At 46.5% G+C, this 576,716-nt stretch overlaps 2 protein-coding genes and 1 long non-coding RNA gene across 6 annotated transcripts; 1 reads left to right on the forward strand and 2 right to left on the reverse strand.

The window, feature by feature from the left end:
- Nucleotides 1-14,236: 14,236 nt before the first annotated feature.
- Nucleotides 14,237-80,579, reverse strand: bbs5 (Bardet-Biedl syndrome 5). Of its 2 annotated transcripts, XM_070874696.1 has the most exons (12): nt 80,413-80,578; nt 78,481-78,563; nt 69,114-69,179; nt 38,845-38,894; nt 37,291-37,418; nt 26,833-26,968; nt 26,594-26,689; nt 25,682-25,744; nt 25,357-25,491; nt 16,052-16,135; nt 14,570-14,593; nt 14,237-14,453 (listed from the first exon to the last, which is right to left on the reverse strand). In XM_070874696.1, the coding sequence occupies exons 1-12, from the start codon at nt 80,472-80,474 to the stop codon at nt 14,352-14,354; spliced, it is 1,029 nt and encodes a 342-aa protein (XP_070730797.1). In that variant the 5' UTR covers nt 80,475-80,578; the 3' UTR covers nt 14,237-14,351. The 2 variants fall into 2 exon arrangements, with proteins under 2 accessions (XP_070730797.1, XP_070730798.1); XM_070874697.1 differs by lacking the exon at nt 69,114-69,179 and having other exon boundaries at nt 80,413-80,579.
- Nucleotides 80,580-80,640: 61 nt separating this feature from the next.
- LOC139259840 (uncharacterized) lies at nt 80,641-130,303 on the forward strand. 3 transcript variants are annotated; one of them, XR_011592665.1, is made up of 6 exons: nt 80,641-80,859; nt 95,099-95,195; nt 107,156-107,302; nt 109,911-110,092; nt 128,404-128,504; nt 129,922-130,303. It is a non-coding gene; the product is annotated as an uncharacterized lncRNA (long non-coding RNA). The 3 variants fall into 3 exon arrangements; XR_011592666.1 differs by lacking the exon at nt 109,911-110,092; XR_011592667.1 differs by lacking the exons at nt 107,156-107,302; nt 109,911-110,092.
- col28a2a (collagen, type XXVIII, alpha 2a) lies at nt 94,567-299,569 on the reverse strand. Its single transcript, XM_070875706.1, has 35 exons — nt 299,407-299,569; nt 298,386-298,954; nt 286,748-286,768; nt 285,772-285,831; nt 278,756-278,809; nt 278,588-278,632; nt 272,428-272,454; nt 270,581-270,625; nt 270,311-270,355; nt 266,225-266,278; nt 232,322-232,390; nt 205,611-205,679; nt 196,610-196,678; nt 188,383-188,451; nt 185,184-185,252; nt 182,932-183,000; nt 174,040-174,108; nt 172,462-172,533; nt 151,611-151,679; nt 151,246-151,317; nt 145,600-145,668; nt 140,952-141,020; nt 135,928-135,996; nt 135,371-135,439; nt 130,575-130,643; nt 129,917-129,985; nt 129,696-129,764; nt 128,663-128,743; nt 116,445-116,480; nt 106,394-106,430; nt 105,360-105,917; nt 101,065-101,330; nt 100,600-100,792; nt 97,526-97,702; nt 94,567-95,363 (listed from the first exon to the last, which is right to left on the reverse strand). The coding sequence occupies exons 1-35, from the start codon at nt 299,558-299,560 to the stop codon at nt 95,356-95,358; spliced, it is 3,609 nt and encodes a 1,202-aa protein (XP_070731807.1). The 5' UTR covers nt 299,561-299,569; the 3' UTR covers nt 94,567-95,355.
- Nucleotides 299,570-576,716: the final 277,147 nt, after the last annotated feature.

Below are 576,716 nucleotides of genomic sequence, written 5' to 3' on the forward strand. Positions count from 1 at the left end.
CTCTCCTATTTTTAGTACCTCTCAATGCTTCCAGTTCCCCCTTTCAGTACTTCCAAAATGCACCTCAGTGCTTCCAGTGCCTACCATTCCCTCACTGTGTTATAAAGGCATACTATAGATATATTCTCTGTGTAGTCACTGTATAGTTGCATAAGATGGAGACTTGTTTACCGGAGGTACCATCAACAAGGTTCACACTGTATACACTATGCTGGCTCCACCAGAGGGCGCAACTGGTGGAGGCCCAGGGGTCACCTGTACACCACATGTACCCAGGTATAAAAGGGAGTCCACCATGTGGCATCCTCACTCTGGAGTTATATTAAATGGACTAAGGTCACTACAGTACAAGTGCAATACTTTGCCTCGTGGAGTCATTATCAGAGCATCTAAAGACACAACAATTGGTGATGAGATTACGGACTTTCGTGCAAAAATGGCTAACTTTGGTACGTTGCAGCAGTTCGCTGATGGTGATGATTGGGACACCTTTGTGGAGAGGCTCGACCATTTCTTCACAGCAAACGACCTGGCAGGTGACATTCCAGCCACACTGACTGATAAGCGCAGAGCTATCCTGCTCACCAGTTGTGGGCCCAACGTATATGGCCTCCTCAGGGACTTGCTGGCACCAGCAAAGACAACAAGGAGCTTGTAACGCTGATCCAAGAACAACTCAAGCCAGACACCAGTTTTACACCCACCGACGGCCCGAAGGCCAGGAAATCGCAAAATATGCTGCAGACCTCAGTAGGCTGGTGACACCGTGTGATTTTTGGCGAACACCTCACCGAAGTGCTGCGGGATATCTCTGTCATCGGAATCGTCCACGAGGGCCTTCTTCACAGGCTACTATCTGCAGATACCACAGTCACACTGCAGAAGGCCATCACCATGAACCAGGCATTCATGACCTCGACCTGCGGCTCTAGGCGGATGACTCATCCTCAGGACTCAAACCTGGCAAGTACTGTACACAGACTGGCGCCTTTTAGAGGCTGGACTATAGAATGTGAATCTCCTCAGCGGAGAGAGAACAGGCCCCCAAGTTCCTTAACTCTGAGTCCGCAGAGGGGGGTGCTAATCGGTTAGCATCATGCTGGCGTTGTGGAGGAAACCACCGGGCTCACCAGTGCCGTTTTAAGGACTATGTGTGCAAAGGGTGCAGTACAAAGGGCCAACCCCCAGCGAATGTGTAAACGAAATAGGACTCACCGTGTTGATGAAGAGTCTGCAGAGGGCCATGAATCTAGCGCGGATTATGAAGAGGTGGTCAGAAAGGCAGCTCAGCTCCACGATGAGGTGTGTGGATTGTTTACCTGCACCACAGAATGTTTGCCGTTGAGAATGGAAGTCGAGATAAACAGCGCTCCAGTCTTCATGGAGTTGGACACGGGGGTGAGCCAGTCAGTCATGAATCAAGAAGCCTTTGAGCCTATGGGACAATCAAACTGAACGATCCAAGTTGGACCTGGTTCAAGCAAAGCTGCTCACCTACACCAATGAACTCATCCCAGTCGTTGGTAGTGCGAATGTTAAGGTACTCCATGATGGTGCGGTGCACAAGTTACCACTGTGGATTGTTGCAGGTGATGGACCAACGCTACACGGAAGAAGGTGGATGGAGAAGATCCATTGGAGCTGGGAAGATTTCATTCCTCCAGCGATCGACGTCCCCCATGCTCAGAGGCAAAGCAAGCCCCCACCTGAGGTTGGATCCGACTCCAGAGAGCAGACCAGTACAGCACTCGAGGCACAGAAACCCTCAACACGACTGCGCGGAGATGATCCAGCTGAGACGACCCAAACGCACCTTCCAGGCACCTGTGGCAGGACTCCGGAGAAAGAAAATCAGATCCAAAGGCGACTTCCCAGTTTCGGTGGCAGAACCCGGGGAGAAGAGGATCACAGCAGCCGACATCGTGGATGGAAGAAAGATGGCGCCCAAACCACGAGGGTGATGCGCTGAAGGAAAAGATGGCGGCGGCCAGACCATGAGGTGCAGCGCTGATGGAGCAACATGTAGTACCAAGCGAAGAAGAGGATTGGGGTAAAGATAGCAAGGCTCTCTTAAAGGAGGCCAGCAACCCACCACACTTAAAGGGACAGTCCCACATTCTCTCACAATGTAATAACAACCGTGAGCTAAATGTAAAGCTTGTAATTGATGATCAGAGTTTTATACATGTAATAAGCAAAGAAAAGTCAGGCGATTGCGATCAGAGCTACAGTTTATCTACAATAAGCAATGAAACATTGTGCGATGCAGGATTTCAACTATATTCTGATTACGTAATGGGCAAACACCCATCAGAAGCTGTAGCCTGTGCCCCTGGGACCAGGGTGATGCACCACAGAGTGTTGCCACAAGCAGCTAAAATAGACAAGCTGCAGAGCAAGCGATCTCAGGGGGGCAACGGCACTGGTATCTATACCCTGTCCCTGATCGGCTCCACCTCTCAGGCACTCCATGGTACCAACCATCACGAGTCTGAAAGAGCAAATTGCGCTAAGGCGCAGCCCCCAGACCCCATCGCTGCCAAGGCTACGCCCGGGAGCGAGGGATCACCCGCGGCGGTTCTCCCAATTGGATTCGGGACCAGCCAGGATCCCAAACCAAATATCGCCCAGGCAAGCGAGTTAGAAATTCCCTGTGCACTGCTAGACGACTGCTCCTCTGGGAGCAGCAGCGGCCCGGGGCGCAAGGAGAGGACAGGGAGGTCACAGGCATCTGTGAACCTGCCCGACGCTAGGAGCAACGGTAAAGGCCCCGAGAGCAGGCAACTCGAGCCAACCGGGTTCCCACTGCCAGCACCGGGCAACGTGCCGCCACCAGGCTGCTTGGACAACATCCAGCAGCTCTGGAACTAGCTTGTCCTCACGCACCGGTGCTGACCCCAGCACTGATCCCAAAGATGTACCATCAATGTATCTCACCAGTCAAATGTACTTGCCTCACAACTTTACCACAAATGCAATAATGTAAATGCAAATTTCCTTTTCTGAACTTGAATGTATATGAATGATCTACATGTGGGGGGGAAAATGGATGCATGTAGCTATGGACACACACATGGATCACACCCAGAATCCACTGAAGTCCCACTGCATCATCGAACCATCCCAACTGGTAACCACTACCCAACGTTGTGGCAATAAGGACTTGGGGATTAATAGGGAGAGTGCCAAGCCAAAGCACAGCCAAGGTGCAAGGGCTATTGGCACTTAAGTCTGGGGAGAGCCAAGCCAGAGCACACAGTGCAAAGGTATTGGCACAAAAGATTTGGGGGAGAGTGATGTTATATATGCATACTGTAGATATACTCTCTGTGTAGTCACTGTATAGTTGCATAAGATGAAGACTTGCTTACCGGAGGTACCATCAACAGGGTTCACACTGTATACACTATGCTGGCACCACCAGAGGACACAACTGGTGGAGGCCCAGGGATCACCTGTACACCACAGGTATAAAAGGGAGTCCACCATGTCCACCAAGGGAGTTATATTAAATGGACTAAGGTCATTACAGTTCAAGTGCAATACTTTGCCTCGTGGAGTCATTATCAGAGCATCTAAAGACATAACACACTGCATAGTTCCAGTTACTTCAATATCTCAGCACACTACTCTATGTCCAAGCTGTGCCTCACTGATCCCACCATCCAGCCTTCCAGCACCCTGAACTCCCTCTCTGACTACTGAGTACTCCATGTCTAGACTTTTCTCTTGAATATTCACATGCACCAAGCCCTTTTCTCCCATTTCCTCTGGGACTCACATCCTACCCCATAAGTATTCCTTCACCCAACTCTCCTTATGAGTGCTGCCAGAGCCCTACCACCTCCAAATCCTACCAAACCAAGATTTCAATCCTTTAGAATGTTGTTCAGAGTCCAGCACATTCATACTCCAGATTATCTGATCTTTATCACATTGTTGTTTGTGGGAGCTTGCTTGTGCTCAAATTGGCTGCCGCGTTTTCTACATTACAAGTGGCTACACTCCAAAAGTACTTCATTGACTGTAAAGCGCTTCAAGACATCCGGTGGTCGTGAAATGGCGCTATATAAATCCAAGTCTTTCTTCTTTCTTATGAATACTCACAGGTCCTGCACCATACTCTTTACTCTGAGAATGTGGAACTCGTGCTTGAGGCGAATAACATAGATGCATTTAAGAGAAAGTTAGTTAAGTACATAAGGGAGAAAGGACATGTTGATCGAGTGAGATTAAGTAAGTTGAGTGGGAGGAGGCTCATAGGGAACATAAACATTGCCGAATGGCCTGTTTCTGTGCTGTAAATTCAATGCAAGTTTGACAATAATTAGTTAACTAATTTTACTGCACGTGTATTGGTTGATCAGAGGGGTTCATTCCTCAAATTTAGTTAGTTTTTATGGACACACTTTTTTCTATTTTTGTAACTACCTTTTCCTGGCAATTGAGTGTAATATCCAAGTATAGGTAAGCATGTGTCTTCGCACTGTGGAGAGTAAATGTTAGTTTGCAGTAGCGTCAACATATGTATTAAATATTTCAATCTTGTATTTTAAAATTCTCATCCTTGTTTCCAAATCCCTCCATGGCCTCGCCTCTCCCTATCTCTGTAACCTCCTCCAGCTCTACAACCCTGAGACCTCTGCACACCTCCAATTCTGGCATTTTGCGTTTCCCCAATTTTCTTCGCTCCACCATTGGTAGCCGAGTTTTCAGCTGGCTAGACCATAAGCTCTGGAATTTCACCCCTCCCCCCCCTCCTCTCCCCGCCGATCTATCCAGGTTTAAGACACTCCTTAAAAACCTACATCTTTGATCAAGTTTCTGGTCACCTGCCCTAATATCTCTATGTGGCTCGGTGTCAAATTTTGTTTGATAATCGCTTCTGTGAAGTGCCTTGGGATTTTTTACGATGTTAAGTGCGCTTATATAAATGCAAGTTGTTGTTATATCCCAATTTCTGCTATTGAAACTTTTACACACGATAGTTGAACACCTAAAGTCACCTTAGTTCTGAAGATCTTGTGGCAGGATCATCATCAACAGAAAGAAAGTCCTGATGTCTCAGCAGAGATTTAAGGGAGAAAGAGAAAAAATAGATCCCAAGTGCTAGACTTTCCACTGACATCGATATCGCCCAAAATGGGCAATTTTTCCGGCATTAGTGGTTTTATTATTTTTCGGGATCGCTGGAATAGCGCCCATTTTAAAAACTGCTGGTTTCGCTTTTTTAATTTGGGTGTTAGCCGTAGCAATGTGAAATGGACGATAACGATTTATTCTGTCGTGCAAGGCCAGCGTCCATAGCAACAGCCGTTCTGCACATGCGTGTTTTTTTTTTTAGGTGATTAACTTCCCACGATTCATGAGGTCAGGGGTCATCTGCGCATGTGCAGAAGACTTGAGAGAGAGAGAGAGAGAGAGAAGAGAAGCAGAGAAAGAAGTGTGTGAGAAGCTGAATTTAAAAAAAATATCAAATGGATTACGTGAAGTCGGGAGTGGAGTAGTGGAGGTGGGTGAAGGGAGTGATGTGGCAGAGATGGGTGGGAGAGGCAAATGCTGCCCTGGTCCATGAAGTGGAAATTCGTTGGTCCCAATTAACCCGCGATGGTCGTGGGAAACCCCCCCCCCACCATGTGTATATCAGAGGATATGAGCAGAGATCGCCGAAGTAGTTTCATTGGCAGCCCATGATGTCCGTGAGCCAAACCAGTGCCGCAAGCGCTGGAACGACCTGGTTGGTTCTGGAAGCGTATTAAATTATTACATTTATAATTGTACTGATGCAATGACTCATTAATTAAAATGTAGATCTGCTGGATTGTAATTAAGCTGGTAATCTTGGTGGCATGTGTTAGTTCCGAACCACAATCTTATTAAACTTATTCTCAGACCGTAGATATAACCATGCATTCAATTGCATACAAAGCATATTAGCGATGAATAGCATGGGCGATGACTAATTGTAGATTATCTGTATGTTCTGTGTGTTTTGTAATAGTAATAGACATTCTGAAATGGGAGGGAGAACAGCCAGTTGTCGTGGTGCACATTGGTATCAACGACATAGGTAAAAAAAGGGATGAGGTCCTTCGAAATTAATTTAAGGAGCTAGGAGCTAAATTAAAAAGTAGAACCTCAAAAGTAGTAATCTCAGGATTGCTACCAGTGCCACGTGCTAGTCAGAGTAGGAATCGCAGGATAGCGCAGATGAATACGTGGCTTGAGCAGTGGTGCAGCAGGGAGGGATTCAAATTCCTGGGGCATTGGGACTGGTTCTGGGGGAGGTGGGACCAGTACAAACCGGACGGTCTGCACCTGGGCAGGACCGGAACCAATGTCCTAGGGGGAGTGTTTGCTAGTGCTGTTGGGGAGGATTTAAACTAATATGGCAGGGGGATGGGAACCAATGCAGGGAGACAGAGGGAAACAAAAAGGAGGCAAAAGCAAAAGACAGAAAGGAGATGAGGAAAAGTGGAGGGCAGAGAAACCCAAGGCAAAGAACAAAAAGGGCCACTGTACAGCAAAATTCTAAAAGGACAAAGGGTGTTAAAAAAACAAGCCTGAAGGCTTTGTGTCTTAATGCAAGGAGTATCCGCAATAAGGTGGATGAATTAATTGTGCAAATAGATGTTAACAAATATGATGTGATTGGGATTACGGAGACGTGGCTCCAGGATGATCAGGGCTGGGAACTCAACATTCAGGGGTATTCAACATTCAGGAAGGATAGAATAAAAGGAAAAGGAGGTGGGGTAGCATTGCTGGTTAAAGAGGAGATTAATGCAATAGTTAGGAAAGACATTAGCTTGGATGATGTGGAATGTATATGGGTAGAGCTGCAGAACACCAAAGGGCAAAAAACGTTAGTAGGAGTTGTGTACAGACCTCCAAACAGTAATAGGGATGTTGGGGAGGGCATCAAACAGGAAATTAGGGGTGCATGCAATAAAGGTGTAGCAGTTATAATGGATGACTTTAATATGCACATAGATTGGGCTAGCCAAACTGGAAGCAATATGGTGGAGGAGGATTTCCTGGAGTGTATAAGGGATGGTTTTCTAGACCAATATGTTGAGGAACCAACTAGGGGGGGAGGCCATCTTAGACTGGGTGTTGTGTAATGAGAGAGGATTAATTAGCAATCTCATTGTGCGAGGCCCCTTGGGGAAGAGTGACCATAATATGGTGGAATTCTGCATTAGGATGGGGAATGAAACAGTAAATTCAGTGACCATGGTCCAGAACTTAAAGAAGGGTAACTTTGAAGGTATGAGGCGTGAATTGGCTAGGATAGATTGGCGAATGATACTTAGGGGGTTGACTGTGGATGGGCAATGGCAGACATTTAGAGACCGCATGGATGAATTACAACAATTGTACATTCCTGTCTGGCGTAAAAATAAAAAAGGGAAGGTGGCTCAACCGTGGCTATCTAGGGAAATCAGGGATAGTATTAAAGCCAAGGAAGTAGCATACAAATTGGCCAGAAATAGCAGCGAACCTGGGGACTGTGGGAAATTTAGAACTCAGCAGAGGAGGACAAAGGGTTTGATTAGGGCAGGGAAAATGGAGTACGAGAAGAAGCTTGCAGGGAACATTAAGGCGGATTGCAAAAGTTTCTATAGGTATGTAAAGAGAAAAAGGTTAGTAAAGACAAACGTAGGTTCCCTGCAGTCAGAATCAGGGGAAGTCATAACGGGGAACAAAGAAATGGCAGACCAATTGAACAAGTACTTTGGTTCGGTATTCACTAAGGAGGATACAAACAACCTTCCGGATATAAAAGGGGTCAGAGGGTCTAGTAAGGAGGGGGAACTGAGGGAAATCTTTATTAGTCGGGAAATTGTGTTGGGGAAATTGATGGGATTGAAGGCCGATAAATCCCCAGGGCCTGATGGACAGCATCACAGAGTACTTAAGGAGGTGGCCTTGGAAATAGCGGATGCATTGACAGTCATTTTCCAACATTCCATTGACTCTGGATCAGTTCCTATGGAGTGGAGGGTAGCCAATGTAACCCCACTTTTTAAAAAAGGAGGGAGAGAGAAAACAGGGAATTATAGACCGGTCAGCCTGACCTCAGTAGTGGGTAAAATGATGGAATCAATTATTAAGGATGTCATAGCAGTGCATCTGGAAAATGGTGACATGATAGGTCCAAGTCAGCATGGATTTGTGAAAGGGAGATCATGCTTGACAAATCTTCTGGAATTTTTTGAGGATGTTTCCAGTAAAGTGGACAAAGGAGAACCAGTTGATGTGGTATATTTGGACTTTCAGAAGGCTTTCGACAAGGTCCCACACAAGAGATTAATGTGCAAAGTTAAAGCACATGGGATTGGGGGTAGTGTGCTGACGTGGATTGAGAACTGGTTGTCAGACAGGAAGCAAAGAGTAGGAGTAAACGGGTACTTTTCAGAATGGCAGGCAGTGACTAGTGGGGTGCCGCAAGGTTCTGTGCTGGGGCCCCAGCTGTTTACATTGTACATTAATGATTTAGACGAGGGGATTAAATGTAGTATCTCCAAATTTGCGGATGACACTAAGTTGGGTGGCAGTGTGAGCTGCGAGGAGGATGCTATGAGGCTGCAGAGTGACTTGGATAGGTTAGGTGAGTGGGCAAATGCATGGCAGATGAAGTATAATGTGGATAAATGTGAGGTTATCCACTTTGGTGGTAAAAACAGAGAGACAGACTATTATCTGAATGGTGACAGATTAGGAAAAGGGAAGGTGCAACGAGACGCGGGTGTCATGGTACATCAGTCATTGAAGGTTAGCATGCAGGTACAGCAGGCGGTTAAGGAAGCAAATGGCATGTTGGCCTTCATAGCGAGGGGATTTGAATACAGGGGCAGGGAGGTGTTGCTACAGTTGTACAGGGCCTTGGTGAGGCCACACCTGGAGTATTGTGTACAGTTTTGGTCTCCTAACTTGAGGAAGGACATTCTTGCTATTGAGGGAGTGCAGCGAAGATTCACCAGACTGATTCCCGGGATGGCGGGACTGACCTATCAAGAAAGACTGGATCAACTGGGCTTGTATTCACTGGAGTTCAGAGGAATGAGAGGGTACCTCATGGAAACGTTTAAAATTCTGACGGGTTTAGACAGGTTAGATGCAGGAAGAATGTTCTCAATGTTGGGGAAGTCCAGAACCAGGGGTCACAGTCTGAGGATAAGAGGTATATGCCATTTAGGACCGAGATGAGGAGAAACTTCTTCACCCAGAGAGTGGTGAACCTGTGGAATTTTCTACCACAGAAAGTAGTTGAGGCCAATTCACTAAATATATTCAAAAAGGAGTTAGATGAAGTCCTTACTACTCGGGGGATCAAGGGTTATGGCGAGAAAGCAGGAAGGGGGTACTGAAGTTTCATGTTCAGCCATGAACTCATTGAATGGCGGTGCAGGCTAGAAGGGCTGAATGGCCTGCTCCTGCACCTATTTTCTATGTTTCTATGTAATAGTATCTAGTAATATCTGTAATAGTACCTAGGCAATTAGCTTATGCTGTGCTCTTGTCACCTTTGCAGAGAAAGATTTCCAAAAACCGAACCGAGCAGAGGTGGACTGGAGGAGGACCGGCAGAACTGTGCCAGCTTACAGATTTGGAGAAGCTGGCCTTGGCACTAATGGGGGTGCATAATCGTTCGGCCACCCGTGATGGTGCTGAACCCGTTCTTGCACCACGTGAGTAATGTATAAACCATTGGTGATTTAAAGGAATTTAATGCCATTTCAGTATAATACATGATTGATGTAATGTTATGTACTTAATGATGAGATCATGAAAGATCATTGTAATGCCATGCAGATTCTGTACTATCATGATGTTAATTATATGTGACGTCCGCCAGTGATATTTATAGCAGTAGTGTTGGTCCTCGTACATATGCCTGCGTAGCGTAAGCATTCTCATGTCATCCTGGCCTCCCCTTCTACTAACCTCATTTATGTTTTCTAGGTCCCCAGGAGCAATCAGGAGACATTGAGGCAACAGATTCTCCACTCCTTGTGCAGGTCTTGTTGTCCATCGAGGACACCAAAAGGAGGTGGATGATGAGCCTCAAACAGTCTGTTCGAATGTTCCTGCGGCCACGTCTTCCTCCACTGGGGAAGCAGCGGGGCCAAGCCCCTTGCAGCAGGGCACCCAGAGTGGTTCAATGCCTGCGCTGACCCCGCGGAGGTTGGTTCAGCGAGGTCGCATTGCTCATATACAGGCAGATGTCAACCTGGACATGGTTGAACTGTCAAGGACAAGTGTCGACATTGGTCGAGAGCTCCTCCAGGCAATGGGTGGATTGACCGGTCACACTGCCGCTCTGACTGCACGTACCTCGGAGGAGATGCCGCAATGTGGAGAATGGCTGATTCCATCGATGCCATATGGCAGGCGATGGTCTCAGGATATGGCACTGCACCCCAAGGTGCAGTACTGCCCATGTCGATAAATGCGAGTAAGGAGGAAGCAGTTACTTCTGACTCTGAAGACGTTGCTTTGGAAATGTCTTCTCCAGCTTCAACAGTGACTCTGCCACCGTCACTCCCCACACAGCAGCAGCGCTCGAGGTGCCCTGTTACAAGGTGGCTTGATGTTAATCCGGGTAGAATGGGGTTGTAAGTGAGAAAGGAGGGGGGGGGGGGTTCAGATCAAGGGGGGTGGGGCGATGGTAGAGGCAAAGGGAAGTGTGGCCAGAGGGGGTGACATTATTCTTCTTTTTGTATTTATATTGTTCACTGTTGGGATTGTTGTTGTTATAAATTTGTTGACTGTTGGGTGGGTGGGTGTTATATTTATAATTGTTATTGAAAAATTGTTGTTGTGATATATTACTTATTAAAATAAATTTCACGGTGGGGGGAGATGGGTGTTTATATTCATGTATATATTTTTTTCACTTTCGTTTGTTAAAAACTTTTTTTTTTACACATTTTGTAATCATTAAATATTTTTATTTAACTTAACATTGTTGTGCAGTGTCTTCCAATAATAAAAAGGGTAAGCAAACAATGGCGAGGCCAGTCAAGGATGAAACATAATGTAACACAACTGTAACTATCACCAACATAACTTCACGCAAAGTGTTCATTTATGAGCTGCTGACGCAACTACCACGGGGCTTTTCCTGCGGTCTAGGGTGGGGTGGGGGCAAGGCTTCAACGCTAGCCTGATTGTCCTCCCCGAGGTCCTCGTCCTCCTCTTCCGTCTCCCCTCTCTCCTGAGGTGGACCGGCAGTCCTATCTGGCAATTCTTGTCCCCTCCTGATAGCTAAGTTTGCTATCAGGAGGGGACAAGACACCAGATTGTGCAGCACACCACAATGAACTTGGCGACCTACTCAGGGTGGTATTGTAAGTCGCCTTCTGAGTGGTCCAGGCATTGGAAGCACTGCTTAAGCACTCCAATTGTCTTTTCGACGATATTGCGTGTGGCTATATGGCTTTCGTTGTAGTGCTTCTCGGCTTCCGTCTGGGGCTTATGCAGGGGGTTCATGAGCCAGCTGGCAAGGCCATATCCTTTATCCCCCAGCATCTAACTGTTACCTTGTGGCTGACTCTTAAATAGGTCAGAGACAGTGCTCTCACGCAAGATGTGCGCATTATGGGTGCTCCCTGGAAATTTAGCATTTACTGTCATGATTATTTGCACATTCAGGGAGTGGAATCCCTTTCGGTTCCGAAACACCTCTACATCCTGAAAAGGTGCTCGCAGGGCGCTGTGCTTAGTCTATTGCTCCCTGCACACTGGGGAAGTTTGCTATTTTTGAGAAACCCAAAGCCCTCTCACTCTGTGCCTCCCTAGTCATAGGGAAGTTTATAAAGTCCATCCTGCAAGCATAAAGGGCTTCAGTCACCTGTCGAATGCAGCAATGTGTGGTGTGCTGAGAGATACCGCAAATGTTGCCAGCTGAGGCCTGAAAGGAACCCGATGCATTGAAGGAAAGTGCCGCAGTAACCTTGACCTCAACGATCAGTGAGGTTCTGATGGCGCTGGTATACTGCAGATCTCCCTTAATTAGCTGGCATATCTCACTGATGACCACCTTTTGGAAGCACAGCACCCTAAGGCACGTGTTATCGGACAAGTCCAGGTATGAGCGTTGGGTGTAAGGTCTCCTTCTCCTCAGCAGTCTACCACCTCTTTGATTGGGCACATAATGCTCTTCAATAAAACTTCTCCCATCTCTATTCTGCAGCATGTGAGCAGTCATCAATATGGCTGAGAAATTACAGGCTTCATTACTATAAATGCTCTATTGTCTCTTCAAAATTATTTAATTGTCCTCTACAAACGCAATAGAAACTCAAAATTCACAATGTGATTAGATGATTGTCAAGAGATTTTAAAACTACCTTAAAAGCATTCATGAATTACTTCAATGCTCCCATGAACTTGAAGCAGCCTTTTATTAAAAGTCTTCCAAATTACAAAATGGCATCCATACCGCTGGGTTAAGTAAGGTCAGGTGAGTACAGCTTTTCTTGAGCGTCTTTTTGGGCGAGTGACCATTTGGGCGGTATATGGGCGAGATGCCGAAATTAGCGCTAGGCGATAATCTGGGTGGTAGTTGGGCGATAGTTTCCATTATAAACAGTCTTCTGGGTGATGCACGAGTGATGACGTCAGATTTTATTGAAAAAAAATACTGTTCAGCTAATTCCCGGCGATAATTGTATGCCGAAAGTTACGCCGGCGATTAATGGGCGATAATTGGGCATTAGTTTCCATTTATAATCAAATATGGGCGGTAAACTCAATCTCAACGGTTAAATGGGCGGATATATGACGAAAGTCTAGCCCCAAGCCAAAAAGCACATTTGGTTGTGATTTTTTTTTTCTACAATTCCCAAACTAACCATTTTTATTGCCTCAGAAAACTTCTACTTGACAATATTCATTACTAAAAAGGTGTATAGAACTAAGTAAAACGATCTTTCAGCATTCAACCAATTAACAAAAAAATTAAACAATGAAAATGGCCCTGTAACTGGTAGTTTACCTCCCATGTGACATCACATCTCATGAGGCCACAAGAGAACTATACTACAATCAACACCATACCAGGCCTGGAATTCTTCATTAAAAATGGGAAAACATCTGCTCTGTAATTAAGAGTTCACTAATTCCTTGGAATCAAGTGGCTTTGATATGCAGTTTCTTAGAATGCGATTTAGTTAGTAGATTAATAATTATGGAAAAAAATTCCCCTTTTCCACATCACTGAAACAGTGCACAGAGAGCATTACGCATCAGGTACTATTCTGCCTTTGCAAAAGAGAATCCACCTAAAAAATTTAATTTGCATAAACATTTGCGGAAAACACATATGCTTTTTATACAATAAGGAATATACTGACAATTTTTGCCAATCGTGACAAATAGATCCAATATTGTATTAGGCTTACAACCTTCAAAGACAAAAATTCCTAATGACAAGCTTCCTTTCCTTTATTAAAATTTTCTTCTGTTGGTTTTGGCTTATTTTTCTATCTTTGTTTTTCAAAGGATAGTTTTGATTTTCACCTAACACACAAACAACCCGCTCTAGTCACTAGCATTAATTGTGCTGTTGCCTAATTATAGCACTTGGTGGCAATGTGCAGAATTTCAATACTCTACTGTTTTGTACAGCATTTAGATACATCCAAAGAGATAATAAAAGGACTGAAAGGCAAGCATGTGACCCTTAGCTGATGTTACAGGTCAGCAACCTGGTATATGAGAGTCGACTGTGATTATAGCCATATCTCAGTGTCTTTCTAAAATTAAATTTTTAATTTTCTAATGTTCATAAAGCAGACCTTAAGTTTAAATGATCAGATAGATTTTTTTTTTAAACATTTTGAATTGTTCTCTCCAACCAATGCCTAGATCAGATAGGGTTTTCCTTCTATTGTTATTCTAAGAAGAAGATTCCCTTCCCACTTGAAAATTAAGTACTGGACGGAACTTTGTATTTTCAATCAACTTTTTCGACAGGTAAAACAATACTGGAGATAGAAAGTTTTAAAATTGATGACAGCAACACTCAAAGCATAGACAGGGTCGCTATCCCCTGGCACTAACCCATTTTCAGTATTACTCAGTGCAGCTAAAATCTTAATGAGAATTTAAACTTTAAAAGGACAACAGGTGCTAATAACCTTAGAGTAAGGAGAAGATGAGAAAAATTCATAACAAAACATTAATCTTCATTTTTTAAATAATTACGAAACAGAACGATAGTAAGCCATTTTTAATGGTTAAACTTTATTTTTGAGTAGCAATGATTACTGGAATTTTCATCATGTAGTCTCTGTACAAGAACTTCTTAAAACAAATCAATACAAAAGTGAACTTGAAGTTCAACCCATCACTTCCCAAAGTCCTTGAAGAGTGAATCCATCTTTCAATTTCTCGATTGCAATCCCCAGTTCCTCTGAATAAACTGGCTCACGGTCTTGTTGCTTATCAAAAGTAAATATACAAGAAGATTACATTTAGTTCCACAATATGTAGCAGTAGCTATATTCAAGATACAATCACAATGAGCAATTAGCTGATCAAAGGAAGTTAGAAATACCTTATTAGCATCTGCAAAGTAAGCCTAGAATAGAAGACAAAATAAATTAAATATACACCAGAAAATTTTACAGTAAGAGAGAGAAAGAACTTGCATTTATATAGCACCTTTGGGACATCCTAAAGTCATAAATTGAAGTGTTGTAATGTAGGGAAATCATAGGTTAACTTCCCACTCTCTGCTAGTGGCAGAACTAAAATGGATTATGTCTCAAGAATAATAATGTGCTTTTCTTTAAAATGTCACTTTCCTAAGGACATAAGTACTGTTTCACACATTCTATTACATTATAGTGTCACCAAGTCTCAAAGAGTATGAAGTTTCAAATAAATCCTTCTAAACTCTCCATTTGATTACCCTGCTTTAGTTTATGTGGTACAATTGAAAATTCCAGTACTCAAAAGTGATGAGGCCCAATCTCATAATCCTTACTTCTCATCCTCTACTAAGTTTCAGTATATGACATAACTTCCCACCTGTACTCTTAAGATTTTTAAGATCAGGTTCAATACCAAACCTGAAGGCCAATTACTTGTAGCATTAGACCCATTAGGCTGAAGTCAAGCAAGAGATACAAAAGGTGACTAAGCAGAAGTAAGCATGATAATCTTGATAAAAGACATGAACACTTTGATTTATTTCCTTCCCCAAAATGAAAGACTTCCTGTATTTAAAAAAGTCAATACACCTGACAGCAGAAAAAAACTAAAATAATGGTGTCAAGTAACTGACTTTTAAATAAGAATAAAGTTAAAGCTCTTCTACATCACTCTATATTATATCAAAAATTCTATCTTTGCAATTTCCATCATCAGAGCATACAGATTTGCCGACATACATGTTCCAACATGAGGCATAAATTGCGATGTTGTACCTCTAACATCGTACCTCTTGATTACTGATAGCCTCCTCACCTGTGTTGTCAAGGCACTCAGAATGACACAAGATATTTTTTCATTAAGAAAGGCAAGGGAAAGAAACATGATCAAACATTGTAGAATGCAAGATAAGCTAGACTTGCATAAGGTTTCTTGATTTGCGCATATGCATGAGTAACTGAACCATCTGTACAAATTTTGACCATAAACCAATGAAGGATTGTATACAAATCTGTTGCTCACCTAGAATATTCATTATTTTAGATGTATAATGAAGGAAGCACTTGTAACCGTTAATAAATGCTTCAAGTTCAAGTGATGTGGTACGCGGAGACAGTAACACCACCCAGGCACCTGATTAGCCTATTTACAAAGGTGATCTTAATACACAGATTTCACTATTTTATAATGGGATTGCAGAATGAAATATACACATAATTACTGTAACACGAGCCTTTTTTATTAGTAGTTCCTAGTATAACTGGCAGTCAATATTTTCCTTTCAATGAATAAACAAATCTATTTTCCAAAAATACACAATTTACATTGAATATCAAGTTGTACATTCACGTATTGGTTGCATTTGTTTATAATTGACACTCACCACAAAAGCATCAGTCTGTTCCTCTGGTTCAATTTCAACATCATCTTGAACTTGTTCAACTGTCAGGTCCTCAAGTGGCTGAGGCTGTAACACAACCATTGACACAGTACATACAGATCCACTATTATCCCTGCATTGCTTAAGCCTTGAGATAACCAAGAATAAATTAGTTCCTTTTCAATTAGTTTTGTTCTATTTACTCACTAATAAATAGAATGAGATCCAACCCATTGTTAACAAAAATAGCTGTCACCAGTTACCCTGGCAAATACAGCTTATTTTTTGTAAATTAATGTGACCTTACCAGGCAGTAGCTGAAGTAGCTTAAGGTACAATCAATACATAAAGGGGCCAACAATAGATCTTTGGCTCATTGGATTCTGACTCCCTGCATTATGGAGTACTTAGACCTTCTAAGAGACCATTGCAGAACACATCATAATGCAATGCAGAAGCCCCTGCACTTACAGTCTGCACCTGATGTGTGCTAGACTCATTTATGCCCCAATTTTTATGTAAATTAGAAGATATTCCCATTACATGTTTGGCGTGCCTCCACAGCGTTCCAGAAACTCCAGCACCTTTGTGGAACAGGCACTGCATGGACGCCTCTCCCGTTCAGCTGTCTCTGAAAGGTGTATTACTGTTTTTCAGATTTCTGTGTAGCTGTTTGCCATTTATTGCCTCTGTGTTATATTGTTGATGTGGGAAAAAGGGAAAGTGAAACTTATTGGAACCTTACTGACAGCTTCTTAAAACTCTACCACATCTGTTCTGCGTGCCCATTTCTCCAGTGATTGGTTATTGTGTGCTGTTTCAAAAGGAACTATGGGTATCCTTCTAGGTATCACTCTCTATTGAGATTGTAAAAGATGTGACTCACAAGAGGAATGCCACATAGGTGCACTTGCATCTAAGATCATTAATGAGTGCATACCACATATATAGGCCTAAATATCTGTACCTGGACTTGTTCAACGAAACCTGTATGCAGAAACTGTGCTAGCTGTGGTTGAGTGGGTAGCACTCTTGCCTCTGAGTTAGAAGGTTGTGGGTTCAAGTCCCACTCCAGGAACTTGAGCACAAAAAAATCTAGACTGACACTCCAGTGCGGTGCTGAGGGAACATTGCACTGTCGGAGGTGCCGTCTTTCGGATATGTTAAACCGAGGCCCCGTCTGCTCTCTCAAGTGGATGTAAATGATCCCATGGTACTATTTCGAAGAAGAGCAGGGGAGTGATCCCCGGTGTCCTGGCCAATATTTATCCCTCAATCAACATAATTTAAAAAAAACCCAGATTATCTGGTCATAATCATTGCTATTTGTGGGAGTTTACTTGTGCGCAAATTAGCTGCAGTGTTTCCTAATTAAAACAGTTCTAGCGATTCTATTCTATCAATATACAGCTGGGTCTATACCATAGATACTGAATTAGTAACATTAATGCCCATCAGTGGCAAGTGCCATTCATTTGACAACAATCCACAGATCCACAATTATTTAAAGGGCCAAGAAGACTGGATTGATGCTGGGGGACCAAAGTTATCCACTGCAGCCTCACTGCTTACCCCATTGAGAAACAGCAGGGAAGAACTAAAGTATTTGCATTTATGTATGACTTTTCACATCCTCAGGTTATCCCGAAGTGCTTTGCATTCAGTTAATTACATGTGAAATGTAACCAGTGTTATGTAGCCAAACATGGCAGCCAATTTGTGTACAGCAAGTTCCCACAAACAGCAATGAGATGAATGGCGTCGTTGGTTGAGGGATAAATGTTAGAACATAAGAAATAGGAGCAGGAGTAGGCCATCTGACTCCTCGAGCCTGCTCCGCCATTCAATAAGATCATGGCTGATCTGATCTTGGCCTCGACTCCACTTCCCTCCCCTCTCCCCATAACCCTCGACTCTCTCATCGCTCAAAAATCCTTAAATATATTCAATGACCCAGCCTTCACAGCTCTCTAAAGGAGAGAATTCCAAGGATTCACAAACCCTGAGAGAAGAAATTCCTCCTCATTTCCATTTTAAATGGGCGACCCCGATTATGTTCCTAACACAGATGAGGCTGCACACAGGGAGGTTAAAGTAACAGTGACCTCAGTTTTTAAGAAGACACTCCAGAGTGAGGAACAGGCCTAAGGGGCCAGCTTATATACAGTGCTGGGATCCCTTGGGAATTCAGGGGATGAGCTCCCTGGTGGTGGAACATGGGAGTGCATACTTTACAGATACACAACATCACTCCCCCCCCCCCCCCGCCGCCAAAGTCAAAGTGAAAACTATTTACAAGGTGAGGCGGTCAGGAGCCTTTCTTTCCCTGGTGGACCGCCTCGGTACAAATGTCTGTTCTGGTGTGTTGGCTGTGCCCTCGCTGGGCTGGCGTGTTGTTGGCCCTGCAGAGCTGCTAGGTGAGCCTGGCCTTGCTGGGCTATTGGGCAGATTGGGTTCGATTTCCTGGTCCGGCATGGTGTCGTTGATCCTTTGGGTGTGTGTTGTGGGCTCGAAAAGGTGGTGTCTGCTGTGGGTTGTTCAGGGCAGTCTGAACCGCAGCCTCGTTTGGTCCAGGTGCTCTCTACAAATTTGTCCATTGTCTAGTTTGACTACAAACACCCTATTCCCTTCTTTAGCTATCAATGTGCCCGCGATCCACTTGGGACCAGGTCCATAGTTTAGCACATACACAGGGTCATTCAGATCAATTTCCCGTGACACAGTGGCGCGACCATCGTTTACATTTTGTTGCTGCCGCCTGCTCTCTACCTGATCGTGCAGGTTGGGGTGAACCATTGAGGGTCTGGTTTTAAGTGTCTTTTTCATGAGTAGCTCAGCCGGGGGCAGCCCTGTGAGCGAGTGGGGTCTCGTGTGGTAGCTGAGCAGTACTCGTGACAGGCGGGTTTGGAATGAGCTTCTGTGACTCGTTTAAGGCCCTGTTGGATGATTTGTACTGCCTGCTCTGCCTGCCCATTAGAGGCTGGTTTAAACGGGGCCGAGGTGACATGTTTGATCCCATTGCGGGTCATGAATTCTTTAAATTCGGCACTGGTGAAACATGGCCCGTTGTCACTGACCAGTATGTCAGGCAGGCCGTGGATGGCAAACATGGCCCTCAGGCTTTCAATGGTGGCGGTGGCGGTGCTTCCCGACATTATTTCACATTCAATCCATTTTGAAAAAGCATTCACCACCATCAGGAACATTTTACCGAGAAACGGGCCCGCATAGTCGACATGGATCCTCGACCATGGTCTGGAGGGCCAGGACCACAAACTTAGTGGTGCCTCTCTGGGCGCGTTGCTCAACTGAGCACATACGCTGCATTGCCGTACACAGGACTCAAAGTCAGAGTCGATACCGGGCCACCACACGTGGGATCTGGCTATCGGTTTCATCATTACTATACCCGGGTGTGTGCTGTGGAGATCCGAGATGAACTTCTCCCTGCCCTTTTTTGGTAGCACTACGCGGTTACCCCACAACAGGCAGTCTGCCTGAATGGACAGCGCGTCCTTTCGGCGTTGGAACGGCTTGATTGGCTCTTGCATTTCAACAGGGATGCTGGCCCAGCTCCCATGCAGTACACAGTTTATTTACTAGGGACGGCAGAGGATCTTGGCTAGTCCAAGTCCGAATCTGGCGGGTTGTGACAGGTGATTTATCATTTCCAAACGCTTCCATGACTATCAACAAGTCTGCGGGCTGCGCCACTATCAACAAGTTTGCAGGCTGCGCCATTTCCACCCCCTGTGGGGGTCAATGGTAGCCGACTGAGAGCATCCGCACAGTTCTCGGTGCCTGGCCTGTGGCAGATGGTATAGTTATACGCTGATAGCGTGAGTGCCCACCTTTGTATGCGGGCTGAGGCATTAGTATTTATCCCCTTGTTTTCAGCGAACAGGGATGTGAGGGGCTTGTGATTGGTTTCCAGCTCAAATTTGAGGCCAAACAGGTACTGATGCATTTTCTTTACCCTGAACACACACGCTAATGCCTTTTTCTCAATCATGCTGTAGGCCCTCTCGGCCTTAGACAAGCTCCTGGAAGCATAGGCGACAGGTTGCAACTTCCCCGCAACGTTAGCTTGTTGCCATACACACCCGACTCCGTACGACGACGCGTCACATGCTAGCACAAGTCTTTTACACGGGTTATACAATACAAGCAGCTTGTTGGAGCATAAAATGTTTATGGCTTTCTCAAAAGCAATTACTTGTTTTTTTTCCCCATACCCAGTTCTCACCTTTGCGCAATAACACATGTAGGGGCTCTAAGAGGGTGCTTAACCCCGGTAGGAAGTTACCAAAATAGTTGAAGAGTCCCAGGAACGACCGCAGCTCCGTGACGTTCTGTGGCCTGGACACGTTCCTGATAGCCTCTGTCTTGGCGTCTGTGGGCCGAATGCCATCCGCCGCGATCTTTCTCCCCAAAAGCTCCACTTCTGTTGCCATGAAGACGCATTTCGACCTCTTCAGCCGCAGCCCTACGCGATCCAGTCGCTGGAGGACCTCCTCCAGGTTTTGTAGGTGCTCGACGGTGTCCCAACCCATGACCAGGTCGTCCTGAAAGACCACCGTGTGTGGTACCGACTTGAGTAGGCTCTCCACGTTTCTCTGGAAGATCGCTGCAGCTGACCAAATTCCAATCGGGCATCTGTTGTAGATGAACAGTCCCTTGTGCGTGTTGATGCAGGTGAGGCCCTTTGAAGACTCCTCCAGCTCCTGCGTCATGTCGGCCGAAGTCAGGTCGAGCTTGGTGAACGTCTTGCCTCCTGCCAGTGTCGCAAATAGGTCGTCTGCCTTAGGTAGCGGGTATTGGTCCTGTAGCGAGAAACGATTAATAGTTACTTTATAATCACCGCAAATCCTGACCGTGCCATCACTTTTGAGTACTGGAACAATCGGGCTGGCCCACTCGCTGAATTCCACTGAGGAGATGATGTCCTCGCGTTGCAGCCTGTCCAGCTCGATTTCCACTCTCTCCCTCATCATGTGAGGTACCGCTCTCGCCTTGTGGTGAATGGGTCGTGCCTCTAGGACCAAGTGGATCCGCACCTTCGCCCCGGAAAAGTTTCCAATGCATGGCTCAAAAAAGGAAGGAAATTTGTTAAGAACCTGGGTACATGAGGCCTTATCGACATGTGATAGCGCTCGAATGTTATGCCAGTTCCAGCGGATTTTGCCCAGCCAGCTCCTTCCAAGCAGTGTGGGGTCATCGCCCGGGACAATCCAGAGTGGCAGTTCGTGCACTGTGCCCTCGTAGGTGACCTTGACCATGGCACTGCCCAGGACAGTGATAAGCTCTTTGTTGTACGTTCTCAGTTTCGTGTGAATGGGGCTCAGGGCTGGTCTGAATGCCTTGTTGCACCACAATCTCTCAAACATCTTTTTACTCATGATGGATTGGCTAGCGCCAGTGTCCAGTTCCATGGCTACGAGTAAGCCATTCAATTTTACATTCAGCATTATAGGTGGACATTTCGTCTCAAATGTGTGCACCCCGTGTACTTCAGCATCTGCCTCCTCTCTCTGAGGCTCGAAATTGCTTTGATCCACCATGGACCGATCTTCCTCTGCCACGTTGTAGTTAGCAGGTTTCGCAGAGCTTGCAGCTCATTTGCAAGCTCTTTGGAGGTGCCCCATTGTTCCACAGCTCTTGCAAACATACCCTTTAAAGCGGCATGAATAGGCTGAATGGAAGCTTTCACAACGCCAACAAGGTGTGAATTGCCTTGCATTCATTCTTTGTTGGGGACTCTGAGTCATCTGGGTCACCTAAGGCCTGCTGGCAGTTGCAGACTCGTGGGTTCTGCCCTGTACATTTCTGCTCGCAAACACAGTTCCAGTTGATTTATGAACATTGCTAGCACTTGTGTGCTGAGCAATTTTTTTGGTGTTATCACTGGTGGACATAAACGCCTGTGCTATCGCAATGGCCTTACTGAGGGTTGGTGTCTCTACAGTCAAAAGTTTTCGTAGGATGGTCTCATGCCAATGCCCAGTACAAAAAAGTCTCTGAGCATTTGCTCCAAGTAGCCATTGAACTCACATTGTCCTGCAAGTCGCCTTAGCTCGGCAACGTAGCTTGCCACTTCCTGACCTTCAGATCGCTGGCACGTGTAGAACCGATACCTCGCCATCAGCGCGCTCTTCCTTGGGTTAAGATGCTCCCGAACCAGTGTACACAGCTCCTCATACGACTTATCTGTGGGTATCACCGGAGCCAGAAGATTCTTCATGAGGTTGTAGGTCAGTGCCCCGCAGACTGTGAGGAGGACCACTCTCCTTTTTGCAGCGCTTCCTTCTCCAACCAGCTCGTTAGCTACAAAGTACTGGTCTAGCCGTTCGACATAGGCTTCCTAGTCCTCACCCTCCGAGAACTTCTCCAGGATGCCCACAGTTTGCTGCATCTTTGCGTTGGATTCGTATTCTCGTTGCCAGTTATTGTGTTCCTAACACAGATGAGGCTGCACACAAGGAGGTTAAAGTAACAGTGACCTCAGTCTTTAAGAAGACACTCCAGAGTGAGGAACAGGCCTTCGGGGCTGGCTTATATACAGTGCTCCCAAGGGATGCTAGGATCCCTTGGGACTTCAGGGGATGCGCTCCCTGGTGGTGGAATATGGGAGTGCATGCTTTGCAGATACACAATATCCCCTTATTCTGAGATTATGCCCCCTAGTTCTACATTCTCCCATGAGGGGAAACATCCTCTCTGCATCTACCCTATCAAGCCCCCTCAGAATCTTATACGTTTCAATAAGATCACCTCTCATTCTTCTCAACTCCAATGAGTATAGGTCCAACCTGCTCAACCTTTCTTCATATGACAACCCCTTCATCTCAGGAATCAACCTCGTGAACCTTCTCTGAAGTGCCTCCAATGCATGCATATCCCTCCTTAAATAAGGAGACCAAAACTGTACGCAGTACTCCAGGTTGTGGTCTCACCAACACCCTGCACAGTTGTAGCAGGACTTCCTTACTTTTATACTCCATCCCCTTTGCAATAAAGGCCAGCACTTTATTTGCTTTCCTAATTATTTGCTGTACCTGCGTGCTGACTTTTTGAGTTTCATGTACAAGGACCCCCAGATCCCTCTGTAGTGGAGTATTTTTTAATCTCTCCCCATTTAAATAATTTGCTTTTTTATTTTTCCTACCAAAGTGGATAATCTCACACTTTCCCACATTATATTCCATCTGCCAAATTTTTGTCCACTCACTTAGCCTATCTATAATCCCTTTACAAATTCTTTGCATCCTCTTCATAACTTTTGCTTTCCCACCTACCTTTGTATCATCAGCAAATTTGGCTACATTATACTTAATCCCTTCATCCAAGTCATAGTTGAGGCCCCAGTACTGATCTCTGTGGCACCCCACGAGATACAGTTTGCTAATCTGAAAATGATCCATTTATCCCGACTCTGTTTTCTGTTTGTTAGTCAATCCTCTATCCATGCTAATATATTACCCTCAATCCCGTGAGCTTTTATCTTGTGCAGTAACCTTTTATGTTAGCCAGGAAAACTCCTCTTCTTTCTTCAATGTATCATTCAAAAGATGGCATCTCTGAAAATGCAGTACTCCATCAGTATTGGTGTGCCAGTCTAGATGCTGTGCTCAAGTTCCAGAATGGAGTTGAACCCATGACCTCCTGATTCAGAGGGGAGTGTGCCAACACTGAGCCAAGGCTGACACTACACTGATATAACGATGCACACATTGTTACCATAGTCTTGACCAAGCACAACAGTGGCATCCTGAAACAAAGATCAAATGTCTAGACCAATAAGGGCAAGTGCACGTGTACAACCCAACCAACAAAGGTAACTACAATTTGCTCTGTTTCCCATAACTTTGCCCTGCAGATGGGCTTTACAATGGAGCAGGTTGCAGAAAACACACACGCAGTCTCAACCAAACCCAGATGATGATACTGAGCAAGAGCCAAAAGACATGCCTGCCCAAACAAGTGTCCAATCAGTTTTATTGAAGACATGCTTACTAAGCACAACCATTATTTCCACATATACTGAATATCTTGGTCAAATAAAACCTTCGCTCCATTGCCCTGGCTCTAACATTGGGAGCTATGAATTCAGCAGCATTCTCATTAATTACCTTAATCTGCCTCAAAGGAAAAAAATTCTCAGAACATGGTAAAGAATTGGGTAAACTCACCAATTGTCAGTGGGGAGCACTGCGCAAAGAAAGTGTGAGTTGGAGGTCGGGGTAAAACACCATTGGGGGGGTGGGGGGGGGAGGAATTTTAACTCCAAAAAACAGGTGGGTTGGAGTTGGGTGGGAGGTTAAAGAGTTAAGAAACAAACTGAATCCTGACCACAAACCCATCTACTTCCAGTTTTAACAGAGGCGGGACAGGGAGCCAACCCGCTCCCAGGAAGCAGGTCGCCCATTTAAATATTATAATGAGGCTACCTCATGGTGATCCACCATTTCAAAATTTAACTGTGGGCGGTCGAGTTTTCCTGGCCTCAGGGAATGCACCAGCTAAAGGGAGGCGAGGATTGCTGGATCCAGGAGGTAAGTGCCTTTCCACTTACCTGCTGGATCCAGCGTCCCTGCCTTCCCTCACCCCCGCCACTCTTCTGCCCCACCCCCCACCCAATCCCCCCCCCCCGCCCCCCCGTCCCGAGGCCTCCGATCCTCCCTCTGGCCTTCAATGCATAGCCCACAGCCCAGACCCCGCCTCCAGCCTACGACCTCCCCACTCTGGTCCCTGACCACCACCCCTTCCCGATCCTCCTCTGACCCTGATCCTCCTTCGGACCCTGACCACACCCCAAGTCTCTCTGCGCCCTAGTGCCACCAGGCCTACTTGCCCAACAGCCAGCCAGCCTCTTAACCTGGGGGGCTGTGGGCAGGAAACATAGCTTTGAAATGGTAATCAGGCCCTGCGATTAAATTCGGCAGGGCTTGTGAGAAATCCGTTCTTCTGGGTTTCTCGACCACTTACTAGCACCCATGCTCCTTCCCTGCCTCCAGATTAAAATTGTGGCCTATAGTGGTTATTCTCTAGTCACATTCCCTTTAACCAAGAATGGATGGCGGAGTTTTGTACCAGTTGTAATTTGTAAATGGTAATAAAGAGTAGCACAGGACCACTTAATCAGTTCAAAAGTGTATTTTATATAACTAGCTGTGCTGCCATATCTTTGCACATATTCCAACAGTTCACAGCGGTTAGAATTCTTCCCTAAAAAATAATCACAACTTATTAAATCTAACTTAAAGCACATTACACTGGATTGTAATACTTAAAATATAACAAATGAGCACCTTTTCCTCCATTTCAAACTGAACTCCAAAGATAGGGCAGGCAGAGTAAACTTTATGCAAAGAATTTATCTCCTTTACCGCCTCTTGAAGTTTCTCCACAGGATCAATTTTAAAACCAAGCACATACCCGCCACTCTAAAAATAACGACAAAGACATTACATTCATTATTCTGGTTGTCTACATAAGCATATTTAAACAAAATATTCTTGTAGTTTGTTGTCAAACCATAATATATAGATTTCGATTTATGCAGTAAGAATAATATTACTAGTATACATCATGTTAAAATATATTTGTCAAAATAAATATTTTTAAAAGGCTTACCTGTTGTGAACTTTCTATTACAAGTGCTAGCCCAAACTTCGAGTCCCTGATTTTTATTGATCGCTGGAATGAAACACATAAACTTTGTGTCATGCATATATCAAAAGGTTACCAAAAACTATATTAAAAACTGCAGATTTTAACCATATACTCCCAAAAAATGGAGATTTAAACATTATTTAAAATATGGAATTTTCTGCATCTAATGCAGAATATTTCTTTACAAATTTGTAGCATTGTCACAATTATGAATCCTCTTGCATCAATGTTACCTAGAGTTAAGGGCATAGAATACACTGATAACTGCAGAAGGTACCAAATTGGACCAAAAACTATGCTCTTCCTCCCATTTGCAACTGATGCAGTATATACTGTTTTTATGGTTCAAACTCATTGGTTAAGATATCACTTCATTATTATTAAATTATAGCCTTTTAATCACTTCCAGGAGCGAGCCTTTGCCACAGTGGTTAGCATTTGCCTCTGAGTCAGTATGTGTAGGGTTCAAGCCCTGCTCCAGACAACTCCAGCTCTAATATTCTGACTTGACATCCAGCGGGATATGACGGGGCGGGGGGGGCGGCACTCATCGATGGGTTATGGAACCACTCAAAAAACATTAATAGAAGCTGTAAATTTGGACCAGTCTTCTTTGAAGCCACTGGATCAAGGGAAAACACAACGTGCAGCAAAAAAATCCGCTACATAGCGCTAACTACCCAATCGGCTGGTATAATCTAATTATGGAAACTACCAGTGTGAAAGCTGGTAGCAGCAATACGTTCTCTAATCGGATATACAAAATCACTTTCAGGTGCTCATTGGACTATATTTTTAATACATATTTATTTATAAGACATTTTGAGAATGCCTAGAATGCACACATTACTAGAAAGGAGAACAAAAACTTACAATTTGTAGATAGGGAATGCTAACATTAAAACTATCATTCATGTTTGCATGCCATACTATCCGCACATTTGTGATGAAAAAGGTTCCCAAGTTGCCCTGTAGGGGAAGAAAAACAAAAAGGAATATTATTCATGGAGCAACAAAGTAACAGAGAAGCAAACGCAAAATCTGCAGATGTAAGCTAACTATACCCAATATAGGCACACTTTACAGAACAAAAGGAATAGGGTATAACATACCTGATCACTTGATAGATTCCAGACACCATTAATTTTATCATAAACCTGTTCCTGTGGCAGAAGTCTTAACTGCTTGTTTTGAATGAGAGCTCCTCTTAATTTAAGATCCCTGTAGATTTTCGATGTCTCATATGCCCTATAAAGAAATTGATGTGGCTGAGAATTCTTAAAAAGTTGAGCTATAGTAATGGCAGTTTTCACTTAGATAGAGTCATTTGAGAGAACCAAGTGATGAGATAGTATTATTCAACATCACTTCACTCACACATGCCAGTATTATAGCAGTGGTACGGCAAAGTCATCAACAGCCAATAAATACTCTTCTAGGAGTCTTGTCAGATCACTGTCAAAACTTAGGCTTTAGTCTGCTTAAAATGTGTGCATATTTCCTTTTTACAACTACTTTGATGGTCACAAAATTTATAACTTTATCGGAAAATTTCTCGTGTCTGTTGTCTATTGCAAAAATAAAGCTTTATCAAAGCTACAATCTCTACCACGTTTCTCTCCTCTGCTTCTGAACCCATAGGGTTAGAACCTCCACTTTTGAGTTTATCGCCCAAAAATGGGCGTTATTTCCGGCGCGGGCAGTAAAAAAGGGTTTTCAGATCGCCGGCTTCTCGCCCATTCTCAAAACACATAGTTTACATTTTGAAAATGGGTGCTACCATGAGCGATATCAAATGGGCGGTAGCGTTAAATTATTTTGACCTTCTGCCATAAAGTGTGGCCGTCCTTAGCAATGGCATGGCAACGCTCGATTCCCGCGACTCAGGAGGCCAAGGGTCACCGTGACATGCGCAGAAGAGGAGACAGTGAGAGGGCGCTCAGAGGGACTGAATGAGTGGCTGGGTGTGGTGTGGCTGCTTTGGGAGGAAGGAGGGAGGCTTTAAAGCGTCACAGCAAGTAGGCAAACAAAAAGTAGCTGTTAACAGCCACATATTTGACCAAATTTGCCCTATAACGGAGGGAGAGGAGGAGACATCACAGCACGCTGTGGAGACTAATGCTGGAGAGAGCAGTGAGGTGGGAGAGGAGCACATTGGAGACCGCAAAAGAGTCAGGGGGCTCTCGGACGAGGCAAATGCCTCCCTCCTGTAGGAGGTCGAGTCACGCTGGGGTGATTTGACACAGGGACGGTGTGGGAAGCCCACCCCAAAGGTCTACCAGAGGATATGGATCGAGATAGCAGAGGTGGTCTCGTCGGCAACCAACTAGGTGCGTGAGGGCAACCAATGCTGCAAACGATGGAACGGCCTTGTGGGATCCGCAAGAGTAAGTATTACATTGATTTACATGTACTTATGTATTTATATAATTTGATTTATAACAGTCATGAGTGACTATCAGCAGATGTGAGGTTTTACACTTTGACTGGGAATGTTTTATTCAAAGCCTGCAGTGATGGTGTACATCTTTAGGTAAAGAATGATAATAATCATAATAATCATGATTATATCTGTTGGTTATGTGCTGTATCAGTGTCTGTGACAGTACCTAGCAATGATATCATGCAATGATCTCATGCCATGTCATCCTGTCACCTTTTACAGAAGAAGCTATCGACGATGAGGTCCATGCAGAGGCGAACGGGTGGGGAGCCACCAGTGCCCAAGGAGATCACTGACATGGAGGAGCGAGTGCTAGCACTCTTGGGGAAGCACACCTGGACAGCCACGGACGCATCTGCAGACCCTGAGGTGATGCCATGTGAGTAAAGCTTGCACCATTGCGTGATGTAAAGTCAATAGATGCCACACCAGCTCATATCCAACCAATCATTTTTGATAAATGATTTCTAAAAGTGTCATAGAAATAATGCTGGCCTAATGAAAATCATTGCAATCCACAATGTGTTGATGGTCATGAAATGTGATGTCTGCGATGATTTTGAGAGTGGTGGTGTTTTTGTCGTTCATATGCTGTGTTTCGTGCTTGACTTACCTTGTCACCCTAGCACCCCCTGTTCCTCTAACAACCTCATTTGTGTCTTGCAGCTCAGCCAGCAGCACGGTCCCAGGCAAGGCCACAGAGGCCAGAGGGTGGGGGTGCGGGGCAGGAGTTGGCGGATGATTCTACTACATCTGGTGCTGAGGAGCTCCGACTGTTGCCCGTCAATCCGTTGGGTCTGTTCTCGACAGATAAGAGTGCGGACTTCGAAGAACCTGCTTCGCCACGCTCCAGAACCCATTCCACCCCAAGGCCATCTATTGGTTCTCTGGTCATTTCCACCTTCACTCTGGAAGTGCCGGCCCCAAGCACCTCTCCATAGGGCACCCAATTTGTCCCCAGGACGGCGACGACCCCGCGGAGGCCTCGTGGACGGGCAGGTCTGTTCCACAGGTGCGACATGGCAGCGGAGAAATGGTTCAGTTGTCCAGGAGGACTGTAGACATTGGTGACCAGCTCATTGAAGTTTGGGGGGCATATCCTGACACCTGGCCACCATGTCCGAGTACATTCCGCGCATGGCGGAGTCCCTGGATGTGATAGCCAGGAACACTCCTGCCACAGCCCTCCCTCCCAGTGGTCCCAGAGCGCGGTACTCCACCCCTAGGTTCTGCACCACCACTGCGAACAACAGATGCGAGCAAGGACCAAGATCCTGCTTCTGCATCAGAGAATGTTGTCCCCTCGGCACTCCTCACTCCCGTACCCGTCCAACCAACGCATCTGCCTTCATCCCCCTCAATGAGGCACCGCCTGAGGAGCTCGTCGGCCAGGCGCCATGGAGCGAGGAGGAGAAGGGGTAGAGGTGGGGAGAAGAAAGAGAGGAGGGAAGGAAATTGAGGTGCATGTGTATAGGTGATGGCTGTGTTATATCTTCATCTGGGTGTATGCAATTTGTTGCAATGTATAAAGGCTGGGGACCACGCTCCTGCTTTGCCTTTGTATTCTGTGTTATTGGACATGTTGACCATGTGGTTTATGTCAACGGTGGAAAAAGTGGGATGTGGGCGGGGGTTGGGTGTTATTGGCGTTGTTACTTATGATTTCAGACCAATGTTGGTATTAAACTTTTGTTATTGAACATAACCTTGTTGTGCAGTGTCTCAGATAGCTGGACCGTTACACACTGGTGATTCCTTACCATGAAAGGGTTAAATACAACTTAACATCAATCAACATAAACTTTAACTGGCACCAAGGTGATGGGCACCATTGATGTCTGAGCTGCACACACACAGCAGTGTGTCAGCGTTGTCACTCACATCAGTGCTCTTTCAGGCAAATCTTTCCGATATCAGCTCCTCACATAAGAGTGAGAGTTAATAAATGCCAGCCACACTGCTGGCGTCCGTCCCAGTTAGTTCCACTTTTTGTGGGCGGTTTCTTGAGCGGGCGATATTCTGGGCGATATGTGCGGGAAGTGGTGAAATTGATGGTGGGCGATCTCCATGGCCGCTAGTTTGGGTAAATATGCTCTTTACGCAAAAAACAGTCGGCAGGTATTATTATTGAATCTCGGTGTTAAGTCCATGAGGAAAGTAACGCTGGACAATAATATGGGTGTTGAAATCGTCCATTCTGCTGATCCCGCCCCTAAAAAGTGGGCGAGCAGTAATAATTTTTCTCGGCATTAAGCCCATTGGGAAAATAACGCTCGTCGATAAGTCTCCTAAAAAAACCTGTCAGTTTCCATTTTGTGCCAAAATGAGCGACATCTGGGCATTATACGTCATTTCAGCAGTTAAATGGGCGTTAAGTGGGCGTTAAGCAGGCTAAAAAAGTGGAGGTTCTAACCCATAGACTCCTTTCTAGGATACGTTCTGAATGTATGTAAACTTTACTAAGGTGTAAGACTTGCCACCAGGGGGCGCACCTGTTGGAGACCCAAGGGTCACCTGCACACCCAGGGCAAGCAGGTATAAAAGGCAGTCTACCATGTTGCCTCCTCACTCTGGAGTTACATTAAAGAGAAAAAGGTCACAACAGTTTGAGCTTACAGTATACAGTCTTGTGGAGTTATTCTGAACATCACAATTGGCGACGAGTAACAGATCACAAACTTTCCCGCGGCTATGGCTGCCATTGGTACTCTTGAGAGATTTGTTGAGGGTGATGATTGGGAAGCCTTCATTGAGCGTCTTGACTAGTACTTTGTGGCCAACGAGCTGGATACGGAAGATACCGTGGTCAAGTGCAGGGCGATCCTCCTTACTGTTTGTGGGTCCACGATATATGGCCTCGTAAAAATCTGCTAGCACCGATGAAACCAACGGACAAGACATATGCAGAGTTGTGCACGCTGGTTCAGGAACACCTCAAGCCGAAGGAGAGCATCTTAATGATCAGGTATCGCTTTTATACGCACCATCGCTCCTAGGGCCAGGAGTGGCGAGCTATGTCGCCAACCTAAGATGCCTTGCGGGACCGTGCGTATTTGCTGGATTTTTGGGGGAAATGTTGCGGGATTTTTTCGTGCTTGGAATCGGCCACGAGGTCATTCTTCGCAAATTACTGTCTGCCGAATCCCTAGATCTGAGCAAGGTCATCACGATAGTCCAGGCTTTCATGTCCATAAACGATAACACTAAACAGATATCTTTGCAGCATCGAAGCTCACCGGCAAGTACTGTGCATAAAATAATGCTTTCAGCAGGCAGAATTGTACATGGCAGGGCCTACACACCTGCAGAGGCCAGACCTAGGATGACTCAGAGTCCGCTGTGGGGCGTGAATGCAAATCCATTAACACCATGTTGGCACTGTGGGGGTAATCATCCGGCCCATCAATGTCGATTCAAGCACTACATGTGCAAGGGCTGTGGAACAGTGGGGTACCGCCAGCAAATGTGCAAATATACTGCGACTCACCATGTGGCAGAGTCGGCAGAAGATGACCGATCTGGTGTGGATCATGCTGAACGGGAAAAGAGAGGCAACTCAACCCGAGGCTGAAGAGGAAGTGTATGGGGTACACACCTTCACCACCATAAGCCCTCCGATAATGTTGAAAGTCAAATTAAACGGCATTCCAGTTTCCATGGAATTGGACATGGGGGCGAGTCAGTCAACTATGAGCCAGAAGGCTTTTGAGAAACTGTGGGGCAACAAGGCACAAAGGCCAAAACTAAGCCCGATTCACACAAAGCTGCGCACTTACACCAAAGAACTCATACTAGTCATTGGCAGTGCGACAGTGAAGGTATCATACAATGGAGCTGTGCATGATTTATTACCACAGATTGTACCAGGCGATGGCTCAACGCTGTTTAGCAGAAGCTGGCTAAGAAAGATCCGATGGAACTGGGACGACATCAAAGCACTGTCTTCGGTGGATGACGCCGCATGCGCCCAAGTGCTCAACAAATTCCCGTCGTTATTTGAGCCAGGCATCGGCAACTTTACAGGCGCCAAAATGCAGATCCATCTAGTCCCTGATGCATGGCCCGTTCATCACAAGGCCCGAGCAGTCCCATATATGATGCGAGAGAAAGTCGAGATCGAGCTGGACAGACTTCAACGAGAGGGAATCGTATCGCCAGTCGAGTTCAACAAGTGGGCCAGTCCAGTTGTTCTGATGTTGAAAAGCGATGGGACGATCAGAATCTGCAGGGACTACAAGGTAACGATCAACCGAGTCTCGCTACAAGACCCACTACCCAAAGCGGATGACCTTTTCGCAACATGAGCAGGGGGGAAGTCGTTCATCAAGCTGGATCTAACCTCTGCTTACATGACACAGGAGCTGGCTGAACCTTTGAAAAGATTGTCGTGCATCAATACGCACAAAGGACTATTCATATACCACAGATGCCCTTTTGGGATTCGCCTGGCTGCGGCCATCTTCCAGAGGAACATGAAGAGTCTTCTGAAATTGGTTCCGCGCACCGTGGTGTTTCAAGACGACATCCTGAACACTGGTCGCAACACCACCGAACACTTGCACAACCTGGAAGAGGTTCTAAAGTGACTGGACAGAGTGGGACTCAGGCTGAAACACTCCAAGTGTGTTTTCCTGGCGCCAGAGGTCGAATTTTTGGGGAGAAAGATTGCGGCAGATGGCATCAGACCCACGGACTCCAAGACGGAGGCCACCAAGAATGCACTCAGACCACAGAACGTGACGGAACTGCGTTCGTTCCTGGGACTCCTCAACTATTTTGGTAACTTTCTACCGGGGTTGAGCACTTTGCTGGAACCTTTGCATTTATTGGTACGCAAGGGTGACGACTGAGTTTGGGGTAAATCTCAAGAGACAGCCTTTAATGAGGCCAGAAACCTGCTATGTTCTAACAAGTTACTTGCATTGTATGACCCGTGTAAACGTTTAGTACTAGCTTGTGATTCATCTTCATACGGGTCGGTTGTATGTTACAGCAAGCCAATGTGTCAGGCAAACTGCAACCGGTTGCATATGCGTCCAGAAGTTTATCTAAAGCTGAAAGAGCCTACAGTATGGATGAGAAAGAAGCATTAGCATGCATATACGGGGTTAAGAAAATGCACCAATATTTATTTGGACTCCGGTTCGAGCTCGAAACTGACCACAAACCGCTCATTTCGCTGTTCTCAGAAAGCAAAGGTATTAACACCAATGCTTCGTCCCGCATCCAAAGATGGGCACTCACGTTATCTGCGTATGACTATGTAATCCGCCACAGACCAGGCACTGAGAACTGTGCTGATGCCCTCAGTCGGTTACCATTGCCCACCACCGGGGTGGAAATGGTGCAACCTGCAGACTTGCTTCTTGTAATGGATGTTTTTGAGAGCGAGGGATCACCCGTCACGGCTCGCCAGATCAGGATCTGGACTAGCCAGAACCCTGTGCTGTCACTAGTAAAAAGCTGCATCCTTAATGGGAGCTGGTTGGCTGTTCCCAGGGAAATGCAAGATGAAATTAAGCCGTTTTACCGACGCAAGGATGAAATGTCCATCCATTCGGATTGTCTCCTATAGGGGAATCGCGTGGTTTTGCCAAAAAAAGGCAGGGAAACGTTTATACGCGACCTACACAGTACCAACCTAGGCATAGTCATGATGAAGGTTATCGCCGGGTCGCACGTTTGGTGGCCCGGCATTGACTCGGAATTGCAGTCATGCGTACACCAATGTAACACTTGCTCACAGTTGAGCAATGCATCAAGGGAGGCCCCATTGAGTCTCTGGTCATGGCCCTCCAAACAAGGGACCACGTAGATTTCGCTGGCCCCTTTCTAGGAAAAATGTTCCTTATAGCAGTGGACACTTACTCTAAATGGATTGAATGTATAATAATGTCATCATGTACGTCCAGTGCCACCATTGAAAGCCTCCGGGCCATGTTCGCCACCCATGGTTTGCCCAACGTCCTTGTTTGTGACAATGGACCATGTTTCACCAGCTCGGAATTCAACAAGTTCATGACCCGCAATGGCATCAAGCATGTCAGGTCTGTCCCGTTTAAGCCCGCATCCAATGGTCAAGCGGAACGGGCAATCCAAACTATCAAGCAGAGCTTGAAACGCATGACGGATGGTTCCCTGCAGACCCGGTTATCTCGGCTTCTGCTCAGCTACCGGACGCGATCCCACTTGCTTACTGGTGTTCCCTCTGTAGAATTGTTAATGAAGAGAGCACTCAAAACCAGGCTCTCCTTAGTCCACTTGGATCTCAGTTGATCATGTAGAAACCCGGCGTCACCTGCATAACGTGTACCACGATCGCGTGGCTGTATCGCTTGACATTGAGGTTAATGACCCTGTATTTGTTCTTAATTATGGTCATGGTCCCAAATGGGTTGCTGGCACTGTTTTAGCCAAGGAGGGGAATAGAGTGTTTGTTGTCAAACTTTTGAATGGGCAAACGTGCAGAAAGCATTTGGATCAGACCAAACTGCGATTCACCGACAACCAAGAAGAGTTTGAAGAGGACATTACCATCATTGATCTACCAACACACAACCAACCTCGCTGTCAACCACGAGGATGAACCCACCATGCCCAACAGTCCGATCAGACCAGCCGCGCTGCAGTGCAGCAATGATCCGAGCAACTCACCCATGCCAGGACTTCAACTCTGGTGATCAACCCGGGAATGTAGAGCCCCGGATCGCCTCAACTTGTAAATAACTTGTATGTAAGACTTTGGGGGGCGGGGGACTGATGTTATGTATGCAAACTTTACTACTGTGTAAGACTTGCCACCAAGGGGTGCACCTGTTGGAGACCCAAGGGTCACCTGTACACCTTGGGTAAGCAGGTATAAAAGGCAGTCTACCATGCAGCCTCCTCACTCTGGAGTTACATTAAAGAGACCAAGGTCACAACAGTTTATGAGCTTACAGTGTACAGTCTGTGGAGTTATTCTGAACATAATACATTCCATAGTTATGTTTTTTATACCTTGTGTAAGTGCACATGCTTTACGTGTGAGTCTAGACAATGAGTGCCAACAGGCTATTTGACTGCTGGACATCACACCCAAGTCTGAATCTGTCCTTACTCAATCTCTATACATATGCACTTCCAAGAATGATTAGCAGTGGAAATCCTGGCCAATTTTTCCTTCTTTGACACAGGGACGCTAAGGGCAATTGTAGTACAGAATGGGGATCAAATAAATGGATCTTACTAGCTGAGTTCACTACTTTAGCCAGATGAGCCATTGGTTGAGCTATCAAATCTTGGCTTACTTCTGCAAAATAGATTACCTTCATTCAGAAGAGTTGGGAAAGGGGAAGAAAGAATGAATTGAATCATATATTTCAAAAATGTGATATAATTAAAAAAAAATCTTCCAACCACAACACATGGGGGATGAAATTGGTCAATGCCAGTAGTGCAAAACAGGCTGATAATGAATCGGCAGCATGATTTACACCGTGCCCAACATTCTTTTCCACAGTAGTCCATTTTCATGACCAGCATTGACCATTTTTATCTCCACTGTGTCTAATGTATACTTTCAGTCACACCAGAGCATTTATAAACACTAAATTTTACATGCACCTTTGAAAATTGAACTCAGTAAAATGTGCAAAACAAGTAAAAATTACAAGGCAACAACCGCTTAAACTTATCCGAAGGCACATTACAACGGGGGCAGAATTTGGATTATGAGCAGGAATTTTGAGAAGAGTTGGATAGATGATTGAAAGCGAGGGTGAAGAAGTGAGTATTGATGAGTTATTTAAAGGTAGGGAGAGATGATACAAGCAGGGGTTTATTTTTAAGTAAGAATACCAGAGAGCAGAACCCGAATGGATAAACGCTCCGTCACCAATAATAGACGGAGGATGGAGCACACAATAGGCCAGACTAAGAATAATGGAGGGTGTGGGCTGGGGGGTGCAGGGCTGGATGAGTTGCAGAAGTGAGACCATGGAGAGATGGGGAGAAGGAGCCAGAGGATATTAAGGAGGACAGAATAATATGTGAGCAGGACTTAGTAGATGCTAGGGTTCTGGATGAGTTGCAGTTTACGTAGTGGAGCATGGGAAACCAATGAGGAGGGATTTGGATAATTCGAATTAGAAGGCAAGGTGGTGGGTGTAAGGAGGTAAGTGATATAGTTCAGATGGAAATAGGTAGTTATGGTAATGACCATTACAAAACAAGCTTTGCATTGAATTTGACTGTTGTATCTCCTAATAGTAAAAGCCAAAAGTATTCCTAAAACTGTCTGGAACAATTCTGGTTTTGTACTCTTTATGCAAGTTGGATTCATCATCATCATCGGAATCGAGGAAGGCTTGCTTCCACTCCTGAAGTGAACAGGTTGCAATGCAAGTGTTGTAATATTTAAATGTGAACATTACGGTTTTAAATTCAGTTTACGATTTTAAAGAAAGGAATTACATCTTTAAAAAAAAATTTCCAACACATATCTTTTCTGAAGCAATAGCCCTTAAAGCATTAATATTGGTATTAGTTTTTATATGAATGGCATTAAGGGTAAAGAAAGCTCAGTAATTTCAAGGCTGGGAGCCATCAGAACTCAAGCTTAGCACACTATTAGCTGGGTCCTTCTGCATGTAGTATTTTCCATGGGTCCAATGGCTTCAAACTAGGCTGGTCCAAATTTACAGCCTCTATTAAATTGAGTGGAACTGCACCAGGTACAGATAGTTATTCCATACTAGTGGTACTTTAAGTGGCCCTTGAGGAGAAATGTGAAATAGTAGGTCTCTGTTGGCCAGGAAATCCAGTGCTATTTTAACAAAAAGTGTAAATATTTTTGCAAGGCTACTATTTAGACAGACATTGGGCGAGTACATTAACTAGAGTACTCCTCTTGAACTGTTGTTCTGCTGGATTAAGTATTCTTAATTTATATATTTCAAATAGTGGTGTAGAAACACTGTAAAAATATCTATATTCATCGATAAATAACAGAATGGAACATGAAGCTTCCTCATATAATGAGTGTCTTAAACAGTGAAGATTCAAATGAAAACTGGATTCAGAAATGATCTACTGACAGGGCCTATTCCAATCCATCAAAAATTCACATATTGCACTGCAATACTACCTATGCACAGCAATGACGGTGGTGAATAGCCGAGGGCTTCCTGGAACCACGCTGGTAAAGATGAACTCGAATCGTGTGTTGTTGCATTTTGTCAGGATGTAAAGAGCTTCAGTTTGACCCCGAAGTTTCTGTAAAGTCAAATTTTAAAAATCAGTGCACTTAAAAGTATATTTGAGGCTTGCTCTGATGGCTCAGTGGGCAATTGCACTGCATGATGTGGTACCCTAGAATGTCCAAAATCCAAACCATGGTCTATGTTAGTTGATCACAGGAGGAAGGGGGAGATGTATCATAGCCAAGCCTCACCTGAGATTTATACAGTATCACTTTCCATCAAACGTCACTGAACAGTGGTCAGAACGAACCTTTTCTGCTTTTTCACTTCCCGAGCCAAAAGGTTATTAAGGCCAATTTCAGGGTGTCCACTACCATTCTGGTTGAGAACACCTAATTCAGCACAGGCCAGAGACTGGACTTAGGAGCTTCTAGGTTTTGATGACTTAGTACCATACCAGGCAAAGTAAAAATGTTTTCTAAATTTGAAATGATGAGATAGGCAATCACAATTTCTTGCTCAAAATGAAAATGGGTACAACTTTTGTTCAAAAATCCTGGTGCATTCTAAGTAATGCATTCAGTTTACCAAATCAAGTAAGGTAGATCAACATGTTATCTCTAACCTTATACATGCTTAACGAGAGCCACCAACTGTATTACTTTGAGATATTTCACATCATAGGTGCCGAAGATTCAAAACGCGGATAAATGATTTCATGCAGCCCCAAAGTGAGGTCCAACCAAATTATATTCCAATTAATTCCCATGAACTGAAACACCAATGATCCCTTAATGAATTAAAGGCAAAAGGATCTCCAAAATTGCGTTGTTTTCCATTGCCCACATAGCCACCTTCAGAGACAACAAAGGGTCTATCCTTCCCCCCCACCCTTCCTCATCTACATGCCATCATCTGCAGGCATTGGGTCAGTTTCCACATGTATGCCGATGGCACTCAGCTCTACCTCTCCATCAGCTCTGTCAAAGAGGAGTCAAAAATTCCTCTAACTCAACATTGGGAAGATTGAAGCCATTCTTGATACCTCCCACAAACTCCCATCAATTCTAGCCATTGTCTCAGGCTCAATCAGACTATTCATAATCTTCAACCCTGAGCTTAGTTTCAGACCTTGCGTTCTATCCAACAAACAGACCACTCATTTCTCCCTCTGCAACATTTCCCCCTCTATCCCTACCAGCCCTTTTCTGCTGAAACCTTCGTACATGTCTTTGTTATCATCAGACTTGTCTATTCCAATGCTTTTCTTGCTGACCTCCCTTCCTCCATAAATACCGACTTGTATAAACCTCTGATACACACATGGAAACACATATAATATTGTGACATTACAAAACATTTTAAAGGGAGATCATGGCCTGGTGTCCCCCTCCAGTGGTATATGGAGGGTGCACATTTTAGAAGAACATATATTTCCCCATTCACAGACCTATATTTTACTTGGTTTAAAGAACCAGTTTTTTTTTTAAAAACCTTACCGAATTAGCAGTTCTCGTTGTAATATTTATAATGCAGTTGTAGCCAACAGCTAAAAGAGAAAAGAACAAAATTAATCATTTAGACATTTTACATAAGAATCTATGAAACTGGCTCAGTATGAAGAATAACAGATGGCTAACTCCTAGGTATCGAAATTCGGTTGCTAACTCCTGCTGATAACGCCGGTGTTAGGTGTTAGCTGGGTGTTAGGCGGTTCGGACTGGCACTGAGTGCTGTTGACATCCGCCGCAAAATTTGGTGTGCATTTTTTTTAAGCCGGCTAATGCCATGGAAATCATGAAGTCAGTATGGGTACAACGCCTCCTTGGTACCCTTCTCGCCACATTCACTTTTGCCGCCTCACTTAACGGCTGCCGTCGGTGACACCTGAAAAAGTTGGACTGCACAAGGCAGTGAAATGAATCCAGGGCATTATTTAAAGGGAGTTGCAGCCGGTGCTCAGAGTTCTCAGTCAGTGCTGCATTTGATGCTCACACATAGAGTAGGATATTGGCGTCGTAATGTTGTTGACTCGTCCGATTCAGTACTAGTATCCCGGAGACATTGTTGGGTTCGATATCGGAAAAATTTGAAAGTTGCATTTCGCTGTGACCTCTGAAAATTTATGGGGGCAGTGATCGCACACCCCGTCGTCCTGCGGCGATGACTTGAAAGGCGCCGGCTGCAGAGACAGCTTCGGGAAAATGTAGGTGATCCCCAGAGGAGACACCCCAAACAGCGGGGCAGGAGGCCGTATAGTCGCAGGGTTTACCGTGCGCATTACTTTTATCTTGAGATGTCCAAGGAGCACTGCTTAAGAACATAAGATATAGGAGCAGGAGTAGGCCACCTGGTCTCTCGAGTCTGCTCCGTCATTTAATAAGATCATGGCTGATCTGATCATGGACTCGGCTCCACTTCCCTGCCTGCTCCCCATAACCCTTTATTCCCTCAAAAATATGTCTATCTCCGCCTTAAACATATTCAATGACCCAGGCTCCACATCTCTCTGGGCCAGAGAATTCTATAGATTTTACAACCCTCAGAGAAGACATTCCTCCTCATCTCATCTCGGCCCCTTATTCTGAGACTATGCCCCCTAGTTTTAGTTTTCCCTATGTGGAAATATCCTCTCTGCATCCACCTTGTCGAGCCCCCCCCCCCCCGTCATGTATCCTACATGGCTACTGTTAGTATTATCACAAGGCGTGCCTCCAGAGGGCACAACAGTGGGAGACCTGTACAGGTGTGCCTGGCCTAGTATAAAAGGCAGGCCACCAGGTGTGATGCTCACTCTGGAGTTAATAAATAATAGCGTTCCAGTCTTCATGGAAATGGACATGGGGGCAAGCCAGTCAGTAATGAATCAAGAAGACTTTGAGAGGCTATGGGACAATCAAGATGAACGACCCAAGTTGGTCCCGGTTCAGGCAAAGCTGCGCACCTACACCGATGAAATGATCCCAGTCGTTGGTAGTGCGAATGTAAAGGTACTCCATGATGGCGTGGTGCACAAGTTACCTCTGTGGATTGTTGTAGGTGATGGATCAACGCTGCTCGGCAGAAGGTGGATGGAGACGATCCATTGGAAGTGGGAAGACTTCAACCCTCCAGCGATCGATGTCCTCCGTGTTTGGAGGCACAGCAAGCCCTCACTGGAGGGTGGACCCGGCACCTATCTACATAAATTAACCCCCTCATCTCTGGAATCAATCTAGTGAACCTTCTCTGAACAGCCTCCAGTGCAAGTATATCCTGTATGCAGTACTCTAGGTGTGGCCTCACCAATACCCTGTACAGTTGTAGCAGGACTTCTCTGCTTTTATACTCTATCCCCCTTGCAATAAAGGCCAACATTCCATTTGCCTTCCTGATTACTTGCTGTACCTGCATACTAACTTTTTGTGTTTCATGCACAAGGGCTCCCAGGTCCCTCTGTACTGCAGCACTTTGCAATTTTTCTCCATTTAAATTATAATTTGCTTTTCTATTTTTTCTGCCAAAGTGGATAACCTCACATTTTCCCCACATTTTCCCCACATTATACTCCATCTGCCAAATTTTTGCCCACTATAAAAGGATAGCCCGTTTATATCCCTTTGCAGATTTTTTGTGTCCTCACAATTTGCTTTCTCACCCATCTTTGTATCATCAGCAAACTTGCCTACATTACACTTGGTCCCTTCATCCAAGTCATTAATATAGATTGTAAAGGCTGAGGTTCCGCAAGGAGGTGGTCACGGAGCTTTGTAACCTTCTGCAGAAGTACCTGGCAGCTGACATCAGCATCAGGACCTCGCAATCAGTGGCAGTGAAAGTGACAGTAGCACTCAACTTCTATGCTACCGGCTCCTTCCAGTCTCCCGTCGGCGATATATGCAATATCTCGCAGTTTGCAGTACATTGCTGCATTTGCTAGGTGACCGTTGCTCTCTGCAGCAAACAAATGAATTACATCAAGTTCAGCATGTCCAGGGAAGACCAGGATGAGCGCACCCATGGCTTTGCCAGGATGGCGGACTTCCCCCAGGTTCAGGGAGCTATTGATTGTATGCATGTGGCATTGAGGGCCCCACCCCACAATGAAGAGGTCTTTCGGAATCGCAATGGATTCCACTCCCTCAATTTACAGGCAGATGATCCTCACTGTCAATGCCCACTATCCTGGCAGCTTCCACGATGCCTTCATCCTGCGGGAGACCAGTGTGCCACAACTGTTCCAGCCACTGCAAGAAGGCTGTGGCTGGCTCCTAGGCAACAAAGGATTATGGTGTGGCCACTTGGCTGATGACACCCCTCCGCAATCCCATCACCCCTGCCGAGCAGCGCTACAACAGCAGCCATACCACAACCCAGGTCATTATCGAGCAAATTATCGGGGTTCTGAAGCAGTGTTTCCTCTGCCTTGACTGCTCTGGAGCGGCATTCCAGTACTCACCTGATAGAATCCCCATATTCACCATTGTCTGTTACATGCTGCACATCCTGGCCATTATGAAGGGTCAGCCATTACCAGCAGGGATGGATGATCCACCTCAGGAGGACGTCGACGATGAGGAGGAAGACGAGGAGCCAAGGAGGAGACAGCATGATACTATTGCAGCTGGAAGGGCTGCTCGGCAGAGACTCATCGCTTCCAGTGAATGACTCTTGACGTGCCGAATAGAAACATAGAGAAACATAGAGAATAGGTGCAGGAGTAGGCCATTCGGCCCTTCTAGCCTGCACCGCCATTCAATGAGTTCATGGCTGAACATGCAACTTCAGTACCCCATTCCTGCTTTCTCACCATACCCCTTGATTCCCCTAGTAGTAAGGACTTCATCTAACTCCTTTTTGAATATATTTAGTGAATTGGCCTCAACAACTTTCTGTGGTAGAGAATTCCACAGGTTCACCACTCTCTGGGTGAAGAAATTCCTCCTCATCTCGGTCCTAAATGGCTTCCCCCTTATCCTTAGACTGTGTCCCCTGGTTCTGGACTTCCCCAACATTGGGAACATTCTTCCTGCATCTAACCTGTCTAACCCCGTCAGAATTTTAAACGTTTCTATGAGGTCCCCTCTCATTCTTCTGAACTCCAGTGAATACAAGCCCAGTTGATCCAGTCTTTCTTGATAGGTCAGTCCCGCCATCCCGGGAATCAGTCTGGTGAACCTTCGCTGCACTCCCTCAATAGCAAGAATGTCCTTCCTCAGGTTAGGAGACCAAAACTGTACACAATTACTCCAGGTGTGGCCTCACCAAGGCCCTGTACAATTGTAGCAACACCTCCCTGCCCTTGTACTCAAATCCCCTCGCTATGAAGGCCAACATACCATTTGCTTTCTTAACCGCCTGCTGTACCTGCATGCCAACCTTCAATGACTGATGTACCATGACACCCAGGTCTCTTTGCACCTGCCCTTTTCCTAATCTGTCACCATTCAGATAATAGTCTGTCTCTCTGTTTTTACCACCAAAGTGGATAACCTCACATTTATCCACATTATACTTCATCTGCCATGCATTTGCCCACTCACCTAACCTATCCAAGTCGCTCTGCAGCCTCATAGAATCCTCCTTGCAGCTCACACTGCCACCCAACTTAGTGTCATCCGCAAATTTGGAGATACTACATTTAATCCCCTCGTCTAAATCATTAATGTACAGTGTAAACAGCTGGGGCCCCAGCACAGAACCTTGCGGTACCCCACTAGTCACTGCCTGCCATTCTGAAAAGTCCCCATTTACTCCTACTCTTTGCTTCCTGTCTGACAACCAGTTCTCAATCCATGTCAGCACACTACCCCCAATCCCATGTGCTTTAACTTTGCACATTAATCTCTTGTGTGGGACCTTGTCGAAAGCCTTCTGAAAGTCCAAATATACCACATCAACTGGTTCTCCCTTGTCCACTCTACTGGAAACATCCTCAAAAAATTCCAGAAGATTTGTCAAGCATGATTTCCCTTTCACAAATCCATGCTGACTTGGACCTATCATATTACCTCTTTCCAAATGCACTGCGATGACATCCTTAATAATTGATTCCATCATTTTACCCACTACCGATGTCAGGCTGACCGGTCTGTAATTCCCTGTTTTCTCTCTCCCTCCTTTTTTAAAAAGTGGGGTTACATTGGCTACCCTCCACTCCATAGGAACTGATCCAGAGTCAATGGAATGTTGGAAAATGACTGTCAATGCATCCACTATTTCCAAGGCCACCTCCTTAAGTACTCTGGGATGCAGTCCATCAGGCCCTGGGGATTTATCGGCCTTCAATCCCATCAATTTCCCCAACACAATTTCCCGACTAATAAGGATTTCCCTCAGTTCCTCCTCCTTACTAGACCCTCCGACCCCTTTTATATCCGGAAGGTTGTTTGTGTCCTCCTCAGTGAATACCGAACCAAAGTACTTGTTCAATTGGTCCGCCATTTCTTTGTTCCCCGTTATGACTTCCCCTGATTCTGACTGCAGGGAACCTACGTTTGTCTTTACTAACCTTTTTCTCTTTACATATCTATAAAAACTTTTGCAATCTGTCTTAATGTTCCCTGCAAGCTTCTTCTCGTACTCCATTTTCCCTGCCCTAATCAAACCCTTTGTCCTCCTCTGCTGAGTTCTAAATTTCTCCCAGTCCCCGGGTTCTCTGCTATTTCTGGCCAATTTGTATGCCACTTCCTTGGCTTTAATGCTATCCCTGATTTCCCTTGATAGCCACGGTTGAGCCACCTTCCCTTTTTTATTTTTACGCCAGACAGGAATGTACAATTGTTGTAGTTCATCCATGCGGTCTCTAAATGTCTGCCATTGCCCATCCACAGTGAACCCCTTCAGTATCATTCGCCAATCTGTCCTAGCCAATTCACGCCTCATACCTTCAAAGTTACCCTTCTTTAAGTTCTGGACCATGGTCTCTGAATTAACTGTTTCATTCTCCATCCTAATGCAGAATTCCACCATATTATGGTCACTCTTCCCCAAGGGGCCTCGCACAACGAGATTGCTAATTAATCCTCTCTCATTACACAACACCCAGTCTAAGATGGCCTCCCCCCTAGTTGGTTCCTCGACATATTGGTCTAAAAAACCATCCCTTATGCACTCCAGGAAATCCTCCTCTACCGTATTGCTTCCAGTTTGGTTAACCCAATCGATGTGCATATTAAAGTCACCCATTATAACTGCTGCACCTTTATTGCACGCACCCCTAATTTCATGTTTGATGCCCTCCCCAACATCACTACTACTGTTTGGAGGTCTGTACACAACTCCCACTAACGTTTTTTGTCCTTTGGTATTCTGCAGCTCTACCCATATAGATTCCACATCATCCAAGCTAATGTCCTTCCGAACTATTGCCTTAATTTGCTCCTTAACCAGCAATGCTACCCCACCTCCTTTTCCTTTTATTCTATCTTTCCTGAATGTTGAATACCCCTGGATGTTGAGTTCCCAGCCCTGATCATCCTGGAGCCACGTCTCCGTAATCCCAATCACATCATATTTGTTAACATCTATTTGCACAGTTAATTCATCCACTTTATTGCGGATACTCCTTGCATTAAGACACAAAGCCTTCAGGCTTGTTCTTTTAACACCCTTTGTCCTTTTAGAATTTTGCTGTACAGTGGCCCTTTTTGTTCTTTGCCTTGGGTTTCTCTGCCCTCCACTTTTCCTCATCTCCTTTCTGTCTTTTGCTTTTGCCTCCTTTTTGTTTCCCTCTGTCTCCCTGCATTGGTTCCCATCCCCCTGCCATATCAGTTTAAATCCTCCCCAACAGCACTAGCAAACACTCCCCCTAGGACATTGGTTCCGGTCCTGCCCAGGTGCAGACCGTCCGGTTTGTACTGGTCGCACCTCCCCCAGAACCGGTTCCAATGCCCCAGGAATTTGAATCCCTCCCTGTTGCACCACTGCTCAAGCCACGTATTCATCTGCGCTATCCTGCGATTCCTACTCTGACTATCACGTGGCACTGGTAGCAATCCCGAGATTACTACTTTTGAGGTCCTACTTTTTAATTTAGCTCCTAGCTCCTTAAATTCGTTTCGTAGGACCTCATCCCTCTTTTTACCTATGTCGTTGGTACCAATGTGCACCACGACAACTGGCTGTTCTCCCTCCCTTTTTAGAATGTCCTGCACCCGCTCCGAGACATCCTTGACCCTTGCACCAGGGAGGCAACATACAATCCTGGAGTCTCGGTTGCGGCCGCAGAAACGCCTATCTATTCCCCTCACCATTGAATCCCCAATCACTATTGCTCTCCCACTCTTTTTCCTGCCCTCCTGTGCAGCAGAGCCAGCCACGGTGCCATGAACTTGGCTGCTGCTGCCCTCCCCTGATGAGTCATCCCCCTCAACAGTACCCAAAGCAGTGTATCTGTTTTGCAGGGGGATGACCACAGGGGACTCCTGCACTACCTTCCTTGCACTGCTCTTCCTGTTGGTCTTCCATTCCCTATCTGGCTGTGGACCCTTTCCCTATGGTACGACCAACTCGCTACACGTGATACTCACGTCATTCTCAGCATCGTGGATGCTCCAGAGTGAATCCACCCTCAGCTCCAACTCCGCAACGCGGTCTGTCAGGAGCTGGAGGCGGATACACTTCCCGCACACGTAATCGTCAGGGACACCGGAAGTGTCCCTGAGTTCCCACATGGTACAGGAGGAGCATAACACCCGACCGAGCTCTCCTGCCATGACTTAACCCTTATATACACTTAAATTGGCAACAACAATGTTAAAAGTTACTCACTGATATAGAAGAGAAAAAAGAAAAACTACTCACCAATCACCAGCCAATCACTTACCCTCTTGGCTGTGACGTCACCTTTTGATTTCTTTCTACTTCTTTTTTGCCTTCTCCCTGTAGCTGCACAAGTACGCCTTTTATAGGCCTCTCCACGCACCTCCTCGACGCTGCTCCCGACTGCCGCCGACACTGGGCCCCGGACTCCCTGCTGTGCCTTTTATAGGCCTCTTCACGCACCTCCTCGACGCTGCTCCCGACTGCCGCCGACGCTGGGCCCCGGACTCCCTGCTGTGCCTTTTATAGGCCTCTCCACGCACCTCCTCGACGCTGCTCCCGACTGCCGCCGACGCTGGGCCCCGGACTCCCTGCTGTGCCTTTTATAGGCCTCTCCACGCACCTCCTCGACGCTGCTCCCGACTGCCGCCGACGCTGGGCCCCGGACTCCCTGCTGTGCCTTTTATAGGCCGCTCCACGCAACTCCTCGACGCTGCTCCCGACTGCCGCCGACGCTGGGCCCCGGACTCCCTGCTGTGCCTTTTATAGGCCTCTCCACGCACCTCCTCGACACTGCTCCCGACTGCCGCTGACGCTGGGCCCCGGACTCCCTGCTGTGCCTTTTATAGGCCGCTCGACGCTGCTCCCGACTGCCGCCGACGCTGGGCCCCGGACTCCCTGCTGTGCCTTTTATAGGCCGCTCCACGCACCTCCTCGACGCTGCTCCCGACTGCCGCCAGCCTATACACCTGGGCATCAACTAAACACATCGCACAAGATAACAACTTCATCCCCAACACATCAACATACCCACAAAACTCCTTCAAACATTCTGAAAGACATCCAAGTGCAACTATTGACATCTGTTCATTTTCTAACAAGGTAGCCATCTCTGGCGACTACCAAACAATTGTTTCATCGTTCATCCAAGTGCAACAATTTACATCAGCTCAGATTGCAACAAGCTACCCATCTCTGTTGACTATCAAGCAAGTGTTTGGTGAGTCATACAAGTGCAACCAGTTTTAAAAGCTCATATCTTATCAAGGTCAGCATATGTGGCCACCTTCCCACAGGTTTTTACTTTGTCTTGAAGAGTGCTTTATCACCCCTTCCCTTTTCCCCCTCTCCCATGCCTACTGCTCCTCCTCAATAGGGTCTCAGGACCTTCAGCAAGGCTGGTAGTTGGTTGCTGACTTGGAGCCGCAGCCACACATGATGGCTTAGCAGGATGTCCCCGACCAGCTCGAGCCCTGGAAGACCCGGCTGTGGACTGCATAACCGCAGCATTAGCAGCAGCACTTTGTTGTGAATGGGTTCCAGAGAGCGGCAGCTGTGAAGGCGGAATGATGTCGTGCTGAGAAACGACATCACGTTTCAACAGGCTGCTACTTCCCCGGGGCAGAGCATCATCATTTGCAGCAATCTGGGTGAGGTCGGATTGCTGCCCTGGTTTGGCAAGGTTAGGTCCCCGTTGATCTGATGGGGCCCCAGACAGGATGGCAGCGGCCAGTGCGTCCGAAGAATCTATTTGCCTCTGCATCAAGAGTGACTGCGACTGCAGTGCATCAGAAAGCTGATTCAGAACACCATGCACTGATGACATTTCAGTATGCAGTTCGACAATAGCATCGGCCTGGTGCTCAATGGCCACTGTAACATCAGCCGTAGCCCGTGCCACCATGTCTGGGATCCCATGGTCACTGTTTGCATCCAGCATCCGTTGGTATTTACCAAGGATGAGCTCGACGGGCTGCTGAGAGGCATGAGCAACAGTTGAGGCGGACTCATCCATCCTCATAGCTAGTGCATTGAGACTATGGGGCACCCTTGCTATTGCACCCAGAAGATCGCTGTGCAACTGCAGGGATCGTCTTGCGACAGCCTCTAGGTCAGGCTCATCGTCAGAGTGCTGCTGAGCATCACTCAGGCGCGCACTCACCCTCTGGGGAGCTGGTCCCCGGCCCCCCCCCCCCCCCGCCCCGCCCCCACTCCACGCGGCATTGCTGGAGGCCACTGCGTCCCGGAGCATCAGTCACCTCCGCCTCTCCGACTACTCCTTCATCAACAGCACTGCTGGCCCCGCTCTCAGACCGCGCACCCTCCTACGTGAGATTGAATGAGGTGTCGTCCTCCTGCTCCTCCTCCTCCTCTTCGTTCTCGCCACCATCTGCATCCGTGGAAGACAGCCGAGAAGGCCACGGTGGATCTGGCTGATCACCTGAAAGCACAAACACAGAAGAGTGGTTACCTGCAGGGGAGGGGTCCAGGAGCAGGAAAGACATTCGTGAATGCCAATCTCATTGAAAGAACTGCACGATGATGGTGTGAGGGCCAAGTGTCCTGCAGTTCGCTGCAAAGGAACTCAACATACCCTCACTGTCCCAAGGGGGCTCACCGCACCCACCGCCATCGCACCAACTTGAACGCCCATCAGGGCAACTATATGTTCCTCCAACGGAGTGAGCACTTGGAGATCTGGCTCTTCTCCACCAGTCTGCATTTGCTCATGCCGGTTGTGTGCGAGCTTCAACTGTAACATTAAAGAGAAAGTTGGAGTTAGAGGCTTTCTATCAGTGTGTCCAAAGTGTCTTACATTCTTTAGTACATGTTAGAGAGTCTTCACAGCTCGATGTTTAGTACATTTTACTCTCTGACAGTCTTCAAAGCTCGATGTAACTACCATTCACGGTGTGGACTTGCTGTGGCAATGCTTGAATTAGGGGGCCAGGACCTAACAGTAATGGGGAGGTTACCATCTTTGACACGCATATAAAAACTGAGGAGTTAACAACATGAGGGGGGCGGTCAGCAGAACCGAGTAGCAAGGTTAACAGCGCATGCAGGCCCTTGCAGTGGGTGATGCTGCAAATGGGAACCTTGACTGTGGCCTCACCCACTTAGAGCATGGATTCCGAGACACTAAATTGAGCAGAGAGTGCATATTGAGGTCAGAGCATAGCATGTTGACGTTTGAAATTAAAGATACTCACCCTCACTATCCGCTTCAGGTTGCTCTACTTTTTTCTGCATTGTATTGCTGTCCTTGCTCTGCTATTTCCCTCCATAGCATTCGGTAAGTTTGGGGTTGTGGTCTCCTCCCAGCCTCTGTCCTGAGCACCTTGCTGACGCTTCTCCAGTGCATCAAGGAGTGCATCCATGCCTCAATGGAATCCAGGTGGCACCACTATGTCTGTGTCGTAGCTCCAAATGCTGCCTAACTCCCAGATGTTGAGCCCACGCTTAACGGCCTACTTAGTGCTGTGTAGCACCCCCAGGTAAGTGTGCAACGCTATGATTTAACACTGTTATCCACTCTTTAGGCGACAAAACATAATTTCGCGTTTTGGGGTCTGCGCCTAACACTTGGCGTTAAAAAATTCTCTCTGCCGGTGACACCGCCTCAAAAATGGCAGTACCGAATTTCGACTCCCTAGGGCTTTAAGACATTTTCTAAACCATGAAACCATCCACAACATGTAACAAACCGTAGTAAAACTTAAAAAAATAATTTTACCAACAGCCTGCAATTCTCTCCAGCACAAGCTTTCAGTTCCATTCCTCCCGGAACAACTCTAGATTCCCCATCTCTCAAACCTCTTAAAGTCCCATACATCAGAGGCTTAAATATACTATTTGTCTTTGATTTTCCTGAAGTTTATAGAAGATTCCAGGTAGACATAAAATAATACATTTTCATGTTACTGCCTAAATTGCTTAATAATCCCTCAAAAAAACAGAGTTGAAGAGTGAATGATCCACCAAAGAACATTGTTCACAACTCCAGAACAATGTCAGCCTAGCTTAATTATAACTGAGCGGACATCTTGACTTATTTTGACTTAGCTTTAAGTTTGTACAAAACACAATAAATAGCTATATGCAATACTAGTCCTTTATATATCTACCTTTATAAAGTGACGAGTATTTCATAGTAGCCAATGTTTTGTTCAGTAGACAATCGTCAAAGTTGGCTTGTGAGCATGAAATATTAATATATGTAGATTGACAGACAGTGGAATAACTGATCTAAAGCTCTCAGATTATTTTTAACCATCCAGATGGGATTACAGGTACATAAGTACAGGAGTACGCCTTTTAGCTGCTCAAGCCTGTTCCGCCATTCAATTTAATCATAACTGATCGGTACCTCATTTGCTTGCCTTTTCTCCATATCCCTTGATACTCTTACCTAATAAAAAAAATATCATTCTCAGTTTTGAAAATTTCAATTGACAAGCATCCACAGTTTTTTGAGGGAGAGACTTCCAGATTTTCACTAGACCTATGTGTGAAAAATTGCTTCTTGATTCAATCCTAAATGGCCTAGCTCTAATTTTAAGATTGTGTCCCTTGTTCTGGATTCCCCCACCAGAGGAATAGTTTCCCCATATCATTTTAAACAGCTAGATGAAATCACCCTTCAAGCTACTGAATTCCAAGAAATATAAATCAAGTTTATACAATCTGTACACAGTGGAAGACACAAAAACCATGCCAAAAATTGCTGGTCACGGGAATGTGGGAAGGGAGGACCTTGAGACAATCACTATCACTAGGGGGGTAGTGCTGGACAGGCTAATGGGACTCAAGGTAGACAAGTCCCCTGGTCCTGATGAAATGCATCCCAGGGTATTAAAAGAGATGGCGGAAGTTACAGCAGATGCATTCGTTATAATCTACCAAAATTCTCTGGACTCTGGGGAGGTACCAGCGGATTGGAAAGCAGCTAATGTAACGCCTCTGTTTAAAAGAGGGGGCAGACAAAAGGCAGGTAACTATAGGCCGGTTAGTTTAACATCTGTAGTGGGGAAAATGCTTGAAATTATCATTAAGGAAGAAATAGCGCGACATCTAGATAGGAATAGTGCAATCAAGCAGACGCAACATGGATTCATGAAGGAGAAATCATGTTTAACTAATTTACTGGAATTCTTTGAGGATATAATGAGCATGGTGGATAGAGGTGTACCAATGGATGTGGTGTATTTAGATTTCCAAAAGGCATTCGATAAGGTGCCACACAAAAGGTTACTGCAGAAGATAAAAGTACGCGGAGTCAGAGGAAATGTATTAGCATGGATGGAGAATTGGCTGGCTAACAGAAAGCAGAGAGTCAGGATAAATGGGTCCTTCTCGAGTTGGAAATCGGTGGTTAGTGGTGTGCCACAGGGATCGGTGCTGGGACCACAACTGTTTACAATATACATAGATGACCTGGAAGAGAGGACAGAGTATAGTGTAACAAAATTTGCAGATGACACAAAGATTAGTGGGAAAGTGGGTTGTGTAGAGGACACAGAGAGGCTGCAAAGAGATTTAGATAGGTTAAGCGAATGGGCTAAGGTTTGGCAGATGGAATACAATATCGGAAAATGTGAGGTCATCCACCTTGGAGAAAAAAACAGTAAAAGGGAATATTATTTGAATGGGGTGAAATTACAACATGCTGCGGTGCAGAGGGATCTGGGGGTCCTTGTGCATGAATCCCAAAAAGTTAGTTTGCAGGTGCAGCAGGTAATCAGGAAGGCAAATGGAATGTTGGCCTTCATTGCGAGAGGGATGGAGTACAAAAGCAGGGAGGTCCTGCTGCAACTGTACAGGGTATTGGTGCACCTGGAGTACTGCGTGCAGTTTTGGTCACCTTACTTAAGGAACGATATACTAGCTTTGGAGGGGTATAGAGACGATTCACTAGGCTGATTCTGGAGATGAGGGGGTTACCTTATGATGATAGATTGGGTAGACTGGGTCTTTACTCGTTGGAGTTCAGAAGGATGAGGGGTGATCTTATAGAAACATTTAAAATAATGAAAGGGATAGACAAGATTGAGGCAGACCAGTTTCCACTGGTCGGGGAGACTAGAACTAGGGGACACAGCCTCAAAATACGGGGGAGCCAATTTAAAGCCGAGTTGAGAAGGAATTTCTTCTCCCAGAGGGTTGTGAATCTGTGGAATTCTCTGCCCAGGGAAGCAGTTGAGGCTAGCTCATTGAATGTATTCAAATCACAGACAGATAGATTTTTAACCAATAAGGGAATTAAGGTTATGGGGAGCGGGCGGGTAAGTGGAGCTGAGTCCATGGCCAGATCAGCCATGATCTTGTTGAGTGGCGGAGCAGGCTCGAGGGGCTAGATGGCCTACTCCTGTTCCTAATTCTTATGTTCTTGTTCTTATGTTTGTCTTCATAATTATTGTTAGGTGTCAAAAACTATTAGATGACCAGGAAACGTCAGTTCATATTTTAACTTCTTTAGTATTAAAAATGGTTAAAATTGTAATGGTGTGGAGAAAGAGGGCAAAGATTTAAGGTGATTGACAAAAGAACGAGAGATGACAGGAGGAAAAACATTTTTACGCAACGTGTGGTTAGGATTTAGAATGCACTAGGGTGGTGGATACAGTCAATAGTAGCCTTCAAAAGGGAATTGGATAAATACTTGAAGGAGTAAGAATTGCAGGGGTATGGGAAAAGAGTGGGGGAGTGGGACAAATTGGATTGCTCTTCGAAAGAGCCGGCGCAGACTCGATGGGCCGAATGGCCTCCTTCTGTGCTGTACTATTCTATGATTATACATCAAAGGAAGTATGGCATAATTTAGCGATCAGAAACTGTTGCTCAGAAAACATTGAAAAGAATTACAAAGATTTTGAACTTTGTTTATTTTTGAGACAGTTTTAATGATTATTCTCATTCTATTGATGTGCCTCACACTCCATCCTCCTCCAAAGCCTCTCAGCCATCGTCCAGTTAGGTGGGGATGCACTCGCCATTCTTATCTATCTAATTGTAGCCAGACAATCTCCTATAATGACTTCTCTTCCCACTTCCGCATCGTTACCTCTGGTGTCCTCCAAGGATCTGTCCTTGGCCCCCTCTTATTTCTCATCTATATGTTGCTGCTTGGCGATATCATCTGAAAACACGGAGTCAGTTTTCACATGTAAGCTGACGACACCCAGCTCTACCTCTCCACCACTTCTCCCGATCCCTGCTTGGTATTTAAATTGTCAGACTGCTTGTCCGACATCCAGTACTGGATGAGCAGAAATTTTCCCCAATTAAATATTGGAAAGACCAAAGCCATTATCTTTGGTCCCCGCCACAAACTGTGCTCCCTAACCACTGACTCCATCCCTCTCCCTGGCATCAATCTGAGGGTGAACAAGACTGTTCGCACCTAGGTGTCGTATTTGACCCTGAAATGTGTTTCCAGCCACATATCCGCGGCATAACTAAATCCGCCTTTTTCCACCTCCAAAACATTGCCCGCCTCCGCCCCTGCCTCAGCTCCTCTGCTGCTGGAACCCTCATCCATGCCTTTGTTACCTCTAGACTTGACTACTCCAACTTACTCCTGGCTGACCTCCCACATTCTACACTACGTAAACTTGAGGTCATCCAAAACTCTGCAGTCCGTGTCCTAACTCGCACCAAGTTCCACTCACCCATCATCCCTGTCCTTTCTGATCTACATTGGCTTCCGGTCAAACAATGCCCGATTTCAAAATTCTCATCCTTGGTTACAAATCACTCCATTGCCTTGCCCCTTCCTATCTCTGTAATCTTTTTCAGCCTCACAACCCCACAAGATGTCTGCGATCCTCAAATTCTGCCCTCTTGAACATCCATCATAGGCAGTCCCTCGGAATCGAGGAAGACTTGCTTCCACTCTTAAAATGAGTCTTTAGGTGGCTGAACAGTCCAGTACGAGAACCACAGTCCCTGTCACAGGTGGAACAGATAATCGTTGAGGGAAAGGGTGGGTGGGACAGGTTTGCCGCATGCTCTTTCCACTGCCTGCGCTTGATTTCTGCATGCTCTCGGCGATGCTCAACCATCGGTGGCTGTGCCTTCAGCTGTTTGGGCCCTAAGCTCGAGAACTCCATCCCTAAACCTCTCCGCCTCTCTCCCTCTCTACCTAAAGCCAGGAATTTTAAAGGGGCAAAGGCCACATTATATTTGACATTTAATCTACCGTAGTCCTGTCAGTGTACTACGGCATTGGAGTGCCGCAAACACTGACAATGACTGCACAGAGGCAGAGGGCTGCACCCAGGCTCTCCGATGACTCCCTCCATATGCTTTTGGAGTAAGTCAGAGCATGCAGGGAGGTCCTCTTCCCTTCAGGTGGACGGAAGAGACCTCCCCAGGAGACCAAAACAGCCTGGTTAAAGATTGCAGAAGAGGTCACAAGCAGGGATGTGGTCAGGAGGACCTGCATGCAATGGTGCAAACGTTTCAATGATCTAATTAGATCAGGAAACGTTAGTACAAAGCCACACTCAACTTCATCCTGCTGTGCCTCTCATCACATCCCCATTACTCTGCCTTCCCTACCCTATTCCTGCACATCCTTACTCACACCAACATACCTTGCACCTCCACCAATCCCTCTCTATCTACATTATCACATCCTCATCTCACGAGCCACCTCTCACACTCACCCTCACCCCAGTGCAATCATATCAACTAACAACACAGAAGGGTAGCCACTTGTGTATTTTATCCAATGTTTATGTTGATGTAAAGTTTCTGTGAATGTGGTGTCAAACATAAAAATCTTTATTTTCAACTCTTCGCGTTGTTGGACAGATTTGTGTGCACTTTTGGAAGTGGCTTAGTGAGTTCCAGTGAATGTTGAGACATAATGGTACTCCCCTGCAATGATGATGAGTGTGAAAGGAATGGTTTGGTCATTGTAGAAATGCTTTATGGGGTGGTGCCAATCTGGCGCATCATGTGGCATCATGGATGTACAGCAAAAAATTAATTAAATCTGGCCATGATGAGACAATTTCTCAGGAGCTGATGCCCTCTGTCCCGGCATCAGGTGATTGCGGAGAAGGTTGATGTTGTTGTTGGTGCTGCTGATTTGCCTGGTGCTTTTGGTGTTGGGGCTCATTGTGGTCTGACTCTGAGGACCAAGGTGAGACAGTATAAATGGCACACATGTTGATGGAATAAATGGCAGGTGAAGTAGAGATGTGTGAATCCCGTGGTCATACAGGGAAATTTAAAATGTAGTGGGAAAATGGCTAAGTGCCAATAAACTACCTGATAATGATTTCAATTAGGTCGCCTGCCTCTGCCGGTCGGGTCGCTGCTGCACTGGCAAACGCGCCCGTGGAAAAGTCACGTGGGACCAGGAAAACTAAATGATGTAAAGCGAATAAACCAGGAAAGAGAAATAAGAAACATGTGAATAAAGCATCAGAGCTGAAGGACAGGTTGGGGTGTGTGCTCCAAATACGCATTCTTTACACAAACGCACACAGTATAAGGAATAAATTGAATGAACTGCAGGCACAAATCCAAATTGGAGGATATGGCATGGTAGCCATTACTGAGACATGGCTACAGGACAGTCAGGAATGTGAACTAAATATACTAGGTTATAAGGTTTACAGGATAAATAGGGAAAATGGCAGAGGGGAAGGAGTAGCCTTCGTGATTAGAGATGAAATCACTTCAATGATAAGAAAAGATTTAAAGAGAGGATTTAAAGAGAAGTAAGCAGCCAGTAGAGACATTATGGGTTGAATTAAGAAATAGGAAAGGATTTAAAATTGTAGTGGGAGTTGTGCATAGGCATCCTGGTAGCAGCTCTGAAGTGCCAGATTGTATAAATGCAGAGATTAGATAAGCGTGTAGTAAAGGCAGTGGTTTTAATGGGGGATTTTAACTTTCATATTGGGAAAAGCAGACAGGCACCTGTCAGAAAGGTAGTGAATTTCTTGAGTGTGTCCGGGATAGTTTTCTACAACAATATGTCCAAGAAGCAACAAGGGGGCAAACCATATTAGATTTAGTAATGAGTAATGAGCAACATTTAATTAACAGCCTAACCATGCGTGAACATTTATCATAACATGGTCAAGTTCAGCGTAGCGTTTGAAAGGGAGAAACGCGAAACAGCTACTAAGATTCTAGATTTAGGTAAGGCTGACTTCAATAGAATGAGGCAGAGACAGTCCAAAGTAAACTAGGCAAATCTGTTAATGGGTAAAATGACAGAAGATCAGTGGGAGATGTTTAAAAAATAATTTAATGTGATATAGAACCAGTTTATATCCCTGAGGGGCAAGAGTTCTACTTGCCAAAAAACAACACAGCCATGGACAACTAAAGAGGTATAAGACAAAATAAAACAAGGAAAGGGCATATAAACATGCAAAAAATAGAACAGATCCTGGCAAATGGGAAAGATACAAAGAACAGCAAAGGGTCACAAAACAGATATTCAGAGTTACAAAAATGGATTATGAAAAGAAACTTGCAAGGGACATCAAAATCAATACGAATAAGTTTATAGTTACATTAGGAAAAAGGGCATGGTCAGGAACGGCGCAGTCCCGACCTGGACGCCCGTTTCTCGCGCAACAAAGTGCGCCTAAAAAAAACTTACAGATTCTCCGGCTCCCTGCAGGTCGTTTGCAGCTCGGCGCGGCGCAGCACGAGCTGTAGGGGGCGGAGCCAGGTCCCTGCGCGAAAACAGTGCCGGTTCCTCTGCACATGCGCGCTACAGTGGGCACGCATGTGCAGTAGATCCAGGCGCCCAAAACTGTGTGGGAGGGGCCTGAAGCACGCAGCCCCTAGCCCTGGCCGAATGGCCTCACTGGGGCTGCGTGAATAAGGCTCCTCCCACGCCCAGCTTCTGCTTCCTCCCGACCCGACTCGACTCCCGCTTCCCGCGCCCCGCCTCCGGACCGGACCCGACACCGACCCCACTCCCGCTTCCACCGCCCCCCCTGCCCCTAGACCGGACCCGACCCCGACACCGACCCGACTCCCGCTCCCCCCCCCCCGCCGCCCCCGGACCCGACTCGACCCCCCGGACTGGACCCGACCTGACTCCCGCTCCCCCCCCCCCGGACTGGATCCGACACCGACCCGACTCCCACTTTCCCCCACCGCCCCCCCCCGGACTGGACCCGACCTGACCTCCCTCCCCCCGACCTGACCTCCCTCCCCCCGACCCGAACCGAACCGACCTCCCTCCCACCACCCCCCCGACCCGCGCTCCCCCCGACCCGACCCAACGCCACCAACTGTAAATCTAGTGCTGGGGACGGGCCCTGCCCGAAGTCTCGAGCCCGGCCAGGCCCAGCTGGGCCCGGCCTGTTCAGCCTCCCTCCCCCTTCTCCTTTCCCCCTCCCCCTTCTCCTTTCCCCCCTTTTCCTTCCCCCTTTTCCTCCCCCCTTCCCCCTTCTCCTCCTCCCCCCCTCCCCCCTCCCCTTCTCCTCCCCCCTTCCCCTTCTCTCCCCTTCCCCCTTCTCCCCATCCCTCCCCCTTCCCTCCCTCTGCTCCCCCACTCTCTCCTTCTACCCCCCTCCTCCCCCTCCCCTCGCTGTCAGAAACACAGACACTGACAGAGAGAGAATGAGAGACACACACAGACAGACAGAGAGATAGAGACACTGACAGAGACACAAGGGGGGGGGGGGGGCATCCCAGCACGCTGTTGGAGGGCTCCCGGTGCTGCAGTCGGTAAGTAGAAAATGTTTTATTTGTTGATTTAAAAAAAACATTATTTCTTATTAATTTTTTTGATTGATTTATTGGTTGATTTATTGATGTATTTATCATTTATTATTGATGATGGCTCTTTATTTGTAAAACTGAAGTGTTTAATGTTTGTAAACTTCCCTTTAAACCCCTCCCTACATCTGATTTGTAACCTACGCCTGATTTTCTAAAGTGTAGACAAGGTTTTTTCGAGCGTACAAAAATCTTCACTTACTCCATTCTAAGTTAGTTTGGAGTAAGTTTTCACTGACGAAACTTTGAAAACAGGCGTAAGTGGCCGGACACGCCCCCTTCTGAAAAAAAAATTCTGTTCCAAAGTGAAACTGTTCTAACTGACTAGAACTGGAGCAAACTAAATGGCGAGAATTCCGATTTCTAAGATACTCCGTTCTACACCAGTTGCTCCTAAAAATCAGGAGCAAATCATGGCGAAACTTGGGGCCTGAAAGTGGTGATATTGTCAATGACAATGGAGAAATGGCGGACATGTTGAATAATTACTTTGCATCAATATTTACAGTAGAAGAAGATGATAGCATGCTGGAGATCCCCCAAAAAACTAATATTGAATGGGGGACAGGGACTCAATAAAATTAACATAGGTAAAATAACAGTAATAAAGAAAATAATGACACTAAAGAGTGACAAATATTCAGGGCCAGATGGTTTCCATCCCAGGGTTTTAAAGAAAGTAGATGAGCACATTGCAGATGCCCTAACTATAGTCTTCCGAAGTTCTCTTGATTCAGGAACCGTCCCTTTAGATTGGAAAATTGTGCATATCACTCTGCTTTTTAAGAATGGCGAGAGAGGGAAACCAGGGAATTATAGACCAGTTAGCCTAACATGAGTTGTCGCGAAATTGCTAGAGTCTATCATGAAGGATAGGATGACTGAACACCTCAAAAATGTTCAGTTGATCACAGAGAGCCAGCATGAATTTGTGAAAGGTAAGTTATACCTGACAAACCTGATTGAATTTTTTTCAAGAGGTGACTAAAGTAGTGGACGGGGGAATGTCTATGGATGTTATTTATATGGACTTCCAGAAGGCATTTGATAAAGTCCCACATAAGAGACTGTTATCGAAGGCAGAAGCCCACAGAATTGAGGGCAAATTATTGACCTGGTTAGGAAATTGGCTGAGCAGTAGGAGACAAAGAGTAGGGATAATGGGTAGGTACTCAAATTGGCAGGATGTGACTAGTGGTGTCCCATAGGGATCTGTGTTGGGCCCTCAACTATTCACAATATTTATTAATGACTTAGATGATGGCATAGAAAGTCATATATCCAAATTTGCCGATGGTACAAAGATAGGCGGCACTATAGGCAGTGTAGATGAAAGCATAAAATTACAAAGGGATATTGATAGATTAAGTGAATGGGAAAAATTGTGGCAAATGGATTTCAATTTAAGCAAATGTGAGGTCATCCACTTTGGACCTAAAAAAGGACAGAACAGGGTACTTTCTAAATTGTAAAAAGCTAAAAACAGTGGAGGTCCAAATAGATTTGGGGGTTCAGGTACATCGATCATTGAAATGTCATGAACAGGTACAGAAAATAATCAAAAAGGCTAATGGAATGTTGGCATTTATATCTAGAGGACTAGAGTACAAGGGTTTAGAAGTTATGCTGCAGCTATAGAAAACCCTGGTTAGAACACACCTGGAATAATGTGAGCAATTCTGGGCACCACACCTTAGGAAGGATATATTGCCCTTGGAGGGAGTGCAGTGTAGTGTAGGTTTACCAGATTGATACCCGGACTTCAAGGGTTAAGTTATGAGGAGAGATTACACAAATTAGGGTTGTATTCCCGAGAAGTTAGAAGGTTACGTTTTCAGAATATTAAGGGGAACAGATAGGGTAGATCGAGGGAAACTATTTCCGCTGGTTGGGGATTCTAGGACTAGGGGGTATAGTCTAAAACTTAGAACAAGACCTTTCAGGAGTGAAATTAGGAAACATTTCTACATACAAGAGTGTAGAAGTTTGGAACTCCCTTCCGCAGCAGCAATTGATGCTAGATCAATTGTTAATTTTAAATCGGAGATTGATGGCTTTTTGTTAACCAAAGGTATTAAGGGATATGAGCCAAAGGCATGTATATGAAGTTAGATCATAGATCAGGCATGATCTCATTGAATGGTGGAATAGGCTCGAGGAGCTGAATGGCCTACTCCAGTTCCTATGTTCCTATGATGACGGTGAGATCCCGACCCGCTCCCAATTTTTTCAAATTTCTCATCCGACAGGCCTCCATACGCGTCCGCTACTACCACGGAAAAGTTTGGCCTTATTTTCCAAGGAGTATGTGGCCTTATTCTTTCTACCAAAATGTACCACCTCGCACTTATCTATATTGAAGTTCACCTGCAAGTTTATTAATGTCTTCCTGTATTTTCCCACAGTCCTCTTCTGTATTAACTACACTCCCCAATTTGGACAAATTTTGAAATTGTACTTCCAATTCCAGAGTCCAAATTATTTATGTAAATGATGAAAAAAAAAACAGTAGTTCCAGGACCAATCCCTGTGGAACATCACTTTCCACCTTTTGCCAGTCGGAGTAACTACCTTTAACCCCAACTCTCTGTTTTCTGTTTTGTAACCAGCTTGCTATCCATTCCCCAGACTCCATATGTTCTGATCTTAGTCGTGAGTCTACTATGCAGTACCTTATCAAAGGCCGTTTGAAAATCCAAACATATTATGTCTACTAGACTACCCTGAACTACTCTTTCTGTTACTTCTTCAAAGAATTCAATAAGGTTTTGAAATCTGTACTGACTACTCTTTATTCAATTTTCAGTTTCTCAACATTTTTCTATTACACCTTTGAGTAAGGATTCCATTATCTTTTCTACCACTGACATTAAGCTAATTGATCTATTGTTCCCTGGACCTGTGTTATCTCCCTTTTTAAATATAGGAATCACATTAGCCAACTGCTTGTCCTCTGGCACTATTCCCCTTTCTAATGAATTTTTATATATATGTAATAGTGCCTTAGCCATCTCTTCCCTAACTTCTTTTAATATGCCCGGATGCAATCCATCCAAATCAGGATTTTTTCCTCTCTAAGTTTCTGTCTTAATGTCGTAATACCTTTTTTGATCTCTTCTTCGAATGTCACATCCACCATGTTAGTCACTCTGGTAAATACAGAGGCAAAGTAACTTTTGCGAAGGTTCACCAGACTGATTCCCGGGATGGCAGGACCGACATATGAGGAGAGGCTGGATCAACTGGGCCTTTATACACTGGAGTTTAGAAGGATGAGAGGGGATCTCATAGAAACATATAAAATTCTGACGGGACTGGACAGAGGATGCAGGAAGAATGTTCCCGATGTTGGGGAAGTCCAGAACCAGGGGACATAGTCTAAGGATAAGGGGTAAGCCATTTAGGACTGAGATGAGGAGAAATTTCTTCACTCAGAGAGTTGTTAACCTGTGGAATTCCCTACCGCAGAGAATTGTTGATGCCAGTTCATTGGATATATTCAAGAGGGAGGTAGATATGGCCATTACGGCTAAAGGGATCAAGGGGTATGGAGAGAGAGCAGGAACGGGGTACTGAGGTGAATGATCAGCCATGATCTTATTGAATGGGGGTGCAGGCTCGAAGGGCCGAATGGCCTACTCCTGCACCTATTTTCTATGTTTCTATGTTTTAATATTTCTGCTATTTTGCCGTCATTACTTGTGAGTTTATTGTGTGTGGCCCTATCCCTTTTGTCATGTATTCAACCAGCATTGTAACCCATGTATAATCTGACCTAACTTGTACACTGTGAAAACAATGAGCACTAGGTGGTGAACTTGTGGGAGACACTCCTAACCTGGACCTTCAGGTATAAAAGGGGAAGCTCCACCCACTTCCATCACTTGAGTGCTAAGGAATAAAGGACAGGTCACAGACTGACCTTCTCTCAAGCATGGGCCTCGTGTGCATTTATAGTGTATGGTAAGGACGTATCAATGGCGACAAGAAACTGGGATTTATACCTCGCGAGCATGGCCACTAACAGAACAGACGAGAGGTACTGTGTTAAGGAATGGTTTTGACAGAGATTCAACATTGTTAAAGCAGCACACAGTTCTCCAGGCAGACAGGGCAATCGGGCATGCCCCAACATGTAGTCGAACCCAGAGGGGGAGTTCGACAGAGACAATGGCAAGCTGAACGGCAATTCACGCTATTGAAAGGGACAATGCGGCCAGTAATGGGGCCATCAACACCTGTTAATGGTGCACTCAAGGACAGTCACAGGGGCAGTCAGGGACGATCGATTGGCAAGGGACCTTTTGTTTCCAACAACAGCTCATGTTGGAGGTGTGGAGACACACACTCAGCCGGAGTTTGCAGAGATGAGCAAAATACCTGCAGAAATTGCAGAAATGAACGCTGAGGGAAATCGCTGGAAGCTGAAGTTCAGCGAGTTCATGTGGAGCACGTATACAGTTCATACACCAGGACGCCACCGATAATGATGAAAGTGCTCCTCAATGGCATCCCAGTATCAATGGAGCTAGACACGGGGGCCAGCCAGTCCCTGATGGGTATCAAACAGTTCGACAAGTTGTGGGCGTCCAAGGCCAGGAGGCCAAAATTATCGCTGATTGACGCACAGCTACGGACATACACAAAGGAGATCATTCCGGTGCTAGGCAGCGCCACGGTAGTCGTGATCCACAAAGATTCGGAGAACAGGTTGCCACTCTGGATTGTCCCAGGGGACGGTCCCGCACTACTGGGGAGGAGTTGGCTTGCTGTCATGAACTGGAAATGGGGCGATGTCAATGCAATTTCCTCCGTGCAGCGAGTATCATGCTCACAGATCCTGGACAAATTTGACTCATTATTTCAACCCGGCATTGGCACTTTCATGGGGGCCAAGGTAGTGATTCACATAAACCCGGACGCCAGGCCAGTACACCACAAGGCCAGAGTGGGAAAAGATAGAAGGCGAATTGGACCGCCTGCTGAGGGAAGGCATCATCTCGCCAGTCGAATTCAGTGACTGGGCGAGCCCGATCATTTGGCACAGACCGGGCACCGAAAACTGCGCCAATGCACTCAGCAGGCTCCCACTAGCCACCACTGAGGGGGCTGCCGAGCTGGTCATGGCTGTTGAAGCTTTCGGAAGCGAAGGCTCACCCGTGACAGCCCGTCAGATTAAAGTCTGGACAAATAGAGACCCCCTATTGTCTCTAGTCAAGAAATGTGTCATGAATGGGGACTGGGCAGCCACGTACAGGGCATGCCCTGAGGAATTTAAACCATTTCACAGGTGCAGGGATGAACTCTCGATTCAGGCCGATTGCCTACTGTGGGGAAACCACATAGTCATGCCCCAGATGGGCAGAGAGGTGTTCATCAGAGAACTCCACAATGAGCACCCGGGCATTGTCATGATGAAGGCAATTGCCAGGTCACACGTTTGGTGGCCAGGGATAGACGCAGATCTGGAACTTTGTGTTCGCAGGTGCAGCACATGTGCCCAGCTGGGCAATGCGCCCAGGGAAGCCCCCCTTAGCCCCTGGCCATGGCCCGCCAAGCCTTGGTCACGCATCCATGTGGACTACGCAGGTCCTTTCATGGGAAAAATATTTTTGGTTGTAGTAGATGCCTACTCCAAATGGATCGAGTGTGACATTTTTAATTCAAGCACATCCTCTGCCATGGTAGAAAGTCTACGGGCAATGTTCGCCGCCCACGGTCTACCGAACATCTTGGTCAGCGACAATGGCCCGTGCTTCACAAGCGCTAATTCCAGGACTTCATGGCAGGCAATGGAATTAACCATGTCAGAACGGCACCGTTTAAGCCGGCCTCAAACGGCCAGGCAGAACGAGCAGTGCAGATAATCAAACAGGGGATGCTCAGAACCCAAGGGGGTTCCCTACAAAGTCGCTTATCACGCTTCCTATTGGCCTACAGATCGTTCACAGGGGTTCCACCCACAGAGCTGCTAATGAAAAGGACGCTCAAAATCCGGTTATCCCTTATACACCCCACCATGAAAGAAATTGTCGAGAGCAGGCGCCAGTCACAATATGACTACCATGACAGGAATGCGAGGGCGCGATGTATTGATGTAAATGACCCTGTATTTGTCCTCAACTACGCTGCAGGGCCCAAAAGGCTCGCAGGCACTGTGATTGCCAAAGAGGGAAATAGGATTCTGGGAGTTAAACTTACCAATTGACAAATCTGCTGCAAACATGTGGATCAAACAAAAAGGAGGTCCAGCAACCCCATAGAAGAAGCAGAGGAAGAACACGATATAGAGTTCACTCCACCACAGGTGACCGAACACCGGAATCAAAGGGAGGAGAGTCCAGTAACCGTGGGCAGTCCGGATAGGCCTGAGGCACCGTAAACAGCACACACTCAGGCCAGCGCCCAACAACCGGAGCCCCAACTCAGGCGCTCTACAAGAGAGCGTAAACTACCAGAGAGAGTTAACTTGTGATCCCAATAAGACTTTGGGTGTGAGGTGATGTCATGTATTCAACTGTCATTGTGACCCATGTATAAACTGACCTAAGTTGTACACCGTGAGAACACTGACCACTTGGTGGTGAACTTGTGGGAGACACTCCTAACCTGGACCTTCAGGTACAAAAGGGGAAGCTCCACCCACTTCCATCACTTGATTGCTAAGGAATAAAGGACAGGTCACAGACTGATCTTCTCTCAAGCATGGGCCTCGTGTACATTTATACTGTATGGTAAGGATGTATCACCTTTCTTGATTTTTTTCTGTTATTTATGTGTTTGTAGAATACTTTACAATGTATTTTTATATTTCTTGATAATTTAATTTTGTAGTTTCTCTTTGCCTTCCTAATTGTTTTTTTTTTACTTCTTTCCAAACCTTTTCATATTCCCTTTTGTCATCCTCTCCTTTGTTGTCTATGTACTCAGTGTATGCCTTTTTCTTTAGTTTCAACGTTGCCCTTATTTGTTTATTTTTCCATGGTGTGTCATTAGGGGTGCAGCGTCGAGTATCTGGAGTTACAGAATCCAGACTGTTCCGGAATTCGGACCGATCGGTGGCAGGGTCGTCCGGAATCCGTAAAATGTTCCGGAATCCAGATCCAACAACCCTGCCGACCTCGGGGCTCTGCCGCTGCCTGACCTCGGGTCTCGCCTCGCCGCCGTTCACCTCACCACCGCTGCCCTTACCTCGGGGCCGCCTTGCCGGTGGTTCACCCGACGACCTCCTTGGCGGGGTCCGCCCGAACACCTCCTCGGCAGGGCCCTGCCTCAACACCTCCTCAGCAGGGGCCCTGCTCGACGCTAACAGCTCCTCGGCGGGGGCCCGTCCGACAACACATCCTCGGCAGGGCCGGCCCGCCCGATAACATCCTCTGCGGGGACCCGCCCGACGACAACCTCCTTGGCCGGGCTCGCCCGACAACCTCCTTGGCGGGGGCCCTCCTGATGACGACTTCCTCGGCGGGGCTTGCCCGACGACAACCTCCTCGGCGGATGCCCTCCTGATGACGACTTCCTCGGCGGGACCCGCCCGACGACAACCTCTTCGGCGGGGCCTGCCCGACGACAACCTCCTCGGCGGGGCCAGCCCGACGACAACCTCCTCGGCGGGGCTTGCCCGACGACAACCTCCTCGGCGGGACCAGCCCGACGACAACCTCCTCGGCGGGACCAGCCCGACGACAACCTCCTCGGCGGGGCTTGCCCGACGACAACCTCCTCGGCGGGACCAGCCCGACGACAACCTCCTCGGCGGGGCCAGCCCGACGACAACCTCCTCGGCGGGGCTTGCCCGACGACAACCTTCTCGCCGGGACCCGCCCGACGACAACCTCCTCGGCGGGGCTTGCCCGACGAGCCGACGACAACCTCCTCGGCGGGACCCGCCCGACGACAACCTCCTCGGCGGGGCTTGCCCGACGACAACCTCCTCGGCGGGACCTGCCCGACGACAACCTCCTCGGCGGGACCCGCCCGACGACAACCTCCTCGGCGGGGCTTGCCCGACGACAACCTCCTCAGCGGGACCCGCCCGACGACAACCTCCTCGGCGGGACCCGCCCGACGACAACCTCCTCGGCGGGACCAGCCCGACGACAACCTCCTCGGCGGGACCAGCCCGACGACAACCTCCTCGGCGGGGCTTGCCCGACGACAACCTCCTCGGCGGGACCAGCCCGACGACAACCTCCTCGGCGGGGCTTGCCCGACGACAACCTCCTCGGCGGGACCCGCCCGACGACAACCTTCTCGCCGGGACCCGCCCAACGACAACCTCCTCGGCGGGGCTTGCCCGACGAGCCGACGACAACCTCCTCGGCGGGACCCGCCCGACGACAACCTCCTCGGCGGGACCCGCCCGACGACAACCTCCTCGGCGGGGCTTGACGACGACAACCTCCTCGGCGGGGCTTGCCCGACGACAACCTCCTCGGCGGGACCCGCCCGACGACAACCTCCTCGGCGGGACCCGCCCGACGACAACCTCCTCGGCGGGGCTTGCCCAACGACAACCTCCTCGGCGGGGCTTGCCCGACGACAACCTCCTCGGTGGGACCCGCCCGACGACAACCTCCTCGGCGGGACCCGCCCGACGACAACCTCCTCGGCGGGGCTTGCCCAACGACAACCTCCTCGGCGGGGCTTGCCCGACGACAACCTCCTCGGTGGGACCCGCCCGACGACAACCTCCTCGGCGGGACCCGCCCGACGACAACCTCCTCGGCGGGGCTTGCCCAACGACAACCTCCTCGGCGGGGCTTGCCCGACGACAATCTCCTCGGTGGGACCCGCCCGACGACAACTTCTTCGGCGGGGCTTGCCCGACGACAACCTCCTCGGCGGGGCTTGCCCGACGACAACCTCCTCAGCGGGGCCAACCCAACGACAACCTCCTCGGCGGGGCTTGCCCGACGACAACCTCCTCGGCGGGGCTTGCCCGACGACAATCTCCTCGGTGGGACCCGCCCGACGACAACTTCCTCGGCGGGGCTTGCCCGACGACAACCTCCTCGGCGGGGCTTGCCCGACGACAACCTCCTCAGCGGGGCCAACCCAACGACAACCTCCTCGGCGGGGCTTGCCCGACGACAACCTCCTCAGCGGGGCTTGCCTGACGACAATCTCCTCGGTGGGACCCGCCCGACGACAACCTCCTCGGCGGGGCTTGACGACGACAACCTCCTCGGCGGGGCTTGCCCGACGACAACCTCCTCAGCGGGGCCAACCCAACGACAACCTCCTCGGCGGGGCTTGCCCAACGACAACCTCCTCGGCGGGGCTTGCCCAACGACAACCTCCTCGGCGGGGCTTGCCCGACGACAACCTCCTCGGCGGGGCTTGCCCGACGACAACCTCCTCGGCGGGGCCAACCCAATGACAACCTCCTCGGTGGGGCTTGCCTGACGACAACCTCCTCGGCGGGACCCGCCCGACGACAACCTCCTCGGCGGGGCTTGCCCGACGACAACCTCCTCGGCGGGGCTTGCCCGACGACAACCTCCTCGGCGGGGCTTGCCCGACGACAACCTCCTCGGCGGGGCTTGCCCGACGACAACCTCCTCGGCGGGGCTTGCCCGACGACAACCTCCTCGGCGGGGCTTGCCCGACGACAACCTCCTCGGCGGGGCTTGCCCGACGACAACCTCCTCGGCGGGACCCGCCCGACGACAACCTCCTCGGCGGGGCTTGCCTGACGACAACCTCCTCAGCGGGACCCGCCCGACGACGACTTCCTTGGCGGGGCCGGTCCGACGAAATCCTCCTCGGCAGGGCCGGATGGCCCTAAAAGCTCCTTGGCGGGAATCCCACCCCCTCGCCCCTTTTCGCCATTCCGAAATCCGGAAATTCCCGAACCTGGGCTCGAGTGCTTCCGGATTCGTGACATCAGAAAGCAAATTGAAAGTCCGGAAAAACCCGGAATCCGGAATGGCCTCGGTCCCGAGGGTTCCGGATTTTAGGCGCTGCACCTGTACTGGATAGTTTGTTCTTGCTTTTTAATGGGATATATTTATTTTGGACTCTATTGATCACTGTTTTAAATGTTTCCCATTGCTGTTCTATTTTTGTTTTTCAGTAAATTTTTCCTGTTTATTTTTCCTAGTTCCATTTTCATCCCATTAAAATTCGCTTTTTCCAATTTATTACTTTGGTCCTTGTCTTACTTATGTCCTTCTCAATCTTTATCTTAAACCTTATTATGTTGTGATCGCTATGGGTGTGGATTTAAGTTCATAGGAGATTTATCTTCTTATGGAAATTGTTTTTAGGCAATCAGAGCTCCAAAACAACATGATATCTGTTAAAAGGGGGCATTAAAAAGTTGACCTGATTTTAAAATTATATCATTTTTCCTTTTGTTCCACTTTTTGCTTGCTGTTCTGAAATTTTCATCTATGAATCTTTGTTACATTATTGAATCTCAAAAGTCACCTCACAGTGTCCTTCCTAAATTTAATCGTTAGTACTTCTGGTTCTTTCCTATGCTTAATTCTTTTATTCAGTGCAATTTCTTCTGCATTATAAAGTTTGTTCTATTCTTTCATATATTTTTATCTGAACTCAATTTTTTGAAATGTTTTTGAAATAATTTGCAATAATGCATTTAATCTGTGTTCTTCATTTTTGTGGATCCTAACACAGTAATTCTGTATTATCTATTATGGCATCTTTGGTAAGCATAGATAGATTTAAAAAAATATAAAACTACTGTGTTTTTGAGACAAATATGAGAAATGTAAACATTGGGAACTTTATTTAGGATACGTTAGCTACTGATACAACTGCCGACAAATCAACATTTAAGCAAGCAGCAATGTAAGAAGGATTTCAATAAGGAACACTTTCATAAAATAAAATATATGTCATATAGCTGATATCAATTCCTAATTTTAAGTACACTGTCAAATAATTTAGTCCTAACTGCAAGGCTTGCTTGTGGAATAGAGGACAATTTCAGAGTTCCATCTTGTGGGAGAATTGCATATAGGACTATAGCAAAACACTTTGAGGTTCCGTAATGATGTACACACAAGGGGGAACAGTAGGAGTGGGAGAATTGCTTATAGGACTATAGCAAAACACTTTGAGGTTCCTTAATGATGTACACACAAGGGGGAACAGTAGGATTGAATAGAACAATCAGGCTTGGTGTAAACCGATTACAAAAAACATTTAACGTACAAGCAGATCTTTATAATTAATAGGAGATTTAAAAAATAATGAAGAATGGAAGACATTTGTATTTTTAAATAAAAGATTTAAACTGAAAATCATGGTTGCTTGTACTTTAAATCATTACAGGTTATGCAACCATTTCTAATACCTAAATGCTTAATCAGTATTTAATTTTTCAAATTAATCTGAGATTCACAGAGAAAGATTAGTTATCTTTTACCCTTTGGGACAGCAATGTTCTCAGGTTAATTAGACAGCAAACAACTTTATTAATAGCCAAACTTATTAACACAGCTTTACTTACATAAGTTAACCCGTGGCAGAGCCAATGAATGCCAGACAATTCGCAAATTGGTCACAAGCAGTCTACCTGGAAAAAATTTAGCAACTATAAAAACAAACTTGGTTAAACAAACTTCAAAACTGTAATTAAACGGTAAGGCTAATTTTTGCATCATAGTTTAGGAATCAGGACAATTCTATCCCTTATGATATTAATAGTTAATCTGTCAAACATTGATTAGTTATTTCCTTTAACTACTGAATGTGATATTCTTAATTTCTGTATGCTTATCATTCTGATTAAATGGCTGGAAGCCCTAACATTGATTATGTAAAGTCTACAATAGTCATTTTAGAGTATGTATTAAATAACAGGATGATTTGCTGAAAGTTTTGTGGCTGATGTCACTATTAATTGCCTAGATAACTGACTGCTCTTTTTTCCCCCTGAGGAATGAAATAATCAACAGAATTACAGAAGGTAGAACTCCTCTACTAAAAGCGGTTTGGTTATATAACACCTTTCACATCCATAGGACATCCCAGCATGCTTCATAACCAATAAATTACTTTTAAAACGTAGTTTTGTAAGCAAACACAGCAGCCAATTTGCACACCACAATGAGATGAATGACCAGTTAATCTGTTTTGTTAGCTTTGGTTGATGGATTAATGTTGGCCAGCACACCAGCAGAAAATTGTTCTCTTCTCGAGAAAAGTGCCATGGAATTTTTTATGTCCATTTTGCGCCTTGGTTTACCATCTCATCTAAAAGACGGGGGAGCCAATTTAAAACTGAGTTGAGAAGGAATTTCTTCTCCCAGAGGGTTGTGGATCTGTGGAATTCTCTGCCCAAGGAAGCAGTTGAGGCTAGCTCATTGAATGTATTCAAATCTCAGATAGATGGATTTTTAACCAATAAGGGAATTAAGGGTTATGGGGAGTGGGCGGGTAAGTGGAGCTGAGTCCAAGGCCAGATCAGCCATGATCTTGTTGAATGGCGGGGCAGGCTCGAGGGGCTAGATGGCCTACTCCTGTTCCTAAGTGATTCAGTTCTGAAAATTACAAACTAAGAGCTAATGACCACCTGGTTTTGATGCTGTCTCTTTTAGCATCAATACAACCAGTCCCAGCACTGGCTCGCTGAATCTAGGAAATGATGATCAATGATGGGGCCTGTGACCCTGAAAAACCTAGGGGATGTGGTGTGCTGGGGAGTACATCGCAGGTCTGATGTGTGTCATGTATGTAACCTTCATGTAACTGTAACCTTCATAACAACACTGCATATTGTATACACCTAAGAAATGTACACCTTGACCACAGGGCGTGAACTTGTGGGAGATGCTCCTCACCTGGTCATCCAGGTATATAAAGGGAGGTCCCACGCAGGGTCATCACTTTTTGATCCTGTGAATAAAGGTTCAGGTCACAGAGTGACCTTGTCTGCAGAATGTGCCTCGTGTGAATTTATAGTAGTATGTAAGGACATTACATTTGGCGACGAGAAACGGGAATCAACGACTCATGAGAATGGCCACCGGTAGCACAGAGGAACGGTACTGTGTTGGTGAGGACTGGGACGATTTCGTTGAGAGGCTCCAGCAGAGCTTTGTCACGAAGGACTTGCTGGGAGATGCAGTGGCTGACAAGCGAAGGGCGCATCTACTGACCAGCTGTGGACCTAAGACATACGCGCTGATGAAAGACCTGCTCGCACCCGAGAAGCCGGCGAACAAAACCTTTGAAGAGCTCAGCAAACTGATCGGTGAGCACCTCAAACCGGCGAGCAGTATATACATGGCCCGACACGATTCTATATACACAGACGTCAGGAAGGACAGAGCATACCGGACTTCGTTACGGACCTTCGGCGCTTGGCCAGCCTCTAAGTTCACAGACTCCTGCAGGGGGGAGATGTTAAGGGATTTCTTTATTGAGGGCATTGGTCATGCCTGGATTTTCAGAAAGCTAATTGAGACCAAGGACTTGACCTTGGAAGCGGCGGCATTGATGGCTCAGACCTTCATGGCGGGGGAGGAGGAAACCAAGATAATGTACGCACGCAACTCTGCTTCCAACGTGGCGATGGATCAGGGAGTTAACATTGTAAAAGCGACTCAGAACCCCGCAGGCAGGCAAGGACAATTCGACACCACCCAGGCAGCAACAGACTCGAGAGTGGGTCATCAACAGAGACAATGGCAGGTTGAACGGACATTTACGCCATCACGGTGGACAATGCGTCCCGGGATGGGGCCATTGACACCCATTAACAGAGTGCTCAAGAGTAATCAAAGAGACAATCAGAGAGGAATGCCTGGCAACAGCCCTTTTGTTCACAACGATCTCAGCTCATGCTGGAGGTGCGGGGGCAGACATGCTGCAAAACCTGTAGGTTTCAACAATTTATCTTCAACAAGAAATTGTAACTTCAGTGGACATTTAGCCAGAATGTGCAGGAAGCACGCAGCGAGGCTAATTTATGAGGCTGATGAACCAGAAGAGGGGTCTGCAAGGCAGGTTGACGCTTGGGACAAAGCAATGGACGCTGAAGTTCAGCGGGTTCATGTGGCAAACATCCACAGCTCATATACCAAAACGCCACCTATGATGATGAAAGTCCTATTAAATGGCATCCTGGGGTATGCATGGAGCTGGACACAGGGGCCAGCCAGTCACTGATGAGTGTCCAACAATTCAAGAAACTATGGCCACTCAGAGCTAGCAGACCCAAACTAGAACGCATTGACATGCAATTAGGGACGTACACCAAAGAGATCATCCCAGTGCTAGGCAGTGCAATGTTGGTGATCACACATAATGGATCAGAGAATCGGCTGCCACTCTGGATTGTCACGGGAAATGGTCCCGCGCTTTTGGGGAGGAGCTGGCTAGCCGAGATGAACTGGAAATGGGGGGATGTGCACGCCATTTCATCTGTGGCGTGAAGTTCATGCTCACAGGTCCTACAGAAATTTGAGTCACTATTTCAACCTGGTGTCAGGACTTTCAAAGGTACCAAAGTAGTGATACGCATCACCCCGGATGCCAGACCAGTGCACCACAAAGCCAGAGCTGTGCTGTATGTGATGCGGGAGAAAATTGAGAGTGAGTTGGACAGGTTGCTAAGAGAGGGCATAATTTCGCCCGTTGAATTCAGCGACTGGGCAAGCCCCATCGTCCCTGTCCTAAAAACCAATGGCTCAGTCAGGATCTGTGGCGACTACAAGGCCACTATCAACCGAGTGTCACTACAAGACCAATACCCGCTTCCGAGAGCGGAGGATCTTTTGCCATGCTGGCAGGCGGCAAGCTGTTCACCAAGTTGGACCTCACTTCAGCCGACATGACCCAGGAACTGGCCGAAGAATCTAAGCTATTGACCACCATCACCACGCGCTAGGGGCTGTTTGTCTACAACAGGTGTCCGTTTGGCATTCGATCAGCGGCCGCTATCTTTCAAAGGAACATGGAAAGCCTGCTCAAATCCATCCCTGGAACAATCGTATTTCAGGACAACATCCTTATCATGGGTCGAGACACCAAGGAACACCTCCACAACCTGGAGGAGGTGCGACGCTGACTGGACCGGGTAGGCCTGCGACTAAAGAAGTCCAAGTGTGTGTTTTTGGCCCCAGAGGTCGAGTTTTTGGGCAGGAGGGTTGCTGCAGACGGGATCCGGCCCACCGAATCCAAAACGGAGACGATTCGTCATGCGCCCAGGCCCGGCAACACATCGGAGTTGCGTTCATTTCTGGGACTCTTGAACTATTTCGGGAACTTTCTGCCGAACTTAAGCACATTGTTGGAGCCGCTACACGTGTTCCTGCGCAAGGGTTGTGATTGGTTTTGGGGGGGGGACTGTCAGGAACGGACTTTCAATCGGGCGTGGAACCTGCTTTGTTCTAATAAGCTGTTGACTCTGTACAACCACTGTAAGAAATTGGTTTTGACACGTGATGCATCATCCTATGGGGTTGGTTGCGTGTTGCAGCAGAGTAATGCTGAGGGCCAACTCCAACCTGTGGCTTATGCCTCCAGGTCGCTCTCCCAAGCAAAACGGGGAAATGGGATGGTTGAAAAGGAAGCACTCGCATGCGTCTATGGGGTGAAAAAGATGCACCAGTACCTTTTTGGCAGAAAGTTCGAGTTAGAAACGGACCACAAGCCGTTAACATCCCTGTTGTCTGACGGCAAAGCTGTCAATGCCAATGCGTCAGCTCGCATACAGCGATGGACTCTCACGTTGACTGCGTATGACTACACCATACGGCACTGGCCAGGCACCGAAAATTGCACTGACATGCTCAGCAGGCTTCCACTGGCCGCCACTGAGGGGGCAGCGGAGCAAAGCGCTGAGATGGTCATGGCCATTGAAGTCTTTGACAGCGCAGGCTCCCCATCACAGCCCGCCAGATCAAAATCTGGACCAACAGAGATCCCCTCCTATCCTTGATTTAGAAATGTGTCCTGACTGGGGATTGGACGCCCGCACACGGAGTATGCCCTGAGGAGGTCAGACCGTTTCTCAGACGGATGGATGAGCTCTCCATCCAAGCTGACTGCCTACTATGGGGCAGCCGGGTAGTCATGCCCCAGAAGGGAAGGGAAGCATTCATCAGGGAATTCGACAGCGAGCACCCAGGCATCGTGCTAATGAAGGCCATTGCCCGGTCACATGTATGGTGGCCGGAAATTAACTCAGACTTGGAACACTGTGTTCGCAGATGCATGACGTGTGCCCAGCTGGGCAATGCCCCCAGGGAGGCCCCACTCAGCCCGTGGCCCTGGCCCACCAGGCCATGGTCACGTATTCACGTAGACTACGCGGGCCGGTTCATGGGAAAAATGTTCCTCATTGTTGTTGATGCGTGCTCGAAATGGATCGAGTGCATCATATTGAATTTGTGCACGACATCCACCACTGTGGAGAGTCTGCGTGCGGTCTTTGCAACTCACGGCTTGCCGGACATCCTGGTTAGCGACAACGGCCCGTGTTTCACTAGCTATGAATTCCGGGAGTTCATGTTGGATAATGGCATCAAACATGTCAGGACGGCACCGTTGAAGCCGACTTCCAATGGCCAGGCGGAACGTGCGGTCCAAATTATAAAACAGGGCATGCTCTGGATTCAAGGACCCTCTCTTCAATGTCACCTATCGCGCCTCCTGCTGGCCTATAGGTCCCGACCGCATTCGCTCACTGGAGTCCCGCCCGCGGAACTACTCATGAAACGTACACTTAAAACTCGGCTGACCCTCATTCATCCTGTCCTGTCAGACATTGTTGAGGGCAAGCTCCAGTCCCAAAATGAGTGCCACGACCGTAACTCAAAGGGGAGATGTATAGAAATCGATGACCCTGTATTTGTTCTTAATCACGCTTTGGGGCCCAAGTGGCTCGAGGATACTGTAATTGGCAAAGAGGGGAATAGGGTCATAATGGTCAGACTTAACAATGGACAGATATGCCGCAAACATCTGGACCAAGTAAAAAAAAGGTTCAGCATGGACACTGAGGAACCTGAGGAAGATCATGAGATGTTGCCCACACCACCGCCAGTGAACGAGCAACAAGAACATTCAGCAGCATGCACAGTCCCTGCGGCCAGCCCGGACGAGCTGGAATTACCACAGAGGACAGAGACACATGCCAAGGCTCAACAACCAGAGCCCCAACTGCGGCGCTCCACGAGAGAGCGTCAACCGCCTGAAAGACTTAATCTTTGACCCCATAAGACATTGGGGGGGGAAGTGATGTCATGTATGTCACCTTCATGTAACTGTAACCTTCATAACAACACTGCATACTGTATACACATAAAAAATTCACACCTTGACCACAGGGGGTGAACTTGCGGGAGACACTCCTCACCTGGTCATAGAAACATAGAAAATAGGTGCAGGAGTAGGCCATTCGGCCCTTCTAGCCTGCACCGCCATTCAATGAGTTCATGGCTGAACATGCAACTTCAGTACCCCATTCCTGCTTTCTCACCATACCCCTTGATCCCCCTAGTAGTAAGGACTTCATCTAACTCCTTTTTGAATATATTCAGTGAACTGGCCTCAACAACTTTCTGTGGTAGAGAATTCCACAGGTTCACCACTCTCTGGGTGAAGAAACTCCTCCTCATCTCGGTCCTAAATGGTTTACCCCTTATCCTTAGACTGTGTCCCCTGGTTCTGGACTTCCCCAACATTGGGAACATTCTTCCTGCATCTAACCTGTCTAACCCCATCAGAATTTTAAACGTTTCTATGAGGTCCCCTCTCATTCTTCTGAACTCCAGTGAATACAAGCCCAGTTGATCCAGTCTTTCTTGATATGTCAGTCCCGCCATCCCGGGAATCAGTCTGGTGAACCTTCGCTGCACTCCCTCAATAGCAAGAATGTCCTTCCTCAGGTTAGGAGACCAAAACTGTACACAATACTCCAGGTGTGGCCTCACCAAGGCCCTGTACAACTGTAGCAACACCTCCCTGCCCCTGTACTCAAATCCCCTCGCTATGAAGGCCAACATGCCATTTGCTTTCTTAACCGCCTGCTGTAACTGCATGCCAACCTTCAATGACTGATGTACCATGACACCCAGGTCTCTTTGCACCTCCCCTTTTCCTAATCTGTCACCATTCAGATAATAGTCTGTTTCTCTGTTTTTACCACCAAAGTGGATAACCTCACATTTATCCACATTATACTTCATCTGCCATGCATTTGCCCACTCACCTAACCTATCCAAGTCACTCTGCAGCCTCATAGCATCCTCCTCGCTGCTCACACTGCCACCCAACTTAGTGTCATCCGCAAATTTGGAGATACTACATTTAATCCCCTCGTCTAAATCATTAATGTACAGTGTAAACAGCTGGGGCCCCAGCACAGAACCTTGCGGTACCCCACTAGTCACTGCCTGCCATTCTGAAAAGTCCCCATTTACTCCTACTCTTTGCTTCCTGTCTGACAACCAGTTCTCAATCCATGTCAGCACACTACCCCCAATCCCATGTGCTTTAACTTTGCACATTAATCTCTTGTGTGGGACCTTGTCGAAAGCCTTCTGAAAGTCCAAATATACCACATCAACTGGTTCTCCCTTGTCCACTCTACTGGAAACATCCTCAAAAAATTCCAGAAGATTTGTCAAGCATGATTTCCCTTTCACAAATCCATGCTGACTTGGACCTATCATATCACCTCTTTCCAAATGCACTGCTATGACATCCTTAATAATTGATTCCATCATTTTACCCACTACCGATGTCAGGCTGACCGGTCTATAATTCCCTGTTTTCTCTCTCCCTCCTTTTTTAAAAAGTGGGGTTACATTGGCTACCCTCCACTCCATAGGAACTGATCCAGAGTCAATGGAATGTTGGAAAATGACTGTCAATGCATCCACTATTTCCAAGGCCACTTCCTTAAGTACTCTGGGATGCAGTCCATCAGGCCCTGGGTATTTATCGGCCTTCAATCCCATCAGTTTCCCCAATACAATTTCCCGACTAATAAGGAAATCCCCTCAGTTCCTCCTCCTTACTAGACCCTCCGACCCCTTTTATATCCGGAAGGTTGTTTGTGTCCTCCTCAGTGAATACCGAACCAAAGTACTTGTTCAATTGGTCCGCCATTTCTTTGTTCCCCGTTATGACTTCCCCTGATTCTGACTGCAGGGGACCTACGTTTGTCTTTACTAACCTTTTTCTCTTTACATATCTATAGAAACTTTTGCAATCCGTCTTAATGTTCCCTGCAAGCTTCTTCTCGTACTCCATTTTCCCTGCCCTAATCAAACCCTTTGTCCTCCTCTGCTGAGTTCTAAATTTCTCCCAGTCCCCGGGTTTGCTGCTATTTCTGGCCAATTTGTATGCCACTTCCTTGGCTTTAATACTATCCCTGATTTCCCTTGATAGCCACGGTTGAGCCACCTTCCCTTTTTTATTTTTACGCCAGACAGGAATGTACAATTGTTGTAGTTCATCCATGCGGTCTCTAAATGTCTGCCATTGCCCATCCACAGTGAACCCCTTCAGTATCATTCGCCAATCTATCCTAGCCAATTCACGCCTCATACCTTCCAAGTTACCCTTCTTTAAGTTCTGGACCATGGTCTCTGAATTAACTGTTTCATTCTCCATCCTAATGCAGAATTCCAGCATATTATGGTCACTCTTCCCCAAGGGGCCTCGCACAACGAGATTGCTAATTAATCCTCTCTCATTACACAACACCCAGTCTAAGATGGCCTCCCCCCTAGTTGGTTCCTCGACATATTGGTCTAAAAAACCATCCCTTATGCACTCCAGGAAATCCTCCTCCACCGTATTGCTTCCAGTTTGGTTAACCCAATCGATGTGCATATTAAAGTCACCCATTATAACTGCTGCACCTTTATTGCACGCACCCCTAATTTCATGTTTGATGCTCTCCCCAACATCACTACTACTGTTTATGGTATCCAGGTATATAAAGGGAGGTCCCACGCAGGGTCATCACTTCTTGGTCCTGTGAATAAAGGTTCAGGTCATGGAGTGACCTTGTCTGCAGAATGTGCCTCGTGTGAATTTATAGTAGTGTGTAAGGACATTATAATGTGGATGAGGAAATCTATGTTGTTTGGAGATGAAAACAATTCCACAGTACAGGAGGCTACAAAAGGTCTGTCCCTATGACTGTGACCAACTAAATGACATCTCCTTTCAGATAATCTTTATATTAATAAGATTTGTCATTTTAACAGAAGCAGAATGATCCCAATGTGAAGATGATAAAGATGCCTTTGAAATAAATTGATCCCTTGAGAAGCAACATATTTCATGCTTGCTTTAACTTACCAAGGCAAAGTTTAATTCAGTGGGTAGATAACTATCTCAGCAACATAGCTTAGACTCCGTAGAAGAGCATCACATTTTTCATTTCCCACACCAGTCACCTTTAAGCCAAATGTTGTAATAATGCTTGGAAGATTTTGCATTGTAGTTTTGCATTCACCAGGAATCGAAACTGGCTTTCACTTCATACAGGACTTGCATGCAGGGAGAATTAAGGCTAAAATATCTTTTATGAAAAGTTAATTCTCATAACCATGCAAATAAAGAAATATTTTCCATTTTATATTTTATGACTTGTGTTCACAATTACAGGATCATAACTCCTTAACTCCAAATAGATAAGGAAATGGGATTAGATTGGATTAGATAGCTCCATTAATAGCTGGCATGGGCATAGGTCCGATGGGCTAAAAGACCCCCTCCTCCTGTGCTATACTTCCTATGATTTTAAGTCAATATGTACTACTGACCAAACTTTACAAAAACAAGGCACAAGGTTTGCAACAAACGACTTTAATTTCTATAATATAATTGAATATTCAATAACTCTCTACCTTTATCTCCGTTATTTCCTTTAGTATCTTCAATGGAGTCCAAACAGTCAATTAGGACCTCTCCAGGTCTCACCTTCATTTGTCTAAAAACAAAACAAAATGCAGATTACTAGCCGCAATCTCTAATTTAGTGCATACAACACCAAATGAGTGAACACGGGCACGTTTTCATTCCTGGAAGATATTCCTCAAACACGTACCACACATAATAAAGGCATAAACATTTTGGTTCTCATTAGAAGTCGTGGACCTGAAACGTTAATTCTGTTTCTCTCTCCACATAGGCTGCCTGACCTGAGTATTTTCTAGCATTTACTGTTTTTATTTTAACCATGTTGGTTGTTTTTGTTAGATTTAACTTGATCTCCCTGATTTTCTTGTGACAGCCACACAGCGTGACTTTTCTATGGGACAGACAGCAGCACCTCTGAGGCTCCAGTCAGCGAAGTTACGTATCATTTTATAAATATTGAGAACTGTCTCAGAGCAACCTGTGTTTATCAGCGAATTGTGGGGAGTGCAACCCAACTGGCAGCCAGCCTCTCGCTTAGACTCTCCTCAGTGTCAGCTGTGGCTCAGTGGGTAGCACAGTCCCACTCCAGGAACTTTACATAAAAAATCTAGGCTGACACTCCAGTACAGTGCAGTGCTGAGACATCATCATCATCATCATCATAGGCAGTCCCTCGGAATCGAGGAAGACTTGCTTCCACTCCCGAAGTGAGTTCTTTGGTGGCTGAACAGTCCAATATGAGAGCCACAGACTCTGTCACAGTTGGGACAGACATTCGCCGAGGGAAGGGTTGGGTGGGACTGGTTTGCCGCGCGCTCCTTCCACTGCCTACGCTTGACCTCTTCACACTCTCGGCATTGAGATTCAAAGAGCTCAACGACCTCCCGGATGCACTTTCTCCACCTAGGGCGGTCTTCGGCCAGGGACTCCCAGGTGTCAGTGGTGATGTCGCACTTTACCAGGGAGGCTTTGAGGGTGTCCTTGTAACGTTTCCGCTGCCCACCTTTGGCTCATTTGATGTGAAGGAGCTCCGCATAAAGCATTTGCTTAGGGAGTCTCATGTCTGGCATGTGAACCATGTGGCCTGCTCAGCGAAGTTGATCGAGTGTGGTCAGTGCTTCAATGCTGGGGATGTTAGTCTGGACTAGGACACTGATGTTGGTGCGCCTGTCCTCCCAGGGGATTTGCAGGATCTTGCGGAGACATCGTTGGTGATATATCTCCAGCGACTTGAGGTGTCTTCTGTACATCATCCATGTCTCTGATCCATACAGGAGGGCGGGTATTACTACAGCCCTGTAGACCATGAGCTTGGTGGTATATTTGAGGGCCTGGTCTTCGAACACTCTTTTCGTCAGGCGGCCGAAGGCTGCACTGGCACACTGGAGGCAGTGTTGAATCTCCGCATCAATGTCTGCTTTTGTTGACAAAGGCTCCCGAGGTATGGGAAATGGTCCACGTTGTCGAGGGCCGGGTCGTGAATCTTGATGACTGGGGGGCAATGCTGTACGGCACTGTCAGAGATGCCATCTTTCGGATGAGACGTTAAACCGAGGCCCTTCTGCTCTCTCAGATGCACGTAAAAGATCCCATGGCACTATTTTGAAGACGAGCAGGGGAGTTATCCCTAGTGTCATGGCCAATATTTATCCCTCAATCAACATAACAAAAACAGATTATCTAGTCATTATCACATTGCTGTTTGTGGGAGTTTGCTGTGTGCAAATTGGCTGCCGTGTTTCCCACATTACAGCAGTGACTGCACTCCAATCGTACTTCATTGACTGTAAAGGGCTTTGAGACGTCCTATGATCGTGAAAGGCGCTATATAAATTGAAGTCTTTCTGTTGCTCTGCAACAGCGCATCACCAAACACAAAATGTTGTGGGTTACCAGCAGAGAACACTGCAGATACTCACTGAGCCGAAATGTCAAACCTAACATCTCTGTCCTCCCAAAGCGCGTCCAGAACGGGTACCATCGCTTCACCTCTCGGCTCTCGGACCTGCCCGGCCTGGTCCGGCCTCTGACTCGCAAGCCTGCCAGTGTCACCCCGGCAACCGAGTGACGACAGCGACTGCAACAGCCTCACTTCTGGCAGCTGGAGCGGGTGACAGCGCCGCCCTTGGCCAGGGACGGAGGTGCAGCACAGCTTCTGTCTGTTCACTTTCAGGCGATCACTCACAGAAAGCTGCAGCACAGGATAGGAACTCAAGCCTGCTGGAGTTTTTCTCAGCACAATCAGCCTACTCTAATCCAATTCTCTTGCTCAATCTGCATAATCCTTTAATATGTCTTTAATTTCCCCCATGTCTCTTGTTAATAACACGTAATCATCGCCTGCGTTCCATTTAAGCACTTTACAGGTATTTCTGTTGCTTATAGTGTTCCCCCTTCCCTTTGTTCTGCTGCTTTTTAAATTATGCTCATCTGTAAAACCTTCTTTGTTTCTTTAATGTTTGTGCATTATTTAATTGAAATGATCTGTTCCACCCATGATTCCTCATGTTTTTTAAAGGGGCTATTTGTACAGCACTTTTTTTGACCGACAGGCGACAAGCTCCGTCCCTCCCGGCCGAATCATTCCATCCACGTGGTGCCAGAACAGGACTTGAGGCTCCAGTCTTCCCACCCAGCCTGGGCCCGATAACGGGAGAGAGAAATAGGGCCCCACGGGTTCTCCGCCCAACCGGGCCTCCCACTGAGCCGCGAGTCACGAGCGGCGGCGGGGGAAGGAAAAGAGAGAAAGATGGGGATGGGGAGGGGGAGAGAGAAAGATGGGGATGGGGAGGGGGAGAGAGAAAGATGGGATTGGGGGCGAGGGGCGGGAAGGGAGAGAAAGGGATGGGGGAGGAGGGAGAGAAAGATGGGATGGGGGGGGGCGGCGGGCAGAGAGAGATGCCATGGGGGTGGGGCAGAAAGATTGTGTGGGTGGGGGAGAGCGACGGGATGGGGGATCGGAGGGGAGAGAGGGAACTCAGGAAAGACAGATCACGTTCTTCCAACCCCCTACAAGGGATATCAATGGAGTGGATGATATCCAGAAGTCCCAAAACTGTCACTATTCACTTCATACCCAATAAACCTGTTAACAATATGTACACAATGCCCCATCTGTGGAGGTGTGTGTGTGTAAGGGAGAAGGGGGGGGGAAAAGGATGCACTAGATTCACCAGACTGATTCCCGGGATGGCAGGACTGACATATGAGGAGAGACTGGATCAACTGGGCCTTTATACATTGGAGTTTAGAAGGATGAGAGGGGATCTCATAGAAACATACAAGATTCTGACGGGATGGGACAGGTTAGATGCGGGTAGATTGTTCCCGATTTTGGGGAAGTCCAGAACCAGGGGTCACAGTCTTAGGATAAGGGTTAGACCATTTAGGACTGAGATGAGAAACTTGTTCACTCTAGAGTTGTTAACCTGTGGAATTCCCTGCCGCAGATCATGCCATGCTGTTGATACCAGTTCATTAGATATATTCAAGAGGGAGTTAGATATGGCCCTTATGGCTAAGGGGATCAAGGGGTATGGAGAAAAAGCAGGAAAGGGGTACTGAGGGAATGATCAGCCATGATCTTATTGAATGGTGGTGCAGGCTCGAAAGGCTGAATGGCCTACTCCTGCACCTATTTTCTATGGTTCTATAAGGCATTTCAGCTGGGGGAGGGATGCAAGGACTAGGGTAAGGCACTTGTGCTGGGGCAGGCATGTACTTGGACTGGGGTAAGGCACTTTGGCTGGGGGAGGGGTGTACTTGGACTGGGGTAAGGCACTTCGGCTGGGGTAGGCATGCACTTGTGCTGGGGTACGGAACTTCGGCTGGGGTAGGCATGTACTTAGACTGGGGTAAGGCATTTCGGCTGGGGGCGACATGCACTTGGACTGGGATAAGGCACTTTGGCTGGCCCTTGCTATCTTCTGGGGAGCTCTGTCCTCTGTCGTTTCAGGAAGGCAAAGTTAGTGAGACCTTGGGATGGACTGTTCCAGTGACACATTCCTGTGAAACTTCATGATGTGGCTTATCCTCCAAGGGGACCAATCAGAAAAAAGGTTGGAGCATGTTGGCAGTACAAATAAATGCATCTTTTTTTAAATAGATAATTATCCCTCAATCAACACAAAAACAGATTGCCTAGTCATTATCACATTGCTGTTTGTGGGAACTTGAAGGTGAAGACTCTTGAAGGGGTAATGGTCCATGGACTTTAGTATTTCCCCCAAGTAGCCATTCTTCATGTCTGAGCCTCATCATCATAGGCAGTCCCTCGAAATCAAGGAAGACTTGCTTCCACTCTAAAAGTGAGTTCTCAGGTGACTGTACAGTCCAATACGAGAATTACAGTGTCTTGTCACAGGTGGGGCAGTCGTTGAAGGAAAGGGTGGGTGGGGAATCTGGTTTGTCGCATGCTCCTTCCGCTGCCTGCGCTTGTTTTCTGCATGGTCTCGAAGACAAGACTCGAGGTGCTCAGCGTCCTCCCGGATGCTCTTCCTCCACGTAGGGCGGTCTTTGACCAGGGATTCCCAGGTGTCGGTGGGGTGTTGCACTTTATCAAGGAGGTTTTGAGAGTGTTCTTGAAACGTTTACTCTGCCCACCTGGGGATCACCTGCCGTGCAGGAGTTCCGAGTAGAGTGCTTGCTTTGGGAGCCTAGGCAGTGAATGTTGGTAGGCTATTTGACTATGGCACCTAAGTTTTAATAGAGAACTTTCACTGCAGTTATGAATGCTTAGATGTTGTTCTCTTGCTTTATCTCACTTTACAATGAGAGAAAACAATGCAAGTGCCTGGAATTACAAGCACAGTGCATACACATTCGAGATTGTGAACTTCAGGTTGTGATCATCAGCATAAGACTCTCACTGAATGTTGGAAAGTTGGTAGGCCTGTTAGTACAATGTAATAGTTGAACACCAATTGCTTGAAACTGATCTTCCAATTCAATCTCATCTGAGAATGACATCTGCAGACAAACCCTGAATCTAACCCACAAGTAGCTACTAATTTAATTGTTTGCTCAAAACTGGAATGTATTAGAAAAAATATTTCTATTTGCTGTACTTATTTGGTTATTCATATTCATTTTTCCTTTTAAATTTCCCAGTAGTTTTACATTGTTTCTGTAGGAATAATTAAAGTGAAAATCCAATAGGCAAAGTTGAATCATAATTTAAATCATTTCAATCTAATATGCAGTGTCATTTTGGTTCAAGGAGTCATCCTACATGAATGGATTCACTTAAAGAAATTCCCAGGCAGTGATTAAGTAAGCAGTGATGCAAAGATTTACTATTAACTTTTATTACACTTGGAAGATCTCAAGGATGGGCACAAAACTTAATGGACTACTAACAACTACTTTATTTAGCTACATCTATAACACCACAATTAAAACTATTCAGCACCAATAAATCATTCTAAAAGTAATTGATATTTAGTATAGTAAACAGAATCTAACAAAATATAACAGCATTAGTGGTGTTTCATAGAATCATAGAAATTTACAGCACAGCAGGAGGCCATTTCAGCCCATCGTGCCCGTGCCGGCCGACCAAGAGCTATCCAGCCCAATCCCACCTTCCAGCTTTTGGTCTGTAGCCCTGTAGGTTACAGCACTTCAAGTACACATCCAAGTATTTTTTAAATGTGAGGCTTTCTGCCTCCACTACCCTTTCAGGCAGAGAGTTCCAGACCCCCACCACCTTCTGAGTGAAGAAATTTCCCCTCATATCTCCTCTAAACCATCTACCAATTATTTTAAATCTATGCCCCCTGATTGTTGACCCCTCTGTCAAGGGAAACAGGTCCTTCCTATCCACTCTGCAGGCCCCTCATAATTTTATACATTTCAATCAGGTCTCCCCTCAGTTTCCTCTGTTCCAAAGAAAACAGATCCAGCATTTCCAATCTTTCCTCATAGCCAAAACTCTCCAGTCCAGGCAACATTCTTGTAAATCTCCTCTGCACCCTTCCCAGTGCAATCACATCTTTCCTGTAATGTTGGGACCAGAACTGCACACAGTACTCCAGCTGCAGCCTAACCTGTGTTTTATACAGTTCAAGCATAACGTCCTTGCTCTTGTATCCCATGCCTCGACTAATAAAGACAAGTATTCCATATGCTGCCTTAACCACCTTATCTCCCTGGCCTGCTATCTTCAGGGATCTGTGGACCTGTACTCCAAGATCCCTTTGTTCCTCTACACTTTTCAGTGTCATACCATTTAATGTGTGTTCCCTTGCCTTGTTAGACCTCCCCAAATGCATTACCTCACACTTAGCTGGATTGAATTCCATTTGCCACTGTCCTGCCCACCTGACCAGTACATTGATATCTTCCTGCAGTCTGCAGCTTTCTTCTTCATTATCAACTACCAGCCTACTTTAGTGTCATCTGCAAACTTCTTAATCGTACCCCCAATATTCAAGTCCAAGTCATTGATATATACCACTAAAATCAAGGGACCCAGCACTGAGCCCTGTGCAACCCCACTGGATACAGCCTTCCAGTCACAAAAACACCCATCAACCATTACTCTTTGCTTCCTGCCTCTCAGCCAATTTTAGATCCAACTTGTCACTTTGACCTGGATCCCATGTGGGACCTTACCAAAAGCTTTGCTAAAATCCATATACATTACATCATACACATAGACCCTCCTGGTTACCTCCTCAAAAAATTCAATTAAGTTAGTCAGACATGACCTTCCCTTAACAAATCTATGCTGACTGTCCTTAATTAATCCATGTCTTTCCAAATGAAGATTTATTCTGTACCTCAGGATTTTTTCCAATAATTTTCCTACCACTGAGGTTAGGCTGACTGGCCTGTAATTACTCGGTCTATCCCTTTCTCCTTTTTTAAACAAAGGTACAACATGAGCAGCCCTCTGGCACCACACCTGTAGCCAGAGAGGACGGGAAAATTATGGTCAGAGCCTCTGCTATTTCCTCTTTTGCTTCTCTTAACAGCCTGGGATAGATTTCATCTGGGCCTGGGGATTTATCCACTTTCAAAGCTGCTAAGCCCCTTAATACATTCTCTCTCACTATGTTTATCTCATCTAATATTGTACACTCCTTCTTCATTGCAAAGTCTGCATCGCTCCTCTGATTTGTGAAAACAGATGCAAAGTATTCATTAAGAATCATACCCACGTTTTCTGCCTCCACACACAGATTTCCTTTATGGTCTCTAATATGCCTCACTCTTTCTCTAGTTATCCTCTTGCTCTTAATGTATTTATAAAACATCTTTGGGTTATCCCTGATTTTATTTGCCAACATTCCTTCATGCGCTCTCTTTAATTTAATACTAATATTAAATTTAGTTTTCAAGGTTGCAGCATGTGCTTGGCAGAATTCAAACTGCACTAGTATGCTTTCATTTTCAGTCTCTAACCTAGAGGTTTTAATTATATTGTGTTCTTTCGTGTAATAGCAGGCTAGTTAGACCAGTAAACAGTTCCTTTAGTTTCAATTATATCTTTTCATCATCTTCCGGCTTGACAATTTTCTTCTTGTCTTCTAAGCCTTCAATCCTTCCAAGGTATTCTTCCAATAGTCTTCTCTAAATCGCTTGTGATTTCTTCAAAAAAGCCTTCTTCAGTGTTTTCAGATATTTTAGGCTGCCATAATTTTAACATCACTTCACGGAATTTGAACAATTATTGAAATAAATTAATTGTTGTCAATCATATTAAAAAGATGATTAAGATAGAAAGGGTACATCTATGAAAGTGTACATAATTAATGAGTTTAATTGTATAATTCTACAGATTAATTTATTTTGTTTCAAGGATATTACTACACTGTTTTATCAGTAACAAGACGATAGAGAACAAATCCCTTTTGTTTGTCTCATTGACCTAGACAAGAAATTGTATGTATCACATTAACTTGTATCTATACAAGCTTTAATGTTGCAGCCAGAAGACCAGATACATTCCTTTGCCCTACGCAGATAATTCCTGAAAACTCCAGTCAGAAGTTCATCTTATCTACAAATTCACCCCTACAATGTTAAGTGACCAATCACAAGACTCCTGAAACAAAACTCTTTTGTTTGAGTTGTTTTGCTTGTTCATCATTCTTGTTTGCATTACAGTTTTAATTTTTAATTACATGGATTTGAAATAATCAATCTGTACTTTTAGCTACTACAAGATTCCGAGTCTTGCGAAATTTTTCAGTTTGATTTTGACAAAAAGATATGTTAATTCATGTGATTTTTAAAATAAAGACCTCAAAAATCTACGGGACCATTTACCCCATTATGTTGTGCCCCGGAGAAGGGTCTTTTGCCCACTGATCCTCTCCTATGTTAACTCGGCCATAAATTGCTTATTTAAATATTCAATAGCGCAACTTCTGTATGACATGGAAGTAATGCACAGGGGGGGTATCAAAATTTGGAGTGCAGCCTTTAAAATGCCATGAATGGCTGAAGATTGCAGCAGCTGGCTGGGGATCAGCAGATACGTAGTAAAGTGTTTGGTACAATGAGTTGACTGTCAGGCAGCTGATATGGGTGACTCTTGTGTCATTTTCTGGCACTTTTAAAGCAATTCTTCAAATGTATGATCTGGCAAAGGCATCCAATGCAAGCTAACAATGCAGAGTACTCAAGTCCCAGAGGACAGCATTTCTAACTTTATGGGTAAATTTAATGTTCAGAATTATTTAATTTATAATTATTAGGTAATTAAAAATGTAATTTTAGCTATATAGAGTGGAATTTGTGGGGAAGCAAGATGGTTGCTCAAAACAATTATCGAAACAAACTTTTCAGGCATTTGATTGGTTCGATATTTGACAGTTGTTGGTTCTGAATGGGGAAAAAAAATAGTCATTTGATTTTTTGTGTGGGTTACTGGTTCCTGATAGTGGTAGCTTTCTTTATCTGTCTAGTGATAATCAGTTGAGCAAATCAGCATGGTCTACTGAATAGATAGTAGTTATTTCAATGAATCATTAAAGTGTGAAGCATGATTAATGACACAATTATCCCTGCCAGATATAAATTCTAGCAGGGAGGCTGGACCCTGCAAGCGGCAGCATTTCTTTTTTAGTACCATTGTCTCCACCGACCTCAGGGGTCACCCGGAGAAGGCTGGCAGCAGTGCCAGGGGTAGTAGTGATAAGCCCCTAATTATTTGGATGGAGATGGGGGTCTAATAATGGCCTGCTCTCCCTCCATATAGGGTCCAACCATGAACCTTTCTAGGCCTTCGTCTTGGTTGAGGCCTTAAAAAAACCCTTCTTCCCTCTTCCATTCCCTTTAAATCCCCTCTGCCTCTTCAGGTGCTGCAGCAATGGTCTCGCTGCAACACCGCCACAATATTCTGCACTTGGAGGTGGCTCCCCCTTGGCGGTGGGGATCACAATGGGAGCCCATCCTGCATACCCAATGAGCCCTGACCCAATAGAATGGTTTGGGGTTACAGTGGGCAGAAATCCCACCCCACTGCTCACCTACCAACATCAGGAAAATCCAGGACCAGTAGATCCTGTTACTTAAGAAAAGAATTTAGATATTAATTTAGATTAGAATTAAGATGAAAGAATTTAGATATTTACTTAAAGAGATTTGATTGATTCAACTTTCTCCTTTCTTTTATTCATTGGTTCTCATTCAGGATTGGTTGCTTTCATAAGTACCTAGTAGTTTTTCTTTTGGCAGCTTTCCAGCTGCTTTTCTTGCTTTTTGTTTGTACATTCCCTAACTATTCATTTCTGATTTGCTCTTGTTTTATTGTCAGCCAATCAACAAAGTATGACGGAAAATGTGTGAAGGACAAAATAAGTGACAGAAGTAAATATTACTTACAGGATATATCGGCGTGGTCCCGGCCTGCAAGACCATCAGCAGGTTGGGGCCATTGGAGGGAGCAGCGTGCGGCGGCATATCACTGCAGGGAGCAACGCATGCTGCTGCAAGAGGGCGACGACTGCAAAGCCAAGTTGCTGATTGCAGTGCGGGCGGGCACAGCAGGGGGAGGGGCGAAGGAGCGGCAAGAGTTTGTAGAGGGAAGTGACCGGAGCCCAGGAGAGGCGAGGGCCCAGGGGCATCACGGGCCAGCCCACACTGCGATATGTGTGCGCACTCGGTCTGTGCAACAGAGCTGGTCTCCAGTTAGCCTTGGGTAATCCTTGCCACTGGACCAAGACCTAGCTCTGTCAAGCCCGTGTGGTGGCTGGTGTGCAACGGCCACCCCACGTTAAAAAAATCCATGCACAGGCATCTTCCACCCTTCAAGATGTAGTTCAGGATCTGGAATATTGGGTCCTTCACTGAAACACCTGTGAATTCATCCCTCTTTGGCTTGGAAGCAAGTCATCCTCACTTCGAGGGACTGCCTATGATGATGATGACTTACAGGAAATGTGTGCTATATGCAAGACTTCTAATCTATTAGTAGATATTACTGGTTTATCTCATGTGGCATTGCTCATGGGTATTCTGACACAGGCCCAAAGAGTAGAGCAATGAAGCAGAGCAATTGGGCAAATTACGAACTGGAACCGAGATGGATTTCCCTCCAAACCCCTGAATTGAGGCAGGGATGACCCAGGGTCGGTTTCAGTTTGTTGGCAACTGGATGGGAAAGCGCAGGACCCGAGGAGATATTTCTTGGGCAGTGGCTTGGAGCGCATAAATTCCTCGGGCTGACACTGGAAGTGAAGGCATTTTTGGGGCTGAGGCTGGGAACAGATGTGTTCCCGGATTTGAGATCAGGAATAGAGACATTCCTAGCTTGAGATCAGGACAGAGACAGGTGAGAGAAGCAAGGTCACTTTGTGTAACATAAAGCATAAGAAATAGGAGCAGGAGTAGGCCATACGGCCCCTCGAGCCTGCTCTCCGCCATTTAATACGATCATGGCTGATCCGATCATGGATTCAGGTCCACTTCCCTGCCAGCTCCCCATAACCCCTTATTGGTTAAGAAACTGTCTATCTCTGTCTTAAATTTATTCAATGACCCAGCTTCCACAGCTCTGGGAGCAGATTTGTTCCTGGATTTGAGATCAGGACTGGAGACATTCCTAGCTTGGGGTCAGGACAGAGGCAGGTGAGAGAAGCAAGGTCATTTTGTGTAACATAAAGCATGCTTGCACTATTATTATTTATTTGTGGTAGATCTCCTGTGGTGCAGCTCATTGTGAATTGGGTACTTGGCTGGGTTGTTGGGTTATCTGAGAGAGACTGGAGTTGGGGAGAACTTGGGAATTGGAGTGTTGGAGTGCTCAGCAGAGCCTAGAAACAATTGGGCGGTTCAGATGGAAGGAAACTTGGAAGGGCTAAGCATAGTAGCACTGAACATTTGGCATATTGGGTGGGATGAAAAGAGATGTTGAAGGGAAGAAAGCTTGTCGATGGGGGTTGCAGCTGATCGGAGTGGTTAGGCTTTGGGAGTACTTGGAAGGGTTGGCGGTCTATAGTATGCCAGGATTTGGGAGAAGTCATACTACCTTAATGCCCAGTTACCCTCTTAGTTTCTGCCATTTGCCTTCCCTCCTGAAACTTGCAGCTGAATCCCTGTCCCATCAGCATCGCAGTGGAAGGTTTCTTCCTAATACCTGTTTGCAGTCACATCTATTGCCTAATGTTTCTGGCTTTAGCCACATTTTACTTTTGAAATTGCTGGGTTGCTGCCTCCTGCTGGATAATCTTTGAATATTTAGCTGTTGTTTACTTTTCAAATGCCAGGCTGCTGCCATCAGCTTCTGCTGCCTGATCTTCACCGGTGACATCTAGGCAGTGGGCCTGGCCTTTTGAAAATAAACTGCGGTTTACAGCCACAAAGATTATTCAGTCGGAGGCGAAAGGCGAGGGTCTGGCCTTTGGAAAGTAAAGTGTGCCTTCTGTTGCCTGGGCCCTAAACTCTGGAATTCCCTGCCTAAACCTCTCTGCCTCTGTATCTCTCTTTCCTCCTACAAAACGCTCCTTAAAACTTACCTCTGTGACCAAGCTTTTAGTCACCTGCCCTAATTTCTCCTTAATCGGCTTGATGTCAATTTTTTAAATCTCGTATTACTCCTGTTAAGTGCCTCGCAAAGTTTCACTACATTAAAGATGCTATACAAATGCAAGTTGTTATTGTTGTAAAGTGGTGCAGAATAGACAGCAGAGAAAGGAGGTCAAACTAAGATTAGGCAGCAAGAATGAGGGGCAATAGGTCTAGTGGTGGGAGGCAGCAGAGGTCTTGAGTTAGGGATTGGGTCAAGAGTAAAGTGGAGTTGGGAAGCATGTGGAAGGAAAGTGAAGGGAGCTTAACTTGGCAGTAGGAGAAAACAGGACCGGGTGGCAGGGAACATGACTGCCAGGTAGCAGAGACTGTGGGCAGAACAAGGAGCAGGTGGGATGAAGGCTGCATTTTGGATTTAAGTAATTTTATTTTTTTAGGTAAAATGTTAAATTTAAGTGCAACTGTGTTTACAGTTGATGTCCAGGTTATATGAGAGTTGGGAGGCATGTTTGAGAGGTACAGCAGCACCACCTTGTGGTGGGAGGTCTGAAAGTTAAGTCTAATGGTAAGTGTTTAATTTAGAAAATGGCGATAACCAGGTTTACTCAGCATGGTTGGGGTTGAGTGTGTGATGAATGCAGAGTTTTCTTACATTACACTTTTAAGAATAAAGTGATAAATTCACTGAGAAATCCAATCAGGAATTCAGGAGAAACTTCTTTACCCAGAGAGAGTTGAGAATGTGGAACTCGCGACCACAAGGAATAGTTGAGAAGAATGCATATAAAGGGAGGCTAGATAAACACATGGGGAAGGAAGGAATAGAAGGATATGCTGATAGGGTGAGATGATGATTCAGCATCCACAGCCCTTTGGGGTAGAGAATGATCTCGGAACTGCAGCTTTCTGCCCCAAAGTTGAGATGACTTAGCGTTGGTGTGCTCTCCACGGCAGCATTCAGACTGGTTCAGCACAGCACGGTAAAGGTGCTGGTATGCACAGAGTCAAAAAAACGGGGTAAGAAGGTCTGTTTCCACAGCATTTGGAGCCCCTGAAAATAGACTGATCTTACTGTGCGTTGTCACTTGGGATTATCAACATCTTGGGTAGGCAGCTCAACGCTGATCAATTCTAATAGGTTTGTGTTAAAAGGTGTGAAATATTTTGTCTGCTCAAGACCATGAGCTTAAAAAAAATGCGAGAATTTGTGCACTAAGGTGATCTAACGCCCCGTCCAAAGTTCTGAAATTCTGTGCACTTAAACACGTTGAACCAGGGCACTTTTAACCAGAATATTTAGCATAGAGATATTCGCAGAAGGATTGGGTTTCTGAGAAAGGGTGTATTTCATTGGTACATGCCCTTCTTTATGCCAGTTTTCTCCACAGCTTCCGTGCTGGGCTACAGTACCACAGGCATCTCCTGCCCTCCAGTACTTTGCCCACATGCAGTGGAGAGCTTGTATCAATGGGACTGGGTGATGTCATCAAAACCCTGGTTGCCGTTTTGGAGCGTGGGCAGGAACATCGGCAGGGCTCAGGTACAGAGGAGAAGGTCGGGGCGGATGAGCAGCAAGTGTTTGTGGAGAGATGCGGTGAATGTTCATGGCGGAGGAGCGGTGAGAGATTGTGGTGGAGGTGCGACAGATGAGGGTACGGGGATCAGAAGAGCCGAGGGCCCAGGGGCAGCACGGGCCAGCCCACACTGCGATATGTGTGCGCACTAGGTCCGTGCAGCAGAGCTGGTCTCCAGTCATCTTGGTTAATCCTTGCCACTGGACCAAGACCTAGCTCTGTCAAGCCCGTGTGGTGGCTGGTGTGCAACGGTCACCACACGTTAAAAAAATTCACGCACAGGCATCTTCCACCCCCTCAATTGGAGTTCAGGACTGGAACATCGGGTCCTTCATTGAAACATCTGTGAACTCATGTGGAAGCAAGTCATCCTCGTTCGAGGGACTGCCTATGATGAGATATGACTCAGCATGATAGAGACATGGGAAAGGTATGACAGAGGGGTGACAAATATGACACAGGAATTAAAATGACAACAGGAAGCTTGTGCAGTCCCAAGACTTCTAATGTGTTACTAGCCCTTGTATAATTAGTTATGTTGCTTTTCCTCTTAATGTTACCTCAGATACAATCCAAAGATTTACTGGGCATTGTTTTGAAACAAAAATAACCTGATATAGTTCAAGATTCACTCGTTTTATTGTTTTTAGTGTTGTTAGTCCTTTGAGTCAGCTATATCATGCCTTCCTATCAGTTAGTCAACAAATTTCATCTTTCCCAGCATGACCAATACCACTGTCTGATGAAGCATTACCTCCGGAACCCTGCAAAACTTCTCAGTTGCATAAACTACCCCATCGAACGTTTCCCCCACTCATCAATAGCCTCCTGCAGATACATTTCCACCCTGTGCACCTCCATGATAGAAAACCTGAGGGGAGCCTGGAGAGAGACCAAGGCCAACCGTTAAAGGGTTGGGGAGGGGGAGGGGGTCTGGTGAGAGGTATGGTGACAGACCTCAACATCACTAACTGAAGCAAATTATATGAAGGAAACTCAAGATATATTGCATGTACTGAACCCCACACAAGTTACATAAATTTCATCCCTCCATTCCAGATAGTGATTATGGTCACCTTCCTACACATATATTCTAGTCATGTCCGTGTATTCATCTTTTCTGGATAGCAGTGTGGAGGACAATAAGGACCATGATCAGTCCTGCAATTCCAAAGGATGCAGCTCCGTGTTTGCTGCACCAACTCACTGGAGAGCAGGACTCTTTTCCCCCCCCAGCAACGTACAGGCTAGCACAACTCTCGCAATTTGCTGCAAGAACAAGGTGGTGCATTTCCTCTCTGTGACAAAGTACAGTCCTCCCTGCAATAAACATGTGGCTGAAGCACATTGGGGGATATATCCTAATCAGAATGAGTGAAGTTTGACTTCCACCTGGAACTAGAGAAATACTAAACAGCCTGGAGTCCATTCTTGGATGTTCACTCAGCAACAACAACTTGTATTTATATAGCGCCTTTAATGTAGTAAAATATCCCAAGGCGCTTCACAGGAGTGCTTTCAAACAAAATTTGACATGAGCCACATAAGGAGATATATGGGAAGATGTAGGTTTTAAGGAGCATCTTAAAGAAGGAAAGAGAGGTAGAGAGGTTTAGGGAGGTAATTCCAGGACTTAGGGCCTTGGCAGCTGAAGGCACAGCCGCCAATGGTGGAGCGATTAAAATTGGGGATGCTCAAGAGGCCAGAATTGGAGGAGCGCAGATATTTTGGAGGGTTGTTAGGCTGGAGGAGATTACAGACATAGGGAGGGGTGAGGCCATGGATGGATTCTAAAACAAGGATGAGAATTTTTAAATTGAGGATTTGCTTAACTGGGAGCTAATGTAGGTCAGCGAGCACAGGGGTGATGGGTGAATGGGGCTCGGTGCAAATTAGAACTTGGGCAACTAAGTTTTGGATGACCTCAAGTTTACAGAGGGTAGAAAATGGGAGGACAGCCAGGAGTGCATTGGAATAGTCAAGTCTAGACGTAACAAGGCATGGGTGAGGGTTTCAGTAGCAGATGAGCTGAGACGGGGTGGAGTCGGGTGATGTTATGAAGGTGAAAATAGGCAGTCTTAGTTAGGCGTGGATATGTGGTTTGAAGCTAATCTCAGAGTCAAATATGTGACCAAGGTTGCAATGCAGAAGTTGCCTCGCACACACAACATAGCAACTCAGGCACTTAGCATGAAGACAATGACATGACCACTAGTGTTTAGGGTTTCCACCTACCTGTTCCCAAGTGTCACTAATCTGCAGAAACCAAGAACAAACAAACTCAACCCCTTGACGCATCTTGCTCCCAGCGCCAGCAAAGTCATGGCATCAAAGCTGGATGTATCAACACAGTCCTCCAATGAGCACTATGCAATCAAAATGGATAGTGACTTTATAAAATATATATGGACGGTATATTTTTGAGATTTCAATAATAATGAAAAGTGTAACGGTGAATGTGTAACACAGCAAAACATATAAACATTTGTAATTTATTTATCAAATCAGATATCACAGTGTCAGCGGAGAAAATTCCAATGCTCCCAATATATACTGCAACATGTGAATGGTGTCATCTCCCATTTATTATGAGGTCTTTGATGCTTTAAGACATCAATGAGTTAAAGCAATCAGTTGTGTTGACCTGCTTTCATAGTTAGCTGCCAATTATTGTACTTACACCCAGCTAAACAAAGCTCTATTACATAAACTAGACAGATTTCAAAACATTTCATCAACTGTCCAAACTACTTTGGCACACAATGAAAAAAAAGCAGTCCAGTGATTTTAGTCTTTATCAGGCAACAGCACAAAAAGACATGTAATTACCATTTTAAACTTCATGTCTACACCATTTTATAAACTTTGGAAGAGAAACAAATCATAATTTGTAAAGCTAGAATTCTTGCACAAAATTCCATCTTCCCAGCTGTAGCTACTTAAATGTTCCTTCTTTGCAACTAGCCAAGTTAATGTTCTCAGTATAGTACAGAATGCAAACTTAAACACAAACAAAAATATCTGTCCTAATCTTTTCTAAATTCTTATTTTGTAGTTATTGCAAAGACAGTCTATCAGACGTACAGCAAAATATTTCTATTTTTAATTTTCATCCCGAGAATTGCATTTATATCGACAAATTAACAAAAATGGTAAGTATCTGTATTAACATTTTTATACAAATTGAATCTTTATGACTAGCTACTAAAATATAAAAATATTGTTCATAGTGTAGCAAATGCACAAAAATCTTTTTCTGTCTTCTTCCTGTATCTCATGATTTGCTGAAATACAGTTTTCCTGCGATCCACATCAGGATTCTGTTTTTAAAAGGGGATACAATTATTAAATTGTAAAACTATTTGATGTATAGTATAACTATGAAATCAAAACACTGGTAGTCCTATATGGCACCAAAACAGGATAGTCTTTTCAGTACATGAGGTTACCCTTTAAAAAATCTTCTGCATAATTTTTCAAAACAACATATACATGAGAAAACATGAAATGAAAAAATTCCATTTGGCCCATCAAGTCTGTTCCTTTAATTAAAAACAGAAAATGCTGGAAATGCTCAGCAGATCAGGCAGCATCTGTGGAGAGAGAAACAGAGTTAACGTTTCAGGTTGATGACCCTTTGTCAGAGCTGGCGTTGACCCTTTGTTAGATTTCCAGCATCCGCAGTAATTTGTTCCTTTCATGGATTATGTACGACCTGTTTTATCATGGACTCTTCCAACACAGTTTTATTTCAAATCGCTGAGAGGTGTTAGCACGAGGGATTGGAATGCTTGTCCCTGAAAGCTTTCAGTGCACCGTCAACCGCTCAGAAGTCAGTTCAAGTACTGGAAACCTTACTCTAGTCTGCCCAACAATGTGACTTAAATTCAAACTTAGAACAGCATCTGATACTGCACTAATATAGTCTCTATTTCCCACAACTGCTATCCTGGTAGCTTCTCTGAATGAGATGGATAAATTTAGGGTTGTTTTAACACCAACTTAGAGTCAATTTTTATCTTGTGGACTCACAAACACTAGAATTTGGGTTTAGATTTGTCAATCTTATTTTATATAGTAGCCTTACAAGAAGCAGAGAGATGAGATGGATTCAAATCCAAGTCTCCAAGAAGGAGGATAAAGTGCTAACCCATTGTGCCACACAGTCCTCCATTTAATCTACTGAGGAAAAGAATCTGCAAAATTACTCGCTGCCTTCCCATGAAAAGTGAATCAAGTTACACTAAATCCCTAACATGTAAGGGTCAAGATCAGTTATGCCAGAAGTTTGTATCACAAATGCTTTTTTTTTAGAACATTAATGCATGCTTTGTCGTGTTCTCCCCTTTCCAGTTCATAGTAGTTAGAGTGCAAGAAAATATTTAGTGACTGTTTTCATCTTTCACTCTCTTCTGCGTGAGCTTCACTTTTTGCCATCTTGTCACACAGTGCTAACTATCTCCTTGCTTGCATTTCTTTTTCTCCCCATTCACTTCCGCCTTGTTTCTTTTAAGTTCTCTGTATTACCAGTCCACCTAATCCTATTTGGTTTTCTGCTCTCTCACACACACAACTATCCAGCCTGAAAAGTGGCCTGCACATACACTGAAAATGTAATATGCCACTGAGCACAGATGTACAAACACCAAATCATTGTCACGTCTAAGAAAAATAACTTTTGTGCCAATACAGGTTGTTACATAGAGAATGAAAATTAACAGGCAGCATAATCAGAATACATTAGGGAATGCTGAATTACAGCAAATATACCACTTCTGGCCAACATAATTCATAGGCTAACATTACTAGATAGTTTCCAAATGCATTCAGTCTTATTGTATATCTTCTACTTATATCAAATATATTTATACACCGTACTAGCACAGTACTTCAATGGCACAAATTCTGAGAAATAGAATCTCATCAAACTAGTACTGATTTCTATTTGTTTATTGTTAAAATGGCACTATAATTCAAGTGCAAAACATCTGGTAGATTTTGTAAGTCAGAACTATTTTCATTATCTGTGCATGTCTTGCATTCTGAAACTTTATTCCTGATGTTACTTACATTAATATAGGAAAACTTCCAGTTTATCCTTCAACATCTACCAAACATGTTCCGATTCACCGTTTGTATTTTGACAGATATCTGAACTTGCTACAGTTATTTCCCATTCTTGTGTTACCCCATATATAAAATGAAAACAAAAAGTGCTTTGAAAGTAGTCTTTGAATTTGGGAACTCAAGTTTGGTTGTGGAATGTGCTGTGAATTTATGTCCAGATCCGGATTGGCATATAGTTGCAACAATCACCTATTATCTTCCACTTTAAAAGTAAATCGTGAAGGTTATATAAAAATGTTGTGACTTGATGTTGCATTTCATTGTTGTGATGGTTGCACCATTATACCCTGATGTTAGAAGTAGTGATTTTTAAAATGAACATGTAAATGTGTAATTTAAAGATCCAAGATCATACCTGCACTGGAAACTACACAGGTCTTCCTGCATTTGTCTTCAGTGTCAAAACGATTAGCATTTCCACTGCAGCCGCCATACCAAAACTGTGCACAAGCATTGGCTTGTTTGTCATAATACCATTTAATTATATAATTCCGACATGTCCCTTGGTCTAAACGGAGGTGACAGAGAGGATCTAGAAAAAAATGTAATTAGGATAGTTGCATCATAGGTTGAAATATAGGTCAACTATAAGAATTCATCTACTGAAATAATTGATATATTTGAAAAGTAATTATTTAGCAATGAAAATTTATTGTAGATTTTATATTTGAAATCATCGGGGCTGAAATTGCCCTCCGCCCCAAATGGGGCGCACTTACCGTTTTATAAGTGTTTTCTCCGCCCCAATGCATGGGGAAAAGAATCTGGCAATATTCAGCTCTTTATTTCTTTTTTTGTGGCGGGCCGGATGTCAGGTCGGGTGCGGGGTTTGAAGTGCCGTTCTATCGGGTCGGCCGCCGCTCCAAGTCATCAGTGTTGCACTGATGATGTCAGTGCGACGCGGACGTGCCACAACGTCACTCCCCTTCAGTTAAAGGGGAGGGAAGCTGTGTGCTCTGCAGCCACTTTAGTGGCACCCACTGGGCCACCAGGGTGGGTTCCAGCTGGGCCAGCGGCCTGGTACCCAAGAGGGGGTGCCAAGCTGCCTATTGGCGGCCCGGTCGAACCTATGGCCGCCATTGTCGGGCCAACCTCGGAGTTGGCCGAAAAAATAAATAAAATGGCGGCCGCAGAAGTGCGCCCTCCCCTTTTTAAGGGCGGATGCGCCACCCAGCCACAAGAAACTTCCCGCTGGGGAAAGCTGTCGGGGGCACTGACCGGTGGCCGATCCACTCCCGTGGGGCAATTACCCACGCGGGGCGGAAAGCGGATCGCTGCCGGTCGGTAAGGGATTGGTGTGTGCCCGACGGGGCGGGAAGACAGCTGGGGCGGTCCCGTATACTGCTCCAAAAAGAGAGAGCAATTTATAAAATGGTAGCCACTCTGCGCCGACTGAGCGGTGAGTCCTTAACGACCCATGCCCGCCTCTTTGAGGCAGTAACGCCTCTTATAGAAAGGGGAAATTTCGGCCCCATAATGTTTTATAAAATTCAAATAAGTTAAACTGAAAATACTTTTGTGGTTACTATAATTCTACAACTTTTAAAATTAGAGTTAATTTTGTACTAGAGAATTACTGATAAAATGTTTTCATTTGAGGCCAATTCACTAAATATATTCAAAAGGGAGTTAGATGAAGTCCTTACTACTAGGGGGATCAAGGGGTATGGCGAGAAAGCAGGAAGGGGGTACTGAAGTTGCATGTTCAGCCATGAACTCATTGAATGGCGGTGCAGGCTAGAAGGGCCGAATGGCCTACTCCTGCACCTATTTTCTATGTTTCTATGTTTTCTATGTTTCTATAACATGGAGTAGAATAAGATTCCAAATCAGAAAGCTGTACAATGAAGCAGAATTCCAAAATATATTCGAATTCATTCTTTTTCTCTTTCATTCTATAAAGGTTTACTCCAGAACTTTTTTTCCCCAGAAGTAATTAGTGGACTTTTTTTGGTTGTGGACAGGGAAGTATTCAGGGCGCTGTGGAACTTTTCCACCTACTGTCAAAGAAAACCTTGCCTTTATATAGGCCTTGTCACATCGCTCAGAAATGTATCAAGTGCAGTGACTTTTGTTATGTGGGAAAACTTAGCAGACTTTTTTTTGTAGTAACATCCCCAAACGGGATTGACTATTTGTACTGCCCTTTTCCTGTGCTTCAGCGCCTGTGTCCTCTCGAGACTCTGCCCCCGATGCATCCCACCCAAAACTGGAACCGGAGGTGGGGCCCGAACACGTTTTTTCTGAAGCCTCCCGCCAAGTTGCAAGCCACCGAACCTCCAACCAGGCCCCAAGCTTCCCGCTGAGCCTCGAGCATCCGACCAGGCCCTGAGCCTCCCGCTGAGCAGCCGAGCTCCTGACTGGGCCCCGAGCCTCCCGCTGAGCCGTGGTGGTGGCAGGGGGAGAGTGGCAGCGGCAGGGGTGGGGGGGGGGAAGAGAAAGAGACACGGTAGGGGGGAACTCAGGGAAGACACATCACATTTTTCCAACCCCCTTTACACCTACATCTGATTTCTTGGAAAGCTCGGTGCGCATGTTACAAGGGGCATCATTGGAGTGGATGAAATCCAGAAGTCACGACACTCACTATTCACTTCATACCCAATAAACCTGTTAACAATCCGCACACAAAGCCTCATCTATGGTGGGGTTGGGGGGGGGGGGGGAGTGGAAGTAAGGTCATGCAGTTTGCTGGGGTAAGGGACTTTGGCTGGTGGAGACAGCACTTGCGTTGGGATAAGGGACTTCAGTTGGAACTTGGTGGCTTTTGGGGAGATCTATCCTCTGTGGCTTCTGAAGTCAAAATGGATTGAATTACAAATTGGAAAGTCAGTCAAAACTTGGGCTGGGCGGTTTCAGATTCACATTCCAAAGGAACTTCAGGGTGTGGCTTATCCTCCAAGGGGACCAATCAACAATAGGTCATGATATTGTAGAGCCAATCAGAGACAAGGTGGCCATTTTGGCAGTACAAATAGACGCATCCTCCCCAAACAGCAATGAGATTAATCTGCTTTTTTGGTGGTATTAGCTGAGAGAAAAATGTTATCTAGGAGCATGTGTTTTCTGGTGTAGAGTAAAGCTGCTTCTCTCGTTGGACTAACAATGCCCAATCTGAAAGACATTTTCATACTGTACTACTGCTATAGTTATACCAGTCTTCCTTGTGCCATCTGACATCTCGAAGTGAAGCTGTCAATTTAGTGCTGTATGATTGCAATTTTGTACTGTGGACATATACCCAATAAGGAGACCTTTGAGACCATCCCAAATCAATTAAACTAATATCCTTCAATTATGCTAGTGGTCTGTGCTGAAATTCAATCCTGTCTCAGAGGTAGAAGGACTGTGTTCTAATCTACTGTGGCACTCAATCTCTCCAGTTATCTGACTTTAGTCATCAATTATGATAGAAAATTAAGATCTTACCTGAAACTAGAATTTTTACTGTTGGGAAGACTGACAATGTTGATTCTTTCATTGGTTTAACAGACTGTGAACCTGGAACATGTTTACTGGTTGACAGAAAGCTACTGCCCTTTGAATGAGTTGAAGGAGTTACAAGTTTCAGGTCCTCTTCTTCCGTGTAATCATAATCATTTACTTCTGGATTTTGGTTCACCTGCATAACAAGAGACATCAACAATTGATTATATATTTGAAGAAAACATTTCAATTACAATCAAATTTATTGTTGCTAATAATTCTATTTATTTTAATCTTTTTAAAATCTTTTATCCTAAATCTTAGTTGCTTTACTTAAGTGTTTAGCTATGACTTAATACTTTAAAAAAATCTACAACAGTTCCACTTTCTGAACAGTGGAATGATGGTGAATACTGTCGACCAATATAAAATAAAAATTAATGAAGAATTGACAAGACCAACTGATACCTGTTCATTGATCTTGGGAGGTTTTTCTACTTTGATGGATCCAGATGGAAATGGCTTCACTTGTGCAGTTACTTTCATCTCTCCAGATATAATTGTTTGCCTAGGTTTTGCAGCACTCAATTCAATTTGGTTTCTGGTATGTGTAGAACTTGGTTCTACTGAATATAACGGGCTTCTGCTTATTATTACACCATTTCTAATTCGATTGTAAATCAAAGCACCATTTTCATCTTCACAGAACTGTCTGACCAATTTCAACTCCAGAGCTAAAAATGAGAGAAAGGAAAAACATTTTTTTTTTTGTAATTCATAAGAACATAAGAATTATGTGAAGGAGTAAGCCATTCAATAAGATCATGGCTGATCTTCTACCTCAATTCCACTTTACTGCACTGTCCCCAATAATTCCTATTGTATTCACTCCCCTTTTTCATAGAAACATAGGCCCCAAGTTTCCACATGATTTGCTCCTGATTTTTAGGAGCAACTGGTGGAGAATGGAGTATCTTAGAAATCGGAATTCTCCACATTTAAGTTTTCTGCAGTTCTAGTCAGGTCGAACAGTTTCACTTTTGAACAGAATTTTTTTTTCAAAAGGGGGCGTGTCCGGCCACTGACGCCTGATTTGAAAGTTTCCACAGTGAAAACGTACTCCAAACTAACTTAGAATGGAGCAAGTGAAGATTTTTGTAGGCTTGAAAAAACCTTGTCTACACATTAAAAAATCAGGCGCAGGTTACAAATTAGGCGTCGGGAACGAGGTGGAGGGGGGGGGAAGGGAAGTCATTAAATTCTAAAATAAATCCTTAGTTATACTTATACAAATATTATACAAATAAATCCAACCTGAATAAAAATTTATAAGCAAAGAAAAGATTAAATAAACCATGTTCCTACCCGTGTGAAAGTGCTTCAGGCAGGCCTTTCAGGCAGCGGTTTGCCGTCGGGACCGACCGACGGCAGGGGGAGGGAGAAAGCTGCAAGAAGCCTCAGTGCTTCAGGCAGCCGTTTGCCGTCGGGACCGACCGACGGCAGGAGGAGGGAGGGAGAAAGCTGCAAGAAGCCTCAGTGCTGATCATGGAAGGGCAATGTGGTTTTTTAAAAAAATGTTAAAAATTGAACGGCTACAAAGAATTTGAATAGTCTCAAACAAGTGCATGTGTCCCATTTATAACAGTCTATCTTTAATTACAGAATGCACTCCCTCACCCTCACACACAGAAATATCAAGAAAATTAAAATGCAAGCCTTTGCAAGGGTTCAATAAACAAATTTTTACTTTTTCTGCAGCACTTTTTAAAATGGCCGAGTGCCAATGCTTACTTCAGACTGCGCGTGCGCGAACGCTCCAACGCGCACGCGCAGGGTTGCCGGCACGAAAAAAACTCATTTAAATTGTACCCGCCCCCTCTTACTTACAAAATCGGCGCGAGTGGTAGGCTCCGCCCCCTGTGCACTGCGCCAAGCAGACATCGAGCTGCAAAGCGCTCGAGAATAGCACGTTTTTTTTCAGGCGCCGTTTTCGGCGCGAAATACGGGCGCCCAGCTCGGAGGGGCGCCTGTTTTGCCGCGTGTAGAAACTTGGGGCCATAGAAAATAGGTGCAGGAGTAGGCTATTCGGCCCTTCGAGCCTGCACCACCATTCAATAAGATCATGGCTGATCATTCACCTCAGTACCCCTTTCCTTCTTTCTCTCCATACCCCTTGATTCCTTTATCCATAAGGGCCATATCTAACTTCCTCTTGAACATCAACAACACTCTGCGGTAGAGAATTCCACAGGTTAACAACTCTCTGAGTGAAAAAGTTTCTCCTCATCTCGGTCCTAAATGGCTTACCCCTTATTCTTAGACTGTGACCCCTGGTTCTGGACTCCCCCAACATCGGGAACATTCTTCCTGCATCTAACCTGTCCAGTCCCGTCAGAATTTTATATGTTTCTATGAGATTCCCTCTCATTCTTCTAAACTCCAGTGAATATAGGCCCAGTCGATCCAGTCTCTCCTCATATGTCAGTCCTGCCATCCCAGGAATCAGTTTGGCGAACCTTCACTGCACTCCCTCAATAGCAAGAATGTCCTTCCTCAGATTAGGAGACCAAAACTGAACACAATATTCCAGGTGAGGCCTCACCAAGACCCTGTACAGCTGCAGTAAGACCTCCCTGCTCCTATACTTAAATCCCCGAGCTATGAAGGCCAACATGCCATTTGCCTTCACTGCCTGCTGCACCTGCATGCCAACCTTCAATGACTGATGTACCATGACACCCAGGTCTCGTTGTACTTCCCCTTTTCCTAATCTGCCGCCGTTCAGATAATATTTTGCCTTCATGTTTTTGCCACCAAAGTGGGTAACCTCACATTTATCCACATTATACTGCATCTGCCATGCATTTGCCCACTCACCTAACCTGTCCAAGTCACCCTGCAGCCTCTTAGCATCTCCTCACAGCTCACACCACCGCCCAGTTGAGTGTCATCTGCAAACTTGGAGATATTACTCTCAATTCCTTTATCTAAATCATTTATGTATATTATAAATAGCTGGGGTCCCAGTACTGAGCCCTGCGGCACCCCATTAGTCACTGCCTGCCATTCTGTAAAGGACCTGTTTATCCCGACTCTGCTTCCTGTCTGCCAACCAGTTCTCTATCACATCAATACATTATCCCCAATACCATTTGCTTTAATTTTGCACACCAATCTCTTGTGTGGGAGCTTGTCAAAAGCCTATTGAAAGTCCAAATACACCACATCCACTGGTTCTCCCTTGTCCACTCTACTAGTTACATCCTCAAAAAATTCTAGAAGATTTATCAAGCATGATTTCCCTTTCATAAATCCATGCTGACTTGGACCAAGCCTGTCACTGCTTTCCAAATGCGCTGCTACTGATGTCAGGCTAACCGCTCTATAATTACCCATTTTCTCACTCCTTTTTTAAAGAGTGATGTTACATTAGCTACCCTCTAGTCCATAGGAACTGATCCAGAGTTGACAGACTGTTGGAAAATGATCACCATGCATCCACTATTTCTAGCGCCACTTCCTTAAGCACTCTAGGATGCAGACTATCAGGCCCTGGGGATTTATCGACCTTCAATCCCATCAATTTCCCTAACACAATTTTCTGACTAATAAGGATTTCCTTCAGTTCCTCCTTCTCGCTAGACCCTCGTTCTCCTAGTATTTCCGGAAGGATATTTGTGTCTTCCTTCGAGAAGACAGAACCAAAGTATTTGTTCAATTGGTCTGCCATTTCTTTGTTCCCCATTATAAATTCACCTGATTCTGACTGCAAGGGACCTATGTTTGTCTTCACTAATCTTTTTCTCTTCACATATTTATAGAAGCTTTTGCAGTCAGCTTTTATGTTCCCAGTAAGCTTCCTCTCATACTCTATTTTCCCCCTCCTAATTAAACCCTTTGTCCTCCTCTGCTGAATTTTAAATTTCTCCCAGTCCTCAGGTTTGCTGCTTTTTCTGGCCAATTTATATGCCTCTTCCTTGGAATTAACACTATCCCTAATTTCATGAAAACCACCTAACCCTGTAACAGTACCTATCAGCAAGCACAGCCCACATCCATAATTGCAGCAATAGCCACATTACTCCATGACTGGGCAATTGAAGAACACACAAATAGGATAACTGACCATTCAGTTTTCTGTTCCCTGAGGAAAAAGCCCAATTTGGCGAGTTTTCCCACCCAGTGACTTGACCAAGACTTAAAGCTAACTCATCTAGCAAATACCTAAAACTAACAATTTTAATAACATTAAAAACTTGAAGTAATTACAAATGGAGAAATATATTAACAACAGTTAGTATAGTATATTTTAATAAATTAACTTCCCCTACATCTTAATTTATCCTCCTTGCTTTGCTCAAGTTATCCCCCTCCAATCATATTATCCATATTGGCTGGAAGTCAAGATCATCCAATTTTTTGACCTCTCTACAAATGCCACTTGATGGTTGATCAATTAGGAGATGTGTTTGAGTGATGTAAGAGGGACCTTCTCTAAGTTTTGCAAATGTACATAACTGACCTGGCAAAGATGAGAGAAACGGGCTCATAATAGCTCTAATGCAACTGAAGCTAAGGTCCATGCTTGATCTCCAGTTTGGGAGTCCATTACTACAGCCTAATTACTGTTAATTTCTTAGCTAGGCAATAATTTGCTCTATTTAGCTTGTTTCCATCTAAGTGTGCACAAAGTAAAGTTTTTTCTTAGTACCTTTATAGTTGGAAAAAGCATCAAGTAGTGATAGAACAGACATGGCACAAACCTGCAAGAGTATTGAAATCATCAATGAGGTACATGTGTTCGATATCAGGATCTGAAGCAATTAGGTTCAGTTCACGTAAAAATTCAGCTTGGGTTGGGTCTGTGGTATTTACAATGCCGATTGCAAACATCTCAATATTTGCAGCATGAGCCTCGCGTACAGCAACATCAAGTTTAACAGTCTCCCTTCTGTCTGCCTGTCCATCTGTTAATACTATGGCAACTTTCTTCACACCAGGCCGAGCTCCATAGAATCCCTCCTGTGTTGCTTTGCGGATAGCAGTTCCTGTGTACGTGCCTTCTCCCATATATAGCATTTTCCTAATTGCCTGTTTGACATCTTGCTGTGTCAAATATCGGCTTAGACCAAACTCTAATCGTACTTCCAAGCTGTAGAGTACAAGACCAATTCGGGTGGCATTTCTACCAACTAATACTTTGTCAACAAGCGCAGTGACAAAATCTTTTATGATTTCAAAGTTATCTGGTCCCACACTTTCTGAGCTATCAATCACAAAGACAAGTTCCATTGGTCTTTCTTTACATTTAATTCCACAACCTGTTAAGAAAAAAAATGAAATAATGCATTGACTAAACATGACTGGATACTATTTAAAAACTGTTAACATATCAAAGTTATATTTAAAATATTAAAAGAGTAAACCAGAATTGTTGATAATTAGGATGGTGCTTTTAGAAATAACCGACTAATGTACACATTCAACAACTTCCATAAAAACTCCATCATTGCTGAAAGTTAGGCAACAATTTAGATACCCTGTAGTAGATATTGACCATACATTGAATACATTATCATAACTGCAGTTCAAAAATCTTTTTAGGCACACAAGAAGAATTTTAAAAATTGAATCTACTTTTGGATTTGAAGTAAAATCTGGAACAAAATCTTAAGTTTCTATTTAGTCACCTGGAAAGGCTCATCTTTGTTGCATGGTTTTACCAACTATAAATACTTACGATAGTATTATGAAAACATAAAATAATTAGTAGGCCAGAAGATGACAGGTAACTTACCACAGATTTCCTTTATCATTCTGATGATGTCCTCCCTCTAATTATATTTTTGCAAAAGAAATATGAAAATAATGAATATATTTACAGTATTTTCTTTTGTTAAAAATCAGGCATGCGTGTAAATATATGCCATGAATCGAACCTTTTTGAAGTGATGATTTTTTTTTAAACACAATTTCTGTTCTGACACCTGTTAATATTGTTGGAAAACTGTACATGGGAAGTTCCAAGATGTATAAATATTCACAGTTAATCCTTGAACCATTAAAAAAAATGCAATTGATGAATTTAGTGATAATGAAAATGAAGAATGATGATTCTGGGAAACGGAATATTTATTTTCTTTCTACGCACTTATAACATTAAATACTTATAGGTGGGGTGTAGCATGCACTTGGTGCCCTCCAGCAATATATTTCATTGTTGAGCTATACAATGGGGGTAGAGTGGATTGTATTTTAATCTGCATCAGTGCTATACCTCATTTGGGAGTATTTAACGCTGACAACAGATGTGGAAAGCAAGAAAACTTTTTATTATGTAGTACCAACACCCCTTCACTTGATGAGCATGTCATCCAAAAAAAAAGCTGAATACATAAAGTCATTATCATTTTTCATTATATTTTGATTATTGTTCCACAAAAAGGATTTGGAAAAAAATACTTTTAAATGTTGTGTTTCAAAGCAAAGTGTATTCACACAAGTTTAAAAAAAGGCACTCAGATGATAGGTGATTAATATGCTAATTAATTGTTTTCAGCAAAGACTGTGAACAGCAATTCATTATGTTGGGATAATTGCGGGACTGTGAGTACTGTGGAAATTTACCCAAGAGATGGTTCTCAAACCCCACGGTGCCAGCGGCAAGTACTTCAACCATTATCTGATGGGACAGAGCGACGGGCAGGTAAATATTGTGTGACAAGGCTTCCGCCGTGGGTGCCCGGCGGCTCTGTGGTGTGAACGCACGGCCTGGTGTGGTACAGATCGGCGAGGCCCCTGGGTCTGGTTCCCTGTTTGGGCTGAGCTAGCAGAGACCCCACAGTCCAGAGAAAGTAGGCGTCAGCCGCGATGGTCCCACCTCTGTTGGCGAGGGCCCAGGGGCAGCACGGGCCAGCCCACACTGCGATATGTGTGCGCACTAAGTCCGTGCAGCAGAGCTGGTCTCTAGTCGTCTTGGTTAACCCTTGCCACTGGACCAAGACCTGGCTCTGTCAAGCCCGTGTGGTGGCTGGTGTGCAACAGTCACCACATGTTAAAAAAATCCACGCACAGGCATCTTCCATTCTTCAAGACGTAGTTCGGGACCTGGAATATTAGGTCCTTCATTGAAACACCTGTGAACTGATCCTTTTTTGGCGTGGAAGCAAGTCATCCTCGTTTCGAGGGACTGTCTATGAAGTCTCTGGTCCCGGGCACCACTCAGGGTGTTTGACAGGTTCTGACAGGCATGTCCAGAGAGAGATAAAAGGACAGGTAACTCAGCTGCAGCAAAGGTCACAACGTCAGTCAAGTTCAGCAAAGGCTGCAAGAAGGTTAGAATGCAGAGGGGCTTGTTAAAAATACTTTTGTTGAAGTCAAATATGATCTGCGGTTGTGGGGAAATATAGTATAATCATTATTTTATATTATTATGTGAACACAAGTTATACTGGATGAACTAAGTTCATCTGAACATAACTATTGTGCTGTATATTCACTCACTGAAATAAAGCAGCTTAATATAATGTGGTATATAGACTTCACTGAAGGGGACATGATTAAGAAGTTTGCAGACGATACAAAAGTTGGCCATGTGGTTGATCATGAGGAAGAAAGCTGTAGACTGCAGGACAATATCGATGGACTGGTCAGGTCGTGGCAAATGGAATGCAATCAGAGAAGTGTGAGGTAATGCATTTGGGGAGGGCTAACAAGGCAAGGGAATAAAAAATAACTGGTATGATACTGAGAAGTGTAGAGGAACAGAGGGACCTTGGAGTGCATGTCCACAGATCTCTGAAGGTATCAGGACAGGTAGATAAGGTGGTTAAGAAGGCATATGGAATGCTTTTCTTTATTAATCGAAGCAAAGAATGTAATAGCAGGGAGGTTATGCTTGAACTGTATAAAACATTAGTTAGGCCACAGCTAGAGTACTGCACACAGTTCTGGTCACCACAATACAGAAAAGATATGGGCCGGAATTTTCCCGCTGCCGTGCTTGGAAAAGTGGAAATAAATCAGAGCATGTCAGGAAAGCGCCGTCATCCTGCCTCCTCACACCTTTAACTCGGGCATGTTTGCCAGCGCGGCATGGACTCGAACGGTAGAGGCAGGCGACCTAATTTAGATCATTATTACCTTGTTGTCAGACCCTTAACCGTGATTTTAATCAGACCTTTTGAATTTCACTGCATGACCACAGGAATCACGCAACTCGGTAATCACATTTGTCAACCTGAGGCAGCAGTTTAGTGGCCACTGAGCAAGGTCATTACTGCAGAGCATGAAAAACACAATAAATACTGCCAACTGCTTACTTTCCTAAGGGAAGTGCTACTGTTGAGTGCATTTTCAGCACAGATTTAGATGTCTACAGTTTGCAAGTCTTTTCTGCAGATTAGGAAAGCACTCTTACCTCATTGCTACTACCTATCATACCATTGATTCTCTGAACTCCACTTGACCTGCCATCTATTACATCAGCATGGATGCCATTTATACTGTCTCACCTTGGTCCTCAGAATCGGACCACAATGAGCCCCAACACCAGCAGCACCAGGGACACCAGCAGCAGCAAAAACAGCACCACCATCCTTCTCCTTAATGACCTGATGTTCTACAGGACAGAGGATGCACCATACCGGAGGCAATACCCCCAACACAGGGTATACAGGCAGAGGAGGAGCTTCCTCAACATGACAAAGCAGCAGTGCCAAAGGAGGCTCAGGCTATCGTGCCAGGTCATTGCAGACATTAGCAGCTTGCTGGAGCAAGACCTGCTGCCCAGAGGACCTGATGGTCATGCCTTACCAGTGGCTGCCAAAGTCACCATCACCCTCAACCTCTTAGCCTCAGGTTCCTTCCTCATTAGACCCTTAGTTCCCTACCATTTTTGGTAACGTGTGGTGCCCAGAATTGAACACAATACTCCAGCCGAGGCCTAACTAATGTTTGATAAAAGTTTCGCACAAGGTCCTTGCCTTTGTACTCTACGCCTCTATTCATAAAGCCAAGGATCCCATACACTTTTTTAATTGCCTTCTCAACTTGTCCTGCCACCTTCAAAGATTTGTGTACATGCACTCCAGGTCTCTCTGTTCCTGCAGCCCCTTTAAAATTTATATTGCCTCTCCTCATTATTCCTATCAAAATGTAACACTTCACTTATCTGCATTAAATTTCATCTGCCCATTTCATCAGTCTGTCTATGTCCTCCTGAAGGCTGTTACTATCTCCTCATTGTTTACTACATTTCTGAGTTTTGTGTCATCTACAACCTTTGAAATTATGTCCTGTGTACCCATGTCCAGGTCATTAATATATATCAAAAATAGCAATGGTCTTAATACCGACCTCTGGGGAACACCATTGCATACTTTCCTCCAATCAAAGCACATGGTTCAAATCAGTTCTGGAACGTAATGTGGAGCTCGATATTACTTCACTTTTGGAGAAGATCCCAGAGGAAAACAGACAGAATGAACTTGTGCAGGTAAATATAAACTCCATCAGATTACAGAATGCAGCACCTAAACCACTACCAGCCTGAAATTAAGCTTTATTGGGTTAATATAAATATTGGTGTCAAAATTACTGGATACGGTGAAAGTGCCTGATCGCAGAGACAGGCTTCCTCAATACTTCAAGGCCGTCCTGCCCACCTGCGGCCTAACTTGAACAACACACGCAAGGCACCACATGCACAGATACCTGGTTCCCTTCTTTTGGCTGGCTTCCTTTTATCCATGGATGAAGAGAGTGACATGCCAGCAGAGTACTCCCACTTCCCTTCACTGTCTTCAGCACGCCCAAGTCCTGTGGCTGGCCTCGCCATCAGTACATGGGCCTTGGGCCACCATTCTCCCTTTCCATACTCTTAGACCACTGGGCTCACTCCCTATAGTAATTTTGTTGTTTCCCCGTCTACCCCAAGTGCCTGCAGCCTGTCTGTCCCTGGCCTTCTCTTCTTTCACACATTAGGAAGGATATACAGGTTGAACCTCCCTTATCCAGAACTCCCTTATCCAGAGCCACCCTTTGTCCAGAACCATTCCCGGTCATCGGGTAGCACATGCACAGAACTCCGACATGAACAAATTGAAGCCCTTTCTCGCTGCTGACTCCCGCAATCGCTGGCCTGACCCCGCAATCCACCGCCCCTCCACATGATCTCTCTGCTGCACTCCCAGCCCCAAGCTAGCCAGCTCCGATATCCCCTTGCTCAGTACCTGTACCATCCAATTTAACGTGACTACCCCTTAACCGGAAAAATCACTTATCCAGAACAGGCCAGGTCCCGAGGGTTCCAGATAAGGGAGGTTCAACCTGTATTGGCCTTGGAGGGAGTGCAGCATAAATTTACCAGATGATACCCAGACTCGAAAGGTTAAATTACGCAAATTAGGGTTGTATTCTCTGGAATTTAGAAGGTTAAGGAGTGACTTGATCGAAGTTTTCAGGATATTAAGGGGAACTGATATGGTAGATAGAGATAAACTATTTCCACTGGTTGGGGATTCTAAGACTAGGGGACGTAGTCTAAAATTGGAGCCAAACCTTTCAGGAGTGAAGTTAGGAAACACTTCTACACACAAAGGGTGGCAGAAGTTTGGAACCCTCTTCTGCAAATGGCAACCGATGCTAGATCAATTGAAAAGCAGAACCACAAAGGTAACAATCTCTTCATTATTACCTGAGCCACGAGCAAATTGGCATAGGGTCAATAGAATCATGGAGATGAATGCATGGCTCAGAGTTTGGTGTGGCAGAAATGGGTTTCGATTCGTGGGGCACTGGCACCAATACTCGGGAAAGAGAGAGCTGTTCCGTGGGGACGGTCTACACCTGAACTATGCTGGGACCAGAGTTCTAGTGAACTGAATAACTAGGGAGATAGACAGGGCTTTAAATTAAATGGTGGGGGGGTTCCAGTGGAGAGAAATCTAGAATACTAAAGAGAAAAGAAAAGGAAGCAATGCAGGAAAGTGATTATGGTAAGGATAACCAGATTAGGTCAGGAAGGGACAGAGCATACAAACAAAAGAGTGCAGATAAGGAAAAAATAGCAATAGGATAAATAGGGCTATAGTACAAAATAATGTTAAGATGTCTAATAATGTTAAAAAGACAAATCTAAAAGCATTGTATCTGAATGCACAAAGCATTAACAGTGCAAATAGATGTAAACGGATACGATATGTTTGCAATTATGGAGACATGGTTGCAGGGTGATCAGGGTTGGGAACTGAATATCCAAGGATATTCGATATTTAGGAAGGACAGGCAAAAAGGAACAGGTGGTGTGGCGTTGTTAGTAAAACATGAAATCAGAGCAATAGTGAGAATGGATACTGGCTCAGAAAATCAAGATGTAGAATCAGTCTGGATGGAGTTAAGGAGCACGAAGGGGCAGAACATTTTGGTGGGAGTTGTGGTAATGTATGGGATGGCATCAAACAGGAAATTAGAGATGCATGTAACAAGGGTACTACAGTAATTGTAGGTGACTTTAATCTACATTTAGACTGGCCAAACCAAATTAGTAATAATGACTTCCTGGAGTGTTTACGAGATGGTTTTTTAGACCAGTACATTGAGGAACCTACTAGGGAACAAGCTATCATAGATTGGGTATTGTGCAATGAGAAGAGGTTAATTAATAATCTTGTTGTGCGGGGTCCTTTAGGGAAGAGTGACCATAACATGATTGAATTCTTTATTAAGATGGAAAGTGAAGTAGTCCAATCCGAAACTAGGGTCCTAAATCTAAACAAAGGAAACTACGAAGGTATGAGAAATGAATTGGCTATGATAGATTGGGAAGATTCATTAAAAGGTATGGAGGTGGATAGGCAATGGCTAACATTTAAGGAACGAATGCATGAATTGTAACATACACTCCTTTCTAGCGCAAAAACACAAAAGGAAAAGTGGCCCAACCATGGCTAACAAAAGAAATTAAAGATAGTATTAGATCCAAAGAGGAGTCATACAAAGTAGCCAGAAAAATTAGCAAACCTGAGGATTGAGAGCAGTTTAGAATTCAGCAAAAAAAGACCAAGTGATTGATTATGAGGGGAAAATAGAGAGTAAACTTGCAAGGAACATAAAAACTGACTGTAAAAAGAAAAAGATTAGTGAAGACAAATGTAGGTCCTTTATAGTCAGAAACGGGAGAATTTATAATGGGGAACAAGGAAATGGCCGAACAATTAAATAAATACTTCGGTTCTGTCTCCACGGAAGAGGACACAAATAATGTCCCAGAAATGCAAGAGAACCAAGGGTCTAGTGAGCAAGAGGAATGAAAGGAAATGATTATTAGTAAGAAAATAGTGTTGGAGAAACTAATGGGACTGAAAGCCGATAAATTCCCAGGGCCTGATAATCTGCATCCCAGAGTACTAAAAGAGGTAGCCATGGAAATAGTGGATGCATTGGTTGTCATCTTCCAAAATTCTATAGATTATGGAACAGTTCCTGCAGATTGGACGGTGGCAAATGTAACCCCACTATTTATAAAAGGAGGGAGAGAGAAAACAGGGAACTACAGATCGGTTAGCCTAACATCAGTAGTGGGGAAAATGCTGGAGTCTATTTTAAAGGATGTGATAACGGGACACTTAGAAAATATCAATGGGATTAGACAAAGTCAACATGGATTTATGAAAGGAAAATCGTGTTTGACAAATCTACTGGAGTTTTTTGAGGATGTAACTGATAGAATAGATAAGGGAGAACCAGTGGATGTCGTGTATTTGGATTTTCAGAAGGCCTTTGATAAAGTCCCACATAAGAGGTTAGTGTGCAAAATTAAAGCACATAGGATTGGGGGTAATATACTGGCATGGATTGAAAATTGGTTAATTGACAGGAAACAGAGAGTAGGAATAAATGGTTCTTTTTCAGGGTGGCAGGCAGTGACTAGTGGGGTACCGCAGGGATCAGTGCTTAGGCCCCAGCTATACACAATGGGCCCAAGTTTCGAGCCGCGCCTAGAACGGCGCAGTCTCGACCTGGACGCCCGTTTTTCGCGCCACAAAGTGCGCCTAAAAAAAACTTCCAGATTCTCCAGCTCCCTGCAAGCCCTCTGGAGCTGGGCGCAGCGCAGCAGGAGATGTAGGGGGCGGAGCTAGGTCCCTGCGCTGAAAACAGTGCCGGGACCTCTGCACATGCGCGCTACAGTGGGCGCGCATGTGCAGTAGCTCCAGGCGCCCAAAACTGTGGGAGGGGCCAAAGCACGCAGCCCCTAGCCCTGGCCGAATGGCCTCACTGGGGATGCGTGAATAAGGCTCCTCCCACGGCCAGCTCCTGCTTCCTCCCGACCTGACTCGACACCCGCTTCCCGCCTCCGGACCGGACCCGACTCCTGCTCACTGCCCCCCCCCCCCCATCGGACGGGACCCAACCCTGACCCGACTCCCGCTTCCCCCCCCCCCCCCCCCCCGGACCCGACCCGACCCCCCGGACTGGACCCGACCCGACTCACGCTCCCCCCACCACCCCCCCCCCCGCCTCCGGACCGGACCCGACACCGACCTGACTCCTGCTTCCCCCCGCCCCCCCCCGACTTGACCTCTCTCTCCCTCCCTCCCCCTGAACCGAACCGACCTCCCTCCCACCACCCCCCCGACCCGCGCTCCCCCCGACCCGACCCAACGCCACCTACATGTAAATCTGGTGCTGGGGACGGGCCCTGCCCGGAGTCGTGGACCCGGCCCGTTCAGCCTCCCTCCCCTTTCTCCTTCTCCTCCCCCCCCCATCTCCTTTCCCCCCCATCTCCTTCCCCCCATCTCCTTCCCCCCATCTCCTTCCCCCCCTCTCCTTTCCCCCCTCTCCTTTCCCCCCTTCTCCTTCTCCCCCTTCCCCCTCCCTCTGCTCCCCCCCCCTCGCTGTCAGAAACACAGACACTGACAGACAGAGAATGAGAGACACACACATAGACAGACAGAGAGATAGAGACACTGACAGAGACACAGTGGGGGGCATCCCAGCACACTGTTGGAGGGCTCCCGGTGCTGCAGTCGGTAAGTAGAAAATGTTTTATTTATTGATTGAAAATTTTTTTTTTTATTTCTTATTAATTTTTTTTGATTGATTTATTGGTTGATTTATTGATGTTTTTATTATTTATTATTGATGATGGCTCTTTATTTGTAAAACTGAAGTGTTTAATGTTTGTAAACTTCCCTTTAAACCCCCCCTCCCCCATTCCCTACGCCTGATTTGTAGCCTGATTTGTAACCTACGCCTGTAGACAAGGTTTTTTCGAGCGTACAAAAATCTTCACTTACTCCATTCTAAGTTAGTTTGGAGTAAGTTTTCACTGACGAAACTTTGAAAACAGGCGTAAGTAGCTGGACACGCCCCCTTTTGAAAAAAAATTCTGTTCCAAAGTGAAACTGTTCTAACTGACTAGAACTGGAGCAAACTAAATGGCGAGAATTCCGATTTCTAAGATACTCCGTTCTACACCAGTTGCTCCTAAAAATCAGGAGCAAATCATGTTGAAACTTGGGGCCAATATATCTAAATGATTTGGATTAGGGAACCAAATGTAATATTTTCAAGTTTGCTGATGACACAAAACTAGGTGGGACTGTGAGTTGTGAGGAGGATGCAAAGACGCTGCAAGGCAATTTAGATCGGTTGAGCGAGTGAGCAAACACATGGCAGATGCAGTGGATAAATGTGAAGTTATCCACTTTGGTAGGAAAAACATAAAGTCAAAGTATTATTTAAATGGTGATAACTTGGGAAATGTCAATGTACAAAAGGACCTGGATGTCCTTGTACACCAGTCATTGAAAGCAAACATACAGGTGCAGCAAGCAGTTAGGAAGGCAAATGGTATGTTGGCCTTCATTGCAAGAGGATTTGAGTACAGGAGCAAAGATGTCTTACTACAGTTATACAGGGCCTTGGTGAGATCACACCTGGAGTATTGTGTGCAGTTTTGATCTCCTTACCTAAGAAAGGATATATAGAGGGAGTGCAGCGAAGGTTCACCAGACTGATTTCTGGAATGGCAGGACTGTCACATGAGGAGAGATTGGGTCGACTAGGCCTGTATTCACTAGAATGAGAGGGGATCTCATTGAAACGTATAAAATTCTGACAGAGTTTGACAGACTGGATGTGGGGAGGATGTTTCCCCTGGCTGGGAAGTCTAGAACAAGGGGTCACGGTCTCAGGATATGGGGTAGGAAATTTAGGAATGAGATGAGGAGAAATTTCTTCACTCAGAGGGTAGTGAACCTGTGGAATTCTCTACCATAGAAGGCTGTGAAGGCCAAGTCACTGAATATATTTAAGAAGGAGATAAATAGATTTCTAGACACAAAAGACACAAATGGGGAGAAAGCGGGAATATGGTGTTGAGATAGAGGATCAGCCATGATCATATTGAATGGCGGTGCAGGCTCGAAGGGCCAAATGGCCTACTACTGCTTCTATTTTCTATGTTTCAATGTTTCAAAATGGAATTGGATAAATACTTGAACAAGAAAAATTTTGCAGGACTCTGGGGATAGAGTGGGGGGGGGGGGGGTGGGAGGAGTGCGATTAATTGGATAGCCCTTTAAAAATGCCGTCACAGGCACTATGGGCTGAATGGCTTTCTTCTGTGCTGTATGATTCTAGTCTATTCTATGAGGGTCTGAAAAACAACCGTTCACTAATACTCTCTGCTTTCTGTCCCTTAGACAATTTCATACCCACGCTGTCACTGCCCCATTAATCCCATGGCTTTTAATTTTACTAATAAGTCTATTATGTGGTACTTTGTCAAACGCCTTTTGATAAATAAATAATTATAAAATTGTGTGAAAATAACAGTTACTTACTGTTAAGCCAGGATCTCCCTTTCCTCCAGGTCTACCCTAAGCAATTGTAAGTCATTGCAAAATTAATTAGAATGAACACAAGTAATGAAACAACAAGAATATAGTTCCATGAACTAATTTACCACATTACTTATAATAATTATACTAAAATACTGCAAAGATATCGGGGGCAATTTTAACCTGGAGCGGGACCAGTGCGTGAGACAGGTTGACATGTACGGTGCACCTAGAATAAGAAATTGGAGCGAGGCCTGGCTGATTGGCCTCAGTACTATGTAGCAGTGCAGCCTCACGCAGGAATGACAAGGTGGCCGGGAGCAGGATTTCACATGACAGGAGATCACCACTGGGGCCTGAAGGGAATAGTCTCTGGTATGAGGGAAGTGGTGAGGGACCAGAGGCGATCGTGATTGAGGGAGGGAAGCCTGGGGAAGGGAGGTCCAAGGTTTCCTTCTGGGGCCCGGAGGAGCACTCCTACTTCTCCCAACCCACAAGGAAACCTAAAAAAATTAAAACTACTTGCTTTTGTAAGCCTCATCTGGCCCCGCTCCTGTTTGCTGCCAGTTTTCACCAGCGGCTTTGGCATTGGTGTCACTGCTGCGATCGGCAGTTAAAATCACATCAGGGTCCAAATTACATCACCGGGCCCTGACACTGAAATATTGATAAGGCCTGTATCTGTCTGTGGTGGGTGGCCCACCACTGCCAGAAACCTGGCAATTAAAATGGTGCCAGGCATCAGGTCAGTAAGTACACTCGCAAGATTTAAACCCCTCACATGCTGTGTTTCTGCTCAGCAGGACAGGTTAAAATTGTTCTCCTTCAGTGGACCTACAAAGAAAGACTTGAATTGATATATCTCGCACAACTCTTCACAATGAATAACAGCGGTTGTTGTTATATGGGCAAAACACAGCAAGAATATTACACACAATAATATCTCACAAAAAGTAATGAAATAAATGACCAGTTAATCTTATTTGGTTGCGTGAGAAATGTTTACCAGGACACCAGAAGAATTCTTCTTTGATTAGTGCCATGAGATCTTTAATGTCCACTTCAACTGGCAGAAAAAGACTCAACTTTAACATCTCATCTGGCAACAACAATCCCTCAGTACTGCACTGGGGTGCCAGCTTAAATTACATGCTCATAGCGGTTGGGCTTCACAGTTCCTCATGTCATTGCCATGTATGTATGCCGGATCCTTCGGATTTGGTTTATGCCAGTCTGGCTGTGGTGCCCACTGAACTCTTTGGCATAGGTTCCTTTTCTGATAAATTTTCATCTTCACTGCACGGGCAGTAATCTGGTGACCCATTATCGCCCACCAAGAGAATTAAAATCGGATGAGTTGTATAACCGGCGGATGATCTGCTTCGTCAGATTACCACTCATAAGAACATAAGAACATAAGAAATAAGAACAGGAGTCGGCCTTACATAGAAACATAGAAACATAGAAAATAGGTGCAGGAGTAGGCCATTCGGCCCTTCTAGCCTGCACCGCCATTCAATGAGTTCATGGCTGAACATTCAACTTCAGTACCCCATTCCTGCTTTCTCGCCATACCCCTTGATCCCCCTAGCAGTAAGGACCTCATCTAACTCCTTTTTGAATATATTTAGTGAATTGGCCTCAACAACTTTCTGTGGTAGAGAATTCCACAGGTTCACCACTCTCTGGGTGAAGAAGTTCCTCCGCATCTCGGTCCTAAATGGCTTACCCCTTATCCTTAGACTGTGACCCCTGGTTCTGGACTTCCCCAACATTGGGAACATTCTTCCTGCATCTAACCTGTCTAACCCCGTCAGAATTTTATATGTTTCTATGAGGTCCCCTCTCATTCTTCTGAACTCCAGTGAATACAAGCCCAGTTGATCCAGTCTTTCTTGATAGGTCAGTCCCGCCATCCCGGGAATCAGTCTGGTGAACCTTCGCTGCACTCCCTCAATAGCAAGAATGTCCTTCCTCAGGTTAGGAGACCAAAACTGTACACAATACTCCAGGTGTGGCCTCACCAATGCCCTGTACAACTGTAGCAACACCTCCCTGCCCCTGTACTCAAATCCCCTTGCTATGAAGGCCAACATGCCATTTGCTTTCTTAACCGCCTGCTGTACCTGCATGCCAACCTTCAATGACTGATGTACCATGACACCCAGATCTCTTTGCACCTCCCCTTTTCCTAATCTGTCACCATTCAGATAATAGTCTGTCTCTCTGTTTTTACCACCAAAGTGGATAACCTCACATTTATCCACATTATACTTCATCTGCCATGCATTTGCCCACTCACCTAACCTATCCAAGTCGCTCTGCAGCCTCACAGCATCCTCCTCGCAGCTCACACTGCCACCCAACTTAGTGTCATCCGCAAATTTGGAGATACTACATTTAATCCCCTCATCTAAATCATTAATGTACAGTGTAAACAGCTGGGGCCCCAGCACAGAACCTTGCGGTACCCCACTAGTCACTGCCTGCCATTCTGAAAAGTACCCATTTACTCCTACTCTTTGCTTCCTGTCTGACAACCAGTTCTCAATACATGTCAGTACACTACCCCCAATCCCATGTGCTCTAACTTTGCACATCAATCTCTTGTGTGGGACCTTGTCGAACGCCTTCTGAAAGTCCAAATATACGACATCAACTGGTTCTCCCTTATCCACTCTACTGGAAACATCCTCAAAAAATTCCAGAAGATTTGTCAAGCATGATTTCCCTTTCACAAATCCATGCTGACTTGGACCTATCATGTCACCTCTTTCCAAATGCACTGCTATGACATCCTTAATAATTGATTCCATCATTTTACCCACTACCGATGTCAGGCTGACCGGTCTATAATTCCCTGTTTTCTCTCTCCCTCCTTTTTTAAAAAGTGGGGTTACATTGGCTACCCTCCACTCCATAGGAACTGATCCAGAGTCAATGGAATGTTGGAAAATGACTGTCAACGCATCCACTATTTCCAAGGCCACCTCCTTAAGTACTCTGGGATGCAGTCCATCAGGCCCTGGGGATTTATCGGCCTTCAATCCCATCAATTTCCCCAACACAATTTCCCGGCTAATAAGGATTTCCCTCAGTTCCTAACCCTTACTAGACCCCCCGACCCCTTTTATAACCGGAAGGTTGTTCGTGTCCTCCTTCGTGAATACCGAACCAAAGTACTTGTTCAATTGGTCCGCCATTTCTTTGTTCCCCGTTATGACTTCCCCTGATTCTGACTGCAGGGGACCTACATTTGTCTTTACTAACCTTTTTCTCTTTACATATCTATAGAAACTTTTGCAATCCGTCTTAATGTTCCCTGCAAGCTTCTTCTCATACTCCATTTTCCCTGCCCTAATCAAACCCTTTGTCCTCCTCTGCTGAGTTCTAAATTTCTCCCAGTCCCCAGGTTCGCTGCTATTTCTGGCCAATTTGTATGCCACTTCCTTGGCTTTAATACTATCCCTGATTTCCCTTGATAGCCACGGTTGAGCCACCTTCCCTTTTTTATTTCTATGCCAGACAGGAATGTACAATTGTTGTAGTTCATCCATGCGGTCTCTAAATGTCTGCCATTGCCCATCCACAGTCAACCCCTTAAGTATCATTCGCCAATCCATCTCAGCCAATTCACGCCTCATACCTTCAAAGTTAGCCTTCTTTAAGTTCTGGACCATGGTCTCTGAATTAACTGTTTCATTCTCCATCCTAATGCAGAATTCCACCATATTATGGTCACTCTTCCCCAAGGGGTCTCGCACAACGAGATTGCTAATTAATCCTTTCTCATTACATAACACCCAGTCTAAGATGGCCTCCCCCCTAGTTGGTTCCTCGACATATTGGTCTAAAAAACCATCCCTTATGCACTCCAGAAAATCCTCCTCCACCGTATTGCTTCCAGTTTGGTTAGCCCAATCTATGTGCATATTAAAGTCACCCATTATAACTGCTGCACCTTTATTGCACGCACCCCTAATTTCCTGTTTGATGCCCTCCCCAACATCACTACTACTGTTTGGAGGTCTGTACACAACTCCCACTAACGTTTTTTGCCCTTTGGTGTTCTGCAGCTCTACCCATATAGATTCCACATCATCCAAGCTAATGTCCTTCCTAACTATTGCATTAATCTCCTCCTTAACCAGCAATGCTACCCCACCTCCTTTTCCTTTTATTCTATCCTTCCTGAATGTTGAATACCCCTGGATGTTGAGTTCCCAGCCCTGCTCATCCTGGAGCCACGTCTCCGTAATCCCAATCACATCATATTTGTTAACATCTATTTGCACAGTTAATTCATCCACCTTATTGCGGATACTCCTTGCATTAAGACACAAAGCCTTTAGGCTTGTTTTTTTAACACCCTCTGTCCTTTTAGAATTTTGCTGTACAATGGCCCTTTTTGTTCTTTGCCTTGGGTTTCTCTGCCCTCCACTTTTCCTCATCTCCTTTCTGTCTTTTGTTTTTGCCTCCTTTTTGTTTCCCTCTATCTCCCTGCATTGGTTCCCATCCCCCTGCCATATTAGTTTAACTCCTCCCCAACAGCACTAGCAAACACTCCCCCGAGGACATTGGTTCCGATTCTGCCCAGGTGCAGACCGTCCGGATTGTACTGGTCCCACCTCCCCCAGAACCGGTTCCAATGCCCCAGGAATTTGAATCCCTCCCTGCTGCACCATTGCTCAAGCCACATTACGGCCCCTCGAGCCTGCTCCGCCGTTCAATAAGATCATGGCTGATCTGATCATGGACTCAGCTCCACTTCCCTGCCTGCTCCCCATAACTCCTTATCCCCTTATCATTTAAGAAACACTATTTCTGTCTTAAATTTATTTAATGTCCCAACTTCCACAGCTCTCGGAGGCAGCGAATTCCATAGATTCACAACCCTCAGAGAATAAATTTCTCCTCATCTCAGTTCTAAATGGGCGGCCCCTTATTCTAAGATCATGCTCTCTAGTTCTAGTCTCCCCTATCAGTGGAAACATGCTCTCTGCATCCACCTTGTCAAGATCCCTCATAATCTTATACTTTTCGATAAGATCACCTCACATTCTTTGAATTCCAATGAGTAGAGGCCCAACCTACTTAACCTTTCCTCATAAGTCAAACCTCTCATCCCCGGAATCAACCTAGTGAACCTTCTCTGAACTGCCTCCAAAGCAAGCATGTCCTTTCGTAAATATGGAAACCAAAACAACACGCAGTATTCCAGGTGTGGCCTCACCAATACCCTGTACAGCTGTAACAAGACTTCCCTGCTTTTATACTCCATCCCCTTTTCAATAAAGGCCAAGATTCCATTGGCCTTCCTGATCACTTGCTGTACCTCAGTACTATCCTTCTGTGAGACAGAGGGAAACAAAAAGGAGGCAAAAGCAAAAGACAGAAAGGAGATGAGGAAAAGTGGAGGGCAGAGAAACCCAAGGCAAAGAACAAAAAGGGCCACTGTACAGCAAAATTCTAAAAGGACAAAGGGTGTTAAAAAACAAGCCTGAAAGCTTTGTGTCTTAATGCAAGGAGTATCCGCAATAAGGTGGATGAATTAATTGTGCAAATAGATGTTAACAAATATGATGTGATTGGGATTACGGAGACGTGGCTCCAGGATGATCAGGGCTGGGAACTCAACATTCAGGGGTATTCAACATTCAGGAAGGATAGAATAAAAGGAAAAGGAGGTGGGGTAGCATTGCTGGTTAAAGAGGAGATTAATGCAATAGTTAGGAAAGACATTAGCTTGGATGATGTGGAATCTATATGCAGAACACCAAAGGGCAAAAAACGTTAGTAGGAGTTGTGTACAGACCTCCAAACAGTAATAGGGATGTTGGGGAGGGCATCAAACAGGAAATTAGGGGTGCATGCAATAAAGGTGTAGCAGTTATAATGGGTGACTTTAATATGCACATAGATTGGGCTAGCCAAACTGGAAGCAATACGGTGGAGGAGGATTTCCTGGAGTGCATAAGGGATGGTTTTCTAGACCAATATGTTGAGGAACCAACTAGGGGGGAGGCCATCTTAGACTGGGTGTTGTGTAATGAGAGAGGATTAATTAGCAATCTCATTGTGCGAGGCCCCTTGGGGAAGAGTGACCATAATATGGTGGAATTCTGCATTAGGATGGAGAATGAAACAGTAAATTCAGTGACCATGGTCCAGAACTTAAAGAAGGGTAACTTTGAAGGTATGAGGCGTGAATTGGCTAGGATAGATTGGCGAATGATACTTAGGGGGTTGACTGTGGATGGGCAATGGCAGACATTTAGAGACCGCATGGATGAATTACAACAATTGTATATTCCTGTCTGGCGTAAAAATAAAAAAGGGAAGGTGGCTCAACCGTGGCTATCTAGGGAAATCAGGGATACTATTAAAGCCAAGGACGTGGCATACAAATTGGCCAGAAATAGCAGCGAACCTGGGGACTGGGAGAAATTTAGAACTCAGCAGAGGAGGACAAAGGGTTTGATTAGGGCAGGGAAAATGGAGTACGAGAAGAAGCTTGCAGGGAACATTAAGGTGGATTGCAAAAGTTTCTATAGGTATGTAAAGAGAAAAAGGTTAGTAAAGACAAACGTAGGTCCCCTGCAGTCAGAATCAGGCGAAGTCATAACGGGGAACAAAGAAATGGCAGACCAATTGAACAAGTACTTTGGTTCGGTATTCACTAAGGAGGATACAAACAACCTTCCGGATATAAAAGGGGTCAGAGGGTCTAGTAAGGAGGGGGAACTGAGGGAAATCTTTATTAGTCGGGAAATTGTGTTGGGGAAATTGATGGGATTGAAGGCCGATAAATCCCCAGGGCCTGATGGACTGCATCCCAGAGTACTTAAGGAGGTGGCCTTGGAAATAGCGGATGCATTGACAGTCATTTTCCAACATTCCATTGACTCTGGATCAGTTCCTATGGAGTGGAGGGTAGCCAATGTAACCCCACTTTTTAAAAAAGGAGGGAGAGAGAGAAAACAGGGAATTATAGACCGGTCAGCCTGACCTCAGTAGTGGGTAAAATGATGGAATCAATTATTAAGGATGTCATAGCAGTGCATCTGGAAAATGGTGACATGATAGGTCCAAGTCAGCATGGATTTGTGAAAGGGAAATCATGCTTGACAAATCTTCTGGAATTTTTTGAGGATGTTTCCAGTAAAGTGGACAAAGGAGAACCAGTTGATGTGATATATTTGGACTTTCAGAAGGCTTTCGACAAGGTCCCACACAAGAGATTAATGTGCAAAGTTAAAGCACATGGGATTGGGGGTAGTGTGCTGACGTGGATTGACAACTGGTTGTCAGACAGGAAGCAAAGAGTAGGAGTGAACGGGTACTTTTCAGAATGGCAGGCAGTGACTAGTGGGGTGCCGCAAAGTTCTGTGCTGGGGCCCCAGCTGTTTACATTGTACATTAATGATTTAGACGAGGGGATTAAATGCAGTATCTCCAAATTTGCGGATGACACTAAGTTGGGTGGCAGTGTGAGCTGCGAGGAGCATGCTATTAGGCTGCAGAGTGACTTGGATAGGTTAGGTGAGTGGACAAATGCATGGCAGATGAAGTATAATGTGGATAAATGTGAGGTTATCCACTTTGGTGGTAAAAACAGAGAGACAGACTATTATCTGAATGGTGACAGATTAGGAAAAGGGAAGGTGCAACGAGACCTGGGTGTCATGGTACATCAGTCATTGAAGGTTAGCATGCAGGTACAGCAGGCGGTTAAGAAAGCAAATGGCATGTTGGCCTTCATAGCGAGGGGATTTGAATACAGGGGCAGGGAGGTGTTGCTACAGTTGTACAAGGCCTTGGTGAGGCCACACCTGGAGTATTGTGTACAGTTTTGGTCTCCTAACTTGAGGAAGGACATTCTTGCTATTGAGGGAGTGCAGCGAAGATTCACCAGACTGATTCCCGGGATGGCGGGACTGACCTATCAAGAAAGACTGGATCAACTGGGCTTGTATTCACTGGAGTTCAGAAGAATGAGAGGGTACCTTATGGAAACGTTTAAAATTCTGACGGGTTTAGACAGGTTAGATGCAGGAAGAATGTTCCCAATGTTGGGGAAGTCCAGAACCAGGGGTCACAGTCTGAGGATAAGGGGTAAGCCATTTAGGACCGAGATGAGGAGAAACTTCTTCACCCAGAGAGTGGTGAACCTGTGGAATTCTCTACCACAGAAAGTAGTTGACGCCAATTCACTAAATATATTCAAAAGGGAGTTAGATGAAGTCCTTACTACTCGGGGGATCAAGGGTTATGGCGAGAAAGCAGGAAGGGGGTACTGAAGTTTCATGTTCAGCCATGAACTCATTGAATGGCGGTGCAGGCTAGAAGGGCTGAATGGCCTGCTCCTGCACCTATTTTCTATGTTTCTATGTTTCTATGTTTCATGCACATGTACCCCCAGGTCCCGCTGTACTGCAGCACTTTGCAATCTTTCTCCATTTAAATAATAACTTGCTCTTTGATTTTTTTCTGCCAAAGTGGATGACCTCACACTTTCCGACATTATACTCAATCTGCAAAATTTTTGCCAATACCCTGTTTGTTACATCCTCAAAGAACTCCAGCAAATTTGTCAAACCCTTTCATAAATCCATGCTGACTCTGCCTGATCGAATTTTGCTTTTCCAAATGTCCTGCTACTGCTTCTTTAATAATGGACTTCAACATTTTCACAACCACAGATGTTAGACTAACTGGTCTAAAGTTTCCTCACACTTTCCAACATTATACTCCATCTGCCAAATTTTTGCCCACTCACTTAGCCTGTCTATGTCCTTTGCAGATTTTTTGTGGCCTCCTCACTCATTGCCCACCAGTGACTTTTTCCCCTTATTATTCCTTATCTCCACCCAAACTGTTTCAACATCCCGATCCTTTGAGCATACACCGTTTCTCACTATGGCAGTGATTCCATCCTTTATCAATAGAGCTACCCACCTCCTTTTCCTTTTCTGTCTGTCCTTCCGGATTGTCAAATACCCCTGAATATTTAATTCCCAGTCCTGGTCACCTTGCAACCACGACTCTGTAATGGCTATCAGATCATACTATTTGTCTTAATTTGTGCCGTCAATTCATCTATTTTGTTACAAATGCTACGTGCATTTAGACAAAATGCCTTAAAATTTGTTTTATTACCCTTTTTTCCTGCTTGTTTCCTCTCTCCTTCAAACTCACTTTCTTTATTTTTGCTTTCTAATTCCAGCTTTTCTCCCCTCCCTGCTGAATCTACTCTCAGGTTCCCACCCCCCTGCCAAGTTAGTTTAAACCCTCCCCAACAGCACTAGCAAACCCCCCCCCGCGAGAATATTGGTCCCGGCTCTGTTGAGGTGCAATCCGTCCGGCTTGTACAGTTCCCACCTCCGCCAGAAGCGGTCCCAATGCCTCAGGAAACTAAAGCCCTCCCGCCTCCACCATCTCTCCAGCCACGTATTCATCTACTCTATCCTCCTATTTCTGTACTCACTAGCTCGTGGCACTTGGAGTAATCCGGAGACTACTACCTTTGAGGTCTTGCTTTTTAATCTCTCTCCTAGCTCCCTAAACTCTGCCTGCAGGACCTCATCCCTCTTCCTACCTATGTCATTGGTACCGATGTGGACCACCCGTTCTGGCTGTTCATCCTCTCCCCACAGAGCGGCTGCTCAGTGACATCCTTGACCCTGTCACCAGGGAGGCAACATACCATCCTGGAGTCACATCTGCGGCCGCAGAAAGGCCTGTCTGCTCCCCTGACTAAGGAATCCCCTACCACTATAGCTATTCCATTCTTTATCCTCCCCCCCCCGTGCAGCTGAGCCACCCGTGGTACCGTAGATTTGGCTCTGGCTGCACTCCCCAGTGCCACCAGAACAGAGTACCGGTTGGAGAGCAAGATGGACTCGGGGGTCTCCTGCACTACCTGCCTAGTCCTCCTCTTCTGTCCGGGGTTCACCCAAACCCTATCTGGCTGCACACTCTTAAGCTGTGGGGTGACTGCCTCTAGAAACGTGCTATCCACGTTGCTCTCAGTCTCGCGGATGCACCACAGTGACCCCAGCTGCCGCTCAAGCTCCGAAACAGAGCTCGAGTTGGTGCAGCCGGAGACACCTCCTGCACACGTGGTCGTCCAGGATTTCCCACATGCCACAGGATGTGCAATCCACGTGACTGAGCTGCACGGCCATCCCTCTAGTTACCCTCGCAACTATGAAGTAGAACTAAACTCTAAACCTCAGCAAAACACACCCCACAACTGCTCAGTAAACAGCTGATTTAATGAACTGGTTCTCCTTAGATAATAAGGATCACATATATTTACTTCCAGTTCTTATGGTGGTGAAGATGAAAATGTAGCCCATTGTATCTTGGGTTCATCCAAATGAACCCCCATCATTAATCTGGCTTTCACGTGCGCTTACCATGGGACTTTGCGGCTTGCATCTAGATACCTTCCTGCTTTCTGACCGCCCATGAAAATTGGTATTGGAAAACCCACATTACGTGTGCATGCTTTCCTCAGTGGTCTTGATCTAGTGATATTCAGCAAATGCTTCACTTGCAGTCTGCTTTTCAGTGATTAATGTCGACATTGATTCATTACTTTTCAGGATATTTAAAAACAAACTTGAGTAAATAAAAATTGTCTCCCAAAGATTTATTCCAAAAATACATTAATACATTTTTTAGAAATATTGAAATCTCTCATAAAGAAACATGATACTAATAAATTACAAGTAGTACTGCAACAAAGGAAAATTCAAAGCCTGTTTCCATTCAAGAACTCTATTGCACATGGCGCCTCCCTTGAGCCCATTCCAATTGAAGGAAAAATGCCCAATTGTGCCACAAATGCCAGGAAACCCTGCCCCAAAAATGCCCTTCAGAATTTTCCTCTGCCCCTTCTGACTGAGACTACGCAAGTTAGTCACTGTCAGCACTGAGAGATTGAGCAGGAAATAATCACCAACTAATGTCCAGTCATTATGAGGCAGTTCATTTCTAGAGAATCTAATTCCATTGATAACCCTATGCATGGCCCTCTGCTAACCATCATTGAAACTAGCAATACAATTTTCATTCTCTTAGGGTCACGCCAATCTTTATCATTAGATAAAGAGAAAACTAGAGCCACAGTGATGTCGTAAAAGCCCTGAACTATGCTCCTATTAAATGTGCCTCACAAGGAAGTTAGGAAGCAGTTGCAGCTGCTACTCCGGAAGCCACGACTGCCCTTAGAGCCTCTTCCTGATGCAATGTGTAAATGAATGAAATACATCTCATGGACTGCCATACCATGGTCTGGCATTCCTCCTGTGGTTGCAGATGGAGGTAGTGGACTCTTCCAACTTACCCACCATTTCAGCCAAATGTGTGAAAACCATCTCTACTGCCAGCACATGCGATCAATGCTCCCTGGTCAGTTGTCTCTTGAAAACTGGGCCCCTAAGTTCCTCAAGCAAGGGCAGTTATTTCTCCACCCTCTCGGAAGGCATGGTTGGCTCTTCTGCATTTCCATTGGGTGGAAGAAAATCCACCCTAACCTTTGTGCTCATCCAATTTTCAATCCCTCTGTGCTTGTGCAGCCAGTGTAGCCCATCAGAAAACCTATCTCGTTGCTCCAATTCCCACTCCACTGTGTTCTCAATCTTACCCCCTGTAGGAGGTGGCAAGCTGATGTTAGGAAATAGCCCCCAGCCCCAAGGGGAGAGTGGAATGCAAAAGAAAGTGCTGTGCGAAACATCACACTGGTGCTGGCTAAAGAGTAGTGTTGGTAGAACTCTAGGAACAGGTTGTTATCCCAATCTCAAGATTAATGCATGGCTCAGAAAATAAACAAATCCAGAAAATGGGGAGCAAAGAAATAGAAAGAAAGCTCAAAAATTAAAGGGAAATGTATCCTCCTCTTCCTGCCTTTTATTACTTTTTCATACTACTTTTGGCTTCTCATTGTTTTTTTCAGTTCAACACACAGTGCTATATCCTGCACGGCAATGCATCATAACATGGTAGAAGAAGATTTAAGCATCTTTGCAGAAACCCTGAAAGAAGTCCCTTACAAAGGTAGACATGCGTAAATGAATGAAATACAGCTTTCAATATAAATACCAAGTGCTGCATTATTGGTGTAACAAACTGTTACGACTTTTCATTTTCAGAGAAATGTCAGTATGAAACAACAAAAAATGATTCATTCAATGCAGGAACAATTATACACTTACAGTTGCCCCAGAAGAACCAGGATCACCCATATCTCCTTTACCTCCCTTCTGGCCTCTTTCACCCAACAGACCACGGTCACCCTATAATATAAAATAAAACATAATGTTGATTTCAAGATCGTCTGCTTTGATTCGACAATAGGAGGTGGGTGGGGTGGCTTGACCCATCCACCTCCACAGAGGTGGGTGGGGGGCACACACCCACCTCCATGGCACGAACCTGGTATTGCAGTACTTCCAGGAACGGTGCAGTGGCTCTAGGCCTTTTGGCTAAGAGCATTGGCGCAGAGTGATCCTTGATGTGTGCAAGGTGACCTCTGGCGTTTGTAATCTGACAAGATGATCTGACAAAGAATTGGAAAGATTGGCAACGAATAAATAAAAAAAAATAAAAAAATTCTGAGCAATTTGCCACGTCCACACTGAGGCTTATGCACCTGGACCAGCACTTTCGGCTAGCAAATCTCTCAAAGGACCATAACACCACCTGGACAATCTATACGAGTAACACCATGGAAGCAAGGTGGGAAGTCACACCAGAGGGGAGTCACACCAGGATTGACCACTTCAATGCCTTTCCTCAACTTTTCTCCTGCTGTTCTTGAACCACCACCTGGTGTTGGTTAATATCAACCTGCTCTACGGCAGAGTGAGGTCCCTAATCTGGCACTGAAACACCTTGCTCCTCGAGGATGAGCATGTTTGGCTTTTATTTGATTGCTTCTGAAGCAACTGGCAGAGGAAGAAGCAGAGCTTCCCCTGTGGCTTTCCGGGAAAATTCTCCAGCTGTCTGGTACGTCCCGAGTTCTAGGTGGTGTCTCATTCTGACTGGAATATGTTTCACAGATGTTTCACTCACAGGAGAGGCTGTACTCCACCACCATGGGGGGTGTGCATCATCTCGCAGCTAACAGTGACTCCACCCTGCATTGGGATGGTGGAAGGGCAGGGCTTTGTTTACCAGTAGCTAGGTGGCAATTCTGACCCACTGAACAATAGGAATTTAACATAAAGCCTGAAATTGTCCACATACCTTCGGTCCCATAAGCCCTTCTCCTGGTGGTCCACGTGGTCCTGGCATTCCTTGGCCACCTTGGCCACCCTGTTAGGTAATAATGTTAGTTTTATTTCTGTACTCAACAATGATATATCATTTTACTTTTAAAGATAAATTACAATGTATTATAGCCCATTATAAAATCATATATTTAGTACAAGACATTTAATTTTGTTTACATTGTTTATTCTACGTACCTTAGATCCCTGAATGCCTTCACCTGGAGGACCTTGAGGACCAGGCGGTCCTTGTTTCCCTGCTATTCCCTAAATTGTAAAGCAAGACTCAAATAAATCTGTTTCACATAAGAATAACTAATAGTTGCTGTACAATCGATTTACACATGTTCAACTGCAATTGTATTTGTATTTGTATGATTTGTTTATTTACTTGGATGTTTCCTTCCTGTTGGTGCCTTTCTTCTCAAATGTATTTTGTTGATAGACCCCCCTCTGGCTTAGCTGAGATCAGAGATCGATGCTGGGACCATCTCTAATCTGTACGGCTCCACTGTTCACTGGATAACCTCACTGAGCCATTGGAGAAGCACATGTCCACAAGTTGGACTGAACTGTCCTTGGTGTCAGCCAGATGAGGCTGTTTTGGGAGTGGGAGGGGTGGGAATGAGAGGAAGAGTTAAACAAAACCACAAAAATAAAATAAAAGCATAAAACTTTACATTGTCTTCTTGTCCGGCATTAAGTGTAACTCCTATTAATTAATCGAGTAGCTTTGCTGACCACTGTTAAGAAGTTCATAGCCATGTCTGCTCTAATTTCCTTGCTAGAGAGTCTGTCAATGCAAGCGACTTTAATGAGGAAATAAAGGCTAGAATGCAAACACAACTTACGGTACCTTCTGACCTTGCAGTCCTTCTCCTGGAGGTCCGGCTATACCACTTGGTCCTCTTGCTCCTGGATCTCCCTAATACACAATATTTATCAGTGAGAATTCTTAACTTCAAATTCTATTTTTCACCAAAAAATACAACAGAATGAAAGTGGAATGCTCATAGTAATTATGAATAAATGTAAACTATTTTGTAATTATGATATAAATGTAGTTAACTTTTGCATTGGAAGTTTAAGGAACTCACACAGCCAGAAACTGGATTTCCTACTAACGTGATCATCCCTTATGATCCTGCCAATCTGTTTAGTCTAGTACTGGCTTCCAATGGTGGTGATACCAGCAGTGCAGAGAAAACCAGCAATAGTCTGGTCTGGGCAGGGGAGGCTGCAACTTTCTTTGTGGGGCCCCGGAGAAGCACTTCGGCTCCTCCTGGCCTGACAAAGGGAACGTTTTCTGTGATGTATGTAGCACTCAAATCACTGACTCCACACAGTATGGTGTTATAGTAACTGCTGTGACCTTCGTCCTTTATTGTGTAACTCCAGAATGCCCCTCAGGTATGGTGGGCAGCCTTTTATACTCTGTCTTGCAGGTACTTTCGGGTCTCCCACCACAGTGCCCCTTGTGGCGCACCATTGTAACGATACATTTAATGTGCCTGGACAATACATAATATCTCAATATCTCACTCCACACCACCCACCCCACCCCCGCATCCGCCCAGAGTTCCAAAAGCACATTGCCGGTAACCTCGGCCTTGTTCGTCCTGATTGATTTGTGAGTGTGAGTCCATGACCATCCACTTCCCTCTTCTCCCCCCCCCCCCCCCCATGTAGAGATTATGCTTGTGATCCGGTGCAAGCACGTGGTATTGGCAGTCCTTACGTGGGTGATACAAGTACACAAACATAATCTCCAATAGAAAGTAGATACACATAGACAGTACATTTGTATGGTACATATAGATGCTTTGAAGAGTTATATCAAAAGGTTGCAGGTACACTGAACAGTTATTTAATCCCAGCTCCACTGGGTGAGGTATGGTGGCGGCATACTGCCCCTTTTTGCCCGAGGTAATGGGCTGCGCTGAGACAGGGTATCGCATATTGCGTTGCCTCTGTTCTCAGAAAATAGTCGCCTTTGTGGCTTGTCTGCAGCATTTGAACCATTGCATAAATCACATAAAATCAGAAATCGCATTAATCCATTAGTCATGTTAGTCACAGATCCATTAACCCTTTTAACTGTGCATTGTGATATTAACTCTTTTCACCAATCATATCAATCATTTTAATCACAGTAATCATTTTAGCATCAAAATATTAACTCTTGTCATAAATCACGTCATCATACAAATCACAGTAATCATTTTGACTCGCTCTTGCCCTTACAAAAGTCTCTTTGTGGGGACCGCCAACGGTGTAAGGCCCCTTTAAGACTCCCAGGTACATTTCCCTTTTAAGACGCTATTTTGTTTTTCCCACAAGATTTCTACTGGGCGCCGCCATTTTAGGTGCTCTGCTGGTGCCTGCCTGCCTCTCTCTGCAGAACTCTGCTGCCATGGGGCTCGCTGCCATCTTGAACTCACTGTGTTGCTGCCTGCTCTCTCTCTCTCTCTCTCTCTCTTTCTCTCTCTTGAGAGAGAGAGAGAGAGCCACCACACTCTGACCGCACCCGGGAGCCACAACGCACCGGCTCCCGCACCGCCGCATCCTCCGGAGCACCCCACGCAGCTGACCTTTTTGCCCGGGAGTCGCCACACACACACACGTCCTCCGGAGCTGACCTCCTCACTGCTGCAGCCGATCCTGGACGAGCCCCGCTCCTCGGAGCACTGGCCCTCACGACGTCGCCGAGCGAGTCCCACTCCCGAAACTGCCGATTCACCGCTCTTCCCGCTGCAAGCCCCGTGAACGGCCGCCTCTGCCTGCGGGCCGACGGTGCCTGCTGGAGCAGCCCATCGAAACCCTTCTCTCTTCTCCAGCTCGGTCGGCACTGCTGCTGGTTCCAGCGCCTCTTTCTCACTCTCAGACTTTGCAGGGGAGAGTCGACGGCCACCGCTGCTCTGCCCAACCCCACACACGCTTCCTTCGCTGCCATCCGATCTGAAGGTGGAGGCCTGCTCTGCCTGTGAACACGGGGGACAGCGGTCTGTGGAGGAATAACGTCTTCCCAGCTCCCACGGACCTTCCCCATCCATCTCCTGCCGAGTAGCGTCGGCCCATCGCCGGCAATGATCCATAAAGGTAAACCGTGCGTCTCGCCACCGTGAGATACCTACACATCAGCTCTGCCAAGAACAGGTATCAGTTCATAGAAACATAGAAACATAGAAAATAGGTGCAGGAGTAGGCCATTCGGCCCTTCTAGCCTGCACCGCCATTCAATGAGTTCATGGCTGAACATTCAACTTCAGTACCCCATTCCTGCTTTCTCGCCATACCCCTTGATCCCCCTAGCAGTAAGGACCTCATCTAACTCCTTTTTGAATATATTTAGTGAATTGGCCTCAACAACTTTCTGTGGTAGAGAATTCCACAGGTTCACCACTCTCTGGGTGAAGAAGTTCCTCCGCATCTCGGTCCTAAATGGCTTACCCCTTATCCTTAGACTGTGACCCCTGGTTCTGGACTTCCCCAACATTGGGAACATTCTTCCTGCATCTAACCTGTCTAACCCCGTCAGAATTTTAAACGTTTCTATGAGGTCCCCTCTCATTCTTCTGAACTCCAGTGAATACAAGCCCAGTTGATCCAGTCTTTCTTGATAGGTCAGTCCCTTGGTGTAGGTGCGCAGCTTCGCCGTGACCGGGACCAGCTTGGGTCGTGCAGCTGGGTTGATCCACAGTTTATCAAAAGTTTCCTGACTCATCAGTGACTGACTCGACCCCGTGTCCACTTCCTTACCCACTGGGACTCCGTTAATCTTGACTTCCATAATCACTGGGGCCGAATCGTCGGTACACGTATACAGTCCCAACGCATCAAATTCTTCTACCTGGGGCTGGGATGCCCGTCGAGCCAAACCGCAATGCTCCTCGCTGGACAGCAGATCATCTACCATCTCCTCAGCCACACAGTGAGTCGTGTTTTTTTTGCACATACGCTGAAGGTGGCCTCTCGTGTGGCAGGTATTGCACGTATACTCCGCAAACCTGCACCGGTGAGCCCAATGGCTTCCTCCACAGCACCAGCATGGTGCTACTTGATTAGCCCCCCTCGGCAGACTCTGAGTTCCAGGACCCTGAGTCCGTGATCCCTGCCCTGGGCAGAGCCACGTTCTGCAGTTGTGTCCGTGACGGGCGCTATCCCCTGTGAATAGTACCTGCTGGGTTCGAGACCGTGTGGATCATCTGCTTGGTGCTGCAAGTCGAGGTCATAAATGCCCGGCTGATGTTGATGGCTTTCTGCAGGCTGACTGTAGGTTCAGTAGATAGAGGAGACCCTCATGGCCAATCCCCATAACAAAGACGTCTCGCAACGCCTCGTTAAGGTATGTGCCAAAATCGCAAGGCGCCGCAAGTGTCCTGATGTCCGCAGCATATTTGGTGACCTCCTGGCCCTCAGGTCTGCAGTGGTGGTAGAATTTGTGCCTGGCCGTGAGGATGCTCTCCTTCGGTTTCAGTTGGTTACGAATGAGTTCAATCAGCTGCTCATATGACTTGTCCTTGGCGCTCGCAGGTGCCAGCAAATCCCTGACGAGACGGTAAACCTCATCGCTACAACTGGACAGCAATATCGCCTTACGCTTCTCTATCAGTGCGTTTGTGTTCTCTGTCAGGTCGTTTGCTATAAAGTAGTACTCGAGCCATTCCCTAAAGGCAGCCCAGTCATTACCCTCTGTAAAATCCTTTAGCGTGCACAAAGTAGCCATGGTTGTGTGAAGAGCTTGTCCGTGTCCTCGTTGCCAATTTGTGATGTATATAACACTCAAATCACTGACTCCACACAGTTTGGTGTTGTAGTAACAACTGTGACCTTAGTCCTTTATTGTGTAACTCCAGAGTGCCCCTCAGGTGTGGTGGGCAGTCTTTTATACTCTGTCTTGCAGGTACTTCCAGGTCTCCCACCACAGTGCCCCTTGTGGCGCACCATTGTAACTATACATTTAATGTGCCTGGACAATACATAAACTTTTCCATGGCCTCCCAACAGCTGCTTTCAACTGTGGCTTCCACGTTTGAGCGCGGGTTAAAATACAATCCGGGTCCCACTGATGTAATGGGACCCGGATTTGCGTAAATGTACGAGGTTCCCATCTGCTTCTGGCGGCTGCCTCAGCCAGCTAACTACAGTGACCAATTAAAGTGGTGGCCAGCAGAATTATAGCAGGAACGGAACGGTAAGGCATTTTAAAGGCTCCCCTTTGGCCTGTTTCTGCCAGGTGGATTAAAATCAACCAATAATGTTTCTCCATCGTCATTTTAGTCCCAGTCAAAATTTACAATGTGTGATCGTACTCAGAAAATAAAAAGAAATCAATGTTATTTCCACTCTCCTTGACATTATCCCATGCTTGGCCACAGGAGGGCAAGGTCCACACCATATAATTAAAAAATCACTTAAATTTAGCTCCCAATGTTTTCATTTTAATATTTAAGCGTTTTTTGTTGAAGCCACTTACTTTGGTTAGTCATATTTTGAACGGTCAAGCCGCTTTAATGGCAAAACAAATAATTAGAACTTTTAATTAGGAGGATCACTGTTATTACATGTAGCTAGTTAGATTTGTATAATTTGTCAAAAAAATACTAAAATAAATTATTTCCAATAGTAATAAATAAACAAGTAGCTACATACCTTAGGTCCTGGGAATCCAATTCCTACAGACCCCTGTTCACCTGTAGGGCCTGGCAGGCCCGGTAAGCCCTTTTAATGAGAACATAAAATATATTTTGGTTTTCTCCACCAATAGCCATTACATTTACATTAAGAATTTATAACGCCGCCAGACGCCCACAAGTGATTTTTTGATCTATTAAGAGAAGATAAATAAGAAACTTTTCAACTGGCCTAGCTTACAGAAGTCGGCTTTTTAAAGCAGTATGTAGAATGGAATTTGTTTTTCTGTTTTAGAAGTAATTATAATATAAATGTTTAAATATGGTTAACGTTTGCATTGCAAGTTTAAGAAATTCCGTTACATTTATTCAGTAATTCTGTAAGTCACAAGTCAGTAATCATTTATTTGTACGCAATTATTATAAACAGTTTTTAGGTTACGGCTAGAGTACATTATTCATCCATTCTGACATAAAACTGATATAATTTTAAAAGAAATTGTTATGAAAAATGGCAAAGATGTGCCTGAACCAAAACTTAATTTCGCAACCTTGTTTCAATGCACAGTTACTTACAGGTGTTCCTGGATAACCGTCTCCTTTTTGTCCGAATGGCCCTATTGGCCCTGGGAAGCCACGATCACCCTACGATTGAATGTCATAAATATAGAAAAATTATTTCACATACTAGACGGCAACAGATTGCACAATTTTTTGTTGCAAAATAAACCAAGCTTTGTTATTCCAAGCTAATGGTCTTTTATAATCGAAGCGTAAAAATAAAATTTAAAAGTAGAATGAGAAAATCCCATACACCTGTCCCTTCTATAGGCCATGTTCAATTTGCCCCAATATGGATTCTATTTATCCCATTCAGTCTCCTAAGGATGGGGACTAATCATAGGTAAAAACTCTACAAAAGCAGGTGCAAATCTGTGAATGGGCAGCACCCGAAAAAATATTAGTGGGAATATTGGTCGGAAGCTCATCTCGGTGTCAAATAGGACACCGAGGTTGCGAACGGTCTGGTTCAGCCTCAGACAGTTGCCAGAAAAAGGGATGGAGTCGGTGGCTAGGGAATGGAATATGTGGCGGGGACCGAAGACCATGGCATCGGTCTTCCCAATATTTAGCCGGAGGAAATTTTTGCTCACGTACAAGCAGCCTGACAAATCAGAGACAGTGGGTGGTGGTGAGGTAGAGCTGGATGTCATCAATGTACATGTGGAACCAAAGAGACAAAAGGGGAACTGTGCCAGCTACTACATAAAGACTTGCAGCCAGAAACATCTACTTGGACAGCTCACCCTGTGGCAATGAAAGTGACAACTACATTCAATTTTTACACCACAGGCTCATTTCAAGCAGCATGAGGGATCTGTGCAATATCACCAAGGCTACCATCTGAGCATTCGTCAAGTAATTTACTCTTTTATCTCCTGCCTTCACCTAAATCACAAATCTTTCAATCCAGTACCTATCCTGGAACACCACATCACATTACGTAGACCTATGTGACCCGATGTGACCATGCAAGTCTGCAAAACAGATGTGCACCCTTTCCTGTATGAATATAATCTCCATGAGTAACTGAGCATGAAATAAGTACACATTCTCTTTTATTGCAAGTAACTCAGAAGTGATCATAAGGCTTCCCGAGTGTCTAAACATGCTCTTCTGTCTCCTATTCTAGTCCTTCTCCTAGGTGAAACGTGAGGGGCCATATTGCGAGAGGTTATTGGCTGCTCCTGTATTACAAAGGCTCATGCGTCCTCTCAGCTTCAGCTCCTGGCAGGGAGCAGGTGGTGGCTGTGTCTTCGGCGCTTGTGCCTGGTGTTGCCTTCGACTTGCCACTTGCCTGGTGTCACTTTTGAACTGTGCCCTGGGTCGGTGTCCCCACTGATCAGCAGGCTGGCTGTTCTAATGGTAGTTATCAGATCATGAAAGCCAAGAGACAGCTGCCTGGATCCAGGCCTCCAATGTTTGAAAGGAATTCATAGGGTACTGCCTGTCTCTCCCCTACTGTCATCAGAGCAGTTGTCTGTGCTTCTGTGGGGCTGCTTCTTAGGTGGGCTCTGCTGCTGATTCCAATGAAGGAGCCATGCGTTCCATTGATGTCAGCAATGAAGCAAAAGCTCCCATGATGTTGCTGCAAATGAGAACAGTAGGTTCTAGACACACAGCAGTCAGCTGCTGTACATCCTTGGAGATTAACCTCAGTGCCTGCACCCAACTGTAATGTTCCTTGAACCTCCTTCTCTTCATAGAAACATAGAAAATAGGTGCAGGAGTAGGCCATTCGGCCCTTCTAGCCTGCACCGCCATTCAATGAGTTCATGGCTGAACATGCAACTTCAGTACCCCATTCCTGCTTTCTCACCATACCCCTTGATTCCCCTAGTAGTAAGGACTTCATCTAACTCCTTTTTCAATATATTTAGTGAATTGGCCTCAACAACTTTCTGTGGTAGAGAATTCCACAGGTTCACCACTCTCTGGGTGAAGAAATTCCTCCTCATCTCGGTCCTAAATGGCTTCCCCCTTATCCTTAGACTGTGTCCCCTGGTTCTGGACTTCCCCAACATTGGGAACATTCTTCCTGCATCTAACCTGTCTAACCCCGTCAGAATTTTAAACGTTTCTATGAGGTCCCCTCCCATTCTTCTGAACTCCAGTGAATACAAGCCCAGTTGATCCAGTCTTTCTTGATAGGTCAGTCCCGCCATCCCGGGAATCAGTCTGGTGAACCTTCGCTGCACTCCCTCAATAGCAAGAATGTCCTTCCTCAGGTTAGGAGACCAAAACTGTACACAATACTCCAGGTGTGGCCTCACCAAGGCCCTGTACAATTGTAGCAACACCTCCCTGCCCCTGTACTCAAATCCCCTTGCTATGAAGGCCAACATGCCATTTGCTTTCCTAACCGCCTGCTGTACCTGCATGCCAACCTTCAATGACTGATGTACCATGACACCCAGGTCTCTTTGCACCTCCCCTTTTCCTAATCTGTCACCATTCAGATAATAGTCTGTCTCTCTGTTTTTACCACCAAAGTGGATAACCTCACATTTATCCACATTATACTTCATCTGCCATGCATTTGCCCACTCACCTAACCTATCCAAGTCGCTCTGCAGCCTCATAGCATCCTCCTCGCAGCTCACACTGCCACCCAACTTAGTGTCATCCGCAAATTTGGAGATACTACATTTAATCCCCTCGTCTAAATCATTAATGTACAGTGTAAACAGCTGGGGCCCCAGCACAGAACCTTGCGGTACCTCACTACTCACTGCCTGCCATTCTGAAAAGTCCCCATTTACTCCTACTCTTTGCTTCCTGTCTGACAACCAGTTCTCAATCCATGTCAGCACACTACCCCCAATCCCATGTGCTTTAACTTTGCACATTAATCTCTTGTGTGGGACCTTGTCGAAAGCCTTCTGAAAGTCCAAATATACCACATCAACTGGTTCTCCCTTGTCCACTCTACTGGAAACATCCTCAAAAAATTCCAGAAGATTTGTCAAGCATGATTTCCCTTTCACAAATCCATGCTGACTTGGACCTATCATATTACCTCTTTCCAAATGCACTGCTATGACATCCTTAATAATTGATTCCATCATTTTACCCACTACCGATGTCAGGCTGACCGGTCTATAATTCCCTGTTTTCTCTCTCCCTCCTTTTTTAAAAAGTGGGGTTACATTGGCTACCCTCCACTCCATAGGAACTGATCCAGAGTCAATGGAATGTTGGAAAATGACTGTCAATGCATCCACTATTTCCAAGGTCACCTCCTTAAGTACTCTGGGATGCAGTCCATCAGGCCCTGGGGATTTATCGGCCTTCAATCCCATCAATTTCCCCAACACAATTTCCCGACTAATAAGGATTTCCCTCAGTTCCTCCTCCTTACTAGACCCTCCGACCCCTTTTATATCCGGAAGGTTGTTTGTGTCCTCCTCAGTGAATACCGAACCAAAGTACTTGTTCAATTGGTCTGCCATTTCTTTGTTCCCCATTATGACTTCCCCTGATTCTGACTGCAGGGGACCTACGTTTGTCTTTACTAACCTTTTTCTCTTTACATATCTATAGAAACTTTTGCAATCCGTCTTAATGTTCCCTGCAAGCTTCTTCTCGTACTCCATTTTCCCTGCCCTAATCAAACCCTTTGTCCTCCTCTGCTGAGTTCTAAATTTCTCCCAGTCCCCGGGTTCGCTGCTATTTCTGGCCAATTTGTATGCCACTTCCTTGGCTTTAATACTATCCCTGATTTCCCTTGATAGCCTCGGTTGAGCCACCTTCCCTTTTTTATTTTTACGCCAGACAGGAATGCGAGTATCCATGAGATCTGGCTCCCATGACTCTGAAGTCATAGGAAATCTTCTCGTCAGCCTCCTCATCCACTTGGGGATGGTGACACATATACGGTCAGATTCAGAAAGTTGTTGAGGCCAATTCACTAAATATATTCAAAAAGGAGTTAGATGAGGTCCTTACTGCTAGGGGGATCAAGGGGTATGGCGAGAAAGCAGGAATGGGATACTGAAGTTGAATGTTCAGCCATGAACTCATTGAATGGCGGTGCAGGCTAGAAGGGCCGAATGGCCTACTCCTGCACCTATTTTCTATGTTTCTATGTTTTAACCACAGTGAAGTGTGAAGGGCTACTTGTGCAGCTATTAATTTTAGAGGTGAACAGTGTGCTGATGCCTACAGTGCCAAAGGAATAATAGGGGCAGCATTCCTGGTTAGGTCATTGGACTTATTCTTGCACTGGCCTGCAGTTCTGGGCAGTGAGAGTGATATCACGCAGTGCCACTTCCACCTCCCTTCACATGGCTCACAAGACATTTTCGGAGGTTTCCTCCAGTGGGCTCCAGCCAGTCTTTCTCTCCTTTGCTGCATTTTAGCCAGGAGAGTATGTAGGTCGGCCTCATTAAAATTTTCTGTGGTTCTTTTCTGCCTCCTTCTAAAGCCCTGCTTCTTACTTTGGGTGCCTCTGCGAAGACATTATCTAAAAATAGCACAAAATCCCACATGAACCACCCAGTACAGCCGGCCGACAGCCAAGTCACAGAGTGAGACACTTTCCTACTTACTTGCTGTTGTCCGGCCTACTGTTGCAATCTTCAGCTATTCTAGGATTTTAAAAGGATTTTTAAAGGCTTCCACCTGCAATTTTCATTCTCCAGCGCCGTACTCCCAGATATGCACATGAGCTGGTCCTTGATTTGCGACAGGATCAGCATTGGAGAGGATCATTGGGTGGAAGTACGACCTCTGGGATGCAACACCAAATGACGTAAATGGCCCTGTGGATTTTCGGTGCCTATATTTATCCTATGATGTACAATAATTCTAATTGGATAATTAAAGGTCTACAATGTTAATCAGTGATCAGTTGGTTCCTAATTCCAGTGCAGATCAACATTTGTGCACAAAACTTACAGCCTGAAGGGTAATCAAAACTCTGATACTTTATTGAATTGTATCACATTTTATCCTTTTTGTTGCCCCCCTATAGAAACCAGAAAACCATGAGATTTCTTCTCATTTGCAATACTCAAAACAATTTTAGCAGCTCTTACCTTGGGACCAGGAATTCCTATTCCAGTTTCACCTGTAGAGCCAATGGGACCAGGAGGACCTGGATCACCCTATATAAAACATTGATTAATAAATCATTATTAAATCTGATATAAAAGATTTAAGTTTAAGACCAGAAAAGGAACGGTATACATATCAGGAAAGGATGAACAGGCTGGGTCTCTTTTCTTTTGAAAAAAGGCTGAGGGGTGACCTAATAGAGGTCTTTAAAATTATGAAAGGTTTTGATAGAGTGGATACAGAGAATGTTTACACTTGTGCGGAAGAGCATAACTAGAGGCTGTGATGTTATGTATTGATGTGTGTATCGTCCTGGTACCTTAAATGTAATGTAAGCACAATGCTACACCACAGGGGGCGCTGTGATGGGAAACCTGGAAGTACCTGCAACAGGCACTATAAAAGGCTGACCACCACACCTGAGAGGCACTCTGGAGCTGAACAATAAAGGACGAAGGTCACAGCAGTTAGATTTACACCAGACCGTGTGGAGTCAGTGATTTATGTGCTACATACATCACATTGGCGACTAGGAAGCGGACAACTCCACGCAACCATGGCTACTCTGGGCTCACTAAAGGATTTTACTGTGGGCAATGATTGGGAGGCCTTCACGAAAAGGCTTGAGTACTACTTCACAGCAAACGACCTGACAGAGGACACGGACGCACTGAGAGATAAGCGTAAGGCGATATTGCTCTCCAGTTGTGGAGATGAGGTTTACTGTCTCGTCAGGGATTTGCTGGCACCCGGGAGCACCAGGGACAAGTCATACGAGGAGCTGACTGAACTCATTCGTGACCAGTTGAAACTGAAGGAGAGCATCCTCACGGCCAGATACAAATTTTACCATCACTGCAGACCTGAGGGCCAGGATGTCACCAAATATGCTGCGGACCTCAGGAGACTCGCGGCGCCGTGTGATTTTGGCGCACACCTTGACGAGGCTTTGCGGGACGTTTTCGTAATGGGGATTGGCCACGAGGGACTCCTTCACAAGCTGTTAGCCACGGAACCCACAGTCACTCTGACAAAGGCCATCACCATCAGCCGGGCACATATGACCTCGACTTGCAGCACCAAGCAAATAATCCACACAGTCTTGAACCCGGCAGGCACTGTCCACAGGATAGCGCCCACCACGGACAAAACTGCAGAACGTGGCTCTGCCCGGGGCAGAGAGCACGGACCTCGGGGTCCTGGAACTCAGAGTCCGCTGAGGGGGGCCAGTCAAGCAGCACTATGCTGGCGCTGTGGAGGAAGCCATGGGGCTCACCGGTGCAGGTTTGCAGAGTACATGTGCAATACCTGCCACGTTAAAGGCCACCTACAGCATATGTGTAAAAGAAATCGGACTCACCATGTGGCTGAGGAGATGGGGGATGATCCATCATCCAGCGAGGGGCAGGCAGAAGATGATGAGGTGTTGGGAGTGTACACATGTACCGACGATTCGCCCCCAGTGATAAGGGAAGTAAAAATCAACGGAGTCCCAGTGAGTATGGAAGTGGACACGGGCTCGGGTCCGTCGTTGATGAGTCAGAGAACTTTTGATAAACTGTGGATTAACCCAGCTGCACGACCCAAGCTGGTCCCAGTCACGGCGAAGCTGCGTACCTACACCAGGGAACTAATAATACCTGTTCTTGGCAGAGCGATGGTGCAGGTATCCCACCGGGACGAGACGCACGCGTTACCTTTGTGGGTCGTTGCAGGAGATGGGCCGACACTCCTCGGCCGGAGGTGAATGGGGATGGTCTGTGGGAGCTGGGAAGACTTCATCACTCCACAGGCTGCTGCTCCCCGGGGTGCTGCCGTGCCCCGGGTCCCCAGAGAGCAGCACCGACCGAGCTGGAGCTGCAGCCTCAATCCACCCACAGGCAAGCCCCAGGCCCGGACCTCACACAGAGATCCTGCAGCCTCAGCCCCCACAGGCAAGCAGCCCTGCAGAGAGGGGCCTAGTTGGGGGGGGGGGGGGTGAGCCGGTGGGGTGCGAGGGATCCAGGATGGCCAGCGGATCGGAGGGGCCCACGCAGAGGGAGAGTCGGGCAGCGGCAGCAGCTGGAGGTCAGGGGCCACGGCGGCCGCATGGGAGGCCGCTACACAGGCCGCAGAGGAGGCAGTAAGTGCGGCCGCTGGAGAGGCCATGACGGCCGCAGGGGAGGCGGCTACGGTGGCCGCTGGAGAAGCGACGATGACGGCCGCAGGAGAGGCGGCAAGTCAGGTAGCAGCGGAGAGGAGCGGAGGCTGCGCCGGCAGAGGGCATCCGGAGCTGCGGAGAGCAAGATGGCGGCGGCATCGTGTCCAGAGAGCAGAGCATCAAAGATGGCAGCGCCCAAGGAGAAGCCTCGTGGAATCCTCCTGCATCAAAGATGGCGCCTTAAAAAGGAAATGCACCCGGGAGTCTTAAAAGGGCCTTACTATGAGGTGGGCCCCACAAAGGACTTCTGTACGACAGAGCGAGTCTGAAATTAGCTATGTTAATGTGAGGTGGCAAATTTATAACAAGAATTCATTTTTTTATGCTGAATGGCCACTGTATTTGTGTAAAATAATGGATATGAAGTACAATTAATGATAAGGGCTAACAAGGAAATCAGGGATCCGTTACCAGTCAATGTACCAGTTAATGTACCAGATAACATGTACCATACCAACGCACTGTCTATGCCTACCTGCCTTCCGTTGGACAAGTGTGATGTTATGTATTGATGTGTTTATCGTCGTCCTGCGTCCTGGTGGGGGGGAAGTGTGATGTTATGTATTGATGTGTGTATTGTCCTGGTACCTTAAATGTAATGTAAGCACAATGCTACACCACAGAGCGCGCTGTGGTGGGAAACCTGGAAGTACCTGCAACAGGCGCTATAAAAGGCTGACCACCACACCTGAGAGGCACTCTGGAGCTGAACAATAAAGGACGAAGGTCACAGCAGTTAGATTAACACCAGCCCGTGTGGAGTCAGTGATTTGTGTGCTACATACACCACCGAGGCCATCAATATAAGATAGTCACCAAGAAATCCAATAGGGAATTCAGAAGCAATTTCTTTACCCAAAGAATGGTGAGAATGTGGAACTCGCTACCACAGGAAGTGGTTGAAGCAAATAATATAGATGCATTTAAGAGGAGGCTGGACAAGCATGAGGGAGAAGGGAAGAAGGGAGTAGAGGATTACGCTGCTAGATTTAGATGAGGAAAGAAGGGAGGAGGCGCGAGTGGAGCAAAACGCCGGCAGAGACTGGTTGGGCTGAATGGTCTGTTTCTGTGCCGTATATCCTATGTAATCCTATGTAGTTCTGTTCCCTGGGTGCAAAGGTGAAAAAAAAGGGGAGACCATTCCAGGGCTTTTCTGGCAGGACCAACAGATCCATTTAACTGAGGCAGGAGGTATCCAAGAAAGTCAGCCCTTTAATGTGTGTTGGATAGAAGAAACATTCATTTTAATGATACAAAAATACCTAAATGCCCACTTTCAGTTTGTGGGTCTATTGTGTTGTACCTTTATTATATCAATTCTATATACTTGTATATTCTATAGAAATTCCTGTAGTTAACATTAATTAGTTAGTAGTTAATGATCATTTCACAATGGAAAAAAAATCTCATTCTTATTTTCATTTTATTTTATGCTCACATTATTTTGAATGTTGTTTACAATAGTTTTCAAATATTTTGGTTGGTTGTTTGGAACTCAATTTAGAACATTAACTAAAATGGGCTTTTTAATTAATGCGCTCAATAAATGTAAATAATAAAATTGAATGGAAAAGTCACTTAATTATTTAACTTACAGTTCAGAATAACTGTAATGATGGGACGTTGTTGAAAGGTCAATAATTTTGATCAATCTTGCTGGTGTCAGAAATTACATTAATTAAGTTAAAACTATTTTATCTGTTGTGACATCTAGTCCAGCATTATACCGTATAGGGGAGGACAACATGCAAAACCAAATCCACGTAAAGCTTACTTATACATCTGGATTTTGATCGAAAACTGCCACCACCGGTTTATTGCCCAAAAAATGGCTATGATTATTCAATTAAGAACAACGGAAAATTAATCAAAAAATGGATAAAAATCCGCCCGGCGGGAAAAATCGCCATTGCACGTGGATTCTCGGTGGAAATCGCGATCCTCGTCACATTTAGTCCGAGGCTACGAGTTGGGCCGAGGGAGGGGGGAAAACATAAATTTTTTTTTTCAAAAAAACAAAAAATAAAAAGCCGCAAAAAATTCACAGGGACCTTTTTCCAGTGAATTGCTGCAAAAGAATTTTAAAAAACCCTTTAACTTACCTTTTTTTGCAGGGTGTCATACCTACCGCCAATCAAAGGGCTACTCTGGCTGGTTCCTCCTCGGCGTTTTGTTTTTCAGTGTTGCACGCCGGCGATCCGCTCCCCAGCGGTATTTCAAAACCGCCGGCGGAACACTTTGATGAAATTCCCACCAGATTGTTTTCCACCGAAAAAGAAGAAATACCGCCGAGAAACACGGCGGGTGGCTGATGAAATTCCAGCCCATAGTGTTAAACAGAGCTGACTTTTTGTATTGTTCACCAACTTGTTTTCAAAAAAGAGGGCATTTAAAAGGCTACTGAAATAATGTTAAACATTTGTGCATACCTTAAGTCCCATAATGCCACGTCCCGGAAAGCCTGGCATTCCTAGGCGCCCCGCAGCACCTGGTTCACCCTGCAATGTGAATCAAAACAGAACAGATTATCAATAATCTGATGCAAAAATATGTGTAATCCTTAATGTGTAATCTCTTTAAATTTTGTTTCATTTCCTTTGATAAAGAGCTTTAGGTTAAAATATGGTTCAACACAGAGGCAGTTGTAGAGTGTTGCTAATGGCTGCAAGGATACCAGTAGTTATCCTCCACCACTGGAATGGCATTGCCAAAACAGTTATGTTCACCTCTGCCCTACTAATAGTAGGAAGAGTTGATCTGATAATTTTTCCTGGAAACATCTTTCAGTGTCAACGTCAAATTGCTGATGTTAGCTTTCTTCTGCTGACCTTTCACCAAAGACGTCAAGGCCTGTAAAGGCCAGTGGGAGTTCGAGGTCGGAGAGCTAGTCGGAGGAGGAGCGAGTTCCGGGGACGTCGAGGCCTATAAAGGCCAGCGGGAGTTCGTGGTCGGAGAGCTAGTCGGAGGAGGAGCGAGTTCCAGGGACGTCGAGGCCTATAAAGGCCAGTGGGAGTTCGTGGTCGGAGAGCTGGTCGGAATAGGAGCGAGTTCCGGGGACGTCGAGGCCTATAAAGGCCAGTGGGAGTTCGTGGTCGGAGAGCTAGTTGGAGGAGGAGCGAGTTCCGGGGACGTCAAGGCCTATAAAGGCCAGCGGGATTGCGTGGTCGGAGAGCTAGTCGGAAGAGGAGCGAGTTCCGGGGACATCAAGGCCTACCGGTGCAGCTACAGGGAGAAGGGAAATAGAAGTAGAAAGAAATCAAAAAGTGACATCACAGCCAAGGGGGTAAGTGATTGGTTAGCTTTTCTTTTGCTTTCTTTATCAGTAAGTAACCTTTAACACTGTTGTTGCCCAATTAAGTTAATCCAAGGGTTAAGTCATGGCAGGAGAGCTCGGACACGTGTCATGCTCCTCCTGCACTATGTGGGAACTCAGGGACGCTTCCAGTGTCCCTGACGACTATGTGTGCGGGAAGTGCATCCGCCTGCAGATTCTGACAGATCGCATTGCGGCATTGGAGCTGCAGGATGAACGAACTCTGGAGCATCCACAATGCTGAGAATGACGAGAATAGCACGTTTAGTGAATTGGTCACACCGCAGGTAAAGGGTACACAACCAGATAGGGATTGGGTGACCAACAGGAAGAGCAGTGCAAGGAAGGTAGTGCAGGGGTCCCCTGCGGTCATCCCCCTGCAAAACAGATACGCCGTTTTGGGTACTGTTGGGGGGGATGACTCATCAGGGCAAGGCAGCAGCAGCCAAGTTCATGGCACCGTGGATGGCTCTGCTGCACAGGAGGGCAGGAAAAATAGTGGGAGAGCGATAGTGATAGGGGATTCAATTGTAAGAGGAATAGATAGGCGTTTCTGCGGCCGCAACCGAGACTCCAGGATGGTATGTTGCCTCCCTGGTGCAAGGGTCAAGGATGTCTCGGAGCGAGTGCAGGACATTCTGAAAAGGGAGGGTGAACAGCCAGTTGTCGTGGTGCATATAGGTACCAACGAGATAGGTAAAAAACGGAATGAGGTCCTACGAGACGAATTTAGGCAGCTAGGAGCTAAATTTAAAAAGTAGGACTTCAAAGGTGGTAATCTCAGGATTGCTACCAGTGCCACGTGCTAGTCAGAGTAGGAATCGCAGGATACCTCAGATGAATATGTGGCTTGAGGAGTGGTGCAGAAGGGAGGGATTCAAATTCCTGGGGCAATGGAACCAGTTCTGGGGAAGGTAGGACCAATACAAACCGGACGGTCTGCACCTGGGCAGGACCGGAACCAATGTCCTCGGGGGAGTGTTTACTAGTGCTGTTGAGGTGTAGTTAAACTAATATGGCAGGGGGATGGGAACCTATGCAGGGAGACAGAGGGAAATAAAAGGGAGACAGAGGCAAAAGATAGAAAGGAGAATAGTAAAAGTGGAGGGCAGAGAAACCCAAGGCAAAAAGCAAAAAGGGCCACATTACAGCAAAATTCTAAAGGGGCAAAGTGTGTTAAAAAGACAAGCCTGAAGGCGCTGTGCCTCAATGCGAGGAGTATTCGGAATAAGGTGGACGAATTAACTGCGCAGATAGCAGTTAATAGATATGATGTAATTGGCATCACAGAGACATGGCTCCAGGGTAACCAAGACTGGGAATTCAACATCCAGGGGTATTCAACATTTAGGAAGGATGGACAGAAAGGAAAAGGAGGCGGGGTGGATTTGCTGGTTAAAGAGGAAATTAATGCAATAGTAAGGAAGGACATTGGCTTGGATGATGTGGAATCGGTGTGGGTGGAGCTGCTGAATACCAAAGGGCAGAAAACGCTGGTGGGAGTTGTGTACAGGCCACCAAACAGTAGTAGTGAGGTTGGGGACAGCATCAAACAAGAAATAAGGGATGTGTGCAATAAAGGTACAGCAGTTATCATGGGCGACTTTAATTTACATATAGATTGGGCTAACCAAACTGGTAGCAATGCGGTGGAGGAGGATTTCCTGGAGTGTATTCGGGATGGTTTTCTTGACCAATATGCCGAGGAACCAACTAGAGAGCTGGCCTTCCTAGACTGGGTGATGTGAAATGAGAAGGGACTAATCAGCAATCTTGTTGTGCGAGGCTCCTTGGGGCAGAGTGATCATAATATGGTAGAATTCATTATTAAGATGGAGAGTGACACAGTTAATTCAGAAACTAGGGTCCTGAACTTAAGGAAAGCTAACTTCGACGGTATGAGGCGTGAATTGACTAGAGTAGACTGGCAAATGATACTTAAAGGGTTGATGGTGGATAGGCAATGGCAAACATTTATAGATCACATGGATGAATTACAACAATTGTACATCCCTGTCTGGAGTAAAAATAAAACATGGAAGGTAGCTCAACCGTGGCTAACAAGGGAAATTAAGGGTAGTATTAGATCCAAGGAAGAGGCATATAAATTGGCCAAAAAAAGCAGCAAACCAGAGGACTGGGAGAAATTTAGAATTCAGCAGAGGAGGACAAAGGGTTTAATTAGGGGACAAAGGGTTTAATTAGGAGGGGGAAAATAGAGTACGAGAGGAAGCTTGCCGAGAACATAAAAACTGACTGCAAAAGCTTCTATAGATAGGTGAAGAGAAAAAGATTAGTGAAGCCAAACGTAGGTTGCAGTCAGATTCAGGTGAATTTATAATGGAGAACAAAGAAATGGCTGACCAGTTGAGCAAATACTTTGGTTCTGTCTTCACGAAGGAAGACATAAATAACCTTCTGGAAGTACAAGAGGACCGAGGGTCTAGTGAGGAGGAGGAACTGAAGGATATAGTTATTAGGCGGGAAATTGTGTTAGGGAAATTGATGGGATTGAAGGGCGATAAATCCCGGGGGCCTGATAGTCTACATCCCAGAGTACTTAAGAAAGTGGCCCCAGAAATAGTGGATGCATTGGTAATCATTTTCCAACAGTCTATCGACTCTGGATCAGTTCCTATGGACTGGAGGGTAGCTAATGTAACACCACTTTTTAAAAAAGGAGAGAAAACAGGTTAGAGCAGTTAGCCTGACATCAGTTGTGGGGAAAATGTTGGAATCAATTATTAAAGATGAAATAACTGCGCATTTGGAAAGCAGTGACAGGATCGGTCCAAGTCAGCATGGATATATGAAAGGGAAATCATGCTTGACAAATCTTCTGGAATTTTTTTGAGGATGTAACTAGTAGAGTGGACAAGGGAGAACTAGTGGGTGTGATGTATTTGGACTTTCAAAAGGCCTTTGACAAGGTCCCACATAAGAGATTGGTGTGCAAAATCAAAACACATGGTATTGGGGGTAATGTGCTGGCGTGGATAGAGAATTGGTTGGCAGACAGGAAGCAGAGAGTCGGGATAAAGGGGTCCTTTTCAGAATGGGAGGCAATGACTAGTGTAGTGCCGCAGGGCTCAGTGCTGGGACCCCAGCTCTTTATAATATACATTAATGATTTGGATGAAGGAATTGAGTGTAATATCTCCAAGTTTGCAGATGACACTAAACTGGGTGGCGGTGTGAGCTGTGAGGAGGACGCTAAGAGGCTGCAGGGTGATTTGGACAGGTTAGGTGAGTGGGCAAATGCATGGCAGATGCAGTATAATGTGGATAAATGTGAGGTTATCCACTTTGGTGGCAAAAACACGAAGGCAAAATATTATCTGAATGGCGGCAGATTTGGAAAAAGGGAGGTGCAATGAGACCTGGGTGTCATGGTTCATCAGTTATTGAAAGTTAGCATGCAGGTACAGCAGGCGGTGAAGAAGGCAAATGGCATGTTGGCCTTCATAGCTAGGGGATTTGAGTATAGGAGCAGGGAGGTCTTACTGCAGTTGTACAGGGCCTTGGTGAGGCCTCACCTGGAATATTGTGTTCAGTTTTGGACTCCTAATGAGGAAGGACGTTCTTGCTATTGAGGGAGTGCAGCGAAGGTTCACCAGACTGATTCCAGGGATGGCTGGACTGACATTTGAGGAGAGACTGGATCAACTGGGCCTTTATTCACTGGAGTTTAGAAGGATGAGAGGGGATCTCATAGAAACGTATGAGATTCTGATGGGACTGGACAGGTTAAATGCGGGAAGAATGTTCCTGATGTTGAGGAAGTCCAGAACCAGGGGACACAGTCTTAGGATAAGGGGTAGGCCATTTAGGACTGAGATGAGGAGACACTTCTTCACTCAGAGAGTTGTTAACCTGTGGAATTCCCTGCTGCAGAGAGTTGTTGATGCCAGTTCATTGGATATATTCAAGAGCGAGTTAGATATGGCCTTTACTGCTAAAGAGATCAAGGGGTATGGAGAGAAAGCAGGAAAGGGATTGATCAGCCATGACCTTATTGAATGGTGGTGCAGGCTCGAAGGGCCGAATGGCTTACTCCTGCACCTATTTTCTATGTTTTTATGTTTCTATGGTGAGGTACAGACGTTCGGTGTCAGAATGCAGGAGGGGGCATAGGACTAGAGGAGTTAGATTTAGGCAAGATCTTTCACCTCCTCAACCACCTGTGTGCGGTCAGACTGTTTGTCCAATCTGCTGGCCTCACTGACCTGCATTGGCCCCCGACCCCAACACATTGAATCTAAAATCCTCATCTTTGCCTTCAAACCTCTCACTGATCTTGCCTAACTCTAACTGTTCTAGCCCTATGCCCCCTCCTGCATTCTGACACCGGATGTCTGTACCTCACCCATCTTTGCCCCGCTATTGATGGCAAAGCCCCCAGCTGCCTTGGCTCTACTTTCGGGAACTTCCTCCCTAAATGCTTTCAGCTGTCCATCTCTCCCTTTCTCAAATTTTCATTTCGATCAAACTGTCAGCCACCCATCCTAAGCTCTCCTTTTATCAGTAGGTATCTTTTCTCATTTACTTCCAGTTTGTGAAGCACTTGGGGACAGTTGTTATGTTAAAAGCAGTATATAAATGGAACTTAATGTTGTAGATTTATTCCGGCATGGAAATTTCTGCATTTTGAAAGGAGTGAAGAAACATTATATACAAAAACGTCAAAAGTTACCAGATGGCAGAGCTAGATGAAATTCAAAAATGTCGACATGTATTCCAACCAATTCAGAAGTTAACTTGCCTTCGGTCCCATTGGTCCTGTTATTCCAGGTGGACCAACCAGACCTCGCAGCCCCCTCTGACCTATGTCACCCTACAGGAAACAAAAAGACAAAACATTGTAGAGAAAGAGCCACAGCATTTTTCTTTTGTATTACTAAACTATGGATAAATGTCCACCTTCACCACCTTGGTGGTAACCTAGCGGAACTTATCACTCGCCTTTTGTAGAACCTGAAACGATTTTCCTTTCACAATGGAATGTAAATCCGACAGATTCTACAACTCACTTGGCCAGATTACCGCCTACGCGGTGAAGACGGAAACTTATCCCCAAATTTCTGTACAAATGGCATGTCCTGTTAGCTTCAGATATAGAGAGTTTACCTTCTCTCCTTGAATTCCTATGCCTGGAGCACCTTCAGCCCCTCGAGGACCTGACAATCCTGGTTCACCCTATGACGAGAATAAAAAAAATCTGAATGGTGAAAGATAATAATCTCAAGATTATTTATCTCAGAGATAGCACTGCTGATTGTTCAAATACCATTGGGATGTTACCCACCTGTTATCAGAAAATGGAAGGAACAATTAGAATCATCTGACAATCATATCATAACTGAAACACTACTGCACATCTATAAAACTGGAGACACTAGACTGTAAGAATATTTTAGTGTAGAATAATTAAATTAATATTTTCAGCTGTATATACTCTATCTCATTGAATAGAGGGAAAAGCCACACCTCCTCCCCTCACCACCTGATGTTGCCAACATGAGGCCGAGGTGATTTTAATTGCTGGGCCCCATTTGATGGGGTTCCCACAAAAATGCAGTGAGAAACAGGCAGCCCACCCATTTTCTCTGCACAATTTCCAATGGACTGCTCAAGGCCTATTTAAAGTGGAAAGGCACTTTAAAGTGAGGTTGCATTTTCTGATTTCACATTTCGTTCGAACAGCATGGAGACAATTATGTTGGCAGTAATGAAACGGAGGGCTGCTCCTAGATTTTCTGATGCCTCCCTGGAGGTCCAGGCAAGGAGAGAAGTACAGTACCCACAGGAAGATCCCGAAGACTCATTATCCAGAAGGTTGGACAGAGGTGGCCATCATCACCTAGACCGGGGTTCAATATAGAGAGTGTATTGAACCCAGGGGTGGTGAGGGTGGCCAGCAGGGGCCCGCAGTTGTTTTGTGGACCCAGGAGGAACACTCCTAATCCCTTCGACTCCACAAATACCACATTCCTGGAGGTTTTGGGGCCTTTTTATGAGTGGCCTCTAGTGGTCCCCAAGGACTGCTGATTAGGTTATTGGGAAACACCAGTTGGAGCTTGAATATCACAAGCTCCAACCAAGGCAAATAAATATTTCAAACTGGGAACATTCCTGCATTCTCTGGTGGGACCTGGTGTGCAGGTTCTTGGCAGCTGGATCCAAGCATTTATGCCGAGATCGACAGCACACGGTTGTTCAGGCCCAAGTATTTAATCTGATTCTCTAACTAACTTGATGAACTTGGAAAGGCCAAACGGGATGTGTAACAGCTACGTCGAAGATGACTGGAGAGGTAAATTTTTAGCAAAGAATGACGCCTAAGATGGTTTGGTCTTGAGTGTAATTATCATAAGTAGTCCATAATCTAAAAGGAAACTGTAACTAGAGACATGATCAGATCAGATGACCAACTTTAACACAGAAAAAAACAGGCATATTACACTTCTTGAAGACTGAGGCCTAGAAATTTAATGCGCTGTGCCTGTTTTACAGGTGTAAAAAGAGTGCCAAACAATACAATATGGTGGGCGACATGCATGTGCACATTCAGAGCCAGAAAGGCGCTGCTCACCATATTGATATAAGTATCAAAACAGGTATCCAGCGCCCGTGCCTGAAACAGGCTAGTCCCTTTACATGTGCAAATAAGGTGCCTAATACTTGTTTGATGCCTTTAGGCTGTTGATCCTGGCATGTATCGGGTTACAACCGCCAAGAATCTCCATACCTGGCCCCATCAGAGAATGTGGGATCAGGGAAAGGTTTCCAGTTTTAAATATTTAAGTCAGGCACACCTACCACGATGGTGCACCTTGGGTGTCTATCATAGCAGGGGGGCTGCGTTCAGGAAAACCAGACCTGCATGCGGCATAACCAGTGGTCATTAAAGGGACTACTGCAGGCCGCTGCTAAAAAAGTAATTTAAAAAAGTACTTACAGGAGTGCTCTTTCCAGCTCCACATTAAAACCACGGGCTGCTGCCCAATACTGCTCGGACCGCCCCCATCCCCCGATCGCTGCCTCACCTCCCTCTCAATCCCTGCCTTACCATCCCCCCCCCCCCCCCGATCGCTGCCTCACCTCCCTCCCGATCCCCACCTTACCACCCCCCCCCCGATCGCTGCCTCACCTCCCTCCCAATCCCTGCCTTGCCCCCCGATCGCTTCATCCCCTCCCCTCCGTAACCCCAAATCGCTGCCTCCCGTGACCCCCAATTGCTGCCTCCTCTCCTCCCGATCGCTGCCTCCCCTCCCCCCGATCGCTGCCTCCCCTCCCCCCGATCGCTGCCTCCCTTCCCCCCGATCGCTGCCTCCCCTCCCCCCGATCGCTGCCTCCCCACCCTCCGATCGCTGCCGTCCCTCCCCCAATTGCTGCCTCCCCTCCCCCAGATTGTTGCTTCGCCTCCCCCCCGATCCCTGCCTTGTCCTCCTGATCACTGGCACGCCTCTCTCTGATCACTGCCTCCCCTCCCCCCAACCTTCCGGTCACTGCCTCCCCCTGTGGTCCACGTGGGTAACAACAACATAGATAGGACAAAGAAAGAGGTTCTGCTGTGGGAGTATGAGCAGCTAGGGGCCAAATTAAAAAGTAGAATCACAAAGGTAATAATCTCTGGATTACTACCGGAGCCACGAGCAAATTTGCATAGGGTAAATAAGATCAGAGAGTTAAACACGTGGCTCAAAGACTGGTGTGGGAGAAATGGGTTTTGGTTCGTGGGACACTGGCACCAGTACTGGGATAAGAGGGAGCTGTTCCGTTTGGGGGACGGGCTCCAGTTAGACTGTGCTGGGACTAGGGTCCCGGTGAATCAAATAACCAGGGCAACAGAGAGGGCTTTAAACTAATTAGTGGGGGGGGGGGGGGGGGGGGAGTATTCAGGTGAGCTAAAATTTAAAAAGTCAAAGAATAAGGAGAAGGCAATAGAGCAGGGTAGCACTGGGGGAAATGAAAACCAAAGTGTGCCAGGAAGGGACAGAGTGTATAAACATAAAGGTGAATTAGAAAGTGGGGTCAAAGCAGAAAAAAATGGTAAAAAAACAAATTTAAAAGCTCTTTATCTGAATGCACGTAGCATTCGTAACAAAATAAATGAGTTGACGGCACAAATAGGTACAAATGGGTATGATCTGATAGCCATTAGTGATGTGGTTGCAAGGTGACCAGGATTGGGAACTAAATATTCAGGGGTATTTGACAATTTGGAAGGACAGACAGAAAGGAAAAGGAGGTGGGGTAGCTCTGTTAATAAAGGATGAGATTAGTGCGTTAGTGAGAAACGATATTGGCTCAGAAGGTTAAGATGTTGAATCAGTTTGGGTGGAGATAAGGAATAATAAAGGGAAAAAGTCGCTGGTGGGCGTAGTCTATAGGCCCCCTAACAGTAGCTACACTGTTGAACAGAGTATGAATCAAGAAATAATGGAGGCTTGTAAAAAAGGAACGGCAATAATCATGGGTGATTTTAACCTTCATATAGATTAGACAAAATAAATTGGCCAGGGTATCCTTGAGGAAGAATTCATAGAGTGTATCTGGGATAGTTTCCTTGAAAAGTACATTGCAGAACCAACCAGGGAGAAGGCTACCTTAGATCTGGTACTGTGTAACGAGACAGGATTAATAAATGATTTCCTTGGAAAGGATCCTCTAGGAATGAGTGACCATAATGTGGTTGAATTTCAAATTCAGTTGGAGGGTGAGAAAGTTGAATTTCAAACCAGTGTCCTAATTTTAAATAAAGGAGACATGCAAAGGTATAAGGGCAGAGTTGGCTACAGTGGACTGGGAAAATAGATTAAAGTGTGGGATGGTTGATGAGCAGTGGCAGACATTTGAGGTCATATTTCATAACTCGCAACAAAAATATATCCCAATGAGAAGGAAAGACTGTGAGAGAAGGGATAACTAAGGAAATAAGAGATGGTATCAAATTGAAAATAAGGGTATACAATGTGGGCAAGATCAGTGGGAGGCCAGAGGATTGGGAAACTTTAAAAAGCCAGCAAAGAACGACTAAAAAAATGTTAAAGAGAGTGAAGAAAGATTATGAAAGTAAACTAGCACAAAATATAAAAACAGATAATAAGAGTTTCTACAGGTACATAAAAAGGAAAAGAGTGGCTCAAGTAAATGTTGGTTCCCTAGAGGATGAGATTGGGGAATTAATAATGGAGAACAAGGAAATGGCAGAGACGTTGAACGAATATTTTGTATAGCTTTTCATGGTAGAAGACACTAAAAACATCCCAATAGTGGATAAGCAAGGGGCTATAGGGAGGGAGGAACTGAATATAATCACTATCACTAATGAAGTAGTACTCAGTAAAATAATGGGATTAAAGGCAGACAAGTCCCCTGGACCTGATGGCTTACATCCTGGGGTCTTAAAAGAAGTGGCCGCAGAGATAGTGGATGCATTGGTTGCTGTTATGTATTTAACCCCTTGAAACCTGCATTACACCTGACCACCAAAGGGCCTTCCTGTTGGAATTCCAAGGGATCCCAGCATTCCTTGGGAGAACAGTATATAAGCAGGTTACCCACGAGGAACCTTAATAAAGGAGTTAAGGTCACACTTGCTCATTATACACAGTACTTAGTCTGACCAATTATTATGAGTGTAACAATTGGCGACGAGGTAACGAACAACCACACGAAAATGCAAAGAACAGTCGGCATCCTGGAGAGGTTCTCAGAAGGGGACAATTAGGAGGCCTTCGTGGAGAGACTCGACCAATACTTGGTGGCCAACGAGCTGAAAGGGGATGAGAACACGACCAAACAAAGGGCGATCCTCCTAATTGTCTGTGGGGCAACGACCTATGGCCTCATGAAGAATCTCCTGACCCCGGAAAAACCAACAGAGAAATCCTACGAAGAACTGTGTACACTGGTCCGGGAGCACCTAAATCCTAAGGAAAGCGTTTTGATGGCGAGATATCGGTTCTACACGAGTCAATGATCGGAAGGCCAGGAAGTGGCGAGCTACGTCGCTGAACTAAGGCGCCTTGCAGGACATTGTGAGTTGAGGGATTCCTAGAACAAATGCTCAGAGACTTTTTTGTACTGGGCATCGGACATGAGACAATCCTTCACAAACTGTTGACTGTAGAAACTCCGAATCTGAGTAAAGCCATAACGATAGCCCAGGCATTTATGTCCACCAGCGACAACACCAAGCAGATTTCGCAGAACAAAGAAGTTTCGGCCAGTACTGTGCATAAAGTAATGTCGGTTTTGAGCAGAAATGTACACGGCAGAACGTACATGCCGGCTTCAGTAGCCCGACCTCAACTGACCCAGAGTCCGCCATCATCTGTTAATGCGAGGCAGTTAACACCCTGTTGGCACTGCGGAGGTGATCATCGGCCCCATCAATGCCGTTTTAAGCACTATGCGTGCAATGATTGCAGAACAATGGGACACCTCCAACAAATGTGCAGGCGAGCTGCAAACCATTCAGGCGAGCTGCAAACCCTGCAAACCACCACGTTGCAGAGGAAGATCGATCCACAGTGGATCAGACAAATTGGAAACGCGTACGGAGGAGGCAGAGGTGTACGGGGTACACATGTTCATGACGAAATGCCCACCAATAATGTTGAAAGTTGAACTGAACAGTATTCCAGTGTTTATGGAGCTGGACACAAGGCCAAGTCAGTCCATAATGAGTAAAACGGCCTTCGACAGACTGTGGGGAACGAAGGCACACAGGCCCAAGCTCAGCCCCATTCACACCAAACTAAGGACTTACACAAATGAACTAATCCCTGTAATTGGCAGTGCTGAAGTCAAAGTCTCCTATGATGGAGCAGTACACAAACTCCCACTGTGGATTGTGCCAGGGGATGGCCCCACGTTGTTTGGCAGAAGCTGGAACTGGGACGACATCTGAGCGCTTTCGTCTGTCGACGACACCGCATGTATCCAGGTTCTGAGCAAGTTCCCTTTGTTATTCGAACCAGGCATTGGAAGCTTCTCGGGGGCGAAAGTGCAGATCCATTTGGTTCCCGGTATGCGACCCACAAGGCTCGGGCGGTACCATACATGATGCGTGAAAAAGTGGAAATTGAGCTGGACAGGCTGCAACGCGAAGTCATCATCGCGCCAGTGGAATTCAACGATTGGGCCAGTCCGATTGTTCCTGTACTCAAGGAAGATGGTACGGTTAGAATTTGCGGGAACTATAAAGTAACGATTAACCGTTTTTTGCTGCAGGACCAGTACCCGCTACCCAAGGCAGACGAACTATTCGCGAACCTGGCTGGAGGGAAGACATTCACCAAGCTGGACCTGACCTCGGCCTACATGATGCAGGAGCTGGAGGAGTCTTCGAAAGGCCTTACCTGCATCAACACGCACAAAGGTCTGTTTATCTACAACCGGTGCCTGTTCGGGATTCGATCGGCTGCAGCCATCTTCCAGCGGAACATGGAGACTCTGCTAAAGTCAGTTCCTTGCACAGTGGTCTTCCAGGACGACATATTGGTTACAGGTCGGGACACCGTGGAGCACTTGAAGAACCTGGAGGAGGTTCTTAGTTGGTTGGATCGCGTGGGGCTCAGGCTGAAACGCTCGAAGTGTGTTTTCCTGGCACAGGACGTCGACTTCTTAGTAAGGAGAATCACAGCAGACGGCATCAGACCTACCAACGCCAAGACGGAGGCCATCAAGAACGCGCCGTGACCACAGAACGTTTCGGAGTTGCAGTCGTTCCTGGGACTCCTTAACTATTTTGGTAATTTCCTACCTGGGTTAAGCACCCTGCTAGAACCCCTACATGCGTTACTGCGCAAGGGAGACGACTGGGTATGGGGGAATTCACAAGAGGCTGCCTTTAAGAAAGCTAGAAACTTACTGTGTTCTAAAAAACTGCTTGTCCTGTATAACCTATGTAAATGATTGGTGTTAGCTTGCGATGCATCGTCATACAGGGTCGGGTGTGTGTGTTACAACAGGCTAATGAAACGGGAATTTTGCATCCAGTTGCGTATACATCCAGGAGTTTGTCCAAGGCCGAAAGGGCCTACAGCATGATTGAAAAAGAGGCTCTGGCGTGTGTTTATGGGGTAAAAAAAAAATGAAAAAGATTAGTGAAGACAAACGTAGGTTCCTTGCAGTCAGATTCAGGTGAATTTATAATGGGGAACAAAGAAATGGCAGACCAGTTGAGCAAATATTTTGGTTCTGTCTTCACGAAGGAAGACACAAATAACCTTCTGGAAGTACAAGGGGACCGAGGGTCTAGTGAGAAGGAGGAACTGAAGGATATCCTTATTTGGCGGGAAATTGTGTTAGGGAAATTGATAGGATTGAAGGCCGATAAACCCCAGGGCCTGATAGTCTGCATCCCAGAGTACTTAAGAAAGTGGCCCTAGAAATAGTGGATGCATTGGTGATCATTTTCCAACAGTCTATCGACTCTGGATCAGTTCCTATAGACTGGAGGGTAGCTAATGTAACACCACTGTTTAAAAAAGGAGGGAGAGAGAAAACGGGTAATTATAGAGCGGTTAGCCTGACATCAGTTGTGGGGAAAATGTTGGAATCAATTATTAAAGATGAAATAACTGCGCATTGGGAAAGCAGTGACAGGATCGGTCCAAGTCAGCATGGATTTATGAAAGGGAAATCATGCTTGACAAATCTTCTGGAATTTGTTTGAGGATGTAACTAGTAGAGTGGACAAGAGAGAACCAGTGGATGTGGTGTATTTGGACTTTCAAAAGGCTTTTGACAAGGTCCCACACAAGAGATTGGTGTGTAAAATTAAAGCACGTGGTACTGGGGGTAATGTACTGACGTGGATAGAGAACTGATTGGCAGACAGGAAGCAGAGAGTCGGGATAAACTGATCCTTTTCAGAATGGCAGGCAGTGACTAGTGGGGTGCCGCAGGGCTCAGTGCTGGGACCCCAGCTATTTACAATATACATTTGGATGAAGGAATTGAGTGTAATATCTCCAAGTTTGCAGAGGACACTAAACTGGGTGGCGGTGTGAGCTGTGAGGAGGATGCTAAGAGGCTGCAGGGTAACTTGAACAGGTTAGGTGAGTGGGCAAATGCATGGCAGATGCAGTATTATGTGGATAAATGCGAGGTTATCCACTTTGGGGGCAAAAACACGAAGGCAGATTATCTGAATGGCGGCAGATTAGGAAAAGGGGAGTTGCAACGAGACCTGGGTTTCATGGCACATCAGTCATTGAAAGTTGGCATGCAGGTACAGCAGGCGGTGAAGAAGGCAAATGGTATGTTGGCCTTCATAGCTAGGGGTTTTGAGTATAGAAGCAGGGAGGTCTTGCTGCAGTTGTACAGAGCCTTGGTGAGGCCTCACCTGGAATATTGTTTTCAGTTTTGGTCTCCTAATCTGAGGAAGGACGTTCTTGCTATTGAGGGAGTGCAGCGAAGGTTCACCAGACTAATTCCATGGATGGCTGGACTTTCATATGAGGAGAGACTGGATCGACTGGGCCTGTATTCACTGGAGTTTAGAAGGATGAGAGGGGATCTCATAGAAACATTTCAGATTCTGACGGGACTGGACAGGTTAGATGTGGGAAGAATGTTCCCGATGTTGGGGAAGTCCAGAACCAGGGGCCATTTAGGACTGAGATGAGGAGAAACTTCTTCACTCAGAGAGTTGTTAACCTGTGGAATTCCCTGCCGCAGAGAGTTGTTGATGCCAGTTCATTGGATATATTCAAGAGGGAGTTAGATATGGCTCTTACAGCTAAAGGGATCAAGGCGTATGGAGAGAATGCAGGAAAGGGGTACTGAGGTGAATGATCAGCCATGATATTGAATGGTGGTGCAGGCTCGAAGGGCCAAATGGCCTACTCCTGCACCTTCTTTCTGTATTTCTATGTTTCTATTTAACCTCTTGTAACCTGCATCACACCTGACCACCAGAGGGCCTACTATTTGGAGTCCCAAGGGATCCCTGCATCCCTTGCGAGCACAGTATATAAGCAGGCTACCCTCGAGGTACCTGCACTCTGAAACCTTAATAAAAGAGTTAAGGTCACACTTGCTCATTACACACAGTACTCAGGCTGATCATTTATTATGAGTGTAACAGTTGTAATTTACCAAATTCCCTGGATTCTGGGGAGGTCCCAGCGAATTGGAAAACTGCAAATGTAACGCCCCTATTTAAAAAAGGAGGCAGACCAAACGCAGGAAAATATAGACCAGTTAGCCTAACATCTGTTGTTGGGAAAATGCTGTAGTCCATTATTAAGGAAGCAGTAGCAGGTCATTTGGAAAAGCATAATTCAATCAAGCAGAGTCAGCATGGTTTTATGAAAGGGAAATCATGTTTGACAAATTTGCTGGAGATCTTTGAGGATGAGTGGATAAGGAGGAAACAATGGATGTATTTGGATTTCCAGAAGGCATTCGATAAGGTGCCACATAAAAGATTACTGCACAAGATAAAAGTTCATGGGACTGGGGATAATGTATTAGCCTGGATAGAGGATTAGCTAACTAACAGAAAAGAGAGTCGGGATAAATGTGTCATTTTCCAGTTGACAAACAGTAACTAGTGGGGTATCGCAGGGATCGGTGCTGGGGCCTCAACTATTTACAATCTATATTAAATGACTTGGATGAAGAGACCGAGTGTAAGTTTGCTGATGATATAAAGGTGGGTGGGAAAACAAATTGTGAGGACACAAAAACTCTGCAAAGGGATATAGACAGGCTAAGTGAGTGGGCAAAAATTTGGCAGATGGAGTATAATGTGGGAAAATGTGAGGTTATCCACTTTGGCAGAAAAAATAGAAAAGCAAATTATAATTTAAATGGAAAAAAATTGGAAAGTGCTGCAGTACAGAGGGACCTGGGGGTACTTGTGCATGAAACATAAAACGTGAGTATGCAAGCACAGCAAATGATCAGGAAGGCAAATAGAATGTTATGAGGGGGCTTGCCAAGGTGAATGCAGAGAGGATGTTTCCACTGATAGGGGAGTCTAGAACTAGGGGGCATAATCTTAGAATAAGGGACTGCCCATTTAAAACTGAGATGAGGAGGACTTTCTTCTTTCAGAGGGTTGTAAATCTCTGGAATTCGCTGCCTCAGAGAGCTGTGGAAGCCCGGAAATTGAATAAATTTGAGACAGAGATGCACAGCTTCTTAACCGATAAGGGATTAAGGGGTTATGGGGAACGTGCAGGGAAGTGGACCTGAGTCCATAATCGGATAAGCCATGATCGTATTAAATGGCGGAGCAGGCTCGAGGGGCCTTATGGCCTACTCCTGCTCCTATTTCTTATGTTCTTATGTTGGCCTTTATTGCAAGGGGGATAGAGTATAAAAGCAGAGAAGTCCTGCTACAACTGTACAGGGTATTGGTAAGGCCACACCTGGAGTACTGTGTACAGTTTTGGTCTCTGTATTTAAAGGAAGGATATACTTACATTGGAGGTTGTTCAGAGAAGGTTCACTAGGTTTCAGAGACAAAGGGGTTGACTTATGAAGATCATCATCATTGGCAGTCCCTCGAATCGAGGATGACTTGCTTCCACGTCAAAAAGTTCACAGATGTTTCAATGAAGGACCTAAAATTCCAGGTCTGAACTAAATCTTGAAGGGTAGAAGATGCCTGTGCTTGGATTTTTTTTTAAAGTGTGGTGACCGTTGCACACCAGCCACCACATGGGCTTGACAGAGCTAGGCCTTAGCCTAGTAGCAAGGATTAATCAAGACGACTGGAGACCAGCTCTGCTGCACGGACCTAGTGCGCACACATAGCGCAGTGTGGGCTGGCCCGTGCTGCCCCTGGGCCCTCGCCTCTTCTAGGCCCCGAACTCACGCCTCTCCTGGGCCCCGATCACGTCCCTCTACAATCTCTCGCCACTCCTTCGCCCCGATCTCGCCGCCCCTGCAGTACCTGCCCACGCTCCAATCACCGACCTGGACCTTGATGACGTCCCTTTTCACTGCCGTTGCTCTCCTGCTCCAGCATGTGCTGCTCCCTGGAGTGGCAGGCCGCCACGCTTTTCCTTCTGTTCCCCAGCCTGCTTCAATGGTGCACCACAGGAATTCCAGCGGCAGAGTCTTTCCACTGGCATCACTTCCTTGATGTCATGGGCCATGTTTGGGGCAAACAGAAGCTCCACTTGCCTCGAGGTCCAACATAAATTTGTCCTTGCTCCTCCACTGGTGAACAATGCAGCATTTGTGGGTCCATCCTGATTCCCTGCCACCATTGATCTACCCCATTCTCTCATTATGCCTCAGATCCTGAGGGGCCCTTTAATCTCTCTCGGCAAGAACATGGCTTTTAATTGAAAGAATCACCTCCATCTTGGGTGTGGCATTTTAAAAGTTTGTTTTGAATTAAGAAACGCAGTAAGTAAAAAATGGACAAAATATTTCATATTTGTCGCAGGGTTTTTGAATTATACGAAAAGCTTGAGGAAAATTCATGTCCTCCCTTTCCAAGATTACCTCATGAGGAGGCCTTACTTGAGAATCAGGGCTCCCAGTGGAAATTCCAAATTTATATTGTTGTAATTACCTTAACATAGTTAGTAAATATTAGCCAGATATTAGTGGGAATTCAGTTCTATCCTCATTTTTCCAAAGCAATTGCAAAGACTTAGCTGCTAAGTTGCTCTTTAGCATATAGACAGAATGTGTAAAAGGTCTGCAGCTGTAGCTGTACACAAAGGAAAATGTTATTTTGGTGAAACAAAAAAATCATTTATTCAGTTGAAATATGTGGAGAGTAATTCTCTTTACTGATACAATTGAGGGGATTGGACAGAAAGTCATGTATGCTTAGCTTTCCTCTGGCATGTACTCCTTTATTCATTACTTCTGAGATGGAAAAGAGACTTATGAAGATAGGTTGAGCCTATACACATTGGAGTTCAGAAGAATGAGAGGTGATCTTATCAAAACATATAAGATAATGAGGGAGCTCGACAAGGTGGATGCAGAGAGAATATTTCCACGCATAGGGGAAACTAAACTAAACTAAAACTAGGGGACATAGTCTCAGAATAAGGGGCCGCCCATTTAAAACTGAGATGAGGAGGAATTTCTTCTCTCAGAGGGTTGTAAATCTATGGAATTCTCTGCCCCAGAGAGTTATGGAGGCTGGGTCATTGAATAAGGCGGCGATAGACAGATTTTTGAGCGATAAGGGAATAAGGGGTTATGGGGAGCGGGCAGGGAATTGGAGCTGAGTCCATGATCACATCAGCCATGATCTTATTAAAAGGCGGAGCAGGCTCGAGGGGTCAGGTGACCTACACCTGCTCCTATTTGTTATGTTCTTATGTTCCCCCGATCACTGCCGCCCCTCCCCCCGATCACTGCCTCACCGCCCCCCCGATCACTGCCGCCCCTCCCCCCGATCACTGCCTCACCGCCCCCCCGATCACTGCCGCCCCTCCCCCCGATCACTGCCTCACCGCCCCCCCGATCACTGCCGCCCCTCCCCCGATCACTGCCTCACCGCCCCCCCGATCACTGCCGCCCCTCCCCCCGATCACTGCCTCACCGCCCCCCCGATCACTGCCGCCCCTCCCCCCGATCACTGCCTCACCGCCCCCCGATCACTGCCTCACCACCCCCCCGATCACTGCCGCCCCTCCCCCCGATCACTGCCGCCCCTCCCCCCGATCACTGCCTCACCGCCCCCCCGATCACTGCCTCCCCCCCGATCACTGCCTCACCGCCCCCCAATCACTGCCTCCCCCCCGATCACTGCCTCACCGCCCCCCGATCACTGCCTCCCCCCCCGATCACTGCCTCACCGCCCCCCAATCACTGCCTCCCCCCCGATCACTGCCTCACCGCTCCCCCGATCACTGCCTCACCGCCCCCCCGATTACTACCTCCCCCCCCGATCACTGCCTCACCGCCCCCCGATCACTGCCTCACCGCCCCCCCGTCACTGCCTCCCCCCCCGATCACTGCCTCACCGCCCCCCGATCACTGCCTCCCCTCCCCCGATCACTGCCTCCCCCCCCCCGATCACTGCCTCACCGCCCCCCGATCACTGCCTCCCCTCCCCCGATCACTGCCTCCCCCCCCCCGATCACTGCCTCACCGCCCCCCGATCACTGCCTCCCCCCCGATCACTGCCTCACCGCACCCCGATCACTGCCTCCCCCCCGATCACTGCCTCCCCTCCCCCCCCGATCACTGCCTCCCCTCCCCCGATCACTGCCTCCCCCACCCCCGATCACTGCCTCCCCTCCCCCGATCACTGCCTCACCTCCCCCGATCACTGCCTCCCCCCTGATCACGCTTCCCTCCCCCCCCCAATCACTGCCTCCCCCCCGATCACTGCCTCACCGCCCCCCCGATCACTGCCTCACCGCCCCCCCGATCACTGCCTCACCGCCCCCCCGATCACTGCCTCACCGCCCCCCCAATCACTGCCTCACCGCCCCCTGATCACTGCCTCACCGCCCCCCCAATCACTGCCTCACCGCCCCCCGATCACTGCCTCACCGCCCCCCCGATCACTGCCTCACCGCCCCCCCGATCACTGCCTCACCGCCCCCCCGATCACTGCCTCACCGCCCCCCCCCGATTATTGCCTCCCCCCCCCGATCACTGCCTCACCGCCCCCCGATCACTGCCTCCCCCCCCGATCACTGCCTCATCGCCCCCCGATCACTGCCTCCCCCCCTGATCACTGCCTCACCGCCCCCCCGATCACTGCCTCACCGCCCCCCCCGATTACTGCCTCCTCCCCCCCCCGCGATCACTGCCTCCCCCCCCGATCACTGCCTCACCGCCCCCCCGATCACTGTCTCACCGCCCCCCCGATCACTGCCTCCCCCCCGATCACTGCCTCACCGCCCCCCGATCACTGCCTCCCCCCCGATCACTGCCTCACCGCCCCCCCGATCACTGCCTCACCGCCCCCCCGATCACTGCCTCCCCCCCCCCGATCACTGCCTCCCCCCCCGATCACTGCCTCACCGCCCCCCCGATCACTGCCTCCCCCCCCCGATCACTGCCTCACCGCCCCCCCGATCACTGCCTCCCCCCCCCCCGATCACTGCCTCACCGCCCCCCCGATCACTGCCTCCCCCCCCCGCGATCACTGCCTCACCGCCCCCCCGATCACTGCCTCACCGCCCCCCCGATCACTGCCTCCCCCCCCGATCACTGCCTCACCGCCCCCCCGATCACTGCCTCACCGCCCCCCCGATCACTGCCTCACCGCCCCCCCGATCACTGCCTCACCGCCCCCCCGATCACTGCCTCCCCCCCCCCGCGATCACTGCCTCACCGCCCCCCCGATCACTGCCTCACCGCCCCCCCGATCACTGCCTCCCCCCCCCGCGATCACTGCCTCACCGCCCCCCCGATCACTGCCTCCCCCCCCCCGCGATCACTGCCTCACCGCCCCCCCGATCACTGCCTCACCGCCCCCCCGATCACTGCCTCCCCCCCCCGCGATCACTGCCTCACCGCCCCCCCGATCACTGCCTCACCGCCCCCCGATCACTGCCTCCCTTCCCGATCACTGCCTCTCCCCCCCCGATCACTGCCTCTCCCCCCCCGATCACTGCCTCTCCCCCCCCGATCACTGCCTCTCCCCCCCCGATCACTGCCTCTCCCCCCCCGATCACTGCCTCTCCCCCCCACCGCGATCACTGCCTCCCCCCCCCCGTGATCACTGCCTCCCCCCCCCGCGATCACTGCCTCACCTCCCCCCCGCGATCACTGCCTCACCTCCCCCCCCCGATCACTGCCTCCCCCCCCGATCACTGCCTCCCCGCCCCCCCCCCCCGATCACTGCCTCACCTCCCCCCCGATCACTGCCTCCCCGCCCCCCCCCCCGATCACTGCCTCTCCCACCCACCGCGATCACTGCCTCCCCCCCCGTGATCACTGCCTCCCCCCCCCGCGATCACTGCCTCACCTCCCCCCCCGATCACTGCCTCCCCCCCCCCCGATCACTGCCTCCCCGCCCCCCCCCCGATCACTGCCTCACCTCCCCCCCCCGATCACTGCCTCATCCCCCCGCCGATCACTGCCTCCCCCCCCGCGATCACTGCCTCACCTCCCCCCCCCGATCACTGCCTCCCCGCCCCCCCCCCGATCACTGCCTCACCTCCCCCCCCCGATCACTGCCTCATCCCCCCGCCGATCACTGCCTCCCCCCCCGCGATCACTGCCTCACCTCCCCCCCCCGATCACTGCCTCCCCGCCCCCCCCCCGATCACTGCCTCACCTCCCCCCCGATCACTGCCTCCCCTCCCCCGATCACTGCCTCCCCCCCCGCGATCACTGCCTCACCTCCCCCCCCCGATCACTGCCTCCCCGCCCCCCCCCCGATCACTGCCTCACCGCCCCCCGATCACTGCCTCCCTCCCCCCCGATCACTGCCTCCCCCCCCCGATCACTGCCTCCCCTCCCCCGATCACTGCCTCCCCCCCCCCGATCACTGCCTCCCCGCCCCCCCGATCACTGCCTCCCTCCCCCCCGATCACTGCCTCACCTCCCCCCCGATCACTGCCTCACCTCCCCCCCGATCACTGCCTCCCCCCCCTGATCACTGCCTCCCCGCCCCCCGATCACTGCCTCCCCCCCCGATCACTGCCTCACCTCCCCCCCGATCACTGCCTCCCCCCCCTGATCACTGCCTCCCCGCCCCCCGATCACTGCCTCCCCCCCCTGATCACTGCCTCCCCGCCCCCCGATCACTGCCTCCCCCCCCGATCACTGCCTCCCCACCCCCGATCACTGCCTCCCCCCCCGATCACTGCCTCCCCACCCCCGATCACTGCCTCACCTCCCCCCCGATCACTGCCTCCCCCCCCCGATCACTGCCTCCCCTCCCCCGATCACTGCCTCCCCCCCCGATCACTGCCTCCCCGCCCCCCCGATCACTGCCTCCCCCCCCGATCACTGCCTCACCTCCCCCCCGATCACTGCCTCACCTCCCCCCCGATCACTGCCTCCCCCCCCTGATCACTGCCTCCCCGCCCCCCGATCACTGCCTCCCCCCCCGATCACTGCCTCCCCACCCCCGATCACTGCCTCCCCCCCCGATCACTGCCTCCCCACCCCCGATCACTGCCTCACCTCCCCCCCGATCACTGCCTCCCCCCCCGATCACTGCCTCACCTCCCCCCGATCACTGCCTCACCTCCCCCCCGATCACTGCCTCCCCCCCCGATCACTGCCTCACCTCCCCCCGATCACTGCCTCACCTCCCCCCCGATCACTGCCTCCCCCCCCCCCGATCACTGCCTCCCCGCCCCGCGATCACTGCCTCACCTCCCCCCGATCACTGCCTCACCTCCCCCGATCACTGCCTCACCTCCCCCGATCACTGCCTCCCCCCCCGATCACTGCCTCACCTCCCCCGATCACTGCCTCACCTCCCCCGATCACTGCCTCCCTCTCCCCGCCCCCACGCGATCACTGCCTCCCCCCCCGATCACTGCCTCCCCCCCCTTCCCCGCGATCACTGCCTCACCTCCCCCGATCACTGCCTCCCCCCCGATCACTGCCTCCCCCCCGATCACTGCCTCCCCCCCCGATCACTGCCTCACCTCCCCCGATCACTGCCTCCCCCCCCGATCACTGCTTCCCTCCCCCCACCCGATCACTGCCTCCCCGCCCCCCCGATCACTGCCTCCCTCCTCGCCGCAATCACTGCCTCCCCCACACCCCCGATCACTGCCTCACTGCCCCCCCGATCACTGCCTCCCCCCCCGATCACTGCCTCCCTCCCCCCCGATCACTCCCCCCGATCACTCCCTCCCCCCCGATCACTGCCTCCCCCCCCGATCACTGCCTCCCTCCCCCCCGATCACTGCCTCCCCTCCCCCCGATCACTGCCTCCCTCCCCCCCGATCACTGCCTCCCCTCCCCCCGATCACTGCCTCCCTCCCCCCCGATCACTGCCTCCCCTCCCCCCGATCACTGCCTCCCCTCCCCCCCGATCACTGCCTCCCCCCCCCGATCACTGCCTCCCACCCCCCCGATCACTGCCTCCCCTCCCCCCCGATCACTGCCTCACCGCCCCCCGATCACTGCCTCCCTCCCCCCCGATCACTGCCTCCCCCCCCCAATCACTGCCTCACCGCCCTCCCGATCACTGCCTCACCGCCCCCCCGATCACTGCCTCCCCCCCCCAATCACTGCCTCCCTCCCCCAATCACTGCCTCACAGGGCATTTGGCCCGCATGTGCAAAAAAACGGCAGCTCGGCTGGTATACGAATCGGATGGGTCGGAAAGCGGATCAGAAGATGGTGGGGACAGTACCAGGGACACCGGTGTACAGCGGGTCAACACGATCAATGGCCGCTGCTCCTACAACAGGACGCCTCCTATAATAATGAGGGTCCTACTCAACGGGATATCTGTCAACATGGAGCTGGATACGGAAGCGAGTCAATCTCTCATGGGCGCTCAACAATTTGAACAACTGTGGCCGCATAAAAGAGATAGACCAAAAGTCACAAGGGTCAACACCACACTAAGGACCTATGCCAAAGAAATCGTACCAGTCCTCGGCAGCGCCATGCTCTCTGTCACACACAAAGGGACAGTGAACCAACTTCCCCTGTGGATTGTCCCCGGAGACCCCCTAGCACTGCTGGGGAGAAGCTGGCTGGCAGGCAAAACTAAACTGGAAATGGGATGATGTCCGTGCCATGTCATTAGAGGAACGGACCTCCTGCTCAACAGTTATAAAGCAATTTGAACATCTCTTTCAGCCAGGTGTGGGCACTTTCAAAGGGGCCAAAGTCAAAATTACATCACACAGGAAGCTAGACCGGTCCATCACAAGGCCAGAGCTGTACCCTATGTGATGAGGGAAAAGATTGAACACGAACTCGACAGGCTTCTGCGGGAAGGCATTATATCACCTGTGGAATTTAGCGACTGGGCAAGTCCCATCGTCCCAGTCATGAAGCCTGATGGATCCGTACGAATCTGTGGGGACTACAAATCCACCATAAACAGAGTCTCCCTATAGGACCAGTACCCGCTGCCCAGAGCGGAGGACTTATTTGCCACATTGGCTGGAGGTAAACTTTTCTCAAAATTAGACCTCACATCTGCGTATATGACGCAAGAATTGACTGAGGAATCCAAGCTACTCACCACCATCAACACACATCGAGGCCTTTTCATGTACAATCGATGCCCATTCGGCATCAGGTCGGCAGCTGCCATATTCCAGCACAACATGGAGAGTCTGCTCAAGTCCATCCCGGGGACGGTTATATTTCAAGACGACATACTTATCATGGGCAGGGACACCGACTCCCATCCCCGTAATTTGGAGGAAGTACTAAAGCGGTTGGATCGGGTAGGCCTACGAGTCAAGAAATCCAAGTGCCTGTTTCTCGCACCCGAGGTTGAATTTTTGGGCAGAAGGATTGCCGCTGATGGAATCCGCCCAACAGAGTCCAAAACAGAAGCAATTCGCCTGGCACCCAGGCCCTGGAATGTCTCAGAACTGCGCACCTTTCTCGGGCTACTCAATTACTTTGGGAACTTTATGCAGAACTTAAGCACACTGCTGGAGCCTCTCCACGTGCTACTCAGGAAAGGGTGCGATTGGTTTTGGGGGGACGCCCAGGAATGCGCCTTCAATAAGGCACGCAACCTTCTGTGTTTCAACAGTGTTCTGACTTTCTTTGACCCAGGTAAAAAGCTAGTTCTCACATGCGATGCGTCAGCGTATGGGGTCGGGTGCGTTTTGCAACATGTCAATAGTGCGGGCAAATTACAACCCATAGCTTATGCCTCCAGGTCACTTTCGCGGGCGATGCGCGGGTACGGAATGGTAGAGAAGAAGGCGCTCGCGTGCGTGTACGGTGTCAAAAAGATGCACCAATACCTTTTCGGGGCCAAGTTCGCGTTAGAAACCGACCACAAGCCCCTCACGTCCCTCCCATCCAAGAGCAAGGCAATAAACGCCAACGCCTCGGCGCGAATTCAATGGTGGGCACTCATGCTGGCGTCCTACGACTACACAATAAGGCACAGACCAGGCACAGACAATTGTGCCGACGCGCTCAGCAAGCTACCCCTGGCGACCATGGAAGGGTCTGACGAACAGGACTGTGAGATAGTCATGGCAATCAATGCCTTTGAGTCCAGAGGTTCGCCCATGACGGCTCGCCAAATCAGAGCCTGGATGGCCAGCGACCCCACGTTATCCTTAGTAAAAAGATGTGTCCTAACCGGTGACTGGGCAGAGGCTCGCGATGCATGCCCTGAGGAATGAAAACCCTTTCACAGGCGCATGCATGAGCTATCACGACAAGCAGACTGCCTGATGTGGGGCAGCCGAGTAGTCATGCTTCTGCGAGGCAGAGAGGCATTTGTCCGGGAGCTCCACCGCGAGCACCCGGGGATCGTTCTCATGAAGGCCATGGCCAGATCCCATGTCTGGTGGCCTGATATTGACGTGGACTTGGAGCTCTGCGTCCGAAGGTGCACCATTTGTGCCCAACTCAGCAATGCCCCCAGGGAGGCTCCACTGAGCCCCTGGCCTACCAAACCATGGTCGCGGGTGCACGTAGACTATGCAGGCCCATTCATGGGCAAAATGTTCCTCGTAGTTGTAGATGCATTTTCAAAGTGGATCGAATGCACCATTTTAAACTCGAGCACAACCTCCACCACTGTGGAGAGCCTCGCAACCATGTTTGCAACGCACGGAATCCCTGACACATTGGTCAGTGATAATGTTCCGTGCTTCACCAGCGCAGAATTCCAAGACTTTATAATTGACCACGGCATAAATCACGTCAAGACGGCACCGTTCAAGCCGGCCTCCAACGGCCAGGCGGAGAGAGCAGTGCAAATCATTAACCAAGGCATGCTTAAAATCCAAGGTCCCATGCTGCAGGGTCGCCTGTTGCGACTGCTGCTGGCATACAGATCTCGTCCGCACTCACTGACTGGGAACCCCCCCCGCGCAACTGTTGATGAAAAGGACTTTAAAAACAATGCTCTCATTAATCCTCCCAGACATGTACAAAATCGTTGAGGCAAAGCGCCGTAAGCTGACTGAGTACCATGACAGAAATTCGAGGGGGAGATGGAATGAGATAGGGGACAAAGTGTTTGTACTAAACTATGGCAGGGATCCCAAATGGCTTGCAGGGACAGTAACAGGCAGGAAGGAAACAGGCTACTGGTAGTACAAATGGACAATGGCAAAACCTGTCGGAGGCATGTAGACCAAGTCAAAAGCAGATTTACCAACAACACTGCGGAACCAGAGGCAGACTACAATGTAGAACTCGCACCACACCTGGTGGACAGACAGAGGGAACAACCTGAGGAAAGGACAATCCCAACAGACAGCCCAGGCGAGTCAACAACAATCACACCAATCGAAACAGACAGCCCAGGCGAGATACCAGCAACCACACCCAAAGAAAAACAGACACCAAGGCAAACAACTGAACCACAACTCAGACGCACCATGCGAGAGCGTAGACCACCTGAGAGACTGAACCTATAAAGACAATAAGACCTTGGGAGAGGGTGATGTCATGTATCTTACATAATTATATATAACTGTATCCTAACATGCTATACATGACTGTAATAAGATATGACCTGTAACCATCAGCATACCTTACCACCAGGGGTGCACTTGTAAGAGACAGGTATATAAGGGCAGGTCTCAGGCAAGTGCAGCATTCCAGAGCTGTGAAATAAAGGTGCAGGTCCAGAGTGACCTTGACTTCACTACATGCCTCGTGTGAATCTGTACTGAGGGGACAGGACTTTACAACTGACTCCCCTCCCTCCGATCACTGACTCCCCTCCCCCCGATCGCTGCCTCCCTTCCCCTCGATCGCTGCCTCCCCTCCCCCCGATCGCTGCCTCCCCTCCCCCCGATCGCTGCCTCCCCTCCCCCCGATCGCTGTCTCGACTCCCCCCGATCGCTGCCTCCCTTAAGCAAAATGAGTGTAGCCTCAGAATTACCTTTTGTCCTGGAGCGCCATCTTCTCCTGGAAGACCGGGAAGACCTGCCAATCCCGAGGAGCCGGGTTCACCCTAACCAACACAAAAGTCAACACCTTCATGGAAAACAACACGCGAAGATATTGGGGTCGATAATTCTATCTGACTATTACTTCAGTGGTGCCAGCATCATGCAGGCACTACATGCTCCAAGGTAAAAATCAGTGGATAAAACGAGGTCAGCCAACTGGCATAATTTGCTGGCATTCTGGAGATGTCTCTTATGATGCACTGGCAGCGCTAGGGCCACACTGTTGGGTGTCAGCAACCAGAGAATGGTTTCTGAGTGCGTGGTGTGCACGAGGTGCTTTCCCAGTGGGGAGCGAGTGGCACTGGGTGCATGCGGCAAGGAGAGTATGGAACATCGGAATTGCTAGACAAAAAAAGACCAAAGTCCATCTAAGTCGTCTTCTATTGTCCCGATAGTCGGATGATACAACAATATGGGAGGAGGGGGAGCGTTGGGCAAGGGAAGCATTGACGACAGGGTGCCATGGTTGCGGGGGCACAAAAGGCGGGGGCTGCCCAAATATTGTTTTGCTTTTTATGGTGGCCTTCCTTTGAGGAAATAAGTTCAAATATGTAGTCACCTACATCTAAAAGGTTCCTATACTCTCTACCCACTTATTTAAAATAAATAAAATTACAACGGCAGACCAAAGAAAATGGGAAGAAGTAAAATGAACAAAAAACACAAGGAGAAAAAAAGCAAAAAGTAATAAAAATGTGAGCTCGGAAAATAATAAACTCTAAAGTTTGCAATGTCTCCAAAGGTGAGAAATTCAACTTCCTTTCGCCTGAATTTGGACATAAAATAAACAATAGCAGCACAAATTTCAGGTGGCAATCTCTCACATCTATTATATAATACACCTGTCAGAAATTTACAGGTGGTCTTTTTTAAGGTGGTAAATTAATGAAAATATGCATTTGTTGAAATATCCAAAGGTCGATCGGTGTTCAGCAGTTTAATGCTGGTCCTTGTAAATATATAATTCTAAAAGTATTCTTTTGTATTAATTTCAAAATCATCATTTATGTAAGATGTAACTAAAAAGTATTTTAAATGTGAAAGCATGCCGCAGAAATATTTGTCACTCTCATTTATGATCCACAGAAATATCAGAGGAAATCATGAGGTGCAGTTCCTGCAAATGACCAGCAGATGGAACAATGTGTAAAAGCAAAGGCTAATCCACAGTTCAACTGTGCACTGCTCATGAGAGCAAGAATCTCATGGCTGAAATTCGTTATGCTAATTTTAACAAAAACAAAGAAAGCAAAAAGCAGCATGTCACAAACTTTTAATCACATTTACCTTTTTGCTAAAAGTAGCAAAGACAGGAATTTCAGCCCCTAGAGTGCATAACTGTCAATAGTTTTACATTATAATGTATCACATGATTGAAAGAGAGAGTTAATGGACAAGTCATTCCAACCATATTTCACACAGGTATTGTCTAACCTCCATTAATAAAACATTCGATACCCATTGATGACTACACTGTCAGTATTACGATTTGCTCTTCAGGCACCTACTTTTGGTCCTGGCTCTCCAATTCCTCTTTCTCCTGGAGCTCCGACTTCTCCTGGCAAACCTTGATCACCCTGCAGAAATAAGTTTTGGGAATTATGTTCAAATCTAATTAAAAAAAACATGCCTTGTTCAAATAACCTGAGCACAAAGTGACGCAACAAATAAACAAACCAAATTAAATTCCAAATTCTTAAGACTTACTTAACTTGATTTTCAGAAACAGGGGCCCAGATTTCCTGATGTGCGCTTGCATTGGTCACAAACCGCTAGTGATTGGGCACTAGTGATTGGGGAGGAGGGTAGTGGTGGAAACTGGCAAGCTGCCACAGATTTAACAGCCTACAGCAACTGAAAGGCGAAGTGTCATCAATTTGAGCATTGGGAAGGGGCCGGGAAGTCAATGCTACCAGGAGCTGCAGGGGAGAGAGCTTCTAATTTCTAAGTATGGTGGGGCGGGATATCAGTCTGCCACTTTCACCCGTCCATGACCCTGTCCCAAATCCCGGGGATGGGATCATTTAAATAATCGAGTTAGCACCTTTGCCTGTAGCAGCAGAACAGAGGCACCAACTCCGTGGAAGCAGTGGATCGCAGAGCAGCACCACACCACTCCAAGAGGTGGAAGCCTCTAGCTTAGATCATCATCATAGGCAGTTCCTCGAAACGAGGATAACTTGCTTTCATGCCAAAAAGGGATGAGTTCACAGATGTTTCAATGAAGGACCTAATATTCCAGATCCCAAACTACATCTTGAAGGGTGGAAGATGCCTGTGCGTGGATTTTTTTAACGTGTGGTGGCCATTGCACACCAGCCACCACACGGTCTTGACAGAGCTAGGTCTTAGTCCAGTGACAAGGATTACCCAAGATGACTGGAGACCTGCTCTGCTGCACGGGCCTAGTGCGCACACATATCGCAGTGTGGGCTGGCCCGTGCTGCCCCTGGGCCCTCGCCTCTCCTGGGGCCTGAGAGAGACTAGCTTAGATCGGGATCAAGACAATGGCTAACAATTTTTAGTACTTCTTTTTGGTCCCATAAATAAAAGAAGGGCGATTGATCTTTCTGGCACTGACTGCTATTTGCAGCTTCAGCTCTAGAACAGGACCTAGAGCTGCTCTCAGCAACCAAAGGTTCCACTGGGCTCATCGGGCCACTCTGGGTGAATTTGTGGTGAAGCCCAGGAATACCCCTGGAAATGCCCCAATCTGCAGGTGTGATGTATTGGGGACAAGGCAGAAGAAGCTCTCGCCCCCTTGGAACGTAAATTATTTCCCATTTATCGACAGGGCATCACAAGGAACAATTACATTCACACGAACTGACCTAACAGCAGATGAGACAGAGCATGTTCATGAATCAAACTTATATTAAGTGGAATAATTGCAGTGTCAATTAGAAGAATAGGCTCCAGGGCTGTAAGTAACCAGAAACTTGACAAGCTCAAGAAACTTTAACATTACTCAGAAGTCACTGTACATCAATTCAGCTCACAGCGATCTGCTTTTCTGTTGTAACGTTAAGAGCAGGGACAGTGCACATATTCTTTCAGAGAATCCTGCACTTTGAAAGTGGTTACAGCTGCTGCACACATCACTGCAAAGTACACACTCCATATTAATAAGCAGCAGTAAAATCTCACTGACAATAGTTGTCTTGTTCGGCCCCGAAATTCCTCGGGGCCTGGTCCACCAGCACAAGAATCCTCAGATTCTAGCCCCGAGCAGGAGACACAGTCCTCAATCCCTGGGACAGGGTCATTTACATGACTAGGGCGGTGCATCATGTCTGCAAGAGCGCTTCAGCAGTGGCCCCCCCCAATCCGTCCGCCAGTAGGTGGAGTGGCCTAAAGCCATTCTGCTGGGGAGAACCTGAGGTCCAGCCCGGGGTCAAAGGAAAAAAAGGTAAGAATGTCTTCAGTTCCAAAGGCAGCTAAGCACCATTTAAAAAAAGATAACTGATACTTTTGGGATTGATCACCTTTCTCTCAGGAGTACTGGAGCCTATAGTGGGGCCTCAGTGGTATTCACGCTAGCTGTCAGCTGGCTTGGGTTCGGCTGAGGCCGATGGAGGGTGTAGAACCGGAATTTCTCCAGGAAGCCCAGGAACTTTCCCACACATGTCCCCTTGATATAGGGGGTGCGAGTAGATCTGCCCATGACCTCCCCCCCACCCCACCCACTGAACTTGAAAGTTTCAGCCTCAATGGGTCAGAATCCCGGTTGGAACCAAGTTCTATCTCAAATACCTGGCTTTGGGCTTTTCACTCTCTCCATGAATTTTCGGGCCAGAGTGTATAATGCAATAAATATGTGCTGATGTGAAATATTAACATCCATTGGCTGCAAGTAAACTATTAATGGGCTCAATTTTCCTCTTTGCCGATTTTTTTGTGCCCAGGCGGATGAACAGCCGATTTATTTGTGCCGATTGCGTCGAAAGAAAAATACAACTTTCGCCAAAGTAAAATTTAATTTTGCCGCTGCGGTACCCGAAGTTAAGTCTTGGGGGGTGGAGCTTCAAGTGTGTGCCGAAAAGTCTGAGCATGCGCCGGAAAAAAAAAAAATCACTTTTTCACGTGACAGGTGTGCCCGTGCATCCACAGTGAACTTCCTGGTCTGGATCAAGAGCTTGTGAGAACACATTCGGATCGGAGCTGGATCTGGACAAAATTTTAGCGGCAAAAGATGGATCCAAGGGAAGTGGAAGGAGAAGAAGAAGGACAAGGAGAAGGGGAAGGAGAAGGGGAAGGGCCAAGAGATAGCAGAAGAAATTGAGCCCTTGATAGACATGATTGAGAGGAGATGGGATGTACTGGAGAACAAAGAAAGAATGGGACAAAAGAAACTGAAACCCTCTACTAGCAAAACTTTGGGAACAAGTTGCAGAAGAGTTCAAGGCAGTGGCCATGATCCCGAGAAGCGGCACGCAGGCCAAAAAATGGCAGGAGCTTGGTCAAGCAGTCACTGTAAGTAATATTTTTATTTATGCACTGCAATTACATTTGTAAATGTGACTAATATGTGTGAGTGTGTGTGGCCACCACAGCAGAAGGGCCCTCTTAAAAAGTTCTATTTTCATCTTTGCTGAGGAAGGTGCTACAGATCAACTGAGAAAGGTCAAAAACTGGAGGAGGTGCGCCAAGTTGGCTGCAACTAATAGCTGTGGAACAGAGGATCACTGATATGATTAAATCTCACAAGAGAAGATCAACCACCAATGTGAACGCTGGGCCCAGGTAACCGACAGAGGGTAAACCCTGCAAATTGTACATTCTGGGTTGGCATCGTGGTCTTTGAAAAGAGCCTGCGCTGTGTGACCTGCGTACTCATGTCACCCTGCCCCCTCCCCTGCTGCTAACCAAACATCTGCTCTATTATGTTTTGCAGATGTTGCGCAACAGGAAGAGACAGAAGCTGAAGCAGAAGTAGAAGCAGTGTATGATCAGGAAGCCGTTAGTCGAGATATTCTTCATCAACATCAGGACAAGGATGAGCTGGAGAATGAAGGGCAGCAGGAAGACCCCAATACTGAGATGTTTACATTGGAATTGGAGCTGGTGAACCTCTTGAGGGCGCCAAGTCCTTTGCTGAGCGATACAACCGACGCAACATTTCATGGTGTACAGTCTGAGGCTGCGGGTCCCAATGGGTTGCAGCAAGCCACACCTGGGAGACGGCTGAGTGGGTGGGAAGTAGAGCTCAACCTGAAATGCAGGATGTAGAGGACATAGGACAGCTCATGGGAATGAGCGGGGAGTGCATTGAGCTAACGAGATCGCTCCTGGACACCATGGGTGGGATGAGGGTAGAATTAGCGGGACTGTCAGTAGAAGTAGCAACACTGTCTGGAGGAATGGGAGCACTGTCGGGGCAGATGAGGGAGGAGATGTCGGACATTAGGGAGGAAATGTCGGAGGCAGCTGATGCAGTGTCAGGACAGATGAGGGAGGGGATGTCGGAGGTAGCTGCTGCAATAAGTGGACACACCCAGGCTGTCATTGCCCAACAGCAATTGGCAGCATCAACTGCTGACACTCACTTTCCAATCCCCAGACCAAAGTCAGGCAGTGTGCCGTGGGTTGATCCACAGGCTGAAGAAGACTCCGACGATGAATCCGGGCCTTCCACAATGCCGTCTGCTAGGTCTGTCCCTGTCTAACCCCACCAACAACAAATGTGCCTTGGCGCAGAAAACAGAAAATTCCTTGGGGTCACGGTGAGGAAGCACAAGTCTGAGACAACGGGCATGGGTAGGGGTAGAGGCAACAACGGGGCAAGCGGGGCGCACAGCGCTAAGGTCTTTGAATAAGGGGGAGGAGAGATGGCTGTAGCTAGTTTGTTGCTGCTACTTGTTATTTTCTTCATTGAAAAGTTTAAAGTTTGATACAAATGTTTTAAATTAAAAGTTAAGTACTTGTACAAATGTTTAATAAACTTAATTATTTTTAAAATTTAAGCAGAATCCTGCACATTATTTTTTGAACTAAAGTAACATAAACCAACAATGTATATATTATGTACATTATTTTTTCACACTAACAGGTGCAAAGAGTCAACACTGTCGGGCCGTTTCGCCTTCATAGAAACATAGAAAATAGGTGCAGGAGTAGGCCATTCGGCCCTTCGAGCCTGCACCATCATTCAAATGATCATGGCTGATCATTCACCTCAGTACCCCTTTCCCACTTTCTCTCCATACCCCTTGATCCCTTTAGCCTTAAGGGCCATATCTAACTCCCTCTTGAATATATCCAATGAACTGGCATCAACAACTCTCTGCGGTAGGGAATTCCACAGGTTAACAACTCTCTGAGTGAAGAAGTTCCTCCTCATCTCAGTCCTAAATGGCCTACACCTTATCCTAAGACTGTGTTCCCTGGTTCTGGACTTCCCCAACATCGGGAACATTCTTCCCGCATCTAACTTGTCCCTTCCCGTCAGAATCTTATACGTTTCTATGAGATCCCCTCTCATCCTTCTAAACTCCAGTGTATAAAGGCCCAGTTGATCCAGTCTCTCCTCATATATCAGTCCAGCCATCCCTGGAATCAGTCTGATGAACCTTCGCTGCACTCCCTCAATAGCAAGAACGTCCTTCCTCAGATTAGGAGACCAAAACTGAACACAATATTCAGGTGAGGCCTCACCAAGGTCCTGTACAACTGCCATTCAATGAGTTCATGGCTGAACATGCAACTTCAGTACCCCATTCCTGCTTTCTCGCCATACCCCTCGATTCCCCCTAGTAGTAAGGACTACATCTAACTCCTTTTTGAATATATTTAGTGAATTGGCCTCAACAACTTTCTGTGGTAGAGAATTCCACAGGTTCACCACTCTCTGGGTGAAGAAGTTTCTCCTCATCTCGGTCCTAAATGGCTTACCCCATATCCTTAGACTGTGACCCCTGGTTCTGGACTTCCCCAAACATTGGGAACATTCTCCCTGCATCTAACCTGTCTAAACCCGTCAGAATTTTAAAAGTTTCTATGAGATCCCCTCTCATTCTCTGAACTCCAGTGAATACAAGCCAGTTGATCCAGTCTTTCTTGATATGTTACCCCCAATACCATGTGCTTTGACTTTGCACACCAATCTCTTATGTGGGACCTTGACAAAGGCCTTTTGAAAGTCCAAATACACTACATCCACTGGTTCTCCCTTGTCCACTCTACTAGTTACATCCTCAAAAAATTCCAGAAGATTTGTCAAGCATGATTTCCCTTTCACAAATCCATGCTGACTTGGACCGATCCTGTCATTGCTTTCCAAATGCGCTGCTATTTCGTCCTTAATAATTGATTCCAACATTTTCCACACTACTGATGTCAGGCTAACTGGTCTATAATTACCCATTTTCTCTCTCCCTCTTTTTAAAAAAAAGTGGTGTTACATTTGCTACCCTCCAGTCCATAGGAACTGATCCAGAGTCGATAGACTGTTGGAAAATGATCACCAATGCATCCACTATTTCTAGGGCCACCTCCTTAAGTACTCTGGGATGCAGACTATCAGGCCCTGGGGATTTATCAGCCTTCAATCCCATCAATTTCCCCAACACAATTTCCCGCCTAATAAGGATATCCTTCAGTTCCTCCTTCCCCCTCGGTCCCCTAGTACATTCGGAAGGTTATTTGTGTCTTCCTTCGTGAAGAAAGAACCAAAGTATTTGTTCAACTGGTCTGCCATTTCTTTTTTCCCCATTATTAATTCACTGAGTCCGACTGCAAGGGACCTACGTTTGTCTTCACTAATCAGACAGCAAAGTGATCACGGATTAGCTGCTGACAAGTTTTTAGCTATGGCTATAGGTGCACAAGGCTGCCTCCTCCGCCGTTGTCCTGCAGGTTGAGGTGGTGGCATGGGTTCGTCCTCCTCCTCCTGCTGCTGCTGCTCCTCCTCCTGCTGCTGCTGCTCCTCCTTCTCCTCGTTGCCAGCCTCCTCCTCCTCCACCCCCCCCTCTCCTCAGGAGGATCTTCAATGTCCAGTACCTGCCCCTCATGATGGCAGAGTTGTGCAGCATGCAGCATGTGACAGTGAACTGACCGACGTGGTGAGGGGCGTGGTACAGGTAGCCTCCAGAGTGGTCCAGGCATCGGAAACGCTGCTTCAGTATGCCAATTGTCCGCTCTATGATGCTCCGTGTCATTATGTGCGACATGTTGTACTGATGCTCTGGCTAAGTGCGGGGATTGCGTCGGGGGGTCATAAGCCAGGTGGCGAGCCCGTACCCTTTGTCCCCGAGCAACCAGCTGTGCCCTTCTGGCAGCTCCTGAAACATCGCAGATATCATGCTCTCATGTAGGTTGAAAGCATCATGGATGCTACCTTGATATTTGGCATCTACTGCCATGATCCGATGCATATTGTCGCATACAAGCTGGATATTTAGGGAGTGAAACCCTTTCCTGTTGTGATAAACCTCGGAGTCGTCCAAAGATGTTCTCAAGGCGATGTGGGTACAGTCAATCGCATCCTGTACCTTGGGGAAGCCAGCAATTCTGGAGAACCCCACAGCCCTGTCTCGCATTGCCTGCGTGGTCATATGGAAATTGATAAACTGGTCCCTTTTGGTATACAGTGCAGCAGTCACCTGTCGAATGCAGCAATGTGTGGCGTGCTGCGACGTGCAGCATATGTCCCCAGTTGCTGCTTGAAATGAGCCAGAAGCATAGAAGGCAAGTGCTGCAGTGACCTTCACTTCCACAGGTAAGGCAGTCCTCCTGCCACTTCTTGGATGTATGTCTGCCCTGACTAGCTGGGAGATCTCTATGGTGACCTCCTTTCTAAATCGCAGCTTGCAAATGCAGTCTGCCTCACTGAGATGTAGGTATGAGCACCTGTCCCTGTAGATTCGATCAGGGTATGGCCTCCTCCCCATCAATACCCGAGCAATCTGGTTTCTGCGATGGTGGAGTCGTATTATCCAGCACCTCTGCAAGGCTTGCATGCAAATTAACCTTATTACATGGAGGCATAGTAATAGTTGCACCCATAATTATTATTCTTAATTTTGTTCATCTTGTTATTGTGAGACAATACTTACTGAAGCACTCACACCTTTGCTGGGTGACGCCCTCGTAGAAAAGAGGGCGTCTGGTCTGCGCATGCGCAACACTAAGCTCTGACACTGTGGAGACTTGACGCACACTGATCTATGGCACTATTTATAGCTTTTGCAGAAATGTGTAAGTTTGCTGCTGTGCCATCTCCAATGCACAGTTCGGAGTGCATGTTGGCAGGATCGCTCCCTCGGCCGGACAGAAACACAGGAGATCGGCGCTCAGCTTGGAAAGAAGCCCGAGTGCGGTGGGGGTGGGACGGTTGTAATCCAAGCGCCGAGCTCCTGTACTTGTGTCCGGCCGAGGGAGCGATCCTGCTGCCGGCCAGCTGGCACTCCTACGACCCGTGCCTGGAGCCCCGTGAGCAGAGATTCTGTGGAGGGGTGGAGTCGCAATTTGCCTTCTCACATAACATTCTCAAAAACATTCTGTGGGAAAAATTAACTTTCCGAGTAATTTTCCAAGTTCCCTCTGCAAAAATCATTGTGAATTTGTGTTTTAAATTGTCTCCTTCCCTCGCTCCAAAAACTCAGAAATATACTCAGTGTCGCTTTCCTTAAGTTAACGTAGGGTTTTGCTGATCGGTACTTAAGGTCAATGTGCACCGTCCTGAAAAAAATCGGTGTTGGTGAAAATCAGTTAAATGGCCAAAAAGGGCCAAAAACGGTGCGGAAATCAGTTTTCAAAAAATCTGCACCAAAAAATCTAGAGTACAAAAAATCCGGTGCTGACAGTCGCCGCCGGCATAGAAACTTTAAGAAAAGTTGCAAAATCAAGATTGTTGCAAAAAAAAAAATCAGTGGACGGCAAAAAAACGGTGCCCGATGGTGGCGAAAATTCAGCCCAATATCTTTTAAAGTAACTGACTGAGTATTTAGTTAGAAAGAAGATTAGAGATGATAAAATAATCTGCACGTTGGAGATGATAGAACATTGTATGAGATGTTGAATGGCAATGTTATAGCGAGGAAGGCAACTAGTCAAGAATGAATAATATGTGAGGTAAGATGAAGTGGAATTTCTGGACATTTGCTTCAGTTTTAGAGGCAGCAGTGAGAAACTAAGCAGAATCCTTACTCGGGAAATTAAATGGATTGGGCAGAATCCATGATTCAGTGAATTTGCTAGTGGACTTGATTGGACTACTGATTTTAATAGACTTTCTTCACATGTTGTTTTGTTTTCTTGGGCCTCAGTGGCTTTTGTGAGATTAAATATATTGAATATCTATTGAATTGATCTCCAAATGCTGTCCAAAAATGAAGTTACAGTTGAATTCAGAGAACTTGTGAAAATAATGAATTGCTTTAACACCTTTAGGATTTTCTTACCTTTGAGCCAGCCAAGCCTTCACCTGGAGGTCCTCTCGGGCCCAGCGGTCCTCTTGGACCCAGTATTCCCTGTTGGTTTATGCAAATAAGATGCAGTAATTCAATGCAGTTCCACATTAAAGTAGGTTTGAGATTTGAGAGGGAGAAGTGAGAGTCAGAAATCAAGGTTTTAAATTTATGTAAGACAAAATGAGAAATAAATGTGCCACTTTAAACTGTGCTGAGCTGATAAACAGTGGGAAGTAATCAAAAGATGTTTTCAGTACAATTCAAAACCAGTACATACCACCAAAAGGCAAAAGCTCCACTTGTGCAGTTAAACAATCATGGTCAACGAATGAGGTAAGAGACAGCATCAAGCTAAAGGAAAAGTCTTGCACAATTGCAAAGCAAAGTGGAAATCCAACAGACTGGGAGAGTTATAAAAAGCAATAAAGGGATACAAAACAAGTAATAAAAAGTGCAAAAGGGATAAAACTTGCATGGGATAGCAAAGCTAATAGTAAAAGCTTTCGTAAATTAAGAGTAATTTTGACTTTGTGCGACAGTATAAAGTACGATACCGAACCGGCAGCCCGTTTTACATCACTCCAGATTTTTATTTCCATTGAAGTCACCTGGAGCACTTCGTTCAGTTTTGGACACCGAACATCAAAAAATATATATTGGCCCTGGAGGGGGTACAGCGGAGAGTCACCTAGGATGATACCAGAGCTTAAAGGTTTAAATTATGAGGACAGGTTGCATAAACTCAGTTTGTATTTCCTTGAGTTTAGAAGGTTGAGTGGTGATCTAGTCGAGGTGATTAAAATGATAAAATGATCCGATAGGGTAGATGCAATGGCCCCAATTTTAACTCCCACTGCCTGGTGGAAACTAGGTGGGAGGGCAGTTAAAATGAGGACAGTCACTTAGCCCTTCTGATCCCGCTGCCTTCCTGCCGTGTCCTGATGTTAACCTGTTTTTTTGAGCACGGGAGCGGGACACCCGCAGGAAGGCAGCGGATCAGGTCCCAATGATGTCATCAGGACCCGCTCTGCGATATTTGTCGGAGGCCTGAGCAGGGGAGCAGTAGCAGCTTCTCTGTCAGGCCAGACCTGCCGGGAGGTGGATTGTGGGCCAGAAGTGGCCCAGGGAAGTAAGTTTTAAAATTACATTTTAGGTTTCCTTGTAGGCCAGGAGGAGCCTCAGTGCTTCTCCGGGTCTCAAGAGGAAGCCTTGGGTCTCCCCCCTCCTCCCGATCGCCTTTCACTGTCGTTTTCTTCCCCCGCCTCCATCAACCGACTGCAACCGACTGCCAGGTCCATTCCCACGGGACCCCAGCTGTGGCCTCCTGCTGCCGAATTCCTCCTCCTGCCTGTTCGACAGGTAGTGGTTCTGCCCCTGTTTGGGTAAGACACTGGGAAAATTTATGGAAATGAGGACCGAACTCCCCAGGTTGCCGCCTGCTTCAGGGCTCGCACTCACCGTATTCTCCCCCCTTAAAAATCGGGGCCGGAGAAACTATTTCTTCTGGTCGGAAAATCCAGAATAAGGCATAATCTTAAAATTAGAGCCACACCATTCAGGAGTGAAATCAAGAAATACTTTTTCACACAAAAGGTAGTGAACATCTGGAATTCTCTCTTCTAAAAGGCTGTGGATGCTAGGTCAATAGAAATTTCCAAGACTGAGATTGACAGATTTTAGGTAAGACTATCAAGGGATATGGGTTAAACAGAGTTGAGGTACAGATCAGCAATGATCAAATTGAATGGTGGAACAGACTGGAAGGGCTGAATGGCCTACTCTTGTTAAATCATGACAAAGATATGAACAGTTTTCAAACAAACACCAACCTGGAATATTCTCAGGGCCCAGGGCATAGTGGAGGGAGAGGATAAAGTGGGTGCAAGAGGCTTGGTCGGAGGAGAAAAATTGGGCAGGACCTGGAAACAACAGCAAGGTAATTTTAACCTAAATTTAAGCCCAGCAGGAAACTAGTGAGATCGAATTAGCTGCCCGTTTTACTCACCAAAAGAGCATCTCTGCACCTGTCGGTAGGGGACAGAGAGCTTCCCCATGTGGCTGTCCAGCACCACATCTTTCTGCCTCTCAGCAGACGCCTATGTTGTGCTCATACTGGTGCGGGCACTAAAATATTTACCCAGAATGACAATTTTGCTTGGATTGGACGTCACGTGTATTTGGAGCTTTATGTGGTGTGGGAAATTCTTGAATGTTTGCATTAAAAATACAAGTCACATATTCACCTTTTCACCTTGGATTCCAATACCAGATGGACCAATAGGGCCGGGTAATCCAGGAAAACCGAATTCACCCTGAACAAAAGACAATAAAACTGAGAAAGCACAGTAACATAATACAATAAAAATAAAATAATAAGAACATAAGAACATAAGAATTAGGAACAGGAGTAGGCCTCGAGCCTGCTCCGCCATTCAACAAGATCATGGCTGATCTGGCCGTGGATATAATCTTAAACAACTGAAATTATTTTTGCATACCAAACAAATTTCACATGCTAGTTCTGTCTTCTGCTCTTCATATTTATTCTTGAATAATCTTAAACTGTCCTAAAGTCTCAATGTCCCATTATGCAGTCAGAAATGTCATGCAAAGCATTTGCTGTTGTTTTAATCTAACTGGTATGAACAAAATTACCTGATAATTTTCATATTCACAGAGCAGCCATTTTCTCAGATTTATATCGAAAAATATTTAGATAGCTTTATTCAAATCTTGTTTGTAATCCATGGGTAAGAGTCAATTAGCTGTTTATTAAAATGGGGACTGATCAAAATGTATGAAGAGCCAAGGCTATCAGTTTTATTTGAGGTTGTTGAAGCTTGAGCTCTTTCACAAGCCCACATGGACTGCCTACCATCACTCTCGAAAAGGGGAAAATACCACACCATCAGACCAATGTATAGATGCTAAGACTACTGGATTTACTCACAGGCTAAATAATACAGAAGCCAAAGACACAGCAAGATACCTAGCGGCACAATACTTAAAAACAATGGACTCAAATTTCCCCAACCCCTTTTTCTGGCGCCCTCACCCGAGGTGTGCCGCTTTTGTCTGCCTCCATCCTTCCTCCCGATTCTGGCCGCTCCCCAGCCCTTCCTCGGTTGTGGCGTAGCGTGGCCCAGTGGATTGGGGGTGGAGCCAGATCCCGCATGGAAAACAGTGCTGGGACCTCTGCACATGTGCACTAGAGTCTGCAGGCCGAATCTGTGAGTGCGCGCTGCAGGCTGTGTGGGAGGGGCCCGAAGCACGCCATCCCTAGCCCTGGCTGAATGGCTCCCTCATCGGCGGCCCGTTGTGTTCCCAAAGGTAGGACTTCTATTTTTTATTTGTTATTTATTGATTGATTAATTGCTTATTGCTTTAGGTGCAGGATTCCTTCTATTTTTTTATTTGTTATTTATTGATTGATTGATTGCTTATTACTTTGATCTTGGTGCTTTAGGTGCAGGGTTCCTTCTATTTTTTATTTGTTAATTAATTGCTTATTACTTTTTGTGCTTTGTTTAGTTCTTGGTGCTTTAAATGTATTGATACTTCTTTAATGTTGTTGTGAAGGTGTTTAGTGCTTTGTAAGGTCCCCTTCCCCCCCTATCTCCGGCTGCCTGCGCTGATTTCTTAAGTCACCACAAGGTTTTTCTGAATGTACAAGAGTGCCCACTTACGCTGGCCTAAGTTAGTTTAGAGTAACTTTTAGCTGGCTAAACTTGCTTAAATGGCCAAAACAGGCGTAAGTGGCTGGTAACGACCCCTTTTGAAAAAAAGGCTAAACTAAAAAAAAACTAACTCATTTACACTGGCGCAAATTAAATGGCCAGAATTGCAACCAAAAAGATACTTCAGAAAAATCAAGTTGCTCCAAAAAAAACGGAGCAACTCCTGGGGAAATTTGGGTCCATAAAAACTAGAATCAATCCACAAGTGGTTAATATATCCTTTAAAGAGTGGTGTTTGCTACCGAGTCTGTTAAGTAACAGAATGTTTGAATGAATGATTTATTTCTCAGTGGATATTCAAGAAGTGATGTTATATGTGTTGTTGTTGTTGTACATGGACGTTGAGTTGCTTTGCCGGAACAAAACTTTAGCAGTTTGGGCTGTGATTAGCGTGCTAGGACTTCTTGTATTTTACAAGCCTTTCTTTAAATAAATGGAGGAGCAGAGAGGTTTACAGTCATTGCACCTTGTAATGTGAGGTGTTAGTATCTGGAAACTACTGTTTATTTCCCACATTTCTCCAACAGAGTTTTCTCCCTATAATAGATTTCCTTAATGGCTCAGTGTGCAGAGAACAGAGTAGTCTGTGTCAGTGTCCGTATATCTGTATATATTAATATTTAAAATAAGCTCTTTCTGCCAACAAAGCAAGCTTTAACTTAACTGAACAAAAATATTTGCTGCTTTTACATAGAGACCGCATCTGTGGTCCTCTATGTTGAATTTTGGCAAGGAAGGGCAGCTTCTATCTCAACACTTATGTGCACTGCCACCTGAATGGTCCCGAACCTGTATGTATTCCAGATTCAGGTCATCCTTCAGCATAGCATGGATGTGGCTCACCCCTTGGAATGGCCATATGCTCAAAATCGGAGGAAAAAATTGCTGCATTCATGTATCACTAAGGGCCACAGAGGAGAGGATTTAAAATTTGAATGGCGCTCTTGACTCAGACAATTGATTGGGAATCAATGTAGGCAATTTTAAAACTTCAAACTTAAAAAAAAAACATGTTTCTCTTAGTGGCATTGTCAGCTACACTAAGCTGTGATAAGACACAAACAATTTCCCTCCTATCTACCTGAGGTGGGCACCTAAAGCAGTGCCGTAAATGGCCCTAGTGCCCACCCTTAATATGTAAATGACCCTGACCCAGGTAACCAGGGCAGACATGAAGGGTGGCCAGAACTCTTGCCCTGCCACACTTCCATAGTGTTGAGGATCTAAAGAAAGATTCAGACCCATGTCTCTCTGTTGTTTAATTGGGGCATTGTTAGTGTTCCTGGGTCCCTGTGACTATTGCTGAAATTCCTCCACCCATGGCCAATTTGGCTTATAACGTAGAGTTATACCAGTAACCATTTCAGAAATTGTGGCAGCCATTTAGTGATTGCAGATTTTCACTGCAACCAGGAGAACCCACTGTTCCTTATGTATGCACATTTTAAATAATTCTTCTTCTGTTGTACAAGGCTATTCACATTGTTTTAATTTCTTCCTAAAAAAGCTTGAACATTTCATATCCTACAAAGAATCATTTCATACTGAGCCACTCCCATTATACTAACTTGGAAGAAATATACTACAAAGTATAACTAGTCTCAACTAGCCTTTTTGTTCTTAAAAGGTTTGCATCAGTTCACTTAATCTGCTGCTGCAGGCATGATTAGCGTTGTATTATAAATCTGACATACCTACGCCTTACCTTATCACCCTTCACACCAACGCCTGGAGCTCCACGAGGTCCCTTTGGTCCTTCATAACCACGATCACCCTGTAGCATAATATAAAACATTTTAGTGATCATGCTGTTTTCCATTGTTATTCCCAATTTTTTCATAAAAAAAGAATACTTAATAAAGCTTTTTATGAGAATTAAGATATCACCAATTGATGCTTAAAGGAGCAGTAACTACAAGACAGTCACCCAGATAGCAGCAATGTGTAACAATCAGAGAAATTGGATTAGAAGTGGTATTATGTCTTGTGTGGCCCTAGAAACATACAGACTGTGCAGCTGTGCAGTACCTGAGGCTTGTAAGATTCCATGTAGTGCAAACTGAGTACTGTTTCAGTTTTATTCAAGAGTGAAGACAGAAGACTGTCATGTTGACAGAAATTCTCGCACAAAGACCTGGGGCAGCGACTGTAAATTCAGCACTGAACAGATTGTATACAAAGGACTGTTACTTCCATATCTCTGGGCACTTTTATATCGATAGCACGCTGTGAGCAGCAAGCACGTTTCACCTGCAGCTAATGAAACACTATCAGCATAAAGGAGGTGAACACCATGCCTCCAACGAGATCCCCACCTGCAACCTGTGGGCCCTACGAGCCTTTCCTTCTGGCCATCCAATAGTGGCTGATGCCACAAAGCTGCAGTAAAAAGTGAATGGTGCTCAGAAATCACAGATCTCCAATGTGGCGCTGGTCCTTCAGAGACTCGCATTAATAAGTAAACATGTAGAGAGCCTGCTACATGTTGCTTTAGTCAACATATTTCTGACATTAACGCAATTACATTTGGAAACTGATTGTGATGTTAGCAAGAATCTATTTCTGTATTATTACTATAAATATGATGCATAAAAATGTTTCTCCTTAGTTCCCTCCCAAAGTTTTTCTGAGAGATGTAACTTCCTTGGCTGGTAACTTGCTTCTAGGGACCCGAAATTGATGAAAGCCTCCGCCCGCCCAAGTGCCGCCCAAAGGACCGTCGATGGCCGCTGAGATACCTGACGGTTCTTCGGGCGGGATTTTCATCATCAAGGTCCCTCGAAGGTCGGCGGGCGGCAAATGAGGGACTTACGCCGCCAATCTGGGTAGCAGCCGGCGGGAGCTCTCATTCTCGGTGGCAGAGGCACTTGCCGCCCAAGTGTCACCGAGGATGGAGTCGAGCACCTAAAAATAAAAATGATTAGCAAAAAATAAAAAAAGCTATTGGAAGACCTTCAGGGGATCCCATCAAGGTAAGTCGCAGTGGAAAAAAACAAATAAAAAATGTTCACTAACCTTTTTTTCCACAATCTTCCTACTTGCCATCGGGGACAGACCAGCCTCCAGCCAGCGGTCCACCCCCTTTCTGCCACCGACTCCCGCCCACATGAATATCGTATCTCAGCGGGCGGGAATCCACTTATGCTAATCGGCCGTCTGCTGACATCGGTGGGTGCTTCCCAGCAGCTCTCCCTTCCCGCCCACACCAGGCCATGTCGAAATTGGCACTGGGCAGATGTTGCAGAGGAATGTCGGCGGCAGTGGGCGGCAGTAAGTTAACCAATTTCAGGCCTCTGCTCCTGCCACTTCAGATCACAGATCATAGAATGATACATAAAATGATGCAGCACAGAAAGAGGCCATTCGACCCATCATGCCGGAGGCCAGATCTGCCGCTATGAGATGCAAAAAGTTGACGGGTGGTGACTGACCTTCTGATCATCTCTCCCTCCCCACGTGGTGCTGTCTAGTCTTCGCACAGTAACACAACTGTGAATAGATACCCTACAGGTTGATGTACCAGTTAGTTATTCTGTGCATTCAAAGCTTGAGCAGGTCGTGCCATGATCAGGACTGGGTGGGGGCTGGGAGTGGCAGTGAATGCCCTGTACCATATCACACCACAAATGCCAGCACATGTTCAGGCAGTGCTCTAAAAATGTGCTCAGAACGCATAAAAAATAACTTTGTTGGCAATAACTTCCACTTCAGACTGCAGAATGAAATAGATTTTTAGTACCACAGTGACCGAAACTGCAATATCATTGCACCAACGCTCTTCTCGATCTTCCTTGCTGCAATGCTCTATCTCACCCTCAATAAGCTCCCAGCTGGAGTGGAGCTTATCTACAGAAGCTGTTCAACCTCCGTTGCCTTCAGTCCAGATGCAAGGTCGTCCCATCCTCTGTCATTGAATTACAGTACGCAGATGACGCTTGCGTTTGTGCACACATGGAGGTCGAATTCCAAACCATCGTCAATGCCTTCACTGAAGTATATGAGGCCTTACACTAAACATCCGTAAGGCAAAGGTTCTCTACCAATCTGCCCCCGCCACACAGTACTGCCCCCTGATTATCAAGATCCATGACGAGGCCTTTGACGACGTGGACCATTTTCGGGAGTCTACTGTCAACAAGGGCAGACGACGATGACGAAGTCCACCACCACCTTCAGTGTGCCATTGCAGCCTTCGGTCACCTGAGGAAGAGAGTGTTTGAAGACCAGGACCTCAAACTCGGCACTAAGCTCATGAGCAGTAGTGGTACCTGCCCTCCTATATGCTTCAGAGACATGGACTATGTACAGCAGGCACCTCAAAGCACTGGAGAAGTACCACAAATGCTGCCTCTGCAAGATCCTGCAAATTCATTGGCAGGATAGGTGCACCAACGTCATGTTCTCGCTCAGGCCAACATCCCCAGCATCGAAGCATTGACCATGCTTGATCAGCTCCAATGGATGGGCCACATCATCTGCATGTCTGATACTAGACTCCCAAAACCAACACTTTACTCAGAGCTCTGACCTGGCAAGCGAGCCCCAGGTGGACAGAGGACACCCTCAAAGCCTCCTTGAAAAAGTGTAACATCCCCACCGACACCTGGGAATCCTTGGCCGAAGACCACTTAAAATGGAGGAGAAGCATCCGGGAAGCCGTCGAACACTGAGTCACTTCGCCGGGAGCACACGGAAGCCAAGCGCAAACAGCGGAAGGAGCGCAAGACAACCCAAGCACCCCACCCACCCGTTCCTCCAACCACCATCTGTGACAGAGACTGTAAATCCTGCATTCTGAGAACTCATTAGTATGGGAGCAAGTCATCCTCGACTCCGAGGGACTGCCTAAGAAGAAGAATCAAGACCAGCTCAGCCTTTTGGGGGGCAGATCTGGGATGGAGCGGAACGTCTATCCATCCTTGGCTGCGTTCCTGACTCTGTCCCGAATCTCGGAGTCAGGAATATTTGCATATTGCAGGTAGTTGCTTGTGCCACTTATGGCACCAACATGACGCCCACCTCTGTTGTTAAAGAAGGAATTTGGCTGCAGAACCCGGCCCCAATATAAATCCATCCAGATTACTGGCTCAAGATTTTTTTTAAATCCTGCTGCTGCTGTAGCTTAAGGCCGGTTTCCTGAAAGCAAGTGATTGTGCTGCATTTGATTTCCTTTGGGATTCCGGCCATTTCAAGTTCCAATCCACCTTCAGGTCCTTATCAACATTGGGTATCAGGGATGCACTGGTGTCCCTTGTGCCCACCATTACTGGGGCACAAATGGAAAGAAATATGTTTCTTGGTACATTTCCCTCATTTGTCATAAACGGGCAAGTGCCCCCACTTAGGACACAGGGGCAATAAAAGAAGGGACCAGGGCAAGGCACAGAGGCAGAGAAGAAGGTGCCTCAATTTCACTCTGTTCCTGCAAACCCTTCTTGTTAAAACTGAATCCAGCAGAGACAGACCGTTGTATGCCTGTGGCAGGAAACCTGTCAGATAGGGCACTAGTGCCATCTGGAAGGAGGTTGTACTGGAACTGAGTGTCAACTCCCTCACCCTCAGGACTGCAGACCAGTGCCACAAAAAGTTCAATGACCTGACCAGAGGAGGTAAGGTGACACAATGGCCACTCTCCCCTTTCTTCCATAGACATCAGCACACTCCTCATCTTCTAACAGCAACAGCTGTAGAACTGACCCTTTACAATATACCCTGAATAAGGGGGATACCGACAGGGAACCTTACAGTATAGCTGCCATCTCCTCTAACAGCAATTACTTGCCTGCACAAACCTAAAACCTGTTCCTCCACTTTAACAGGGCGAGAGCACCATGTTGCTTATTTCAGTTCTCATATGCCCCTTGCCACATGCTCTTCAATACCAGCCATCACCTAATGTTCTCAATCTTGTTGCACACAATGCCTGTCAGAGGCAAACCAAGATGGGGGAACATATCGAACCTGGAACTTCTCGTGCCCCATGAGGAGCAGGCCATGGAGCTCATGGTGAGGCTCTCGGCTCTTCCCATGGGAGACGGCGAGGTTCCAGCATAGATCCAGCACCAGGTTAGTGACTGGACTCCCTCAGTGCTATCATGGCATCCGTGGAAGAACCACACAGCTTCCACCCACCTCCTCTGAATCTTTAATCCCAAGAGTGTAATGCTCAACTATTCATAGCTTGCACTGTCCTTTTCAGCAGATTCGCTACAGTAACCAGTGGTAGAGGTGGGGGTCACAGGAGGAGGAAGAGGGTGAAGATGATGAGAAGGAGGGGGAACAGAGACACAATTATTTCCTTATGATGATGAGGAAGGTAATGTTGACGAGGAGGTTGAAGTCAGACTCAATGCCATCTATAAGTCCTTGTGCAGACCCCCTAACCCATATGCCTCTGTCTCAATCTCCTTGAACTCACCCCCTGAATTACTTGCTTCTTCACTCCCATGTACCAGCTCAGATACTTTCACCCAGGGGTGGCAGCGGTGGTGGTGGTGGGGGGGGGGGGAATAAGACAGTATAACTGAAGCTATGTTTGTGGGTCCCGAAAGGGCACTTCTGCTCTTTCAGACGGCACAAAAATACTGTGGGCTACTACCGCTCTGGGCTTGCCCCACCGAGCTTCACCTCCGCCCTGCTTCCCAGGACCTATCTGCAGCATGCCAGTTGGCCGACATTCCTGCGGGCCGAAGCCAATAAGCTGCCTTGGGATGCCCGTTTGACACCCACTGTAGGCCAGCATGATTCACATGAGGCCCTGGCCTCAAAAGCGCGGGGACTCATTGCCATGGATACAAGTGTGGCCGGCGGGCTCCCTCAGTTGGCTGCCCAAAAGTCAAAATCAACCCCAGTGTGTTTCCTGCTCATCAGGCAACCTGTGCAGGGGGCAGACAGGAATTATTGGGGGGAAATTGCAGTCGGATGCTTCCTTCATACGAATGCCTCCGATCTGAAAAAAATCTATGGGCTCAATTTTCCCCAAAGCATTTTTTTTGGCGTACTTGAAGAGTTACGCCCGATTTTTTGGGGCCCAAGTAGGCCAAAAAAAAATGTTCGAAGTTTCCCCATTGGATTTCTTCATTTTGGCATGGTGTAACCTGACCTTTAGTTTTAGGGGTGGAGTCTTGATCTGCGCCAAAAAGATCAGGCTGCCATAGTAACTAGGGACACAATGTGAGCTGAGGCTGCAAAGTGAAGCATACAGCCAGCTCCCAGCACATTAAAAGAATTGAAAAACACATAGCAGCAACTTACCTCCAACCCCGCCCGAAGAGCTTGCTGGTCTCGGTCCGGTGGTCTCTCTCTCCCAAGGCGGGGTTGGAGGTAAGTTGCTGCTATGTGTTTTTCAATTCTTTCACTGTGTCCAGGCATCTGCTGCACTGCTTTCCTTAACTCTAGGGAAGGTTTTTCTTGAGAGGTCACATACGCTGACCTAATCAGAACTGGAGTAACTCTCAGCTGGCCAAACTTCCCTAAATGGCCCGAAGTGGTGCAGGTGGCTGGTTATGTCCCCTTTTGCTGAAAAAAAAAACTGACTGAAAAAAATCGTAACTGAGTTACACTGGTGCAAACTGATTGGGGAAACTGTGGTTTTTCAACTTAGGCCAAAAAGAGCAGCCTGCTCAAAAAAAACAGCGCAAATCACTGGGGAAAATTTAGCCCTATGGAAGTACCTGGTGATCCTGGAGGAATGTAGAGATTCCGGTCGGAGGCCTAGATTTGCTGCGCAGCGCATGATAAGATGCCTTTCAGTTACGTACAGCTGGAGTCACGTGGACCTGGACTACCAATCACTGTGCAGTATTCTCATTGTACGAGTTCCCATTACCATGAATGAGAAAACCCCCTAAAACACCGAAACACAGCATAATAAATAAATAAAACACCTCACATATTTAAAATTAATTAAAATTAAATGTAATTAAATGTTTTAGAAAAAAAACTATATTTGGAGCAATTTTTTAAATTGTGTTTTAATAGTGTTAAAAATAAACTTACCTTCATGGACAGGGTTTTTAATATAAAATGAATGTTTAAATTTAATTTTTATATGTTTTAAAACTCTTAAGCTGGTAAAAGTAAGCTAAGCGCCTGCTTTTACCAGGCGGAAAAGTTTGAAGGACATTCGCTGGGCATGAGTTGGGCAAATAGCCCAATCTCTCCCGCGCGGATGTCCTTCTCCCGGGGATGAGGAGGATCTGTCAAGAGAAATCTTCACAGATCGGAAAAGCCGGTTTTTGGCGCATGTGCATTGCGTGCCAAAAACAGTTTTTTGTGAGGCCTTACCGGGTCCGTGCGCACTTCGTACAGACCCCGCGAGGCCAGGATTTTCGGCCCAATAAAATGAGTCAACTTTGCAAAAGGATGCAAGGTGAGTAGTTCTGTTACTTGAATGCCATCTGCAATCCCTTTGCCACTGCAATGTGATGGCGTAACCAGCCTCAATAATACTCTATGGAGGTGAACAAAGGAAAAGGTAAAGGCAAAGAACAAAACAATACAGAAGAAATTCTCAGAATATCAAGTTTGAAAAAAACAGGTCAACATGGATCATGTGAATGTACTTTACAACATTTGCTGAATTATTTGAAGATATATAAGTAGTCATTTTATATCTAACTATCTAATACTAGAATTAATAAAGTAATTAAATAGTGAACCTTTCTTTTGAACAGTTCCTGAAAATATAAAGGGGCTGAAATTGCCCTCCGCCTCAAACGGGGTGCAGTTATCATTTTAAAATGTTTTTCTCTGCCCCAATCCATGGAGAGAAGAGTGATTTTCAGCTCTTTCATTTTTTTTTGTGTCAGTGTGGTGCGCCGGGCTGCTGCAGGGCGGAAGTGCCATTGGGTCGGGTCAGCCGCCGCTTCGGGTCATCAGCGGCGTGCTGAAACGTCACAATGTCCCTCCCCTTCAGTTAAAGGGGAGGGTCGCTGCGAACTCTGCAGCCACTTTAATGGCACCCATTGGGCCACCAGGGAGGGTTTCTGCCGGGCCAATGGCCCGATATCCAAGAGGGGGTGCCGGGATGCCTGTTGGTGGCCCGGCCAAAACCGTAGCTACCATTGTCGGGCCGACTTCGGAGTCGGACAACAATTAAAATAAAATGGTGGCCGCGCCGCCCAGCCACAAGAAGCTTCCCGTCGGGGAAAGCTGTCGGGGGCACCGACCAGAGGCCGATCTGCTCCTGTGGGGCTATTTCCCGTGGAACAATATCACACGTGGAGCAGAAAGGGGGTCGCCGCTGGTCGGTAAGGGGTCAGCGTGTGCCCGATGGGGCGGGAAGACGGCCAGGGCAGTCCCATACACTGCTCCAAAAATAAAGGAGGGCAATTTAGAAAATGTCGGCTCCTCCACGCCGACCGAGTGGTGATTGAGGAGGTAAAGGTGCGGAAAGCAATGGCGCTTAAAAAAAGGGGCAATTTCGGCCCTACATTTTTTGAATCAGTGTCTGAAATACTTTCCATTAATGACTTTATATTATATTTACTAGTTTTCGTGCTCTTGCTGATCATAATACATTCCTATACTTGTATACACCGTATCTATCTTAGATGTTACTAGAAATAGATTATGATTATGATTGTATTGTGTATAGTGGGTTTGACTGAGTACAGTGTGCTGGATTCTTAACAACCCTTTAACTACATATAGCCAGTATCAAGTCACAAAGTGCTGAAGCACCTTTTCTTAGCTTTAGATGCTTTTGATTTTTCTTTTTTACAATATTGTACAATGTACATTTACTACATTGCTCAATAACCCTTGCATTGGCAACATATCCTTAACAAAAGAATATCTTGCTTGGTGTACCCTGCTGGTGGGGAATTCCTTTTCTACATGTTGAAACAGAACGTTCAGGTGACTTCAGGTGAATCTTTTGCAAGGAAAGACAGATCCCGTCTGTAAGATGCATTTAGAATTATTCATACCTTCAATCCTGGCCAACCTTCTCCAGGTAAACCTCTATCTCCCTGAAGACCTTGAGACCCAGGAGGACCCTGTACAAAATGAACAGAAAATTAATTTATGAACTATGTCATAATAAAGCATTAACAACTGTTACTTGCTTCTGAACAATGGCCATGGGCCATATGTTCAATGTACCGGAATAAGACTTACAAAACAGTAAAATTACCTAGTACTTGGTGAACTGTGACACATTAAATATGCTTAACAGAAACCAGCAGTCACCCACTTACTGCCCATCATCTCCCTCCAAAAAGTTTAGTCCTGAAAATCGGAGAGCCTTCTGTAGACCATGAGTCAAGCTGGCGTGTGGTGGAAGGCCTGAATATTAGGAAGGGATCTGAATATGCCGGGTGCTGGTCTCTGACGTGAGTATCTGCCAAGCCTTGTTTGTGGCAGAACATTTACCCACCTCAACACCAAAGGGGCCACAGCTAGGGGATGCTGTGGGGAGAGGATTTCCAACCCAGATGTCTCCTTGGATCTGGATCCATCAGGTGATTGGTAGGCTAGATGAAAGCAGGCATATTGGCCTCCTGTCAGGCGTGGAAGCTATCTGGGGATCCAGGTCTGGGCCGTGGCCTGACCCCCAATAAAGCAACGTGACCTCTGGGCCTTCATTCCGGCCTGCGATCCTGAGACTGGGAGAGCGGCTGGAAAGCACCGCTTCTCTCATCTCCCCTGATTTGGCAGTTGCCCACCAATAGTATCCAAATGGGAGAACTCCCCCTCCCACCCCGATCCTGGATATTCGAGTGAAGTAAGCTGTGGAGGTACCCATGGGTCAGATCACGGTACTTCCGCCAGGATCAAAGGCTTGCAGATGTTCAGGACCTTTCGCCCAGAAATTCATCTCAGGCTGCGGTGCAAAACGGGCAGTATCGGATCAGACGCCCGTTATACGCAATGCCTAATACTAATATCAGGTGCTACCTATAACCGGTGGCCAATTCGGCACCGCACGGTTTGTGCCACCGCCCGAGACAAATTTCTAGGCCTTTGTCTTTAGTGAGTGCAGAAAACACCTTAACTGAGGCGGTGATAAACTTGGCAACTTTCAAAATACACTGCCATGATTATTAAATGTGTAGTTCGATACCCATTGCACATAAACGAAACACTCAGTATGACACGGAAGGGGAAATATTGCAAGGTTTCATTCCCAACGTGTTGTCTTGTTAGCTGCGAGCATGAAGTGAGAAAGAAGGGTGGAGTATCGTAGCCCTATTCCCAACCTGCGCTTGTGTGTAGTGAGGCTCTGCACTGCCAATGGCCCCTCACAGCTACTGCCCATAGGCATGAGGGCACACAGGGCAATATTGAGGGAAAATATCTCATTGTTAAAGTAAACTTTTATGTACAGGGTAGATTTTGACTACTTGGGGCCAGCGTAGCAGGCGGGCTAGCCGCCTGATCCCTCCAGTGGGAGGCCTGATCTGTTTCGAGGGCACAGCCTCAATAACATAACACCAAGAAGCTGCACGCCCCAAACAGACGTCCTGCTGCAGCTCGCTGGCTCCGGGTCAGCACAAAAGCTGACAGGAAGGTAGATTTGGGGGGGGGAAGGAGGGAGGGAGTCTGGGGTCGCAGCGACCTCCATAATTATTTTTGTGGAGCCTGGAGGAGTAATTTTTAGATGTAGCTTTTTGGAGTCTCTTCCTCTTCACCACGAGTTTTACTAAGTGCCGTGTTCATGGAGCACGCTCAGCATTGTAGACCATTAAAACTGCACCAGTGCATCATTGGGCCCTGATTTGCATTTATTGATGAAGTTCCTGACTGATTCAGGCAGGCTCCTGGGGCGCCCAATGGAAGGCCGCAGGAGAAATGGCGGTGGTGGCAAGTCGACCACTGTGATTTTTAATACTGCTACCACTCGATTTGCACCAGGCTGAGGGAGTTAACATTCCCCCTTACATATTTTACAGTCTGTCACTTGGCTAACTTCAGGTTGATGACATAGATTATGTTTTATATATAAACACTGTAATTATTGTATCACTTGAACATCATTGGGATAGAAACTAAATCTGAATGTGCACTACAATTATTCGGTTGCCACCTAAACAAGCCACTACTCGTCCTTTTAAATAGTGTCTCGTCCAAAGTAAATTCCTTTATAAATCCACTCCTGAGTGCAGGGACACCAGACTGCCTCAGCATAAAGAAATCATGGCAGCTCCTTGGATGCTTAGCATTAAAATGAAAAAGCTGTGCATGCGGTCACAACCAATTATATATTCAAAGATTGAAATCCCTTACGGTTAATGAAATGGTGAGGGTTGACAGTGGGGGCATATATTGCCACATGTGTGCAGCCAATTGCCCCAATAACCCTTGAGAAATGTGCTATTCTATTACAGCCTCATCTGCATGGCTTCATTGATGTACGAGATGAACTGAGCTGCCCCACATTTGTCACCTGCCTTATGCAGCCATACACTGCAAATTGACTAACGTGGCAGAAGTTCTCCACTGATTTCCGAGAACGACCAAGTATCATGTACTGTGAGCACTGTCAGTGTTCTTGATGTGTTCTGCAGCTTGTCCTATAGGAGAAGGCAATACTCTTCTGGGGCTTTATGAGGGGAACTAAAACCTTCAGAGACATAACTCAAATAAAAGGTTTGAAAAGGTGCATGGTAAGTCTGTAGGCTCTGTTCATAGGAGATCTCCGTGAAGGTCTGGCGCTTCTCCGGTGCTGCATGATTCACCTGGCTTCCATTACAGCCTCTTGCTCATCATCATCTTCTTCCTCAAACATGTACCCATAGGGAATCCCATTTTGAAACCTTGGAAGACATTTCCCCAAAATTGGTCAGTGTACAATACTCCAAAAACCAAACTTGAAGCTCCTGAAGTGCATCTCTGAAATTTTTTCCAAAATAACCAAGGCTAAAAGAGGTTTGAAGTGACTGTAGCCTTTGAGAGACGACAGGCTGGATTCGCTTCCCATTGGAAGGTTAGCAACATGGTGTGTCTTCTGCTCGACTTCAGGGGTCTAATGCTAATAAGTTTCCTGGCAGGCCTCATTAGTTATGCCTGCCAAATGGCCACTGCTGGGCAGGAGGGTAATTGAGTGATGGTACTGTAATGTTTAAAATGCTGCAGCTGATTAAATGGCACACAAGCACAATGGCAGGGTGGGTGGTTGGGGGGGGGGGGGCGGGGAAGGCATGTGGAGAGGGTTAGCAGCCGGATGGGCTCCAAGATTTACTGATTCTTCAGTGGTTGATTGAAGTCGATTAAAATAAAAATTGAGAGAGATGTAAAACAGGCTGTTGACTCGCTATCACCAGTTATACATTATTGCACAAAATGAAAATCTACTCACTAAAATCTCCAGGGCCTTACCTTCGTAAAAAGTCAAAGATCATAAATGAGACAAATCTCCTCTAGTCTGCATTTTCTGCTGCCTGTTATATGCAGTCTTCTCTTGCAAGCACATAAAAAAGGGACATGACTGAAGAATTTAAAAGATTCTCAGCTCAACAGTCGTGTCTTCTGTCGGCAGTGTGCTTGATGTTCATTTCTCACCACATTTAATTGTCCACAGAACAAATACTACTTCTTCTTAGACGGTCCCTCAAATCGAGGATTACTTGCTTCCATGCCAAAAAGGGATGCGTTCAATGAGTTCACAAGTATTTCAATGAAGGACCTAATATTCCAGATCCTGAACGACATGTTGAAGGGTGGAAGGTGCCTCTGCCTGGATTTTTTTAACGTGTGGTGGCTGTTGCACACCAGCCACCACACAGGCTTGACAGAGCTTGGTCTTGGTCCAGTGGCAAGGATTAACCAAGACGACGAGAGACCAGCTCTGCTGCACGGACCGAGTGCGCACACATATCTGCTGGAGTTCTTTGAGGATGTAATGAGCAGGGTGGATAAGGGGGAACCAGTGGATGTGGTGTATTTGGATTTCCAGAAGGCTTTCGATAAGGTGCCACATAAGAGGTTACTGCACAAAGCTCACAGGGTTGGGTGTAATACATTAACATGAATAGAGGATTGGCTAACTGATAGAAAACAGAGAGTCGGGATAAATGGATAATTTTCCGGTGGCAAACAGTGACTAGTGGGGTGCCGCAGGGATTGGTACTGGATCCTCAACTATTTACAATCTATATTAATGACTTGGATGAAGGGATCGAGTGTATTGTAGCCAAGTTTTCTGATGATACAAAGATGGGTGGGAAAGCAAATTGTGAGGAGGACACAAATAATCTGCAAAGGGATATAGACAGGCTAAGTGAGTGGGCAAAAATTTGGCTGGTGGAGTATAATGTGGGAAAATGTGAGGTTATCCACTTTGGCAGGAATAATAGAAAAGCAAATTATAATTTAAATGGAGAAAAATTGCAAAGTGCTGCAATACAGAGAGACGTGGGGGTCCTTGTGCATGAAACACAAAAATTAGTATGCAGGTATAGCAAGTAATCAGGAAGACAAATGGAATGTTGGCCTTTATTGCAAGGGAGATAGAGTATAAAAGCAGAGAAGTCCTGCTACAACTGTACAGAACATAAGAACATAAGAATTAGGAACAGGAGTAGGCCATCTAGCCACCTCGAACCTGCTCCGCCACTCAACAAGATCATGGCTGATCTGGCCGTGGACTCAGCTCCACTTACCCGCCCGCTCCCCATGACCCTTAATTCCCTTATTGGTTAAAAATCTTATCTATCTGTGATTTGAATACATTCAATGAGCTAGCCTCAACTGCTTCCCTGGGCAGAGAATTCCACAGATTCACAACCCTCTGGGAGAAGAAATTCCTTCTCAACTCAGTTTTAAATTGGCTCCCCCGTATTTAGAGGTGTGCCCCCTAGTTCTAGTCTCCCCGACCAGTGGAAACAACCTCTCTGCCTCTATCTTGTCTATCCCTTTCATTATTTTAAATGTTTCTATAAGATCACCCCTCATCCTTCTGAACTCCAACGAGTAAAGACCCAGTCTACTCAATCTATTATCATAAGGTAACCCCCTCATCTCCGGAATCAGCCTAGTGAATCGTCTCTGTACCCCCTCCAAAGCTAGTATATCCTTCCTTAAGTAAACTACACGCAGTACTCCAGGTGTGGCCTCACCAATACCCTGTACAGTTGCAGCAGGGCCTCCCTGCTTTTGTATTCCATCCCTCTCGCAATGAAGGCCAACATTCCATTCGCGTTCCTGATTACCTGCTGCACCTGCAAACTAACTTTTTGGGATTCATGCACAAGGACCCCCAGGTCCCTCTGCACCGCAGCATGTTGTAATTTCTCCCCATTCAAATAATATTCCCTTTTACTGTTTTTTTTTCCAAGGTGGATGACCTCACATTTTCCGACATTGTATTCCATCTGCCAAACCTTAGCCCATTCGCTTAACCTATCTAAATCTCTTTGCAGCCTCTCTGTGTCCTCTACACAACCCGCTTTCCCACTAATCTTTGTGTCATCTGCAAATTTTGTTACACTACACTCTGTCCCCTCTTCCAGGTCATCTATGTATATTGTGAACAGTTGTGGTCCCAGCACCGATCCCTGTGGCACACCACTAACCACCGATTTCCAACCCGAAAAGGACCCATTTATCCCGACTCTCTGCTTTCTGTTAGCCAGCCAATTCTCTATCCATGCTAATACATTTCCTCTGACTCCGCGTACCTTTATTTTCTGCAGTAACCTTTTGTGTGGCACCTTATCCAATGCCTTTAGGAAATCTAAATACACCACATCCATCAGTACACCTCTATCCACCATGCTCGTTATATCCTCAAAGAATTCCAATAAATTAGTTAAACATGATTCACCCTTCATGAATCCATGTTGCGTCTGCTTGATTGCATTATTCCTTTCTAGATGTCCCGCTATTTCTTCCTTAATGATAGCTTCATGCATTTTCCCCACTACAGATGTTAAACTAACTGGCTTATAGTTACCTGCCTTTTGTCTGCCCCCTTTTTTAAACAGAGGCGTTACATTAGCTGCTTTACAATCTGATGGTACCTCCCCAGAGTCCAGAGAATTTTGGTAGATTATAACGAATGCATCTGCTATAACTTCTGCCATCTCTTTTAATACCCTGGGATGCATTTCTTCAGGACCAGGGGACTTGTTTACCTTGAGATCCATTAGCCTGTCCAGCACTACCCCCCTAGTGATAGTGATTGTCTCAAGGTCCTCCCTTCCCACATTCCCGTGACTAGCAATTTTTGGCATGGTTTTTGTGTCTTCCACTGTGAAGACTGAAGCAAAATAATTGTTTAAGGTCTCAGCCATTTCCACATTTCCCATTATTAAATCCCCCTTCCCATCTTCTAAGGGACCAACATTTACTTTAGTCATTCTTTTCTGTTTTATATATCGGTAAAAGCTTTTACTATCTGTTTTTATGTTTTGCGCAAGTTTACTTTCGTAATCTATCTTTCCTTTCTTTATTGCTTTCTTAGTCATTCTTTGCTGTCGTTCAAAATTTTCCCAATCTTCTAGTTTCCCACTAACCTTGGCCACCTTATATGCATTGGTTTTTAATTTGATGCTCTCCTTTATTTCCTTGGTTATCCACGGCTGGTTATCCCTTCTCTTGCCGCCCTTCTTTTTCACTGGAATATATTTTTGTTGCGCACTATGAAAGAGCTCCTTAAAAGTCCTCCACTGTTCCTCAATTGTGTCACCGTTTAGTCTGTGTTCCCAGTCTACTTTAGCCAACTCTGCCCTCATCCCACTGTAGTCCCCTTTGTTTAAGCATAGTACGCTCGTTTGAGACACTACTTCCTCACCCTCAATCTGTATTACAAATTCAACCATACTGTGATCACTCATTCCGAGAGAATCTTTTACTAGATCATTTATTATTCCTGTCTCATTACACAGGACCAGATCTAAGATAGCTTGCTCCCTTGTCGGTTCTGTAACATACTGTTCTAAGAAACAATCCCGTATGCATTCTATGAATTCCTCCTCAAGGCTACCCCGTGCAATTTGATTTGACCAATCGATATGTAGGTTAAAATCCCCCATGATTACTGCCGTTCCTTTTTCACATGCCTCCGTTATTCCCTTGATTCCGGGTATTGGTGAGGCCACACCTGGAGTACTGAGTACAGTTTTGGTCTCCGTATTTAAGGAAGGATATACTTGCATTGGAGGCTGTTCAGAGAAGGTTCACTAGGTTGATTCCGGAGATGAGGGGTTTGACTTAGGAGGATAGGTTGAGTAGGCTGGGTGTATACATATTGGAGTTCAGAAGAATGAGAGGTGATCTTATTGAAACTGATAAGATAATGAGGGGACTCGACAAGGTGGATGCAGAGAGAATATTTCCACTCATAGGGGAAACTAAAACTAGGGGACATAGTCTTAGAATAAGGGGTCGCCTATTTAAAACTGAGATGAGGATAAATTTCTTCTCTCAGAGGGTTGTAAATGTGTGGAATTCCCTGCCCCAGAGAGCTGTGGAGGCTGGGTCATTGAATATATTTAAGGCGGCGATAGACAGATTTTTGAGTGATAAGGGAGTAAAAGGTTATGGGGAGCGGGAAGGGAAGTGGAGCTGTGTCCATGATCAGATCAGCCATGATCTTATTAAATGGTGGAGCAGGCTCGAGGGGCCACATGGCCTACTCCTGATCCTATTTCTTATGTTCTGAAATTCTTATATCGCAGTGTGGGCTAGCCACACAGACATAGCAGCAATATAGATTTTCCTGCAGATAAATGGACATGCCTGTGCATTTGGAAAATACATGACCAGCTGCTAGTGCTATGCATTCTACTTCTGTGGTGCGCCATCAAACTTGCAGTGATGTGCTGTTAACATATTTTAGAATGCAACATTGTAAAATGAAGCAAAATGTAAGCATACTTCCTGAGACCAGCAAATTTCTTCTGCACCAGCTCCCAGGTTCAGTGCACAGGTGAGCATTCACTGAACCGCCTCCTTCCAGGTAGTTCTTGACTGGGGTATGCCCATCAGCTCCCAAAAAGAACGTGCTCACCTAATGGTCCCATCTTACCCCCCCCTCCCCCCACCCCCCGCCAACTGGTTCCCTCTCCCATGATATATCAAATTCAAAATCCTCATGCTCACTTACAAATCCCAAGCCTCACTGATCCTTAGTTCTGCAGCCTCCACCAGCCCGTGTCCTTTGATGCTTCAACTCTGGTCACTTGTGCATTTCCCCCCTCCCACGTTCCACCATTGGTGGCAGAACTTTTATCATCTCAGCTCTCCCCCTTGCTAATTCTCTCCTCGTCTTTAGTAGCCTTCTCAAAACCTAACGTTTCAACCTTCTCCTAAACTCGCCCACTAATGGTCAGCATCTGTTTTGCCTCTGTGAAGGCCTTCGGATGTTTTCTATGTTAAAGGTGCTATATAAATGTAAGTTGTTATGTCTGCCCATCTTCTGATTTCTCACTTTGGGTAAAACAAGCTGAATTTTACTAACATTCAGAAGATCTATACAGCTGATACTAAGAGAATAAGTGACATTGTTGGATAATATTTTCTGTAAATTACAAAGACATGTTATCAAAATTGAGGTAAAACACAAAAACAACAGAGGAGTTTAACGTTTTACATGTAAAAGTATGTCTAGAAGAATTACTTAACATAGAAGCCTGGATATTAATAAATAATAGGGTAGATTTTGGTCTGTACTGGTTAGGTATAAAGTATCAGCTCGAGGAGTCAGAGAGCACAGATCAGATGGGAAGGATGGCAGGCTCGCAATGGATCCTGCCCTGTTTTTCTTCCAGTTTAATGACTGGAAAGAGGAATCAGTTGGGCTCCTTTATGGGCATGCATTATTTTGTGCCCAGATGGTACAGATAAAAATCAACCTCATTACTTGTTAATATCGAATCTCTTTGAAGTCTGCACCAGTTTGGAATGTTTTCATTTTGTCTATTCAACCGCCTATGTTAAATTTTGGACATAGATTTCAAACACGATTTGTAACATAATGAAACTTACTGGCAATCCAGGTTCACCAACCCCAGAAGGGCCAACAGGCCCTGGCCTTCCTAGGAAGCCAATGTCACCCTAAACAAAGAGAGATGAATTAAGTGCAAAATGCAATTTAATTCTATTTAAATGTTGATAAAAATCTTGTTTGCTGCTCTTAAAAATAGAATTGCCTCTTGTTGAGGTGAATGAATAGAGAATTGAGATATAGTTAATTGCATTTTACAATGTAAAAGAAACTTTGGAGTTATAAATTAATGTTATAAATATTTTATCAATATGCTTAGCTAAAGAGCAGATTCTAGCACTGATTCCCGATATGAGATTATTCCAGAAAAGTAAAAAAAAATCCAATTCTTACGATGTGACTATGACTCAGTTTGTATCTCTGTCTTCAGGTAAGGCTCAGAACAAAAAATGTCGAGTTGCAATATTTACAGTGATTGCTCATACACAAGTCATGTAGAAACATAGAAATTTACAGCACAGAAGGAGGCCATTTCGGCCCATCGTGTCCGCGCCGGCCGACAAAGAGCCGCACGACCCTTGGTCAGCAGCCTTAAAGATTACATATAAACCTATGAACAATGACGGAAAGGTAAAGAGCACCCAGCCCAACCAGTCCGCCTCACACACCTGCGACACCCCTTATACTGAAACATCCCCAACCGGAGCCATGTGATCTCCTAGGAGAGGCAAAAACCAGATAAAAACCCAGGCCAATTTAGGGAGAAAAAATCTGGGAAAATTCCTCTTCGACCCATCCAGGCCATCGAAACTAGTTCAGGAGATCACCTTGGCCGTATTCTATTCCCTGCAGTACTTACCATTATATCTGCGCCGTCCAACAAAAGGTCATCCAGTCTAATCCCAATTATTAGCTCTAGGTTACTGCACTTTAAGTGCCCATCCAACCATCTCTTAAAAGTGGTGGGGCTTTCTGCATCCACCACTCTTCCAGGCAGCAAGTTCCAGATCCCCACAACCCTTTGCGTAAAGAAGGCCCCCTCCTAAATCCCCTCTAAACCTTCCACCAACCACCTTAAAACTATGCCCCCTCGCAATAGATCCCTTCACCAATGGAAATAGACCCTTACTATCCACTATGTCCAGACCCCTCAATATTTTGTACACCTCAATGAGGTCTCCTCTCAACCTCCTCTGTTCCAATGAGAACAAACCCAGCCTATCCAATCTGTCCTCATAACTAAGATTCTCCATTCCAGGCAGCATCCTAGTAAATCTCCTCTGCACCCTCTCTGGTGCAATCACGTTCTTCCTATAATACGGCGACCAGAACTGCACGTAGTACTCCAGCTGTGGCCTAACCAAAGTATTATACAATTTAAGCATAACCTCCCTGCTCTTATATTCTATGCCCCAGCCAATAAAGGCAAGCATTCCGTATGCCTTCTTAATCATCTTATCCACCTGGCCTGCTACTTTCAGGGATCTGTGGACAAGCACTCCAAGGTCCCTTTGTTCAGCTACACTATTAAATGGCCTACCGCTTAATGTGTATACCCTTTCCTTATTAGCCCTCCCAAAGTGCATTATCTCACACTTCTCTAAATTAAATTCCATTTGCCACTGCTTTGCCCACCTGACCAGTAGATTGATATCCTCCTGCAGCCCATGACTTTCATCTTCATTATCAACCACACAGCCAATTTAGTGTCATCTGCAAACTTTTTAGTCATACTTCCTATATTCAAATCTAAATCATTGATATATACCACAAAAAGCAAGGGACCCAGTACTGAGCCCTGTGGAACCTCACTGGAAACATCCTTCCAGTCACAGAAACATCCATCAATCATTACCTTTTGTTTCCTACCTCCAAGCCAATTTTGGATCTAATTTGCCACTTTGCCCTGTATCCCAAGGGCTTTAACCTTCATGATCAGTCTACCATGTGGGACCTTATCAAAAGCCTTGCTAAAGTCCATATACACTACATTGTACGCACTACCCTCATCGGCCCTCTTGGTTACCTCCTTCAAAAATTCAATTAGGTTACTCAAACATGATCTTCCCTTAACAAATCCATGCTGACTGTCCCTAATTAATCCTTGCCTTTCCAAATGCAGATTTATCCTGTCTTTCTGGATTTTTTCCAATAATTTTCCCACTAACTGAGGTTAGGCTGACAGGCCTATAATTACTCGGCCTATCCCCTTTTCCGTTCTTAAACAAGGGTACTACATTAGCAGTCCTCCAATCCTCCGGCCCCATGCCTTTGTGAAAACAGATGAAAAGTATTCGTTAATAACCCTACCAACATTTTCCACCTCCATGGTCCCTCATGGTCTCTAATAGGCCCTATCCTTTCTTTAGTTACCCTCTTACTCTTAATATATTTATAGAACATCTTAGGGTTTTCCTTAATTTTACTGGCCAAGAATTTTTCATGCTCTCTCTTAGCATTCCAAATAACCTTTTTAATTTTGCCTCTTAACTTTCTATATTCCTCTAAAGATTCTAAAGTATTTAGCCGTTGGTATATGACATACATGTCCCTTTTTTTCTTAATCCTCCCCTGTAAGTCCCTAGACATCCAGGGGGCTCTAGAATGATTTTTCCCAGCTTTTTTCTTTAAGGGCACGTTTGGCCTGAGCCTTCCGGATCTCCTCCTTGAATGCCTCCCACTGTTCCGACACTGATTTACCCACAAGTAGCTGTTTCCAGTCCACTATGGCCAAATCACTGCTGAATCATATGTGAAAAAAAGATTAAATTGTGTTCTTTAAGGTGAATATCATCCACGTGATAGAGTGCCTTGCAACAATGGTGTTAAGTCCTTTTGGTAGCCAAGTTCATTATAGGTTTAAAGTGTTTTTGTGTTTAAGCTATAGTCTGTCTCTTGTATTTCCAGCATCAATGTTGTCAATCTATACCACAATAAAGAAAAATTGAGAAGCTGTCATTAAGCTGTCAGCAAGGGCAGACATCGACGACGAGGTTCAACACTGCCTCCAGTGCGCCAGTACAGCCTTTGGCCGCCTGAGGAAGAGCGTGTTCGAAGATCAGACCCTCAAATCTGGCACCAAGCTTATGGTCTACAGGACTGTAGTGATACCCGCCCTCCTGTATGGCTCAGAGTCTTGGAACATATACAGTAGACACCTCAAATCGCTGGAGAAAAACCAAGAAATGTTGTCTCCACAAGATCCTGCAAATCCCCTGGGAGGACGGATGCACCAACATTCGTGTCCTCGTTCAGGCCAACATCTCCAGCATTGATCACATTCGACCAGCTCCGCCGGGCAGGCCACATTGTTCGCATGCCTGACACAAGACTCCCAAAGCAGGCGCTCCACTCGGAACTCCTACACGGCAAGCGAGCCCCAGGTGGGCAGAGGAAACGTTTCAAGGACACCCTCAAAGCCTCCTTGATAAAATGCAACATCCCCACCAACACCTGGGAGTCCCTGACCAAAGACCGCCCTAAGTGGAGGAAGAGCATCTGGGAGGGCACTGAGCACCTCGAGTCTCGACGCCGAGAGCATGCAGAAAACAAGCATAGGCAGCAGAAAGAGCGTGCGGTAAACCAGACTACCCACCCACCCTTTCCTCCAACGACTGTCTGTCCCACCTGTGACAGAGACTGTAATTCCCATGTTGGACTGTTCAGTCGCCTAAGAACTCACTTTTAGAGTGGAAGCAAGTCTTCCTAGATTTCTAGGGACTGCCTATGATGATGAGTAAAACACAAGTCATATCTGAAAAAAAGATTGGATTGTATTCCTTTAAGGTGAATATCATCTACATGATAGAGTGCCTTGCAGCAATGGTGCCAAGTCCTTTTGGTAGCCAAGTTCATTATAGGTTTGAAGTGTTTTTGACTTAAGCTATAGTCTGTCTCTTGTATTTACAGCATCAATGTTGTCAATCTATACCACGCTAAAGGAAAACTGAGAAGCTGTCATTAATCAATAGTCAACCAGCAACTCCAGGGAATTCTTTGCTCCCTGGGTAAGGCAATGTTTCAAAGGTTTCAGTTTACACACCAATATATTGAAAAGTCCCTTAGCATTGTACTACCAGTACTACTCAAATGTTAAGAGTAGCTTTATTACTGTAATAGAACACAGAATTGTCTTCTATTACAGTAATACTAAAACTGTGAATAGATGCTAAAGGGGATGCTTCACAAATCTGTGCCCCTGGTGAAGAGCTCAAGTGCTAAGAGTGCATATCAGGAATTCAGGTGTGAAGGTCAGCAGGCCTTGCAGCATTTTGCACCATTAATTTTAATTAATGGAAAATCCTTTGGGGCCTACTGACCTCCGAACCCAAACTCCTAATATGTGCTCCCGGGGAACAAAACTCTACATTGGAAGCACAAATTTGTAAAATCTACCTGTAAGCATTCCTAAGATTAAAACATTAGATTACCTCCAAAGATTGTGGGGAGAAATTGGCCAGCCTTGCGCATGTTTTTTCGGCGATATTTCGTCGTTTTTGCCGGTAAAAGGTACTCACCAAAATTGGCCAAAGTTAACGAATGGCGGTTTTGAAATATCGCTGAAAAGCGGATCGACCACATCCAACGGCAAAAATAAACGCACCGCTTAAAATTGGCTGTCCGGCGAACCCATACTCAGGGTGAAAAAAAAATGCCTGAGACAAGCCTGTGTTGAAGCCCCACAAACAATGGTATGAAGACCTACAAAAAAGGTAAGTTGAAGTTTTCATTTTTTTATTCTTTTTCAGTGATTCATTAGTAAAGTGTATACTGAATGTTTGCTGATTTTTTAATTTTTTCAAATTTTTTTTGTGTTTTCTCCTCCCCCGGGCCTGTATTTTTGGCGGTGATAGGCCTCGGGCTAAAGTTGGCGAGGACCACGGTTCCCACCGCAAATCCTCACGCAACACCGATTTTTACAGTCGGGCGTATTTTTTGGCCGATTTTACCCCCTTAGAAATTGGCAATGTTTTTAGTGGTATTTTGTCTAAAATAACAGGAAAAAACCGATTACGCCAAAAAACAAATTTCTAGCCCACTGCCTTGCTTATTCTTTGAATGCAGATCAGTCTCCACATATCCATATCGGCAAACTGGAGAAAACACTAGCACTTTGTACTTTTCAGAGTTTGTTATCACATATAGGGCATTATAGCTTTGTACTTTCCCCCAACTCCTGTTTTGTATACTGGCCTGACTGCTGGCCAATTGCTCACAATGAGTCGACTGCTCTCTGGCCTTCATAAAGGGCAGGATTTGCAGCTAGGCCCTGAGCACTGAGTTTGGTCTCTGTTGCTTAAGAGGAGATGGCTGATGCGAGACCTTTGAGGAGGTCTAGCCACTTTAGCAATGTGGAGCTCGAAATCCTGGTGGAAGCGATGGAGGGAATGAGATCCATTCTTTACCCTGATACAGGCCGACCCCCTAGGAGCGTATTTACCAATACCCGGGGAGAAATTGCTGAGGAGATATCGGGGGCCTCCATTCATCAGCACACCACCACCCAATGCTGGAAAAGGCTCAAATGCGCCTCATTCGGGTGATAAAAGTGAGTACATGTTCCCCCAACTCCTCACCTTCCATCTGCGAGACTCTCCTTCACGTTCTCTTCTTTCTCACCAACACTCCTGCGGCGACTGGGCGACTTGACGTGACCTGGACCTCCTGGCTGGACCTCACCAACACTATAGAGTCACTGAAGCACCATTTGATTTCTGAGGCCTGATATATATGTCTGCACACTCACAATGGAGGCTCCCCTTTCATGTCAGATTGACAGCTGCATGCAATGGACCCATACTTGCAATAATTGTCGAGGCCTAATGACACAGCTACTCAGCAACCCTTCTTTGCCTTGGTGGAGGCGAATCCGAAAGACAACAGTTGACTGATCTGGAGGCGAGGGTGCAGTGGCTAATGGGCCTGCACGTTGGCTTCCCTGTGGCCGCCGGTCGCGCTGATCCCACTGGGGGCAGCATGGGTAAGTGAAGGCCTTCGTCCAATGCCATCTCTCACTGAAAGTGCAATCACCTACCTGGCAATTGACTATGCTTGTGTGCAAGTTGCTTACTGCAAGGTGCAATGCACCACCTTACCCTGATGGCACCCCTTTTCCCATTTATGATCGCAGATGAGATCCCGAGTGTGAGCCACAGTGAGATGGACACTCTTGAAGCGACTGGCAGCCAAAGTCAGGAGCACACCCTTCAGGCCACGGCAGTTATAGATGGCATGTCCATGAGGCCGAGGAAGAGGGCACCATGTCACTGCACTTGCACGCGCCAACTCAGATACTGGGAGCACGCGATCGGGTCAGGTAGATTTAGGAGAGGGGTCTGCACTGGGTGATGCACCCGCGGCCTAGTGGACTGCAGCATGGTCAAGGACCAACGGAACCTCGGGTGACATCTCTCTGGGAGGCGATTTCGCATGCGTGTTTTGCTGCAAAGGACTCAGACGAGCCCATCGATGTTGGGGCTTATGAAGGCCATGCAATCTCAGCTCTTGATGGCAATGAAAGAGAGGCTGCCGTAAGTAGTCAGGAGCGTGGAGGAGTCCACCACCCGGATTGTGGACAGGTCTGAGCGCTCCACGGAGCCCATCATTGCCAGTGGGCAAACGATGGTGGACTTCCAGAGTGACCGTGCGGAGCCAGCTGTGATGATGCGTGCCGTGGGCGAGGTGGCAGCTGCCATTGCAGCACAGGCGCAAGTGAGCCAACATCTCAGTGCTTCTTTGAATAGGGTGGCCGCTGCCCTGGAAGGTCAGAATGCTTCATGCACTCTGGGCAACAGGCCACGGAGCGTCTTAGTGCTGTCATCTCTGGTGACATCGAGACTGTGTCTGCTCTCATGCAGTCTCAGCTGGATGCCACGCGAGCTCTGACTGGTGCCATCATGCTGGGTCCACCAGGGTCCACCGGGAGCCTTCCGGTACCACCCCACCCCACCACCATGTGCTGCAGCAGCTTGGCGGGGATGGTTCTGTGCTGCCCCAGGATCCTGATGTGGTCTCTTAGAATCACAGCAATCCTGAGCCGAGTCCTGCCACTCCGCCATTGCTACCAAGCATGGAATCGCCCAAGCCAAATCTGACTGAAGGTGCAGAGGAGGGGGCTGCCTAGTCTGCAGCCGGCCCTTCCAGGGCCAGAGCTGGTCGGGGGTGTCTGTAACATAGAAACATAGGGCTCAAGTTTCCACATGATTTGCGCCTGATTTTTAGGAGCAACTGGTGGAGAACGGACTATCTTAGAAATCGCAATTCTCCACATTTTTTTTTCTGCAGTTCTAGTCAGGTAGAACAGTTCTACTTTGGAACAGAATTTTTTCTTCAAAAGGGGGCGTGTCCGGCCACTGACGCCTGATTTCAAAGTTTCCACAGTGAAAACGTACTCCAAACTAACTTAGAATGGAGCAAGTGAAGATTTTTGTAGAACTGAAAAAACCTGTTCTACACATTAAAAAATCAGGCGCAGGTTACAAATTAGGCGTCCAGGTGAGGGGGGGGTTGGGGGGGGGAAGGGAAGTCATTAAATTCTGTAATAAATCCTTATTTATACTTATACAAATATTATACAAATAAATCCAACCTGAATAAACATTTATAAGCAAAGAAAAGATTAAATAAACCATCTTCCTACCTGTGTGAAAGTGCTTCAGGCAGGCCTTTCGGAACTGAAGGCTGAACGGGCCGGCCCGAGACCTCGGGCAGGGCCCGTCCCCAGCACCAGATTTACAGGTAGGTGGCGTTGGATTGGGTTGGGTTGGGGAGGTTCGGTTCGGTTCGGGGGGGAGAGAGAGAGAGGGAAAGAGATGGGGGGGGGGAGAGGGGAGGGAGAGAGAGGGGGGGAGAGAGAGAGAGAGGGGGGAGGAAGAGAGAGAGAGAGAGAGAGGGAGGGAGGGGGGGAGGTCAGGTCGGATCCAGACCGGGAGCGGGAGTCGGGTCAGGTCCAGTGGGGGGGGGGGGGGGGGGCGGGGTCGGGTCGGGGGGCGGGAGCGCGGGTCGGCTTGGGTCCAATCGGGGGGGCGGGGAGCGGGAACAGGAGCGCGGGTGGGGTCGGGTCCAATCGGGGAGCGGGAACAGGAGCGCGGGTCGGGTCGGGTCCAGTCGGGGAGGCGGGGAGCGGGAACAGGAGCGTGGGTAGGGTCGGGTTGGGTCCAGTCGGGGGGGCGGGGAGTGGGAACAGGAGCGCGGGTCGAGTCGGGGAGTGGGAACAGGAGCGCGGGTCGGGTCGGGTCAGTCGGGGGGGGAGGGGGGGGGGGAGAGCGGGTGTCGGGTCTCGTCTGGTCCGGAGGCGGGGGGGGGGGGGGGGGGCGGGGAGCGAGTGTCGGGTCTGGTCGGGGGGGGGGGAGCAGGAGCTGGCCGTGGGAGGAGCCTTATTCACGCAGCCCCAGTGAGGCAATTCAGCCAGGGCTAGGGGCTGCGTGCTTCGGGCCCCTCCCACAAAGTTCGGCGCCTGGAGCTACTGCACTTGTGTGGCCACTGTAGCGCGCATGTGCAGAGGTCCCGGCACTGTTTTCAGCGCAGGGACCTGGCTCCGCCCCCCCCACAGCTCGTGCTGGCTGCACCGAGGGCCAGAGGACCTGCAAGTAGGTGGAGAATACCGAGGATCTTTTTAGGCGCACTTTGTGGCGCAAAAAACGGGCGTCCAGGTCGGGACTGCGCCGTTCTAGGCGCGTGTGGAAACTTGGGCCCCTAGAAAGTAGGTGCAGGAGTAGGCCATTCAGCCCTTCGAGCCTGCACCGCCATTCAGCCCTTCGAGCCTGCACCGCCATTCAGCCCTTCGAGTCTGCAGCGCCATTCAGCCCTTCGAGCCTGCACCGCCATTCAGCCCTTCGAGCCTGCACCAACATTCAATATGACCATGGCTGATCATGCAATATCTAACGAACTGGCCTCAACAACTTTCTGTGGTAGAGAATTCCACAGGTTCACAATTCTCTGAGTGAAGAAGTTGTTCCTCATCTCGGTCCTAAATGGTTTATCCCTTATCCTTAGACTGTGACCCCTGGTTCTGGACTTCCCAACATCGGGAACATTCTTCCTGCATCTAAACTGTCCAATCCCATCAGAATTGTATATGTTTCTATGAGATCCCTTCTCATTCTTCTAAATTCCAGTGAATATAAACCTAGTCGATCCAGTCTTTGTTCATATGTCAGTCCTGCCATCCCTGGAATCAGTCTGGTGAACCTTCGCTGCACTACCTCAATAGCAAGAATGTCCTTCCTCAGATTAGGAGACCAAAACTGCACACAATACTCAAGGTGTGGTCTCAGCAAGGCCCTGTACAACTGCAGTAAGACCTCCCTGCTCCTATACTCAAATCCCCTGGCTATGAAGGCCAGCATGCCATTTGCTTTCATTACTGCCTGCTGTACCTGCATGTCTACTTTCAATGACTGGTGTACCATGACACCCAGGTCTCGTTGCACCTCCCCTTTTAATAATCTGTCACCATTCAGATAATAATCTGCCTTCCTGTTTTTGCCCCAACATGGACAACCTCACATTTATCCACATTATACTGCATCTTCCATGCATTTGCCCATTCACCTAACCTGTCCAAGTCCCCCTGCAGCCTCCTAGCATCCTCCTTGCAGCTCGCACTGCCACCCAGCTTAGTGTCATCTGCAAACTTGGAGATATTACATTAAATTCCTTCGTCCAAATCATTCATGTATATTGTAAATAGCTGGGGTCCCAGCACTGAACCCTGCAGCACACCACGAATCACTGACTGCCATTCTGAAAAGGACCCGTTTATTCCCACTCTTTGCTTCCTGTCTGCCAACCAGTTCTCTATCTACGTAAATACAGTACCCCCAATACCATATGCCTTAATTTTGCACACTAATCTCTTGTGTGGGACCGTGTCAAAAGCCTTTTGAAAGTCCAAATACACCACATCCACTGGTTCTCCCCTATCCACTCTACTCGTCACATCTTCATAAATCCATGCTGACTTAGACCAATCCTGTCACTGCTTTCTAAATGTGCTGCTATTACATCTTTAATAATTGATTCCAGCATTTTCCCCACCACCGATGTCAGGCTAACCGGTCTATAATTCCCTGTTTTCTCTCTCCCTCCTTTTTTAAAAAGTGGGGTTACATTAGCTACCCTCCAATCCATAGGAACTGAACCAGAGTCCATGGAATGTTGGAAAATGACCACCAATGCATCTACTATTTCTAGGGCCATTTCCTTAAGTATTCTAGGATGCAGACTATCAGGTCCTGGGGATTTATCGGCAATCAGTCCCTTCAATTTCCCTAACACCGTTTCCTGACTAATAAAGATTTCCCTCAGTTCTCCCTTCTCGCTAGACCCTCGGTCCCCCAGTATTTTCAGGAGGTTATTCGTGTCTTCCTTAGTGAAGACAGAACCAAAGTATTTGTTCAATTGGTCTGCCATTTCCTTGTTCCCCATTATGAATTCACCTGATTCTGACTGCAAGGGACTTACATTAGTCTTCACTAATCTTTTTCTCTTCACATCTCTATAGAAGATTTTGCAGTCAGTTTTTATGTTCCCTACAAGCTTATTCTCATACTCTATTTTCCCCCTCCTAATTAAACCCTTAGTCCTCCTCTGCTGAATTCTAAATTTCTCCCAGTCCTCGGCTTTGCTGCTTTTTCTGGCCAATTTATATGCCTCTTCCTTGGATTTAACACTTTCCCTAATTTCCCTTGTTAGCCACTGTTGAGCCACCTTTCCTTTTTTATTCATACGCCACACAGGGATGTACAATTGTTGTAGTTCATCCCTGTGATATTTAAATGTTTGCCATTGCCGATCCACCGTCAACCCTTTAAGTATCATTCTCCAGTCTATCCTAGCCAATTCACGTCTCATACCGTCCAAGTTTCCTTTCTTTAAGTTCAGGACCCTCGTCTCTGAATTAACTGCGTCACTCTTCAGCTTAATGAAGATGTCTACCATATTATGGTCACTCTTCCCCAAGAGGCCCACGCATAATCAGATTGCTAATTAATCCTCTCTCGTTACACAAGACTCAGTCTAGGATGGCCTGCTCGCTAGTTGGTTCCTCGACATATTGGTCTAGAAAACCATCCGTCATACACTACAGGAAATCCTCCTCCACAGTATTGCTACCAGTTTGGTTAGCCCAATCAATATGCAGATTAAAGTCACCCATGATAACTGCTGTACCTTTATTGCATGCGTCCCTAATTTCCTATTTGATGCCATCCCCAACCTCCCTACTACTGTTTGGTGGTCTGTACAAAACTTCCACTAACATTTTCTGCCTTCTACCCATATAGATTCCACATCATCCACGCTAATATCCTTCCTTACTATTGCGTTAATCTCCTCTTTAACCAGTAATGCAACCCCACCTCCTTTTCCTTCCTATCTGTCCTTCCTGAATATTGAATACCCCTGGATGTTGAGTTCCCAGCCTTGGTTACCTTGGAGCCATGTTTCCGTAATCCCAATTACATCATATCCGTTATCAGCTATCTGTGCAGTCAATTCATCCACCTTATTACGGTTGCTCCTCGCATTGAGACTCAGAGCCTTCAGGCTTGTTTTTTTAACTTTGTCCTTTTAGAATTATATTGTAATGTGGCCCTTTTTGATTTTTGCCCTTGATTTCTCTATCCATCACTTTTTCTTTTCTCCTTCCTATCTTCTGCTTCTGCCCCCTTTTTACTTCCCTCTGCCTCCCTGCATAGATTCCCATCCCCCTGCCATTTTAGTGTAAACCCTCCCCAACAGCACTAGCAAACACCCTGCCTAGGACATCAGTTCCGGTCCTGCCCAGGTGCAGACCGTCCGGTTTGTCCTGGTCCTACTCCCCCAGAACCGGTTCCAATGCCCTAGGAATTTGAATCCCTCCCCCTTGCACCATTCCTCAAGCCACGTATTCATCTGAGCTATCCTGCAATTCCTACTCTGACTAGCACGTGGTACTGGTAGTAATCCTGAGATTACTAACTTGGAAGTCCTACTTTTTAATTTAACTTCTCGCTACTTAAATTCAGCTTGTAGGACCTCGGCCCGTTTTTTACCTATATCGTTCGTACCTATATGTACCACAACAGCTGGCTGTTCACCCTCCCCCTCCAGAATGCGCTGCAGCCACTCCGAGACATCCTTGACCCTTGCACCAGGGAGGCAACATGCCATCCTGGAGTCTCGGTTGCGGCCGCAGAAACGCCTATCTATTCCCCTTACAATAGAATCCCCGATCACTATAGCTCTCCCACTCTTTTTCCTTCCCTCTTGTGCAGCTTCCTCTCCTGACACAGAGCAGCCTTCCCAGAGCCATGATGCAGCCACAGGGAAGACACTGCGCATAGTGTAAAAATAGGTATGCCTAAGAGGGGTTAAAAGGTGATGCACAAGAGTACTAATTGATAAGCCATGCAGGAGAGCTCAAGTGCGCATCAGCTTATTGGAAACGCGCAGCAATGAAATGGATTTGTGTTTCCCTTACAGGGTCAACATGGCGATGCCACCTTCTGCGTGGCTGGCCACCTGCATCCTGGTCCTCCTCTTATGCCTTGTCCTGCAGCTCCTCATGCGCTTCGGGCTCCTGCGCCTCTTGTTCCTGGTCCTCCTCAGGTAGCATTGCTGCCTCGGTCCTCCAATGGTTGTGCCCTCATGATTGCCAGGTCGTGAAGCATGCTGCACATGACCATGAATATAGAGACTCGCTCAGGCGAGTACTGTAGCACACCTCCTGAGCAGCCCAGGCAATGGAACTTCTGTTTTAGGATTGTGATGGTGTGTTCGATGATGGACCTGGTGGCCGAATGACTGTCATTGTACGCATGCTCCGTGGCGCGGCCTTGGACAACGTGGACCACTTTCCATACCACGGGAGCCTACTATCAGCAAGGGCAGGCATCGACGACGAGATCCAACACCGCCTCCAGTGCGCCAGCGCAGCCTTTGGTCGCCTGAGGAAGAGAGAGTGTTCGAAGATCACCAATCTGACACCAAGCTTATGGTCTACCTGTATGGCTCAGAGACGTTGACCATATACATAGACACCTCAAATCGCTGGAGAAATACCACCAATGATGTCTCCACAAGATCCTGCAAATCTCCTGGCTGGATAGACACACCAACATCAGTGTTCTTGGTCAGGCCAACATCCCAAGCATCGAAGCACTGACCACACTCAGCCAGCTCCGTTGGGCGGGCCACATAGTCCGCATGCCCGACACAAGACTCCCAGCAAGCGCTCTACTCAGAACTCTTACATGGCAAGCGAGCCCAAGGTGGGCAGAGGAAATATTTCAAGGACACCCTCAAAGCCTCCTTGATAAAGTGCAACATCCCCATCAACACCTGGGACTCCCTGGCCAAAGACCGCCGTGAGTGGAGGAAGAGCATCCGGGAGGGTGCTGAGCATCTCGAGTCTCGTCGCCGAGAGCATGCAGAAAACAAGCGCAGGCAGTGGAGAGTGTGTGGCAAACCAGTCCCACCCACCCTTTCCTCCAACGACTATCTGTCCCACTTGTGAAAGGGACTGTAATTCCCATATTGGACTGTTCAGTCACCTAAGAACTCACTTTTAGAGTGGAAGCAAGTCTTCCTCGATCTCGAGGGACTGCCTATGATGATGATGATGCTGTACATCAGTCCTGGAGTTGTGAAGAGGAGTCATCAGCCAAGTGCAGAGTAGGTAGCCCTTGTCTCCAAGGTGCCAGCCGCAATTTTGATTTAGACCCAGTAAAGATGCCTGGCACACCGGTCTGCCACAGGATGAAAGAATCGTGCTGCTGCCAGGATACCGGGCATCAACTGCCATGATTTTGCAGCTGTGGTCGCACACCAGCTGCACATTGAGGAAGTGGAATCCCTTGCGGTTTCTGAAAATCTCGGGAGTGTGTTGGAGTGCCCGCAGTGCGACATGGGTGCAGTCTATGGCACCCCGAACCCTGGAGAAGCCCATAATATGCAGGAACCCAGTCTGCCACTCCAACTGCTTCTCCCTGCTCATAGGAAAGGAGATGTAGTCACTTCTCCTTTTATAGAAAGCAACTGTGACCTCACGTATGGATGTGTGTGTGGCAAACTGCGAGATGTTGGAGATGTGCCATGTATATATATTCTGTTTGTAGTCACCAGATGGTGTCATTGTTGGACGCACATGGTGCTGCTCAGGTATAAAAATCCAGCCATTTTGAGAGTCAGGCACTTTGGGCCTAAATAAAGCAGAGTCAAGGTTGTACCTTGCTTAGTTAAACAGTACTCAATTTGAACCTTTATTGCATACATAACATTTGGCGATGAGGGTACAAGAACCTTTGTTTGCAAAATTGAGCATAGTTGGATTATTAGAGTGATTCGTGGAGGGAGAAGATTGGGCAGACTTTGAGAGCCGTTTGAACCAGTACTTCACGGCCAACAAAATGAAGGGGGTCGAAGATGTAGATCGGTGCCGGGCCGTGTTCCTCACTGTGTGCGGTGCAAAGATCTACGGTCTGATAAAGAATCTACTCATGCCGAGTGATCCAACAGAGAAAACGTATGAGGAGTTGTGTACATTGGTACGGGAGCACCTCAAGCCAGATGACGGCATCACCATCTTGAGATACAGGTTTTATACACACGTTCAATCAGAGGGCCAGAGCGCGGCGGAATTTGTTGCCAACCTGAGACGTCGAGCGGGACCGTGCAAGTTCGGGACGGTGTTGGCAGACATGCTGCGGGACTTCTTTATTATCGGTATAAACCACGAGGAGATCCTGTGCAAACTTGTGGCAGTGGAGGAGTTGGACTTAAAAAGGGCCATCCAGATCGCTCAATCATGTATGACGACGGACAGGAGTCTAAAGCAAATGGCGGTGAAGAACTGAACCTCAGCAAGTACTGTAAATGCGATTAATTCAGCGTTCGGCAGAGCGGCACATGGCAGGGCCTATCCGGCTGCGTCCGCGAAACCTGTGGCTGCCCAAAGTCTGCCAGCGGGAATGTATCCGACTTCTCTGTGTTGGCGTTGTGGGGGAAATCATCGGCACCAGCAGTGCTGATTTAAGTAATACAGTTGCAAAGGCTGTCTGAGAGTGGGGCATCTCCAGCGCAAGTGTCCGCAGATAAGCAAGCGAGCTACGACACACCACATGAAGGATGAGAGTCAGACTAACGCGGATCCAGATACGTAATCCGAGATGCCAGAGGAGGAAGTGTATGGACTGTACTCTTTCATAACCAAGAGTAAACCAATTTTGATTAACGTAAAGTTAAACGGGATACTGATATCGATGGAACTGGACACAGGGCGAGTCAATCGATCATGAATGAGAGAGCATTTAATAAGTTGTGGGATACTAAGACTGTGAGGCTCAGGCTGAGCCCTGTTAACGCCAAGCTGCGCACGTACACCAAAGAACTGATAAAGGTGATTGGCAGTGCACAAATTAAAGTGTCATATAACGGTGCGGTTCACGAGTTACCATTGTGGATTGTTCCAGGCAATGGCCCAATGCTGCTCGGCAGGAGCTGGTTGGAGAAAATCAGATGCGACTGGAACGACATAAAGGCATTGTCAACGGAGGAAGATACATGTGTCCAAGTATTGAGCAAGTTCCCCTCGCTGTTCGAACCGGGGATCGGCAACTTCACGGGAGCCAAGGTGAAGATCCACGTGAACTCAGATGCAAGACCCGTCCAACATAAAGCTCGGGCAGTGCCGTATATGATGAGGGAGAAGGTCGAAATTGAACTGGACAGATACCAGCGTGAAGGGATCATACCACCAGTCGAATTTAATGAATGGGCCAGCCCCATTGTTCCTGTGCTGAAACGTGATGGCACAGTCAGAATCTGCAGAGACTTTAAGGCTATGATCAACAGGGTTTTGAAACAAGATCAGTACCCGTTACCGAAGGCTGATGACTTGTTTGCAATGCTAGCCGGAGGGAAGTCATTCACAAAATTGGACTTGATGTTTGTCATGTATCTTACATTATCTCGCCAAATCAGAGCCTGGACGGCCAGCGACCCCACGTTATCCTTAGTAAAAAGATGTGTCCTAACTGGTGACTGGGCAGAGGCTCGCGATGTCTGCCCCGAGGAATTAAAACCCTTTCACAGGCGCATGCATGAGCTATCACTACAAGCAGACTGCCTGATGTGGGGCAGCCGAGTAGTCATGCCTCTGCGAGGCAGAGAGGCATTTGTCCGGGAGCTCCACTGCGAGCACCCGGGGATCATTCTCATGAAGGCCATAGCCAGATCCCACGTCTGGTGACCTGGTATTGACGCGGACTTGGAGCTCTGCGTCCGAAGGTGCACCATTTGTGCCCAACTCAGCAATGCCCTCAGGGAGGCTCCACTGAGCCCCTGGCCCTGGCCTACGAAACCGTGGTCGCGGGTGCACGTAGACTATGCGGGCCCATTCATGGGCAAAATGTTCCTCGTAGTTGTAGATGCATTTTCAAAGTGGATTGAATGCACCATTTTAAACTCGAGCACAACCTCCACCACTGTGGAGAGCCTCGCAACCATGTTTGCTACGCACGGAATCCCTGACATATTGGTCAGTGACAATGGTCCGTGCTTCACCAGCGCAGAATTCCAAGACTTTATAATTGACCACGTCATAAATCACGTCAAGACGGCACCGTTCAAGCCGGCCTCCAACGGCCAGGCGGAGGGAGCAGTGCAAATCATTAAACAAGGCATGCTTAAAATCCAAAGTCCCACGCTGCAGGGTCGCCTGTCGTGACTGCTGCTGGCATACAGATCTCGTCCGCACTCACTGACTGGGATCCCCCCCCGTGCAACTGTTGATGAAAAGGACTTTAAAAACAAGGCTCTCATTAATCCTCCCAGACATGCACGAAATCGTTGAGGCAAAGCGCTGTAAGCTGACTGAGTACCATGACAGAAATTCGAGGGGAGATGGAATGAGATAGGGGACAAAGTGTTTGTACAAAACTATGGCAGGGATCCCAAATGGCTTGCAGGGACAGTAACGGGCAAGGAAGGAAGCAGGTTACTGGTAGTACAAATGGACAATGGCAAAACCTGCCGGAGGCATGTAGACCAAGTCAAAAGCAGATTTACCAACAACACTGCGGAACAAGAGGCAGACTACAATGTGGAACTCGCACCACACTGGTGGACAGACAGAGGGAACAACCCGAGGAAAGGGCAATCCCAACAGACAGCCCAGGTGAGTCAACAACAATCACACCAATCGAAACAGACAGCCCAGGCGAGATACCAGCAACCACACCCAAAGAAAAACAGACACCAAGGCAAACAACTGAACCACAACTCAGACGCTCCACGCGAGAGCGTAGACCACCTGAGAGACTGAACATATAAAGACAATAAGACCTTGGGGGAGGGTGATGTCATGTATCTTACATTATTATATATAACTGTATCCTAACATGCTATACATGACTGTAATATGATATGACCTGTAACCACCAGCATACCTTACCACCAGGGGTGCACTTGCAAGAGACAGGTATATAAGGACAGGTCTCAGGCAAGTGCAGCATTCCAGAGCTGTGAAATAAAGATGCAGGTCCAGAGTGACCTTGACTTCACTACATGCCTCGTGTGAATCTGTACTGAGGGGACAGGACTTTACAAAATGTTGGCCTATATGACGCAGGAGTTGGTCGAGACCTCGAAGAGACTTACGTGCCTTAGGACTGTTTATTTACCACAGGTGCCCGTTTGGAATTCGCTCGGTTGCAGCAATATTCCAGAGGAATATGGAAAGTCTACTGAAGTCCGTTCCCAGAATCGTTTTGTTCCAAGATGACATCTTGATCACCGGTAGTGACTCCAAGGAACATCTGAACAACCTGGAAGAGATTCTACTGTGTTGGATAGAGTGGGACTCAGACTGAAACGCTCGAAGTGCATCTTCATGGCACCGGAGGTCGAATTCCTAGGGAGGAAAATCGCCGCTGATGGCATCAGGCCTACTGACGTGAAAACCAAGGCCATCAAGAATGCACCCAAACCGCAGAATGTGACGGAGCTGCGTTCGTTCCTGGTCTACTCAACTACTTTGGTAACTTCCTACCTAAATTGAGCACCTTACTAGAACCACTGCACATGCTATTGAGAAAAGACGACAACTGGGTGTGGGGTGTATCGCAAGACAGAGTTTTTGAGAAAGCCACCAATCTGCTTTGCTCGAACAAGCTGCTGGTACATTATGACCCATGTAAACGTTTAGTTTTGGCCTGTGACGCATCGTCATATGGAATTGGTTGCCTACTCCAACAAGCCAATAAGTTGGGGAAACTTCAACCTGTCATATATGCATCCAAAAGTTTGTCTAAAGTGGAAAGAGCCTACAGCATGGGAGAGAAAGATGCATCAATACCTGTTCGGTCTGAGGTTCGAATTAGAGACTGATCACAAGCCGCTCATTTTCCGAGAGCAAAGGTATCAATACCAACACTTCATCCCGCATCCAAAGATGGGCGCTGACATTATCTGCCTATGATTATGTCATTTACCACAGGCATGGCACAGAGAATTGTGCCGATGCTTTGAGCCGGTTGCCGTTGCCGACACCGGAGGTGGAAACGCCACAACCGGCGGATCTAATGTTAATCATGGATGCTTTTGAGAGTGAAGGAACCCCTGTCACGGCTCAACAAGTTAAGACCTGGACCAGCCAGGACCCGATTTTATCGGTGGTAACGGGGTTGCATCCTCAAAGGGGATTGGTCTGCCATACCTAAGCAAATGTGCAAGGAGACCAAACCGTACATTCGTCGCAAGGACGAACTGTCTATTCAAGCAGATTGCACATTGTGGGGCAATCGCGTTGTAATGCCCAAGAAAGGAAGAGAGAAGTTCGTGTGTGAATTACACAGCACACATCCGGCAATGGTGATGAAGGCCATCGCCAGGTCCCATGTATAGTGGCCAGGAATTGATTCTGAGCTGGAAGCATTCATGCATCAGTGCAACATGGACCTGTTTAATAAAAATGGACTTGCAATTCCTGACATGGCCACTGCCACCCCCAACAAGTCAGTCATCCAACCATCAGCCATAACAGGCCCCGCACACACACCTGGAATCGAACTGAGATGGTCAACCCGGGACCATCTCAACCTGTGAAAGACTGTGATAAGATCTCAGAGCGGGGGGGGGGGGGGGGGTATTGTCATGTATGTACATTCTGTTTGTAGACACCAGATGGTGTCATTGGCGGTATAAAAGGCCAGACATTTTGAGAGTCAGGCACTTTAGGCCTAAATAAAGCAGAGCAAAGGTTGCATCTTGCTTCGTTAAACAGTACTCAGTTTGAACCTTTATTGCATACATAACAAGATGTCTGCTGTTGCAGCTTGGAAGGATCCAGTGGCATTAAATTTGAGGGTGATAGTCACCTTGGATGCCACGCTCAGGGCTGTCCACACCCGTGTTTGTGGATGCAAGTCTGGCTGCAGGAGATTGCAGAGCTCTGTGACAATGTCCTTGCGGAATCGCAGTCTATGGAGACACTGGTCATCAGTTAGGTCCCTGTATGAGAACTGCTGCCTGCCGGTAGGCCTGTCGTGTATGTATGCTTGGGTTTACTTGCCACCAGGTGACGCCACTGTTGGAGGTCATTGGGCTGTACGCACGTGTGTGCGGCCCAGATATAAAAGGCGAGCCATCTTGTAATGTACTCACTTTGGGCCCTAATAAAGTAGTGCCAGGTTTGTACCTGTTTGGAGTTTACAGAGTTCAGTCTATTGAGTTATTGCATACACAACATTTGGCGATGAGGTAACAAGAACCTTTGCATGCAAAAATGAGCACATTTGGAATTCTGGAGCGATTCGTGGAGGGAGAGGATTGGGCAGACTTTGTAGCCCGCTTGAACCAGTACTTCGTGGCCAACAAAATGGAGAAAGAGGCAGACGCAGTTCGACGCCGGGCTGTCCGCTTCACGGTTTGCGGTCCGGAAGTCTATGGATTCAAAGAATCTCCTCTCGCCCTTAAGTCCAACGGACAAGGAATAGGAAACATTGTGTGCTCTGGTACGTGACCATCTCAAACCAGATGAAGGCATCATCATCTCAAGATATCAATTCTATACGCACGTTCATATCTGGTGCAATGAGCCTGCGTACCTCACCCTCCTCCTGACGGCACTTTCTTGCTGAGGCCCTTCCTGTCATGTATGTAACAACACTGCAGTACTGTATATACGTAAGAAATGCACACCTTGACCACAGAGGGTGAACTTGTGGGAGACACTCCTCAACTGGTCATCCAAGTATATAAAGGGAGGTCCCATGCAGGGTCATCACTTCTTGGTCCTGTGAATAAAGGTTCAGGACATGGAGTGACCTTGTCCATAGAATGTGCCTCGTGTGGCTTTGTGGTATTGTGTAAGGACTTTACATTGGCGACGAGAAATGGGAATCAACGACCCACGAGAATGGCCACGGGCAGCACAGATGAACGGTACTGTGTTGGCGAGGACTGGGACGATTTCATTGAGAGGCTCCAGCAGAGCTTTGTCACAAAGGACTGGCTGGGAGATGCAGCGGCCGACAAGCGAAGGGTCTATCTGCTGACCAGCTGTGGACCTAAGACTTAGGCGCTCATGAAAGACCTGCTCGCACCCAAGAAGCCGGCGGACAAAACTTTTGAAGAGCTCAGCAAACTAATCGGTGAGCAACTCAAACCGACGAGCAACGTACACATGGCTCGACACAGATTCTATACCCACCGACGTCGGGAAGGACAGAGCATACCGGATTTCGTTGTGGACCTCCGGCGCTTGGCCGGCCTCTAAGTTCACAGACACCTGCAGGGAGGAGATGCTCAGGGATTTCTTTATTGAGGGCATCGATCATGCTGGGATTTTCAGAAAGCTAATTGAGACCAAGGACTTGACCTTGGAAGTGGCGGCGTTGATGGCTCAGACTTTTATGGCGGGGGAGGAGGAAACCAAGATAATATACGCGCGCAATTCTGCCTTCAACGTGGCGATGGATCAGGGAGTCAATATCATAAATGCGACTCAGAGCCCCGCAGGCAGGCAAGGGCAGTTCGACACACCCCAGGCAGCAATAGGCCCAAGAGTAAGTCTCCAACAGAGACAATGGCAGGCTGAACGGACATTTACGCCACCCCAGCGGACAATGCAGTCCAGGATGGGGCCATTGACACCCACTAACAGGGTGCTCAAGAACAGTCAAAGGGACAATCAGCGAGGAATGCCTTGTAACAGCTCTTTTGTTCACAACAGTGGGAATCTCAGTTCATGCTGGAGGTGTGGGGGCAGACAAGTTGCCAGGACTTGCAGGTTTCAACAGTTCGTCTGCAGAAATTGTAACCTCAGTGGCCATTTAGCCAGAATGTGCAGAAAGCCTGTAATCAGGCTAATATACGAGATGGATGAACCAGGTGAGGGGTCTGCGAGGCAGGATGACGCGTGGGGCAAATCAATGGACGCTGAAGTTCAGCGGGTTCATGTGGCAAACATTCACTGCTCATATACCAAAACGCCACCTATGAAGATGAAAGTCCTATTAAACGGCATCCCTGTACGCATGGAGCTGGACACGGGAGCCAGCCAGTCACTCATGAGTGTTGAACAATTCGAAAAGCTGTCGCCACTCAAAGCCAGCAGACCCAAACTAAAACGCATTGAGACACAATTACGGACGTACACCAAAGAAATTATTTGAGTGCTAGGCAGTGCAATGTTGGTGGTCACACACAATGGATCGGTGAACCGGGTGCCGCTCTGGATTGTCCTGGGCAATAGTCCCGCACTATTGGGGAGGAGCTGGTTAGCTGAGGTGAACTGGAAATGGGGGGATGTGCACACCATGTCATTTGTGGAGTGAAGTTCATGCTCACAGGTTCTACAGCAATTTGAGTCACTATTTCAACCTGGCATTGGGATGTTCAAAGGTACCAAAGTAGGAATATGCATCACCCCGGACGCCAGACCAGTGCACCACAAAGCCAGAGCTGTGCCATATGTGATGCGGGAGAAAATTGAGAGCGAGTTGGACCGGTTGCTGAGAGAGGGCATCATCTCACCCGTTGAATTCAGCGACTGGGCGAGCCGCATCGTTCCCGTCCTAAAAGCGGATGGCTCGGTCAGGATCTGTGGCGACTACAAGGCCACTATCAACCGGGTGTCCCTACAAGACCAATACCCACTCCCGAGAGCGGAGGACCTTTTTGCCACGCTGGCAGGCGGCAAGCTGTTCACCAAGTTGGACCTCACTTCAGCCTACATGAACCAAGAACTGGCCAACGAATCTAAACTACTGACCACTATCACCACGCACAAGGGACTGTTTGTTACAACAGGGGTCCGTTTGGTATTCAATCAGCGGCTGCGATTTTTCAAAGAAGCATGGAACGCCTGCTCAAATCCATTCCTGGAACAATCGTATTTCAGGACGACATCCTCATCACCGGTCGTGACACCGAGGAACACCTCCACAACCTGGAGGAGGTGCTACACCGACTGGACCGGGTAGGCCTGCGCCTCAAGAAGTCGAAGTGTGTGTTTTTCGCTCCCCAGGTCGAGTTTCTGGGCAGGAGGGTTGCTGCAGACGGGATTCGGCCCACCGAATCCAAAATAGAGGCGATTCGACGAGCGCCCAGGCCCTGCAACACATCAGAGCTGCGTTCATTTCTGGGGCTCTTGAACTATTTCAGGAACTTTCTGCCGAACTTAAGCACATTGTTGGAGCCACTACATGTGCTCCTGCATAAGGATTGCGATTGGTTTTGGGGTGACTGTTAGGAACGGGCTTTCAATCGGGTGCAGAACCTGCTTTGTTCAAATAAGTTGTTGACCCTGTACAACCCCTGTAAGAAATTGGTTCTGACATGTGATGCATCGTCCTATGGGGTTGGGTGTGTGTTGCAGCAGTACAATGCTGAGGGGCAACTCCAACCTGTGGCTTATGCCTCCAGGTCGCTCTCTCAAGCTTAACGGGGATATGGGATGGTTGTGAAAGAAGCACTCGCATGTCTATGGGGTGAAAAAGATGCATCAGTACCTTTTTGGCAGGATTTTCAAATTAGAAACGGACCACAAGCCGTTAACATCCCTGCTGTCAGACAGCAAGGCTGTCAATGCCAAAGCGTCAGCTCGCATACAGCAATGGGCTCTCACGTTCGCTGCGTATGACTACACAATCCGGCACTGGCCTGGCACTGAAAATTGTGCTGACGCGCTCAGTAGGCTTCCACTGGCCACCGCTGAGGGGGCAGCGGAGCAAAGCGCTGAGATGGTCATGGTTATCGATGCCTTTGACAGCACAGGCTCCCCCATCACAGCCCGCCAGATCAAAATCTGGACCAATAGAGATCCCCTCCTATCCTTGATTAAGAAATATGTCCTGACTGTGGATTGGGCGCCTGCACACGGAGCATGCCCTGAGGTCAGACCGTTTCACAGACGGATGGATGAGCTCTCCATCCAAGCCGACTGCCTACTATGGGGCAGCTGGGTAGTCATGCCCCAGAGGGGCAGGGAAGCATTCATCAGGGAACTCCACAGCGAGCATCCAGGCATCGTCCTGATGAAGTCCATTGCCCGGTCACGTGTGGTGGCCGGGAATTGATTCAGACCTGGAACACTGTGTTTGCAGGTGCACGATATGTGCCCAGCTAGGTAATGCCCCCTGGGAGGCCCCGCTCAGCCTGTGGCTCTGGCCCACCAGGCCATGGTCACGTATTCACGTAGACTACGTGGGCCCGTTCATGGGAAAAATATATCTCATTGTGGTTGATGCGTACTTGAATTGGATCGAGTGCATCATTTTGAATTCGTGCATGACATCCACCACTGTGGAGAATCTGCGCGCGGTCTTTGCGACCCACGGCTTGCCAGACGTCCTTGTTAGCGATAATGGCCCATATTTCACAAGCTACGAATTCCGGGAGTTCATGTCGGGTACTGGCATTAACCATGTCAGGACAGCACCATTCAAACCGGCCTCCAATGGCCAGGCGGAACGTGTGGTCCAAATAATAAAACAAGGCATGCTCCGGATTCAAGGACCCTCTCTTCAATGCCGCCTATCGCGCCTCCTGTTGGCCTATAGGTCCCGACCGCACTCGCTCACAGGGGTCCAGCCCGCGGAGCTACTCATGAAACGAACACTCAAAACTCGTCTGTCCCTCATTCATCCAGTCCTGTCCGACATTGTTGAGGGCAAGCGCCAGTCCCAAAACGAATACCATGACCGAAATTCAAGGGGGAGATGTATCGAGATTGATGAACCCGTATTTGTTCTCAATCACGCTTTGGGGCCCAAATGGCTTGAGGGTACTGTAATTAACAAAGAGGGGAATATGGTCATAGTGGTTAAACTTAACAATGGGCAGATATGCCGCAAGCATCTGGACCAAGTAAAAAAAAGGTTCAGCATGGACACTGAGGAACCTGAGGAAGATCATGAGATGGTATTCACACCACCGCCAGTGAACGAGCAACAAGAACATTCAGCAGCATGTACAGTCCCTGCGGCCAGATGGGACAGACCGGAATCAACACAGGTGACAGACACGCATACTAAGGCTCAACAACCAGAGCCCCAACTGCGGCGCTCCACGAGAGAGCACAGACCACCCGAGAGACTTAACCTATGATCCCAATAAGATGTTGAGGGGGAGGTGATGTCATGTATGTAACCTTTATGTAACAACAATGCAATACTGTATATACGTAAGAAATGCACACCTTGACCACAGGGGGTGAACTTGTGGGAGACACTCCTCACCTGGTCATCCAGGTATATCAAGGGAGGTCCCACGCAGGGTCATCACTTCTTGGTCCTGTGAATAAAGGTTCAGGTCATGGAGTGACCTTGTCCATAGAATGTGCCTCGTGTGGATTTGTGGTATTGTGTAAGGACTTTACACTTCCTGTTGTAGCTCTCTGGGCCGAACTCTCTCACCATCTCCCTGGCCCTCTGCATGCTGCTCAGCCATGATTACTGCGGCCCGTGCCCACTGCCTCCCCAGCCGTTGGACCCGGCACCGCCTTCTCCTGAGGGCCTCCCTGGCATGCACAATGTGCAGGAAGCGTTGGCCTGCCAGCACTGCCCCCACTTCGATCTCCTCCCCAAGCCCAGCTTCCTCATTCACGGCTCCCTGTTGTGGAGTTGGAAGAGCCTGGAACACTATCAATGAAGCGCACTATCAGCAAGGCTACTCGCAATGCTTTAAAAAGTCTGAGAAAAAGTCGCCGACAAAAATGCTGCTAAACCCAACACACCTTTAAACACCACTGGCGGCCTTCAGCAAGCACTGTGTGCCGACACAAAAACCTAGCACAGGCACCGTCAAGTGGTCACAAGACATTTTCAGCTGAATATTGCTTCCGGGGCGGGCCCTTGGCGGTGTGCGATTTGACGATGCACTTAAGGAGGCTTCGGCAACAGCTGGGTGGAAGTGGTGGGGAGCGGGATGGATATGCTCACCGCCAGAAAAACACATCAGGGCAATTGTGCGAAACGGCCATTCCACAGAAACTCGGCAGCTATTCCCCGCCGCTCCATGGCCACCGCTTTCCGACGGCCAGAGGTCTTAACAAAAGGGACAATTTCGGCCCCTAGGAGTATACTTCTGTTCCCTTTAAAGAAGCTGATACCAAGGAGATTGATTGGCTACAATAAGGCCCTGATATTTACTGGAACTGAAGTCAATGGAAAGGAAAATCAGGCATGGTGTTCAACAGGCAGCCGATCCACAACACCAAGTTTACTGCCCGGTGGTGAAAGTTAGGGGCCAAAATTACCCACTGCCAGGAATGTGGCGCAACTACCCTGTTTCAGCAGTTTTTACCGGCACGGTTGACGCTGAGGCCTCTTGTGCGAAATTCCGCTCTTTGGCTTTTTTCCCCAGAGGCTCAGAATTCGGTCATAATGGGGGCGGAAGTAGGGCAGTGAGTGGAGGTTCACACACTAGAGGGGTGGAAGTTGGGGGCGGGCGGACTGTTCTCCGCTGCCACTCGTCAGTGTGACGCTGATGACGTCATCGCGCTGGCACATCACCACGACTCTCCCCTTCACTTAAAGGGGAGAGCCGTTGCCATTATTTAAGTTCGGTCCACTGGGCCACCAGGGAGGGTTTCGGCTGGGTCAGTGACCTGGCATCCAAGAGGGGGTGCCAAGCTGCCTGTTGGCCCGGCAGAACCCAGGGGTATAATTGTCGGCTCGACATGGCAGTCAGCCGACAAAAGAAAGATGACGACCGCAGCAGTAGGTCCTCCCCTTTAATGGCAGGCGTACCACCATTTTGAGCATACTCCAAGCACAGTGCACCGGCAGAAAAAGCTGTCGGTGGCACCGAACGGCAGGAGTAAGATTTTCTCGGCGGAATTTTGCGATGATGCACTTAGGACGGATCAGCAGCAGTGGTGCGGTAGTGGGGGGAGCGGGTCACCGCTGGGACACCGCAGGAGCAGAATTTTCAAAATGGTGGCCAGTCCATGAAAAATCGGCGATCATTCAACTCCGCAGCGTGGCCGCTGATTTCCAGCGGTAACAGGTCTTAAGGGAAGGGGCAATTTCAGCACCTTAAAATCTACACCAATGTGTAAAACTTAGGGAAATTTTTAAAAGTCTGGTTGCCTTGTAACATCTAAAGTGTGGTTCATAAACATATCTCCAGACTTCCAAAACCAAGTAAGAGTAATAATATTGATTTTTCTCTCTTCTTGGTAAATCTTAATTCCATTGTATGAATAACTCATATTTTCATTTTAGGGACCGGTAATTGTGTCATTAAAAACATATTTCTTTACCTTTGGACCTGGAAAGCCGATTCCAGATTCACCAGTTAGTCCAGGTGGTCCAGAAAGTCCACGTTCACCCTAATAAAGCAGAATACTTTGATTATTTTCTTAAGTAAAGAAGTCTTGATTAGAACAGATGAATTCTAAAAAGAGAAAGAAAAGCTGATGTTAAATTGTGAGTTGAACACCAAATTGTCTAATACGGACTTATGATTAACATTTGTTTGCTTTGCACAATCTTTCTAGTGTGTCAGAAAATGTGGAAAGACAATTTACAATTATGATTGTTTTGACCTGGAGTAAAATACAAAAAAAAATAGTCTGAATTATACCCAGACATCTTTAGAAGGAAAATCTATGGGTTATATGTCCTAACTCTACCAGCGAGGACCAGAACTCTGCAAGGGTAGCTCACAATGACAGCACAGGGAATGGACTTCCTGTAATATTCCAAGGTATGATCATTTACTTCATTATTCATGATTCCCAGGCAGATTGGGACCCGTGCAGGGAGCAGGTGGACAACAGAAGCACACTAGGGGGTAGATTAACTGACGGGCAGCCAAGCAGTGGACCTCCATTGAGAGAACTGAACCATTTCCACGTACAGGCCATAATAATGCGCCACCAGTGGGCTGCACTCTCCGATTCGGTATCCCACTCCAGCTCGCAATATCATGCAGCTCGAACACTGTACTTGCCAGCTGAAATATAAGTCTGAGGGAAGGTGATCACGGTGGCGGCAGGGGGGGGTTGGGGGCTGGGGGGAAGTGAGAGGAGGGGGTGGGAGCCCAGGGCAGCAGTATTCTTGTGGACTCCAGAGAAACACTCCTGCTCCTCCTGGTCCCACAAAAATGATTTTACACTTAAGAACATAAGAAATAGGAGCAGGAGTAGGCCATACAGCCCCTCGAGCCTGCTCCGCCATTCAATACGATCATGGCTGATCCGATCATGGTCTCAAGTCCACTTCCCTGCCCGCTCCCCATAACTCCTTATCGGTTAAGAAGCTGTCTATCTCTGTCTTAAATTTATTCAATGTCTCAACTTCCACAGCTCTCTGAGGCAGCGAATTCCACAGATTTACAACCCTCTGAGAGAAGAAATTTCTCCTCATCTCGGTTTTAAATGGGCGGCCCCTTATTCTAAGATTATGCCCCCTAGTTCTAGTCTCCCCTATCAGTGGAAACATCCTCTCTGCATCCACCTTGTCAAGCCCTTTCATAATCTTATACGTTTCAATAGATCACCTCTCATTCTTCTGAATTCCAATGAGTAGAGGCCCAACCTCCTCAACCTTTCCTCATAAGTCAACCCCCTCATCTCCAGAATCAACCTAGTGAACCTTCTCTGAACTGCCTTCAAAGCAAGTATATCCTTTCTTAAATACGGCAACCAAAACTGCAAGCAGTATTCCAGGTGTGGCCTCACCAATACCCTGTATAACTGTAGCAAGACTTCCTTGCTTTTATATTCCATCCCCTTTGCAATAAAGGCCAAGATTCCATTGGCCTTCCCTGATCACTTGCTGTACCTGCATACTATCCTTTTGTGTTTCGTGCACAAGTACCCCCAGGTCCCGTTGTACAGCAGCACTTTGCAATTTTTCTCCATTTAAATAATAGCTTGCTCTTTGATTTTTTTTCTGCCAATGTGCATGACCTCACACTTTCCGACATTATACTCCATCTGCCAAATTTTTGCCCACTCATTTAGCCTGTCTATGTCCTTTTAAAGATTTTTTGTGTTCTCACACAATGCTTTTCCTCTCATCTTTGTATCGTCAGCAAACTTGGCTACGTTACACTCGGTCCCTTCTTCCAAGTCGTTAATATAGATTGTAAATAGTTGGGGTCCCAGCACTGATCCCTGCGGCACCCCACTAGTTACTGATTGCCAACCCGAGATTGAACCATTTATCCCAACTCTCTGTTTTCTGTTAGTTAGCCAATCCTCTATCCATGATAATATATTACCCCCAACCCCGTGAACTTTTATCTTGTGCAGTAACCTTTTATGTGGCACCTTGTTAAATGCCTTCTGGAAGTCCAAATATATCACATCCACTGGTTTCCCTTTATCCACCCTGTTCGTTACAAAGAATTCCAGCAAACATGACTTCCCCTTCATAAATCCTTGCTGACAGTGCCTGACCAAATTATGCTTTTCCAAATGTCCTGCTACTGCTTCTTTGATAATGGACTCCAACATTTTCCCAACCACAGATGTTAGGAAATATCTCCTTAAATGCATGCCACTGTTCATCAACCATCCTACACTTTAATCTATTTTCCCAGTCCACTTTAGCCAACTCAACCCTCATACCTTCATAGTCTCCTTTATTTAAGATTAGTACGCTGGTTTGAGATCCAACTTTCTCACCCTCCATCGGACTTTGAAATTCAACCATGCTATGATCACTCATTCCAAGGTGATTCCATCCTTTATCAATAGAGCTACCCCACCTCCTTTTCCTTTCTGTCTGTCCTTCCGAATTGTCAAATACCCCTGAATATTTACTTCTCAGTCCTGGTCACCTTGCAACCACATTTCTGTAATGGCTATCAGATCATACCCATTTGTATCTATTTGTGCCGTCAACTCATCTATTTTGTTACGAATGCTACATGCATTTAGACAAAGTGCCTTCAAATTTGTTTTTTTTACCCTTTTTTCCTGCTTGTTTCCCCTCTCCTTCAAACTCACTTTCTTTATTTTTGCTTTCTAATTCCAGCTTTACTCGCCTCCCTACTGAATCTATGTTCAGCTTCCCATCCCCCTGCCATGCTAGTTTAAACTCTCCCCAATAACACTAGCAACTCCCCCCGCGAGGATATTGGTCCCGGCTCTGTTGAGGTGCAATCCGTCCGCCTTGTATAAGTCCCATCTCCCCCAGAAGCAGTCCCAATGCCTCAGGAAACTAAAGCCTTCCCACCTGCACCATCTCTCCAGCCACATATTCATCTGCTTTATCCTCCTATTTCTGTACTCACTAGCTCGTGGCACTGGGAGTAATCCAGAGTTTACTATCTTTGAGGTTCTGCTTTTTAATCTCTCTCCTAGCTCCCTAAATTCTGCCTGCATACCTCATCCCTCTTTTTACCTATGTCATTGGTCCCGATATGGACCACCACCTCTGGCTGTTCACCCTCTCCCCCCATAATGCCCTTTTGGGTCCTTTTCTTTACCACCAAGTTTTACTGAGCGTTACATGTAAGGCGCATGCAGCGTCCAGTCAGCCCTCTAAATTGCATTGGGATCCTATAAACATCTTAGGACCGCAATTTTCATTAATGAGGCCCCGTTTGAGTCAGCCAGGCACCTGGGCCAGCCCAGACCAAGGAGTTAAAATTGGTTCTCTAGTGTAGGATATCCAGTGCAACAGCAATTTATAAAGAACTGCTGCTGTCACTAAAATGTGTACTGCAGTATTAGGAGGCTGAAATTTGTTCAAAGTAATTCATGGATGGCTTAAGATGGAAGCAGGTCTAGGCCAAGAGGTAGGACAAGTCCCCGTTTTGGATTCATCCTGGCAGGATCTTCTGGAAGAGGTGCAGTCTTGGAAAGGGGATTTATTTGGGGCAGAGCAATACTTTCCTTAAAGCTGTCCATCTGCCTTGCAGGAGCTCACAGAATGAGCTATTCTCATCTTCTATTATGAGCCTAATGCGCTGTCATTGCATGAGGAAGAGAGAGCACTATCAAGGGTTTAAAATGTCTTAAAATCATGTGGGGTAGGAGATGGTGCGGGGGGGCGGGAGATGAGATGGCGCCGGGGGATGGGGAGATGCCACGGGGGAGGGGGCAGAGGAGATGGCGTGGGGGGGGGGGGGGGGTGGGGAGAAGAGATGGTGCCGGCGGGGGGGGGGGGGGGGCGCGGAGGACATGGCCCCAAGGGGTATGGGTGGGGGGGGGAGGGGGCGAGGAGAGGAGATGGCGCCCGGGGGGGGGAGGAAAGAGAGGAGATGGCGCCGGGGGCGGGAGGAGGAGGAGATCGCTGCGGGGGGGGGCGGGGAGTGTTAGTTTTGTGGAGAAACGTGAACACGCCCGTAGAATGCCTGACTGCACAGGGATGAAGTTCCTGGTTTTCTGTTCCCACTTTGCTGTGCTTGGTAGCTGCGCCGCGGAAGACCTTACTTCCAAAAGTGAGAGCGAGGAGTGTGAGGGAAATGGACTGCGACACGTATCTGAGTTGGATTCAATTCCACCATGCTGCCAAGTCCACAAATTTTCCTAACATTTAAACAAAGTTCATCAGTCTCACTTGTGGCAGGAACTGTAATAATTCAGTTCACAAAGTTTTGCCCTAAGATGTTTTATTGAAGTGCAAATACTTCACTGATTGTATTTGGCCATCCTTAAAAATGTCTGGTAAAATTGTTAGTTAGTAACATTGATTTATGAATTCCACGCCTGAAGCCAAATGCTAATCCTGAACTTACCACTGAATTCCAAATCCATTATGAGAATGTTATTGTCACTTATATAGTAGCTATTTCAGCATTCATTTGAAATGAAGACATTACTTAAGATGTTCTACATGTAGGAGATCAAAGAAATGATACTGCATAAAAAGAGCCAGGAACCTCTCTCATTGCCAATAAAAATAAATATAAATCATCGCAATTTCTTAAGGAAAAAGGCGGAAAATACATTTCTGCACTTGTAGTGAAGTGACACCATGATTGATATCCAAGGGATTAAAACAGTTTTAATGGTGTTTACCATTTGAATCCTTTCGACAAAGAACCCCAAATATTTAGTTATTGCTTTAAAAAAGGTGCTGAGATACTGGGTTATACATTATTCATAGTGTAAATAACTGAGAAAGTGTTACTGCATTTATACACCAGTGCTAGGAAATTGGTCTTCCGACGGAGACCAGGTATCCCACTGCAGCTCGCATTGGCGATTTCTCAAAATTGAACGCCAAGCCGGCCTACAGGTAGATCCGGTGGGGGTGGGGGGTGTCGGGGGTGTCGGGGGCGGGGGAGATGGACAGTCGGGCCGCGAGCGTGGCCCAGCAACGGCCCATAGTGTTGCTGTGGTGGTTCCATGTTAAAGTAAGTCCACCTTCCTGCAGGCCAATTAGGTCTCCGGGCCACATGTTTTGATAAGAACATAAGAAATAGGAGCAGCAGTAGGCCATTTGGCCCCTCGAGCCTGCTCCGCCATTCAATAAGATCATGGTTGATCTGATCTTGGCATCAACACTTCCCTGCCCGCTCCCCACAACCCTTCAATCCTTTATCGTTCAAATATTTGTCTATCTCCACCTTAATATATTCAATGACCCAGCCGCCACAGCTCTCTGGAGTAGAGAATTCCAAAGATTCACAACCCCCGAGAGAAGAAATTCCTCCTCATCTTAGTTTTAAATGGGCGACCTCTTATTCTGAAACTATGCCCCCTAGTTCTACATTCGCCCATGAGGGGCAACATCCTCTCTGCATCTACCCTGTCAAGCTCCCTTAGAATCTTATACGTTTCAATAAGGTCACCTCTCATTCTTCTAAACGTCAATGAGTATGGGCCCAATCTACTCAATCTTTCTTCAGAAGACAACCCCTTCATCTCAGGAATCAACCTAGTGAACCTTCTCCAATGCAAGTATATCCCTCCTTAAATAAGGAGACCAAAACTGTACGCAGTACTCCAGGTGTGGTCTCACCAACTTCCTGTACAGTTGTAGCAGGACTTCCCTACTTTTATACTCATCCCCCTTGCATCCATTTGCCTTCCTAATTACTTGCTGTACCTGCATGATAACTTTTTGTGTTTCATGTACAAGCGGGAAATTGTGTTAGGGAAATTGATGGGATTGAAGGCCGATAAATCCCCGGGGCCTGAGAGTCTGCATCCCAGAGTACTTAAGGAAGTGGCTATAGAAATAGTGGATGCATTGGTGATCATTTTCCAACAGTCTGTCGACTCTGGATCAGTTCCTATGGACTGGAGGGTAGCTAATGTAACACCACTTTTTAAAAAAGGAGGGAGAGAGAAAACGGGTAATTATAGAGCGGTTAGCCTGACATCAGTCGTGGGGAAAATGTTGGAATCAATTATTAAAGATGAAATAGCAGCGCATTTGGAAAGCAGTGACAGGATCGGTCCAAGTCAGCATGAATTTATGAAAGGGAAATTATGCTTGACAAATCTTCTGGAATTTTTGAGGATGTAACTAGTAGAGTGGACAAGGGAGAACCAGTGGATGTGGTGTATTTGGACTTTCAAAAGGCTTTTGACAAGGTTCCACACAAGAGATTGATGTGCAAAATCAAAGCACATGGTATTGGGGGTAATGTACTGACGTGGATAGAGAACTGGTTGGCAGACAAGAAGCAGAGAATCGGGATAAATGGGTCCTTTTCAGAATGGCAGGCAGTGACTAGTGGAGTGCCGCAGGGCTCAGTGCTGGGACCCCAGCTCTTTACAATATACATTAATGATTTAGATGAAGGAATTGAGTGTAATATCTCCAAGTTTGCAGATGACACAAAACTGGGTGGCGGTGTGAGCTGCGAGGAGGGCGCTAAAAGGCTGCAGGGTGACTTGGACAGGTTATGTGAGTGGGCAAATGCATGGTAGATGCAGTATAATATGGATAAATGTGAGGTTATCCACTTTGGGGGCAAAAACACGAAGGCAGAATATTATCTGAATGGCGGCAGATTAGGAAAAGGGGAGGTTCAACGAGACCTGGGTGTCATGGTTCATCAGTCATTGAAAGTTGGCATGCAGGTACAGCAGGCGGTGAAGAAGGCAAATGGTATGTTGGCTTTCATAGCAAGGGGATTTGAGTATAGGAGCAGGGAGCTCTTACTCCAGTTGTACAGGGCCTTGGTGAGGCCTCACCTGGAATATTGTGTTCAGTTTTGGTCTCCTAATCTGAGGAAGGATGTTCTTGCTATTGAGGGAGTGCAGCGAAGGTTCACCAGACTGATTCCCGGGATGGCGGGACTGATCATATGAGGAGCGACTGGATCAACTGGGCCTTTATACACTGGAGTTTAGAAGGATGAGAGGGGATCTCATAGAAACTTACAAGATTCTGACGGGACTGGACAGGTTAGATGCAGGAAGAATGTACCCGATGATAGGGAAGGCGAAACCAGGGGACACAGTCTTAGGATAAGGGGTAGGCCATTTAGGACTGAGATGAGGAGAAAATTCTTCACTCAGAGAGTTGTTAACCTGTGGAATTCCCTACCGCAGAGTGTTGTTGATGCCAGTTCATTGGATATATTCAAGAGGGAGTTAGATATGGCCCTTATGGCTAAAGGGATCAAGGGGTATGGAGAGAAAGCAGGAAAGCAGGAATGATCAGCCTTGGTCTTATCGAATGGTGGTGCAGGCTCGAAGGGCTGAATGGCTTACTCCTGCACCTATTTTCTATGTCTATGTTTTCTATGTTTAAGAACCTCCAGACCCCTCTGTACTGCAGCAATTTGTAATCTCTCCCCATTTAAATAATACTTTGCTTTTTTATTTTACCTCCCAAAGTGGATAACCTCACATTTTCCCACATTACACTACATCTGCCAAATCTTTGTCCACTCACTGTCTATATCCCTTTGCAGATTCTTTGCATCCTCCTCACAATTTGCTTTCCCACCTATCTTTGTATCATCAGCAAATTTGGCTACATTACACTTGATCCCTTCATCCAAGTCATTAATATAGATTGTAAATAGTTGAGGCCCCAGCATGGATCACTGTTACTGTTTGCCAACCGGAAAATTACCCATTTATCTCGACTCTCTGTTCTCGGTTAGTTAGCCAATTCTCTATCCATGATAATATATTATCTCCAACCTCGTGAGCTTTTATCTGGTGCATTAACCTTTTATGTGACACCTTATCGAATGCCTTCTGAAAATCCAAATACACGATAGGGCCGAAATTCAGGGTCTGTATAAGGCCTGCTTTCGCCGTTTTGCGGCGGCATCGAGTGACTGCCGCATTGCCGTCCAATGACCGCCCCGACCCAAATTCAAGTCAAGGATTTTTTAGCCTGTCCCCAATTCCGCCCCGGTGCTGATGACCGGCGCAACTGTGTCATCAAAACACGCACCGCGGCTCTCCCGCGCCTCCAGAAGACTCTGACCCACATTTAGGGAAAAAAATCGTTGCTCAGTCGCGTGGTGCCCCCAACAGCTTTCCCTGTCGGTGCACCTTGTCCTGTGTGTGCGCGGCCTGGCAGCGTGCGGCCCTTCAAAGGAAGGGCCCACTGCAGCGGCCGCCATATTATTATTCTTGCCGGCTGACTTCCCGATCGGCCGGCAAAATATTGCCCCCGGGTTCAGCCGGGCCCCAACAGGCAGCCTGGCACCCCTCTTGGACGCCAGGCCGCTGTCCCGGCTGAAACCTTCCCTGATGGCCCAGTGGCCGAACCAAAAAAATGCCCGATTCTCTCCCCTTTAACAGCATGGTGACGCACACGCGCTGTGACATCGCCACCGCTCCGTCTCTGAGTGACTGCGGTGGAGACTCGATCCCGCCCCACAGCCTGACCTACCGCCACACTTCCGCCCCACTATGACCGACTTCCAGTTTGACGGTAAATAAACTGCAAAATCCCAAAAATCGATGGAAAGGCTGCCTCAACGCACCTGGCGGAAAAATTTGGAAAAAAAAAAGTAGGCGCGCCAGCTTTCTAGCTGCCCTGAATTTCGGCCCCAACATCTACTGGTTCCCCTTTATCCACCCTGCTCATTACATCCTCAAAGAACTCCAGCAAATTTGTCAAATATGATTTCCCATTCATAAAACCATGCTGACTCTGCTTGACTGTAATATGATTTTCTAAATGTCCTGCTACTACTTCCTTAATAATGGACTCCAGCATTTTCCCAATGACAGATGTTAGGCTAACTGGTCTATAGTTTCCTGCTTTCTGTCTCCCTCCTTTCTTAAATAAGGGTGTTACATTTGTGGTTTCTCAAACTGCTAGGACCTCTGCAGAATCCAGGGAATTTTGGTAGATTACAACCAATGCATCCACTATCTCCACTGCCTCTTCTTTTAAGACCCTAGGATGCAGGGCGTCAGGTCCAGGGGACTTGTCCACCTTTAATCCCATCAGTTTGCCTAGTACTTTTTCTCTAGTGATAGTGATTGTTTTAAGTTCATCCCTCTCAACAGCCCCTTGATTATCAATTATTGGGATGCTTTTAGTGCCTTTTATCGTGAAGACTGATACAAAATATTTGTTCAAGGTCTCTGCCAGTTCCCTGTTTCCCATTATTAATTCCCCAGTCTCATCCTCTAAGGGATCAATGTTTCCTTTAGCTACTCTTTTCCTTTTTATATACCTGCAGAAGCTCTTACTGTCGATTTTTATATTTCATGCTAGATTACTCTCAATCTATCTTCTCTCTCTGTTATTTTTTTTAGTCGTCATTTGCTGGTTTCGAAACGGCTGGTTTTCCACTGGCCCAGAGCCGGCAAGCTACAGCGAGAAGCCTGCAGCTCACCCGTGCCATGGTAAAGAGGCCTGAACCTGAATTGGTTTGGGCCTCGTGCTGGCACCAACATGTTGACTTTGTGCCCATTTTGAATGAAGTCAAATCTCCCTCCCCTCAGTCTCTTCATGTCACACCCTAGTCTAACCAACAACTGCCACTGCTTCATTTTGATGAATCCACACTTAGTCCTTCTTCATCTATTGAAAGTCTAGGCTTTACAATGTCCCCTGACATCAAATGGAACACCAACATCTTGTCTTACCATGCAATGCTCTAAACTCAGTTTGCACTTTTTGTGCCAAGCACATCTTTCCCTGCAACTGCTCTCAGCTCTCTTTACCTCAAGTTATGGACTACTAGAGGTATTGTCCTAGAAGCTGTCTTGGTAGCTCTCTTGCAATTCTGACATGGCAATGATAGGCAATTCTTTTCTCAGTATTACTCTCCAACCTCTCTCTCATTGTCTCTTTATTTTCTTAATACTGTTGTGATTACGGTCCCTCTGAACTCTTCTTGCCTGCTCCTTCTAAATTTCAAATATGTACAGTAATGAGATAAGTACATTTAAAATAAAAAAGGGGATATATTAAATAAACTCATCAAACTCAGAAGTTAAAACCTCTGGTCCGGATGGATTGCATCCATGCACTTTAAGAGAATCTAGGGAAGAGATAGCAGAGGCATTACTACACATAAAAGGTGTAATGCCAGAGGGCTGGCGGATAGCTAATGTAATACCTATACAGGTTGAACCTCACTTATCCAGCACCCTCAGGATCTGGCCTGTCCCAAATGAGGGATTTTGCCGGATGAGGAGTGGTCACATGTTTGGGTGGACTGTGTCTTTAAGTGCTGTTGCTGGGGTAAGTATGTGTGTGCGCTGATTGGCTGGAACGACTGTCAGTCAGTCAGCCAATCAGTGTGCAGGAGGCCTCAAAGAGTCGGCGGGCCCTGAAGAGTCGGTGGGAGCGCTGTAGGGAGGAGCGGCCGGCCCGGGACTATGGCTGCAAGAGTTCCAGCAGCGTGATGAGGAGGAAGCAGCCGATTGAGGAGAAAGATTATATTGGTGAGTAGAATTTTGACGGTCACATTCTGCGCATGCGCCACCTAGTGGCTGGGAATGGTCCTGGACTAGGGGTGTCCTGGATAAGAGAGGTTTAACCTGTATTGAAGAAGGGGGATAGAACATGTCCAGCAAATTATAGACCAGTCAGCTTAACATCAGTGGGAGGAAAAATAATGGAATCCCTACTAAAGGAGAAAATAGAAGAACACCGAGAAACCAAAAATATAATAATGAATAGTGTGGAAATGTATTTCTATCTAAGCTGATACCACACGGTATTTTTGTGCCCTTTGCAATATATAACAAAATGGAGTCCTGGTCCTTCCAGAAATTTCTGCATAAAGCAGTCGGCTTGCATAAACAGCTAAACCTGGCTTGAAATGGCTGATAGCCACCAAAAGGGACCCCAGCCCATTTCATGCTCCAGAATTGTGGTCAGTCTTCAATTGACCACCTAAGAGAATGGGTAAAGTGGACTAAGGGTGAAAACAGGCCATTTCCACCCGATGGTTCATTTAATTTAGAGAGAATAACATGTCGAGAAGAATGCCTTATAGACAGAGACCCAGGTAGAAGAGGTAAAAAGAAAGTGAATTGGTCGGCGTTTGGAGATTGGAAAAGTGAAGCTGAGGAACGACACGAGAAGATCCTAAGGGTTTGCAAGCAGTGTACTAGAGGGAGAAAGCAGGTGGATGAACGAATAGAACAGGTAAATCGCTCTCGACATAGCAAGCATCCATCTGTTATGGTTGCTAAAGAGACAAAGGCACACTCACCAAGTGCCCCTAAGGGTTGGGAAAAAGATGAGGATGAGGACTGGGACTAGGATTGGACTCCCTACAGCCATCGACCACCGCCGTATGTTCCACCCCCGGCGGGTGCTCCAGGCCAACAAGGAGGAGACGATCCTCAGGCCGGAGCACAGGGAAACGGGGTAACACCCGCTCCCAATAATGCAGGTGCCGGCTGCAGGAGAAGTAGATCCGTCACAAGGAAATCAATACCATGACGGCCCTGCAGGTGGCACGCGAAGTCTTACCCATGGACAAGGGCCCAGTGCCCTGGAGCCATCATCATCCGCATTCCCAGTAAGACTTTTCCCCAATCCACTCCCTCAGGAGGCTCCGGTCCCTATTTATCGACCATGGTCACCAAGTGAGTTAAGAATAATTGTGGAAGGATTGGCAGACCCTAAAACCAGTATTGAAAAGGCCATAGACCAGTTAAAAGTGATCATCTTGTGCCACGAACCCAGTATATTAAATGGTCAAATCTTACTGAAAGCATGGTTAAAGGACACTAAATTTGCCGAAGTTGAGATAAAATTCACAAATTTTAAAACCCATCGAGAGGCTCCCAATGCAGATCCCAGCACGAAGCCAGGAGAGGGGTTCTGGGAAAGATGTTGGAAAGCCTTACATTTGGTGTTCCCAAGGAAAATGAATTGGTCCAAAATTATGGAAACTACACAAAGAAAGGAGGAGGATGTTGAGGATTATGTAGAAAGAGTGCGAGAGATCATGAACCAATGTTCAGGCATGAAAACAGAGGTAGAATCTCCCATGATCAGCGCCGTGGTAAATGGGCTACGACCCGAACTCAGAGATCCCTTTAAACTAGTTTGTCTCGGATGGCGACAGGAATCGCTATCCAAGGTTGTATCTATGTTAAAGGACATACAAGAGCGAAATAGAGAATCTAAAAGCAAGGTGACCGTGTTTGTGGAACAAGCAGCTCCAACAACAACCACCCCAGTGACACCGTCCTATGGCCCCCCCAGGGTAGAAGAAGAGAGCGAGGCAGAGGAGGAAATTTCAGGGGAAGAGGGAGAGGAGGTGCAGGGCGGGAACAATATGATACCTGTTACAATTGTGGTCAGACTGGACACTGGGCCAAAAATTGCCCGTCAAAACAGCAACAACCAAATTATGATTGGACTCAACAGGCAGGGAATAGACCACCTCCTTCCCCTCCAGGACCTAACCTGTATGCGACCCAGGTCCAGGTACATGCTAGACCTCAGACTAATTTCTCTGTTCAAAATCCATTTGGACCACAGAATCAAGAGCAATTCGGCCAACAACCAAATTGCCCGTATAATGATCAATGATGCCCAATCCCAGACCCAAGTGCCGCGAACAAACAGCTACCCGTCATTTCGTTAAATGCCATAGGAGAACCTGAAGTAAAAATACGAATAGAAGGAAAGGATATGCCATTCCTAGTGGATACTGGTGCCACCTATTCGGTCCTTTCAAGGGAGGATACAAGGTGAATTCCCACTTCCACTAACCAAACCTCAGTGATTGGACTATCTGGACACGCGCAGCAAATGTTTTTCTCCAACCCTATCAATGTACAATTAGAAGATTACGAAGATAGTCATTCATTCCTACTGTCTAATGAGGTTCCAGTGAACCTGTGTGGACGTGACCTGTTATGTAAAATGAGTGCCACGATCCTGTGTTCTCCAACCAGTATGGAGGTTCGAGTCCCCATAGATAAATGTAGCGCATATCCACTACTTCAACCCACAACACCCATATTGTACACCTGGAAAAATTTGGACCCCACACTAAGCAAAACCCTATCCTATTTGGTTGGTTCATATTGGTGTGTGACAAGGTTAATCACAGCCTACCTCAAATCTCAAACCTTGGGAAATTGGCACGAAACATTACACTGCACAGCATATTGTGACAACACGGGATCAGACGCTGCAGCACAAACCTTTTATCAACCATTCCTGCACAGAAACATCAATTGATGATTGAACAAATTTTTATCGGACCTGAAGGGATAGCGGCAGGGGTTGAATTATCCTCCCACAGTCAGAGCTTGTTTAGGGTTAAAGGGAGCGTTCCACACTGCACCCTTGCGGTTGCAGGCACACATAAACCCCAGGATTTAGGACGAATGGTTAAAAGAATGCAAGGATCCCCAGTACAAGAGGAATCGCACACACTTAATGGAACTTTAGGACAACATGAAAGGGTGGGGAGGCCTTCTGTCAAGTTGAATGGGAAAATATATTTCGATGCTGTCTTAGAAGGATGCTTTCAGTCACTAGCTTCCCATTACAACAAAGCACAGCAGAACTTCTTGCTAAGGTTCCAGAGCAACTATGGTCTACACACGCTAATGAAGTAGGAAAGATGCTCACCGCACAACCATATAAGATAACGATCAATTCAACCGCCCCACTCCCCAAGAAGCCCCAATACCCCTTGTCTCCAGCCGCAGAACAAGGTATCGAGCCAGTCATTAAGTCTCTGCTGGCCCAGGGAATAATCGTCCCAACTAGAAGTCCGTGTAACACACCGATCTTTCCGGTGCAGAAGCCCAATAGTGACAAATGGAGATTTGTCCAAGACCTACGAGCTGTGAATCATTCTGTATTCCCAACTTATCCGGTGGTACCCAACCCAGCAATTATACTTGCCAGTATTCTGGCATCCTCAATGTATTACACAGTGATTGATCTGTGTTCAGCATTTTTCTCAATACCCATTCACCCAGAGTCTCAATTCCTGTTTGCCTTCACGTATAAAGGACGCCAATATACGTGAACAAGACTCCCGCAGGGATTTACTGAAAGGCCTACTATATTCTCACAATGCCTAAAGAGGGATCTGGAAGATATAATTTTACCAGCAGGTTCTACACTTGTGCAGTATGTTGATGATTTATTGCTCGCCTCACCCTCCAAATTGGCCTGCGAAACGGACTCCCTTGTGTTGTTAAAGGCGCTGGCCTCGAAAGGACACAAGGTGTCAAAGGCAAAGTTACAATTTGTCTCAGAAAAGGTTCGGTATCTAGGACACGAATTGGTCAGAGATACGAGACAATTGACACAAGACTGAGTAAAAGCAATCTGCTCTGCCCCACTACCAGTAACCAAGAGAGAAATGAAACGCCTCCTCGGCATGATAGGATACTGCCGGCAATGGGTTATGAGTTATTCCGAGATCGTTAGACCACTGTTAGACATGTCCATGCCCGCACTACCAGAAAAGTTGATTTGGAATGAGGTTCCCGGAATGCTTTCCAGAATCTTAAACAGTCCCTCACTTCAGCACCAGCCTTGGGATTACCAGATTACACTAAGCCATTCAACTTATTTGTTCATCACAAGTCGGGTTTTGCACAATCTGTTTTGACTCAGTTACATGGGGACAGGCAGCGACCGATAGCATATTTCAGTACCCAACTAGACCCAGTGGCACGTGGACTATCAGGATGTCTTCCTTCGTTGGCAGCAGCTTATTATGCTATGCAACAGGCTCAGACAATAACTCTAAATCATCAGACCATTCTATACATCCCACACTCTGTCGAGATTTTACTTACTAAATGTGCCACCCAACACCTAACCTCCGCAAGAACCACTAAATATGAAGTTGAACTGTTATCAAATCCGAACCTTATCATCAAAAGATGCACTACCTTAAATCCAGCCACTCTACTCCCCACGGAAGAAGACGGCGAACCCCATTCATGTGAAATGGTAACCGAATTAGTGACTAAACCACGTATCAATCTAACAGATGTACCAATGTGTAACCCTGATCTAGTGTACTATGTTGACGGATCAGCCCTACGAAATGATAGGGGCCAACCTAGAGCGGCTTATGCAATTGTAACCCAGTTTAATGTTGTCGAAACAGCCTCCCTTCCAGACTCCTTTTCAGCCCAACAAGCCGAATTGTTTGCGTTAACTCGAGCCTGTATTCTGGCTGAAGGACAAACAGTTAATATCTACACTGACTCCTGGTATGCTTTTGGGGTATCACATGACTATGGACAAATTTGGAAGGTTCGCGGGTACCTGACTTCTTCAGGAACCACTATCAAAAATGCAGAACAAGTGGAAAATCTCCTGCGAGCCATTCAATGCCCTTTGAAACTTGCCATTATCAAATGCCAAGCACATACAGGCCAGTCGAATGAGGTGGCACTTGGGAACGCCAGAGTCGATAATGCAGCTAAGTCAGCAGCTCTGTCAAAAGGGGGGATGCAGGTGTCATTGTTCCCACTAAGGAAAAATAATTGCTCAGACCTGCCACCTACTATTAATGACGTGCTGACCTTTCAGACACAGGCCAGTACGGAGGAGGTGGTGACCTGGACGAAGGATCAATGTTATAAAAATCCAGAGGGAATATGAGTTCACCATGACGGCCGCGTGGTAGCGCCCAGATCTTTACTCCCATGGATTGCCCGATGTGTTCATACATTCACACATGCAGGCAAAGGGGGGATGGCAGATTATATTTTGGCAACTTGGTACGCACCAGGTATTTCGGCAATTGCAAAACAAATCTGTGAAAATTGTGTTACCTGTCAGACAATGAATCCGGGTAAGACGGAAAAAGTAGAATCTGCCTCCCACCCAAATCCAATGGGGCCTTTTGTACATTTACAAATGGATTTTATTGAATTATCTATGTGTATAGGATTCAAGTATGTATTATTGTAGATGTGTTCTCTAGATGGATTGAAGTCTTTCCATGTAAAAAGGCCGATGCCACTACTGTTGCTAAATGTTTGTTAAAGGAAATCGTACCGCGCTTCGGAATCCCTGCTAAACTTTCTAGTGATAACGGGTCACATTTCACGGGAACTGTTATAAGAGAAATGTGTAAAGCTTTACAGATTAATCAACGTTTTCATTGCAGTTATCATCCACAATCAGCTGGACTTGTTGAAAGAGATAATGGAATGCTTAAAAATAAGCTGGCAAAATTATGTAATGACACTGGACTGAAATGGACAGAACTGCTGCCCTTAGCCTTGATGGTAATGCGATCTGCAACCAACAGAACAACAGGCCTGTCACCGCATGAGATAGTTATGGGACGTCCCCAACGACTACCTTTTACAGCACCATTTACTGCAAAACAAATGGACATCCACAAAATGGAGGAAAATATGTTGAATTATTGTATTGCACTAACCAAATGTATTTCCAGCTTTCATTCACAGGTAAAGGAAGCTCAAGTCAAGCCAGCGGAAGGGAAGTGTCATAACCTGGAGCCCGGGGAAGTCGTTTACATCAAAATCTTTAAAAGAAAAAGCAGTCGACAGCCAAGATTTGAAGGACCATACCAGGTCTTGCTGGCGACGAATACTGCAATCAAGGTAAAGGAAAGACCAACATGGATCCATGCGTCCCATTACAAAAGAACACCCGACCAGGAGGAAGGGAAGAAGGAACCAGAGGAACAGAAAAAGGAAGACGGAATAAGGAACTGTATGGACTATGGGGACTGATGGTGCTGGGCTTGACAGGGTTTTACTTTGCATTATTGATTATACCAGGGGTACAGACATGCCACCGAAGGGAACTGCAAGTAAACGTATTTATGGCACTGAGTCATAAGTATGCTCAAGAAAGAAACTTGTCGAGTTGTTGGATATGTTCCCATGTACCTGTCCACTCTGAAGGGGGTATTCCCCTGAGATCTGTCCCCTTTAACGAATCAGAAATGGTAGAATGGTTGATAGTGCAAAATAGGACAAACCTAACCAAGGTGTCAGAAGCGAAGGAGCAAACAGAATGGAGGTCAGCAGGGTATAAACTTACAGCCTTCCAGGGATGGTACCAGCCTAATTATAATAATAACCATCAGCCTCCCTTCCTAAGCATTACTCCCAGAATAGGAAATCCTGAAGGTATAATATGCCTAGTGAGTAATGAGACTAAAGGACCAGAAATGGGACGCAGCAAGTGTTCCCAAATGACTAAATGGCAAGCCACAACTAATCCCACTGATGGGAGAAAGATAGCAACCGTTGGCTGGACAATGGTCCATAACAAAGCCCCAGGTGAAGGGTGGGAAGGTGAGACCACTCGAGTAGGGATGGCACGAAAGGACCAGGAGCTGACGTCCTATAATTGCACCTACTTTATTTGTGGCCATAAAGCCTACCCATGGTTACCAGCCAACTGGACAGGGTCCTGTTACTTAGGATATATGGTACCCTTTATCAGATCAATAAAGACTCTAAGGGATGCCTATGGAAGTCATAGATTTAAACGGGATTTGACATGGCTAAATGGAATATTCAAGGTAATAGTGCCACCCTATGGAATAGCATCAACCGAATGGCAGTTATGGGAACTGGCTAACTTAGTCAAATCAGTAGCAATGCAACTTCCCAAGCCTTTGAAGGGGTGAATGATGAAATGGTAGCTATTCGAACAGTAGCTCTCCAAAATCGTATGGCCTTAGATTATCTCCTAGCCAAGGAAGGAGGGACATGCGCATTACTAGGTGGAGAATGCTGTACGTATATCCCGGATAAATCAGAAGATATCGGCAGACTAGCTGAAAACATCAGGAAAAAGGTAATAGAGTATAAACAGACAGTTGGCCAGGACGGTATCACCTTGTGGGGTTGGGCATCGGGATGGTTGGGATCCCTGGGGAAATCTGTGGTACAGGGTTTGATCATATTCCTGCTGATAGTCTTCGCCCTATATCTTTTATTTGTCTTGGTTAAGTGTTGCTGTGCCAGGGTGGGAAAAACCATGTTACCTACCGAGACCACGACTAGAGTTATGGTAGCAACAACTACTGAAGGCTCTTGTGTGGAAATGGAAATGGAGAGACTGTACAAGATCAGAATGGATTAAGTTGTCCTTGTGAAGGATAAAATGGGGGGATGTGGAAATGTATTTCTATCTAAGCTGATACCACACGTTATTTTTGTGCCCTTTGCAATATATAACAAAATGGAGTCCTGGTTCTTCCAGAAATTTCTGCATAAAGCAGTCGGCTTGCATAAACAGCTAAACCTGGCTTGAAATGGCTGATAGCCACCAGACAGCTAGGAGACAAGTGCTGTTGAAGACAAGTACCACCCATGGTGCTCTCCTGTTGTCTATACGACACCAGTTCCACTCCACCCCACCCTTTTCAAAGTACTCAAACCACCAGCCATTATCTCTTGTGGAGACCTCATCCATTTGATGCAAAAAGATAACTGACCAGGAAACTGGACCATCCTGACACAATGCAAGGCAGGTAATAGCTCATTACCACACTCTCATTGAGTAATGGCCGGCTGGCCAACTAATAACCCTGACAAAAGGAAATATCTGGAAACCATGTCAGGACAAGGATGTAGTAATTAACTCTTTATCTGTATTCACTGACTGCGAGACAGAGCCAATACACAGGGAGAGGCCATAACTTGGGTTTTACTGTATAAATATCTCGTGAAATTGTACCATTGCGGAGGTGTTCACTTAGCCATTGACTGAGTGTGTCCTTTCCCTTGCTAGCAAGTAAATTAAAGAAACTTCTGCCAGAGCTGAAGGTGTCTGAGTCGTTTATCGGGGGTCGAGATTTCGACAATAGTCAGCATAGAAGCATAGATTTCAAAAGGAAAAGTCTTACTTGACCAACCTTATTGAATTTTTTGAAGAGGTAACAGAGAGAGTAGACAATGGTAATGCAGTAGATATCATTTATCTAGGTTTTCAAAAGGCCTTCGATAAGGTCCCCCATAATAGACTGATGAACAAGGTCCAAAGAATGCGGAGCCAGGGGACAAGTAGCAGAATGGATAGCTAGCTGGCTTTGAGACAGAAAGCAGAGAGTAGGAGTAAAGGGTAGCTATTCAAAGTGGCAGAAGGTAGGTAGTGGTCAGTGCTGGGACTGCTGCTGTTCACAATTTACATAACGATTTAGACTTTGGAATCAAAAACATAATTTCTAAATTTGCGGATGACGCTGGGCTGGGGGGGATGGTGGATAGTCAATACTGAGGAGGACTGCAACAAATTACAGGAGGACATTAATAAACTTGCAGAATGGACATATAATTGGCAAATGATGTTCAACACAGATAAATGTGAGGTAATGCATTTTGGTAAGAAGAATAGGGAGGTCACATTACTTGGAGGGTGCAAGTCTAGGTGCGGTAGAGGAACAAAGGGATCTCGGAGTACAAATACACAAATCACTAAAAGTTGCGACACAGGTTAGCAAGACCGTAAAAAAAAAACAAGCACCGGGGTTTATTTCTCGAGGTATAGAATTGAAAAGTAGGACAGTTATGCTAAACCTGTATTAAACCTTGGTTAGACCACACTTAGAGTACTGCGTATAGTTCTGGTCACCATATTATAAAAAGGGTAGAGAGGCACTAGAGAGGATGCAGAGATTTATAAGGATGATACCAGAAATGTGAGGGTTTACATATCAGAAAAAGATGAACAGGCTGGGTCTTTTTTCTCTTGAAAAAAGATTGAGGGTTAACAGAGGTCTTTAAAATTAGGAAAAGTTTTGATAGAGTGGCTTCAGAGAAAATGTTTCCACTTATGGGGAAGAGCATAACTAAAGGCCATCAATATAAGATAGTCACCAAGAAATCCAATAGGGAATTCAGAAGAAACTTCTTTTCCCAAAGAGTGGTGAGAATTTGGAATTTGCTACCATCGGGAGTTGTTGAAGTGAATAGTATAGATGCATTTAAGTGGGGGCTAGACAAGCATATGAGGGAGAAGGGAATAGAGGGTTATGCTGATAGATGTAGATGAGGAAAGACGGGAGGAGGCTCGAGTGGAGCATAAACGCCGGCATGGACTGGTTGGGCTGAATCGCCTGTTTCTGTGCCATATATCCTATGTAATCCTATATAATATCAGGTATGGTTTGTACATCTCACAACGGGACACATCATAGTCTCCTATTCTAACTAATTTCTTCCCAAGACCTCAAATCGTGGAACTCCTTACTTCCCTCAATCTTTCCTTCCTTCAGGAATTTTCAGGCTTTGAAAATCTAAGCTTGGTTCCAGCTAATCACTATTTACTTTTTTTTTACTTCTTTTAAACTCAGTGGGATCCTGCACTCTGGGCTTTAGCCCTTCATCTTGGTGTCTCAATAAAAAAAAGATGGCTGATCTGATCATGGACTCAGCTTCACTTCCGTGCTTGCTCCCCATAACCCTTTACTCCCTTATCGCTCAAAAATCTGTCTATCTCCGCCTTAAATATATTCAATGACCCAGCCTCCAAAGCTTTCTGGGGCAGAGAATTCCATAGATTTACAACGCTCTGAGAGAAGAAATTTCTCCTCATCTCACTTTTAAATGGGCGGCCCCTTATTCTAAGACTATGGGCTAGAACCTCCACTTTTGTGCTTATCGCCCAAAAATGGGAATTATTTCCGGCGTGGGCGTTAAAAAAAGGTTTTCTCATCGCTGGCTTTGCGTCCATTCTCAAAACAGCTAGTTTCCATTTTTGAAAATGGCCGTTACCGCGAGCTATATCAAATGGGCGGGAGTGTTAAATCTTTTTAACCTACTGCCGTAAAGTGTGGCCGTCCTTAGCAATGGCATGGCAACGCTCGATACCCACGATTCAGGAGGTCAAGAGTCATCATGACATGCGCAGACGAGGAGACAGAGAGAGAGGGAGCTCAGAGGCACTGAAAGCGTGTGTGGCTGTGGTGTGTGCTTGTCTAGCTGTTGTCGGAGGCATGAGGGAGATTCACCAGTAGCAGAAAGCCTACTAGGAACCAAGAACATAGTTGGCACTGAGTTTTTGTCCAACAAATAAGATATAACATGGAAGGGATGGAGGAGGCCCTGGAGCTGGTAGCCAGGAACACTGGTGGCTGAGGGCTTCCAGTGGTCCCGGAGCATCGCACTGCACCCCAAGGTGACGCACCCCCATTGCCAACCACACAAGAGCCAGCAGCAACATCTTGCTTCTGGCTTGGAACACGTTCCCACCTCTTGACCGTCCTCTCCCATATCTGTCCAAGCAGCGCTTCAGCCGTCAGCCTCCCCACCCCCACCCCAATGAAGCATCACCTGAGGACCTCCTTGGCTAGGCGGCTTGAGTCAGGAGGGGAAGGGGAAGGGGTAGAGGTGGGGAGGAGAAGCGGAGGGGGGAGGGCGGGTGGGGAAAGGGTTGATTTGTACAGAAATACAGATGATTTCAAACGAATGTTCGGTTTAAATGTTTTTTCTTATTTAACAAAACCTTGGAGCACATTGGCTCAGATAGCTGCACCATTACACGCTGGTAATTCCTTATCAAAGGGTATAATCGCACTTCAGTTCAATCAACCTAAACTTTAACTGTCACCAAGGTAATGCCCACCATTGAAATATGACCTGCACACCCAGCAGCGTGTCAGCCTTGTAAATAACACGAACGTTCTTTCAGGCAAAGCGATCATTGATGAGCTCCTGATGTAAGGCTTTTACAGCTATCATGCCACCATGGGCCTTTTCACATGGTCTACAGGGGGGGGGGCGGGGGCATGGCTTCAGCATCAGCCTGACTGTCTGGGCCAATGTCAGCATCCGCCTCCTCGTCCTCCTCTTCCTCTCTCTGGTGCGATGGATTGTCAGACTCATCAGGCAATTCTTGTTCCCTCCTGATAGCCAAGTTGTGCAGCATGGAGCACACCACCACGAATTGAGCTACCTGCTCAGGGTGGTATTGGAGCTCACCTCCTGAGTGGTCCAGGCATCGAAAGTGCTGCTTCAGCATGCCAATGGTTTTCTCCACGATATTGTGAGCTGCTCTGTGGCTCTCATTGTATCCCCTCTCGGCCTCGGTGTGGGTGTCACACAGTGGGGGGTCATCAGCCAGGTGGCGAGGCCATATCCTTTGTCACCAAGCATCCAGCATTAACCTTGTGGCTCATTGTTAAACAAGTCAGACATAGTTCTCTCTCTAAGGATGTGAGCATCATGGATGCTGCCCGGAAATTGAGCATTCACTGCCAGTATAATTAACTGGTGGTTGACAACCAGTTGGACATTCAGGGAGTGGAATCCCTTACAGTTCCTGAAAACCTCAGCATCCTGAAAAGGTGCCTGGATCACGATGTCCGTGCAGTCTATTGCTCCCTGCACCTTGGGGAAGTTTGCAATTCTGGAGAATCCTCGAGCCCTCTTACTCTGTGCCTCCCTGGTCATAGGGAAGCTGATCAATCCCTCCTGCGTGTGTACAGGGCTTCAGTGACCTGTCTAATGCAGCGATGTATGGCATGCTGAGAAAGTCTGCAAATGACTCCAGCTGTGGCCTGAAAAGAACCCGAGGCGTAAAACGACAGTGCCACGATGACTTTGACCTCGACGGACAGTGCAGGACTGATGGTGCTGGCAGGCTGCAGATCTGCCCTTATCAGCTGGCATACCTCAGTGATAACCTCTTTGTGGAAGCGCAGTCACCGAAGGCTGGTGGTGTCAGGCAAGTTGAGGTAAGACTGCTTCTCCTTGTACTTGCGGGGGGTGTAACGTCTGGTCCTCTGCATCTGTCTGTCACGTCTTACGTTGGACACATAATGCAGTGGAGCGTTCCTTGGCGATGTCGAGTCTGCTGCATGTATTTGGTCACCAAGAGACGGTGAGAAAGGACAGGCCCCATTGCAGTAGCTCTCTGATTTTCACCGATTGCTCACAAACAAGGAATGTCCCGACGAAGACACCTCTTCAATTCCAATTGGTCACAGTGTGGTCTAAATGTTTTTGCAGATGTTCACATCAACTCCAACGACCTGCAGAGTATATCTGAACTCCGCCGAGGTTGAAGCACAGCAGCCTTTTAAAGGACGCGACATGTGATCTAGAACATGGCGTCCATAACGTTGTGATTAGTTCCGGTTCATTCCACTTTTTGTGGGCGTTTTTTTGGACGAGTGATATTGTGGGTGATATGTGTGCGGGGTGGTGAAAGGGCGATCTCATGGCTGCTAGTTTCGGCAAATATGCATTTACGACAAAAAAAAGTGGGCAGGCATTAATATTGAATCTCGGTGTTAAATCCGTCCGGAAGGTAACGCTGGGCGATATTCTGGGCGTTGAATTCCCCCATTCTGCTGATTATGCCCCAAAAAAGTGGATGGGCGGAAATATCTTTTCTCAGCGTTAAGCACATGGGGAAAGTAACGCTCGATGATAAGTATTGTGTTCCTAACACAGACGAGGCTGCATACAGGGAGGTTAAAGTAACAGTGACCTCAGTCTTTAAGAAGACACTCCAGAGTGAGGAACAGGCCTTAGGGGCCGGCTTATATACAGTGCTCCCAAGGGATGCTGGGATCCCTTGGGACTTCAGGGGATGAGCTCCCTGATGGCGGAACATGGGAGTGCATGCTTTACAGATACACAACATCACTCCCCCCCCAAGTCGAAGTGAAAACTATTTACAAGGTGAGGCAGTTGGGAGCCTTTCTTTCCCTGGTGGACCGCCTCAGTACAAATGTCTGTTCTGGTGTGTTGGCTGTGCCCTCGTTAGGTTGGCATGTTGTTGGCCCTGCAGGGCTGCTGAGTGAGCCTGGCCTTGCTGGGCTGTTGGACGTGATGGGTTCGATTTCCTGGTCCAGGGTGGTGTCGTTGATCCTTTGGGTGTGTGTTGTGGGCTCGAAAAAGGTGGTGTCTGCTGTGGGTGGTTCAGGGCAGTCTGTGAACTGCAGCCTCGTTTGGTCCAGATGTTTTCTGCAAATTTGTACACTGTCTAGTTTGACGACAAACACCCTATTCTCTTCTTTAGCTATCACCGTGCCCGCGATCCACATGTCCATAGTTTAGCACATACACAGGGTCATTCAGATCAATTTCCCGTGACACAGTGGCGCGACCATCGTTTACATTTTGTTGCTGCCGCCTGCTCTCTACCTGATCATGCAGGTTGAGGTGAATTAGCGAGAGTCTGGTTTTAAGTGTCCTTTTCATGAGTAGCTCAGCCAGGGGCACCCCTGTGAGCAAGTGGGGTCTCATGCAGTAGCTGAGCAGTACTCGGGACAGGCGGGTTTGGAGTGAGCCTTCTGTGACTCGTTTAAGGCTCTGTTTGATGGTTTATACTGCCCGCTCTGCCTGCCCATTGGAGGCTGGTTTAAACGGGGCCGAGGTGACATGTTTGATCCCATTGCGGGTCATGAATTCTTTAAATTCGGCACTGGTGAAACATGGCCCGTTGTCACTGACCAGTATGTCAGGCAGGCCGTGGGTGGCAAACATGGCCCTCAGGCTTTCAATGGTGGCGGTGCTTCCTGACATTATTTCACATTCAATCTATTTTGAAAAAGCATCCACCACCACCAGGAACATTTTACCGAGAAACAGGCCCGCATAGTCGACATGGATCCTCGACCATGGTCTGGAGGGCCAGGACCACAAACTTAGTGGTGCATCTCTGGGCGCGTTGCTCAACTGGGCACATACGCTGCATTGCCGTACGCAGAACTCTAAGTGATACCGGGCCACCACACGTGGGATCTGGCTATCGCTTTCATCATTACTAAACCCGGGTGTATGGTGTGGAGATCCGGTCTCCCTGCCCTTTTTGGGTAGCAGTACGCGGTTACCCCACAACAGGCAGTCTGCCTGAATGGACAGCTCGTCCTTTCGCCGCTGGAACGGCTTGATTGGCTCTTGCATTTCAACGGGGATGCTGGCCCAGCTCCCGTGCAGTACACAGTTTTTTACTAGGGACAGCAGAGGATCTTGGCTGGTGCAAGTCCTAATCTGGCGGGCCGTGACAGGTGATTTATTATTTTTAAACGCTTCCATGACCATCAACAAGTTTGCAGATTGCGCCATTTCCACCCCCGTGGTGGGCAATGGTAGCCGACTGAAAGCATCTGCACAGTTCTCGGTGCCTGGCCTGTGGCGGATGGTATAGTTATACACTGATAGCGCGAGTGCCCACCTTTATATGCGGGCTGAGGCATGAGTATTTATCCCCTTGTTTTCAGCAAACAGGGATGTGAGGGGCTTGTGATCGGTTTCCAGCTCAAATTTGAGGCCAAACAGGTACTGATGCATTTTCTTTACCCTGAACACACACGCTAATGCCTCTTTCTCAATCATGCTGTAGGCCCTCTCGGCCTTAGACAAGCTCCTGGAAGCATAGGTGACAGGTTGCAACTTCCCTGCAACGTTAGCTTGTTGTAATACACACCCGACTCTGCACGATGACGCGTCACATGCCAGCACAAGTCTTTTACACGGGTTATACAATACAAGCAGCTTGTTGGAGCAGAAAATGTTTCTGGCTTTCTCAAAAGCAATTACTTGGTTTTTTTCCCCATACCCACTTCTCACCTTTGCGCAATAACACATGTAGCACATAAACTATTTTGCTTAACCCCGGTAGGAAGTTACCAAAATAGTTGAGGAGTCCCAGGAACGACCGCAGCTCCGTGACATTCTGTGGCCTGGGCGCGTTCCTGATAGCCTCTGTCTTGGCGTCTGTGGCCGAATGCCATCCGCCGCGATCTTTCTCCCCAAAAACTCCACTTCTGTTGCCATGAAGACGCATTTCGACCTCTTCAGCCGCAGCCCTATGCAATCCAGTCGCTGGGGGACCTCCTCCAGGTTTTGTAGGCACTCGGCGGTGTCACGACCTGTGACCAATATGTCATCCTGAAAGACCATCGTTCATGGTACCGACTTGAGTAGGCTCTCCATGTTTCTCTGGAAGATCGCTGCAGCCGACCGAATTCCAACGGGCATCTGTTGTAGATGAACAGTCCCTTGTGCGTGTTGATGCAGGTGAGGCCGTTCGAAGACTCCTCCAGCTCCTGCATCATGTAGGCCGAAGTCAGGTCGAGCTTGGTGAACGTCTTGCCTCCTGCCAGCGTCGCAAATAGGTCATCTGCCTTAGGTAGCGGGTATTGGTCCTGTAGTGAGAAACGATGAATAGTTACTTTATAATCGCCGCAAATCCTGACCGTGCCATCACTTTTGAGTACTGGAACAATCGGGCTGGCCCACTCACTGAATTCTACTGGGGAGATGATGCCCTCGCATTGCAGCCTGTCCAGCTCAATTTCCACTCTCTCCCTCATCATCTGAGGTACCGCTCACGCCTTGTGGTGAATAGGTCGTGCCTCTGGGACCAAGTGGATCCGCACCTTCGCCCGGAAAAGTTACCAATGCCTGGCTCAAAAAGGGAATGAAATTTGTTAAGAACCTGGGTACACGAAGCCTCATCGACATGTGATGGCGCTTGGATGTCATCCTAGTTCCAGCGGTTTTTGCCCAGCCAGCTCCTTCCAAGCAGTGTGGGGTCATCGCCCGGGACAATCCAGAGTGGCAATTTGTGCCCCGTGCCCTCATAGGTGACCTTGACCATGGCACTGCCCAGGACAGTGATAAGCTCTTTGTTGTACATTCTCAGTTTCGTGTGGATGGGGCTCAGGGCTGGTTTGAATGCCTTGTTGCACCACAGTCTCTCAAACATCTTTTTACTCATGATGGATTGGCTAGCGCCAGTGTCCAGTTCAATGGCTACGGGTAAGCCATTCAATTTTATGTTTACCATTATAGGTGGACATTTCGTCGAAAATGTGTGCACCCCATGTACTTCAGCATCTGCCTCCTCTCTCTGAAGCTCGAAATTGCTTTGATCCACCATAGACCGATCTTTCTCTGCCACGTGGTGGTTAGCAGGTTTTGCAGAGCTTGCAGCTCGTTTACAAGCTCGTTGGAGGTGCCCCATTGTTCCACAGCTCTTGCAAAGAAACCCTTTGAAGTGGCATGAATAGGCTGAATGGAAGCCTCCACAATGCCAACGAGGTGTGAATTGCCTTGCATTCATCCTTTGTTGGGGACTCTGAGTCATCTGGGTCACCTGAGGCCTGCTGGCAGTTGCAGACTCGTGGGTTCTGCCCTGTACATTTCTGCCTGCAAACACAGTTCCAGTTAATTTATGAACATTGCTCGCACTTGTGTCCTGAGATTTGTGTTTGGTGTTATCACTGGTGGACATAAACGCCTGTGCTATCGCAATGGCCTTACTGAGGGTCGGTGTCTCTACAGTCAAAAGTTTTCGTAGGATGGTCTCTTGGCCAATGCCCAGTACAAAAAAGTCTCTGAGCATTTGCTCCAAGTAGCCATCAAACTCACATTGTCCTGCAAGTCACCTTAGCTCAGCGACGTAGCTCACCACTTCCTGACCTTCAGATCGCTGGCACGTGTAGAACCGATACCTCGCCATCAGCATGCTCTCCCTCAGGTTAAGATGCTCCTAAACCAGTGTACACAGCTCCTCATACGACTTATCTGTGGATTTCACTGGAGCCAGAAGATTCTTCATGAGGTTGTAGGTCAGTGCCCCGCAGACTGTGAGGAGGACCACTCTCCTTTTTGCAGCGCTTCCTTCTCCGTCCAGCTCGTTGGCTACAAAGTACTGGTCTAGCCGTTCGACATAGGCTTCCCAGTCCTCACCCTCCAAGAACTTCTCCAGGATGCCCACAGTTTGCTGCATCTTTGCATTGGATTCGTATTCTCGTCGCCAGTTATTGTGTTCCTAACACAGATGAGGCTACACACAAGGAGGTTAAAGTAACTGTGACCTCAGTCTTTAAGAAGACACTCCAGAGTGAGGAACAGGCCTTAGGGGCCAGCTTATATACAGTGCTCCCAAGGGATGCTGGGATCCATTGGGACTTCAAGGGATGAGCTCCCTGGTGGTGGAACATGGGAGTGCATGCTTTACAGCTACACAACAATACGTTTCCAAAAAATGCCCGCCAGTTTCCATTTTGTGCCAAAATGGGTGATATATGGGCATTGTTTGTCATTTCAGCGGTAAAATGGCCGTTAAGAGGTCGTTAATCATGCAAAGAAAGTGGAGGTTCTAGCCCATAGTCCCCTAGTTTTAGTTTCCCCCATGAGTGGAAATATCCTCTCTGCATCCACCTTGTCCAGCCCCCTCATTATCTTATAAGTTTCAATAAGATCACCTCTCATTCTTCAGAACGCCAGTGTGTATAGGCCGAACCTACTCAACCCACCCTCATAAGTCAACCCCCTCATCTCCAGAATCAACCTAGTGAACCTTCTCTGAACAGCCTCCAGTGCAGCCGCCTGTACAGTTGTAGCAGGACTTCTCTGCTTTTATACTCTATCCCCCTTGCAATAAAGGCCAATATTCCATTTGCCTTCCTGATTACTTGCTGTACCTGCATACTAACTTTTTGTGTTTCATGCACAAGGACCCCCAGGTCTCTCTGTACTGCAATACATTGCAATTTTTCTACATTTAAATTATAATTTGCTTTTCTGTTATTTCTGCCAAAGTGGATAACCTCACATTTTCCTACATTATACTCTTTCTGCCAAATTTTGCCCACTCACTTAGCCTGTCTATGTCCCTTTGCAGATTTTTTGTGTCCTCACTATTTGCTTTCCCACCCATCTTTGTATCATCAGAAAACTTGGCTGCATTACACTCGGTCCCTTCATCCAAGTCAATAATATAGATTGTAAATAGTTGAGGACCCAGCACCTTGAAATTGCCTTAACTAGGGCCATTCTGTTGTAGTATGATATAGATATTCTGGTACAAACTAATTCATTGTCAAATATTTTAACAAAGAAAAGAATTTGTACCCATCTGGAATGACCAACTTTGCACAGTATTGTATTAAGAGATAAAATAGATAAGTAGCCTAAAATTGGCATACTTTATTGAAGGACAAGAATTGTTAAATGCGAAAAAAAACAGGAGAAAAGAACAAAATGTTTAACATTTGCAAAAATTGTCTAACCAGATTCTGTCACTGCAGCTCCAGGCAACAGAACATAATCAATATTCTTTAACAGAGTATCAATAACACATCTAAAGATCTAACAACTCTTTTCTGGTAGAAATTAGACCTCGTTGTGCCTGTTTTACTGTTTTTATTTCAGATTTACAGCATCTTCAGTATTTTGCTTTACTTTTAGCAAATTAGATATCCCTGTGTCTGTCTTTGAGATATTTCACAATCACACACCTTCTTCCAAATAGAGGACTGGGACGGAACATTATATGAGAGCTGACAGTGTAGATCTGTGATAGGCCAACAGGAGACACAATGTAAGTAACAGAATAAACATACTGGGGGTAATTTTGACTTTGCGTGAAAGGTCTGGATTTTCGGGTTTTGGGGTTTTAGTGTGAAAACGCAAACGATGTGAAAATTTATGTTTTCGCTGCACTAACAATTTAAGGCCTAACATTCGGCGTTTGGTCTGCGCCAGGGGCACATTGCAGGGAGGCGTTGCGCAAAAACGCGGTCCTCGCCAGCTTTAGTCTGGAGCCGGGAGCGCTGTGAGAGAGGACTTGGGAGGGGGGAAAAAAATTCCCCAAAACATTCTAAATCCATTTCAGATCAGATCATAGGCGGTCCCTCGAACAAGGATGACTTGTTTCCACAAGAGTTCACAGATGTTTCAATGAAGGACCTGATGTTCCAGGTCCTGAACTCCAATTGAAAGGGTGGAAGATGCCTGTGCGTGGATTTTTTTTAAACGTGTGGTGACTGTTGCACCTCAGCCACCACACGGGCTCGACAGAGCTAGGCCTTTATCCAGTGGCAAGGGTTAACCAGGACGACTGGAGACCTGCTCTGCTGCACCGACCTAGTGCGCACACATATCGCAGTGTGGGCTGACCCATGCTGCCTCAGGGTCCTCGGCTCTTTTGGGCCCCGTACCCTTATTTGCCACACATTTGCCCACGATGTTCCAGGGCCCAGCACTCCAGCTCTATTTAAAGCCCCGACCTGCAGTGGTGTTCTCACACAGGTCGGGGCAGCCCACGATTTTCCAGGGCCCGGCGCTCCAGCTCTATTTGTAGCCCCGACCTGCGCTGGTGTTCTCACACCAATCGGGGCGGCCCACCATACATTTACATTTACAAAAATACACTTACAAGACCCTTAACTAATCGTTGCAAAAACATTTAAAAATAAATACTTTAACTTACCTTTTTTGCAGGTTTTCTGACTTACCGCTTCCAGCAGGGCTGCACCAACAGGTTTGTCATGTCGGTATTTGGGGCATGGCATACGGGTTGGGTTAGTGCCGAAACTTGATCGCAAACGCAATCGGAGTCGTTCCACGTCGGCGCACCTCTCCCCGGCGGTACTTGGAAGCGCCGCCTCAAACAGGTACCTGAGGATCCTGCACGGGCTTTGCGACCGGGTTTTCATCGCGGCGTAAGCACGGTCGCAAACCTCTCGAAAATCCGTCCCATAGTGTTTAATGGGAGATACCGATTTGGTCGCCCGTTATAACATCTCTCCCCATTATAATTTCCATTGAATGAAAATTGGGAGATATGTATAAATGGCAGCTCAATCCCGATCACTTGTTTTACACTAACACCCAAAGTCAAAATTACACCACTGTCAATTTTTCTTTTCTAAAATGGAGTAACTTTTATCCTTGTCACTATCTAGTAGCCCTCAACCAAGGTAAGTGAGTGCACTGCTCTGAAACTCAAACTCATGTTTTCTGCATGGAACCCCATTTCTCAATGAATTTAACTACTACATGTACTAAGCCACCCTTTGTAGGCCCTTCTACTAAAGACTAGACTTATTCAATGAAGAAAATATATGATACTTTTTTCTTCTCTCGAACTCTCTCTCCTCTCACATTGGCATTCTGTTCCATGGACACTGGCTGCCTTCTGTTTTCCATAAGTTTAAGTTCTCATTCTTCACATGTGAATCTGGGCAGTGGGTGTCAGCAGGCTATTGAAGGGTAGCAGGTGGGAGTGTAAGAAATCATGGTGAAGTCTTGACTCTGTCCGCACCCAACAACTGCAGTATGTGCACTTTCTACACCAGGAATTTTCATGGAGTTCTCCTGGTCAGCCGCTATAAGTTCAAATAAATGGGATTTCCTCTGAAAGTTACGTGGCCAATTGGAAACCCCCCCATGGAAATTTCCAGCACACATCTCAAACAATAAAAAGGTAAAAAAAATTGTGATGGCAGAGTTAGCGGGGCAAAAACGATGGATGGTAAGACTTCCACCTGACTAATCTCACATGTCCATTTCTGCCAAAACTCTTACTTTGGAGCACTGCTAAAAGTATTTAGATTTCAGCAGCAGCCTCCTAAAGGGGACCGGAGCCTGTTTGAGAAAGCAGAACATGTCAACCTAATAAGGGGCCCAAGTTTCCACCCCCTGTAAAAATGGCGCACCTCCATAAAAAGGGCGCCGAAAACTTACCTTGTGATTCTGCGAGCTCCTCAGGACGTCTTTGGGCTCGGCGTGGCGCAGCACAAGGGGTCGGGGGCGGAGCCAGGTCCTGGCGCTGAAAACAGTACCGGGACCCCTGCACATGCGCGCTAGAGTGTGCACGCATGTGCAGTAGCTCCTCGCAGCTTGATGCTCTGCAGTTCAGCCTCCTGTTCAGACCCCCCGCGTTCAGCCTGTAGCAAAACACTTCCCACGTAGATATTATTTTCTCCAGTGGTCAGCCCTGTTTACTGTTTTCTGCACCTTTTCGTGCATTGTTTCCAAGTGTAAATTTACAACCAAAAAACACAACACAATGCATTATACCTAGTTGGCTGTGGGCTACAAGGTAATTGACTAGCATCAGTTAAAAAAATGTTTTTATTGCAAACTGTGAAATCGTCATGTGGAAAAGCGGATTTTGCGTTGTTGATCAATGCTCCCTTCAAGTATAGCTGCTGTTTGTATAGATACTTGTATAGAAGTATAGATGCACAACGTTTGTCTGCCCCCATCCACCCCCCCCCCCCACGTTCAGCCTCCCCCCGTCGCGTTCAACCTCCATTAACCCCCGCCCCCCCCCCCCCGCGTTCAGCCTCCATTCAGCCTTCCCCACCTCCCCCGCGTTCAGCCTCCACCCACCACCCCCCCGCATTCAGCCACCCCCGACGCCACATTCAGCCTCCGTTCATCCACCCCCCCACCCCGTTCAGCACCCCCCTTCCTCCACTCCCTCCCCACTCCCTTCCTCCCTCGTCCTCCTCCTCCTCCTCTTCTCCTCCCTTCCTCCCCCTCCTTTCCTCTCGCCACCCCTCCCTTCCTCCCTCCACCCCCTCCTTCCTCCACCACCCTCTCCCTCCTCCTCCACCCCCCTCCCTCCTCCTCCACCCCCTTCCTCCTCCCCCACCCCTCACTGTCAGAAACATAGAGTCACAGAGAGAGACACTGACACAGTGAGAGAGACACTGACAGAGAGAAAGACACTGACAGAGAGAGACAGAGAGAGAGACAGACAGACAGACAGAGAGAGAGAGACAGAGAGAGAGAGATGGATAGAAACATGTCCAGACAGAAACAGCTTCCCTTCACATAAAGGTAGGACTTCTATTTTTTATTTGTTATTGATTGGTTGCTTATTACTTTGGTCTTGTTGCTTTAGGTGCAGGGTCCCTTCTATTTTTTATTTGTTAATTAATTGCTTATTACTTTTTGTGCTTTGTTTCGTGATTAGTGCTTTAAATGTATTTATGCTTCTTTAATGTTGTTGTGCAGGTGTTTAGAAAAGGCTTTGGAAAATCCTTTAACTTCCCTCCCCCCGCCCCCCACCCCGGTTGATGTTGATGTGTCTGCCTCAGCCGGGAGCCTACACTTGCTTATTTATAAAAAGAGAAACAACTGTCCTCACTCAGCAGATATAAGGCAAAATATCATCGCAAGTGGTTTTAGGCCATTTTAAGTGATGTGTTTAATGCTTTAGTCCTTTGTGTTTAATGCTTCCCACCCCCTGTCTCTGGCCGTGCCTGCACTAAACTTAACTCTAGGTAAGGTTTTTCAGAACTTAACAAAAGTGGACACTTACTCCATTCTAAGTTAGTTTGGAGTAAGTTTTCGCTGCCTAAACTTGCAAAACAGGCCTAAGTGGCTGGACAAACCCCTTTTGAAAAAAAAACTGAACTAAAACAAAACTAAACCAACTCACTAGAACTAGAGCAAGCTAAATGCCAAGAATTGCGATTTCTAAGATACTCCAAACTAAACTAGGAGTAACTCCACCCGAAACTTGGGCCCTAGTGTTAGAGCGGAGGAATTGCCAGATTCTATGGTGAAACAGTAAAGAGGAGCACGAGATATGTGCAAGGGGGAAGGGTGCCCCCTTGGGGATACCAGGGCACACACACCCAGGACAAAAGTTGTACACAATACGTTAACACAATTATGAATGCTTTCTCCAGTACCACAGGATATGGATTCAAATGGGAAAAAAGCTATCAGACTTGAAGTGTTCTAACATACCAAGTAGCACAACCTAATTATGCACTCCACAGCCTTTCACATCTCAGCCTGGTACACCTGTATTCTGACCCATGCAAAGCCCATCATGTTTCAGGATTTTGATCGTTTTTTTTTTCCTTGTTGGCACTGATTAAACATTGTACATATTATAACAATATAGCCACAGTCATAATCTGATTCTACAATAAAACTGAAAAGTAACGCAATTAAAAGCAGGAAATTCCAAAGACAATAATTACATTATTTACCTTACTATGAATTCAGAATATTGGCAGAGCTCGGATGCAGTATTTTGCTGATAACACTAATCAAATTTTATTTTTCATGTCCTGTTTCTCCTTTTTAATCTAAAAAAAATAAATGAATTACCTTTTGTCCTTGAAAACCTTCAGGTCCTTGGTCTCCAGGGGATCCAGGGTAACCCTTAAATGTAACACAAAATAAAAATATAGCATTTTGTGAACGTAGTGCAACATATTGCAGAGTTTCTTTCAAATGCAGCTTTGTTCCACAGAAACACGGGAGAATATTTACTTATTAAATAAATAAATAGTATATCTAATTCATGTTACAAGTTTAAGTAACACCAAACAAACAAGCCTCACATTACACCAAGCAGATATTTAATTCAATACTAATTTCAAAGAATGGCCTAACAGTTATATAGAAACAGACATAACTTAATTAACGCATTAAACTATCTGCAGCAGATTTCAACAATGACATTTTGTTCTTTTTAGTGATATTTGTCAGTATTTACAAATTGATTGCTGCATGCTTTCAGATGGCAAATACTCCTGAACCTTGCTGCATTACATCAGTGAAATAATGGGAGCAAATGGAAGTACCAGAGGTGACAATGTACAACTGGGACTGATTAGAAAGTGATCATCAAATGAAGGGATACAGACAATGTAACAAGCCACAAAAGCATTTTTAAAATTGGAACCAATGACCTGGAAATTGTGTGGGTTGCAATGTTCCCCATATGATTGAAAATAGCCCTGTGATTTTACAGTAATCAATTTTATATCATTTTCATCCTTTTGAGGAATTCTGGTGATTTTCTTCACTGTGGCTGAAGACAGCAGCAGTTGACAGGTGCTATCAGCCAAAATGGTAAAACCCATCACTATAATCTGTTCCCAATGATAACTGCAAAGGAAACGTTAACAGTACAATCTAATCAATGAGAGCTTTGCTGTACAACTTAATGATATTTCTTAGAAAATGTTTGACAATATTTAGTTTCCATCCTCTTTTGTATTGTATCCTCAATTAAAGCAAATTGATTAACTCCACCATTAAAATAGCAGAGGAAAGAATTTTGTGCAAATGCCTTAAATGCTTTAATTACTATCCTAGAACATTACAGAAAAGTCATCATCATGTGCTTATTCATACTACTGGTGGGGGTTTTATTCGGTCTGGAGTCTGTTTTTTTACCAGTATCAGCTGTGATCTCTAGCTGATTATGAAAAAATTATGAGGTGGACTTTGATTTCGGCAGCGGGTGGGTTGGGCGATCGGGCCAGCTGCCTGATCGCGAGGGCAAGGCCCGAACAGTTGTGATGGTCGAGTCTAATTTGCATCTCATTGGCGGATTGTCTACATGTTTGCAACGGTGACGGGTAGTGCATTTGACTGGGGGATGGGATTAACTCTGGTCCCGGCACAAATTTAAAGGGGGAAAATACCGCGTAAAGAAAGGTGTCATTTCACCCACTGCAAATTGTGGCTGGTCCAAGGATTTCTTCACAGTAGTGTTAGTGTGGGATGGTGCATTTTGGTAGGAAGAATAAGGAGGTCATATACTGCTTGAATAATAAAAGTCTAAATGGGGTAGAGAAGCAAAGGGATCTCGGAATACAGATACACAAATCACTAAAAGTAGTGACGCAGATTAATATGGCCATAAAAAAGCAAACCAAATACTGGGGTTCATTTTTAGAAGGATAGAACTGAAAAGCAGGGAAGTTGTGTTAAACATGTCTAGAATCTTGGTTGGACCACACTTGGAGTACTGTAAACAGTTCTGGTCTCCATATTATTACATAGAATGTACAGCACAGAATATTTTTAATTATATTATAAAAAGGATATGGAAACATTGGAGAAGGTGTAAAAAAGATTCACAAGGATGATACCAATACTGAGAGGTTACAACTATCAGGAATGATTGAACAGGCTGAAGCTCCTTTCTTTAAAAATGAGAAGGGTGATAGGGGTCTTTAAGATAATTCAAGGTTTTGATAGGCTGGATGTGGAGAAAATGTTTCCACTTGTGGGGGAGACCAAAACTAGAGATCATAAATATAACACAGTCACTAATAAATCCAATAGGGAATTTCAGGAGAAACTTCTTTACCCAAAGAGTGGTAAGATTGTGGAACATGCTACCACAAGGAGTAGTTGAGGCAAATATTAAGGGGAAGCTAAATAAGCACATGAGGAGAAAGGAATAGGAGGGTATGCTGACCGGGTTCAATCAAGAGGGATGGGAGGAGACCCGTGTGGAACATAAATTCCGGCATAGACCAGTTAGGCCGAATGGCCTGTTTCTATGCTGTATGGTAAGAGCCCCTAGATTCAGCAATATAGTGGTCGAGGTTCTAATGGAGCAGATGAGGGCACAAAGGGCCCTAAACAGCAAGCCTGGAGGGAGTTGATTGAAATAGTAAACACTTGGACCATCATCACAAGAACATGGATTCAGTGCCACAAGAGGTTCAATGAACTGATCAAGACAGCAAGAGTGAGATATTTGCCTCCATCTCTATCTCGCTCACCTGCTGCTGCTGTCCTTATAACAGGCACAAACCACTCTGTGTTCAATTGGTCACACCTAAAAGGCCTGTCATTCTACTATCTGCTTTCACATTTCTCACTGAAGTAACTCTCTTGCACACGACCATCCCCTCCCTCTCCTTCTCCCAACTTGCTGCTTCGCCATCTCAGCGTGCACTCTATAAGATACCACACACAGCCGAACAGCACTTTACAAAATGCACACATTAACTTATTCCAAGCTGGCACACTAGAAAGAGCAGACCAGAACAGGGAAGGGGGACAATCTCCATCCTGCTCCTCATGCAGATGGAAGAGGAAGCCATGTTCATCATTGCTGAAGGCTGTTCGAGGACTGTCTGTGATGGAGAGGCTGGAGGCAGAGCTCAGCAGGGCACCAGCCTTTTTATTTTACCTTCTCTCTTTCATACATACAGGCAGTGAAGAACCAATGTGCTGCCAAGCACTGCCAGCATCTGCTGCTGCCTAACCTTTTCTGTCATGCTGACGCTTGTCCCCTTTCTCTAGGCACTTCCCATCACATGGAAGACTTGGGAGGGGTCAACCATCCAGAAGAAGCACCATTACTCACTCCATTACTACCAAGCACCAGCATAGTGGAATAGGTGGTGAGCTAACAGGGGATGCACAAGGTGATTCACAGAATACAACAGAGCAGGAGCTAGTGTGAAGGACAGCCCCGGACACTGCTCACCAGAGGGCTAGCCCTGGTGCGAGCTCTGCTGTGGAGGATAGAGATGCCAACTTCTGAGTCCAAGCTGACAAAAAGAAACTACTTGACATGCACCAGAAATTATTAGAGGTATTGGACAGCCTGCCTAGGATTGCCGCAGCATGTCTGAGAGTATTGAGGAGTGCAATTCCAGCATGTGCGATATTCTGGCCAGTGACATTAGCACCCTGCAGTCTACCACGGAGTATGTGGTCACGTCCATGGATGCTGCAGTCAAGCCCTCTGCACATGATTTTGTGTCACCAACTCTTGCAGCTTTGATAAAAGCTCAAACTGGTGACATTCAGGCTCTGGGTTCCACCATCTCAACTGTCTTCGAAATATTAACATGATAATTTCTCCATGTCGGTTTTCTATGCCATTCATAATCAGAAAGCAAGAGATGTATTTTAAGTGACAAGTTACTTTTCCCCCTCCTGCCTTCAAGGCACTGACTTATGCCTTAGCACAGTTCCACGGGTCCTGGCTGTCCTCTATTTCCACGGGTTGCGGCTCTCTGATTCCACGGGTCTCTGGCTCTCCTCTGATTCCATGGGACTTGGCTGTCCTCTGATGCCATGGGTTCTGGCCAGTACCCCACCCAAGAAGTTGTTTTTTGTGTGTGCACACACCTGTTGAATGTCTACAGGCTATTGAGAGTGATGGCATCACAGCCAGACGTGATGCTTTCCTCACCTAATGCTCACACATGCAATCAGCAGTCGGGGATATTGAATAATTAAACTTGCTTAGGATTTACGCATCCAACTGCTTGAACTACTGAGTTGTTTCCACACCACTGAGCTATGATTCTGAGCACTTAACCTGCTATAATACAGTATGAGTTGGGGTTTTAATTGTGAACATGTAACCATTTATAATATAGCCTAAGATATATCCCTTGATTTGATTTAAATGCACTTTTTTTTTTTTACCTGTACTCCTCTCAGTCCCCTTGGGCCTACTGGGCCTTCTGGGCCCTGTAAAAATAAAACAAAATATTAAGTAGCACAGGCATATAGAAGGTTAATTCCATAGTTATCTACCAGAGAATAAACTTGTGGGTTTGCTTCAATTTATTTAAAATTTATAAATAATATTAAGATATTGGCTTATAGAACAAGCTTTTTCCACAATGTGTTATGTTGTGCTGTAAACAGTTTTAATAAACAGGCTAAAAACAGAAGAGCAAAATGGGTACATACCCTGTCACCTTTTGTTCCTGGAAGCCCACATTCACCTCTTTCACCCTTAGAATTAAAAACAAAATTAGAATAAAATATATGTTACTTTAAGCAATATAGGATTATTAAATTATCCAGATTTCCCATTGTAATTGCAGAATCATATTTTGTAACAAAATGCATTGCTCTCCTACTAAATATGAGATCACAAGATAATTACGGATGAGGAAATCCATTAAGTTCATCTGAATTCATCCGTCCAAAACGATTCTAAAATCCCCCCCAATGTAGCATCCAGTTGTTTCTTACATGACTCCAAGGATTTCACCTCCACTACTCTACCTGGAAGCCCAAAGTGTTGATTCTTTGTAGGAAGAAGAATTTCCCATTATTCCTATGATTACTTTTTACTAATTTAAACCCCTGTTCCATTGTTCTACTCTTATAATTTAATTTAAAGTAATATTCTGAATTTGCCTTTTCCATTCTATTAACTATCTTAATTGCCTACTTTCCAGGCTGAAAATCCCAGTGTTTTCCAGTGTTCCTTTATATCTCAGTCTTCTGATAGCCTTGTGTCTCTTCCCTCCAGCTCTTAAATCTATCTCTTGCTTCTTGGAGACCAGAATTGGATACAGTATTTGAGGTACGTTCTGACCAGAGCACTCTAAACTTTGATTATTACTGTCCCTGACTTATATTCTGCTGCTTTAGCAAAGTACTTCAATATTCTATTGATTTTGGTCATTCCTGCTCTGCATTAGTTGGACATGTTCAGCATCAAGCCTACTAAGACTCCTAGGTTTCTTTAAGCTTCACTCTTAGCTATTTCAACACCATTTATGGAATACATGTGTTACCAATTTTTCCTTCCAATATGCAATACTGTGTACTAATCATCATTAAATTCCGTCTGCCATTGTTCTGCACACATACATTGCTCATCCAACTCATTCTGTAATTTCTGAACTGCCTCTTCCAAATCCATTGCCCAAATCCAAATCATTTTGCAATGTGTTTCTGAATCCAGGTTATTTATGTAAATTCAAAACTCCAGTGGTACCAGCTCTGGACTACTCCAATCAGTATTTTCCCCCACCCCAACATGACTCCTCTAATGGATAGTTGTTCTTTCCTACTCTCGATAGTTACTTAACCATTCCCAGAGTTTACCATGAAGCCCCAAAACTGAGTTTAACTTCATGTGGAACTTTGCCAAAAGCGTTTTTGAATTTAAGATACACCATGTCATAGGACTTTCTACAGTCCACTTGGGATGTCACTTCCTGAAAGGTAGGATCTTCCTTTGGATTGAAACTGCCTGTAGTGAATTGCTTGAAAGGACACTCTATTTTACATATTAATACTTTAACAAATATGTATTTTGAGGCTAATAGGAGAAAAATGAGAATGTTCTTATAAGGGGCAATCACTATGTATTTCCTATCACAAATAGATGCACGTTATTGAATTGTATAACTTTCATTTCTAAATGAGGGGGTGAAACTAGACATGGGCAGGGAGGCAAACAAGGTGAAATCGCATTAGCCGACCATTATACGGCACGCCTGCTAACTGAATATGGGATGGGGCATATAATGGGCGACTGATGCGATACTGCCTGTTTTATGTCCCCCGCCCTTGTCCAATTTCATCTCCACAGTGCACTGAATAAAACATTTGTTCATTATAATCACCGTAATTTATTTTAGGCAGATAACTTAATGAATCTTCAGGGTTTTGAAGCCCAAATTTTATTTCCTGCTTTATCTTGATCTCTTACTTTTTTCTTTTGCTATGCTTGCATTATGGACCTAGACCCTTCACATTGACTTATTAAAAAAAAGTGTTTCAATCATTCAACATACCTGTTCACCTTTGTAACCAGCTCTTCCCTAAAATTGAAAATAAATAAAAGTTTCATCAATCTAGATATTTACCAACAAAGACACTGCAGTCCGAAACATTGGATAAATAGCAGAATAGCATTTGGTTATGCACACTAATTCATTAATTCCAACATTTGTTCTCCGGAACATGTCACTACCTCAGAATGTTTAATTTTGCCTGAATGAGATAGTAACAGGTAATAGGTTTATCATGAATTTTAGCATTTGCCACAATGCAAAATCAAGAGCTGAACCATCTGTTTCTTTGCTACTATAAATCGAGATAAACATACACTCATCAATTATTTAGTGCCTTTAGATTACAGGTTTGCGTGGTTATCATATATTAATATATTCTCATTAGAACAGGGTCCTATATAATATGATTTTGAATATAACATGGTAATTTATGGCTGGAATTTTCCCCTAAAAAAAACGGGTGGGTTTGGAGCGTGAGGGAAGTTAAATTGCTAAAATGAGGTTCTCATCTTATCCCGCCTCCAACCTGCCCAATTCCGGTTTTAAAGGAGGCGGGAAGTGGGGGGGGGGGGGGTTGTAGGGCAGATGACCAACCGTCTCCCAGGGGACAGAATGTCAATTTAAATATTATAATGAGGCCTCTTTTTTCACCTCCATTTTGAATGTAACTGCATGTGGACATGTTTCACACAATTTGTGAATCCTAGCAGTTAAAGCGAGGTGGGGACAGCTGTATCCAGGTAGTAAATGGCTTTATACTTACCTCCTGGATCCAGGGTCCCTACCTAACTCACCCACTGCGATGAAAGACCCCACCAAGAGTCCTCCAATCGCCTCCCCAGGCCTCCAAGCCCCACTATGAGGCCCCCTCACCCAACCCCTCCGATAATGCTGAGGCCAGCCCTGGGCAAAAAACGTTAGTGGGAGTTGTGTACAGACCTCCAAACAGTAGTAGTGATGTTGGGGAGGGCATCAAACAAGAAATTATGGGTGCATGCAATAAGGGTGCAGCAGTTATAATGGGTGACTTTAATATGCACATAGATTGGGCTAACCAAACTGGAAGCAATACGGTGGAGGAGGATTTCCTGGAGTGCATAAGGGATGGTTTTCTAGACCAATATGTCGAGGAACCAACTAGGGGAGAGGCCATCTTAGACTGGGTGTTGTGTAATGAGAGAGGATTAATTAGCAATCTTGTTGTGCGAGGCCCCTTGGGGAAGAGTGACCATAATATGGTGGAATTCTGCATTAGGATGGAGAATGAAACAGTTAATTCAGAGACCATGGTCCAGAACTTAAAGAAGGGTAACTTTGAAGGTATGAGGCGTGAATTGGCTAGGATTGATTGGCGAATGATACTTGAGGGGTTGACTGTGGATGGGCAATGGCAGACATTTAGAGACCGCATGGATGAACTACAACAATTGTACATTCCTGTCTGGCATAAAAATAAAAAAGCGAAGGTGGGTCAACCGTGGCTATCAAGGGAAATCAGAGATAGTATTAAAGCCAAGGAAGTGGCATACAAATTGGCCAGAAATAGCAGCGAAACCGGAGACTGGGAGAAATTTAGAACTCAGCAGAGGAGGACAAATGGTTTGATTAGGGCAGGGAAAATGGAGTACGAGAAGAAGCTTGCAGGGAACATTAAGACAGATTGCAAAATTTTCTATAGATATGTAAAAAGAAAAAGGTTAGTAAAGACAAATGTAGGTCCCCTGCAGTCAGAATCAGGGGAAGTCATAACGGGGAACAAAGAAATGGCGGACCAAGTGAACAAGTACTTTGGTTCGGTATTCACTAAGGAGGACACTAACAACATTCCGGATATAAGGGTCAGAGGGTTTAGTAAGGAGGAGGAACTGAGGGAAATCCTCATTAGTCGGGAAATTGTGTTGGGGAAATTGATGGGATTGAAGGCCGATAAATCTCCAGGGCCTGATGGACTGCATCCCAGAGTATTAAGGAGGTAGCCTTGGAAATAGCGGATGCATTGACAGTCATTTTCCAACATTCCATTGACTCTGGATCAGTTCCTATTGAGTGGAGGGTAGCCAATGTAACCCCACTTTTTAAAAAAGGAGGGAGAGAGAAAACAGGGAATTATAGACCGGTCAGCCTGACATCGGTAGTGGGTAAGATGATGGAATCAATTATTAAGGATGTCATAGCAGCGCATTTGGAAAGAGGTGACATGATAGGTCCAAGTCAGCATGGATTTGTGAAAGGGAAATCATGCTTGACAAATCTTCTGGAATTTTTTGAGGATGTTTCCAGTAGAGTGGACAAGGGAGAACCATTTGATGTGGTATATTTGGACTTTCAGAAGGCTTTCGACAAGGTTCCACACAAGAGATTAATGTGCAAAGTTAAAGCACATGGGATTGGGGGTAGTGTGCTGACATGGATTGAGAAATGGTTGTCAGACAGGAAGCAAAGAGTAGGAGTAAATGGGTACTTTTCAGAATGGCAGGCGGTGAGTAGTAGGGTACCGCAAGGTTCTGTGCTGGGGCCCCAGCTGTTTACAATGTATATTAATGATTTAGATGAGGGGATTAAATGTAGTATCTCCAAATTTGCGGATGACACTAAGTTAGGTGGCAGTGTGAGCTGCGAGGAGGATGCTATTAGGCTGCAGAGTGACTTGGATAGGTTAGGTGAGTGGGCAAATGCATGACAGATGAAGTATAATGTGGATAAATGTGAGGTTGTCCACTTTGGTGGTAAAAACAGAGAGACAGACTATTATCTGAATGGTGACAGATTAGGAAAAGGGGAGGTGCAACGAGACCTGGGTGTCATGGTACATCAGTCATTGAAGGTTGGCATGCAGGTACAGCAGGCGGTTAAGAAAGCAAATGGCATGTTGGCCTTCATAGCGAGGGGATTTGAGTACAGGGGCAGGGAGGTGTTGCTATAGTTGTACAGGGCCTTGGTGAGGCCACACCTGGAGTATTGTGTACAGTTTTGGTCTCCTAACCTGAGGAAGGACATTCTTGTTATTGAGGGAGTGCAGCGAAGGTTCACCAGACTGATTCCCGGGATGGCGGGACTGACCTATCAAGAAAGACTAAATCAACTGGGCTTGTATTCACTGGAGTTCAGAAGAATGAGAGGAGACCTCATAGAAACGTTTAAAATTCTGATGGGTTTAGACAGGCTAGATGCAGGAAGAATGTTCACAATGTTGGGGAAGTCCAGAAGTCACAGTCTAAGGATAAGGGGTAAGCCATTTAGGACCGAGATGAGGAGAAACTTCTTCACCCAGAGGGTGGTGAACCTGTGGAATTCTCTACCACAGAAAGTTGTTGAGGCCAATTCACTAAATATATTCAAAAAGGAGTTAGATGTAGTCCTTACTACTAGGGAGATCAAGGGGTATGGCGGGAAAGCGGGAGTGGGGTACTGAGGTTGCGTGTTCAGTCATGAACTCATTGAATGGCGGTGCAGGCTAGAAGGGCCGAATGGCCTACTCCTGCACCTATTTTCTATGTTTCTATGTTTCCCTCCCCCCCCCCACCATGAGCCTGCGGTTGAGACACCACCCCACCCCACCCCCACCCCCCCCGGCCGATTCCTGATCCTCCACTTGCCCTTCTCCCACCGACCCTCCGGCTCACCCCTCCAGCCGACACCCGATCCTCTGGTCAACCCTCCACCCCCCCTCCCTCCACAGCCACCCCCCAATCCCTGCCAACCCCCCCCCCCCCACTCCCAGAACGAGCCCCTCTGCAAATCCTGGCTGAGCCCCCAGTGATCCGTGCCCCCCACCCCCCGACTGAGCCCCCTGCGATCCCCGAAACCCCATGTGATCACTGACTGAGCCCCCTGCGATCCCCGAAACCCCATGTGATCACTGACAGAGCCCCCTGCGATCCCCGAAACCCCATGTGATCACTGACAGAGCCCCCTGCGATCCCCGAAACCCCATGTGATCACTGACAGAGCCCCCTGCGATCCCCGAAACCCCATGTGATCACTGACAGAGCACCCCACGATCCCCGAAACCCCATGTGATCACTGACAGAGCACCCCACGATCCCTGAAACCCCATGTGATCACTGACAGAGCCCCCTGCGATCCCCGAAACCCCATGTGATCACTGACAGAGCACCCCACGATCCCCGAAACCCCATGTGATCACTGACAGAGCACCCCACGATCCCCGAAACCCCATGTGATCACTGACAGAGCACCCCACGATCCCTGAAACCCCATGTGATCACTGACAGAGCACCCCACGATCCCTGAACGACATCCTTCCCCCCCCCCCCCAATCCTTCCCCAGGACCAAATCCTTGCTCCCTCTCTGCAGTTGCAGACCTATCCGCCCGCAGTCAGCCAGCCTCTCAATCTGTCTGACTGCAGGTGGGAAACCGACGGCTCGCATACAAATCAGACCCTGCCATTAAAGTTGGCAGGGGCTGCGGTAAAAGCAGGCCTCCCGGGTTTCCCACCTGCCTTGGTGGCCCCCTGCCCCCAACCCACCTACCTGTAGAAACTTCTGGCCTATGTCTCTGACCTTTTTACTTGAAATTGTAACTTTAGGAAGGAAGGAAACAGATGACATAAAATGCAATAAATATTTCAAGACTGAGACCGATAAATGTTTGTTCGGTAAAGTGTATGAGGGGATATGTAGCAAAGGTGGGTAAATGGAGTTGAGGTCCAGATCAGTCGTGGTGGAACAAAATCAAGCCGGAATGCGCAGCCAACTACATCTAGTGATACTGGCCCTTAACATAGATGAAATTGAGCCAGGGTAAGCAAGGTGTTAGGAAAGAGTAGGTTGACTGGTGTTCATTTTGTAATAAAATAGAATGTACACTGATGTCATGCTTCATTATGCATGAAATTTTATCATATAATAATGGGTGCATTTATTTGCTGCTGACGTATTCAATTACGATCATGTAGGCGCAAAGAGGTCAGACGTATTCTCATGTCCTAGGGTGGGTACTAGGATTGGGGGAATGTTTAAAAGTGGGGAAGAAGAAGGGAAGGCTCTGGTATCAAAGGCAGACTGTATTATACAGAAGATAAAACTTCAGTGATGAGCAATCTTCTGATGCCCCTGAGGAGTTCTCTGAATCATGATGCTCTTCTCCATATAGTTCTGCGTCCAGTGAAGCTACGGCTCCCTCCCCAGTAATTTCAAAGTCCAGAAATGTTGTTCTGCCGAAATTGTGCACAGCACAATACAACTATGCATTACACACAATCTGTAGTTTACTGCAAAGCCCCTCTCAACCTATCAAGGCAGTGAAAACTTCCTTTAGACCTCCATTGGTCCTCTTGAAGACCAATCTTTTATGTGCCTCGTTATGGTGCTCCTCTGCTACTGTTCAGGCCACAAGTAGTGGTGTCAATATCCACGGTAGCATGGGTAGGCTTTATTATCCACAAGCCATCTGTTGACGTGATTTTCTTCCTTGAAGAGGCCACACAACTGCATCATGACAACTTCCAGTATATCTTGCGTGGATGTATCCTTTGCATGTTGTCACACACAATCTGTACATTCAGCAAGTGGAAGCCCTTCCTGTTGATTGGATGAAAACTGGGCAGGGTCGGCAAAAACCATCTGTTCCACCAGATTCCCATCCAGGCAGTTAAGGCAAAAATTACCCCTAAGTGTTTGTTGTCCACAAGTTCCTCCAATAATGTAATAGCTTCGGATATAATGTTAATTTAGATTAGTAGAACCTTGCATGCAAGTTCGTCAAGTTGAACTAAAATTTATTGCAACATGCATTTCATATTACTGAAGCTAAGTGTATTGGTAATCTTTTGTTCTAATTATTGACACATGGAGCATGTGGAACTTTACACATCAGGAATATGAATTTGTAAAACTTACCATATTGTTTACTACAATAATGCATATTTTATTCAATATGTACTTTCATACTTTCTCCAAGAAATGCAAAATAATGCTGTCATTGTAATTGAGACAGAATCACTACACTCTAATCATTGATGGCTTTGTTATGACAACAACTTTCTCTTATCCCTCATACAAGCAGGTTATTTAAAATTCTGAAGTGTTTTCTTTAGTGTGTTACTTAGAAACCCAACCTGTTTATGTTCATGTTCACAAATTTGACAGACTATGTGACGGCAACAGGGTTACATTTTCAAACAGTGTAAATTATACCTCCATTCCATCCCTTCCTGGAATTCCACTCAGACCTGATTCACCCTGTTAAACACAATTTTAAAAATATCAGTGAAAAAGTTTCTAGAAGTATATTCGAATAAACATAGTACAAAAAGACTGGTTGTCAATTCATTTCATTCAGTGCAATTACTTAAATAGATCCACCTTATTTCCTTTGAGACCAGTAGAACCATCATCACCAGGACGTCCTTTTTTCCCCTAAAAAACATATTAACATAAACATAAAAGTAGAAAATGATCATCCTGACCAACTTTCAAAATTCCATGTTTCAGTTCTTTAAATGATAAATTAATATGTAAACGCCATGAACAATGAACTGTGCATGTGAATAGCAACAATAAGAGACATTTTACTACATTGTAATATTGTACAAGTCACATAACTTATCCCATTGAGTGAGATATATCACCATCCAGCAACCATCTATCAGCAACACATGCACATACTCCAGGAAAGAAAGAATAAATTGCTGCACAAACATAATAGGCATACACTTGCTTTAATTTATGACTCAGGAAGCACATTATCTGGCAAGGACCGAGAACAAATTATAACAGTTTTCCAGTCCATTGATAACCTGAAATTCAACTCGTATCACCTTCGGTAGGAAGCATTCCTAAGCAATGCCAGGCCCATGTTTTTGTTGGTTAGATGGAAACAGCCCCAGTCTTTCACAGCAGTGTCTGGTGTGGGGCCCACAATGTACATCAACTATTCTAATGCGATGGCAAGCCCCAAGCCCCAATCTGGTGTGAACTGTGTTTTTCCCTATTAGCACCATCACACTTCTTAAGATGAAGTAATGATTAATAAGAAAATAATTGACAAACACCTGGGTTAAGTTGTAAATGCTATCTTACAGTGGTCAGTAGTTTTCTTCTGGCTATTAAACAGATGGCATTCTAATTGTAAAAGTCTTCAAATTACATGTATGAGAATTCCAGGAATCTCACTTTTGAACACCTGTTTTATGGCACGGCAGCTGCATATTTGCCCAAACACCAGCTAACTGGATGTTACTGAATGATGTATAACAGTATTATTGGTTTACTATTGAAAGCAAATGCAAGTCTCAACTGGAGCCCTTTGCATTACAGCCAGAAAGCAGCTTTTCTGCTGATTATTGAAATATATTATAAACAAACACTTGCCATTATTCAAATCAATGAAAAAAACTATAGAAGGTTTTCCACCATTATCCATATACCGACTGAAGATCGACTTAAAAACACCTTTTCTCGGGCAGTCTGCAGGGCGGTCGGCGGCATGTTGGTGGCAAATCATCAATTTAGCAATTTTGGGCGGTATGTCGGCGATGTGCATGGGCGGACGGTATGCATACCACCCGGCGGTATGTCGCTGATGAATTTTCCGCCAGGTGGTATGTGGGCGGTATATTGGTATTTTTCGAACAATTTTCCGATGTTGGCAGTCCGCGGGCGGTATGTTCACCAATTTCGGGCACAATATCACTATCAACAGAAAATATTTCTTGAATTTTCAAATAATAACATTTTCAAAGGGAGCCTGGCTGGTAGAGAGAGAACACTTGTGAATTTTGGTTTAAATCTGATGAGCATTTTAAGTTACAGAAGTGATTTATTGCTTCTAACAGGATCCTAAAAGGGCACACAAACTGTCCACTTTGAAAGAAATCCAATGTTTGATGAACAGAGGACAATTGTACAGTCTGGAAAAATACAGCACAGAGTTTTTTTTAAGTTAATAAGGTGATAAATCACTTTTTGCAAAAGAAATAAGCGTGTAAAGGGAATACCACGGTAGTACCACGTGTAATGCATTAATAAGCAAAAGTAATAAATTGCAGGTTGGTACAATATGCTGCTTTACAAGGTGGCACAAAATACTATTTCACAGGATGGTATAATGTGTTGTGTCACAGGGTGGTACACTGTGCTCTGTCACAGGGTGGTACAATGCGCTGTCACAGAGTGGTACAATGCGCTGTCACAGGGTGGTACACTGTGCTCTGTCACAGGGTGGTACAATGCGCTGTCACAGGGTGGTACAATGCGTTGTCACAGGGTGGTACAATGCGCTGTCACAGGGTGGTACAATGCGCTATGTCACAGGGTGGTACAATGTGCTGTGTCACAGGGTGGTACAATGCGCTGTGTCACAGGGTGGTACAATGCGCTGTGTCACAGGCTGGTACAATGTGCTGTGTCACAGGCTGGTACAATGTGCTGTGTCATAGGCTGGTACAATGTGCTCTGTCACAGGATGGTACAATGCGCTGTCACAGGCTGGTACAATGTGCTGTGTCACAGGCTGGTACAATGTGCTCTGTCACAGGATGGTACAATGCGCTGTCACAGGCTGGTACAAAGTGCTGTGTCACAGGGCGGTACAATGCACTGTCACAGGGCGGTACAATGTGCTGTGTCACAGGGCGGTACAATGTGCTCTGTCACAGGATGGTACAATGCGCTGTCACAGGCTGGTACAAAGTGCTGTGTCACAGGCTGGTACAATGTGCTGTGTCATAGGCTGGTACAATGTGCTCTGTCACAGGATGGTACAATGCGCTGTCACAGGCTGGTACAATGTGCTGTGTCACAGGCTGGTACAATGCGCTGTCACAGGCTGGTACAATGTGCTCTGTCACAGGATGGTACAATGCGCTGTCACAGGCTGGTACAATGTGCTCTGTCACAGGATGGTACAATGCGCTGTCACAGGCTGGTACAATGTGCTCTGTCACAGGATGGTACAATGCGCTGTCACAGGCTGGTACAATGTGCTCTGTCACAGGATGGTACAATGCGCTGTCACAGGCTGGTACAAAGTGCTGTGTCACAGGGCGGTACAATGCACTGTCACAGGGCGGTACAATGCGCTGTCACAGGCTGGTACAATGTGCTGTGTCACAGGGCGGTACAATGCACTGTCACAGGGCGGTACAATGCGCTGTCACAGGCTGGTACAATGTGCTGTGTCACAGGATGGTACAATGCGCTGTCACAGGCTGGTACAATGTGCTGTGTCACAGGCTGGTACAATGTGCTCTGTCACAGGATGGTACAATGCGCTGTCACAGGCTGGTACAAAGTGCTGTGTCACAGGGCGGTACAATGCACTGTCACAGGGCGGTACAATGCGCTGTCACAGGCTGGTACAATGTGCTGTGTCACAGGGCGGTACAATGCGCTGTCACAGGCTGGTACAATGTGCTCTGTCACAGGATGGTACAATGCGCTGTCACAGGCTGGTACAATGTGCTCTGTCACAGGATGGTACAATGCGCTGTCACAGGCTGGTACAATGTGCTCTGTCACAGGATGGTACAATGCGCTGTCACAGGCTGGTACAAAGTGCTGTGTCACAGGGCGGTACAATGCACTGTCACAGGGCGGTACAATGCGCTGTCACAGGCTGGTACAATGTGCTGTGTCACAGGGCGGTACAATGCACTGTCACAGAGCGGTACAATGCGCTGTCACAGGCTGGTACAATGTGCTGTGTCACAGGATGGTACAATGCGCTGTCACAGGCTGGTACAATGTGCTGTGTCACAGGCTGGTACAATGTGCTCTGTCACAGGATGGTACAATGCGCTGTCACAGGCTGGTACAAAGTGCTGTGTCACAGGGCGGTACAATGCACTGTCACAGGGCGGTACAATGCGCTGTCACAGGCTGGTACAATGTGCTGTGTCACAGGGCGGTACAATGCGCTGTCACAGGCTGGTACAATGTGCTGTGTCACAGGGCGGTACAATGTGCTGTCACAGGCTGGTACAATGTGCTGTGTCACAGGGCGGTACAATGCGCTGTCACAGGCTGGTACAAAGTGCTGTGTCACAGGCTGGTACAATGCGCTGTCACAGGCTGGTACAATGTTCTGTGTCACAGGGTGGTACAATGCGCTGTCACAGGCTGGTACAATGTGCTGTGTCACAGGGCGGTACAATGTGCTGTGTCACAGGGTGGTACAATGTGCTGTCACAGGCTGGTACAATGTGCTGTGTCACAGGCTGGTACAATGTGCTGTGTCACAGGCTAGTACAATGTGCTGTCACAGGCTGGTACAATGTGCTCTGTCACAGGGCGGTACAATGTGTTGTCACAGGCTGGTACAATGTGCTGTGTCACAGGGTGGTACAATGCGCTGTCACAGGCTGGTACAATGTGCTGTGTCACAGGGCGGTACAATGTGCTGTGTCACAGGGTGGTACAATGTGCTGTCACAGGCTGGTACAATGTGCTGTGTCACAGGCTGGTACAATGTGCTGTGTCACAGGCTGGTACAATGTGCTGTCACAGGCTGGTACAATGTGCTCTGTCACAGGGCGGTACAATGTGCTGTGTCACAGGGTGGTACAATGCGCTGTCAAAGGGTGGTACAATGTGCTGTGTCACAGGCTGGTACAGGCTGGGGAATGAAGAGGGTCAAATGGAGAATGTTGCAGTCGGAAGCATCTCTGGAATAGTGATCATAGTATTGTAAGGTTTAGATAAGTTATGGAGAATGCCAAGGAGCAATCTAGAATAAAAAGACTTAACTGGAGGAGGTCTAATTTCAACGAATTGAGAAGGGAATTGGCCCGGATAAATTGGAGTCAAAGACTGGCAGGCAGAAATGTAATGGAGAAATGGGAGGCCTTTAATGAAGAGACGGTTTGGGTACAGTCTAGGTAATTCCCCACAAGGGGGAAAGGGAGGGCAACCAAAGCCAGAACTACCTGGATGGCAAAGGAGTTAGAGAGTAGGATGAAGCAGAAAGAGAGGCCATATGACAGATGTCAACTTGATAATACAAGAGAATCAGGCTGAATATAAAAAGTAGAGGAGAACAAAAGGAAATATGAGGGGCAAAGAGACAGTATAAGGATAGATTGGCAACTAGTGTAAAGGGGAATGCAAAGGTTTTCTATATGCAAAATAACAGCAAAAGGGTGGTCAGAGCAACGGTAGGTCTGATTCGGGACCAAAATGGAGATCTATTGGTTGAGACAGAAGGCATGGCTGAGGTACGAAATGAGGACTTTGCATCCGTGTTTACCAAGGAAGGGTTCTTTGCCAAAGCTAAGGTAAATGAGGAAGTTGCTGGGATACTGGATGAGATCAAAAATAGATAAAGTGGAGGTACTAGAAATGCTGACGGTACTTAAAAGGGGTTAAGTCACCCGGACTGGATGGGATGTATCCAAGGTTGCTGAGGGAAGTAAGGGTAGAAATTGCAGAGGTGCTGATCACAATCTTCCAATCTGCCTTAGATATAGGGGTGATGCCAAAGGACTGGAGGATTGCAAATGTTACACCTTTGTTCAAAAAAGGGGCGAAGGATAAACCTAGTAATTACAGACCAGTCAGCTTAACGTAGGTGATGGGAAACTTTTAGAAACAATAATCTGGGAGAAAATTAACAACTTGGACAAGCATGGACTAATAAAAGAGAGCCAGCACGGATTTGTTAAGGGCAAATCGTGTTTGACTAACTTGATTGAGGTTTTGATGAGGAAACAGAGAGGGCACTGCAGTTGATGTTGTGTATATGGACTTTCAAAAGGCGTTTAATAGAGTAACAAATAGAGTTAGCAAAATTGGAACCCATGCGATAAAAGGAGCAGCAGGAGCATGGATACAAAATTGACTAAGGGATAGAAAAGAGAGTTGTGGTGAATGGCTGTTTTTCGGACTGGACCCAGCCACATAAATGGCGTGGCTACAAATCTTTGAGGATAGCAGGGCAGGTTAACAAAGCAATTAATAAAGCATATGGGATCCTGGGCTTTATAAATAGAGGCATGGAGTACAAAAGCCAGGTCGTTATGCTAAAACTATATAATACAAAAGTTCGGCACCAGCTGGAGTATTGTGTCCAATTTTGGGCACCACACTTTAGGAAGGCTTTGGAGAGGGTACAGAAGGGATTGATGAGAATGATTCCAAGGATGAGGGATTACAGTTACGTGAATAAACTGGAGAAGTTGGGGTTGTTCTCCTTAAAGCAGAGAAGGCCAAGAGGACAGTTGATAGAGGTGTTTAAGATAATGAAGGCTTCAGATAGAGTAAATAAAGATAAACTGTTTTCAATGGCTGAAGGGGCGATAACCAGAAGGCACAGATTTAAAACGTGATTGGCAAAAGAACCAGAGGTGACATGAGGAAAAACTTTTCTCCCCATCGCGTGGTTAGGATTTGGAATGCACTGCCCGATAGGGTGGTGGATACAGATTCAATAATAGGCTTCAAAAGAGAATTGGATAAATACTTGAAGGAGAAAACATTGCACGGATATGGGGAAAGAGTAGGGGGAGTGGGACTAACTGGATTACTCTTTGAAAGAGCCGCGCAGACTCGATGGGCTATATGGCCTCCTTCTGTGCTGTACTATTCTATGATTCTATAATGTGCTGTCAGAGGGTGGTACAATGCAATTTCTCACAAGTTGGTACAATGCACTAAACTACTGGTGGTAGGGCAGGGCATTTTGCCAGCGATTATCCATATGATAAATTCCATAGTTACTTTTTGGGATGAAGGGAGGAGATGGAGCTGAGGGGAGGCAATAGACCTTCTCCTAATAATGGTCACTGTGCTGAGTTCACAATCTTGGCTGTGCTAGCCCAGTGAAGAATTGATCCTTTATATCAGTGATGACACCAACTGTTCCAAAGGTGGACATGATTGGATCATGGCTTTAAAGTATTATAAAGGTTCTCCAACTTGTATCAACAAAATAAGTGTAAGCTCTGCCTAATGGAAATTGCAAATACACAAAAGCAAAAGAAGGTTGGAAGAAATTTCCATGAGATGGTAAAGAGTAAATGGTGGAAATCTTACCTGAGGTAAAACTTATGTTGTGAAAATATAAAATTGGGGAAAATATAGGAAAAAGAACAAGTGTGTACATGGCGACACCATAATAACTGAAGACTTAAAATACAAATATAAAAAATATTTTCCTTCATTCCCGGTCATTTAATTGGCTTTGCCTAATGGAATTGAAAATATTTTACTGTATGAACAGGAGTCAGGCTATATTTGATCATATGATATACTTTGGTTTCATGCACAGCACCCCATGGCCCTTGCCTTCTTGCTATTAATGTCACTATAGTTATCAAATCTATAAAATTAACCTCAGATTGAGTTAGCAGAGAGAGTAAATGGTATTTAAACAAGAAACTTACAGAAGGACCTGTGGGACCTCTTTCTCCTTTTTCACAAATGCACTTTGGTGTTTTTGGGCACTGAAATAAATAAAAATAATTCAAAACATATATATGTTATATTTGCCTCCACAAAAAAATTCCTTAAAGGAAAAACTGATTTGTGGCCAAGTACATAAAAAAGTCTGGAATGAAAAAAGTCTACCCAAAATGCCAGGCCACTACAGCAAAAGCAAACAGGGTCCTGGGTACATTGCTCAGACTGCTCAGTATAAAACTGGGGCCATGATAATAGGCAGATGTAAAGATTAGATTATCTGAAGTACTGTGGGGATGCACAGTCAGAGGAATCTGATTCAGGTATTTAAATTGATTCAGGGCATCAATAACACACAAGTGTTTGAGGTGGTGGGGCCAGGTAGAAATAGAGGCCACATATTTAAATTGAGGAAGTGAGGTTGAATGTTCAGAACTTGTATTTTCCTCAGAGGGTGATCAACCTGTAAACAGGATTCTGGAGTCGGTAGTGAGGACTAACTCCTTATAGTCTTTCAAGAATACATTCGACACATTTTTGGAAAACTACCAAGATCATGGCAAAAAGGTGACATTTTGGGGGGGGCTTGCTCCGATTGCCTTTGAGGGGTCAGAGAGGAACTTTCTTAGAGAATTTTTTAATTAGATATGGATCTTCTTTGCTTCTTCCAGGAGGTGGGGATGCGGGTAGAAGGAAGGTATGAGGGATGTCGGGATGAGTAGAGTAAGAAGTGGGGCTAGCCTGATGGCCATTTCTCATCCTGAATATATAATGTACCATAACATACGCCGGCTCATTCTCAGTCCTTGCATGACTATCTCCATCATGTGAAAAGTTGGTAACAATTGAATGATTAACTTAAAATTCCATATACGAAGAGGATATCATATATCATAACATTTCTCCAAGACATCTACAACATCGACAAGACAATTTCTTTGGGACACAAATCATACTTACCCCTTCATCAGCCAACTCTGCCTGCAAAGATAAAGTACCAAAATTAGTTTTCTTAAATGGAATTGCACTTTAGAACATCACTGCCGGATCCCACGCTCCCAGTGGCCAGTCATGCTTGAGGGGAGCATGGGTCAGAGAATTGAGGCTGTAGTGTTGTATCTCTATCTCTGACCAGCATTCTTGCTGGGAGCACGGGATTGGGAAATTTACCCTTGTATGGCTACATTTGCTATTTCATTACTTTTAGTACTGTATTTAATATAAAGTAATTTAAAGCAGGCAAAATAGCAAGCAGGCACTGACTGCGTGATGTGACACCAAAATACGATTCCATGAAGTGTAATGATGCAGGTTTAATTTACCCACATTGCATCATTCTTGATATAAGCTCTGCTGCCCAGCCATAGCCTGGGAGCTGCCTACCTAAACAGAACCCACAAAGGGCATGGGAAAAAAGGATGCTTGCCCTTAATTTGGGTGGTAAATGCACTCATTGGGGGTAATTTTGATTTTGGCCGATAGTGTAAAACAGGCGCTATCAATTCAGCCATCCAGTAAACATTTCTCCTGATTTTGGAAGAGATGTGTAACGGGCGGCTGAAAGGATAGTGCCCATTTTACACTATTGCCCAAAATCAAAATCACCCCTATTATTTGTTCAAACTAAATAAAATATTCTAGAGCAAATCTTATATTCTTCTCCCTCCAATTTTCTTCATTTACCCCTCCTCTGCTGAAGGTGGTAGTTTTGTGTGGATAAGGTTTTGTGGACAGCTCCTTGCCAAACTGGCCATTTTTCATGTGTGAGTCTGAACAATAAATGGTTGCTGGGTATTCAACAATTAGGACCGTCATAACTGTGCTTTACCATGCTCTCTCATCTAGTAATCAAAAACAGATACTGCAACCAGAGGTTGCGGGTAGAGATCGACGAGACAGTGGTGGGCGTAACCCACCCTAACAGTCAGTCCCTGACAGAGGCACATTAATGCCAAGCAGTTAGTTCTTACAAATAAAAGATAATCTAGTCCGAGGTGAGTTATTCAAGTAATTGGTTGGACTAATGGGGTATGATGTTTTCCGAATGATCAACTTAGCCACAATTAGGTGTTGATGTGTCTGCCTCAGCCGGGAGCCTACACTTGCTTATTTATAAAAAGAGAAACAACTGTTCTCACTCAGCTGCTATAAGGCAAAATATAATCGCAAGAGGTTTTAGGCCATTTTAAGTGATGTGTTTAATGCTTTAGTCCTTTGTCTTTAATGCTTCCTATCCCCTGTCTCTGGCTGTGCCTGCACTGAACTTAACTCTCGGTAAGGTTTTTCAGAACTTACAAAAGTGGACACTTACTCTGTTCTAAGTTAGTTTGGAGTAACTTTTCGCAGTTCAAACTTGCAAAACAGGCCTAAGTGGCTGGACACACCCCCTTTTGAAAAAAAACTGAACTAAATCGAAACTAAATTAACTCACTAGAACTGAAGCAAACTAAATGCCAAGAATTGTCATTTCTAAGATACTCCAAACTAAACCAGTTGCTCCAAAAAAAAATAGGAGCAACTCCACCCGAAACTTGGGCCCCTGTAGCCAAAGTTCCTACTAAGTGAAACATTGTATGACTTTTTACACCATTTTTTTCATTGTCTAGTTCTTGCTGGACTTAACTGGGTGTTTTATGACCCTTAGATAATTGAACAAATTGGCGGACAATTAGGACTTGGTACATTAACTATAGCTTTTGTTGCACAAGTCTTTGACCTCTTATCTCTAGCAACTTAGATAGTGAAATGAACTTATTCCCTAATTTATACTGCAGTAATTTCCTTCTTTTATACTCTCCCCTGCTGTGATAAAAAAAAGCCAGTTATTAACCTAACAACCCTTTTAGCTTCCTAATATATCATTAATACCAACTAGCTTGCTTATTTAATAATCTACATGTGTCTATCCTCAGAGTACAATGTCTTTGTCCCTGAAATGCATTCTTCTCAAAAATTATCAGTGTCATTGAGGGGCAAAGATAGAATTTGTAAGCGCACAGTTTAAACCAACTCTTCCTACATTAGCAGTTATGACATTTTTCTGTATTAGAATAATGTAAAAACATAACTATATTCTTGCACCTCTCCCAGCAGGTTACATGGCGATTGGAGCGGGAGGGCGGGGGATAGGGAATAGAGCATTGTGAGTGTGGTCCAGGCTTGATGAACCAGCTGATCTTTTTCTGCCCATCATTCATATATAATTTGCAAAAGTGGTGCCATGTCCCTTTAAGGGCACACAGGCTCAGTTGTTTGGCCAGGGCACTTTGCAGATTGGAATGTGGTTGTCAGTTTCAACCAGCATTTTAGGATGATTTGCATCTGAAATACAGCATGATACATGGAGTGTTGGCGTGTGATGCAGGGAGCGTGATGTCTGGAGCGTGATGCCTGCACTGTGGTGATGTCTGGAGCGTGATAGCTGGAGCGTGATCGCTCACGGACAGAATAGACTACAAGAGATAGGCCAAGTTAAAAACAGTTTAACTCCCCCTTAGAAATATAGTTTTCTTCAAGACAGTCATTTTACATCTATTAGGAAAGGATAATCATTTGAACACTTCCTTAAATATACTCCAATGCATTATGCAATACTTTATATAACTGATAGTTTCAGGTTGATGTTTTCAAGAGTGACATTTGATGGAAGGAGATGTTTCCCTTCTGAAAAACCTTCCCTACACTTAAGGAAATTGCGCAAAGACAAAATCGGCAGAGAGAAGATGCCATTGTTTCAGCCGACACGGCGGGGGGTGCGGGGTCCGGGATAGGTGTGGGGTCCTTTCGGCCCGGGATAGGTGCGAGTCCCTTTTGGCCCGGGATAGGTGCGGGTCGATGCGGGGTCCAGCCCGGGATAAGTGCGGGTCGGTGCGGGGTCCATTTGGCCCGGGATGGCAGCGGCGTCATTTTCCGTTTCCAGCCCAACCTCAACCCTTGGTCAGCAGTTTCCAGCCTCAGCCCTTGGTCAGTTTCCATTCCCAGCATCAGCCCTTCAGAGCGTCCCTCGTTCCCCTGGCAACATCAGTTTTTGGCGCAGGCCTTAAGCTCCACCCACAGAGCTGCGCGGCGCCAAATTCACAGATAATTCCGGCGAAACTCGGAACTTTTTTTCCTGGTGTAGTCGGGCCACAAAAAAAAAAAATCGGACGTACCTCTTCAACTCTTTTTAAGGAGGCAAAATAAAGTTAGATCAAGTGCCCCCCCCGACCTGGGGACACTCCAAACATTTCCCAAGGCCCTTTTTTGGTTTTTTTGTATCTTTGTAGTTTTTTTTGTGTTTTTTTGGGGGCTCTTAAACCATAATTTACAAGTGCCCCCTATAAAAGGGGAGGGGGGACACTAAAACCGGCATTTAAAACAAATTAAACTTTAAAACATATAAAATCAAATTAAAATTTGGTTGCCAGGGGTAATAATGCACACCAGTCCCTCCGGTGCCCACCTCTCGTGGAAGGCCGCGAGCGTACCGGTGGACGGACGTACCTCTTCAACTGCGCCAAAAAAGTAACAGTTGCTTCATTTTCTCTCTAATGATTCTCTGCAATGCTTTGCTCTTTTACTTCATTCTCCAGTTCAATAGGCTTATGTTTTTCCTAAATTACAGATTAGCAGATGCCATAGAGATGTCCTCTGAGTAAAGATAACTATTTTGTTATTTGAACAGGATGTGAGTGTTACTTTGAAGATTAGTAGACAAACACAAGTAAAGAAACAGCTATTATGATGTTATGCATTTTGCTTAAAGGTATATACAGTAATACGATTAAGTATGAAAAACTGTTTCTAAAATAAAAGCGTTTACCAGCAGTTTCCCTGCAATGTTGCTAACAAGTAGTCTAAGATCGTAAGTGAAACTCCATACGAACAGAAGGAAAGAAGACATCAAAAGACTTTGACCATCAAGCTCACCCCATTCAGATATGATTCAGCCAAACACATCACTTACACCCTCCACCCTCTAGTCAAATTAACCCCTAGAATAGGCAAATAAAATCAGAGAAAACACATGCACGTAATGTACGAAAAACCCCTTGAATGTGCCAGTGGTGTGTCCAACACTATGAGCCCAAGTTTCAGCTGTCCCGCAGAATGGCGCACCTCCGAGAGGCCCGTCTATTTTGTAGAATTAAAAGCACGCCTAAAACTTACCTCGCAATTCTCGGTGTTCAGCAGGCCTGTTTAGCAGTCAGCACAGCTCAGCACAAGCAGCTGGGGGTGGAGCTACAGCCCTGCGCCGAAAAGAGTGCCGCCAGCTGCGCGCGCATGCGCAGTGGAATCTGCGCGCGTGCGCAGTAGCTCCTGGTCCTCCCAGTGCGTCCTGTCTCCAGGCAATCCTATCCCTGGCCAAAGGGACGTCGTGATGTTCGCCGCCCCTATTCTGGGCCAAGTGGCCTGCCTGCCTCACCGTCCCTCGCCTTGCCTCGATGCCACTGCCCTTACCTCCTCAGCGGCGGGGCCCGCCCGACCAGCAGCTCTTCGGCGGCAGGGTCCGCCCGAACGCCTCCCCGGTGGCAGGCCCCGCCCAACCAGCAGCTCTTCGGCAGCAGGGCCTGCCCGAACCCCTCCCCAGTGACTGGCCCCACCCGAGCACCTCCTCGGTGGCGGGGCCCGCCCGACCAGCAGCTTTTCGGCGGCGTGTTGGAGGACTCCCGGTGCTCCTGAACGGATAGGTGCTACAGTACGTGAGTAGAAACTTTACATTTTTTATTTATTAATTTATTGATTGATTTTTTAAATATTTTTTAATTGATTTATTGATTTATTTATTGATTTATTTGTCATTTATTATTGATGATGGCTCTTTATTGCTAAAAGTGAAATGTTTAATGCTTTGGAAAATCCCCTAACTTCCCTTTCTCCCCACCCCCCCCCCCCCCCCCCCAATCTCTGGCTATCTGCGCCTAATTTCTTAAGTGTACGCAAGGTTTTTTTGAGTGTACAAAAGTCAACACTTATTCCGTTCTAAGTTAGTTTGGAGTAACTTTTCGCTGCCTAAACTTGCAAAACAGGTGTAAGTGGCTGGTAACGCCCCCTTTTGAAAAAAAACTGAACTAAAACAAAACTAAACTAACTCACTAGAACTGGAGCAAACTAAATGCCAAGAATTGTGATTTCTAAGATACTCCAAACTAAGCTAGTGGCTCCGAAAAAATAGGAGCGACTCCAGCTGAAACTTGGGCCCATTAATACAACAAATTTACTGAAGTAATATATCACATGATAGACACATGGTAAAAATATGAAACATCTTACTAATACTTATAGAAAACAGGCTTCATTTGTAATACTATTTACTTACCACTTTAAAAAACTTGCTTTAAGATGCAAATAACGTTGTCCTTCTGTCCCCAGCAGCTCTTACTTTCATTCATTTACATGATAAAATATTACATTTTTGTTCTAGTGGATTTGTAATATTTACTTAAGATGCAGGGACCCTTGACCAAGTTATGATTCTTCCTGAACAAATGTTACAACTGGGGCTTTGGAGACTAAAGCCTCCAGAGATGCTGGCCTTCAATTTACAGCAGTCTGTCTCCTTTGCATTCACTATATTGGGGAAACAGATCATGCGGGGCTTCAATATCCTCCCCGCTGCCCAGCAGTCTGCTCCCACACAGATCTCTGGCCATTCTGAGGCAAACCCACGTCCATATTACTTAACAGTCCTGCTCAAATGACCACAGATATTTCAGGCTCAGGAATCAATAACTATGGGACCTGTAGCTGCAGTTCAGGCTCTAAATATTATATTATTAGCCCTAGCCAGTTCTTGCGCACTATGGGCACTGCGTATAGTGACCCAAGAAAATGAACAAAGGCAAAGGGCAGCAACAGAGAAGTAATGGAAAATACAGGTAATGTGAGTCACTCTACTACACAGCTACATGGTAATGGTAGCAGAGACATACCCAAGGAGACTGAGGTTTGGTAAAGAGCCAATGAGAGAGCTGTAGGAAGACCTAAATAGAACATGTGAAATAGACCAGTTAGCCTAACATCTGTCATTGGGAAAATGCTGGAGTCCATTATTAAGGAAGCAGTAGCGGGACATTTGGAAAATCGTAAATGCAGTCAAGCAGAGTCAGCATGGTTTTATGAAAAAGAAATCATGTTTGACAAATTTGCTGGAGTTCTTTGGGGATGTAACGAACAGGGTGGATAAGGGGGAACCAGTGGATGTGGTGCATTTGGATTTCCAGAAGACATTTGATAAGGTGTCACATAAAAAGTTACTGCACAAGATAAAAGTTCACGGGGTTGGGGTAATATATTAGCATGGATAGAGGATTGGTTAACTAACAGAAAACAGAGAGTTGGGCTAAATTAGTCATTTTCCAGTTGGCAAACATAACTAGTGGGGTGCCGCAGGGATCGTGCTGGGGCCCAACTATTTACAATCTATATTAATGACTTGGATGACGGGACCGAGTGTAATGTAGCCAAGTTTGCTGATGATACAAAGATGGGTGGGAAAGCAAGTTGTGAGAAGGACACAAAGAATCTGCAAAGGGATATAGACATGTTAAGTGAGTGGGCAAACATTTGGCAGATGGAATATAACGTGGGAAAGTATGAGGTTACCCACTTTGGCAGGAAAAATAAAAAAGCAAATTATTATTTACATGGGAGAGATTACAAAATGCTGCAGTACAGAGGGACCTGTATGAAACACAAAAAGCTAGTATGCAGCAAGTAATCAGGAAGGCAAATGGAATATTGGCCTTTATTGCAAGGAGGATGAGTATAAAAGCAGGGAAGTCCTGCTACAACTATACAGGGTATTGGTGAGACCACACCTAGAGTACTGCGTACAGTTTTGGTCTCCTTATTTAAGGAGGGATATACTTGCATTGAAGGCAGTTCAGAGAAGGTTCACTAGGTTGATTCCTGAGGTGAAGGGGTTGACTTATGAAGAAAGGTTGAGCAGATTGGGCCTATACTCATTGGAGTTTAGAAGAATGAGAGGTGATCTTATTGAAACATATAAGATAATGATGGGGCTCGACAAGGTAGATGTAGAAAGGATGTTTCCCCTCGTGGTGGAATCTAGAACTAGGGGACATAGTTTCAGAATAAGGAGTTGCCCATTTAGAACAGAGTTGAGGAGGAATATCTTCTTTCAGAGGGTCATAAATCTGTGGAATTTTCTGCCCAGAGAGCTGTGGAGACTGGATCATTGAATATATTTAAGATGGAGCTCGACAGATTTTTCAACGATAAAGGGAGTGAAGGGTTATGGGGAGCGGGCAGGGAAGTGGAGCTGAGCCCAAGATCAGAGCAGCCATGATCTTATTAAATGGTGGAGCAGGCTCGAGGGGCCAAATGGCCTACTCCAGCTCCTATTTCTTATGTTCTTAAATCTGAATGGCACTGCCGATAGCCGCCAAAGTCAGTGTGGCCGTCAATTTCTATGTATCAGATGCTTCCAAACAAGCACTGTCAGCATCTGCAGTGTCAGCCAATTTGTTGTCCACAGTCTTCAACATTATAGAGTAACACAATTCTACAGAACTACTTGCTTTTCCCAGAGTCTAACATATTAATGACTGCACCATTGCCATTTGTTTCCCATGCACAATGCAAGACCTGCCAACACAGAATCATGCAGGTTAATCCCTGCTCCCCTGAAATTCTTATGAGGATTTTGAATATGTATCTCTAGTAATTTAAAATCTAGAGTCACTTAGATTTAAAAGAGGAGCTCTCAGGTACAAATTGAAGCTATCGCAAAGTCTGTATATATCTGACAATTGTGTCAGATTCCTTCTGTTACAAGGGATAAAATAACAACAAACTTCACAATGTTGTACTGGAATAGGCTTTAGCCAGTTGAAAAGAAAGAAAGACTTGCATTTACATAGCGCCTTTCACAACACCCAGGCATCCCAAAGCACATTACAGCCAATGAAGTACTTTTTGAAGTGTAATCACTGTTGTAATGTCGGAAATGTGGCAGCCAATTTGCGCACAGCAAGCTCCCACAAATAGCACTGTGATAATGACCAGATAATCTGTTTTAGTGATGTTGATTGAGAGGTAAATAATGGCCAGGTTATTAAATTACCTTCGCGCAATGACTGAGTTTTCAGTGGCAGCTACCAAAACATTCCCTATCTCTATTAAACCACACTACTGATCTCATGTTCTGTATAATATCAGACTGCTGGTCTTCCATTTCCTGTTAAATTAATCTATGGATTAATTAAGCTCTCTGTTCTTAAATTATGCTACCGGTCTCACAATTATATTAAGCAAACCTGCTGCTACACATTATGAGAACAGCAACAATAGTCTAGGACCTATATGTTCTGCATGCCTGATTACAATACTTTTCCTCAGGGTCTACGGAACACCTCCCCAAATGCCATAAATATCCAGGTGAGATCAAAAAGTCAGCATGAAGAAAACACAGGCACAGACCCACATTTTGCCACTTCGTGATGCAGTGCCAACTTTCTGTGCTCCCAGGTCAGCTGTTCCACAGTTAATTTTACGACATGTGGAATAAATTTTTAAATGTCACCAGGAAACATGTTTATTCGGTGGGAAGTTCAGATTTGAAAAGTTAATTTTCACATTCCGTGGATTTTAACTATTTGAGTAACTAAAGAGAGTTTTTTTTAAAGTTTAGACATTACCTGAAATTGCATTAAAATTAAAATGATAACATGTGTCTTAATAGTTGGCAATGGTTAGCAACTGAAGCTTCATCATTTTATTTTGCCTCAAGCATTCCAAATACAATGATTGAACAAAAATGCATCAATCATATGGTATGTACAGCAACAGGAGAAGATGTAAATCTACCAAGGCCAAAGTCCTCACATAATTGCCACCACATTTTCACACGTTTTAAACCCATTAACATTGTTTTACAGCCATCTGCTGAATAATTCACAATGACTATAGAATGCCAGCCATTAACTTAAATATCCCCCACATAAATCTTAAACCGAATAAATCCTCATTTTGATTTTAATTTTTACTTTACTTCACTAAAAGGTGTATCAGCTGGCATTTGTACACATCATTGCCATTATATCAGTACTGTAACTACTTCCATAATTGTGGACGAATGTATCAAGAAGAGTAATCAAGGGATTTAGGATTTATAAAAGTTCATAAATTAGGTCGCTAATGCAATATGTAAATATCCTTTATAGAGTTCGTAATATTGAAGAATAACACAACATAGTCGCGTCAGCTGCAAATTTGGCAATTTTGCACTGTTCTCAGAATTATCTGAAAATTAAGCAAATATTTCTGGCAACAAGATAATGGCCTGGATTTTCTTGACATTGTTAGTTAACTGTCAGATCAGGACTTCCACCTGCCTACATTATCCCATCGGTACCTGTTTGTAACTATTCTCTCCCAGAAAGAATATTAGAAGTATTACAAATTCCCTATGGTTGTCTGAGAACAAGGGAAGGGATCTTGAAGGGCTTTATTGTGTCATGCAGATAGAAGCCATCCTCTACATTGGAAGAAGTTTGTGACGACCCCCTACCTGATGGCAATGCTGCTGGTAGCTGGAAGTCTGGCCCCACCTCCTCTCTGTCTTGGCATTGTTTGTTGTGATCATGATCTTCCAGGCATTCGTCCACTTCATCTTCTACATTTGGAAGGCCCAATCTCTTGATAATAGCCAAACTATGGAGGATGCAGCAAATCACTATAAATCTGGAAACCCTTGCTGGACTAGACTGCAGGCTCCCCCTGACCTGTCCTGTTCACACAACAGAATGAGGACTGGGGAATTTGGATGGTCTGTTCCATGATGATCTTAGTGATGTCCAGACCTCAATGAACCTACTTTCAGCTTCTATCCTTGGATTCCCAAAATGTATTATCAGCCAAAGGCAGAAGCAGGTATCCCTAGTCTCCGATCTGCCAACCTGTCACATTGTTTTAGGTGAGCAGTGCAAGTATCCTGAATTGCCCAAGAATAAACAGCTCCCAGGTAGCATGCAATGATATGCAGAACAAGGTGGTTTGCATCACCCTACTATCTGGACATTGAAGGAATTAAATCCCTTCCTGTTCATGAAGTTGATCTTTACAGCCATATGGGTGGCATCAATGACATTGTGCACTTGTCGCTGTGACTAATGTCAACAGATGCCACTTGGAAGCACCCAGATGCATAAAAGTTAAATGCTGTTGTCATCTTCACAGACACAAGTCATTCCCACAATGAAAAGAGACAGAGAGTCAGGTTCCAACAGGTGGTTTATCTCTGTCACGGTCTCAGGGGAAAGTGCAGACTTCTCGGACACTGGGGTAGAATTTGCTATGTGTTTTGCTCATTTTTCGCTGTCCCAATTTAAATATGCAAAGAAGGATCCTGCAACAGATGCAGGACACTTCTGCCATATTGGGCTAAAACACATCAGAGCTTTCCTTGCGCAAACTCCAAAAGATTTTTTTGTTTCTACAGTGGCCTAATGAGCGATCCTTAAAAGGCACCACCAAAGGATGAAACACAAAAGTATGTTTTTAAAACCTATCTGAATATAGAGCTAGAAGGAACACCCATGCTCCTCCTGGCTTCACATTAAAACTGCGGGCCACTGCTGACCACTGCTCATTCACCCTTCCCGCCCCTCCGCGATCCACCCTGAAACTGTTCTCAGCCAGTCAATTTTGCTCCTCGGTGAACTGCCTCTTGGAGCATGACTAGTGCCCACAGTATTCAACTTGCCTCCTAATGGTACAAGAGGATAAATATTGTGTGGTCCTCTCGCCCATCTGTTTAGACATGGCAGTCGTTCCCACCGATTGGTTCGCACCCAAAAACAGGTGCGATTGAGTATCTAGGCCACTATCTATGGGAATAATTTGAATAGGACCTCTGGTCTATCGACCTTGTGTCCAGGGCCGTGCCGTGGATCTTATGACTAGGGGACAGTGCTGTACAGTAAGGACAAGCTGGTGGAGGACCACAAACAGTAGACACCTCAAGTCGCTGGAGAAATACCACCAACGATGTCTCCGCAAGATCCTATAAATTCCCTGGGAGGACAGACGCACTAACATTAGCGTCCTCGACCAAGCTAACATCCCCAGCATCGAAGCACTGACCACACGTGATCAGCTCTGCTGGGCAGACCACATAGTTCGCATGCCAGACACGAGATTCCCAAAGCAAGCACTCTACTCAGAACTCCTTCACGGCAAACGAGCCAAAGGTGGGCAGCGGAAATGCTACAAGGACACCCTCAAAGCCTCCCTGATAAAGTGCAACATCCTCACTGACACCTGGGAGACCCTGGCCAAAGACTGCCCTAAGTGGAGGAAGCGCATCCGGGAAGGCGCTGAGCACCTCGAGTCTCGTCGCCGAGAGCGTGCAGAAACCAAGCACAGGCAGTAGAAAGAGCATGCAGCAAACCAGTCCCATCCACCCCTTCCCTCAATGACTATCTGCCCCACCTGTGACAGAGTCTGTGGCTCTCGTATTGGACTGTTCAGCCATCTAAGAACTCACTTCAGGAGTGGAAGCAAGTCTTCCTCATTCCGAGGGACTGCCTATGATGATCGTGTGAGTTAGTGCGAGTGTGTTAGTGCGAGCACGCGTGCATTCCATGCTCCTTACCACTTCTTGGAAGAGTTTCCCCAGGGCGCTGTCGTCCTGCAGGTTGTGCACGAAGCGGGAGGCGGGCGGGCTGGCTAAGAGGCGCAGTTTGGCCGCGTTGGGCGGCTCGGTGGCCACGGGCGACATGCCCACTGTGAAGAACTTGATGCCTTGGTTCTTGGCCTCGGCCGTGGCCGCGTAGATGTCCGGGTTCCTGGGGTGGTCCACGCCGTCCGTCATGAGCACGGCCACCCTGACGCTGCCCGGGGCCGCCTCGTTCAGGTAGAGCTGGGTCAGGTTGGTGATGGCATACGTGGTGTAGGTGCCGTGCCCGATGTAGCTGATGGGGGCAACGCGGGCTCTGAAGGCGGCCGGGCCGCTCCAGTCGCGGAAGGTCTGCTCGATCAGCACCGTGCTGCTGTACTGGAGCAGCGCCACTCTGGGCACCAGCCGCCGGCCGCTCGACACCCGCAGTTGCTGCAGCCGCTCCACGAAGTCCAGCACGAAGCTCTTCTCCCGGTTGTGGTTGAAGTCCTTGGCGCTTTCCGAACTGTCCAACAGGAATGCAATCTCCAAACTGCAATCCTCCTCTGAAAAGTGGGAAAGAAAGATTGAGTGGTTGATTTTTGGGGCTGTTAACATATTTTGTGACCTGTGGGAATTGCAACATTGACCTGAAGGGAAACAAGCATAATCCAACTTTCAATAATTTCACTTGGCTTCACTTTTTATTTCCTTCACAGAAAGACAAGCAGTTTGTCAGCACAACGTTCACACAATGAAATAGGTTGTTTCATTTTGAAGTGGCTTTGATAATGAACACTTCTTGTGTCATTCTTGTCTTCAGGTCTACATTGCGCCAAGTGCCGTGTATAAGGCAGTGGAGATCTCTAGAAACTGCCATCGGGTTTACCCTGCAGCCGGTGCACAGTTACACAGATAAAGCAGAAGTTATGGATGAGGAAAGATGGGCTACTGAAAGCAATGAGTGCGAGCAAGTATCAAATAAACAACATAAAGTTAAATAAAAGTCTGATATGACCTTGTTCATTTTCTCCTGGTGGATTAGATGAGAGATACTTATTTTTTTGTCTTCTGACCAAATTTCCATCCCCTCGTGCTTCATAGTCTTGCGATAAAACGTGCTGGTATCCTGTCCATACCAGGAGCCACCAGAGTTGGTAGAACGCTTTCATTCTCCCTATAATAATAAATCTGCATTTAAAAGTGTCAATACACAACAGACCAAGTTCACGAACCCAAATGTCCGTTTTGATATAAGAAATGATACAGTTGTATTGCAAATTACGTGTGCCACATTCTATGTTTCAATATGTTTCTATGTAAACATACTCTGATGTATTAGAGATAGAGTCCAGCTACTTTTGCTGCAGAGTTGTGTAAAGTTAACTTTAGCAACCACGCAGAAGAAACTCGACAGATTCTGCAAAATGCGCAACCAAAGTGTCGGAGGCTGCTGCGAATTTGAAAGAAAGTTGGATTTACTGTAAATTATTGGAGTTAGGGTATTGTACAAAGTAACATTTACCTGTGACGAGTCCTCAGCTGCCTTTTGTCTCCACTGGATTGAAAAGCAAAACAAGTATTCGCAGGGTAATCTGGCTGAGTGTCCGAGGTCTTTCAATTCAATCTCTGGTCAATCTGTCTCTTTTCAAATTGACTTGTCTCCTGCTTTATAAATGAAGGCGGGACAGCCCGAAGATGGCACTGCAATGACGAAGACAATTGGCTGCAGTGAGGAGCTGCAATTTAATTTGAAAATAAATGAAAAAAGAAAGGTTCTGGGCGCCTAAGAATAAAAAGTACAGGTATTGTGAAATTGAATTGCGGTAATTATTCACGTAAAGAAAAATGGCACACGGCGGTAAATTAACCTGCGCAATCCAATGTAAAGTTCAAATCATGTCAAAAACTTCAAGAGTGAAGTTAGATGTGTTATAACCACCACTGTAACTCTGAAATTGAACAATAGCTTCAGTAATTCCACTTCAAAAGGTCGTGAAAGGCGCTATATAAATGCAAGTCTTTCCTTCAACACATGAGTAATGATTGATACACTGGATATTGAGAAATTGGATACCAATATCCATATCATAAAATAGAATGATGGCCCATTTTAGATCATCCATCCGAAAAAAACAACAATTCGCATCATAATAAATCATCATAGCATCAGAATGTCCCTTCAATAATTGCAAGGCGTTTTTGCCTCCACTATTCTACCCAGTAGTCCATTCCATATGTTAATCACATTCCATGTGAAGGAGTAGTCAGGAGGAGGAAATAAAGCAGAAACAATCAGATGATATCAGTTGAGGTAAACTCATGGGGCCAGATTTGCTGGAGCGGGGCATCTCACAGCCTGCCCTGTTAGTTAGACTCGTTCTTGCACATTTAAGTTTAAAAAAATGTTGCCCACAAATTTGCTGGAAGTCTGGGACCATGGCGAACAACAGGACAAACAATATATCTCCTTACCTAATGAAATTTATGGATTGAGAAAGCAACAGAGGAAGGATTGAGAAGGAAGGTGAATTAAAGTGGGTGAATTTAATGTCAAATCAAGTACAGAAAGACAAATAAAGAGAAAGAAAGATTGGATTAAGAGAGAGAAAAAAAAGACAGAAAGGCAAAGTAAGAAAAAAATATAAAACTTGACATTTTAAAATCTCCTAAAATAATTCATAATCTCAAAGAATGAAATTCCACACTTATAATTGTTCGTTTTCTGGGCCATAGAGGTTGATTGGCAGTCATTAACAATCATCACAAGGGGTACTAATGCTGTTAATTGCAAGAACTTTCTATGGCACGTTTAATGAGCAATTAACGTGCAAATGCAGCAACATCATGAAACATGGGGAGGTTCAGCATGAGATGCCATTTTCATGAAGCGAATGGCAGAGTGGCACAAATCAGCCAGCAACTTGTGGCGATTCGCAATATACAAGTTATTGCTCCCTCACCACCAGTTGCTGACCGATTTTCACACTAATAACAACAAGCGTCGTTCAAACACCAGTACCTTTCAGTAAAATATGACCCATTATGTTCACCTGCTCACCCATATAGATTGCTACATAATTGGTAGTTTTACAGAGCAATCAATATAATGCCTCATTAAAAAAATTACTGACCCACAGGAAGCAACACACAATGTAATGTATCCATTTCTTGACGCTGACTTTCTCTGTAACTGAGCTTTTAAATGAAAAGTTTATGATGAGCTTGGTGGTGTGGTAGAAACATAGAAACATAGAAAATAGGTGCAGGAATAGGCCATTCAGCCCTTCTAGCCTGCACCGCCATTCAATGAGTTCATGGCTGAACATGCAACTTCAGTACCCCATTCCTGCTTTCTCGCCATACCCCTTGATCCCCCTAGTAGTAAGGACTTCATCTAACTCCCTTTTGAATATATTTAGTGAATTGGCCTCAACTACTTTCTGTGGTAGAGAATTCCACAGGTTTACCACTCTCTGGGTGAAGAAGTTTCTCCTCATCTCGGTCCTAAATGGCTTACCCCTTATCCTTAGACTGTGACCCCTGGTTCTGGACTTCCCCAACATTGGGAACATTCTTCCTGCGTCTAACCTGTCTAAACCCGTCAGAATTTTAAACGTTTCTATGAGGTCCCCTCTCATTCTTCTGAACTCCAGTGAATACAAGCCCAGTTGATCCAGTCTTTCTTGATAGGTCAGTCCCACCATCCCGGGAATCAGTCTGGTGAATCTTCGCTGCACTCCCTCAATAGCAAGAATGTCCTTCCTCAAGTTAGGAGACCAAAACTGTACACAATACTCCAGGTGTGGCCTCACCAATGCCCTGTACAACTGTAGCAACACCTCCCTGCCCCTGTCCTCAAATCCCCTCGCTATGAAGGCCAACATGCCATTTGCTTTCTTAACCGCCTGCTGTACCTGCATGCCAACCTTCAATGACTGATGTACCATGACACCCAGGTCTCGTTGCACCTCCCCTTTTCCTAACCTGTCACCATTCAGATAATAGTCTGTCTCTCTGTTTTTACCACCAAAGTGGATAACCTCACATTTATCCACATTATACTTCATCAGCCATGCATTTGCCCACTCACCTAACCTATCCAAGTCACTCTGCAGCCTCATAGCATCCTCCTTGCAGCTCACACTGCCACCCAACTTAGTGTCATCCGCAAATTTGGAGATACTACATTTAATCCCCTCGTCTAAATCATTAATGTACAATGTAAACAGCTGGGGCCCCACCACAGAATCTTGCAGTACCCCACTAGTCACTGCCTGCCATTCTGAAAAGTACCCATTTACTCCTACTCTTTGCTTCCTGTCTGACAACCAGTTCTCAATCCACATCAGCACACTACCCCCATTCCCATGTGCTTTAACTTTGCACTATATCTCTTGTGTGGGACCTTGTCGAAAGCCTTCTGAAAGTTCAAATATACCACATCAACTGGTTCTCCCTTGTCCACTTTACTGGAAACATCCTCAAAAAATTCCAGAAGATTTGTCAAGCATGATTTCCCTTTCACAAATCCATGCTGACTTGGACCTATCATGTCATCTCTTTCCAAATGCGCTGCTATGACATCCTTAATAATTGATTCCATCCTTTTACCCACTACTGAGGTCAGGCTGACCGGTCTGTAATTCCCTGTTTTCTCTCTCCCTCCTTTTTTAAAAAGTGGGATTACATTGGCTACCCTCCACTCGATAGGAACTGATCCAGAGTCAATGGAATGTTGGAAAATGACTGTCAATGCATCCGCTATTTCCAAGGCCACCTCCTTAAGTACTCTGGGATGCAGTCCATCAGGCCCTGGGGATTTATCGGCCTTCAATCCCATCAATTTCCCCAACACAATTTCCCAACTAATAAGGATTTCCCTCAGTTCCTCCTCCTTACTAGACCCTCTGACCCCTTTTATATCCGGAAGGTTGTTTGTGTCCTCCTTAGTGAATACCAAACCAAAGTACTTGTTCAATTGGTCTGCCATTTCTTTGTTCCCCGTTATGACTTCCCCTGATTCTGACTGCAGGGGACCTATGTTTGTTTCATTTCCTGGCATTAATATTCCTCAGTATGACAAGCACAAATTTCACAATAAAGGCATTTGTGAAGTAGGCAATAACAAAACAAATACAACCTGCAGTGTTTTAATTATTGGTAAACTATTTCCTTCAACTGCAGTTAATATTTATGTTGTATATATCTTTTATCTATGAAGATGAAACTATTTCTCGGTGTAAATCTGGAGAATATAAGTTAATGATTTATTTCCAAGGTTGCAGCAATAGAACTGTGCTGCTCAGTTCTTCAAACTTGTAAAGACAGATCTAAGTGAGGTTGTTATTTTCTAATAACTGGTTACCTGAAACCGTTTGCTATGTGGAATTTAGTGCTGCATTCTGGCTAGTATTACAGGTTACAATCTTGTTTAAGTGAACATCTGCTAGGTCAGAGGTTAATCAGCATCTAGGTTGCGGTCGTGTATATGATATGATGTGTGTTTGGTTAGAATATTACTGCCTGTCTAGCAAAAGGCCCGAATGTCACTATTAGCTAAGACAGCTGTGTTTGCGGCTGTAGAGTTTCATTACCTCCTGTAGGTTTGAAACAATCAGTATAATGGAACTGTCAGATAGGAATGATGAACTGAAAAGTTATGACTGAAAATCAATATCTGCCTCAGCTCTCTGACTCAAATGTTATAATCTCCAATATGTTTGTGGTCAATTTTATATATATATAGAATCATTATCATAGGCAGTACCTCGGAATCGAGGAAGACTTGCTTCCACTCCTGAAGTGTGTTCTTTGGTGGCTGAACAGTCCAATACAAGAGCCACAGACTCTGTCACAGGTGGGACAGATATTCATTGAGGGAAGGGGTGGGTGGGACTGGTTTGCTGCATGCTCTTTCCGCTGTCTGCGCTTGATTTCTGCATGCTCTCGGTGTTGAGACTCGAGGTGCTCAGCGCCCTCTCGGATACACTTCCTGCACTTAGGCGGTCTTGGGCCAGGGACTCCCAGGTGACAGTGGGGATGTTGCACTTTATCAGGGAGGCTTTGAGGGTGTCCTTGTAGCGTTTCCACTCCCCACCTTTGGCTCGTTTGCTGTGAAGGAGCTCTGAGTAGAGCACTTTGGGAGTCTCGTGTCTGGCATGCGGCCGATGTGGCCTGCCCAGCAGAGCTGATCAAGTGTGGTCAGTGCTTCAATGCTGTGGATGTTAGCCTGAATGAGGACGCTGATGTTGGTGCATTTGTCCTCCCAGGAAATTTGTAGGATCTTGCGGAGACATTCTTGGTGATATTTCTCCAGCAACTTGAGGCGTCTACTGTACATAGTCCATGTCTCTGAGCCATACAGGAGGGCAGGTATTACTACAGCCCTGTAGACCATGAGCTTGGTGGCAGTTTTGAGGGCCTGGTCTTCAAACACTCTTTTCCTCAGGCGGCCGAAGGCTGTACTGGCGCACTGGAGGCGGTGTTGGATCTCGTCGTCGATGCCTGCTCTTGTTGCTAGGAGGCTCTCGAGATATGGGAAGTGGTCCACGGTGTCCAAGGCCGTGCGTGGACCTTGATGACTGGGGGACAGTGCTGTGCGGTGAGGACGGGCTGATGGAGGACCTTTGTTTTACGGATGTTTAGCGTAAGGCCCATGCTTTCGTACGCCTCAGTAAATACGTCGACTGTGTCCTGGAGTGCAGCCTCGGTCACGTGATATGCTCCTCCTGTGCCATGTGGGAACTCAGGGACGCTTCCGGTGTCCCTGAGGACTACGTGTGTGAGAAGTGTATCCACCTCCATCTCCTGACGTACCGCGTTGCGGAATTGGAACTGAGTGTGGATTCACTCTGGAGCATCGACGATGCTGAGAATGACATAAGTGGCACGTTTAGTGAGTTGGTCTTACCGCATGAGAAGGATCCACAGCCAGCTATGGAATGGAAGACCAGCAGGAAGAGTAGTACAAAGAAAGTAGTGCAAGGGTCCCACCTGGTCATCCTCCTGCAAAACATCTACACTGCTTTGAGTGCCGTTGAGGGAGATGACTCATCAGGGGAGAGCAGCAGCAGCCAAGTTCATGGCACCGTGGCTGGGTCTGTTGTACAAAGGGCATAAAAAAGAGTGGGAGAGCAATAGTGATAGGGGATTCAATCATAAGGGGAATAGATAGGCGTTTCTGCGGCTGCAATCGAGACTCCAGGATGGTATGTTGCCTCCCTGGTGCAAGGGTCAAGGATGTCTCCGAGCGAGTGCAGGACATTCTAAAAAGGGAGGGAGAACAACCAGTTGTCGGGTGCACATTGGTACCAACGACATAGGTAAAAAAAAGGATGAGATCCTACGAGACGAATTTAAGGAGCTAGGAGTTAAATTAAAAAGTAGGACCTCAAAAGTAATAATCTCGGGATTGCTACCAGTGCCACATGCTAGTCAGAGTAGGAATCGCAGGATAGCACAGATGAATACGTGGCTTAAGCAGTGGTGCAGCAGGGAGGGATTCAAATTCGTGGGGCATTGGAACAGGTTCTGGGGGAGGTGGGACCAGTACAAACTGGACGGTCTGCACTTGGGCAGGAACAGAACCAATGTCCTAGGGGGAGTGTTTGCTAGTGCTGTTGGTGAGGAGTTAAACTAATATGGCAGGGGGATGGGAACCAATACAGGGAGACAGAGGGAAACAAAAAGGTGACAAAAACAAAAAACAGAAAAGAGATGAGTAAAAATGGAGGGCAGAGAAACCAAAGGCAAGAAACAAAAAGGGCCACTGAATATAAAAGGGCTGCAGGAGGGGTAAAAACTAAAAATCATGGTTTAAAAACGAGGATGAAAACACTCTACCTAAATGCACGCAGCATTCGAAATAAAGTAAATGAGTTGACGGCACAAATCATTACAACTGGGTATGATTTGGTGGCCATTACAGAAACATGGTTGCAAGGTGGCCAAGACTGGGAATTAAACATACAGGGGTATCTGACGATTCAGAAAGATAGGCAAGAAGGGAAAGGAGGGGGGTAGCTCTGTTAATAAAGGATGATATCAGGGCAATTGTGAGGGATGATATTGGCTCCAATGAACAAAATGTTGAATCATTGTGGGTGGAGATTAGAAATAGTAAGGGGAAAAAGTCACTGGTCGGCGTAGTTTATAGGCCCCCAAATAATACCTTCGCGGTGGGGCGGGCAATAATCAAGGGAATAATGGAGGCATGTGAAAAAGGAATGACAGTAGTCATGGGGGATTTTAACCTACATATCGACTGGTCAAATCAAATCGCAGGGGGTAGCCTGGAGGAGGAATTCATAGAATGCATACGGGACTGTTTCTTAGAACAGTATGTAACAGAGCCTACAAGGGAGCAAGCCATCTTGGATCTGGTCCTGTGTAATGAGACAGGAAAAATAAATCATCTCCTCGTAAAAGATCCTCTCGGAATGAGTGATCACAATATGGTTGAATTTGTAATACAGATTGAGGATGAGGAAGTTGTATCAGAAACGAGGGTACTATGCTTAAACAAAGGGGACTACAGTGGGATGAGGGCAGAGTTGGCTAAAGTCGACTGGAAACAAGGACTAAAAGGTGGCACAATTGAGGAACAGTGGAGTACTTTTAAGGAGCTCTTTCATAGTGCGCAAAAAAAATATATTCCAGTGAAAAAGAAGGGCGGCAAGAGAAGTGATAACCAGCTGTGGATAACCAAGGAAATAAAGGAGAGTATCAAATTAAAAACCAATGCGTATAAGGTGGCCAAGGTTAGTGGGAAACTAGAAGATTGGGAAAATTTTAAACGACAGCAAAGAATGACTAAGAAAGCAATAAAGAAAGGAAAGATAGATTACGAAAGTAAACTGGTGCAAAACATAAAAACAGATAGTAAAAGCTTTTACCGATATATAAAACGGAAGAGAATGACTAAAGTAAATGTTGGTCCCTTAGAAGATGAGAAGGGAGATTTAATAATGGGAAATGTGGAAATGGCTGAGACCTTAAACAATTATTTTGCTTCCGTCTTCACAGTGGAAGACACAAAAACAATGCCAAAATTTGCAGGCCACAGGAATGTGGGAAGGGAGGACCTTGAGACAATCACTATCACTAGGGGAATAGTGCTGGACAGGCTAATGGGACTGAAGGTAGACAAGTCCCCTGGTCCTGATGAAATACATCCCAGGGTATTAAAAGAGATGGTTGAAGTTATAGCAGATGCATTCGTTATAATCTACCAAAATTCTCTGGACTCTGGGGAGGTACCAGCGGATTGGAGAGCAGCTAATGTAACGCCTCTGTTTAAAAAAGGGGGCAGGCAAAAGGCAGGTAACTATAGGCCGGTTAGTTTAACATCTGTAGTGGGGAAAATGCTTGAAACTATCATTAAGGAAGAAATAGCGGGACATCTGGATAGGAATAGTGCAATCAAGCAGACGCAGCATGGATTCATGAAAGGGAAATCATGTTAAACTAACTTACTGGAATTCTTTAAGGATATAACGAGCATGGTGGATAGAGGTGTACCGATGGATGTGATGTATTTAGATTTCCAAAAGGCATTCGATAAGGTGCCACACAAAAGGTTACTACAGAAGATAAAGGTACGCAGAGTCAGAGGAAATGTATTAGCATGGATAGAGAATTGGCTGGCGAACAGAAAGCAGAGAGTCGGGATAAATGGGTCCTTTTCCGGTTGGAAATCAGTGGTTAGTGGTGTGCCACAGGGATCAGTGCTGGGACCACAACTGTTTACAATATACATAGATGACCTGGAAGAGCGGACAGAGTGTAGTGCAACAAAATTTGCAGATGACACTAAGATTAGTGGGAAAGTGGGTTGTGTAGAGGACTCAGAGAGACTGCAAGGAGATTTGGATAGGTTAAGCGAATGGGCTAAGGTTTGGCAGATGGAATACAATGTCGGAAAGTGTGAGGTCATTCACCTTGGGAAAAAAAACAGTAAAAGGGAATATTATTTGAATGGGGAGAAATTACAACATGCTGTGGTGCAAAGGGACCTGGGGGTCCTTGTGCATGAAACTCTTTTGAGTTTACCTCAAAATAAACATAAACATTAAAACCATGCCACCCGCCTGGGTGACACAGCAGACATTTTCAAGGCCCCTTTTTTTTTCTTCTTTTTTTTGGTTTTTTTTGGGGCGCTAAAATCAAATTTTTCCAGTGCCCCCTATAAAAGGGGAGGGGGACACTAAAAGCACCGGCAATGAAAACAAATTAAACTTTAAAACGTAAAATCAAATTAAAATTTGGTTGCCGGGCGTGATGATGCACTCCAGTCCCTCCGGTGCCCACCTCTCGCGGAAGGCCGTGAGCGTACCGGTGGACACCGCGTGCTCCATCTCCAAGGACACCCTGGACCGGATGTAAGAGCGGAAGAGAGGCAGGCAGTCAGGTTGAACGACCCCCTCGACCGCCCGCTGCCTGGACCGGCTGATGGCACCCTTGGCCGTGCCCAGGAGCAGTCCTACGAGGAGGCCTTCGAACCTACCCGCTCCCCTCCGCACAGGGTGCCCAAAGATCAGGAGAGTGGGACTGAAGTGCAGCCAGAATTTCAGGAGCAGCCCCTTCAAATAATGGAACAGGGGCTGCAACCTCGTGCACTCAATAAAAACATGGAACACGGACTCCTCCAGACCGCAGAAATTGCAGGCGGCCTGGGAGTCCGTGAACCGGCTTAAAAATATATTGCACGGCACTGCTCCGTGCACCACCCTCCAGGCCAAGTCCCCGATGAATAGTGGGAGGACCCCTGCGTAGAGTGCCCTCCATCGGGGAACCCCGCCTCCTCCGGACGGCAAGATGGTACGCCATGGCGTGTCCGGACAGCCGGCGAGGATGGCAAAGTTGAGAGTGTGCAGGAGCAGCCCGTACAGGAAACCCCTCCGCGCGGAACTGAAAGGCACGGAGGGGATTTCCCCGAGGCGGCTCAAGTTGTGAGGCGCCGGCCCCCGAGGGAGGTTCCGGGGTTTGGCGCCGATGAGGAATTCCGTCCGGACGGGGGTCAGTTCGGACGGGATCTCCCCACGTGCTTGAGCCTCCTCGATGCACCTAACGGAGTCAGGGCCCAGAGCTGTTTTTAGCGACTCGATGGCATCGGCCGCGTGGCGGACGTTGGCAGAGTTTAGGCGCCGCGCCAGCATGTCTAGCGCCATCCAGCCCACTCCTCCGCCATCGAGCAGGTCCCTGACCCTGGTCACCTCACCAGCCACAGCCCTCTCTTCCGACCGCCACATAAAACCTCGGTCGTGGAGGTACGGATTACCGAGCAGCGGCTCCTGCAGGACGGCCGCCACTCCAGCCGGCGGAGAGCTGTGCTTGGTGGAGACTTTGTTCCAGACCCTGATGAGTTCCCTGTAAAAGACAGGCAACTCCCGGAGGGCGGTCCTGGCACCCCCCAAGTTCACAAACAGGAGCTGCGTGTCATAATTGAGGTCGCGCTGCTGGCGGAAGAAATACCTCGCCAGAGCACACCACCTAGGAGGGGGCTCGACGTAAAGGTATCTCTGCAGGGTCTGAAGACGGAAAGTCGCGAGCTGGGTGCTGACGCACACCAACGACTGACCGCCCTCCTCAAGCGGGGGACTCAAGACCGCGGCAGAGACCCAGTGCTTCCTGTTGTTCCAGAAGAAGTCCACCAGCTTCTTCTGTATCTTGGCGACAAACGCAGGGGGAGGGGTCAAAGTGACCAGCCGGTACCACAACATTGCGGCCACCAGCTGGTTTATGACTAGCGTTCGACCCCTGTAGGACAGCACTCGGAGCAGTCCTGTCCAGCGCCCTAGGCGAGCGGCGACCTTGGCCTTCAGCTCCTGCCAGTTCGCCGGCCAGGCTCCCTCGTCGGGGCTATGGTAGACTCCCAGATAGAGGAGATGGGTCGTGCTCCAGGCAAAAGGCCTGAGCTCCTCCGGCAGGGAGTCCACCCGCCACTGACCCACCAGGAGTCCGGAACATTTCTCCCAGTTGATCCTGGCGGAGGACGCGGCTGAGTAAATCTCCTGGCACTCACGCATCCTCCGCAGGTCAGCGGGATCCTCTACCGCGAGGAGCACGTCATCGGCGTAAGCCGAGAGGACGACCTCCATGCCCGGCCCTTGCAGAGCCAGTCCCGACAACCTCGTCTGCAAGAGGCGCAGGAAAGGCTCCACGCAAACGGCGTATAACTGGCCGGACATGGGGCATCCCTGGCGCACCCCTCTCCTAAAGCGAAGGGGCGCCGTCAAGGACCCGTTAACCTTAATCAGACACTCCGCGGCGGCGTACAAAAGTCGGATCCGGGCGACGAAATGCATCCCGAACCCGAAAGCGCGCAGAGTTCCGAGCAGATAGTCGTGATCCACCCTGTCGAACGCCTTCTCTTGGTCGAGGGATAGGAAGGCGACCAACAGACCAGCCTTCTGGGAACAATGGATGAGGTCCCGGACCAGATGGATGTTATCGTGGATTGTCCGGCCCGGGACCGTGTAGGACTGGTCGGGGTGGATCATGTGGTCCAGCACGGCACCAAGGCGAGCAGACATCGCCCTGGCGAAGATTTTGTAGTCCGTGCTGAGGAGGGAGACCGGGCGGCAGTTCTTAAGGAGGCGGAGATTGCCCTTCTTAGGCAGCAGGACGATGACTGCCCTGCGCCAAGAGAGGGGCATCTCCCCGGTCGCCAGACTTTCCCCCAGGACCCGCGCGTAGTCGCTCCCCAGGACGTCCCAGAACGCCCTGTGGAACTCCACGGTCAGCCCGTCCAGCCCCGGGGATTTTCCCCTCGAGAGCCGGTCGAGGGCACCGGTCAGCTCCGCCAGGCTTAGCGGAGCTTCCAGATTTTCGGCGCCCTCCGGGCTGACCTTCGGCAGGTCCTCCCACAAAACTCTACGCGCTTCCTCGCTGGACGGATCCGGAGAGAACAGAGCCCCGTAATATTCATGGGCCCTGTTGTTGACGCCCTCCGGATCCGAGACGAGAGAGCCGTCGTCGGCCAGCAGCGTCAAGAGCTGCTTACGGACACTCTGCCTTTTTTCCAGCGAGTAGAAGAAGGGGGAGCCGCGGTCCAGATCCCGCAGGAACCGGATCCGCGATCTCACGAACGCGCCTCGGGACCCGACGAGCTGCAGGTCCTTCAGCGCGGCCTTCTTCGCTTCGTACACCGTCCGCAGGGCCGGGTCCTGGACGACTTGACCGAGACGGGATTCCAGGTCGAGCACCTCTTTTTCTAGGCGCCCGACTCTGGCCGCCCGCCTCTTGGTCGACCCCCTCGCGTACTCTTGACAGAAGACGCGGACGTGAGCCTTGCCCACGTCCCACCATAGCCTCAAGGAGGGGAAGCCCCCCTGCTTCCTTCTCCAGTCGGACCAGAATCGACGGAACGAGTCCTGGAACCGCACGTCCTCCAGCAGCCGGTTGTTAAAGTGCCAGTACGCGGACCCCGTCCTCGCGCGGAGCGAAGCGAGCTCCGCCCACACCAGGTGGTGGTCCGAACACGGCACCGGCCGCATGGAGGCCGCCGGGACGCAGGAAACGTACGCCCGAGACACGTAAAGGCGGTCGACTCTAGACCATCCTACTCCAGGCCTCACCCAAGTAAAGGCGCTGGAGTCGGGGTGGAGATTTCGCCAGACGTCCACCAAGTCGAAGGATCCGACCAGGTCCCTCAACTTCTCCATCGCCGTCATGCACTGCGGGACACCGGAGCGGTCCCTCGCCTCGAGGGTGCAGTTAAAATCCCCCCCGAGGACAATGCAGTCGCCGACGTCGACGGAGCCAAGAAGAGCGGACACCTCTTCAAAGAAGCGCGTTTGCTGCGGGCCGGGCTGAGGGGCGTACACGTTCACGAGATGGAGCGGCACGTCCCCCAGGCGAACCATTACGTGCAGCAAGCGGCCTGGCACGGGCTCCTCGACCCCCAAGATCTCCGGCTGAAAATGCGGGCCCAGCAAGATGGCCACCCCACTAGAAATGGCGGTGAGGTGGCTCATGCAGACCTCTCCTTGCCATTCCAGGAGCCACGTGGCTTCGTCTCCCGGAACGGTGTGGGTTTCTTGCAGGAAGCACACCGCATATTTCCCCTCCCGCAGGAGCGAAAAATTGTCAAATCTACGGCGTGCCCCTCTGCCGCCGTTGATGTTGAGGCTGGCTATGGTTATCTTCATGGCAAAAGCATAGTGCAACCTCTACCTTAACCTATTGTGGGGGAGGGAGCGGAGTCTTTTGTTGAACTCCGCTCCCTCCGCAGCCCAGCGAGGAGTCCCTCGAGCTCGCGCAGCTCAAGGTGTTGCGCCTTTGTCAAGGGCCCGCCCGTGGCCAAGGTTTTAACGGCGGCGCAGACGGACCCCTTGATCAGCTCTGGCTCGGACCATTTTTCCAGGGCCAGTCGGGCTTGGTTGCGGCAACCCCGGCTCTGGGCCAAAAAGTCCCGGAGTTCCTTTGCAGGAATGAGGATGGTCTCAGCGGCGGCCGCAAGCAGATCCACCGCCTCGCTGGCGGTGGTCTCTATGTTTTCACCCGCGTCCCCCACCGAGTCCCCGTCCTCCTCCGGGAGGTGGCCACCAGCAGCCGGCCCATCGACCGCACAAGGTACGGCAAATGACCCGGCCGCTCCAACCGGCCCTGGCTCTGCCCCGATCCCACCCCCAGGATCGTCGGCAGAGGAGTCCCCACTGGGCTCTTTTAAAAATGGTGCTGGGTCGGGAAATGACAGCGGAAGGGGTTCCCCCTCCACCCCAGGAACCGGGGAACAAGGAGACACCCGGCCATAGGAAATCCCCAGGCTCCCCAAGTGCTCCAGCTCCAAAGCAAGAGGCGAGGGTGGGTGTTCCTCCGCCTCCCCGCTGCCACCCCCCGGCCCAGCATCTACAGTGTCATAAAAAACATTTGTTTCGGTTTCTGCCGGGTCGAGCGACTCCCGGGGGAAGTTGGTATTGGCTGGGCGGGCTCAGGTTCGGACTTTTCGGCCCCGCCCGCCTCAGTCCCCGGGACGCCCGGCCCGGCGGCAATGCATTCCTCCGCGGTCCCCACGCCCCCCACGACAGGCAGATCTTCCACGCCATCCCCGGGAGGCAGAGGCTGGGCAGCCTCGACTGTCTCACCCTTCCCGGGGACAGACTCCTCCCGCCTACGGCGCTGCTTGGGGGCGCTGGTGGGGGACGCGGGACACGCGGCGGGCACCGACTCCTCCGCGGAGGGATGTTGTTCCCCCTCCGCCTCAACGGAGCGGCGCCTCCTTTTGTTGCTGGAGGTGTGCTGAGGCAGGGAGACCTCCATGTCTGCCGAGGCCTCCCGCTCCGCCCCCCCCCTTTTTCTTTTCTTGCCCGCGCCCAGGCCCCTCTGCGGTGTTGTTCAAGGGCTCGGGCACGGGCTCAGGGCACCCCGCGCTCGCCGGTGGCTGGGTTGGGCCGAGCGCAGTGGTCAATCTTTCTGGCGCACTGAGGGGACCCGTCTCTAGATGTTTCTCCTTGTTCCGCGCCTTCTTTCCGTTCGGACGCTCTCCCTCCCCCCCGCCGGAGGCCCCGAAAACAAAGGCCTCCGACGATGCCCGCGCACCTACGGCTCCCGGCACGCGGACGCAACTAGGGGGAGGGGTGGCGGCGGCGCCAGCCTTGGCCGCCTTCGGTGGTTTGGCGGCCTTGGAGGCGGGGCAGTTCTTGCGAATGTGCCCCACCTCCCTGCAGGCATGGCACCGCACGCCGTCCGACGTCCAAAAGACACGGTAGGCAGTCCCCTCGTGCACCACATTAAAGTTCCCCTCCGTCGTCTCCTCCCGCGCCAGCCGGACAAAGAGCTGGCGGCGGAAGGAGAACACGTGGCGCAGGCTGTTCTCCCTGAGGCCGAGCGGTATGGGGTTGATCCCCGACCTTACCTCCTCCAGTTGGTGTAGGTGAGGGAGGAGGAGCTCAGCGGGAACAAAGGGCGGGACGTTTGAAACGATGACCCTCAACGCGGTGGCCTCGAGAGGGTCCACCGGCAGGAACGTCCCGCCCACCGTGAGCCCCTTTTCGAGGGCCAGGGACACCGCCCGCTCCGACCCCAGGAAGAACACGGCCTTCCCAGACATCTTGGAGGCCGCGACAATGGCCGAGGGGCCGACTACCCCAGCCATCGCCCGCACGCACTCCTCAATGCTCATTGTGGGGTGAGTGTAGCTCTTGACCCCATGTTTTCTGGTAATTAATCTGAAAGGTGGCAGGGCAGTGGGTGGCGCAGGAGGTGCCGTGGAAGCGGTTGCCACCTGCGCATACGTCTTCGCTGGCCCTGCCACCGGCGTGGATGGGGTCGCCATCACGGGGTCCCTTTAAGGGCTACACCCACCCCAAAGTCACAGGCCTTAATGGTCTTAATTGGCCTCTTATCTAAAAGACTGAGCAGAGGAGCTCTTAACGAGGCACCTCTCCCCTAGTTGGCAATTGGGGAGGGGCCTTGCTCCCTCTGCTCAGTTGTCTCAATTGTTTTGTTGTTTTTTTTTAATTTTTAATTTAGGAGAAAGGGGTCTCAGAGAGAGAGGGGAGAAACAGAGTAACAGAGAAAGAGAGAGGGGGGTGGGAAGGGGGGGGGAACTCCGAGGGCAGGTCTCCCCTCGCAGCTGTGGGTGGGTGCAATCCCCAGATGGCAAAACAAAAACACAGTCTTTGGGTTGGTCTTCAGGTGAGGGGAGAAGATGTCTTCACCTGGGGCAGCTCGAGCCACCAGGCACACACTCCTAATGATGTTTAATAGGGTGATTAAGGAAAATCTTCAGCCTGGTAGCTCCAGCTATCCCAGGCTAGGCAATTGGGGAGGGGGGGGGGGTTCAGTTGTGTGTGGGGCCTAGTTGTAGCAAGGCCCCCACACACACTTCCACACACACACACCCCCCGCGATGTTCCGGCCCTCAGTGGTCTTCTTTCCTCCCCCCACCGATTCAACAAAGTCTTTTTGGGACTGCACCAATACACCCACCTGTAGAATGGTAGAGTCTCCCTCCTTCCACACTGGATGTTTGTTGTTGGTTTTTCCCCCTCTCTCCAACTCTTTGCAGAAGTGGTAAATTGTTGTTAAATGTTTTCTGCTTCCTCCTCTCCCTCTGGGTGAAAGTTGGTGGTGAAGCCCCTTCCTTCCTTCTCTTCCTGGGCTGTTCTCAGGGCTCTCCAGGCAAGAGCAAAAGTTGATAGCTGCTCCTCTCTCTGCAGCTCAGCTCCTACTGAGCAGGACACGCCTCCACTGCTCCACAATTGGTCCTTGTGCATGAAACTCTTTTAGAGTCTACCTGCAAAACATAAAACATGTATCCGTGCCACCCGACCTGGATGACACACCAGACATTTACAAGGCCCTTTTTTTTTTTTGGCACTAAAATCAAATTTTTCCTTTTTCCAGTGCCCCCTATAAAGGAGAGGGGGACACTAAAAGCACCGGCAATTAAAACAAATTAAACTTTAAAACGTAAAATCAAATTAAAATTTGGTTGCCGGGCGTGATGATGCACTCCAGTCCCTCCGGTGCCCACCTCTCGCGGAAGGCCGCGGGCGTACCGGTGGACACCGCGTGCTCCATCTCCAAGGACACCCTGGACCGGATGTAAGAGCGGAAGAGAGGCAGGCAGTCAGATTGAACGACCCCCTCGACCGCCCGCTGCCTGGACCGGCTGATGGCACCCTTGGCCGTGCCCAGGAGCAGTCCTACGAGGAGGCCTTCGGACCTACCCGCTCCCCTCCGCACAGGGTGCCCAAAGATCAGGAGAGTGGGACTGAAGTGCAGCCAGAATTTCAGGAGCAGCCCCTTCAAATAATGGAACAGGGGCTGCAACCTCGTGCACTCAATAAAAACATGGAACACGGACTCCTCCAGACTGCAGAAATTGCAGGCGGCCTGGGAGTCCGTGAACCGGCTTAAAAATATATTGCACGGCACTGCTCCGTGCACCACCCTCCAGGCCAAGTCCCCGATGAATAGTGGGAGGACCCCTGCGTAGAGTGCCCTCCATCGGGGAACCCCGCCTCCTCCGGACGGCAAGATGGTACGCCATGGCGTGTCCGGACGGCCGGCGAGGATGGCAAAGTTGAGAGTGTGCAGGAGCAGCCCGTACAGGAAACCCCTCCGCGCGGAACTGAAAGGCACGGAGGGGATTTCCCCGAGGCGGCTCAAGTTGTGAGGCGCCGGCCCCCGAGGGAGGTTCCGGGGTTTGGCGCCGATGAGGAATTCCGTCCGGACGGGGGTCAGTTCGGACGGGATCTCCCCACGTGCTTGAGCCTCCTCGATGCACCTAACGGAGTCAGGGCCCAGAGCTGGTTTTAGCGACTCGATGGCATCGGCCGCGTGGCGGACGTTGGCAGAGTTTAGGCGCCGCGCCAGCGTGTCTGGCGCCATCCAGCCCGCTCCTCCGCCATCGAGCAGGTCCCTGACCCTGGTCACCTCACCAGCCACAGCCCTCTCTTCCGACCGCCACATAAAACCTCGGTCGTGGAGGTACGGATTCCCGAGCAGCGGCTCCTGCAGGACGGCCGCCACTCCAGCCGGCGGAGAGCTGCGCTTGGTGGAGACTTTGTTCCAGACCCTGATGAGTTCCCTGTAAAAGACAGGCAGCTCCCGGAGGGCGGTCCTGGCACCCCCCAAGTTCACAAACAGGAGCTGCGTGTCATAATTGAGGTCGCGCTGCTGGCGGAAGAAATACCTCGCCAGAGCACACCACCTAGGAGGGGGCTCGACGTAAAGGTATCTCTGCAGGGTCTGAAGACGGAAAGTCGCGAGCTGGGCGCTGACGCACACCAACGACTGACCGCCCTCCTCAAGCGGGAGACTCAAGACCGCAGCAGAGACCCAGTGCTTCCTGTTGTTCCAGAAGAAGTCCACCAGCTTCTTCTGTATCTTGGCGACAAACGCAGGGGGAGGGGTCAAAGTGACCAGCCGGTACCACAACATTGCGGCCACCAGCTGGTTTATGACTAGCGCTCGACCGCTGTAAGACAGCACTCGGAGCAGTCCTGTCCAGCGCCCTAGGCGAGCGGCGACCTTGGCCTCCAGCTCCTGCCAGTTCGCCGGCCAGGCTCCCTCGTCGGGGCTAAGGTAGACTCCCAGATAGAGGAGATGGGTCGTGCTCCAGGCAAAAGGCCTGAGCTCCTCCGGCAGGGAGTCCACCCGCCACTGACCCACCAGGAGTCCGGAACATTTCTCCCAGTTGATCCTGGCGGAGGACGCGGCCGAGTAAATCTCCTGGCACTCACGCATCCTCCGCAGGTCAGCGGGATCCTCTACCGCGAGGAGCACGTCATCGGCGTAAGCCGAGAGGACGACCTCCACGCCCGGCCCTTGCAGAGCCAGTCCCGTCAACCTCGTCCGCAAGAGGCGCAGGAAAGGCTCCACGCAAACGGCGTATAACTGGCCGGACATGGGGCATCCCTGGCGCACCCCTCTCCTAAAGCGAAGGGGCGCCGTCAAGGACCCGTTAACCTTAATCAGACACTCCGCGGCGGCGTACAAAAGTCGGATCCGGGCGACGAAATGCGTCCCGAACCCGAAAGCGCGCAGAGTTCCGAGCAGATAGTCGTGATCCACCCTGTCGAACGCCTTCTCTTGGTCGAGGGATAGGAAGGCGACCGACAGACCAGCCTTCTGGGAACAATGGATGAGGTCCCGGACCAGATGGATGTTATCGTGAATTGTCCGGCCCGGGACCGTGTAGGACTGGTCGGGGTGGATCATGTGGTCCAGCACGGCACCAAGGCGAGCAGACATCGCCCTGGCGAAGATTTTGTAGTCCGTGCTGAGGAGGGAGACCGGGCGCCAGTTCTTAAGGAGGCGGAGATTGCCCTTCTTAGGCAGCAGGACGATGACTGCCCTGCGCCAAGAGAGGGGCATCTCCCCGGTCGCCAGACTTTCCCCCAGGACCCGCGCGTAGTCGCTCCCCAGGACGTCCCAGAACGCCCTGTGGAACTCCACGGTCAGCCCGTCCAGCCCCGGTGATTTTCCCCTCGAGAGCCGGTCGAGGGCACCGGTCAGCTCCGCCAGGCTTAGCGGAGCTTCCAGATTTTCGGCGCCCTCCGGGCTGACCTTCGGCAGGTCCTCCCACAAAACTCTACGTGCTTCCTCGCTGGACGGATCCGGAGAGAACAGAGCCCCGTAATATTCACGGGCCCTGTTGTTGACGCCCTCCGGATCCGAGACGAGAGAGCCGTCGTCGGCCAGCAGCGTCAAGAGCTGCTTACGGATACTCTGCCTTTTTTCCAGCGAGTAGAAGAAGGGGGAGCCGCGGTCCAGATCCCGCAGGAACCGGATCCGCGACCTCACGAACGCGCCTCGGGACCCGACGAGCTGCAGGTCCTTCAGCGCGGCCTTCTTCGCTTCGTACACCGTCCGCAGGGCCGGGTCCTGGACGACTTGACCGAGACGGGATTCCAGGTCGAGCACCTCTTTTTCTAGGCGCCCGACTCTGGCCGCCCGCCTCTTGGTCGACCCCTTCGCATACTCTTGACAGAAGACGCGGACGTGAGCCTTGCCCACGTCCCACCATAGCCTCAAGGAGGGGAAGCCCCCCTGCTTCCTTCTCCAGTCGGACCAGAATCGACGGAACGAGTCCTGGAACCGCACATCCTCCAGCAGCCGGTTGTTAAAGTGCCAGTATGCGGACCCCGTCCTCGCGCGGAGCGAAGCGAGCTCCGCCCACACCAGGTGGTGGTCCGAACACGGCACCGGCCGCATGGAGGCCGCCGGGACGCAGGAAACGTACGCCCGAGACACGTAAAGGCGGTCGACTCTAGACCATCCAACTCCAGGCCTCACCCAAGTAAAGGCGCTGGAGTCGGGGTGGAGATTTCGCCAGACGTCCACCAAGTCGAAGGACCCGACCAGGTCCCTCAACTTCTCCATCGCCGTCATGCACTGCGGGGCACCGGAGCGGTCCCTCGCCTCGAGGGTGCAGTTAAAATCCCCCCCGAGGACAATGCAGTCGCCGACGTCGACGGAGCCAAGAAGAGCGGACACCTCTTCAAAGAAGCGCGTTTGCTGCGGGCCGGGCTGAGGGGCGTACACGTTCACGAGATGGAGCGGCACGTCCCCCAGGCGAACCGTTACGTGCAGCAAGCGGCCTGGCACGGGCTCCTCGACCCCCAAGATCTCCGGCTGAAAATACGGGCCCAGCAAGATGGCCACCCCACTAGAAATGGCGGTGAGGTGGCTCATGCGGACCTCTCCTTGCCATTCCAGGAGCCACGTGGCTTCGTCTCCCGGAACGGTGTGGGTTTCTTGCAGGAAGCACACCGCATATTTCCCCTCCCGCAAGAGCGAAAAATTGTCAAATCTACGGCGTGCCCCTCTGCCGCCGTTGATGTTGAGGCTGGCTATGGTTATCTTCATGACTAGAGCATAGTGCAACCTCTTCCTTAGCCTATTGTGGGGGGGGAGTGGAGTCGTTTGTTGACCTCCACTCCTTCAGCAGCCCAGCGAGGAAACTTTTGAGCCGGCGCAGCTCAAGGCCTTGCGCCTTTGATAAGGGCCCGCCCACGGCCATGGTTTTAGCGGCGGCGCGGACGGACGCGATGAGCAGCCCCAGCTCGGACCATCTTTCCAGGGCCAGATGGGCTTGGTCGCGGCGACCCCGACACTGGACCAAAAAGTCCCGGAGTTCCTCTGCGGGAATGAGGAGGGTCTCAGTGGCGGCCGCGAGCAGATCCACCGCCTCACTGGCGATGGACTCGAGATCTTCACCCGCGTCCTCCACCGAGTCCCCGTCCCCCTCCGGGAGGTCGCCGCTAGCAGCCGGCCCGTCGACCGCACGAGGTACGGCAAACGGCCCGGCCGCTCCATCTGGTCCTGGCTCTGCCCCGATCCCACCCCCAGGATTGTCGGCAGAGGAGTCCCCACTGGGCTCTTTTAAAATTGGTGCTGGGTCGGGAAGCGACAGCGGAAGGAGCCGGGGAACACGGAGAGACCTGGTTTAGGAAGTTCTCCAGGTCCACCAAGTCCCCCAGCTCCAAAATAGGGGGCGAGGGTTGTTGTTCTTCCCCCTCCCCGCCGCCACCCCCCGGCCCAGCATGTGGATGTTTATTAAAATTTTCAGTTTCTGCCGAGTCGAGCAAATCCCGGGGGAAGTTGGGTATTTGCTGGGCGGGCTCAGGTTCGGCCTTTTCGGCCCCGCCCGCCTCAGTCCCCGGGACGCTCGACCCGGTGGCTATGCATTCTTCCGCTGGCCCCACGCCCCCCACGACAGGCAGATCTTCCACGCCATCCCCAGGAGGCAGCGGCTGGGCAGCCTCGACTGCCTCACCCTCCCCGGGGACAGATTCCTCGCGCCTACAGCGCAATTTGGGGGCGCTGGTGGGGGACGCGGGACACGCGGCGGGCACCGCCTCCTCCGCGGAGGGATGTTGTTCTCCCTCTGCCTCATTGGGGCGGTGCCTCCTTTTGTTCCTGGGGGTGCGCGGAGGCAGGGAGACCTCCATGTCTGCCGAGGCCTACCGCTCCGCCCCCCCCTTTTCCTTATCTTGCCCTCGCCCGAGCCCCTCTGCGGTATTGGTCAAGGGCTCGGGCACGGGCTCAGGGCACCCCGCGCTCGCCGGTGACTGGGTTGGGCTGAGCGCGGTGGTCAAACTTTCCGGCGCACTGAGGGGACCCGCCTCTAGATGTCTCGTCTTCTTCCGCGCCTTCTTTTCAATCGGACGCTCTCCCTCCCCCCCGCCGGAGGCCGTGAAAACAAAGGCCCCCGACGATGCCCGCGCACCCATGGCTCCCGGCACGCGGACGCAACTAGGGGGAGGGGTGGCGGCGCCGCCAGCCTTGGCCGCCTTCGGTGGTTTGGCTGCCTTGGAGGCGGGGCAGTTCTTGCGAACGTGCCCCACCTCCCTGCAGGCATGGCACCGCACGCCGTCCGACGTCCAGAAGACGCGGTAGGCAGTCCCCTCGTGCACCACATTAAAGTGCCCTTCCGTCATGTCCTCCCGCGCCAGCCGGACAAAGAGCTGGCGGCGGAAGGAGAACACGTGGCGCAGGCTGTTCTCCCTGAGGCCGAGCGGTATGGGGTTGATCCCCGACCTTACCTCCCCCAGTTGGTGTAGGTGAGGGAGGAGGAGCTCAGCGGAAACAAAGGGCGGGACGTTTGACACGATGACCCTCTGCGCGGTGGCCTCGAGAGGGTCCACCGGCAGGAACGTCCCGCCCACCGTGAGCCCCTTTTCAAGGGCCAGGGACACCGCCCGCTCCGACCCCAGGAAGAACACGACCTTCCCAGACATCTTGGAGGCTGCGACAATGGCCGAGGGGCCGACTACCCCAGCCATTGCCCGCACGCACTCCTCGATGGTCATTGTGGGGTGAGTGTAGCTCTTGACCCCGTGTTTTTTTGTGATTAATCTGAATGGTGGCAGGGCAGCGGGTGGCGCAGGAGGTGCCGTGGAAGCGGTTGCCACCTGCGCATATGTCCTTGCTGGCCCTGCCACCGGCGTGGATGGGGTCGCCATCACGGGGTCCCTTTAAGGGCTACACCCACCCCAAAGTCACAGGCCTTAATGGTCTTTATTGGCCTCTTGTATATTGACTGAGCAGAGGAGCCCTTAATGAGGCACACCTCTCCCCTAGTTGGCAATTGGGGAGGGGCCTTGCTCCCTCTGCTCAGTTGTCTCAATTGTTTTTTTTTAAAAAACATTAGGAGGAAGGGGCCTCAGAGAGAGAGGGGAGAAACAGAGCAACAGAGAAAGAGAGATGGGGGTGGGAAGGGGGGGGGAACTGCGAGGGCAGGTCTCCCCTCGCAGCTGTGGGTGGGTGCAATCCCCAGATGGCAAAACAAAAACACAGTCTTTGGGTTGGTCTTCAGGTGAGGGGAGAAGATGTCTTCACCTGGGGCAGCTCGAGCCACCAGGCACACACTCCTAATGATGTTTAATAGGGTGATTAAGGAAAATCTTCAGCCTGGTAGCTCCAGCTATCCCAGGCTAGGCAATTGGGGAGGGGGGGGGTTCAGTTGTGTGTGGGGCCTAGTTATAGCAAGGCCCCCACACACACTTCCACACACACACACCCCCCGCGATGTTCCGGCCCTCAGTGGTCTTCTTTCCTCCCCCCACCGATATAACAAAGTCTTTTTGGGACTGCACCCACACCCACCTGTTGAATGGTAGAGTCTCCCTCCTTCCACACTGGATGTTGTTGTTGTTGGTCCTTTCCCCCTCTCTCCAACTCTTTGTAGAATGGTAAAATGTTTGAAAGTTTTCTTTTCTCCTCCTCTCCCTCTGGGTGAAAGTTGGTGGTGAAGCCCCTTCCTTCCTTCTCTTCCTGGGCTGTTCTCAGGGCTCTCCAGGCAGGAGCAAAAGTTGATAGCTGCTCCTCTCACTGCTCACAGCTCCTACTGTGCAGGACACGCCTCCACTGCTCCACAATTGGTCCTTGTGCATGAAACTCTTTTAGAATCTACCTGCAAAACATAAAACATGTATCCGTGCCACCCGACCTGGATGACACATCAGACATTTACAAGGCCCTTTTTTTCCTTTTTTTTTTGGGAACTAAAATCAAATTTTTCCTTTTTCCAGTGCCCCCTATAAAAGGAGACGGGGACACTAAAAGCACCAGCAATTAAAACAAAATAAACTTTAAAACGTAAAATCAAATAAAAATTTGGTTGCCGGGCGTGATGATGCACTCCAGTCCCTCCGGTGCCCACCTCTCGCGGAAGGCCGCGAGCGTACCGGTGGACACCGCGTGCTCCATCTCCAAGGACACCCTGGACCGGATGTAAGAGCGGAAGAGAGGCAGGCAGTCAGGTTGAACGACCCCCTCGACCGCCCGCTGCCTGGACCGGCTGATGGCACCCTTGGCCATGCCCAGGAGCAGTCCTACGAGGAGGCCTTCGGACCTACCCGCTCCCCTCCGCACAGGGTGCCCAAAGATCAGGAGAGTGGGACTGAAGTGCAGCCAGAATTTCAGGAGCAGCCCCTTCAAATAATGGAACAGGGGCTGCAACCTCGTGCACTCAATAAAAACATGGAACATGGACTCCTCCAGACCGCAGAAATTGCAGGCGGCCTGGGAGTCCGTGAACCGGCTTAAAAATTTATTGCACGGCACTGCTCCGTGCACCACCCTCCAGGCCAAGTCCCCGATGAATAGTGGGAGGACCCCCGCGTAGAGTGCCCTCCATCGGGTCCTTGTGCATGAATCACAGAAGGATAGTTTGCAGGTGCAGCAGGTAATCAGGAAAGCAAATGGAATATTGGCCTTCATTGCGAAAGGGATGGAGTACAAAAGCAGGGAGGTCTTGCTGCAACTGTACAAGGTATTGGTAAGGCTGCACCTGGAGCACTGCGTGCAGTTTTGGTCACCTTACTTAAGGAAGGATATACTAGCTTTGGAAGGGGTACAGAGACGATTCACTAGGCTGATTCCAGAAATGAGGGGGTTACCTTATGATGATAGATTGAGTAGACTGGGTCTTTACTCGTTGGAGTTCAGAAGGATGAGGGGTGATCTTATAGAAACATTTTAAAAAAATCATGAAAGGGATAGACAAGATAGTAGCAAAGAAGTTGTTTCCATTGGTGGGGGAGACTAGAACTAGGGGGCACAGCCTCAAAATACGGAGGAGCCAATTTAAAGCCGAGTTGAGAAAAAATTTCTTCTCCCAGAGGGTTGTGAATCTGTGGAATTCTCTGCCCAAGGAAGCAGTTGAGGCTAGCTCATTGAATGTTTTCAAGTCAAAGATAGATAGATTTTTAACCAATAAGGGAATTAAGGGTTACGGGGAGAGGGCGGGTAAGTGGAGCTGAGTCCACGACCAGATCAGCCATGATCTTGTTGAATGGCGGGGCAGGCTCGAGGGGCTAGATGGCCTACTCCTGTTCCTAATTCTTATGTTCTTATGTTCTTATGTTCTCTGTATGTGTGCAGACGCAGGCGTCATCTGCGTACTGTAGCTCGATGACAGAGTTGGGGTGGTCTTTGACCTGGCCTGGAGACGGCGCAGGTTGAACAGGTTCCCACTGGTTCTGTAGTTTAGTTCCAGTTCAGCGATGAGCTTGTTGACTGTGAAATGGAGCATGGCAGCAAGAAAGATTGAGAAGAATAATGACTACTTGTTAACAGTTATGTGGTTCAAATGGTGACATAAATCATGAGGGCTTAGCTCTCCTATTTCATTAATGTCACCTAAACTATTTATTTGATTATAACCTTTAACTCAGTATCTATGTTTATTATTTCAAAGGATGTGTACACTTTTCATAGTATGTTGAAGGAGCTTTGTCACCACTTTAAATTTGGAAGGAAAATGTCAATTAGCATACAACACAATTGCATAATTCCAATCTAGTGACAGGACTGGCTTAAGTCGTCATCAAATCTTACAGTTATTGGGGTCCTTGACATTAAAGCGATCCATTGCCAAGCATATTATTCTGGGACATGCTTATTTGTACTGCAAAAATGGCCAACAGGCCCCACCCCTTATTTCTGATTGGTCCCCTTGATGGATAAGCTATACCCTGAAGTTTCACAGGAATGTGTCACTGGATCCGCCCATCCCAAGGTCTCACTGACTTTGCAAATTGTAACTCGATCTACTTTGACTTCCTGAAGCAACAGAGGGCAGAACTCCCCAGAAGACAGCAAGGGCCAGCCAAAGTACCTTACCCCAGTCCAAGTACATCCCACCCCCAGCCAAAGTGTCTTACTCCAGTCCAAGTACATCCCACTCCCAGCCAAAGTCCCATACTCCAGTCCATGTACATCCCACCCCCAGCCAAAGTGCCTTACCCCACCCAGTCCAAGTGCATGCCTCCACCAGCAGACATACCTTACCCAAGATCAAGTTCATCCTCTCCACCCCGCCCCCCCCTCCCCCCCCATAGATGGGGCATTGTGTATGGATTGTTAACAGGTTTATTGGGTATGAAGTGAATAGTGGCAGTGTCGTGACTTCTGGATATCATCCACTCCAATGATGTCCCTTGTAGGGGGTTGGAATAACGTGATCCGTCTTTCTTGAGTTCCCTCTCTCCCCTCCGATCCCCGCCCCCCACTCCCCCATGTCTCTCACCCCCCCAGCCTCTCTCTAACATCACCCCAGCCTCTCTCACTATCTCCCCAGCCTCTCTCACTCCCCCGGCCTCTCTCTCTTCACTCCCCCCCCAGCCTCTCTCACTCTCCCCCCCCTCCCCCAGCCTCTCTCTCTCCACCCAGCCTCTATCACTCTCCCCCAGCCTCTCTCTCTCTAGCCCTCCCAACCTCTCTCTCTCTCCACCCCACTCTCACTCTCCCCCCAGCCTCTCTCACTCTCCCCCAGCCTCTCTCCCCCTTCCCCCATCCTCTCTCTCTCTCCAACCACCCCCCACTCTCCCCCAACCTCTCTCTCTCCCCCCACCCCAGCCTCTCTCTCTCTCCACCCTCCCTTCTCACTCTCCCCCAGCCTCTCTCTCTCTCTTCCCCCACCCCAGCCTCTCTCTCTCCATCCCCCTCTCACTCTTCCCCAGACTCTCTCTCTCCACCATCCCCCCTCCACTCTCCCCCAGCCTCTCCCTCTCTCCCCCCACCCCAGCCTCTCTCTCTCTCCATCCCCCCTCTCATTCTTCCCCCAGCCTCTCACACTCTCGGCCCCAAAGGCCCTCCCACTCCCGGCCTCAAGGCCCTCTGGCGCCCTCCCCCGGGGCTCGCAGCTCAGCGGGAGGCCTGGTCAGCCAGAGAAGCTGGCTCGCGGAGGAGCAGCAACTCGCCGCCATTGGCACCCTCCCGCCACCATCGGGCGCAGGCCCGCCGAGGGGGAGAGAGTCAGAGCCTCAGGTCCTGCTTCTGGCACCACGTAGATGGAATGATTCGGCTGGGAGAGCGGGGGGGTGGGGAGGCACAGCTTAACAGGGAGGAGCTGAACAGACAACTGTCTGTCAAAAAAAGTGCAGTACAAATAGTTAGTCCCATTATTCTGATACAGCTCTAATTTATCTTTTCAATATTGCAATGTAGCGAAATACAAATTCACCCAGTCCCAGGTGTGAAGGAGTATCTTGTAATACACACTGACTGGCTGTTCAAGCGCCCAGAAGATGGTCAATATGCTATATAGGACGCTCCTTCACTCCTCAAACTTTTAGCAGCTGATTAGTGTTTTATACAGAAATTTACCATTCAGGGCAGTGGCAGTCTGTTTGGGAGAGTAGAGTTGGGAGAGATCACCGGAGGAAAAGGCAGCAGCTGGGAGTGATCACTGGAGCAACTCCGAACATAAAAGGAGCAGTGAAAGAATAAGAGAGAAAAAAAGAAATAAACTGAGACACAAGTGTGAGCAACTGAGACACAGGGAAAGAATAACAGAGAGAGATATAGAAAGACAGGGAAGGAATAACAAAGAGATAGGAAAAGTAACAGAGAGATGGGGAGGGTAACAGTAACACACTTTTATTGATCCCAATAAAAATCATGGCCTAGAAATTCCTTATCGCTCTGTTGGGGGGCAGTAACATCCGGGAGACACAAAACTTTGCACCAGGTGCAGAAGTCTCACCCCACTTGATAAATTCGGGTTACCACCCCCGCATTCCACTCCCTTCCTGGGGCGGTAACGGGGCAGATGCCTCAGCAGTTCTACGCACTGCCGTATCCGAAGGGCTCTTCCCTCAATTAAAGGAAAGGGCCCACACTGCATACTCTGCAAAGGAAGAAGGCACTTACCTGGACCACCCGGGAGCGGGGTTGCCGCACGATCAGCCCGGCACGCAAGCAAAGAAACCACATCAGGAGCGACAACGAAAAGGTGAGGTTTTTTCAGCAGTCGGCCAGCTCACCTTTAATTTTAGCCCCGATAATGGCCCTATATGCATCCCCTGACGCTGTCACTGTTATCACCCTGCGCTGCTTCAGGGGGCAAAACCTAATTTAGGGGGCAGGGCGCTAATGGGGCGATGCACACAGTGGTGACGTCACGATCTCCGGCGGAGGAGATCAGGGCACAATGCTGTCGCGCTGCCGTTAAACGCCTGCCCAATCTGGCAAGAGTCGTTAACAGTGCCACGCCTGGTCGTAAACACACTTGTGCCCCGCTAGCATCCTGGGGCGCCAATGGGAGGCACAAAGTAGCCCAATTTCTCTCCCCATGGCTGAGGTTGTGTTCAATCCATTTCTCAGTGAAATTGATGTATAAGATAAATTATCTTGTCCGAATACAAATTGGAACTCTTGCCTTCTGGAAGATAAAATGGGAAAACCCACCAGATAAGATGAGTTTACATGTAAACTTCTGAATTCTCCAGGGCAAGCTTACCCCTGAACAGCTCTCCTTGAAGTACAGCCCATTTGTTCAGTGCTTGACTACCACAGTCTGGTGGAGTTGGGGGTCCCACAAAGAATTCTTGCAGGGAGCCTCCGAACCTCTTAAGTCAGCCCTGTGCAATGACATGTTTTATGTCATTAAAATAATTCTTCTGGATGTTTTTTCTTCCCATTTTCTTGCCCCTTTGGTTAAAATGTTTATGAAAACTCCATCATTTTTGTCCCTTTTTGGTAGCAGTGTAGCACAATGACAAGCACAGAATGGTGAAATATTATTTTATGACACCATTGCTGGAGGTTTGTAGAGAAATAATCTGCTGATGCCTACATAAAAAGTCAATGCACAAAATAGGCTGGAAATTGCTGATGATGATATTAGTAGAAGAACATTTAACCCACGTGTATGACACTCCACTATCCATGTACTTCCAACACAGGGAGTAGCTTGTTTAAAATAAATGAGTAATACTTTTGTTAAAGGTGCTGTGGTCACAGATGTCACTGTGTCTCCGGAAAATGGTGATGACCCTGTGTCCTTAATGTCCTCTGAAACGCCTACACATGAGGGTGCTTCAGACGTGGGACCAGCATCCTTTGACAACGCAAGAGAAAGCCTGCCAAAAACTGGTCTTTAGTGACAGCTGATTCCCTGAGACGAGACTCACTTCAGACTTCTACTGTTCCCAACCACCCATTTCCCAGTCTTAGTTCCCTCAGTGAGCATCTCATACAAGTAGCAGATTAGGAGCATAAAGAGTACACATGGTATTAAGAAGTAGTTGTAAATACAGTTTGAATCCTTCAGGTTGACGAGACATTTAACAGAAGAAACAGATAGAACATTGACAACTGGAATATGTTAACCCAAATGATTCCAGCTGTGTAAGTATTTACTCAAGTCAGAATGTACCACTGAAACAAAGATGCGAAGAATGAGAAGGAGAAAAATACATTTGGTTCATCCAATTCTCTCATACTGCTTTCTCAATATGAGTTCCAGAAAGATTATTACCTGTCAATTTGGACATTTGTGACTAAATTTTGCAATATTCAGTCTATTTTCTAAACATTGTTTTGGTGCAAATTGTTGAAGATGTCTACCCACTATTAATACAGGCTGGGGTTTTCCACAAATGATTTCCTCCCCCCCCCCACCATTCATTTTAATGGACAGGAAAATTGTGCTGGTGAACACAGAAGCAGAAATATCTAGTCATAGTGTTTATGATAAAATATTTAGGGGTGATTCTAACCTTGCCTGACCGGCAGAAACAGGATGCCCTTGACATTTTCTCCCCCTCCCCCTCCAATTCCCCGCCATTGTGAGGCCCTCCTGAACCTCATCCCAGCCACTTAGCTGAGTACAGAGATTGCTCATTTAGTCCCCGACCATTCCACTGCCACCCGCCAGCCAGCTGCTGCTTCCCACCAGTTTTGGGCACAGGACTGACAGGGGCTATGCAGATAAGGCCTGGGAGTTAAAATCTCCTGGGCCTCATTCTATCAAGATTGGGATGGTTTGCCATCCACCTCAGCCCCCACCCGCACACCTCCCACCCCAATTGAGCATTTCCTGTCAATTCTGGAACAGGCAAAATTCAAAAGATAAGAAAATGAGAAAAGATAAAAATCATTTGACTTCATAGTTACTTCTCTATGACATTTATGATTGTAACATTGTACACATTCAATATCATAGAAGCCTTTGGGTGCAGTTATACTGCCACTTTCATGTTGATGTATAGTGATTTTGAGTGCACACTGACAGAAAATTGGCAGGGTAGAATGGGATTCACATCAAAATCTGACTCCTCTGTGAACTGAGGCTGCGAAGTGTGAGACTTGTTGACTTTGACTCTGACTGCAGTAGAAGTTCAGTCAGGTGCAAAGCTGCAATTTAAAAGTGCCCAGGTGGTCCACTGCACCAGTGGGGAATTTTGTAACCTTATTTTTCTATAAATTGTATTCTTTTAAAGAAGCAATACACCTGCTCTCACTTTCACCTCGAACAGCATAGAGCAAGAAAAAAATCAGGCAGCTTCCTGTTCTGTATGGCTCACACCTCATGGCTTTAACCAGCTGAGCCATGGCGACTCCTTATCTTCTATAAGTACTAAAAGGAACAAAAAGTTCACCTTTGTTTTTGAAATAAGAAAATATCACGTTTGCACTTGAGAATTGTCAGTAGCTGGAAAAAGGATCACATAGGAAGTCTGAGTTTGTTAATGTGTAATATTTTAAATTGCTTTTCAACAGATCCCCATAGTTAAGTCAGTATCTAGTCCTTTTGTTATGGATCTACAATACATATGCAGACAATAATGTAGTTTGGAATGCCACAAATGTATGGATCAGGATAAAACAGAAGCCATCTCATTATTTTAGGGCTATGCATGTCATGTTTCTTGACAAAAAAAATGCTCATTTTAGAAATAGCAGTATGAGGTGTAAGACCATAACCTCAATCCCATTGCTTGAAATTGTCTAAGGAGCATGGTCACAAATAAGGATATTTGCTGTCTGAATCTCTCATTCCAGAAATAAGAATTAATGACTTTAGGAATCAGACTAGAGTGACCGAGGAAGAATCTATGTTTCTGCTATCATTGATGCCAAAAGAGAAAAAAACTTGGAGTTAATCAACCTTCCAAGCTCCTTCAGCATTCTTTCCATTTTCATTCACATTTCTTCAACGGGAATGATCTGAGGTATGTAGTTTATTATAACCCCAGGGTTGTCTTTTGACCTGGGATCAAATTCTGAAAGTGCTTTACTAGAAATTGTTACTAACATCGTTACTGGTTACTTGTAATCACTTGTCACCATGTTTTTAGTAATCCAACTCTAAAATATGCTTAGGACAATAGTTGAGGATATTTTTGAGAGCCATGTTTATATTCATTTTCAACAATCAATCTGGCAAGCTGCTGTACAACATCATCATCATCATCATCATCATCATCATAGGCAATCCCTTGGGATCGAGGAAGACTTGCTTCCACTCTTAGCATTAGGTGGCTGTACAGTCCAATACGAGAACCACAGTTTCTGTCACAGGTGGGATAGACAGTCGTGAGGTAAAGGGTGGACAGGGAACCTGGTTTGCCGCACGCTTCTTCCGCTGCCTGCGCTTGATTTCTGCATGCTCTCGGCGACGATACTCGAGGAGCTCAGCGCCCTCCCGAATGCACTTCCTCCACTTAGGGCGGTCTATGGCCACGGACTCCCAGGCATCAGTGGGGATGTCGCTCTTTATCAGGAGGGCGTCCTTGTAACGTTTCCTCTGCCCGCCTTTGGCTCGTTTGCCATGGACGAGTTCTGAGTAGAGCACTTGCTTTGGGAGTCTCGTGTCTGGCATGCAAACTATGTGGCCTGCCCAGCGGAGCTGATCATGTGTGGTCAGTGCTTCAATGCTGGGGATGTTGGCCAGGACGAGGACGCTAATGTTGATGCGTCTGTCCTCCCAGGGGATTTGCAGGATCTTGCGGAGACATCGCTGGTGATATTTCTCCAGCGACTTGAGATGTCTACTGTACACGGTCCACATCTCTGAGCCATACAGGAGGGCGGGTATTACTATGGCCCTGTAGACCATGAGCTTGGTGACAGTTTTGAGGGACTGGTCTTCAAACAATCTTTTCCTCAGGCAGCTGAAGGCTGCACTGGCGCACTGGAGGCGGTGTTGGATCTCGTTGTCAATGCCTGCTCTTGTTGATAGGAGGCTCCTGAGATAGGGGAAGTGGTCCACATTGTCCAGGGCTGTGGATCTTGATGTCTGGGGGCAGTGCTATGCAGTGAGGACAGGCTGGTGGAGGATCTTTGTCTGACTAATATTTAGCGTAAGGCCCATGCTTTCATACGCCTCGGCAAATACGTCGACTATGTTCTGGAGTTCAGCCTCTGTGTGTGCACGGATGCAGGCGTCATCCAGCCGTCGGGGTAGCAGCTCCTTAGGGAGCTTCCCTGCTAAACAACTCCTTGGCCCTCAACCTCCCCCCTCTCACTGCACAACAGGGCTCAGATATTAGATCTTCATTAATGGAATTACATAATTATTACTAAAACATAATTGAAGGTGTGGTTCAGAGGCCTATCTATACCAGAAAAATTGAAAGATATTTTTGTTGTGTGCAGCTATCTGTAATAATTGAAACACTACAATAGAAGCAGATCATTTTGAAAATAATTATGAAGGACAATTTCAGCAGTGATCATTTATACAATACAGTAAACCAATGTTTCCTGGAGCTTGCTTCCATAAACTGGCTTCTCTGTACATCAGCCTTCGGGGGAGCGCCGTGCGGTCTGGCCCAGCATTCGGCGCGGCGGCCCCGACCTGCAAGGACCATTGGCAAGTCGGGGCCATCAAAGGAACATACCACTTGGCACAGCACGTGCTGGAGAGCGACGGCTGTGAAGAGGGCGACTGGATTAGACATCAGCAAGGTCCAGGTTGCTGATTGGACCATGGGCAGGTACAGCAGGAGAGGCGTGAGTTTGGGGCCCAGAAGAGGCGAGGGCCCAGGGGCAGCACGGGCCAGCCCACACTGCAATATGTGTGCGCACTAGGTTCGTGCAGCAGAGCTGATCTCCAGTCCTCTTGGTTAACACTTACCAATGGACCAAGACCTACCTCTGTCAATCCCGTGTGGTGGCTGTTGCCATTAAAAAATTCCAAGCACAGGCATCTTCCACCCTTCAACATACAGTTCTGGACCTGGAATATTAGGAATTTATTGAAACACCTGTGAACTCATCCCTTTTTGGCGTGGAAGCAAGTCATCCTCGATACGAGGGACCGCCAATGATAATGATGACATCAGCTTCCTTAGAGGTGGGTATTGTTTCCAAAATTACTTCAGAATTGAAATCAGCAGACCTTCCGGTGCACTATCACCATAACTTGGGTGGAACTGTGGCAGGAAGCAGTTCCTTGCTCACAATTTTCAGATCCAAAAAGCTGGGAAAGAAACATTGATTAGTGGCTGTAAACAAGCTACTAATGATTTTAGTTGCTTCCCCCATTGCTGCCTGCCAGGTCTGCTCAGCACTGACAGACCCAACATTGAGAAAGTCCAGTGTGCATGTTTTGAAAGCGGGTTCCCGACCCGCTGTCAAACATTTAAAATTCAACAGCTGATCCGCCATCCAACACGTCTGCTGAGTGCCAGCAAAATTCCAGAGATGGGACCAGTACAAACCGGACGGTCTGCACCTGGGCAGGACCGGAACCAATGTCCTCGGGGGAGTGTTTGCAAGAGCTGTTGGGGAGGAGTTAAACTAATATGGCAGGGGGATGGGAACCTATGCAGGGAGACAGAGGGAAATAAAAGGGAGACAGCGGCAAAAGATAGAAAGGAGAATAGTAAAAGTGGAGGGCAGAGAAACCCAAGGAAAAAAACAAAAAGGGCCACACTACAGCAAAATTCTAAAGGGGCAAAGTGTGTTAAAAAAGACAAGCCTGAAGGCTCTGTGCCTCAATGTGAGGAGTATTCGGAATAAAGTGGACGAATTAACTGCGCAGATAGCAGTTAATAGATATGATATAATTGGCATCACAGAGACATGGCTCCAGGGTGACCAAGACTGGGAACTCAACATCCAGGGGTATTCAACATTTAGGAAGGATAGACAGAAAGGAAAAGGAGGCAGAGTGGCGTTGCTGGTTAAAGAGGAAATTAATGCAATAGTAAGGAAGGACATTGGCTTGGATGATGTGGAATCGGTGTGGGTGGAGCTACGGAATACCAAAGGGCAGAAAACGCTGGTGGGAGTTGTGTACAGGCCACCAAACAGTAGTAGTGAGGTTGGGGACAGCATCAAACAAGAAATAAGGGATGTGTGCAATAAAGTTACAGCAGTTATCATGGGCGACTTTAATTTACATATAGATTGGGCTAACCAAACTGGTAGCAATGCGGTAGAGGAGGATTTTCTGGAATGTATTAGGGATGGTTTTCTTGACCAATATGTCGAGGAACCAACCAGAGAGCTGGCCATCCTAGACTGGGTGATATGTAATGAGAAGGGACTAATTAGCAATCTTGTTGTGCGAGGCCCCTTGGGGAAGAGTGACCATAATATGGAAGAATTCTTTATTAAGATGGAGAGTGACACAGTTAATTCAGAAACTAGGGTTCTGAACTTAAGGAAAACTAACTTCGACGGCATGAGGCGTGAATTGGCTAGAATAGACTGGTAAATGATACTTAAAGGGTGGACGGTGGATAGGCAATGGCAAACATTTATAGATCACATGGATGAACTTCAACAGTTGTACATCCTTGTCTGGAGTAAAAGTAAAACGGGGAAGGTGGCTCAACCGTGGCTAACAAAGGAAATTAAGGATAGTGTTAGATCCAAGGAAGAGGCATATAAATTGGCCAGAAAAAGCAGCAAAACTCAGGACTGGGAGAAATTTAGAATTCAGCAGAGGAGGACAAAGGGTTTAATTAGGAGGGAGAAAATAGAGTACGAGAGGAAGCTTGCCGAGAAGATAAAAACTGACTGCAAAAGCTTCTATAGATATGTGAAGAGAAAAAGATTAGTGAAGACAAATGCAGATCCCTTGCAGTCGGACTCAGGTGAATTTATAATGGGGAACAAAGAAATGGCAGACCAATTGAACAAATACTTTGGTTCTGTCTTCACGAAGGAACACACAAATAACCTTCCGGATGTACTCGGGGACCGAGGGTCCAGTGAAAAGGAGGAACTGAAGGATATCCTTATTAGGTGGGAAATTGTGTTGGGGAAATTGATGGGATTGAAGGCCGATAAATCCATGGGGCCTGATAGTCTGCATCCTAGAGTACTTAAGGAAGTGGTCGTAGAAATAGTGGATGCATTGGTGATCATTTTCCAACAGTCTATCGACTCTGGATCAGTTCCTATGGACTGGCGGGTAGCTAATGTAACACCACTTTTAAAAAAAAGAGGCAGAGAGAAAACGGGTAATTATAGACCGGTTAGCCTGACATCAGTAGTGCGGAAAATGTTGGAATCAATTATTAAGGATGAAATAGCAGCGCATTTGGAAAGCAGTGACAGGATCGGTCTAAGTCAGCATGGATTTATGAAAGGGAAATCATGCTTGACAAATCTTCTGGAATTTTTTGAGGATGTAACTAGTAGAGTGGACAAGAGAGAACCAGTGGATGTGGTGTATTTGGACTTTCAAAAAGCCTTTGACAAGGTCCCACATATGAGATTGGTGCACAAAATCAAATCACATGGTATTAGGGGTAATGTACTGGCATGGATAGAGAACTGGTTGGTAGACAGGAAGCAGAGAGTCGGGATAAATGGGTCATTTTTGGAATGGGTGGCAGTGACTAGTGGAGTGTCGCAGGGCTCAGTGCTGGGACCCCAGCTCTTTACAATATACATTAATGATTTGGATGAAGGAATTGAGTGTAATATCTCCAAGTTTGCAGATGACACTAAACTGGGTGGCAGTGTGAGCTGTGAGGAGGATGCTAAGAGGCTGCAGGGTGCTTTGGACAGGTTAGGTGAGTGGGCAAATGCATGGCAGATGCAGTATAATGTGGATAAATGTGAGGTTATCCATTTTGGGGCAAAAACACGAAGGCAGAATATTATCTGAATGGCGGCAGATTAGGAAAAGGGGAGGGGCAACGAGACCTGGGTGTCATGGTTCATCAGTCATTGAAAGTTGGCATGCAGGTGCAGCAGGCGGTGAAGAAGGCAAATGGCATGTTGGCCTTCATAGCTACGGGATTTGAGTATAGGAGCAGGGAGGTCTTACTGCAATTGTACAGGGCCTTGTTGAGGCCTCACCTGGAATATTGTGTTCAGTTTTGGTCTCCTAATCTGAGGAAGGACGTTCTTGCTATTGAAGGAGTGCAGCGAAGGTTCACCAGATTGATTCCCGGGATGTCTGGACTGACATATGAGGAGAGACTGGATCAACTGGGCCTTTATACACTGGAGTTTAGAAGGATGAGAGGGTATCTTAGAGAAACGTATAAAATTCTGATGGGACGGCACAGGTTAGATGCGGGAAGAATGTTCTCGATGTTGTGGAAGTCCAGAACCAGGGGACACAGTCTTGGGATAAGGGGTAGGCCATTTAGGACTGAGATGAGGAGAAACTTCTTCAGTCAGAGAGTTGTTAACCTGTGGAATTCCCTGCCGCAGAGAGTCGTTGATGCCAGTTCATTGGATATATTCAAGAGGGAGTTAGATATGACCCTTACGGCTAAAGGGATCAAGGGGTATGGAGAGAAAGCGGGAAAGGGATTGTGAGGTGAATTATCAGCCATGATCTCAATGAATGGTGGTGCAGACTCGAAGGGCCGAATGGCCTACTCCTGCACCTATTTTCCATATATGTTTCTATGGGCTAGACTTTCCACTTAGCGGCGCCTCCCTGGGTCCATTGCTTAACTGCGAGCATGTATTACATCTGTGAACGCAGGATTCTAAGTCCGCATCGATACCGGGCCACCACACGTGGGATCTGGCTATCACTTTCATCATTATGATGCCTGGGTGGGTACTGTGGAGGTCATTGATGAAGGTGTCTCTGCCCTTCTTGGGGACGACTACTCGATTGCCCCACAGAAGGCAGTCTGCTTGTATAGACATTTCACCTTTGCGCCGCTGGAATGGCTTTATCTCTTCCTGCATTTCCACTGGGACACTGGACCAGCTCCCGTGAAGCACACAGCTTTTGACTAGAGATAATAAGTGGTCCTGGCTTGTCCAGGTTTTGATCTGCCGGGCAGTGACGGGTGATTGCTCACTCTCAAATGCTTCCATAACCATGGCTAGATCTGCAGGCTGCGCCATTTCCACCCCCGTGGTGGGCAATGGCAGCCTACTGAGAGCATCGGCGCAGTTTTCTGTGCCTGCCCTGTGGCGGATGGCGTAGTTGTATGCGGACAACGTGATCTCCCATCTCTGGATGCGGCCGATGCGTTGGTATTTATACCTTTACTCTCGGAAAACAGGGATATAAGTGGCATGGTCAGTTTCCAATTCGAATTTTAGCCCAAACAGGTATTGATGCATTTTCTTTACCCCATAGAAACACACTAATGCTTCTTTCACAATCATGCTGTAGGCTCTCTCAGCCTTAGACAGACTCCTGGATGCATAAGCAACCGGTTGCAGTTTCCCGAAATCATTAGCTTGATGCAATACACACCCGACACCATATGACGACGCATCACATGCTAGTACCAAACGCTTACATGGATCATACAACACAAGCAATTTGTTTGAGCATAACAATTTTCTCGCTTTTACAAAGGCATTTTCTTGGCTTTTGCCCCAAACCCATTCGCCCCCTTTTTGTAGTAAGACATGCAGTGGTTCTAACAGTGTGCTGAGACCCGGTAAGAAGTTACCAAAGTAGTTCAGGAGTCCCAGAAACGACCGCTGCTCCGTCATGTTCTGTGGCCTCAGTGCGTTCTCGATTGCCTCTGTCTTCGCGTTGGTGGGCCTGATGCCGTCCGCCATAATCCTCCTTCCCAGGAACTCCACTTCAGGCGCCAGGAGAACGCACTTCGAGCGTTTTAACCTGAGCCCCATGCGGTTGAGTCGACTAAGAACCTCCTCCAGGTTCTGCAGATGCTCGACTGTGTTCCGACCTGTGACCAAGATGTCGTCCTGGAAGACCACGGTGTGTGGGAGACTGACTTCAGTAAGCTTTTCATGTTTCTCTGGAATATCGCCGCTTTTGATCGGATTCCAAACGGGCATCTGTTATAAACAAAAAGACCTTTGTGCGTGTTGATGCAGGTGAGGGCCTTCGATGATTCCTCCAGTTCCTGTATCATGTAGGCTGAAGTCAGCTTCGTGAACAACTTACTTCCCGCCAACATTGCAAAGAGGTCGTCGACCATGGTAGTGGGTATTGTGCTGCAGGGAGAAATGATTGATAGTTACTTTGTAATCACCACAAATTCTGATGGTGCTGTCTCCCTTGAGGACTGGGACGATAGGACTGGCCCACTTGTTGAACTCGATCGGTGAAATGATGCCCTCTCTTTGTAGCTCGATCTCTACCCTTTCATCATGTATGGTACGGCTCTCGCCTTGTGATGATTGGGTCGCGCTCCTGGAATTAGGTGGATCTGCACTTTTGCTCCTTGGAATTTCCCGATGCCTGGTTGATCAGCGAAGGAAATTTGTTTAAGACCTGGGCATACGAAGTGTCGTCAGCGGGCGATAGCGCTTGGATGTCGTCCCAGTTCCAGGGTATCTTTCCCAGCCAGCTCCTGCCGAGCAGCATGGGACCATCGCCCGGTACCACCCTGAGTGGTAGCTTGTGCACCGCTCCATCGTAGGAGACCTTTACGGTAGCACTGCCGATTACAGAAATCAGTTCTTTTTTGTAAGTTCTTAGTTTCGTGCGAACTGAAGTTAAGACTGGCCTTGAGGCCTTGTTGCAGCACAATCTTTCAAAACTCTTTTTTCCCATGATGGACTGGCTCGCGCCTGTGTCCAGCTCCATTAACACCAGGAGTGCATTTAGTTCAACATGCAGCATTATCGGGGGACAATTCGTGGTGAATGTGTGCACCCCATGTACCTCTGCCTCCTCGGGCTGAGGCTCTGATTCGTCATGATTCTCCGTGGATCTGTCCTCCTCTGCAACATGGTGGTTTGCAGGTTTAACAGGATTTGCAGCTCGCCTGCACACTCGTTGGAAGTGTCCCATTGTTCTATAGCCCTTGCAAACGTACCCTTTGAATTGGCATGAATGGAAACGATGATCACCCCCGCAGCGCCAACAAGGTGTTAATGGCCTTGCATTCATCACCCTTGATGGTGGACTCTGAGACATCTGCAGATGTACAGCTGCAGGTATGTGTGACCTGCCCTGTACGTTACGATTTGAATACAACATCACTTTGTTCACAGTACTTGGAGCAGCACTTGTGTGCTGAGAGATTTGCTTCACATTGTCACTGGTGGCAATGAACGCCTGGACTATCGCTGTGGCCTTACTCAAGGTTGGGTTCTCTACAGTCAAACGTTTACGAAGTATGGTTTCGTGGCCAATGCCAAGTACGAAAAAGTCTCTGAGCATGTTCTCCAAATGTCCTTCAAATTCGCAATGTCCTACAAGGTGTCTTAGCTCAGCGACATAACTCGCCACTTCCTGGTCTTCAGGCCTTTTGTAGGTGTAGAACCGATACCTCGTCATCAGAACGCTTTCGTTCGGGTTCAAATGCTCTTGGACCAGTGTGCACAAATCATTGTACGATTTCTCCGTGGGTTTCGCTGGACTGAGCAGATTCTTCATGAGGACATACGTTGGTGCCCCACAGATGGTGAGGAGGATCGCCCTTCCTTTGGCAGCGTTCTCTTCCCCGAGCTCGTTGGCCACGAAGTATTGGTCGAGTTGCTCCACAAACGTTTCCCAATCATCTCCCTCTGAGAATTTCTCCACGATGCCCACTGTTCTCTGCATCTTTGGGTTTGCTATCTGAACCTTGTTGTCAGTTGTTATGTATGTTGAAAGAGTCAGACTGAACACTGTGAGCTCAAAGTAAAATGTGACCGTAGTCTTTTATTGCAGGTCTCCAGAGTGCCTCTCCAACCTGTGAGGCCTCCTTAAATACCTGTGCTCCCAAGGGATTATGGGATCCCTTGGGACTCCAGGGGATGAGCCCTCTGGTGGCTGTGCAGAGCAAATACAAATTTACATATATAACAACTATTATTCCAGACTTCTTGAAATAGCTCATCATTTAAGGCAGTTCATGGCAAATCAATGCTTGTCCCAGAAAGGCAAGACTCAGGATAGCTTCTGGCACATAAGGCTCTCCTCTATAATTTGTGGCATCTGTGGATACTAGCAAATTACAGGTATAATATGACAAGTAAAATAGATGGGGGGCAGGAACACGTCAGGAACGCAATGCAAACCTCTCCGCTATTTTACATACCCCACCAATGCTGCCGGATAGGGGGAGGTTAAAATCTGCACCAATGATTTTCTTTCAAAAATAACATGTAGGTAATTATCAAAATTAATTTGACATTTGTTTATTTTGTGATCCATGTACAATAATAAGGTAGAATAATTGTCCCATTTGATGCCAAAAATACTATTCATTTATTAGCCAAAATTGAACACAGTAATAATAACTTTACATAAAGAAATTTAGCTTCTAAAACAGTGAATATATTGCATCTTGGTACCCATTAATTTTACTGGTGTTCTTGTGTCAAAATATTGGGGGGAATTTTCCGGGAAGTCAGCGGGTGCGATCGCTGGCGGGTCAGGTGGGAAAGCCTTTACCAAATGTCGGGTCTGCCAGCACTGAGCAGACCCGACATACAGTGGCGAGGGAAGCAATTTAAATCATTAGTGCTAACAATCCTTTTTTCCAAGCTTTTTGAATTTGACATGTCGTCAACCAGTTTCCCACTGTGCCTAGACTTCGTCAATGAAGCTGAGGATGGAGGCCACTTGCCATTGTTTCAGCTGATGAGTTGACGGCTTCAAATGTCAAGTCAAAGCTCCCAGCTGATTCAGATATCATCCCTTAGCAACTAACTTCTCTAAACTGCATTTCCACTACAGATTCAGAAAGCTGCAAGTCTTTCCACAAGTCTCCATCCAGTCTGACCTCATTACCTCTCTCACCGTTGACAGATCACTTCTGTCATCTCTACTTCACTTGCCATCTATTCCATCAGCATTGGTGCACTTTATACTCTCTCACCTTGGTCCTCAGAATCCCACCACAATCAGGTTGGTACCACCCCACACCAACACCATAAAGAAGCCTTACATCGGTGCCCTTTCACACTCATCAGCATTGTAGGGCATACCGTTATGTCTCCCATTCACTACAACTCACTAAGCCACTTCCAAAGGCACACAGAAATCTATCCAAGAATGCAAAGTGTTGAAAATTAAGATTTCAATGTTTGACAGCACATTAACAGAAATGTCACATGAACATTGGCTAAAACACACAAGTGCCTACTCTTGTGTGTTGCTAGTTGGTATGATTGGAGTAGGATGAAGGTGAGTGTGAGGGTTGACTAGTGAGATGGGGAAGTGATAATGTCGATAGAGAGGGATGGATGTAGGTGCAAGGTAAGTTGGTGTGAGCAAGGATGTGCAGGAGTAGCCAGAGTGATGGGAATTGAGTGTGGCTTTGCTGTAACATTCCGTGATTTACTGAGATAATTTAAAGGTTTGCGTCACTGCAGCCTGGTCTTCCTGCTGGCATCCCTGCTTATCTCCTTCTGTACAATGTGCAACCAGGCTATGTTGGTCTCCTGGGGAAGTCTCTTCCGCCTATTAGAAGGGAAGAGAACCTACCTACGTGCTGTGTCTCCCTCCAGAGGGAGAGCCTGGGTGCAGCCCTGCACCTTTATGCAGTGCTTGTCAATCTTTGCAGTATATCAATGCTGTAGAACCTTGACACCACAAATATCAAAATAAATTTGCGCATGGTCCTTTTAAGGAAATCGGCTGATGATGCACCATCAAATGAGGTAATCAGAACCGCCTCCTTCAATTGGCCGGCGAATGTGTTGGGAGGACTTAACAAGCCCAATCAGAGGAAAATCATTCTACACAATGGGCTGGAGCCAGCAGTTTTGTTTGTAAGCCTGTAAATACCATGTCTAACCACCAGAGGGCTTATCCCCTGGAGTCCCAAGGGATCCCACAATCCCTTGGGAGCACCTGTATATAAGGAGGCCTCACAGGCTGGAGAGGCACTCTGAGATCTGTAATAAAGGACTACGGTCATACCTTACTTTGAGCTTGCAGTATCTGGTCTGACTCTTTATTCAAGACATAACAACTGGCGACGAGATACAAATGACGAACCCCACCGCAACAATGCAAAAAACCGTGGTCATCCTGGAGAAATTTTTGGAGGGAGATGATTGGGAAACCTTCGTGGAGCGACTCGACCAATACTTCGTGGCCAACGAACTGGAAGGAGAAGCGAACACTGCCAAACGAAGGGTGATCCTCCTCACTGTTTGCGGGGCACCAACGTATGGCCTCATGAAAAATCTGCTACGTCGCCGAGTTAAGGCACCTTGCAGGGCATTGCGAATTTGAAGGACACTTGGAGCACATGCTCAGGGACTTCTTTGTACTTGGCATTGGCCATGAAGTAATACTTCGCAAACTTTTGACTGTAGAGATCCCAACCTTGAGTAAAGCTATAGCTATAGCCCAGGCGTTTATTGCCACCAGTTACAATACCAAACAAATTTCTCAGCACACAAGTGCTGCTGCAAGTACTGTGAACAAAGTAAAGTTGTTTTCGAATCGAAATGTACAGGGCTGGACTTACATGCTTGCAGCTGCACGTCCGCAGATGACTCAGAGTCCACCATCAAGGGTGGTGAATACAAGGCCATTAACACCTTGTTGACACTGCGGGGGTGATCATCGTTTCCATTCATGCTGTTTCAAAGGATACTGTGATGTATGTAGCACACAAATCACTGACTCCACACGGTCTGGTGTTGATCTAACTGCTGTGACCTTGGTCCTTTATTGAACAGCTCCAGTGTCTCTCAGGTGTGGTGGTCGGCCTTTTATACTGCCTCTTGCAGGTACTTTCAGGTCTCCCACCATAGCGCCCTCTGTGGTGTACCATTGTGCTTATTATACATTTAAGGTACCAGGACGATACATACATCACTACATAACATCTCACTTCCCCCTGCAGGACGCAGGACGATGCACACATCGATACATAACATCTCACTTCCCCCCCCCCAGTCCTGAAGCCGTTGCCGGGGATCTCGGCCTTGTTTGGCCAACGGAAGGCAGGTATGCATAGACAGTGCGTTTGTATGGTACATGTTATCTAGTACAGATGTTGCGTCAGCGGATTGCGGGTACACTGAGCAGTTACATTAAATAGTTATTAAATCCCAGCTCCTCTGGGTGAGGTGCAGTGACATGGTAATGGATCTCTGATTTCCTTATTAGCTCTTATCATTAATTGTACTTCATATCCATTATTTTACACAAACACAGTGACCTTTCAGCATTAAAATATTAATTCTTATTATAAATCCGTCATCTCACATTAACATAGCTCATTTTAGACATGCTCTTGCCTTACAAAAGTCACATTGTGGGGACCACCATGTGGTAAGGCCCTTTTAAGACTCCCGGGTGCATTTCCTTTTTAAGGCGCCATCTTGGATTCCACGAGGCTTCTCCTTGGGCGCCGCCATCTTTGATGCTCTGCTGCTGTGGACATGAGGCCGCCGCCATCTTGCTCTCCGCTGCTCCGGATGCCCTCCACCGCCGCAGCCTCCGTTCCCCTCCTCTGCCACCTGACTTGCCGCCTCTCCTGCGGCCATCGTCATCGCTTCTCCGGCGGCCACCGTAGCCGCCTCCCCTGTGGCCTCCGTAGCGGCCTCCTCTGCGGCGTCGTGGCCGGTGACCTCCAGCTGCTGCTGCCGCCCGACTCTCCCTCTGCGTGAGCCCCTCCGATCCGCCGGCCATCCTGGATCTCTCGCATCCCATCCGCAGCACCCCGCCGGCTCACCCCCGCCGGCTCAATCTCCCCCCGCCCCCCCCAACTAGGCCCGCCTCTGCAGGGCTGCTTGCCTGTGGGGGCTGAGGCTGCCGGATCTCTGTGGCTTGAGGTCCGGGGCTGGGGCTTGCTCTGCTTGCCTGTGGGTGGATTGAGGCTGCAGCTTCAGCTCGGTCGGTGCTGCTCTCTGGGCATGGCAGCACCCCGGGGAGCAGCAGCCTGTGGAGTGGTGAAGTCTTCCCAGCTCCCACGGACCGTCCCCATCCACCTCCGGCTGAGGAGCGTCGGCCCATCGCCTGCAACGACCCACAAAGGTAAACCGTGCGTCTCGTCCCCGTGGGATACCTGCACCATCGCTCTGCCAAGAACAGGTATTAGTTCCCTGGTGTAGGTACGCAGCTTCACCATGACCGGGACCAGCTTGAGTCGTGCAGCTGGGTTAATCCACAGTTTATCAAAAGTTCTCTGACTCATCAACGACGGACCTGATCCCGTATCCACTACCGTGCTCACAGGGACTCCGTTGATTTATACTTCCATTACCACTGGGGGCGAATCGTCGGTGCACGTATACAGTCCCAACACCTCATCTTCTTCTGCCTGCTCCTCGCTGAACAGTAGATCATCCCCCATCTCCTCAGCCACACGGTGAGTCCGATTTCTTTTACACATATGCTGAAGGTGGCCTTTAACGTGGCAGGTATTGCATGTATACTCCGCAAACCTGCACCGGTGAGCTTCATAGCTTCCTCCGCAGCGCCAACATGGTGCTACTCGATTAGCCCCCCTCAACAGACTCTGAGTTCCAGGACCCCGAGGTCCGTGCTTTCTGCCCCGGGCAGAGCCACGTTATGCAGTTTTGTCCATGGTGGGCGCTATCCTGTGGACAGTGCCTGCCGGGTTCAAGACTGTGTGGATCATTTGTTTGGTGCTGCAAGTCGAGGTCATATGTGCCCGGCTGATGGTGATGGCCTTTGTCAGGGTGACTGTGGGTTTTGTGGCTAGCAGCTTGTGAAGGAGGCCCTCATGGCCAATCCCCATGACGAAAACGTCCCGCAACGCCTCGTCAAGGTGTGCGCCAAAATCACACGGCGCCATGAGTCTCCTGAGGTCCGCAGCATATTTGGTGACATCCTGGCCCTCAGATCTGCAGTGATGGTAAAATTTGTATCTGGCCTTGAAGATGCTCTCCTTCGGTTTCAGTTGGTCATGAATGAGTTCAGTCAGCTCCTCGTGTGACTTGTCCCTGGCGCTCCCGGATGCCAGCAAATCCCTGATGAGACAGTAAACCTCATTGCCACAACTGGAGAGCAATATCGCCTTACGCTTCTCTCCCAGTGCGTTCGTGTCCTCCGTCAGATCGTTTGCTGTGAAGTAGTACTCGAGCCTTTCCGTAAAGGCCTCCCAATCATTGCCCACGGTAAAATCCTTTAGCGAGCCCAGAGTAGCCTGGGGAGAAGAATCGCGGCGGAGAGCAGGGAAACAGAGGGAAACAAAATGGAGACAAAAGCAAAAGACAGAAAAGAGATGAGTAAAAGTGGAGGGCAGAGAAACCCAAGGCAAAAAACAAAAAGGGCCACTGTACAGCAAAATTCTAAACGGTCAAAGTGTAATAAAAAAGCAAGCATGAAAGCTCGGTGCCTCAATGCAAGGAGTATTCGGAACCCAGGAGAGGGCTCTGAGCTAGTTAGAGTGGGTGAGAGCTCAGATGAACAGGACCCCAAGAAAGAATGCAAAAAGCAGGAGGCAACAGAGCAGAGTAGCACTGGGGTAAGTGTAAACCACAAGGTGATAGGAAGGGACAATATGTATGAATATAAAGGGGCTGCAGGAGGGGTCAAAACTAAAAATCATGGTTTAAAAACTAGTATTAAAACACTCTACCTAAACGCACGCAGCATTCGAAATAAAGTAAATGAGTTGACGGCACAAATCATTACAAATGGGTATGTTTTGGTGGCCATCACAGAAACGTGGTTGCAGGGTAGCCAAGACTGGGAATTAAACATACAGGGGTATCTGACAATTCGGAAGGATAGACAAGAAGGGAAAGGACGTGGGGTAGCTCTGTTAATAAATGATGATATCAGGGGAGTTGTGAGAGACGATATTGGCTCTAATGAACAAAATGTTGAATCATTGTGGGTGGAGATTAGAGATAGTAAGGGGAAAAAGTCACTGGTGGGCGTAGTTTATAGGCCCCCAAATAATAACTTCACGGTGGGGCGGGCAATAATCAAGGGAATAATGGAGGCATGTGAAAAAGGAACGGCAGTAATCATGGGGGATTTTAACCTACATATCGATTGGTCAAATCAAATCGCACGGGATAGCCTTGAGGAGGAATTCATAGAATGCATACGGGATTGTTTCTTAGAACAGTATGTTACAGAATCTACAAGGGAGCAAGCTATCTTAGATCTAGTCCTGTGTAATGAGACAGTTATAATAAACGATCTCCGAGTAAAAGATCCTCTAGGAATGAGTGATCACAGTATGGTTGAATTTGTAATACAGATTGAGGGTGAGGAAGTCGTGTCTCAAACGAGCGTACTATGGTTAAACATAGGGGACTACAGTGGGATGAGGGCAGAGTTGGCTAAAGTAGACTGGAAACACAGACTAAACGGTGGCACAATTGAGGAACAGTGGAGGACTTTTAAGGAGCTCTTTCATAGTGCTCAACAAAAATATATTCCAGTGAAAAAGAAGGGCGGTAAGAGAAGGGATAACCAGCCGTGGATAACCAAGGAAATAAAGGAGAGTATCAAATTAAAAACCAATGCGTATAAGGTGGCCAAGGTTAGTGGGAAACTAGCAGATTGGGAAAATTTTAAACGACAGCAAAGAATGACTAAGAAAGCAATAAAGAAAGGAAAGATAGATTACGAAAGTAAACTTGCGCAAAACATAAAAACAGATAGTAAAAGCTTTTACTGATATATAAAACGGAAAAGAGTGACTAAAGTAAATGTTGGTCCCTTAGAAGATGAGAAGGGGGATTTAATAATGGGAAATGTGGAAATGGCTGAGACCTTAAACAATTATTTTTGCTTCGGTCTTTACAGTGGAAGTCACAAAAACCATGGCAACAATTGCTGGTCACGGGAATGTGGGAAGGGAGGACCTTGAGACAATCACTATCACTGGGGAGGTAGTGCTGGACAGGCTAATGGGACTCAAGGTAGACAAGTCCCCTGGTCCTGATGAAATCCATCCTAGGGTATTAAAAGAGATGACGGAAGTTATAGCAGATGCATTCGTTATAATCGACCAAAATTCTCTGGACTCTGGGAAGTACCAGCGGATTGGAAAGCAGCTAATGTAACGCCTCTGTTTATAAAAGGGGGCAGACAAAAGGCAGGTAACTATAGGCCGGTTAATTTAACATCTGTAGTGGGGAAAATGCTTGAAGCTATCATTAAGGAAGAAATAGCAGGACATCTAGATAGGAATAGTGCAATCAAGCAGACGCAACATGGATTCATGAAGGGAAAATCATGTTTAACTAATTTACTGGAATTCTTTGAGGATATAACGAGCATGGTGGATAGAGGTGTACCGATGGATGTGGTGTATTTAGATTTACAAAAGGCATTCGATAAGGTGCCACACAAAAGGTTATTGCAGAAGATAAAGGTACGCGGAGTCAGAGGAAATGTATTAGCATGGATCGAGAATTGGCTGGCTAACAGAAAGCAGAGAGTCGGGATAAATGGGTCCTTTTCGGGTTGGAAATCGATGGTTAGTGGTGTGCCACAGGGATCGGTGCTGGGACCACAACTGTTTACAATATACATAGATGACCTGGAAGAGGGGACAGAGTGTAGTGTAACAAAATTTGCAGATGACACAAAGATTAGTGGGAAAGCGGGTTGTGTAGAGGACACAGAGATGCTGCAAAGAGATTTAGATAGGTTAAGCGAATGGGCGAAGGTTTGGCAGATGGAATACAATGTCGGAAAGTGTGAGGTCATCCACCTTGGGAAAAAAAACAGTAAAAGGGAATATTATTTGAATGGGGAGAAATTACAACATGCTGCGGTGCAGAGAGACCTGGGGGTCCTTGTGCATGAATCCTAAAAAGTTAGTTTGCAGGTGCAGCAGGTAATCAGGAAGGCGAATGGAATGTTGGCCTTTATTGCGAGCGGGATGGAGTACAAAAGCAGGGAGGTCCTGCTGCAACTGTATAAGGTATTGGTGAGGCTGCACCTGGAGTACTTCATGCAGTTTTGGTCACCTTACTTACGGAAGGATATACTGGCTTTGGAGCGGGTACAGAGACGATTCACTAGGCTGATTCCGGAGATGAGGGGGTTACCTTATGATGATAGATTGAGTAGACTGGGTCTTTACTCGTTAGAGTTCAGAAGGATGAGGGGTGATCTTATAGAAACATTTAAAATAATGAAAGGGATAGACAAGATAGAGGCAGAGAGGTTGTTTCCACTGGTCGGGGAGACTAGAACTAGGGGGCACAGCCTCAAAATACGGGGGAGCCAATTTAAAACCGAGTTGAGAAGGAATTTATTTTCCCAGAGGGTTGTGAATCTGTGGAATTCTCTGCCCAAGGAAGCAGTTAAGGTTAGCTCATTGAATGTATTCAAATCACAGATAGATAGATTTTTAACCAATAAGGGAATTAAGGGTTACGGGGAGCGGGCGGGTAAGTGGAGCTGAGTCCACGGCCAGATTAATCATGATCTTGTTGAATGGTGGAGCAGGCTCGAGGGGCTAGATGGCCTACTCCTGTTCCTAATTCTTATGTTCTTATGTTCTTATGTTCTTATGTATTATCAGGCCCACTGATTTGAAGACGGAGGCAATCAAGAACGCACCGAGACCACAGAACGTGACGGAGCCGCAGTCGTTTCTAGGACTCCTGAATTATTTTGGTAACTTCTTACCGGGTCTTAGCACATTGTTAGAACCCCTGCACTCTTTACTGCATGAAGGAGATGGGGTAAAAGCCAAGAAAATGCCTTTGAGAAAGCTAGGAAGCTGTTATGTTCAAACAAATTGCTTGTGTTGTACGATCCATGTAAACGTTTGGTACTAGCATGTGATGCGTCGTCGTACGGGGTCGGGTGTGTATTGCAACAAGCTAATTAATTTGGGAAATTGCAACCGTTGCTTATGCATCCAGAAGTCTGTCTAAGGCCGAGAGGGCCTACAGTATGATCCAAAAAGAAGCGTTAGCGTGTGTTTACGAGGTAAAGAAAATGCGTCAATATCTGTTTGGGCTCAAATTTGAATTGGAAACCAACCATAAGCCGCTTATATCCCTCTTTTTTGAAAACAAGGGGATAAATACGAATGCATCAGCCCACATCCAGAGATGGACGCTCACATTGTCCGCATACAATTACACCATCCGCCACAGGCCAGGCACAGAAAACTGTGCCGATGCTCTCAGTAGGTTGCCAGTAGGGTGGAGATGGCACAGCCCGCAGATTTAGTCATGGTAATGGAAGCATTCGAGAGTGAGCAATCACCCGTTACCGCCTGACAGATTAGAACCTGGACGAGACAGGACCCCTTGCTGTCCTTAGCAAAGAACAGTGTGCTCCATGGGAGTTGGTCTCGTGTCCTGTTAGAGATGCAGGAGGAAATAAAGCCGTACCAGTAGCGCAAAGATGAAATGTCTATACAGGTAGACTGCCTCCTATGGGGTCATCGGGTAGTGATGCCAAAAAAGGGCAGGGGCACTTTCATCAGTGATCTCCACAGCACCCACCCAGGCATCGTAATGATGAAAGCGATAGCCAGATCCCACGTGTAGTGGCCCGGTATCGATGCAGACTTAGAGTCCTGCGTGCACAAATGTAATACATGTTCCCAGTTAAGCAATGCACCTAGGGAGGCGCCACTAAGTTTATGGTCCTGGCCCTCCAAACCGTGGTCCATGGTCTATGTCGACTATGCAGGCCCATTCTTGGGAAAAATGTTCTTAGTGGTTGTAGATGCGAACTCCAAATGGATTGAATGTGTGATAATGTCGGCAAGCACTTCCACTGGCACCATTGAAAGCCTACGGGTCATGTTTGCCACACACGGCCTGCCTGATGTCTTTGTAAGTGACAATGGGCCATGCTTTACCAGTGCCGAGTTCAAGGAGTTCATGACCTGCAATGGGATCAAACATGTCACATCTGCCCTGTTTAAACCAGCGTCCAATGGTCAGGCAGAACGAGCAGTTGAAACAATCAAGCAGAGCTTGAAAAGGATAACTGAAGGCTCACTGCAGACTCGCTTATCCCGAGTCCTGCATAGTTACCGCACAAGACCCCACTCGCTCACTGGGGTCCCTCCCGCTGAACTGTTCATGAAAAGGGCACTTAAGACAAGGCTCTCGTTAATACACCCTGATCGACACGAACAGGTAGAGAGCAGGCGACTTCAACAGAATACATATCATGATCGCGCAAACGTGTCACATGGAATTGAGATAAATGATCCTGTATTTGTGTTGAACTATAGACAAGGTCCCAAGTGGCTTCCTGGCACTGTTTTGGCCAAAGAGGGGAGTAGGGTGTTTGTGGTAAATCTCTCCAATGGACTCACCTGCAGAAAACACTTGGACCAAATCAAACTCAGATTTACAGACTATCCAGAACAATCCACAATAGAGTCCACCTTTTTCGACCTTCCAACACACACACAAATGGCAACCGACCCAGCGGTTGACCACGAAGCAGAACCCATCACCCACAGCAGCCCAGCAGGACTCACCACCCCCAGCAGCCCAGCAAGGCTGGCTGTGCAGCAGCCCAGCGAGGACCCAACAAACGACTCACCAAAGCCAGCATTTGCACCGAGACAATCAACCAGGGAAAGGAAGGCCCCAGATCGACTCACATTGTAAATAGTTACACTATTGACTTTGCGGGAGTGGGGGGCGTGTTGTTACATATATAAACCTGTAATCACCATGTTTAACCACCTGGGGCTTATCCCCTGGAGTCCCAAGGGATCCCACAATCCCTTGGGAGCACCTGCATATAAGGAGGCCTCACAGGCTGGAGAGGCACTCTGAGATCTGTAATAAAGGACTACTGTCACACCTTACTTTGAGCTTGCAGTATCTGGTCTGACTCTTTATTCAAGACATAACAATTTTCATTTATATCGCACCTTTAAAACATCCCAAAATGTTTCACAGAGGCGTAAGCAGACAAAAATGGATGCCAAGACAAAGCAGGAGATATGAGAAGGGCAGACCAAAAGCTTGGTTACAGATAAAGGGAGGGACAGAGCCATGAAGAGATTTAAATTTGAGGTTTTGAGGGACCAGGAGTCAATGCAGGACTGTAAGGATGGGAGTGATGGGTGAATGATTGGTGCACAATAAGATATAGGCTGAAGAGTTTTGGATGAGCTGAAGTTTACAGAGGGTACAAATTAGAATGTGAAGAGGAGACTATTGCAATTGTCGAGTCCGGATGTGACAAAGGATTAGAAGGGGATTTCAGCAACTGGTGGACTGAGGTAGGATGGATGTAAGTGATGTTACAGAGATGGAAGTAGGCTGTTGTTGTGAGGGAGAAGATATGAGGATGGAAGCGCAGCTTGGGATTGAACAGGATACCAAAATTACAAACGGTCTGCTTCAGTCTAAGACGATGACTGGGAGTAGGATGATCAGAAATAAGTGACAAGGGTACGGAGTTTGTGATGGGTGCCGAAGATGATAGTTTGTCTCTTCCCAGTGAATAAGCTGTGCTTTAATTAACTTATCACTTACTTAGATCCAGCAGTCCTTCTGTATTTTCCATGCAACTTCATGATTTGAATTAGAAAATATCAGTAATTATAACTGTTGCCTATTTTTGCACTTGGTTATAATAGATAGCTTTAACATTCATGAACAAATATGTTGTTGCTGATGTGATAACCTGGCAATTTGAGGGATAGTTTGGTGATACTGCATTCCCAGCAGGGAGCCACACTTGCAGGGAGCACTGGCACATAGGAAGAACTATTTGGTTTATTTGCAAAAGGTTTAACAATCACACTACACATTACCAGTTCATCCGAAACATTGGAACATAGGAACAGGTGTAGGCCACTTAGCCCCTCAAGCCTGTTCTGCCATTCAATTAAATCATGGCCGATCTGTATCTTAACTCCATCTACCTGCCTTGGTTCCATAACCCTTAGTACCCTTGCCTAACAAAAATCTTTCAATCTCAGTTTTGAAATTTTCAATTAACCTAGCCTCACCAGTTTTTGGTGGGTGAGAGTTCCAGATTTACACTACTCTTTGTGTGAAGAATGACTCCTGACATAACCCCGAACAGACTAGCTCTAATTTTAAGGTTGCGGAACGAGGGCTACAATCCTATAACACTATCGTTGACCAACGCTCCATTCAAGGGCAGCTTCTTCTCTGGGAGCATGGAATTGTGCAATCATCCCTATAGCTTATAATGTTTATGATTAAAAAAAATTCTACTTGACTTTCCTCGCTTTCTGCTGTAGCAGTGTGAAAGATAACCTTCCAGTTATGTATAGTATTGCTCAGTTGTAGGTGATCTGAACCCAAATGTTTCTAGGTGTAAATCAATCTGACAAGCCAGCACTGAACAAGATGATGCATGCTGAAGGTCAGTATAAGAATTTGGTATGTGAAACAAAAATATCAGTTTTCTTGATTACTACGGCAATATTAATAGTAAAGTAGCTCCCATAAAATAACTTAAATAATGTCAATTTTAATTTAACTTGACAATCACCACCACAGTCAGATTTTAGTAATTTATATTTACATTATCAACAATCACACAATTCTCCCCAGAAGAAGCACAGTAGTTTTTACCCACACATGGGACTAATCTTTCTTCCACTCATATTTAAATGTTGGGTGAATCTCAGAAACCCGATGCTTTCATTTATAATTATGTACTGATTTGCCCAATGGGAGAATATTTCCTAATACGTGGCTTGCCTTGCTCAGCAGTAGCATTCTATCTTTCTAAACTTACTCTTCTGGTGCATTTTACCTTTCACATTCCTCTTCTGAGCTGCACAGCAGGTCAGGGCTAAAGTTCAAGAAGGTACATCAGATAACAAAGGTGAAGCAGATGTGCCAAAGTGTGCCTCTTATTTATGATAGCTTAAAAGACTGACAAGAAAGATTTAGATCTATGAAACAACCATTAAATAACACAACAGAATATAATATCCCCTCATGTTGTTTGATATTTAAAATAAATGGGGTGTCACCTCCATTAAAAAAGCACACAGGAATTTTATATGAACATGTTAAGCATTTGTCTCCTAATATTACCTATAGTAATTTCTGGACTAATATGACTTAACTCCAATCTTTGGAGAGCATACGTACTGCATAGGTTTTCAAACAAAGGCCCAACCCCAAAGATGCTCCATAAATTCATCAGATTTCTATATTTTCCTGCATTTGTTGGAAACAAATTAATCCTGAAATTGCTCAGCCGCCCATATGAAGAGCTGCAACTCTGCCGGGACCCCAAAATGCAGGATCCTGAACAAACGTTGGAGTGTTCAGTGGCCTTGTTTGGGGTCAGAGCCTCTGCTCGCCCCCAGAAAAGCCACAGTTGTGGAGGGGTTAGAGCTGGTATTGGGGACTCCCTCCGTTGGGTGTTACTGCTCCTTCTGATCAAAAGGACCTGGAGGCCAGTACACTGAGTGAGATGAGGTGTATAAGCCTCTTGAAAGGCACATGTGGACTCCACTAAAGCAAGACATTTTTAAAATGAATCTTTAAAGTGACCTTCTGACACAGGAGGCATGATCTGTCATTTTCTGTGTGTGTGTGTGTGTGTGGTGGGGGGCAGCGGGGGCGCGGTGAAGGGGTGACTGGGGGTCATATACAAATATCCCCATAAATGGGAAAGTCACACTGGAGTTACCCACCTGCGGGGCAAGGCGGGTGCTCAAAGGTGTCTCTGGCCACATGCGGGTTAGACAGTCTCCCATGACTCATGTATACGCGAGCGAGGTCAGCACTGCAGGCCATTGGCGTAGGAGATTCCAGCCTAAGTAGTGGGATTGTGGCCCATGTAAAATCAGTGCCATCATGCCTGTTTCTGTGAACTCATTGAAAATGGGGTGAATTTTCATCTCTGGTGTATATCGGGCAGACAATGGGTGGGGCGTCCTGTCTCCCTGCCCAGTGATGTGGGCATAAGGCCTGATCAATTTTCGTTATTGGTCCTCATTTAAATACAATAGGAGAGCTGCTGATGCGAATCTGCTTATAGGCAGCTTACCATTTGGGAGGCCTGCTGCCACTCTAAGACAGCCTGCAGTCCTTAAACTGGAGGGGCACTTTTCAAAGGTGGTTTTATGGTCAGCCCATTACTGAGGCAACAGGTAGCATGACATTGGCCAGGGCCCCCTGATTTTCTGATACAGCCATGGAGTTCCTCATGGAGCAACTGAGGAATAGGAAGGAGGTCCTCACTTCTTCAGATGGGCACAGATATGTGGGTAAATTAGCCAGCAGCAATGGAGAGAGGTGGATGGGCAGATCAATGTCAGCAATTCCTAGGATCTGGCTGCAGTGCAGGGAGAAATTTAACAACTTCCTAGGATTGCTCAGACAAAACTCGTCTTCACATCTCTATTACTCTTTACACAGCTCTGTAAACCATACTTAAGCCCCAGGACTGGCGATCGTTCCCTTCCCTGCTTCCTAAGCCTCTCCCACATCTGCACTACACCTTCTGCTTGAAAACACTCTATGGCCTAGAAATTAGTCTGTGTGGATGCTACTCGGATTACTAAGGCCCCAATATGGCGGACAGGAAGAGTGCGGACATTTTCACCCACCATATTGCGTAAGGACAAACAGGAAGTGTCCTTTACCCACAGCTGAAGCTGGCGTTAGGCCCTTTGCATATGCAAGTAAGAGGTTCCACGTCTGTTTGAGGTCCGTTTTCCAAGATTGATTTGCCCTGAGACAGCCAGCGCCATTGCAGGTTGCACTCAGGGAAAGCAGCCCGAGGGATCGCCTGCAACAAAGAATGTAAATAGCTTACCTGAATGTGGAGCAGGAGGTGTACTCCTACAGGAATGCTCCTCCTGTCGCCATATTAAAAGACCTGGGGCTAGAACCTCCACTTTTGTGCTTATCGCCCCAAAATGGGCATTATTTCCGGTGTGGGCCGTAAAAAAGGGTTTTCAGATCGCTGGCTTCTCGCCCATTCTCAAAACACCTAGTTACATTTCTGAAAATGGCCGTTACCATGAGTGCTATCAGATATGCGTTAGCGTTAAATTTTTTTGACCTTCTGCCGTAAAGTGTGGCCATCCTTAGCAACGGCATGGCAACGCTCGATTCCCGCGATTCTGGAGGTCAAGGGTCACCATGACATGCGCAGAAGAGGAGACAGAGAGAGAGGGCGCTCAGAGGGACTGAAGTCGTGTCTGGGTGTGGTACGGTTGCTTTGGGAGGAAGGAGGGAGACTTTAGAACTTTACAGCAAGTAATCAAGCAAAAAGTAACTGTTACCAGCCACATATTTAACCAAATTTGCCCTATAATGGAGGGAGAGGAGGAGGCATCACAGCACGCTGTGGAGACTGACGCTGGAGAGAGCAGTGAGGTGGGAGAGGAGCACATTGGATGCCGCAAAAGAGCCAGGCGGTACTCGAATGAGGCAAATGCCTCCCTCCTGCAGGAGGTCGAGTCACGCTGGGGTGATTTGACACAGGGAGGGCGTGGGAAGCCCACCCCAAAGGTCTACCAGAGGATATGGACCGAGATAGCAGAGGTGGTCCCATCAGCGACCAATGAGGTGCGTGAGGGAAACCAATGCTGCCAACGATGGAACGACCTTGTGGGATCAGCAAGAATAAGTATTACATTGATTTACATGTATTTATGTATTTATATAATTTGATTTGTAAGAGTCATAAGTGACAATCAGATGTGAAGTCTTTCACTTTTACCGGGAATGTTGTACTCAAAGCCTGCGGTCACGTGCATGTCTTCAGCTAAAGAATGATAATAATCATAATAATCATGATTACATCTGTCGGTTATGTGTTGTATCAGTCTCTGTGACAGTACCAAGCAATGATATCACGCAATGATCTCATGCCATGTCATCCTGTCACCTTTTACAGAGAAGCTATCGACAATGAGGTTCCTTGCAGAGGCGAACAGGTGGGGGACCACCATTCCCCAGCGACATCACAGAGATGGAGGAGCGAGTGCTAGCACTCGTGGGGAAGCACCCCTGGACAGCCACGGACACATCTGCAGACCCTGAAGTGATGCTACGTGAGTAAAGCTTACATCATTGTGTGATGTAAAGTCAATAGATGCCACACCAACCCATAGCCGAACAATCATATATGATAGATGATTTCTAAAAGTGTCATGGAAATAATGTCGGTCTAATGAAGATCATTGCAATGTGTTAGGGAAATTGATGGGATTGAAAGCCGATAAATCCCCAGGGCTTGATAGTCTGCATCCCAGAGTACTTCAGGAAGTGGCCCTAGAAATAGTGGATGCATTGGTGGTCATTTTCCAACAGTCTATCGACTCTGGATCAGTTTCTATGGACTGGAGGGTAGCTAATGTAACATCACTTTTTAAAAAAGGAGGGAGAGAGAAAACGGGGAATTATAGACCAGTTAGCCTGACATCAGTAGTGCGGAAAATGTTGGAATCAATTATTAAGGATGAAATAGCAGCGCATTTGGAAAGCAGTGATAGGATCGGTCCAAGTCAGCATGGATTTATGAAAGGGAAATCATGCTTGACAAATCTTCTAGAATTTTTTGAGGATGTAACTAGTAGAGTGGACAAGGGAGAACCAGTGGATGTGGTGTATTTGGACTTTCAAAAGGCTTTTGATAAGGTCCCACACAAGAGATTGGTGTGCAAAATTAAAGCACATAGTATTGAGGGTAATGTATTGACGTGGATAGAGAACTGGTTGGTAGACAGGAAGCAGAGAGTCGGGGTAAACGGGTCCTTTTCAGAATGGTAGGCAGTGACTAGTGGGGTGCCACAGGACTCAGTGCTGGGACCCCAGCTATTTACAATATACATCAATGATTTTGATGAAGGAATTGAGAGTAATATCTCCAAGTTTGCAGATGGCACTAAGCTGGGTGGCGGTGTGAGCTGTGAGGAGGATGCTAAGAGGCTGCAGGGTGCCTTGTACAGGTTAGGTGAGTGGGCAAATGCATGGCAGTTGCAGTATAATGTAGATAAATGTGAGGTTATCCACTTTGGTGGCAAAAACATGAAGGCAGAATATTATCTGAATGGCGGCAGATTAGGAAAAGGGGAGGTGCAACGAGACCTGGGTGTCATGGTACATCAATCATTGAAAGTTGGCATGCAGGTGCAGCAGACGGTGAAGAAGGCAAATGGTATGTTGGCCTTCATAGCTAGGGGATTTGAGTATAGGAGCAGGGAGGTCTTACTGCAGCTGTGCAGGGTCTTAGTGAGGCCTCACCCAGAATATTGTGTTCAGTTTTGGTCTCCTAATCTGAGGAAGGACGATCTTGCTATTGAGAGAGTGCAGCCAAAGTTCACGGGATGGCAGGACTGACATATGAGGAGAGACTGGATCGATTGGGCCTGTATTCACTGGAGTTTAGAGGGATGAGAGGAGATCTCATAGAAACATATAAAATTCTGACGGGACTGGACAGGTTAGATGCAGGAAGAATGTTCCCGATGTTGGGGCAATCCAGTTCACAGTCTAAGGATAAGGGGTAAGCCATTTAGGACCGAGATGAGGAGAAACTTCTTCACCCAGAGAGCTGTTAATCTGTGGAATTCTCTTCCGCAGAGAGTTGTTGATGAAAGTTCGTTAGATATATTCAAGAGGGAGTAGGATATGGCCCTTACGGCTAAAGGGATCAAGGGGTATGGAGAGAAAGCAGGAAAGGGGTACTGAGGTGAATGATCAGCCATGATCTTATTGAATGGTGGTGCAGGCTCGAAGGGCCGAATGGCCTACTCCTGCACATATTTGCTATGTTTTTATGTTTCGATATGTTGATGGTCCTGAAATGTGATGTCTGCGATGATTTCGAGAGTGGTGGTGCTTTTGCTGTGCATATGCTGTGTGTAACGCTGGACTCACTTTGTCACCCTAGCACCCCCTTCTCCTCTAATAACCTCATTTGTGTCTTGCAGCTCAGCCAGCTGCACAGCCCCAGGCAAGGCCACAGAGGCCAGAAGGTGGGGGCACGGAGCACGATTCGGCAGATGATCCTACTACATCTGGTGCTGAGGAACTCCGATTGTCGCCTGTCAATCCGCTGGGTCTGTTCTTGATGGATGAGAGCGCGGAATTCAAAGAACCTGCATCATCATGCTCCAGAACCCATTCCACCCCAAGGCCATCTAGTGATCCTCCGGTCATTCCCACCTCCACTCTGGAGGTGCCGGCCCCATGTACCTCTCCACAGGGCATCCAATTTGTTCCCAGGTCGGCGCCGACCCCGCGGAGGCTTAGTGGGCGTGGCAGGTCTGTTCCACGAGCGCGACATGACAGCAGAGAGATGGTACAGTTGTCCAGGAGGACTGTAGACTTTGGTGACCAGCTCATCGAAGCATTGGGGGTCATATCCCAACACCTGGCCACCATGACCGAGTACATTCCACGCATGGCGGAGTCCCTGGATGCGATAGCCAGGAACACTGCTGTCACAGGCCTCCCAGTGGTCCCCGAGCGCAGCACTCCACCCCTTGGTTCCGCACCACCACTGCGAACGACAGATGAAAGCAAGGACCAAGATCCTGCTTCTGCATCAGAGAATGTTGCCCCCTTAGCACGCCCTGCTCCTGTACCCGTGCAACCAAAGCATCTGCCTGAGGAGCTCCTCGGCCAGGCGCCGTGGAGTGATTAGGGGAAGGGGTAGATGTGGGGAGAAGGAGAAAGGGGAAGGAAAGTGAGGTGCATGTGCGCAGGTGATGGCTGTGTTATCTCTCCATCTGGGTGTATGCAATTTGTTGCAATGTATGGGGGCTAGGGACCACGCTCCTGCTTTGCCTTTGCATTCTGTGTTGGTGGACATGTTGAACATGTGATTTATGTCAATGGTGGAAAAAGTGGGGTGTGGGTGGGGGGTTGGGTGTTATTGACTGTGATACTTATGATTTCAGACCAATGTTGGTATTAAACTTTTGTGATTGAACATAACCTTGTTGCGGATTGTCTCAAAAATAGCTGGACCGTGACACACTGATGATTCTTACCATGAAAGGGTTAAATACAACTTAACATCAATCAATGTAAACTGGCACCAAAGTGATGGTCACCATTGATGTCTGAGCTGCACACACACAGCAGTGTGTCAGCGTTGTCACTCACATCAGCGTTCTTCCCGGCAAATCTTTCCAATATCAGCTCCTCACGTAAGAATGGGATTTAACAAATGCCAGCCACACCGCTGGCGGTCGTTCCGGTTCGTTCCACTTTTTGTGGATGTTTTTTTGAACGAGCAATATTGTGGACGATATGTGTGCGAAGTGGTGAAATTGAAGATTGGTGATCTCCATGGCCGCTAGTTTGGGTAAATATGCTCTTTACATCAAAAAACAGTGGGCAGGCGTTAATATTGAATCTCGGCGTTAATTACGTGCAGAAAGTAACGCTGGCCGATATTATGAGCGTTGAAATCACCCATTCTGCTGATTCCGCCCCCAAAAAATGGGCGGGCGGTGATATTTTATCTCGGCGTTAAGCCCATTGGGAAAATAACACTCGGCGATAAGTCTCCTAAAAAAGCCCGTCAGTTTCCATTTTCTGCCAGAATGACGATATATGGATGTTATACGTCATTTCAACTGTAAAATGGGCGTTAAGTGGGCGTTAAGCATACAAAAAAAGTGGAGGTTCTAGCCCCTGATCATCGCCACTCCCTCCCTCATTGCCACCATTCCCAACCAAATCCTGCATCGGCACCACTCCCAACTGAATCCCGACCCTTATCTTCCCTCTGCACCTGACCCACCCCCCACCATCCCTAACATTGACCCCCGGGACTCTGACCCCGATTACCCAGCCCGGCATTCCCTCTCTGCCACCCCCCCTCCCACCCTCATCAATCACAAGACTCAACCCCCAGACCCACTCAGCAGAGGGAACTGTGATGCTAACAGTGGTCTGATTTTTCACTACACTTTGCCCAAGGCCCAATATCTGGGGAACCTTGGACCTCACCAATCTGGTGCAGAAAATGTACCCTATGCCACCCGCGACATGGGCCCGCCTGTATTTCTAGCTCCACAATATCTACTGCCCTCACATCTACTTCCCCCTCTTGCTCTGCTTCATCCTCTCAGTGTGCAAACTATGTTAAGTTACCTCTCATATCGTCATATGCATTCAGCAGGGCACCCATTAACTCACTGCCACTCCTCCTTCAGAAGAAGCTGCCATAGAAACAAAGAGAGAGTTCAAGAATAGGAGGAGCTTGGCTGAAAGGCAAACTCAGACTCCCATGGAGGATACTGCCATTCTACATCATTGGCAGAGTGAGGTCACATGGCATTGGAGATGGCAAGACTGGAGGCCACAGACAGTAGGGTGTTTTGGCATTTTCCCTTCCTTTTCTCTTTCCACTTGTTATGTATGTAACATTACCAATGTGTAAGACTTGCCACCAAGGGAGACCCAAGGATCACCTGCATACTCTGGGCAAGCAGGTATAAAAGACAGTCCACCATGCTGCCTCCTCACTCTGGAGTTAGAATAAAGAGACCAAGGTCACAACAGTTTGAGCTGAAGATATACAGTTTTGTGGAGTTATTCTAAACGTAACAATTCGCGACGAGTAACAGATCACGAACTTTCACGCAATTATGGCTGCCATTGGTATTCTTGAGCGTTTTATTGAGGATGATGATTGGGAAGCCTTCGTTGAGCGTCTTGACCAGTACTTCATGGCCAACGAGCTGAAAAAGGCAGAAACCGCAATCAAGCGCAGCGCGATTCTCCTCATCGTTTGCGGGTCCACGATATATGGCCCCATCAAAAATCTGCTCGCACCAACGAAACTAATGGACAAGGTCTATGAAGAGCTGTGTACGCTGGTTCTGGAACGCCTCAAGTCGAAGGAGAGCATCTTGATGGCCAGGTATCGCTTTTATACGCACCATCGCTCCGAGGGCCAGGACGTGGCGAGCTATGTCGCCGACCTAAGACACCTTGTGGGACCGTGCGTATTTGCTGGATTTTTTGGGAAGTGTTGCGGGCCTTTTTCATGCTTGGAATCGGCCACGAGGTCATTCTTCGCAAACTGCTGTCTGCCGAATCCCTAGATCTGAGCAAGGCCATCACGATAGCCCAGGCTTTTATGTCCACGAATGATAATACTAAACAGATATCATTGCAGCATCGAAACTCACCAGTAATTACGGTGCATAAAATAACGCCTTCAGCAGGCAGAACTGTACATGGCAGGGCCTACACGCCCGCAGAGGCCAGACCTAGGATGACTCAGAGTCCGCCGTGGGGCATGAATGCAAATTCATTAGCACCGTATTGGCGCTGCGGGGGTAATCATTGAGCCCATCAATGTTGATTCAAGCACTACGTGTGCAAGGGCTGTGGAACAATGGGGCACCTCCAGCGAATGTGCAAACGTGCTGCGACTCACCACGTGGCAGAGTCGGCAGGAGATGTCCGATCCAACGCAGATCACGCTGAACGACCAAGGCTGAAGAGGAAGTGTATGGGGTACACACCTTCACCACCAAAAGCCCTCCGACAATGTTAAAAGCCAAATTAAATGGCATTCCAGTTTCCATGGAATTGGACACGGGGGCGAGTCAGTCAATTATGAGCCAGAAGACTTTTGAGAAACTGTGGGGCAACAAGGCACAAAGGCCAAAACTAAGTCCGATCCACACCAAGCTGCGCACTTACACCAAAGAGCTCATACCAGTCACTGGCAGTGTGGCAGCGAAGCTATCGTACGATGGAGCTGTGCATGATTTACCACTGTGGATTGTACCAGGCGAAGGCCCAGTGCTGTTCGGCAGAAGCTGGCTAGGAAAGTTGCGATGGAATTGGGACGACATCAAAGCACTGTCCTTGGAGGATGACGCCTCATGCGTCCAAGTGCTAAACAAATTCTAGTTGTTATTCAAGCCAGGCATTGGCAACTTCACAGGCACCAAAGTGCAGATCCAACTAGACCCGTTAATCACAAGGCCCGAGCGGTTCAATACATGATGTGAGAAAAAGTCGAGATCGAGCTGGACAGACTCCAAAGAGAGGGGATCATATCACCAGTCGAGTTCAACGAGTGGGCCAGTCCAATTGTTCCGGTGTTGAAGGGCGATAGGACGGTCAGAATCTGCGGGGACTACAAGGTAACGATCAACCGAGTCTTGTTACAGGACCAGTACCCACTACCCAAAGCGGATGACGTGTTTGCAATGCTAGCAGAGGGGAAGTCATTCACCAAGCTGGATCTAACCTCTGCTTACATGACGCAGGAGCTGGCTGAATCTTCGAAAAAATTGAAGTGCATCAACACGCACAGAGGACTGTTCATATACCACAGATGCCCCTTTGGGATTCATTCAGCGGCAGTCATTTTCCAGAGGAACATGGAGAGTCTGCTGAAATTGGTTCCGCACACCGTGGTGTTCCAAGACGACATCTTGATCACTGGCCGCAACACCACCGAACACTTGCACAACTTGGGAAGGACAGAGCATACCAGATGTCGTTGTGGACCTCCGGCGCTTGGCCAGCCTCTGTAAGTTCACAGACGCCTGCAGGGGGGAGATGCTCAGGGATTTCTTTATTGAGGGTATCGGTCATGCTGGGATTTTCAGAAAGCTAATTGAGACCAAGGACTTGACCTTGGAAGCGGCGGCGTTGATGGCTCAGACTTTTATGGCGGGGGAGGAGGAAACCAAGACAATATACGCGCGCATTTTCTGCCTCCAACGTGGCGATGGATCAAGGAGTCAATATCATAAACACGACACAGAGCCCCGCAGGCAGGCAAGGGCAGTTCGACACACCCCAAGCAGAAATAGACCCAAGAGTAAGTCTCCAACAGAGACAATGGCAGGCTGAACGGACATTTATGCCCCCCAGTGGACAATGCGGCCCAGGATGAGGCCATTGACACCCACTAACAGGGTGCTCAAGAGCAGTCAAAGGGACAATCAGCGAGGAATGCCTTGTAACAGCTCTCTTGTTCACAACAGTGGGAATCTCAATTCATGCTGGAGGTGTGGGGGCAGACATGCTGCCAGGACTTGCAGGTTTCAACAGTTCATCTGCAGAAATTGTAACCTCAGTGGCCATCTAGCCAGAATTTGCAGAAAGCCTGTAACCAGGCTAATATATGAGGTGGATGAACCAGATGAGGGGTCTGCGAGGCAGGATGAAGCTTGGGGCAAATCAATGGATGCTGAAGTTCAGCGGGTTCATGTGGCAAACATTCACAGCTCATATACCAAAACGCCACCTATGATGATGAAAGTCCTATTAAACAGCATCCCTGTATGCATGGAGCTGGACACGGGGGCCAGCCAGTCACTCATGAGTGTTCAACAATTCGAAAAGCTGTGGCCACTCAAAGCCAGCAGACCCAAACTAGAACGCATTGAGACTCAATTACGGACGTATACCAAAGAAATTATTCCAGTGCTAGGCAGTGCAATGTTGGCGGTCACACACAATGGATCAGTGAACTGGCTGCCGCTCTGGATTGTCCCGGGCAATGGTCCCACACTGTTGGGGAGGAGCTGGTTAGCTGAGATGAACTGGAAATGGAGGGATGTGCACGCCATGTCATCTGTGGAGCGAAGTTCATGCTCACAGGTCCTACAGCAATTTGAGTCACTATTTCAACCTGGCGTCGGGACGTTCAAAGGTGCCAAAGTAGTGATACGCATCACCCTGGATGCCAGACCAGTGCACCACAAAGCCAGAGCTGTGCCGTATGTGATGCGGGAGAAAATTGAGAGCGAGTTGGACCGGTTGCTGAGAGAGGGCATCATCTCGCCCGTTGAATTCAGTGACTGGGCGAGCCCCATCGTTCCCGTCCTAAAAGCGGATGGCTCGGTCAGGATCTGTGGCGACTACAAGGCCACTATCAACCGGGTGTCCCTACAAGACCAATACCCGCTCCCGAGAGCGGAGGACCTTTTGCCACGCTGGCAGGCGGCAAGCTGTTCACCAGGTTGGATCTCACTTCAGCCTACATGAACCAAGAACTGGCCGACGAATCTAAACTACTGAGCACCATCACCACGCACAAGGGACTGTTTGTTTACAACAGTTGTCCGTTTGGTCAGCGGCCGCGATTTATCAAAGAAGCATGGAACGCCTGCTCAAATCCATTCCCGGAACGATTGTATTTCAGGACGACATCCTCATCACCGGTCGTGGCACCGAGGAACACCTCCACAGCCTGGAGGAGGTGCTACGCCGACTGGACCGGGTAGGCCTGTGACTCAAGAAGTCTAAGTGCGTGTTTTTCGTTCCCGAGGTCAAGTTTCTGGGCAGGAGGGTTGCTGCAGACGGGATTTGGCCTACCGAATCCAAAACGGAGGCGATTCGACGAGCGCCCAGGCCCTGCAACACATCGGAGTTGTGTCCATTTCTGGGCCTCTTGAACTATTTCGGGAACTTTCTGCCGAACTTAAGCACATTGTTGGAGCCGCAACACATGCTCCTGTGTAAGGGTTGCGATTGGTTTTGGGGGGACTGTCAGGAACAGGCTTTCAATCGGGCATGGAACCTACTTTGTTCAAATAAGTTGTTGACCCTGAACGACCCCCGTAAGAAATTGGTTCTGACATGTGATGCATCGTCCTATGGGGTTGGGTGCATGTTGCAGCTGTGTAATGCTGAGGGCCAACTACAACCTGTGGCTTATGCCACCAGGTTGCTCTCTTAAGCTGAACGGGGATATGGGATGGTTGAGAAGGAAGCACTCGCATGTGTCTATGGGGTGCAAAAGATGCATCAGTACCTTTTTGGCAGGAGGTTCGAATTAGAAACGGCCCACAAGCTGTTAACATCACTGCTGTCAGACAGCAAGGCTATCAATGCCAATGCATCAGCTCGCATACAGCGATGGGCTCTCACGTTCGCTGCGTATGACTACACCATCTGGCACTGGCCCGGCACCGAAAACTGCGCTGACGCGCTCAGCAGGCTTCCAATGGCCACCACTGAGGGGGCAGCGGAGCAAAGCGCTGAGATGGTCATGGCTGTCGATGCCTTTGACAGCGCAGGCTACGCCATCACAGCCCGCCAGATCAAAATCTGGACCAACAGAGATCCCCTCCTATCCTTGATTAAGATATGTGTCCTGACTGGGGACTGGGAGCCTGCACAGGGAGCATGCCCTGAGGAGGTCAGACCGTTTCACAGACAGATGGATGAGCTCTCCATCCAAGCCAACTGTCTACTATGGGGCAGTTGAATAGTCATGCCCCAGAGGGCAGGGAAGCATTCATCAGGGAACTCCACAGCAAGCACCCAGGCATCGTGCTGATGAAGGCCATTGCCTGGTCACATGTGTGCTTGCCGGGAATTGATTCAGACCTGGAACACTGTGTTCGCAGGTGCACGATGTGTGCCCAGCTGCGTAATGCTTCCAACAGGCCATGGTCACGTATTCACGTAGACTACGTGGGCCCATTCATGGGAAAAATGTTTCTCATTGTGGTTGATGAGTACACAAAATGGATCGAGTGCATCATTTTGAATTCGTGCATGACATCCACCACCGTGGAGAGTCTGCGCGCGGTCTTTACGACCCACAGCTTGACGGACATCCTTGTTAGCGATAATAGCCCATGTTTCACAAACTACGAATTCCAGGAGTTCATGTCGGGTCATGGCATTAACCATGTCAGGACAGCACCATTCAAGCCGGCCTCCAATGGCCAGGCGAAACGTGCGGTCCAAATCATAAAACAAGGCATGCTCTGGATTCAAGGACACTCCTTTCAATGCCGCCTATCGCGCCTCCTGCTGGTCTATAGGTCCCGACCGCACTCGCCCACGGTGGTCCCGCATGTGGAGCTACTCATGAAATGAACACTCAAAACTTGTCTGTCCCTCATTCATCCAGTCCTGTCCGACATTGTTGAGGGCAAGCGCCAGTCCCAAAACGAGTACCATGACTGAAATTCAAGGGGGAGATGTATAGAAATTGATGACCTGTAATTGTTCTCAATCACGCTTTGGAGCCCAAATGGTTTGAGGGTATTATAATAGACGAAGAGGGGAATAGGGTCATAGTGGTTAAACTTAACAATGGGCAGATATGCCGCAAGCATCTGGATCAAGTAAAAAAAAAGGTTCAGCATGGACACTGAGGAACCTGAGGAAGATCATGAGATGGTATTCACACCACCGCCAGTGAACGAGCAACAAGAACATTCAGCAGCATGCACAGTCCCTGCGGTCAACCCGGACAGACCGGAATCAACACAGGTGACAGACATGCATACCAAGGCTCAACGACCAGAGCCCCAACTGCAGCACTCCACGAGAGAGCACAGACCACCCGAGAGACTTAACTTATGATCCCAATTAGATGTTGAGGGGGAGGTGATGTCATGTATGTAACCTTTATGTAACAACACTGCAATACTGTATATACGTAAGAAATGCACACCTTGACCACAGGGGGTGAACTTGTGGGAGACACTCCTCACCTGGTCATCCAGGTATATAAAGGGAGGTCCCACCCAGGGTCATCACTTCTCGGTCCTGTGAATAAAGGTTCAGGTCATGGAGTGACCTTGTCCATAGAATGTGCCTCGTGTGGATTTGTGGTATTATGTAAGGACTTTACACCCTACAGTCCGATCAGACCTGCCACACGCAGCGCAGCAATGATCGGACTGACTCACCCATGCCAGGACTTCAATTCAGGTGATCAACCTGGGAACGCGGAGCCCCGGATCGCCTCAACTTGCAAATAACTTGTACATAAGACTTTGAGGGCAATGATGTTATGTATGTAAACATTACCAATGTGTAAGACTTGCCATCAGGGGGCTCACCTGTGGGAGACCCAAGGGTCACCTGCACATCCTGGGCAAACAGGTATAAAAGGCAGTCTACCATGCTACCTCCTCACTCTGGAGTTACAATAAAGAGACCAAGGTCACTACAGTTTGAGCTTTAGAAATACAGTCTTGTGGAGTATTCTAAACGTAACACCACTTACATAGATAGAATTTACAGCACAGAAACAGGCTATTTAGCCCAATGCCTATGCTCCACATGAGCCTCCTCTCACTCTGTTTACTTCATCTCACTCGATCAACATATCCTTCTATTCCTTTCTCCCTCAAGTACTTATCTAGCTTCCCCTAAATGTATCTTAAATGCACTTAACTCCCTTGCTCATATACATGTGTACACACACACATATGTGTTTGCACACACATACAGCATAACAATCTGGTGATGCATTGTGTTGATTTCAGGTGAGCCTCTGGCTTTTGGTGTACGCTCCCAGCATTCCGCCTTTTTTAGGGCCGAAAATGGGCCGAAATGAATTTCCAACCAACTCAAAGAGATAACATTTTTGGAAACATAATAATCTCAGGTGGTATATCCTTTCAGTTTTGAAAACTATAAGCTTACCAAGTGAAATGTAAAACAAAACTGCAGGGGTCTTTCATCAGGATGGAATTGCATTCCTCCTATTCATCATGCAGGCTGCTATGAAAAGATAATGAAAAACATCAGTTTTCACTGTGGCAAAATGCCATGCTGCTGCTGCTGTATTAAAGGGCTGTATGATATCGTGTGGCTTGAATCACTATGGATGGAAGTATGTGATTATGTAAGTGTCATATATTCAACCAGCATTGTAACCCATGTATAACCTGACCTAAGTTGTACACTGTGAAAACAATGACCACTAGGTCGGAGACACTCCTAACCTGGACCTTCAGGTACAAAAGGGGAAGCTCCACCCACCTTCATCACTTGAGTGCTAAGGAATAAAGGACAGGTCACAGGCTGACCTTCTCTCAAGCATAGGCCTCGTGTGCATTTATATTGTATAGTAAGGACCTATCAGTAAGCATTATCCCTTTTGTATAATTGCTGTATTTCAACTTGACCCACACTACGGTAAATACTTTCAGTGAGGCTGATTTCTTTTAAAATTGCCCAGCATTAAATTTAGTAATCAGCCATTTTTTGCAGAGATCTAAACAATCATGTTGGTGTAATAATATTGCTATTATCAGTCTTTATTACAGGCAATGGCAACTAACAGCCTAACAACCATAATACTAGACTGCTGGACTTTTAACTGTAAGAATCAGAGTTGATTTGTAATCTTTACAATCCTTCATACTCTGACTGTTTGGAGTTTGCCATTTTTAGTCCAACAGCCAGAGGGGAAAGATGGGAGAAATATCTGGCTATCTCACATTTGTTAGCCGTGCTTCCTGGTGAGCTGCCAAGAGTCGCATTGATAGTATCCATAGATAAGACCACACTACTCAAAGAATAAAGAAGGGCATTGTAGAAATAAGCTTACTGTGGGGAGAAAGTTGTTAAAATTACAAAACTCATGTTAAAATATTCAAATGCAATGATAAACGAATAGCCAAATAGAGACAGTGTAAGACTTTTTAAGGTGTGTCTTGAATTTTACCTATTTTACTTCTTTATCTATAGAATCTTGAAAATATATAAAAAATACAGTGGTAAATTCCCAGGAGAACTAACAGGTAACTACTTGATAAAAGTTCTTAAATGTGAATAAATACATTTCTACAATTATTTTTCAGGTTAATATTCTAAAGTACCGCCGATGGCCGCCGAGAGACCGGGCGGTATTTTGCCAGGAAGATTCCTCTAAAAGAGATGGCGGTAATGACCGGCGGCAAACTAACGGCTTACGCCATCAATCTGGGTGGCAGCAGGCAGGAGCTCTCAATCTCGGTGGCAAAGGCTCTTACCGCCTAAGTGCCGCCGAGGATGGAGTTGGGCCCAGGGAGGGTGGAAGAGCTGAAAATAAAAAGCATTACAAAAAAAACCACCGGAACACCTTCATGGGACCCCATCCAGATACATCGCTGTGAATTAAAAAAAATATATATGTTCACGAACCTTTTTTTTCCATTCTCTATACCTACCATCGGGGTTAGACCAGCCTCCATGCAGCAGTCCTTCCGCCTGCTGGCACTAACTCCTGCCTGCATCAATCTGTTATCTCGGCGGGCAGGAGGCCATTTGCGCTACTTGGCACCAAAGGATGTTAGCCGGTGGTTGCCGGCGGTACTCCTCTCCCGCTGGCTCCAGCCCAAGTGGAAACTGGGAGAGAGAGGAAACCGGAGGCCAAACTCAGCGGCAGTCGACGGCAGCAGGCGGCAGTAAGCGGTAAGGCCACCAATATCGGGCCCGAGGTGTTCATATTATTGATTAAAGTGCTTTATTCTTATCTGACCTATATGCCCTTCAGGGAGCTGTTAGTTACTTTTCGAGTGTTATGAAAAGCCCTTAAGGCCACATGTTTAACCTATAGGTTAGTCAAAGGTTTCTTGCTGTCAAGAAAGCATGCTGGAAGGCCAGATTGTACAAGACAAGTTCAGATTTTGTGTGTCTTTCAAATGAAAGATTTCTGTAATTTGTATCTAAAATCGGATGGGAAGAATGGCAATATGGAGGGTTTAATATTATTTTTCAAAGATTGGACGGATCCATAATTATTATAATTTTTAATAACAGTATAATTTTTGGCTTCCTCACATTGGTAAGATCTTAAAACATACTATTCAAGGGGCCTAACACATTTTAGATGAGCACCAGAGACACCTCTGCAGCACCCAAACCGATATGATGTCGGCCGTGTTTCCAACAATATTTGGCCGTGGGTAGTTGGCCCCCTAAATTGGTCATCATTGCACTTGTTTTCTACCTGGAAAATGGGCATTATGAAGTTCAATTTCACCCTACAATGATTCTATTTATACATTGATACTTGCAAGTGTTTCCATACAGAAAAATGTGAATTTATCAATCTTTACAAGGGGTGTTGATCATTAGAGGTAAATGACAAAGTTGTTACTGAATTGTATCTATTCAGGTATTTCAGAACTGACCCAGTTTAGGCTCATTGGGATTTTAATCAACATCTCTGCCCTTCAGTGGCAGATGCAGCAGTGGATCTTGCGCTGGAACTGTGTATAACACTTACTGCATGGTTAGGAGAGCTGAATCTAAACAGTATCACAGCACCAATTCAGATTCCCCCCAATGTAACTGAAGACTATTGTTGAGGCCAGTTTATGTTCTGTGTTCTATAAAATATTGGGGTCATTTTTTGTTTTCACCACCTGGATGGCAGTGTGGTGAAGAGGATCACCTGGCCTGTTATAGCAACATAGAAAATAGGTGCAGGAGTAGGCTATTTGGCCCTTCGAGCCTGCACCACCATTCAATAAGATCATGGCTGATCATTCACCTCAGTACCCCTTTCCTGCTTTCTCTCCATACCCCTTGATCCCTTTAGCCATCAGGGCCATATCTAACTCCCTCTTGAATATATCTAATGAACTGGCATCAACAACTCTCTGAGTAAAGAAGTTTCTCCTCAACTCGGCCCTAAATGGCTTACCCCTTATCCTTAGACTGTGACCCTTGGTTCTGGACTTCCCCAACATCGGGAACATTCTTCCTGCATCAAACCTGTCCAATCCCGTCAGAATTTTATATGTTTCTATGTGATCCCCTCTCATTCTTCTAAACTCCAGTGAATACAGGCCCAGTCGATCCAGTCTCTCCTCATACGTCAGTCCCACCATCCTGGGAATCAGTCTGGTGAACCTTCGCTGCACTCCCTCAATAGCAAAAACGTCCTTCCTCAGATTAGGAGACAAAAACTGAACACAATATTCCAGGTGAGGCCTCACCAAGGCCCTGTACAACTGCATTAAGACCTCCCTGCTCCTATACTCAAATCCCCTAGCTATGAAGGCCAACATGCCATTTACCTTCTTCACCGCCTGCTGAACTTGCATGCCAACTTTCAATGACTGATGTACCATGACACCCAGGTCTCATTGCACCTCCCCTTTTCCGAATCTGCCGCCATTCAGATAATGGTCTGTCTCTCTGTTTTTACCACCAAAGTGGATAACCTCACATTTATCCACATTATACTTCATCTGCCATGCATTTGCCCACTCACCTAAACTGTTCAAGTCACCCTGCAGTCTCTTAGCATCGTCCTCACAGCTCACACCGCCACCCAGCTCAGTGTCATCTGCAAACTTCGACCTATTACACTCAATTCCTTCATCTAAATCATTGATGTATATTGTAAATAGTTGGGGTCCCAGCACTGAGCCCTGCGGCACCCCACTAGTCACTGCCTGCCATTCTGAAAAAGACCCGTTTATCCCTACTCTCTGCTTCCTGTCTGCCAACCAGTTCTCTATCCACATCAATACATTACCCCCAATACCATGTGCTTTGATTTTACACACTAATCTCTTGTATGGGACCTTGTCAAAAGCCTTTTGAAAATCCAAATACACCACATCCACTGGTTCTCCCTTGTCCATTCTACTAATTACATCATCAAAACATTCTAGAAGAATTGTCAAGCATGATTTCCCTTTCATAAATCCATGCTGACTTGGACTGATTCTGTCACTGCTTTCCATATGTGCTGCTATTTCATCTTTAATAATTGATTCCAACTTTTCCCCACTACTGATGTCAGGCTAACCGGTCTATAATTCCCTGTATTCTTTCTCTTTTTTTAAAAAGTGGTGTTACATTAGCTACCCACCAGTCCATAGGAACTGATCCAGAGTTGATAGACTGTTGGAAAATGACCACCAATGCATCCACTATTTCTAGGACCATTTCCTTAAATACTCTGGGATGCAGACTATCAAGCCCTGGGGATTTATCGGCCTTCAATCCCATCAATTTCCCTGACACAATTTCCTGACTAATAAGGATTTCCTTCAGTTCCTCCTTTTCGCTATACCCTTGGTCACCTATTTGTTCAATTGGTCTGCCATTTTTTTTGTCCCCCATTATAAATTCACCTGATTCTGACTTCAAGGGACCTACATTTGTCTTCACTAATCTTTTTCTTTTCACATATCTATAGAAGCTTTTGCAGTCAGTTTTTATGTTCCCAGCAAGCTTCCTCTCATACTCTATTTTCCCCCTTCTAATGAAACCCTTTGTACTCCTCTGCTGAATTCTAAATTTCTCCCAGTCCTCAGGTTTGCTGCTTTTTCTGGCCAATTTATATGCCTCTCCCTTGGATTTAACACTATCCCTAATTTCCCTTGTTAGCCACGGTTGAGCCACCTTCCCCATTTTGTTTTTACTCCAGACAGGGATGTACAATTGTTCATTCATGTGACCTTTAAATGTTTGCCATTGCCTATCCACCATCAACCCTTTAAGTATCATTTGCCAGTCTATTCTAGCCAATTCACGTCTCATACCATCGAAGTTGCCTTTCCTTAAGTTCAGGACCCTAGTCTCTGAATTAACTGTGTCACTCTCCATCTTAATAAAAGATTCTACCATGTTATGGTCACTCTTCCCCAAGGGGCCTCGCACAACAAGATTGCTAATTAGTCCTTTCTCATTACACATCACCCAGTCTAGGATGGCCATCCCTCTAGTTGGTTCCTCGACATATTGGTCCCTAATACACGCCAGAAAATCCTCCTCCACCGTATTGCTACCAGTTTTGTTAGCCCAATCTATATGTGGATTAAAGTCGCCCATGATAACTGCTGTACCTTTATAGAAGCATCGAATTTTCATTCCATCAATTTTAAAAAGGAAAAGGAAAGGACTTGCATTTATATAGCACCTTTCAGGACGTCCCAAAGTGCTTTATAGTGAATTAAATACTTTTGAAGTATAGGCACTGTTGTAATGTAGGAAACGCAGCTGCCAATTTGCACAAAGCAAGCTCTCACAAACAGCAATGTGATAATGACCAGATAATTTATTTTAGTGATTTTAGTTGAGGGACAAATATTTGCCAGAAGAGACATGGCTCGAGTAAGTATCATTGCTCTAGGAAAAACTACTAAAATATGTGTTCCAAAGTATGCACAAAAGAGCTTCAAAAGTTAGACTGTACACCTTGCACTTTACCTTCACAGGATTCAGTGCATGCCATGCTTAACTAAGCTAACGGATGTTTTCAGAATTGAATAAATCATTGAAGATATAACTGTCAAGAATTATTTTATTATATTATATCTTTGTTATAATGTGGATACTTGGGATCATTTACAACCCTTGATTATATTTTCCCCAGTACAGTTTCAGCAGCCATTTCATTTTGGAAATAACTCCCCCCAAAAAATTTGCTTTGACTGCTTTGATAATTCACTGCATGTAAAATAACACATAGATTTTGTATTGTTAAGTTAGAAGATCACTGTGATGTATTTGCAGCCATACTCTGTACCATGCATTGTACCATGTAATTACATGTAGTAGCCAACAGATGGGGATAGCCCGGATGGCACACATTACTGCACCTTGTGCTGCCTCCCTATATAAAGCAGGCTCCCCCTGCAGTGCTCACTTTTGGAGTTTACAATAAACCTAAAGGTCACAAGGTGATCAGCTCCAGCATGGGCCATGTTTGATTTATTATAGTGACAAGCATACGTATCAACTGGCGACGAGAATAGGATACTAACTTGCAGCTATGGCCACCATTGATTACATCGAGCGATATTGCATTGGGGAAGACTGGGATGACTTCATTGACCGGCTGGATCAATGCTTTGTCGCGAAAGACTTAGAGGGAGCCGCGAATGCCAGCAAACACAGGGTCGTCCTCCTCATGGTCTGCAGATCACAGACATACGCACTGATCAAGGACCTACTGGCCCCGACGAAACCCGCTGAGAAAAGTTACGAAGAACTGGGTGAGCTAGTTCGAAATCACCTAAAGCCGAAATGCAGTGCGCTCATGGCGAGGTGCCATTTCTACACCCACCTGCGCGGAGTAGGCCAAGACGTGACAGCGTTCATCGCTGAGATAAGGTGTCTTGCTGGGCCATGCAAATTCGGGACAGTTCTTGAAGAAATGTTAAGAGACTTCTTTGTTTTGGGAATCGGGCACGAAGGGATTTTCCGCAAATTGCTAGCGGAGGAAGACTTGGACCTAGCCAAAGCCACCCTGATTGCTCAGGCATATAGGGCCAGAGAGGAAGAAACTAAGCTACTCTACTCACAACTTCGGAATCACCCGGTGCCAAACACCGTGAATAAGCTAAATTCGTCGGTAGACAGGAGAAGTGCCCCCAGCTGGGCTAGTGCGACCTCTGTTCGACCTGAGATGACTCACTCACCGCAACAATGGACTAATGCGAAAAGATCAGTACCTGTGAATGCAAGTCCATCAGCAAGCTGTTGGTGCTGTGGAGGGGCTCATCGAGCAAACCAGTGCAGGTTCAAACAATATGTCTGCAAGAATTGCTCAATGATGGGGCACCTCCAACGAATGTGTAAACGTGCTACAACTCGATACGTAGCGGGGGATGGGAGGTCAAGCGTAGATCCTGAGGATCGCGCAGAGATGACCGAGGAGGAAGAGGTACATGGGGTGCACGTGCATGAAGTGCACACCTTTACCAACAAGAGTCCCCCGATTATGATGAACGTTAAACTGAACAGCATACCGTTACCGATGGAACTGGACACTGGTGCGAGCCAATTGATCATGAGCCAGAAGGCCTTCGAGACGTTATGAGCAAACAAGGCACACAGGCCCAAACTGAGCCCGATCGACGCGAAGCTGCGCACCTGCAATAAAGAGATTATCCCGGTTCTCGGAAGTGCAATGGTTCAGGTGCTGTATGATGGTTCTGTGCATAAATTGCCACAATGGATTCTTCCCGGTAATGGGCCCACGCTGCTTGACAGATGCTGGCTACGGAATTTTTACTGAAAATGGGGCGATGTAAAAACATTATCGTCGGTGGAGAAAGCCACGTGTGCAGGTCTCAGACAAGTTTCTGTCACTGTTCCAGCCTGGCATCGGCAGCTTCACAGGGGCCAAGGTGACAATTCACCTCAGCCCAGACGTGAGACCTGTTCAGCACAAGGCCAGAGCGGTCCCTTACATGATGCGGGAGAAAGCTGAAGTCGAGCTAGATCAGCCTCAGCGCGAAGGCATCATATCGCCAGTGGAATTTAATGACTGGGCCAGTCCCATTGTCCCCGTTCTTAAAAGTGATGGGACAATTAGAATCTGTGGAGATTATAAAGTAATCATAAACCGAATATCGTTACAGGACCAGTACCTGCTACCCAATGCAGAGGATTTGTTCGCGATCCTGTCGGGTGGAAAGCTGTTTTCGAAATTGGACCTCACCTCGGCGTACATGACCCCGGAGCTGGCGGAATTGTCCAAGAAGCTGACGTGCATAAACAGACACAAGGGGCTGTTCATATACAACCGGTGCCCCTTCGGGATCTGTTCAGCAGCTGTGATCGTCCAACGAAACATGGAGAGCCTGCTGAAATCTGTCTTGGGAATGGTCGTCTTCCAAGACGACATCTTGATCACCGGACACGACACCGATGAACACCTCCATAACTTGGAAGAGGTGCTACGCCGACTAAATCGAGTAGGTCTAAGGTTGAAATGAACCAAATGTGTCTTCTTGGCACCAGAGGTGGAATTCCTGGGAAAGAGAATTGCAGCAGATGGCATCAGACCCTCAGACTCCAAGGCGGAGGTGATCCATAAGGCCCCGAGACCACGCAACACGATGGAGCTGCGTTCGTTCCTAGGATCACTGAACTACTTTGGTAACTTTCTGCCTGGGCTGAGCGCTTTGCTTGAACCATTACATGTACTGCTCCATAAGGGTGATGACTGGGTCTGGGGTAAAAATCAAGAAACTGCCTTCAAAAAGGCAAGAAACCTATTGTTCTCAAACAAACTACTGCCGCTGTATGATCCCTGTAGGCATCTTGTTTTAGCGTGCGATGCGTCATCCTACGGGATCGGGTGTGTGCTTCAGCAAGCGAATGTGTCGGGTAAGCTCCAACTGTAGTTTATGCGTCCAGCAGCCTTTCCAAGGCCGAAAGGGGGTACAGCATGGTCGAAAAGGAGGCCCTAGCTTGTGTGTACATGGTATAAAAGATGCACCAGTACCTATTTGGCCGGCAGTTCGAACTAAAAACTGACCACAAGCCGCTCACGTTGTTATTCTCTGAGAGCAAAGGCCTTAATACTAACGCCTCAGCTCGCATTCAGAGGTGGGCATTATCGCTGCCCGCTTACGGCTACACGATCCGCCACAGACCAGACACCGATAACTGCGCAAATGCGCTCAGCCGGCTCCCGCTCGCCACCACCGAGGGTGAAGTGGAGCAGCCCGTGGAACTGGTCATGGCCATGGAAGCCTTTGAGGGCGAAGGGTCACCATCACGGCGCGCCAGATAATAATCTGGACCAGTCAAGACCCACTGCTGTCCCAGGTGAAAAACTCTATTAAGTGGAAATTGAGCAACCACATATGGAGAGATGCCTGGCGATTTTCAGCTGTTTCACTGGCGCAAGGACGAGCTATCCGTCCAGGCCACTGCAATTTGTGGGGAAATCGCGTAGCCCTGCCCAAGAAAGGCAGAGATTTATTTGCCAAGGATCTCCATAGCACACACCTCGGCATCGTAATGCTGAAAGCCATTGCGAGAGTGCACGTGTGGTGACCCGGCATCGACGTAGACTTAGAGTCGTGCGTACGCCGGTGCAACATGTGCGCGCAACTCAGCAACGCACCCGGGGAAGCCCCTCCGAGCCTGTGGTCCTGGCCCTCCAAACTTTGGTCCTGTATCCATGTAGACTACGCAGGTCCCTTTCTGGGAAAAATGTTCCTAGTTGTAATTGATGCTTATTCGAAATGGATCGAACGTGTTGTAATGTTGTCCAGCACATCCACCGCCACAATAGAGAGCCTTCGGACAATGATCACCACCCATGGCCTGCCCGATGGCCTTGTTAGTGACAATGGACCATACTTTATGAATTCCAAATTTCGCGAATTTATGTGCTGTAATGGCATAAAGCATGTCAGGTCGGCCCCGTTCAAACCAGCCTCCAATGGCCAAGCTGAACGGGCAATACAGATCATAAAGCAGGGCATGCAGCGAGTGACGGAAGGCCCCTTGCAGACCAGTCTGTCTTGCGTGCTGCTTGCATGTCGGACGAGGCCCCACTCACTCACAGGGATTCCGCCCGCCGAACTCCTCATGAAGAGGACCTTAAAAACAAGGTTGTCGTGCACCCGGTTTTAAGTGAGATTGTCGAAAACCAGCGTCTTAAGCAATGTACATATCATGACCGCAACTCTGTATCAATGTCAATGATCCTGTTTTCGTGCTGATCGTGGCTCGCCGGCACTGTTGTAGCTAAAGAGGAGAGTAGGGTATTTATGGTTAGACTCACTAATGGCCAAACCTGCAAGAAGCACATCGATCAAACCAAATTGAGATTCACCGATGATCCAGCACCGCTGGATGACTATAGTGACATCGGCTTCCAACCACAAGCAACAGAACCAGCGGTTCACCAAGAGACAGAACCCGCCGCACCGGACAGTCCGACCAGAGCCGCAACACCGCAAGGCAGCGACACCCCGGTCAGGCCGCCCACTCCGACGCTCAAGAAGAGAGCGCAGAGCCCTGGTCACGCTTGACCTGTAAACCGCATCTAAGACTTGGGGGGGGGGGGAAGTGTTGTGATGTATTTGCAGCCATGCATTGTACCATGTAATTATATGTAATAGCCAACAGATGGGGAAAGCCCGGGAGGCACACATTACTGCACCTCGTGCTGCCTCCCTATATAAAGCAGGCTTCCCTTGCAGTGCTCACTTTTGGAGTTTACAATAAACCTAAAGGTCACAAGGTGATCAGCACCAGCATGGGCCACGTGTGATTTATTATAGTGACAAGCATACGTATCAGTCGCTTACCACCAAACACCTAAGAATGGACAAGATGGGAAAGTGATGAAAAAGTATAACATTTAAGTGAGCTAAATAAAGAACAAAAACTTCTCAAAGCAACATTTTCTCAGACACCCATGCACATTACCTTGGGCAACTACAAAGCCTTACTCTGGCCCTCCTACCTTTGCTGCTTCAAGGCCTTCCCTCTGGTCTTCTTCATCTGATAAGGACTGTTGCTGCTGCGCCTCCTCCAAATGCAGGCTTCGCTGGATGGCAGAGTTATGCAGGATGCAACACAGCACTATGATGTGGGGGACTCTATGTGGAGCATATTATAAGGAACCCCCAGTACTGCCCAGACAGCTAAACCTTTATTTCAGCTGCCATGTGGTATGCTCAATATTCATCCCGGTGGTCCCTTGGCTTTGATTATACCTGTGTTGCTCAGGAGTTGTGGGGTTGCAGAGGGATGTTATAAGCCATGTGTAGGGAATATCCCTTGTTCCCCAGCACCCATTCTATAACATTGGTCAAATATAGGGGAAAATAAAATCATCATGATAGCTGCCTTGTATGATCCTGTTTCTGTGATTGGACACTAGCTGGACATTAATGAAATGATAGACTTGGGTAGGATAGACAGGCGAATGATACTTTGGCTAGGATAGACTGGCGAATGATACTTAAAGGGTTGACGGTGGATAGGCAATGGCAGACATTTAAAGATCACATGGATGAACTTCAACAATTGTTGCCCTGTCTGGCATAAAAATAAAACGGGGAAGGTGGCTCAACCGTGGCTAACAAGGAAAATTAGGGATAGTGTTAAATCCAAGGAAGAGGCATATAAATTGGCCAGAAAAAGCAGCAAACCTGAGGACTGGGAGAAATTTAGAATTCAGCAGAGGAGGAAAAAGGGCTTAATTGGGAGGGGTAAATAGAGTATGAGAGTAAGCTTGCAGGGAACATAAAAACTGACTGCAAAAGCCTCTATAGATATGTGAAGAGAAAAAGATTAGTGAAGGCAAATGTAGGTCCCTTGCATTCAGAATCAGGTGAATTTACAATGGGGAACAAAGAAATGGCAGACAAATTGAACAAATACTTTGGTTCTGTCTTCACAAAGGAAGACACAAATAACCTTCTGGAAATACTAGGGAACCGAGGGTCTAGCGAGAAGGAGGAACTGAAGGGAATCCTTATTAGTCAGGAAATTGTGTTAGGGAAATTGATGGGATTGAAGGCCGATAAATCCCCAGGGCCTGATAGTCTGCATCCCAGAGTACTTAAGGAAGTGGCCCTAGAAATAGTGGATGCATTGGTGGTCATTTTCCAACATTCTATAGACTCTGGATCAGTTCCTATGGATTGGAGGGTAGCTAATGTAACCCCACTTTTTAAAAAAGGAGGGAGAGAGAAAACAGGGAAATATAGCCCGATTAGCCTGACATCGGTAGTGGGGAAAATGTTGGAATCAGTTATTAAAGATATAATAGCAGCGCATTTGGAAAGCAGTGACAGGATCGGTCCAAGTCAGTATGGATTTATGAAAGGGAAATCATGCTTGACAAATCTTCTAGAATCTTTTGAGGATGTAACTAGTAGAGTGGACAAGGGAGAACCAGTGGATGTGGTGTATTTGGACTTTCAAAAGACTTTTGACAAGGTCCCACACAAGAGATTAGTATGCAAAATGAAAGCACATGGTATTGGGGTTAATATATTGACATGGATAGAGAACTGGTTGGCAGACAGGAAGCAAAGAGCAGGAAAGGGTCCTTTTCAAAATGGCAGGCAGTGACTAGTGGGGTACCGCAACGTTCAGTATACATTAATGATTTAGACAAAGAAATTGAATGTAATATCTCCAAGTTTGCAGATGGCACTAAGCTGGGTGGCAGTTTGAGGAGGATGCTAAGAGGCTGCAGGGTGACTTAGACAGGTTAGGTGAGTGGACAAATGCATGGCAGATGCAGTATAATGTAGATAAATGTGAAGTTATCCACTTTGGTGGTAAAAACAGGAAGGCAGAATATTATCTGAATGGTGACAGATGAGTAAAAGGGGAGGTGCTACGGGACCGAGGTGTCATGGTACATCAGTCATTGAAAGTTGGCATGTAGGTACAGCAGGCGGTGAAGAAGGCAAATAGCATGCTGGCCTTCATAGCGAGAGGATTTGTATATAGGAGCAGGGAGGTCTTACTACAGTTGTACAAGGCCTTGGTGAGGCCACACCTTGAATATTGTGTGCAGTTTTAGTCTCCTAATCTGAGGAAGGACACTCTTGCTATTGAGGGAGTGCAGCGAAGGTTCACCAGACTGATTCCCGGCATGGCAGGACTGACATATGAAGAAAGACTGGATCGACTAGGCTTATATTCACTGGAATTTAGATGAATGAGAGGCAATCTCATAGAAACATATACACTTCTGACGTGATTGGACAGGTTAGATGCAGGAAAAATGTTCCCGATGTTGGGGAAGTCCAGAACCAGAGTTCACAGTCTAAGGATAAGGGGTAAGCCATTTAGGACCAAGATGAGGAGAAACTTCTTCACTTAGAGAGTTGTGAACCTGTGGAATTTTCTACCACAGAAAGTTGTTGAGGCCAGTTCGTTAGATATATTCAAAAGGGAGTTAGATGTGACCCTTACGGCTAAAGGGATCAAGGGGTATGGAGATTAAGCAAGAATGGGGTGCTGATGTTGCATGATCAGCCATGATCATATTGAATGGTGCTGCAGGCTCAAAGGGCCGAATGGCCTACTCTTGCACCTCTTTTCTATGTTTCTATTTTTATTCACAGCAGGTAAGTGAGGTACATAGTGCCAAGGGGCCTAAAGTGAAGAGCAAAAAAAACTTCCATTAAAGACAAAATAATTGCATGTCAGTTGTCTTCATCGAGTAATGTCTATTCACGCCAATTTTCACTTCTTTTCCAAGCAAAACAGTACAAAAAGAGCATACAAGAATTTCACTGCCTCAGCCCATCCATATATTTCTCTACATACCATTCTGCTTCATTACATTATCTATTCTGCTAGTTTTCTTTATCACTGAAACTGACTGTAATCACCTGTTGCTACAGGCTTTGGCATGCCCCTCTTTATAATATGCAGCTGTCTACAGCCTGCTGCGAACTGGCAGTACTGTCAGGGTGATCCAGGTGAAAAGTTGAGTAGATGTTGCTTTGCTGTGGATGGAATTGTACCAAACTTGAATGAGTTTTCTTTACAATTTAAACTTACCATCCATTGCACATGTGGATTTGATTATAATTAGTATTGCTCCATCAATATGTATTAGCAAAACCGTTGTATATAAGTAATGAAAATTCCAGGGCTATATTACAAAAAATAATTTTGGCCTCCAAATTCCTTTGATGGAAAATGAAGAATGCCTGCTTTTGTTTGAAAGTAACAGCCCATGGTGGTATAACAGAATGTCATGGTTTGAAGTGTTCAATTTATGAAAATGCATTTTGTGGTTTGCTTCTATCAAAGAAAAGCTGGCAGTTTCTCATCAATCATTAAAAGACTAATTTTGGTCTTTTCTCGTCCCTTTTTCCTGTCCTTTCAGCATTCCAGCTAAGATGGCTCAGGAAAGCCAATATGATTTTAACAGCAGAAGGAAGCACACAGATGAAAAAGCTTTGTACAGTCATGAATGCAGCAAACCTGAATGGCAACATGGAGGTATGTCTATGACAAATTCCACAAGAGAACTAAGTAGCTCATGAATGCTGAAATCACAAGTAAGTTGTGAAAACTGCATCTTATGTGGGATGAAGTTCAAACATGTTAGAAAGTTAAGCTGTTACTTGAAATTCACAAGAGGCAGGAATGTGAAACATTTGCAAGCAGTAAATTGGAACATAGCGGAAAGTTCAAAACTGTACCATCCAGTTACAAAAGATCGCTAAGAGCCCAGAAAAAAAACATTGTATAGATATTCCAAGTAAGGTGCGATAATGACACTACCTACTTCGAAGCTGTTGTTTGTAATCATTAATGTCATTGTTATATCCATGCCAACAATGTGAAGTAAAGACTTGAAAGACAATCATTTATGTTCCAAGTAAATCATTTTAAAAGAACATAAGAACATAAGAAATAGGAGCAGGAGTAGGCCATACGGCCCCTTAAGCCTGCTCCACCATTCAATATCATGGCTGATCTGATCATGGACTCAGCTCCACTTCCCTGCCCACTCCCCATAACCACTTATCCCCTTAATCGTTTAAGAAACTGTCTATTTCTGTCTTAAATTTATTCAATGTCCCAACTTCCACAGCTCTCTGAGGCAGCGAATTCCACAGATTTACAATCCTCTGAGAGAAGAAATTTCTCCTCATCTCTGTTTTAAATGGGTGACCCCTTATTCTAAGATCATGCCCTCTAGTTCTAGTCTTCCCCCATCAGTGAAACATCCTCTCTGCATCCACCTTGTCAAGCCCCCTCATAATCTTATACGTTTTGATAAGATCTCCTCTCATTCTTCTGAATTCCAATGAGTAGAAGCCCAACTTACTCAACCTTTCCTCATAAGTCAACCCCCTCATCTCTGGAATCAATCTAGTGAACCTTCTCTGAACTGCATCCAAAGCAAGAATATCCTTTCGTAAATATGGAAACCAAAACTGCACGCAGTATTCCAGGTGTGGCCTCACCAATACCTTATATAGCTGTAGCAAGACTTCCTTGCTTTTATACTCCATCCCCTTTGCAATAAAGGCCAAGATATCATTGGCCTTCCTGATCACTTGCTGTACCTGCATACCATCCTTTTGTGTTTCATGCACAAGTACCCCAGGTCCCGCTTTACTGCGGCACTTTGCAATCTTTCTCCATTTAAATAATAACTTGCTCTTTGATTTTTTTCTGTCAAAGTGCATGACCTCACATTGCCAAATTTTTGCCCACTCACTTAGTCAGTCTATGTCCTTTTGCAGATTTTTTGTGTGCTCCTCATACATTGCTTTTCCTCCCATCTTTGTATCGTCAGCAAACTTAGCTAGGTTACACTCAGTCCCTTCTTCCAAGTTGTTGCTATAGATTGTAAATAGTTGGGGTCTCAGCACTGATCCCTATGGCACTGGTTGCCAATCAATGAATGAACCATTTATCCCGACTCTCTGTTCTCTGTTAGTTAGCCAATCCTCTATCCATGCTAATATATTACCCTCAACCCTGTGAACTTTTATCTTATGCAGTAACCTTTTATGTGGCATCTTGTCAAATGCCTTCTGGAAGTCCAAATACACCATATCCACTGGTTCCCCTTTATCCATCCTGTTCGTTACATCCTCAAAGAATTCCAGCAAATTTGTCAAACATGACTTCCCCTTCATAAATCCATGCTGACTCTGCCTGACCGAATTTTGCTTTTTCCAAATGCCCTGCTACTGCTTCTTTAATAATGGACTCCAACATTTTCACAATCACAGATGTTAAGCTAACTGGTATATATTTTCCTGCTTTTTGTCTGCCTCCTTTTTTAAATAGGGGCGTTACATTTGCAGTTTTCCAATCTGCTGGGACCTCCCCAGAATCCAGGGAATTTTGGTAAATTACAGCCAATGCATCAACAATCCCTGCCGCTACTTCTCTTAAGACCCTCAGATGCAAGGCCAGGGGATTTATCTGTCTTGCGTCCCATTACCTTACTGAGTACCACCTCCTTGGTGATTGTGATTGTGTTAAGTTCCTCCCCCCCCATAGCCCTAGGCTATCCACTGTCAGAATATTCTTAGTGTCCTCTACTGTAAAGACTGATACAAAATATTTGTTCAGAGTTTCTGCCATCTCCCTGTTCCCCATTACTAATTCCCCGGTCTCGTCCTCTAAGGGAGCAACATTTACGTTAGCCACTCTTTTCCTTTTTATATACCTATGTACTTGTTTTCTGCCTTCAGCAATAATGTTACAGTAGAACAACCAAAGGTCCGATATCTAATGTAAACTCTCTCTGATGTCTATACAAATGAGCATAGTGCACTTAGCATTGAATCAATACAGAAGGCCATCACAATTTCAGAGGATGATAAAGACACCACTGATATAGCTGTTGTTGATGTCTCTCACCAGTTGGAAGGACTGGTGCAAACATTCACGGATTTTGAAGTCCAGGCAGTTGCACGTGCTTGAAGGATATATCGGGGCTGAAATTCACCGTCCCCAAAGGGGACTGTGGGGTTTGGGAGGCCAATCGAAAAAATCAATTGGCCGCCACGGTTGGGTGATTTTCCCTTCCCGAGCCATATTCAGCTTGGGGGGTCGGGGGGGTGGGGGGGGGGGGGTGGTGGTAGCGGTTTGAGGGCTGCTCACTTCCACCGGAAACAGTGCGGTGAAGCCAGTGTAAAGGTAAGTTTCCAGTGTTGAGCTCAACAGCGTGCGGACTGTTGAATAGTGGCCAGTACAGGGATTTTCAGCTGCAAAAAGGTAGGACTTCTTCAGGTAGTGCCCCGCGAGGTATTTGAGTCGGTGCTCGAATGCAACAGCGTTGGAGTATTGCCACGATCGGGGCCCTTTGATAGGGAAATAGTTTTATTAATTCTAGTGTTTTTATATCATATTCCATCATCCGCTGTATTTAGCTGTTTATATCATTTTAATAATTGTTTTGGCTCCATTAAACCTACTGACTGTTGCTCAGAGGTTTGCGCATTCTTTTGTACAACTTTCAGGTCTGACATTTTAGTGGAGGTCTGTGGGCTGCAGAGACCTGCTTAGCAGGGTTCAACTTGAGGATGGGAGGAGTGTTGGGAGAGCGACACCTGGTACACCAGCTCAGAAGCAGGGCGCCATGCAAGAGAAGTTGTCGCTGTCAGGACCGTGCAGAGAGGCAGCAGGCAAGGGAGGCAGCGGCCATGATTCGTTCATTCTGCGCCAGACCTGTGTGCCCGCTGTCTTGACTGGCCGAATCAGGATTACAGTTGGCTGCTTGGGGACAAGGGATATCCATTGTTCACTTGGCTGCTCACTCCACTGCGGAGCCCCAGGACAGTGCCAGAGTATGCATACAATGATGCTCGTTGTGCCACCGGGTGCATCATCGAGCAGTGCACAGGCATCATTAAGCAGAGGTTCCTCTCTGGTGACACCTTGCAGTACTCTCCTCAACGCGTCTCCGTAATCGTCATGGTCTGTTGCATGCTGCACAACCTGGCTATCATGAGGGGACAGCCGCTGGAGGTCGAGCCAGCAGTACCACCTGAGGAGAAGGCGGAGGAGCCACAGGAGGTGGAGGAGAAGGATCTCTGTCACCCCAGAGCTAGGAGGTGTCGAGCCATCGGCACCCTGAAAGGGCCGGATGCAGACTGGCCAGCACCCTCCTGGGAGGGTGCGTCCTCACATATATGGAGTTGTTTGACACCTCCCCTGCAATCTCCCTCCATGCATTATGTACTGGTGGTCTGCCAGGTCTCCCCACGTCAGGAAACAGTATTCTTCTTCTGTCCTCCACACCATTCATCAGTGTCTCCAGCTCCATATCAGTAAACCTGTTGGCTCTCCTTGCACCTCTTAATATAATAATTTGACAAATAAAACAATGGGCTTTGTAGAGTTAACATACTCCCACAAACAGCAAAATGTAATAAAAATTGAGTTCTTAAACAAGCATAGAAAAGAGAATGACACCCATTAATTCTGTCATTTTTTTTCTCATCAATTTTTTTCTACCAATATATTCCCCCGCCTTCATTCCCTGCAGGCGTTGAGTCTTTGTTTCAGTACAATTTCACAGGTGTTGGTCACCCTTCAGTGCTAATCATGCTCTTTATAGCAACGTGCCGATTGGGAAGGTGGGAAACCACCTTACTTAAAGACAGTCTGCAGCCATTTAAAAGGTGGCTGGTGGAGAGCAGGTTATTGAAGCAGCATGAAGATTATGGGGTTATTTTCCAAGTATGCACTGTAATGGGGAACCTTGGCTGTTACCAGTGCATGCCATAAATTTTGTCCATTAATTTCAATAAGCCTGAGCCCAATCAATGGAAATCAATGGATTGATGATCAAGAGCAGCATACCAGCATTTTTCTGATACGTACCGGTGGCCCAGGTCTTCCACTGCCAATCTGTACTCAGAAAATATCTCCTATGTCATCCTGGAGTGAGGCTTGGAGCCCCGTTCTTCTGACTCAGAGATGAGAGAGTGACCAAATAAATCAAGCTGACACATGGGATTGATTTTTATCTCCCTACTGCCTTGTTTCTTGTTGTGAACAGGGCAGTAATGAGCTGGCCCAAAATCACAAAAGAAATGGACAGTTTATCACAGGAGGACCATCTGTTGCAAGTTTCAGGCAGGCCTCGATCTAGGCAGTCAGTGCTCATTCCTGAAACTAGTGGGGGCCATTTTAATACATCAAAATGAGGGTCCTATGATGTTGTTAGGACCTAGACATTATTTTTGTGTCAATCAGCACTGTCACTGCCTACTGTAATGCATGCACCTGTGATTATGCTCATAGGTTTGTTGAGCTGTTGATGTTCAGAGGAGTCCGTGTTCCACGTATATGTGGAATGTGCGAGGTTGCAGCCCCTCTTCCACTATTTGAAGGGGCTGCTCCTCAAATTCTGGTTGCACTTCAGTCCCACTCTCCTGATCTTTGGGCACCCTGTGCGGAGGGGAGCGGGTAGGTCTGAAGGCTTCCTCGTAGGACTGCTCCTGGGCACGGCCAAGGGTACCATCAGCCGGTCCAGGCAGCTGGCGGTCAAGGGGGGTCGTTCAGCCTGACTGCCTGCCTCTCTTCCGTGCTTACATCTGGGCCAGGATGTCCTTAGAGATGGAGCACGCGGTGTCCACCGGTACGCTCGCAGCCTTCCGCGAGAGGTGGGCACCGGAGGGACTGGAGTGCACCATCACCCCCGGCAACCAAATTTTAATTCGATTTTATATGTTTTAAAGTTTAATTTGTTTTAATTGCCGGGTTTTAGTGTCCCTCTCCCCTTTTACAGGGGGCACTTGTAAAAATGTATGATTTTAATGCCCCCCGAAAAAATCACAAAAAAACCCACAAAAACCCCCCCCCCCAAAAAAAGGGCAGTTGAAAACTGTCTGGAGTGTCCCCCAGATCGGGGTGCACTTGATTTAATGTTTAATTTTGGTTTCTCCAAAAGAGTTGTTGAGCTGTTGATGTCTAGAGGAGTCCGTGTTCCACGTATATGTGGAATGTGCGAGGTTGCAGCCCCTCTTCCACTATTTGAAAGGGCTGCTCCTCAAATTCTGGCTGCACTTCAGTCCCACACTTCTGATCTTTGGGCACCCTGTGCGGAGGGGAACGGGTAGGTCGGAAGGCCTCCTCGTAGGACTGCTCCTGGGCATGGACAAGGGTGCCATCACCCGGTCCAGGCAGCAGGCGGTTGAGGTGATCATTCAGCCCGACTGCCTGCCTCTCTTCCACGCTTACATCCGAGCCAGGGTGTCCCTGGAGATGGAGCATGTGGTGTCCACGAGAGATGGGCGCCGGAGGGACTGAAGTGCATCATTACCCCCGGCAGCCAAATTTTAATTTGATCATTTAAGTTTAATTTGTTTAATTTTCCGGTTTTAGTGCCCCCTTTTAGTCATAGGGCCCGTATAATTTCTGTTTTTAGTGCCCTAAACCCCTCCCTCGAAAAAAAGGGGCACTGGAAAAAAATGTATTTTGCAGTGTGACCCCCTTGCAGGAGGCATTTGTTTTAAATGCACAATTAAAATAGTTGAACTGGTAATGTAAAAAGAGGGGCACTGGAAAAAAAGAAAAAAAAATATTTAGCAGTATGACCCCCCTTGCAGGGGGCATTTGTTTAAAGTGCACAACTAAAATAGTTGAACTGGTAATGTGTAGTGTGATTGTTAAATCGTTTGTTAATAAACCAAGTTCTTAATAGCAATATGTTGCTGTGAAGTCTTAAGCAAAGAACCCATGAAGCAAATACATTACAAAATGGCGACAAAGATGGGATTTCTTCATGAAGACATTTTTGGTGGAATTTCCCTTTACGAGAAGGCAAATGCAAGTAGATCATAGCAGAGATATACCGGCAGCATGATTCTCGAATGAGAGTCTGGTAGTACCAATTTTTTTTGTGAATACCGAACAGTGTTCAATTGACAAAGAGAGCTTGTGGAAAGCAATCTAGAGTCATTCAAAGCAATTCAAGATTATTGAGAGTGATTAATGGCTATTAAGCTAAGAAGGCAGTATGGATGTGACCGAGTTGTGTCAGTAATTTGGGAGCCTTTGGCAGGAATAAGGAATCATTTAGATCCTACAGCGAAAGATTGAAAATATTTTTTTAGAGCTAATGACATCAATTAAGTCTCAGCAGGTGTGGCAGATTTGCAATTAAGCACTCAAGCAGTCTGCAAGAAGATGAAAGCTATTCTGTCGGTCATGATTGGTGCAGAGAATTATGGTATCTTAGTGAATTTGTTAACCCCGAGAAGGGTTAAAGATGCTTCATTCTCAGACATACTACAGATATTGGAGAATCATTTTGATCCACAGCTTTTAGAACTAGCGGAGAGCTGTAAGTTCGCAATGAGAAACCAAAGACCTGATGAAACCATCAGTGAATACATTGTTGCCATAAGAAAATTATCTCGCCACTGCAATTTTAGAGAATTCCTAGATTGGGCTATTCAAGATAAATGTGTATGTGGAATAACGGATGAGCGCATCCAAGCAAAATTGTTAGATATGGATGATCTCTCTTTTGAGAAAGATTGCAAGTTAGCCACCTCCATGGAGATGGCAGAGAAAAATATTAAGGGATTTCACCCATTACCCACAGTAGTAGCTGTTCAGTCACCAGGCTGTCGAAATGCAGAAGAGGGTGAGTCCAAGTCAGAGGGAGAGTTATGAAACCAAGAAGAATAGATGTCATAGGTGTAATGGCAACCATACTGCACAACAGTGTCGGTTCAAGTGGGCAAGATGCTACCGGTGCCAATTAAGGGGACACATTGCAACCGCATATAAATCCAAGGACAGGCCCAATGATAATTAAAGACTTCGCTGGTTGGAAACTGATCAGAACAGTGTAGGTTTTGGTGTGTATGCAGTGAAGGGCAAGGAAGTATGTCAGGATTTCAGAACGTTAGTACTAATTAATAATCGATGGATTAATATGACAATAGATACAGCGGCTGATTGCTCAATAATGAGTCAGGATGTGTATTATAAAGACTTCAGGGGCATACCACTAAAAGTGAGCTCAGCAAAGCTGAAAACATATTCAGGGGGAAAAACTGCAGACACTTGGACAAATGGAGTGTATAGTACAATACCAGGGGCAACAAGCAAGATTACCTATTATAGCGAAATACGTCAATCGGCTGACACTTAGGGGCAAAGATTGGCTAAGAGTGCTTAGTTTGGATTGGTACAGTGTCTGTAGTACAGAAATGGTTAAGTCTCGGCTAGATACATTGCTGGAGAAATATGCTAACATGTTTGAGGACTCATACGAGGGCATCAAGGGATACACAGCACATATTCGGATTGGGTCGGATGCCAAACCTATTTTTTGTAGTTCAAGACCAGTACCATATGCATTAAAATCTCAGGTTGAGCAAGAGCTTGATAAGTTGGAGAAAAACGGAGTTTTAGTGAAGTCTGATAGGAGTTACTGGACCACCCCACTAATTGTAGATCGGAAGGCAGACAAAACGGTACGGCTCTGTAGGGATTATAAAATTATCCTGAATCGAGCAGTTGATGATGAACAGTGCCCTTTAGTGACATCACAGGACCTGTATGCAGAACTGGCGGGAGCCAAAGTCTTCAGTAAATTGGATCTCTCCCATGCCTATGCTCAACTCAATGTTGACAAGGATAGTCAGCAGTATCTGACAATCAGCGCACACAAAGGTTTATATTCATGCATTAAGTTGCCCTACGGCATCAAGTCCTCACCAAAGATATTTCAGGCTACCTTGGATCAGATCTTACAGGGAGTGAATCACTGTTTGTGCAATCAAGATGATGTGTTGATAGCCACCGGCACAGAGAGGGCAAACCTGGAAATCTTAGAAGAAGTATTCAAACGGTTCAATGACCATAATCTGAAGCTGAAGAGGAGTAAATGTGCATTCATACAGCATGAGGTGGTTCATCTAGGATTGCGAGTTGATGAAAGTAGTCTCCAACCAGTTAAGGAGAAAGTGCAAGCCATCATGATGGCTCCGGAACTGAAAAATGTTACTGAATTATGATCCTTTTTAGGCATGGTCCAATATTACGTTCGTTTTCTTCGTGGACTAGCAATGTACTCACGCCACTCCATTATTTATTAAAAAAAGGAGTGTGTTGGATATGGGACAAAGAGCAACAGAATGCATATGACACATGCAAGCAATGCTTGAGCAGTAGTGCTCTTCTCGTCCATTATAATCTAACTCGTAAACTAAGACTAACATGTGATGCCCCTGGGTATGGTGTGGGAGCAGTGATCAGCTATGTTATGAATGATGGGCAGGAAGAAACAGTTGCCTTTGCATCATGTACACTCAACAAAAGCGAACAAATTTATGCCCAGATTGAGAAAGAGGCTTTGGCAATTATATTTGGTATTAAAAAGTTTCATCAGTTTCTTTTGGGATGCCAATTCACATTAGTAACCAATCACAAACTGTTACTAGCTATCCTAGGCACAAAGGCGGCAATTCCATCTATGGCGGCTTCCAGGATGCAAAGCTGAGCAATTTTATTGTCTCAGGACGATTACAAAATCAAGTATCGCACACTGAAACAAAATGCAGTAGTGGATGCCCTTTCAAGTTTGCCTCATGAAGATTCTGAAATTGGCCGCGAACAGTCATGCTTCACTCTAGATGTCGTTGATGAGGACTTTCCGGTCACAGAGCACACACATAAAGATGCCATGTTACAGTGGACCTATGATCATACCCGCCGAGGGTGGTCTGAAGATCAGACATTTAGATGAGGGGATAAAGCTCATTTATCATTATTGGCATGAATTATCATGTGAACAGGGTTGTTTAAAATGGGACCTGAGAGTAATCATTCCCAGTGCACTACGGGCCAAAGTTTTGATCGAACTTCACAGTGAGCATACTAGCATCGTAGGCATGAAAGCGATGGCCCGAAGTTTTGTTTATTGGACAGGGTTGGATAAAGACTTAGTAAGTATTAGTAAATAAGTGTACTATTTGTCAAGACTGCAGGACCATACCAGCTAAAATATGGACTTAGCCAATGAGACCATTCCAAAGAATACATATTGATTTTTGTGAGAGGGGCCGCGATAATTTTCTGGTTCTAATCGATAGCCATTTGAAATGGCTGGAGGTACGGCATATGGGTTTATCTATGACTACAGAGCGTACATTGGATGAATTACGAGACATTTTTACATGCCATGGCCTGCCCAAAGAAATGGTGTCAGATAAAGGACCGCAATTTGCAAATTTTGCCAGGCACAATGGTATCAAACACACATTGGTAGCACCATATCATCCTGCTTCGAATGGTGCAACTGAAAGGTCGGTCAGGATTGTCAAGGAGGTTTTGCGGAAACCAGTTCTACAGACTGGATCATCAGTGAGCATGAAGCATAGGTTAACAAACTTTCTTTTCAAGTACTGGACTATGCCTCATTCTACAACAGGGTATACACCTGCTGAATTATTGATGAAGCGTAGGCTGAGGATGCGTCTCAGTTTATTGCAACCAAACTTGTCTGATAAGGTATAGAAGGCACAATCGGTGCAGAAACATCATTATTATTCTGGTTCTAAAGAGCGATGCTTTCAGGCGGGTGATAAGTCAGAGTTCTCAGTCCGTCGAAAAGAGCAAGTCCACGCCAATGGGACATTGGTACAATTATTCGGGTATGTGGCACCAAGCAGTACTTGGTCAAAATTAATGACTGTATCAGAAAGGTGCGTGTGGATCAAATGTTGCTAGCAAGTGATGTGCCTTCGGTACCATGAGTAGATAATTATGAGCCTGTCTTGGGTGATAATCAGAGTGAGTTGGCAAGTCCAGGTACTTCAACGGACACAACGGTCACAATGTCCATATCCCCACCAACTCAGCTGCAGCTGACTGAAGGCGGCTCTGCGGGTATGGGACAATCTCACAGAGACTTTGTACCTTCCGGGGCAGGAGGTGGAGTTGGGGTTCAGTTGAGAAGATCAACGAGGAACGCAAACCAACTAGACAGGATATTGATAACTGGGAATATCAAGATCTTAGGAAGAAAACTAACATGAGGACAAATATAAGGGTTCCAAGGAAACTCAAGAGGACACAGGAAGATAGAGGTAAGGAATCCTGGGCTACACACCCTGAAAACAGAAATTCCCCAAGACGGTCTCTGGAGTCAAGTAAGAATATAGAAAATGCGTATAGCCAGCTAACTGAAAAGAAATGGAGGTCGGAGCAGTAGGAAGCTAAAAGCTTACAACAAGATACTCAGGTTCAGCATTGTAAGGTTACTAATCTTTAGAAAAACACAGACCATGAGCTAAAAATTGATTAATCCAAGCTTTTTGAATTGAGCTGGACAATTAAGGACATTTTGTGGTCAAGGACATAAAACTGACTTCATGCATAACAGCAATGGCGTTGTTACGTGAGGCTTTGAACTTGGTTGACCAGGGTGGGGAAAACAACCACTGGAGACATCGAGTCTGTAAAAAGACCGGACAACAAAAGACCCCACGAAATGCAAATTTTTGGATAACAGCATTCGGCATAAGGAAATATCTTTTGCATTGTCGACTCCATTTGCAAATTAGTAGCCATTCAAACTCATCACCACAGCCAGTTAAACAGATCACCAGCTTGGTAATTGGATCTCAGAAGCAAGAAACTTATTCATATTATGGATTTAAATATTTGGACACAGAGACACACAAGCAGGCAACACAAGAAGAAGCAGCAGAAAAGGAACAGAAGCTGCAGAGAACAGCCAGAAGAAACAGCAGGTTACGGAATCAAGGTCCACGAATCTCTGGTGATTGTATGTCTAAAGTCAAATTTCTCTCAGCAGTCTAGTCCTGTAGTTTTAGTCGGTTTTTGTTGTGTAATAAAACTGACACTGGGTTAAGCCTAAAATTTTGTGCCACGTGTTGTCCTTTCCCACTATAAGTTCCGAGGTCTAAGAATCAAAGTAGAGTGAAAAAACAAACACCTTACAGCAGTCGAATTTGTAAAATTGTAATCATGATACGTAATCTTTTGAAATATTGTATAAATTCCTTGCTTCCAAAAAGAAGGAGAAGCAGTGTAATATATGCACCTGCGAGTATGCTCACAGGTTTGTTGAGCTGTTGAGTTGGGAGTGGTTTAGCCAGTCACATGATTTTCACAAGGCTCAATAAAATCCCAGCCAGTTGGGTTCACGGGATCCACAATAAGGTATGCAGTTGTGAGCCTGGTGGATGAACTAGTAATGTGTAGCATGATTGTTAAACCTTTTGCTAATAAACCAACTAGTTCTTAATAGCAAAGAACCCATGAAGCAAATACATTACATCCAACTCCTCAACCTGACCTCAAAGTATGGGTGGTACAGGTCAGAAGGCAGCCATTTGCGGCATAATTTAAAGGGATCATAAGCTACAGTTGGGTAAAGCTGAAAGCAGGTCTGGCAATTACATTTTCTTTATTATTTCTGAAACTAATGAGCCTTAAAAGTTCTCTGAAGTTTAACTTCTTGCTGCTAGGTTATTTATTTCCATTTCTCTGTCACTTCAATCTGCTGCCCCTAATCTTTTCAGTCTTCTCAATTACTTTCAATGGAAGGTCAGAAAGGACGATTCAGGCAGTGAAGATGAAAATTTGCCTGCATAAATTTACCATTAAGAGGTTCTGGGGGTTATTGCACCAGCAGCATAGCCCTCCTCTCCAGCATGTCTAGATGCCCCAGGATGCTCCAGTGGCGATGACATCAGTTTCTAGGGAAGCCTGAGCCTTTTCCTAGAATGCCCCTAATCCATATTGAAATGAAGCTTGCCCATGGACCAGTGCAAGCCTTGAATGTCCCCAGTGAAAAGCCAGAGTCAAATGCAGAACTGGTATGGGGATGAAATTCTAGAGTTTCTTCTACAGCTGAACTGGTATTGCAATGGAGGCCTTTAAATATATAGACAGATATAAAAGTAGCTCAAAAATAATGCGTTTGAGAGTCAGATTAAAATTAATTGATTCTTATATTATTAAAATTAGAAGGGGTAAGAGAGAAATTAAAAGATGAATTATGTATAGCAGCAATAGGGATCAAAATATTTATATTTCAGTTGTACACAAAGTAGCCAGACTGTTAAAGATCAGCTGTAACTTTTAAGGGATAATTTCAATAAATATATGATAAGAACATAAGAACATAAGAATTAGGAACAGGAGTAGGCTATCTAGCCCCTCGAGCCTGCTCCGCCATTCAACAAGATCATGGCTGATCTGGCTGTGGACTCAGCTCCACTAACTCGCCCGCTCCCCGTTACCCTTAATTCCCTTATAGGTTAAAAATCTATCTATCTGTGACTTGAATACATTCAATGAGCTAGCCTCAACTGCTTCCTTGGGCAGAGAATTCCACAGATTCACAACCCTCTGGGAGAAGAAATTCCTTCTCAACTTGGTTTTAAATTGGCTCCCCCGTATTTTGAGGCTGTGCCCCCTAGTTCTAGTCTCCCCGACCAGTGGAAACAACCTCTCTGCCTCTATCTTGTCTATCCCTTTCATTATTTTAAATGTTTCTATAAGATCACCCCTCATCCTTCTGAACTCCAACGAGTAAAGACCCAGTCTACTCAATCTATCATCATAAGGTAACCCCCTCATCTCTGGAATCAGCCTCGTGAATCGTCTCTGTACCCCCTCCAAAGCTAGTATATCCTTCCTTAAGTAAGGTGACCAAAACTGCACGCAGTACTCCAAGTGCGGCCTCACCAATACCCTGTACAGTTGCAGCAGGACCTCCCTGCTTTTGTACTCCATCCCTCTCGCAATGAAGGCCAACATTCCATTCGCCATCCTGATTACCTGCTGCACCTGCAAACTAACTTTTTGGGATTCATGCACAAGGACCCCCAGGTTCCTCTGCACCGCAGCATGTTGTAATTTCTCCCCATTCAAATAATATTCCCTTTTACTGTTTTTTTTCCCAAGGTGATTGACCTCACACTTTCCGACATTGTATTCCATCTGCCAAACCTTAGCCCATTCGCTTAACCTATCTAAATCTCTTTGCAGCCTCTCTGTGTCCTCTACACAACCCGCTTTCCCACTAATCTTTGTGTCATCTGCAAATTTTGTTACACTACACTCTGTCCCTTCTTCCAGGTCATCTATGTATATTGTAAACAGTTGTGGTCCCAGCACCGATCCCTGTGGCACACCACTAACCACCGATTTCCAATCCGAAAAGGACCCATTTATCCCCGACTCTCTGCTTTCTGTTCGCCAGCCAATTCTCTATCCATGCTAATACATTTCCTCTGACTCCGTGTACCTTTATCTTCTGCAGTAACCTTTTGTGTGGCACCTTATCGAATGCCTTTTGGAAATCTAAATACACCACATCCATCGGTACACCTCTATCCACCATGCTCATTATATCCTCAAAGAATTCCAGTAAATTAGTTAAACATGATTTCCCCTTCATGAATCCATGCTGCGTCTGCTTGATTGCACTATTCCTATTTGGATGTCCCGCTATTTCTTCCTTAATGATAGTTTCAAGCATTTTCCCCACTACAGATGTTAAACTAACCGGCCTATAGTTACCTGCCTTTTGTCTGCCCCCTTTTTTAAACAGAGGCGTTACATTATGGAATGTCAGAGAAAGCTTCTGACCCCATACCCTCTCAATCACAAAGTGTCATGTATTCAACTATCATTGTAACCCATGTATAAACTGACCTAAGTTGTACACCTTGAGAACATTGACCACTAGGGGTGAACTTGTGGGAGACACTCCTAACCTGGACTTTCAGGTATAAAAGGGGAAGCTCCACCCACCTTCATCATTTGAGGTCTTGGTAATAAAGGTAACTGGTCACAGCGTGACCTTCTTTCAAGTATGGGCCTCGTGTGCATTTATACTGTATTGTAAGGACATATCATTGGCGACGAGAAACTGGGATTTAAACCACGCGAGCATGGCCACTAGCAGCACAGAAGAGAGGTACTGTGTTGGTGATGATTGGGACGACTTTATTAAGAGACTACAGCAAAGTTTTGTCACTAAGGAATGGTTGGGACAGGATTCAGCCGACAAATGCAGGGCTCATCTCCTGACGGTTTGTGGATCCAAAACATATTCCCTGATGAAGGACCGCCTAGTGCAAGAGAAGCCGGCAGACAAGACGTTCGAAGAGCTCAGTAAGTTGATCGGGGAACACCTTAAACCGGCAAGCAGCATGCACATGGCGAGACACTGGTTTTACACGCACTGGCGGCGAGAAGGGAAAAGTGTTCCAGACTTCGTGGCAGATCTCCGGCGACTGGCGAGCCTATGTAAGTTCACAGATGCATGCAGAGTGGAGATGCTGCGAGACTTTTTTATTGAGGGCATCGGGCACGCTGGGGTTTTCAGGAAACTGATTGAGACCAAAGACTTGACCTTGGAAGTGGCGGCTCTGATAGCCCAGACATTTATCTCAGGGGAGGAAGAGACCAGAATGATGTATGACAAAAATCTTGGCTCAAATGCGGCAAATGACCAGGGAGTCAACATTGTTAACGCAGCACACAGTTCTCTGGGCAAACAAGGGCAATCGGACATGCCCCAGCATATAGTCGAACCCAAAGGGGGAATTCAACAGAGACAATGGCTAGCTGAATGGCGATTCATGCTATTGCAATGGACAATGTGGCCAGTAATGGGGCCATCAACACCTGTTAATGGTGCACTTAAGGACAGTTACAGAGACAGTCAGAGACGATCGACTGGTAATGGACCTTTTGTTTCCAGCAATGGGGCTTCCAGCTCATACTGGAGCTGTGGAGGCAAACACCTAGCCAGAGCTTGCAGGTATCAGCAATATACCTGCAGAAACTGCAACATCAGCGGTCACTTGGCGCGTATGTGCAGGAAGCCTGCCTGCAGCCAGGTTGATGTACGAGGAGGATGGGCCCGATGAAAGCCCTACGAGGCTAAATGAATACTGGGGGAAATCGCTGGAAGCTGAAGTTCAGTGAGTTCAGTGAGTTCATGTGGAGCACATATACAGTTCATATACCAGGACGCCACCGATAATGATGGAAGTGCTCCTCAATGACATCCCAGTATTAATGGAGCTAGACATGGGGGCAGGCCAGTCCCTGATGAGTATCAAACAGTTCGAAAGGTTGTGGGTGTCCAAGGCCAGGAGGCCAAAATTATTGCCGATTGATGCACAGCTACGGACACATACAAAAGAGATCATTCCGGTGCTAGGCAGCATCACGGTAGTCGTGACCCACAAAGATTCAGAGAACAGGTTGCCACTCTAGATTGTTCCGGGGGACGGTCCCGCACTACTGGGAAGGAGTTGGCTTGCTGTCATGAACTGGAAATGGGGCGATGTCAATGCAATTTCTTCTGTGGAGCGAGTATCATGCTCACAAGTCCTGGACAAATTTGACTCATTATTTCAACCCGGCATTGGCACTTTCATAGGGGCCAAGGTAGTGATTCACATAAACCCGGACACCAGGCCAGTACACCACAAGGCCAGAGCGGTGACATACGTGATGCGGGAAAAGATAGAATGCGAATTGGAGCGCCTGCTGAGGGAAGGCATCATCTCGCCAGTCGAATTCAGTGACTGGGCGAGCCCGATTGTGCCGGTGCTCAAGGCGGATGGGTCGGTCAGGATATGTGGCGATTACAAGGCCACCATCAATCGGGTGTCACTCCAAGACCAGTACTCGCTATCGAGAGCGGAGGACCTCTTTGCGACGCTATCCAGTGGCAAACTTTTTTCAAAATTGGACCTGACCTCAGCTTACATAATCCAAGAGCTGGCGAGTGAGTCGAAGAAGCTGACCATCATCACGACACACAAGGGATTGTGTGAGTATAACAGATGTCCGTTCGGGATTCATTCGGCCGCCGCGATCTTTCAGTGAAATATGGAAAGCCTCCTCAAGTCGATTCCAAGGACGGTGGTTTTTCAAGACGACATCCTCATCACGGGTTGCGATACTGAAGAACACCTCCACAACCTGGAAGAGGTGCTACGCAGACTGGACCGGGTAGGGCTGCGACTGAAAAAGGCGAAGTGCGTCTTTTTAGCTCCAGAGGTAGAATTCCTGGGGAGGAGGGTAGCAGCAGACGGGATCAGCACTACTGCATCCAAGACGGAAGCGATCCAAAGAGCTCCCAGACCCCGTAACACGACGGAGCTGCATTCGTTCCTGGGGCTCCTGAACTATTTTGGTAACTTTCTTTCCAAATTGAGCACGCCGTTAGAGCCGCTACACGTGCTCCTACGTAAAGGTTGCGATTGGGTCTGGGGGGACAGCCAGGAAAGGGCTTTTGATAGAGCATGCAATTTGTTGTGCTCCAACAAACTGTTAACGTTATATGACCCGTGTAAGACACTTGTGTTAACGTGCGATGCATTGTCCTATGGGGTCGGCTGTGTGTTGCAGCATGTGAATGCCAGTGGTTAGTTACAGCCGGTAGCTTATGCCTCCAGAAGTCTGTCCCAGGCAGAAAGGGGCTATGGGATGGTAGAAAAGGAAGCGCTAGCATATGTATATGCAGTAAAAAAAATGCACCAGTACCTGTTTGGCAGGAAATTTGAGCTGGAAGCAGATCACAAACCCCTAATGTCCCTTTTGGCCGACAACAAGGCCATAAATGTGAATGCATCGGCCCGCATACAGAGGTGGGCACTCACATTAGCCATCTATGACTACACAATTAGGCACAGACCGGACACTGAAAACTGCGCCGATGCACTCAGCAGGCTCCCACTAGCCACCACTGAGGGGGCAACTGAGCATGATGCTGAGATGATCATGGCTATTGAAGCTTTTGAAAGCGAAGGCTCACCTGTGACAGCCTGTCAGTTAAAGTCTGGACAAATAAAAACCCGCTACTGTCTTTAGTCAAGAAATGTGTCCGGAATGGGGACTGGGCAGCCACGTACGGGGCATGCCCTGAGGAATTTAAACCGTTTCATAGGCGCAAGGATGAACTCTCGATTCAGGGCGATTGCCCACTGTGGGGAAACCGAGTAGTCATGCCCCAGATGGGCAGAGAGGTGTTTATCAGAGAACTTCACAATGAGCACCCAGGCATTGTAATGATGAAGGCAATTGCCAGGTCACACGTTTGGTGGCCAGGGATAGATACAGACCTAGAACTTTGTGTTCGCAGGTGCAACACGTGTGCTCAGCTGGGCAACGCACCCAGGGAAGCCCCCCTTTGCCCCTGGTCCTGGCCCACCAAGCCATGGTCACACATCCATGTGGACTACGCAGGTCCTTTCATGGGAAAAATGTTTTTGGTTGTAGTAGACGCCTACTCCAAATGGAATGAGTGTGACTTTTTAAATTCAAGCACACCTTCTGCCACGGTAGAAAGCCTACGGACAATGTTCGCCGCCCATGGTCTACCGGATGTCTTGGTCAGCGACAATGGTCCGTGCTTCACAAGCACTGAATTCCAGAACTTCATGGCAGGCAATGGAATCAACCATGTCAGAACGGCACCGTTCAAGCCGGCCTCAAACGGCCAGGCAGAACGAGCAGTGCAGATAATCAAACAGGGGATGCTCAGAATCCAAGGGGGTTCCCTACAAAGCTGCTTATCAAGCCTCCTGTTGGCCAATAGATCCTGACCACACTCGCTCACAGGGGTTCCACCCGCAGAGCTGCTAATGAAAAGGACGCTCAAACCCAGGTTATCCCTTATACACCCCACCATGAAAGAAATTGTTGACAGCAGGCGTCAGTCACAATGTGACTACCATGACAGGAATGCGAGGGCGCGATGTATTGATGTCAATGACCCTGTTTTTGTCCTTAATTACGCTGCAGGGCCCAAATGGCTTGCAGGCACTGTGATTGCCAAAGAGGGGAATAGGGTTTTGGTAGTTAAATTTACCAATGGACAAATCTGCCGCGAACACGTGGATCAAACTAAAAGGAGGTTCAGCAACTCCATAGAAGAAGCAGAGGAAGAACTTGACATAGAGTTTACTCCACCACAGGTGACCGAACACCGGAACCAAGTGGAGGAGAGCCCAGTCACTGTGGGCAGTCCTGACAGGCCTGAGGCACCGCAAACAGCAGACACTTAGGCCAGTGCCCAACAACCGGAGCCCCAACTCAGGCGTTCTACAAGGGAGCGAAAACCACCAGAGAAACTTAACCTGTGATCCCAATAAGACTTTGGGGGGGGGGCAAGTGATGTCATGTATTCAACTATCATTGTAACCCATGTATAAGCTGCCCTAAGTTGTACATAGAAACATAGAAACATAGAAAATAGGTGCAGGAGTTGGCCATTCGGCTCTTCGAGCCTGCACTGCCATTCAATGAGTTCATGGCTCAACATGCAACTTCAGTACCCCATTCCTGCTTTCTCGCCATACCCCTTGATCCCCCGAGTAGTAAGGACTACATCTAACTCCTTTTTGAATATATTTCGTGAATTGGCCTCAACAACTTTCTGTGGTAGAGAATTCCTCAGGTTCACCACTCTCTGGGTGAAGAAGTTTCTCCTCATCTCAGTCCTAAATGGCTTACCCCTTATCCTTAGACTGTGACCCCTGGTTCTGGACTTCCCCAACATTGGGAACATTCTTCCTGCAGCTAACCTGTCTAAACCCGTTAGAATTTTAAACGTTTCTATGAGATCCCCTCTCATTCTTCTGAACTCCAGTGAATACAAGCCCAGTTGATCCAGTCTTTCTTGATATGTCAGTCCCGCCATCCCAGGAATCAGTCTGGTGAACCTTCGCTGCACTCCCTCAATAGCAAGAATGTCCTTCCTCAAGTTAAGAGACCAAAACTGTACACAATACTCCAGGTGTGGCCTCACCAAGGCCCTATACAACTGTAGTAACACCTCCCTGCCCCTGTACTTAAATCCCCACTCTATGAAGGTCAACATGCCATTTGCTTTCTTAACCGCCTGCTGTACCTGCATGCCAACCTTCAATGACTGATGTACCATGACACCCAGGTCTCGTTGCACCTCCCCTTTTCCTAATCTGTCACCATTCAGATAATAGTCTGTCTCTCTGTTTTTACCACCAAAGTGGATAACCTCACATTTATCCACATTATACTTCATCTGCCATGCATTTGCCCACTCATCAAACCTATCCAAGTCACTCTGCAGCCTCACAGCATCCTCCTCGCAGCTCACACTGTCACCCAACTTAGTGTCATCCGCAAATTTAGAGATACTACATTTAATCCCCTCGTCTAAATCATTCATGTACAATGTAAACAGCTGGGGCCCCAGCACAGAACCTTGCGGTACCCCACTAGTCACTGCCTGCCATTCTGAAAAGTACCCATTTACTCCTACTCTTTGCTTCCTGTCTGACAACCAGTTCTCAATCCATGTCAGCACACTACCCCCAATCCCATGTGCATTAACTGCCCATTAACTCTTGTGTGGGACCTTACCGAAAGCCTTCTGATAGTCCAAATACACCACATCAACTGGTTCTCCCTCGTCCACTCTACTGGAAACATCTTCAAAAAATTCCAGAAGATTTGTCAAGCATGATTTCCCTTTCACAAATCCATGCTGACTTGGACCTATCATGTCACCTCTTTCCAAATGCGCTGCTATGACATCCTTAATAATTGATTCCATCATTTTACCCACTACCGATGTCAGGCTGACCGGTCTATAATTCCCTGTTTTCTCTCTCCTTCCTTTTTTAAAAAGTGGGGTTACATTGGCTACCCTTCACTCCATAGGAACTGATCCAGGGTCTATGGAATGTTGGAAAATGACTGTCAATGCATCCGCTAGTTCCAAGGCCACCTCCTTAAGTACTCTGGGATGCAGTCCATCAGGCCCTGGGGATTTATCGGCCTTCAATCCCATCAATTTCCCCAACACAATTTCCCGACTAATAAAGATTTCCCTCAGTTCCTCCTTCTTACTAGACACTCTGACCCCTTTTATATCCGGAAGGTTGTTTTGTCCTCCTTCGTGAATACCGAACCAACGTACTTGTTCAATTGGTCTGCCATTTCTTTGATTCCCGTTATGACTTCCCCTGATTCTGACTGCAGGGGACCTACATTTGTCTTTACTGACCTTTTTCTCTTTACATATCTATAGAAGTTTTTGCAGTCCGTCTTAATGTTCCCTGCAAGCTTCCTCTCACACTCTATTTTCCCTGCCCTAATCAAACCCTTTGTCCTCCTCTGCTGAATTCGTAATTTCTTCCAGTCCCCGGGATCACTGCTATTTCTGGCCAATTTGTATGCCGCTTCCTTGGCTTTAATATTTTCCTGATTTCCCTTGATAGCCACGGTTGAGCCACCTTCCCTTTGCTATTTTTACGCCAGACAGGGATGTATAATTGTTGTAGTTCATCCATGCGGTCTCTAAATGTCTGCCATTGCCCATCCACAGTCAACCCCAATCTATCCTAGCCAATTCACGCCTCATACCTTCAAAGTTACCCTTCTTTAAGTTCTGGACCATGGTCTCTGAATTAACTGTTTCATTCTCCATCCTAATGTAGAATTCCACCATATTATGGTCACTCTTCCCCAAGGGGCCTCGCACAACGAGATTGCTAATTAATCCTCTCTCATTACACAACACCCAGTCTAAGATGCCCCCCCCCCCCAGCTGGTTCCTTGACATATTGGTCTAGAAAACCATCCCTTATGCACTCCAGGAAATCCGCCTCCTGCATATTGCTTCCAGTTTGGTTAGCCCAATCTATATGCATATTAAAGTCACCCATGATAACTGCTGCACCTTTATTGCATGCACCCCTAATTTCCTGTTTGGTGCCCTCCCCAATATCACCACTACTGTTTGGAGGTCTGTACACAACTCCCACTAACGTTTTTTGCCCTTTGGTGTTCTGCAGCTCTACCCATAAAGATTCCACATCATCCAAGCTAATGTACTTCCTAACTATTGCATTAATCTCCTCTTTAACTAGCAATGCTACCCCTCATCCTTTTCCTTTTATTCTATCCTTCCTGAATGTTGAATACCCCTGGATGTTGAGTTCCCAGCCCTGATCATCCTGAAGCCACGTCTCTGTAATCCCAATCACATCATATCTGTTAACATCTATTTGCACAGTTAATTCATCCCCCTTATTACAGATACTCCTTGCATTAAGACACAAGGCTTGTTTTTTTAACACCCTTTGTCCTTTTAGAATTATGATGTAGTGTGGCCCTTTTTGTTTCTCGCCTTTGTTTACTCGGCCTTCCACTATTGCTTTTTACCTTTCTACCACCTGTTTCTGACTCCATATTACTTTGCCCTGTGTCGCTGCATAGGTTCCCATCCCCCTGCCATATTAGTTTAAACACTCCCGAACTACATTAGCAAATGTTACCCCCAGGACATCAGTTCCAGTCCTGCCCAAGTGCAAACCATCCCTTTTGTACAGGTCCCACTTCCCCCAGAACTGGTTCCAATGTCCCAGGAATTTGAATCCCTCCCTCTTGCATCACTGCTCAAGCCACGTATTTATTCTAACTATCCTGCTCCCTCTACTCTGATTAGCACGTGGCACTGGTAGCAATCCAGAGATTACTACCTTTGAGGTCCTACTTTTTAATTTAACTCCTAGCTCCCTGAATTCAGCTTGTAGGACCTCTTCCCGCTTCTTACCTATATCGCTGGTACCTACATGTACCACGACAACTGGCTATTCACCCTCCCTCTCCAGAATGCTCTGCAGCCGCTCCGAGACATCCTTGATCCTTGCACCAGGGAGGCAACATACCATCCTGGAGTCTCAGTTGCGGCCGCAGAAACTCCTATCTATTCCCCTTACAATAGAGTCCCCTATCACTATAGCTCTCCCACTCTTTTTCCCGCCCTTCTATGCAGCAGAGCCACCCATGGTGCCATGAACCTGGCTGCTGGTGCCTTCCCCTGGTAAGTCATCTCTCCCAACAGTATCCAAAACGGTATACCTGTTTTGGAGGGAGATGACCGCAGGGTACTCCTGCACTACCTTCCTGCTCTTGCCTTGTCTCTTGGTCACCCATTCACTATCTGTCCTAACCCTTACCTGCGGTGTGACCAACTCACTAAATGTGCTATCCAGAACATTCTCAGCATTGCGCATGCTCCAGAGTGAGTCCATCCGCAGCTCCAGTGCCATCATGCGGTCTGTCAGGAGCTGCAGCTGGACACACTTCCCGCACACATAGTAGTCAGGGACACTTGATTTCCCACATAGCACAGGAGGAGCATGACATGGGTCCGAGCTCTCCTGCCGTGACTTAACCCTTAAATTAATTTACTTACTAAAATTTACTTAAACACCAAACAGCTACTTTGTAGTTCGCTGCCAATTAAACCAATCTAAAAGTCAGTCTAAAAGAGAGTTATACTTACCAGTCGAACAGCCAACCACTTACCAGCTTGGCTGTGACATCACCTCTCGATTTCGCATCCCTCTATCTTTGTCTGCAGCTGGTTGGGCTGGTCTCTGGGCCTCCGTTTCCTACTCTCGCACTCCTTATCAGCTGCTCCAGTGTCAGCACTGGTAGGAAAAACAAGACAAAACATCACCTGTCACCCCCACTTGCCCACACTCACCCACTTACCAAACTCACGAATGCCACTCCGTGCTCTGCACGAGCTGCCTCTTTTTAAACTGTATCTAGGTCAGATGACTCACTACTGGTCAGTCGTTTACAGCACTGGTTTTAACTAGCTGCTAATTGCCTCCTACTGGAGAGTTACCTTGTTTTTCTCTGCCGAAACCTGAAAGATTCCCCACTATTTAACTATTTACACCTTGAGAACATTGACCACAAGGGGGTGAACTTGTGGGAGACACTCCTAACCTGGACTTTCAGGTATAAAAGGGGAAGCTCCACCCACCTTCGTCACTTGAGGTCTTGGTAATAAAGGTAACTGGTCACAGCGTGACCTTATCTCAAGTAGGGGCCTCGTGTGCATTTATACTGTATAGTAAGGACATATCACAAAGACTGTCTACTTCCACCTTCATAACGTTGCCTGCCTGCACCTCTAATGTAGCATTTCTGCTGCTGAAACCCTTATCCATGCCTTTGTCACCTCCAGGCTTTTAAAATTCTCATCCTTTTGTACAAATCCCTCCATGGTCTTGCCCCTCCATATCTCTGTAACCCCCCATCAGCACTACAACCCTCTGAGAACTCAGTGTTCCGCCAACTCTGGCCTCTTGTGCATTCCTGATCTCCTTTGCCTCACAATTGGCAATAATATCTTCAGCCGATTAGGTCCTAACCTCTGGAATTATCTCCCTAAACCTCTCCACCTCTATATCCTCCTTTAAGATGCTCCTTAAAACTTATTTCTTTGACCAAGCTTGTCCTAATGTCTTCTTCTTTGGCTCGGTGTCAATTTTTTTGACTGATTAAGCTTCTGTGAAGCACCTTTGGATGATTTACTGCGTTAAAGGTTCTATATAAACACAAGTTGTTGTTGTAAAGGAAGGCATCTCATTTACAAGGTCCTTCTTTAAGTTACCTCATGAAGGGCAAAAAATAGGTTTTATTTTTGTTTAAAAAAAACATGGAACAATCCATCAGTCAAAGAGATCTCGGGGTAGAAATTGCCCGCCGCAAGCCATGTGGGACGGAGGTGCCCTTGCAGTGGGTCGGCCGCCCCGCCCAATCATCAGCTGATGCGTAACAACGTCCCTCCTCTTCAGTTAAGGGGTCCCAGTTAAGGGACCAGGCTGTCAATAGGTTTACTGGGCCACCAGGGAAGGTTTTGGCTGGGCCAGGGGCCTGGCACCCAAGAAGGGGTGCCAGGCTGCCTATTGACAGCCTGGTCGAACCAGGGGACATAATTGTTGGGCCGGCCTGGCAGTCGGCCGGATATAAACAAATAAAATGGCATTGCCGGCAGCTCCGTCTCCCCTTTAAGGGTGGCTGCACTGCCAGCCAACAAGGAGTGCACCGACACAAAAAGCTGTCGGGGGCACCGGCTGGCAGTGGCACCATTCCCGCGGGGCAATTTCGCAAACGGTCCCCTACACCGCTCCGACTCTGAGGAAGGGCAATTTAAAAAATGACAGCCACTCCACGGAGACTCGCCGGCCATTCCACACCGACCCTTGGCTGTTGCTTTCAGATGGCCATGGGCCTTAAAGAAAGGGGCAATTTCAGCCCCCTAAATTTTCCCCATCAACCCTACCTCCTCCACATCACACCCTGAGGAATGAGTGTAGGCTGGGGGGCATTGAAAATGTTTTTTGATCGTCTGCATATTTGCTTAATGATAATGAATTATAATAGTTATGATATAATATAATAAATTTGCATGAGCTTCACACATATCTGATTATACACAACTTTGTGATTAAGCATTTTACTATCACCAGAACCTATTTCAAATCTACTAAATACTGCACAAGTATAGCCCATCACAAAATTGAAGGATTGTAGGCCAGTTTATTTTAGTCCAGTTTAAATTAGTTTAGTTGTCTTTTTAATTTTCAGTGATTCATTATGGCTGTGATTAATGCACTGTGGAAACTAGCAGTCCAGGTAGTAATAATAAATGGAAGATGATAATATAAAACCGATGGTGTTAACCATTACAACAGCCAGAACCGTTCCACTACAGCTTGTTACAAATTTAGAATATTTTAAATTGAGGCTTTCTACATAAATTTGTAAAGAGTCAAAAGATTTAAGATATTAGACACTGGGTTATGGAGAAAATGAAAGGCCAGTTTTAGTCAGATGCAGATTGTGCACAGGCCTATTAATAAGGCCTTCCATTATCAATTAAAAATTATTCTCTAATTGTTAAAATGTTAATCAAAGGTTAAGTTACAAATACATATGATTATTTATAAAGTTTGAAGTATGGGATTATATGTGATCTACAAAAATAGTGTTAAAATGCCTTTCAAACAATTTTGTGTTCAATAGATATTTATAAAATATGCAGAAAGTAAAATAATTCTAACAAAAGACACCGGAGATGAGATTAATAGATCCATGAATTTAGAAGTTCTTCGAGTTCTGCTTTATAGCTACACAGGAGATGTCCTTGATAGCACAGCAGTGTCCAAACAGGCTGCTTTGGATTTCTTCATAAAGGTAACTCCCAGTTACAACTGTTAGTTATATCAATCAAATAAGTGCTACAAAGTACAGTGCAATATTCCTTTTAGTGACAACTCAGGATGGCATTACCCTGTATATAGCTTGTCCTTATTGGTTCGGAATTTGCGGTCTGCGGTGAGCGCCGCTGACCTCGAAGAAAGCTGGCCACAAAGATCCTGTGATCTCTGTGGTGAAAACTTGAGCTTTCTCAATGTTAAATTGATTGTAGCACTGTCAAAAATGGATCCCCAGTGGAAAGCAGCAGTGATATCATCAAGCTGTCTAAGCAGCCAATCACATTGAAGGATTCTCACAGACAGCAAACCAGGAAATAAAAAGCACTGATTCAATTCACTTTTAAAAAGAATTAGAGAGAGCAACATAAGGATTGGGACATACACATGGGGTTAAGGTAGAAGCTGAAATAACATAAACAAATTAAAAAATGTATTTATTTATTATTTTTTTTAAATCTTGTAATTTTGTATCACAATAGAGAAATTTGACATCCCATAAATATAAAAGTAATTTTTCAGGGCCAGAACAGATGTTCATCAGTCAATACACCTTTAAATCTCTAGTTACACCTTTTCCAACAAGACTTAACTTTTTATGGGTATCTAACAGCGATATTACAGCGGAAAAGCTAAAGTTTTCGTCAGTTCAACCGATTTCAGTGATTGCGGCTATGTGGAGTTCGACAGAGCAGCCTACGGCGGAGATGGGAATGACTGACCCCAACTTCAGGATTTCCGTGTTTATCTGCGCACGTGCTAAATCCTGAAGTTCCGGTCAGTTTCAGAGGGTAATGACAGCGAATGCTGACACTTCCCCATTATTGCCACTGCAAAATGCAGGATATTATTTTTAATCCTTGCTAAACAACAAATGTATTTAAAGTTTTATTTCCTCAAAGTTGTTTCACAGACACACACATACTGAAATCACATGACCCAGTACAAGATGAACTTTAATAAATGTTACAGAAAATGCTACAAGCTCTTCATTAAACACCACTCCTTTAAAACAAGCGATTTGTGAGTTAATATTTTGTCATAGACAATGCAATAGCCATAAATTACATAAAAATTGCTTCCAGTTATTAACCATATATAATGCAGCTCATCTTTTTCATGCTGCTGATTTTATGAAAACATTTTTTTGAGATTTTGGAACAAAACCGTGGGAAGTACGTTAAATAAAAGTGATACGTAAGAAATTGGTTTAGTGAAGCATCTACCTGATATTTAGATCAATGTATGTCTTATTATTAATGCATGTATAACTCACATGTTAGATTTTCTATCCATTATTACAATTGACAGGACTATTCCCCATTAACATCAAGGTGAAACATCCAACTTCCATTAGGTTTTGTTTACACGTTTATTGGAGCAAATGTAGCAAATATTCAATTTTTAAAAAGACAAACATTGTAATTTTGTGCCAGTTCCTTGTGATATTGATGGGGGAAAACCTTGCCATGTGTAAACAAGTGATGATCTTATTACCATCTACAATCACTTCCTGTGGAAGTAGAAACAATTGCTAGAAAGATCACAGAATCCTTAACACAGAAGTGCTATTCTGAGTATTATGTTAGAAGCCAGGGTTAACTATTGTTTCATCTGAGCAGCTGACTTCGCCGCAGACAGATTTCTATTAGCAACCCCAATGCCTCATTAATCAGTCTGATAATCTCAGTTGTTGAGTTGCATTTTCTCCATTTGCTTCCTACACAACATCTTGAATGAGTTAGAGAAGAGCACTTCCATAATCCACCAGTCATTTGAGATGGCTGTTTTCAAGTAAAAGATTAATTTGATAACCACAGATTGCTTTTGGTGATAACAAAATAAGAACATAATTGGTAACCATGTTGTTTGGATTGATTGTATGACTTTTTGGAAGCAAAGGAAAGAAAACGCTTGTCTCTTGAAACATATTTGAATGCAATCACTGACATGTTGAGGTCATAGTTTACTGTCAGTCAGTGAAAGGATGGTAACTGAGGCAAGCTTTCCAGATATCGATGCTGAAACTGGAACTCAAATTTTCAAAAGTCAATTTCTGTCCCATAGTCTCATTATTACAACTAGTGACAAAATAGGCTTAGTTATTATCGTGACTTTATTCCTGAAGGTTGTTGTTCTTGATGCAGATGACAATGTTCTATAATGGATCAAAAATGATTTGCTTAATATAAGAGTGAAAAAGAAGCTTGTGGAAATGAGAAGACACCAGAAACAGGAGAAGCAAAGGAGAAGGCAATCCATTATTCCATGCTTCCTGTGGGGACCTGTACTTATGGCAAAGTCAGGGCAGATATTCAGGCCAACGGTGTTCTTGTCCTACCTCAAATCTGTGCTCCCTGTAATCGTGGCTGCTCCACTAGGAGTACCACCCAAGGTGTCCTTCCAAACTCCTGTAAGGGATCCTGTTACACGCAAAGTACTCAATCCACACCTGAGCAATATATGGGATGGTAATATTGCATTTGAGGAGGCTGGAAAAAACACAGAAAAAGTGAGAAATCTTAATATGACTGAGGAAAAAGGGTAAGAACAAGTGCATTTTGAGTTACAATTTGGATACTCTGTTTTAAGCTATGCTGATTTATTTTATTGTCTCGCAGACTTTTAGTTGGTACTGATAACCTACTGTTCTCAATTATGCATATTTGGCAAATTGGGCGAATCCCTTTGTCGTTTTTAATCTTGCTGTCTTCCTGTTCTGGGATGCAGCTTACGTATTATGTAACTCTTAACTGTTGGAGCTATTCTATTTCTTTTATTTTAGTGTGCTTTCTTTCTGGTCTGGATGTCCTGTGGGACTTGCCTTATTGATTAAAATCCTGAGATGAAATGAAGTTTTGTCCAGTCCTGTCATGTATCTACATGCTGTTTGTAGCCACCAGATGGCGTCATTGCTGGAGGCCACTGAGCAGCATGCACATGGTGCTGCTCTGGTATAAAAGGCCAGCCATTTTGTGAGTCAGACACTTTGAGCCAAAATAAAGCAGAAACAAGGTTGCACCTTGCTTATTTAAACATACTCAGTTTGCACCTTTATTGCATACAAAACATTCGGCGACGAGAATACAAGAAGCTTTGTTTGCAAAATGAGCACGATTGGATATTTAGAGCGATTCATGGAGGGAGAAGATTGGGCAGACTTTGTGAGCCGTTTGAACCAATACTTCGTGGCCAACAAAATAGAGGGGGTCGACGATGCAGATCGGTGCCGGGCCGTGTTCCTCACTGTGTGCGGTTCAAAGATCTACGGTCTGATAAAGAATCTACTCATGCCTAGTGATCCAACAGAGAAAACGTACGAGGAGTTGTGTACATTGGTACGGGAGCACCTCAAGCCAGATGGCGGCATCATCGAGATACAGGTTTTATACACACGTTCGATCGGAGGGCCAAAGCGCGGCAGAATTAGTTGCCAACCTGAGACGTCTAGCGGGACCGTGCAAGTTCGGGACGGTGTTGGCAGTCATGCTGCGGAACTTCTTTGTTATTGGTGTCAGCCACGAGGTGATCCTGTGCAAACTTCTGGCGGTGGAGGAGTTGGACTTAAAAAGGGCCATCCAGATCGCTTAATGTTGTATGATGACGGACAGGAGTTTACAGCAAATAGCGGTGAAGAACCGAACCTCGGCAAATACTGTAAATGCGATTGATTCAGTGTTTGGCAGAACAGCACATGGCAGGGCCTATCCGTCTGCGTTTGCGAATGATTCGGCATTCGGCAGAGCGGCACATGGCAGGGCCTATCCGGCTGCATTCGCGAAACCTGTGGCTGCCCAAAGTCCACCAGTGGGAATGTATCCAACTTCTCCGTGTTGGCGTTGTGGGGGAAATCATCGGCACCAGCAGTGCTGATTTAAGCAATACAGTTGCAAAGGCTGTCTGAGAGTGGGGCATCTCCAGCGCAAGTGTCCGCAGATGAGCAAGCGAGCTGCGACACACCACGTGGAGGATGAGAGCCAGATTAGCGCGGATCCGGATACGCAATCCGAGATGCCAGAGGAGGAAGTGTATGGACTATACTCCTTCTTATCCAAGAGTAAACCAATTTTGATTCATGTGCAGTTTAACAGGATACCGATATCGATGGAACTGGACACGGGGGCGAGTCAGTTGATCATGAACGAAAGGGCATTTAATAAGCTGTGGGAAGCTAAGACTGTGAGGTCCAGGCTGAGCCCTGTTAACGCCAAGCTATGTACATACACCAAAGAACTGATAAAGGTGATTGGCAGTGCACAAATTAATGTGTCGTATAACGGTGCGGTTCACAAGTTACTGGTGTGGATTGTTCCAGGCAATGGCCCAACACTGCTCGGCAGGAGCTGGTTGGAGAAAATCAGATGCGGCTGGAACGACATAAAGGCATTGTCGTCGGAGAAGATACATGTGCCCAAGTATTGAGCAAGTTTCCCTCGCTGTTTGAACCGGGTATCGACAACTTCACGGGAGCCAAGGTGCAGATCCACATGGACTAAGGTGCAAGACCCATCCATCATAAAGCTCGGGCAGTGCCGTATATGATGAGGGAGAAGGTCGAAATTGAACTGGACAGACGTGAAGGGATCATATCACCGGTCGAATTTAATGAATGGGCCAGCCCCATTGTTCCTGTGCTGAAAAGTGATGGCACAGTCAGAATCTGTGGAGACTACAAGGCTACAATCAACAGGGTTTCGAAACAAGATCAGTACCCGTTACCGAAGGCTGATGACTTGTTTGCGACACTAGCCAGAGGGAAGTCATTCATAAAACTGGACTTGACGTCGTCCTATATGACGCAGGAGTTGGTCGAGACTTCGAAGAGACTTACGTGCCTTAACACGCACAAAGGACTGTTTATTTACCACAGGTGCCCATTTGGAATTCACTCGGCTGCAGCAATATTCCAGAGGAATATGGAAATTCTACTGAAGTCCGTTTCCAGAACCGTTTCCAAGATGACATCCTGATCACTGGTCGTAACTCCAAGGAACGTCTGAACAATCTGGAAGAGGTTCTACTGCATTTGGATAGACTGGGACTCAGACTGAAACACTCGAAGTGTGTCTTCATGGCACCAGAGGTCGAATTCCTCGGGAGGAAAATCGCCGCTGATGGCTTCAGACCTACGGACGTGAAAACGAAAGTAACCAAGAATGCACCCCTGCTCAGAATGTGATGAAACTGTGTTCATTCCTGGGTCTACTCAACTACTTTGGTAACTTCCTACCTAAATTGAGCACCTTACTTGAACCACTGCACGTGCTATTGAGAAAAGGCAACAACTGGGTGTGGGGCGCATCGCAAGACAGAGCTTTCGAGAAAGTCACCAATCTGCTTTGCTTGAACAAGCTGCTGGTACATTATGACCCATGTAAACATTTAGTTTTGGCCTGTGACGCATCATCATATGGAATTGGTTGCGTACTCCAAAAAGCCAATGAGTCGGGGAAACTTCAACCTGTCGTATATGCATCCAAAAGTTTGTCTAAAGCGGAAAGAGCTTACAGCATGGTAGAAAAGTGTTAAAAAGAAGCATCAATACTTGTTCGGTCTGAGGTTCGAATTAGAGACAGATCACAAGCCGCTCACTTTGTTGTTTTCCGAGAGCAAAGGTATCAATACTAACGCTTCATCCCGCATCCAAAGGTAGGCGCTGACATTATCTGCCTATGATTATGTCATTCACCACAGACCTGGCACAGAGAATTGTGCCAATGCTTTGAGCCGGTTGCAGTTGCGCACACCAGAGGTGGAAACGACACAACCGGCAGATTTAATGTCAATCATGGATACTTTTGAGAGTGAAGGTACTCCTGTCACGGCTCAACAAATTAAAACCTGGACCAGCCAGGACCCGATATTATCGGTGGTAAAGGGTTGCATCCTCAAAGGGAATTGGTCTGCCATACCTAATCAAATGTGCAAGGAGGCCAAACCGTACATTCGTCGCAAGGATGAACTGTGTATTCAAGCAGATTGCACATTGTGAGGCAATCGAGTTCTAATGCCTAAGAAAGGGAGAGAGAAGTTTGTGCATGAGTTACGCAGCACACATCGTGGTATAGTGATGATGAAGGCCATCGCCAGGTCCCACGTATGGTGGCCAGGAATTGATTCTGAGCTGGAAACAGGTGTGCATCAGTGCAACACCTGCATGCAGCTCAACAAAGCATCAGCGGAATCGCCGCTGAATCTGTGGTCATGGCCATCCAAACCTTGGTCCAGGATCCATGTAGATTTTGCAGGTCCGTTCCTGGGCAAGATGTTTTTAGTGGTGATGGATGCTTATTCCAAGTGGATAGAATGCATAATCATATCATCCAATACGGCAACCACAGAGAATCTCAATGTCATGTTCGCGACACATGGTCTGCCTGACATAGTGGTGAGTGACAATGGGTCGTGCTTCACCAGTCAGGAGTTTCAGGAGTTTGTAAAACTTAACAGCATAAAACATGTAAGGTCAGCAATGTTCAAGCCTGTGTCCAATGGGCAAGCAGAACATGCAGTACATATTATCAAGCAAAGCATGAGGAGAGTAACCCAAGGGTCACTGCAGACCCGCTTGTCTTGTATACTGCTGAGTTACAGGACAAGACCCCACACACTCACAGGGGTCTCACCTGCTGAACTAATGATGAAAAGAGGTCTTAAGACCAAGTTATCTCTTGTACACCCAGATTTAAGTAATCATGTTGAATACAGAAGACAGAGTCAACAAGGGTACTTCGATCGCGCAATTGTGTCACGTAGGATTTCTGTTAATGATCCTGTATATGTGTTGAATTATGGTCAGGGTCTCAAATGGATCGCTGGTATGGTCATGGCCAAGGAGGGCAACAGAGTATTTGTTATTAAGCTCAAGAATGGGCAAACTTGCAGGAAACACATGGATCAAACAAAGCTGAGGCACATAGACGAGCCAGAGCAGTCAGACAAAGAAATTGTCGACGACCAACCAACCTACCAGCAGCCTTCAGTGCACTCAAGGGTCATCAGTGAACCCGGAATTTCCATCATGGACTTGTTCAATAAAAATGGACTTACAATTCCTGACACGACCACTGCCACCCCCAACAAGTCAGCCATTCAGCCACCAGCCACAACAGACTCCGTACATTCACCCAAGGCTGGAATCGAACTGAGACAGTCAACCCGGGAGCATAAAGCACTGGACCGTGTCAACCTGTGAAAGACTATGATAAGATCTCAGAGGTGGGTATTGTCATGTATATGCATTCTGTTTGTAGCCACCAGATGGTGTCATTGCTGAAGGCCACTGAGCAGCATGCACATGGTGCTGCTCTGGTATAAAAGGTCAACCATTTTGTGAGTCAGACACTTTGGGCCAAAATAAAGCAGAAGCAAGGTTGCACCTTGCTTAGTTAAACAGTACTCAGCTTGTACCTTTATTGCATACAGAACAAGTCCAGTCTTGCTGCAGTTTGTGATTCTTCTACTACAAGGTTTTGGGTTGAATTGTTCTGGTGTTTGAACTTTGGCACCTGCCTGATTCAACTCTTTTCTTGAACATCCCACTTTGGAATTCTGCTTGGATGCAACTGGTTCCCCTCGTGGAGGAGTCTAGAACTGGGGGGCATAGTTTCACAATGGGGGTAGCCCATTTGGGACGGAGATGAGGAGGAGTTTCTTCTGAGTGTCACGAATATTTGCATTCTCTGCCCCAGAGAGCTGTGGAGGCTAAGTCATGGAATGTATTCGGGCTGAGATAGACAGATTCTTGAACTATGGAAGAGTCGAGGTTTGTGGGGAACAGGCAGTAAGGTGGAGTTGAGGCCAGAATCAGACCATCCATGGTCTTGTTGAGTGGCAGGACGGGCTTGAGGGGCCGTGTGGCCTGATCCTGCTCCTATTTCTTATGCTGTTGTGTAGTGTGACTTTCTTTACTTTTTTTTTTTGGCTGACCTAATCAATCTGTCCCCTCGAGCCTGCTCCGCCATTTAATACGATCGTGACTGATCGATCGTGGACTTGGGTCCGCTTCCCTGCCCACTCCCCATAACCCCTTAATCCCTTACCGGTTCGGAAGCTGTATATCTCTGTCTTGAGTTTATTCAATGTCCCGGCTTCTACAGCTCTCTGGGGCGGTGAATTCCACAGATTTACAACCCTCTGAGGGAAGAAGTTCCTCCTCATCTCAGTTTTGGGTGGGTGGCCCCTTATTCTAAGATTATGCCCCCTAGTTCTAGTCTCCCCTATCAGTGGAAACATCCTCTCTGCATCCATCTTGTCAAGCCCCCTCATAATCTTATACATTTCGATCAGATCACCTCTCATTTTTCTGAATTCCAATGAGTAGAGGCCCAACCTACTCAACCTTTCCTCATAAGTCAACCTCCTCATCTCCGGAATCAACCTAGTGAACCTTCTCTGAACTGCCTCCAAAGCAAGTATATCCTTTCTTAAATATGGAAACCAAAACTGTACGCGGTATTCCAGGTGTGGCCTCACCAATACCCTGTATAACTGTAGCAAGACTTCCCTGCTTTGATACTCCATCCCCTTTGCAATAAAGGCCAAGATTCCATTGGCCTTCCAGATCACTTGCTGTACCTGCATACCATCCTTTTGTGTTTCATGCACAAGTACCTCCAGGTCCCGCTGTACTGCAGCACTTTGCAATTTTTCTCCATTTAAATAATAACTTACGCTTTGATTTTTTCCGCCAAAGTGCATGACCTCACACTTTCCAACATTATACTCCATCTGCCAAATTTTTGCCCACTTACTTAGCCTGTCTATGTCCTTTTGCAGATTTTTTGTGTCCTCCTCACACATTGCTTTTCCTCCCATCTTTGTATCGTCAGCAAACTTGGCTACGTTACACTCGGTCCTTTCTTCCAAGTCGTTAATATAGATTATAAATAGTTGGAGTCCCAGCACTGATCCCCGCGGCACCCCACTAGCTACTGGTTGCCAACCAGGTGAACCATTTTTCCCGACTCTCTGTTTTCTGTTTTCTGTTAGTTAGCCAATCCTCTATCCATGCTAATATATTACCCCTAACCCTGTGAACTTTTATCTTGTGCAGTAACCTTTTATGTGGTACCTTGTTAAATGCCTTCTGGAAGTCCAAGTACACAACATCCACTGTGTGATATCTTCACAGAGCACAGCACACACAGCTTCCTAACATGCAGGCTGCTCTCTCAGAACTCTCCAGAAGGCTGCCTGTTGTTTAATGATTAACTATGCAGCTGCAGTACACAATATGTCCACATCTACAGTGTGGAGCTACAAGCATTACAAGCTTACCGACATTACACTTCTCCCTCCTTAATGAAAAAGCCATCATAACAAACATCATAAATAACTTTCATTTTTATACATATTTACAAATTTAACTTTACCACTTGTTTTCTGTTTCGAAGAGGATACCTTCGCTCTCGAACAGAACCTTCCAAACATGGTGTTGATTTCACACTCATTTGAGGCTCATCCTGAGGAACATTTTCCTCCCTATCAGGTGTAACCTGTGATGGGGAAGGCAATCTAGACATTGCATCAGCAATACTGTGATCAGCTGATCGTCTATATTCAATATCATATGTATATGCTGACAAAATCAAAGCCCATTTCTGCATTCGGGCTGCAGCTAAGGTTGGAACTGGGGACTTTGGATGGAGGATTGCTTTCGGGGCTTATGGACCGTAACCGATGGTAAACTTACGACCATACAAGTATTTGTGAAACTTCTTGACCCCAAAAATTAATGTCAAAGCTTCCCTTTCAATTTGCGCATAATTTTTCTCACTGGCACTGAGAGTGCGTGAAGCAAAAGCAATTGGTCTCTCCTCCCCACTACTTAATACATGAGAGATTACTGCCCCAACTCCATACGGAGAGGCATCACATGCTAGCCTTTGATATGTCGTAGTGAACTAACATGGTGCTCTCTACCAATTTGTTTTTACACTCCATGAATACTGTTTCGCATTCTTTTGACCACTTCCACTGGACCTGTTTTTTCAAAAGTTCATTCAGTGGATGTAATACTGTAGCCAAATTTGGTAGGAACTTACCATAATAGTTCAAAAGACCCAAGAATGAACGAAGTTCAAGTGACATTCCTGGGAGTGGGTGCATTTCTAATTGCATCCAATTTTTCCATGGTTGGATGTAACTCACCTTTGTCTACTCTGTACCCTAAGTACTCTACTGAGTTTTAAAATAACTCACACTTACGAGCAGATACTCTTAGTCTGTGCTTCTCTAGCCGTTGGAGGACTTAATTCAATACTTTATTATGAATTTGCCTATTTGGTGCTGAAATTAGTATGTCATCCAAATAACATACTACCCCTTCAATACCTTGCAAAATCTGGTTCATCACCCCTTGGAATATGGCAGGGGCTGAAGACACACCAAACGGTAGTCTATTAAATTGATATAGGCCTAGATGAGTATTTATAGTCAAACATGACTTGGACTCCTCATCTAGTTCAAGCTGTAAGTAGGCATTTGTAAGATCTAGTTTTGAGAAGATCTGACCACCTGTCAGTGTTGTGAACAAATCTTCTATATTCGGCAATGTATTGGGGACATTACCCTCTAGAACCTGGTTTACGGTTACCTTATAATCACCACACAATCTTACTTTACCATCAGACTTAGGTACAACAACACTAGGGGTAGCCCAATTACATTGATCTATCTTACAAATAATGTTCTCAGTTTGTAGTTTTTTGAGTTCTTGCTCAACTTTCTCCTTGAATGCATATGGTACAGAACGTGGCTTGTAGTAAACCAATCTAGCGTCCTTCTGTACCCTGACACTCACTTTGAAACCTTGGATCGGACTGCCCGTTTCGCAGAACACCTTTGGATACTGCTTGACAACCTCGCTTCCACACAGAAAATCTTACTCCAATCCAGCTTCAGTGAGCTCGACCAAATTCTTCCTAGTAAAGCAGTCTTGTCTTCTTTTTCTACTATTAGAGGCAAGTTCTGAAATTGATCTTTATATTTCACCGGTACGGTGATACAGCTTACTACAGGAATTTTCTCTCCCGAGTAGCCTCGCAACTCTATCTTGGATTTCTCCAGTTGGAAATCACGCAATTAGTCGCGGTACAGTGACTCCGGTACTACACTCAAGGAGGCACCCGTGTCAATTTCCATTGGTATCTTGAATCCCGCAACATCTATGTGGATTTTGATGCTTTCCGAATCACTGTCCGTTAACCTCATGCTCCTGATGACGTGTAACTCTAACATCTCCTCGTCCTGTTGTTGTTCTTCCATGCTATGAAGTCTCTTTGGATTTTGACTCATAGCTTTGAACGCTGGATTCATAGCTTTAAAAACTGGTTTACCCTTCAGCCGGCATGCCTTCGCAAGATGCCCAGTCTTTCTGCAGAAGAAACACTCTGCCTTCACGTATAGACAACTTTGAGGCACCTATCGCATGATTTCGATGCTCTGGTAGAATTTCCAGTTTCTGAGACTTTCGGCCATGGCCGTCTTTTACTTTGAACCTGCAGGTGATTTACCTCGGTTGACTGACAACCGTAATCATTATTTAATTCTCGGGAATATTGTTAAGCCATGCTCATCGACCTCGCTGTTTGACAAGCAATCTCAAAAGTCAAGTCATCTGTCAATAACTTCCTTCTGATTGCATCATTTTTCACCCCACAAACAAAACAATCCCGTAATGCTCGGTTTTGGAAGTTTCCAAAATTACAGTGCATCGATAGCTTTTTTAATGCTATGATGTAATCAGCAATACTTTCATCCACCTTTTGATTCCGAATCCCGAAACGATAGCTCTCAGCAATTTCTAACAGTTTGGGGTTATAGTGCTACTCCAGCTTCGCTAAAAGCTCTTTAAGCGTTGTGTCCTTTGGCTCGTCAGGCACATGCAGATTTACAAGGGTTTTGTATAATGCCGGACCTGCAACTGATAAGAAGATCGCTTTCTTACATTCCAACACAGCCTGGTTCTGGACTGCATTGTCCGGAACTTCGATTATGTTATTTGCAGTGAAATACATTTCTAGCCGATCCACATATGCTTTAAAACGTTCCTGGTCATGTCTATATTCACCCAAATATCCGATTACACCTGCCCTTTTAAACTCTAGCTGTTCACAACGTGTGCTGGTTTTTTACCTCGGATTTTGTAGCTTTTTTTTCAAAGACAGAAACTTCCAAAGTCTTCTGTCGGCTGGCTGAATCCTTCACCAACAAAATTTAAGCTTTAAACATCCGAAAAATCTCATCCTCAGTCGCCAAATGTGATATCTTCACAGAACACAGCACACACAGCTTCCTAACATGCAGACTGCTCTCTCGGAACTCTCCGGAAAGCTGCCTGTTGTTTAATGATTAACTATGCAGCTGCAGTACACAATATGTCCACATCCACAGTGTGGAGCTATAAGCATTACAAGCTTACAGACATTATACACTGGTTCCCCTTTATCCACCCTGTTCATTATATCCTCAAAGAATTCCTTCAAATTTGTCAAACATGGCTTCCGCTTCGTAAATCCATGCTGACTCTGCCTGACTGAATTATGCTTTTCCAAATGTCCTGCTACTGCTTCTTTAATAATGGACTCCCAACATTTTCCCAACCACAGATGTTAGGCTAACTGGTCTATAGTTTCCTGCTTTTTGTCTGCCTCCTTTTTTTAAATAAGGGCGTTACATTTGCAGTTTTCCAATCTGCTCGGATCTCCCCAGAATCCAGGGAATTTTGGTAAATTACAACCAATGCATCCACTATCCCTACTGCTACTTCTCAAGAACCTAGGATGCAAGCCAGCAGGACCAGGGGATTTATCCGTCTTTAGTCCCTTATCTTACTGAGTACTGGTACATTGACAATAAAGGATGAAACTGAGTATTGTGTACAATGAGCAAGTATGACCTTAGCTCCTTTAATTAGACTCCAGAGTGCAGGTACCTCGTGGGTGGCCCGCTTCTATACCGTGCTCCCAAGGGATGCTGGGATTCCTTGGGACTCTAACAGGTAGGCCCTCTGGTGGTACTGTAATACAGGTTACAAGGGGTTAAATACATAATATCACTCCCCCGTGAAGTCAACAGTACACTTATTTACAAGGTGAGATGATCTGGGGCTTTTCGCTCCCTGTTGATTGTCTCGGTACAAATGCGGGTGTGGGTGAGTTAGTTAGTTCTTCACTGGGCTGTTGGGCAGCCGGCCTTGCCGGGCTGCTGGGGATGATGAGTTTGGCTTCATGGTCAACCATGATGTCATTTGTCACTTGTGTTTGTGTTGGAGGGTCAAAGTTGGTGGTGTCTTCTTCGGGTTGTTCGTAGCTGTTGGTGAACCGCAATTTGATTTGGTCCAAATGATTTCTGTACGTTTATCCATTGGCCAATTTGACCTGAAACACCCTATTCCCCTCTTTGGCTGTGACCATGCCAGCAAGCCAGTTGGGACCATGTCCATAATTGAGCACAAACACAGGATCATTGATCTCAATATTGCGTGACAAATTTGCGCGGTCATGGTACACACTTTGTTGATGCCGTTTGCCCTCCATGTGATTATGGAGATCAGGGTGGACAAGAGAGAGCCTTGTTTTTAGCGCCCTTTTCATGAGCAGCTCGGCTAGGGGAACCCCGGTGAACGACTGGGGTCTGGTGCGGTAGCTGAGCAGCACTCGGGACAGCCGGATCTGCAGGGAGCCTTCCGACACACGTTTCAAGCTTTGCTTGATGGTCTGAACTGCCCGTTCTGCCTGGCCATTGGATGCGGGCTTGAACGGGGCAGATGTGATGTGTTTGATCCCGTTGCAGGTCATGAATTCCTTGAATTCAGCACTGGTGAAGCATGGCCCATTGTTACTGACTAGGACATCAGGCAAGCCGTGCGTGGCAAACATGGCTCGTAGGCTTTCAATAGTGCCCTTGGACGTGCTTACAGACATAATCGCACATTCAATCCAATTTGAGTAAGCGTCCACGACAACCAAAAACATTTTGCCTAGAAATGGGCCCACATTGTCCATGTGGATCCTCGACCACGGTTTGGAGGGCCACGACCACAAACTTAGCGGTGCCTCTCTGGGTGCATTGCTCAGCTGAGAGCAAGTGTTGCACTGGCGTCACGCATGACTCTAAATCTGAGTCGATGCCAGGCCACCACACATGGGATTTGGCTGTGGCTTTTAAAATTACAATGCCTGGGTGGGTGCTGTGCAGTTCACATATGAACGAATCTCTGCCTTTCTTGGGCAAGACCACGGGATTGCCCCACAACAGACAGTCCGCCTGCAGGGACATTTCGTCTTTGCGCCTGTGGAACGGCTTAATCGCCTCCTGCAACTCTGCTGGGACACTGGACCAGTTCCCATGGAGGACACAGTTTTTTTATCAAGGACAGTAAAGGATCCTGGCTGTCCAGGTCCTGATCTGGCGGGCCGTAACGGGGGACTTTTCGTTCTCAAATGCCTCCATGACCATGAGCAAGTCCGCTGGCTGTGCCATTTCCACCCCGGTGGTGGGCAATGGCAGCCGACTGAGAGCATCTGCGCAGTTCTCTGTGCCCGATCTGTGGTGGATTACATAGTTGTATGTCGACAGCGTGAGCGCCCATCTTTGGATGCGGGCAGAGGCATTGGTGTTAATCCCTTTGCTCTCAGAGAACAGCGATATGAGCGGCTAGTGGTCAGTTTCAAGCTCAAACTTGAGGCCAAATAAGTAATGGTGCATTTTTTTTACCCCGTAAATGCACGCCAGAGCCTCTTTTTCAATCATGCTGTAGGCCCTTTCGGCCTTGGACAAACTCCTGGACGCATAAGCGACCGGTTGCAAGATCCCCGATTCGTTAGCCTGTTGTAACACACACCCGACCCCGTATGAAGATGCATCGCAAGATAGCACTAATTGTTTACAAGGGTTATACAGGACAAGCAGTTTGTTTGAACACAACAGATTTCTGGTTTTCTTAAAGGCAGCCTCTTGTGAATTTCCCCATACCCAGTCGTCTCCCTTGCGCAGTAGCGCATGTAGGGGTTCTAGCAGGGTGCTTAACCCAGGTAGGAAATTACCAAAATAGTTAAGGAGTCCCAGGAACGACTGCAGCTCTGTCACGTTCTGTGGTCTCGATGCATTCTTGATGGCCTCCGTCTTGGTATCGGTGGGTCTGATGCTGTCTGCCGCGACTCTTCTTCCCAAGAACTCAACCTCCTGCGCCAGGAAAACACTCTTTGAGCGTTTCAACCTGAGCCCCACGTGATCCAACTGACTAAGAACCTCTTCCAGATTCTTCAAGTGCTCAATGATGTCCCGACCTGTAACCAGTATGTCGTCCTGGAAAACCATGGTGCGAGGAACCGACTGTAGCAGGCTCTCCATGTTCCATTGGAAGATTGCCGCGGCCGACCGAATCCCGAACGGGCACCATTTATAGATGAACAGACCTTTGTGCGTGTTGATGCAGGTGAGGCCTTTCGAAGACTCCTCCAGCTCCTGCATCATGTAGGCCGAGATGAGGTCCAGCTTGGTGAACGTCTTTCCTCCAGACAGGATCACAAATAGGTCGTCTGCCTTGGGTAGCGGGTACTGGTCCTGTAGCGAAAAACGGTTAATCGTTACTTTATAGTCCCCACAAATGCTAACCGTGCCGCGTCTTCTTTAAGTACCGGGACAATCGGACTAGCCCACTCATTAAATTCCACCGGCGTGATGATGCCTTCTCGCTGCAGCCTGTCCAGCTCAATTTTCACTTTCTCACGCATCATGTATGGTACCGCCCGTGCCTTGTGGTGGATGGGTCGCGTACCGGGAACCAAATGGATCTGCATTTTTGCCCCGAAGAAGCTTCCAATGCCTGGCTCGAACAACGATGGGAACTTGCTCAGAACCTGGGCACATGAGGCATTGTCGACGGACGGAAGCGCTTGGATGTCATCCCAGTTCCAGTGGATTTTTTCCAGCCAGCTTCTGCCAAATAATGTGGGGCCACCCCTGGCATAATCCACAGCGGGAGTTCGTGTACTGCTCCGTCATAGGAGACTTTGACTTCTGCACTACCAATTACAGGGATTAGTTCCTTGGTGAAAGTCCTTAGTTTGGTGTGAATGGAGCTGAGCTTGGGCCAGTGTGTCTTTTTGCCCCACAGCCTGTCGAAAGCCTTTTTACTCATTATGGACTGACTTGCATACGTGTCCAGTTCCATAGATACTGGAATTCTGTTCAGTTCAACTTTCAACATTATTGGTGGTGAATGTGTGTACCCCGTACACTTCTGCCTCCTCGGTACGAGTCTCCAATTCAGACTGATCCACATTGGGTCGATTTTCCTCTGCAACGCGGTGGTTTGCAGGGTTTGCAGCTCACCTGCACATTCGCTGGAGGTGTCCCATTGTTCTGCAACCGTTGCACGCATTGTGCTTGAAACGGCATTGATGGGGCCGATGATCACTTCCACAGCACCAACAAGGTGTTAACTGCCTCGCATTAACGATTGATGGCGGACTCTGGGTCATCTGAGGTCGGGCAGCAGCAGCCGACGTGTACGTTCTGCCATGTTTATTTCTGCTCGAAAACGACGTTACTTTATGCACAGTACTGGCCGAAACTTCTTTACTCTGCGAAATCTGTTTGGTGTTGTTGCTGATGGACATAAATGCCTGGGCTACCATTATGGCTTTACTTAGATTCGCAGTTTCTACAGTCAACAGTTTGCGAAGGATTGTCTCATGGCCAATGGCCAGTACAAAAAAGTCTCCAAGCATTTGTTCTAGGGATCCCTCAAATTCACAATGTCCTGCGAGGTGCCTTAGTTTAACGGCATAGCTCGCCATTTCCTGGCCTTCCGATCGTTGACACGTGTAGAACCGATATCTCGCCATCAAAACGCTTGACTTCGGATTTAGGTGCTCCTGTACCAGCGTACACAATTCTTCATTGGATTTTTCTGATGGTTTTGCTGGAGCTAGGAGATTCTTCATGAGGCCATAGGTTGTTGCTCCACAGACAGTTAGGAGGATCGCCCTTCATTTGGCAGCGTTCTCGTCCCCTTCCGGCTCGTTGGCCGTGAAATATTGGTCGAGTCTCTCCACGAAGGCCTTCCAATCGTCCCCTTCTGAGAACTTCTTCAGGATACCAACTGTTCTTTGCATTTTCGCGCGGTTGTTCGTTATCTCGGCGACAATAAAGGATGAAACTGAATACTGTGTACAATGAGCAAGTGTGACCTTAGCTCCTTTAATAAGACTCCAGAGTGCAGGCACCTCGTGGGTGACCCAGTTATATACCGTGCTCCCAAGAGGGATGCTGGGATCCCTTGGGACTCTAACAGGTAGGCCCTCTGGTGGTAGTGTAATACAGGTTACAAGGGGTTAAATACATAACAAGTACCACCTCCTTAATTATTGTGATTGTGTTAAGTTCCTCTCCCCCTCGCTCCCCATAGCCCCTTGACTATCCACTGTTGGGACATTGTTAGTGTCCTCTACCGTAAAGACTGATACAAAATATTTGTTCAGAGTTTCTGCCATCTCCATATGCCACATTACTAATTCCCTGATCTCTTCCTCTAAGGGACCAACATTTACTTTAGCCACTCTTTTCCTTTTTATATACCTATAGAAACTCTTGCTATCTGTTTTTATATTTCGTACTAGTTTACTTTCATAATCTATCTTCCTCTCTTAATCATTTTTTTAGTCATTCTTTGCTGGCTTTTTAAAGATTCCCAATCTTCTGTCCTCCTACTAGTTTGTGGCCACTCTGTATGCCCTTGTTTTTAATTGGATAGTGTCATTTATTTCTTTAGTTAGCCACGGATGGCTATCTTTTCTTTTACACCCTTTTCTCCTCACTGGAATATAATTTTCTTGATGGTTGTGAAATATCATTAAATGTATGCGACTGTTCATCAACCGTCTTACACTTTAATCTATTTTCCCTGTCCATTTTAGCCAACTCTGCCCTCATACCTTAATAGTCTCCTTTATTTAAGCTTAGTACGCTGGTTTGAAATTCATCTTTCTCACCCTTCATCTGAATTTGAAATTCAACCATGCTATGATCACTCATTCCAAGGGGATCCTTTACTAGGAGATTGTTTATTAATCCTATCTCATTACACAGGACCAGATCCAAGATAGCCTGTCCTCTGGTTGGTTCTGTTACGTACTGCTCAAGGGACTGAGGCTGTATTATGCTTCTGCTATTGGATGTACATCTCCCCTCCTCTGCTGAATGAAAGAGCCATGTTTAGTGTGGTCAAAGTTTTGTTCAATCCATCTGCATTTTGCACATAGGCCTTTAACTTTGTATGCTCTGTACTTGCATTTCAGCTGTTAAAATTGGTTTTAGTTTTGGAAATACTTAATCAATCACTTGCTGAGATACTGAACTAGTGGCAGCTTCAATGTGGGGGAGAGTATGGAAGGGAAAGGCAAAAGGACAAAGGACATCCATATTATTTTGCATTCTACCACATGCAAAAGATTTTCCATAAAGATTGGATTTTATTCCTACTTCAGGCTTTTTCCTAAGGTTGCAAAGCTCAAACCCTGCCAGCCTTGTGACTGAGTTGGATAAGCACTCTGCGACTTATTTGCACTAAATCCCTTTTTATTATTCTTTCTTCCTTTCCCCCACTTAATCGTACAAGGGTTCTGTAGTATTTCTACAACAAAATGTCACAAACTGCTTATAGTTTGAAGTTTGGTTTCATGGCCAATGCCAAGTACGAAAAAGTGTCTGAGGATGTGCTCCAAATGTCCTTCAAATTCGCAATGTCCTGCAAGGCGTCTTAGCTCGGCGACATAACTCGCCACTTTCTAGCCTTCAGACCTTTTGTAGAACCGGTACCTCGCCATCAGAATGCTTTCCTTCGGGTTCAAATGCTCTCGGACCAGTGTGCACAAATCATCGAATGATTTCTCCGTGGGTTTTGCTGGAGTGAGCAGATTCTTCATGAGGCCATACATTGGTGCCCCACAGACGGTGAGGAGGATCGCCCTTCGTTTAGCAGCGCTCTCTTCCCTATCTAGCTCGTTGGTCATGAAGTATTGGTCGAGTCGCTCCACAAAAGTTTCCCAATTATCTCCCTCCGAAAATTTCTCCAGAATGCGCACTGTTCTCTGCATCTTTGGGTTCGCTATCTGTATCTCGTCGCCAGCTGTTGTGTATGGAGAAAGAGTCAGACTGAACAATGTGAGCTCAAAGTAAAGTGTGACCGTAGTCTTTTATTGCAGATCTCCAGAGTGCCTCTCCAACCTGTGAAGCCTCCTTAAATACCTGTGTTCCCAAAGGATTATGGGATCCCTTGGGACTCCAGGGGAAGAGTCCTCTGGTGGCTGTACAGAGTAAAGACAAGTCCACATATATAACATTAACTTTCAATGATTCATGTACCAGGACATCCAGATCCCTCTGAACACCAACACTTCTCAATCTCTCTCCATTTATATAAAAAAAGTGTTTTATTTTTCCTACCAAAGTGGATAACTTTACATTTCTCCACAATATATTCCATTTGCCATGTTCTTGCCCACTAGCTTAGCCTGTTTATGTCCCCATGAAGTCAGTGCATCCTCCTCACAACTTGCATTCCCACCTAGCTTTGTATCATCAGCAAACTTGGATATATTACATTTGGTTCCCCTCATCCAAATCATTGCTATATATTGAGAATAGCTGGGGCCCAAGCATCGATCCTTGCGGCACCCCACTAGTTACAGTTTGCCAACCTGAAAATGACCCGTTTATTCCTACTCTCTATTTTCTGTCCGTTAACCAATCTTCCATCCATGCTAGCATATTATCCCCCAATCCTTTGGGCCCTAATTTTGTTTAATAACCACTTGTGTGGCACCTTATCGAATGCCTTCTGAAAATCCAAATACACCACATCCACCAGTTTCCCCCTTATCTATTCCACTAGTTACAACCTTAACATGATTTCCCTTTCATAATTCTGTGTTGATTCTACCCAATCCTATTATTATTTTCTAAGTGCCCTGTTACCATGTCCTTACTAGTAGATTCTAGCGTTTTCCCTACGACTGATGCCAGGCTAACTGATCTGTATTTCCCTGTTTTCTCTCTCCTTTCTTAAATAGTAAGGTTACATTAGCTACCTTCCTATCTGCAGGAACCGTTCTAGAATTTATGGAATTTTGGAAGATGACAACCAATGCATCCACTATCTCCAGAGCCACCTCTTTCAAAACTCTAGGATGTAGGCCATCGGGTCCAGGGGATTGGCTCTCAGTCCCATTAGTTTCTCCAGTACTTTTTTTTTGGCCAGTACTAAATTCCTTCAGTTCCTCGTTCTCCACTATTTCCGGAAAGTTTTTTGTCTCTTCTATGCAGACAGACACAAAGTATTGTTTAATTTCCCTGCCATTTCCTTATTCCCCATTTTAATTTCTCCTGTCTTGGCCTGTAAGGGACCACATTTACTTTCGCTAATATTTTCCTTTTTACACACCTATAGAAGCTTTTACAGTCTGTTTTTATGTCTCTTGCTAGTTTTCTCTCATATTCTATTTTCCCTTTATCAATTTCTTGGTCTTCCTTTTGCTGAATTCTAAAATCCTCCCAATCCATAGGCTGACTGCTCTTTTTGACAACATTTATAAGTCTCTTTCTTTGATCTAAATCTAACTTTAACTTTTCTTGTTAGCCACGGTTGGACCACTTTTCCTGTGGGGTTTTTGTGCCTTTAAAGGAATGTATGTTTGTTAGTGCTGCAAAGCTGCTCTCCAGTCGTCTTGAGTAATCCTTGTCACTGGATCAAGAGCTAGCTCTGTCAAACTCATGTGGTGGCTGGTGTGCAACCGCCACCACACGTTAAAAATACCCACACACAGGCATCTTCCACCCTTCAAGATGTAGTTCGGGATCTGGAATATTAGGTCCTTCATTGAAACACCTGTGAACTCATCCCTTTTTGGCATGGAAGCAAGTCATCCTCGCTTCGAGGGACTGCCTATGATGATGATGACTAGGAGTACAGAATCTAGAATCAAAATACAGGTAGCAGAAGAAGGTAAAGAGGAAAACACCAACGAAAGAGATAAGCAACAGCAAAAAGTAGAGAAGAAACCGACAAAAGAAAAAAGCAGAAAATAAGAAGAGACAGGCAGCAGCAGACATTAAAGGGAAGATAGCAATGTTAGAAGAATGTAAAGAAAATACACCAGCAGTTGGAGAAGGTAAAGAGATGATAGGATAGAATCAGAAATTAAGTTGTGTTCAGTTGTAAAGGAATGAATTTGCTTCTCTGGCATTTTTATGAGAATTTGGAATTTAACTATGTTGTTCTCATCCCTTTGGTATTTCCAAGTTACACATCAATGGTGTCTAAGAGGGCAGGCTAATGACATGCTCCCAGGCTTCTACCAATGTTACTCTGAAGCAGTAGTCGAAGATGCACAACAGGATCCCAATGAAGACACTGTGCCAATTCTCTCTATATAAATACAAATCTTTCTTAATCAATTCGAAGTACAACTTTGCTGCGTAAAAAGGACTTTGCCTTTAAAAGAAAAGGTAAAGAGTTCACTGCTATGTGTTGTCAAATAATAGGCCAAATTCTAGGGGCTGGATTTTGGCCTTTTTGGATTTTGGGGCGTTAATCGTGACGGGGTGTTAAAGTTAGAGCCTGAAAATAGTTTGCGCCTTCGACTGCAAGTTTCGGCGAAAATGTAAGTTGGAGGAGCATTGGTGTTCAGTCAGGCGTTGCACAGCCGACTTTGTGCACTCAAGCCGAAACTTAACATTTTGCGCATGCGCAGTGAAATGTATTTTTCCCCGGGTGCAAACGCTAATGCAGGGTGCGTTAAGGCGGAGATAGACAGATTTTTGAACGATAAGGGAATGAAGGGTTATGGGGAGCGAACAGCGAAGTGGAGTTGAGCCCAAGGTCAGATCAGCCATGATCTTATAGAATGGCAGAGTAGGCTCGAGGAGCCGAATGGCCTACTCCTGCTCCTATTTCTTATGTTCTTATGTTCTTATGATTACGAGTGACCACGCGTATTTTGGCCTCGTGTCCCGACCTCGCTGCTGGCCTCGGGTCCCGACCCCAGTAATTACAGCGGAGTTTCCCTGCTGTCTGCCGCAGGGAAAATCATCGCAAGAATCCTCCTCAATCGTCTCCTCCCAATGGCTGACGAGCTCCTCCCAGAGTTGCAATGCAGATTCCGCCCACTAAGGGGCACAACAGACATAATCTTCACCGCGCGACAAATCCAAGAAAAATGAATGGAGCAGCATCAACCTCTGTACATGGCTTTCTTTGACCTCACAAAAGCCTTTGACTCTGTCAACCAGGAAGGATTATGGAGTGTCCTTCTCAATTTTGTCTGTCCTCAAAAATTTGTCACCATCTTCCGCCTGCTTCTCGATGACATGCAAGCCGTGATTCTTACCAAAGGAACCACCACAGACCCAATACAAGTGCAGATTGGGGTCAACCAAGGCTGTGTCATCGCACCAACACTCTTCTCAACCTTCATCGCTGCAATGCTTCATCTCACTTTTAACATGCTCCCCACTGGAGTGGAGTTAATCTACAGGACAAGCGGGAAATTGTTCAACCTCCGACACTTCCAGTCTAGATCCAAGGTTGTTCCAACCTCTGTCATTGAATTACAATATGTAGATGATGCTTGTATTTGTGCACACTCATAGGCCGAACTTCAAACCATCGTTGACACCTTCACTGAAGCGTCCGAGAGTCTGGGCCTTGCATTAAACATCAGTAAGACAAAGATTCTCTACCAACCTGCCCCTGCCACACAGTATTGTTCCCCGATTATCAAGATTCATGTCGAGACCTTGGACAATGTGGACCACTTCCCATACCTTGAGAGCCTACTACAGGTACAGCGTCGAGAATCTGGAACCCTCGGGACCGATGTTGTTCTGGATTCTGGGTATTTTCGGACTTCGGAACGTCTTGCTGACGTCATGAATCTGGAAATACGCGAGCCGCCGAGGAGATGTTCGGGCGGGGCTCTGCCGAGGATGTGCTCGGGCGGGCGGGCCCTGCCGAGGAGGTGCTCGGGCCGGGCAGCCCCACCGAGGAGGTGTTAGGGCGGGTGGGCCCCACCGAGGAGATGCTCGGGCGGGTGGGCCCCACCGAGGAGGTGCTCGGGCCGGGCAGCCCCACCGAGGAGGTGTTCGGGCCGGGCAGCCCCACTGAGGAGGTGCTCGGGCGGGTGGGCCCCACCGAGGAGGTGCTCGGGCCGGGCAGCCCCACCGAGGAGGTGTTCGGGCGGTTGGGCCCTGTCAATGAGGTGTTTGGGCGAGCCCCGCCAAGGTGGTGCCTGGGCGGGCCAGTGAGGAGGTATTCAGGCGGACCGGCGAGGAGGTCCCGAGCTAAGGGTACCAGCGACGAGGCAAGCGGGGCAAGGCAAGGCCTCGAGGTCAGCAGCGGCGTCACGTCTGGATTCTGGAACATTTTACGGATTCCGGATGGCCCTGCCACCGATCGTCCCAGAGTCGCATTTCGGAACATTCCGGATACCGGAACTCCGGATTTTCAACACTGCACCTATATCAGCAAGGACAGACATCAATGACTAAGTCCAACACCGCCTTCAGTGTGCCAGCGCAGCCTTCGGCTGCCTAGGGAAAAGAGTGTTCGAAGATTAGGATCCCAAACCCGGCATATAGCATATGGTCTGCAGAGCAGTAGTGATACTCGCTCTCCTGGATGCTACAGAGACATGGATTATGTAAAGTAGACACCTCAAAGCACTGGAGAAGTACCACCAACGCTGTCTCTACAAAATCCTGCAAATTAATTGACAGGATAGGCCCACCAACATCGACCATGCTCGATCAGCTCCGATGGACAGACCACATTATCCGCTTGCCCGATATTAGGCTCCCGAAACAAGCACTCTACTCCAAGCTACATCATGGCAGGCGAACCCAGGAGAGTAGAGAAATTGCTTCAAGGACACCCTCAAAACCTCCTCGAAAAATTGTAACACCCGACCGACTCTTGGGAATTCCTGGCTCAAGACCGCTCAAAGTGGAGGAGAAGGCGCTGAACACTTCGAGTCTCTTCGCCGGGAGCACGCGGAAGCCAAGTACAAACAGCGGAAGGAGCATATGAGAAGTCAAACATTTCACCCACCTGTCCCTCCAACTACCATGTGCCCCACCTGTGACAGAGACTGTAGGTTCTACATTGGTCGCATCAGTCACCTTAGAACTCATTTTAGTGTGGAAGCAAGTCATCCTCGACTCCGGGGGACTGCCTAAGAAGAAGCAGCAGCTCGGGCAGTTGCTGGGAGTGATGCTGAGCCTGCTTCGGGTAGTGAGGGTATGTAAATGGATAGGGCGCCTGAAGAGACTGCGTTGTGATGTATAATGAAGTGGCAGCAGGCCTTTAAATCAACATGTGCAATGCCACTTTCCTCATGTCAATCTGCCCCCTCCCCTACTGCTAACCACACGTATGTGCTTTTGTGCTTGCGGAAGATCAGCCACAATCGTGCCAACCTTTCCAGGGCGCAGCAACCTCAGGCCATGGCAGTGATGATGAGGCTGCGGACACAACCAACATGACTAAGCCGCAGAGGCCACCAGTTGCTCCTTCTCAACATTCCTCATCTGGCGGTAATGAGATTTTTAAGGGATTTAAGTCTTCGGCAGCTTCTGGCCCCAGTCGCCTACAGCAGCGCAGAGCAAGAGAGGAATCTCGCAGGCCAGATCTCCGGAGGGTGCGTTGGCAAAGTCAGCCTGCTCAATGACAGACAGACATGGAACTAGACTTGGTGGAAATGTTCAGGGAAAACACAGGAATGCACCGTGACTGAAATAGAGAGCTCCCCTTAGTGGACTACTCTCCACCTAGCGTACTGTTGTGATAATGCAACTACTGCTGTAATTTCAATAAAAGTCACATGATGTATTGGAACCATCTTGTAAAGTGTGTTTGTTAGTGATTTTGTAAGAATATATCACATTGGCGATGTAGGATCGGATAATCGGATTCCCTAGCTGAAATATTTATTCATGGTTCCTGCCAAACAACAGACAGACTTTTAGAGGTTCTTTATTTTGCAGCACAGCTAAAAATCCAAGGTAAATTACAAGCACACTTGGCTGAACTGAAGAGTCCAGATGGCCGTGCCTTTTTGAATATTAGGGCGCTTGGGTGAGTTCCATCGTTTGAGAGACTTTCGGAGCATGTGCGGAGTTGCTATAAATGTTTTTCACTGCAAATAGTATTGTCGCAATCCCTGATGATGAAAACCGTAACCGGGTGGTTTTAGAAAGGAAACAGGCTATTTTCTCGACTGAAGCAAGCCCCCTGAAACCCTGAAAAATGTGCTTGGTCCAGTCAAGACGAAGGGAACACCACTGACGGAATTTCAGCACTACAATCCGGAGCCCCTGGAAATTGCTGAAAGTCATCGTTTTGGAATGCAAAATCAATTAACTGATTGAGGGTATCCATGAGTACATTGTAGCTTTAAAAAAGCTATCCATTCAATGTCATTTCGGAAACTTTCAAGACTGAGCATTGTGTGACTGCTTTAGACATAGACATAGACATAGAAAATAGGTGCAGGAGTAGGCCATTCGTCCCTTCTAGCCTGCACCGCCATTCAATGAGTTCATAGCTGAACATGCAACTTCAGTACCCCATTCCTGCTTTCTCGCCATACCCCTTGATTCCCCTAGTAGTAAGGACTTCATCGAACTCCTTTTTGAATATATTTAGTGAATTGGCCTCAACAACTTTCTGGGGCAGAGAATTCCACAGGTTCACCACTCTCTGGGTGAAGAAGTTCCTCCTCATCTCGGTCCTAAATGGCTTACCCCTTATCCTTAGACTGTGACCCCTGGTTCTGGACTTCCCCAACATTGGGAACATTCTTCCTGCATCTAACCTGTCTAAACCCATCAGAATTTTAAACGTTTCTGTGAGGTCCCCTCTCATTCTTCTGAACTCCAGTGAATACAAGCCCAGTTGATCCAATCTTTCTTGATAGTCAGTCCCGCCATCCCGGGAATCAGTCTGGTGAACCTTCGCTGCACCTCCCTCAATAGCAAGAATGTCCTTCCTCAGGTTAGGAGACCAAAACTGTACACAATACTTCAGGTGTGGCCTCACCAAGGCCCTGTACAACTGTAGTAACACCTCCTTGCCCCTGTACTCAAATCCCCTCGCTATGAAGGCCAACATGCCATTTGCTTTCTTCACCGCCTGCTGTACCTGCATGCCAACCTTCAATGACTGATGTACCATGACACCCAGGTCTCTTTGCACCTCCCCTTTTCCTAATCTGTCACCATTCAGATAATAGTCTGTCTCTCTGTTTTTACCACCAAAGTGGATAACCTCACATTTATCCACATTATACTTCATCTGCCATGCATTTGCCCACTCACCTAACCGATCAAAGTCACTCTGCAGCCTCACAGCATCCTCCTTGCAGCTCACACTGCCACCCAACTTAGTGTCATCCGCAAATTTGGAGATACTACATTTAATCCCCTCGTCTAAATCATTAATGTACAGTGTAAACAGCTGGGGGCCCCAGCACAGAACCTTGTGGTACCCCACTAGTCACTGCCTGCCATTCTGAAAAGTCCCCATTTACTCCTACTCTTTGCTTCCTGTCTGACAACCAGTTCTCAATCCATGTCAGCACACTACCCCCAATCCCATGTGCTCTAACTTTGCACATTAATCTCTTGTGTGGGACTTTGTCGAAAGCCTTCTGAAAGTCCAAATATACCACATCAACTGGTTCTCCCTTGTCCACTCTACTGGAAACATCCTCAAAAAATTCCAGAAGATTTGTCAAGCATGATTTCCCTTTCACAAATCCATGCTGACATGGACCTATCATGTCACCTCTTTCCAAATGCGCTGCTATGACATCCTTAATAATTGATTCCATCATTTTACCCACTACCGATGTCAGGCTGACCGGTCTATAATTCCCTGTTTTCTCTCTCCCTCCTTTTTTTAAAATTGGGGTTACATTGGCTACCCTCCACTCGATAGGCACTGATCCAGAGTCAATGGAATGTTGGAAAATGACTGTCAATGCATCCGCTAGTTCCAAGGCCACCTCCTTAAGTACTCTGGGATGCAGTCCATCAGGCCCTGGGGATTTATCGACCTTCAATCCCATCAATTTCCCCAACACAATTTCCCGACTAAAAAGGATTTCCCTCAGTTCCTCCTCCTTACTAGACCCTCTGACGCCTTTTATATCCGAAAGGTTGTTTGTGTCCTCCTTAGTGAATACCAAACCAAAGTACTTGTTCAATTGGTCCGCCATTTCTTTGTTCCCCGTTATGACTTCCCCTGATTCTGACTGCAGGGGACCTACGTTTGTCTTTACTAACCTTTATCTCTTTACATATCTATAGAAACTTTTGCAATCCGTCTTAATGTTCCCTGCAAGCTTCTTCTCGTACTCCATTTTCCCTGCCCTAATCAAACCCTTTGTCCTCCTCTGCTGAGTTCTAAATTTCTCCCAGTCCCCGGGTTCACTGCTATTTCTGGCCAATTTGTATGCCACTTCCTTGGCTTTAATACTATCCCTGATTTCCCTTGATAGCCACGGTTGAGCCACCTTCCCTTTTTTATTTTTACGCCAGACAGGAATGTACAATTGTTGTAGTTCATCCATGCGGTCTCTAAATGTCTGCCATTGCTCATCCACAGTCAACCCCTTCAGTATCATTCGCCAATCTATCCTAGCCAATTCACGCCTCATACCTTCAAAGTTAGCCTTCTTGAAGTTCTGGACCATGGTCTCTTAATTAACTGTTTCATTCTCCATCCTAATGTAGAATTCCACCATATTATGGTCACTCTTCCCCAAGGGGCCTCGCACAACGAGATTGCTAATTAATCCTCTCTCATTACACCCAGTCTAAGATGGCCTCCCCCCTAGTTGGTTCCTCGACATATTGGTCTAGAAAACCATCCCTTATGCACTCCAGGAAATCCTCCTCCACCGTATTGCTTCCAGTTTGGTTAACCCAATCTATGTGCATATTAAAGTCACCAATTATAACTGCTGCACCTTTATTGCATGCACCCCTAATTTCCTGTTTGATGCCCTTCCCAACATCACTACTACTGTTTGGAGGTCTGTACACAACTCCCACTAATGTTTTTTGCCCTTTGGTGTTCTGCAGCTCTACCCATATAGATTCCACATCATCCAAGCTAATGTACTTCCTAACTATTGCATTAATCTCCTCCTTAACCAGCAATGCTACCCCACCTCCTTTTCCTTTTATTCTATCCTTCCTCAATGTTGAAAAACCCTGGATGTTGAGTTCCCAGCCCTGATCATCCTGGAGCCACGTCTCTGTAATCCCAATCACATCATATTTGTTAACATCTATTTGCACAGTTAATTCATCCACCTTATTACAGATACTCCTTGTATTAAGACACAAAGCCTTCAGGCTTGTTTTTTTAACACCCTTTGTCCTTTTAGAATTTTGCTGTACAGTGGCCCTTTTTGTTCTTTGCCTTGGGTTTCTCTGCCCTCCGCTTTTCCTCATCTCCTTTCTGTCTTTTGCTTTTGTCTCCTTTTTGTTTCCCTCTGTCTCCCTGCATTGGTTCCCATCGCCCTGCCATATTAGTTTAACTCCTCCCCAACAGCACTAGCAAACACTCCCCCTAGGACATTGGGTCTGGTCCTGCCCAGGTGCAGACCGTCCGGTTTGTAGTGGTCCCACCTCCCCCAGAACTGGTTCCAATGCCCCAGGAATTTGAATCCCTTCCTGCTGCACCACTGCTCAAGCCACGTATTCATCTGTGCTATCCTGCGGTTCCTACTCTGACTAGCACGTGGCACTGGTAGCAATCCCGAGATTACTACTTTTGACGTCCTACTTTTTAATTTAGCTCCTAGCTCCTTAAATTCGTTTCGTAGGACCTCATCCCTTTTTTTTACCTATGTCATTGGTACCAATGTGCACCACGACAACTGGCTGTTCTCCCTCCCTTTTTAGAATGTCCTGCACCCACTCCGAGACATCCTTGACCCTTGCACCAGGGAAGCAACATACCATCCTGGAGTCTCGGTTGCAGCCGCAGAAACGCCTATCTATTCCCCTTACAATTGAATCCCCTATCACTATCGCTCTCCCACTCTTTTTCCTGCCCTCCTGTGCAACAGAGCCAGCCATGGTGCCATGAACTTGGCTGCTGCTGCCCTCCCCTGATGAGTCATCCCCCCCAACAGTACCCAAAGCATTGTATCTGTTTTGCAGGGGGATGACTACAGGGGACCCCTGCACTACCTTCCTTGCACTGCTCTTCCTGCTGTTCTTCTATTCCCTATCTGGCTGTGGACCCTTTCCCTGCAGTACGACCAACTCGCTACACGTGCTACTCATGTCATTCTCAGCATCGTGGATGCTCCAGAGTGAATCCACCCTCAGCTCCAACTCCGCAACACAGTCCGTCAGAAGCTGGAGGCGGATACACTTCCTGCACATGTAGTCATCAGGAACACTGGTGTCGTCCCTGAGTTCCCACATGGTACAGGAGGAGCATAACACGTGACCAAGCTGTCCTGCCATGACTTAACCCTTAGATAGGCAACAACAATGGTAAAGTTTACTCGCTGTTACAGAAGAGAAAAAAGAAAAACTACTCACCAATCACCAGCCAATCACTTACCCCCTTGGCTGTGATGTCACCTTTCTGTTTCTCTCTACTTCTTTTTTGCCTTCTCCCTGTAGCTGCACAAGTACGCCTCTCCACGCACCTCCTCGACGCTGCTCCGACTGCTGCCACGTTGGGCCTTTATAGGCCTCTCGCCGACCCCGGAACTCACGCCTCTCCACGCACCTCCTCGATGCTGCTCCCGACTGCCACCGCGTTGGGCCTTTATAGGCCTCTCGCTGACCCCGGAACTCACGCCTCTCCACAGACCTCCGACGCTGCTCCCGACTGCCGCCGCGTTGGGCCTTTATTGGCCTCTCGTCGACCCCGGAACTCACGCCTCTCCACGCACCTCCGACGCTGCTCCCGACTGCCGCTGCATTGGGCCTTTATAGGCCTCTCGCCGACCCCGGAACTCACGCCTCTCCACGCACCTCCGACGCTGCTCCCGACTGCCGCCGTGTTGGGCCTTTATGGGATGAAAAATGAAGCAATCAGAAGAAAGTTATTGACACCTGTTAACTTGACTTTAAATTTAGCTTGTCAGACAGCTATATCAATAGATATGGCTAACCAAAACTCCCAAGAATTTTGCACCATTTGCCGTCGTCAGGCAACCGAAGTGAATCGCCTGTTGGTTAGAAGTAAAAAGCAATTGCACCACAAAGTCTCAGCAACTGACCAAGGTAACAGTGCATTGAAGTCGTGCTATCAGTGCCTGGGATAACACATTGCTCAAAGTTGTCCATATGTGAAGGCAGAGTATTTCTTCTGCAAGAAAACTGTGCATCTTGCAAAGACTGAAGAGTAAACCAACTTTCCATACTATAAGTAGAAATAGCCAGAGACTACATAGCGTTGAAGAGAAGCAATAGGATGAGGAGGTTCTGGAGATACATGTCATCAGGAGCACAAGGGTACCTAACAACCATTTGCGAAGTATCATCTTCCAAGTAGATATTGCAGGAAACAGGATACCCATGGAAATCGACATTAGTGCATCCATGAGCGTAGTACCAGAATCATTATATCTCAACAAGTTTAGTGATTTTCCACTGGAGAAGTCGAAGATAGAGCTGCGAGGCTACTCAGGAGAGCAAATTCCTGTTGTAGGATGTATCACCATACTGGTGACATACAAGGATCAGTTTCAGAGCTTGCCTCTCTTAGTAGTGGCAGGACACAAGCCTGCCTTAATCGGCAGAAATTGGTTGGGATTACTGAAGCTGGATTGGAATGAGATTTTTCATGTTGAAACGAAAGATGACATCATCAAGCAATATCCGAAGGTGTTCCGCAAAACAGGTAGTCTGGCCCAAGGCTTCAAGGTGAGTATCAGAATATAGAAGGATTCTAGACCAGTTTACTGCAAGCCACATCCTGTACCAAAAGCACTCAAGGAGAACGTTGAACAAGAACTCAAAAGATTAGAAACTGAGGACATATTTTTAAGGTAGAGGAAGTTTTCTATTTTTCATACATTGATGAACTGCCAGTCACAGGTGAAGAGATCGGTAGAGCAACCAAATGTGTCCCAGTTATGTCAAAAGTGTATGATTACATAGCAAATGGCTGGCCAAACCAGATATCAGAGAGAAATATTCATCCATACTTCGTTTGTAGGAATGAATTATCAGTGGATAAAGATTGTATCATGTGGGGTGCAATAGTAGTTATTCCAAATAAGCTCAGGTCTAAATTGTTAGGCGATCTTCATGATCAGCACCTGGGAATGTGCTTGACCAAAGGTTTTGCATGCAATTACTTATGGTGGTCAGGTCTAGATAAAGATATAGGGCTAGAACCTCCACTTTTATGCTTATCGCCCCAAAATGGGCGTTATTTCTGGCGTGGGCGTTAAAAAAGGTTTTTCAGATCGCTGGCTTCTCGCCCATTCTCAAAGGGTTGACGGTGGATAGGCAATGGCAAACATTTATAGATCACATGGATGAACTTCAACAGTTGTACATCTCTGTCTGGAGTAAAAATAAAACAGGGAAGATGGCTCAACTGTGGCTAACAAGGGAAATTAAGGATAGTGTTAGATCCAAGGAAGAGTCATATAAATTGGCCAGAAAAAACAGCGAACCTGAGCACTGGGAGAAATTTAGAATTCAGCAGAGGAGTACAAAGGGTTTAATTAGGAGGGAGAAAATAGAGTACGAGAAGAAGCTTGCCAGGAACATAAAAACTGACTGCAAAAGCTTCCATAGATATGTGAAGAGAAAAAGATTAGTGAAGACAAACATAGGTCCCTTGCAGTCAGACTCAGGTGAATTTATAATGGGGAACAAAGAAATGGCAGACCAATTGAACAAATACTTTGGTTCTGTATTCACGAAGGAAGACACAAATAACCTTCCGGGTGTACTAGGGGACTGAGGGTCTAGTGAGAAGAAGGAACTGAAGGATATCCTTATTAGGCGGAAAATTGTGTGAGGGAAATTGATGGGATTGAAGGCCGATAAATCCCCGGGGCCTGATTGTCTGCATCCCAGAGTACTTAAGGAAGTGGCCCTAGATATAGTGGATGCATTGGTGATCATTTTCCAACAGTCTAACGACTCAGGATTAGTTCCTATGGACTGGAGGGTAGCTAATGTAACACCACTTTTTAAAAAAGGAGGGAGAGAGAAAACGGATAATTATTGAGCAGTTAGCCTGACATCAGTAGTGAGGAAAATGTTGGAATCAATTATTAAGGATGAAATAGCAGCGCATTTGGAAAGCAGTGATAGGATCGGTCCAAGTCAGCATGGATTTATGAAAGGGACATCATGCTTGACAAATCTTCTAGAATTTTTTGAGGATGTAACTGGTAGAGTGGACAAGGGAGAACCAGTGGATGTGGTGTAGTTGGACTTTCAAAAGGCCTTTGACAAGGTCCCACATAAGAGATTGGTGTGCAAAATCAAAGCACATGGTATTGGGGGTAATGTACTGGCGTGGATAGCGAACTGGTTGGCAGATAGGAAGCAGAGAGTTGGAATAAACGGGTCCTTTTCAGAATGGGAGGCAGTGCCTAGTGGAGTGCCACAGGGCTCAGTGCTAGGACCCCAGCTCTTTACAATATATATTAATGATTTAGATGAAGGAATTGAGTGTAATATCTCCAAGTTTGCAGATGACACTAAACTGGATGGCGGTGTGAGCTGTGAGGAGGACGCTAAGAGGCTGCAGGATAACTTGAACAGGTTAGCTGAGTGGGCAAATGCATGGCAGATGCAGTATAATGTGGATAAATGCGAGGTTATCCACTTTGGGGGAAAAACACGAAAGCAGAATATTATCTGAATGGCGGCAGATTAGGAAAAGGGTAGGTACAATAAGACCTGGGTTTCATGGTCCATCAGTCATTGAAAGTTGGCATGCAGGTACAGCAGGCGGTGAAGAAGGCAAATGGTATGTTGGCCTTCATAGCTAGAGGATTTGAGTTTCGGAGCAGGGAGGTCTTGCTGCTGTTGTACAGGGTCTTGGTGAGGCCTCACCTGGAATATTGTGTTCAGTTTTGGTCTCCTAATCTGAGGAAGGATGTTCTTGCTATTGAGGGAGTGCAGCGAAGGTTCACAAGACTGATTCCCGGGATGGCAGGACTGACATATGAGGAGAGACTGGATCGACTGGGCCTTTATTCACTGGAGTTTAGAAGGTGAGAGGGGATCTCATAGAAACATATAAAATTCAGACGGGACTGGACAGGTTAGATGCAGGAAGAATGTTCCCGATGTTGGGGAAGTCCAGAACCAGGGGACACAGTCTAAGGATAAGGGGTAAGCCATTTAGGACTGAAATGAGGAGGGTTGTTAACCTGTGGAATTCCCTGTCGCAGAGAGTTGTTGATGCCAGTTCATTGGATATATTCAAGAGAGAGTTAGATATGGCTCTTACAGCTATAGGGATCAAGGGGTATGGAGAGAAAGCAGGAAAGGGGTACTGAGGTGAATGATCAGCCATGATCTTATTGAATGGTGGTGCAGGCTCGAAGAGCCGAATGGCCTACTCCTGCACCTATTTTCTATGTTTCTATGTTTCTATGACTCACCCATGCCAGGACTTCAACTCAGGCGATCAACCCGGGAACGCAGTGCCCCGAATCGCCTTAACTTGTAAATAACTTGTACATAAGATTTTGGGGAGAATGATGTTATGTATGTAAACATTACCAATGTGTAAGAGTTGCCACCAGGGGGTGCACCTGTGGGAGAGCCAAGGGTCTCTTATACCTGCACACCCTGGGAAAGCAGGTATAAAAGACAGTCTACCATGCTGCCTCCTCACTCTGGAGTTACAATAAAGAGACCAAGGTCACAACAGTTTGAGCTTAAGGTATACAGTCTTGTCGAGTAATTCTAAACGTAACACCTATTGTCTGCTCTATGATGTTACGGGTGGCTGCATGTCTGTCATTGTAGCCCTGCTTGGTTTCTGTCCTGGGGTTTTTGAGGGCAGGTCATGAGCCAGGTGGCCAAGCTGTAACCTTTGTCCTCAATCAGCCAGCCCTGCCCTTGTCTTTGTTGCTGAAACATTTGTGACACCCTGCTCTCACTCAAGATGACAGCATCATGTGTGCTCCCTGGATAGCGGGCATTCACTGTGAGGATGCGCTGTGTGTGGTCGCAGACCAGCTGTACGTTTAGGGAGTGGTAGCCCTTTCGGTTTCTGAAGACCTCTGTGTTGTGTAATGGTGCTCGAAAGGTGACGTGTATGCAGTCAATGGTTCCTTTGAAACTTGGGGAAACCTGCAATTTTTCCAAACCCTAAAGCCCTCACATTCTGGCTCTCCCTGCTCATTGGGAACTTTACGAAGACCATTGTGCATGCGTACAATGCCCTTGTAACCTGGCAAATGCAGCGATGTGCAGCATGCTGAGAGTTGCTGCATATGTCCCCCATTGCTGCCTTGAAGGAGCCGGAGGCATAGAAGGCCATCGCCAGTGTCACCTTCATCTGAATAGGCAGCGCAGTCCTGCTGCCACTGGTAGGCTGTAGGACTGCCTGTAGGAGTTCGCATATCTCTGTCAGCACTTCTTTTCAGAAGTGCAGCCTTCTAATGCACTACGCCTCAGAGAGCTGGAGGTATGTGCGATGTTCCCTGTAAACACATGGGGGTAAGGCCCCCTCCCCATACGTCTGAATCCTCTATGAATCCGTGGCCTAATATGGCCAAGAACTCGTCTTCAAGCTTGAAGCCGCCTGCCAATAGCAACCAACATGATATGCTGGTGAACTAGTGTTGTCCCCATTGTAATCTCTCACTGACCTTGTAAGCAAAGTGTCATGGCACAAAAAAGTGCTGTTTACAACTCGGAGACTGACGCAACATTCTGCACTCAACCGTAGCAATGACTGACAACTGCAATATAAGATCCTCCAGCCTCCGTTTAAATATGCGGCCAATAGTGCCTGTGGCACCCAGGGGCCGCCTGGATTTTTTCAGGCATTTCCTGGGATGGGCGATAAATAAGGCATGAAGGCCAAAAGTTCCACTCGGGTCGCTAGCGCAGCCTTGCATGATGATTGACATCATAATCACGCAGAAAACAGAGGGCAGGGCGGTAAGTTTTTGCGCCGGCACAAACCAATAGCCGAATCTTCTGGCTGGGTGCTAAATCCTGAACACCCAGCATAACACCCAAAAACAGCAGTTAACGCCCCACCGGGGCGCTAACCGAGGAGCAAATGAACCGAAAATACAGCCCTAAACTTTTAGTTCACTTCTGCAGTTTTTGCAAATAGTTTGCTTTTTAAAATTTCCAAACATTTAATTTTAATTTATTTTTTACATTATGAAACTACCCAAGAAGATTTGACGTTTAATTAATGTCGTAGAAAATTTTCCCTTTGGATGTCGTGGTACAAACATGACAGTCACAATGGCCTTGGAGAATATATGTTGATACAGATTGAACCTGGCAGCTTGATATTCTAAGTTTAAAATTACAATGACAATGGAAATTTCCAAAGCTCCAATAAAGACAATACAAATTTAAGCAGGGCATCATATTGTGAAAAACGGATTATTTTCAGGCAGTCAAACAGAACAAAGCAAAGTTTGTATAAGTCATTATTTTTAATAAGACATGTCTTATAACAACCAAGTAAGCCAAGCTGACAAGTACAGTGATTTATCAATTGGTAATTTAGTTTTTAAACTATATTCATTTGCGATACATAAATAGTAACAGACATCTTCAGAATGAATTGCTGCTAACCACAAAAGTGGATGTTATAAGAAATCATAAATTTGTCTCTGAATTGTTGACTTTGATAAAGTGTATGGGCTCAATTTTCCCCAAGCCCGTTTTCTGGCGTATTGCTAGAGTTACGCCCGTTTTTGTAGGCCAGAAATGCGGCGGAAATAATTTGCCAAAGTTTCCCCGATGTATAAATCAAATTTGGTGCCGCGCAGCGTGTCCAGTCGCCTTGGGGGGGTGCAGCTGCTGTCTGCGCCGAGAAACGATGCCGCACCTTCTGCGCCTGCGCGGGAAAAAAGTTATGTTTTTGACGTTGCAGTGGACGCGTCTGCTCAGTAAAGCTCCAAGTTGGCAATTGGCCATTTTTAAAGAGCCAGTTGTGTGTGTGAGATCGTTGAGTACTGTGTGAGAGCATTGGAAAAATCGCAGCTGCAGCAGTACAAGATGCAACACGGTGCAAGGACCAAGAATATCTTACAGGAAGAAGTGGAGACACTAGTTACTGTGATTGGGATCAGATGGCAAGAGCTGGACACCAGCAGAGGCCACATAAAAGTTCCACCCAAAGAAATGAAGAAATGCTGGAACCAAGTTGCAGAAGATTACTATGCAATGGTGACCACCCCGAGGTCTGGAGGTCAGTGTAAAAAGAAATGGCAGGACCTTGGTCAAGTAGTTAGTGTAGGTAATTTTTTCATTTATTCAATGCAATTGCAATTGTAAATGTGACCATCTGTATATGTTCCACCCAGCAGAAAGACACCTTCTCTAAAAAGTTATATTTCCATCTTTGCAGAGGGAAATAAAAGGGAAAGAACTTGAACAGGAGGAGGCCTGGCAAATCTGCACCCATTGACATCCTTGGAAGACAGGGTCACTGCTTTGATGGGTCCTGCCTGTTAAAAAGCAATCCGTACTGCACAAGCTGGGCCCACACTCGATTGAGAGGGTAAGTCCTGAAAATTCATTGTGGTCCTTCAAATCAGCCCGCAGCCTGGCCTGCGATGTGTGAGCCTACTCATGCCACCCACCCTGCCCCCTCCTCTGCTGCTAACCATTTGACTTCTGTTATATTTTGCAGAACTTGAGGCCAACCCTGACGATGCAGAAGAAGATTCAGATGTGGACGAGCCTCAAGAGGAGAACATCTTCCAATCCAACCCTCCAGACCAAGAACATGGGGGTGAGGGGGGTGGCAGAGGGGATGGAACATGGATGAAGCTCCCATTGTTGTACTGACTTTGGAGGAGGTGCCACTCATGGAGTTGACTTCCCCTTCCGTTACTAGTGGTTTGAGTGCTGGTGGGATACTCCATGGTTTCACACCTTCCAAGGTTGCAGGTCCCAGTGGTGGGGTGCAGTGAGGCACACCCAGGGCCTCACCTTCCGAGGTTGCAGGTCCCAGAGGTGGGGTGCAGCGAGGCACACCCAGGGCCCCACCTTCCGAGGTTGCAGGTCCCAGTGGTGGGGTGCAGTGAGGCACATCCAGGGCCCCACCATCTCAGGCTGCGGATCCCAGTGGTGGGGTTTGTAATATATTTATGCTTGAGGTCACCAGACACCAGAGGGCGCCACTGTCAGATGTCATGCAGGCAATACAGGAAGTCAACTCTTGTACTTATCCGAAGTGGGAATAAAAGAGATCGGGTCTACACCCGATGACAGTTTATAAAAGCAGGACTCTTGTGTTATTACATTGGTGACAAGGTAAACTAAGAACTTTCCTATTTACAATGGGCACTATTGGAATTCTGTACGAATTCATGGATGGCGAGGATTGGCGGTTTTTGTCGACCGCCTGGATCAATATTTTGTTGCTAACAAAATGGAGGGGGAGGCTGATGCAGTCCGTCGTAGGGCAGTTCTCCTCACCGTCTGTGGTCAGAAGGTTTATGGCATCATGAAGAACCTCCTCTCGCCTTTACGACCAACTGCCAAGTTTTACGAGGAATTGTGTGATTTGGTGCATGACCATCTAAAGCTGAAGGAAGCAATCATCATCTCACGCTATCACTTCTACATGCATGTTTGTGCTGAGGGCCAGGACGTGTTGGGATTCGTCGCCGACCTACGACGTCTTGCTGAGCTGTGTAAGTTCGTGAACACGCTGGAAAACATATTGAGCTTGACAGACTCCAACGTGAAGGGGTCTTATCACCTGTCGAGTTCAATGAGTGGGCCAGCCTTATCGTTCCTGTGTTGAAGAGTGATGGCACTGTCAAGATTTGCGGAGACTACAAGGTTATGATTAACTGATTCTCGAAACAGGTTCAGTACCCATTACCGAAGGCTGATGACCTATTTGCCATGCTAGCTGGTGGAAAGTCGTTCACTAAGCTAGATCTGACGTCGGCCTACCTGACACAGGAGCTTCTCAATAATTCGAAGAAACTGACCTGCATCAACACCCACAAAGAATTGTTTGTCTACAACAGGTGTCCTTTCGGAATTCGTTTGGCTGCAGCCATATTCCAGAGGAATATGGAGAGTCTACTGAAGTCTGTTCCTAGAACTGTCATGTTCCAAGATGACATTCTGGTCACAGGTCATGACGCCGCTGAACATCTGAACAATCTTGAGGAAGTTGTACATCGTCTGGACAAAGCGGGACTGAGGCTGAAACGTTTGAAGTGTGGTTTCATGGCACCTGAAGTTGAATTCCTTGGTAGGAAGATTTCTGCCGATGGAATCCGGCTGACTGATTCAAAAACCAATGCCATCAAAAATGCACCAAGCCTCAGAATGTGACAGAGCTGCATTCGTTCCTTGGGCGACTCAACTACTTCAGTAATTTCTTACCCAGATTGAGCACTTTAATAGAGCCACTGCATTTGCTACTCAGAAAATGTAACAGTTGGGTCTGGGGTATGTCTCAAGAAGGAGCCTTTGAGAAAGCTAAGAGTCTGTTCTGTTCAAACAAGTTGCTTGTTCATTATGATCCATGTAAGCGTCTTGTATTAGCCTGTGATGTTTCATCATATGGTGTTGGCTGTATACTCCAACAAGCCAATGAGTCGGGTAAGCTACAACCTGTTGCGTATGCTTCGAGAAGTTTATCAAAAGTAGAAAGAGCTTACAGCATGGTAGACAAAGAAGCTTTGGATTTGTATATGGTGTAACAAAGATGCATCGGTACCTGTTTGGTCTGCGTTTTGAACTCGAAACTGATTACAAACCACTTATTTCATTGTTTTCTGAAAACAAAGGTATTAATACCAATGCATCATCCCGTATTCAGAGGTGGGCGTTGACATTGTCTGGCTATAATTACATTATTCGTCGTAGACCCGGTACTGAGAATTGTGCCGATGCACTGAGTCGTTTGTCTTTGCCTACACCTGATGTGAAAATGCCTCAACCCGCAGATCTAATGTTGGTAATGGATGCTTTTGAGAATGATGAAACTCCTGTCAATGTTCAACAAGTTAGGATCTAGACCAGCCATGACCCTATTTTGTCGGTTGTGATTGGTCTGATATACCTACGGAGATGTGTGAAGAGACCAAACCTTACACCCTTCACAAGGATGAGCTGTCCATTCAGTCAGATTGTTTACTATGGGGTAATCATGTCATCATGCCTAAGAAAGGTAGAGAACGATTTGTACATGAGCTGCATAGCACTCATCCCGGTATTGTTAGGATGAAAGCCATTGCTAGGTCTCATATATGGTGGCCTGGAATTGACTCTGATCTGGAATCATGTGTCCATCAGTGTAATACTTGCATGCAGCTAAGTAAAGTACCAGCGAAATCTCGGTTGAGTCTTTGGTCGTGGCTATTCTTTTCCTAACACAGATGAGACTGCACACAGGGAGGTTACAGTAACAGTGACCTCAGTCTTTCTTCAGACACTTTATTCAGATGCTGGGATCCCTTGGGACTTCAGGGGATGTGCTTCCTGGTGGTGGAACATGGGAGTGCATGCTTTAGAGATACTCAACATCACTCCCCGTCCCCCAAAGTCAAAATGAAAACTATTTACTTGGTGAGGCGGTCGTGAGCCTTTCTTTCCCTGGTGGACCGCCTCGGTACAAATGTCTGTTCTGGTGTGTTGGCTGTGCCCTCGCTGGGCTGGCGTGTTGTTGACCCTGCAGGGCTGCTGGGTGAGCCTGGCCTTGCTGGGCTGTTGGGCGTGACGGGTTCAATTTCCTGGTCCGGGGTGGTGTCGTTGATCCTTTGGGTGTGTGTTGTGGGCTCAAAAAAGGTGGTGTCTGCTGTGGGTTGTTCAGGGTAGTCTGTGAACCGCAGCCTCGTTTGGTCCAGCTGTTTTCTGCAAATTTGTCCATTGTCTAGTTTGTCTACAAACACCCTACTCCCTTCTTTAGCTATCACCGTGCCCGCGATCCACTTGGGACCATGTCCATAGTTTAGCACATACACAGGGTCATTCAGATCAATTTCCCATGACACAGTGACGCGACCATCGTTTACATTTTGTTACTGCCGCCTGCTCTCTACCTGATCATGCAGGTTGGGGTGAACCAGCGAGAGTCTGGTTTTAAGTGTCCTTTTCATGAGCAGCTCAGCCGGGGGCACCCCTGTGAGCGAGTGGGGTCTCGTGCGGTAGCTGAGCAGTACTTGGGACAGGCGGGTTTGGAGTGGGCCTTCTGTGACTCGTTTGAGGCTCTCTTTGATGGTTTGTACTGCCCGCTCTGCCTGCCCATTGGAGGCTGGTTTAAACGGGGCCAAGGTGACATGTTTGATCCCATTGCGGGTCATGAATTCTTTAAATTCGGCACTGGTGAAACATGGCCCGTTGTCACTGACCAGTATGTCAGGCAGGCCATGGGTGGCAAACATGGCCCTCAGGCTTTCAATGGTGGCGGTGGTGGTGCTTCCCGACATTATTTCACATTCAATCCATTTTGAAAAAGCATTCACCACCACCAGGAACATTTTACCGAGAAACGGGCCCGCATAGTCGACATGGATCCTCGACCATGGTCTGGATGGCCAGGACCACAAACTTAGGGTGTCTCTCTGGGCACATTGCTCAACTGAGCACACATGCTGCATTGCCGTACACGGGACTCTCAGTCAGAGTCGATACCGGGCCATCACACGTGGGATCTGGCTATCGCTTTCATCATTACTATACCCGGGTGTGTGCTGTGGAGATCCGAGATGAACGTCTCCCTGCCCTTTTTGGGCAGCACCACGCAGTTACCCAACAACAAACAGTCCACTTGAATGGACAGCTCGTCCTTTCGCCGCTGAAACGGCTTGATTAGCTCTTGCATTTCAACGGGGATGCTGGCCCAGCTCCCATGGCAGCACACAGTTTTTTTACCAGGGACAGCAGAGGTTCTTGGCTGGTCCAAGTCCATATCTGGCGGGCCGTGACAGGTGATTTATAATTTTCAAACACTCCCATGACCATCAACAAGTCTGCGGGCTGCGCCACCATCAACAAGTTTGCAGGCTGCGCCATTTCCACCCCCGTGGTGGGCAATGGTAGCTGACTGAGAGCATCCGCACAGTTCTCACTTTCTGGCCTGTGGCGGATGGTATAGTTATATGCTGATAGCGCGAGTGCCCACCTTTATATGCGGGCTGAGGCATTAGTATTTATCCCCTTGCTTTCAGCGAACAGGGATGTGAGGGGCTTGTGATCGGTTTCCAGCTCAAATTTGAGGCCAAACAGGTACTGATGCATTTTCTTTACCCCGAATGCCTCTTTCTCAATCATGCTGTATGCCCTCTCGGTCGTAGACAAGCTCCTGGAGGCATAGGCGACAGGTTGCAACTTCCCCGCAACGTTAGCTTGTTGTAATACACACTCGACTCTGTATGACAATGCATCACATGCTAACACAAGACTTTTACATGGGTTATACAATACAAGCAGCTTGTTGGAGCATAAAATGTTTCTGGTTTTCTCAAAAGCAATTACTTGTTTTTTTCCCCATACCCAGTTCTCACCTTTACGCAATAACACATGTAGGGGCTCTAAGAGGGTGCTTAACCCCGGTAGGAATTTACCAAAATAGTTGAGGAGTCCCAGGAACGACCGCAGCTCCGTGACATTCTGTGGCCTGGGCGCGTTCCTGATAGCCTCTGTCTTGGCGCCTGTGGGCCAAATGCCATCCGCCGCGATCTTTCTCCCGAAAAACTCCACTTCTGTTGCCATGAAGACGCATTTCGACCTCTTCAGCCGCAGCCCTACGCTATCCAGTCGCTGGAGGACCTCCTCCAGGTTTTGTAGGTGCTCGACGGTGTCCCGACCTGTGACCAATATGTCGTCCTGAAAAACCACTGTGCGTGGTACCGACTTGAGTAGGCTCTCCATGTTTCTCTGGAAGATCGCTGCAGCCAACCGAATTCCAAACGGGCATCTGTTGTAGATGAATAGTCCCTTGTACGTGTTGATGCAGGTGAGGCCCTTTGAAGACTCCTCCAGCTCCTGCGTCATGTAGGCCGAAGTCAGGTCGAGCTTGGTAAATGTCTTGCCTCCTGTCAGCGTCACAAATAGGTCGTCTGTCTTTGGTAGCGAGTATTGGTCCTGTAGCGAAAAACGATTAATAGTTACTTTATAATCGCCGCAAATCCTGACCGTGCCATCACTTTTGAGCACTGGAACAATCGGGCTGGCCCACTCGCTGAATTCCACGGGGGAGATGATGTCCTTGCGTTGCAGCCTGTCCAGCTCGATTTCCACTCTCTCCTTCATCATCTGAGGTACCGCTCGCGCCTTGTGGTGAATAGGTCGTGCCTCTGGGACCAAGTGGATCCGCACCTTTGCCCAGGAAAGTTTCCAATGCCTGGCTCAAAAAGGGAAGGAAATTTGTTAAGAACCTGGGTACATGATGCTTCATCGACATGTGATAGCGCTCGGATGTCATCCCAGTTCCAGCGGATTTTGCCCAGCCAGCTCCTTCCAAGCAGTGTGGGGCCATCGCCTGGGACAATCCAGAGTGGCAGTTCATACACCGTGCCCTCGTAGGTGACCTTGACCTTGGCGCTGCCCAGGACAGTGATGAGCTCTTTGGTGTACGTTCTCAGTTTCGTGTGGATGGGGCTCAGGGCTGGTCTGAGTGCGTTGTTGCACCACAGTGTCTCAAACATCTTTTTACTCATGATGGATTGGCTAGCGCCAGTGTCCAGTTCCATGGCTACGGGTAAGCCATTCAATTTTACATTTAGCATTATAGGTGGACATTTCGTCGAAAATGTATGCACCTCATGTACTTCAGCATCTGCCTCCTCTCTCTGAGGCTTGAAATTGCTTTGGTCCACCATGGACTGATCTTCCTCTGCCATGTGGTGGTTAGCAGGTTTTGTAGAGCTGTAAGCTTGTTGGAGGTGACCATTGTTCCACAGTTCTTGCAAACATACCCTTTGAAGCGGCATGAATAGGCTGAATGGAAGCTTCCACAATGCCAACAAGGTGTGAATTGCCTTGCATTCATCCTTTGTTGCGGACTCTGAGTCATCTGGGTCACCTGAGGCCTGCTGGCAGTTGCAGACTCGTGGGTTCTGCCCTGTACATTTCTGCTTGCAAACACAGTTCCAGTTAATTTATGAACATTGCTAGCACTTGTGTGCTGAGAGATTTGTTTGGTGTTATCACTGGTGAACATAAACGCCTGTGCTATTGCAATGGCCTTACTGAGGTGTCTCTACAGTCAAAAGTTTTCGTAGGATGGTCTCGTGGCTAATGCCCAGTACAAAAAAGTCTCTGAGCATCTGCTCCAGGTAGCCATCAAACTCACATTGTCCTGCAAGTCGCCTTAGCTCGGCGACGTAGCTCGCCACTTCCTGACCTTCAGATCGCTGGCACGTGTAGAACCGATACCTCGCCATCAGCACGCTCTCCCTTGGGTTAAAATGCTCCCGAACCAGTGTACACAGCTCCTCATATGACTTATCTGTGGGTTTCACCGGAGCCAGAAGATTCTTCATGAGGCTATAGGTCGGTGCCCCGCAGACTGTGAGGAGGACCACTCTCCTTTTTGCAGCGCTTCCTTCTCCGTCCAGCTCGTTGGCTACAAAGTACTGGTCTAGCCGTTCGACATAGGCTTCCCAGTCCTCACCCTCCGAGAACTTCTCCAGGATGCCCACAATTTGCTGCATCATTGCGTTGGATACTCATCGCCAGTTATTGTGTTCCTAACACACATGAGACTGCACACAGTGAGGTTAAAGTAAGTGACCTCAGTATTTATTAAGACACTCCAGAGTGAGGAACAGGCCTTAGGGGCTGGCTTATATACAGTGCTCCCAAGGGATGCTGGGATCCCTTGCGACTTCAGGGGATGCGCTCCCTGGTGGCGGAATATGGGAGTGCATGTTTTACAGATACACAACAGTCGCCATCTAAACCATGGTCGAGGATCCACATCGATTTTGCAGGTCCATTCCTTGGAAAGATGTTTTTTGTTGTGGTGGATGCATATTCAAAGTGGGTAGAGTATTAATATGTCATCCAGTACATCTGTAGCCGCTATTGAGTCATGTTTGCTGCTCATGGTTTACCTGACATTGTTGTGAGCGACAACGGATCTTGTTTCATAAGTCTTGAGTTTCTGGAGTTCATGAAACTCAATGATATTAGACATATGAGATCAGCTCCATTCAAACCTGCTTCTAATGGTCAAGCAGAGCGTGCTGTTCAAAGTATCAAACAAAGTATGAAATGTGTAACTCAGGGTTCACTTCAAACTCGTTTGCCATGTATATTGCTCAGTTATAGGACAAGACCTCATACTGCTACTGGTATTTCCCCTGCTGAACTACTGATGAAGAGAAATCTCAAGACCAAGCTTTCACTTGTTCATCCTGATTTGAAAGATCGTGTATCATTATTGTACTGCTGTGTCACGAGATATCTCTGTCAATGATCCAGTTTTCGTTCTAAACTATGGTCGAGGTCAAAAATGGATCGCTGGTACTGTTACAGCTAAGGAGGGTAACAGTGTTCATCGTCGTGCTCAAGGATGGCCAAACATGCAGAAAACATGTTGACCAGGTAAAACTACGGCACATAGATGAACTGGAACTATTTTTGAAGAAGATCCAATCAGTAACCCACCAACTATTGTTCATTCACCAGAGGCCTCTGTTGTCATTCCTGAACCCGGACCTTCAGTCTCTGATGTTGTTATTACCATTCCCACCAGAACTGGTACTCAACCTCCAGTCACAACTGAATTAGAACTTTCACCTAGAACTGAGACGATCAACTCGTGAGCGGAAAGCCCCAGATCGTCTTGTACTGTAAAGAGACTGATACTAAGATCTTGAAAGGGGGATGTTGTAATATATTTATGCTTGGGGTCACCAGGCACCAGAGGGCACCACTGCCGGATGTCATGCAGGCAATACAGGAAGTCAATGCTTGTACTTATCCGAAGTGGGAATAAAAGAGATCGGGTCTACACTCGACGGCAGTTTATAATAACAGGACTCTTGTGTTATTACAGGATGCAGCGAGGTACACCCATGGGGAGGAGGGGGAGAGCTCGACCGCACTCTCCTGAGGTGCAGGATCTAACAGATGTGGTTCAGATGATATCATTGAGTGCGGAGAGCATTGACCTTACCCGATCATTCCTGAACGCCATCAGTGGGGTGAGTGATGAGAGAGCGGGACTGTTGGGAGAAGTAATAGCAATGACACGAGAAATGGGAATGATATCCGGGACCATCAGTGAGGGAATAATGGCTACAAGGGAGGGAATTTCAGAGGTAGTGCAAACACTGTCACTGACCATGAGGGAGGGAATGTTGCAGGTAGTTTGACAGTTTTGCTCAACATGAGGGAGGGAATGCTGCAGGTCATTGAGACACTGTCAGGGCCATGAGGGACGGCATGTTGGAGTTGGCTGCTGCAGTAAAGGAACACGCCCAGATCCCGCGCCCATTGACAGAATCAACTGTCACTCCTACTCTAATCCCCACACCAGCCTCTGAAGAGCCCAAAGCTTGGCATTCCAACTTGCCGCCTGATGCTGAAGCGCCCCCGCCATCCCCGCCATCCCCGCCCCCCCACCCAAGAGGTGCGCAGTACCCGAGACGTTAGAAATAATAAGCTTGGTACCAAGTCTAGAAACACTGCGCCACCACCAGGCTCAGCGGGCAGTCAGAATAAGATAGAGGAGAGATGGGAGGGTGCAGCCTTTCTTTGCTGCTGCTGTTGTTATTATTGTTGTTACTGTTGTAATTGTTCCCAAATTAAAAGTTTTTTGTAAGTTATGTAAATATACAAGTTTATAAATGTTTGTAAGTGATCTTAAAGTTTTTAAGTGATCTTAAAGAGTGATCTTAAAGTAAAGTTTGACACACGAATAATTTTATTAAAGTAAAGTTAAGTACACTGTAAACTTTTGAATAAAATATATTAAAATGAATCATGTTCCATTAACACAACACAACATTATGGAACATGTCCAAACAGTAAGCATGGTCCATGTGGAATAGTTGTCGCTGAGCCTTCAGGCAGCAAAGCGTTCACCGATGAGCTGCTCACGCAAGGCTCAAGCAATTGTTAAAGGGGCACGATGGCCTGCCCTCCTCCACCATTGTGCTCCGGCCGCAGGCACTTTCATGGCTTCCTCATCCTCATCGTCCTCCTCCTCATCCTCCTCCTCCTCCTGCTCATCACCTGCATCTTCCACATCATTGTCATCAGCCACTCTCATCGCATGTGGGTCTTCCACTACCAGGTGCTGCTGTCTCATGATGGCTAAGTTATGTAGCATGCAGCACACAACAGTGAACTGATCGACAATCTCAGGGATGTACAGCAAGTAGCCTCCGGAATAGTCCCGACATAGGAAACGCTGTTTCAAGATGCCATTGGTCCTCTCTATGAAGCTGCATGTCGCAATGTGCGACATGTTGTATTGATGGTCAGCTTCCGTCCGGGTTATGCGTAGGGGCGTCATGAGCCAGGTGGTGAAGCTGTACCCTTAGTCTCCCAGTAGGCAGCTCTGCCCTCTTGGCTGCTGCTGCTGAAACATGGCAGATATAACGCTGTCACGTAGGATGAGCGCACCATTGGTGCTCCTAGGGTATCTTGCAATGACTGACATGATATGATGCATGTCATCATACAAGAGCTGTACATTAATGGAGTGGAAGCCTTTTCCATTTCTGTACATCTCGGAATCCTTCAAAGGTGCTCGCAAGGCGATGTGGGTACAATCAATGCAGCCCTGTACCTTTGGGAAGCCAGCAATTCTGGAGAAGCCCACAGCTCTGTCATGCATTGCTTGGGGAACTTTATGAAGTAATTCCTCCACGCATAAAGTGCAGGCGTCACCTGGTGAATGCAGACATGTGTTGCATGTTGAGAGATGGTGCACACATCGCCAGTTGTAACTTGAAATGAGCCAGAGGCATAGAATGAAAGTGCAGCTGTAACCTTCACTTCAACTGACAAAGCAGTCCTCCTGATGCTTCTAGGTTGCAGGTCTGCTTTGACCAATTCACAGATCTCAATTACAACTTCTTTGCGGAAACGCAGCCTTCTGACACAGTCTGCAAACTCAGGTGGAGGTACGAACGGCTGTCTCGATATACCCGAGGTGGGTAAGGCCTCCTGCCCATCATCCTACGGGCTCTGATGTTCCTGATATAATGACGTCGAATCAATTGTCTCCTACATTGCACTATGATGCAGAAGGCTCGCACAAGGTATGGCATTGTCAGTATTGCCCCCATACTTAAATTTAGCCTTTGAAAGCTCAAAATGGCAGGAAAGCATGCAGGACAGGTTCACAGTTCTCTCTCTCCCCAAGGTCTGTACGGATGGAACACACCCAAGGTCTTGTGACTTCTCCTCTCTGCCCACATTTTTGGAGTTTATCTGGAAAACATAAAGCATTAATCGGTGCCACCCGACCTGGATGACACACCAGACATTTACAAGGCCCCTTTTTTTTTTTTGTGTGTTTTTTTTTGTGTTTTTCTTTTTTTTTTTGGTTTTTTTTTTTGGGCACTAAAATCACATTTTTTCCTCCAGTGCCCCCTATAAAAGGGAAGGGGGACACTAAAAGCACCGGCAATTAAAACAAATTAAACTTTAAAACGTAAAATCAAATTAAAATTTGGTTGCCGGGCATGATGATGCACTCCAGTCCCTCCGGTGCCCACCTCTCGCGGAAGGCCACGAGCGTACCGGTGGACACCGCGTGCTCCATCTCCAAGGACACCCTGGACCGGATGTAAGAGCGGAAGAGAGGCAGGCAGTCAGGTTGAACGACCCCCTCGACCGCCCGCTGCCTGGACCGGCTGATGGTCCTCTCTGCCCACATCCCGCGCCCCCCCCCCCGGCCTTTAACTAATTGCAGTCTGTTGTGTCCTTGGATGGTCTAATAATGACTCCATGAGGCAATGTGTTGTACTTGAACTGTAGTGACCTTAGTCCTTTATTTGTTAACTCCAGAGTGAGGATCACACCTGGGTGGCCTGCCTTTTATACTAAGCCAGGCACACCTGTACAGGTAACCTACAAGTCTCCCACTGCTGTGCCCTCTGGTGGCACACCTTGTGATAGTAACAACAGTAGCCATGTAGGATACATGACATCATTCTCCCCTAAGCCTTTAGTGCAAATCGCCTCTGCATTGATTGTGCTCTGGGCTTAGCTCTATCTGGGCTCTATCTGATTGACCCTTGGCAGGTCGTTTCAATCTAGGGTGAGTGGTTGGTGCACTAGAGTGCTGGTGGTTGCTGTTTGTGTGTGTCCCTGACCATTCAATTCTCCTCCCGCCCCACCCACATATAGATTATGCCGGAGGCTCATTGCATTCATATATATTCAACTTCAGAAAACAAGTTTGCATTACATTTGTGGTTCCGTTGTGAGACAAGTACATTAGACTGGTGAGATGCATTACCAATGCAGTGACCGGTGCGTCAGGACAAACTAGTTCCAGAACTGCTGGATGGTATCCCTGCAGTCTGGTGGCGGCGCGGTGCCCAGTGCTGGCAGTGGAAACCCAGTTGGCTCAAGTTGCCTGCTCTCGGGGCTGTTGTCGTGGTTCCTAGCGTCGGGTAGGTTCACAGATGCCTGTGACCTCCCTGTCCTTTCTTTGTGCCCTGGGTCGCTGTTGCTCCCTGAGGAGCTGTCGTCTACCAGTGCACAGGGAACTGCTGACTCGCTAGCCGGGCTTTGTTTGGTTTGGGATCCTGGCTGGTCCCGGTCCCCTTTGGGGGGACTGTAGCGGGTGACCCTTCGTATGGCCTTGGTGGCGATGGGGTCTGGGGTCTGGGGGCTGCGCCTTAGCACAGTTTGCTCATTCAGGCTCATGGCGGTTGGTGCCATCGGGTGCCTGAGAGGTGGAGCCGATCAGGGGCAGGGTATCGATAGCGGTGCCGTTGCCCTCCTGAGATCGCTTGCTCTGCAGCTCGTGTGTATTGGCTGCTTGTGGCCACACTCCCTGGTGCCTAACTCTGGTCCCAGGGACGCAGGCTACAGCATTGGGTAGCTCACTGGACCTGTGTGCTCCCGATGGGTATCTGCCCGCTGCATTGGCTGCGTGCAGTTGAAATCCTACATTGCATAACTTTTCATTACTTGTTGTGGTTACTCTGTAGTTCCAATTGGGATCGGATGACTTTTCCTCGCTGGTTGCATGTACACAATTCTGATCATCAATTACACATTTTACCTCTAACTTACAGTTGCTATTACATTGCTCGAATGTGTGGAACTGTCCCTTTAATTGTAATGGGTTGCAGGCCTCCTTTAAGAGAGCCTTGATTTCTTTATCCCAATCCACTTCTCCGTTTGATGCTCCATCAGCGTCTCACCTCGTGATTTGGGCGCCATCTTTCCTCCATCCACGATGTCGACTGTGGTGATCCTCTTCTCCCCAGGTTCTGCCATCGAAGCTGGGAAGTCACCTTTGGATCAGATTTTCTTCCTCCGGAGTCCTGCCACTGGAGCCTGAAGATGCATTCAGGTCATCTCAGCTGGATCATCTCCATGCAGTCGTGCTGAGTGGTCTGTGCCTCGGGTGCTGTGCTGGTCTGTTCTCTGGTGCCGGCTTGCTGTACCTCCGAACGCGGAGGACGTCGATCGCTGGAAGGGTGAAGTCTTCCCACTTCCAATGGATTGTTTCCATCCACCTTCGGCCGAGCAGCATTAGTCCATCACCTGGAACAATCCACAGAGGTAACTTGTGCACCGCACCTCATGGAGTACCTTTACATTCACTACCAACGACTGGGATAATTTCATCGGTGTAGTTGCGCAGCTTTGCCTGAACCGGGACCAACTTGGGTCGTTCAGCTTGATTGTCCCATAGCCTCTCAAAGGCTTCTTGATTCATTACTGACTGGCTCGCCCCTGTGCCCACTTCCATGAAGACTGGAATGCCTAAAAGGCGCCATTCAGTGCACAGTATCTGCCGGGTTTGAGTCCTGAGGGTGAGTCATCTGCCTAAAACCACAGGTCAAGGTCATGAATGCCTGGCTTACAGAGATGGCCTTCTGCAGTGTGACTGTGGTATCTGCCAACAGTAGCTTATGAAGAAGGCCTTCTTGGCCGATTCCAATGACAAAAATGTCCCGCAGTGCTTCGTTGAGGTGGTTGCCAAAATCACACGGTGCCACCAGCCTCCAGAGATCTGTGGCGTATTTTGCAATTTCCTAGCCTTCGGGCCATCAGTGGGTGTAGAACCGGTGTCTGGCTGTGAGGATGCTCTCATTGGCCTTGAGTTGCTCATGGATCAGGGTTGCGAGCTCCTCATACGTCTTAGTCATTGTCTTCGCTGGTGCCAGCAAGTCCCTGATGAGGCCATAGACGATGGGCCCACAACTGGTTAGCAGGATAGCTCTGCACTTATCAGCCAGTGTGGCCGGGTCATCTCCTGCCAGATCATTTGCTGTAAAGAAAGGGTCGAGCCTCACCACAAAGGTGTCCCAATCATCACCATCGGCGAACTGCTGCAACGTACCAAGGGTAGCCATTTTCAAGTGAAAGACAAAAGTAATCTCGTCGCCAATTGTTGTGTCCTTGGATACTCTAATAATGGCTCCCTGAGGCAATGTGTTGTACTTGAACTATAGTGACATTAGTCCTTTATTTGTTAACTCCAGAGTGAGGATCACACCTGGTGGCCTGCTTTCATACTAGGGCAGGCACACCTGTACAGGTAATCTATAAGTCTCTCACTGCTGTGCCCTCTGGTGGCACACCTTGTGATAATACCATCAGTAGCCATGTAGGATACATGACATAGTCTTGTGACCTCCTCTCCCCCCCCCCCCTTAACTAATTGCAGTCTTGTGACTTCTCCCCTTCTCTCTTACCCGCCCCCCACTCATTGCAGTCTTCAGTGCAGAAAGCTTCCGATCGGCACCTCGCTCCCCAGACTCGAAGCCTTCCGATCGGCACCTCGCTTTCTCTCCTCCCTCTCCCCCACGGCTTGTTTTGTAGCCAAGCCCCGAGCTTCTCTGTCCGGGTGCGGGGCTGATTCTGTCGGCCAAAGCTACGACCCTCCAGCCCTGCTTCAAGACGTTGGTAGTGGCGTGTGAGTGAGTAAAAAAAGGAGAGAACTTCTGAAATCCAACAAATTTACACTTATTACGTTGACAGATTAAAAAAAAGTTGAACTTTATTATTGCTGGTGTTCTTGACTCCCTCCAAAATCTTCGATTTAAAAAACAATGGTGTCTTTCAGCGCCGATTTGTCAATGTGCGCTGGTTTTCTTAAGTGCCCAGAAGGTTTTCCAGGAGTGGCCAGATATGCCGACCTAGGAGGAAAAAATGTTGACCAAACTGCGAAAAATTTTAAAAACCGGCGCAGACATGAAGGAACCAAGACAGGAAAAAAAACTGGCCTAGAAAAATCGTAACTAAGTCAGTTTTTAAGTTTAATTTTGATTTTTAATACAAAATATTTCTTGCTTTAAATATTTTTCAGAAATTTCTGTCAGAGATCAGAGATAACAATTTTAATAATTTAAGTAAAAAATTTGATTTGATCAGATTTATCAGGTGTGGCTGTCTAAAATGATATCTGCAGAATGAAACCAATGCAGAGACAAATTGCAATGGAGGTGGTAATATGTCCAAACACTTTCATGACTGGCTTATCTCTTGTGGTGTCACTTGGAGACAGAACTAAAAAAGACACATTTATCTCTTGGAACGAAAAGGAGGTGGGGAAGCGTTGCTGGTTCAAGAGGAAATTAACGCAATAGTAAGGAAGGACATTAGCTTGGATGAAGTGGAATCTGTATGGGTGGAGCTACGGAATACCAAATGCTAGTAGAAAATGCTAGTGGGAGTTGTGTACAGACCACCAAACAGTAGTAATGAGGATGGGGACAGCATCAAACAAGAAATTAGGAATGTGTGCAATAAAGGTACAGCAGTTATCATGGGTGACTTCAATCTACATATTGACTGGGCTAATCAAATTGGTAGCAATGTGGTGGGGGAGAATTTCCTGGAGTGTATTAGAAATGGTTTTCCAGACCAATATGACGAGGAACCAACTAGAGCGCTGGTCATTCTAGACTGGGTGATGTGTAATGAGAAAGGAATAATTAACAATCTTGTTGTGCGAAGCCCCTTGGGGAAGAGTGACCATAATATGGTAGAATTCTTTATAAAGATGGAGAGTGACACAGTTAATTCAGAGACTAGGGTCCTGAACTTGGGGAAAGGTAACTTCGATGGTATGAGACGTGAATTGGCTAGAATAGACTGGCAAATGATACTTAAAGGGTTGACGGTGGATAGGCAATGGCAAACATTCAAAGATCACATGGATGAACTTCAACAATTGTACATCCCTGTCTGGAGTAAAAATAAAAAGGGGAAGGTAGCTCAACCGTGGCTAACAAGGAAAATTAAGGATAGTGTTAAATCCAAGGAAGAGGCATATAAATTGGCCAGAAAAAGCAGTAAACCCGAGGACTGGGAGAATTTTATAATGCAGCAGAGGAGGAAAAAGGGTTTAATTAGGAGGGGGAAAATAGAGTTTGAGAGGAAGCTTGCTGGGAACATAAAAACTGACTGCAAAAGCTTCTATAGATATGTGAAGAGAAAAAGATTAGTGAAAACAAACGTAGGTCCCTTGTAATCAGATTCAAGTGAATTTATAATGGGGAACAAAGAAATGTTCCCAGTTAAACAAATACTTTGGTTCTGTTTTCATGAAGGAAGACACAAATAACCTTCCGGAAGTACTAGGTGACCGAGGGTCTATTGAGAAGGAGGAACTGAAGGATATCCTTATAAAGCGGGAAATTGTGTTAGGGAAATTGATGGGATTGAAGCCCGATAAATCCCCGGGGCCTGATAGTCTGCATCCCAGAGTATTTAAGGAAGTGGCCATAGAAATAGTGGATGCATTAGTGATTATTTTCAACAGTTTATCGACTCTGGATCAATTCCTTTGGACTGGCGGGTAGCTAATGTAACACCAAGGAGGGAGAGAGAAAACGGGTAATTATAGCCTGACATCAGTAGTGGGGAAAATGTTGGAATCAATTGTTAAAGATGAAATAGCAGCGCATTTGGAAAGCAGTGACAGGATCGGTCCAAGTCAGCATGGATTTATGAAAGGGAAATCATGCTTGACAAATCTTCTGGAATTTTTTGAGGATGTAATTAGTAGAGTGAACAAGGGAGAACCAGTGGATGTGGTGTATTTGGACTTTCAAAAGGCTTTTGACAAGGTCCCACGCAAGAGATTAGTGTGCAAAATCAAAGCACATGGTATTGAGGGTAATGTACTGACGTGGATAGAGAACTGGTTGGCAGACATGAAGCAGAGAGTTGGGATAAACGAGTCCTTTTCAGAATGGCAGGCAGTGACTAGTGGGGTGCCGCAGGGTTCAGTGCTGGGACCCCAGCTCTTTACAATATACATTAATGATTTAGATGAAGGAATTGAGTGTAATATCTCCAAGTTTGCAGATGACACTAAACTGGGTGGTGGTGTGAGCTGTGAGGAGGACACTAAAAGGCTGCAGGGTGACTTGGACAGGTTAGTTGAGTGGGCAAATGCATGGCAGATGCAGTATAATGTGGATAAATGTGAGGTTATCCACTTTGGGGGCAAAAACACGAAGGCAGAATATTATCTGAATGGCGGCAGATTAGGAAAGGGGAGGTGCAACGAGACCTGGGTGTCATGGTTCAACAGTCATTGAAAGTTGGCATGCAGGTACAGCAGGCGGTGAAGAAGGCAAATGGCATGTTGGCCTTCATAGCTAGGGGATTTGAGTATAGGAGCAGGGCGGTCTTACTGCAGTTGTACAGGGCCTTGGTGAGGCCTCACCTGGAATATTGTGTTCAGTTTTGGTCTCCTAATCTGAGGAAGGATGTCCTTGCTATTGAGGGAGCGCAGCGAAGGTTCACCAGACTGATTCCCGGGATGACGGGACTGACATATGAGGAGAGACTGGATCAACTGGGCCTTTATACACTGGAGTTAAGAAGGATGAGAGGGGATATCATAGAAACTTATAAGATTCTGACGGGACTGGACAGGTTAGATGCGGGAAGAATGTTCCCGATGATGGGGAAGTCCAGAACCAGGGGATACAGTCTAAGGATAAGGGGGTAGGCCATTTAGGACTGAGATGAGGAGAAACTTCTTAACTCAGAGAGTTGTTATCCTGTGGAATTCCCTATCGCAGAGAGTTGTTGATGCCAGTTCATTGCATATATTCAAGAGGGAGTTAGATATGGTCCTTATGTCTAAAGGGATCAACGGGTATAGAGAGAAAGCAGGAAAGGGGTACTGAGGGAATGTTCAGCCATGATCTTATTGAATGGTGGTGCAGGCTCGAGGGGCCGAATGGCCTACTCCTGCACCTATTTTCTATGTTTCTATGAACTGTTTCAGTACTTGCCTCCCACTCTCTAATTTTTTTTCGGGTCCCAGTTATTTTCCAACAGCTAGTAAACACCTTATTAGGTGTTAGCCTTGGCTCAGTAATAGCACTCTTACCTCAGCGTGAGAAGATTGTGGGTTGATCACGTCCCACTCCAGAGACTTGAGCGCATAATCTAGGCTAACACTTTACATAGAAACATAGAAACATAGAAAATAGGTGCAGGAGTAGGCCATTCAGCCCTTCTAGCCTGCACCGCCATTCAATGAGTTCATGGCTGAACATGAAACTTCAGTACCCCCTTCCTGCTTTCTCGCCATAACCCTTGATCCCCCGAGTAGTAAGGACTTCATCTAACTCCCTTTTGAATATATTTAGTGAATTGGCCTCAACTACTTTCTGTGGTAGAGAATTCCACAGGTTCACCACTCTCTGGGTGAAGAAGTTTCTCCTCATCTCGGTCCTAAATGGCTTACCCCTTATCCTCAGACTGTGACCCCTGGTTCTGGACTTCCCCAACATTGGGAACATTCTTTCTGCATCTAACCTGTCTAAACCCGTCAGAATTTTAAACGTTTCTATGAGATCCCCTCTCATTCTTCTGAACTCCAGTGAATACAAGCCCAGTTGATCCAATCTTTCTTGATAGGTCAGTCCCGCCATCCCGGGAATCAGTCTGGTGAACCTTCGCTGCACTCCCTCAATAGCAAGAATGTCCTTCCTCAAGTTAGGAGACCAAAACTGTACACAATACTCCAGGTGTGGCCTCACCAAGGCCCTGTACGACTGTAGCAACACCTCCCTGCCCCTGTATTCAAATCCCCTCGCTATGAAGGCCAACATGCCATTTGCTTTCTTAACCGCCTGCTGTACCTGCATGCCAACCTTCAATGACTGATGTACCATGACACCCAGGTCTCGTTGCACCTTCCCTTTTCCTAATCTGTCACCATTCAGATAATAGTCTGTCTCTCTGTTTTTACCACCAAAGTGGATAACCTCACATTTATCCACATTATACTTCATCTGCCATGCATTTGCCCACTCACCTAACCTATCCAAGTCACTCTGCAGCCTAATAGCATCCTCCTCGCAGCTCACACTGCCACCCAACTTAGTATCATCTGCAAATTTGGAGATACTGCATTTAATCCCCTCGTCTAAATCATTAATGTACAATGTAAACAGCTGGGGCCCCAGCACAGAACCTTGCGGCACTCCACTAGTCACTGCCTGCCATTCTGAAAAGTACCCGTTTACTCCTACTCTTTGCTTCCTGTCTGACAACCAGTTCTCAATCCACATCAGCACACTACCCCCAATCCCATGTGCTTTAACTTTGCACATTAATCTCTTGTGTGGGACCTTGTCGAAAGCCTTCTGAAAGTCCAAATATACCACATCAACTGGTTCTCCTTTGTCCACTTTACTGGAAACATCCTCAAAAAATTCCAGAAGATTTGTCAAGCATGATTTCCCTTTCACAAATCCATGCTGACTTGGACCTATCATGTCACCATTTTCCAGATGCACTGCTATGACATCCTTAATAATTGATTCCATCATTTTACCCACTACTGAGGTCAGGCTGACCGGTCTATAATTCCCTGTTTTCTCTCTCCCTCCTTTTTTAAAAAGTGGGGTTACATTGGCTACCCTCCACTCCATAGGAACTGATCCAGAGTCAATGGAATGTTGGAAAATGACTGTCAATGCATCCGCTATTTCCAAGGCCACCTCCTTAAGTACTCTAGGATGCAATCCATCAGGCCCTGGGGATTTATCGGCCTTCAATCCCATCAATTTCCCCAACACAATTTCCCGACTAATAAAGATTTCCCTCAGTTCCCCCTCCTTACTATACCCTCTGACCCCTTTTATATCCGGAAGGTTGTTTGTATCCTCCTTAGTGAATACCGAACCAAAGTACTTGTTCAATTGGTCCGCCATTTCTTTGTTCCCCGTTATGACTTCCCCTGATTCTGACTGCAGTGGACCTACGTTTGTCTTCACCAACCTTTTTCTCTTTACAGATCTATAGAAACTTTTGCAATCCGCCTTAATGTTCCCTGCAAGCTTCTTCTCGTACTCCATTTTCCCTGTCCTAATCAAACCCTTTGTCCTCCTCTGCTGAGTTCTAAATTTCTCCCAGTCCCCAGGTTCGCTGCTATTTCTGGCCAATTTGTATGCCACTTCCTTGGCTTTAATACTATCCCTGATTTCCCTAGATAGCCACGGTTGAGCCACCTTCCCCTTTTTATTTTTACGCCAGACAGGAATGTACAATTGTTGTACTTCATCCATGCGGTCTCTAAATGTCTGCCATTGCCCATCCACAGTCAACCCCCTAAGTATCATTCGCCAATCTATCCTAGCCAATTCACGCCTCATACCTTCAAAGTTACCCTTCTTTAAGTTCTGGACCATGGTCTCTGAAATTACTGTTTCATTCTCCATCCTAATGCAGAATTCCACCATATTATGGTCACTCTTCCCCAAGGGGCCTCGCACAATGAGATTGCTAATTAATCCTCTCTCATTACACAACACCCAGTCTAAGATGGCCTCCCCCCTAGTTGGTTCCTCAACATATTGGTCTAGAAAACCATCCCTTATGCACTCCAGGAAATCCTCCTCCATCGTATTGCTTCCAGTTTGGCTAGCCCAATCTATGTGCATATTAAAGTCACCCATTATAACTGCTACACCTTTATTGCATGCACCCCTAATTTCCTGTTTAATGCCCTCCCCAACATCCCTATTACTGTTTGGAGGTCTGTACACAACTCCTACTAACGTTTTTTGCCCTTTGGTGTTCTGCAGCTCTACCCATATAGATTCCACATCATCCAAGCTAATGTCTTTCCTAACTATTGCATTAATCTCCTCTTTAACCAGCAATGCTACCCCACCTCCTTTTCCTTTTATTCTATCCTTCCTGAATGTTGAATACCCCTGAATGTTGAGTTCCCAGCCCTGATCATCCTGGAGCCACGTCTCCGTAATCCCAATCACATCATATTTGTTAACATCTATTTGCACAATTAATTCATCCACCTTATTGCGGATACTCCTTGCATTAAGACACAAAGCCTTCAGGCTTGTTTTATTAACACCCTTTGTCCTTTTAGAATTTTGCTGTGCAGTGGCCCTTTTTGTTTTTTGCCTTGGGTTTCTCTGCCCTCCACTTTTCCTCATCTCCTTTCTGTCTTTTGCTTTTGTCTCCTTTTTGTTTCCCTCTGTCTCCCTGCATTGGTTCCCATCCCCCTGCCATATTAGTGCAATACTGAGGGAATGCTACAGTCTCAGAGGAGCTGCTTTTTGGATGAGACGTTAAAGTGAGGCCCTGTCTACCATCTAATTTGGATGTAAAAGATCCCATGGCACTATTATGAAGAAGAGCATGGGAGCTCTCATCAGCATCCTGGCCAATATTTATCCTTCATCCTGCATCAAGAAAATAGATTATCTGGTCAATATCTCGTTGCAGTTTGTGGGATCCTGCTGTGCCGTGTTTCCTGCATTGCTACACTCCTGACTACACTTCAAATGTACTTAATTGGCTGTAAATTGCTTTTGGAGTATCCTGAGGTCATGAATGGCACTATATAAATGCAAGTCTTCATCTTTATTGCTAATTTATATGGGTGGTTACCATTTCCTCCTTTTTAAGTCATGTGTTTGATAATTTTCATTCATTTTCAATTCTCCTTACGTACACTCATAAGGCTGGCCTTTCCACTTTGTTCGCTAGGGCCCAAAAAATGGGCGATATTCCAGCCTTAGCGATATTGCAGCCTTCATGATCGCTGGAACATCGCCCATTTTTTGGATCGCGATTTTCAGCTTGGTGATAGCCCAATGATGTGAAATGGGCCCAGCGATAGCCCAGCGATGTCACATCGCCCAGTGATGGCGAAAGGTACGAAGGGTTGGCCATGTTTTCCTGCATTTTGGGAGGTCAGGGGTCATCCACACATGCGCAGAAGGGGGAGAGAGATCGAGAGAGGAGAGAGAGCGATAGAGAGAGGGGAGGAAGACAGAGAGGTGAGAGAAAAGAGAGAGAGAGAGAGAGAGAGAAAGAAAGGCAGAGAAATATGTCTGACAGCGATGAAAGTGGGAGAGATGTGGAGACGGGGAGGAAGAGGGCCAAACCCTTCTCCGAGGAGGCCAACGAGGCCCTCGTGGCGGTGGTGCACTCCCGCTGGACCCAATTGACCGGGGAGAAACGTGGTGGGAAAGCAGCACCACGGGCGTACCGCAGGTTATGGGGCGAGATAGCCGAGGCCGTCTCGTCTGCGTCCCACGAGCCCAGGAGCTCCGACCAGTGCCGCAAATGCTGCAACAGCCTCATTGTTTCAGCAAGATTAAGTGCGACTTTATATTTTAATGATGCATATTCTAAGTATAATAATCATTATAATGGTAATTCTCCTGGATTGAATGTAAGCTTCTTATTATAACTTATATAACATATATTGTCCCCGCTAAGAACTGGACAGGGCCATGCCAGTTTTAAATCTCTCTGGCTGCTGTCACTTTTAGGGAGCCAGCATGGACTGGGGGAGAACTGCTTTTGCTCACTGTCTGGCCTGGGACACCTTTGGATATCAGCTACTGTCATTGAATTGTGGACACAACCCCTATTAGCATGTAACATTTGAAACTGTTGTGTATAAATGACATAACCTAGTCAAGTAGCTTATGCCATGCTCTATTCACGTTCGCAGAGGAAGATATCTCATAATCGGGCTCAGCAGAGGTGCACCGGGGAGGCCCTGCTGTAATACAGACCCTCACCGACCTGGAGGAACGTGCTGCAGTACTAGTGGGGGCCCACAGTCGAGCGGTCACCACCCGTGGTGTTGCCAGACCATCGCATGCACCACTTGAGTAATGTGTCAAGAAGTGTAAGAGCTATGTGACATAATTTCATTCTCATATCATAGACGAATGATGTCATGTTATGCATGCAGCCTCTGTGCGACCCTCTGCCATGCTCAGGTCGACAACATAAGAACATAAGAGCAGTCCATCTGGCCATCTGTCCCCTTCTCTGTCTGCACCCCATAAACCCTCACTCCATTATCATTCGGTCTATCTGCGACTGATCCAGCCTCCACAGCTCTCTGGCGCAGTGATTTGCGTTATGTATGTAAACCTGTAAATACCATGACTAACCACCAGTGGGCTTATCCCCTGGAGTCCCAAGGGATCCCACAATCCCTTGGGAGTACCTGTATATAAGGAGGCCTCACAGGCTGGAGAGGCACTCTGAGATCTGTAATAAAGGACTCCGATCACACCTTACTTTGAGCTTGTAGTATCTAGTCTGACTCTTTATACAAGACATAACAACTGGCGACAAGATACAAATGATGAACCCCACCGCAACAATGCAGAGAACTGTGGGTATCCTGGAGAAATTTTCGTAAGGGAGATGATTGGGAAACCTTGGTGGAGCGACTCGACCAATACTTCGTGGCCAACAAGCTGGAAGGAGAAGCGAACGCTACCAAACGAAGGGTGATCCTCCTCATTGTTTGCGGGGCATTAATGTATGGCCTCATGAAAAATCTGCTCGCTCCAGCGAAACCCACAGACAAGTCGTACGATGAGTTGTGCACACTGGTCCGGGAGCATCTAAACCCGAAGGAAAGCGTTCTGATGGCGAGGCATCGGTTCTACACATACAAGGGATCTGAAGGCCAGAAAGTGGCGAGCTACGTCACCGAGCTAAGGCACCTTGCAGGACATTGCGAATTTGAAGGACACTTGGAGCACATACTCAGGGACATCTTTGTACTTGGCATTGGCCATGAAGTAATACTTCACAAACTTTTGATTGTAGAGACCCTAACCTTGAGTAAAGCCATAGCAATAGCCCAGGCGTTTATCGCCACCAGTGACAATACCAAACAAATTTCTCAGCACACAAGTGCTGCTGCAAGTACTATGAACAAAGTAACGTTGTTTTCGAATCGAAATGTACAGGGCAGGACTTACACACCTGCAGCTGTACGTCCGTAGATGACTCAGAGTCCACCATCAAGGGTGGTGAATTCAAGGCCATTAACATCCAGGGGTATTCAACATTCAGGAAGGATAGCCAGAAAGGAAAAGGAGGTGGGGTAGCGTTGCTGGTTAAATAGGAAATTAACACAATAGTAAGGAAGGACATTAGCTTGGATGATGTGGAATCTGTATAGGTAGAGCTGCGGAATACCAAAGGGCAGAAAACACTAGTGGGAGTTTTGTACAGACCACCAAACAGTAATAGTGAGGTTGGGGATGGCATCAAACAGGAAATTAGGGATGCGTGCAATAAAGGTACAGCAGTTATCATGGGTGACTTTAATCTACATATAGATTGGGCTAACCAAGCTGGTAGCAATGCGGTGGAGGAGGATTTCCTGGAGTGTATTAGCGATGGCTTTCTTGACCAATGTGTCAAGGAACCAACTAGAGAGCTGACCATCCTAGACTGGGTGTTGTGTAATCAGAGAGGACTAATTAGCAATCTTGTTGTGCTAGGCCCCCAGGGGAAGAGTGACCATAATATGGTCGAATTCTTTATGAAGATGGAGAGTGGCAGTGTGAATTCAGAGATTAGGGTCCTGAACTTAAGGAAAGGTAACTTCGATGGTATGAGACATGAATTGGCTAGGATAGACTGGCAAATGATACTTAAAGGGTTGACAGTGGATAAGCAATGGCAGACATTTATAGATTACATGGATGAACTTCAACAATTGTACATCTCTGTCTGGAGTAAAAATAAAATGGGTAAGGTAGCTCAACTGTGGCTAACAAGGGAAATTAAGGATAGCGTTAAATCAAAGGAAGAGGCATATAAATTGGCCAGAAAAAGCAGCAAACCTGAGGACTGAAGATTAGTGAAGACAAACGTAGGTCCTTTGCAGTCAGAATCAGGTGAATTTATAATGGGGAACAAAGAAATGGCAGACCAATTGAACAAATACTTTGGATCTGTCTTCACTAAGGAAGACACAAATAATACTTCCGGAAGTACTAGGGGTTCGAGGGTCTAGTGAAAAGGAGGAACTGAAGGAAAACCTTATTAGTCAGGAAATTGTGTTAGGGGAATTGATGGGATTGAAGGCTGATAAATCCCCAGGGCCTGATAGTCTGCATCCCAGAGTACTTAAGGAAGTGACTCTAGAAATAGTGGATGCATTGGTTATCATTTTCCAACATTATATAGACTCTGGATCAGTTCCTATGGACTGGAGGGTAGCTAATGTAACACCACTTTTTAAAAAAGGAGGGGGAGAGAAAACAGGGAATTATCGATTGGTTAGCCTGACATCGGTGGTGGGGAAAATGTTGGAATCAATTATTAAAGATGAAATAGCAGTGCATCTGGAAAGCAGTGACAGGATCGGTCCAAGTCAGCATGGATTTATGAAAGGGAAATCATGCTTGACAAATCTTCAAGAATTTTTTGAGGATGTAACTAGTCGAGTGGACAAGGCTGAACCAGTGGATGTGGTGTATTTGGACTTTCAAAAGGCTTTTGACAAGGTACCACACAAGGGATTAGTGTGCAATAACAAAGCACATAGTATTGGGGGTAATGTACTGACGTGGATAGAAAACTGGTTGGCAGACAGGAAGCAGAGAGTCGGAATAAACGGGTCCTTTTCAGAATGGCAGGCAGTGACCAGTGGCGTGCCGCAGGGTTCAGTGCTGGGACCCCAGCTATTTACAATTTACATCAATCATTTAGATGAAGGAATTGAATGTAATATCTCCAAGTTTGTAGATGACACTAAGCTGGGTGGCGATGTGAGCTGTGAGGAGGATGCTAAGAGTCTGCAGGGTGACTTGGACAGGTTAGGTGAGTGGGCAAATGCATGGCAGATGCAGTATAATGTGGATAAATGTGAGGTTATCCACTTTGGTGGCAAAATCAGTAAGACAGAATATTATCTGAATGGTGACAGATTAGGAAAAGGGGAGGTGCAATGAGATCTGGTGTCATGAAGTTTGGCATGCAGGTACAGCAGGCGGCGAAGAAGGCAAATGGCATGTTGGCCTTCTTAGCTAGAGGATTTGAGTATAGGAGCAGGGAGGTCTTACTGCAGTTGTACAGAGCCTTGGTGAGGCCACACCTGGAATATTGTATTCAGTTTTGGTCTCCTAATCTGAGGAAGGACGTCCTTGCTATTGAGGGAGTACAGCGAACATTCACCAGATTGATTCCCGGGATGGCAGGACTGACATATGAGGAGAGACTGGATCAACTGGGCTTGTATCCACTGGAGTTTAGAAGAATGAAAGGGGATCTCATAGAAACATATAAAATTCTGACGGGATTGGACAGGTTAGATGCAGGAAGAATGTTCCAGAACCATGGGTCACAGTCTAAGAATAAGGGGTAAGTCATTTAGGACCGAGATGAGGGGAAACTTCTTCACTTAGAGAGTGGTTAACCTGTGGAATTGTCTACCGCAGAAAGTTGTTCAGGCCAGTTCGTTAGATATATTGAAAAGGGAGTTAGATATGGCCCTTATGGCCAAAGAGATCAAGGGGTATGGAGAGAAAGCAGGAAAGGGGTACTGAGGTTGAATGATCAGCCATGATCTTATTGAATGGCGGTGCAGGCTTGAAGGGCTGAATGGCCTGCTCCTGCAACTAATTTCTATGTTTCTAACACCTTGTTGGCGCTGCAGGGGTGATCATTTCCATTCATGCCGCTTCAAAGGATACGTTTGCAAGAGCTGTGGAACAATGGGACACCTACAACATATGTGTAGGCAAGCTGCAAACCCTGCTAATCCTGCAAACCATCATGTTGCAGAGGAGGACAGATCCATGGTGGATCACGACGAACCAGAGCCTCAGACCGAGGAGGCAGAGGTAAATAGGATGCACACATTTGCCACAAAGTGTCCCCCAATAATGCTGAAGGTTGAATTAAATGGACTCCCGGTCTCCATGGAGCTGGACATGTGCGCAAGCAAGTACATAATGAGCAAAAAGACTTTCGATAAATTGTGGTGCAGCAAGGCCTCAAGGCCAGTCCTGACTTCCATTTGTACAAAACTGAGAACGTACACAAAGGAACTGATTCCTGTAATCGGCAGTGCTACCGTAAAGGTCTCCTACGATGGAGCGGTGCACGAGTTACCACCCTGTGTGGTACCGGGCGATGGCCCATGCTATTCGGCAGGAGCTGGCTGGGAAAGATACGCTGGAACTGGGATGCCGTTCGAGTGCTTTCCACCATCGACGACACCTCATGTGCCCAGGTCCTAAACAAGTTCCCCTCGCTGTTCGAACCAAGCATCGGAAATTCCAAGGAGCAAAACTGCAGATCCATTTGATTCCGGGGGCGCGACCCATCCATCACAAGGCGAGAGCGGTAGCTTACATGATGAGAGAGAGGGTGGAGATTGAGCTGGACCGGCTGCTACGAGAGGGCATCATTTCACCAATCGAATTCAATGAGTCGGCCAGTCCGATTGTTCCAGTCCTCAAGGGAGAAGGCACCGTCAGAATCTGTGGTGATTACAAAGTAACTATCCAATCATTTCTCACTGCAAGATCAATACCCGCTACCAAAGGCAGACGACCTATTTGTGATGCTGGCGGGAGGGAAAACATTCGCGAAGCTGCACTTGACCTCGGCCTACATGACGCAGGAGCTGGAGGAATCATCTAAAGGCCTCACGTGCATCAACACGCACAAAGGTTTCTTCATTTACAGCAGATGCCCATTTGGGATTCGATCAGCCGCGGCGATATTCCAGAGGAACATGGAAAGTTTGCTGAAGTCATACCGTGCACCGTGGTCTTCCAGGACGACATCTTGGTTATTGGTCGGGACACAGTCGAGCACCTGCAGAATCTGAAGGAGGTTCTTAGTCGGCTTAATCATGTGGGGTTCAGGCTAAAATGCTCGAAGTGCGTTTTCCTGGTGCCTGAAGTAGAGTTCCTGGGGAGAAGAATCGCGGCTGAAGGCATCAGACTCACCGATTCGAATATGGAGGCAATCAAGAACGCACCGAGACCACAGAACGAGACAGAGCTGTGGTCGTTTTTAGGACTCCTGAACTATTTTGGTAACTTCTTACCGGGTCTTAACACTTTGTTAGAACCCCCGCACTCTTTACTGCGTAAAGGAGATGAGGCGTGTGTCCGGGGTCGGCGAGAGACCTATAAAGGCCGTGAGTTCAGTAGTCGGGAGCTGTGTCGCTGAGGCGTGAGTCCGGGGTCGGTGAGAGGCCTATAAAGGCCGTGAGTTCAGTAGTCGGGAGCTGTGTCGCTGAGGCGTGAGTCCGGGGTCGGTGAGAGGCCTATAAAGGCCCAGCTTGTGCAGCTACAGGGAGAAGGCAAAAAGAAATAGAAAGGTGGTGTCACAGCCAAGGGGGTAAGTGATTGGCTGGTGATTGGTAAGTAGTTTTTCTTTTTTCTCTTCTATCTCAGTGAGTAACATTTAGCATTGTTGTTGCCAATTTAAGTTAATCTAAGGGTTAAGTCATGGCAGGAGAGCTCGGACACGTGTTATGCTCCTCCTGTACTATGTGGGAAATCAGGGACGCCTCCTGTGTCCCTGACGACTACGTGTGCAGGAAGTGTATCCGCCTTCAGCTCCTTACGGACCGCGTTGCGGAATTGGAGCTGAAGGTGGATTCACTCTGGAGCATCCACGATGCTGAGAATGTCATGAATTGCACGTTTAGTGAGTTGGTCTTACCGCAGGTAAAGGGTCCACAGCCAGATAGGGAATGGAAAACCAACAGGAAGAGCAGTGCAAGGAAGGTAGTGCAAGGATCCCCTGCGGTCATCCCCCTGCAAAACAGATACACCACTTTGAGTACTGTTGAGGGGGATGACTCATCAGGGGGGAGCAGCAGCAGCCAAGATCATGGCATCGTGGCTGGCTCTGCTGCACACGAGGGCAAGAAAAAGAGTGGGAGAGTGATAGTGATAGGCGATTCAATTGTAAGGAAAATAGATAGGCGTTTCTGCGGCTGCAACCAAGACTCCAGGATGGTATGTTGCCTCCCTGGTGCAAGGGTCAAGGATGTCTCGTAGCGGGTGCAGGACATTCTGAAAAGGGAGGGTGAACAGCCAGTTGTCGTGGTGCACATTGGTACCAACGATATAGGTAAAAAAAGGGATGAGGTCCTACGAGACGAATTTAGGGAGCTAGGAGTTAAATTAAAAAGTAGGACCTCAAAAACAGTAATCTCAGGATTGCTACCAGCTAGTCAGAGTAGGAATCGCAGGATAGCTCAGATGAATACGTGGCTTGAGCAGTGGTGCAGAAGGGAGGGATTCAAATTCCTGATACATTGGAACCGGTTCTGGGGGAGGTGGGACCAGTACAAACCGGACGGTCTGCACCTGGGCAGGACCAGAACCAATGTCCGAGGAGGAGTGTTTGCTAGTGCTGTTGGGGAGGAGTTAAACTAATATGGCAGGGGGATAGGAACCAATGCAGGGAGACAGAGGGAAACAAAATAGAGACAGAAGCAAAAGACAGAAAGGAGATGAGTAAAAGTGGAGGGCAGAGAAACCCAAGGCAAAAAACAAAAAGGGCCACTTTGCAGCAAAATTCTAAAGGGTCAAAGTGTGTTACAAAGGCAAGCATGAAGGCTTTGAGCTTCAATGCGAGGAGTATTCGGAATAAGGTGGACGAATTAATTGTGCAGATAGTAGTTAACGGATACGATGTGGTTGGCATCACAGAGACATGGCTCCAGGGTGACCAAGGCTGGGAACTCAACATCCAAAGGTATTCAACATTTAGGAAGGATAGACAGAAAGGAAAAGGAGGCGGTGTGGCGTTGCTGGTTAAAGAGGAAATTAATGCAATTGTAAGGAAAGACATTAGCTTGGATGATGTGGAATCGGTATGGATGGAGCTATGGAATACCAAAGGGCAGAAAACGCTAATGGGAGTTGTGTACAGACCTCCAAACAGTAGTAGTGATGTTGGGGAGGGCATCAAACAGGAAATTAGGGGTGCATGCAATAAAGGTGCAGCAGTTATCATGGGTGACTTTAATATGCATATAGATTGGGCTAACCAAACTGGAAACAATACGGTGGAGGAGGATTTCCTGGAGTGCATAAGGGATGGTTTTCTAGGCCAATATGTCGAGGAATCAACTAGGGGGGAGGACATCTTAGACTGGGTGTTGTGTAATGAGAGAGGATGAATTAGCAATCTCGTTGTGCGAGGTTTCTTGGGGAAGAGTGACCATAATATGGTGGAATTCTACATTAGGATAGAGAATGAAACAGTTAATTCAGAGACCATGGTCCAGAACTTAAAGAAGGGTAACTTTGAAGGTATGAGGCATGAATTGGCTAGGAAAGATTGGCGAATGATACTTAAGGGGTTGGCAATGGCAGACATTTAGAGACCGCATGGATGAATTACAACAATTGTACATCCCTGCCTGGTGTAAAAATAAAAAAGGGAAGGTGGCTCAACTGTGGCTATCAAGGGAAGCCAAGGATAGTATTAAAGCCAAGGAAGTGGCATACAAATTGGCCAGAAATAGTAGCGAACCCGGGGACTGGGAGAAATTTAGAACTCAGCAGAGGAGGACAAAGGGTTTGATTAGGGCAGGGAAAATAGAGTACGAGAGGAAGCTTGCAGGGAACATTAAAATGGACTGCAAAAGCTTCTATAGATATGTAAAGAAAAAGGTTAGTAAAGACAAACGCAAGTCCCCTGCAATCAGAATCAGGGGAAGTCATAACTGGGAACAAAGAAATGGCTGACGAATTGAACAAATACTTTGATTCAGTATTCACTAAGGAGGACACAAACAACCTCCGGATATAAAAGGGGTCAGAGGATCTAGTAAGAAGGAGGAACTGAATGAAATCCTTATTAGTCGGGAAATTGTGTTGGGGAAATAGATGGGATTGAAGGCCGATAAATCCCCAGGGCCTGATGGTCTGCATCCCAGAGTACTTAAGGAGGTGGCCTTGGAAATAATGGATGCATTGACAGTCATTTTCCAACATTCCATAGACTCTGGATCAGTTCCTATCGAGTGGAGGGCAGCCAATGTAACCCCACTTTTTAAAAAAAGGAGGGGGAGAGAAAACAGGGAATTATAGACCGGTCAGCCTGGCATCGGTAGTGGGTAAAATGATGGAATCAATTATTAAGGATGTCATAGCAGCGCATTTGGAAAGAGGTGACATGATAGGTCCAAGTCAGCATGGATTTGTGAAAGGGAAATCATGCTTGACAAATCTTCTAGAATTTTTTGAGGATGTTTCCAGTAGAGTGGACAAGGGGGAACCAGTTGATGTGGTGTATTTGGACTTTTAGAAGGCTTTCGACAAGGTCCCACACAAGAGATTAATGTGCTAAGTTAAAGCACATGAGATTGGGGGTAGTGTGCTGACGTGAATTGAGAACTGGTTGGCAGACAGGAAGCAAAGAGTAGGTGTAAATGGGCACTTTTCAGAATGGCAGGCAGTGACTAGTGGGGTACCACAAGGTTCTGTGCTGGGGCCCCAGCTGTTTACATTGTACATTAATGATTTAGATGAGGGGATTAAATGTAGTATCTCCAAATTTGCAGATGACACTAAGTTGGGTGGCAGTGTGAGCTGCGAGGAGGATGCTATGAGGCTGCAGAGTGACTTGGATAGGTTCGGTGAGTGGGCAAATGCATGGCAGATGAAGTATAATGTGGATAAATGTGAGGTTATCCACTTTGGTGGTAAAAACAGAGAGACAGACTATTATCTGAATGGTGACAGATTAGGAAAAGGGGAGGTGCAACGAGACCTGGGTGTCATGGTACATCAGTCATTGAAGGTTGGCATGCAGGTATAGCAGGCGGTTAAGAAAGTAAATGGCATGTTGGCCTTCATAGCGAGGAGATTTGAGTACAGGGTTAGGGAGGTGTTACTACAGTTGTACAGGGCCTTGGTGAGGCCACATCTGGAGTATTTTATACAGTTTTGGTCTCCTAACTTGAGGAGGGACACTCTTGCTATTGAGGGAGTGCAGCGAAGGTTCACCAGACTGATTCCCGGAATGGCGGGACTGACATATCAAGAAAGACTGGATCAACTGGACTTGTATTCACTGGAGTTCAGAAGAATGAGAGGGGATCTCATAGACACGTTTAAAATTCTGACGGGTTTAGACAGTTAGATGCAGGAAGAATGTTCCCAATGTTGGGGAAGTCTAGAACCAGCGGTCACAGTCTAAGGATAAGGGGTAAGCCATTTAGGACCAAGATGAGGAGAAACTTCTTCACCCAGAGAGTGGTGAACCTGTGGAATTCTCTACCACAGAAAGTAGTTGAGGCCAATTCACTAAATATATTCAGAAAGGAGTTAGATGTAGTCCTTACTACTAGGGGGATCAAGGGGTACGGCGAGAAAGCAGGAATGGGGTACTGAAGTTGCATGTTCAGCCATTGAATGGCGGTGCAGGCTCGAAGGGCCGAATGGCCTACTCCTGCACCTATTTTCTATGTTTCTATGGATGTGGGGTAAAAGCCAAGAAAATGCCTTTGAGAAAGCTAGGAAGCTGTTATGTTCAAATAAATTGCTTGTGTTGTACGATCCATGTAAGCGTTTGGTACTAGCGTGTGATGCATCCTCGTACAGGATTGGGTGTGTATTGCGACAAGCTAATGAATTTGGGAAATTGCAACCAGTTGCTTATGCATCCAGAAGTCTGTCTAAGGCCGAGAAGGCCGACAGCATGATTGGAAAAGAAGCGTTAGCGTGTGTTTACCTGGTAAAGAAATGCATCAATATCTGTTTGGGCTCATATTTGAATTGGAAACCAACATAAGCCGCTTATATCTCTCTTCTGAAAGCAAGGGGATAAATACGAACGCATCGGCCCGCATCCAGAGATGGGCGCTCACGTTGTCCGCATACAACTACGCCATCTGCCACAGGCCAGGCACAGAAAACTGTGCCATTGCCCACCACAGGGGTGGAGATGGCACAGCCCGCAGATTTAGTCATGGTAATGGAAGCGTTTGCGAGTGAACAATCACCTGTTACCGCCCGACAGATTAGAACCTGGATGAGCCAGGACCCCTTACTGTCCTTAGTAAAAAACTGTGTGCTCCATGGGAGTTGGTCTAGTATCCTGTTAGAGATGCAGGAAGAAATAAGGCCGTACCAGCGGCGCAAAGATGAAATGTCTATACAGGCAGACTGCCTCCTATGGGGTCATCGGGTCGTGGTGCCAAAAAAGGGCAGGGACACGTTCATTAGTGATCTCCACAGCACCCACCCAGGCATCGTAATGATGAAAGCGATAGCCAGATCCCACGTGTGGTGGCCTGGTATCGATGCAGACTTAAGAGTCCTGCGTGCACAAATGTAATACATGTTCCCAGGCAGGCGCCACTAAGTTTATGGTCCTGGCCCTCCAAACCGGGGTCCATGTCGACTATGCAGGCCCATTCTTGGGAAAATGTTCTTAGTGGTTGTAGTTGCGTAATCCAAATGGATTGAATGTGTGATAATGTCAGCAAGCACGTCCGCTGCCACCATTGAAAGTCTCCGGGCCATGTTTGCCACGCACGGCCTGCTTGATGTCCTTGTAAGTGACAATGGGCCATGCTCTACCAGTGCCGAGTTCAAGGAGTTCATGACCCGCAATGGGATCAAACATGTCACATCTGCCCCGTTTAAACCAGCGTCCAATGGTCAGGCAGAACGAGCAGTTCAAATAATTAAGCAGAGCTTGAAAAGGGTAACTGAAGGCCCACTGCAGACTCGCTTATCCCAAGTCCTGCTTAGTTACCACACGAGACCCCACTTGCTCATTGGGGTCCCTCCCGCTGAACTGCTCATGAAAAGGGCACTTAAGACAAGGCTCTCATTAGTCCACTCTGATCTACACGAACAGGTGTACTAATGAGAGGCAGGCGGCTTCAACAGAATACATATCATGATCGCGCAAATGTATCACGTGATATCGTCCCAGCATATCCCCAACCACGACAGGAAGTCTTGCCATCGCCCACTGCACACCGGCTTCGCAGCAGTACCCGGGGACCAAAATGGATGGGTGAGGCAACGACACGGTGGGGTGCAGGATGTGGAGGGAAATGTGGCCGCAGGTTGGGAGGGGGGTGCACTCTTTTTAATATTGTTCCTATTCACATTTATTGTTGGTGTTGTCGTTTCACTGTTGGGGTGTGGGTGGCGGGGGGAGGGTGTTTTGGTGTTTGTAATTGAAAAATTACATTCAAAAGTTGTCATTTTATTAGAACCATTTTATTTCACTTTACAATTGTTGTGCAGTGTCTTCTAATAACGTAAGTTAAAATAGAACATTAGTGCAACTGTTGTTAAACAATATCCAGGCCAGACCAAGTAAGTATGAAAAGTCAATTATTTATATAAATATAAGAAAATGTCTAATTGTGATTGTATCTATCTTTAAAAGGCCCTTAAATAATTCACAAACTATCGAAGCCCTTGTTTAAGAGGCCTCCTGCCTTCCTCCGACGTTCAAAATGGCGTCCGTAGTGCCCAGTTCTGTGAGGAAGGCCAGGCAATAGCAACTATTCTCCAGCGATGTTCTCAGCGAGCAATCAGCCCGGTGATGTGCTGAAAGTTGAGCTGGGCGATGTGTGGGCGATCACCTCAGCGATCACCTCGGTGATGTGAGCCGAAAATTGCGCCGGGCGATGTGTCCCAACTTTCCATTTTTGGGCGATATCAGCCTTTTTTGGGTGATATATGGTCACGAGCCCAGCGATGTGAAGTGGAAAGTCTAGCCTAATATAATTTGAATAAGTAAAATATAGATTTCGCTTACATTATGATGCAGCAGCTAAAAAGAATTGGGCTGGATTTTCGGCTTTTGAGATTTTGGGGCGTTAATGATGGTGGGATAGTTCTGATAACGCCTGGAAAAAGTTTGTGCCTCCATCTGTAAAATTCGGCAGAAAGTGAAGTTCAATGATCAGGGGCGCTAAATCAGGCATTACACACCTATGCTTGGCCGCCCCAGCCGAAAATTGCAGTGCTAAAAATTGCACTCGAAGCTTCCCGGGCTCAGACGAAACTTTAGGGCGTGCCAATTTAATTTGCGCATGCGCAGATGCACCGGCCCACTTCGCTCACAGTGGGAGACATGATGCAGCGGGAGGGACGCCAGAGAGCACACCTCATCTCTGCTATGGCCGCTGAGGCCCTAGTTCAGGCCATAGAGAGGAGATGGTCTGCACTGCATAGAGAGGAGATGGTCTGCACTGCATCTAGTGGGTGGAAGGAGACCAGTGCCAAGGGTGTTCAGGAGGATATGGAGGGAGATATCCCTGCAGGTGTCAGCGGCAGACATAGTGGCTAAAACTGCCACGCATTGCCGCAAGAAGTTTAACGACCTCACGAGAGTCGTCAGGGTGAGTAGCCTTTACATTTATAGACCCTTGCCATGGTTGCAAGATCACTGTCTCACACAATGTAAAGTCTTTGATGGAACAGCCCCTACTCTGTGTTCCAGGCCTTGGTGTGGGTTGTTGAAGCCACTTGAAAGCTGGAGGCTCACTTCACCAGCCATGCCCTCTGCATTCATGCAGCACGGACCCTCTTGTCCCCTAATCATTGTCACGCCTCCTCGCACTCCCCTTCCACTCTTGATATGCGTTGCTCAAATGTGACCTTGAGCCACAACGTTACCTGGCTCTTACCTCCTCCCAGTTTTTCAACATGCTCAGTCAGCAGCCACACAGATTGTACTGAACACATTTGCGATTCCAGACAGTGGCAGTTATTATATTATGGAAGGCACATGTGGCACAAGAGGAGCTGCACACTTATTCAATCCTTCTTCTTGCTCTTATTGCAGACAAAATTAGTGCATAATTGGAGGGAGCGGCATTGGACCGGAGGCGGACAGCCTGGTCTGCAGGACCTGACTGAAAGCAGCGAGTGTTGGCCCTCATGGGCACTCCAGTTCACACGGTGACTGGCGGCGAGGCTGAGCCCCCTATGGGTAGTGATGGTACGTGAATGGCATTTGCGATTGATGTGACTTCCTTGTCCCCTAATATCAAGTGGCCTAGCCCCTTTACATATACATATCCAATGCCACCTTCCTCTTATCTACCTGCCCCCTCTCTCGCTGCTAGCCACATGTCTGTTGCTTTGTGCTTACAGATGACCAGCCAGAAGCGCAGCAGCCTTCCCGTGAGTCGTTGACATCTGACCATGGGGGAGATGACAAGGGAGGGGACAACAGTGTGCTCCCTGAGCGTGAGACCCCATCAGTCCCAACATGTGGGGACACAACTTCGGGGGTGGAGGCTGGTTTTGAGGGGTTTGTCGACTCTGAGGCTCATGACCCCAGTGGCCTACAGCAACGCCCAGCAGGAGAGGAAGCTCGGAGGGCAGCTCCCCAGAAGGTGAGTCAGCACAGTAGCCCTGCTCAGAGCCAGGCAGACTTGGACCTTGACTTGATGGCTCTGTCCAGGGAGAACATGGAAATGCACCGCGACCTCATGGGGGCATTGGGTAGGGTCCTGCAGAGCATAGACGCACTTGCTGTGAGTGTGGTGGAGGCAGCCTCTCGCATTGTCCGTGCATCTGAGGACTCCAGCGATCCCATCCTTGCCCACTCACAGAGGTAGTTGGGTTCCAGCAGCGATAGTGGAGTCCCAGAGGGGATGGCGTGTGTCATGGATGATGTGGCAGCAGTGATCGCCTCACAGGCACAAGTCACGCTCCAGCTAGGTGATGCCATGCAATCACTGACTGCTGCCATCCTCTCTGTGTTACCCACTGTCCAATGGGGAAGTGACAGTGCTGAAGCAGGCCAGCAAGTTGTGGTCACACATCAGCCCCGTGTGAGTGGCAGTGTGAGTGGCAGTGTCCCCAGGAAATGGAAGGTGCTGTCCTTCCTCAAGATGACAGCATTCTGGCTCCCACCACTGCCACTCCAACCTTGCACCTAATGCGGTCCACACCCGAGCCATCACAGAATGCTGCCATTATTGCTGAGACGGAGGAGTATGCAGCCGGGCCTTCCAGGCCCAGAGCTGGTCCAGGGTGTCCTCATAGGCCGTCTGTACTGTCTGCCCCACTAACACAGCAGCCCTCAAGCAGGCTTGCTGTAGGCACTGAGGCCTCATTGCAGAGGAGCAGGAAAGGGTAGGTAAAGGGTAGGTGGAGGCAAAGCTCAGGGCAAGTCGGATTAAGGTGTAGAACAGGTTGGGGATATGCACTGAAAATTGTTAATGCCGCCTGTAAATAGTTATGGTAAATTGCTGCACGTTATTGTTGTTCAGGGCGTTGCAACAGGACGTTGTATATTTTTTGTGGGGGCGGGGGGAAGTGTTTGTTTGTTCCAATAAAATGTTACTTTTGACCGTTTGCCATTGGCGTCTTGTGTACCATTTCAAAGTTCCATTATGGTGGCACATAGCTTGGCCAGTATTAAATGCATCCCTCAGCTTCCTCCATTCAAGTGAACCGATCTATTATGAGCTGCCAACGTGCGGCTCTTGGTCCGGCAACATCTCCACGCTGGTTACCCCGAGGATGGTGTGACTGTCCAATAGGGACCTCGCAGGCTCCTTTTCATCGTCCTCCTCCTCCTGAGGTGGGCCTGCAATCTCCACTGGCAATGCCTGGCCCCTCATGATTGCCAAGTTGTGCAGCATGCAGCACATGCCAATGAATTCGAGACCTGTTGAGGGGAGTATTGAAGGCTGCCTCCAGAGCGGTGCAGGCATCAGAAATGCTACTTGAGCACCCCAATTGTCTGTTCGATTATGTTGCGGGTGGCCACATGGTTCTCGTTGTAGCAATGCTCTGCTTCTGTGGTGGGGTTGCGGAGGGGGGTCATAAATCAGGTGGCTAGGCCGTATCCTTTGTCCCCGAGCAGCCAGTCGCGCCATTCCCTTGGTGGCCGAAACAATTGTGAGACAGTGCTCTCACGCAGGATGAAAGCATCTTGTGTGCTCCCTGAATAGTGGGCATTCACTGTGAGGATGTGCTGCGTGGTACCCTTTCTGTTTCTGAAAATCTCTGCATTGTATAATGGTGCTCACAGGGCCATATGTGTGCAGTCAATGGCTCTTTGAAGCCTGCAATTCTGCCAAACCCACATGTCTGCTCATTCTGGCTGTCCCTGCTCATTGGGAACATTATGAAGTCCATTCTGCGAGTGTACAGAGCCATTGTGACATGGCAAATGCAGCGATCTGCAGCGTATTGAGAAATGCTGCATATGTCCCCTGCTGCAGCCTGGAAAGAGCCGGAGGCATCGAAAGCCAGTGCCACAGTCGCCTTCACTGTGACGGGCAGCACAGTCCTGTTGATGTTGTAAGGCTGTAGGTCTGCCTGTAGGAGATGGCATATGTCTGTCAGCACTTCCTTTCGGAAGCGCAGCCTTCTCATACACTCACCAGCCACTGCTAAACTCCCAGGAGGAGCAAACGACAATGGAGGGCAGAACACATTTGGATGGGACCAGCTTACCAGCTTATTTGCGGATTCTGTGCAGCTAAAGGAGATGCAGCATATGTTCAAAATACCTGCGCGCAGGTGGCGCTGTGAGTGAATCCAGTCTCCCACCTCCATAGGTCTGGGAGTATATATAGAAAAAAAATTCAGATCTCGGGCAGATTTGCAAAGTCATCATCATCATAGGCAATCCCTCGAAACGAGGATGACTTGCTTCCACGCCAAAAAAGGATGAGTTCACAGGCGTTTCAATGAAGGACCTAATATTCCAGGTTCTGAACTACATATTGAAGGGTGGAAGATGCCTGTGCGTGGATTTTTTTAACGTGTGGTGGCCGTTGCACGGCTTGACAGAATTAGGTCTTGGTCCAGTGGCAAGGATTAACCAAGACGACTGGAGACCTGCTCTGCTGCACAGGCCAAGTGCGCACACATATCGCAGTGTCGGCTGGCCCGTGCTGCCCCTGGGCCCACACCTCTTCTGGCCCCGAACACGTGTCTCTCCTGGGCCCCGATCATGTCCCTCTACAATCTCTCGCCGCTCCTTCGCCCCGACCTCGCCACTTCTGCTGTACCTGCCCACGCTCCAATCACCGACCTGAAACTTGATGACGTCCCTCTTCACTGCCATCACCCTCCTGCACCAGCTCACGCTGTACCTTGCAGTGGTACGCCGCAATGCTGCCCATGGTCGCCGCTCCTTTTATGGCCCTGACCTGCCGCTGATGGTCTCTCGCAGATCGGGGCTGCCTGTAAGTAAGACTATCCAGAATGATCATACTCTGAGATTATGGCCGTGGCAATATCTACAGCAATGAATTTACTCATTACCTAATACAGCCTGCATGCAAAGCACTCAGGCAATCTTTCAGCTCATTTACACGTGCCCATGTTTCTGCAGGCTGACTTTGTTGGTGGCACTGAAATATGCTTCTAATGTTGCAAATATCTCTTGCACATTGCAGCCCAAAACACTTTGCCAACAGAAACTATTTGCATGTTGCATTTTGATGGACTCACACAAGATGGCATGCAGGCTGGGTGATGGGATGACACTGTCTCAGCTCTTCAAAACTCCAACAGCTGTACATTTTGTACCTGTTTACAGGTAAAGGTGTTCCAGAAGGCATTTGACAAGGTGTCACATAAAAGGTTACTGTACAAGATGAAAAGTTCATGGGGTTGGGGGTAATATATTAGCATGGATAGAGGATTGGCTAATTAACAGAGAAGAGAGAGTCGGACATAGACAGGCAAATGAGTGGGCAAATATTTGGCAGATGGAGTGTAATGTTATAAAGTGTGAGGTCATACACTTTGGCAGAAAAAATCATAGAGCAAGTTATTATTTAAATGGAGAAAGATTGCAAAGCCGCAGTACAGCAGGATCTGGGGGTACTTGTGCATGAAACACAAAAGGATAGAACGCAGGTACAGCAAGTGATCAGGAAGGCCAATGGTATCTTTATTGCAAAGGGGATGGAGTATAAAAGCAGGGAAGTCTTGCTGCAGCTATATAAGGTATTGGTGAGGCCACACCTGGAATACTGTGTGCAGTTTTGGTTTCCATATTTACAAAAGGATATATTTGCTTTGGAAGCGGTTCAGAGAAGTTTCTCTAGGTTGATTCTGGGGATGAGGGGGTTGACTTATGAGGTTGGGCCTCTACTCATTGGAATTCAGAAGAATGAGAGGTGATCTTATCGAAACATACAAGATTATGAGGGGGCTTGACAAGGTGGATGCAGAGAGAATGTTTCCACTGATGGGGGAGACTAGAACTAGAGGGCATGATCTTAGAATAAGGGGCCGCCCATTTAAAACCGAGATGAGGAGAAATTTATTTTTTCAGAGGGTTGTAAATCTGTGGAATTCGCTGCCTCAGGGAGCTGTGGAAGCTGGGACATTGAATAAATTTAAGACAGAAATAGACAGTTTCTTAAACGATAAGGGGATAAGGGGTCATGGAGAGCAGGCAGGGAAGTGGAGCTAAGTCCATGATCGGATCAGCCATAATCTTATTGAATGGCAGAGCAGACTTGAGCGGCCGTATGGCCTACTCCTGCTCCTATTTCTTATGTTCTTATGTTCTTATAAAACAAGCGAGTAAAGGTGGTCTGAAAGAAGGGCCTTCCAACTTACATTGACTCAATGGAGCCAATTTTTGTCTCCCTACTGCCCCATTTTTCATTGTCAGTTGGGAAGTGACGGGATGTTTCAGTAATTGCAGAACAAAAATTAGCAGTTTACTATCGAGGCCTGCCTGTTGCAATTTTCAGGTGGGCCTCAATTTAGGTAGTTAGTTTATGTCATGTCTTTAAATGCTCTGATAATTATTCCACGAGGCAATGTGTTGTACTTGAACTGTAGTGACCTTACTCCTTTATTGATAACTCCAGAGTGAGGATCACACCTGGTGGCCTGCCTTTTATACCAGGCCTGGCACACCTGTACAGGTAACTTACAAGTCTCCCACTGCTGTGCCCTCTGTGGCACATTTTGTAATAGTACAAGCAGTAACCATGTAGGATACATGACATCACTCTCCCCCCAGTCCTTAGTGCAAATTGCCTCTGCTTTGACTGTTCTCTGGGCTTAGCTCTATCAGGTTGACCCTTTGCGGGTCGTTTCCATCTTGGGTGAGTGGGGGGTGTTTCGTAGGCAGTAGAGTGCTGGTGGTTTCTGTTTGTGTGTCCATGACCACTCCATTCTCTCCCGCACTCCCCCCCCCCCCACACATACAGGTGGTGCTATTGGCTCATTACATTCATACATTCAAGTCCAAAAAAAATTTGCATTTATAGTATTGCATTCGTAGTACATACTTGGAATATACTTAGAGTCAGTGCTGGGGTCAGCATCGGTCGTGAGGACAAACTAGTGCCAGGACTGCTGGATGGTGTCCAGGTAGTCTGGTGGTGGCGCAGTGCCCAGTGCTGGCAGTGGGAACCCGGTTGGCTTAAGTTGCCTGCTCGCGGGGCTTTTTGCTCCGAGCATCGGGCAGGTTCACAGATGCCTGTGACCTCCCTGTCCTCTTCTTGCGCCCCGAGTTACTGCTGCTCCCTGAGGAGCAGTCGTCTAGCAGTGCACTGGGAACTGCTGACTCGCTTTCCTGGCCGTTATTTGGTTTGGGATCCTGGCTGGTCCCGGTCCCATTTGGGAGAACTGTTGCGGGTAATCCTTCGTTCTCGGGTATGGCCTTGGTGGCGATAGCACAAACTGCGCCTTAGCACGGTTTGCTCTTTCAGGCTCGTGGCGGTTGGTGCCATTGGGTGCCTGAGAGGTGGAGCTGATCAGGGGCAGGGTATCGATACCGGTGCTGTTGCCCTCCTGAGATTGCTTACTCTGCAGCTTGTATGTATTGGCTGCTTGTGGTCATACTCCATGGTGCATAACTCTGGTCCCAGGGACGCAGGCCACTACATTGGGTAGCTCGCTGGACCTGTGTGCTCCCGATGGGTGTCTGCCCGCTGCATTGACTGAATGCAGTTGAAATCCTACATCGCACAACGTTTCATTACTCATTGTAAATAACCTGTAGCTCCAATCGCGATCGCGCGACTTTTCTTTGCTTATTGCATGTACACAACTCTGATCATCAATTATACCTTTTACATCTAACTCACAGTTGCTCTTACATTGATTGAGAATGTGGAACTGTCCCTTTAAGTGCAGTGGGTTGCAGTCCTCCTTTAAGAGAGCTTTACTATCTTTACCCCAATCCTCTTCTCCATTTGGTGCCACGTGTTGCTCCATCGTGGTCTGGCCGCCGCCACCTTTTTCTTCAGCTCATCACCTCGTGTTTTGGGCGCCATCTTTCCTCCGTCCACGATGTCGGCTGCGGTGATCCTCTTCTCCCTGCTTTCTGCCACCGAAGCTGGGAAGTCACCTCTGGGTCCGATTTTCTTCCTCCGGAGTCTTGCCACTGGAGCCTGGGAGGTGCATTCGGGTCGTCTCAGCTGGATCATCTCCGCGCAGTGATGCTGGGCAGTCTGTGCCTCGGGTGCTGTGCTGGTCTGCTCTCTGGTGCCGGGTCCACCCTCGGGTGAGGGCTTGCTTTGCCTCTGAGCGCGGAGGATGTCGAACGCTGGAGAGTTGAAATCTTCCCAACTCCAATGGATCTTCTCCATCCACCTTCTTCCAAGTAGTGTTGGTCCATCACCAGCAACAATCCACAGGGGTAGCTTGTGCACCGCGCCATTATGGAGTACCTTAAAATCCGCACTACCAATGACTGGGATAAATTCATTGGTGTAGGTGCGCAGCTTTGCCTGAACCAGGACCAACTTGGGTCATTCAGTTTGATTGTCCCATAGCCTCTCAAAGGCTTCTTGATTCATTACTGACTGGCTCACCCCCGTGTCCACTTTCATGAAGACTGGAACGCCATTTATTTCGACCTCGATCCTCAATGGGGAACACTCGGTGCTGCAGGTTAACATGCCATATACCTCATCGTGGGGCTGAGCTGCCTCTCTGACTATTGTTTCATAATCTGCGTTGGATTCATGGCCATCTGCAGACTCTTCATCAACACAGTGAGTGATGTTTCTTTTACACATTCACTGGAGGTGGCCCTTTGTGCTGCAGCCTTTACACATGTAGTCTTTAAAGTGGCACTGGTGAGCCCTGTGATTCCCTCCGCAACACCAGCATGGAGCTACTCGGTTAGCCCACCTCGGCGGACTCTGAGTTAAGGGGCTCGGGGCCCGGATCTCTCTTCCCTGAGAAGGTTCACGCTCTACAGTCCAGCCTCTAAAATGCGCTACTCTGTGCACAGTACTTGCCGGGTTTGAGTCCTGAGGATGAGTCATCTGCCTAGAGCCGCAGATCGAGATCATGAATTCCTGGTTCACGGAGATGGCCTTCTGCAGTGTGGTATCCGCAATCAGTAGTTATAAAGAAGGCCCTCATGGCCGATTCCAATGACAAAGATATCCTGCAGCGCTTCGGTGAAGTGGTCGCTAAAATTACACGGTGTCGCCAGCCTCCTGAGGTCTGCAGCATATTTTGTGATTTCCTGTCCTTCGATCCGTCGGTGGGTGTAGAACCGATGTCTGGCTGTGAGGATGCTCTCTTTGGGCTCGAGTTGTTCTTGGATCAGCATTACAAGCTCCTCGTATGTCTTGGTCGTTGTCTTCGCTGGTGCCAGCAAGTCCCTGACGAGGCCATAGACAGTCGGTCCACAACTGGTTAGCAGGATAGCTATGCGCTTATCAGCCAGTGTGGCTGGATTGGCGCCTTCCAGGTCGTTTGCTGTGAAGAAAGGGTCGAGCCTCTCCACAAAGGCGTCCCAATCATCACCATCGGCGAACTGCTGCAACGTACAAAGTATTAGGTTCCTAACACAGATGAGGCTGCACACAGGGAGGTTAAAGTAACAGTGACCTCAGTCTTTAATAAGACACTCCAGAGTGAGGAACGGGGCTTAGGGGCCGGCTTATATACAGTGCTCCCAAGGGATGCTGGGATCCCTTGGGACTTCAGGGGATGAGCTCCCTGGTGACGGAACATGGGAGTGCATGCTTTACAGATACACAACATCCAAAGTCAAAGCGAAACTATTTACAAGGTGAGGTGGTCGGGAGCCTTTCTTTCCCTGGTGGACCGCCTCGGTACAAATGTCTGTTCTGGTGTGTTGGCTGTGCCCTCGCTGGGCTGGCGTGTTGTTGGCCCTGCAGGGCTGCTAGGTGAACCTGGCCTCGCTGCGCTGTTGGGCGTGATGGGTTCGATTTCCTGGTCTGGCGTGGTGTCGTTGATCCTTTGGGTGTGTGTTGTGGGCTCGAAAAAGGTGGTGTCTGCTGTGGGTTGATCAGGGCAGTCTGTGAACCGCAGCCTCGTTTGGTCCAGGTGCTTTCTGCAAATTTGTCCATTGTCTAGTTTGACTACAAACACCCTATTCTCTTCTTTAGCTATCACCGTTCCCACGATCCACTTGGGACCATGTCCATAGTTTAGCACATACACAGGGTCATTCAGATCAATTTCCCGTGACACAGTGGCGCGACCATCGTTTACATTTTGTTGCTGCCGCCTGCTCTCTACCTGATCATGCAGGTTGGGGTGAACTAGTGAGAGTCTGGTTTTAAGTGTACTTTTCATGAGTAGCTCAGCCGGGGGCACCCCTGTGAGCAAATGGGGACTCGTGCGGTAGCTGAGCAGTACTCGGGACAGGCGGGTTTGGAGTGAGCCTTCTGTGACTCATTTGAGGCTCTGTTAGATTGTTTGTACTGCCCGCTCTGCCTGCCCATTGGAGGCTGGTTTAAACGGGGCCAAGGTGACATGTTTGATCCCATTGCGGGTCATGAATTCTTTAAATTCGGCACTGGTGAAACATGGCCCATTGTCACTGACCAGTATGTCAGGCAGGCCGAGGGTGGCAAACATGGCCCTCAGGCTTTCAATGGTGGCAGTGGCGGTGCTCCCTGACATTATTTCACATTCAATCCATTTTGAAAAAGCATCCACCATCACCAGGAACATTTGACCGAGAAACGGGCCCGCATAGTCGACATGGATCCTCGACCATGGTCTGGACGGCCAGGACCACAAACTTAGTGGTGCCTCTCTGGGCGCGTTGTTCAACTGAGCACATACGCTGCATTGCCGTACACAGGACTCCAAGTCAGAGTCGATACCGGGCCACCACACGTGGGATATAGCTATCGCTTTCATCATTACTATACCTGGGTGTGTGCTGTGGAGATCCAAGATGAACGTCTCCCTGCCCTTTTTTGGTAGCACTACGAGGTTACCCCACAACAGGCATTCTGCCTGAATGGACAGCTCGTCCTTTCGCCGCTGGAACGGCTTGATTGGCTCTTGCATTTCAACGGGGATGCTGGCCCAGCTCCCATGCAGTACACAGTTTTTAACTAGGGACAGCAGAGGATCTTGGCTGGTCCAAGTCCTAATCTGGCAGGCCGTGACAGGTGATTTATAATTTTCAAACGCTTCCATGACCATCATCAAGTCTGCGGGCTGCGCCACCATCAACAAGTTTGCAGGCTGCGCCATTTCCACCCCCGTGGTGGGCAATGGTAGCTGACTGAGAGCATCCGCACAGTTCTCGATGCCTGGCCTGTGGCGGATGGTATAGTTATACGCTGATAGCGCGAGTGTCCACCTTTGTATGCGGGCTGAGGCATTAGTATTTATCCCCTTGTTTTCAGCGAACCAGGGATGTGAGGGGCTTGTGATCGGTTTCCAGCTCAAATTTGAGGCCAAACAGGTACTGATGCATTTTCTTTACCCCGAACATACACACTAATGCCTTTTTCTCAATCATGCTGTCGGCCCTCTCGGCCTTAGACAATGTCCTGGAAGCATCGGCGACAGGTTGCAACTTCCCCGCAACGTTACCTTGTTGTAATACACACCCGACTCCGTACGACGACGCGTCACATGCTAGCACAAATCTTTTACACGGGTTATACAATACAAGCAGCTTGTTGGAGCATAAAATGTTTCTGGCTTTCTCAAAAGCAATTACTAGTTTTTTTTCCCCATACCCAGTTCTCACCTTTGTGCAATAACACATGTAGGGGCTCTAAGAGGGTGCTTAACCCCGGTAGGAAGTTACCAAAATAGTTGAGGAGTCCCAGGAACGATCACAGCTCCGTTACATTCTGTGGCCTGGACACGTTCCTGATAGCCTCTGTCTTGGCGTCTGTGGCCGAATGCCATCCGTCGCGATCTTTCTCCCCAAAAACTCCACTTCTGTTGCCATGAAGACGTATTTCGACCTCTTCAGCCGCAGCCCTATGTGGTCCAGTTGCTGGAGGACCTCCTCCATGTTTTGTTGGTGCTCGGCGATGTCCCGACCCGTGATCAATATGTTGTCCTGAAAGACCACCGTGCGTGGTACTGACTTGAGTAGGCTCTCCATGTTTCTCTGGAAGATCGCTGCAGCCGATCGAATTCCAAACGGGCATCTGTTGTAGATGAACAGTCCCTTGTGCGTGTTGATGCAGGTGAGGCCCTTCGAAGACTCCTCCAGCTCCTGCGTCATGTAGGCCGAAGTCAGGTCGAGCTTGGTGAATGTCTTGCCTCCTGCCAGCGTCACAAATAGGTCGTCTGCCTTAGATAGCGGGTATTGGTCCTATAGCGAGAAACGATTAATAGTTACTTTATAATCGCCGCAAATCCTGACCATGCCATCACTTTTGAGTACTGGAACAATTGGGCTGGCCCACTGGCTGAATTCCACTGGAGAGATGACGCCCTCACGTTACAGCCTGTCCAGCTCGATTTCCACTCTCTCCCTCATCATTTGAGGTACCTTGTGGTGAATGGGTCGTGCCTCTGGGACCAAGTGGATCCGCACCTTCGCCCTGGAAAAGTTTCCAATGCCTGGCTCAAAAAGGGAAGGAAATTTGTTAAGAACCTGGGTACATGAGGCCTCATCGACATCTGATGGCGCTCGGATGTCATCCCAGTTTCAGCGGATTTTGCCCAGCCAGCTCCTTCCAAGCAGTGTGGGGCCATCGCCTGGGATAATCCAGAGTAGCAGTTCATGCACCGTGCCCTCGTAGGTGACCTTGACCATGGCGCTGCCCAGGACAGTGATAAGTTCTTTGGTGTTCGTTCTCAGTTTTGTGTGGGTGGGCTCAGGGCTGGTCTGAATGCCTTGTTGCACCACAGTGTCTCAAACATCTTTTTACTCATGATGGATTGGTTAGCGCCAGTGTCCAGTTCCATGGCTACGGGTAAGCCATTCAATTTTACGTTTAGCATGATAGGTGGACATTTCATCGAAAATGTGTGCACCCCATGTTCTTCAGCGTCTGCCTCCTCTCTCTGAGGCTCGAAATTGCTTTGATCCACCATGGCCCGATCTTCCTCTGTCACATGGTGGGTTAGCAGGTTTTGCAGAGCTTGCAGCTCATTTGCAAGCTCGTTGGAGGTGCCCCATTTTTCCACAGCTCTTGCAAACATACACTTTGAAGCAGCATGAAAAGGCTGAATGGAAGCTTCCACAACGCCAACAATGCCTTGCATTCATCCTTTGTTGGGGACTCTGAGTCATCTGGGTCACCTGAGGCCTGCTGGCACTTGCAGACTCGTGGGTTCTGCCCTGTATATTTCTGCTCACAAATACAGTTCCAGTTAATTTATGAACATTGCTAGCACTTGTGTGCTGAGAGATTTGTTTGGTGTTATCACTGGTGGACATAAACACCTGTGCTATCGCAATGGCCTTACTGAGGGTCGGTGTCTCTACAGTCAAAAGTTTTCGTAGGATGGTCTCGTGGCCAATGCCCAGTACAAAAAAGTCTCTGAGTATTTGCTCCAGATTATCATCAAACTTACATTGTCCTGCAAGTCGCCTTAGCTCAGCGACATAGCTCGCCACTTACTGACCTTCAGATTGCTGGCACGTGTAGAACCGATACCTCGCCATCAGCACGCTCTCCCTCGGGTTAAGATGCTCCCGAACCAGTGTACACAGCTCCTCATACGACTTATCTGTGGGTTTCACCGGAGCCAGAAGATTCTTCATGATGCTGTAGGTCGGTGCCCCGCAGACTGTGAGGAGGACCGCTCTCCTTTTTGCAGCGCTTCCTTCTCCGTCCAGCTCGTTGGCTACAAAGTACTGGTCTAGCCGTTCGACATAGGCTTCCAAGTCGTCGCCCTCCGAGAACTTATACAGGATGCCCACAGTTTGTTGCATCTTTGCATTGGATTCGTATTCTCGTCGCCAGTTATTGTGTTCCTAACACAGATGAGGCTGCACACAGGGAGGTTAAAGTAACAGTGACCTCAGTCTTTAATAAGACACTCCAGAGTGAGGAACAGGCTTTAGGGGCCGGCTTATATACAGTGCTCCCAAGGGATGCTGGGATCCCTTGGGACTTCAGGGGATGAGCTCCCTGGTGGCGGAATACGGGAGTGCATGCTTTACACATACACAACACCAAGGGTAGCCATTTTCGTGTGAAGTTCCGTAATCTCGTTGTCAATTGTTATGTCTTTAGATGCTCTGATAATGTCTCCACGAGGCAATGTGTTGTACTTGAACTGTAGTAACCTTAGTCCTTTATTGATAACTCCAGAGTGAGGATCACACCTAGTGGCTTGCCTTTTATACTAGGCCTGGCACACCTGTACAGATAACCTGCAAGTCTCCCACTGCGGTGCCCTCTGGTGGCACACCTTGTAATAGTACAAGCAGTAACCATGTAGGATGTTTGATGCAGCTCTCATGCCTGAAACCAGGGCTTGATTTAATATATTAAAATGAGGGTCCTATGACATTGTTATGACCCAAAAGCCATTTTCATATCAGTCAGTGCTGTCGGCACTTCAAGGGGCGGTATTAGGACCTTACAACCCGGCAATTTCATGGGGCTCTGAGCCAGTCAGGTGTCCCTAGTGGATCCAGAGAAAGGACACCTACAAAACGGTCCCTGATCATTTTGTCAACTTTGTGATCATATGTGTTCAGATTTAACAACAGATTAAGCAGGTACTAAGTATTATCATTGTAAAATGTAAGGGTCCCAAACCAAACCCCTAAGGCTAACTCTGCTCCTGATCATTTCACAGCCAGCAAGTAAGCATCACTGTCATTATTGCCCAAAGGTCCAGCTCAAGAAGACAGCAGGGCCGAAATTTATGGTTTCAAAGAGACCCGTTAATGCTCACTTGTGACGAGCATTCCTAAAAATCAAATGGCCACCGCTTTGGGGTCAACAGGCTGAACCAACCTAAATACAGGTCGGGGATTTTTTGGCCTGGACCCCATCCTGCCCAAGTAGATGCACCACCAATTTAAAATAAAATAAATACTTAGCTATCCATTTTTGGTTCGATCCATCGATCCCCCACCACGCGGTGCCCCCGGCAGTTTTTCTGCTGGTGCACCCTCTGCAGAGTGAGGAGCCACTGGAAGGAGCACTTCGAAGATCTTCTTAATCGAGACTCTGCCTTTGACACAAGTGTCCTCGACTCCATCCCACAGCATCCTACCCGCCACCATCTCAGCAAAACCACAGCCCTGCACGAGGTGGAAAAGGCCATCCATCAGCTCAAGAACAAATAGGCATTGGGAACGGATGGAGTCCCCACTGAGGCATTAAAATATGGCGGAGAGGCAGTATTGGCACTAACACATGACCTCATCTCTCTCATCTGAAAGGAGGAGAGCATACCGGGAGATCTCAGAGATGCAGTAATCATGACCATCTTTAAAAAAGGGGACAAGTCTGACTGTGGCAACTACAGAGGAATCGCCCTGTTGTCAGCCACTGGGAAAGTCATCGTAGAATCCTCCTCAACCGTCTTCTACCTGTGGCTGAGGAGCTCCTCCCGGAGTCACAGTGCGGATTCCGTCCACTACGGGGCACAATGGACATGATCTTTATGGCGTGACAAGTGTAAGAAAAATGCAGGGAACAGCACCAACCCTTGTACATGGCCTTCTTTGACCTTACAAAAACCTTTGACACTGTTAACCGCGAGGGACTATGGAGCGTCCTCCTCCATTTCGGCTGCCCCCAAAAGTTGGTCGCCATCCTCCGCCTGCTCCACGATGACATGCAAGCCGTGATTCTGACCAACAGATCCACCACAGACTCAATCAATGTCCGAACTGGGGTCAAGCAGGGCTGCGTCATCGCGCCAACCCTCTTCTCGATCTTCCTCGCTGCAATGCTCCACCTCACACTCAACAAGCTCCCCGCTGGAGTGGAACTAAACTATAGAACCAGTGGGAACCTGTTCAACCTTCGTTGTCTCCAGGCCAGATCCAAGACCGTCCCATCCTCTGTCGTCGAGCTACAGTACGTGGAAGACACTTGCATCTGTGCACACTCAGAGGCTGAACTCCAAGTCATCGTCAACATCTTCACCGAGGCGTACGAAAGCATGGGCCTTATACTTAACATCCATACGACAAAGGTCCTCCACCAACCTGACCCCACCACACAGCACTTCCCCCCAGTCATCAAGATCCACGTCGTGGCCCTGGAAAATGTGGACCACTTTCCATACCTTGGGAGCCTATTATCAGCAAGGGCAGACATCGACGACGAGGTTCAACACCCCCTCCAGTGCGCCAGTGCAGCCTTCGGTCCCCTGAGGAAAGGAGTGTTCGAAGATCAGGCCCTCAAATCTGGCACCAAGCTTATGGTCTACAGGGCTGTAGTGATACCCGCCCTCCTGTATTGCTCAGAGACGTGGACCATATACAGTAGACACCTCAAATCGCTGGAGAAATACCACCAACAATGTCTCTGCAAGATCCTGCAAATTCCCTGGGAGGACAGACGCACCAACTGTTATGTATGCAATAAAGGTTCAAACTGAGTATTGTTTAACTAAGCAAGGTACAACCTTGCTTCTGCTTTATTCAGGCCCAAAGTGTCTGGCCTTTTATACCAGAGCAGCACCATGTGCGTGCTGCTCAGTGGCCTCCAACAATGACACCATCTGGTGGCTACAAGCAGCATGTACATACATGACACCAACGTCAGTTCTCGATCAGACCAACATCCCCAGTATTGATGCACTGACCACACTCGACCAGCTCCGTTGGCTGGGACACATTGTCTGCATGCCGGACTCAAGATTCCCAAAGCAAGCGCTCTGCTCGGAACTCCTACACGGCAAGCGAGCTCCAGGTGGGCAGAGGAAACTATTCAAGGACACCCTCAAAGCCTCCTTGATAAAGTGCAACATCCCCACTGACACCTGGCCCAAGACCACCCTATGTGGAGGAAGAGCATCCGGGAGGGCACTGAGCACCTCGAGTCTCATCGCTGAGAGCATGCAGAAAACAAGCACAGGCAGCGGAAGGAGCGTGCGGCAAACCAGACTCCCCACCCACTCTTTACTCCAACGACTGTCTGTCCCACCTGCGACAGAGACTGTAATTCCTGAATTGGATTCTTCAGTCACCTGAGAACTCACTTTTGGAGTGGAAGCAAGTCTTCCTCGATTTTGAGGGACTGCCTATGATGATGATGAATGCGGTCAGCAGTGCGGCAGCCCTTAAAGGGGAGGGCCCACTGCCGCGGCCACAACAAAAGAATTTTTGCCGGCCGAGTTGCCGATCGGCTGGCAAAATACTGGCCCCGGTGGGCCTCCCTGGTGGCCTAGTAGCCAAAGTTAAAAAAATGATCGACTTTCTCCCCTTTAACGGAGGGGAAAGAACCTGGTGACGCACACGCGCTGTGACGTCACCACGTTGATTGACAGCGGCGGAGGGTCCAACCAACCCATTTTCAGCCAGTCAGCCTGGCTTTGAGTCTAAGGCCTGCCCCCATTATGATCCATTTCCTGTAGGACTTTGAAAAAAATTCAAAGTCCTGAAAATGGATCTACTCACCGCACCAAGAGTTCCAGCGGTGAGTAACAACTAAAAACTCACAGGTGCGCCAGCTTTCTGGCCCACTTGAATTTCGGCCCCAACATAACTCAGTTACTTCCTCCCTCCCGAAACATAGGTAGCACAGCAAACTCTTCTTAGGACTATGGATGAAACTCCTTGGGTAAGGGCAGACAAAATGTTTTCATTGTATTTTTAACCTGCCTTTGATCCCTTCTAAGAACATAAGAACATAAGAAATAGGAGCAGGAGTAGGTCATACAGCCCCTCGAGCCTGTTCTGCAATTCAATAAGATCATGGCTGATCTTTATCTCAACTCTACTTTCCTGCACTATCCCCATATCCCTTGATTCCCTTAATATCCTTCTCTTAAACTTCCCTTCCTACTCCAAATTTCCAAATGGAAGAGGCATATCAAGAGCAATTCTCATCCTCGGGGATTTGGTTCCTGTAACTAAAGTTGCAATTGACACCAATACTCTACTGAGAAAACCAAGAAAAAAAATTTAAAATACAAAAAAAGGGGCTAAAGAAAAGTAAATGTTTATGCTGCAGTAAAAGTGCAGGAAAAAGAATCCAAAAGGCAGTAGTAAACAAACAGTACAGCATACCTTTAAGAATTCAACTGTCAAAGATTAAAGTGTGTCTACCATCCAGTGTTAACTTTATATGGGAATGCAAAGCTGTCAGCGAACAGCACAGAAATGATGTGGGGTACTCTTTGTGGAGCATTTTGTAGTGAGGCCCCCAGTACTGTCTAAACACTAAACCTCTGCTTCAGCAGCCATATGGTGTGCTCAATATTCATCCTGGTGGTCCTCTGGCTTTGATTATACCTGTGTTGCTCAGGCGTAATGGTGTTGTGGCAGGGTATCATGAGTCACATGTGCTATCCCTTATCTCGCAGCAGCCATTCTATAACATTGGTGGAAATGACAAATATTGGGGGAATGGTAGAGTGTTGTAAGATACCTTGCAGAAACCTGCATGATCCTGTTTCTGTGATGTATTATTATATTGCTGGCCGGTGCTCTGGTGCTCTGATGACAACAGATGTGCAATCAATGATACCCTGGATGTGAGGGAAAGCCAGCCACCGCTGTAAATCTCCGAGCATTCTCATGTTGATTGTTGAGGTCAATGGGGAAGGTGATGTACTGGCTAGCTCTGGCAAAGTGGACAATTGGCAACCTGCTTAACGCAGTTGTGTACTGCAGACTGGGAGAGGTGGGTAATGTTCCCTTTCACAGACCGGAAGGAGCCAGTAGCAAAGACGTTATGGGCTGTGGTAACTTTGACAGCCACCGCAGGAGGTTGCAGAGGTCTGTAACAGCTGGCCTAGAGAAATGCAGCCTCCTGATGCCCTGCTTGTTGGACAGATCCAAGAAAGTGACTCTTGGCCTGTACACCCTATGAGCAGTCCCCTTACCTGCTGTCTTCTAATAGGCCCGGATGCTGTAAGTGCTAGTTGCTGAGGCTTCTGCTGCTGCTGTTGCTCCTCTTCCTCCAACTATTCCAATTCCAACTGGGACAGTTTTGAACAAGGGGGCAAAACAGTAAAATTAGAGCTTGGCTGCACAGAGGGGGGAAATCAGGAGGCCCTTCTTCACACAAAAGGTAATGGAAATCTGCAACTCACTAACCCAAAAAACTGTTGAGGCTAGGTCAATTGAAAGTTTCAAAACTGATATTGATAGATTTTTGTTAAGCAAGGATATTAAGGGATATGGAACCAAGGTGGGTAAATGGAGCTATTCAATCAGCCATGATCTAATTGAATGGTGAAATAGGCTCGAGGAGCTGAATAGCCTACTCCTGTTCCTATATTCCTCCATACAAATGAAACTGGTAATATTAGCATTCATAATATGCCAATAAGGCAACAAGTATCAGAAAGAAGTGATCTAGAAGCTCTAAATGCTCCTAGCAATCGAAAGAGCATGAAGATCCTTTGATCCAATTACCTGAAATATTGTTAATTTAAATATTGTTTCAGTGAATCTAAGTAACCAATCCGGCTGGATTTACTGGTAGGTTTGGCACTGAGTGGGACCTCCATGATTTCACATACAAATGACAATGGGGTCCTAATTGCACCATGGGAACCCGATTTACATGTGTTCATGAGACCCCCAGCTGCCTCTGGTGGGCACCTTGGCCGACACAGAAAACTAAGATGGTGGCGGGCGGAAGGTTGGGTATAGAGTGGAAATACTCTACTGATAATTTAATCACCCATCTGCCCTGTTAGCATTGGGTGCAGTGGATTCAAATCATCTCTAAAGGCAACAGCGACAGGCAAGAAAGAGATCACAGGACCCATTATTTATGGAGAGGCAGGGAGGGAGGGGGGAAGCATGGTTGCAGAGGGGGAGCAGGGGGAGTGAGGGAGGGGGTCCCGGAAATCCCATGGATACAGATGTCCTGCGGGTTTAACAGCAGGATCTCATTATCATTTTGTAAAAAAAATTTCCAGCCTGACAGTCGGCCAGTTTGACATGTTGGCAGGAAAACCAGCGGCAGAAGACAACAGTACCCAGCAATCGGGAAAGATCACTGGGCAAAAGGGGTGGGGGGAGGTGTCATGTATTTCACCATCTTGCAATGACAATAGTTATGTAACTGTAACTCATGCACACTGTACCTGTACCCTTGAAATGCACACCCTGACCACGGGGTGAGCTTGCGGGAGACACTCCTCACCTGGGTTTCCAGTTATAAAAGGGGAGGTCCCACCCAGGGTCAGGACTCCTTGGTCCTGGGAATAAAGGAAGGTCACAGAGTGACCATGTCTGATATACACATGCCTCGTGTGAGTTTGGAACAAGGTGCAGAAACACTACATTTGGCGACGAGAAACGGGAATCACCGAACCACGAGGATGGCCATCGGTGGCACAGAGGAACGCTACTGTGTGGGTGAGGATTGGGACGACTTTGTGGAATGACTCCAGCAGAGCTTTGTCACAAAGGACTGGCTGGAAGAGACAGCGGCTGACAAGCGGAGTGCTCATCTACTGACCAGCTGTGGTCCACAGACGTATGCGCTGATGAAAGACCTGCTCGCACCCCAAAAGCCAGCGGACAAGTCCTTCGAAGAGCTCAGCCAGCTGATCAGTGAGCATCTCAAGCTGGAAAGCAGCGTACACATGGCCCGGCACCGGTTCTACTCTCACCGGCGTCGGGAGGGTCAAAACGACTCGGGCTTCGTGGTGGAACTGCGGCGTTTGGCCAGTCTCTAAGTTCTCCGATGCCTGCAGGGGGGAGATGTTAAGGGACTTTTTTATCGAGGGCATTAATCATGCCGGCATTTTCAGGAAGCTCATAAAGACCAAGGACCTGACTTTAGAAGGGGCGGCGTTGATAGCTCAGACCTTTATGGCAGGGGAAGAGGAGACCAAACTAATCTACGCACACAGCCCTGGTTTTAACGTTGCGATGAACCAGGGAGTTAATGTTGTAAAAGTGACGAGTGGGGTACCGCAAGGTTCTGTGCTAGGGCCCCAGCTGTTTACATTGTACATTAATGATTTAGACGAGGGGATTAAATGTAGTATCTCCAAATTTGCGGATGACACTAAGTTGGGTGGCAGTGTGAGCTGCGAGGAGGATGCTATGAGGCTGCAGAGTGACTTGGATAGGTTAGGTGAGTGGGCAAATGCATGGCAGATGAAGTATAATGTGGATAAATGTGAGGTTCTCCACTTTGGTGGTAAAAACAGAGAGACAGACTATTATCTGAATGGTGACAGATTAGGAAAAGGGGAGGTGCAACGAGACCTGGGTATCATGATACATCAGTCATTGAAGGTTGGCATGCAGGTACAGCAGGCGGTTAAGAAAGCAAATGGCATGTTGGCCTTCATAGCGAGGGGATTTGAGTACAGGGGCAGGGAGGTGTTGCTACAGTTGTACAGGGCCTTGGTGAGGCCATACCTGGAGTATTGTATACAGTTTTGGTCTCCTAACTTGAGGAAGGACGTTCTTGCTATTGAGGGAGTGCAGCGAAGATTCACCAGACTGATTCCCGGGATGGTGGGACTGACCTATCAAGAAAGACTGGATCAACTGGGCTTGTATTCACTGGAGTTCAGAAGAATGAGAGGGGACCTCATAGAAACGTTTAAAATTCTGACAGGTTTAGACAGGTTAGATGCAGGAAGAATGTTCCCAATGTTGGGGAAGTCCAGAACCAGGGGTCACAGTCTAAGGATAAGGGGTAAGCCATTTAGGACCGAGATGAGGAGAAACTTCTTCACCCAGAGAGTGGTGAACCTGTGGAATTCTCTACCACAGAAAGTAGTTGAGGCCAATTCACTAAATATATTTAAAAGGAAGTTAGATGAAGTCCTTACTACTCGGGGGATCAAGGGATATGGCGAGAAAGCAGGAATGGGGTACTGAAGTTGCATGTTCAGCCATGAACTCATTGAATGGCGGTGCAGGCTAGAAGGGCTGAATGGCCTACTCCTGCACCTATTTTCTATGTTTCTATGTTTCTATGATACAGAACCCCGCAGGCAGGCAAGGGCAATTCGACACCGCCCAGGCAGCATCAAGCTCCAGGGTGGGCCCACAACAGGGACAATGGAAAGGGGATCGGCAATTCACGCCAGCATGAGGAACAATGCATCCGTGATGGGACCATTACCACCCTCCATCAGAGTGCTTAGAAACAGCCAAACGGGCCATCAGAGAGGAATGCCTGGAATAGTCCTTTTGTTAACAGCACTCTCAGCTCATGCTGGAGGTGTGGGAGTAGACACACTGCCAAAAGCTGCAGGTTCCAGCTTTATACCTGTAGGATTTGTAATGTCAGTGGACACTTGGCCAGGATGTGCAAAAAGGCAGTAGCGAGGATAGTCTGCGAGACAGAGGAACCAGACGAGGGGTCTGCAATGCAGGATGAGGCCTGGGGAACAACCATGGAAGCTGAAGTTCAGAGAGTTCATGTGGCTGACGTCCACAGCTCATGCACTAAAATGCCATCCATGATGATGAAAGTCTTACTGAATGGCATCCCGGTGCACATGGAGCTGAATATGGGAGCTAGTCAGTCACTCATGAGCGCCCAACAATTTGAGAGACTATGGCCACACAGAGCTAGCAGGCCCAAACTGGAACACATTGAGACACAGCTACGTACGTACACCAAAGAGATCATCCCAGTGCTGGGCAGTGCAAACTTGGTGGTAACGCATAATGGATTACAGAACCGGCTGCCACTCTGGATTGTTCCAGGAAATGGCCCCGCGCTTTTGGGGAGGAGTTGGCTAGCTGAGATGAATTGGAAATGGGGGGATGTGCATGCCATTTCATCCGTGGAGCAAAGTTCATGCTTGCAGGTATTACAAAAATTCGAGTCACTCTTTCAACCTGGTGTCGGATCGTTCAAGGGCACTAAAGTAGTGATACGCATCACTCCGGACGCCAGACCAGTGCACCACAAAGCCAGAGCGGTGCCGTATGTGATGCGTGATAAAATTGAAAGTGAACTGGACAGGCTGCTCAGAGAGGGCATAATTTCGGCCGTTGACTTCAGCGACTGGGCAAGTCCCATCGTTCCCATCCTCAAAGCAGATCGCTCGGTTAGGATTTGTGGCGACTACAAAGCCACCATCAACCGAGTGTCGCTGCAAGACCAATACCTGCTTCCGAGAGCGGAGGACCTCTTTGCCACACTGGCAGGTGGAAAGCTGTTCACGAAACTGGACCTCACTTCGGCCTACATGACTCAGGAACTGGCGGAAGATTCCAAGCTTCTGACCACCATCACGACACACAAAGAATTATTTGTTTACTGTTAGATCTCTTAATTTCCAATGAAATAAGAACTCCGATGGTAGTTTTAACTTTTTAATCTTGGCAGAGAGCAACAAACTTCTTGGCTTCAAGCCAGGTCTTTGTTCTTACTGAGACACATGGTCAAAATGGCTGTATTTTATACCTGGATCAATTTACAGAAAAGAACTCGCCTTCTTTGACCTTATTGGCTCACTACCCAAGGTCCGAAACTGTCAAGTTGATTGATGAGTTAATACAACATACCGAACTGCATGTAGCAGCCTTGACTTGGGGGTCTGTGAATTTTCACAGTCTGTCTAAATGAGCCTGTTTGAATACTCTATCATTTACAATAGGTGCCCGTTTGGCATTCGTTCGGCAGCGGCTATCTTTCAGCGAAACATGGAAAGCTTGCTCAAGTCCATCCCTGGAACGGTCGTATTCCAAGACGACATCCTTATAATGGGTCGAGACATCGAGGAACACCTCCGCAACCTGGAGGAGGTGCTACATCGATTGGATCGGGTAGGCTTGCGGCTGAAAAAGGCCAAATGCGTGCTTTTGGCCCCAGAGATCGAGTTCCTGGGCAGGAGGGTTGCCACAGACGGGATTCGGCCCACTGAATCAAAAACTGAGGCGATTCGCCGGGCGCCCAGGCCCGGCAACACGTTGGAGTTGCGATCATTCCTGGGACTTTTGAACTATTTTGGGAACTTTCTGCCGAACTTAAGCACATTGTTGGAGCCGTTACACATGCTCCTCCGTAAAGGTTGTGAATGGTCTTGGGGGGGATTGTCAAGAACGGGCTTTCAATAAGGTGAGGAACCTGCTGTGTTCTAACAAACTGTTGACTTTATATGACCCCTGTAAAAAACTGGTTTTAACATGCGATGCATGATCCTATGGGGTTGGGTGTGTATTGCAGCAGGGTAACGATGACGGCCGACTCCAACCGGTGGCCTACGCCCCCAGGTCCCTCTCCCAGGCAGAGCGTGGATATGGCATGGTCGAGAAGGAGGCATTTGCGTGTGTATACGGTGTGAAAAAGATGCACCAGTACCTTTTCGGTAGACAGTTCGAGCTAGAGACGAACCACAAGCCGTTAACATCCCTGTTGTCCAACAGCAAGGCTTTCAACGCTAATGCATCAGCTCGCATACACCGATGGGCCCTCACGCTGGCTGCGTATGACTACACCATACGGCACCGGCCAGGCACCGAAAATTGCGCTGTCGCACTCAGCAGGCTCCCACTGGCCACCACCGAGGGAGCGTTGGAGCAGAGCGCCAAGATGGTCATGGCCGTTGAGGCTTTTGACACTGCGGGCTCCCCCATCACAGCCCGACAGATCAAACTCTGGACCAACAGGTGTTAATACGGATTCTTTTTCCCTCAATCTGTTTCAGCGAATACACTGACATGAACATCTGCTTGCCTTTTCTGTAAAAGACCTTTATTGAAGATTCTCCGGCCGGGACTTGTCAAGACAAAGGGACACTCTCAATCAGAGCCTGTTTACCTTCCCCTGGACAAGCCCTTTTCAGCGCGAAAAGCACAGTAGATATACATTTTCAAAACAGAACACATTTGATTAGCACTTGGTCTATCCAATCCCTTTCTGCCTCCCCCCCGAGTACGTCCAATGGCAGGCAAGAAAGTCTCCCAATTAGGGCTGGTGTCAGCTCAGGTTAGTTATAGCTTTGCTACACTGTCTTCCCTTATCAGTAAAGAACCCAATTAGTTTCCCTTCCTCCTTATCAGTAGAAGCTATTACTTTTCCCTTCCTATCTAGGATTGCTTTCTTTCTTTGTGCTGCCTTGCGACTTTCTCATGACCCGTGTCTAACCTCAGCTTCAACTCTTGGTAACCCCTTTTTTTTCTGTTGATTCTGCAGTTGTCTGCATCTTGACATTTCTTTAGCTATTTCCCCATGATTCCCTATCTCCATCCTTTTGCCACATTCTCTATCCATCTACCACATTCGCAACCCTTCTTTACACATTCTCACAGGGACCCCCTCCTATCCATGATAAGGAAATGTGTCCTGACTGGGAATTGGGCACCCGCACACAGGGTGTGCCCCGAGGAAGTCAGGCCGTTTCAGAGACGGATGGATGCCCCAGAAAGGAAGGGAAGCGTTCATCAGGGAACTCCACAGCGAGCACCCTGGCATCGTGTTAATGAAGGCCATTGCCTGATCACATGTATGGTGGCCGGGGATTGACTCAGACCTGGAACACTGAGTTTGCAGGTGCACGATGTGTGCCCAGCTGAGCAATGCCCCCAGGGAGGCTCCACTCAGCCCGTGGCCCTGGCCCACCAGGCCATGGTCACGTATTCACGTAGACTATGCAGGCTCGTTCATGGGGAAAATGTTCCTGATCGTAGTCGATGCATACTCAAAGTGGATCGAGTGCATCATATTGAACTTGTGCATGACATCCATCACAGTGGAGAGTCTGCGTACGGTTTTTGCGACCCATGGCTTACCGGACATCCTGGTCAGCGACAATGGCCCATGTTTTACCAGCCATGAATTCCGGGAGTTTATGTCGGGCAATGGGATCAAGCACGTCCAGACAGCGCCGTTCAAGCCGGCTTCCAATGGCCAGGCAGCATGGGCGGTCCAAGTCATAAAGCAGGGCATGCGACGCATCCAAGGACCCTCTCTTCAGTACCGCCTATCACGCCTCCTGCTGGCCTACAGGTCCCGGCCACACTCGCTCACGGGAGTCCCACCAGCGGAACTCCTCATGAAATGCACGCTCAAGACGCGGCTGTCCCTCATTCACCCAGACCTGGCAGACATTGTTGAGGGCAAGCGCCAGTCCCAAACCGAGCTCCATGATCGAGGCTCAAGGGGGAGGTGTATAGAAATGGATGACCCGGTATTTGTTCTTAACCATGCTTTGGGACCCAAATGGCTTGAGGGCACCGTAATGGGCAAAGAAGGAAACAGGGTCATGGTGGTCAGACTAAACAATGGGCACATATGCTGCAAACACTTGGACCAAGTAAAGACAAGCTCAGCATAGACACGGAGCAACAGGAAGAAGAGCATGATGAGATAGCATCCACACCACAGCCAGCGTACGAGCAACAAAGACAGCCCTCAGCATGCACAGTCCCTGCGGCCAGCCCGGACAGGCCGGAATCACCTCAAGTGACAGAGATGCGTGCTGAGGCTCAGCCACCAGAGCCACAACTGCGGCGCTCCACGAGAGAGCGTCGACCACCCGATAGACTTAACCTCTGAAACTAAAAGACTCAAGGGGGGAGGTGATTGCAAGATGGTGAAACACATGACATGACAATAGTTATGTAACTGTAACTCATGCACACTGTACCTGTACCCTTGAAATGCACACCCTGACGACAGGGAGACACTCCTCACTTGGGTTTCCAGGTATAAAAGGGGAGGTCCCACCCAGGGTCAGGACTCCTTGGTCCTGGGAATAAAGGAAGGTCACAGAGTGACCGTGTCTGATATATACATGCCTCGTGTGAGTTTGTAACAAGGTGCAGAGACACTACAGGAGGGAGGGGGGGTCAGATTGGCAATTGGGTGAGAGGGAGGGAGAGATCATGGGGCAGGAGGTTCAGGACCAGGGGTGGAGGGGGTGGATGTCAGCAGATCGCAGGGAGAGAGGCTAGAGATCACAGGTTTGTTGGGTATGATCGTAGGGTGGGAGGCTCGGGATTGCGAGTTTGGTGGGGGCTTGGCAGACCACAGGGAGGGAAGCTTGGGTTTGGGGGGTTCGACAGGTCGCGGGGAGCGAGGTTTGGGATCATGGGTTAGGGGGGTCAGCAGGTCCTGGGGGAAGCTCCGGACTGCAGGTTTAGAGGAGAGGTCATCTAATCATGGGGGGAGGTTTGAGACCTTGGGTTTGGGGGGATATCATGAGGTGGGAGGCTCGGGATAGCGGGTTTCTGATTGGTTGGTAGAATGAAGGGAGTGAGACTTGGGATCGCGGGTTTGGCAGAATGCAGGGAGGGAGGCTTGAGATCGCAGGTTTGGGGGGGTTGGCAGATTATGGCGAGGGAGGCTCGAGATTGCGGGTTTTGGGGAGGTTAGCAAATTGAGGGAGGGAGGAGAGTGATCGCGGCTTTGGGGGAAGGTCGCAGGAAGGGAAGCTCAGGATCGTGGATTTGGAGGGGTGTTGGACAAATTGCGGCAGCGAGGAGCGGCTGCAATCAGCAGAAGGTTTGCTTGAGGAGTCGGGGGGGGGGGGGGGGGCGGATTAGTGGTGCACTCCTGGCCCACATGCAGTGCCATATAAAGCACTTACCTTCTGCAGACAGCAGCTCCCGTCTCCATTTAGCTGGCGGGTTTCCCAAGCCCGGGAAAATCCAGTCAGCAACTGTTAAATTTAATTCAGGCAACAATTGCACGGTGGAGCCTGATTTAAATATTATAATGAAGTGCCCCGCCTCTCCAAGACGGGACACTGGTATGCCATGCATCCCGCTGCTGTAAAAATGGTGGCAGGCGCATTCATGGCAGGTTGGGGTTGAGTTCCGCAAGTTTTGATTTTTAAACCTACCCCGATCCTTTCCCGCCCATCGTCAGGGGGGAGGGGGGGCGGGGGGTGGGTGTTACACCAACGCCATTATCTCTGATTCACCATGTGCAATGCCACTGGTGAGGCATTAATATATGTATAGACAAATACTTCACCGATGAAGAAATATAGTTAATACTCAGAGCGGTACATTCCTTAACACACAATTTGCATTGACACATCACACCAAGTCTACCAACTAGCTCAGACTAAAATGTTAATAAACATCAGAAGTTTATAATATCGTCTGAACCTCTTGACGTGTTCTGCTGATGCCTCAGTTTGTTAAGGGAGTAAATACTGAATCATAGCCATGACTGTTTGCTACATGGCAATCACATATTTTGTGTATATTCTACGGCTGTAATACAAGTGGGCTATGATATTATCAGGTACTGAATCATCATTAACTGAAGGTTGTGTTGTAGACTGGGGCACATTTCAATCTGCTATTTTATTTAATTGTGTATTTTAGGCAATAATGGATTTTGAAACAAGTTTTACACTTTTACTTCTGGATCAGTTCCTATGGAGTGGAGGGTAGCCAATGTAATCCCACATTTTAAAAAAGGAGGGAGAGAGAAAACAGGGAATTATAGACCGGTCAGCCTGACATCGGTAGTGGATAAAATTATGGAATCAATTATTAAGGATGTCATAGCAGCGCATTTGGAAAGAGGTGACATGATAGGTCCAAGTCAGCATGGATTTGTGAAAGGGAAATCATGCTTGACAAATCTTCTGGAATTTTTTGAGGACGTTTCCAGTAGAGTGGACAAGGGAGAACCAGTTGATGTGGTGTATTTGGACTTTCAGAAGGCTTTCGACAAGGTCCCACACAAGAGATTAATGTGCAAAGTTAAAGCACATGGGATTGGGAGTTGTGTGCTGACGTGGATTGAGAACTGGTTGGCAGACAGGAAGCAAAGAGTAGGAGTAAATGGGTACTTTTCAGAATGGCAGGCAGTGACTAGTGGGGTACCGCAAGGTTCTGTGCTGGGGCCCCAGCTGTTTACATTGTACATTAATGATTTAGACGAGGGGATTAAATGTAGTATCTCTAAATTTGCAGATGACACTAAGTTGGGTGGCAGTGTGAGCTGCGAGGAGGATGCTATGAGGCTGCAGAGTGACTTGGATAGGTTAGGTGAGTGGGCAAATGCATGGCAGATGAAGTATAATGTGGATAAATGTGAGGTTATCCACTTTGGTGGTAAAAACAGAGAGACAGACTATTATCTGAATGGTGACAGATTAGGAAAAGGGGAGGTGCAACGAGACCTGGGTGTCATAGTACATCGGTCATTGAAGGTGGCATGCAGGTACAGCAGGCGGTTAAGAAAGCAAATGGCATGTTGGCCTTCATAGCGAGGGGATTTGAGTACAGGGGCAGGGAGGTGTTACTACAGTTGTACAGGGCCTTGGTGAGGCCACATCTGGAGTATTGTGTACAGTTTTGGTCTCCTAACTTGAGGAAGGACATTCTTGCTATTGAGGGAGTGCAGCGAAGGTTCACCAGACTGATTCCCGGGATGGCGGGACTGGCATATCAAGAAAGACTGGATCAACTGGGCTTGTATTCACTGGAGTTCAGAAGAATGAGAGGGGATCTCACAGAAACGTTTAAAATTCTGACGGGTTTAGACAGGTTAGATGCAGGAAGAATGTTCCCAATGTTGGGGAAGTCCAGAACCAGGGGTCACAGTCTAAGGATAAGGGGTAAGCCATTTAGGACCAAGATGAGGAGAAACTTCTTCACCCAGAGAGTGGTGAACCTGTGGAATTCTCTACCACAGGAAGTTGTTGAGGCCAATTCACTAAATATATTCAAAAAGGAGTTAGATGTAGTCCTTACTACGAGGGGGATCAAAGGGTATAGCGGGAAAGCACGAATGGGGTACTGAAGTTACATGTTCAGCCATGAATTCATTGAATGGCGGTGCAGGCTCGAAGGGCCGAATGGCCTACTCCTGCACGTATTTTCTATGTTTCTATGTTTCTATGTCAGTAAATCATGGTATACATATTGTAGTTGCAATGTTTGTGCAATATTTTCATAAGAGATTACAGCATTTTCAGAAGCCATTACTAGATGATTAATATTTTGCAATGTTTAGTTATCTTTTTATATCGCTTGATGTAGGTTGGCTAGTAACAGTCTTTTGAATGTGGAAACATTTATATCATATAATAAGAACATGCATGATACCCAAAATTATGAGGTATGTCTTTTTTGGGTATATCACACCACATGATAAGAAGGACAGTGAGTTTCAAGATTCAATTTTTGTTTGCTACTAAGAAACTGCACATGCACATTGCTTTGTTAAAAATGTGATCATGAATCATGAGCAAAATTCTTAATACATCCTGTTCACTTTGGGAATGTTGTAAAAAATTGGTTAGATGTTGCAAAACAATTTATTTCAATCAGGTTTCATAAATCATTGCCAAAACAGGCATTGTAATTTTCATACCACGTGAAGATGAGTTTATTCCACTGAAATGTACATTGGACATTGATGCAAGGTGTAGATGTCTACTAACAGTTTTGTAGTCTGCAGACTAATCTGATGAACTTTATTCTTAACAGATTCTTTAGGTGGCTATCCAGGTTAACAGAATTGATGAAAATGTTGTGTTTTAAACTTGAATACATTTTCTACAGAATAGCAATTTTTCCAAAATAAGATGTAAAATGCTGAAATCTAGATTAAATGCACTAGGTAATTAGAGTCACTTGGATTAGATCAAGTCCACATTTAATGTTTAATGTATGATTTTGAATTATAATTACATCATCACTGCTATGTATATGTCCATTTTTACATATTAATAATAATTTGAATTTAAAAACACAAACACAGAAAAGAAGGCAACAAAAATCTAGTCCAAACTAATTCATAAATGGGCTGAATAGTTTGGTGTGATCCTACACAGCACCATTTTTGTGTCATTGTTAAAATATTTAAAATACAGCCACAGAATTATGTTGCAGAAATTAGGCTTCTTTATTAATAGTCCATAATTAGTTCACATCATTAGAACAGAATACTTTAGGCAACGATATCATGGAAATCATTTCAAATACAGTGTGTTTAAATGACAATGAGTAAATTCAACTTATTTCATGGTAGCTTTACATTAAAGCCTTAGTATATCAAGAATAAGTGAAACCCTTTAATTAGTCAACCATACAGAGTTTTAATCTAACAAAGTCTGCTATATGCAATAAGCAATTTTACTTGTAACAAATCTAATTCTGTATCTTATAAAATCTAGGTTGAACTTAGTTTACATCTTTTACAGATGCATTCATTCCAGGGTAGTCAGTATCATGTTACTCAACATACTGTGGGTTCAAGTTGTAGTTCTGTAGATCTTTTATAAACTTTGCTATGTTTAAACCTAAAAAAAACCAAAAGAATGTGTTGATCAGAAGCTATCTGAATTTAAGTGATTTTTAAAATGAGGAAAATGTCTGTAAATATTTTTCTTCAGCCACTACAACATCAGCAAGATCATTTCTCAACTCTTCTGATTTAGGTTGGTGGAGCCCCCTAGTGAAAATCAAGGGCGTTTTCATTTATTTGTATGTTTCCAACGCCTTGCTACGTAGAAGCACTTCATAAAACATTCAAATCTATTGAAAGTAGGCCAAACGTTATGCAACACTGTGTTCAACTAAATACCAAAACAGGGCTTGGACCAAATACATTTTAATAAAGAAGTATGGCTGAGTAATATATAAACTATCTGTCACCTGTCAAATAGTCACGAATGGAATATTTTACCATATTATATTATTGTTGTTTCCTGATCATGCTTGGATGTGTCTGAAGATTAAAGTTATTAACAGTTTTCAGTGTCATGTTTAATCAGAGTCTGAGTACTAAATGAGACCCACACATAGACTCATTACATATAAGATGTGTGTTGTGGCACTTTTTTGTTTTGCATTGAGTAATGGTGTAAGTGATAATCCTGCCCGTGTATAGTTGAGTAGTTTTGTTTCTGTATATTTTGTAAGAACTTGTGAATAATTAACAAAAGGCTGTTTGTAATAAATCGTGAATTATGTAATTCTTATTTGTGGTAAAATCATTTCTCCAATTACCATTTGTTATGTTAACAGAAAATATGTAAGGAATAATAGATCCTTGCAGGAAACACAGTGCCAAATATTCCATGAGTTAATATTTTCCATAAAAGATTCCAGAAAGATAAAATTTGGTTTTGGCATGACATGTCATTCATTTTGAATTGGAAGATAACTTTTCAGGCAGGGTAATTATTAGCAAATTGAGAACTAAGTAATAGAATGTACAACACAACTCTAACTAGCTAATTGGGATTCACCAATTAAGCACTGGTTGAACAGCTGCAGCCTAACATTTTAATGATGGATTGAACAAAAATTGCTTTTGAGGTTAAAAAAAAATTACATTTTCTGAAATCAAAGATTCACACAAAGGGAAAGAAACAGGATTTGAATTTCCTTGGGGTTTTTCCTGCTTAGGGCCACTTGAACTTAAACACAGTTTCCACCAAACTATGTCAATGTAGGAAGTTAGATTTTTCTGTTTCTATCCAAATGGTGAAAATCTGAACACAAATCACAATAAAATGAAAAGAATGATACTACAGATGCTGGAAATCTGAAATAAAATTAGAAAATGCTGACTCAAGATCACTGGCTTGAAACATTAAACCTATGCTTCTCGCTTAACAGATGCTGCCTGACCTGCTGAGTGTTTACAGAATTTTTATTTCACAGTAAAAATGAGTCCCCTGTTTAAAGTCTAATTTTTCTCATGCATGGAAGATATTACACTTGGGCATTGGTTATTACAAGCAGGCCTTTAACACCTGCCGAAGACATATATGTACTTCTAAACACTTGGGTAAAACTACCTTATTCCAACAACAAATGCTTACAGTTATACAGTGCCTTTAATGTAGTTTCATTAATGGGCATCAGACCCATGTAAGACTTGGATGAAAAAATGTAAACGCTTTTATCTAAGATAAAGCATTGAATTAGCCTCTTTAATTCTGTCACAATACATAAAGGTTTGAAAACCAGCTTCAGAAATCATATCCCAGTCTAACTCAATACACTATTGCAATGATCTGTCAGTTGGTCACTGAGGGAATAGCCAAGCCAACCAAATTAAATACAGACATGTTGTGTAATTTGTTCTGATGTGTGTTTGTTTGGCAGCTTTTTAAATTGAACAAATTCTGTTTGATTCTAGTTGCTGTTTCTGAGTGACTTGTCAATCTGCCTTTTCGGGTCATTGAGTTTTATCTGGAGCCATCAAAGACAGTTTATCTGCAACTTACAAAGAGTTAGTTGAGGTAAATAATTCTTATAAGATGAAAATAGGGGAAAAGAATTACGACACTAGAAACTTAATTGGCCTGGTTAAACACAGCATTGAACACTATTCATTAGTTTATATTCTCTGAGTAGCTAGAAACATTCAAATACTACTGTAAACATGTTTTGATAGCTTGTTCTATTACTGTTTGTAATTTGCTTGACAGTTAAATCCAAAACAAGATCCAATGTAGTGTTACTCTGTCACTTTTGAAGACAAGGGAGATCCTGTGGAGACATGGGATAGAACCAGTAGCTGGAGTAATCTAAAAAAAGGTCCTTTGTTCAATATCACAGGCACATCACAATATTCTACCCATATATCAGAGCAAATGGCAACACTCTTTAGCGATATAGGGAATGAAGGCCAACTACAAAAATTGTTTGACATAAAGAAGCCAAAATATATATAGAGATAAGAGGTTAAAAGAAACCAAAAACATAGCAGGATGTTGGAAGAGGTGACTAAAAGTGCAATTGAAGATGTATGTTTAACAGAGGCTTTTGTATGCGTGGAAAGATATAGCAAGGCAAAGGGGGCTAGGGAGAGATGTTTCCAGAGTGTGGGGCAATTTGGCTGAATTCTTTCATGGATTATAGAACAAAGGAAGAGAAGGTCACAGTTGGGAGAATGCAGAGTGTGGCTAGTCATATAGAGCTACTGCGCACCATTTCCTGACCAATTGGACAGGTAAGTGACCTACTTCTAGTCCTCTGACTATCAATCTAATCAGCTGCAAGGAAGTGTAAAAGGAAATCATAGGGTGAACAATTCTTCATTTCATGGTGGGTGAGGTGGGGGCGATGGGGGGGGGGGGTGGAGCTAATCTCCATAAGGCAGGGTGAGGGACGCAGTGTATGGAAGTTGGCACAGTAACCTTGTGTCATCTCTGTGATCCAATGTACTGATGCACCTACCTGCTTTACTATTAGATTACCTAATGTTGGCCGTTATTTTTTCAAAACAACTATTTGTGTTTAATCATTAATGACAGAGATTGGGATTCTGCGCATTTTTTAAAGTCAAGTAGTGTTGTCCTGAATCAAAGGATCAAAGTCACTTTGCATTTCTTCATGAACTGGAATCAATAATTTTTTTCATAGTCATAAATCAATCTCATTCAAAATTTACTGCTAAACTCTGGGTAATATTGTGGTGCACAATACTCCCTTTTGTTTGTCATTTTAAAAGAAAATTACAGTGTTTTGCAATATATTTGAGAGGTGCATAATTAAAAGTTACTGTGACCAACTAATGAACTGTATTTCTAGGTTTCCAAACCCAATTCCTGTGCTACCATCTTTACATCGAGAAAACATTGCTACCAACAGCATTCTTGCCAAGAAATTATCCGAAGCATCTTTCTTCACTGGTGGGTCAATGAGTAGTTGCATTCCCCTCTTTTCAAAGATCATAAACCTGTCACAGACTTTGATTGTTTTTCCTCCTAAGAAGGATGCTTTACATTCTGATACTGTTAAAGCCACTATTTATAACAGTTAACAGTATACTTCTTTCTTGTGTGTGCCTCAAAGCTGAATCAGCTTCTAAATAAACATCTGCAAGCATTTTACACTTGGCTGATCTATCACTGGATGCTAATTAAAGGAGAGAATAAATCTTCACTGGTCAAATCTCTCAAGAGTCTGGCCCAGGATTCACAGGTGTTTTAGTCACTCAAATATCAAGCCTCGGGCATTGAGAATCGCCATTTTTAAAAAGTTGTTTAACCTTTCCTATGCCAGTGACTCAAGTTTCTCATCAATTTTGCAATAAAAAGTCTCCTGTGGCACAGAAGGAGCTAGACACTAAATTTGGGGATTATACACCACCCTGTGAATTACTGTATGGTAATTGTTGTTATGTGACCACTGTTTATATAGAGTATGAATTTAAGGAGATTAACCCTCTTTCTAGATATTTTACTTTGGCAGTTGCGTTGTATTGCCAAGCATTAATCACAAGGATTCAAGTCTCCACACTCAAGAGTTGTCATTGTTTGGGCACACCAAAGAAACTGGTCCCTGATCATATTCATGGCCAAGGAAGTATCTATATTGGACAGAATTGCCAGCTTGAAGACACTGATTTATCATTGATGCTGCTTCAGAGCTAGTGTTTGTCATTGAAAAATTCATGCTACAAATTTTAACTTCCTAATATGACTATTAGTTTATAATTAGCACTGTATATGATATATGGGGTTAGATTAAACAATGTAACTCAGTATTGCTGGTTCACACCGGTCTAAATCATATAGTCGTCTCAAAACCAGAAAATCTGTACTGTGTAAGGACAGGTGTGACTATGATAGTCAGTACAAATAGTGGTGTGTGCATCTTGATGCATTCGTTGTGAAAAACTCTTGTTGGTTCTGTAACTCTTTGAGGACCATCATAATATTTTTGACCGATATTTTTGTTTTACAAAATATTTCAATTATCTTTTAGTTTATCACAGGAGCTCTCAAATCGATAATTGTGTAATTCCCTTTATTTTATTAAATAATCCTCACCATAAAGATCCCCGATCATTTTTCAACCTACCAGATCTACCCGCTGTCCTTTTCATTGATCTTCTACCCATTAGAGCCACGAAACAATCAGGCCCGTCCGGACATTTTGAGCTAGATTGAGACCGTCTCTTCAAAACTCCGTATTTATCTGATCCTGGAGACCATTCTCCCAAATTTTCAGTGATCTACAAGAAGAAATTCATACAGAAATGTACTGCACCAATACACTTACAGTGAAAGGAACTTCCGTAAATGCTTCATTTTTGATATCGTAATCCTCTATCAAATAGAAACTGTTATCAATTATTATTAAGGGAAACTGTAAGTACAGTGGATTCGGCGGACTGAGAGGGCAGAGACCGTCTTCGACCACAGACTCAAGAATCAGTTCCCTGTCACTGACCTTACCTGGCTGGGAAGATTCACCTTTAAAGCAGTCGGTAGGTAAATAAATGTTCCCTTCTAAATACGCCTCTGTGAAGCGCTTTGGGGCGTTTTTCAAATATATGCAAGTGTTGTTGAAATAACCAGTGATAGCTGACACGTGTACAAGCGCAAAATAGGTAGGATCAACCGAAAATTAGATTTGTTTACATTGTGAAAAATAATGAAACATTACATATGTGCGTGTATTTAGTCAATACTTGCTCGATTAACACGGTCCTGTAGAAATAGTACTGGCTGGTCGGTCCAGGCTGCTTCAGTGGCCGCACTGCGGCGCTCTTGGAACTGCAGAGAGGAGTTCGAGCGCAACTCGAAACTCTGGGCAGCGGAGAGGTGAACAAAGTTAGTTAACGTTCGAGAAACGTTCATTAATAACCGCCAAGGGCAGCTATGATTATTCCCCGGTTTATGCTGCCATACTTTACAGTAGAACCATTCAGGCCATGGGTTTATCTGCACGTTTAGAACATTTTCATTCATTTGAATATGTGATTTCTCTGGGGCTTGTGTGTCTTAAAAACACCCAGCGATGGCCATTTAACAACCCGTGAAATAGGAAAGTTTGTTTACAATGGTAGAGCTGGTACATATTAGTTACATGGCACCATCAGTCGGGTATGCTTAGCTGTTACTAACCTACAGCTGTCACTTTCCACATTTCTAGTTTTATTTACATTTTCCAGTAAACAAGATTGCCGATGAGATTGTTTGATTAGAAGAGGACGGGCTAGATTGAAGGGCGGAAGGAAAAAGTAGACCGCACGACACCGGCCCGAAGACGGGAGCAACCAATGGGGAAAGGAGCCTTAATCCTTTCAATTTAAAATTTATGTCAAAGGACAAGATGGGGCATCTGAGAGATATTAAATTACAAAACAGAGACAGAATCCTCTAATGTCGTGACTTGTCAAAATGCAATGTTTTTGGAAATGCATTCATGATACTCAATTTTAAAATAAATAACATTTTGACAAAATTCTAATCATACCTGAAGCATAGCCCGACTCCGTCTCTTTTTTTCTTGATCACCGTTAACATTGTCTTTAACTTATGGCCTAATTTACCTGGTTTGGCAGCTCAGACTCTTCCTGTTCATCGAACGGCTCCCGCCAGCACGTTGCCTCCATTATTAGGACAGAGAAGACAGCAGCAAACATAATCGCCCTCATCATTTTGGAAACTCTCCCGAACGGCAAAGATTGCTAAAGTCAGGTATTTACAAAAATAAGACAATACTCTTGCATTAATCTATAGTTCAAATACAGTACTCAATGATTTGAATGTGTGTAGTGCAGTTACCTTGTCAGGAGTGGCGATTTCACCTGAAGATTTCAATGAAATTTGGGGCGGTTGGAGAGTGTATAAGTAGTCTTGGATCATTTTCTTGGGAGGGGCCAAAGACTTCTGACGAGCATCTTCTTGCATCACGCCAATATTATATGTGGATACCTTGGTGATCCTGGAGAAATCCTGCTATTTCTGATTCATTTCCTTAGGGATTAGTTCATAGGGGAACAATAATCCGCAGTAAATTTCAATTAAAATATTGTTATCAAACTGCTAATCACTTATGTGTCATTGGTTTCGATGTTACACGGATTATATTATATAATGGAAACAAAAGCAATGTGTCACAATTAAACAGTTAGACATCCCAAGTGCAATTTACTGATGTTAAATATAAAAAAAATAAGTAATTTCCATCACTTTGAGGCATACGCTTGTATGATTGGCAAATTATGAGGTTTTGTCCAATATGAACACATTCTAAAAGCTTCCTGCTATTGCTGTTAAAAGCAAACTGCAATGTGGTACAGTTGCTATCTTGGTATCTGTGTCCAGACAATTGCCAAATATTTCTGAGGAGATATACTTATCAGCTGTGACGGCGAAGTTAACATTAAGAATAGATGTTTACTCTACTAACAGAAAACAAAAAAGGCTGGCAATGCAGGTAGGTGAGCATCTGAGAGAGAAAGATAGGTTAACATTTCGGATGGGATCTTTCATCAGAACAGTTGAAGGGTCCTACTCCAAATAAAAGTTAAGCTATTTCTCTCAGAATGTGTACTATCTATTGCGGATTTCCAGCACTTTATGTTTTTATTGCAGACTTCCAGGGGGCTAGACTTTCCTCTTCATTTTCGGCGATTTTCTCAGCGATATTGCTCGTTTTTTTAAAGAGTTCCGCTGACATTTTCAAAATATCGCTGGGGAGCGGACCGCCCATGTGCACCGCGGAAAAACCATCACCAGCGCCCGAGTTTTGGCTCAGGGGTGACCCATAGTAAGATCGAAAAAAAACACCCACGAAAAGCAACCAGAACTGGGCGTAAGTAGCCCTGCAAAGAAAGGTAAATTAAAGTTTTTTTTAATAATTCTTTTAAAATTATTTTACGATAACTAAGTTAAAAGGGTCTTGAGAATGTTTCCTGAACTTTTATTTTTTGTTTCATAGAAACATAGAAAATAGGTGCAGGAGTAGGTCATTTGGCCCTTCGAGCCTGCACCACCATTCAATAAGATCATGGCTGATCATTCACTTCAGAATCCCTTTCCTGCTTTCTCTCCATACCCCTTGATCACTTTAGCCATAAGGGCCATATCTAACTCTCTCTTGAATATATCCGATGAACTGGCATCAACAACTCTCTGCGGTAGGGAATTCCACAGGTTAACAACTCTCTGAGTGAAGAAGTTTCTTCTCATCTCAGTCCTAAATGGCTTACCCTTTATCCTTAGATTGTGTCCACTGGTTCTGGACTTCTCCAACATCGGGAACATTCTTCCCGCATCTAACCTATCCAGTCCCGTCAGAATCTTGTAAGTTTCTATAAGATCCCCTCTCATCCTTCTAAACTCCAGTGTATAAAGGCCCAGTTGATCCAGGCGTCCTTCATATATCAGTCCCGCCATCCCGGGAATTAGTCTGGTGAACCTTCGCTGCACTCCCTCAATAGCAAGAATGTCCTTCCTCAGCTTAGGAGACCAAAACTGAACACAATATTCCAGGTGAGGCCTCACCAAGGCCCTGAACAACTGCATTAAGATCTCCGTGATCCTATACTCAAATCCTCGAGCTATGAAGGCCTTCTTCACCGCCTGCTGTACCTGCATGCCAACTTTCAATGACTGATGTACCATGACACCCAGGTCTCGTTGCACCTTCCCTTTTCCTAATCTGCCGCCATTCAGATAATATTCTGCTTTCGTGTTTTTGCCCCCAAAGTGGATAACCTCACATTTATCCACATTGTACTGCATCTGCCAATGCCTTTGCCCACTCACCTAACCTGTCCAAGTCACCCTGCAACCTCTTAGCATCATCCTCACAGCTCACACTGCCACCCAGCCAAGTGTCATATGCTAACTTGGAGATATTACACTCAATTCCTTCATCTAAATCATGAATGTATATTGTAAATAGCTGGGGTCCCAGCACTGAGCCCTGCGACACCCCACTAGTCACTGCCTGCCATTCTGAAAAGGACCTGTTTATCCCGACTCTCTGCTTCATGTCTGCCAACCAGTTCTCTATCCACGTCATTACATTACCCCCAATAACCTGTGCTTTAATTTTGCACACCAATCTCTTGTGTGGGACCTTGTCAAAAGCCTTTTGAAAGTCCAAATACACCACATCCACTGGTTCTCCCTTGTCCACCCTACTAGTTACATCCTCAAAATATTCCAGAAGATTTGTCAAGCATGATTTCCCTTTCATAAATCCATGCTGACTTGGACCGATCCTGTCACTGCTTTCCAAATGCGCTGCTATTTCATCTTTAATAATTGATTCCAACATTTTCCCCACTACTGATGTCAGGCTAACCGGTCTATAATTACCCGTTTTCTCTCTCCCTTTTTTAAATTGTGTGTTACATTAGCTAACCTCCAGTCCATAGGAACTGATCCAGAGTCGATAGACTGTTGGAAAATGATCACCAATGCATCCACTATTTCTAGGGCCACTTCCTTAAGTACTCTGGGATGCAGACTATCAGGCCCCGGAGATTTATCGGCCTTCAATCCCATCAATTTCCCCAACACAATTTCCCGCTAATAAGGATTTCCTTCAGTTCCTCCTTCTCACTAGACCCTCGGTCCCCTAGTATTTCTGGAAGGTTATTTGTGTCTTCCTATGTGAAGACAGAACCAAAGTATTTGTTCAACTGGTCTGCCATTTCTTTGTTCCCTATTATAAATTCACCTGAATCCGACTGAAAGGGACCTATGTTTGTCTTCACTAATCTTTTTCTCTTCTCTCCCAGTCCTCAGGTTTGCTCATTTTTCTGGCCAATTTACATGTCTCTTCCTTGGATTTAACACTATCCTTAATTTCCCTTGTTAGCCACGGTTGAGTCACCTTCCCCGTTTTATTTTTACTCCAGACAGGGATGTACAATTGTTGAAGTTCATCCATGTGATCTTTAAATGTTTGCCATTGCCTATCCACCGTCAACCCTTTAAGTATCATTCGCCAGTCTATTCTAGCCAATTCACGTCTCATACCATCAAAGTTACCTTTCCTTAAGTTCAGGACCCTGATCTCTGAATTAACACTGTCACTCTCCATCTTAATAAAGAATTCTACCATATTATGGTCACTCTTCCCTAAGGGGCCTTGCACAACAAGATTGCTAATTAGTCCTTTCTCATTACACATCACCCACTCTAGGATGGCCAGCCCTCTAGTTAGTTCCTCGACATATTGGTCTAGAAAACCATCCCTAATACACTCAGGAAATTCTCCTCCACCGTATTGCTACCAGTTTGGTTAGCCCAATCTATATGTAGATTAAAGTCGCCCATGATAACTGCTGTACCTTTATTGCACACATCCCTAATTTCTTGTTTGATGCTGTCCCCAACCTCACTACTACTGTTTGGAGGTCTGTACACAACTCCCACTAGTGTTTTCTGCCCTTTGGTATTCCGCAGCTCCACCCATGCAGATTCCACAACATCCAAGCTAATGTCCTTCCTAACTATTGCGTTAATTTTCTCTTTAACCAGCAATGCTACCCCACCTCCTTTTGCTTTCTGTCTATTTTTTGTGTTCCCCCTCTCCTCCCCAGGCTCAACCACAGCCACGGTCTAAATTTGAGTAATTACCACCCATTCTAGTTAAGAATCATACAATTTGCCCAGGATCACGTTTAACCGCCGAGAATCTACGTGTAAAATCCATTTTCTTGCCAGGCGGTATTTTTTCCCTGTTTTATGCAATTTTTCGCCGGCGTTATTTGAAGAATGTTAGCGGTCTTTTTGGGTGGTGGGCTTTCGGGAAAGTCTAGCCCCCAGGATTTGTGCTTTTTCTTTGTAATCTCTATATTTAATTTTCTCTTATTTTAAAAGGGAATCACATATAAACTTAAATAAGTGAAAAAATACATCAGTTTTAATTTAATTTCTCACTGTGTGGAAACTGTCCTGATGTTAACAATTTAGAGTCCAGTAGCTACTGACCTCAATTGGCAGTATCAGTTCAAAGACCTTGTCGATAGAGCTTGGATGTGATTCTGATTTTCAGATCCAGGAGCAGGCTCTGTATGGTGTTTATACCCAACTCTCCACTCCTGGTCTGTAAATTTTTAATGTTTTGAGAAATTAGGAGAGAGTCCACTTTCTCAAACATTTAAATAAGGTCTGATTACGTTGGTGAACTGTCCAGGATGTCCTGAGGACTTTGTAACCCCAGTTTGATGCTACACTGCAGTTATGTTCCATGCAATATTAATTGGATATAATATGGAACAGACTCTATTTAACACTCAAATGAGATCCAAATTAAAGGTTATGCTGTCATTTTTGAGAACTAAGAGTATAACTGCACCCTCAGAGAGAATTCAGTGTGAAGCCTTTGGGCTTTAATCACATTTCTAATACCACTACTGCAGATGTACTCATCAGGGAAATCATTTCAACTTGTATAGACTGCAAAGAACCTAAAAGGACAAACTGTAGACTTGAGAGCTTCCAGTCGTGTGCAGTTGCTGCAGAATATCTTCTCAGTCATGGAAAATAACAGGTAGTGAACCATGTTCTGAAACATAGAAGATGAGGGAAAATTAGTAAGATTCAGTCTTTCTTCCTAGGTTCTCTATATTTCAGTTATTTTACAGTTTGTAAAAAATGTTCTTGGGATGTGGCAATACTGAAAAGGCAGCATTTAGTGACCATTCCTAATTGCCTGCATGGCATTATGAGGCAACTACAAATGTGGACTGGAGGTGTGACAAGTGCCCTTCCCTGAAGGACATTAGTGAACCATTTGGATTTTTGCAAGCTGGTCATTTTTCCTAATGTTAGCCCACAATGATTTCATTAAATTTCACAACTTGCCATGGTGGGATTATAAATTCACTGTTGCTTAGATTTTACAAATCTACTAAATCTACTAATATTTACTAAATTATTTAACAGAAAGTAAATCCTTTGCTGTTTTTCATTTTCCACATTTGTTGTTTGTCCCTTGTAGTTTATTACTCTGATTTCAGTCTGGTTTCTTCTATTTTTTTCAGTGTTTCATATAATTTTCCCCACAACAGCATATGGTAGTTATAAAAATAATGATATATCTGACAGTCTATATTAAATATAAGTCACACAATAAGTGTCAATACCAGTTGACTGGAGATCATTTCATTAAATTATAAATGTGGTGAAATTTGGTAAGTTTTAATGTGACCAGCTTCATTGTTCTAGGCTAATTCTGAGCTCCTGTAAGTCTGGCACATCTCTTTAATTCGGCGATTAGCCATGCGATAGAAATATATTGGACCTGAACTTTACAATTGGAGAGATTAAACAAGAGTCATCAAACAAAATATTATGGTATATAGAAAGGCTTTCTGTATTCAAAAATAGGAGTGACAAGGGACATTTAGTGACCTTGTGGATAAAAAAGGTTGCAAAAGCTCTATGTTTACAAAATCATATTGAAAAGTCTACATTCACTGTAAACACTGCCTTTATTGATACAATAAGCCACAGTCATTATTAGCAAATCTACTAAGAACTAAAGTTCCTGTAATTTCATTGTAATTCACTGAAAGCACTGAGGAAGGAGCAGGCTGTTGTTATTTACTCTGGTAAAAATGCAGCTGCAGGAGTCATAAACACCAGATTTGCAATTGCTGTTGTGAACTATCATTCTGAGGTCTGGCATCCTGCTAAAGACAATTAAGCTAAGCGCAAGTTGTTATTATTCATCTGCAATTACAGTGTTAAGATCCATTTATACTACAACTGTTTTACTTTGCATTGCTGCTACAGTAACAGTTCAAATATAGCCTGAATCTGGAATCAGGCCTGACCTAACACTGCAGCGAAGTACCGTGAGACTCCCTGAACAGAATCTTACTTTGCTTTGCTTCAATGTCATATTCTGCATGCGTATGATTAGTGTGGAGCTTAAATGGCTTTGCTTCAGCACTAAAGTTGTAATGTAAATGGATCCATAGTTACATATCTAGGGCTAGATTTTCCTTCCTGAAACCACTTGTTTTGGGGCGGCAAAAGTAATAATATTGAGGAAGCCATTTTTGCAGAAAGGTCTGAAATTGTGTGAAACTTTGCCTGGACATTGATTTTTGCTGTTTTGTGCTCTGGAGCTTCTGTGAAAACTTCACCTGCCATTCTTAGTGAGTACTGGAGAATGTTACTTTTTGGCAAATAGATTACGCAAATAGGAATCCCTCTCCTGTGTTATGAAGGAGAGGAGGATGAGGATATAGAAAAGGCTAGATTAAAGGAAGTTAAAGTGAGGCATCACAGAAAACATTTATTTCCAACCCCTCAATACCTATTCCACAGGTTTTGCAGATTTACAAGGCATATTTGGAATTCTCTGCCCTTCAGAGCCTCAGATGACTATGCTTCTCCCCAGATCCCATTGGGGAGTTATGGCAGGTTCTGACTAAACACCTACAGCTGACTTCAATAAGAGGAACAGTGTTGTCTGTAGCCACCTAAGGACTCATTCTAAGAGTGGAAGCAGGTCTTCCTCGATTCCGAGGGACTGCCTATCATGTCTATAATGTACTTATGAATGACTCCACGAGGCAATGTGTTGTACTGGAACTGTAGTGACCTTGGTTCTTTATTTCAAACTCCAGAGTGCTGTGCAAGCATGGTGTGCAGCCTTTTATACAGGGCCCTGCCACCAGGCAGGAAACCCCCGGTCTCCACCAGTTGCACCCTCTAGTGGTGTATGTACACAGTGTAAACCTTATTGATAGTACATCAGGTAAAGCAGTCTCCATCTTATGCAATCACACATTGACTACACATAGAGTACATCCATAGTCTGCATATACAACATCACTCTCCCCCAAGTCCTTTGTGCCAATTACCTTTGCACTGTGTGCTATGGCTTAGCTCTCCCCAGACTTAAGTGCCAATAGCCTTTGCACCTTGGCTGTGCTTTGGCTTGGCTCTCTCCCTGTTAACCCCCAAGTCCTTTTGCCACAACGTTGGGTAGTGGTTATCAGATTGGATGGTTCGATGATGCGGTGGAGGTTCCAGTGGGTTCTGGGTGTGATCCATATTGTGTCCATGGCTACATACATCCATTTCCACCCCCCTCCCCCCACCCCCACACACAGCGAGATCTTGCAGCTGGCCCATTACATTAACATACAGTGCAAGGACAAAGAAAGGAAGAAAGGAAGAAAAAACATTTTTTTTACAGTTTGTATCGTGACACCCAGGTTCAGTGACTTATATTCATTACGTTTTATGGTCGTGTGCCAGGATTGGATAGATTGCATTCATGGTTTAGTCATGGTCAGTACTGAGGTAGCAGTACAGGTATGCGAGGACGCTAGTTCCAGAGCAGCCGGACGGGGTCCTAGTCGTCTGATGGCTGTGCTGCGCCCCCTGCTAGTGGGGTGGGCTTGGTTCGCTCACCTAGTCAGGAGTCAGGGCCCTTGTCATTGCTTAGTGGTGGGCAGAGCCAAAGATGTGTGCTGCCTCCCTGTCCTTCTTTGAGACCTGCTCTCTCACGATGTTGGGAACCTGGCTGTTCCAGGTCCCGTTTGGGGAACTCGTTGGTTCTGACCTTTTGCTCCCGGACATGGCTGAGGTAGCGACTGGGTTTGGGGGCTGCGCCGTCTCAAACCGGGTGGTGGGCAACGGCGTCAACTGTGCGTATTGGTGCGGTTTTCGTTTCCAGCTCCAATGCGAATGGTGCCATCGGGTGCCTGTAGCGTGGAATAGACCTGGGGCAGGGTGTCAGGATCAATGCCTTCACCCTTCTGAGATCGCTGGCCTATAACTTGTGGGGACACCTGGGGCAGGGCATCAACATCAGCAACTTTACCTTCCCGAATTCGCTCGCTTGCTACTCTTGGGGACATTCTATTCCCGACATCTCGCAACAACATTTTGTTCTTTACATTAGGACTGGAACCGCCATCTCACAACAACATTTTGTTTCTTACAGTGCCGACATCTCGCAACAACCACTTGTTCACAATCTTAATTGGTTCGTTACATTGAGTTCAGTTGGTTGCAGGTCTCCTTTAAGAGAACCCTGCTGGCTTTATTCCAATCAAATGCTTTGTTGGACTCCACGTGTTGGTCCCTCAGCGTTGCACCTTGTGATGTTGCCACAGCCATCTTTTTTTTTCAGCCAAGCTGCCCCTCGCTGCAGCAGGAGCGCCATCTTGCCTCGGTCCTCGAGGTCAACTGCCTTGATCCTTCTCTCCTGCAATTCTGCCACAAATGCTGGAAGGGTACCTGTGAATTCGATCTTCCTCCCCAGGAGTCCTGCCACTGCAGCCGGGAATGTATTTTTAGATCGTTCCGGTCGGATCATTGCCACGCAGTCGTGATGGATTGTCTGTGCCTCAGGTGCTGCGCTGGTCTGTTCTCTGGTGCCTGGCCCAAGCGAAGGTGAGGTTTTTCTCTGCCTCTGAGCACAGGGGTCATCAATTTCTGGAGTGAAGAGGTCTTCTCATTTCCACTGGATCTTCCCCATCCACCTTCTTCTGTTCCATCATCTGCAACAATCCACAGAGGTAACTTGTGCACCATGCCTTTATGGATTACTCTCACATCCGCACTACCAAGGACTGGGATCGGCTTCTTGGTGTAGGTGCCCAACTTTTCCTGTACTGGAACCAGCTCGGGTTGTTTTTCATTCCATAGCCTCTCGAAGGCATCCTGGCTCATCACTGACTGGCCCAGTCCCGTGTCCACTTCCATGAAGACTGGAACGCCGTTTATCTCGACTTCCATCTTCACTGGAGGACAATCGGTGGTGCAGGTATACGCTCCATACACTTCTTGTTGGAGCTGAACTGCCTCTCTGGTCAAATCATCATATTCCCCGCTGGATTCAAAGTCATCTACCGACTCCTCTGCTAGGCGGTGAGTCATATTTCTTTTACACATGCGCTGAAAGTAGCCCTTCGTGTTATAGGCTTTACATATGTACTCAGCAAACCAACACTGGTGGGCCCTATGGTTTCCTCCGCAATGCCAGCATGGTACTACTCGATTAGCACACCTCAGCGGACTCTGAGTTCTGGAATCCTGAGGTCTGTGCTCTCTGCCCAGGGCAGAGCCATGTTCTACAGTCTTTCCTATGAAAGGCACCATTCTGTGTACAGTACTTGCCAGGTTTGAGTCCACAGGATGAATAGAAACATAGAAACATAGAAAATAGGTGCAGGAGTAGGCCATTCGGCCCTTCTAGCCTGCACCGCCATTCAATGAGTTCATGGCTGAACATTCAACTTCAGTACCCCATTCCTGCTTTCTCGCCATACCCCTTGATCCCCCTAGTAGTAAGGACCTCATCTAACTCCTTTTTGAATATATTTAGTGAATTGGCCTCAACAACTTTCTGTGGTAGAGAATTCCACAGGTTCACCACTCTCTGGGTGAAGAAGTTCCTCCGCATCTTGGTCCTAAATGGCTTACCCCTTATCCTTAGACTGTGACCTCTGGTTCTGGACTTCCCCAACATTGGGAACATTCTTCCTGCATCTAACCTGTCTAACCCCGTCAGAATTTTAAATGTTTCTATGAGGTCCCCTCTCATTCTTCTGAACTCCAGTGAATACAAGCCCAGTTGATCCAGTCTTTCTTGATAGGTCAGTCCCGCCATCCCGGGAATCAGTCTGGTGAACCTTCGCTGCACTCCCTCAATAGCAAGAATGTCCTTCCTCAGGTTAGGAGACCAAAACTGTACACAATACTCCAGGTGTGGCCTCACCAAGGCCCTGTACAACTGTAGCAACACCTCCCTGCCCCTGTACTCAAATCCCCTTGCTATGAAGGCCAACATGCCATTTGCTTTCTTAACCGCCTGCTGCAGCTGCATGCCAACCTTCAATGACTGATGTACCATGACACCCAGGTCTCTTTGCACCTCCCCTTTTCCTAATCTGTCACCATTCAGATAATAGTCTGTCTCTCTGTTTTTACCACCAAAGTGGATAACCTCACATTTATCCACATTATACTTCATCTGCCATGCATTTGCCCACTCACCTAACCTATCCAAGTCGCTCTGCAGCCTCACAGCATCCTCGTCGCAGCTCACACTGCCACCCAACTTAGTGTCATCCGCAAATTTGGAGATACAGTGTAAACTAATGTACAGTGTAAACAGCTGGGGCCCCAGCACAGAACCTTGCGGTACCCCACTAGTCACTGCCTGCCATTCTGAAAAGTACCCATTTACTCCTACTCTTTGCTTCCTGTCTGACAACCAGTTCTCAATCCATGTCAGTACACTACCCCCAATCCCATGTGCTCTAACTTTGCACATCAATCTCTTGTGTGGGACCTTGTCGAACGCCTTCTGAAAGTCCAAATATACCACATCAACTGGTTCTCCCTTATCCACTCTACTGGAAACATCCTCAAAAAATTCCAGAAGATTTGTCAAGCATGATTTCCCTTTCACAAATCCATGCTGACTTGGACCTATCATGTCACCTCTTTCCAAATGCACTGCTATGACATCCTTAATAATTGATTCCATCATTTTACCCACTACCGATGTCAGGCTGACCGGTCTATAATTCCCTGTTTTCTCTCTCCCTCCTTTTTTAAAAAGTGGGGTTACATTGGCTACCCTCCACTCCATAGGAACTGATCCAGAGTCAATGGAATGTTGGAAAATGACTGTCAACGCATCCACTATTTCCAAGGCCACCTCCTTAAGTACTCTGGGATGCAGTCCATCAGGCCCTGGGGATTTATCGGCCTTCAATCCCATCAATTTCCCCAACACAATTTCCCGGCTAATAAGGATTTCCCTCAGTTCCTCCTCCTTACTAGACCCCCCGACCCCTTTTATAACCGGAAGGTTGTTCGTGTCCTCCTTCGTGAATACCGAACCAAAGTACTTGTTCAATTGGTCCGCCATTTCTTTGTTCCCCGTTATGACTTCCCCTGATTCTGACTGCAGGGGACCTACATTTGTCTTTACTAACCTTTTTCTCTTTACATATCTATAGAAACTTTTGCAATCCGTCTTAATGTTCCCTGCAAGCTTCTTCTCATACTCCATTTTCCCTGCCCTAATCAAACCCTTTGTCCTCCTCTGCTGAGTTCTAAATTTCTCCCAGTCCCCAGGTTCGCTGCTATTTCTGGCCAATTTGTATGCCACTTCCTTGGCTTTAATACTATCCCTGATTTCCTTTGATAGCCACGGTTGAGCCACCTTCCCTTTTTTATTTTTATGCCAGACAGGAATGTACAATTGTTGTAGTTCATCCATGCGGTCTCTAAATGTCTGCCATTGCCCATCCACAGTCAACCCCTTAAGTATCATTCGCCAATCCATCCCAGCCAATTCACGCCTCATACCTTCAAAGTTAGCCTTCTTTAAGTTCTGGACCATGGTCTCTGAATTAACTGTTTCATTCTCCATCCCAATGCAGAATTCCACCATATTATGGTCACTCTTCCCCAAGGGGCCTCGCACAACGAGATTGCTAATTAATCCTCTCTCATTACATAACACCCAGTCTAAGATGGCCTCCTCCCTAGTTGGTTCCTCGACATATTGGTCTAAAAAACCATCCCTTATGCACTCCAGAAAATCCTCCTCCACCGTATTGCTTCCAGTTTGGTTAGCCCAATCTATATGCATATTAAAGTCACCCATTATAACTGCTGCACCTTTATTGCACGCACCCCTAATTTCATGTTTGATGCCCTCCCCAACATCACTACTACTGTTTGGAGGTCTGTACACAACTCCCACTAACGTTTTTTGCCCTTTGGTGTTCTGCAGCTCTACCCATATAGATTCCACATCATCCAAGCTAATGTCCTTCCTAACTATTGCCTTAATCTCCTCCTTAACCAGCAATGCTACCCCACCTCCTTTTCCTTTTATTCCATCCTTCCTGAATGTTGAATACCCCTGGATGTTGAGTTCCCAGCCCTGATCATCCTGGAGCCACGTCTCCGTAATCCCAATCACATCATATTTGTTAACATCTATTTGCACAGTTAATTCATCCACCTTATTGCGGATACTCCTTGCATTGAGACACAAAGCCTTTAGGCTTGTTTTTTTAACACCCTCTGTCCTTTTAGAATTTTGCTGTACAATGGCTTGGTGCTGCAGGTCGAGATCATGAACGCCTGACTGATGGCGATGGCTTTCTGCAGGTTGACTGTGGTGTCGGCAGATAATAGCTTGTGAAGGAGGCCCTTGTGGCCAATTCCTATAACGAAGATGCCTCGCAATGCTTCTCTGAGGTGCGTGCCGAAATCACACGGGCAAGTCTCCTGAGGTCAGCAGCATATTTTGCAATCTCCTGGCCCTCAGGTCTGTGGTGAGTCTAGAATCTGTGCCTGGCCGTGAGCTTGCTCTTTTTTGGTTTAAGTTGGTCGTGAATTAGTTCAGTCAGCTCATCGTATGTCTTTTCCTTGGCCTTCGTGGGTGCCAGCAAGTCCCTGACGAGGTGGTAGACCTCGGGCCCACAACTGGTCAGCAATATAGCCTTGCGCTTCTCCGCCAATGTGTCCGTCTCCCCTGCCAGGTCGTTTGCCATGAAATATTGCTCAAGCCTTTCCGTGAAGGCATCCCAATCATCACCCTCTGCAATGTCTTTTAGTGTGCCAAAGGTAGCCATGATCGCATGAAAGTCCTTATTCTCATCGCCAGTTGTTATGTCTATAATGTACTTATGAATGACTCCATGAAGCAATGTATTATACTCAAACTGTAGTGACCTTGGTCCTTTATTCTAAACTCCAGAGTCCTGTACAAGCATGGTGCGCAGCCTTTTATACAGGGCCCTGCCACCAGGGCAGGAAACCCCCAGTCGTCACCAGTTGCACCCTCTAGTGGTACCAGCATGTATGTACACAGTGTAAACCTTATTGATAGTAGATCAGGTAAACCAGTCTCCATCTTACGCAATCACACAGTGACTACACATAGAGTACATCCATAGTCTGCATATATAACAATGATGAGCAGTGAAAGTGACCATGAAAAATCATGTTGTGATTTTTGTTGCCACTGGATCTTTCCATGCAGCCTCTGATAATATTTATCACATTAGTCAGGCTGTAGCTCTGCATTATACAGAAAGTAACCAATGGTGTCTTCAGGCTGAGTTGATTTCCTTCTTCATTGTTTTCAGTTAAATAAAGAGATGAGCAGTCCAATTCTATTATGGCAGGATTCTCATAGGTGCTAAAAGTCTTTTGATGGAACTGATGTGGCACTGAATATGACAGGAAAGGTTTTATCCAAATATAGCTAGTGCCACTCACCGCTAACATTCGCTATCCTCGAAGCTGTCATGACACTTTCATCATGCGACAATCCACCATACAAGCCCTGATGACTCAAAACTACATATCAGGGTAGTTGATTGGTGATCATAGAATTTCCCTACAGTCATGGTTTCTGACTCCAGTACAGTATCTGTAAACAGAGGGGCACACAAATATAATGAGGTCTATGGGACTACATAAATTGCGATAGAGCTGATGATTGGTATTCTGAAGTCTTGCTTCAGGTGCCTGAATAGATCTGGTGGAGTCCTGCAATATAGTCCAAACAGAATCTCCAGAATCATTGTAGCATGCTGTGTTCTGCATATCACAGTGCAGAAAGATTTGCTACTTCCAAGAACTGAAGGCGATGATGGTGAAGAAAATGGAGAAGGCCCTCCATCCTGACATCGGGAGGATGGTGCACTGTAAGGAGAGGAGGTGGAGCAAGACAGTCATCAGCCTGCAGCAAGAGAAAACCTATAACCAAGTGCCTCCAGCAAAAAAAAGTTGAGAAACCAAATCAGATTTTCACCTCTGCCTGTTCATACTCCCACCCCCAACTGCCTTATAAAGACTTGCATTGCCAGAGACTTCTGTACTTTGCTTCTATAATGTCACATTCTCACATCCATTAGCCAAGACCATTAAGTTGTAGTTGTCCACAGAAATGAAATCTGAAATCCATCTAGTCATACTTTTCGCAACAAAGTTCCCCCAAAAGTTTCCAAATAATTTTGTACACTAATTGCTACTATTTCTTATCACCATGTCTACCCTTTTTGCTCTAGCACCTAATTACCTACTTCTATAAGCTGCTCCTTGAGTGATGCAAAGTTGAGAATTGGTGTCTGGAAAGATTCCTCTGGAGCCTTGAGGACTGAAGTGACTCTTGTGTCAGTGAAGCTGCTTTCACTGAGGGGTACATTTTCAGTTGCCATTCTTTTGCTTTGTCAAGGTTGCCGGCCCAGATTTGAATCTCCCTCAGGTGATGATACTGTGGGGAGATGGGGGAGCTTAAAGAGGAGACACTGTCACTATCATGAAAGACAGCAACATACCACTGATACAAATTATCTGTGTTCTTGCCCTGCATTACAAACCTGAATTTGATACTTTGCCTCCAACTTCCCCATCTTTCACAGCCTTTCCTGTTTGTCTTCCACTAAGTTGCAAAATATCCCCCGCCCATGTGGACACAAGCTTCTGAAGGTTGTTGTTTTTCCTCCAGTTGCAGTTCTTTGGCATTAGTTAAACTAAATAGTGGGGGGGAGGGTTCAGGTGAGCGGACATTTAAAAAGTCAAAGAGCAAGGAGAAGGCAATAGAACAGGGTAGCACTGGGGGAAATGATAACTAGAGTGTGACAGGAAGGGTCAGAATGTATAAAAATAAGAGTGTATCAGAAAGTGGGGTCAAAGCAGGAAAAAATGATAAAAAGGCAAAATTAAAGCCTCTTTATCTGAATGTATGCAGCATTCGTAACAAGATAAATGAGTTGACAGCACAAATAGATATAAATAGGTATGATCTGATGGCCATTGCAGAGACGTGGTTGCAAGGTGACCAAGCCTGGGAACTAAATATTCCGGCGTATTTGACAATTCGGAGGGATAGACAGAAAGGAAAAGGAAATGGGGTAGCTCTGTTAATAAAGGATGAGATCAGTGCAGTAGTGAGAAATGATATTGGCTCAGAAGATCAAGATGTAGAATCAGTTTGGGTGGAGATAAGAAATAATAAGGGGAAGAAGTCACTGGTGAGTGAAGTCTATAGGCCCCCTAACAGTAGCTAGACTAATGGATGGAGTATAAATCAAGAACTAATGGAGGCTTGTAATTTATCTAGAATGGTTTCCTTGAACAGTACGTTGTGGACCAACCAGGGAGCAGACTATCCTGGATTTGGTACTGTATAATGAGACAGGATTAATAAATTATCTCGTAGTAAAAGATCCTCTAGGAAAGAGTGATCACAGCAAGGTTGAATTTCAAATTCAGTTGGAGGGTGAGAAATTTGGGTCTCAAACCAGTGTCCTGATCTTAAATAAAGGTGATTATTACAAAGGTATGAAGGCAGAGTTGGCTAAAGTGGACTGGGAAAATGGATTAAAGTGTAAGACGGTTGATAAGCAGTGGCAGACATTTAAGGAGATATTTCATGACTCTCAACAAAAATATATTCCAGTGAGAAGGAAAGACTTTAAGGGAAGGGAGAACCATCTGTGGCTAACTAATGAAGTAAAGGATGGTATCAAATTGAAAAGAATGGCATACAAACTAGCCAAGATTAGTGGGAGGCCAGAGGATTGGGAAATTTTTTAAAAACCAGCAAAGAACGACTAAAAAAATAATAAAGAGAGGGAAGATAAAGTATGAGAGTAAACTAGCAAGAAATATAAAAACAGATAGTAAGAGCTTCCACAGGTATGTAAAAATGAAGAGAGTAGCTGAACTAAATGTTAGTCCCTTAGAGGATGAGACTGGGGAATTAACAATGGGGAACAGGGAAATGACGGAGACTTTTGAACTAATATTTTGTATCGGTCTTCATGATAAAAGACACCAAAACATCCTAAGAATAGATAAGGGGCTATAGGGAGGGAGGAACTTAAAATAATCACTGTCAATAAAGAAAAAGTACTCGGTAAAATAATGGGACTAAAAGTGGACAAGTCCCCTGGACTTGATAGCTTGCATCCTAGGGTCTTAAAACAAGTGGCTGCAGAGATAGTGGATGCATTGGTTGTAAGCTACCAAAATTCCCGGGATTCTGGAGAGGTCCCAGCGGATTGTATCGCCTTTATTTTAAAAAGGAGGCAGACAGAAATCAGGAAACTATAGACCAGTTAGCCTAACATCTGTCGTTGGGAAATTTCTGGAGTCCATTATTAAGGAAGCACTAGCAGGACATTTGGAAAAGCATAATATGATCAAGCAGAGTCAGCATGGCTTTATGAAAGAGAAACCATGTTTGACAATTTGCTGGAGTTCTTTGAAGATGTAACGAGCAGGGTGGATAAGGGGGAACCAGTGGATGTGGTGTATTTGGATTTCCAGAAGGCATTCAATAAGGTGCCATATAAAAGGTTACTGCACAACATGAAAGTTCACTGGGTTGGGGATAACATATTAGCATGGATAGAAGATTGGTTAACTAACAGAAAACAGAGAGTCGGGATAAATGGGTAATTTTCCGGTAACTAGTAATTAGTGGGGTGCCGCAGGGATCGGTGCTGGGTCTCAACTATTTACAATCTATATTAATGACTTGGATGAAGGGACCGAGTGTAATGTAGCCAAGTTTGCTGATGATACAAAGATGGATGGGCAAGAATGTTGTGAGGAAGACACAAAAAATCTGCAAAGGGATATAGACAGGCTAAGTGAGTGGGCAAATATTTGGCAGATGTAGTATAATGTGGGAAAGTGTGAGTTTATCCACTTTGGCAGGAAGAATAAAAAAGCAAATTATTATTTAAATGGAGAAAAATTACAAATGCTGCAGTACAGAGGGACCTGGGGGGTCCTTGTGCATGAAACATAGTATGCAGGTATAGCAAGTAATCAGGAAGGCAAATTGAATGTTGGCCTTTATTGCAAAGGGGATGGAGTATAAAAGCAGGGAAGTCCTGCTACAACTGTACAGGGTATTGGTGAGGCTACACCTGGAGTACTGCATACAGTTTTGATCTCCTTATTTAAGGAGGGATATACTTGCATTGGAGGCAGTTCAGAGAAGGCTCCGAGGTTGATTCCTGAGATGAAGGGGTTGACTTATGAAGAAAGGTTGAGCAGGTTGGACCTATACTCATTCGAGTTTGGAAGAATGAGAGCAGATCTTATTGAAACGTATAAGATTCTGAGGGAGCTCGACAAGGTAGATGCAGAGAAGATGTTTCCCCTCGTGGGGAAATCTAGAACTAGGGGGTATAGTTTCACAATAAGGGGTCACCCATTTAGAACTGAGATGAGGAGGAATTTCATCTCTCAGAGGGTCGTAAATCTATGGAATTCTCTGCCCCAGAGAGCTGTGGAGGCTGGATCATTGAATATATTTAAGGTGGAGATAGACAGATTTTTGAGCGATAAGGGAATGAAGGGTTATGGGGAGCAGGCAGGGAAGTGGAGTTGAGCCCAAGATCAGATCAGCTATGACTTATTAAATGGCGGAGTAGGCTCGAGGGGCCAAATGGCCTACTCCAGCTCCTATTTCTTATGTTCTTATGTTCTGAAATGCTACCTTTTGCTTTGCAATGAAAGAACACTGTTAAAGGAATGTGACTGGTAAGAATATTTCTTATCACCCGTACGTTTTCATCCATGCCATGATGATACATACATGTGAAAAAATATGTAACAGGGAATGAAGTTTCCTCAGAGACAGTGCATAATGTAAACAAATCTGTTCATTAAATTTAAGGTTCAAGAATGTGGATTTAAGCATTGACTTGAGGAAGGAAGAGCCAGTGTTAAAAGCTATTAAATCATTAAATAAACAGTAGAAGAACGTAGGTGATGCTATGTGTTGGAATATTTTCCTTTCACCTCTGAGATGTGGGTTCAAATCCAGACCAAATAGGTAGGATAAAAGTCTGCATTGTATGAAAGCTGTTAAAAGTCATGAGTAAAATGAATCACATAAGCCCTGATTTGAACTCAGGGTGGGCATTATGTAATCTGGGGCTGAGACAGGTGGCAAACTGTTCTATGATCGGCAGCAAGAGGCCTGAGCGATTTAAACTTGCGGGCCTCATCTGCATGTCCCCATTTCACTGCTCGCCCAAAACCGAGGGAAGTGGGAGCTGGCCGGTGGATGGCAGTGGAATGTCAGATGGCTGGGACTGAAAGAATGGTCCCCAGCACTCAGAGAAGTCATGCAGAGGAGATATTGGGAGCCGGCCCCAATCAGGAAGATGGGAGCAGGGAGCCTGGGCAGGGGAAACTGATTCATGCCTTGTGAGACCCAGAAGACTCCTGCTCTTCCTGGTTGTTATGTATTTAACCCTTTGTAACCTGTATCACATCTGACCACCAGAGGGCCCACCTGTTGGAGTCCCAGGGATCCCAGCATCCCTTGGAAGCACAGTATATAAGCAGGCTACCCACGAGGTACCTGCAGTCTGGAATTGTAAGAAAGGAGCTAAGGTCACACTTGCTCATTACACACAGTACTCAGTCTAACCATTTATTATGAGTGTAACAATTGGCGACAAGGTAATGAACAACCACGCGAAAATGCAAAGAACAGTCGGCATCCTGGAGAAGTTCTCAGAAGGGGACGATTGGGAGGCCTTCGTGCAGAGACTCGACCAATACTTCATGGCCAACGAGCCAGAAGGGGCCAAGAACGCCACCAAACGAAGGGTGATCCTCCTAACTCTCTGTGGGGCAACAACCTATTGCCTCATGAAGGATCTCCTGACCCCAGCAAAACCAACAGAGAAATTCTACGAAGAATTGTGGACGCTGGTCCAGGAGCACCTAAATCCGAAGTCAAGCGTTTTGATGGCGAGATATCGGTTCTACACGTGTCAACGATCGGAGGGCCAGGAAGTGGCGAGCTATGTCGCCGAACTAAGACGCCTCACAGGACATTGTGAGTTTGAGGGATTCCTAGAACAAATGCTCAGAGACTTTTTTGTACTGGGCATCGGACATGAGACAATCCTTCGCAAACTGTTGACTGTAGAAACTCCAAATCTGAGTAAAGCCATAACGATAGCCCAGGCATTTATGTCCACCAGCGGCAACACCAAGCAGATTTTGCAGAACAAAAACATTTTGGCCAGTACTGTGCATAAAGTAACGTCGGTTTTGAGCAGAAATGTACATGGCAGAACGTACATGCCGGCTGCTGTGGCCCGATGTCAATTGACTCAGAGTCCACCATCATCTGTTAATGCGAGGCAGTTAACACTCTGTTGGTGTTGCGGAGGTGATGATCGGCCCCATCAATGCCGCTTTAAGCTTTATGTGTGCAATGGTTGCAGAACAATGGGACACTTCCAATGAATGTGTAGGCGAGCTGCAAACCACCACATTGCAGAGGAAGATTGATCCACTGTGGATCAGACTGAATTGGAAACTCGTACTGAGGAGGCAGAAGTGTACGGGGTACACACGTTCACGACGAAATGCCCACCTATTATGTTGAAAGTTGAACTGAACGGCATTCCAATATCTATGGAGCTGGACACGGTGGCAAGTCAGTCCATAATGAGTAAAAAAGCCTTCGGCAGGCTGTGAGGAAAGAAGGCATACAGGCCCAAGCTCAGCCCCATTCACACTAAACTAAGGACTTACACCAAGGAACTAATCCCTATAATTGGCAGTGCTGAAGTCAGAGTCTCCTATGATGGAGCAGTACACAAACTCCCACTGTGGATTGTGCCAGGGGATGGCCCCATGTTGTTTGGCAGCAACTGGCTGGGGAAAATCCGCTGGAACTGGGACGACATCCGAGCGCTTTCGTCCGTCGACGCACCTAGGTTCTAAGCAAGTTCCCATCGTTATTCGAGCCAGGCATTGGAAGCTTCTCGGGGGCGAAAGTGCAGATCCATTTGGTTCCTGGTACGCGACCCATCCACCACAAGGCTCAGGAGGTACCGTACATGATGCGTGAAAAAGTGGAAATCGAGCTGGACAGGCTGCAACACGAAAGCATCATCATGCCAGTAGAATTCAACGACTGGGCCAGTCCGATTGTCCCGGTACTCAAGGAGGATGGTACGGTTAGAATTTGCGGACACTATAAAGTAACGATTAACCGTTTTTCGCTGCAAGACCAGTATCCACTACCCAAAGCAGATGACCTATTTGTGACGCTGGCTGGAGGGAAGATGTTCACCAAGCTGGACCTGATCTCAGCCTACATGACGCAGGAGCTGGAGGAGTCTTCGAAAGGCCTCACCTGCAATCAACACGCACAAAGGTCTGTTTATCTACAACCGGTGCCCGTTCGGGATTCGGTCGGCCGCATCGATCTTCCAGCAGAACATGGAGAGCCTGCTAAAGTTGGTTCCTCGCACCATGGTTTTCCAGGGTGACATATTGGTTACAAGTCGGGACACCATGGAGCACTTGAAGAATCTGGAGGAGGTTCTTAATTGGTTGGATCACGTGGGGCTCAGATTGAAACACTCGAAGTGCGTTTTCCTGGCACAGGACGTCGAATTCATAGGAAGGAGAATTGCAGCAGACGGCATCAGACCACTGACGCCAAGACGGAGGCCATTAAGAAAGCGCCATGACCACAGAACTTGACGGAGCTGCGGTCGTTCCTGGGATTCCTTAACTATTTCGGTAATTTCCTACCTGGATTAAGCACCCTGCTGGAACCTGTACATACACTACTGCGCGACTGGGTATGGGGGAATTCACAAGAGGCTGCCTTTAAGAAAGCCAGAAACTTATTGTGTTCTAACAAACTGCTTGTCCTGTATAACCCATGTAAACGATTAGTGTTAGCTTGCAATGCGTCGTCATACGGGGTCGGGTGTGTGTTCAACAGGCTAATGAATCGGGGATTTTGCAACTAGTTGTGTATACATCCAGGAGTTTGTCCAAGGCCGAAAGGGCCTATAGAATGGTTGAAAAAGGGGCTCTGGCGTGCGTTTACGGGGTAAAAAAAATGCACCAGTACTTATTTGGCCACAAGTTCGAGCTTGAAACTGACCACAAGCTGCTCATATTGCTATTCTCAGAGAGCAAAGAAATTAATACCAATGCCTCTGCCCGCATCCAAAGATGGGCGCTCACGCTGTCGGCATACAACTATGTAATCCGCCACAGACCGGGCACAGAGAACTGCGCAGATGCTCTCAGCCCACCACCGGGGTGGAAATGGCACAGCCAGCAGACTTGCTCATGGTCATGGAGGCATTTGAGAACGAGAAGCCCCCAGTTACGGCCCGCCAGATCAGGACCTGTACCAGCCAGGATCCTTTTGCTGTCCTTGGTAAGAAAACTGTGTCCTCCATGGGAGCTGGTCCAGTGTCCCAGTGGAGATACAGGAAGCAATTAAGCCGTTCCACAGACGCAAAGACGAGTTGTCCTTGCAGGCGGACTGTCTTTTGTGGGGCAATCGCGTGGTCTTGCCCAAGAAAGGCAGAGACACATTTATTTGCGAACTGCACAACACGCACCCAGGCATCATAATGATGAAAGCCATAGCCAGATCTCATGTGTGGTGGCCTGGCATCGACTCAGATTTAGAGTCATGCGTGCGTCAGTGCAACACTTGCTCTCAGCTGAACAATGTACCGAGAGAGGCATCATTGTGTTGGGTTGGGGAAATTGATGGGATTGAAGGCCGATAAATCCCCAGGGCCTGATGGACTGCATCCCAGAGTACTTAAGGAGGTGGCTTTGGAAATAGCAGATGCATTGACAGTCATTTTCCAACATTCCATAGATTCTGGATCAGTTCCTATGGAGTGGAGGGTAGCCAATGTAACCACACTTTTTAAAAAAGGAGGGAGAGAGATAACAGGGAATTATAGACCGGTCAGCCTGACATCGGTAGTGGGTAAAATGATGGAATCAATTATTAAGGATGTCATAGCAGCACATTTGGAAAGAGATGACATGATAGGTCCAAGTCAGCATGGAATTGTGAAAGGGAAATCATGCTTGACAAATCTTCTAGAATTTTTTGAGGATGTTTCCAGTAGAGTGGACAAGGGAGAACCAGTTGATGTGGTGTATTTGGACTTTCAGAAGGCTTTCGACAAGGTCCCACACAAGAGATTAATGTGCAAAGTTAAAGCACATGGGATTGGGGGTAGTATGCTGACGTGGATTGAGAACTGGTTGACAGACAGGAAGCAAAGAGTAGGAGTAAATGGATACTTTTCAGAATGGCAGTCCGTGACTAGTGGGGTACCACAAGGTTCTGTGCTGCCCCCAGCTGTTTACATTGTACATTAATGATTTAGACGAGGGGATTAAATGTAGTATCTCCAAATTTGCGGATGACACTAAGTTGGGTGGCAGTGTGAGCTGCGAGGAGGATGCTATTAGGCTGCAGAGTGACTTGGATAGGTTAGGTGAGTGGGCAAATGCATGGCAGATGAAGTATAATGTGGATAAATGTGAGGTTATCCACTTTGGTGGTAAAAACAGAGAGACAGACTATTATCTGAATGGTGACAGATTAGGAAAAGGGGAGGTGCAACGAGACCTGGGTATCATGGTACATCAGTCATTGAAGGTTGGCATGCAGGTACAGCAGGCGGTTAGGAAAACAAATGGCATGTTGGCCTTCATAACGAGGGGATTTGAGTACAGGGGCAGGGAGGTGTTACTACAGTTGTACAGGGCCTTGGTGAGGCCACACCTGGAGTATTGTGTACAGTTTTGGTCTCCTAACTTGAGGAAGGACATTCTTGCTATTGAGGGAGTGCAGCGAAGGTTCACCAGACTGATTCCCGGGATGGCGGGACTGACATATCAAGAAAGACTGGATCAACTGCGCTTGTACTCACTGGAGTTCAGAAGAATGAGAGGGGATCTCATAGAAACATTTAAAAGTCTGATGGGTTTAGACAGGTTAGATGCAGGAAGAATGTTCCCAATGTTGGGGAAGTCCAGAACCAGGGGTCACAGTCTAAGGATAAGGGGTAAGCCATTTAGGACCAAGATGAGGAGAAACTTCTTCACCCAGAGAGTGGTGAACCTGTGGAATTCTCTACCACAGAAAGTTGTAGAGGCCAATTCACTAAATATATTCAAAAAGGAGTTAGATGTAGTCCTTACTACTCGGGGGATGAAGGGGTATGGTGAGAAAGCAGGAATGGGGTAATGAAGTTGCATGTTCAGCCATGAACTCATTGAATGACGGTGCTGGCTCAAAGGGCCGAAAGGCCTACTCCTGCACCTATTTTCTATGTTTCTATGTTTCCATTAAGTTTGCGGTCATGACCATCTAAACCGTGGTCGAGGATCCATGTAGACTATGCGGGCCCATTTCTAGGCAAAATGTTTTTGTTTGTCGTGGACGCTTACTCAAAATGGATTGAATGTGCAATAATGTCTGTAAGCACATCCACGGCCACCACTGAAAGCCTACGAGCCATATTTACCATGCACGGCTTGCCTGATGTCCTAGTCAGCGACAATGGGCCGTGCTTCACCAGTGTTGAATTCAAGGAATTCGTGACCGCAACGGGATCAAACATGTCACCTCTGCCCCGTTCAAGCCCGCATCCAATGGCCAGGCAGAACGAGCTGTTCAGACCATCAAGCAAAGCTTGAAACATGTGTCAGAAGGCTCCCTGCAGACCCGGTTGTCCCGAGTACTGCTCAGCTACTGCACCAGACCACACTCACTCACCGGGATTCCCCTGCTGAGCTGCTCATGAAATGGGTGCTTAAAACAAGGCTCTCTCTTGTCCACCCTGATCTCCATGATCACGTGGAGGGCAAGCGGCATCAACAAAGTGTGTACCATGACCGCGTAAATTTGTCACGTGATATTGAGATCAATGATCCCGTGTTTGTGCTCAATTATGGACATGGTCCCAAATGGCTCGCCGGCACGGTCACAGCCAAAGAGGGGAGTAGCGTGTTTCACGTCAAACTGACCAATGGACAAACACCCAGAAAACATCTGGACCAAATCAAACTGCGGTTCACCAACAGCTACGAACAACCCGAAGAGGACCCCACCAACTTTGACCTTCCAACACACGCACGCAAGTGGCAACTGACATCATGGTTGACCACGAAACCGAACTCATCATCCCCAGCAGCCCGGCAAGACCGGCTGCCCAACAGCCCAGTGAAGAACTGACCAACCCACCCACACCCGCATTTATACCGAGACGATCAACAAAGGAGCGTAAAGCCCCAGATTGCCTCATCTTGTAAATAAGTGTACTGTTGACTTCACGGGGTAGTGATGTTATGTATTTCACCCTTTGTAACCCGCATCACACCTGGCCACCAGAGGGCCCATCTGTTGGAATCCCAAGGGATCCCAGCATATAAACAGTATATAAGCAGGCCACCCACGAGGTACCTGCACTCTGGAATTGTAATAAAGGAGCTAAAGTCACACTTGCTAATTACACACAGTACTCAGTCTAACCATTTATTATGAGTGTAACACTGGTCCCACATGAAAATAAAAAATGTTTTTTAGAAACCTACCTTTTAAAATTTCCTCTGGTCCGACTCCTTTTCCCGAGGTTGACTTCCCTGCTAAGGCCCCTGGTTAAAATAATGGTTTCGCCCCAATTACATCATTGGAGTCCGATCTGCATATTTAAAAAAGGACTCCGCTGCTTTTCAGTGAGTGTCCTTCCCGCCTGTTCAGGAGAGATGATTAAAATAGAAGAACACGAGAAGTAAACGGGATGTTAGTGGGCAAGTTTCTCAGACGATTTTAACTGTCCACCCCCCCTAGTATCCGCTGTGTAAGCAGGGTTAACATTGCCCTTTCTAGTTTCAACCCAGAATCTAGTGACCTGTAGCTTACAGTATAAAGCTGTTCTTAATTGGGCAATCTTATTTAAAGTAGCCATAAGGATTGCTGTTGTGGAAATGTCACTTTCAGGTAGTAACTAGATGCTGTTCTGTGCTTATGCCACATTAAAAGGGAGTTTTGAACTGTATCTATTCTATGCTCATTTGGTGTGCTTATGTTATCACTGCAGTAAAGGCAATAAGTGTTCAATTCCCATAGAGGTGAGCTTTGGAGTTCAAGAAGAAGGAAACCATGATTAAACACTTTGAATGTGAGGAACGTAGAAACAGGACTAGGCCATTCAACCCCTCGAGCATATTCCACTCCCATTAAATTCTTCCCTCTGGATGCATTCCACGTGTTAAATTTTTCTTCAGTTCCTTATTTTAAAATTTGCAGACGTTAGCAATGCACATTACATTAACTAATTAAATTTAAGTCATCTGTCTAAATATGATCACAATCAAATTTTGGATTCACTTCCTTTGTACAAGGAGGTAATCAATGTGATTAAATATTGATATATAACATGTCTTGACAACTGTATTGGGAAAATAGGACCTTTGTTGGGAAGTAGTTATTACTACCAAATCTATTTACCTCAATGTCATCCATGTTGCTCAATATTTTCACTTCTTGAAAAGTAAATAAAAGTGAAAATGTCTTAAGTAAACTGATGCAAACTGACATTACTGTGTGCATTATATACTTTATTCTTATATATTTTACTCTCTTTTTGTATCCTCTGGGCAATGCTGTTTGTCTTCTGGCTGAAAAGCTATATGTCGTGAAGAGAACTCTACAGTCTTTAGAATTAACTAAACAGCTTCATTTATAAAGTATAGAATTAACTCTGATTTCCTGACCTCCTGTCAGTTTGACAATTTGCCTGCACCGAGTGTGCGCTAAAATCCAGCTAAAGTCAGGAATTTACTGCATGGGACAAGCTCAGCCAAGCATGTCAACTGAGACTGGGCTCAATTTTCTCCAGTGATTTGTGCCGTTTTTTTGGTGTGCGCCGCTTTTTTTGGCCTAAATTTAAAAATCCAAGTTTCCCCAATCTTTTTGGGCCAGTGTAACTCAGTTAGTTATGATTTTTTTAGGTTCGTTTTTTTTGTGTGTAACCTGACGTCTGCGCCAGTTTTTTACAATTATGGAAGTTTGGCCAATTTAAATTTTTCCTAGGACGGCGTATGTCACCACCTCGGAAAATCTTCTGCCTTTGATTCACGATAGTGGACACAGAAGACAACTAAACAATCCCATTTACCTCAGAAGGACATCCTTGTGGTTATATTTACTAATGGATCATGAGATGCATGTTGGTCTGGGGATATTTAAGAGAAACCAGCGCACAATAAAAATTCAGCGCAAAAAGACACTATAGTTTTTATGCAAAGTTTTGGAGGGAGTCAAGAACACATAAATATTCATAATCAACCGTAAATTTTTTAAAAACTTAAAATGCAGGAAATGGAAGTTTAATGGAATTCTTTAAGTTTTCATTTCTTTTAAACTGACACGCCACCAGCGAACGTCTCCAAACTGGGCTCGAGGATTGGAGCATCGGCCGGCAGATTCAGTCCCTCACCCAGACACAGGGGCTCGGGGCTCAGCTTGAAAAGAAGCCTGTGGGGGTAGCGGGGGGGTGGCTGTGGAAGACAAACGGAAGGCCTGAGAAGCCTACAACACGCATCAAGTGAAGCCCGGGGGGAGGGGGTTCCCAATCATTGCATCTGCTCAGACCTGGGTGTGGTCCATACTGGGGCGTTGACCTTGGGGTGAGAGAACAAAGAACCTTGTCCTGCCTGCTGTTTTGAGCTTCTTGCAAAGGTCGAATTTAATCATGTTGGCAATACTGACAATGTCATATCTTGTGCAAGCCTTCTGCATGATGGTGCTGCAGAGGAGATAATTGATTCAACGTCATCACATGAGGAACCTCAGAGCACCTAAAGTGCTGGGCAGGAGGCCTTACCCACATCGGGTATATCGAGACAGGCATTCATACCTGCACCTGAGTGATGCAGACTGTGTCAGAAGGTTGCGTTTCCGCAAAGAAGTTGTAACTGAGATCTGTGAGTTAGTAAAAGCAGACCTGCAACCTAGAAGCGTCAGGAGGACTGCTTTGTCAGTTGAAGTGAAGGCTACAGCTGCACTTTCATTTTATGCATCTGAATCATTCCAGGCGACAACTGGGGATTTGTGTGCCATTTCTCAACATGCAACACATAGCTGTATTCGGCAGGTGACTGCTGCACTATATGCCCGGAGGAATGACTGCATAAAGTTCCCCTTGACCACCCAGGCAATGCGTGAAATGGCTGTGGGCCTCTCCAGGATTGTTGGCTTCCAAAGGTAAAGGGCTGCATTGATTGTACCCACATCGCTTTGCGAACACCTTTGGAGGATTCCGAGATGTAGAGGAACAGAAAAGGCTTCCACTCCATTAATGTGCAGCTTGTGTGTGACAACATGTATCACATCATGTCAGCTGATGCAAGATACTCTGGGAGCACCCATGATGCATTCATCCTACGCGAGAGCATTATATCTGCCATGTTTCAGCAGCAGATTGAAGGGGAGAGCTAGCTATTGGGAGACAAAGGGTACGGCCTCGCCACCTGGCTCATGACACCCCTACGCGTAACCCGGACGGAAGCTGACCGGGAATACAACATGTTGCATATTGCGACGTGCAGCATAATAGAGAGGACCATTGGCATCTTGAAACAGCGTTTCCGACGCCTGGACCATTCTGGAGGTTACTTGCAATACTCCCCTGAGAGTATTGCAAGTAACCTCCGGAGTCAGTCAGTTCACTGTTGTGTGCTGCATGCTGCATGACTTAGCCATCATGAGGCAGCAGCAGCTGGTAGTAGAAGACCCACCTGCGGTGAGAGTGGCTGATGATGAGGAAGAAGATGCAGATGACGAGGAGGAGGACGAGGACGAGGAAGCCATGCAACTACCTAAACCCGGAACACAACGGTGCAGGAGGGCGGGCCGTCGTGCCCCTTTAACGATTGCTCGAACCTTGTGCCAGCAGTTCATTCTTGAATGCTTTGCTGCCTGAAGGCTCAGGGGCAGCTATGCCACATGGACCATGTTTACTGTTTGGAACTGTTCTGTAATGTTGTGTTGTGTTAATGGAATAAATGATGAAAATGATTCTTCTTTAGTTCAAAAAGTTGTTAATAATGGAACAAATAATGTAAATGATTCAGTTATAATGTAAAATATATTTTATTCAAAAGTTTAACAAACATTTGTTTGTACTTAACTTTAATAAAAAAGGACATTCTTGCTATTGAGGGAGTGCAGCGAAGGTTCACCAGACTGATTCCTGGGATGGCAGGACTGACATATGAGGAGAGACTGGATCGACTGGGTCTGTATTCACTGGAGTTTAGAAGGATGAGAGGGGATCTCATAGAAACATATAAAATACTGACGGGACCTGACAGGTTAGATGCAGAAATAATGTTCCCAATGTTGGGGAAGTCCAGAACCAGGGGACACAGTCTAAGGATAAGGGATAAACCATTTAGGACTGAGATGAGGAGAAACTTCTTCACTCAGAGAGTTGTTAACCTGTGGAATTCCCTACCGCAGAGAGTTGTTGATGCCAGTTCATCGGATATATTCAAGAGAGAGTTAGATATGGCCCTTACGGCTAAAGTGATCAAGGGGTTTGGAGAGAAAGCAGGAAAGGGATACTGAGGTGAATGATCAGCCATGATCTCATTGAATGGTGGTGCAAGCTCGAAGGGCCGAATGGCCTACTCCTGCACCTATTTTCTATGTTTCTATGTTAAACTTTAAAGTTTTCAGTTAAGATAACTTACAAACTCTAAGATCACTTGAAAACTTTTAAGATCACTTACAAACTTGTAAATTTACATAACTTACAAAAAAATTTAATTTGAGAACAGTTACAACAGTAACAACAATAATAATAACAACAACATCTTGGTGACTTCACCCCTGCCCGCAGGCAGTGGCGCACTGTTCCTTTTGTTGGTACCAAGCTTATTTTTTTAACATCTCGGCTAATGCGCAATTCTTGTTGGCGGTGGGGGGAGGGGGGGGTTCGGGTGGCAATTGGGCCTCTTCAGAGGCTAGTCTGGGGATTGGAGTGGGAGTGATAGTTGATTCTGTCAATGGGCGCAGGGTCTGGGCGTGTTCCTTTATTGCAGCAGCCAACTCTGACATTCCCTCGCTCATGTGCCCTGACAGTGTGTCAACTACCTGCAACATCCCTCCATCATGTTCGCTGACAGCGCATCAGCTACCTGCGACATTCCTTCCCTCATGTGCACCGACATTGTTTCGGCTGACTGAGACATTCCCTCCCTCATGTTCGCGGACAGTGTTCCTATTTCCCGTGAGAGTGTTGTTACTTCTCCCGACAGTCCCAATACCTCATCACCCACCCCACTGATGGTGTCCAGGAGTGATCGGGTAAGGTCAGTGCTCTCCGCACTCATTGCCATCATCTGAACCACATCTGTTAGATCCTGCACCTCAGGAGAGCGCTGTCGAGCTCTCCTTCCCCTCCTCACCCTGGGTATGGTTCGCTGCATCCCACTGGAATCCGCAGCCTCGGACGGTGGGAAACCATGGAATATCCCACCAACACTCAAACCACTCAGGGAAGGGGCTGGCACCTTAATGGGCGGCACCTGCACCTCCTCCAAAGTGAGTACAACAGTGGGGCCTTCATCCATCGCCTCCTCCTCACCCCCATGCTCTTGGTCTGGAAGGTGAAATTGGAAGATATTTTCCTCTTCAGGCTTGTCCGCGTCTGAATCTTCTTCTGCATCGTCAGGGTTCGCCTCAAGTTCTGCAAAAAATAACAGAAAAAATAAATGGTTAGCAGCAGAGGAGGGGGCAGGGTGGGTGGCATGAGTAGGCTCACAAAGCACAGCCAGCAGGTTGATTTGAAGGACCATGATGAATGATAACACATTGCATCATCTGAAGCGTAGCTGACAGAAACATCCCCATGAACCGAAGCATGGCTAGCCCGCGCAGTACGTAACATTTAGGAAAGCCAGACTGTGGAATTTGCAGGACTTATCCTCTCCCTCGAGTGTGGGCCCAGCTTGTGCAGTGGTGGTTGCTTTTCTCCAGGCAGGACTCATCAAAGCAGCGACCATCTCTTCCCAAGGGTGTCAGTGGGTGTAAATTTGCCAGGCCCCCTCCTGTTCGAGTTCTTTCCCTTTTGTCCTGTGCCACCTTCCGCTGCAAAGATGAAAATATAACTTTTTAGAGAGGGTGTCTTTCTGCTGGGTGGGACATATATAGATGGTCACATTTGCAATTGCAATTCCAGTGAATAAATGAAATTATTACTTACACTAACTACTTGACCAAGGCCCTGCCACTTCTTTTTGCACTGGCCTCCAGACCTCAGGGTGGTCACCATTGCACAGTAATCTTCTGCAAGTTGGTTCCAGTGTTGCTTCATTTCTTTTGGTGGAACTTTTATGTGATCTCTACTGGTGTCCAGCTCGTGCCATCTGCCCTCATTTACAGTAACTAGTGCCTCCACGTCATCCTGTAAGAAATTCCTGGTCCTTGCGCGCCGTGTTGCATCTTGTATTGCAGCTCCAATATATCCAATGAGAATTAAAGTTCTCACACACAACTGCCTCTTTAAAAATGGCCGAATGCAGACCAGGAGCCGCACCGGGCATGCACGCCCATAGGAATCGCATCATAAATGTAATTTTTTTTCCCACGCATGCGCAGAAGGGGCAGCATCATTTTTTCGGCGCAGACATTCGGCTCCACCCCCCGAGGCTACAAGACAGGCTGCATGGCGCCAATTTCAAAAAATAGAATGGAAAAACTTGCTACTTTTTTTTGGAGCAGTTGGGGCCACGAAATATGGGCGTAACTCTGGCAATACACCAAAAAACAACATTGGGGAAAATTGAGCCCTGTGATTTGATCTTTGTTTTTTTAGCCCATGGTACAATGCACTAGCCGCAAACTAACTGCCTGGTCTAGTTTGAAATATCTAAATGTAGTTTTATATTTCCCTTCAGTTTTACTGGCAACATCATCATCAACACCATCAAAAGTATCAAATCAAAGACCAATGCGTATAAGGTGGCCAAGGTTAGTGGGAAACTAGAGGATTGGGAAAATTTTAAGCAACAGCAAAGAATGACGAAAAAAACAATAAAGAAAGGGAAGATAGATTACGAAGGTAAACTTGCACAAAACATAAAAACAGATAGTAAAAGCTTTTACAGATATATAAAACGGAAAAGAGTGACTAAAGTAAATGTTGGTCCCTTAGAAGATGAAAAGGGGATTTAATAATGGGAAATGTTGAAATGGCTGAGACCTTAAACAATTATTTTGCTTCCATCTTCACAGTGGAAGACACAAAAACCATGCCAAAAATTGCTGGTCATAGGAACGTGGGAAGGGAGGACCTTGAGATGATCACTATCACTAGGGAGGTAGTGCTGGACAGACTAATGGGACTGAAGGTAGACAAGTCCCCTGGTCCTGATGAAATGCATCCCAGGGTATTAAAAGAGATGGCGGAAGTTATAGCAGATGCATTTGTTATAATCTACCAAAATTCTCTGGACTCTGGGGAGGTACCAGCGGATTGGAGAGCAACTAATGTAACGCCTCTGTTTAAAAAAGGGGGCTGGCAAAAGGCAGGTAACTATAGGCTGGTTAGTTTAACATCTATAGTGGGGAAAATGCTTGAAACTATAATTAAGGAAGAAATAGCGGGACATCTGGATAGGAATAGTGCAATCAAGCAGACGCAGCATGGATTCATGAAAGGGAAATCATGTTTAACTAACTTACTGGAATTCTTTGAGGATATAACGAGCATGGTGGATAGAGGTGTACCGATGGATGTGGTGTATTTAGATTTCCAAAAGGCATTCGATAAGGTGCCACACAAAAGGTTACTGCAGAAGATAAAGGTACGTGGAGTCAGAGGAAATGTATTAGCATGGATAGAGAATTGGCTGGTGAACAGAAAGCAGAGTCGGGATAAATGGGTCCTTTTCCGGTTGGAAATCAGTGGTTAGTGGTGTGCCACAGGGATCAGTGCTGGGACCACAACTGTTTACAATATACATAGATGACCTGGAAGAGGAGACAGAGTGTAGTGCAACAAAATTTGCAGATGACACTAAGATTAGTGGGAAAGCGGGTTGTGTAGAGGACTCAGAGAGGCTACAAGGAGATTTGGACAGGTTAAGCGAATGGGCTAACGTTTGGCAGATGGAATATAATATCGGAAAGTGTGAGGTCATCCACCTTGGGGAAAAAAAACAGTAAAAGGGAATATTATTTGAATGGGGAGAAATTACAACATGCTGTGGTGCAGAGGGACCTGGGGGTCCTTGTGCATGAATCCCAAAAGATTAGTTTGCAGGTGCAGCAGGTAATCAGGAAGGCAAATGGAATGTTGGCCTTCATTGCGAGAGGGATGGAGTACAAAAGCAGGGAGGTGTTGCTGCAACTGTATAAGGTATTGGTAAGGCTGCACCTGGAGTACTGCGTGCAGTTTTGGTCACCTTGCTTAAGGAAGGATATACTAGCTTTGGAAGGGGTGCAGAGACGATTCATGAGGCTGATTCGAGAACTGAGGGGGTTACCTTATGATGATAGATTGAGTAGACTGGGTCTTTACTCCTTGGAGTTCAGAAGGATGAGGGGTGATCTTATAGAAACATTTAAAATCATGAAAGGGATAGACAAGATAGAGGCAGAGAGGTTGTTTCCATTGGTGGGGGAGACTAGAACTAGGGGGCACAGCCTCAAAATACGGAGGAGCCAATTTAAAACCGAGTTGTGAATCTGTGGAATAAATTCTCTGCCCAAGGAAGCAGTTGAGGCTGGCTCATTGAATGTTTTCAAGTCAAAAATAGATAGATTTTTAAGCAATAAGGGAATTAAGGGTTACGGGGAGAGGGCGGGTAAGTGGAGCTGAGTCCACGACCAGATCAGCCATGATCTTATTGAATGGCGGAGCAGGCTCGAGGGGCTAGATGGCCTACTCCTGTTCCTAATTCTTATGTTCTTATGTTCTAACTGGGAAAAATTGCCAATAAATGTGCGTGTATCAAAGAGATTAACAAAATTTAAGGTCCATTAAGTTCCAGTGTTTAAATTCATGATTATATGAACTAACCTTTTAAAGTCCAGTACCTAAAATCTTCAATGCCGTAGTTTCAACAAATTCAGAAACATGTTTACAAACAATGGCCTTGATTTTGGTCTTTGGCATACATCATGCAGGCGGTGGACGGAGCAATCACAACGCTCAGTTGATGATGTTGGCGACAGGCTGACAGGCAGCTCGTCATTTGGGAGAGTGGGAAATCCGTCAATGCAGCCACTGGGCTTGGGCCTGCAGCATTGCAGCAGCACCTTAAAGAGGAGGGCTGGACAGATCGATGGGAGGTGGGTGACGTAGGTTATAATTTAAAGGACTGAGGACTTTGCATGAAGGAGCATGAAGGTCAATTTAGGTAATTTTGAAGTCTCAAATTTGACAATTCAGGAAAATAATGTTATTCCTAAATCCGCCTCTGGTCATTCTTTAATTTACACTGGACCTGCCCTGAAACACCCATGAATAGTGACGGGTTTACCACTGAGTGGGTGTCTTGGTGGTGACAATTAAAATGGTACTTGTGATATATTCACAGAGCACAAGCACACACAGCTTTCTAACATGGCAGGCAGCTCTCAAAAGTCTCCGGAACTCCCGGTTCTGTTTAATTATTAACTCTGTAGTTGCAGTACACAATGGGCCCAAGTTTCAAGCCGCGCCTAGAATGGCGCAGTCCCGACCTGGACACCCGATTTTCGCGCCGCAAAGTGCGCCTAAAAAAACCCTCCGTATTCTCCACCTCCCTGCAGGTCCTCTGGCCCTCGGTGCAGCGCAGCAGGAGCTGTAGGGGGCGGAGCCAGGTCCCTGCGCTGAAAACAGTGCCGGGACCTCTGCACATGCGCGTTACAGTGGGCACGCAAGTGCAGTAGCTCCAGGCGCCCGAAACTGTGTGGGAGGGGCCTGAAGCACGCAGCCCCTAGCCCTGGCCGAATGGCCTCACTGGGGCTGCGTGAATAAGGCTCCTCCCACGGCCAGCTCCTGCTTCCTCCCGACCAGACTCGACTCTCGCTTCCCACCCCCGGACCGGACCCGACACCCGCTCCCCCCCCCCGCCCCCGGACCGGACCCGACACCCGCTCCCCCCCCCCCCCCCGCACCGGACCCGACACCCGCTCCCCGAACCGGACCCGACACCCGCTCCCCCCCCTCCGCCCCCCCCCCCGCCCCCGGACCGGACCTGACACCCGCTACCCTCCCCCCCGCCCCGCCTCCGGACTGGATCCGACCTGACCTCCCTCCCCCCGACCTGACCTCCCTCTCCCTCCCTCCCACCACCCCCCCGACCCGACCCAACGCCACCTAACTGTAAACCTGGTGCTGGGGACGGGCCCTGCCCGAAGTCTCGGGCCCGGCCTGTTCAGCCTCCCTCCCCCCCCCCCCAATCTCCTTCCCCCCCCCCAATCTCCTTCCCCCCCCGCCAATCTCCTTCCCCCCGCCAATCTCCTTCCCCCCCGCCAATCTCCTTCCCCCCCCAATCTCCTTCTCTCCCACCCCCAATCTCCTTCTCCCCCCCCAATCTCCTACCCCCCCACCCCCAATCTCCTTCTCCCCACCCCCAATCTCCTTCTCCCCACCCCCAATCTCCTTCTCCCCACCCCCAATCTCCTTCTCCCCACCCCCAATCTCCTTCTCCCCACCCCCAATCTCCTTCTCTCCCCCCCCAATCTCCTTTCCTCCTCCCATCTCCTTTCTCCCCCTTCTCCCCTTTGTCCCCCTTCTCCCCTTTGTCCCCTCCTCCCCCTTCTCCCCCCTCTCCCCTATCCCTCCCCCTTCTCCCCATCCCTCCCCCTTCTCCCCCTTCCCTCCCTCTGCCCCTCTACCCCCCTCCTCTCGCTGTCAGAAACACAGACACTGACAGAGAATGAGAGACACACAGACAGACAGAGAGATCGGGACACTGACAGAGACACACTGAGGGGGGCATCCCAGCACGCTGTTGGAGGGCTCCCGGTGCTGCAGTCAGTAAGTAGAAAATGTTTTATTTATTGATTTAAAAAAAAATTTTTTTCTTATTAATTTTTTTTGATTGATGTATTTATCATTTATTATTGATGATGGCTCTTTATTTGTAAAACTGAAGTGCTTAATGTTTGTAAACCTCCCTTTAAACACCCCCCCCCACCATTCCCTACGCCTGATTTGTAACCTACGCCTTATTTTCTAAAGTGTAGACAAGGTTTTTTCGAGCGTACAAAAATCTTCACTTACTCCATTCTAAGTTAGTTTGGAGTAAGTTTTCACTCACGAAACTTTGAAATCAGGCGGAAGTGGCCGGACACGCCCCCTTTTGAAAAAAAAATTCTGTTCCAAAGTGAAACTGTTCTAACTGACTAGAACTGGAGCAAACTAAATGACGAGAATTCCGATTTCTAAGATACTCCGTTCTACACCAGTTGCTCCTAAAAATCAGGAGCAAATCATGTGGAAACTTGGGGCCATAATGTCCACATCCACAGTGTGAAGCTACAAACATTACAAGCTTATAGACATTATACTTCTCCCTCCTTAATGAAGAAGTTATTAATACAACATCATACATAACTTGCATGTTGATGCATAACACAGGATATAGACTTTTTTTTCCATATTTACAAATTTAACTTAACCACTTGTTTTCTGTTTCAAAGAGGATACCTTCACTCTTGAACAGAACCTTCCAAACTTGAGTTGAATCTAAACTCATTTGAGGCTCATCCTGAGGAACGCTTTCCTCCAAGGAATTTGTTTGACTTTCATTTGAACTCACTCTAACTTCAGGCTGTTTGTTTTCCTGACTCGGACTCAGACTTACATTCTGATTTTCTCTTGGATTTGTTTCCAGTACATTGGATTTAGGATTTGCTACTGGTATATCAAAACTATCTGATGAGTCAGAAATAATTGAATCATTCCCACTTTCAACTCCTTCCATGTCTGTCGGTAAAATATGATCAATGTGAACAAATCTAACCTGTCCATTATCAAACATCTTGACCAAATATGTGCGAGGACCACATATCTTCACCACTCTTTCTAGGAACCACTTTAACCATTTATGGTGACAGTTCTTCACTCTCACCTTCTGGTTTAATTTCACACTTCTCTCTTTTACTCTACCTCTATCATGATTCTCCTTCTGTCTTAATTGTGTCTCTTCTACGGACTGTGCCAAATTTGGTTTTAACAACGAGAATCTGGTTCGTGGCTGTCGTTTGAGAAACAACTCTGCTGGTGTTCTACCAGTAGTTTTATGAGGAGTATTACGATATGTAATAAGAAATTTAGCCAATTTGTGATCCAATGACAACTGTCGTTTCTTTGGATTTGGATCGAACATTTGTTTTATGAGGGCACGTTTTACAATTTGTACAGTGCGCTCTGCTGCACCATTCGAAGCAGGATGGTATGGTGGAACCTTGGTATGTTTCACACCAATTTTGCTCGTGAACTGTGCAAATTCTTCTGAACGAAATTGTGGTCCATTATCCAAAACAATTTCTTCAGGGAGGCCAAATGAAGAAAATAAACTTCGCAAAATGTCTAATGTTTTACTTGTTGTTATTTACCACATTGGAAACACCTCGACCCACTTCGAATGGCTATCAATCACAATGAACAATTGTTGTCCTTCTAACTCAGCAAAATCAATATGTAGCTTCCCTGGGAGGCCATTTCCATGGCTGTAATGGCACTGATGCTTACCGATTGACATGTCGTACACTGACTCACGATGTACTCTATATCTTTATCAAGACCTGACCACCATAAGTAACTGGGTGCAAAACTCTTGGTCAAGCACATTCTCAGTTGCTGGTCATGAAGGTCTCCTAATAATTTGGACCTGAATTTATTTGGTATAACCACTCTTGCACTCCACATGATACAATCTTTATCGATTGATAATTCATTCCTACGAATGAAGAATGGATGAACATCTTTGTCTGATACCTGGTTTGGCCATCCATTTGCAATATAATCATACACCTTTGACATCACTGGGTCACATTTGGTTGCTCTACCAATCTCTTCAGCTGTGACTGGCAGTTCATCAATGTATGAAAAATAAAACACTTCTTCCCTATCCAGTGTGACTTGTGATGGGGAAGGCAATCTAGACATTGCATCAGCATTACTGTGATCAGCTGATCGTCTGTATTCATTATCATATGTATATGCTGACAATATCAAAGTCCATCTCTGCATTCGGGCTGCAGGTAATGTTGGAACTGGGGACTTTGGATGGAGGATTGCTGTTAGGGGCTTATGGTCTGTAACGATGTTAAACTTATGACTATACAAACTTCTTGACCCCAAAAATTAATGCCAAAGCCTCCCTTTCGATTTGCGCATAATTACTCTCACTGGCAGAGAGTGCGTGAAGCAAAAGCAATTGGTCTCTCCTCCCCATTACGTAATACATGAGAGATTACTGCCACAACTCCATACGGAGAGGCATCACATGCTAGCTTAATCTCCTTAGATATGTCATAGTGAACTAACATGGCGCTCTCTACCAATTTGCTTTTACACTCTTTGAATGCTGTATCACATTCTTTTGACCACTTCCAATGGGCCTGTTTTTTCAATAGTTCATTCAGTAGATGTAATACTGTAGGAACTTCCCATAATAGTTCAAAAGACCAAAGAATGAACGAAGTTCAGTGACATTCCTGGCAGTGGGTGCATTTCTGATTGCATCCAGCTTTCCCATGGTTGGATGTAAACCATCTTTGTCTACTCTACCCTAAGTACGCGACTGAGTTTTTAAATAACTCACACTTGCGAGCAGACACTCGTACTCTGTGCTTCTCTAGCCGTTTGAGGACTTCATTCAATATGTTATTATGAATTTGCCTATTTGGTGCTGAAATTACTATGTCACGCAAATAACATACTATCCCTTCAATACCTTACAAAATCTGGTTCATCGCCCCTTGGAATATGGCAGGGGCGGAAGACACTCCAAACGATAGCCTATTAAATTGATATAGGCCTAGATGAGTATTTATAGTCAAACATGACTTGGACTCCTCATCTAGTTCAAGCTGTAAATAGGCATTCGTAAGATTCAGGTTTGAGAAGATCTGACCACCTGTCCAGTGTTGTGAACAAATCTTCTATATTCGGCAATATATTGGGGACATTACCCTCTAGAACCTGGTTTACGGTTACTTTATAATCATCACACAATCTTACCTTACCATCGAACTTGGGTACAACAACAATGGGTGTAGCCCAATTACATCGATTTATCTTAAAAGTAATGTTCTCAATCTCTAGTCTTTTGAGTTCTTGCTCAACTTTCTCCTTGAGTGCATATGGTACGGAACGTGGCTTGTAGTAAAGCGATCTAGCATCCTTCTGTACCCTGACACTCGCCTTGAAGCCTTGGATCGGACTGCCCATTTTGCAGAACACCTTTGGATACTTCTTGATAACATCATCCGTTGATGCAAATCTCACTTCCACACGGAAAATCTCACTCAAATCCAGCTTCAGTGATCTCAACCAATTTCTTCCTAGTAAGGCAGGCTTGTCTCCTGCCACTACTATTAGAGGCAAGCTCTGAAATGGATCCTTATATTTCACCGGTACGGTGATACGACCCACCACAGGAATTTTCTCTCCCGAGTAACCTTGCAGTTCCATCTTGGATTTCTTCAATGGGAAATCACGCAATTTGTCGAGGTATAGCGACTTCGGTACTACATTCACGGATGCACCTGTGTCGAGTTCCATTGGTATCTTGAATCCCGCAACATCTATGTGGATTTTGATCATTTCCGAATCGCTGTCCACTAACCTCGTGCTCCTGATGACGTGTAACTCTCACATATCCTCATCATGTTGTTATTCTTCCATGCTATGTAGTCTCTGGGGATTTCTACATATAGCTTTAATAGCTGGTTTACCCTTCAGTTGGCATGCCTTCGCAAGATGCCCAGTCTTTCTGCAGAAGAAACAATCTGCCTTCATATATGGACAACTTTGAGCAACGTGTTGTCCCAGCACCTATAGCACGACTTCAACGCTCTGTTAGAATTTCCAGTTTCTGAGACTTTGGGCCCCCACTGCCTTTTACTTTGAATCTGCAGGCGATTCACCTCGGTTGACTTGACAACCGTAATTATTATTTAATTCTCAGGAATATTGATCGGCCATGCCCATTGACCTCGCTATCTGACAAGCAAGCTCAAAAGTCAAGTCATCCGTCGTCAATAACTTTCTTCTGATCGCATCATTTTTCACCCCACAAACAAAACGATCCCGCAATGCTCGGTTTTGAAAGTTTCCAAAATTACAGCCTTTTTAATGCTACAATGTAATCACTGATACTTTCATCAGTCTTTTGATTCCATATCCCGAAACAATAGCTTTCAGCAATTTCTAACGGCTTGAAGTTGTAGTGCTGCTCCAGCTTCATTAAAATCTCTTTAAGCGTTGTGTCCTTTGGCTCGTCAGACACAAGCAGATTTACAAGGATTTCATACAATTCAGGTCCAGCTGCAGATAAGAAGATAGCTCGCTTACATTCCAATATTGCCTGATTCTGGACTGCATTGTCTGGAACTTCGATTATGTTATTTGCAATGAAATACATTTCTAGCCGATCCACATACGCTTTAAAACGTTCCCGCTCGTGTCCATATTCACCCAAATGTCCCATTATACCTGCGGGTGCTGCTATTTTAAACTCTGCAGTATCTAGTGTGCTCGTTTTTTATCTTGGATTTTGTAGCTTTTTCCCAAGACAGAGAAGCTTCCAAAATCTCTTTGTCTTCTGATGAATCCTTCATCAACAAAATTTCAGCTTTAAATCATCCAAAAAATCCCATCTCGCCACCAAATGTGATATATACAAGCACACACAGCTTTCTAACATGGCAGGCAGCTCTTGGAAGTCTCCGGAACTCCCTGGTTCTGTTTAATTATTAACTCTGTAGTTGCAGTACACAATACGTCCACATCCACAGTGTGGAGCTACAAACATTACAAGCTTACAGACATTACAGTACTGGAATCCAAAAGCTATCACAAGACCCTGATTTGCTTGTAATTATGAGGCCCCCGACTGCTTCTGGCGGGAGTTTTGGCCGCCTAAATCAAGGTCTGCTTGAAAATCGCATCAGTGGACCTCAGGCAATAAGTCAGATGTAAGTTTATTTTTACTATTGTCATCTCACTGCCACCATGTTCACACTCAAAAACAGGGTGGTAGAGAGATCGCCTCCTCCCCCAATTAGTTTATAATTAGTTAAAGCTAACATGCAGAGGAAAATATTGAGGCATGCAACTTTTTCTCCCTGCATAGTACTGCACACAGACAGTTTTTCCAGGGGGTGGGGAGTTGAATTTTCCCATAGCTTTGTGACTGATTACCAAGAGCTTTGTACATAGCAGGGCATGAAAGACGGAGCCCAGTTTAACCTTCCATCTTGACTCTGCCCCATTTAATGTGCAGCATTCAAAATAGTAGTGTGGTGATAAACTGACAAAAGTTACTTTGATGCTGGCAGATATAAATGTTGTGCAGCACAATGATTTATACTGTGTACAAAACAGCATTGATAGCAGCTTTTTAGAGGTGATCTTTCTGTCAACTTGTCTGGGCAATTTTGTATGCTTCAGAGACATCTAAATGAGGAAAAATAATATGGCTATATTTTAGATGAATTAGATGAGAAAATGTGAATAAAATAATATACGAAAGAGTTCATGATGCTCACTTGGAAGATTACTATTTGACTCCAGAAAATTTAGAAGAGTTTTATAATAATTGATAGTGTAAGTAATAATTAAGTAGAATTAACTCTTGAAAAACAGAAACTTCGTGAATGTGTGCTGTAAAAGTTATATTCTGATATGACAAATGGAGCTTGTTTTATGCTCCACTGCATGTTATTTTATTACCACTACTTCTTTTGAAGCTGATTTATTTTGATTGGATTCTATGTCAGCTGCCCATATAAAGCAAATGTATTTTGGTTACTAATCATTAGGAGCACTGAATATTTCCATGTATGTCAGAGAACAAAATGTTCTTATTTTAGAAAGGAAAAGATTAGAGGGCTGTTTTCAGGGCTGATTAAAAAAATGGGACGCAATCTCAGCCACACATGTGTTGATTGCACAATGGATCTGCGAGTTTAATTTTAAGTAACAGGTTTTTAAAAAAAATTATGACGTGGGCGGGCGTCACTAGAAAGGCTGGCATTTATTGCCCATCCCTAATTGCTGTTAACTGCAAGGCTTGCTGGGACACTTCATAGGGCAATTAAGCGTCAACCATATTGAAAGAAAGGATTAGGATTTATATAGTGCCTTTCATGACCACTGGACATCTCAAAGCGCTTTACAGCCAATTATGTACTTTTGAAGTGTAGTCACTGTTGTAATGTGAGAAATGCTGCAACCAATTTGCACACAGCAAACTCCCACAAACGGCAATGTGATAATGGCCAGATAATGACCGAAAATTCCAGCCTCGCTTGGTTCGTACGTAGTGGCACGGATCCAGTAAGGCCTCGCAAACCGGTTAATGGGGCGCGATGCGCATGCGCCGAAAACCAACTTTCCCGATCTGTCAAGATTTCTCCGTACAGATACTCCGCAACCCCGGGAGAAGGACATTCATGTGGCAGAGATTGGGCTGTTTGCCCAACACATGCCCAGCGAATGTCCTTCAAGCTTTTATGCCTGGTAGCAGGCGCATAGCTTACTTTTACCAGCATAACACTTTTAAAACATATAAAAATTAAATTTAAACACTCATTTTTATATTAACAACCCTGTCCATTAAGGTAAGTTTATTTTTAACCCTATTAAAACACATTAAAAAAATTCCAAAAAATATATATTTTTTCTAAAACATTTAATTACATTTAATTTCAATTAATTTTAAATATGTGAGGTGTTTTATTTATTTATTGTGTTGTGTCTCGTGTTTTAGGGCTTTTTCTCATAGTAATGGGAACTAGTACAAATGGAGTTCCCATTTTTATCAATGAGAATACTGCAGAGTGACTGGTAGTTTAGGCCCACGTGACTCCAGCATGTACGTACGGATGTGAAAGACATCTTCCCGTGCGCTGCGCAGCGAATCTAGGCCTGCGACCGAAATCCTACGTTCCTTCGGGACCACCTGGTACTTTCGTAGATTTTTTTCAGGTCGGAGGCGATCGTACGAAGGAAACCTCTGACTCAATTTTCCCCCCAGTCTATTTTTGTTAGGTTGATTGAGGAATGAATATTGGCCAGGACACCGGGGATAACTCTTCTGCTCTTCTTCGAAATAGTGCCATGGGATCATTTACATCCACCTGAGAGAGCAGACGTCTTTAACATCTCATCCGAAAGACGGCACCTTCGACAGTACAGCACTCCCTCAGCACTGCACTGGAGTGTCAGCCTAGATTTATGTGCTCAAGTTCCTGGAATGGGACTTGAACCCACAACCTTCTGACTCAGAGGCAAGAGTGCTACCTACTGAGCCACAGCTGACATTGATGTGGGACTGTTCTCACATATTGGCCAGACGTGGTAAGGATGGCAGGATTCCTTCCCTAAAGGACATTAGTGAACCAATTGGGTTTTTCTAACAATCTGACAGCTTCATGGTCACTTATTTTGGTACCAGTTTTTTATTTCTAATAATCTTTATTTCCAGATTTAAAAAAAAACTGCTACGGTGGGATTTTAATTCATTGGATTATTAAGCCATGCTCTGGATTAGTAGTCTAGCAACATAACCGCTATACTACTGTACCCTTGTGGTAATGATGCTCCCATGATGATGATATTAGGTAGGGGATTTCAGGATATTCATCCAATGATGATGATGGAACAACAGAATGGGCCCAAGTTTCGGCCTCAGTTGCTCCTGATTTTTTGGAGCAACTGGTGTCGAACGGAGTATCTTAGAAATTCAAATTCTCGGCATTTAGTTTGCTCCAGTTCTTGTCAGTTAGAACAGTTTCACTTTGGAACAGAATTTTTTTTTCCAAAAGGGGGCGTGTCCGGCCACTTACGCCTGATTTCAAAGTTTCGGCAGTGAAAACTTACTCCAAACTAACTTAGAATGGAGTAAGTGAAGATTTTTGTACGCTCGAAAAAACCTTGTCTACACTTTAGAAAATCAGGCGTAGGTTACAAATCAGGCGTAGGGAATGGGGGGGGGGGGGGTTGAAGGGAAGTTTACAAACATTAAACACTTCAGTTTTACAAATAAAGAGCCATCATCAATAATAAATGATAAAAACATCAATAAATCAACCAATAAATCAATCAAAAAAAATTAATAAGAAATAATTTTTTTTTTTAAATCAATAAATAAAACATTTTCTACTTACCGACTGCAGCACCGGGAGCCCTCCAACAGCATGCTGGGATGCCCCCCCCCCCAGTGTGTCTCTGTCAGTGTCTCTATCTCTCTGTCTGTCTGCCTGTGTGTGTCTCTCATTCTCTGTCTGTCAGTGTCTGTGTTTCTGACAGCAAGGGGAGGGGGAGGAGGGGGACAGGGGGAGGGGAGGGATGGGAGAGAAGGGGGGGAGGAGAAGGGGAAGGGGGGAGGAGAAGGGGGGGTGGAGCAGAAGAGGGGGAGGAGCAGAAGGGGAAGGGGGGGAGGAGGAGAAGGGGGGGAGGAGGAGAAGGGGGGGAGGAGGAGAAGAAGGGGAAGGGGAAAGAGAGGGAGGAAAGGAGAAGGGAGGGAAAGGAGAAGGGGGGAAAGAAGAAGGGGGGGAGGCTGAACGGGGCCGGCCCGGCTGGGCCCGTCCCCAGCACCAGATTTACAGGTAGGTGGCGTTAGGTCGGGTCGGGTCCGGGGTCCGGGGTCGGGAGCATGGGTCGGGTCGGGGGGAGCGCAGGTCGGGAGCGCGGGTCGGGTCCGGGGGGGGCGGTTGGGAGCACGGGGTGGGTGGGGGGGGAGGTTGGGTTGGTTCGGGTCGGTTCAGGTCGGGTCGGTTCGTGTCTGGGGCGGGGGGAGGGAGGTCAGGTTGGGTCGGGTCTGGTCCGGGTGGGGGGGGGGGGGGGGTTCGGGAGCACGGGTTGGATCGGGGGTGGTGGGGGAGGGAGGGAATGGAGGGAGAGGGAGGTCAGGTCGGGTGGAGGTGGGGAGTGCGGGTCCGGTCCGGTTCGGTACCGGGGGCGGGGGGGGCAGCGGGAGTCATGTCGGGTCGGGAGGAAGCAGGAGCTGGGCGTGGGAGGAGCCTTATGCACGCAGTCCCAGTGAGGCCATTCGGCCAGGGCTAGGGGCTGCGTGCTTCGGGCCCCTCCCACACAGTTTTGGGCGCCTGGAGCTACTGCACATGCGCGCCCACTGTAGCGCGCATGTGCAGGAGGTCCCGGCACTGTTTTCAGCGCAGGGACCTGGCTCCGCCCCCTACAGCTCATGCTGTGCCGCGCCCGACTCCAGAGGACCAGCAGGGAACCGGAGAATACGTAAATTTTTTTTAGGCGCACTCTGTGCCGCGAAAAACAGGCGTCCAGGTCGGGGTTGCACCGTTCTAGGCGCGGCCCGAAACTTGGGCCCTATATGTCCAAGTCAGGTTAGTGTGTGAGTTGGAGGGGTACCTGTAGGTAGTGGTATTCACATTTCTGGGATGCGTGAGTCAAGAAAGTAGCAGTGGTGGAGTGAGGCCGTGGAGGGATTTCTAAATTAAAATGAGAATTGTGATATCAATGCACTGAAGGATGGGGGAGCAACATAGGATGTGAAGGTTAGGAGTGAGATATGAGTGGGACTTAGTACAGGGTAAGATCTGGGCAATGGAGTTTTGTTTGGTTTTTACCAGTTTGATGTATGAATCTATTGAATGTTGCTATTGTATAATTTGTAACTACAGTTTCCTTGTAATAAGTGTTCAATATTTTGTTTTATGACTAGAAGAAAACAATTATTGGTCTAATGACATCAGCAGAAGTGGTTAAAGCCAGGGAAGGGTTTAGACATTAACTTTTACAATATCTATTTGCTTAGTTTGATTTTATATATTGCAAGTACGTGCAGGATGTAAAATTATTTTAATTAAAATAGTGTTTATGGTGTCAAAATGTTCTTTTGTGTGTTCAAGCTGAATGCAGCCCGTAAACTTTTTTTCAATTAAATTTTTAAAATTAGAGCTACAGTTAATTAGATAGTTAACCTCAGTGTAAACAGATAATATATTGAATGTTTATGACATAGAAAGACCTTCATGCATTATAATGTTTGGATTTTCCTTCATAAGTTTGTCCATAAAAATTGCTTTCATTTAATCTTTTTAATTAACGCTACCGAAGTCAATTTTAGTGTAAACAGATATTGGGTGTTTACAGCTTTAATAGGCAATGAATGATATAGAATATATTGTTTGGATGTTTTTTTTATGGGATCAAGATGAATACAGACCATAACATATATTAATTTATTTATTTTTTATTACGTATGCAGATAATTACAGGCCATGGAATTCCGCAAGGGTTCTACTGATCTACCACCAAAACCTCAGTGGAGACAGGCGGAATCCCTGGAAAACGGTGGAGACTCAGTTATGCCAAATTCCCACCATTTCTGGGATCTTCCGTAGTCCCTTATAAGGGGCAGGACTTCTGTCCTTGCTTTGCAAGGCAATTGATGCCAGGAGCGAAGCTGGGGTAAAGATACCCGAAGCCAAGAATTCCCCCTCCTCTGGCTTAGTGGGCGCCTAGCATTGTAGTGATGGCTGGTACATCAAGTGAGTGGACGCCACTTGACAGGCTTAAACTCCTGGAGACTCAAACATTTTTTGTAAAAACTGGGCAGATTGAACCCCCCCCCCCCACCCTGCCCCCCCCCCCCCCGCTCCCGCTCAAGGGGTTGATAGGATGATTGCCTGGGTTAGGAGGCCTGGACAACATCCCCTCCTGGGATATACCAACACCAGAGTTTTGGTGAGCATGGATCAGGTGGGTGATAATGATGCATCCAAAATAACACTTGCACCTTAAAGTCCTATCCTAATGAGCTGACTTCCTATTTGCCTCCCCAAAATCTGCAATTAACACTTGAAGACACCATCGGTCTCCTATGACATTGCATAGGGTAGGTCAGAAAATATGGTCTCTCTCTTCACTGTCTCTCTTGTCTTCATGTTTCTGTTCCTCTCTCTCTCTCCCTCCCTCTCTTATGTTCTGCCTATTCCTTTCCTTTTGTGCTTCTCTCTCCATAACTCCTCTTTTTTCTTTTCTTTCCTTTAGTGTGGGAGATGGTCAGCGCATGGTGTGGTGTGGAAAAGTCACCAGGCTGCATTAAAGGTGTGGGTTGCAGGGAAAATGTGGCTCTCAGGTGCGCCCTTCCTATATGTCCCACAGTCACTCATGTTTCTCCCACCCCCGAATCCCATCATGTCCCCTATCTCTTCACTTTCTCACTACCCCATCTTCTACCTATCATGCCCTCATTTCCATCACTAGTTATCCCTCTTTCCCTTTGATCTACCTGCTCAAACCGTGTATCCTCCCCTCCCAGTCATCTGCAACTCACCTTTAGCTTAACCCTCCATCCACTGCCTCAAAGGGTGGATGGTAAGAAGCCAGAGGTCACTCTTCCATTCCCCTGTCCTACCTTCCCTTCTTATCTGTAAAAGATGCTTGGCTTGCTTTCAAAATTCAACTTATATGTGGGTTTTTTTTCAAACAGTCAAATTAGAATGAGGAAAGCTACTCTATCTGTCCTTCTGTCTCTATCAGTATATTCTGTCTCAAAGGTATCAGAAATTAGGACATTTACCTTTTTTAACTATCAACAAAACACAGGTGAGATAATTAGTTGGCTTCAAAATTCAACTGATATTTTTCTTGAAAATTGAGCTAACATCAATAAGAACAAATGCACTCTCTGAGTTTAATACACTTTCTGATGATAATAGAGTGTAAAACAGAAGCTACAAAACGTGTGCAATCATTAGACTATCATTTTTCTCATGCACATAAACACGCATACATAGATGCACAAAGCATCACTGCTTTAAAAAAAAGTCAATATAAACTTTAAATTTTTGAAATTTATTCTCGAGCTTTTCATAAATAATTTTCAAAAGCAACTGAATGGTACTGGTATCCTATGATTGGACTGCACAATCTAAATTCAGCTCACAGTAACACAGCTCTGGACAAAAAGTATCAAGTCCAAGCCTAGACTTTTCAGTGAGGCTGAGGTCTTCAACTAAAAACTTTATTGTAGGCATTAAAAAACACAAAAGAAATTTCAATGGGCAAATTTAATCAACTTATTGTGAAATATGTATTTGATTTTGTGTAAACCCTGATTTTGTACATTAACAATTTCAAGTATTGAGAAAAAATGATGGGTGAAAAGTTCCAGATGACAAATTATCAGAAAGCATTTTGAGAAATTTGCAGCAAGAGGACAATATAGCATCACTCAGTGGCCAGATTATGCAATTACATGATGTCGATTTTACATAGGTGGTTTCCATTACAAATATGGAGTTGACCATTTATAATGGAAAACGTGTGGCATTAAAAGTGACAATAGAAAGTAAGGTTTTGTAGATTGGAAGTGTGTGCAAACATAAGATTTATCTGATCTCCCATGATATTAAATGCAGAGATTTAAGAACAAATGTAGTATTCAGATGGAGCAAGGCTGGGGATAAGAGGACTGGGCCATGCAGACATAATTCAGTTACTATTTTGAAGTCAAACTTGCCATCCTTACTTTTAGATAATGCTTTCATTTTGTACTATTATTTATAGTTAAAAAGCCAAATGTATCGCAATTTGAGAAACAGAAAAGTAGAGTCAGTTGGAACATAGACGTTTCTGTGAAGTATAGGCTGAGGGCATGAAACATGCAAAACTGAGCCACGACATCAGCACCAATTACAGTGTGGCAAGTTTACATAGGCACTTTTCATTATAAATGGAGACATAGGAATTAGTAATTGGGAAAAATCGACAGGAAGTGAGCACAGATTTGTAAATATATAAGAACAAATATGTAGACAAATTTCTGAGAAGTGCAAAAACTATAGGGCACTAATAGTAGTTGATTTCAACTACTCTAATATTAACTGGGATAGAATTAGTGTGAAAGGTATAGAAGGTGCAGAATTTCTAAAATACATTTAGGAGAACATTTCAGCCAGTTATGTAGCAAGCCCAACTAGGGAGGGGGCAGTTCTGGACTTAGTTTTAGAAAATGAAGCTGGGCAGGTGAAAAGGGTATCAGAGCGAGAGTATTTTAGTGTTAGTGATCATAATTCAGTTAGATTTAGGGTGGAAAAGGGCAAAGATAGACCAGGAATAAAAGTTCTCAATTGAAGGAAAGCCAATTTTACTCAGCTGGGATGTGATTTAACCAAAGTGGACTGGAAACAGCTACTTGAAGGCAAATCACTATCAGCGCAGTAGGAGGAATTCAAGGAGGAGATCTTGAGGGTTCAGAGCAAGTATGTTCCCTGAAAGAAAAAGGGTGGGACTAACAAATCTAGAGCTTCCTGGATGTCAAGGGACATATAGGGTAAGATAAAAAAAAAGGGAGGCTTATGACAGATACCAAGGGCTGAATGCTGCAGAAACCCTAGAGGAGTATAGAAAATGCAGGGGTGAAATTAAAAAGGAAACTAGGAAAGCAAAGAGAGAGCGTGAAAACATTTTGGCAAGTAAAATCAGGGAAACCCCAAAGATGTTTTATAAATACATTAAGAGCAAGAGGATAACTAAAGAAAGAGTAGGGCCTATTAGAGACGATATAGGCCCAAGTTTCAGGTGGAGTTTTTTTTGGAGCAACTAGTTTCGTTTGGAGTAGCTTAGAAATCGCAATTCTCGTCATTAAGTTTGCTCCAGTTCTAGTGAGTTAGTTTAGTTTCATTTTAGTTCAGTTTTTTTTCAAAAGGGGATGTGTCCAGCCACAGGCTGAACGCGGGGGGGGGGGGGGGGGGGGGGGTGAACAGAGGCTGAACGCGGCGGGGGGGGGGGGGGAGGGGGATGAACGGAGGCTGAACGCGGGGGTGGGGGGAGAGGGAGGGGGGGGTTAACAGAGGCTGAACGCGGTGGGGGGGGGAGGGGGGTGAACAGAGGCTGAACGCGGGGGGGGGTGAATGGAGGCTGAATGCGGGATGGTTGGGGGGGTGAGGCTGAACGAGGGGGGAGGCATAGAGATTTATTAGGGAGGGAACAACAGAGCTTAGGGCCTCGGCAGTCTGTGACACAGCATAACGAACTCGCACACTGCAACAAGCAGGAATTTTTGCACCCGAGACATTTCAGAGGCACAGTACCTAACTTTACACAAACTCAATTAGACACTCTTCTCCTCAGCACCCACACACAACATTCAGATAAGTCAGACGAATCTACAGTAAAAAATATTCTCACACACAAAATTTTACAGTAAAATAACAACGAGCTGTGAAATATTTAAAATATCACAAATACAGTGCCATCAGATAAACTCACCCAAACACTTGATACATTTTATAGCTGCTCTTCAGTACCAGAAGTTTAACTACAATGATGAACTTATACCAGCTTGCAAAAATGAAAACTATTTCTCAGTTCAATTCATACAATGCGGCAGCAGGCCTGCAGAGCGTCGGGCTGCGAGGAGCTACTGCACATGCGCGCACACTCTAGCACGCATGTGCAGGGGTCCCGGCACTGTTTTCAGCGCCAGGACCTGGCTCCGCCCCAATCCACTGGGCCGCGCTACGCCAAGGCCGAAGACGTCCTGAGGAGACCGGAGAATTACAAGGTAAGTTTTCGGCGCCCTTTTTATTCTAGAAAATAAGGTGCGTCGTTTTTGCAGGGGACGGAAACTTGGGCCCTATAAAGGTATTGGCCTAGAAATCCCAATCGAGCTCTTCCCGCGGGCAATCGACTGAAAAAGTTAAAAAAGATGCGCACCTACTTGTTTCTGCTGCGCCCGCTTGAACTTCCGATCCTGAGGTCTTCACTCCCTACGCATCGGAGCACAGGCACGTTGGGATGTCCGTATGTTGGAGCTGGAGTCACATGGCTCTGGGCAGCCAATCAAAGTACAACAGTTTCTCATTCATAATAATGGGAACTCCGTGGAGTTCCCATTATTATGAATGAGAAACCCCCCCAAACACACAAAGCACTAATAAAAAATAGAAAAATACACTACATATTTAAGATTCATGTAAATTAAAGTTCTTATAAAAGAATATATTTTCCCGACTTTTTAAAAAGTTTTTTTAATTATGCCTTAAAATAAACTTAGTGTAGTGGGGAGGGTTTTTAACAATAAAATATGTTTTCATATGTGTTTATTTAATTTAATTTTAATGTTTATATGTTTTTAAACGCTTGCGCCTGTAAAAGCCTGCCCTGCAAGTGTCCTCGTTCCCGATACGCACGAGATCTGTCAAGCCAGCATTGCGCGCTGAAAACCGGCTTTTCCGATGCCTTCCTGGGTCCGTAGAAACTTCGTACGGACCCGGGCCATCGGAATTTCAGGCCCAATCTGTGTGTGGAGGTGGAAGATGTGGGTATGGTTCTTAATGAATACTTTGCGTCTGTTTTATCAAAAGAGAGGGGCAATGCAGACATTGCAATCAGGGAAGAGGAGTGTGAAATATTAGATGACGTGACTGTTATGTCTGTAGTGCACTTATGAATGACTCCACGAGGCAATGTGTTTACTCAAACTGTAGTGACCTTGGTCCTTTATTCCTAGCTCCAGAGTGAGGCACAAGCATAGTGGGCGGTCTTTTATACTGGGCCCTGCACACCTATGCAGGTGACCCTCAGGTCTCCCACCACAGACTGTCTGGTGGACAGTCTCTCCCACAGGGGCAGGAAACCCCGACCTTCACCAGTTGCCCCCTCTAGTGGTGACAGCATAGTATATACACCATGTAAACCTTATTGATAGTGCATCAGGTAACAAGTCTCCATCTTATGCAACTATACAGTGACTACACAGAGAGTATATCTATAGTCTGCATATATAACGTAAACATAGAGAGAGGAAGTATTACGGGGCTTAGCAGCTTTAAAAGTGGGTAAATCCCCAGGCCTGGATGAAATGTATCCCAGGCTGTTAAGAGAAGTAAAAGAGGAAATAGCAGAGGCTCTGACCATCATTTTCCAATCCTCTCTGGCTACAGCTGTGGTGCCGGAGGACTAGAGGAATGCTAATGTTGTACCTTTGTTTAAAAAGGGAGAAAGGGATAGACCGAGTAATTACAGGCCAGTCAGCCTAACCTTGGTGGTGGGAAAATTATTGGAAAAAATTCTGAGGGACAGGATAAATCTTCATTTAGAAAGACACACATTAATCAAGGACAGTCAGCATGGATTTATTAAGGGAAGGTCGTGTCTGACTAACTTGATTGAACTTTTTGAGGAGGTAACAAAGAGGGTCGATGAGGGTAGTGCGTTTGATGTAGTGTATATGGATTTTAGCAAGGCTTTTGATAAGGTCCCACATGGCAGACTGGTCATGAATGTAAAAGCCCATGGGATCCAAGGTAAAATTGGCAAGTTGGATCCAAAATTGGTCAGATAGAGGAAGCAAAGGGTAATGGTTGATGGATGTTTTTGTGAATGGAAAATAGTTTCAAGTGGGGTGCTGCAGGGCTCAGTATTAGGTCCCTTGCTTTTTGTGGTATATAACAATGATTTAGACTTGAATGTAAGGAGTATGATTAAGAAGTTTGCAGATGATACAAAAATTGGCTGTGTGGTTGATATTGAAGTAGAAAGCTGTAGACTGCAGGAAGATATCAATGAACTGGGCAGGTGGGCAGGACAGTGGCAAATGGAATTCAATCCGGAGAAGTGTGAGGTAATGCATTTGGGGATGGCTAACAAGGCAAGGGAATGCACATTAAATGGTAGGACACTGAGAAGTGTAGAGGAACAGAGGGACCTTGGAGTGCACGTCCACAGATCCCTGAAGCTAGCAGACCAGGTAGATAAGGTGGTTAAGAAGGCATACAAAATATTTGACTTTATTAGCTGAGGCATAGAATACAAGAGCAGGGGGATATGCTTGAACTGTATAAAACACTAGTTAGGCCACAGCTAGAGTACTGCATGCAGTTCTGGTCACCACATTACAGGAATGATGTGATTGCACTGGAGAAGGTACAGAGGAGATTTATGAATATGTCGCCTGGACTGGAGAATTTTAGCTATGAGGAAAGATTAGATAGGCTGGGTTTGTTTTCTTTGGATCAGAGGAGACTGAGGGGAGACCTTATTGAGATGTAAAAACTTATGAGGGTCCTAGATGGACTGGATAGCAAGGACTCATTTCCATTAGCAGAGGGGCCAACAACTAGGAGACATAGATTTAAAGAATTGGTAGGAGGTTTAGAGGGGATTTGAGGGGAAATATTTTCACCCAGAGGGTGGTAGAGGTCTGGAACTCACTGCCTGAAAGGGTGGTAGAAGCAGAAACCCTCACCACATTTAAAAAGTACTTGGATATGCACTTGAAGTGCCGTAATCTACAGGGCTACTGACCAAGAGTTGGAAAGTGGGATTAGGCTGGATAAATCTTTGTTGGCTGGCGCGGACATGATGGGCCAAAATGGATTCCTTCCATGCTGTAAATTTCTATCAATCTATGATTCTATGATATATTTGGGCTCCCAAATCATGAGTAAGAGCAGAAGCAAGGAATGCAGAAAAGGCTTGCACAGGCTGCAAGAAGAGGGCAAAAGAGGCAAGATTGCAAGAGACCTTCCAGCATGCGGGTCTTTAGAAATAGAACATCATATCCAAACCTCACAGAGGAGCAATGTGTAAGCTGGCTGTGTTTCAACAGGGAGACAGTCACTTACCCATGCCACCCAGTGGAGTAAGAAGTGGAACCCAACACCAGGGCATGCACTGCACAGCCTGTGGTGTTGAAAGCCACCATGGCCCTAAACCTTGATGCCTCTGGCTTCTCCCAAACTGTTACTGGTGACATCAGCAATCCATCATCATAGGCAGTCCCTCGGGATCGAGGAAGACTTGCTTCCACAGCATGAGTTCTTAGATGGCTGTACAGTCCAATACGAGAACCACAGTTTCTGTCACAGGTGGGATAGATAGTCGTTGAGGGAAAGGGTGGACAGGGAGCCTGGTTTGCCGCACGCTCCTTCCGCTACCTGCACTTGATTTCTGCATGCTCTCGCCGCCAATACTCGAGGAGCTCAGCGCCCTCCCGGATGCACTTCCTCCACTTAGGGCGGTCTGTGGCCAAGGATTCCCAGATGTCAGTGGGGATGTCACACTTTATCAGGGAGGCTTTGAGGGTGTCCTTGTAACGTTTCCCCTGCCCACCTTTGGCTCGTTTGCCGTGGACGAGTTCCGAGTAGAGCGCTTGCTTTCGGAGTCTCATGTCTGGCATGCGAACTATGTGGCCTGCCCAACGGAGCTGATCAAGTGTGGTCAATGCTTCAATGTTGGAGATGTTGGCCTGGACGAGGACGCTAATGTTTGTGCGTCTGTCCTCCCAGGGGATTTGCAGGATCTTGCGGAGACATCACTGGTGGTATTTCTCCAGCGACCTGAGGTGTCTACTGTACATGGTCCACGTCTCTGAGCCATACAGGAGGGCGGTTATTACTACGGCCCTGTAGACCATGAGCTTGGTGACAGTTTTGAGGGACTGATCTTCAAACTATAAGCAATAGTTCATTAATGACAACAGTTTATTAGCTTCCCCATGAAGGTTGACAAGCAGGAAAAAAGTACACTTGGATTTGCCCCCATTGCTGGATTCCTGCAAACGCAGGGCATCATCCACTGAACGCAAGTAGCCTGCGTGCTCTCCATCATGAACCAGCAACAGGAGTAGCTTTGGTTGGCTCAGTGCTGAACTTGTTTGTGATCATAGGCAGTGAGTCATACAGGTCTGTGTCCCGATTCCCTGGAAGTATAGTCATGATGCTTTCATAAGAACATAAGAAATAGGAGCCTGTTCCGCCATTTAATAAGATCATGGCTGATCCGATCAAGGACTCAGGTCCACTTCCCTGCCCGCTCCCCATTACCCCTTATTCCCTTATTGGTTAAGAAGCTGTCTATCTCTGTCTTAAATTTATTCAATGTTCCGGCTTCCACAGCTCTCTGAGGCAGTGAATTCCACAGATTTACGACCCTCTGAGAGAAGAAATTTCTCCTCATCTCAGTTTTAAATGGGTGGCCCCTTACTCTAAGATTATGCCCCCTAGTTCTAGTCTCCCCCATCAGTGGAAACATCCTCTCTGCATCCACCCTGTCAAGCCCCCTCATAATCATATACGTTCCGATAAGATCACCTCTGATTCTTCTGAATTCCAATGAGTAGAGACCCAACCTCCTCAACCTTTCCTCATAAGTCAATCCCCTCATCTCCGGAATCAACCTAGTGAAACTTCTCTGAACTGCCTCCAAACAAGTATATCCTTTTGTAAATATGGAAAACAAAACTGTACGCATTATTCCAGGTGTGGCCTCACCAATACCCTTTATAACTGTAGCAAGACTTCCCTGCTTTTATACTCCATCCCCTTTGCAATAAAGGCCAAGATTCCATTGGCCTTCCTCATCACTTGCTATACCTGCATACTAACCTTTTGTGTTTCATGCACCAGGACCCCCAGGTCCCAGTGTACTGCAGCACTTTGCAATCTTTCTCCATTTAAATAATAACTTGCTCTCTGATTTTTTCTGCCAAACCTCACAATTTCCAACATTATACTCCATCTGCCAAATTTTTGCCCACTCACTTAGCCTGTCTATGTCCTTTTGCAGATTTTTTGTATCCACCTCACACATTGCGTTTCCTCTCACCTTTGTATCATCAGCAAACTTGGCTACGTTACACTCGGTCCCTTCTTCCAAGTCGTTAATATAGATTGTAAATAGTTTGGGTCCCAGCACTGATCTCTGTGGCACCCCACTAGTTACTGATTGCCAACCTGAGAATGAACCATTTATCCCAACTCTCTGTTTTCTGTTTGTTAGCCAATCCTCTCTCCATGCTAATATATTACCCCCAACCCCATGAACTTTTATCTTGTGCAGTAACTTTTTATGTGGCACCTTGTCAAATGACTTCTGGAAGTCCAAGTACACCACATCCACTGGTTCCCCTTTATCCACCGTGTTCGTTACATCCTCAAAGAATTTCAGCAAATTTATCAAACAAATTTGCTGAAATTCTTTGAGGATGTAACGAACACGGTGGACTTCCCCTTCATAAATCCATGCTGACTCTGTCTGACCGAATTATGCGTTTCCAAATGTCCTGCTACTGCTTCTTTAATAATGGACTCCAACATTTTCCCAACCACAGATGTTAGGCTAACTGGGCTGTAGTTTCCTGCTTTTTGTCTTCCTCTTTTAAATAGGAGTGTTACATTTGCAGTTTTCCAATCTGCTGGAACATCGCCAGAATCCAGGGAATTTTGGTAAATTACAACCAATGAATCCACTGTCCCTGCCGCTACTTCTCTTAAGACCCTAGGATGCAAGCCATTAGTCCAGGAGATTTATATGCCTTTAATCCCATTATCTTACTGAGTACCACTTCCTTAGTGATTGTGATCGTGTTAAGTTCCTGCCCCCCACCATAGCCCCTTGACTATCCACTGTTGGCATATAGGGCTCAATTTTCCCCAAGCCCGTTTTCTGGCGTATTGCCAGAGTTACACCAGGTTTTCTAGGCCAGAAATATTTTGCCAAAGTTTCCCCGATCTATAATTCGAATTTGGCGCCGCGCAGCATGTCCAGTCACTTCGGGGGGTGGAGCTTGCTGTCTGCGCCAAAATACGAAGCCGTACCTTCTGCGCATGCGGGGGGAAAAAAAGTTACGTTTTTGACATCGTTCCAATGGACGCGCATGCTCAGTACAGCTCGAATTTGGCAATCGGCCATTTTTAAAGAGCCAGTTGTGTGTGTGTGTGAGAAGGAGTGCTGTGTGAGAGTATTGGAAAAATCACAGCTGGAGCAATACAAGATGCAGCAAGGACCAAAAATTTCTTACTGGAAGAAGTGGAGGCACTAGTTACTGTGATTGAGAACAGATGATAGGAGCTGGACACCAGCAGAGGTCACATGAAAGTTCCACCAAAAGAAATGAAGAAACGCTGGAACCAAGTTGCAGAAGATTACTGTGCAGTGGTGAACACCAAGAGATCTGGAAGCCAGTGTAAAAAGAAATGGCAGGACCTTGGTTAAGTAGTTAGTGTAAGTAATAATTTCATTTATTCAATGCAATTGCAATTGTAAATGTGACCAGCTGTATATGTCCCACCAGGTAGAAAAACATCCTCTCTAAAAAGTTGCATTTTCATCTTTGCAGAGGAAGGTGGCACATAATAAAAGGGAAAGAACTCGAACAGGAGGAGGCCTGGCAAATCTGCACCCACTTGGAAGAGGGAGTCGCTACTTTGATGGTGTCATGTATTCAACTATCATTGTAACCCATGCATAAGCTGACCTAAGTTGTACACCTTGAGAACATTGACCACAGGGGGTGAACTTGTGGGAGACACTCCTAACCTGGACTTTCAGGTATAAAAGGGGAAGCTCCACCCACCTTCATCACTTGAGGTCTTGGTAATAAAGGTAACTGGTCACAGAGTGACTTTCTCTCACGTATGGGCCTCGTGTGCATTTATACTGTATAGTAAGGACTTAACAGATGGGTCCTGCCTGGAAAAAAGCAAACAGTACTGCACAAGCTGGGGCCACACTCGCGGGAGAGGGTAAGTCCTGCAAATTCATCGTGGCCCTTCAAATCAACCTGTTGCCTGGCCTGCGATGTGTGAGCATACTTCTGTTATCATTTGTAGAACTTGAGGCCAACCCTGACAATGCAGAACAAGATTCAGACGTGGATGAGCCTGAAGAGGAGAACATCTTCCAATCCAACCCTCCAGATCAAGAACATGGGGGGGGGTGGGGGAGGGGGAGGGGTAGGGGATGAAGCTGGATGAAGCTCCTACTGTTGTACTGAATATGGAGGAGGTGCTGCTCATGGAGGTGTCAGCCCCTTCTGTGATGAGTGATTTGAATGTTGGTGGGACATTCTATGGTTTCCCACCTTCCGAGGTTGCGGGTCCCAGTGGTGGGGTGCAGCGAGGCACACCCAGGACCCCACCGTCCCAGGCTGTGGGCTCCAGTGGTGTGCTGCGAGGCACACCCATGGGTGAGGAGGGGAAGGAGAGCTCGACCATGCTCCCCTGAGATGCAGGATGTAACAGATGTGATTCAGATGATGTCATTGAGTGCGGAGAGCATTGACCTTACCCGGTCACTCCTGGACACCATCAGTGGGGTGAGTGATGAGGTAGCCGGACTGTCGGGAAAGTAACAACACTCTCACGAGAAATGGGAACAATATCCAGGACCATCAGTGAGGGAATAGTGGCCATGAGGGAGGGAATGTCAGAGGTAGTGCAAACCACGACACTGGCCATGAGGGAGGGAATGTTGCAGGCCGCTGAGACACTGTCAGGGTGCATGAGGGACGGCAAGTTGGAGTTAGCTGCTGCAATAAGGGAACATGCCCAGACCCCGTGCGCATTGACAGAATCAATTACCACTTCCATTGCAATCCCCACACCAGCCTCTGAAGAGCCCAATGCCGGGCCTTCCAACTTGCCATCTGGGCCCTCCAACTGGCCGCCTGATGCTGATCCCCCCCCCCCCCACCAGAGGTGCGCAGTACCCGAGATGTTAGAAGGAATAAGCATGGTACCAAGCCCAGAAATACTGCGCCACCGCCTGTGGGCAGGGTTGGTGGAGAGTTTAAGACCAAGCGCAGCAGGCAGTCTTAGAATAAAGGGGATGAGAGACGGGTGCAGCCTTTCTTTGCTGCTGTTGTTATTATTATTGTTACTGTTGTAACTGTTCTCAAATTAAACGTTTTTAGTAAGTTATGTAAATTTATAAGTTTAAAAGTGATCTTAAAGAGTGATCTTAAAGTGAAGTTTGATACAAGAATAATTTTATTAAAGTTAAGTTATTGTAAACTTTTGATTAAAATATAATATACATTAAAACTGAACTATGTTCCATTAACACAACACAACATTACGGAACAGCTCCAAACAGTAAACATGTGCATGTGGAATAGTTGTCGCTGAGCCCTCAGTCTCCTCTCTCCCCTCCCCACCCCCCTTGAGTCTTGTGACCTCTCTCTCCCTCCCCCTCTCCCTCCCCGGGCTACAAGCCATAAGATCGTCTCTCTCTCTCCCTCCCCCTCCCCCTCCCCCTCCCAGGGCTACAAGCCGTAAGATCGGCTCTCTCTCTCCCTCCCCCTCCCCCTCCCCCTCCCAGGACTACAAGCCGTAAGATCAGCTCTCTCTCTCCCTTCCCCTCCCCCTCCCAGGGCTACAAGCCGCAAGATTGGCTCTCTCTCTCCCTCCACCTCCCCCTCCCGGGCTACAAGCCGTAAGATCGGCTCTCTCTCTCCCTCCCCCTCCCCGGGCTACAAGCTGTAAGATCGGCTATCTCTCCTTCCTCGTGGGTGGGATGGCTTGACCCATCCACCTCCACGGAGGTGTGTGGGGGGGCCTGACCCATCCACCTCCATGGCACGAACCTGGTATTGCAGTACTTCCGGGAATGGTGCAGTGGCTCTAGGCCTTTTGGCTAAGAGCATTGGCGCAGAGTGATCCTTGATGTGGCGTTTGTGATTTGACAAAGAATTGGAAAGATTGGCTACGAATTTTAAAAAAAAATCTCTCCTTCCTCTCCTCTCTTCCCCCCCACACCACCTCCCCACAAGGCTTGTTTTGTGGCCAAACCCCGAGCCATTGTATCTGGACACAAGGCCAATTCTGCCGGCCAAACCTACAACCCTCCAGACCTTCTCAAGACATTCATTGATGGCGTGTGAGTGAGTAAAAAAATGAGAAAACTTGTGAAATCCAACAAATTTACACTTCTACGTTCAGGTAAAAAAAAGTTGAACTTTATTATTGATTTTGACAGTGTTCTTGACTCCCTCCAAAATCTTCGATTTAAAAACAATGGTGTCTTTCAGCGCAGATATGTGAATGTGCACTGGTTTTCTTAACTCACCAGAAGGTTTATCGTGAGTGGCCAGATACGCCAATGTAATATAAAAAATGTTGGCCATGCTGCGAACAATTGACAAAACCGGAGCAGACATGATGTCAAAAAAACTGGCCTAGAAAAATCGTAACTAAATCAGTTACACCGGCGCAAATCGCAGGGGGAAAGTTTGAAAAAAATAAATACGCCAAAAATTTGATTCAATGTGCCAAAAAAAGAAGCCTACTCCAAAAAAATGGCATAAATCACTGGGGAAAATTGAGCCCATTGTTTGTGACCTCTACCGTAAAGACTGATACAAAATATTTGTTCAGAGTTTCTGCCATCTCCATGTTTCCCATCACTAATTCCCCGGCCTTGTCCTCTAAGGGACCAACATTTACTTTAGCCACTCTTTTCCTTTTTATATACCTACAGAAACTCTTGCTATCTGTTTTTATATTTCATACTGCACCAGTCCTCAATATCCCCTCTGTTCCACCCAAACCATTGGGCAGGCTGCTGGGGGACAATAGCTATCCTCTCACCAATTAGCTCATGACTCCTGTAACGTTGAGCACTGAAACAATCAGAGACATGTAACAATAAGGGTTCTACTTGAGCAAACCATTGGTGCCCTAAAACAATGGTTCCATTGTCTGGACAGCTTGGGAGGAATCCTTCAGTACAACTCAAAGTGAGTGTCAAGATTCATAACTGTTTTCTGTAAGGTTCACAATCTTATGATATAAAATGGAGATGCCTTGGGGCTTCCTGAGGTGAAAGAAGTGGAGAAGGAAGATGAAGATCTGGATGAGAACTAGAGGATGCAGAGGAAGAACATGGCTCTGCCACTAAACCACATAAACACCAATAACAAGGGATTTAAAAAATTTAAAAACAAAACTTTTTGAAACATTAAAGGCAGTAAGGAAATCACTGCTTAATCAGAGTCTGGTAAACTCTGAGTTTCTGCTAGCTTTTCCTCATCATCATCTTCCTAGGTCATGGCTTGTTCCTGCTAATCTTCCACAAACACACATCTGCCACTTTATGATGGTTATATTTTGCAGCATGCAGCATATGTCTGATTCATTATGTTCCTATCTCTCAAATGTGTGTCATTGTAGAGTCTTTGCTGGGGATACAGGAGTCGTGTGACAGTGTCATGGACCACATTTGGACGATAGCCCATATATCTGAGGAGCCACTTGTTGGATTAAAGACTCATCATTTCCTTCATACACAGCCATTCTGGGCACACCCTGGAAATCTTGGAAATTCTAAGGCCACCCTCACAGTGGGAATGGGGAAAATTGTGGGGAATGACTTACCACCACAATTTCATCGTTGCTGTGGCTGCTGCAGTCTTACTCCAGTGGAGCCTACCTCTGGATGGCCAGAGTGCCTGCCCTTCTAATTTGCAAATTGGAGTCCTGGGACGTACATAGGAGCTTTATTTTCTATTGTAGGACTGGGCAGAACATGCACTGTGCACCCAGTGCCTTGTATAAGTTGGCGCTCCTGCCAAAGAGGTGCCCACAGGTTTTACTGTATTTTTGTGAGGCTTGGAGGAGTAGGAGTCCCCCCCCTCCCAGAGTCCATCTGGGCCCTCAGATATTGCAGCAGACTGAGCTGGCGGGCTACCCTTGAGTGCTCACTTTCTGCCCACAGCCCACTGGCCAAATGCTAACGAGGCCGGCCCTTAGAATGGACCGGGCCTCTCGCCAGGCCTATCAGGTGGTCAGCGGGTGTGCTCTGCCGCCTTGCTGCTCAATTTCCGCACTGGAGAAAATCTACCCATGTAATCACTTGCACAATTGTTTGCTCGGTCATTGAAGACCATTTGGATATTAATTGAGTTATGTCATTTTCTGTTATTGAATGCTGTAGGATATTTCACAGATGCTTAAATGACCACATGGATGCAGTCAGTGAAACCCTTTATCCCAGAAATGTCACAGCTTTTGAAAAGCCCTGCTAGTCTTTTCTAGCATTGATTTAACATATTCACCCGTTTTTTGAAACAGGGCATCTGTGAGTTAGATAATACTGTGGTGAGGTATAAATTAAGTGATTCTTGCCACGTCTCGTGCCACTGCTGGTCAGGAAGTTGTGGAAAAAATGGTTGGATACTGTTGTGTATGCATGTCTGTTTACTGTGTGATGTCTGTAGCACTGTTATGCAACACTAAATGTACCCTTACACTGTACACACCTTGCCTGCACACTGCAGGTAACCCAGTATAAAAAGGAACACACAGCTTGTTGTCTGCACTCAGGAGCTGCAAATAAAGGACTGCAGGTCTGCACAGTTTAAGTATCATACCCTGCCTCGTGGAGTCATTACTAAAGATGCCTACATACACTACAACTGGCGTCGGGAATACAAGGTCACGAACCACATGCTCAGCATGTCGAATCTCAGCAACTTTCAGCAATTTATCGTTGGGGAAGATTGGGACACTTTTGTAGAGAGATTGGAACACTTAAGGAGAGTGGCTGCACCGTGCGACTTTGGCTACCACCTAAATGAAGCCCTAAGGGACTCTAAACTGACGAGAGCAGTGCACCGCATTGGTACTTCTAAAGGCAGAAACGCTGCCCCGAGTCCCGCAGCCCTGAGTCCGCCACATGAGGCAAACCGGCTAGCCCCGTGCTGGCGCTGTGGAGGAAACCACAGGGCCCACCAGCGCCGCTACAAAGACTATGCATACAAAGAGAAAAGGCACCTTCAAAGGATGTGCAGAAAAAGCTTTACTCACTGCGTCTCTGATGAGTTGGCTGATCACCGGGGCTCTGACACAGAGGAAGGTGAAGTTGCTCAACCCCTGGAAGAAGAGTATGGAACTCATACCTGCTCCACCGAAAGTTCTCCGTGGGCAATGAAAGCAGACGTCGACGGGGTCCCAG

Source organism: Pristiophorus japonicus, chromosome 3 (genome assembly GCF_044704955.1).
Source record: "Pristiophorus japonicus isolate sPriJap1 chromosome 3, sPriJap1.hap1, whole genome shotgun sequence".
Lineage (NCBI taxonomy): Eukaryota > Metazoa > Chordata > Chondrichthyes > Pristiophoridae > Pristiophorus > Pristiophorus japonicus.

Bases quoted from the DNA above. Each gene is read 5' to 3' on its own strand.
- bbs5 (XM_070874696.1), bottom strand. From the start codon at position 80,474: ATGGTACCCGTTCTGGACGCGCTTTGGGAGGACAGAGATGTTAGGTTT. The intron at 25,492-25,681 runs GTAAGCCTTTTA...CGTTATTTTTAG, and splicing joins TAATAGAAAGTTCACAACAG to AGTGGCGGGTATGTGCTTGG. The intron at 14,594-16,051 runs GTGAGTGTCAAT...CTTCTATTCTAG, and splicing joins AACAGACTGATGCTTTTGTG to GCTTACTTTGCAGATGCTAA.
- col28a2a (XM_070875706.1), bottom strand. From the start codon at position 299,560: ATGAAAGCGTTCTACCAACTCTGGTGGCTCCTGGTATGGACAGGATAC. The intron at 205,680-232,321 runs GTAAAGAAATAT...CTCTTTGTTTAG, and splicing joins TCGGCTTTCCAGGTCCAAAG to GGTGACATTGGCTTCCTAGG. The intron at 129,765-129,916 runs GTACGTAGAATA...ATTACCTAACAG, and splicing joins AAGGCATTCAGGGATCTAAG to GGTGGCCAAGGTGGCCAAGG.